Source organism: Nyctereutes procyonoides, unplaced genomic scaffold, assembly GCF_905146905.1.
Source record: "Nyctereutes procyonoides isolate TBG_1078 unplaced genomic scaffold, NYPRO_anot_genome, whole genome shotgun sequence".
In the NCBI taxonomy this organism is placed as follows: domain Eukaryota; kingdom Metazoa; phylum Chordata; class Mammalia; order Carnivora; family Canidae; genus Nyctereutes; species Nyctereutes procyonoides.
Window position 1 is genome coordinate 12,645,305 of NW_026575144.1, and position 560,481 is coordinate 13,205,785.

At 41.2% G+C, this 560,481-nt stretch overlaps 3 protein-coding genes and 1 pseudogene across 10 annotated transcripts; 3 read left to right on the forward strand and 1 right to left on the reverse strand.

Annotated features, from left to right (window-relative positions):
• The first annotated feature begins 4,873 nt into the window (after positions 1 to 4,873).
• Positions 4,874 to 33,887, forward strand: NTPCR (nucleoside-triphosphatase, cancer-related). Of its 7 annotated transcripts, none has more exons than XM_055308905.1 (6): positions 5,002 to 5,109; positions 9,539 to 9,701; positions 10,198 to 10,294; positions 25,500 to 25,709; positions 30,708 to 30,893; positions 33,279 to 33,887. In XM_055308905.1, exons 1-5 carry the CDS (start codon positions 5,076 to 5,078, stop codon positions 30,885 to 30,887), a joined length of 684 nt encoding a protein of 227 aa, XP_055164880.1. In that variant the 5' UTR covers positions 5,002 to 5,075; the 3' UTR covers positions 30,888 to 30,893; positions 33,279 to 33,887. The 7 variants fall into 7 exon arrangements, with proteins under 7 accessions (XP_055164879.1, XP_055164880.1, XP_055164882.1 ...); XM_055308903.1 differs by lacking the exon at positions 5,002 to 5,109 and adding an exon at positions 5,141 to 5,262; XM_055308909.1 differs by lacking the exon at positions 5,002 to 5,109 and adding an exon at positions 5,376 to 5,496.
• A 3,334-nt stretch (positions 33,888 to 37,221) lies between these two features.
• On the reverse strand, positions 37,222 to 328,446 carry PCNX2 (pecanex 2). Its single transcript, XM_055308988.1, has 34 exons — positions 328,294 to 328,446; positions 298,126 to 298,331; positions 297,416 to 297,536; positions 296,708 to 296,744; positions 283,998 to 285,296; positions 279,042 to 279,189; positions 278,757 to 278,902; positions 276,692 to 276,785; positions 263,578 to 263,713; positions 250,834 to 250,979; positions 243,732 to 243,885; positions 243,613 to 243,645; positions 236,017 to 236,188; positions 227,529 to 227,639; positions 226,632 to 226,723; positions 198,172 to 198,281; positions 196,466 to 196,562; positions 183,158 to 183,250; positions 182,214 to 182,364; positions 158,769 to 158,910; positions 154,384 to 154,561; positions 120,788 to 120,898; positions 115,867 to 115,994; positions 92,839 to 92,897; positions 88,461 to 88,676; positions 70,968 to 71,221; positions 64,453 to 64,686; positions 62,850 to 62,962; positions 49,065 to 49,209; positions 48,406 to 48,636; positions 47,602 to 47,876; positions 46,727 to 46,911; positions 40,430 to 40,878; positions 37,222 to 39,191 (listed from the first exon to the last, which is right to left on the reverse strand). Exons 1-34 carry the CDS (start codon positions 328,444 to 328,446, stop codon positions 39,018 to 39,020), a joined length of 6,393 nt encoding a protein of 2,130 aa, XP_055164963.1. The 3' UTR covers positions 37,222 to 39,017.
• On the forward strand, positions 285,509 to 287,080 carry LOC129499252 (glutamyl-tRNA(Gln) amidotransferase subunit A, mitochondrial-like; annotated as a pseudogene).
• A 26,038-nt stretch (positions 328,447 to 354,484) lies between the features above and the next one.
• Positions 354,485 to 406,889, forward strand: MAP3K21 (mitogen-activated protein kinase kinase kinase 21). 2 transcript variants are annotated; one of them, XM_055308934.1, is made up of 10 exons: positions 354,485 to 355,571; positions 371,663 to 371,843; positions 377,945 to 378,093; positions 378,926 to 379,101; positions 387,032 to 387,272; positions 394,582 to 394,704; positions 398,312 to 398,462; positions 398,813 to 398,910; positions 402,045 to 402,830; positions 404,116 to 406,889. In XM_055308934.1, exons 1-10 carry the CDS (start codon positions 354,722 to 354,724, stop codon positions 404,484 to 404,486), a joined length of 3,126 nt encoding a protein of 1,041 aa, XP_055164909.1. In that variant the 5' UTR covers positions 354,485 to 354,721; the 3' UTR covers positions 404,487 to 406,889. The 2 variants fall into 2 exon arrangements, with proteins under 2 accessions (XP_055164909.1, XP_055164910.1); XM_055308935.1 differs by having other exon boundaries at positions 404,119 to 406,889.
• The last annotated feature ends 153,592 nt before the right edge of the window (positions 406,890 to 560,481 follow it).

Sequence of the window (560,481 nt, forward strand, 5' to 3'; positions counted from 1 at the left end):
TGATGTAGGTGAGTGCACACATGCAGATGTATGAGTGGTCTATCAGGCTCCACTGCTGTGTCACACATTACCACACATTTAACAATTTAACATCCCACCCCTTTATAAGCTGACAGTTCTGGAAGTCAAAAGTCCAGTCACAAGTGCATCTGGGTTTTCTGCTCAGAAGGTGTGCGCTGGACTGGGTGCTCATTTGGGAGCTCTGGGGAAAAATCCATGTTCAGACTCATTCTTGTTCTCAGCAGAGAACATCTGGGGGCTCCTCAGAGCGATTCTTCCAGCCAGCGCACTGGCACTCTCTCCCCAGCCAACCTCTGTAACTTCAGGTGACCTTGGTGAAGAGAGATGGATGGGACAGTGTGTGTGACCCTGATGGGGCACCACAGGGCTATGGCTGGGGCTCTGCTGTTCCAGTATTTAGGATGTCACACTAATCAACTTCATTGTCTGTATTAGAAACGGAATTATTGTAGGTGAGTGCCATGCCCGATTTGTTAGTCAAGCAAAGTCTCACGAGTGCTACATCACTACCTGAGTATGACTGTTTAATGTTACCTAAATTACACCAATTCTGTAAGGCCAGGAAAGCCTGTGTGACTCTCCCACCCCTCTGCCATTGCTCTGCCTCTTCCCTGTCAGGCTGGTGCTGTTTTCAGGGATAGCATTCACTTACTCATTTACTCACGAAAACACTTACCAAGCACCTATTTTGGGTGTCAGTGAATGCATGATCATCTCTCATCTGGATTATTACAGTAGCCTTCTGACAGTCTTCCTGCTTCCACCCTGCCCATCTGCAGTCTATTTTCCACATAGATGCCTAAGGATCTTTTCCTAAAAATAACTTATATAATGTTACTCCTCTGTTCAAGACCTTCCAATGGCTTTCCCACGCAGCTATAGTAAAAGCCAGAGTCCTCACCATGGCCTATAAAGCCTAAAGAATCTGGGCCCCTGCTTCCACTCTGACCTCATCTCTGATCCAGCTCTCTCTCCCAATCTTCTCCAGCCACGCTGGCTTGCTGCTGTTCCTCCTTCAGCCAAGTACTCGTACCTCAGGACCTTTGCACACACCAATCTGTCTTTCTAAATTGCCATCCCTCAGACTTCTACAAGGCTCACTTCCTTCAGAGCTCTGCTCAGGCAGTATCTTCTCCGTGATAATGAAACACAATACCATTTTATTGTCCTGAAAAATGTAAACACCTCGAGCACCCTCTGTAAAATGCATACACATCCTTTGCATTCCCCATTCTTTTGGTTTTCTTTTTCCCATGGCCTTACCACTATGTTACATTCTATCCACATACTTTCTTGTCTATTTGTTTGTCTCTCCAAACTAGAATATGACCTATATGAGGGGAGACTCCGTTTTATTTACTGCTGTGTCCCCCAGCACCTAGAACACTTCCTGGCATGCGGAGGGTGTATGAATGTGTTGTAAGTACTACGCGGCATGCTGTGTATAAAGAGATGGATAAGAAACGACCCCTCAGGGTCTTGCCTTTTGAGGGCTTCATAATTGGGTGGCAAGAGTAGAGGAATTATATAAACAGATTCCTGTGGTGTCACCAGATGGGGTGCTGAGGGAGCACTGGTGAGGGGTCAGGGAATCAGAATAGCCTTCCCAGGGCAGTGACATTTGAGCCTGTCTTGCAGGTTGAGAGGGGACTCCCCTTGACTTTCTGCTTCAGTCACATTGGCTGATGGCTGTCTTCACTCCTGAGGTGCAGGGAATGACATGGTTAAAACCAAGAGGAAGAGGTCAAATAAAATCTTGAGTTTATGTGCTCTGAACTCTTTTGGATCATTTGCTTCCTGGAACCAATCACTGAGCCAGAAAGATGGAATGCTCTCATTGGCCAGGCCCGGGTCATATGCATCCCCCTTTTCCTCCCTGACCCCCATGAGAAAGGGTGGAGAAGGAAATCCACTCTTTAACCACAGGGGGCTGGGCCTGGGGAAGGGATGGCCCTAAAAGGAAACATAGGCATTATTCCTACATGGGGAAATAAATGCTGGGGGCAAAACATGGTGATCACTTTTGATTTTCCCATTTTCCTCTTTTCACATTCTCAGTAGCTGTAATCTTTGTTCTGGTCTCAGTTTTCTTGTACTCAGGATGTATCACAAACTACATTTCAGAACTCTTGTTCTGTATCCAGGCCAGGGAGATACCAGTGGATGTTAGTGAGGGTGTGTGTGGTGATGTTGTGATGTTGTGATGCCTTGACGTGGTGGGAGCATCCAGGCATGCTGGACAGGAAGAGGTGGTATTGAGGGTGTAAGCCATCCTTGCTTGTCTATGGTGAGGAGGCCAGGAGGACCAATGGATCAGGCTTCACACACAGACTGTCTTAAATAGGCTCTGTAGTTATGTACTGACAAGATGACTTCTTCAGGAATAAGATCCTATATCCAGAACAACTGAATGATTAAAGAAGAAAACAGCTTGCACACTGCCTTTATCTGTTCTGGCAGCTGTAACAAAACACAGACTGGATGACTTATAAATAACAGATATTTCTCACACTTCTGGAGGCTGAAAGTCTGAGATTAGAGTGCCATGATGGGATGGGGGCCTTCCTCTGGGTGGTAGACTTCTCTTGTGTCCTCACATGGTGGAAAGGACTAAGGATCTCTCTGGGGCCTTTTTAGAGAGGCACTAATTCCATTCATGAGGCCTCTACCTTCATGACCTAATCATTTCCCAAAGGCCCCACCTCCTAACACCCTCACTTTAGACATTAGTTTTCAACATATGAATTCATTTACATTCAGCCTATATCATTTACTTGGAGAAAGCCCTTTGTTTTGCTTCTTAAGTGCTCTTCCATCTTTTTTTTTTTTTTTTTTTAAGATTTTATTTATTTATTCATGAGAGATGGAGTGAGGCAGAGACAAAGGCAGGGCGAGAAGCAGGTTCCCTGCAGGGAGCCCAATGAGGGACCATCCCAGGATCCTGGGATCATGACCTGAGCCAAAGGCAGACATTCAACCACTGAGCCACCCAGGTGCCCTCCTGCTCCATCCTTTAACTGTAGAATGAGCAGCCATCCTGTTTTGCCCAGGATAGAAGGGGTTCCAAAGACAGTTTTAAAACTAACACAGTCCTGGCAAAGCAGAGATATAAAAACAAACAAAAAAAACTGCTTTTTTTTTTTTTTAGAACTTTTAGGATTCTGAAATCATAGGAAATCTAAACATGTACTTACAAACTGCTTTAATAAAGCACTATATCACATCTTACCGAAAGGGAGACCACACCCAGGTGCTACAGGAAGAAAGAATTGAAATCACCTGTTCCTTAAGTAATTCTACCATGGTTCAATTTTAAGCAAAAGTTAGACTCATCACAATACTATAATAACCTATTTATTCTAAAATGTGTTCCTAATTATTCTCTAATATAAAATATTTCATCTGTTATTGATGTATAACACATAGAAGAAACTGTACACATCCAAAGACTGTCAATGAATTATCAGGAAGTTAAGACACCATGTAATCACCCCAAAATAAATCATTTTTATGGGGAAGAAAACTGACATCCAATTACAGAATTTTCTTTTTGCTCTCTGAGACAGCGATTCTCTACATCTGGAATCTGTATGTTCCTTGAGTCACCTAAACTAATGCCCATTAGTAGCTACCAGAATGCCAGGTATAACATCAAAAGACAAGAATCCAACTTCTAGTAATCCTTGCAAATTATAAATGGGGTTTTATTGATGGGAGTTTTTACATAATTAGCATTTAATGTTTAAATGTCATTGATAAAAATAAGAGTGCATTTATGACCGTGTACTTATTTCCTTTCTTTTGGAAACTTCTACTATGGGCTCACTAGGCTGCATCAGCTGTTCTTGATTCCAATTTGCATGAGGTTAAAGATAAATGTAGGTGGAAAGCCCTACATTACCAGTGATGCAGCTTTATAAATGTTGCCAAAATGATGGTAACAGCTACACCGTACAAATCTTATTTTTTAGATGATTACTTTTTAAATAGCTAAAAATCTGAGGCCATCTGACTGATGTATAGAGCAGGCCAAGGGGACCCTGGAGGTCCTGTGTGGGCACAAACCAATTAAGTTGAGCACTCAGCGAAATTGCTTTCTCAGCCAGGATGGAGAATGATTGATCACAAGTCAAACCGTACACACGTCAGACTGAAAGAGTTTGCAGGTAAATTCGGCCCAAGGCCATTGCCACTTCTTTTCGCCGGCTGAAACACTTCAGGTGGGTAAGTGAGTTGGGGGAAAGCCACCTAATTCTTTGTACATTGAGATCCTCCCCCTGGATCTTGCCTCGGTTTCCGTTTAGGGTATAGAGGTAAGAAAGGCCCGTTTCTGACCTCCACGTGCGCAAAGTCCGCCCAGACTAGTGGTTCTCAGCCACAGCGGACTTTAGAAGTCGCTGGGGAGTTCAAAACAACAGAAACCGATGCGGATGCTCGGGACGCACGCGAGAGCAAACACTCGCGCTCCGAGGGAAGTGGAGCCCAGGCAGCAAGCTCCTTTAACTGGCAATTCTGCTCGCAGCCAAGGCTGACAGCAGCGGGCAGAGTTGGGATCGGTGGAAGCCTCCTCCCTTTGCAGGGAGGCTCCCAAGACCTAACTTCCAGAAGGGCTGTGCCCGCAGCCCGCAGCCCGCAGCCCGGGGGAATGTCAGCCCTCGGGTCCGGGCGTTGGGGCAAGGGCCGCGCCCATCTGCCCCGCACCCGTTTAGGAAGAGACACTCCAGGGCACGTCTCCTCGGAGACACCCTGCAGGGGCCCCGCACCCAGGTCTGAGCACCAGGACCCGGAGAAGCCCGGACGCCCACCCTCCCCACCGACCCCGTAGGGGCGGACCTCGCGGAGCAAAGACACCAGCAGCCAAGGGCGCATGCGCGAGCGAGGCCGCCGCGGAGGTACCGGCGCGGACCGAGGCGGAGCCCTGAGGCGCATGCGCGGCCGGCGGAGGCGGGGCCTGGGGCACGCTGCGGGGCGGAACCCGGATGTGACCCAGACCGCGACCCAGACCGCGACCCCGGCGGGGGCCCCCCCACCCCCCCCCACCCGGGCCCAGGGGCATGGCCCGCCACGTGTTCCTGACGGGGTCCCCAGGTAACCTGGCCCAGGTGTCGGCTTCCGGGAGGCCGCGGGGGTCGGCCGGGGTGGGGGAGGGGCGGCGGGCCCTAAAGTTCCCGGCTTAAATGACGGGCCCAGAAAGCGCGATTTTAAGTACGAAAGATGCCATTAGACCTGAGGCCGACGCTGGTAAGAAAAAGAACATTTTGGTGGAATTCGGGCATCTCCACGACGGCGTTAAAGGGCGGGGTCCGCCGGCAGCCGCCTAACTCCGGGCTGTGAACCTGTGAGACAGCAGCTCCGGGAGGCCCGGTCCTGCCGACGGCCACGGGGGAGCATCCGCCCGGCAGGGGCGCGGACTTTGGCCGGGAGGATAGAGAAGCGGAAGATGAACCCCCCGCTCCTTCCCAGGCCCTTGCAAGGGTGAGGCCGCGGGAGCGGAATGGCCCCTCGGTTGCGGTCCTTGGGCAAAGCCCCTAACCCTGTGCGGTTGCGAATAGACGCGGTAGTGTTCCTTCCGACGGGACCCTGCGGGAGGAGACGCCTTTTCGGCGAGGCCCTACGCAGGTGTGAGGAGGTGTGACCCAGGAAGGTCCGCATCAGACGGTGGTAAGGCAGAAAGATGGGCTTGGAGAGGAGGAAGGGATCTCTTTCTTCAGCCCCTTTGCACCGTGGGCCTAGTGTTGAGGTTAGCTGAGAGTTCAGATGTCCGAGATCGTCGTTGGGAACCTAGAGTTGTCTTTCACTTTATTTTAATGGTTGTGTTTTGTCTTAAGTAGCACAGGCCACACTTAATATTGCAAGCTTTGGAATCTTATTTTTTTACCAGGCAGTGGGGAAGCTGCGAAGAGTGTGGTTGGAGGAATTTCTAATACCCAGAGTACTCCGTAATCCTGCAAAAGACTGTCCTCTGGAAGTTGATTTGTCAGTCCTTTATCGCTCAGCAGGCTGGCCCCACACCGTCTACTGTGTTTCATAACAGAAGTGATCTGTTATGATCTCATCATTCCTGCCTGGGTCCTGGGGGTGCCTGGGCCTGAGGTTGGCCAGGTCACCACTGGTTCTTCTTCTTGTCCCTTTTTTTATAAAAGGTTTATGTACACACAGTTGAAAGACTCAAATAATTTTCTGATATAGCTCTGCTGAGCCTGTGTTCAAGCCCAGTCACCCTCTTTCTGTCCATCTTCCTGGTACACTTACAGTGTAATTTGATTAGCCCAATACATGTAATAGCTGCTAATCACAGAAGAGCCATGTAGCCAGTGATCTGTAGTTTTCCGTTTATGTACGACTTTTATTTTCCCCCTTTGGAGTTAGAGTCTGGTGTTTTAATTTTTAATAGTTTCTTTTTTTTTAAATTTTTAATAGTTTCTATCATCGATTCCATCTCAAAATCAGCCTGCTGTCTAAATCTAATCTACATACCAGGTCATCAGGTAATACATCTTCTCAAAGAGGTCACTTTGAGTGACTTGTCAGTGCCCCACCAGGGTGTCCCTGGCACTTAGCATTTTTCCCAACTTCCAGCTGTGACTGATCTTGGAGGGCTTTCTCTGGTCACTAGATTCTACTATAGCTGTGCACAGGGCAGGCCTGAAAGGGCCAGGGATTCCTGCCCCCCAGGAGCAGTCTGGAACCCGTGATAGATGGAAGTTAGTGGGTAAACTCCCTTACTTCCTTACCCCTCAGACAGGAGAATGGAGTCACTGTCTAAAACTGTCTCCTAGGATTCCCCAGTGGGATTAGCTGCCCACAAATGTGACTTGCTTGATTATGCAGTTACTTCCCTTGAGGTCTTGGCGGTCGCTTTCCAAGTTAAACCACCTGCACTTCAGTCTTTATCTCAGGGTCAGCTTTATGCGAGAACTAGAACCAAACAGATTCTGGAGCTCTCTGACCTGCTCTTCTTGCCTGTGCGTGGTGTGGAGCTGTCATTTTGGGGTCTCCTTCAGCATTGGTGTTACCTCTTAGTGTAGACAGCACTAGGGTAGCAGCTTAATTGATGGGGATGAAAAAGTATTGAAACAAGATTTCTATAGCTGATGAGGAAGGGGCTTAGCCAGTGCCTCCTCTTGCTTCCTGGTGCTCTATCCAACATGCAGGATGCACAGCATCCCCTTTTATTACAGCTGCTCTGTGTTATCTTCAAAATGTAGTAACTTTTTTTTTTACATTTAGAATGAGATAGAATAAGACCAAAAAAATTAAAATATTAAAGAAGAAAATGGCAATCACAAGGATTTGCAACATACAGAAATAAGTGCTGTGAACTCTCCCAGTTCCCTCGCAACATCTTTTATAGATACATAGACTTCACTTTTTAAAAAAATTTTACTTATTTATTCATAAGAGACAGAGAGAGAGAGAGAGGCAGAGACAGAGACACAGGCAGAAGGAGAAGCAGGCTCCATGCAGGGAGCCCGATGTGGGACTGGATCCTGGGTCTCCAGGATCACACCCCCAGGGTCAAAGGCAGCGCTAAACCACTGAGCCACCTGGGCTGCCCAACTTCCCCCCCTTTTTTTAAAAAGCTTAATGGAATAATACTGTACATTCCTACTGTGACTATAACCTGCTTTTTCTCCGTATATCCATATATTGTGGTCTGTTTTCTGGGCTAATCTAGGTAAACAGTATTCTCTTTAATGGCAGCGTGGCATTCCTGCATGTTTATATGTCATTATATACATAGTACCATAATTTATCACTCCCTTACTGATCAACATGTAGGTTGCTTTCTATATTTTGCTATTATAATGAATACTGACACACAAACCTGCTTCATTATATCTTTGTGCTGTGGTCTGATTCTTGCTAAAGGTGAATTCATAGCGATAGGAATGCTGCGTGCTGTGGAGGGCACATGGAAGATACCTTTCAGAAAAGTACCAACCTACATACCTACCAGGGCCACTGACCTACCTTAAACAGGTTCTTCAGTGACTTTTTTTTTTTTTTAATATTTTATTTTTTTTTGAGAGTGAGTGAGCAAGAGAGAGGGCACAAGTAGGAGGACGGGCAGAGATAGAGGGAGAAGCAGACTTTCCACTGAGCAGAGAGCCCCATTCGAGGCTCCATCCTAGGACCCTGGGATCATAATCTGAGCAGATGCTTAACCAACTGAGCCACCCAGGCACCCCCCTCAGTGTCTTTCTTAAAGCAGCAGTTACTGGGGGACAGAGCTGGGATGGAAACCCTACATGATTCTTTTCTAGCCACAGTGAGCATGTGGCTGGGTTGCTGTTCATGTCCCAAGAGGCCAGCTGCCACTGTCTCTTGATGTGACGTTTGGAGAACAGATCATGGTTTATCTCAAGGAAGCTTAAAAGGGTTCTTGGGGAACCCTGATGACTCTGTGTCAGCAGCCGAAGACATAATATGATTTACAGCCTTGTGGTATCTCACAGTAGTCTCTGGTAGACTTGCTGGAGGCTTCCCGTTTTTCAGTTTTTGGGTCATCATGATGCCATTGACTTCAGTCTGTATGGAACAAGACTTGTAAACAAAGTCATGGTGACACACAAAGGCCCCTGTTAAAATGTATGGTCCTTACTAGTTGTATAAACTTGGATAAGTTACCTGACCTCTCTGGGCCTCATCTGTAAAACAGGAACGAGGGAACGAGAATGGTAAGCGCCCAAGAGGGGGAGTTGTGAGAATTTAACCAAGGAAATGCTTGTGGAGCGTGCTAGGACAGTGCCTAGCTCCACAGGGCTGGTGACTAGTGTGCACCTATTGGTGCTTGTAAACACAGCAGAGTCTATCAGGGGAGTTAATAGGCTGGGTGGACGAGGGGGTGGATGGAGGCCCTTGAGTTGTAATTTGGGAGAGTGTGGGGCAAGCCAGAGGAATGCTTCAGGACACTGGAGGAGGTCACAGAAGGGGTTGTCAACCGGATAGTATTGCTCTTGGGAGAAAGTTTAAAAACTACCGTTTCCAGTGGTGTTAGTGGTATTTAAGGGGCTGTTCTGGGGAGACCTAGCATTGTAAGTCCATGGAGGAGTGATGGGATTCTCTCACGGATAAAGGTAGGTCCAGAGTGCTCGGAAGGTTGAAATCCTAGTTTTAAGGTGCCCAGTCTGTGACCCACACATGACCTGTTGAAAGGGTGTGGCCACCCACGAGGAGAGTAACCCTGGTTCTAGAAGCTCATCTCAGAGGATGCAGACTATTGCCACAGAGCCCCTCAGGTGGTTCTGGGATTGCGTATGTGTGTATGTGACAAAGTGTTTTAGAATTTCAAAATTAAACTTTAAGATCCCATTCCTATTTTTATTATGCTTGGAATTACAAAGTCTTAACACCTGGAGCAATAAAAGTTGAAGTGAACTTAATATTCATAAAATCCGCTTGCAGCCCATTTCTTTTCCTGCAGTAATTGTTCTCAGAGGCAGTGAGTGCTGTGTGTCCTATAGCAAGGGACTGGTTCCTAATGAGCTTTTGTGTTGTTTTTGTTTTTCTTTAGGAGTTGGAAAAACAACATTGATCCAGAAAGCCAGTGAGGTTTTAAAATCCTCTGGTGTGCCTGTTGATGGATTTTACACCGAAGAAGTCAGACAGGGAGGGAGAAGAATAGGATTCGATGTTGTCACATTATCCGGCATGCGGGGAGTTTTGTCTAGAATTGGGTACTGATATTTCATTTCTATGGTATTTTATTCTCCTTGGACACAGGATTTAGCCACATGATCTCTTCTATCTTGAAAGAATCTTGGGCCTTTATGGACTTCTCAGAGAAAAAAGAGATTGAAACCATCTTAAGAAAAAGTATAAAATTATCTTAATTCACTTAAAACTTACCTCAACAAGTAATAGGTTTTTAGCATCTTGTAATCTGTGATCCTGTTTCTTATGCTACTTTTCTGTTGTTACGCTGCCTCTCCGCAGCTTTGGGATGAGCTCCCAAAGTAACTGCCAGGGCTGGTGGTGGTGGTGGTGGATTGCACTCTTGTTTTCAGGAAAAAACATGAAAGTAGGTTAGCTTTGCATACCACCACTTTTTGTGTAGGTGATTTTTAAGGGTGATTTAGCATATGTGGAAGGCCAGACCCTCCCTGGAGTAGCTGCAAACCATAAATCAATACAGGGGTCTTTCAACAAAGAACGCACTGTCTTTTCATTCAGGGCAGAGCCTCCGCCTGGAAAACGTGAATGCCGAGTCGGACAGTATGTGGTAGATCTGACTTCCTTTGAGCTCTTGGCACTTCCAGTCTTGAGGAATGTAAGTATGTGATTTCTGCCTCTTGAGCCCATTTCTTCTTAGCATATTGTGGGAATTACTGACCCTGGGAACAGAGTGGTTTTGCTTCAAAGAGTGGCCAGTTTTGCATTTTACAACTGAAAAGTTTTCAAGTGACTGAGCCTTGAAAAGGATATATGCACCATAATTTTTTTTTTAATGCACCATAATTTGATGTCACTCTGAACTACATGTAAATTCTTTGTCACACATATTCAGCACATGGAAATATTTTATACTGGGAGGGCTCTGATGCCCAGCTACCAAGACCTTCCTCTTATTTATATCTTCACCGTGTTTTCACGCACAACAAATAAACATTTGGGAAGGGGAAATGTCATTATATAAATATAATGGTAGGCACCTAACATATTACAGATCTTCCTCAGCTTATGGGATTACCTCCTGATAAACCCATCATAACCTAAAAATATGGTAAATGGAAGGGTGGCCTACGTGGCTCAGCAGTTTAGTGCTGCCTTTGGCTCAGGACGTGATCCTGGAGACCCGGGACTGGGTCCCATGTCCAGCTCCCTGCATGGAGCCTGCTTCTCCCTCTGCCTGTGTCTCTGCCTCTCTCTCTCTCTCTCCCTGTGTCTCTCATGAATAAATAAAAAATCTTAAAAAATATATAGTAAGTGGATAACACATGTAATACAACTAACCAACAAACTGTTATAGCTCAGCCCAGCTGACCTTCAACATGCTCAGAACACTGAACATTAACCTATGGTTGGGCGAGATCATATGGCACAAAGCCTATTTTATTTTATTTTATATTTTATTTTATTTTATTTATTTTATTTTATTTATTTTATTTTATTTATTTTATTTTATTTTATTTATTTTATTTTATTTTATTTTATTTTATTTTATTTTATTTATTTTATTTTATTTTATTTTATTTTATTTTATTTTATTTTATTTTATTTTATTTATTTTATTTTTACATATTTTTTAATTGGAGTTCATTTTGCCAACATATAGCATAACACCCGGTGCTCTCATCCCATCAAGTGCCCCCCCTCAGTGCCTGTCACCCATTCACCCCACCCCCCACCCACCTCCCTTTCCATCATCCCTTGTTTGTTTCCCAGAGTTAGGAGTCTCTCATGTTCTGTCTCCCCTTCTGATATTTCCCACTCATTTTTTCTCCTTTCCCCTTTATTCCCTTTCACTATTTTTTATATTCCCCAAATGAATGAGACCATATAATGTTTGTCCTTCTCCATTTGACTTATTTCACTCAGCATAATACCCTCCAGTTCCATCCACGTCGAAGCAAATGGTGGGTATTTGTCGTATCTAATGGCTGAGTAATATTCTATTGTATACATAAACCACATCTTCTTTATCCATTCATCTTTCGATGGACACCGAGACTCCTTCCATAGTTTCAAAGCCTATTTTATAATAAAGTGTTGAAGATCTCATGCAATATATTGAGTACTGTACTGAAAGGGAAATATATAATGTCTGTGTGGGTGCAGAATGGTTGTCAGTATATTGGTTGTTTACAACTTTCATGATCCCGTGGCTGCCTGGGAGCTTGGACTCCTGCTCCTGCCCAACATCATAAGAGAGTATCATACTGCATGCTGCGGCTACCCCAGGAAAAGGTCAGAATTGAAAAATCTGACCTATGGTTTCTACCGAATCTTTTTACTTTCTCACCACTATAAAGTCATGAGTTAAATCATTTAAGTCAGGGACCATCTGATATACTGTGTATCACTGTAATACCTTTTTTTTTTAATAGCTTATTGAGATATAATTCACATACTGTATGCTTCACCCATTGAAAATACACAATTCAGTTTTTTCTAGTATATTCAAAGGATTGTGCAACCAAACATCACTATCTAATTTTAGAACCTCTCCATCATTTCAAAAAGGAAACCCCATACCCATCAAATACTCATTCTTCCTTCCTCTGTCCCTCCCAGCTCCTGGCAACTACTACCCTACCTTCTTTGCCTGTCAATTTGTCCAGTCTGGGCATTTCCTAAAAAGGAAATCATATACAATGGTGTCTTTAGTAACTAGCTTATTTCACTTAGCATAATGTTTCCAAGGTTTATTTACACTTTAGCACATATAATTCTTTTTTATTGTTGAGTAATATTCCATTGAATGGATATACCACATTTTGTTGATCTCATCAGTTGATGGACATTTGGATTGCTTCTAGTTTTTGGTTATATTGAATAATGCTGCTCTGAACATTTGTGTGCAAGTTTTTGGGTAGACATATATTTTCAGTTCTCTTGGGTATACACCTAGGAGTAGACATGCTAGGTCGTATGGTAAGTCTGTATAAATCTTTGTGAGAATACCCAGACTGTTTTTACAGACTAGCTGCACATTTCCACCACATTTCATTTCAGTAGATGAAAATTCCAGTTTCTTCACATCTTTGCCAGCACCAATTATGGTCTCTTTTAATTTCATCATTCTAGCAGATGTGATGCATTATCTATCATATAACTTCGATTTGCATTTCCCTGATGACTAGTGATGTTGAGCATCTTTTCATGTCTTTCTTGGCCATCTGTGTATCTTCTTTGGAGAAATATTTATTCATTTGCTTTGCTCATTTTTAAATTGGCTTAGTTGCCTTTTTATTACTGAGTTGTGAGATTTCTTCATGAGATCTGGATACCAGTCTGGTATCAGATATATGGTTTGCAAGTATGTTCTTCCATTCTGTAGGTGCCTTTACTTTCTTCATGGTGTCCTTCGAAGCATGATTGTTTTTGAGAAGTCCAATTTATCTGTTTTTCTTATATTTGTGCTTCTATAGAAGTGATTATGTGATTTTTATCTTTCATCATATTAATGTATTTGTATTACATTAATTGATTTTTGGATGTTAAACCAGCCTTGGTTCTTGGAATAAATCCCTCTTGGTCAGGGTATATAATTATTTTTATGCATTGATGGATTCAAAAAGATTATATGCAAATCCTTTTATGTATTGCTGGATTTTTATATATTTGCAAGTATTTTGTTGAAGATTACAGTATCTATATCTCTAAGGGATATGGTCTGTAGCTTTCTTGTGCTGTCTTTGTCTGATTTTGGTATCAGGGTAAATATTGGTCTCAGAATAAGTTGGGAAGTGTCCCTTCCTCTTCTGGTTTTTGGAAGAGTTTGTGACTTATTGGTATTAAATTTTTTCTTTGAATGTTTGATTTACCAGTGAAGCCCTGTGGCCTGGGGTTTTCTTCATGGGAAGCAAGAAGCATTGTAATTGTGAATTCAGTCTCTTTACTTGTATAGGTCTGCTAATTTTTTATTTCTGGTTGAGTCAATTGTAGTAATCTTTTAGTAATTTGTTTCATATATCTCATCTGTTAGTATATGATTGTTCATATATTCCACTATGATCCCTTTTATTGTGTAAGGTCAGTAGTGTTTTCCCTTCTTTCATGTCTTATTTTAGTTAAGTTCTTTCTACCCTTTTTCTGGCCAGGAAAAGGAAAAGAGGAAAAGGTTTGTCAAGTTAGTCGTTCTTTTCAAAGAACATTGCAACTTTTGCCTTTGGATTATATATTAACTTGTTTTTTTGTGTTTATTCATCAAATATTTATCAAATCTTAGACATATAGTCATGAACAAAACAGACTTATTTTCGAGGGAGAGATGTAGACATTAAAGAAGTAAGTGTACGATTGTCCTAAACACTGTGTAGGAGACCAGCTAGGTGCTGTGAGAGGTGCCAGGAGCTTAGATCAGGTGGCCAGGAAAGAGCTCTGAGGAGGTGACACGTAACTGAAATGGGAAGACGAGAAAGCATCGTCCCTTCAGAGAGAGAATACTGGATATGTGTGTTGAGGGGGGTTCTGTGGACAACATAGTAGTTGAGGGGAAAACAGATAAGCTGCGGCCCCACTGTCCTGAGGCAGGAGCAGGTAAGGAAGAAGGTAAGGTGGGTGAGGCCATGTGATCAGGGCCTCATGGACTGTGTTAAGTAAGTGGAGTTTCATTTAATCTGTGATAGACTTTACTGCTTTGATTTATTTTTGTAGAAATTGAACAGTGTTGACCTGTCTCCCCAGGCAGGTCTGAATCTTCTGGAGGTGTGGGACATACCAGCGGGCAAGTCCAGGGTGTCTCTCACGGCCTGGTGAGCCCTGTGCAGTCTGGCCCACTCACCTCTGGCCTCCTGTCACCATTCCCCAGCCATACTAGCTCAGACATGTTTCCCGCACATGGCAGGGCCTTTGACGCTTGGCCCTGGCCCTTTTCTTTGATTGGTACACTCTTATCTTTGCCTCTCTGCTGTTTTTTGACATTTGGGGCTGAGCAAAAATGTGCCATGTACCAAATGAGGGCTTTGGTAATTACTCAAAGCTGTTGAACATTTTAACCGTAGCCTGCAGAGGGCAGTTAGTTGCTAACTTCTGAGGGCTGGCAGGGGCTTGCGCTCTATCCTGGCAGGGTCCCTGTTCTGGTAGGGGGCTACCACTCCTCAGAGCCCGTCTTGCTCCTCTCACCTCCTGGGTCCCAGTGCTGGGTCTGTTGTGGCCGTTGTATTGGTGGGAGCACTAAGAGAACATGACATTTTTCTCCCTGGCTCTTTTCCCATCAAACGCATACCTCTCTACTTAATGTTCAGAGGGCAAGTGAAGTACTTCAAATGAAATTCCAGGTGGAGATTCTGGCTTTGGGCCCTGGATCGATACAAAGAATTGATTTTTATTTACCTGGCTTAGAACAGACTGAATCTTGGGAGGGCAGTGTGCACATACATGCCTGATGTCTGTCTGCAAGATGATACAAGAAATCATATGCTGACTAGAATAAGAGCTCGAATCTTTCTTAATTAAAAAATAAATGAAAGCAGACTTCTCCCCAATTTTTCATACTTTGGTTACCAAACCCAGACATCCGTATTTTAGGAAAAGTTCCCAGACTGCAGACCTACCCAGTCAAGGTCACAGATTTTTTTTTTTTTTTTTCAGAAGTACAGGTTTTCCTCCCCTTTCATATATTTTAGTGGGATGAAGAAAGGAAAAGGAATTGGTGGTTTACCTTTAGGAAGAAAAAAATTAAAGTAGCTTTGCAGCAAAAATAGGGGAATGTAAAGAGTTACTACTGACAAGTACAATGAAAGCTGCAGCAAGCACACCTAGGGCGGTGAAAGCCTTGGTACAGATAGCGTGTTAGTTTGTAGTGCCCGGAACATCTGAAAACGCTTCCTAAGTTAAGAAATATCTATAAGTGCCTCCTATGTGTAGGGAATCTCACTGTGCATGAAAAATATTTTAAGGGATCCCTGGGTGGCGCAGCGGTTTGGCGCCTGCCTTTGGCCCAGGGTGCGATCCTGGAGACCCGGGATCGAATCCCACGTCGGGCTCCCGGTACATGGAGCCTGCTTCTCCCTCTGCCTGTGTCTCTGCCTCTCTCTCTCTCTCTGTGACTATCATAAAATAATAATAATAATATAATAATAATAATAATAATTTTTTAAAAAAGATTTAAAAAAAAAAGAAAAATATTTTAAGTTATGTCTCATGTAAAATAAAAGGGAGATAATCCTTGGGGTCAGCAGGGGTGTCCCTGCTATGCCCCCAGGGAGGTCAGAGCAGGGCATGGCTATGGAAGGTTCAGGGGAGCTAGGCCCCAGCCAGCCTTAGGGCTCATGGGGCTTGTGGGTCTCATGTTTCATGTCCTCAGGCTGGAATGGAGATGTAGGGACTCTCCTGGGCACGCGTGGATAGTAAAGAAAAATAGAGTAAGATTGGGAAGCATTCTAGACTCAGTAAGGTTTTTAGAAAGTCCTTTGTAGGCTTGGCTGGTGTTGACATTTTTTTCATTCCACATTTGACAGCATTTTTATTATTTTTCTGAATATTAATGCTCTCCCTACACAAAGTAGCAAATTTGTAAAAATTATGAAATAAAAATAAAGGAGTAAATAGGAATAATTCATAATCTTATCCCTGGGTTAACTGCTGTTATTGTATTTTGTTTCTTTTTTAACTTTTTATTTAGTTAAAGATTTTATTTATTTATTTGAGAGAGAGAGAGAGAGTGTTGAATAGGAGCTAGGGAGAGAGGCAGAGTGAGAGGGAGAAGCAGACTCTCCACTGTGCAGGGAGCCCACTGCAGGGACTCAGGGGCTCCATCCCAGGAGCCTGGGCTCATGACCTGAGCTAAAGGCAGACACTTAACCAACTGAGCCACCCAGGTGCCCCCCCCCCCTTTTCAACTTTATTCTGTCATTCCAAAATGGGGGAAAATACTATGTGTTGTTTTATAGGCGTGGGCTTCCCGATAATACAATTTAGTAACATGGGAGTAGCCATACAACACGATAATCCTCACAACTGTGATATTGTAATGATCACACAATGTTTCCTGGCATGGGTTTTCACCTCTGACTTAAGCCTTATTCCCTCAGTGGCAGATGTTTACCACTGTTGCAGGTATCCTTGTAGTAAACCCCCTTGTACACCAGCCTTTTCTCCAGCCCAGAGGGTGGACGGATTAGGTGAAAAGCTGTGCTGGTGAGGTGCTCCTGAGATGGCTGTGTGACTCTGAACCCCCTGCCAATGTGTGGACACCTTTGGGTTCCTCTCCAGCACTTTTGCCCATTTCCATATGAAAATACACTTTGCTTTAATTCATGTTTTTAAGTTGCTAATGAGGCTAAATGTTTTTTAGTTTGAATATTTTAACCTAATTATTTTAAATTATTTTTATTCCTTTTCCCATTTTTTTCCTTTGGCTTAAAAAGATCTTTTTATAAGGCAGATGACCTTTTTATATTTATTAATTGTGTTTTTCTCAGTTTGTCACTTTGATGATGGCTTATTTTCCTTCCTTCCTTCTTTCTCAACATTGAGAAAGTCTGTCTGTATTCTAAGTTAACAGAGAATTAGTTTCTTCTATGGTATCTTTTTTTTTTCTTTTAACATGTTTTTAATCCATCTGGATTTATTTCGAATGTAATCTACAATGAGACTCTCAATTGATTTTCTTCCAAACACTTGGCCAGTTTACCAAAACCATTTGTTAACCCATTTCTCATTTCCCATAACTCATTTCCCATGCTTCATTAATTATAATAAGAAGTATGTGTGTGTATAAGTATAATGTTTCAGGGTTATCTGGTACATCGGTACCATACTATTTTAATTACCATATTATAGTTTAAAAAGTTGCCTTATCCATTCTTTTTTGTTAATTTTTCTGCATTGTAGTAGTATTGTTGGTAATGGTACCAGTGGTGATGGTAGTAGTATAAGTAGTTAACAGTTACCAGTGCAAAATGTGCAGCAGGCACTAACTCATTTAATCCTCAGAGTGATACTATCACTCTGTTCCTCTTTTAGAGATGGAGAAATGGAGGAATAGACTAGAGAGTAAATTGCTCAAAGGCACACAGCCTGTTAGTGGTAGAGCTGGTGTGAATTGTAGAATCAAGACTTAATTATCCATCACAAAAGGTCTTACATGGAGTGATTGGAACAATGCAAAATTGTAATTATTTAGATATAAAAAGCATGTTGAATTTTTAGATAATAGATCCATAGCCAAAACCTACTATCTCATTGTTTTTCTCTCTTTAAAAAAAAAAAAGAAAAATTGTTTTTTGTTAAGGTTATTTATAAATCTCTTCTATTTTCTGATGCTTCTGTAATTTGGATTGTATTTCCAGTTTTTCAGTCATCAAGAGCTGGTAGTGTTGAACTTTTTCATAATGGTCTTTTTGACCTCCACACTGAATGCTTCATTAGCATTTGTTGCAGTATAGGACTTAACTTTTTTTTTTTTGGCTCCCCATGTATCTGCCACTCACACCAAAAGTTAACAACAGATTATAATTTTTTTTAAGAACAAAAGGTATCTACTCTAAGCCCTATTTTCTAGGCTTACCCATGTCATTTTTAATTAAGATCCGTGAAAAGAATAGGAAGCTAGAACCAGGACACCCAGGGAAAATCAACATAGTTGAACCTTGTTTTGATCAAAATAAGGCCTTGGAGTATATTTGTTTTCAAGAACAGGATCTGCTTTTGATTCTGAAATGAGATTCGTCTTCAGATCCTTGAAAAATTCATTTGAAGGTTGTTCCTGACTGGGGAAAGTTTATTTTTTACCACTTGACCTGGAATTGCCACTTAGTATTTCAGGCCACTAGGCTTTAGAGAGAATTTAGAAAAATCAATTTCTAGTCAGGATCCATTCTTGAAAGGTTGACAGGAGCCCAAGCATTGCTTTTGAGGTTCCTTCATTGTTAGTGAATGTGACTTTTTTTCTTTGTTCCTCCTCACTCTCTGTTTCTGGACCTCATGATGATATATATGCACTGTAGGGTCAGCCAGAGAAACAAAAAGCTGTCTGGTGCAAACATAAAAATTAATGTAAAAATTGTCAGTGGAAACGTTCCTGCACTGAATCAAAAGAGGAAAATGAACTCAAAGTTCAGCATAAGGTCGACTCTGTGGCTTATCTTGTAGGATTTGCCATGGCAGCCCTTACTGGTAATCTCTGTTGGTCCGCAACCCTGTCTGAACTTCCCGGTGAAACATGAAACTAGCCCCCTTCTTTCGGAGGGCAGAGGGAGACCAAAAACAGGTAGGCCACTCCTGGTTGGGAAGTGGCTGTTGTATTAAGCAGAGGGAACTTGCACACAAGGCTTGTGTTGGATGCAGCAAGATGAATGCCCCTGCCCCCCGGACGCCACCTCTTAAGTTTATATATAGAGAGGCCTTAACTGAGTTCAGTCAAGTAGACAGTGCAGGTGTTCTCAGCACCACATCATTATCTCAAAGTTGTGTCCTTGGAGCAGCCTCTGCAAGCAGGAGAAGCAAGCAAGACCCACGCTCCAAGGACAGGAGAGGGTGAGAAGCCTCTGATCCCTTGGTCTGGCTTGTGGATCAGCTGGTGGTCAGTCTTTCCGTGACCTTTCCCAGCAGTCCCCTCATTCCCTGGGGCAGGTCTGATGCTCTTACTTATCATTGTCTCATTGCTGGCCTCAGGGAGGGCCTGTGATTTAGATGCTGAGCCATCTCTGGCCTTGGGTTGCTTTTACCTTCTTCACGCAATTCTTGTAGCCCACTCCCCAGAGCCCCAGCAAAAGCAGGTGCTCCGCTGGTGGGACTGGGGTAGAATTTGTATAACCTGCTGCCTTCCTCCCCTTCATTCCTCCACTTTGTCCCATTTCCCAATCCATGCCACTAGCTGCTTCCTCCTGGTTGCATCAGTCCAAGGCCCTGCCTCCTTCAGAAGCAAACTTGCAGGTGATGAGGTGGTGGTTTGCTCAAATCTCATGCTGAGAAAGTGTTTCTTCATTGTGCACCCTTTTTTTTTCTTTTGAAATTGATGAAAGCAATGAATGGGGAGATACTTTAAGACCATGTACATCTTCCTCATCAAAAATTCTCCCAATTCTAATTTTTTAACTTTACTGGATTATCTGAAAATAATCATTTTCACTGAAGGCTTTACCTGGAAAGCCAATTTAACTACTGCCTTTTGAAATGCTTTCTGTAACAAGCTAAGCTTTTATTTAACAGTCAAATCGCTGTGTATATGAAAGCTGAACTAAAAGAGCCGTAACAGTTGACTTTTCCTCATCAAAGCTGCACTTGTTTATGTCTCTCCAGTCTTCTCATTATTTAGACAAGAAGTCATCACTATTTTACTGTCGCTAAGACATTCAGCTTTCTCTCTTTTAGTTAGTATCTAGTAAAAAGATATGAGACCTCAAAGTTACTGAACTTGAATCAAAAGTTTAAAAACAAAGTAAGATTTTTATTAAGCAAGAGGAGTTTTTACAAGCGCCTTAAACACCCATTAGCTGATAAGGGAGGTAGCACGTTTGAGGCACAGTCCCATCTCTGGCTGTGTGTAAAGGGGGAGAGGGGGCTTTGCCTGCAGCTCACATCTGCCTCCCAAAGCAGGCCATCCTCCATCCTGGTGCTGTTGGTTACCTTCATTGTCCTGAGACCCCAAACCTGTCATCCTTTTTGAGTAACTAAAGGTAATATGCTTACTCCAAAAAACAGATGAGGGTTTTTGTGGCTGTGCCTCTGTTACCCCTAGAACCTGAAGTGCTCCTGCCTCTCATTGAAGAGAAAAGTAGATTCTTTACAATTAGATGAATTTCTGCAGTTCTTTCCTTCATTTTCTTTGATTCTTTCCTTTGATGTCCTGCCTTACTCATACTGAAAATGTGCAGGTCATATTGCATGTGGGGGATATAAGGGAGCTTTGCTCTCAGCTTATCTTGGGTTTGACTCTCTGCTCTCACTTGGGAGTTTAGTGACTTTGTCTGAATCGGTTGTGTTCTTTATCTGTAAAACGGAGACACAGATACCTACTGGACAGAGTTACTAGGACTGAAGGTGACATTGTAGACTGTGTGCGTCCCCAGCTGCTAGGAAGTACAAGACAGAGAGGTGAGTATAATTATTTCTCTTGAGAAGGCGAGTGAAGTGAGGGACAGCAGAACCTTGGGAGGAGCCTCACATCAACAGTTTGCCACGTACCTCGGGACCAGAGCAAGCTGTGACTTTGTCATGGAGACCCACAAGCTCAGATGTCCAGGCTTGTCCCAAGGTACTGGGATCACAAGGGGTAGTGGATTCTCCATGCAATAGGCTGTCAGCCAGCAGATCCCGTTTCAGTCCTTGGGATAGTTCTCGTAGCTTGCAAGATACAGAGGGTGCTGTTCTGTGCTCTGCGGTCAGGCGCTCATGTGGGTGAGTCCCAGAGAGGCCAGTTAGAACACCCAGGAGGAGCCTTAGCACTAGTCTGCTGGGCCCTGGGGTGAGAATCTCTGGCATTTGGGTAGGGACATCTCCCACCCAGAGCACACCCAAGGAAAGAAGGGCTGAGCTGCAGGGCGCGTCAGGCAGTCTAGACATCTGGTCCTGGCTGCCAGCCTGTGATTTCATCCCTGGGGACACACAGTCGACATGCCACCGAACTCCTGAGGGGTTCTGAAACTTTCAGCTTGGAATAAGCACAGATAGAAGTCTAATTGGGCCTTCACTTTTAGCTCATAACTTCAGAGGTTTGAGGAATTTTGGGCTGGCTTGGCTGTAGCCACTGTTATCACCCTTTGCTTTCCTGCCCAAACTTGTGGCTATTTGTGGGGAAGGGCCATAGTTCTGCTGCCTGACTTCTAGCAGATGCTCCCTGGTTCTTTCCCATGACTTTCAATATCTTTTGTCTTAGGCCAGCTAAGAAGCCAGTCCGTGTCTGATATTAAAAAAAAAAAAAATAAAGTTAATACCACTAGAAATACTTATTAAGTAAAAAATTCACTATAAGGCAAAAGCCACTTTAATTAGCTTTTTCTCAGTTCAGTATTTTGGTTAAATGAAATTGCCTATTTTATGTCTACATTTTCTTTTGTGTTCTGAAATGTGCATATAAAGACCGAAAAAAGTCATAGTTTTCAGGTTTCTGGCATAACTGGTACACAGATATTTTTTTCTTGCTCTAAATCGATTTAATCTGTCTGGAAAACAACCTAGCTGCATGTAAGCAAAGTTACAAAATTATTCATAGCTTCCCTTACCACTGGCTGGTCAATTTTAGGACTTTATCCCAAGGAAATAATCTCCCTAAAAACAGAGGAACTAAAATATGCCTTGCACAAAGTGTTTCTCCCTCTCTGTAAGACTGAAAATGTATGGTGCTGTGACATGTAGGCCTGGGTGAGAAGTGGTGAGGGCTTCAGGGGCCGTAGGGTAGCGTCTGCCATCCTGCAGCCTTGCAGTCCTCTGTGAACAGAGGGGGTGCAGGGGAGAAAGGCCACGCTCCAGATCGTGTGCACTTAGTGATTTTTGTCTCATGGCCCAGGCTGCCCGAAGTTCTTCATGAGCTCCTTACTGCATAACTTTAAGTATGTGTGCTCCAGGGGCTCCATTTGACTTCTCCACACCCAGCACTGGGGAGGACTGGGGAGATTCCTGACCTCTTTTTTTTTTTTTTTCTTTAAAGATTTATTTATTTTTACCTATTTATGATAGAGAGAGGCAGAGACACAGGAGGAGGCAGAAGCAGGCTCCATGCCCGGGAGCCCGACGCGGGACTCGATCCCGGGACCCCAAGATCACGCCCTGGGCCAAAGGCAGGCGCTAAACCGCTGAGCCACCCAGGGATCCCCTCCTGACCTCTTTCATACCTGGGCCCCAGTACTGTCAGGCTGCATCCCTACCAACTTAGAATTTAGAACAATGTAAGCATGATGTGTGCTCACTGACTGGGTTGCTTGAATTTATATAAAATAAAACAATTAAAAAAAATAAAACAATTTTGGATAGGATAGTAGTTCTTTTTTATTTCATTTTTATTTTTTAAGATTTTATTTATTTGATTGAGAGAGACAGCAGGGGCAGGGGAATGGCAGAAAGAAGGAGAGAGAACCTTAAGTAGACCCCCTGCTGAGTGTGGAGCCAGATACGGGGTTCAACTGAGCCACCCAGGTACCCCAGTAGTGGTTCTTTTATTACAGTCTGGAATATATGTTCATGTGTGTGCAAGCTTCTCAATAGCTTTGCATCTGATATCTGCCTCTCAGTTGAGCATCACAATAACTTAGATTTTTCATGAAAAATCCCAGACTTATTTTTGAGGTTCCTACAGTTTTTGGATAATAAAGTCCCTAGTTTTAGACAGAGAGGATTTTATATAAACTAAGGTTTTAAAATGAGCATTTCCAGTTGGTAGAATATAATATATGCGTGTGTGTGTCCGGATATCTTTTTGCAGAAGTTTAAACAATGTCAGTGAGCTCTTCTTGGTGGATGTCGTAGAGAATCTGAGGAAGGCTGGTTTGGGGGCCTCGTGCTTTATGTTTCTATCCACTTGTGTATTTACAGACACGCCCACATGCACCCTACTACCTGCGTACGTACATCCAAATAAATATATGCACACAGGCACACATGCATTCTTCATGTGGTTTTCTCTGTCTGAATTGACTGCTTTCAAACTCTCATTTTAATGTCCAGAATAGAGTTCTGACCTGTGGGGAGATGACATCCACAATTATTCCTAGTTTCTGGAGGCAGCAGAATGCCCCAAATACTCCTTGATAAGAGGTCATTGGAATGGCTTGCTCTGGTGGGATTGGCTGTTTTTATGCTGATGAGCACATAGCTGAGAGCTTTTCAAATTTCTCCCAAATTCGGCATACATTTTTGAAGAAAAATTTTGAAAATGACGTGGCTGATTCCACAGATGCTCGCCTTCTTCCCTCACCCCATCAGTGGAGGGCATCAGTTGCTTCAGCTCATGTGCTTCCATGGGAAAAGAAAAAGGTGAATATGACCTTGGCCTTCCCCTGAGGGGGAAGCAGGATGCGTGTGCGCACACCCACGCAAACACACATGCACATATAAATGCTGCTGAAAGTTAAAAATGAAGTGCATTAGAAAAATGGAAGTTTGAGTAAGTGTATAGACCATTCCTTGGATAACTACAGTGGATCCCTTCCTGGTTTTCTGCTAGTAAAGTGAGTGGGGAAGTATGTATGTGCCATTAAGTCAGAAAATAATAAGAGTACCACTTACATAGATATTTGAAAACCACTGCTCTAATGCTTCTCCTCAATAACTGCCTTGGACTAGACCCCACAATCTCATGCTGTCTCTTCAAAAAAATGCCTAACTTGTCCCTGACGCCACACAGCTAACAGCCTTTCAGGTACAGCCTGTGATCCTCCCTGGCTTAGTATCTCTCAGATGCTGGATAGAACCCATAGCCCTTTGTGTACCATACAAGTGTCAGGATCTGCCTCTGAGCCCCATCCCTCACTAGCTACCACACGCACGCCACCAACCGCAGTGTGCTGTGGCTTCGGGATTTGCAATTCAAGACAAATCTAGCTGAACTCAGCCGTACATTCTGAGACTGTACTGATATCTTAAGGAGTCTTAAGAAATGTAATGGAAAAAAAAATGTAATGAAAAGCACTTTTTTTTTGTAAAATATAGTTTTCAAAGTAATCATTTATACAAAGATATATAAAATGTACTTGTCACTTAGCATTCACTGAAGAGCTGTGTGTTCTTTTGTGTCCCCTAGTGTGGAAAGACTATTCAGAGTCCTTTCAGCTTTCTCTGGGAAGGCTTTCCAGAGAGGGCATGTAGATTAGTGATCAGTTGCTGTGTAACAAATGACCCCAGAATTTAGGAGTTTAAGCCCATGGACTTTATCTCACATAGTTTTCCTGGGTCAGGAATCCAGGAAAGGCTTAGCCGGCTGGTTCAGGCTCATGGTTGGTCATGAGGTGGCAGTCATCTGATGATTGGGGAGGATCCGCCTCCCAGCTCACTCCCAAGGTTGTTCAGTTCCTTGCCACGTGGACTTGGCCATCAGCTGCCTGAGCGTGCTCACAACATGGCAGTTGCCTTCCCCTGGGCAGGCCTTCTGAGAGTGAGACCAAGCCAGAAGCAGCAGTCTTTTATACCTAACCTCAGAAGGGACGTACCATCCCTTCTGGCACATTCTGTTGATTGCAGAGCCCAGTCCTGGAACTGTGTAGGAGGGGGTCTATGCAAAGGTGGGGGCCTCAGGCTGTGAGGTTTTAGGGCCCGTGGAAGCTGGTGGCACACCTGTTCCAAGGGGGTCTTGGAAGGGATAAGTCCTTAGGGAATCTGTGGTTGGAAGTGCACAGCCCTGCTCATGTGTTTTTCTTTTAACCAAGACTCCTTTCCTTTCACTGCTCATTCCTCTCCACCATCCCTCATAGTGCAGATTATGAAACACACGGACATTGATTTGCCTGCAGCCCTGATGTCCTCCCAGACAGGGAAGCTCCTACAACTCCCGAATCGCAAAAAAGGGGCTAGTGTTATTATCAGTAAGGCTCCCAAGGGGGAGCTTGGGAAATGCTGTCTCATTTCTTTTAAACCTGGGGCATGTGGGTGCTGCTTATTTCCTGGGTGTATATAAATACAAAGCTGAGTTATTACTGGAACCATTCTAAAAGAGTGAAAACTGCCAGGAACTTGGGTTGCTTTGGGAACTGAATTTCCTGGTTGCTCTGGTATCCAGGGGAGCTCTTCCAGATACATTTGCCTGTGAATCGTCCCATGTTGACTGAGAGTCAGTCTCCTGCCTTCTAAAGCTTAGTTGACTTAGTTGGTGAGTGACGGGGGAGTGGGACCCCGGGGCTCTTTGCTTAATGTGACTTGGCTGTCTTCGTCATCTTCAGGCAGGTTCCAGCAGTGGCCCAGGGCAGAGGGTGTGTGTCATCGATGAGATTGGGAAGATGGAGCTCTTCAGTCAACCTTTTATCCAGGCTGTTCGTCAGATGCTGTCCACCCCAGGGACTGTAGTCCTGGGTACGATCCCAATACCTAAAGGAAAACCGCTGGCCCTCGTGGAAGAAATCAGGAACAGAAACGATGTTCAGGTGTTCAATGTGAGTACAGCTAGTTCCCTGTGTCTGTAAAAATGGAGCAGCTGACCTCAAAGAGCAGGGTGGCTTTGAAACATACTTTTGCTCTGAATTACCATTTTTTCTCCTCCGAGGCCAGATACTGGTAAGTCTGATTTTCTAGGAATTTATGGAACTTAAATTTTGCCAGTCCTCGGTGAAAAAACACACTTCCCTGTGGCCACAGTTTGAAGCACAGCTGCTAAAAGAGTAACCCTGTCCAATAGAGCTGTCTGCAAGAATGGAAATGTCCAGTCTGCACTGGCCAGTGCAGTTGCCATCAGCCACCTGTGACTATTTATGTTTAAATAAAATAAAAAAACTCATTTCTTCAGTCACACTGGCCACATGGACAGCACAGCTGCAGAGCCTGTCAGGCAAAGTGATGTATGCAGAGCAGCCGTGTGGGCATCACCTGGGGGTTCCTAAGACGTGCAGAGTTGTAGGCCCGCCCTGACCCAATGAATCAGACCCTGGGCATGCGCCCAGCAGTCTGCTTGAACAAGCTCTCAGGTGGTTGTCAGATGCTTGTCGGGGGTTGTGCATAGAGCACGTATGAGAGAGGACCCGCTCCATCATACGAGCCCGTGGATGGGCCTCTGACAGCCCCGCTGGCACATTGCCCACATACTTGATTTCCTGTTGTCTCCTCATATCCTTCTTCAGTTAGGTAATTGCCTTGCCTCGCACTGCCTTGTCTGTCAGTGAGAGAGCCGTATTCCTGGCCAAGCTCTGCCTGTCCCCTCTCTCCCCACCCCCTCACCCCACCCCCGTTTAATCGCTCACCTGTCCTGCGACTGCCAGTGAGCAAGTCAGCTGGCGGGGTGACTCCTGTGGAGGGTGGAGAGTGAGGTCCTAACATCGCTGGCTAAAATGCCACCACCGTGACTCGCCGGCCCTAGTGGGATGTCCGTGTATCATCAGCAGAGCATCCAGGGGTACTCCCTCGGCAGTAAACAAATGTTAGGGTTAGAGCAGCCAGACTTGGAAAACTGCGCGTGCGCAGCCCTTCCTTCATTTAGTCAGCATTAACTGAGCATCACTGCATGCCAAGACGTGATGATGAACAAGGTCGACCAGGTCCTCGTCCTCCAGAGCAGACAGTCTAATCTCACAACAGTATAAACAAACAGTGGAGCCCTAGCAGATATTGACAGATGCATAGAAAACAGCCGGGTGGTGTGGTTGTTGGGCTGGAGGCAGCTGGGGACAGAGGCGCTACTGACAGGCAAGGTCTCTCTAGGGAGCTGCCTGGTGTGCTGAGGGCCCTGCAGCGTCACATGCTCTGTGATGTCTCTGAAGTCTGTGGGGGTCTTCAGAGTTTTATGTTGCTCTGCCTCTCACTTTCCATGGCCTCCAACTTAGAGTTTCTCATTGTGATTCTAGAGTTTCTGTGGAGGTAGAGGCGGTGTATAGAGAGATGAGGAAAGTCAATTAGTCTTCAGGCCAGCCAGCTTCCAGCCTGGAAGGTGGGGAGTTCCTGGCATTAAACTCCGGAGACTGGCTGCCTCTGCAAACCAGTAGAATCTCCCAAGTCCTAGATGGGATTGATAGAGGTTGGCTGTTATGCCCAGGAAGAAATGTTACATCTTAAGATAATGCCACATTTTCTGCTAAGACTGGAAATTATTCTCCAGGCAAGGTAATCATTGCTCCTAATGATGTGTAAATAAAGTGATTAGCTTTTGGTTAATGATGAAAGAGATAGGAGCTCACATAATGAAACAAACATCAACATGTGCCAATAGCAAGATGACGTAGATGTTGGAATTAGAGGGTGGAGACTTTAAAACAGCCGTCACGAAGATGCTTCAGTGATCAGTTGCAAACATGTTTGAAACAAATGAAAAGTAGAAAGTGTCAGTTTTAGCAAAGGTATGGAAGATACAAAGAAGAATCAAATAAAAAATTTTTAAGATTTATTTATTTATTCATGAAAGACAAAGACATAGGCAAAGGGAGAAGCAGGCTCTTCGCAGGAGCCCGATGCAGGACTGGATCCCGGATCCTGGGATCTCGACCTGAGCCAAAGGCAGCTGCCCAACCACTGAGCCATCCAGGAGTCCCTCAAATAAAAATTTTAGAACTGTAAAATACAGTAACTGAATGAGAAAATCTCTGGAAAGAATTGGTAAACTTGAAGGTAGAACAATAGAAAGTGCCCAAGAAAGAGTAGACTTGGGGGGAGAAAAAGAACAGCCTCAGAGACTTGTGATACTGTAATAAAAATCTAACATTCATGTCATTGGAGGATGGTTTTGGCAATTTAGAAACTTCTGTCATGGTGTGGGTGTGGGTATTGACAGTTGCCTTCCTCAAAATTATGCTTCTCTTTTGGAGTTTGGTTAAATTTTTTTCTCATGTCTTGTAGAGTTTACTGGTCTCTAAGTGTGGCCACTGAAAAATGTTTTTAATTTATTTCACATTTGCTTGTTTGAGCGTAATTACGTTTGTGCTGTTGAGGCAAGGGATAAAGACCTTCATGGATCAGGATAACTAGAAAGAGCTGTGTGCACTGTTTTCCTGCTTCTCTAGCAACATGAAGAAAATACTTATCCCTGCTGGTCACTTCCTACTGCATGCGTGCATACACACACACACACACACACACACACACACACACACACACTAATTTGGTTGTCTTAGAAAGCATATTTCATTTGATTTCCTTTGAAATACCTGCTTGATGGAAATGCTGGAGAATGTTATCTGCTGAGGGGACATAAGAGACACCTGAAATCCAGTCTCTTAGATGCGTTGACTTAGATGCCAGTTTGGCCACTAAGCACTGAGCACTTGGACTGGGGTGCTGTGCTCAGTACTGTAGATCCACCAGAGCACATAGACTTCACAGTACCTGCTGCAATATATCACATCATCTTTATTTCATTGAGAGGCTGCATAGTGTGTCCAGGGTTGTCAGCTAGTAGTAGGTGGCAGAGCTAGGATTCACACTTCCATCTGTCTGCCTCCAGCGCTTGAGCATTAGCATAACCCTGCTGTACTGTGTCCTTTGTTGATAGGGATGATTCAGATGATTTTGCTAAAAAAAAGTCTTCAGATTTCCTAGAAATTATTTGTTTTTTCTACTTTATAAAATGTTACTAAAGTCTCTTCCACTATCCTGAATTCAGAGTCCTTTACACTTTTTTTTTCCCCCAGAAAACAGTTTTTATCCTTTTAATTTTTACATGTGTTTTGTAAGAACACAAGAATAATCGAACTTATTCCAATTTGGGAATTCTTAGACCTCTGCTTACACGTTCCTGCTATGCGTTTTTTTCATCAAGCAAGGCATAAAGCATTTTAATCTCTCCGGGAGTTCGATGCTGCCCTCTGGGTCCATGGACTCCTGCAGTTACACGAGTGAGAGAAGGTCTGTCAGCCTCTGGATCCAAGGTCAGTAGGCAGAATGTTTGTAGAAACTGACAAGCTAATCCTAAAATTCATGTGGAGATGGGAAGGACCCAACTAAAACAATCTTGAAAAAAACAATGTTGGAAGACTCCTACTTCCTGACTCCAGAGCTTACTACAGCTACAGGGATTGAGATGGCATAGTACCAGCCAGGCGCTAGACACACAGGTCCATGGAATAGAACTGAAAGTCCAGAAATAAACCCATACATCTAGGATCCATTGATTTTCCACAAGCATGCCAAGAGAACCTAATGAGGAAAGAACTTTTTTAATTAATGGTGCTGGGAAACTAGACATCCACATGCAAAAGTGGGAAGTTGGACTCTTACATCGTGTACCAGAATTAACTCAAAGTAGATTCTAGGCCTAAGTTTAAGAACTAAACTCTACAGCGTTCTCTCTCTCTCTTTCCCTCCTCTCTCTCTCCTCTCTCTCTCTCTCTCTCGATCTATTTTATTTGAGAGGGTGTATGCACAGGGAGGGACAGAGGAAGAGGGAGAAGCAGATTCTGCTACACTCTACAGCTCTTAGAAGAAAATATAGGAGTAAATCTTTGTAAACTTGGGTCAGGCAAAGTCTTAGTTGATACAACAGGAAAATAATTCTTGGTTTAGAAACTTTAACTGTTACGGAAAAAGTAGAGCTAGAGAGATGGGTTCAGGAATAACTGTATTTTTAGGTTTAATAAAATAGAGACACAGCATGAAACAAACTAGTAATGTTTTGATATGTGTTAACTTACAGTAACGGGTGTTGTCAGATTTCTTTCTCTAATCCTGTGATTACTAGGAACTTGTCAGTATCCTTCCCACAGTTTCAGGAAAATGTGTGGTCTTGTTTTGCTTTCTTGCATGTAGTGTATATGCACTTAGGGGCATTTTTTCCTTCCTGTCTCTGTGTCCAGTATTCACAGCTTCCCTGATTCCTGGTGTTTGGGTTGTTGACTAGGAACTCTCAGGCCCTTTGGTGGCCCCTGCAGGCAGCACAGAGCAACTTGGCTGTATGCAATGGTCAGAGTCTTTACTCGACTATATTTCAAAGACCCTCCCAGCTTAGAATTTAATAAACATTTACTGAGCACCCCCATGTGCCAGGCACAGGATGAATGGGATGTCCCTGTCCCCATGGAAGTCAGGCTCTAATCACCAAGTCACCAGGGGCCCCTGGGCCAGGCAGGGGCTCTGATTTGACTCTCTGCGGAGGCCACAACATACAGATGAGGGTGGGCAACTTCCTTCCTTCCTGGGCCCTCCTCACCTTGTTCTCTTCCATACCCAGGCCCCCTCCTAGCCAGCCTCTCGGGAAGGACTTTGTAACCAAATCCTAGTGGTTGACTCTAAGAGGGAGGTTGTGCGTGCAGGGCAGGCCCCGAGGTCCACAGGCAATGCTCTGCCTGTACTCGCTTTTGAGAGCATGGCTTCACTGGACAAGGAGCACCTCTTACTGCAGAATTCTCAGAAATCCTCTTAGGGAAATCAGAGCGGGGAGCGGGAGGAGCCAAATATTCATGTCGTTTTGCATTAAGTTTTAACTTGAAAACATCCCCAAAATGTATCTTTTCCAGTTTTTATTTTGTCTATGGAACCAAGGCACGGCGAGCTCCCTGAGCGTGTGGGATACCCGCTGCTGCCCCTGTCCTGACACCCTTAGGTCCTGGCGGAGGGGTGAGTGTAGACTGGGGGGCTCACCCACGGCCCTGACGGCAGAGGAGGCATGTCTCACCGTCTGGTCCCCAGGAAGTTGAAACGAGGTGAGGTGGGGCTTTGCAGCTGGGTCCTGAGACCAGGGTCTCCCCACAGTCGTTGAGTCATCGTGCCAATGGAGCGGGCAGGGCGTTTCCCCCCCCCCCAAGAACACCGCACACAAGCACTGCTTGGGACTCTTTTGTAGGAGCTCGGCAGCCCCCCACCTATGAACTCCTTTCCTCAGCCTTCCCCTCCATACCTTACCCCCCATTCTGCTGGAAGGCTTGGGGGTTTGCCGAGCAGAGATGGAGCTTCAGCGATGACCCCTCGGAATCTGTCCCCGCAGGCTGTGGATTCTCTTCCCGCCCGCAGAGGTCTTCAAGCAGCTCTCCTTTACACCTGCACAGCCGCAGTCCTGGAGAAGCCAGACACCTCAGACCTGCTGGCACTCCTTTTATTGGCAGGATGGAGGAACGGGGCTCAGGGGTGGTCCCCGCTGTGTTGTCCTGAGGGTGCGGTGCATCCGTGCTCCTCCTCCTCGCTCACCCTGGCGAAGCGGGAGTGCATTCCTCCCCTCAAGTCAGAGTGTCCCCTTCCTTTCCTCCACCTTCCTCTTCCGCCAGCTCCATGCTTCCTCCTTCGTGAATGTTACATTTCTGGAGGAAGTGATGAGCTTGGGGAGAGGAAGTGGCCCCAGATGCCCCTCATCTGGGGACCCTCCCTTGGAGGCACACAGTAAACAGACCCTGGGGGCGAAGCCTGGTGTCATTCCCGGTGAAGTCAGAGTGCAGGAACGGGAACTAGGGGCCCTGTGAACCACGGGAGTTCCCACCACCGCTGACACCCACCCACCACCCCCTCTCCTCCCTCCACGTTAGCACACTCCCCTGACATCAAACAGCAGAAGGGGATGTTAGCTAATTTGAGCAAACACAGCAACAAAAAACCTTGCAAGGCTGTGTGGCAGTTTCTCATGAAGCTGAGGAGAAGCTGAAGGTCCTCACGTCCAGGGACCAGAACTGCAAGGGAATGGATGGGGTGAGGACAGGTGCACCATGTCCTTGGACTTACTGCTGGGGGGTGTGGCCCCAGCCCCAGCCGTTTGCTCTTCAGCTCTCTCCTTTCAGGATTCAGGTACTCCGGATCTCCAGGGCCCAGCCTGCACTCCTGGGCTGAGAGCTAGTTTCCTAGACTGTCCTTTCCCAGAAGGGAGTCAGGGATGCTCTTAGGAGGAGGGCGAGTGGATGCAGGGGAGCCATGAGGTGAAGCCCCCTGTGCATCTCCTCATCAGATATCCATCCGGCACCTGCTGTGCACCAGGGTGCCAGGCAGGTGTGGAGTCCACAGCGGGCAGGCCCATCTCTCCCCTCAGGGCCGCCTGCACTGATCACTGACTGGAGATGCACTCACTTTCTCTTACCATGATTCTGTGCCTGGGTCCTTCCCTGTCTGGGTGACCTTCGGGCATAACCGCCCTGGAAGCCTTTCCTCACCCCATCCTGCCCCATCTCCTGCATGCCTCTCCAGACTTTGTCTCCCAGACCCTTTACGGTCAGTGCTCTCACTGTCCCACATCTGTCCCTCTGTTCTGCAAGCTCCATGAGTCCTTCTCGGACTCCTCTCTCAGTCCCTGGCATCTTGCTCGGTTCTGGTTGACGCCCTATCAGTGTTGAATGAATGTGGCGGTGGCCAAGCAGGAAGGCCCTGGTGATGGCCGAAGAGGTGGCCCCGCCCTTACTTGGGGGACTGCCCACCATCCAAACGCCCAGGTGGCATCTGAATGCTTTCCTTGTACTCGTCGGGACTGTACTAGTACAGGAGAGGGAGAAAAACAGATCACCCAGTAAAGCTTGAATAAACTTTTGGTTACTTTGTGTGAGGGTAGGAATTACAGAGAACATTCCTGGAGTCTGGAGACCTAGTTGTAGTCTGTGCTGCGTCCCCAGCTTCTGAGATCTCAAGATGTCCCTGCACTTCCCTGGGCTCAGCTGCTCCATCCTTCAGATGTGGAGTTGACCCATGGCAGGGGCTCCTCGCCACACTCCCGTTTTTCTAAGTTTGTGCAGAGATGAGGAGATGACTGGCCTTTGGGACTCCCCTGAATTCGGGGGTGGGACTTGTGGCCTTGCGCGGCTGCTGCCGGTCAGGCCCTCGTAGGCTGTTCCAGGCAGTCACTTCTGTTCAGGTCACACGGGGGCGGGGGCCGTGTCCCATCTCAGTTCACAGCCTATTGTGAAAACTAGTCCGCAGACCTCCTCCACTGCTTGAGCTATCCCTTCGCGGAAGCTGGGTGGGACTCCAGAGTGCTCTGGAGCTGGGCTCCCTCCCTCAGTCATGAAACCTGCCTCACCCCCTCCAGGCCTTCCAGGCTCTTCCTGGAGAATATTGCCTATTGAGGTTTGAAGAGAAGGAAAGAACTGTGAAGCCTGCTCTCTTGCTTCTTCCCACAGGTCACCAAGGAAAACAGAAACCACCTTTTGCCAGATATTGTGACGTGTGTGCAAAGCAGCAGCAAATGAAGATGGTTTGTGTTCCTGTTTTGTGCACTTCAGGATGCGCTGGTTCACACCAAGCCTCATCAGTGCCCTGCCTGTCAAGGATTCATGCCTTCAGGCTTATGAAACCTTATGGGCTTTTCCAGAGAAAGCCTGACAGCTGTTTTCCATAAAATGTTTAAAAGATCAAATTAGCCCAAATGCTGGATTGGCGCGACAAGATGAACAGTCCACTGCGCTTTATTTATGTGGAGAGGTTTCTGTTTATTTCCTCTTGCAGTTGTGCGTATGATTTTGGTAAATCATGAAATGAGAAATGGTTTTCAGAGTATTAGATGGAACTTGCCCCCACTGAAGTTTATAAGGGTGTTCTGGGGAAGGGGGAGGGGAGCGTTCGCTATCTAATCAGTTCTGCACATAATGAAAATTAAAGCCCTCTCCAGGTGCAGCTTTAGCTTAAAACTGGTTACTTCAGAGAAAAGCCATGTGAGGTCCTCCCCACCCGTCTCATTGTTTATTTGATTGCTTATTGCTTAATAAAATACAACTAAATGTGGTTGCAAACATGTGAGCCCTGTGTGGGAGGGGCGTAGAGTCTTGAGAGATGTTGACAGTGTGCGGTATCCGCAGGCTTAGGCCTGGGGGTTCAGGTCAGAGCCCCCCACTTTCGCCAAATCAACTTAGACATGGCCTTAAACTGTTCTGTGTCCTGAGTCCGAGAAAAAGTGGGAAATGAGTGTCAAAGGAGGGCAGTGCCGCAGCATGGGAGGACGCCATCAGTGGCCATCTGTGTGATCCCCAGAGTGGGCCCGGGGCTAGGGGCGGGGGCTGTCAGTAATGGGACAAAGATCACGCTCTGCCCCCAGCAGGGCAAGTGCTGACAAAATTGCAGAAACCCCAGAATCCATGAAGGGTAAGCACTGCCCTGGTTGGTTGATGGTACTGTAGTGATAATCAGTACAGTGCTTTCAGGTCATTTTTGGTAAAGATCTATGAATTTCCAGGATATTTTAGCAGCTAGCCTTAGTCCAAACCCAGCGGGCATTCATGCCAGGCCGTGCCCCTGTCTGTAATCACGGCCCAGTCTAGGCGTGTGGAGCAAGGTGCGCCCTGGGCGCTGGGCACACTGCATTGTGCAGGAAGCACCTGCGTCTCTGAGCCAAGACGATGGTTGGTAGCCTATTACGGGCTTTTTGGTGAGCATGCTTTCCTCGGTGCTTTTCCCCAAGGGAGCCTCCTGAAGCTTGGTGTGGATTTCCTAAGCTTTAGAGGGATGCCATCTGAAAGGCCTACTAGATGGTGAACTAATAGGAAGGGTGCCTGGTCCAATATGCAGAAGAAGGCGTCTCTCTCACTGTCTGGGCCCAATTGGGTGGTTCAGGGAGACTGAGCTCATGATGTCTGACGGGTCCCCTGGGACTGAAGGAGCATACAGGTGTGGTCTGGGAGCCCGGCCCCTGCATCAAACCTACTCATTCAACTCCATGGTGCTGAAGAGCCCCACTTGGCCTCAGGTGAACTCAGGAAACAGGACAGGCTGAGTAAGTGTCACCCACTTGCCACAGAGACAGACCCAGCGCCAGACCTGGTGCAGCTGGTCTGCCCTAGCTGACGGAGCCCATCAGACAGAGCCTTCACTGGCCCTCCAGGGGTGCAGCCCCTTGGAGATGTCCACTGTGCCAAACAGACTCGGGGTGGCCCGCAGCACGTAGGGGCTGAGAGCTGCTGCATACTCTCTCTTCAGTGGTAAAGAAACATGCCTTTACTGGCAGAGAGTTTGAACCCAGTCCCTGTGCTCCAGAGCCCATGCTCCTCCTCTCTCCCACTGTATTCCTGTTGGTGTTCTCCTCCTTTTCAGGGCATCATGCACCCCCAGATATCAGAGTTGACATTTAGCTGCAATAAACCGTAGCAGCTATCAAATGGAAGAGCATGGCGTGTTAGCTACCGCACAGTCCTTAAGTAATTACTGTACTACTTTGTCAAACAGGATGATCAGGGGCATGTGTGAAGATACTCAGTGCAATCCCTGTATTTTAAGAAATGAAACCTGAAAAGGATAATGTTATGGTCTGAATGTTTGTATCCCCCATAAATTCATGTGTTAAACTCTAGCCCCCTGTGTGATGGTGTGAAGAGGCCTTTGGGAGGTGATTCGGTCTTGAGGGTGGAGCCCTCATGAATGGAAGAGACCCCAGAGAGCTCTCTCCCCTCTGCTGTGTGACGTCACGGCCAGAAGCTGGCCGTCTGTGAACCCGGAAGCAGGCCCTCACCAGACCTGGAATCTGCTGGTGCTTCCAGAACCCATGAGAAATAAGTGTTTGCCGGGTAAGCCCCCTACTCTGTCGTATGGGATAGGATGAGTTCACAAGTGACCCTGACTCAGGGCCCCACATGCGCAGCCGTTAGAAAGGGCATTCTGCTGAGGCTTAAAGGAGGGAGAGACTCAGAGGCAGGGCCCCATTTGAGGGAGAGCACCGTTTGAGGCCTGCCTACTGAGCAGGCCAGGACCAGAGGAGGAGCCAAGTGCGCCCCCCCATCTGCGCTGCTCCCTTCGGGCCGGGAGGGGTGCAGTGGCAAGGACAGGCTGGCATCAGGAGTTCTCATTTACTCCTGGGCTTGAAATGGCTACTCTGCAAGCAAACCCAGACACCTAACAGACCCCTGGGTCTGAGGCCAGACTTGGAAGAATTCACTTTGAAAAGCACGAAATGGATGTACGTATGGCTGGATGACGAATTTAAGCTGGAATAACATGGCGGCTGGATGGGACAGAGCAGAACTGATTTGTTGGAGAATGAGTTCACCAAATCCTTCCTCTTCCTCCCGGAGTAGATTGTACCACCAGCCACTTAACACACACATTTAAAAAAAAACAATTTCTTTTTGCCTCTGAATGTACATGTACAGGGATGGACAAGTTTTCAAATTCATCGACTGTCATCTGGCTGTTGTGGCTGATGTACATGGCTGCCAGTACAGTTGCTGTTGAGTGGCTTACTCCATTCCCAGCCCTCAAGCCCTCAAGCGCAGGGTAGGGGGCCATGGTGGCCCAGAAAAAGTGGAATGGGCCTTCTTCCTCTTTCTCTTCCTGTCTTGGAGTTCATGAAGGTTGTGTCTGGGAAGATCACACACGTGTGCATGTGCTTGTTTGCATACAAATGCACGCTGATGGCAGGTGCCATGTCCCTGGAGTGTAATGACTTAGACAAAACCCCTGGCGGTGGAGGAGGCCTAAAGGGCTGAGTAAACAGGGGTCTTTGCATTGCACACATTTGGGGCAAGGAGAAGCTGGAGCCTCAAATGATTTTAGAAACTACTTGCCAGACAGATGGTTTCAAGACAGTGCAAAATTTAGAATCAATAATGCCAGATTAGCCACATGATTTATATAAAACCAACCACTACAGTTTTTAGATCATTTTTAGAGGAGAAACAATTTTGTTCAGTGTCCAAATGCAAAAAATAACCCTGTGGTTGTATGCTGGCAGCACATTTAAATAACTCCAGCATGAGATGTCACTTTAGGAATATTCTCTTAAATGGAGGCTAATCCAGTCTTTTGCAAGAAATACTCTGATAGACAGCTGACTGGCTGAAGATCAGATTAACAAGTTTGTGTCTGTTGGGGCACCTGGGTGGCTCAGTCAGTTAAGCATCCAACTCTTGGTTTCAGCCCGGGTCGTGAGCTCATGGTTGTGGGATTGAGCCCAGCGTCAGGTTCTGAGGCCCTGTGCTCAGCACATAGTCTGCTTGGGATTCTCTCTCCCCCTCTCTCTGCTCCTCCCCACTCCCTGCACGGATACACCCTGTCTCCGAAATCAATCAATCAAGGTCATTTATTGTAAATATAAAGGTTGTGTGCCACAATGTAGAGAAAAAGTGTGACTGCGTTGCTGCCAGGCATGCAGGGCACGGGAGTGTATCCAATCCCATCTTCCCTTCTGTGGGCACACACATCCGTGCACGTGTGTGTGTAGGCACTCCCAGCATGCACGCCCAAGATGATTTTACTCTCTCTGACCATGCAGACCTACATTCAGATCAGAGGACTTTGGCCTTACTGTTGACGGCCACAGCCATCCTCGTCAGCTCGCTCTGCACTGAGAACCAGGACGAGCAGTCGGGTCAGTGGGTGGAGAAGCAGCTCACGAATCTCTAGCGGAGAACATGGGCCCGGAGCATTTGCGCTTCTCATTTGTGTTACCGTCTCTCTCCCTATCAGGCTTCCAGCTCTGTCAGAAGATCCACCTTCTGTGGACACAGTGGCTTTCTGGATGTCTTGCTTCCAGATGCCCAAGGGGGTGGTCAGCCCACATCAGGCTGGGTGCTGCCAGCTGGTCGTCATCTGTCTGATTTAATTCAAAGAGATGCCCTTTGTGGGGAGGCCACGCTCACAGCTCACAGCTGGCCAGTCAGTGCTTGGGCTGGGCTGTGAAGTTGCCCAAGATTTCACGGGCTGCCAGCCAGGCGTGGTTCGGCCGATTCAGGGAACTGCAGGGCGCTGCTATCAGCTGCTCATTAGACCTGCATTTAAATTAATAATAACCAACTTTGCATCTCCAGGGATTGCTGATTTTAGAATAATGTACAGTGTCTCTGACTACAGAGCCCACCTATTAATTGGCAATTTTTAGTTTGAAAGAAAAATAAAAGCATTACCATCTACTTCAAGGGGAAAGAAGTTCTGTGCCGTGCCCTCCCCGCCTGAATCCTAGGTACCGTGAAGAACCTTGCCAGACTAGTTCGGAAACGACCATTTCTAACTGTCGTCTTTCCAGAAGGGATAGTTCCCCGGGTCGGTGACGGTGTTCCCCCTAGACTGTTGTTTCCGGGCCCCTTCACCCTCCCGTACATCCACAAGAAGCCAGGTTTCTGCTTTACCCGGCCACAGCCTTCATGTGGGGGAAGTCCCAGAACTTGTGTAAATGCCGTTCTCTTAATCAAGGATACAGCAGAACTCAATCACACACGGCAGTAACTGTAAACATTTTAATCCCAAAAACAAAGGGGTGTGCAAGTGTTGTGTGGCACGGTAAGGACTGGCTGGCTCGGAAAACAAGCGGACATTCTGCGCGTGGGCAGGACCACCGGGCTCGTGGGAACCCGCCTGATGGCGGTTGAGCGTCAGTGAGTCCGATGGCTTTCCAGGCTCCCGTGGGACTAGATTTCTGTACTTGGGTCGCCAGTACCGCTGGGTGTTCAGAGTGACTGCATGCACTACCACGTTTCTTGGAGTAAAGCTGCCACTGGTTTATACTTCACATCTGCATAAATGCTACAAAGAGGTGAGGCTGCCCTTAGGCGTAGATTGACCCTACTGTGTTTGACCAGTGGATGGTAGGACACGTGCTGCTGTCCGTTTCTGGGACGTGCGTGACAGTGATGTGTAAGATGCCAACTGGTTAACATGCAGTTTTCTTCAGGGCAGGAAAGAGTTACTGAGGCGCTCTACTTACTCTAGTTGTTTTTAAGATATTACATGGCTTTTGTTAGAATTTGCAAATTCTGGAAGTTGTGCGTGCCACGCCGGGGAGCTCCGGGGGCAGCTTGGAGCGGTGTCGGGGGAAGGAGGTGTGCTGTCAAGTGTCGTATCGTCACGGGAGAGTTGCTTCGAGAAGCTGAGGTGCAGGCACTGGTTTCCACAGCAGCTCTCGTGTCTCCCCAGCCGGGGCTCCTGGCCGGCCCCTGCCCCTACAGCTCATCGGACGCGCTCTGCTGCGAGGCCGTGTCGTCCAGACCCATGTCCTCCTGGCTGGCTCTCCTGCACAGCAGCCCCCCGTGCTCTGCCGCGGCCTCGGCCAGGCGGCGGTCGCGAAGCTGCCCCGGCTCGGTGGCCTCGGTGGGTTCACACGGCTCTGAGAAGTGCTTCCAGAGAGAAAGGAGAAGCGGGGAGGCTCAGCGAACCCGTGGGGCCACTCCTACTCCCCACCTGCTGCTGCGGGGCCTGAGCTAACCGGCCCTGGGGGCAGGTGTGGGGGTCCAGGGGCCTCGGCCTGAAGGAAGGAAGCCACGGGTCCACCGTGCTGGCTGGGCTGGGGGCTCTGGACACGGGGGCCTTTCCCCAGGGGATATGGACATGCCGGGCCCCGGGGCCCTCGGCTAAGAGGTCACTGTGTGCCTGGGTGTCCTGGGTTCTGGCCAGTGTCGTGTGCCCCCCCCGCCCCCGCCCAATGCACTGGCTCCTGGCAGAAGCACGAAGTCCGGCAGGTTTGTGCCCAAACAGTAACACAGAAGCCCTTTCATCCTGGGCGCACAGACTGCCAAGGACCTTAGTGTCCTGAGGCAAAGAGAATTTGCCAGCATCCCAGAAGCACACCCACAGACAGTATCTTAGTAGATTGGGGGACGGTAGGAGAAAAGTGTGTTTTGTGCATTTTTCAGAGGAAGTGAAAACAGGGAGCGAGGTTTGTTTCCATGTACCTAACTGAACCTAGTTGAAGCTCCCGAAGTCAGCGGGGGGTGCTTGCATGGGGCCACTAGTGTGGCCTGGGGAGCTGCCCCGTGGGTGCGGCCCCCCTTGTTCACCTCCAGATAGCGAACCCCGAACCGGAGCCAGGCAGGGGCTCTATTTACCTACTCACTTTTTCTCTGACAAAGCTCAAGTGCTCCTCTCACATCGGCTAGCTTGGAGCTCTGGATGAGTAAGAGTTTATGTGGGGCAAGTCCTTCAACCTCTGTTTTTCTAATGTTTAAATACATAAGAGCAGGAGGGCACCTGGGCAGCTAATCTGGCACTAGGACCCGGTGAGGGTCTAACTCCCCTGTTGACATGTGTCCTGTCCTCCCCCCCCACCCCCAGGCCAGAGTGATGGGAAAAGGGATGAAGTAGGACCTGCTCCTGCTCTGTGGATGCGTGGAGAACATTCCTGCTCACATCCCCAGCCCAGGGCTGAGGGAACAGTGTTCTGCGGCACCACCCACCACCCGCCCCGGCGTTACTACCTCCAGGACTTGTCCTGTGTATCTTATCTGCCTCTGAGCATGGCCAGAACACCCGCTGTCTACACTTCCTGCCGCCTGTCCCCCTGGGAACCCTGTGGACAGGGCCGTGGGAGTCCACCGACAGACACCCACCTGCCCGGCCCGCCGACCCAGCCGCTTACCCGTGTGGCCTGGCTGGTGGCCCTGGCCGAGGGGCCCATGACGATGTTGACGCTGCTGGATGACTGGGTGTCGCTGGTGTTGCCCCCCTCCGCGGCAGACAGTCCAGAAATGACCAGAGCACTCGAGAAGCTCCTCTTGCCGAAGAGGAAGCTCAGGGTGGAGCTAGTGGACGAGCCCAGGCTGGACCTGATCAGCGCCTCGGCCCGTTCGCGGACGCTCAGGTGGCCTGTGGTGGTGACGGGTGGGGGCTGCGAGTGCAGGGACGCGGCCGAGGTGTGGAGGGAGAGCCGGCTGCCCGAGAGCCGCTGGGCCAACTCATGGACCGACGTGGACGTCTGCAGGAAGGCCTGGTGGCTTTCCAGGTTCGGGCCGGACGAGCTCAGCATGGCTGGCCTTTGACTTAACGCCCCATGTGCCTGGACGGACTGACTCCTGCCTTTCCTCCTGCCTTTAGAAGAAAGCACAACAGGTTGCCATAGCAGAGGTGCTTACCAACGTCAGGGGCCGTGCGGCGGGGCGGGCAGACTGGCCTCTAGGAGCCCAGGTTGATCCACCGTTGTCAAGGCCGAGATGGCCCCACTGGGGGCCCCAAGGACTGAAGGGCTTGACCCCAGGGCATCCCAAGGCAAGTGGGACATGCTGTCACAGGGAGGGGTGGCCAGGGCAGTTGATGCAAGTCCTGCTTCCCTGGGAGCCCCAGACTTAGGCGACCCAGAATGTACCAGCAGCAGAACCTGGTTCCTGCCACAGGACCTTGGTTCCTGTGTTCCTCTGGTCAGCAGGCTTTTATCATTTTAGTTGCCTTAAAAAGGTGTATGTGTGTGTGGGGGGGCATATGCTGGTTGAGTCTTTGTTTTCCGCAAAAGTTTTCCCTTAAAATCAAAGTCTTAAGAAGCCCTCACAAGCCCCGATGGACGCAACTGGCCAGGCCCAGGCCTGCCCTGACGTGCGCCCCAGCTCCCTTGTGCAGTCGCCACTCCCCGCAGGCCCCCTCCTGGCCCAGCCCTTGCCCAGGCTTGCAAGACAAGCCGCTCTTGACAGAAGGGTTGGGGCTGCCCCAAGGACTTGGTCCTGCCCACACCCCGGGAGAGGAGCCTACTCTTGTGGCTTTAGAGGAGCACGAGGAGGATCGTGTGTGCTGGCTGCAACACTCCAGCTCTTAAGCGTCGGTAATCACTAGGCTCTAGTTTTAAACTATAACTTTGAAGGGAGCGACCAGCGACGGACGTCACAGTTCTACCAGCTGCCTTAGCGACATGTCTCCCGAAGCTGCTACAATTAGGCATTCGCTCAATAAAAGCAGAGGGGGTGAAGGGGTCCCCTGAGGACGGTCCCGTGCATTTTCTCATGTTCCACCTCAACCCAAATTATTAATTGTGCATCTGGTGATTCTAAAATACTTACGTGTGTCTATGGAGGCCCCAAGAGGTGACATGAGAGGACTCCTTAGGGAACGTGTTAATATGGGGATCCCAGGGGTCCCCTCCAGCCCTGTGTGGACCTTAGTGCAGAGTGGGGTGCCCATTACCACGGGGGTGCCCCACCTGGCCTCTCCTGCCTCCCGCCCGCCTGCTGGGTCACCCGGGCGCCCCCCTCGGGGCTGGGATGAGTGTGGGCAGCTCCCTCCCCCGGAGCTGGGGCCCTTCTGGCCGATGGCTGCTGAAAAGCTGAGGGAGTTACTCCAACAGAGGAAATAACAGAAAAGGGACCCTGACGAGTCAGAATCGGCAGAGACCGCCCTTTTGTTAGTTTATTTGGAGTCTGACAAGGCCGAACATCTGTCTGTGATTTATACTGTTGCGCTGATTGCTGTCCAAAAATACTCCCCATTCATCCGCAAGTCAGTGATTTTGATGCTGGATCGAGGACCACCCGCACTTGGTGGGGGACTTCTCGGCTAATTCCAGAAACCAGGGCACGCGTCAGAGGGGAAGGGGCTACATTCGGTGCAAGACAGAAATCCTTCCCCCATGGCCCTGCTTCAGGCCTTCTCGGAGCTATTTGCTGTGATTGTTGCTCCTGATTTTTTTCTAAATGAATTTTGCAAGCAGAGCAACTTGGCAAACCATGCAAATGCATTTGTGCCACTCAGGATTGTTATTTTGTAATTTAACTTACTTTACCAATTGCTTCATTATCAAATTACGAGTGTTTCCCGGGAAAACCTCCTCAGATCCGAGATTCTGAAATCCCGTATAAATGACCCTTCTGGGTTCATTAGGTTGGTACCTTTCCTTCACCGTGGCTGGTTCTCTGAGAGGTCGTGGTGCACCCTGGCCCACTGGAGGGTACAGTCTTCCTCTCTAGTCTGGGATGCACATTAGCCACGAATTCCTACCTGCTTTCAGTAAGTAGGTCACCAGAGGCCCCTTCCGGCGGGGACATCTACTCTGCAGCAAGGTGAGAGGACTGCCGGCTGTCGGGCCATAGTTGAGGCCGCACAGTGTGGTGGGGTGGGCACCCACAGTGTGGTGGGGACTAACGTGCAACACTGACCTCACACGGAGACCCAGAGCTTCCGAAATCCCCGAGTAGGAATAAAGTTAGCCCTGGACAGTTTAGTGTGGGGCCAGGGCTCCTTTACCTTGGCCAGCACCATCTGGGGAGCTTAGAAAATGCTTTGCCAGGGAGGTTGATACCGTGGGGATGCCCCCGCAGGCTGCCTGGGCCCTTACCGTGCTGGGAGCTGGGACAGGGGTCCCCCTGCTGTTCTAGGCCATGGCCAGAGATCTGGGTGCAGGAGTAGCCTCCCCTTGACTGGTGAACGGCCTGTAACTTCCCCGAGCTGGTGGGGCAGGCTCCTGGCTTCGTCCAGGCCCATAGGTCTCCTCTCGGGTGGGCACAGAGCTGATTCAGCTGGGCAGAAGCCGAGGAAGCCAGCGGAGCCTCAGTACCACGGGACGGCCCTTCGGGCATCGGGAACGCTGGCCCGCTGGGAACGGCGCGTGGTGGCTTCCCACCACTGGCTGCATCTCGTGCCAAAGATCTCAGCAGCAGGTGAGGGCTGCTCCGGGCAGGGCCGGCCAGCCGGGGTGTGGGGGCTGCCCCTCCCCACGAGGGGCTCCTTCTCAGGGCCTGCTGTCCCTGGGACCCCCTGAGCCTTATGGAATGGAAAATCTTATGCCCTGAGCCCTCTCCAAGCTAGAACCCCACCCCCCACCCCGAGTGCCCATGCCACCCACACATCCACACCGGCCGAGGAGGAGGTGGGTGGAAGGGGACAGTCCCTGGAGGGCCAGCTGGTGTGGCTCTCCCCTCACACCGTGTGCACTTGCGGGTACTTGCTGCCTACCAGGTGCCAAGGGGCCACAGCGTAGGAGCCTCAGGAAGCGCTCATCTTCCTGGGCTTGGGTCCTCTGAGTCCTGGGCTCCAACATGCTGCTTATAAGATGGAGGGTGTCTCTAACTGCTGAGGGACAGGGAGGTAAGACGAGAAGGTTCTGTCCTTGTACCACCCACAGGGAGTGAGCAGGGGCAAGGAACCTCAGCCGAAGATGCCCAGTGTCCCTGTGTGGCTTTAACCACGGTGGTGGTAAGAAGGAGGTAACGTCTAACTTTTCTAGGGGGCAGGGGGGGAGGTGTCTGCGTCCTGAGTGTGGGAGAGACAAGTTGTGTGTCGGCCGCCCCCGTGGACCGATACAGGTTTCCTGGGAGGTGGGAAGCCGCTACCCACCCCAAGAAGCAGTTGAACTGTCTTAAGTTAAAACGACACCACTGTGGCTGCTCGCTGGAAAGAGATTTATGATCTTGGGTGGTTGTCAGGGCCGTGGGGATGGCCAGCGAGAGCGGGGTAGCAGGAAGGAGGTTCTCCCGGTGTTCGAAGTGGGGAGGGAGTGGCAGGCCTCGGTGCATCTCCCCTCTGCCCCCCGCCCTCCATCCCTCTGCCAGGAGGGCGCTGACCTCTTTCTGCAGGTGCGTCAGCCTGTGGAGCCCAGGGGAGACCCGGGGGGCAGTGGGGACAAGCCCGGCTTGGCTGCTTCGGGGAGCCCTGGGTGTGGGCCAGAGGGACAGTTGTAAGAGGAGCCCTTGCCAGCGTCCCGAGGCCGTGATGACGGGACTGCACATGGGGTGAGGGTGGCAGGTTCCGGGCCCGTCTTGCCTGGGTCTGAATCCCAGCTGGGTGACTCTGGGCAGTGACCTAGCTTCATGCCCGTCTCCTTAGCTGCAAGGGGATGACAGGAAAGGCCTCCGCCTTGGGTCACGGGGAGGACCAGTGAACCTGCACTTTGGAAAGCACGCAGGACCGCGCTGGGCACATGGCGAGGGCTGGGGGACCGTTACTGATTATTACGCTTGTCACCGCAGCAGGGGAGCCCCCGATGCGACCTGGGTGGGCGGGCGGACAGCAGAAGGGGATGGCAGCAAGGCAGGTGGCTTCGAAGCCACTGGGGCGTGCGGCCGGCTCTTCAAGCCCCTGAACGGGAGGACTGCTGCTCTCAGAGCCCGGGGCAGCCTCGGCCTGCGGGGCGGGGGGCTGGCGGAGCCCAGGCCCCTGGAGGGGGGCCCAGGCCTGCCTCGGCACCGTGTAGAGCACGGAAGGCCAGGCGTGACCTTGGTAGGAGCAGTTTTAAGGAGCAATAATGAAAATTTAACAGCTCGTTGGGGCTCTGGAAGATCCTGCTCCAACATCTGCCACAAAAGTCTGCATCTGCTGCCAGCTGCAGGCCTCTGGCTGTAAACGGGAAGAACATTCACTCCCCACGGTGTCCGGGTTCCGGGGGAGGGAGGAACACTGGCGTCGCCAGGCCAACCAGCTTTGGCACCTTTTTACTCACAAAAGGAGGAGGCGGCTCCCGGAGCCCCAGCCTCATCCAGCACACCCACCTCCAACTCTTTAAGGGCTCGGCCTCCTCCAGCCAGATCCCCCCAAGTCCAGGCTTCCCTGGTGCAGACAAGTCACCTGGACAGATGTGCCAGGCACGCAGCCATTTCTCCATTTGGAAGCTACCTTGCATTTTCCCATCTGGAAAAGCACTCCAGTGATTTTGAACCTACCATTCCTCATGCAGAAAAAACAAGTGCTCACGAAGCAGTAAGAAACTCCCAGCCTGAGAGTGATCAGCCTCTCTGCCTAGCTACCCGTCTCCCTCTCTCTCCCTGCCTATCTGCTTTCCTTCCTTCCTCGCTTGCATCTCTCCATCTCAACTACCTGGCCATCCGCCGACCATCTGTGTCTCTATCTTCTTATGTATATATATTATTCTATCATCTATCTTATCTATCTATCCATCTATCTATCATCTATCTATCTATCTATCTATCTATCTATCTATCTATCTATCATCTATCTATCTATCTATCTATCATCTACCACCTGTCTATCGTCTTGCCTGTGGTTTATATAAACCTTGTTTCAGGTACACCCTCCACCTGGTGTGGGGCGTTTCTAGGAGGCAGGGATTATTCCTTGCTTGCTCACTCGGCGCAGAGCTGGCCTATAGGACATGCATGAAGAGGCGCTTCATGAAGGCTTCTGGACGGTGAGGAAGCGCTCAAGCCAAAAGGTAGAATCACTCACAGGCTGCGAAGGGCAGAGCCAAGCACTGAGGCTGGTAGGAACCAGGACAGAGCATCTGCCTCTCCTGCCTCCAGTCACCTGGCATGTCCTCTGGGAGGCCTCCATGTCACCTTTCCTTACTCAGTCACCCTCGGCAGAGTGGGTTCCAGAACCTCATCCATCTGAATGAGCCTAACTCATTGGTGGCCGTTAGTTTAAAAGTGATTCTAAAGTTTAAATCCATCCCAGATGTGGACCAATGCAGCTCCTCCATCCCATCTGCTGGCATCCCTTATCCCCTCTTGTCCTCTGAAATGTCAGGTGAACACGGGGGAGATGGGAACCAGAGAGAAGCAGGAATGGGGGAAACAGGAAGCCTGTCTGCGCACCCCACAGATTCAGAGAGGGATGTGGCTCCACTCTCAGAAGGATGCACATGCCAGCCTGGATCAGGAGCTACAACACTGCCAGACACAGAAGGCACATGATCCAATGGCCACCGAAGGTGTGAGAGGTGGGATGGGAGGAGGTGGCCAGTGGATGGACGGACAGAGAGATGGCTGGCCGAGGTAATAGACAAGAAATGGATAAATGATAAAAGCTGAGTCTAACAGAGATTTTTTAATAAGTAGAACCTACAAGAGTCAGTAAATCTGGGGCATCCTTTGGCCCAATCTTGATTTTATTTCTTTCTTCAAGAAGGAGCTCTTGGAAGTTAGAATGACAGCATAACCCGCGGCCTCAGTCACTGGAACCAAAGGAGCCCCGATCAGTAACTGTGAGGCCCTGCTGTACCCACCTGTCCTCTGTGTCCCTTCATGGGGCGACCAGTGGTGGGTCCCATCTTTTCTGGGCTGTTCTGTACTGCTCTCCTGGCTCTCCCCACTTGGAGCCTGGCCGCCGCCTGCAGATGGAGCAGACCTTCTATCCAGATCTTCAATGTGGCCAGCCCCATGCTGGCCAGAATCACAGCCCTTCCGCACCCTGTGAGGAGAGAGGAATCTCCAGGACTCCCACCAGACGTTTCTACCCCTTCAGGGGCCCCCATGCCCATGTGAATTAGGGTGGAAGACCGCATTCTGCGGGTGAGCAGCACAGCTGGGATGCTGGGGGTGGGGGGAAAAGGGGGTTCTGCTCCCCAAACTCCAGTATCTGGTAAATGAATAAACCCACCAGGATGGATAAGCTACAGCCCTGACCTTCTGAAAGAACCCTGGGCTCTGAGGTCTGAGATACAGAGTTCTGCCGTTCTCTGGCCAAACCTCCTCGAATTCATTCCAGCTAAGCAGGGACATTTTTACAAGCAGGTCAAGGGGCTTATTGGATGAGAGCCATGTGCTGGGGAGCTCAGGCCTGGTCTCTGGGCCAGATGTGCAGCAGTTACTCCCGCAGACCCATGACCTCTGCCGCTCTGCAAGGAGGCGAGCCAGACCTCAGCCTGGGCAAGTGTGAGGGGCACAGATCCTCCTCTGTGTGAGGTTTCCTCGGACTCATCATCATCTGAAACTGCTTGTGGAAACAAATGACCTGTTAGGCCACTTGGGAATAGCAGTTTTAATCATACAAGGAAACGGCGGTCAACAGTGAAACTCTAGCCAGAGTGGGGAGCTCTCCACGCCTCACCACACCACCCCTGGCCGCATCTGGATGAAGGCCTGGGTGAGGAAGACCTACCTTAACCACTTGGTTCGGAACCACGTCCTGATGCTGTCCAGAGTGACGGGGCCACTCCAGACACTCTGCAGCTGCCTGTGAGTCCCTAGATAGGATGTGGTTAGTGGAGACACGTACATGGGGTACCCCAGAGGCTGGTCACAGGAGGAATTAATCAAGTTTCGGAGGACCTGTTTGTTGTTCTGGATGCTTCCACGCTCTGGGTTGCGGTTGCGAAGGAAGATGAGTTCCTGCTGCTGCCCTGCCCAGAGGCCACGGACACATTCTTTGTTAACCTGTAGGTCGGGGAAGGGGCGAGGAGAAGAGCAATGATGGTGCATGTTTTCAGTTTGATGCTTTTTTAGCCTATAGACCATGAGCAGGCCTGTGCTTCTGATCATCTCTGACTACACCCCTCTGGCCTAACGCCATTTTCATGGGCAGGCAGGAGGAGCAGTCCTATGAGGTGAGGGGGGGGGGTGCCACTCCCAGGGGGAAACAGGGCAAATAAGGAAGCTGTCTGGCAGTTTGAAGTGATACAAAGAGAAGAAATACTGGTAAGAAAGACCCCAGGTCCAAGAAGAGATTATTAAAGTTCTGGAACTTTGGAGAACAAGAAAGTGTTTACAAATAAGCTGGGTCCTGAGCCTCATCTACATGTGTGTCTACCAGGACTTCTTGCCAAAGCCCTCGCCTCCACACTGGTTCTCAAGGGCGTGAGTGACCCCAGCCCTGAGGCCCATCTCTGCTCCTCTGAGGCTGTGTCCCAAAAAGAGATGCTGGCGCACGGGTGCGGGTGCCAAGCAGGGGGTAGGGCCACTGTACCTTGATGACCTTGAAGCTCAGAAAGCTCCTGTGGAGCATGATGACCTTGTACTCATCGGCGCCCTCGTCCACCACATGCCGAAGGGTGAGCAGCTCCTCCTTGTTGGACAGCACGGCGCCCCTCCAGGCCGGGTCACCCTCGTGGCAGATCACTACTTTCTTCTCAAAGGACTGGATGGCCTCATAGAGGACCGCTGGGTCTTCATACTCATCAGGGCAAGTGAACTGGTCCTGGCAGAAAGAAGTCCGTCTGTGGGCTCGGGGAGGGCCAGAGAGCTGACCCGTGGGTGAATGTGTGGATGGCGACTTGGCCAACGACCCGAAGAGTCAAATCCGCTTTCACATGGGCTCTCCTTCCATACTCTGTCCGAATCCAGACCTGGGTAGGGGGCACCTCTTCGTCCCACTGCCCCGACTGGTGGTCAGTTCTCCTTTCCTGTCCTAGCGGGGGATCGCCACCTTCTAGCCAATCTTGAGGGCCAGTGGCCGCTGGCTGATGTCAAGACTATCTGGATGGCCTCCATGTTTAGTCACCTAAGTAACACACCCACTCACAAATGCCATGCCAAGAAAAGGGACCTGAAAGTTCTTTTTTCCCCCTGTTTCAGATCTATCCTTTAAAAAAAAAAAAAAAGGATTTATTTATTTATTTAATTTACCTGGTGAAGCTTCAGGGACATCCTGATGGCTGGAGCCACCACTTTATGCAGAAGGTCCATGTCGGCAAATACCCACTCGTCGCGGGCTGTGATCCTGAAGTCACCTTTGAAGAGGGCGTGGAGGCCATACAGGAAGGAATCCAGGCTGTAAAGCAAAGCCCGAATGACCATCGGGTTACACTGAACAGTGTTTGGAAACCTGTCACTCTGAGCAAGGCCTGTGCCTCCCACCTGTCCAGTCGGGAATGACCTTTGTGCCTCTAATAGATGACCAAGGTGGGGTGCTCCCACACCCGGCCAGGGCCCCTGCACCCACACCCTCCTGACTAGCCGTGGGTGGGATGGCCAGCCTCAGTGCCAGCCCCCATAACCTGGGGGGTGGGGGAGCCACCCGAGCCACTCGTGCTTGATCTCAGGTCCTGGTCACCGTGGGCCTCCACGTGCAGTGGCCTGTCCCAGGACTCCCAGGGGTGTCCTCCTCAGGGGGTGGCTGACGGGGCCACCTGCCCAACAGCCCAGGGGCTCACGTTCCTCTCCCGCCACAGGGTGGAGAGGAGAAGGATGGAGCCCAGTGAAATCTCAAGTTGGTCGTTTGGATTCTGCGAGCTCCTCCCCTGGCCAGCGCCGGCCTGCTGCGAAGAGAGCTGGAAGAGGCGCCGCGGGGGGCGGTTACAGTGACTGACTGAAGCGTTTCTCAGGATTATCCCGGTTTCCGAGTTTCTAGGTTTTTCCCACGCTGCTTCCATTTCCTGCACATAATTGAGCATTGCTGGGATGGGGAGCACGAGAATCTACCCAGGAGAAATCTTCTGCGGTCTGGGCGCTTTACATTTTGGATGAACCTGGGTTGGAAGGCAACGGCTCCTGTACGATGGGAACAGGAGGAGTTGTTCTTCCTTCCTTCTTTCCACTAATACGCTCAATCACAGCCGCTTCTAGCAACCCTGGCCTCTCACATCCCTGAGAGGTAGTTATGAGGTGAGCACAAGCAACAGCAGCCCTGAAAGTGCTGAACTGGGACAGAATGAGCAGGAAAATCGTGTGAGAAGGAGAATCTCTGAGGATGGCTGCTCATAAGGATTTAATGAGTTGGCTCACTGAGCAAGCCTTTGATTCAACACAGCACATTAGTCCTGCACGTCAGGGAAATAGTTCCACTGATTGCTATTTTAGCATTTCGTTGCAAAATGTACCACTATCATTAATTTCCTTCTGGAACTCTCTTGAGAGGGATGCCGAGGCTTCGAGTCAGAGCAGACTATGGGAAACGGAAGCAGCCAAGGTCCAGGCAGGTGGGGCTTGCGGTGGGATGGCCTGAGGAGCCCAGAACCTTCCAGAAAGAGTCCCAGGAGGCAGCCTTCCCAGAAAGGCTCCCCCCTCACAGAACAACAGAGACTTCCTGGGGCTGGGAGCTTTGGCGACTACCTGGGAGGCAACGAAGGAGGAGGTGCAAGACCGAAGGCCCGGCTGCGGCAGGGCAAATGCCAAGTGCGGAAGCTTTGCAGTAACGAGTACTACCTGCTATCAGCTGAAAACATCAGAAGTGCCCCTGTCATCAGGTGGGGGCTAGGTGCTGTGAAGGAACAGCAAACTGGCAGGACATGGGTGGGTTTTATTCTGGAAAGCATTAGGAATGCCAGGCTGCTTCCATACACAGGAAGACAAAATGCTCCTCCAAGACGTAGGGGTGGGGATGGTGGCAAAGGAAGACCAAGGGGCTCGCCCAGGGACCCAGAGCGGCAAGGAGTCGAGGGTGCGGGGCTCTGGTCTGCTCAGCATGGGTGCAGGGCAACCACAGACTGCTTACTTATCGGGAGGGGAAATGCAGCTTCCGAGGGAAGGGCCCCAGCAACAGATGCTTCACTTGTCATTTCTCATGTCTCGGAGAAAATGAACTGTCGCACTTTTAAATGATTCACAATATAAAAAACAAAGCCTGAACCAGAATTCCACTGGATTGGCAGTATTATCCCTAGTACCCTAAAGGTAAAGGTATCCCGAAAGAAAGGTGTTTCATTATCCTTAAGGGAACGAAGAGCAGGAAGGCACAGGGGATGCGATGAGCAGGGGAGGCCCTGAGCGGCAGAGGGAGCCAGGGCTCTGGGACACCTGGGGCACGTTTCTGACGGGGAGCTTTCTGGTGCTTTGTCTTTTAAGATTTCACTGGGAGATGACAAGCTCCCACCCCCAAGCCAACAGCTGGAGCTGTTGCCTTCATGGGGACTGAACAGCCACCCCCCACCCCTGCCTCCTGTGCCCCACCCCCCACCTGGGATATTAGTGACCTAGATCGCCTCATCCTGTCCTGCCATAGAGTTTGTTGGCCACGCAATCACCCACGCAGGGGCAACTGCAACCAGTTGTGTGGGATTAGGTCAGGGACAGGGCAGAGCAGGTGTCACAGGTGTATAGTAGTGTGTTACAGAAGCAGAACCACGCGTAGAGAACCAAAGACCACACACGGGGCAGCCCGGGTGGCTCAGTGGTTTAGCGCCGCCGTCAGCCCAGGGCCTGATCCTGGAGACCCAGGATCAAGTCCCACGTCGGGCTCCCTGCATGGAGGCTGCTTCTCCCTCTGCCTGTGTCTCTGCCTCTGTGTGTGTGTGTGTGTGTGTCTCATGAATAAATAAATAAAATCTTTAAAAAAATATATAAAAAAAAACAAAGACCACACATGGCGAGATGTGCAGGGGCTGCCATGGCACAAGATGTGTGCTCATAATTCAATAAAAACAGCACTAGAAAGATATTGCTCCTTAATCTGATGAGTAGCTGGTGCTTGAGTGCATTTTCTTTTTAATGGAAAAGAGTGGGTATGTATTGTTTAGGCTGTCACACCATGCTACTCGACCTGAGAACAAACCTAGCATCCTGGCCCTCCACCCAGCTCCTTTAGAGGGACCGTGTCTGCACTGCTTCTGGCCTGGCCCTGAGCTCCTCTCCTAAGGCTCAATCCACACTCCACAGAGCTAGGATGGGAGCCATGGTCTTGCCTTTCTCACTGAGAAGTGCGTGTGTGTGTTAGAACAGATGTTCCTGCCTTTGCCTCCGAGTGACTCTGTAGCCCGAGCAGACGCCAACAACCATAAAGCTGGGTCTCAAATGATTCTCTGATTGCCCGGATTCCTGCTCTTGTCTTTCTGGTTCCTGCCTTAGCTTCCTGTGAATAATGACATGGATGCTGGTGACACACATAGATGAGAGCCTGGGGTTGTGGGTACTTAAGTACCGTTGTGCACAGCCCCTCTAGAAAAGGCTGTTTTCTGGCTCGAGGCTCTGGCTGTCGCCTGCAGAGCCCGTCACTGCTGGCACACTAGCTTGCGCTCGGCCCAAGGCTGACACTTTCAACTGGTCCTGCTCATTTCAGCGCACCTCTCCATCACCTTTCACAGCAAGGACCATTTGAGGATGACTGGCGAAGCAAAGGCTGTTTGTTTTCACCGTCTTGTGACCCTGCTTTCTCTATTCACAGAGAAGTCCTCCTGGCTCTATTCTAGCCCGAGGTTGCTTATACCCCTCTGAATCCTACTTTTATCGACATTACCGACTGGCTCAGCCCGGCTCTCACCTGTACCCTCTCTCACTGGTTCTCAACTGCTAGCATGTTTGGTCCTGAAGGATACTTGGAGACCTTTTCGTATGTCACAACTGTGCTGGGGCAGGGCGGGAGTGCAGGTGGTGGTGTGCTCTGGCACCTGGTGGGAAGAAGTCAGGCAGATCTGCTGCTACAAAGCACAGGCTGGCCCCCACGACAAAGAACCATGCGGCCCAAATGCTCGCAGTGCCTGGGCTGAGAAGCCCGTTCTTTCTGAGACAAAGCACCAGGGGAGGTTACAGATTTTCAGTTTTGGACAATGGGGTCATTATCTTGAATCCAGGCTTAAGGAATTTTAGGGCTCAGGGGGGAAACAACTTCTGGGACAGAAACTGCTGGGACAGTTCCTGCAGGACTCACAGTGGGCTCTCCAGATGACTCCAATGACTGATGGGTTCGTTTTCACTCCCTTCCAAACAGGCCCACGTACTGCGTGTTCACAGACCAGCCCTGCACAGCCTTCTGCTGCAGCGCAGCACAGTAAATGGAGAGCTTGTAGAACATATGCCAACAATTAGGTGTGATTTGCAGGCTGGGTTTCCCTGCGTTTCCTGATTAGTAACGGAACTATGCAGGGAGCTGCACCAGTCTGCTGCGGCCAGTATTCCGGGCTCCGAGAGCAGGTCCACTCTGGGGCACAGCAAGCCTTACGTGAGCTGTACTCTGTCTGTGCAATTTAGCACTCTGCCCAGCTAATTCCACTGCGCAGCCACGTTCTCCTGCTGAAGCTCCCCCCACCCCACTACTGAACAAGAATCATCTCAGTGACTGGCACCACCTCGAAGCAACTAGAAATATGAGAAAAGGAGGTTAAGGGACATCTGGGGGGCTCAGTGGTTGAGCATTTGCCTTTGGCTCAGGGTGTGATCCCAGGGTCTTGGGATCGAGTCCCACATCGAGCTCCCCATGGGGAGCCTGCTTCTCCCTCTGCCTATGTCTCTGCTTCTCTGTGTGTGTCTCTCATGAATAAATAAATAAAATCTTTTTTTTAAAAAAAAAAGGTTGATTGACTGCTTCCATTTTTCTGATGGTTTGTAGATTACTAAGCGCTTTCCATCCCATGAGCTCATCTCATTCTCGTGGGTGCCTGCACAAGATATACTATTTTAGCTCTTTCCTATGAGAAGAAACAGGCCAAAAAGGGACAAGAAAAAGAGTAAGGTGGGTAGGGAACAAAGACTCAGTATCTCATCCCACTGAAGATGTGTCAGAGCAAAGCCACGGCTGCCTTCTGGCTACCCACCTGTCCAGGAAACCCAGACTTGCTTTGAGAATGTGTAACTGGAGCTGTCTTCTTACGGACAAGCCTAGAGGCTGTGCTGGGATGAACTACCTCTTGAACTCACCCCCACCTCACCCTCCTGAGGTTGGTCACCTGCGATTTCCACAAGTTTAATTTGGTGTATCTACTCCGCACACACCCTGAACTGATAGAGTATTAAGAGTTCTTTCATGCACGCTTCATCCAGGAAGCTCTAAAATGGAGCCAACCCTTGGTGTTGGTTCTCTGGTAGAGGGCACTCTGAAAGAAAGTAGCAGTGTCCCTCAGGTAGGACCAAGGTGCTTCGCTTGGTTTTAGAGTTCAGGTACCACATAGAGAGGCAGCATATGGCCCAGAAGAGCTGGAGGGATGGGAGCCAGAAACCTAAACCAACGCTTCCATTTGGCTCTGATATTTGTTGATATTGGCAAGTCCCTTGTCCTCATTATCATATCTTTCTTTCTGTGTTCCTCCTTAAAATCAAGCTTGTCCAGGGACATGTGGAGGCTGGATGAGGGGCTTGCTATGATCTCTGTATATCGAGGACTGGGTGCATAAGTGTGGTTTGAGGACAATGGACATGGGTCTGTGAGAAGAGGAACAAATACACTCCAGTGTCCAGCATTCCTCTGTCCTCTGGGATCCAGGCCTGAGTCGTGAAAGACACAGAAGATGTCTCTATCTCTTGATCGAGGGCACTCAGAGTGCAAGGTGGAAGCAACTCCCTTCAGAGAGGACCTGAGCCAGCAGGACAGGCAAGGTGCAGCCCAGAGGGTAGAGCATCCCCGAGCATGGACCACTGTGAGCTTTGGGAACTGTCCACAAAGGAAGCTTAGGGGTGTGAGGAGGGAAAGGTGGGTGCTATGGAATAGCACAGCCACCTCAGGGATGCGGGTCATTGAGGAATTCCTATGGAGCAGAAGGGATTAATGGTGGCACAGAGTGGTGGTCAGGAGTGGGACTCTGGACACTGGTCAGGCCTCCACCATGGTGAAACACTTATGCCAGTCACTTCTCTGTGCCCTCGTTTTTCCAGCTGTTAAAATGGGGCCAGTGACAGTACCCACTTCATCCTTTCTCAAGCCTCCATGCAAGATAAAATGCGTGAACTCGAGTCAAGCTCTGAGCACTGTCCCCAGTATGTATGCAGGGGGCACATTGTAAGTGTTCGCTGCCACCTTTAGTTGCATTTTAGCGTAAACTTCAGATATAAGCCAAAGGATGCTTATGCTACAGAATCCCACCTAATAACTGGAAAGCAAGTGTTGTTATTTCAAATAAATCCCAAATAAATTATGAAATACTAATTCCCAAGTGAGAAATCATTAAAAGGCAAGCTCTGATGAAAAGCTTTTTAAAAATACATTTGACTTCATGATGTTCTAACACTCAACACTTCTGTGCTCCTGAGCCTCCATATCGATGAGTCATCTCCCATTAGTCACTGAAAATGCTTTGGGAGGCCGACCTCGGGACCCAACGAATCAGGCACATGGTGGCCCTTCAAAATCAAAAGTAGGTTTCCCGACCCAGTTCCTGGAGATCCTCAGTTGGTGGTTTGTGAGGGCGCCTAGAGTTTATATTCTGATCAAGCTGCCCAGGTAATCCTGAGATTTGGGGATCAGGGGACCAGAGAATCTGAGTGTCTCCTAAAGACGTCCAGCTGTGTCAGAAAAGCTGTGGCGTGGAACCCATCAACCAGGCCAAGGTAGAAGAAGAACTTCCTGTGCAGTATTACAATTTAAGGTCCCAGAAATGCTTGCTCCTTTTTCTAGGTTATAAATTAATTCCTGTGCTTTAAACTTATAGATTTTTTTACATGCTCTGAGACTTTTATTTGAGCTGGATAACCTGATTTTAATCAGGATCTTGCATCATGTTTACTTTGTCTATTTCTTGCCTAGATTCTGGCTTCCAAGTTTCCAACAGGAGAAAGTGGACCTCAATCTTGTCAACAAGATGATCCTGTATGACATCTGGCCCTAGTTTGGGCATCATCTCCAAAGGAAGCTTGGGAGAAGAAACAGAGATCATGTCCTGGATTTCTGAGGAACGCTGTTTTCCTCTATCTACTGTGGGTGAGAGAGATGTGCAAATGGCAGATGTGACCTCAAATCACAAGAGTGACCCACCATAAGGTCACATATCAGAGCTCTCAGTCTCCTGCACAGGGCTTGGCACAGCACACTATGGCTGGCTTGTTTGCCAACCATTTTTCAAGACTATGTTGATCTTGGGGTTCTCTATTCTCTTGGAACCCTAGTCTATGCCGAGAGATAGTAAAATTTCATTTTCATTTGCTTCTTCAAGCAAACATGGTGCTGCTGTAAAATGCAACCATCTTCTCACCTTTATCTCTACAAATGGAGCATCAGCCAGGATCCACTCACCACCTTCCACGGAAGACAGCAATCAAGCTATCTTTTAGCTTGGGATCAGTGAAACTATTTTGACTTCCTGCTAAAGTATATCTTTATGGATGTGTGCCTTTCTTCAGCAGGAGACATAGTTCTCCAAAGAAGATGGGCCTCAAACTCCAAATCTAAAAAAATTATCCATATTTGTTTGGTATGTCCATATTAACTCATTCTATCTCCAAAATACATGGGCATTTTATTTTAAGACACTGTATAAACTTGTGCTCTTTGCTTGCTTGCATTCAGCTTATCATTTACGATGATTCTCCATTTACTCATTCTCCCTAATTTTGCATATACATATTTTTATTTCTTGAGGATTGTCTCAGTGCCATGTCACTGTTGTAAAGTCAAAAACATTTCCCCGGGATCCCTGGGTGGCGCGGCGGTTTAGCGCCTGCCTTTGGCCCAGGGCACGATCCTGGAGACCCGGGATCGAATCCCACGTCGGGCTCCCGGTGCATGGAGCCTGCTTCTCCCTCTGCCTGTGTCTCTACCTTTCTCTCTCTCTGTGTGACTATCATAAAAAAAAATGCCAATTAGAGCACTAATCAATGCTAATGCTGCTCCTTTAAAAAAAAAAACTTTTCCCCAACAAATCCATCTAATAAAGCAGAGCTTGTGACTTATGCTAGCCTGCTGTGTAAGATATCTCTAGGGAGTTACTGTTCAAAAATCATTTGTTAACTCTTTAACATTAAATATGTGAGAATGACCTGTGGGGTCTTATAAAGTACACCTAAAGGCATGTTCCTGATTTTAAAATTATGTAAGGGTAGATTGCACACACATACACACACACAGAGGTCATGGGCTACACATACTTTGAACATAGGTATAACTATGTATACTAAATATTAGCAAGTTGTGGGGCACCTGGGTGGCTCACAAACTCACAAACTTAGTTAAGTCTTTGACTCTTGATTTCAGCTCAGCTCATGATCTCAGGGTCATGAGATTGAGCCCCACATCAGGCTCTACACTGGGTGAGAAGCCTGCTTAAGATTTTTTCCCCCTTCTCCCTCTATGCTCCCTGCCCCTTCGCTAAAAAAGTTAGCAAGTTGAATTTATCATTATATAAAAAGATTATCATATCATGACCAAATAAAGGTTATCTCAGAATTTTAAAGATCTTTTAATATGAAGAACTCTATTAACGTAACTTGTTACATTAATAGATTTAAGGAGAAGCATATCATCTGAATTTGTGCCCCACGTTTTAAAATAATTCAACTTCCTTTCCTGATAAAAATTTTATTTAGCAAGCTAGGAAGAGGAGGAAACTCCCTGACTTGATAAAATGGTCTATTACAAATGGCAGATGTGACCTCAAATCACAAGAGTGACCCACCATAAGGTCACATGTCAGAGCTCTAAAACAAACCTTACATTTTAATGCTAAAATATTATTCTTGTTTGCTGTAATGTGGATTAAAGTAAGGATGCTGTGGGAGGCAGAAAAATGTGCCCCCAAAGATGTCCATATCCTAACCCCTGGAAGTTGTGAACATGTTACCTTCAACAGCAGAAAGCATTTTGCTGATGTGATGAAATTAAGAATTTTGAGATGGAGACATTATCCTGGATTATCTGAGGGGGTCCAATGTACTCACAAGGATCCTTATAAATGAAAGAGGGAAGGAGGAGAAGTAAAGTTTGAATCAGACAGAGATCAAAAGAAGCTGAATTGCTGGCTCGAAAGATGGAGGAAGAGACAGCCTCTAGAACAGGGAACAGACTCTCCTCCTCAGAGCCTCCCAAAGGTATGCAGCCAGACAGATACCCTGATGTTAGCCTAGTGAATCCCATTTTAGACTTCTGACTTCCAAAATTATAAGATAATTTATGTTGCTTTAACCCATCACATTTGTGGTAATTAGTTACAGCAATAATAGGACACTAGCACAGACTTCCAACATCGCCCTGGAGGTCATAGCCAATGTAATAAGAAAAAGAAGTGAAGATAAATATTGGGAAGAAAAAGAGCCGTAACTGTCATTATTTGCAGACAGGTGTTCCTACCAGAAAATCAAAGAGGATTAATTGGAATATAACAGAGTTCAGTAGGGGTGCTCAAAGTGACATCAAATAAAAAGATAAGTCACTTAGCTGTATTCCTGCATCAAGAATGTGCCAGGAAAGAAAGGTTCTATTCCCCATAACAATAAACCTATAAAAATATCTAGAAATAATCCATCAAGAGATTGCACATCTCAAAAAAATGATAAAAGTTTACTGAAAGACATTTAAAAAACAGAATGATCACAAAGATGCACCATATTACTGAGTGATGTTTGTATTTTTCTCAATAAGCAAATTCAATACAACATCCATCAAAATGCCAGCAAAGCTTTTTATAAAATTGATTCTAAATTTCACCTGAGGAGAATATGAGCAAGAATAGCACCAACCACAAAAGGATGAGAAAAAAGCCAAAATAGGGGGACTAGGCTTATCAGATCTCAAAACAATGTATCACTCTAGGAAACCCAGCAGCATGGTTTTGTTATAAGAATAGAGAGATCGATCACTTTAACAGACATAAATCCAGAAACGTCCCACCTATGAATGGGAATATAGCATATGGCATTAATTGGTATTTCAAGTTAGTGGTGTTTTTAACTAATTGACTGAATCACTAATGAGAAGCTACTTAGCAAAGGGTATTGGACTATTAGCTATCCATTGGGGGGAAAAAATGGATCCCTACCTCCCATCGTGAATGAAAATATATTCTACTTGAATTTGTTGGGAGCCAGTAGTCTAGCAGGCTCCTTCTGCAACATATCCTACTGGCTTCACCAAGAAGGCAAGGCCTGGGCCATTCCCCAGGGCTATGATTGCAGTGAGTATCCTTGAGTGATGAAATGACATATCTCTCTGCTACAAAACTGCTGGTTCCCTGAGCTAAGTGCTCTTCTCCTGTCATGGAAAATGGTGCTCTGTATCATCCCTGTGGGTCTTGAGGGAAAGGAGATCAGAAAAAAACAGCCTGAAGCTCATGCTGCCCCTGTGCTATGAGAGATAAAGTCCTTTGTCTCTGACCCAGGAGTCTTGTGTCCTTTGCTAGAATCCATGAAAATGTAACAAGATAGGTAATTACTTAATAAGTAGAGTAAAATCAAATCCCAGGACACAATAGGATTCAAAACCTAAACAGAAACAAGTAAAACTATAGAAGTATCAGAGGAAAATAGAGGGCATTACCTTTATATTCTAGAGCTGGAAAAAAAAAAAAACCCTTTTAAGAAAGACACAAAATCCAGAAATTATAAAGTAAATTAAAACAAAAGATGTTATAGATAAAAATAAAGACAAGTGCACCTTGATAGAAAATATTTTTAACACATATGAAGATTATAATATAAGAATACCTCCTAAAAATCAAGAAGAACCTAATAAAAATGGTAAAGCACATAAATAGGCAGGCAATTCACAGAAAAAGCATGTGACCAATAAATATGTAAAATGATCCTTACCCTCAGTATTAAAATAGAAATGCAAATTCAAATGAGAATGAGATCATTTTTCACCCATGAGACTAGAAAAATTAAGACCAAATCTCCAGCATTAGTGAGGGTATGACAATACACTCTTGGTGAGCCTACAAATTGGGGCAGCTTTTTTGGAGAGGAATTTGACTTTATCTATAAAAATTACAGTTAAACATTTTTTGAGCTATGGAATCTTTTTTTGTAATCAAAACCTATTGAATTTATTGAATTCTAGCATATAAAATGCAGAGCACAGCTGTTTGGCAGGAGAGGTGGCGGCCCTGTCATGCTCCGACCTACCCTCGCACTGTGTCTCTCCCCATGTCCTACAACACACCCAGCTAAGTCAGAACTTTGTGGACATCAGGCCCCAAAACCATTGGCCCAGGGCAGTGTGTGAAATCAGTTATCTTTGTTAGTCAAAGACTGAAATGAAAGCACGCTGTAGGATTTGCTATGGTATGAGACCTCTCAGTAAAGGGAACCAGTCCCAGATAATCAAATCTTTCCCTCGAGTACCAAGCATATTATTCCCAGATTTATCTCATCACCATGTTTGGAACAAGCAGAGCTGACACTGAGTATGAAAAACTGTTTGAAACAAAGAAAATCTGATCAAAACAAGGTTTCAAAAAGCAGCTGGTGAGCCTGGTGCTTAATCAAGGAAAAAAAATAAATAAAGCAGACCAAGCAAGAAACACCTGGATCAGGAATATTTGAACAAGCTATGCAAAGAGCAAGATTGAAGAAGTCCTTGCCAATAGCTTAGGTAGGAACTGAAAGAATAAGTCTTTGAAGCATTTTATCTGCAATTTGTACAGAAAATTCAGAATTTATTAAAAAAACAACAACAACAACTTGAAGTGGATCAAACCAAAGATCATCTGCCTAGATGCTATGACTATCTGAAGACTCATTTGGTGATTCCAGAATCCTCTGAAGGCCTTCCCCACTGCATTCCCTTCTTACAGTTTTGTGAGGAGCCCCTGCTGTAACCACATCACCTTGTTTTACAAAGCCCACACACAAGACTTCTGCTAGTCTTTCCATCATCAAGTTGGGTCCCAGACGACCACGGAGGGAACCGCTCAGGGCTGGAGCAGGAGACTGAGTCAGGCAGGAGAAGACAGTCAACTACGCCCTGGGGTATTTCCTAGAACAGGTTTTAACTCAACACTAAAATGGTAGGTCACTTGGCATTTCTCACCTGTGAAAAAAATCATAAAATCCGGAGACGTGGGAGTTGAAAGAGTTACCATCACACGTTCCACCTACTTCTATGCTGACCTTTCCCTCTTAGTGACTCAAGGCTACAGCCTTCCAGAGAGAAATGAAGAGACGATATCAACCACAGGCGTTCTGATGTAACTGGTCTGGACTGGGACAGGGCCTGGGCACCAGGATATTTAGCCCTCCCCCCAAAGACTTTAATGTGCATCCATCAGGGTAGTCCTGATGACCAAGCAGAATCCAGAACACCTGGTCTCTGGTGCTAAGTACCAAAGGAAAGGTCTGAAATGGCCAATGATCCTGGTGATGAGAAGGTGGCATGGAAGTCATGAGAGCAGCTTCGGAGGATCAGGAGCAGAAGGCAAACTGGCAGTGGGGTGGTGGCAGCTGCTGAGCTCAGTGTTATTTGTGAAGGAAAGTCCTAGACCTTGTTTGTGAATGCAACAGAAGGCCGGGGTGACAGAGGATGGAGGGTGAAAAGGCCAGGAGAGAATTTAACTTTGTTTTGGTTCTTTAAGAAGAAAAATTTGTAAATATTATTAATCCATAAGAAAAAGACAACCCAACCATTTATGACAACATGGATGGACCGGGAGGGTGTTATGCTAAGTGACATAAGCCAGACAGATGGAGGCAAACACCATACAATCTTAAGTACACAGAATCTAAAAAACAAAACAAGATAAAAACAATGCTCAAAAATAGGGAGAACAGACTGGGGGGTGCTGGAAAGGAGGTAGAAGATGCACGAAATGGGTGAAGAGGGTCAAAAGTACCAACTTTCAATCATAAGATGAATAGGTCACGGGATGTCATGTACAGCATGGTGACTCCAGTTAAGGATACCATATTGTATACTTGAAATGTGCCAAGACAGTAGACCTTAAAAGTTCCCATCACAAATAAAAGTTTTGTAACATAATACATATGGTGATGCCTGTTAACTAAACTTATGATGGTGATCATTTTGCAATATATACAAATATTGAATCATTACAAAACTAATATGTTATATGCCAGTTATAGCTCAATCGTTTAAAAAAGAAGAGAAACTTGAGCTATTTGCATACAAAGCAGGAAGATCTGGTAGAAAGAGAGTTTGAAAAAACAGCTGAAGGGACAACCAATTAATCAAAGCCCCGCAGAGACAGGGCAGGGTAGGGTCCAGACTAGAGCATAGATGCGATAATTTTCTTTGGTGTGGAAAAACAGGGAAAGACAATGAATTTTTACTTTCTTTTTAATGATCAGTTAATTTATTTATTTGAGAGAAAAAGAGAAAGAGCATGAACAAGGGTAGGGGCAGAGAGAGGGAAAGAGAATCTCCAGCAGACTTCATGCTGAGCGAGGAGCTCGACTCGGGGCTTGATCCCATGACTCTGAGATCATGACCTGAGCCAAAAGCAAGAGTCAGATGCTCAACCAGCTGAGCCACCCAGGTGCCCTGGGAATGAGCCTGTATTAAGCATTAATTTTGCTAGAGACCAGGCTAGGTAGTTCCAATAAATAATTTCATTTCATCTTTCTGGCAAATCTGCCAGGACCCTTGGAACACCGAAGGCTCTGTACCCAGAATTCTGGGGTTTTAAGCTGTTCTGTATTAATGCCATTTCCACATGCAGAACTTCCAAAGGTCCCAGTGATCAAAAAGCCTCCTTAGGGGTCCAACATAATTTATTATGGCAAGAACTATTTATATAAGCAGTCCAACTTTCAAATAAAATGACTGATAAATATCTGTCAAAAATATAAAATGTCAGTGCCTGTATCAACTGTGTCTTCAGGTACCTGAGAGCCATGTTGTGGGCTGCCGTTCCCAGAGCTCTCCTCCCCAGGATGCACAGGGCAAAGGACAGGGTCACTAAAGGAGAGTCCTCATCACTGTCCAGGTTCTTGGAGGGCTGAAAGAGCAAGGATGTTCATTCAACTTTCCCTCAGGTTCCATCATGCACTGTCACAGGATCGCATCCCAGGGGACTTTGTAGGCCAGCCATTTGGTCATTCGGTCTACCAGCATGCCCCAGGGATGGGGAAATCTCTGATCCCTGAAACACTTTCTCTTGTGGTTGGACATGGAAAAAAAATTGAAATGGAGAAGATACTTTAGAGGAGAAAAGAGGCTGACATGTGCCTTGCTGGCCTAATTCTCTGGAATTTTGAATATGGTATTTCATGGGTGAGGATGGGCAGAGCTTATGGTCAAATGAATGCCCACCTGAACACTGTCCAATGCAGAGCAGAGGAATGACTAACAGGGAGGGACGGAGTACAGGGATCATGTGCAGGGGAGGGTTTTCTGTTCTCCTTAGAACAAGGAGCCCACTGAATTGACCATAAGCCCGCAATCAACAACTAAATTAAAGAGGTCATTCAAAGTCAGCTTAAAGAGAGGGGTGGGGGAGATGCAGAAGAAAGAGTCAAATATCTTTTGCAAGAAAAATGAAATGATTTCATGAAGGAAATGAGGGAAGTCGCCATCACGAGGATAGCTAGGGATAGCAATAGATTCTTTAAATACCTCAGCCACCTGAAGAGGCCAAGCATGGGTTAAGAAATCAGCACACTTGCTCCTTGGAGAAAGCAGGTTCTGCCGCCTGCTCCTTCTACAACCTGTTTTTAATCACTCACCTAAAGGTCCAGGACTTGGATTAGGGTTGTAAATTGGTTTGTTCCCACAAGTCCTACAATGACACTCTTCACCCCTGAGGAGCTTGTCTTCCACTTGAATCTACTGTCTCCATCAACAGCTTATTAATCCAGTTTTTCAAATCCCCATAAGCAAAGTCAACTGACTCCCTCCATTTGCTTCCCTCCCCCTTCTCTTCCCTTTGCTCCTTCTCCTTGCCAACCCTCCTCCTCTTTTTAGAAGCTGTCACTGTCCTCGGTTTCATTTCTAAGAGGATGCATTCATCTCCAGAAGTGTCTCCAGCACGTGAGCAATATGCACAAGACACATGCAACTGCAGGAGTGGGTTGGACCATCCTGATTGCTAAACAGATTGGCTGCCTGTCCATGATTCAATATGTCTTGTAAATCCTCCAGATTTCAGCACAGATATCCTTTGTAAGGAAATCTCAAAAAGCAACTCTAAACAAAGAAGCTTCCAGAGTTTTAGAGCTATGGCAGAGGCTAAAAACTGCACTAGTCCTGAGCCCAGTATAGAGGGAAATATACCTCCAAGGCTCCTTCACTGGAGACAGGGTATATGAATTCTTCCTTTTAATTTTGTTTAACTGTTAAATAAACATTTATCCAAATACTAATGTTTTCCATCCTCTATTTTATTATAGTCTACCATGCAATATATAAGAAAGAGATGGACTTTATATAAAATGTTCCTTGTTTTTAAAATTTAATTCAACACCTCTGGCCCCCACCTCCCTGACCTACCTCTTGTCTTTTCCGTGCGCAGTACTGAATCCATTCTAGATAAACATTACAGTAGCTGGCTCGTGTTATCCCCTGGAGACATGGGACGTAGTCATCATCAATGTTAATGTTGAACATCGCAAGGTCACGCTCAATGTAATGCCACTTGGCAAAAGGCTGCAAGGACTTCAGAAGTGATTCATTTTTGATCCAGGAGAGAAGTTTGGGGGACGTTACCATATAGTATATTATACTCTGCAGAGAGAAAGCAAGATTTTGAGCCCATATAGCCATTCTAAAGACAAAGACTTTTTACTTATTACATTTTGTAAAGTAAATCAACTCCAGGGAAGTATGAGACATGAACCCCCCACATGTGATGTCATTGTATTTCCTGCTGGATTTTTTAAAAAGATTTTTTATTCATTTACTTGAGAGACAGAGAGAGAACAAGCAGGGGAAGGAGCAGAGGGGCAGGTAGAAGCAGGCTCTCTGCTGAGAAGGGAGCCTGACAACGGGTCAATCCCAGGACCTTGGGATCATGACCTGAGCCGAAAGCAGATGCTTCACCAACTGAGCCACCCAGGCTTCCCTTTGCTGCTTGATTTGATGCAGAGAACTCACTTGGGACATTCTAAAATGTCCTCATCTAAGGGTCACCACAGGGATGAGGGAAGTGAGAACAGAATGCTAACAGAATGTACCAGAACAGAAGTTCCGTGGTGAGGAAGAATGACAGCCAGCCCAATCCTTTCTGAGAGAGACACACAAAAACACCCTTGGGTTACTGCAGGCTTCTGTGGATGCCAAGTGTGCTGACGCAGCCAAAAGACACTGGGGCAGACCCTCTCCCAGGACCCCAGCCCAGGAATGTTTAATGAACAAAAACTACAAAGTCCTTATGGAAAGAACTTACGATGTAGAATTGTTGAAACACATGCACACACATTCCCAGGTGCCCAGACAGTGGACATCTGCGATGCCTTCAAAAATAACCCGTGTTTTCCCCTCCATCAGACACGCCACTGAGGAATCCCAACTGGCGAAAATACCACCCTCAGGCTTTCTTACTCTGAGTCACAGCTTTACTGAAAGCCATCTCGTAGTCTGCGGAAGAATTCCTCCTTCACAAAGGCGAGCTCCTGTCCCGGAGGGGTCCGCAGACAGCCGAGAGCGGCCGCGCAGAGCAGCAGCAGGTGCGAGAGGACCAGCACCGTGAGCGCGGGGGCTCGGCCCGGGGCATCTCCCCCGAATCACCAGGGGCCGGCTTGGTGCCGGGGTAGGGATGCACGCTCTCGTGCCCTCAAGCCTTAACACACATCCCTCCCAAGGGAGCAGACCGACAGGAACGCAAAGGGCTGGGCCCGGCCGGGGCTTAGGTGGCTGGCACCCAGGACCCATGTGGGCCAAGACACCTTTCCAGACGGCCTCCTCCCTCCCTCCTGCCCTTCCCTCCCTTTGGATGGGACGTGAAATCTGGAGCACCAAGGGCGGAGGTGGCCGAGGAGCGTCTGGTTTCAGGTTATCTGAGGAGTCCGAGCCGGTGAGCGGACGGACACACAGGTCCCTGCCGGGGGCCAAGCAAAGGCGAACGTCTGGCCCGGCTGTTCTCCACTGCTCGGACCGCGGCAGCCCGGCCTCCGGGAAGGCGCACCTGTGGCTCTGCCGTGGGGCCTTCCTTCCTTGGGGCATAGTCTCTATTGGGCTTCATAGCCCACCTGACCCCCAAGCGGGGGAGCGGGTGAGATGACATCCACGGCTCACAAGCTCTCGTTTCTGCAGTGCTGCACCCAGGACAGCCACGCTTGCCCCCAGAAGTCCCTTCAGTGTGAGGAGGAAGAGGCCGCCAGAAGCTGAGAGTGACAGGTGCGAAGGAGAGAAGTGCCAGGGAAGCCTACTGCCCTGCATTATTTTGAGGTTTAAAAAGGAGAGAATGCATGTGAACAACTCAGCACAAGGCCTGGCATGTAGCAGCCCGGGTGAGGTCTGGAGCAGGTGTGAGGCACGGATGACAGGAGGCCAGGAGACAGCAATTTGATGTTCAGAAACATCAATTCTGAACCTGGAGGGTTCAGACAATATTCTACCTGCTGGCAGGATGATCTAAAGCTCCTGGGAGGGTCGCCTGGGTGGCTCAGCGGCTGGGCGCCTGCCTTCGGCTTCAGTTGTGATCCCGGGGTCCAGGATCGGGTCCCACATCGGGATCCCCACATGGAGCCTGCTTCTCCCTCTACCTGCGTCTCTGCCTCTCTCTCAGTCTGTGTCTCTCATGAATAAATAAATAAATAAATAAATAAATAAATAAATAAATAAATAAATCTATCTTAAAAAAGAAAAAAGTAAAGCTCCTAGGAGGTAGGCCACATAAGCAGTTGATCCAATGTTACAAGCAGAAGTGGATCTGTGACACCAGCCAGAGGCATGGCATCTCCACTGACCGTCACAAAGGCCACAAAGAAACAGGACCCATGTGAACATCTGGCTCTAGCAAACATCTGGTCTAGTTTTTCCCACTGTGTCCTAATTATGTACCAGATAGGAACAACAAACAAAGCTCCAAGGACGTTTACCTTTTCATTCATTTCTAGGGAGGAATGAAAATAAGCCTCTGGACCAATGAAGTCAGAATAGTTAAGGAGGACTTTGAATTCCAGAGGTTAAAATGTCCTCCCCAAGGTCTGGCAAAACCTGGCAGTGTCGGCTCCCAAGCACCCCCCCTGCCCCAGGCTGGACTCCTGTTCACAGCCCTGCATGAGCGTGAGGGGAACCTGCTCCTCTGGCCTCCAGAACACACCCACACCCAGTCATCTCCCATTTCCACTTGACTTAGGCAGAAATTCTGTCAAGAGAGACGCAGTCAGTGAACAGTGTGAAATCCTTTAGAATCTGTCAGGATGAAATGGGTACAACACTAAGTAAAACTGCTAAGTAAGGATGGGGCCAGTGAATTGATGACATGGAATCTGATCCATGTTGAAAGCAAGACCTCTTCTGAATTAATTCACCGTATCTGGCTCCTCCAGCAGGGATGCTCCTGGTTCCTCATTTTAATTGTAGATCAGCATCTTCTATCAGACAGCACATTCTAGAAAGGGGCCCTGGCAGTCAGCCCCACATGCCCGGGCTTCCCACTCCCCGTTCTGCAAAGCCAGTGATAAGCACCTCTCCTTTACGAAAGCCTTGGACAGGAACAATGGCAGAAGGGAAGCCAGGCCCTCGCCGAAAGCTCATGTCTTCTTGACTGCTCAGAGGGTTTGGAATAGTAATAAATGGAGGGGAGGTGGAGGAGGCACCAGGGAAAACCTCCAGTCATCAGGAAGGAAATGATTTCAAATATATTCATAGAGGGTGGCGGAACTGACCCAGTTTATTAGGAGATAAAAAAAATCCTTTTGTGTAATGGAATTATTCCAAGCTTTTCTTCCTTTTTGATTTGCCTGCCCAATAAAAATCATAATAGTAATGATCAAAAGAATGAAACCGAACTCTTGAAACTTGAAGCAATTCAGCACTACAGAGGTGATTTTGTTCACCAAAGTAACCAAGGCCAAAGAAGAAAACACTCATTCGTTTTTACCCGAGAATGTTGCTTCTCCTGTTCTAAGAACCGCTTGGCACTCCTGAAATTTTCTTTAACTAACTCCATGTGGGAATGCGTGCAAGTTCTGGGCTACCCCTCACCAAAGGGTGGGCAAGCCCTGAGTGTGATATTTAGAGAAAGCGGGTGTGAACACTCCCATTGGTGCTGATGTGAATTAACCGGGAGGTGCCATAAGGCCCCATCTGCCCCCAGATCTCAGCTGCTCCTGAGCACTGCTTTGGAATTGAAGAGAATTCTGTTTCTATTGAGCACAAATATGCATGTAGTCACTCCCAAGACTCACTGTATATTAAATCACTTAGGAAACTAATTTAAAAATACAGGTGCTAGGGTCCCTCTCCTGCCCCATGGAATCAGAATTTCTGGGTGGGACATGCAAACCTATAATTAGCTGGCTTATTCAGGGAGTCTGATGCCATGGGGCTGCCCCCAGCTGGTGAGAAGAGTCCCACCAGGTAATTACCCTTTGCACTCTGAGCCTCTCTACCCCACCTGAACTCTCATGTTGGCATCACTCGCCCTTTTTCTTGGAAAAAAGAGTTAAAGTTTGTTCTCTCACAAACTAAATATTCCTGGCAAGTTCTGGGGGCAGGGGGTCCTTCAGCCTCTACCATTTGCACAGTATCCTGGCCTTGTTTATCAGATTGCAAATGGTCATTTTAGAAAAAATACAGGGGATCAGGAGGCATGTTTCTTGGAGTGACGAGAGGAGGAACATGAATACGATTCACTTATTATTAGTTCAAGGGAGGGAAGTATCAAAAAGCAGATCCCAGGTAGTGCCCCCAAGGCCTCTGGAAAAGCCAAGAAGATACACACAGAAAAGGTATCTCATCCCTTCTCTCTCTCTTCTGTCTCACTCATGGTGACTTCTTGGCTCTATCACGTGAGGTCGCTTTGGCCCACATGTCTGGCTGGCTCCTGGTTCACAGAGATGTGGCTCAGTACTGAACCCCATTCTCAACATGAATGTCTACAGCGGGTCATTCAGACTCTCGCCTCCATCTGAATCTTGTCCGCCCAGACTGCATGGCCAGGACCCATTCATCACCTCTGCTCATGCAATCCAATAAAATGCACTGGGCACTTCCGTACTCAAGTCATCACACTGAACTCTGGGGACCCAAAAAGGAGCCAGGAGTGTGCAGCTCCTATGCTTAGGGAGTTGCTGGAAGGTGAGTAGAAAAGATCTCAGAGCAAGGCCAGGTGAATGTCGGCACGGGCTGCAGGGCAGCTTGTGAGCAGGTGGAGAGTGAGGAGAGAAGAGCAGGAAGAGGGTGCCTGGCAGGGGAGGGGCGGGGAGTGCGGGAAATGTGTGTGCAAAGAGGAGGGGCAGCAGGGTGGAAATTCTACCGGAAACAACAATGGGTGTTCTAGATGGTTTCCATCTGTGTTCAAGTCTGCCCAGAATGCACTTTCCCCACCCCTCACCCCTGGCATGAGACAGAACAACCTTCTGGCACCTGGGATACAACAGGGATGCACTGTGGTCTTCCAGGAGCCTTCCTAGGGGACCATCGTGCAGGCCCCTGCTCTTCATCTCCTGTGTCCTCTCTTCCATCAGCTTACATCTTGCAACATGAAGGTGGGGAAGCCCCTTTAAATGGTGGAGCTGGCAGCTGGAAGGCACCTAGCTAGGACTTTCTGCAACAGACCTACCACCCTAGTCTTCGTTTAGATGTAAGAGAAACACACTTCTCACATGAAGGTACCAGTTCTTTCACGACCCACTGCCAAATCCACTGCCAGTCGGAGCCAACACTGAGTTGGCCGAGGATTGACTCTGTGGGAAAAACTTCTTGTAGTCTAGTTAACAATGGCCCAGGGAACAAACCATGGAGTTATGAGGCAGGAGCTCACCACTCTCTGATTTGCTTTCCAAATCTTCCCCAGTGTATGTAGGGCAGGGCAAAACACCTACAGTTTTGTGAGGTATGGATGGAGACTTCTGTATCCTTTCAGCACGCATGAAGGTGGTGAGTACGAGCCACTAAATCTGTTTTCAATAGTCTTCACTGGAAAGGGGTTCACAATCATTTCTTGTTGCAACTGCCTTGGGATGTGGTAATTAAGAGTTATTTCACCTTCCAAATTTTCACAATCTGTCTTCTGTTTCCTGTAAACTTTAGCAGTATCGATGCACACATGGGGCCCTTCTAAGGAGCTATTCCAAATTTCTAAAATCTTCCTTTTCAGTTGGTGGAAACTCCCGAAGTTTCAGGCACCCATGTTATCTTTCTATTTTGTATTTCCTCATTTCTGCTGGACCCCCTCTCTCAGCCTCAGCTGGCAGGGAGTCTGGGATCTCAGGCAGATAAGCATCCTTACTGTCAGTGGCATTAAAATGCAGACCCTGTGAGGGCCGGGATCCAGGGCTCTCACCTATACAAAGTGCTCCCTCAGAACAGGAGCCAGCACAGACTTCCTCAGCCTGGGACTGCTCCTACCTGTCCTTCCCCCTTTAGAAATTCCTTTGCCCTACTGGCCTCCACACTGTCGTTCAAAGCTCACATTAGTTAAGGAGACTTAACTCCAAACCAGCACATTTTCCGAGGTTGAATATAGGTTGGGCAGACCTGGATACTGAACAATGGGAAAAATATGTTTTTAGTCCCCACACGAATGAGGAAGAAAGGTTGTCATAACTAATCCTAATCAGGACATTTTTGAGTTTTCATTTAAAGCTTAAAAAATAACTTGGGTTCTAAAGTAGCATCTAAATGGCAGAGCATCTAAATCAATACTTCTGACAGGTAAACACGGAGGCCTGGTGATATTTTCAAGATGTTGCAATTTATCATCACCATCCCCACCATGGTCTCAGATTCAGGAGATAAGAGAAGAATCTAGCTTTCTGCAAAGCTTTTCAGGAGCCCCTTGAGCCAGCCCAAAACGATTACTCAGACAAGTGTCTGGGGCCCCAGAGCAGTGATACCTTGATGTAGTATCGGATGAGGATCCTTCGGAGGTCGAACACCTGCAGCATGGTGGCTGCATTGTTGTCTATGATGCTGTAGCCCTCCAGGATGTACTGTGTTCGTGTGATCTCCCAGGTGAGCCAGCGGAGGTGAAATGCGGCGTTGCAGGACAACAGGTGGGGCAAGTGACCTGGTTTGCAGCAACAACAGCCTCTGTCCTCCTCATCACCTTCCATGATGGCCTCAACCTCTCTCTGTTGGCAGTAGGTTCCTGGCAAAGTGCAAACACAATGGAAGTTATACAAGGAGTCATTGGGTAACCTCTGCTCCGAATGGATTTTCCCCTTGCCTTCATTAGAGAGGAAGAGGCTGAAGAAAGTCTAGGAATCGGGAGAATTGTTTAATTCTTTAACTCCCACAAAGGTCACAATGCTCATCATCATTAATCCTTTTCTTCACTAGTATTCATTCTATCATCTCTTCCCCATTGTGTGTGTGTGTGTGTGTGTGTGTGTTAGAGGAGACAGACTTTCACGATGCTCATGGACCCCAATGGTTGAATGTGGGATGGTTATACCCTTGAGTTCCCTTTTGTAGAAACCTGCAGGTCCCAACTGAGCAGATAGGAGGCTAGGGAAAGGTGGCAGGTGGAGATGTCTGAGGCTAAGTAGGTACATGCTGAAGTGTTTTCAAGAAGGGAAGCTCTCTGCTTCTTTCCCTGGAAGAGCTCCATTGCCAAACGATAAGGGCACACCATGTGTGCCACCCTGCCTCACATGCCACCTCACATCGTGTGACTAGAGCAGGATGTTGGGGGCCTGAGTACACTTCCAAAGGAGTTCATTCCACAAATAGGATAAGATTATGGGTGTCAACCATTTTTAAAAATGAGACAGAATATCTTCTTTAACATCTTTGTCAATGATTTGAAGGGAGACATACACAGTATGCCAATGACACGAGTTACTGGTATCACCCTGAATGCAGAGTTGTGACCTAAAATTATCTCAGCAGACAGGATGGTGGATTGGATATACTGAAATTTAATAGGAATAGATAGAATATCCTGCATCTGGTTTCAAAAAACCAGCCACACAGTTTGTGAATATATAGTAGCATATTTCACAAATACTTCAGTTGTGTCATTGATCATATGTATGAACCAGAAGTAGGAAAAGGGAAAGATCCTACTTGGGATGGGTTGGGGAACCCTTGGATGTTTTTAGCTCAGGAGAAGTATGTTATGATTTATTTTGGAGGAGATCATGCTGGCTGCTGTCCAGAGAATGGACTGTAGAGGAGGCAGGGGTGGGAGCCAGGACATTGGTTATGAGGCTATTAGTTAACACAGATGAGACAGCAGTGATTTGGACAAAGGCCATTGGGGGAGGTACAGAGAAGTGATTAGATTCTGGATCTCTCTAAAGGTGGTCTGATAGGATTTGCAAACCAATTTGGGTATGAGATGTTGAAAAGATGCGTGAAGAATGGTGCGAAATATGCTGATCTGAGCAAGGCGAAAAGTGAAATTACCATTCAGAGAAAAGGGCAAGATTGCAAGGGGATCAGCCTCTGGGTGGGCAGATGGGAAGATCAGGAATTTTCTTTTGCATATGTGAGGTTTTAGCTGTTGGAGATGGAGATGTCAAGCAGACAGTTGGATTAAGAAATCTGGAGTTCAGGGGAAAGGTTCTGGCAGAGATTCACAACATCTGAGAAAATTATCAGGATATCAGAGTTATTTAAAGTAATCTGGGGAGAGAGGACAGGTCTGAGATCTGAGCTCTGAGCATTGCATTCAGAGGTTGGAGATGTGAGGTGCTACCAACAAAATGATTGAATAGGAACAGAGGTGGCCCATGAGGTCCGAAGAAAACCAGAAAGTAGCAAAAGGCAAGTTTAAAAGAAAGTAAGAGTTTCACGGAAGAGGGAACATCAGCTATGTTAAATGATGCTTATAGGTCAAATTACATGAGGAATTAACTGTTAGATTTGACAATATGGAAGTGAAGGATAATCTTTGCTAGAGAGGTTTCAGTGTCATGATGGGTGGGGAAGGGAATGCCAGCTTGGAGTGAATTCAAGACCATGGGAGAGAAAGTAGCAGGGACAGTTACAAAAGTGCTGTAGGCAGCACTTCTGAGGAGTTTACAAATCTTCATGGCTTTATTATATTTTTACACATATATTAGAATGCTTGATACTGTCCCACAGATCACTGAGTTTCTGTTTATTTTCTTTAAACTTTTATTATTTGCATTAGTTTGAATAGTTTCTATTGCCTTGTCTTCAAGTTCACTGATCTTTTCTTCTACCCTCTAAATTTTTCACTTCAGATGTTGTATTTTATTCATTTTTAGAGGTTTTTTTTTCCTATTGATAGTCTCTGTCGTTCATTCATCATGGTAATCTTTCCTCTGAATTCCTAAATATATTCATATCTGTTTGAAACTTCTTTTCTGTTATTTCCAACATCTTGGGGTGTGTTTCTATTTATTGTTTTCTTTTCCTGATTATGGGATCCCTTTTTTTCTGCTTCTTTTAATATCTAGAAACTTTTATTATACACTGGATATGGTTGATGTTATATAGTGTTGATAGTCTGGATTTTTTTTTTTTTTTAGAAAGAGTTATGTTCTGTTAAGCAGTTTATTTGCACCTCAGCTTGTCAGCTTGGTCCTTTTGAAACTTGTTTTTAATCTTTGTTTCAGACCGTCTAGAGTAGATCTCTAGGGTGGTACTATCTCCAGTCCTAAAGCTTGGTCTTTCTGGGGTCTTGGCTGAATTCCTGGGACATTCAACAAGGTATCTCCACTGGATGACTGGAATTTCTACAGCTTGCCACTGTAGAGCCCTCCATATTCTCTACTTAGCTCACACCTCCCCAGGTGCTAGTCTCTGTCAGGACTTGCTTCTAACATTCAATAGGTTAATATTCATCCAACCACAAGATGATCCTTGGACAGATTTTTGCAGTATCTTCTCTGTGAAATTCATTCCTATCTGATACTCTGACCCACAAAATCCAGCTATATTAGCAGTCCAGAACTCTGATTCTGCCTCCCTAGCTCAGCACTCTGTTGGAGTGTTGCCCCTCTCCTCCACTACATACAAGAAAGTGCCTGCAGAAAGAGAGCAAGAGTAATTATTATGGAACTTAGTTTGTGTGTCTCCTTTCTCTCAACCATGCACTGTCTGTTCGATATCTGAAAACAGTTGATTTATATTTTTCCCAGTATTAAAACTGTTTCTGGCAGGAAGGATAGATAGTCCAGTACTTGTTACTCAGTCATGGCCAAAAGGGTAAGTCTCTATATCCTTTGATATGTGTTTTGAGACTTAATTCAAACATGAAAATTGTCCCTACATCCATTTCCATACTTTCATTTTTTCCAAGATCTCATATCATTATTCACAGTGTCTGGTACTCAGTAGGTGCTAAAAACTAGCTGATGGGATGACTGAATGAATAAATCAAAGAAAGATTTTAATCCAGATCACTGCATGCACAGGCAACAGATACCCTATTGAAAAAATGCACAGCAGATTATGTTATGTACGTGGCAGATAAAGAAAGTCAATGTTGGTACTAAACTACTCTGTAATACACATGAGATGGTCATTTGTTCTATACAATGGAAATGGAAAATCACAATCTTCAAATAATAATGTACATACAGAACTGTTAGGATAGCAGTCAATGAAATTGGAGTTGATCAGAAAGGGGAAAGCAAGCAGGTTGTGTAACATAAAGTATAACAGTGAAAGGCTGATCCCAGATCTTGCTATTCCATTTGTCTTTCGAAACCCAAGACTTTACTGCTTTGGGTTTTAGCTGAAAGCACTCTTTTAAACATTTCAAGGGTCTCTTAGCTCATTCTGCAAAATAAAACTGGTACAGATGTAGAGAAATACAACATGAGCTCTAAGCAGTGAGTAATTCCGGCGGCACACTCTGGGGCTTCCAGAGTGAGTAATGACCACAGTGTCCTAACCAATCCACCCACTGGGACCCTAGTACTGCAGGCACTAGACCCCGCAGGTTGGGGAGATGTCTCATCCCTCCAAATGGCACACTGACAACACTGGTTTTTATAATTCAGCACGAAACTCTCTTTCAATGGAGAAGTGAGACAGTTTTTAGACTACTCAAGGAAGAAGCAGAAAGGATTAATTTTCACCTCAAATAGATTAGCAAACCTAGTTAAATGGAATGTCTCAAAAATCTGCATTTCTTTACAAATTCTCTCTCCATACTTCTCCGTCCAGGCCTGGCATTTATCATGTTGGGCTGAATGTCAGGGTTGGTTCCCCCATCCCCTTACATCAAACAAACTGGAAGGGGTGTGTGTGTGTGTGTGTGTGTGTGTCTGTGTGTGTGCATGCGCATATGCGCACACTGTCACACACGATACAATGCAGAGTTTAGATTTCCATCACGTGAATGAGATAGGTAAAACCAAACACTATCAGGAGCATAGGTATGTTTCTACATTGATGAAAGGCCAGTTGAGGACACAGTGTGTAATGAAGGACTGCCACTTGACAGAGACATCATAACTGCCGAGGGTTTTTAACAAACACTTTAAGTAGGTCTCAGCACCTCCTCTATGGAACAAAAGATGCAGAGTCAGGATCATATTGTAAAAGAATATGGAAATAAAAACCCAGTCATTTCTATACATGCACTAATTTGTTGCTTAAATGCAAATCAAGGCCATAGTCTTCTCAGAGAGGCTCAGGGGGTTTAGAGCACATTCCCTCCCAAAGGAACATTGAAGGTCAACCGCCCCCACACTGTGACCTCTTGCACCATTGGTGTCAATGAATGACAAGTTGGCTGGCTGCTTCTGTCTGGTGTTTCCATTGAAACTAACTCTTGGCATCTTTTATGTTAGGGTGTTCTCATGGTCTAAGTCAGTGGGACATAGGAAGGCATTCAATAAGTAATTCTTAAATTATTTTGAGAGTGTCTTAGGGTCTTAGTTCTGATAGCTGAGAAAGCCTAATTAAAGGAAATTAATTTTTTTGAACTGAAAATATATCTATTTGATCCCAAATGTCGTGCCAAATAGGATATGTACCAATTTCCCGAGTGTGGCATATGACAGCCACTGCTGCTGCACCTGGCTGCCCTCCTAACAACTGACCCTTTCTTCCTCCCTTTGCTGGTTCCCCAACGAGCAAGCACTGCTCCCCGTTAAATGCTCTTTGCTGGATCTACCAGTGACAGGCCAGGCTTGGCTTATTTATTCACACTTAATCCCAAAAGGAATGAAGTCAATTTAAAAAGGCATACATGGCACAATGGCAAATAACAAAATTTAAGTATAAAAATGGGACAAGGAAAAAATATGATGAAGCCATAATAATGTCAAGAGACCCTAACTGCATTCTGTGATATCCTATATATTTACTAAAGGTGGGCCACAGATGGCACTGGGCTTTCCAGAAGCCAAAGCATAAAGAAAATTTAAGTAGTTTCTTGTCCTTAAGATAACAGCAAAACAATTACCTGCAAGGATCACAGCTATTTCTGGCAAAGACACCAGAAGGATAATGCTCCCAGGACCCTAATAAAAGGAATATTGTACAATATGGTGAACATCATCCTTAACAGCATTGCCCAGAGAATATGAACACAAGCTTCAGCAAGCTGCTCTAATCTAGCCAAAGTGCCATAAAGTAAAAGCATGTCTAGGGGTGGCCCAAACAATTCAGTCTTGAGTATGTGGGTCTTGTATCTCCCAAGGGCAGATTTTAGAGACTCTTGAGGGCAGGAGAACTTCATCCTTTTGAGGAAATCCTCGCTATGGATTATTTACTCTCCACCTAATGCTGACAATTATTGTGCACTGAGTGGCAGTGGATTTTAATATGTTCTCCCTGACAAGCCCAGGAAGGCAGATATTCTGTGTGGCTGGTGAGTGCAGGCGTCCCGCTTTCCTGGTCAGCCAGGCTGGAGGTAGAGCTGACATTCTACCAATTGGCTTTGGTAGTGCCAGAGAGAACGGCTGCCTGACAGAAGGTCTGGTAACCAAAACTTAACCCAAAGTGTCCCCTGCTGCATCACAACCGCATGGGGAGTACCATCTGGGCTGAGAAGCCCTGGGGCCAGAAGAAAGGGGGCTCTGGGCAGCCCCACTGGAGTGGAGACCTGACTCCTGATGGAGGCACTTGAACTTAATTTTTTTTAATTTTTTTTTTATTGGAGTTCAATTTGCCAACATATAGCATAACACCCAGTGCTCATCCCATCAAGTGCCCCCCTCAGTGCCCATCACCCAGTCACCCCCACTCCCCGCCCACCTCCCTTTCCACTGCCCCTTGTTCATTTCTCAAAGTTAGGAGTCTCTCATTGAAAATTAATTTTGTAGTAAACAGGCACATAGTGGGGATTTTTGAATCTCAAGGAAAAACAAGTAAAGTTGCAGTTAGGAAGTATTCCCTGGCAGCTTTGGGGGAGCAAAGAGTCCGGTGAGGGGGACATCAGCCCCCACAGTCCCACTGCAGGTGAAAAGTGATAATGGGGACTTCAAAGAGACACATTATAAATGGTCCCCTGCAGCAGAAAGCTTCATTGAAAGAAAATGTCAGCTTGCTTTACAACCTTCCAGTGAGAACATGCAAGATGAAGTCTAAATGCATGACATACTGTAAAGACTGGGCCTCTTGACCCTCCCAGGTTCCTCCTCATCTGACATGAGTACTTTGAGAAACACTGCTCAGGGGTCCCAAAGACTATCTGGATTCCACAGAAAATCCCTCATATCACCATTACTACGTTTAGTGTTCTCCAGCAATAACAGTTTATTTTTTTATCTTTATTTTTTTAAAGAGTTTATTTATTTATTCATGAGAGACAGAGAGGCAGAGACACAGGCAGAGGGAGAAGCAGGCTGCATGCAGGGAGCTTGATGGGTGACTCCATCCCAGGACCCCGGGGTCATGACCTGAGCCAAAAGCAGACGCTCAACCACTGAGCCACCCAGGCGTCCCCAGTAATAACAGTTTAAAATAACTTCACTGGACTTTTATTTGAGCTGAGTTTCTGAATGATCACTGCCTTCATCACCCCAGCATGCCAGACACTGGGCTAGTGTTTTCCATGTGCTGAGCAACGAGGCCAGCAGGGAGCGGCAGAAGAGAAGCAGTCCCTGGCCACGGAGTGGACTACAGTCAGGCACAGATCGGATTTTAGCCATTGCTTTTCAAGCTACAGGGCAGACTTAGAGACACACATTTTGGGATGTGTGTGGATTTTATAAATCATATTCCCTTTTGAGGTCACAGTTAAGCTTGTTCCTAAGTTGTCCAGGGCCACAAAAGGAGAAGGCCACCAGATATGGCCAAAGCTACACTCAAAGCAGATCACTTGCACGAACGTTTGGACCTCACACACACACATTACATGTTGGAAACACAAGAGGTGTGAGACAGGGTTCGGCCCCAGCCAGCTCTTGTTGGGGAAACACCCCTCTACCATCCCAGTGCACTTCTCATCTCGTGCCACACATATAATGATAGACAGGCTAACGAGAAGAACATCCATAACATTAAGGAAATCTAAACTAGCATTGCCTCTTGCCAACTGGTTATAGCAAGGGGCCATTATGTGACCAAAAGAAATAATATCAGAGAAGACTTTAAAGGTTTTTGAATTATTGTCATTTTCAGGGAAGTCACAGTGTGATTTCCCCCACACTCCTCCATTGCAAAACCTCTTCTACAGTTTCATAGTTACAGAGATGCTTTTCTCTGCCCCTCCTCTACCCCGTACTACTCTGGGACATAATCCTGGAACAGGAGCTTACAGGCAAGTCATATGCAGGTCACCTATCCCCAGCTACTTGCCCTGGCAAGAGACTCCTATAGGTGCTAGACTTCACCAGATTTAATTTCTGGGAAGAAATAATTATTATAGCAAGAATATGTTTATACATAAAGCTGTCCTATGACCCATCCCATTTCCTGATGGCTAAACATCCATTTGATAATAGCCCCTCGAAATTAATCCAAATTGAAAGATGGAGAAAATGATTGCCAAGAATATGTGACACGACCAAGGTTACGGAGCAGAAGGAAATCCAGGAGTAGGACTGGTCTATTGAGACCCTGAATAGTTTATTTCTTTATTATTTTACCGGATAATTTCTCCCCTAGTCTCAAATTCCAAGACTTCATCAGCATTGGACAAGAGCATGAGGAGAATCTAGAAGTGTATTGGCCCAGTGTGCAGTAGGGGAAAAATATGTTAGAATAATTTATACCTGTTTGATTTTGTGGGCACAGCATAGCATATAACCATTTTATATTTCAAGGAGACTCAATTTGTATTAAGCCATATCCATATGAATAAAATTCTCTTATGTCCTGTTTGGCAAGCTGGATTTCAAACATGGTGAAATACTTTTCAGTTAAACAGCATTGTTTCTTCTCGGAGAATTTTTATTTCAAAACATCACCTATTTATGCAATTTTTATCAACTTGAAAAGTAATGTATCAGATAGCATCTCATTTTTTGCACACATTAACCTGCTTGTGCAGGTGTAATTTCTCCTTTTATAAATGAGGACACTGAGTCTCAAAAGCAACTTCTCTGATAGAACAGTCTGGTCTTTTGAATTTAAAATCAGTATTTTCCCCTTTATCATACACTGTCTAATAAAGCTATACAAATCATAGGCAAAAGCCCTCTGAATTTACTTTTTTCCACCAGCCCATAGGAGAAAATGAAATGAACCAAGTCACTTCGTGTACACTGTACCTTATATTGGGTGGGTTTGAAACGCAGGTATAAGAAACACTGAAATATATAATAATTATCTCTGTGAAGAATATGGTTTTTCTCCTGCTCCTGCCCCACTCACAGATGAGAAAACCAATGCACTCCGCCTTACACAGAAGAGTCAGATACTTTCTCATTCATATTTAATTCCAAGTTGTCTTATTTTACTTTTCTCCAACAAACTTATTTTTGAGTGTTGTTAAAATATGCAGACTCTGTTAATGTTCAACAGGAAAGCCTCCTTTTTTTCTCACAGACTGGCTATATCTAGACAAGCATGGCTTTGTCTCTCTCACTAACAAGTCACATAATTTGAAATGAAGAAGAATATGTGTTAAGGAATTCTAAATGGAGAACCTATTATTTTATGGGTAAAGGTTGGACCCAAGGGACTGAACTGATTACTCAAGCCAAGTAGGAACTAAAGACGCGCTAATGACCTGAATGTTGCCATAGAGAAGAAAGAATTCTAGTTTCAAGATTAGTGGGGTAGCTATGGCTCTCCATGGATTTGCCAGTTAGGAGAAAGGTTTGGGTTGGATGAACTTTAGATAAGATTAGTGACACAATTATTTTAAAAATGTCCCCACAGGCCAGTGATTATGGAGTGTTAGCCAGACTATGGGATGGCTGAGACCAATTCATGCAAACAGGCACATAAATCCTTTCTTTGATAGGATTTTCCAGATCCACTGGTAATGTGTGGCTACACCCTGCCTTAGCTTCCCACATTCATTCTGCAAGAGCCTTCCAGATTTCACAGTTGTTAAGGCAGTTGATCATTCAAGAAACTGAGCTGCTAACAGTGGTGACGCCATCTTAATTTTTATGAGCACTTACATGTAAAACTTTTAAGTTTCAACAACCAGTGAGATTTTAAAATAATGGTTACTTATTCCTTTCTTCCTTCCTTCCTTCCTTCCTTCCTTCCTTCCTTCCTTCCTTCCTTCCTTCCTTCCCGCTCCCTCCCTCCATCCTCTCCATTCCCTCCATGGCAGTGTGTTCTACTGCAAAGGTCATGGACTTCAGGGACATCCACATCCAGGTGCTTACCCCTCCTCCACCACTGGGGCCTGGAGCAACTTACTGAATCTCATTTCCTCAACTTTTTTTTGTCTCAAATAGGGATAATAACACCTGCTCACTTTATAGAGTTATAATACAAAATATTCTAGAATATTATGAGGACTAAAACTAAAGTGCTTAGAATGGTACTTGGCAAAGAACTGATGTTCAGGAAACCTTAGATGGTTTCTATTTTCTCCTTCAACCAATGTTCACTGGACTTCCCACATGAGCCCATCGACACATGGTAGGAGGGACATGAATGAGACAAAGAGTCTCCACCTTTGAGAGCCTCACAGTCTAAAAGAACTTGGCTTAATCAATATTTCGCAGCATGCATGAATAAAGAACTGCATATATAAACTTTGCAAGAATACTGAAAATAAGCTTTGGTTTTTAAATTATTACTTATTATTTTATTATCAATTTATTATTGACCACCCACCACATGTGGCCACATGTCTGACATCATGGTAACATTCTGATCCCCAAAGATTCATGACCTAGACATACAAGGACCTAAAAACAAACATCCAGACTTTGTTCTAAATAAGAGGACAAAGTAATCTATATTGGTTGTTTTGTTGTTTAACTACTGTATGAGCAAACACTGAAAGTATTTGATCCCATGGAAATGTATATACAAAACATAAAATATATATAAATGCAGTATCATTCATCATAAAAAAAAGTACTGAGAAAAGATTAATTGACAGAAAATTGTAGTTAGGCAACTAATAGAAAAGGTAAATGTCCACATAACATCATGCATTTCTGTTACCGCTTTGCAAAATTCCACTTTATCAAATGACACTTTAATATTTCCTAAGGCTTCCCCTAAGAAGATTTCTGGAAAACTGATCTTGCTGTGACAAAAATGTAGCAGTCCTGTATTAATGAGGCTAATGAAAGCTGCATGCATAACTAAATTTCATCTCAGCAGCCCCAAAATTTCCATTTGCATGTGACTCAGCCTTAGATGATAGGATCTGCTTCATCACCCTTGAGAGAACACTGCTTTATGGAGGTTCATATCATTTGCCATGGGGAGCTCAGGACCCCCTGTAGCCTAATTTCCATAGTGCTGTATAAATCACATTTTCTGACCTGATCGCAACTACCACCCAGCCTCCACCCAGGTTACAAATCCTTGAGATCCTTTTGCTTTGCCCTCGGGAACTCATGGTCTATTCCTCAACTTCTCTGCATGTTCTCCTCTTCTCCTTGGTATCTTATTGGAGAGCTGGCTCTCCCTGTCTCCTCTGCAGCTCCCCCAAATGGGGCTCGTCATTTTCCCACAGTCCTCCAACCCCAAGGTCTGGGAGGATGGAAGACCTCCTCTTGCTTCCCAATTATGCTGTGAGGCCATTCTCTCTGTCTATGCAACATCATTCTCCCTCATTGCCTCCTTCCAGGGCCCTTCCAGGGTCACTCCAAGTCCATGAAGATTCCGGCTCAGGGTCACTGTCACTCCCCAGCATACCTCTAGCCATCCGTCTTGAGATTTAAGGATCCACAGAGATGATCCTTCCAGCATCTTGGTCCCAGACTCCCATTCCTCTAATGATCTCATCTCCACTCAACTTCAACTGCTCATTTCCATGGCCATGACCCTAGGCTGTGATTACCCAACATTGTCTCCCCGTATGAATGTTCAAACCCCCTGCTCTCCAGCAATCACCTCCTATCTTTCCAGCTCATTCCCTCTAACATTGCAACTTCAACAATCCTGACATTTTTCTCGGATCCAGAAAGTCCTTCACCAGGTCCTATCCCCCTATTCTCATTCCCTCACTCCCCCTCTCTCTCAGCTTGCATTCTGTGGCCAGGCATTGCAGTCATCATCACACCCTTGCACACACTGTCAGTTCCCTTGTCCTTGTTTTACTTTATGGCATTCAATTGACTCAGTCTCTATCTTGATTAAGGCCAGCTCTATTGTTCTATACCTGCATCCATGAAGCTGAATGTGGCTTAGGGAAACCATGAGCAACATTAACACACCTTCCTTTAAAATCACAATCCCTAACCTCAAGTGGGCTCTTCATACTGGCCAAATATATTCCCCACCCCCACTCCATCCATTCTTCCTCCTCACACCCATCTCTTACCTGCATCTGGGCCATACGCTCGCTCTCCTCTCCTGCTACTGTAGATAAGCTACCATGGATTCCATCCTCTCAGCCCTTGGGATTCTATCACTTGCCATCACAGCAAGGCCTCCTCTTTCCTTTGCCTGAAATCCTGCCACTCTGCTTTACTGCTGTGATAGTGCTTCTGATGCCCAGTCCTTTCAGCAGCTGGTGTGCTAGTGCTCAGGAGGGCCGACCTTCCCTGTGTGGTGCTGTATTAGCAAGAAGTCCACAGATGCTCAGCTTCCATCTTGACACCAGCCATGGTCTCAAGATTGGGATGTCCACCAACAGCACCTACTCCCCGGGAGAGAACTGTACTTGGGCTCCAGCAGAGAGGAGGGGTTTGACTTTCCCCCAAGTGCATTATATGGTGGAAGTAGTTTATATTGCCTGACCTAATAGACTGTCAGAACTAGAAAGACACTAGGAATGTGGAAATCACACCAAGGCTCCAATGATGGAATCAAGAATCTGAAAGGCCAAGACACTTGTGATGCTCTGTTAAATATCTTAATATCTTTTGGTTGCTGTTTCTTTGGCAACTAGAAAAATATGTGGAGCTTCTGAAAGGGTGTGCAAGTGGACTGAAGGCATTTTGCCCCAGTTACTTAGCGTTTTGTAAACTAAATGAGCACCACAGTCCAAATCCAAACACACATCCAGAAGGCCTGAAAGGGAAGAAGAAGGGAAAATGGTCAGGTAGAAAGAGAAGTTCTGGTTAAGAGCCAGAGTCACGTGGGTTTGCCTAGTTCCAGCTCACTAGCCATGAGCCTGCAGAAAGTATTCCTCTCCTGGTGCCTTGCTTTCCCATTTGTTAATTCATTAAGTAGGATGAAGAGATGGGATTGTGGCTGTTCTAAGGGTAGGTGTCATCTTCACAGGCCAGTGCCCTCTCCCTAGCTTGGAGTTCACACGCATCTCATAGAGCCTCCCTCCAGTGCCTTTTACTTTTGGCTCCTACTCTTGTTTCTTCCTCTCTTCAGACAATATTCTCAAGTTGCCTGGTTTCTCCTGTTTCCAACACTGAGGTTCCTCATTCTTTTGTCTCTCCTTCTGACAGAAATAGGTGAACCAATCAGCCCAGGTCACCTGGATGACTGAAGGAGAACATAAATGGATTGAACAGATAATCAACAATTCCTTTTCCATTTTTCTGTGTCATGATGGTTAAAAGGGATCTAAAATACAATAGATTCCATTTCTTTTGAGAGACCTTGAATCTGGTGCCCCTCACACTGCTGGTCTTCTAAAGTGTATTATCTGTTACCCTGACTTAGATGTAAAGTCAATGACTAGTCTGTCAGGTCTTGAATGATTTTCCAAAAGGCCCCCTGGTTACGTAGATGCAAATAATACCCATAAACCCAAGAGCAGCAAAGGCACCAGAGTCCTGTTTCTTTACATTTAACAAGAATTTATTTCTATTCTAGCATGCATGAGCCAAAAGAAGTAGGATAGAAAAATGTGCCTTCCTTATTTGTATTCTTGACTTGAATTTGTTTCAATCATTCTCTATGGTATCAGCTAACAGAAAAATGATGTGCCATGGGCCCTAATTATTTTGGGGGGCTATTCAGGATCTAAACCTCTATTCTATGTTTGGAAAATTACCTAGTATATGCCAGACTGGCTAACTGTTCACTAACTTTTTACTTTTACTTTTTCTCCTGAGTACTCAGCTAGACATTTCCCAGCTTCTCTTATAGTTATGTTACTTCTAAACAATAGAACATAAGAGCAAATAATGCATTCCAGGCTTAGGCCTATCCCCAAACAACCTTTCGGGCAATCTTCCACTCCCGGCCAGCTTGATGTTTAAGCTCAGAGTGACCTCAAAAGCAATGTGCTAGGGCAGAGGTTCTATTAGCCAGGACCCTTGATGGTGTGAAAGGGAACCATCCTCTACTCTATCACCTCCTCTCACTGATCAGATTCTATGTGAGTGCAAAATAGGCATCTGTTGTGTCAGCCACGGAGATGTGGGACTTAACTATGACAGCAGCTAGCATGACTTCAGCTGATGATGAGTCTTGGCAAGAGGGAGTGGTCATCCCCCCACCCCCCGGGAACTGAGAACTTAGACACTCTCTTTCCCAGCCTCCCTTGCATCTAGAGCATATGCATCTCAGCTTCATCCATGAGATGCACCCCTGACTTTGACTAATGAGCTAGTGTCACAAAGAAGCAGGTGCATGGGACATATTCTGTAAGGGAGATGGTGGTAAGGGCTCTTCATCCAGATTCAGGGGGTAGCAGGGGCAGCAGCAGCATCCAGGTTCCAGGATCATGGTGTCGATAAAGTAAGGGCAGTGCCTGGGTCCCTCCACCAAGATGTGACTGCTCCATGGCATCAGTGCTGTGGTGTGATTTTAGACATTGACTTGACTTATAGCCACTAAGCCTGCTTTTCCAGCCTTCTCAGAAAGTCTGCTCCCTGTGCAATATCTTCCAATAAACCCTTCTCCTGGTTAAGTTAGCTAGAGTTGATTTCTGTTGCTTGCAACTAAAAACTCCTATTGATACAACTGCATCCTTTGCAGTGAGAAATAAACAGGTGATTCTCTTGCTCCTTGGCCACGGGAGGCTATCCAGAGTGCATTATTCATTTCCTCAGAGTCAATCTGTGCCGTGAGCAGCTCACTTTTCCACTGACGGCTTCAGTGTCCTTCAGAAATGAGAACCAGCACACCTGGATTCTAACTGCCCCAGGTCATACTGAAGTAGGTAAAATTTAACCAAAATAAAGCCTGCTATTTGGGAAAATAGGGAATTGGAGAGAAAAGTGAAATACTGAGGGGATATCTTAGAAAAATATTCAAGGAGGAGAAAGAAAACAAAATCTTCCCTGGGAACACTTTTTTGTAATATATATTACAAAAAGATATAAAAAGAAAGAGTCACTTTAGGTCAACTGAATTCCTCCGGCAACTAAAACATAACTTATGGTTTTGTCATGTTCTCTTAATAGGGCTGTTCTAGACTACAGTAGAACTAGGTCAAAGGAAATGTATTTTATGGGAGGAGTGGTATCGGGACAGGTTAACTGGCATTTTGTTCCCAAGACTTCATTATTAGGCTTAGGCTATTCTTACAGGCAGGTTACATTTCTACCGCGGTTGGCAGGAGGAAGAAAAACCACCTCAGGAGACCCTCCTGGGCAGTCTCACATAACACAACTGCCTCTATCTCATGCTCGAGCACACACATGTTGGTTCTGAAGCTCCTTCCAGATTTCACCTGTGGCAGCTTCCAGAGTCTAGTGTGTTGTTATGAGATTGGCTCCCAGTGACTCATGCAGTGCGACAGTGCCATTTTCTACCACACAAGTTGGAGCTGTCCTTGGGGATGGCTTTGGCCAATAGAACATGATGGGAGTGACATGGTGCCTATCCCCAAAGTAAGTTCCTTGAATTAGATTCTTAAAATTTGTAAGAATGCACAGAATCCATGCTTAAACCACAGAACCCACTATTCCCCTCTCCCCCAAATGTATTGTACAAACTTATATAGGAATTGAATGCTAATAAAAGTAATGGATATTCACAAAACTAATGCTTGGAACCAAAAAACTGGGTTAAAGAGTTAGGTAATTGTGCTAAAGATATAAAATAATGGTGATTTGTTCTCGGCTAAAAGGTATATTGTTAACCCTGTGAAGTTCTGGATGGCGAGGACCTGGCTCTTAATCATCTTTCCGGCGTTGTCTGGGACCCCTTTCTCCAAACCACATTCTGGCTACTCTGTGCCTCTTTATCATCATGTGCCTGCCTCTCCCCTCCAACTGTAGCGTCTCCTCTGCTGAGCTGACCCACACCCCAGTCTGATCCCAGTGCCTCTTCTGGACCCCATGGCACCCCATGCATGGCACTGCCATGACCCTCATTGCTCAGTATGTGTCTCTTGTCAGGAAGGTTCCAAGCTTCTTTAAGTGGGGGCCTGCACTTTTGTATTCACGGCACATAGCTTGATAAGTGTCTTCTGAATGAATATAAGGCTCTTATGTTCAGTTCACTTAGATGGTTACTTGATTGTTTCACTTAGATGAATCAAGGGCATTTAAAAAATAAATATCCAAAATGGAGCCCTTGATTACATCCCAAACCCGAAAGTCCTGTTCTTCATCCAGGCTTCTTAGTCTCAGTAAACGCACCTCTGACCACCCAGGCACTCAACCTGGAAAGTGGGGAGCATGCTGAGCCTCCTCTTTCCTGCACCCCCCAACACTGGGCCCGGCCCTTTCCACCTGCAAGTCTCCCTGTGCTTCTCTGTCTCCACTTTCCTTTCCTGTTTGGGTGACTCTGAGACACTCCTATATTGCCTTTCTGTTTCTGCTTTTGCCCCCCTGTGGACAGCCTCCACACAGCTACACGAACAATCTCTGAAAGCATGAATTAGGTCAGCTGTCCCATTTCCGGAACCCATACACAGCTCCCTGTTATGCACAGAATAACTGCAGCCCCTCACCCTGGCTAGGAGCCCCCACCTGCCGAGGCTCCCACCTCCTCCTGTGCATGGCACTGCCAGCATGCTGGTTAGCTCTGGTCACGTCAGCGCTCCCCCACAGCCACACAGCGCCCACCAGCCCCCAATCTGCAACATTCTTCTTCCTGCCCGCCTTTCCTGGCCACCCTGTCTGATGTAGCAGTGCTTCGGCCTTGCCTCTGCAGGGACCATGGTCACAGAAGCCTTATTTACATCCTTCATAGCGCTCTCCACCATTGTGATTAGTTTGCTCTTTTGTTCAATCTGTTCGTTCTCCGCATCTCCCACTGAAGGTCAACATCATGAGGCTGAGTCTTTCAGGTCATGTGCTCATGGCACCTCCAGCATTAGAAGTTGGCCAGACACAGAGGAGGTATTAGAAAAACATGTATTGAATAAACGAAGAACATAGGAGAAGGGACCTGGAGCACATCTGTTATGCTAATCCTTGCAGGCTCCACCACTAGGCTCCAGCATCGGATTAATGGAAAAACCGGGGTCACGCTTTCAAGATTCAGGTCAACTCAGTAAATGCAAAGCAATAAGCATCCAGAGTGCCCGCATATACATGATCTCATTTAAGTTACACTTTTTGAGGCCACTATTCTTTTTCCTCCTCTCATTCTGCAGTGGAAGAGAAAACTCAGACCCTGAAAGATTGCCCACTACAGACCTCAACACCCGAAACCCACAGAAGCAGGTTCTGTTCCAGGTCTGGCCTCCACATGGATCCCATGCATGTTCCACAACCTCCTGTCACTTCCGAGTTTTTCCCAGAAGGACTAAAACCAGAGCCCTGACTTTGCTGCTCCAAAGGTTTACACCTGATGATGCATTTCCCTTCACTACCCTCTCAGACAACTGGGATGTGCCTATATCAGAATACATATATAAAGGCAGTTGTAACCAGCTCCCTAATTCTCGGTCTATAGGACAAGAATTCAATTATTGCTCTTTCACAGCAACTTATTAAAGCTTTGCACGATAATTAAATGAGGCAACTGGCATCCAACACCTTCCACAATGAAGAGATTCTTACCTCGAAATTCCAGTCCTCGAAGCTGAAAAGTGACAAGACCATTTCCAATTTCAATCAGGTGAACAAAAGCATTGAGGTAGTCTGAGGCCAAAATAAAGCAATCGCCAGAGCTGTAGTTACCCCATCGACCAAGGACTAAGTCTCCACACAGGGACTCCTGCAGAGCCCTGGTCAGGTGCTCGTAGAAGATGGAATTAAGATTGTTGTCATCATTCCCTAAAGACAGAACAGGAAATACGCTCAGAGAGTACTTTCTCCTATACACTCAGACCTAGGAAACAGCAAGTTATCATTTTGATTAAGGGTAAATCAGGCTTTTTAGATACTTTGCTCATTTTTGTTGACTTTGTGAGACCCTTCTATTTTTTCCCTTTATTTTCTTTCCAGGCAGTCTCATCTATATAAGTGGATTAAATTATTGTCTTACTGCAGATGATTTACAAATTCATAGTTCCAGCAGAGATCTCTTGTCTCAACACTAGACCTATATACTGACTTGTTTATTTAACATCTGTTCTTTTATGTCTCAAATGCTCCTCATTTTCAACATGCCCACGTCGGGTTCCCCCTTCCATTGCCCATCTCAGCAAATGGTACCACCCCCCAGGGTAGCCATAAGCAGGATCTCTGTTCCCCCTCCTTCACACGCCAGCCTCTCAACTTTGCTTTCTTCAAATACTCTTTTGCATCCTTCTCCATTTGCATTACCCCTACATTATTCCAAGCTGCATTATTTCTCAAGTGGACAGCCACACTAGTTATATGACTCACCTGTGTATCTTCACCGGGACCAGCTGCCTGATCCACTCCCCACACCACAGCCAGAATGAGCTTTTCAAATTGAGAAGCTGGATGTACTCCCTAAGACCTCTCAACCCCATTACTTCAAGCTCTTAGTGGTTTTCCTTTTTTTTTTTTTCTTAGTGGTTTTTCAATGCTCTTGAGATAGAGATGAGGCTTCTTCATACCACCTATAATGGGGTTCCCTATAATTTAGCATTCCCAGGTCTAAGCTGGGACAGTCGCAGGTGTAAGCTAGGAGCAAATCTGGGCTATATGGACATACAAGAAGCATGCAGGATCTGCTTCCTATTTCAGTCTCCATCCTTACTTCCCACAAACTTCCTCCTCCTCCCTTATGCTCAGCATAGAACTTCTTTCAATGGAGAAACTCCCATGTCTTGCCCACCCTGGGCCTTTGTAGACACCAATCTACACCGATCTGCCCTGGTTATTCTTTCATGCCTCTCTGGCTTCTTAACAGTTATTATTCTTCAGACCTCATCTTCATGGCTACTTCAGAGAAGCCTCCACTGACCACTTCACTGGGCCAAATCCCCCATCACAGGCTCTCAGCACCATGAGCCTCTGCTCTGAAGCATGTGTCACAGTTGGAATCTGACTTTTGGTTTTTATGTGTATATGGTTAATTGATTCACATTTGATTAATTCAATGCAGTGGAGAACGTAAAGTGAAGAAAATATGTAGTGAAGGAAATGGGATCCATGTCTGAATTTGCTTATTTCTGGGTCCTAACACTCACAGAAGTCCTAACATGCACAAGGGACTAGCTAAATATCTGCTGAATCATTGATAACACCATGGATCATACAGCCTCTTTAAGATAATTTTTTTTTATTTTTAAAGATTTTATTTATTTATTCATGACACACACACACACACACACACACACACACACAGAGGCACAGAGACACAGGCAGAGGGAGAAGCAGGCTCCATGCAGGGAGCCTGATATGGGACTCGATCCCGGGTCCCCGGGATCACACCCTGGACTGAAGGCAGCGCTAAACCGCTGAGCCACCTGGGCTGCCCGAGAATTTTGTTTTTAAGAGCACAACTGTCATGTAACTCCTGGGGCTTTTTGAAATCAAAATCATTGAGGATTAGAGATAATAGACAGCATCAATGCATATGTATATGCTACAATATAAACAATTACTGCTAGTCTTATATATCATACACAAATACATGTTTTATATATTATAATAACATAGATATTATATAGATGTCATTTGCTGTTTTGAAATTATATATACATATAATTCAGATTTATTGAGGGATAATCTGTGTAAGATAAAAATTCTTTTTTAGTGTGCAATCCTATTAATAAATGCATAGTCACAAAACCACCAATTAGCAAAATGAATTTGACATTCACCAATTTTGTGGCATCCAGCAGTCTGTTCCACTTCAGTGTTGAGCAGTATTCTGTAATATGCATGTACTAGAGCCTGTTTATCCATTCATCAATTGGAGGACATTTGGGTTGTTTCCAGTTTTAGTGATTAGGAGGAAATTCACCAAAAATATTCATGAGTGGAAGTTTATGTGAGCGTAAGTTTTTGTTTCTCTTGTGTAAAACCTGGGAATGGGCCTGCCATTCTGCAAAGTGGCTGTATCATATTTGCACCCCCGCCAGCCTCAATGATTGAGAGTTCAAATTGTTCTTCATCTTTGCTGAGACTTGGCATTGTCAGCAGTTGCGTGTTTGCTTATTTAATTTTAGCCATTCTAATTGGTGGATGATAACACCATGAGAGGAGTGAAGGAAGGGTACAGGAGAGGAGAGGGAATGTTGGAGGGAGTGTGGAACTGGGGGTTCATGGTGTGTTTCCTTTAATCTCCTTTCCACTCCCTCTATCTGATCTCTTGTAATGAAGCACAGAAACGTTCTTTAGAGAAGGCTGGATAAATGTGGAAATCCTCCTGCTGTGGTTTTGGGTCTTGTGGGTGAAGGAAGCGCCGGAAGGGTCTGGAAGAAACGTTTGCATTCTGTACTTTTATTTTAGGAGCCTCTTATGTTTAGGAGGAAAATTCTGGCTCTGGAAAGTCAAAGAAGCATAGCTGCTCTAAAGGAGAAATGCCTAAAGCAAACCTCAAGTCTCCCTTCTAGACTGTCTATTGGAGTGGAGGCAAAGTTAGGGAAGGTCCAGATAAAGACTGCAGATCTGAACAGAACTCCCCCTGCTCCATATCCTGGGGAAAGGGAGAATGACTGGGGGTGCAGAAAGGTGAAGACTGACCCCGAATGTACCTTCATAAGGAAGAACACTGATCCACCTGTAAGAAATCTATAAAATAACATCATCAAATTATGAATATCTTTGCAGGGCATTCATGACAGTTGAAAGTCAAGTTGAAATTGGTGCATTTATAACATGATTATAATTAATGGAGAGAAATAAACTACTCTGTGGGCTGAGTCATGTCACATAGTCTAATGAAATATCAATATGCTAAATCCTCTGTGTAGATGAAGCCTGCCTGACCTGCCATCAGTTCATTCTCAATGATGAATCAGCATGCATTCCGAGACACTAATTAGAGGTTACTTTGAGTCTCTGCCACTTTTAAAGGGAAGGCCTTATTGAGAGAATTAACTTTTGCTTAATTGTTCAAACTGTTTGATATTTAAAGAAAACAGAACAATTTCAACCACTGAAGTGGAGTCTTTGTAGAACACCTTGACCAGAGATCCACATAATTGGATTAAAATGAGACAACTATTATGGATAACTAGAGGGAAGATGCACCTGTGAAACTATCCATATGCCTACTGTCAATGGCCCTGCAATGTCATAGAGCCCCACAGCTGCACATAAAGACACTTACTTATAGCCAACTCTCACCCCGCCCCAAGTTGTACTTACTGACAAGTTGAACTTTACATCCATAAAATATAAACCCATATCTCCAGGTATTTTCCCATTTCAAATTAATCATGTATATGCAATTCAAATATAGATAAAGACATGATACAATTCTTCCTAGACAAAACTTTTGACACAGGGGAGAGAGTGAGGAGGATAAAAATGGAACATTTACTTTCTGATATGAGGGAAAAAAGAGGTAGAAGGTTAAAAATAAGATGGATTACAGAAAGCCAAAAAGTAAAATAATTTCCTAGAAGTAAATTGTCCATAGCTTAATGTTAAATGAAGTTTCTGAAGATTTCTGGATCCTAGATCCTGGAATGATTTGCCTTGAGGACATCATAATGCCAATGGCTTCCCTAAGAATTTTTTTTGCTACAAGATGAATGGCAAGGTTGAGTCTGTACTTGCCTTCTGTCACACACTAAAATGTCTTCATTGACGGTCCTTCTATACTGAACAGGTACCACATCAATTCTAAGTAATGGAGAAAAGCATTTCCAAACCAAATCAGGATGTTCGGTCAGTCTATTTGTATAGTTTTCTTTTCCTAGTCAGCATATTTAGTACCAAGATATGCATTATGTCTACAATGACTAAAAAGAATGAGAACTCATTTCCCCTGTTTAGATTGAAGGACTCCATCTATACAAGAAAATAGATAAAGAGTTTACAAAGAGAGAAGAAAAAGGTATCTTCTTACCTGGATCCTTTTCAATTTGAACCACCAGCCTTGTGTTAGAATTATCCACACGCCTTGTGCTAGAAGGGACCACAAAGGGGCAAAAGGTCATGACTGGATCATTACAAATGAGAAACAGTTGGTTTACAGAATTGGCTGTGTGTTGGGGAACGCAGGGGATATGGAGCTCCCATATCAGGGTGATTGCTCCAATGTGACAATGCTGTAGGCAGAGAGAGGTGTCTTAAGATAACAGAGAGGGAAAGGTACAAGAAACACATGGAGGGGAGGGATGATGACATCTCAGGATTGGGAGATCAGCCTGATGCCTTATCAATTCTGAGCACCAGGTCCATAAAATAAAAGCAAGTACTTGAACTGCCAATGGAAGGTCACTCACTTTCTGAATTTGAAAGCAGTACCCACACAGGCATCTTTCTTTTCAAATTGATCCCACAAAACTGTGGTGAGCGAGTCAGTGTTCCAACACTTGGTGTTAAGTGCTGGGCCTATTCTTTAGGCCTCTCTTCGCTTGAACCACAAGAATGAAATCAGCTCTTACAAACTTGGAAGAAGACAGATTGTCCGTAGCCATGGCAACAAATAGCTGTCAGAACCAGTTTTAAATCTCTTCAGCTATTTCAACTCACCTCAGTCCGGCCTCTGTAAGCCAGCCAACCCATGGCCCCCTGCTTCTGCAAGCCAGCCAGTGGCGGACAGACTCATTCCAGACTTCTTAAGGGCCGACCAATCAACAGTGCGTCCCCAAGTAACCGCATGTGTCAGTGGTATCAACCCACTCTGCCCCTAGCACCTCAGCCATTTTTGAACTTTACACGTCCCAGAAGCCCTTGGTAAGTGCAACAGTCAACTCTGCTCAGAGACACTGCGCCTCACCCGCTTTGTCTGTTTATTTCAGATATTCAGTGATTTCATCCACTGAAGGATGAAAGACGAGGTTGACTTCAATCACATGAGCTTGGATGTTTAACTGTTCATGATGTACAAAGATGGCAATTTCATATGGTTAAACCTAAGCCATTAAGAAATGGCTTTCACTAGAAATATATCATTGCATACAGGTTTACAAACAGGTTTGAATATCATGAGGGTCCTACTAACATTTGTGAAAAAACTGATCTTTAGCATGCCTGGCCTCTGCCTTTGCTTTTTCTACTCCAAACATGCTAGCTAGCCTCTTTCCATCTCTCTAGTGTGCTCCAATTTCCTATTCCTGTCACCCTGCCTCCCCTAGAACTCTTTGTGACCCTTGTGTCCTCTACTTGGAATCCTTACTGGCCCACCCTCTTTCCTGACACAGTTCTATAGTGCTTCAAGTCTGGCCCAAGTATCGCTCTCAGGGAGAAGTTCCTGACACCTGCTATAGGTGAGACTCATGTCATACTTGAGTCTTCACACATCATACCTCTCCTTTGGGTAACCTGTCATGGTTAATATTACCAAAAATGATGACAGCTAATATTGCCACAGCACTTCTCTGCTTAAGCACTTTATGTGAGTTAACTCATTATACAGCTGCTTTCATAGGGTATTACCCATATAATAATGGGTATTCTTATTACACCCATTCAATCTGAGGAGGAACTTGATATAGAGTGGGATCAACTATAGAGCCCAAGGTCACAGAGCTAATAAGTATGGAGCCAGATTTGAACCCAGTAGGCTGACTCTACCATGTCAGGTATTTCTTTGTGGATCATTTTATTATATTCACCTCTTACACCCAAAGCAGCATGAAGACACACCTTTGTTTACAACTGGCATGAATAAAGAGCCCAATATGATGCTGTTTCTTAAGTTATTTTTTATCTCATGACACCCACTAAGAAGAAAGGAGACTAGCTGCCACTAACTTAGAGTTAAACATGATCGCTGAGGGATCCCTGGGTGGCGCAGCGGTTTGGCGCCTGCCTTTGGCCCGGGGCACGATCCTGGAGACCCGGGATCAAATCCCACGTCGGGCTCCCTGCATGGAGCCTGCTTCTCCCTCTGCCTGTCTCTGCCTCTCTGTCTCTCTCTGTGTGACTATCATGAATAAATAAATAAAATCTTAAAAAAAAAAAACAAAAAAACATGATTGCTGACATCCTGAGTATGATTTAATAAATGACAAGCACTTGTTAGTAAGAGTGCTTAAGAAGCAACCCAGAATGCAAACTTCTGTTGTGAACTTGTCTCTTGGGAATCAGAAGAGAAAATAAGTATTTAGATGGAACTAAGAAAAAAAAGTATTCTCTTTTCCTCACCTGTCTCAGATATTTGAGAACCATCTAGGCAAGATCTTGTTTGAGCTTTGTGGGACAGAGTCTGCAAATGGGTTGGAGAGAAGAAATATTCTGTTGCATCTCAAAAAGGCTGTAAATCCTACCACTCTGTTCTATTACTGCGTCGGTTTTCCTTCCAAATACCCTCAGATCAGCTTTGAAAGTAAAAGAGCCCAGGGTGGCAAAAAATAAAGCAAACAACAAAATTCTTTCTAATGAAGGCAGACATCCCATGTCGCCATAGTTAGTCCCTAAATGGAATTTTAATTTCACCTGAAGACCTAGGACAAATGAAATTTTCAGCGGCAGAATAAACAATTTTTAAAGTGGGGCTGAGCCAAAAGAAAGTCATTTACCAAACTCCTTGGGGAATTAAAACACCTTCTAAAACCATGTTAACTGGAAAGCTATCTTTTCAAAAGGCTACAGAATGCAGAGTGCTAAATTCGATCAGCAACAACTAAGCTACACTGCCTGTGTACCCCAGGGCCTCTGGCTCTCCACCAGACTAAGAAGGTGAACTGTCAGCCATACGGGTAATTTGAGTTTTTCTCCAGTGCTTTCCTCCTGTACATTTGGTGCTTACCATTCAAAGGTGCTAATTAGCTCAGTAATTGGATTTCTGCCTTAACTGTCCAATTGCATCAACATCAATTCTGTTTGCGCAGAGAGAAAACGGGGGCTTGTATTTCACGCCTCAATCTCAAGGGGGGAACAGAACGCTGGTACATGTTGGGTGTGCATTTATCTGCACGTATTCTTCCTAGCACCTGCCTGGCAAGTCCCTGTTCATTGCTAGGCAACATCGTCCTGAGGGCCACAGGCCAACAGTCTAGTCAAAGGCCTTTCCAGATAGGTTGACTTACTCTGAAGCATCTTCCCTTATGTTAATATGGAATGCAGAAAATCAAGCTAGTTTCCTCCCTTCAAATTTTGCTTTCTCACCTCCTGATGTGTCTCCCTAAGTCAAGCACCATCTCTCTTATATGGTTTCACCTGAGGCACCTAAATAATTTAACAGTAATTTAATCATACTGCTTCAAATTCCCATTTGTCAGCACACATAGACTATTTATGGGACAATTATTCCTATTTTTTTTTATGGAAAAGTGTGACTGGCTGGAATGAGAAGTTTGTTCTACTCATGCAACAAACCCAGAATGGAGTTATGGGTGGACTGTAGTTCTATTTAGGGGATAGGATGGCCTTGGAAAAATCTACATGAACGAGATAGCCAGACCTTCAATAGGACACTGTCACCTTTTAAATTGGATATATACACAAAGTTCATTCAGGCTTATTTTGCATCTTTAAATTTTGCAGCCACTGATAATCAGATTAGTTCTCTCAAATCCAGAGAAACTCTTCTGGCTGCTGGGTCACTATGTGCTTCAGAATGACTTGGCATGAGAGAAAATTCCTAAAGACACAGAGTTAGACAACTGGCATAGTGCGCTCCACCTGAGGACAGACATTCAGGTAACCTCCAGCCTTACTACCATCTGGGAGGTCTGGTCTAGTTCTGGTTTCCAGTCCTTTGGGAGTAGTTGTTTGGGACCCCAAATTAAAGGTTGGGAGTCTTTGCAGGCACCTGGGTGGCACAGTTAAGCATCCAACTCTTGGTTTTGGCTTAGGTCATGATCTCAGGGTGGTGAGAACAAGTCCCATGTCAGGCTCTGAGCCCATTGCAGACTTTGCTTGAGATTTTTCTCCCCACCCCCACCCCTCCCACTTGTGTTCTTTCTCTCTCTCTCTCAAATAAAGAAATAAATCCTAAAAAAAAAAAGTTGGGGGGTGTTTGTCAATATAGCCACCTTTGATGTGCCTGGGCTTTGACTTCTAACTCCTCATCCAAAAATAAGCTTCTTGATAGTGAAAGGAACAGTGCTCCCTTTCTCCTGCCAGAGTGGTGTCAGAGAAAGCCAGTTGAAACAGAAGGTTTAAATGATATCCAGAATATCATAACATGGTACTCAGAATGTTCAGATTTCAAAGACAATAGATGCCAACACTGAGATAACAGAAATGAGGGAACTGTCTGACAAAGACTTAGAACTAGTGTTCATAAAATTCTTCAACAAGCAATTAATACATTGGAAGCAAATGAAAAAAAATGTCTGTTAGCCATATGGATGTCTTCTTTGGAAAAGTATCTATTCATGTCTTCTGCCTATTTCTTAACTGGATTATTTATTTTTTGTGTGTTGAGTTTGGTAAGTTCTTTATAGATTTTAGATACTAACGCTTTATCAGATATGTCATTTGCAAATATCTCCTCCCATTCTGTAGGCTGCCTTTTATTTCATCTTGTCGAATGTTTCTTTCACTATCAAGAAGCCTTTATCTTGATGAAGTCCCAAAAGTTCATTTTTGCTTTGGTTTCCCTTGCCTACAGTGACATGTCCAGTAAGAAGTTGCTGTGGCCAAGGTCAAAGAGGTTTCTGTTTGTGTTCTCCTCTAGGATTTTGATGAATTCCTATCTCATATTTATGTCTTTCATCCATTTTGAATTTATTGTTGTATATGATGTAAGAAAGTGGTCTAGTTTCATTCTTCTACATGTTGCTGTCCAGTTTTCCCACACCATTTCTTAAAGAGACTTAAAGAGTCTTTTATCATTGGAAAGTCTTTCCAGTTTTGTTGAAGATTAGTTGACCGTAGAGTTGAGATTCCATTTCTGGGTTCTCTATTCTGTTCTGTTGATCTGTTTGTTTTTGTATTAGTATCAAACAAACAATCATCATGTTTGTTTTGTGCTAGTCATCAATATCTTGATGACTACAGCTTTGTAATATAGCTTGGAATCCAGAATTGTAATGCCTCCATTTTTTTCTTTTTCAGGATTGCTTCGGCTATTCTGGGTCTTTTGTGGTTCCATGCAAATTTTAGAATTGTTCTAACTCTGAAAAATGCTGTTGGTATTTTGATAGGGATTGCATTAAATGTGTATATTGCTTTGAGTAGTATAGGCATTGTAACAATATTTGTTCTTCCAATCCATGAGCATGGAATCATCTTCCATTTCTTTGTGTCCTCTTCAATTTCTTTCATAAGTATTCTACAGTTTTCAGAGTCAGGTCTTTTATCTCTTTGGTTAGGTTTATTCTTAGGAATCTTTTTGTTTTTGGTGAAATTGCAAATAGAATCAATTCCTTAATTTCTTTTTCTGCTGCTTCATTAATGCTATATAAAAATGCAACAAATTTCTGAACATTGATTTTATATCCCACAACTTTGCTGAATGCATGTATTAGTTCTAACAAAACAATTTTTTGGTGGAGTATTCTGGGTTTTCTACATAGAGTATCATATCATCTACGAAGAATGAAAGTTTGCCTTCTTCCTTGCTGATCTAGAGGCCTTTTATTTCTTTGGGTTGTCTGATTGCTGAAGCTAAGAGTTCCAGTATGATGTTAAGCAGTAATGGTAAGAGTGGACATCCTTGTCTTGTTCCTGACTAGGGGAAAGGTTCTCATTTTTTTTTCCCATTGAGGATGATATTAGCTGTGGGTCTTTCAGAAAAATAAGAATAGAAAGGAACTTCACCTGATAAAGACTGTCTACTAAAGACCTACAGCTAGCAATCATACTTAATGGTGAAATTTTAAAAAAAATATTTTATTCATTTATTCATGAGAGACACAGAGAGAGGCAGAGACAAAGGCAGAGGGAGAGGCAGGCTCCCCCTGGGGACCCCAATGTGGGACTCGATCCCAGGACCCTGGGATCACGACCTGAGCTAAAGTCAGACGCTCAACCACTGAGCCACGAAGGTGCCCCTCAATGGTGAAAGATTGAATGTTTTCCCAATAAAGCTGGGAATAATGCAAATATGTCCACTTTAAGAACTCTTATTTAACACAGTGCTGGAGGTTCTAGCCAATGGATTGAGACAAGAAAAGCAAATAAAAGGCACACAGTTTGGAAAGAAAGAAATGAAACAGTGCATATTTGCTGATGACATGATTATCGATAGAGAAATTTCAGAGAATCTACAAAAACAACACAACACAAAACAAAACCCCAGACCTAGAAAGTGAGCTCAGTTAGGTTTCAGGGTACAAGATAAGCTTACAAAAATGAAATGTATTTCTATGTACTAACAATGGATACCAAAATTTTTTAAAATACATTTTGAAATCACTCATAAAAAAGGGAAAATACTTGGGTTTTGTTAAACCTAAGAAAGCATATGCAGGGCTTATATGCTAAAGAATACAAAAATGCTGATGAAAGCAGTAAGAGAAGCGCTAACCAAATGGAGAGATGTACCATATTCATGCATTGGAAGACTCAGTAAAGATGTCAACTCTCTCTAAACTGATAGAAAGGCTTAGCATGGTTCCTGTCAAAATTCCCACAATATTTTTTGTATATATTTAAGGAAAAACACCAATCAAACACAATATTTTCCAAATAATAGGAGAGGATATTTCCCAATTCTTTATGAAAATAGTATTCTTCTGAAAACAAAACTAAAGGCAGTACAAAGGAGAAAGAAGAAAGAAAGAAAGAAAGAAAGAAAGAAAGAAAGAAAGAAAGAAAGAAAGAAAGGGATTTTAGGTGCAAAAATATATATTTATAAATATAAATTAGTCTAAAATTTGTACAGAAAGGCAGAAAAAAATTAGCTAAAACAATTTTTTTTTAAAAAAAGAAGAAAGTGGGAATTTACTTAATTTCAAGGTATATTATGTAACTTCAGTGATGAAGACTGTTAGGATCGGTAGAGGGTATTACATATAGATCAATGAAACAGAACAGAGAACCCAGAAGTAGACCCACACAAATATGCCCTATTTATTTTTTTAAAAAATAGAGGTAAAATTTGCATAACATAAGATTCATAATTTAACATTTCAAAGCAACAGTGTATTGGCTTTTAATACACTCACGATGTTGTGTGACTATCACTACTATTTAATTCTGGAAGATTTTTAGCATTCCCAAAAGAAACCTTTTATCTATTAAGCAGTCACTCCCTGTTCATCCCTTTCCCCAGCCCCTGGCAACCACCAATCTGTTTTTTGTGTGGATTTGACTGTTCCAAATATTTCATATAAATGGAATCACACTATATGCAGCATTTTGTGTCCGGTTTCCTTAATTTTACATAATGTTTTCAAAGTTCGTCTACATTATAGCATATATCAATATTGCATTCTTTGGGATGGCTAAATAATATTTCATTGTATGATATATGATATTTTGTTTGTCATTTCATCAGATAATGACATTTGGTTGTTTTCACTTTTTGGCTAGTATGAACAATGATTCTAGAAACACCTGTGCACAAGTTTTTGTTTGGAAACCTTCTTTGAAACTTTCTTTGGCATATGACTCAGAGTGAAATTGTCTTTTCTTGAGTGTTCACTGATGTAAAAAGCTTTTAACTTCAATAATCTAATTTTCTTTTGTATCTTGTGACGTTGGTGTTTAAGAATTCATTGCATATCCAAGAGTTTTACAGTTTTAGTTTTTTATACTCAAGTCTGACTCATTTTGATTTAATTTTTGTATAGGATGTGATGTGAGGGTTCAACAACATTCTTTTGCAAATGGATATCCTGTTGTCCCAGTATCATTTACTGAAAGACTGTCCTTTCCCCCATTGAATGGTCTTAGCACTCTTGTGGAAAGTCAATTGACTGCAAATGTATAAATTTATTCCAAAAAGGGCAGTTGCAATGTTGACAGGAGTCAATTGAATCTGTAGACCAATTTGAGGAATATTACCTTCTTCAAACTGATGAACATTGGATGTCTTTCCATTTATGTGTCTTCTTTAATTTCTCTCAGTGATGTTCCTAGTTTTTGGTGTTCATGCTTTCTACTTCCAGTCCATTCAGGCTAATCTCTTGGTATACAATTGTTTATAGAACCTACTGATAATCCTTGTATTTATGTAAGGTCGGTAGTAATGCCCTCACTTTTATTTGTGATTACAGTAATTTGTCTTCTCTAATTTTTTCTTGGTCATTCTAGAGAAAGATTTGTCAATTTTGTTGATATTTTCAAAGAATCAATTTTTTTGTGCCATCTATTGTCTCTATAATTTTTCTATTCTCCATTTCATTTGTTCCCACTCTGATCTTTATCATTTCCTGCTGTCTGCTTGCTTTAGATTTAGTTTGCTTTTCTTTTTCTAGTCACTTGAGGTGGAAGATCAGGTGATCGATTTGAGATTTTTCTTAATTTCTAATATAAGTATTTACAGGTATGAATTTCTCTCTGAGCACTGCTTTTGCTACATCCAATAATTTTTGATATATTATGCTTCCATTTTCATCCACCATAAAATAATTTTTTATTTTCTCTTGTTATTTCTTCTTTGACCCACTGGTTGTTTGAGAATGTTTTATTTGGCAAATATTTGGAGATTTTCCAGGTTTCCTCTTGCTGCTAATTTACAATTTCATTTCATTGTAGTTGGAGAACATAATTTGTACAACTTCAATCCTTTTACATTTACTGAGGTTTGTTTTATGGCCTAGCATATGGTCTAACCTGGAGAATAGTCCATGTGCACTTGACAAGAACATCTTTTTAAAAACTTTTGCCTGCAAAATACTCTTATGAGGCTAAAAAGCCATGGCACAGGAAGAAAATATTTTTAGTCACATACCCAACAAAACACTACTATCTAGCATATATAAAGAACTCTCAAAACTCAACAGTTAAAAAAATCCAATTAGAGAACAAGCACAAGACCTGAACAAACATTTCCCTGAAGAGATGATACCAATGGCAAATAAGCTCTGTAGAAGACTTTCAATACCATAGTGAATAGCAAGTAGTTAAGGAAATGTAAATGAAAACCACTACAAGAGATCACTATACACTATCAGAATGGCTAAAAGAAAAAAATAGTAAAAACACCTGCCAAAGATCTGGAGAAACTGGATCTCTCATATATTGCTGAGGGGAATGTAAAATGGCATACAGCTCCACTGAAAAAAGTTTGGCAGTTTCTTATCTCTCTCTTTTTTTTTAAGACTTATTTATTTATTCATGAGAGACACAGAGACATAGGCAGAGGGAGAAGTAGGCTTCTCGCAGGGAGCCGGATGTGGGACTCGATCGTGGATCCTGGGATCACGCCCAGCCAAAAGCAGACACTCAATCACTGAGCCACCAAGTCGTCCCAGTTAGGCAGTTTCTTAAAACACTACCATATGACCCAGTGATTGCATTCGTAGGCAATTATCCCAGAGAAGTGAAGACTTACATTCGAAAAGCTGTAGACTAATGTCCATAGCAGCTGTATTCATAATAGCCACAAACTGAGAACAACACAGATGTCCTCCGATGGTTGAGCTGTTAAAGAGAGTGTATATATCCATACACTCGGCTTTAAAAAGGGGCAAACTATTGACATATAAAATGACCTGAATGAATGTCTACTGAATTATGGTGAGTGAATACAGCTAACCCCACAAGGTTAAATACTGTATGATTCCAGTCTCATAACATTCTTGAAATGACAAAATTACAGAGTTGGAGAATGGATTAGTAGTTGACAGGAATTAAGAAGGGGGTAGGGGCAAGAAGGACAAATGTGTGCTTATGGAGGGACGACAGGAGAGAGATTTGCGGTGGCGGAAAAGCTCTGTATCTTTACTGTTATCAATATCAATACCCTGATTGTGACAGTTTTGCAAGATGCTAACACCTGTAAACTGGTAAAGGACATATGAGGGATCCCTCTGTATTATTTCTCTCAACTATACATGAATCTATAAAGAGCTTTAAAAAAGTTTAAGAAATCTCCTTAGCTAACAGCACGTCTGAATTTAGTTACTATAATAATGCATTCGTGTGCAATTCTCATTTCTGATCTGAACTTGCTTACATTTCCAATTAGGATTGCTTCTCCCATTTCAGCCAGAAGAGTCCAAGATTATTCAACATTTCAAATACAGGATATGAAATCCAACTATTCATTCACTGGAAGGTCATAAATATTTAGGGGGTGAAAAGTGTTTCTTCTCTTTCTGCAAATACAACTAATAAAAATAGCAATAAAAAAGTTCGAGTTGCTTGCAGTTGGGCAAAGAGTCAGGCAAAGGGGGACTTGAATAAATAGAGATGCAGAGGATTATAACTGATTTATAAAAATTAAGTTATCAAGGAGGTGCTGTTTTTTCCCCAAGCTAAACATGTTTGGTTTAGGGTTTTGACTTCTGGGTGCTATATCCTGGTAGCAAGATGCCTAATGTTATTTATGTGACAGTGTTTTAGAACGGTGGGTGAAATTTCTCCTGAAGACACATGTATTTTTTTTTCATTAGTGACCAGTAGAATGTACAGAATTGGATTAAGATGAGCCCCACACACAAGCAAAAAGGACATGATCATCCTTGGCAATGAATGAATCCCACTTGGGCAGTGACGCACATAGCCCCTATGAATTAACTCAGGTCTTCCCATTTGCATGACTGCTTGTCTCAGGAGAGGCAGCAACGTGAGAAGACACATTCGCTGAACATGAAGCCATTAACAGAGTGTCGTTTTGTCACCAAGGGATGTTGCACTTAATAAAAGCACACCAGTATGCTTCCCACTGAGAGGATTTCCCACTTCTCCTTTGCTGTTTTTTTTACTTCCAGAGTATGACACTATATTTTGCTCACCTTCCATCTTTTTTTTTCTCACCTTCCATCTTAAAACCCCAACAATAAAACTGCAATTTTAAGTCAATAAACCTGATTTCTGTTTCTAACTTGGTTAATAACTTATTAAACTATTTGAGGGATGAAAAGAAGAGAATCACTTAATTCTTCTGATCCCTAGTATTCTCATGCATAAAATGGCAACTGCACATTGCACAGGACTTTGGGTAGGAAATTAAAATAAAGAGCTTTGTCCATGACCGCCAACTTACAAAACTAAACAAAGAATTGCTTTAGCCTTGTAACAGGACAGTTACCCCCAGGGAACCATGAGAGATGATGGGTAAATAGAAAAAGCTTTTGATATCACTGCATCAGGACATTTGGGTATAGATTTTTCTGTAATGGGGAAAGGAACAGTAAAGTTTATCCTGAAAATGTTTTTCAAATTGATTTTTCAAATACTAAAATAGTTTGGGTCGAATCTTGGCTCCAGGAGCAAAAGGGCACTAGGCAACAGGTAATCAGTTCATTCATCTCTCCCAGTTGTCCTGCATTTGCCCCAGCCTTTTCCCAAACAAGTGATTTTTTAAAATTTATTACTGAAGTGTAGTTGACATATAATGTTATATTAGTTTCAGGTGGACAATGGAGTGATTCAACAATGCTATACATTACATAATGCTCACCACGCTTAAGTGTAGTCACTACACAGTATTATTACAATATTATTGACTATATTCCCTATGCTGTACTTTACATGTCTGTAACTTATTTATCACTAGATGTTTGTACTTCTTAATCCCCTTCACTTATTTCACCCATTCCCCACTCTGGTAACCATCAGTATGTTTTCTCTATGAGACTATTTGTTTTTTTATTTGTTCATTTGTTTTCTTTTTTAGACTCCACACATTAATTAAACTGTGTATTTGTCTTTCTCTGACTTACTTCACTTAGCATAATACCCTCTAGGTCCATCCATGTTGTTGCAAGTGGTAATACTTGTATATATATATATATATAATCTTCTTTATCCATTCATCTATCAAAGGACACTTGGGTTGCTTCCATACCTTGGCTATTATAAATAACGCCATAAACATAGGAGCGTACAAATCTTTTCAAAATAGTGCCCAAACAGGTTATTTGACAATGCTAAGGAAATCTCCTCTCTGGTGGCTTCCCTGGTGGCTGTACTTTATCCATGACAACTTTACATAGAAAGCTAGTGTTCTATCATTCTGAACTGCTCTTAAAAATTGCTTTTTAAAAACTTCATTTCCTACCCAATTTTCTTTAAAACCCACTAAGACCTTTCTCTCCTTCCTCTTCCTCAAGCTTCAAAGTATACCTCTCTCCAAAGCCTACCCTGACACTAGGAAGATAAGCTCTAACTATATAGCCTCTAAAACAAAAACTTTCTTTAATGTGAAAAGGAATGTAATACATTAAATTACCCTTGGTTTTATCAGGTAATTCCTTTTTTCTTATTCTCATGCATGTGATTATTTTTCCATTATTATTTTTCATCTAAAAATCTTGAAGGGGAGCATCACTCTACTTAACAGTTTACAGAGAGAAACAAACACAGCAATCTAGACACGAGAAAGTATTATAAACCCTATAAGTGGTGATGATGGCAGTGTTCCCAAAGGGACAAGAAAAAAAAAAGAATATATATGGCTTATATGTCCACATTATGTATAGATTTCATTAATCAGTTGGTACCACTGTGTACCAAGAAGCAGCAACCATATGCGAACCTGGGCCAGGTCTCTTGGCTCTCTGTAAAATAGGATTTTAATAGGATTAAAGTCAGTCATGGAAATATACTCAGATAACAAGATTACAGGAGCCCCATCTGATCACTACAATGCTAAGGAATGAGTTTTCACCTAGAGCCTCAAATGCATACATTCCCTAGGACCCAAAGTGGCCTGACCACAGCTGACTCCATCAGTCATGGGAAGAGTGAGAACATACTGACCATGGCCAACAACATCCATTTTGAGCATTGGCTGATCACAGGAAAGACCTGAAGGGCTCAGGGTTCTTGGGTTCTTGGGGAGTAAAACTACACTGTACAGATGCCTTGAGTCTACACAATAAATCTCCTACATTGGATATGTGATCCCATGCAGTAAAAGAGTCTGCAGATTGAACGTGGATTTAAAAGCTGACTATATCCTGCCTTCCTTTGTTTGGAAGAAGTCAGCCCAATCTCCAACACTCCCCTAAAAGCGGGGAAAGGACCCCACCCCCGCCCTCACTTGCTGCAGTGAAAAGGGTTCTGCCCACATGCTGTTATAGACTTACACCCCCTGAAACCATCTATCAACCTGATTCAGTCCCAAAGCCTTGCTCCTGTGTGACCTTGAAGTGTAGAGTCAGCAGCCCCAGACAGCCGGGAAGCAGGTGGGCATGTTGGACTCCTTCTTGCAGGCACATGGTCAACTTCACTACTCTGCACTTTTCAAATTCTTTAACTGCTCAGCAAAATGTAACAGGACCTTGAGTAAAATTATGCACCACAGCATAATGAATAATAAGCTCAAACCAGTGCTATTTGAGAAATTCACCACACTGGAGTTCCTCAAAAGCATCATCTTTCTGGAATGTATTTGCATAATAGCTTATTGCCACACCTGAAGTGTCAAACTTTACCCCTGGGTATGTGTGCGAGAGCTTTCTCATCCGTCAGCAAAACAGCAGGATGGGGCCAAGTTCATCATTTCGTTTCTCAGATATAATAGCATTGAGACACAGACCAGAAATTCCAGTTAAAGAAATCTGAGCCAGAGAAGGGACATGGAACAACTGGCCTCAGACACAGGGCCCATCAGCCATAGAGCCAGGGAAGGCTCCAACTCCTGACCTGCCACTCTGTTCTGGAGGTGCAATGGGGGATGCCTGGCACCTTCCCTGGTGTCTAACCTAGTTAGAACCACAGCATTATGGCAATAAAGGTCTGACCATCATGCTGCCACTTCTCGGAAATAAAAGGTATAGGGGAAGGATCCCTTGGAAAAAAGCCATCACTTGCTTTTACTAGGAACCTTTATTTTTTTTTAAAGATTTCATTTATTTATTTATAAGAGATACCAAAGAGAGGCAGAGGCACAGGCAGAGGGAGAAGCAGGCTCCCTCTGGGGAACCTGATGCAGGACCCGATCCCAGGACTCCAGGATCACAACGTGAGCCAAAGGCAGACACTCAACCACTGAGCCCACCCAGGCGCCTCTGTTAGGAACCTTTTGGTCTCAAGAGACAGAAAACCCAACTGGAAATGGTGTAAGCAAAATATGGAATACACTGGCTCACGCAGCCCAGAGCTCAGTCAGGCCCAGCAGACTCAGGGGCCAGGGCGGGTCAGCAGGAATCATGGTCCCATGTCCCATGGCCCTGTGTTCTTCTGTGTTTGCTAAACTCAGGCCCAGCTTGCTTTGTGGGGATGAGAAGGCTGCCAGCAGCATTCAGCCTGTGTCCTGCCCCTTCAGTCTAGGGGGAAAGAAAGGACCAACTCTCCCAGCATGGCTCCCTGCCCGGAAGCCCCAGAACCCACTCAGGCCAGGCAGAAACAACAGATCTCTGGGGCTCAGGTGTGAACCCTGTCTTTCTATTGCCTTGGCCCTTTGGCCACAGTGTCACTTCCTTCTCGGTTTCTTACCGGAGGCCTAAAGTCCAGAGAAACATTGAATGCAGAGCCAAGTTTCAGCAGAAAGAAATGAAATATGAGGCAGGCCCTGCATGGCTGTAAGTTCTCCATCAGCACCATTTGGCTGAGCTTCACTGAGCCCCTTTTGGCTTCACGGGCTGCCTTGACACCTTCGTTTTATCATCTATAACTAAAAAATGTTTCTCCTTACTTCTGTTCCATTTAGAAAGTTTGGGACTTGGTCCATAATCCTGTCCTGGCTGCACCCACAAGTCCCAGCACCCGCAGTCTTCCCAGATGTGGCCCCATGGTGGCTGAGCTGTGTTAACCCCTAAGCACATTTCTTTTATCAATTTCAAAGTGATTCCTAAGCATTTTAAAACTACTTAAAATTCTCACACTTATATATGCACCCAGACAGCCCTGCATTGTCCCTTCTGTGGAGGGAGGTTCGCAAAGACCTACCGTTAGCTCCGAGGAAAAGTCAGGGTATTCTTTGATTCCTTTCACAGGTGTCTGAAGTTATTGAACACCCCGTAAAACTAAGGGCAGGTGATGGCCCCCAAGAAGAATTTTTCATATCAGCCATTTAAAAAGAAAATTGCATCTGGGTAAGTTCGACCCCCTTTCTGGGCCTGAGACTTCATTCAGGCTTGCAGGTGGTCACTCAGTGCCCCTGAAGGTCACCAAAGCCTCATTTCTGTGCTAATCTCACAGCTCCAGACCTGAAAGGCCTGGAACCAATACACCCGCCTCACATTGCTGGTGACCACAAATTCCCAGTCTAAGAGGTCCCACGCGACCAGGTCTGGCAGCACTGGAGGCGGCAGGCCACACCCAGAGGGGTACCCCTCATGCCTCCGTGCTCAGGTTCTGGAGCTTCGGAAAGCCAGCTGGGTGACAGCACATGGCCAGGGCCCGTGAGGGTGGGAGCCCTGCTGAGACCCACTGCATCATAGCACCCCGGGCTGAAAGAAGTCATTTCTGGAGTCAGGGAGGCTCAGTGAGGTGGCCTCGAGGCCTGGACTGCCCTGCCTGCCCTTCCAGCCAGGCTCCTCCACTAAACACGGCTCTTGTGACAGCATCTCTTTCCCGTCCCAAACAAACCCTTTAACTGGCAGCACTGAGCTTTTTTAGTGTGGGAGGCATGTGAGAGGCTTCTGGACATAAGGAACGTGCTCAAAGCTTAGAAGAAGACCAAATCTGGTTTAACGTCTTGACTCTGCCATTGACTCATTCTGTGACCTTGGGCAAGTGAATTAACTTCCCGAGTTTTCTTTTTCTGATCTGTGAAATGAGAAAAATGAAATTCTACTTCTAGAATGGGTATACGGACAAGAATGAATATATTTGGGAAGGTGAGTCCAACACACGCCTAGGCATGGATCTGAGAGCTCTAACAGCCCTAAGACATCTGATAAAGGACCTTCAAGACTTTCATCTCATTATGTCCAGGCACTTTGTGAACATATCCAAATAAGTTGTAGAGTAGCTTAATTGCAAGTTGAGATATGTAAATCCCACCCCTGCATAATTGCAAATTTTAATTATAGTGCTGCATTTTACTATCAAACCACAAGCCAAATAAACTTTCTGCTTTGCATTAGAGAAAAAAAAATAAAAACTACCTTTTGAGAAGCTCCAATGCTTTGCACAAAGATCTTAAGAATCATGCTTAAAATAGCTCAGTGGGTAGAGAACATCCAAAAAATCTTCCCCATTGTGAAAAGGTAAAAAGTAAAGTGCGATGTTGAGAACTTCTTTGACTGCCTGCCCTGAGTCAGGCACGCTGGCCCTGTCCTGCACATCGTCATTAACCATGTGTGAAGACAGAGATGGTGCCAGGCCTGCAGAGTGTGCAAGTGAGGGGCTGGAGAGATGATGAAGGGAGTCATTGAAATGGGCCTCTAAGGACTGGAATGTTATAGCCAGTGGGGTCAAGAGTTGGTAGAGGAAATGTAAATTTCTGATTTTCATTAAAATACACACATAAGATTGGGATGATGAACGGCTGGCTTGGCAATACTTTAGTAAAATAATCGAGAGATTTTAGATTTTAGAAGGCATAAATGAGAGCAGAACATCTGGCTCACAGGAAGTCACATCTACCATGAGCTGAGTAGATGACATCTGGAACAGGCTGGAAGGGAGGGTTAGAACCAACCCAGCAAACATCTGGATGAGGGCGGCAAGGATGCCCGAGGTCTGGACCATTTCAAAAAGTAGGGCTGTTCAGCCTGAGAAAGAAGGCAGTGAAGGGAGAGATCTGTAGGAGGACAAGAGATCTAGGCGGCGTGAGGATGCTGGTTGCTCCAGCAGCAGCAGGTGTGTCCAGGTGAGAACACAGGAGCAGACCCAGCACGTGAAGAGCCCACTGCTGTGGCAGACCCCGCTCATCGGGGTTGCCTAAGAAGGCATGAGGGCTGCTCCACCCAGAGTAGAAGAGGCTGGGAGCCTCCTTTCTGTGGGGGTTCTGTAATTCCAAGGGTCTGTGCTAGCCTCGCTTCAATATTACAAACCCACAGAGGCCCTAGGAAATAACACAGGATGATTCATGGAAGCCCACAGAGACTAGTTGAAATATTTAGATCATATAGTCTGTTGTTTGATAAAATACAAAATAGTGACTCCCTAGAGATGATGTTTTTCCGCTAAGGCAGCAATGTTGCTTAAAGAACAGGACCAGGTTTGCGATGGGTGGAGGCATCAAAATAAACACAGCACTAAAAGGTGAATACTAATATTTAAGGGGCATGTCAAGCACGCTGTGGAGTCGATGTTACATGGTCTATACTTGCATCCTTTCACCAGTTGGCATGATTGCGTTTGGCCATTTCAGAATGGATTTCTGATAGGTTGCAAGGACATATGAAATATGTCTAGACATAGCTGAATTAAAAGCTGAATGAGAAAAGATAGTAATATTGGGAAGGAGAACAAAATGGGGACAGGATTACCACAGTGAACCATGTCTGAACCATGTTCAGTATTTATGACTGCTGAGAGGCACAGAGAGCCAGTCAACCCACTTTACAGGTGAGATACCTGAGGCTCACAGACTGAATAATTTCCCAGAGTCAAAACACCTAACCAAGCATATATGCTGGGGTTTTCATGGTGCTCTGGCTGGCTACAAAGCTCCCACTTTCTGGTGTACTACCATTGTCTCAGGAAGAGCTGGGATGAAGTAATGCTGATTACCTTCTTGCTAACTAGACTGGGACCAAGGACTACAGGAATACAGAATTGGAGGTTTTCACAGACTAGTCACATAGAGAGACTCCTATTAGTTAAAGCTTAGCATGGGGATCCCTGGGTGTTGCCGCGGTTTGGCGCCTGCCTTTGGCCCAGGGCACGATCCTGGAGACCCGGGATCAAGTCCCACGTCGGGCTCCCGGTGCATGGAGCCTGCTTCTGTCTCTGCCTGTGTCTCTGCCTCTCTCTCTCTCTCTCTCCTCTCTCTCTCTGTGACTATCATTAAAAAAAAAAAAAAAGCCTAGCATGGTGCCCTCCCGTAAATGCTTAACACTTATTTGTGGAGAAGGATAATGCCTGGAATAATTTAGCATTTTATTTTATGTTTGAAAGACTTTATTTATTTGAAAGAGAGAGAGAGAGAGAGAGAGAGAGAGAGAAAGAACACGCACAAGCAGGGGGCAGGGCGGGGAGGGGGAGAGGGAGAGGGAGAAGCAGACTCCCTGCTGAGCGTGGAGTCCAATGCAGGGCTCGATCCCAGGACCCTGAGATCATGACTTGAGTTGAAGGCAGATGCTTAACAGACTGAGGCACGCAGGTGCCCCTGATTTAACATTTTATAACCAATCTGGAGAATCTGATAGAAATGTAACCACCATGAAAGCTATATTTTCAGATAGCTGTTCTATGTGCCTCCTCATAGCGATGGCATTTTATATTTTATACAAGACTTTTGATATATCCAAACAAACTCATTTTTAAAAAGATTTATTTATTTATTCATTAGAGAGAGAGATGCAGAGACACAGGCAGAGAGAGAGAAGCCGGCTCCTCGCAGGGAGCCTGATGTGGGACTCAATCCCTGGACCCGGGGTCATGCCCTGAACCAAAGGCAGACACTCAAGTGCTGAGCCACCCAGGCATCCCAAACAAACTCATTATTAATGGAACTTTTCATTCATTAGGGCTAAAGATAGTCAACTCCTTTAGGACCAAGATATTTGCCGAGATAAGCAAAAACACGAGTTAATATTTCTAGCCTAAACATTTGTTTCACATTAATGACAAAGTTTGGTTATCTAGCAATTGTTTATATATAAAGAGAAGGGTGACAGATCATAATATCAGAATGTGTTTCTAAAGCTTTTAGAATACTCTGACATAAGGGGATTTAAACACAAAAGGCAGTATTATTATAGTGCATTTGTTGTCATTGCCTGTAATTTAAGTGGAGACACCAGGCAGAGCTCATCAAGACAGACTTTAAAGCCCATATTAGTCAAGAGAACATCGGTTTAACAGTGACCTTTCTAATAATGGCAAATAGAACCCAGATGAAGATTTCTTTTCCCTTTTACACAATACTTTGGGACTCAATTCACTTAATAGAGAACACCTACTACGTGCATGGCCCCCATGAGACCCAGGATAAAAAAAGAAACAAGTCCAGATTTGGAGAGAAGTACAGTCTATGCCAATCCTGGGTAGAAGTAGCTGATGGCCACAAGGCAAATTTATCTTCCAAAGACAGCTGCTATAATACTTCTCTTTCCAAAGGCCTTCCTGAACCTCATCACTCTTACATCAAAAGAGGGACTGTGGGTGACTGTGGGAAATGGAGAAGTTGGGTAGTTTCATGAAGGGCAAGGCTTACCCAAGGCAAGGCTTGGGAGATCCACAATATGTGATCCATAATCTATAATATGTGAGGTATGCAGAATGTTTTGGAAATAAGCTAGACATTGAGATTAAGATGGAGGAGGGTCTGGATCTGTGCTGTCCAATGTGGTAACCTCTAGACACACATGGTATTGAAATTTGAATTCACTACAACTAAATAGAAGAAGTAAAAATTCAGAGGGCACCTGGGTGGCTCAGTAGGTTATGTATCTGACTCTTGATTTTGGCTCAGGTCATGATCTCAGGGTCCTGAATTCAAACCCTGTGTCAGACTCCTGGCTGGGCAGGGAAGTTGCCTAAGATTTTCTCTCTCCCTGTCCCTCTGCAACCCCCTCCTCAGCTTTCTCTTATTTTCTCTCTCTCTCTCTCTCTAAAATAAATAAATAAATAAATAAATAAATAAATAAATAAATAAATAAATAAATAAAAAGTAAAAATTCAGTTCCTCCATCACATTAGCCCTGTTTCAAATGGTCATGTGGCCAGTAGGGCTGCCGTACTGGACAGTGCAGATGCAGAGCACTTGCAGGAATGCAGAGCTTCTTACTGGACAGTGCTGGTCCACATGGTATTTCTTCCTCCTCCTCAGGCAACTGTGATTCACCACAGGCCTTTGAGACAGCATGGAACCTGGTGCGATGCGCGCAGAATTGACGAGAGTACAGGGGTGTCAGGAGGGCAGAGGACACATTTGTCATCTGCCCCCAGGGAGGAGCAGTGTTGGGGAACAGGAAGCCTGTGGATTTTGAGACAGTCCGGGCTGGGGAAAACAGACCTGCCATAGTTACCAGGTGGCTGGTGATGTACTTATCGGCATCTTGGGGTATTAAAATGGTTTCATTACAGCTTTGGGCTCCCTGGAGACTTGGAGAAACTAAAGTCAGCTTCTGAAGGCCCAACAGAAAGCCTGGAGGACAGGGAGGGCTGGCAGGCAAGGCAGTGGGGGTGGCAAGGGAGAGGAGGCCCAGGACAGGGGACTGCAAGTGCACCAGTCACAGCGCAGCTTGGCGGTGGGGTGCGGAGGTACACCCACTGGCATTACGTGCCCACTGAATCTCTGCAGGAAGAGTATCTTTCATCAGCATTTGAAAGTGAGGGGACAAGTAGTGAACAACTATACAGAATCAATAGCCCTTGTAACCAAGTGCTCCTTTGTAGGTAACGGAGCAGCTGTGTAGATGCTCTCCAGCAAGAACACGGGTAGGGTAGTCATTAGCATTTGAAATAAAAACCAACAGTTTAAGATAGAATGAGCTTTCCAGAGCATTTGCAGTGATCCAGATGAGATTTCCTGCCATTTCCTTTCCCAGTACCTACCCCTTAAATGTCCTGAACTCCACCACTGATCTTTTAAGCAGGACTCCATACTCTGATGTTTAATGCACGGTGACAAGCCTGGGTTTTGCATCAGGAACTTTTTCCCTCAGTGGGACTGAACATTTTCTCTAACTGGGCCGCCTCAGAGAAACCCAGTGAAGGCTGGACAGCCTTATACATACCCCAGTTCCTGAGGTAGACACCTCCCAACTACAGCCAAAGGTAGACACCGCCCCCCGCACATATCAGCGCTAACCTGGGGACAGAACAGCTCACAACATAATCCGTTATTTGTGACACCAAGTAAGGAAATGTTAACGCTACTCTAGAGGCCCACACATTTAAGTAACCCACACAAGCTGCCAGCTCAAGTACCACACTGCATCCTGGAGGCGGAGAAACTAAATAAGAAAACACAGAACACAAGAAAGCCCTTGCTCTGCACAAGCGTTAAGATGCCTCCCTGCAATAAAATCTCCCCACGGAGCTTGTCTATTCCCCTTTCTGTTGGGGAAGCTTAAAACCCTTTCTGGCTCAACATGCATCTTGCTTATGTCAGACTGCAGGCCAGAAAGACTGGCTCCTAACTCACCTGAGAATAGGAGACCAAGAGGAATCTTTGGTACTAACGATCAAGTTGAAAATATCTTCCACTTTCCTGCCTGGTTAAGAGCAAAGGCCTGGCCACTCTTATTTACAAGTTTAAATGTGGTTTTCAGAGCTCCAAAAAGAGACCCCCGCCCCAAATTGTTTTCCCCTAAAGAAAGATAAAGTAAGCCAGTGCCCAGCGTTTGCTTTTCCTCTCTAGCCCTGTAAATACGCGCAGTATCTCTTTAAACAAACACAAAACAGGACTCTCGCTTATGTGCAAAATTTCACACAGTTACTTGTCCTACTGCAAAAAGCCCACCTCTCTTAGAATATGAGGAACCTGCCAGGAACCCAAAGGGTCCCCCCACCTCTTCCTGGCCTCCCAACCCTGGCCTCACATGGAGGATTCTGGTTTCATTGGTTCTCCCCCCAGGGACACCCCAAAGGTGGGCTTGCCGGAGGTGCGGCACCTCGTCGTGGTAAACACCTGTCAGTGTGGGCCAAGTGGGGACTGACGGACATCTGTGCAGAGCAGTCAGAGAAGCACAGCAGCACAGGCTCACACGGGGATGCTCTTCACCAGGCCTTGTTCCATGGGCTCTATGTCTATGAACTCATTTTCTCCCCACAGCAAGTCTGTGAAGTAGGTCTCTCGTTTTGCCCCCATTTTACAGAAGAGAGAGAGAGGCCTGAGGTCACCGGCGTTAAGTGGTAGGAGTGAGATGTGAGCCCAGGGGGGCCGGCACCACAGGCTGAGTTTTAATCCTACCCGTTACTGCCAGTCCCACGGAGGTGTGCATTTTACCGTCACAGAAACCATCGAAGGGGAGAAAAAGAAATCACAGACTTCCTAGGTTAAAGGGGTCTTGCATGAGACACAAAGAGCACATGGTAAAGTGCCAGAGTCGTGCAAAATGCAGACATACTATTGAAGGTGGACTGGGGTTTATGGGCTCAGACAGGTAAGGTTAAAGTTAGGGGGAGGAGTTCCAAAGCACAAGACTGCCTCCTCTACCCCCAGCTGAAGATGGGCCCACTGGCCAGCAGGCTCCTCTGCCACCTGTCCTCAGCTCCCTCCCCCTGGCCCCCCAAGCCTGAGGAGCTCTGGAAAATTACTTAGTGAACCATGACTCTGTCCTCACACCTTTCCTTAAGAACTAACTGTCCCCACTCCATCACTGTTTGCTGGAGGAAATTTATGACCAGCCGGTCCAAACAGTCAAGAAAATACATAAATCATCTTCTACAAGTTTCATAGCGCTCTAGAGAAATGAGTGTCCTCCTTTATGCTGAGCTGTGAAGTGTGTACACTTGCGTATGACAGGCATATGTGGGATACTCACAGAGGGGTACTGCCAGGAGGGGACACGTGCCTTCCGGGGGCAATGTCCGCCAAGCAAATGGGATGACGTCAGCTCCCCTAACCACCTTCCTGAGGGCAACTAATAATACTCGGCAGCGAGAACCCATTTCTCCTGCAGGATCGGTGAAACCTGGACTGGAACGTGACTGCAAATCTGTGCTCAGGCCTGTTCTGTCCAGAGCCTAGAAGCTCCCATGCTGAGCGATGAACCGAGGGAGCCACTGGGGGACAAGCTCAGCTCCCAGCAGGCGAGGCATGAAGCCTGAGCCTCAACCTGGAGGAAGGTCAAGGAGCATCCAGAAGCATGAATCTTAGCAAAGCACGTGAGCATCAACTTTAGGATCTTACTTGTAGCTCTTCTCCCAGAATTTGACTGGCCTAACATATGAGGTGATGAAAATGACGCTCCCGAGAAATGGGCTCAGTGGAGTAGAAAAGATGGAGGTGACAATCGTCTGAAAGAAAAGCATGGCAGAATCTGAGAGTCTTGAGTTAAGGCAAAAAAAAAATTTTTCGTGTTATCATACATTGAAATATTATCTCAGGTTTTGACTCGTTTATATTAAAGCTGTTTTCTCACCAAGGAAAGAAAGGAGGGCATACACTTGATCTCTCTGTGTACACAGTCAGGAATATAAAACTTTCAGTAGTATCCTGCTAGGTCTCATTTCGCCAGCATGAAAACCAAATGATTCTCATAAAAATCCCAGCAGCCTGGGATACCCAGAGTATGATTTATGGCAAAGACTTAATATCTAAGGTTTGGGAAGAACTGTTTCTTTTTACTAGGATATCATTAGCAGGACAAAACACACTGTGCTACATTTACTAAAGTATTAAGTAGCTTTATAAATAATTAAAATTAAATTACACTTTTAAGAGAAATAAATAGCTCTGTTTGAGAAGGTAGCATCTCCATTTCTCAAAGAATCTTTTCCCACTATTCAAAACAATATGTTCCTTATGATATATTGAACACCAACAACTCAAGTCATGTCTGATTTATAAGCTAAAAATGTATACATATGAAGTCACAGCATTTTGCACTCTGTCTGGGTTTCTCACGTCCTGGCGGGACTCACTTTTACACACCCTAGTTAATCAGAAACATCGTTCAATATTAAAATTGGTTCTGTGGTCATTTTTGGAATTAAGACCAATTAACTGATCTCTAGAAATCTTCGGAAGGTGTCACAAAGGCTGGTCCCTTCCCAGTCTGTCTCCATCACTCAAGGACTGCTCCTAGCTGCCAATCTCACATGTCGCCCTGGTGCAGGGGTGACGGTGGGACTGTGGCTGAGGCGACAGAGGCCACTGTGGTGCCAGACTGTCCAGGGCTTACACAGGCACATTGTGCCTCATCCCTTGTCCCTGCGGGTCGGGGCTCAGAGCGTCCTGCTACAGGTCTGATCTGACCTCCTACAGGGCTGATCTGCCTGCCTGGAAGGGGACTTTCTCACCACTGCACAAATTGAGGTCTTATTTCTTTACCCTGTGTTCCAAAAAGTACTGGAACAACGTAAAAAAGAAATGCCTGGCACAGATAGGAAGACTCCATGTGTCACTGTCAATCAGAAGATAGAAGTGATCCAGGCACCCAAATGCTTTCTTATACTCTCCGCCAGGTGCTAGAGGCTGGGGGTTGGGGGGGTTGGTCATGGGGACCTTACCACCCACTTACATGTAAATCCAGAAAAGGAGAGCCTTGTGCTATCATGGGCACTTCACTTCCCCATGCATTTTCACAGACCTAAACTCAAAGTTTTGCTTTCGGAATAATTGTGTCTATTTTATTTTTTTCAACTTGCTATTTACCTCCACGCAACCTCAGAAGTGAAATGACATATCCTCCATTAATAATCCATTCCGTTGTGGAATTGTTTGGGTATCGAAAAGATCTCTATTGTGCTAGAATTTAAATCCAATTCCTTTTATTTTGACCTCGTGCACATGGAGAGCTACAGAACAATGAGCTACTGGGAAATCTATTATCACCCATCAGTTTTTTCTTCATTGGAAAGCTGAAAATATTTGAAAACCTGGGCCACAAAACACACCAAATTAACCATGCCCCTTGTCACAGGAAGCAAAGGGAACTGCATGGGGGATGTCATAGAATAAAGGTACTGAAAAAATGTAAGAAGGCAGAGCCATGGTGGGAGTGGGGGTGGGCGCAGATTTTTCTGACAGGAGGAGGACAGGAGGACACTGGGGGGTTTGCAGAAAAACCAGGACAAAGCCACATGGCGCTGGGGCTGAGCAGGATGCTAGAGGGGCTGGCACTGCTCTTCTTTTTGATTCTATATATTTCCCCCAAGATTATGTTGTCCATTTTTTAAATGCCAGAAACAATTACCCAGAATTTAAGTCCGGAAAGCAGTCTGAGCCTGTAAATAAAATTCAATGTGGTAGGAAAGGAAATAAAGTTTAACAGGTCAGACATAGGGCAGAAGTGAATAGGTGGCCTCAGAGGTTATTTTATTTAGGGGAAATTGAGTAAGAAATACAGCATTCTCAAGGCAAATATGAATGCCTGAGAGTATAACTGCTCAGGCAATGCCAAGAAACAGGGACTCCGATGAGAACGGGCACAGGGGGCTCTCTTTGTTTCTTACCAACAGGGAGATGGTGACTCTGTCAAAAGCTTGTAAAATGAAAACATTTACATCAGTCCTTAAAGTTAAAAACAAATCATTTGAAGCTCAAAAGAATATACCAAATAGAAAGTTGCCTTCCCCGTATATACATTTAACAGAGATAATCTGGCCGGGTCTGTGTAATTACTGGAAGACAATGGTTTTGTATGGTCTCTACTTGTAAAAGGGTGAGCACTCTCATCCGTCCCTGGAGGTTACAAGCTCGGAAACTAAGAGACGCTACCGAGGGAGAAAACATGCTAGTACTGGAAAAAGCAATTTACTAAACAGTGCCCCGCTGGCCTGAACGCTAATTCAGTTCCAAAATGGAGCAAAGTAGTCCCTTCCTGATGCCAGGATTGAACCCACAGCTTCTTAATAGAGTGATAAAATAATTAATGTTTCAAAATTAGTCGAGATCCAGGGCTGGTAGCTTAGGACCCTCATAACTTTGCCTTGACAGCATATATATCCAGTTTTCTCAACTATTTGGGGGGGGGGGGGGGAGGCTCCAAGTACCATAAGCTGTCACACAGTGGAGGTGGTCAGGCTCCAAGGTCACTTCAAAGGCTCTGTATCTTAGGAGAAGGGAGGAAGTGGATGTCACTATCAGGGGCAGTTTTAGGAAGAAGGCATGGGGATCAATAGAGTGTCCTAAAACAGAGCAACCAATTGCCAGATGAAATCTACATCTCAAATGTTCAGTTTCCTGAGAATAAGTCCACCCACCAAGAAAGCACTTAGATTTAATATGCACCGGGTAAAATCTGAGGTAGATGCTAACACCATGTTTATTCTTGTAGGAGATATTAAGCGCCAGATATGAAGTGCTTCTGCGTGAACCCTCAACACACAAACAGGTCAGGTAATTGAAAGTTATGGCTCCCAGAAGGGTCTTAACTCAGCTGTGGAAACTCAAGGAGTAATTAATATCCCGGAACTCACCTAACAAGGAATAGGAGGCACAAGAAATGCTACAAATCTGCATGGGACCAAAGTTAGGATAAAACTAGGAATCATAATGTCAAGTTTCAAATTCTTTGTGCAACACCTCAACCTCAAATTTGCATCATCCAATAATTTTTATTTAATAAACAGACTTTATTTTTTAAACACTTTAAACTCAAGATCAGATGTGTGTTTAAGCAGACACATTTCAGAAATAAGTAAAAATCACCTCACTCTTTCATCTCACTGTCTTTGTGTTTTAAATGACTATTTAGAAAAACTAAAATTACTGTTATTGTAGAAAATGATTGCAGTTAAAGGGGGGAAAGAGGGAAAAAGAGTGTAAAAGCTACACTCCCCAAATTTTATTTTCCCTCAGCTTGTTCTGCCAAATAACCTTGAAATACTTCAGAAATATCAATGCAGGTCTAAGAATAGGTGCACAGAACAATGTGCCTTGTAAAGCCAGCTCTTGGTAGGCTTACAAAGATGCTTTTAAACAAATGAGTCTGGAGAAGGGCATTTTTAAAAACCTAGGATATATTATTTAACGATTATCCCAAATATGTTTCCATGCTTATACATGAAGGTAAGTCCCAGAAACTGTTCATGAATCGTCTTTAATGAGCCTCATGTGAACATTGTACAAAAGGAAGTTCTAGAACCGGGAGTCACACACACCAGGGGATAAGAATCTTGGGCAAGCTTCTGAAGATGAGCATTCCAAGATCCACCCCCTGAAACATGATTTTGAAAGTATGCGCTGGGCTCAGGGATTTCATTATTTAACAAGCTCCTCCAGGGATTCCAATACAAGTACTCCTTGAAATACCTCATGGAAAGCACAAGTTTAGGAAGTATAAATTGGATGGGAAGGAAAACCTTTGAGGGCAAATTTTAGGCCTGAGTCAAGGATATTTTTGTTTACTCTCACTCTTCAAGATTATTTTTTATTAATATATCTCTCCACGTACTCACACCCACCCCCCATGCAATTAAGCTATCTGTGTCAAAGTGATCTTTAGGAGCAGCATCTCAAGTTTGTTTTGAAGTCAATTAAAACTAATTATCATTATGAAAACACTTAAAAATTGACAAAGAAACCAAATGAAACTCTGAACAATAAAACTAGGCTTCTTGGCTAAGAGCAGCTATAAAACAAAACCATCAATTATTTTTTTTAGGTTTTAGAAAACTTTGGTTAATTTCTATGTGCATCACATTCTGAGTTTTGAATATTACTCACATATGTGATCATTAAACTCTATCATCATATGGTATGAGATAATTGATAATAGTCTGTCAGAGACATCAGCTCTATCTGCAGTGTTTAGTAGCAGCAGATCGATTTACACTATTTTGTATAAGTCAACTGAACCAGTTAAGCAGTAACTTTCTATTTAAAAGACAGGATATCTTAATGCAGACCTGTGCATTGAAAATGGAAAGAATCAAGAAAAAAAAAAGTAATCCTGGATATGCATTAAGAAGCAGGAAGAGTTCAAAATTAAGCAACATCTTTTAAGACTAAGTGGCCTAAGGGGAATCCAAAGTGCCTCCCCACGTCCCCATTAAAATGCAATCTTAAAGACTTTCAAATCTTTTCATTGCCAGGGTTCAATGAAAAGCTGGCATCCGTAAAATGTGACTCTCAGCTCACAGGTGAAAATAGAAGCCCAAAGGATATGAGGCACTGCAAAGAGCTGAGCAAACACGTGAAATGAAGAACCCCAAGCCATCTGCCATGGAGCCACATACGTCATGACGAATTGTAACTTGTGAAGCAGGTCCCCGAGCTGAAAGCAGAAGGAAAAGATTCATCAGACAACCAGAGTAGTAGCTGAGTCTAGGTCACTTACAGTGAGGAGGAGGGGGACAGTGAAGCTATTCATCTCCCTCTTGCTCTTACCTTCCCTGGTCCTACACGCAAGGCCGCTGTTTGGGAAAATCTGTAACAGCAACAAGATGATCCTAGGAAACCTGAGTGGATAGTGTCTCCAGGTTCATTATCCAGCCAACAGGTGCAGCGTGTCTGAGCACTCATGGTTTGCTCTTTCATCCTTCCCACTGGGTCTTTTAGAGGAGATTCATACAAACGCCTATCATCATTGCCACTGTTTGAGTTTTTATGTAGCAGGTTTAACTTAAAACCCTTCAGCAGCTCTTGCTGGAGAAAAGAGGTCCGTACCACCGAAGCGCCAGCTATAGGGTGCTTTAGAAAGCCAACACAGGCTGTAGATGCTTCTATGGTTGCTCAACAAGCCAGCACAGGAAAACGCGGAGTTCTGGGGTATTGTGGGGGGTGAAGAGGAGAGACTTTACGCAGACTCAGGATGACCATGAAGGGGAAACACTCAGAGGTTTTGGCTAGAGATTCAGAAGAGGAATGGGCCGAGAAGGATGGAGAAGAATGGGCAGGCCTGGCTGGGGCCCTCTGCTTTGTAGGAAGAAGCAACCGATGAATCCCAGATGCGGAATTCCACTCCTGGTGCTCCCATGTGCAGTACGTATCCTACCAGCAGGTTCCCTCAAGTTCATACACTCTTCATGCATAATGGAAACTTCAGGCATTGTGTGTCTGTTCCTAGACTTGCTAGCACACGTGATAATACAATACATTCCCTGAGGCTAGGATATGAAAAGAGGAAAAAAATGGAATTCTTAAATTAGGCTCACCAGGTGTTATGTAGGACAGCAGAAGAGCACCAGGAAAAGAAGGAAAAGGTTGGGAAGCAGGACCATTAAGGAGAGGTTGCCAGCCCTGAGATAATTTAGCAAGACAACAGAAGGCCAACCTTGTGATTTGGGGACCCAAAGATGAGGTTTTTCTGGGTTGTTCCATAAAAGTGGAATGGGACAGATGAGGCTCATCAGAGTTGTCTCCCAAATCTTCCTCTTGCCTCTCTTGTCTCCCCACTCTCTCACAGACATCCTGGTGCTGGGGAGTTAACTTCAGAGTGGAATTAAACCTCATCCGACAGGAGTAGAAGAAGACCAAGTAGAAGTAGAAGAGGACCAAGGGTAAAAGTCTTCTAAAGGCACAGCAAACATGGAGTTCTTAAGGAATTAGTGGTGGCTGGTAGGAACAGAACCCGTGGGGTCTCGTGGTGCCCAGGGACCCAGAAATGAAGCAGCAGAGGTAGAGAGGAGTGGGGAGGGCCCCCCAAGGTGGGGGACAGGAACAAAACAGAGAAAGTGGGGAGGGCAAACAAGGAAAGGACAAATGGGAGACTGATGACATGCTTGGACCTGAATCACCCTCAAAGGATGTGAGTCCGGAAAAGAAACACAGACGTCTGGTTTTTGCTGATGACTTTTCACTTTCTTTACTCTTGCTCATACATCAATCACAGAGGGCTGACTCCTATTGGCTTCCAAGGTCTTTCAGAAAGGCCACTTTAGTTCTCATCCTGGGGTTGCTTGAAGCTTCCCAAGTCTATTCTGGATGGGACTGCCGACACCCAGGGCCTTAGACATTCTCACAGTTGAGAAGACTTACTCTGTTTTGTCTGCTAAAGATAGCATTTCTTGGGTTCACAAGAGTGAAAAGAAAAACAGTCTTTTCTCAGAAGACTGAAAACCTGAGTTTTCCCCAGTCAGTAGGTGACTTGGATGGACTGAGACAGACCGTTCTAATACAGATTTGAACAGATTCGAACTCTTGACTCACTTCCATTAAGATAGAGTATTTTCTTTAAAGGCCAATATCATTTCCTTTCACCCTTGCCATGAACCCAACCAGAGGAGGCACATGCTAATCACCAAAAGGGAAGACTATCAACACATGACACTGGATGACATCAAAAGCTGAAGTCCTGCAAAGTGGTGCCAGGCTCTCTTGCATGAACTTGCTCAGTTATGCCTAACCAAATTCTATCACACAAGACGCCTCTGGGTTTGAAAGCCACTAGTTCCTCCAACTGTCAAGAATTCTTAGTTTACTTATTCAGAATTGACCTTGTGACTCATGCCTAGAAGAAAACTACAAGAATGAACAAGATTACCTTATGTGATGCACAACCCCCCAAATACCCCACCAATGAATCAGGGGTTATGGAAAGTTTCTCCTTTTCTGTGTATGACTATATCCTGGGAGGCTTTTAAGCCACCTTGTGAAAAGCTGATAAGTAGGTCAGACATAGCAACTACAATCAGACAGGAGCCCTAGGGAAAGCCTCATCTGCAAGTTTAAAGCTCTAAGTGAAACTTGGCTGCATTATGATTCAATGAATCTATTATAATTATTTTTTGCTTAGCACAGCGACTTGTATTTACATATAAGCAAAACCAGTAATCAGGCACATGCATTCTCATGCTCTAATTGCAGCTGAGACCCCAGGTATCTTTGCTCTTTTCCTGTGTTGATGTCTCAGCTTTTTCATAAACATCATGAAGAATAAAACACAAGTTTTGTGAAAGATTTTCAATAAGCACCTCATAAAACAGACTCTGCTGTTCTCACTAAAAAAAAAATCAGAACTCCTGAATGCCAGTTCTTTGTGTATCTAGGATCCCTCCACAACACAGTAATTTAATCTCCTTCCCCAAAGACCACCAGAAAAAGGACACGCTATAGATGTGTCAGACGTCAACATGGTGCAATGTTTAAGAACATGGGCTTAAGGACAAGCTGCCTGAATTTGAATCCCAGCTGGCATCCATCATGGGGATGATAACAGTTATAGTGTCATCTGAGTATGAAGTGACTTCATCTTTGTTTAGGACTTAGAACAGTGCCTGGCAATTTTAAGTGCAATATGAGAATAAGAATTTGACAGATGTTAGGATAAATGGAGGTCTTATTTTGAGGATGTGCTTAGCCCACAATCAGGAAATTCTAGAGCCCCCATCTAAAACAACTGAGACTTACCAAGTCTAGGTCATCCTAGTTTTTGGAGGAAGAAACCAGACTCATGGGGCCCCATGGGCTGTCCATGTGAAACCAGAGGTCCAAGTACCACCTGTGGGTTCTCTGCATGGTGGTAGAAATACCTACCACCAAATCTCACCATGTCTCCTCAAGGCCAGGAGCCCTTCTTAAAGACAGCAGTAGGAAAACCTGTCTGACATGCAGCAGCAAGGGACAGCAACTCCTCTACCTAAGCCTTCCTGCTAATGGGCAAGGGACAAGGGTCACAAGTGTGGACATGACAAATGTGGCTGCAGCCACTATGAGGGACCTCTTCTCTGCGTGCACAGTGACGAAGAGCTCGGATCTATCCTGGAACGTCCCTTTCAGTGTCAATGCCCAATTAATAAAATAGAACACCATCCAACGAGTCTGGCAACATTCAAGTGGATCTCAGAAAGGCAGGCTTCTGGGTTCTCCGAGCTTCTTGAATGCACAGCTCCAAGAAGGAGGATATGGCTTATGTATTTTATTCCTAGAAGTGTGGAGAGGTATAGTTCAGGTTAAAAAGACCCAACCATATTTTCCCTCTACATTTTGTCCTTCTCTTCAAAAGCGAAATCAAGTGAAAAAATGAAAAATCTGTGGGTATTCAAAAGGTGATGCCTAACCCAAAAAGAAGAAACTCAAGTGTCGATCATTAATGGAAAGTATATATAAGAGGCACTTTACTTCCTATTAGACCATCGTGTATAAAATCAAGAAACATCTAAAATAACAGTGATTCAGTGGAGGAGCACCTGAGGGAGCAGTCAGTTAACCATCTGACTCTTGGTTTCAGCTCAGGTCATGATCTCAGGGTTATGAGATCAAGCCCTGAGTCGGGCTCTCAGCGCAGTCTGCTTGAGATTCTCTCTCTCTCTCTCTCTCTGTCTCTCCTGCTCATGCTCACTCTCTCTAAAATAAATAAAGAAATCTTTTAAAAAAGAGAGAAAAGATTGATTCAGTGGATACAGCAGCATTAACACCTTTCTAGTAAGCACTGCTGCATACAGCATAACATTGCACTGAAGCACTCTAAATAGAAATCCCACTTAGATTACCTATGAAATTGCATCTCTGCAGATAGTTCAAAGCCTCTGTTTTTATGAAGCTTAACTCACTCCTAATGTTCTCCTGCCATGATCTTAAATCTCAGCCCTATGGAAGCATAATAAACTTCACAAGTTATCCAAGTATGACTATAAGAGAAAACAAAAATCATTTGGGTCTTTTCCACCAAAAACACTAGTAAAAGAGTAAATGAAGTCACAGTGGAGTGATTCTGGCTGTTTCCCAAAGAAAGACACCATAAATACTCTCACTTCCAATGACCCTTTTGGGGAATATCTCTTCAATTAGGTGAGGCAATGCTGTCATACCTCTGCTATAGAGAGGAAACTCAATTTGCATAAATTCACAAATTATTTTTAGAAAAATGTCACTAAATAAAGACAACCCAACCCATTTCTTTGCTAATACCTTCTGAAATAATATGTATGCCATCTTTCCGCAGGGCATCCTCTACCAATAAAATAACTCACAATTTATTGGACATTTTAATATTGTACACTATCTTAGGGAGACTCACATAGGATATTTCATTCGATTAAAGTGTAATTTCCCTTCCCAACCCCAATCACCACCTTTCCTCCTACTGCTCTAATCCTAACCCTAGTCTTATTGTCTCCCAGATTACTTCTATCACACACATTTTATCTTTTTTCTTTTCTTGCATTCTGTTGTTAAATTCAGCCTGTTTCCTTCTCAGAAAGGTAATGCAACTTGTGATTATGAATGTCTGAACCTGAAGAGGCATGCAGAGCTGAAAGGCATGCTCAGGAAGGAGGTGATGTGAGGAGCAGAAAAAATGTTCAAGAAGGAATGGAGAAAGTAAAGCCAGTAACATCTCAAATGTGGGATACCAGTTTTGGGGGGTACCAGTTTTGGGGGGAGGGGAAGCACCACTTTTATAGAATAATAGAGTGATAACAGCAAATGTGATCATTTAAATATAGGGACATTAGCTCTAAAACAAATATTTTCAACTAAAAGCTGACAATATGAGTTAGAATTTTATAAGTTGAATAAACATGTTAAGGCAGGGTTACAACTGGTTACAAGACTGAATTTCAGAAGATCAAAAACAGACTCTACCTCTGTATATGAAGTGCATTGAGAATTTATTAAATAGAACACAGTTTAGCAAAATATCGATGTGCTTCAGGGAGCATGGTTATACACAAAGGTTATTTCACTGTAAAAATAATAGAAATAACTTAAAAGATTGTAAGAAAAAATGTAATTAATAGTTGAAGACAAAAGAAGAGAAAACTTCCAATAGGCAGAATGAAAAATGAGAAAAATAAGTCTGAACTGACATTGGAATGACCCCAAGAGGATACAAATATGGATGTGGGCCTTTGCTGTTAAGGACTTGGGATTTTAATGGACTTGACAGGCTGGCTGCCATGTCCACAAAAAGGTGAATTAGAAAAACCCCCACCTACCAGTGCTGGGAAAAAACAAAAAAAACTTTGCCTTCTTCTTGGTGTAGAGTATAATTTGTCATCCATAATACACCAAAACCTTAACAATCATAATACAGGGGAGTGGGATTTATTTATTTATTTTTTTTAAATTTTTTTTAAATTTTTATTTATTTATGATAGTCACAGAGAGAGAGAGAGAGAGGCAGAGACATAGGCAGAGGGAGAAGCAGGCTCCATGCACTGGGAGCCCGATGTGGGATTCGATCCCGGGTCTCCAGGATCGCGCCCTGGGCCAAAGGCAGGCGCCAAACCGCTGCGCCACCCAGGGATCCCGGGAGTGGGATTTAAATTTAAAATATTCCAGAAGCATGGGAATGCAGAAGCAAATGGTCATAACACAAAAAGGGAGGATGACAAAACTTTCTTGCAAAAGTAAATGCATATACAGTCTTCAGGGACATTTCTACAACCAGAATATATAGGTCTCCCACAGATAAAAACAACAACCTCCCACTAAAGATCAGTCCATAGTGAAAATTATGAAACATAAAAGGAAAATGGGTAAATGAGAAGTCAGTAAATTCAATGCACAAGACATTTAGCATCCCAAGAATCTTATGTAATACAGCAATATAAAAGAATCTAGACCCGTGGGTTGGGCGGGGAGCTGGAGGACACAGGGGTGGGGGGTGGGGGGGACACGATGACGACAACAACAACAAAAAAGAATCTAAATAAATGAGTAAGAGTTGACATAAAAAGTAAGCAATAATAAGAGAGTAACATAATATGAAGAAAGAACAACTGGAATTGAAAAAGAAAGAAATGCCAATTCTAGAAGGGAAAAATGAAGGCATTAAAGTAAAACTCCAGGAGATGGTGTAAAAGCAGATTAGCTACAGCAAAACAGAAAATAGAGAGAGGGGAGGGGCAAGATGGCGAAGAGCAGGGTCCCCAAATCGCCTGTCCCCACCAAATTACCTAGATAACCTTCAAACCATCCTGAAAATCTACAAATTCGGCCTGAGATGTAAAGAGAGACCAGCTGGAATGCTACAGTGAGAAGAGTCCGCGCTTCTATCACGGTAGGAAGACGGGGAAAAAGAAATAAAGAAACAAAAGGCCTCCGAGGGGGAGGGGCCCCGCGAGGAGCCGGGCTGAGGCCGGGGCGAGTGTCCCCAGGACAGGAGAGCCCCGTCCCGGAGGAGCAGGAGCTGCACCAACCTTCCCGGGCGGGCGGAAAGGGGCTCGCAGGGAGGTGGAGCAGGACCCAGGAGGGCGGGGATGCCCTCGGGCTCCCGGGGACACTAACAGACACCTGCGCCCCTGGAGAGTGCGCCGAGCTCCCTAAGGGCTGCAGCGCGCACGGAGGGACCGACCGGAGCAGCTCGGAGGGGCTCGGGCGGCGGCTCCGCGGAGGGGGCTGCGGGGCGGGAGCGCGAATCCACCAGCGCAGGCCCCGGAGCACAGGGCGCCGGGACACAGCCCAGGATCCGGCCTCCCCCGGGACAGGCAGAGGCCGGGAGGGCCCAGGACAGCGAGGACGCTCCTGCCCCGAGCTGAGCAGATCAGCGGCCCCGCCCCGGAGCCTCCAGGCCCTGCGGACGGAGAGCCGAGAGCCCCGAGCCCCGAGCCCGTAGTTCCTGGGGAGGCTGAATCCAGGCTTCCAGAGTTGCCATAGCAACTGCGACTGTTCCTCCTGGGGCCCCACGGGGTAAACAACCCCCGCTGAGCCCGGCAGCAGGCAGGGGCAGAGCAGCTCCCCCAAGTGCTAACACCTGAAAATCAGCACAGCAGGCCCCCCCCCAGAAGACCAGCTAGACGGACCAGTGATACTCCCCCGTGTTCCAATACAACTTGTTTTTGGCCACTTTGCACTGAGCAAAATGCCTAGAAGGAAAACTTCACCTCAAAAGAAAGAATCAGAAACAGCCCTCTTTCCCACAGAGTTACAAAATCTGGATTACACTTCAATGTCAGAAAGCCAATTCAGAAGCACCATTATACAGCTACTGGTGGCTCTAGAAAAAAGCATTAAGGCCTCATGAGACTTCATGACTGCAGAATTTAGATCCAATCAGGCAGAAATTAAAAATCAATTGAATGAGATGCAATCCAAACTAGAAGTCCTAACGACGAGGGTTAACGAGGTGGAAGAACGAGTGAGTGACATAGAAGACAAGTTAATGGCAAAGAGGGAAACTGAGGAAAAAAGAGATAAACAATTAAAGAACCATGAAGACAGATTAAGGGAAATAAATGACACTCTAAGGAAGAAAAACCTACATTTAATTGGGGTTCCCGAGGGCACCGAAAGGGACAGAGGGCCAGAATATGTATTTGAACAAATCCTAGCTGAAAACTTTCCCAATCTGGGAAGGGAAACGGCATTCAGATCCAGGAAATAGAGAGATCCCCCCCTAAAATCAATAAAAACCGTTCAACACCTCGACATCTAATAGTGAAGCTTGCAAATTCCAAAGATAAAGAGAAGATCCTTAAAGCAGCAAGAGACAAGAAGTCCCTGACTTTCATGGGGAGGAATATTAGGGTAACAGCAGACCTCTCCACAGAGACCTGGCAGGCCAGAAAGGGCTGGCAGGATATATTCAGGGTCCTAAATGAGAAGAACATGCAACCAAGAATACTTTATCCAGCAAGGCTCTCATTCAAAATGGAAGGAGAGATAAAGAGCTTCCAAGACAGGCAGGAACTGAAAGAATATGTGACCTCCAAACCAGCTCTGCAAGAAATTTTAAGGGGGACTCTTAAAATTCCCCTTTAAGAAGAAGTTCAGTGGAACAATCCACAAAAACAAGGACTAAATAGATATCATGATGACACTAAACTCATATCTGTCAATAGTAACTCTGAACGTGAATGGGCTTAATGACCCCATCAAAAGGCGCAGGGTTTCAGACTGGATAAAAAAACAGGACCCATCTATTTGCTGTCTACAAGAGACTCATTTTAGACAGAAGGACACCTACAACCTGAAAATAAAAGGTTGGAGAACCATTTACCATTCAAATGGTTCTCAAAATATATCCTAAAAACTATAGAACACTTCTGAAAGAAATTGAGGAAGACACAAAGAGATGGAAAAATATTCCATGCTCATGGATTGGCAGAATTAATATTGTGAAAATGTCAATTTTACCCAGGGCAATTTACACGTATAATGCAATCCCTATCAAAATACCATGGACTTTCTTCAGAGACTTAGAACAAGTTATTTTAAGATTTGTGTGGAATCAGAAAAGACCCCGAACAGCCAGGGGAATTTTAAAAAAGAAAACCATATCTGGGGGCATCACAATGCCAGATTTCAGGTTGTACTACAAAGCTGTGTTCATCAAGACAGTGTGGTACTGGCACAAAAACAGACATATAGATCAATGGAACAGAACAAAGAACCCAGAAGTGGACCCTGAACTTTATGGTCAACTAATATGATAAAGGAGGAAAGACGATCCACTGGAAGAAAGACAGTCTCTTCAATAAATGGTGCTGGGAAAATTGGACATCCACGTGCAGAATGAAACTGGACCACTCTCTTGCACCATACACAAAGATAAACTCAAAATAGATGAAAGATCTAAATGTGAGACAAGATTCCATCAAAATCCCAGAGGAGAACTCAGGCAACACCCTTTTTGAACTTGGCCACAGTAACCGGAGAAGGACAAACAGTGTATGTTCTCATTCATTTGGGGAATATGAATAATAGTGAAAGGGAATATAAGGGAAGGGAGAAGAAATGTGTGAGAAATATCAGAAAGGGAGACAAAACATAAAGACTTCTAACTCTGGGAAATGAACTAGGGGTGGTGGAGGGGGAGGAGGGCGGGGGGTGGGGGTGAATGGGTGACGGGCACTGAGGGGGACACTTGACGGGATGAGCACTGGGTGTTATTCTGTATGTTGGTAAATTGAACACCAATAAAAATTAATTTATATAAAAAAACAGAAAATAGAGAAATGGAAGATCTGAGTAAGTTACTCAGAACACAGCACAAAGACAGGAAAAGATTTTTTAAAAATCTCAAAGGTTAAGAATCATACATGACAGAATAAGAAGACATAACATACGTCCAATTGGAGTTCCTGAAAATATGAGAGAGAAAAGGGAGAGAAAATATTTGAAGGGAAAATGGCTCAGAATTTTCCAGAACTGAGGAAAATTGATTGAAGAAGCACATCGAGTCCCATCAGGTTAAATAAAAAGAATCCATACTTTACCGCATATCATAGTGAAAATGTATAACATCAAAATCAAAAAGAAAAATCTTTCTTACAGATTACCTATAAAAAATGTGGATGAAAAAAAATGTGGATGATAGCAGACTTTTCATTAGCAAAAAATATATGCCAAAACACAATGAAATAATGTTTTTAAGGTTTTAAGAAAGACTATTGAATTAGAATCTTGTATAGAACTTAAGTATAATTTAAGTGTGAAGAGGAAAACATAAGGACCATTTCCAACAACATCTGAGAGAATTGATTACTCATATAACTTTGCAGAAAAAAACAACAACAAAAATGTGCTTCAATAAGAAGGAAATTTAGGGATGCCTGGGTGGCTCAGCAGGTGAGCACCTGCCTTTGGCCCAGGGTGTAATCCTGGGGTCCTGGGATCTAGTCCCACATCAGGCTTCCTGCATGGAGCCTGCTTCTTCCTCTGCCATGTCTCTCATGAATAAATAAATAAAATCTTAAAAAAAAAAGAAGGAAATTTAACCTTGAAGGAAAATAGAACATACAAGAATAACAGTGGAGAGAAAAAACAGCTAAAATGTTAGAATGTCAATATTAGAATTGTACAATTAATCATAAAGCTAGTAATTCACTTGAAGGCGTAACCAAGTATTGCATGTCATAAATATTTAAGATATGAGAGGGGAGTTTGGAGTTAAAGTGTTGTCTTTGGATTGTTTGAGAGGAGGGAAGAGATTTTAGTTAATTTTAAATGCTAATCAAATGTGCTTATTAATAATTTAAGAGTAACCACTAAAGCACCAAAGTATTCAGTCTCTGATGTGTGTCAGAATCACCCAGAGAGCTTGTAAAACAAAGAACTGGTGGCAGAAGTTCTGATTTAGTAGATTTAGGATGGAGCCTAAGCATAACTTCCCAGGTGATGTTGATGCTCCCTATCTGGGGACCACACATTGAGATCCACTTCACTAGAGGACCAGGAGCACAGTATTCAATTTTCAAAGCACTAGAGGAAAAAAGGAATTAAAAAGTAGTCTATTCCATCCAACAAAAGGCCAGAAAGAAGGGGTAAGAGGAAAAAAAAAAAAACAACACCATACATATGGAGGAAAAAATAGAAAAAACTACAAACATATCAGTAATTGTAGTCAATGAATAAAATTTGCCTATTAAAATGTGAAGATTCTCAGTGTGTATTTTTTTTAAAAAGTCTTGCTAAATGCCTTTGTAAGAAATATTAATATGACTTAGAAAGTTTTAGGTAAAACTTTACCAGGTAAATCCCAATCAAAACAAAGCTTGCTTAACTATATTAATATTAGACAAAATTGATTCTCTCAATAAAATGATAAAAATCAGTACATCATAATAAAAGGGAAGAGTCATCAGGAAGATGACATGATTGGAATTTAGGCACTTAGCCAAACAGTTTCAAAGTACCTAAGGTCAAAGCAAACAGAATTACAAGGTAAGATTACAAATCTACAATAAGAGGGGGAGATTTTTAGGACATGCATCTCAGAAAAATGATAGTTTAATTAGATAATAAATAAGCATAAAAAAACATTTGGTTTTTTTTAAAGATGTTATTTATTTATTTTTTATTTATTCATGAGAGACACAGAGCGAGAGAGAGAGAGAGAGAGAGAGAGAGAGAGAGAGGCAGAGACACAGGCAGAGGGAGAAGCAGGCCCCATGCAGGGAGCCCAATGTGGGACTCGATCCCGGGTCTCCAGGATCACACCCCGGCCTGCAGGTGGCACTAAACCGCTGCGCCAACAGGGCTGCCCTAAAAACATTTGGCCAATAGAATTCATATGCTTTGTCTAAGAGATGTATGTATTAGAGTCCTGCAGTCAACCGAAGAAAAATAAAATGTTGAAGCATATATACATTTATAAGAATTGATGACTTACTGCAAAAGAATTCTTAATCAGGGATCCCTGGGTGGCGCAGTGGTTTAGCGCCTGCCTTTAGCCCAGGGCGCGATCCTGGAGACCCAGGATCGAATCCCACGTCAGGCTCCCGGTGCATGGAGCCTGCTTCTCCCTCTGCCTATGTCTCTGCCTCTCTCTCTCTCTCTCTCTCTCTCTCTCTCTGTGACTATCATAAATAAATAAAAATTAAAAAAAAAAGAATTCTTAATCAGTGCTAAGAATTGATATCACGCAAACTTCTTTGCAATGACATTAGGTGTCAATAAGAAAATGATGGCAAAATAATAGCAGCAACCATCTGAAACTTTGCATTTAGATTTATCATCAACAAATAAAACACTGAACTAATTAAAATGGTAACATTTAGAAAATATTTGAAAATGAATTACAATAAGGGGTGCCTGGGTGGTTAAGCATCCCATTCTTGGTTTTGAGTCAGGTTATGATCTCAGAATCCTGGGATTGAGCCCTGTGTCAGACTCCATGCTCAGCTCATGGAGTCTGCATGGGATTCTTTCTTTCTCTCTCTGCTCCACCCCCCATTGACACTCTCTCTGTTTCTTTCTAAAAAGAAATAAATAACTAAAATGTTTTTTAAAAATTAATGACAATAAAGAGCAGTAGTATCAATCATAACATGTGGGACTCAGCTAAAGCACTTTGTAGAGGAAAAGAAATAGCCTTAAAATGTGCATCTTAGGAAAACTTCAGAGTTTATCTTGACAGGATATTTTTACTATAAAAAATGAACAAGAATGTCATAAGAAAGGAAAATATAGATAGATGTTCTTATCTATTAATATAAATGCAGAACTCTAATAAGACATTTACAAAATGAATCTACAAATGTATAAGAATAATCATAATCAAATCTGCTTCCTATCATAATGGCTTAATATTAGAAGAATGTCAGTATTATTCACAACATGAAAAAAGTAAAAAAAGAAAAACTATATGACACTCAATTCATACAGGAAGGATGAGGAAAAATAAATTCAACACACATTGAAACAAATCCCTTCCAATCTAGTAATAAAAGAGTTCTTCTTATACCTGATAAAGGATATCGGCGTCATATCACATTCAACACCATATTTAATAGTAAAATATAAAATATCAGAATTATTCAGGCAAGAGGTATCACGTGGGATGAATCTGATTAACCTACACCAGAAAAGTGAAAGTAGAACCATTAAGTGAGATTAAAATCTAAGGAAGGAAAAAAAGGAACCTGGGGTAATAATTTTAGTTTATCATCTGTGAAGAGCAGTCTGGAAAAATGTAACTGAGGAGAGAAATAGGGATGATAGAGGATGAGAGTACCCAGCAGGGGTAGGCTACTTAGGCAAATGAATATGCAGCTAATAAAAGAAAACGCAACAAGCTCTGATGCTTTGATTAGCCGCCCTTATGCAGCCAAATTCGGACCCCTAGGAGAACAAGACAGAAAATATTAGTTAGGTTCCTATTCCATAACTGCTCATTAGTGCATCCATAAATGCAAATGAAGTCACCATTGCACATTGAAATTTTATTATAATCTACCAAGGGCTATGAATGCACAAAACTAAAAGGTCTTCTCACCACCCCTGAGTACTAGGAATTAAATGAAGCATGGCATCTGTGAGTATGTTTCTGCTCCTGGGGGCTAGCAGGAGTGCGGGCTCAGGTAGGTGGGGAGGGGCTTCACCGAAGGAGACAGGGCAGATTCAACAAGGGAGAAACAGGAGTGAGTGAGTGTTAACTTTTGTTCTTTAAGCAGCCTGTTCACATTGATCTTGGAGCCAAGCAGTAGAAACCATGTAGTTTATGGACACACCCAGCCTTCCTTTTCCATTCCTTAATCCTTTCAATGCCTTATGTTAGGCTTCATTCAATTACTCTACGTAGGACAGTTTTCCTACTGTTGTTTTGGATTTTATTTTAGAAAAGCCAGCTTTCCAGATTCTGTTTTGGGGGCTTCTTCTCTCTCAAAGATCCATTATAATCCCACATGTGGCAAATACTGTCTTTAGGAAGGAGGTGCAAGGTTCATAAGCCTCTATCAGGATGTTAGGTGCTGCCTGTGCACGTTTAGCATTTTAATGAGAGAGACAAATAATATTATTTATTACATGCAGCTATGAGGCAGCTTTTCCTCCATCAGGTTTGAATGCCCCCCTGCCCATGCCATCCACCACATGCCTCCAGTACTTCTCATTTATGTACCCTACTGAGATGTGATACTTGTACAAACGTTTCCTCAATCTAGTAGAAATAAAATGATTCATAAAGTGATGTTCCATATGATAAAGCTTTCTGCTTTAAGCATCTAGACTTTCAAAATTTATGTTCTTTTTTAATAAAAATGTAATAATATAGCCTCACTTAAAAAATATCAAATAGTTCAGAATTACATAAAGTGTAAGCAAAAAAGTTTTGTTACCTACCTCATTCTGACTTAACTTCCAGTACAAGCCACAGTTCATGATGGCTGAGGAGTTACCCTTCTTGGCATTTTCTACCCGTGAATATGTATAAATGTATATGTGTGTGTGTGTGTGTGTGTATATATATATATATATATACATATATATATATATATATGAAGTCCAAACTGGATTAACAATATATACTTCTCTGAAACTTGATGTTTCTTTCTTTAAAAGACATTTATTTCTTTGAGAGAGAGAGAGGACACAAGCAGGTAGCGGGCGTACAGGGAGAGGGAGAAGCAAACCCCCCACTGAGCATGGAGTGTGACAGGGGGCTTGATCCAAGGACCTGAGATCATGACCTGAGCCAAAATAAAGATTTGATGCTCAACTGACTGAACCACCCAGGCACCCCAGAAACTCTGATATTTCTACCTCATATATCCAACATTGGTACAAATTGCTCTACCTAACATCTAATTAGCTGCTAATACTCTACTATTTGGCTAGACAATCTATTGAATCATTACACTATTTGATAGCTATCTAGTTGCAAAAATTAGTTTAAAACCACGGCTGAAGAAAATTCCATATACTTATCTAAGACATCATACAAAGCCAGTGCAGTGGCTGTTAATCCAGTGTACTCACCAGACCTTGACCACTGGACACATGGTCTGCAATGGGCCCTCTAATCATGTATGGAGGGGGATACCAGGCTACAACTCTCCCCCCACTACAAGATAACTGAAGCCAGAGTAAGCAGGGTCTGAGATACGGACAACAGGCATATCCCTGCACTAACAATCTAGCAGAAGGAAAGGTGTGCTTAGTTTTGGCATAAAAACTATTTACTTTATATGGTATTTTCACCACAAGATGTCTAGCTTTCAATAAAAAATTATGAGGTAAAAAAAAATGAGGTATACAAAAAGGCAAGAAAAAAATGTACTCCTAAAAGACAAAGTGACAGAGCAAGTCTCAGATATGACACTTAAGTTGTAACTATCTGATAGGAAAATTAAAGAACTATGATGATATGTTAAGGGCTCTAAATAGAAAAGGTGTACAATATGAAAGAGTAGATGGATAATTTCAGGACAGAGATGGAAACTATAAAAGTAAGACTCAAATACAAATGATGGAAATGGAAACACTATAACAGATACATAGAATACTTTCAGCAAGCTCATCACACTAACACAGTTAAGGGAATGATCAATGAACTTGAAGATAAGTCAATAGAAATGACCTAAACTGAAACAAAAGGATAAAACTGAGTGAATTCAAAAAAGAAAATATTCTTACACCATACACAAAAATAAATTCAAAATGGATGAAAGACTTAAATGTGAGACCTGAAATCATGAAAATCCTAGGAGAGAACATAGACAGTAACTTCTCTGACATCAGTCATAGTGATTTTTTTCTAGATATGTTTCTGAGGCAAGGGAAACAAACCAAAAAAAAAAAAAAAAAGAAAGAAAGAAAAAAAAAACTATGGGGACTACATCAAAATAAAAGGTTTCTGCAAAGTGAATGAGACAATTAACAAAACCAAAATGCAACCTGTAGAATGGGAAAAGATATTTGCGGGATCCCTGGGTGGCGCAGCGGTTTAGCGCCTGCCTTTGGCCCAGGGCGCGATCCTGGAGACCCGGGATCGAATCCCACGTCGGGCTCCCGGTGCATGGAGCCTGCTTCTCCCTCTGCCTGTGTCTCTGCCTCTCTCTCTCTCTCTCTCTCTCTCTCTCTCTCTCTGTGACTATCATAAAAAAATTAAAAAAAAATTAAAAAAAAATAAAAAAATAAAAAAAAAGGAAAAGATATTTGCAAATGACATATCCAATAAAGGGTTAGTATCCAAAGCATATAAAGAATTTACAAAACTCAACACCTCAAAAATGAATAATATGATTTAAAAAATGGGCAGAAGACATGAAGACATTTTTCTAAAGAAGACATCCAGATGGCCAACAAAGCATAAAAAGATGCTCAACATCACACATCATCAGGGAAATGCAAATCAAAACCATAATGGCGTATCACCTCACACATGTCAGAATAACTAAACTCAACAACACAAGAAACAACACATGTTGGTGAGGATGCAAACTGAAGCATGCACTGTGGAAAACAGTATGGAAGGTCCTCAAAAAATTAAAAATAGAATTTCTCTACGATCCAGCAATCACACTACTGGGTATTTACCCAAAGAATACAAAAACACTAATTCGAAGGGATATATGTACTCCTATGTTTATAACAGCATTATCTATAGAAGCCAAGATATGGAAGCAGCTGGAGTGCCCATCAATTGATGAATGGTTAAAGAAGATGTGGGGGCAGCCCCGGTGGCTCAGGGGTTTAGCGCTGCCTTCAGCCCGGGGTGTGATCCTAGAGACCCGGGATCGAGTCCCACGTTGGGCATCCTGCGTGGAGCCTGCTTCTCCCTCTGCCTGTGTCTCTGCCTCTCTCTCTCTGTGTCTCTCATGAATGAATAAATACAGTCTTTAAAAAAAAAAAGAAGATGTGGTATACACATGTAATGGACTATTAGCCATAAAAAAGAATGAAATCTTGCCATTTGCAATAACATGGATGGAGCTAGAGAGTATAGTGCTAAGCTAGAAAGTATAATGAAATAAGTCAGTCAGAGAAAGACAAATACCATATGATTTTACTCATATGTGGAATTTAAGAAATAAAGCACATAGGCAAAGGAAAGAAGAGAGACAAATCAAGAAACAGACTCAATGTAAGGAACAAATAGATGGTTGCCTGAGGAATGGGGATGGGTGAAATAGGTGATGGGGGATTAAGGAGGGCACTTGTGATGAGCACCAGGTATTGTGAGGAATTGTTGAATAACTATATTGTACATTTGAAAGTGATATAATACTTTGTGTTAACTAACTGGAATTAAAATTAAAAATTAAAAAAAGAAAATATTACTGAGTATCTAAAAGCTGCATAACAATATCAAGTATCTAACATATACATAGTTTGAAACTCAGATTAAAAAAGAGAAAGAGAACAGGAGGACAAAAGAAGTATTTGAAGAAGTAATGGCCAAGAAATTGTCCAAAATAATGACAGACACTCAGTCACAGATTCAAGAGCAGATGACAAGGAGGATAAATACCCAACAACAACAAAGCCTATAAAACTAGGCATGTCCTATTCAAACTGCTGAATACAAAAGACAAAGAAAATACTAGAGGCAAAAACTACAAAAAGACATTACACAAAGAAAAACAACAGTAAAAATTACAGAAGACTTACATCAGAAACAATGCAGGGCCAAAGTGGCATTTTTTAAGTGCTAAAAGTGCTAAATGGGATGACATTTTTTGAAATATTTATTTATTTATTTATTTATTTATTTATTTATTTGAGAGAAAGAGGGCAAACAGGGAAGAAAGAGAGGGATAAGACTACTCACTGAGCACAGAGCATGATGTAGGGCTTGATCTCAGGATCCCAAATCATGACCTGATCTAAAATCAAGAGTCAGATGCTTAATTGACTAAGCCACCCAGGCGCTCCTAAATGGAATGATATTTTTATGAGGGGTGGAGGTGGGTAGGACTGTTAAAATAGAATTCTATACCCAATGAGACTATCTTTCAAAAATGAAAAAGAAATACTTTCTCAGACAACCAAAACTGACCAAGTTAATGGCCAATAAACCTACACTAAAAGAACTCTTCTAGAAAGTTCAGGTACAAGAAGTATGATATCGTTTGGAAACCTGGATCTACACAAAGAAACAGAGCATCATAAATGGAATTAGTAGCAATAAAATACTTTTTCCTTATTTCAATTGCTTTAAAAGAGTAATTTTGCTCTAAAGCATAAATAGTAACAGTGTATCATGTGTTTATCTCATATGTAAAATTGAATGCGTGACAGCACAAAGAATGGGAAGAACTGTTGAAATTCCTTACCCTACACATGAAGTAGCATAATATTATTTGAAGGTATAGTTCTAGGAATTGAAGTTTTATATTTTTAATGTAAGAGCAATGACTTAAAAATAATCGGCAGAAGTAATAAGTTAACAGAAGAAGTAAAATGAAATTAAAAAGTAGTTCAAAGTGACATCTCTCCAAAGTACTTCCTGTGACCCTTCTGTCCACCGCCTCAATTACTTTCTCCTTCTGGAGATCCTCACTATCTGTGGCTTATAACTTCAAATCACATATAAAGTAGCATAGCATCCTGGTGACAAGGGCGGACTTGGAGGCCATATAGACATGTGTTCCTATCACAGCCTTGCATCTCATTAGCTGTGTGATCCTGGGCAAGTTTCACTCCATTGAGCCTTAGTTTCCTCCTCTGAAAAGCAGATATGGTAATGGTACCTACCTGAGAAATTTATTGTGAAGATTAAATGACATAATCCAGATACCTTTTTTTTTTTTAATCTCAGGACTCTGCTTACATTATACTCTCAATAAATATAGGTTACTTTACTATGGCCCTTATGGTATTGTTTCAAAAGTACTTTTTATATGTTTTTATCTCCTTTGCCCCCCACTGGAGCATATACTCCTTGGCAGCAGACACCAGGTATTATTTATAGTATATATTTATTATTTGTCTTCTAGCAGATAAGTAGTATAGGCATATGGCTGATGTAAGTGCAGCAAAAGTTTTCCAGAAAGTGAAACGATGAATGAATGAAACTTTCAGGTGTTTCCCTAGCTCATCAAGTGATATACGCCATGGCTCTAGTGGGCATTAGTCTAGTGGTAATGTTCCTGTTGCTTCCTGATTCTCATTTACATGCCAAATCCTTGCAATAGCCATGGATTTCCCTTATAAAAGAGGTCTTTACTCTCTTTTTCCCTCTGAAGACTTTAAACTTACCATAGCAACCATCTCAGAATCATCAATACCCTCTCTTCAGTCAGAGGGACTATGGTTTGGTCCATCAAAGTATTCCTGAAACTGGTAGGTCAAGGAAAGAAAGAATGGGAAAGTCTGTGACCTCCAAGTTCTTGTCCTAAATATGGGAGCCTGGCAAAAGGCATGACTGGGAACCTGCAGGTTCATACACTTACATCCTGTAAAACCAGAAGCTTCCAACCAATAAAGGATGGCAAATGCCAGTGGTCAGCCTTATAAGGAAAATGTGGCCTGATGCAACTGAATCAAGTTCTGCCTTTGGGAAGTATTTAAGGAGGGCTTCCCCTAATGCTGAGTAAGGTGAGTTTTCAAAATTCTTTCAGTGAAGAGAGTCTAGAGTTGTCACCTTCCCTGAATTCCCTGAAGCCACTTATGTAGGTTTTGTGTGCCTTAGACCCACATCCCTTCCCCATTCCTGGAAGACTGATCAGTAGTGGCTCTTCAATGCTCTGGTTTAATGAACCATCACCACTGCCCTGACGGGAGAACTGCAAATACTAAGCCAGCGAGCAGCCTCCTTCAGGAGAGAAAGCTATAGACTTTAAGAAAAAGGCGGGGGGGGGGGGTGCAAATATTTCTTTAATACATTAACAGGGGAAAAAATACATTAACAGGGACACACTTAACATTACTAAATCCATGAATTTTTTATAGTATGCTTTTACAGGAGAATATAGGAAGCCTGAAAGAAAACAGGGTATAGCCTGGCTTGAGATCCCAGACAGGGATCAGGAAAAACTGATCTTTACTTTGAAAGTAGTGGTTAAGAGGAGCTGCTAACATTCATTTCAGCCCTGTATCCTTTCCCTGGAAATAAATTACAGTAAGTTGCATGGTTTGAGTTAAGGGTAACTCATCCCTTTGATGTGTGGGCGGTGTACTGGGGAGTGGAAGACAAGAAAGTTGATGTGCTAGGCTAAAAATCTCAACTAAAGGGTGTTTGGAGCTGTCTGGGCACTTCCCAGCAGTTACATGACACAGTTAAGAGCTGGCCAGTTGGGTGACATCAGCTTGTCACCACTGGGGTAGATCTACAGTTCTATGTGGGTTGTGATTTACCCTGCAGGTACTCAGCTGACTAGAGAGCACAGAGCAACACACTTCCAGCAGAGCAGCCAGTGCTGCTGGCCATGTGTTAACTCCTCACTGTGAACAGGATGGCAGGGAGCAGTGACACAGCTAAACAGGATTGATAGGAAGCCAAGAAAATAAAAACACACACCATGAAAAGCCGGAGGAGGGAACTCTAAGTGACCCATATGCTCAGTCTAAAACCTTCCCTCTTCCCACATCCTCCCCTGCCCCTGCACTGTGAATCATCATCTCTCTAGAATAATAAAATGTCATCCACTCACTACATCTAAGCTTAGACTTCATTTTTCAAAAACCAGTTTTTCCATCTCTCAGCTCTCAACTGATTTCAATTAGTATGTGTTGAGTAATCACAATGATGGTGCATTTTGTTCCATGTTGCAGGAAGCAGGAAACAAACACACCCATGGTCCCACCATTTGAGGAGTTTACAATCTCTCTGGGAACACAAACCTATTGGACTGTGTGCTTTGCTTCTAGATGCAGTGTACAGCTTGTGAAGTTTTCTCCTGAACCATCCAGGGTGGCAGCTACCAAGTGAAAATGTATCCCCAGCACCTGGAAGGTATGTTATGTTTCTACAGTAGCTTTGTCAACCTCCTGCAATCCAGTCTGTACTCCTATCCTTGGGCAGGGAAGAGTGAGACTGAGTTCAAGTCACTCACAGAGAGAGTGGCTCTGGATAAAGTACCAAATAGCCAGTGCACAGGAGCAACATCCACAGAGATTTATTGTATACTACTCTGTGCCTGACCCTTATCTGGAAATGGGGACATATCAGTAGACAAACCAGGCAAAGATCTTTGCCCCCGTGGAATTTATATTCTAGTGGAAGGGAAGATCAAAGGATAAACAAGTCAATGATAGAGCATATTAGGAGGTGGTGAATGCTGTCAGTAGTCAGGGTGGGTCTGATTTGAGAAGGTGAAATTTGAGCAAAGCCCAGAAAGAGCTGATAGTGGAAGTCCATGGGGGGGGTGGAGCATTTTTAGGCTGAAGAAACAGCTAGAGCAAGGGACTCCACATGAAAGCATGCTTTGCACGGTGAAGGAATGTCAAAGAGAGCTAGATTAAACACAAGGAGAATAGGAGAGGAGGTCAGAGCAGTGATGGGAACTCAGCTGGTGTCAGTCAGTGGGCCAGTGTAAGGGATTTGGTTTTTGCTCTGTGTGAAATGGGGAGCCATGTCAGGGTTCTGAGCAGGGACAAGATACGGTTTGTCTTTTAGAAGAAAAACTTGAGGGACTTCTAGTTTTAGCTCTAACATGAAAAAAGATTAAGAATTGTCACTCTCACTTTTGCAAGAAGAAAAAGCTAAACAAACTGAATATTGATGTCTCTTAGACCCATCAGACACCTGATGTCCAACGGAGAGCTGCCTCTCTGGAAGGGTCAGTAATACCTACTCATCTGGGGCAGAAGTTGCTGGAACCATAAATTGGTAGGGACACTTAAACTGTGATTCTGGCAAACTCTTATAGGCTGAGTGTGGACCAGCATGAAATTTAGAAACCCCTGGCACCACAGTCTTAGGATCCCTCCATACTTTCATACCCCAGAAAACCCAGCAGGTTCTCATGGTGAAGAGCCAAGAAAGATCTCCTCAGGGGCCTGGAAAGGGGAAGAAATTAACCACTGTGAAACCCAATGGCCCACTCCAAATGGCAAAGGGCTTTGCTTGAGCCTTATCATGGCTAGGGGAAGGAGATTCCTCCCCCTCCAGCTTACCTCACATAAAAGAGGAAAAAACACAGTTAACAGAGTCAGGGCTTTAAAGAAATAGAGTAGGAATGCTACTACCAGCAAAGGGAGTACAGGGCATGGGGAGTAAAAAGCTACACCATTCTGGAAACACTTATGACGATCCTAGCCCTGAGACACAGGTCCTATGAGAGATGGAGATTTTGCTGGAAGATGATAGAATATCCTCCTGTCCCATACCTTTACCAGCATACCAACAAAGATCCGGTATAGTAACACTAGGTTACAGTTAAAATGACACAAGACACAACTTGCTCTGAGGAGGAGTTTTTCAGGAAGCCAAAAATCAAGAGACACAAAAACAAGGACATTAGAAAAACTTGAAGCCTCTGGGGCCTACAGTTATAAAAAACATTAAACACAATTTCTCGTCTAATCAGAATAATGGAAATCTTCACACTAAAGACCTATTCACCTCATTTTCTATTACCTGATACAACATGTTCTGCTTTCAACAAAAAATTAAAAGTGTGTCTCTGAAGAGGGAAAGCAAGCACCAGAATGAGACTCAGAAATGACACGGATGTTGAAATGATCACACAGGGAATCAAAAATAACTATGATTAATATGTCTGGAGCTTAATGGAAGAGTAGATAGCACACAAGAACAGATGTAATATAAACAAAGAAATGGAAACTTTAAGAAAGGGTAAAAAGGAAATGTCAGAAACTAAAAACACTGTAACAGCAATTAGAAATCCCTTTATTGGGTTCATCAATATAGACAGGACTTGGTCAAATAAAGAATCAGTGAGTTTGAAGATATGTCAACTGAAATGGAAACAAACAAACAAAAAACCAAACCAAAACCAAAATATCCAAGAACTATGGGACAATAAGGAAAGGTGTAACATATGCATAATTGCAATACCAGAGGAAGAAGAAAGAGCAGAAGATATATTTCAATAACAGCCAGGAACTTTCAAAATTAATGACAGACATGGAAACACAAACCCAGAAAAGTGAAGTCACCAAGCAAGACTGAACACACACACACACACACACACACACACACGCACGCACACACACACACACACACCCCTAGGCATGTCGTATTCAGGCTTCAGAAAGCCAAAGAGAAAAAATTTGAAATCCAGAAGGAAAAAATACCTTATGTATAGAGGAACAAAGATAGAAATTGGAGAGTTCTTGTTAGAAATTTTGCAAACATGGAGAAAGGGGAATGAACTATTTATTTATTATAAAGTGTTGATAGAAAAAGCCCTGCCAACCTGGAATTCTACAGCCTACAAGATTGTTCTCCAAAATTGAAGGAGGAAAAAAAATAAAGACTTTGTAGATAAAAACTGAGGAAATCCATTACCTGCTGGCCTTCCCTGCAGGAAATGTTAGAAGTATTTCATGCTGAAGTAAAATGATACAGGTCTGAAACTTAAGTCTATAAAAGTAAAATATTTTATTATTTGTATTTTCAATTGACAGAAAATATAACTTTTTGTTTAAAGAAATAATAGGAATAATGTGTTGGGTGATTTTAAAATATGGATAAAGAAATGAATAATTTTAACATCAGAAAGAACAGGAAGGGGAAATTGAAAATACTCTGATAAAAGTTATCTGAGTTAGAAAATGAAGCAGTATAGCATCACTTGATGATGAATTTAGATTAGCTTAAAATGTACATCGTAGGCTTTCACTTCAGAGAAGAGGAAGAACACATCTTTCTCTACTTCTCCTGTTCAATACAATTGAAAATATTGGAAATGGTTTATTAAATAAACCTAAAAAGACTCTGGAAGTTGGAGAGGAAAGGGGAAACCAGCTAAAGACACCAAGATCTAGGAAAATAAATGGTAGTGTGTTCCCTGGATTTTCTTTTGATCACATATTTCACAGATTTTGAGCTATGCAAGCCAGCAACTCAGAAATGGAAAGAGGCATAAACCAAAAAAATCCACAGTAAAAATAAAAACAAAGTATGCTCTCTCTAGTCAAATGACCAGAAAAAGCGCAGCCTAGCAGGACAGAAATTTTTAATAAATAACCTCTCTACTCCAGCCAAACGTCAAAGGAGATCTAAAATCCACACTATTAGTAGAATTAAAAGACAAGCCCCCCCCCCAAAAAAAAAAGACAAGCCCAGAAAGCATATACCTAATAAGGGACTTGTATCCATAATATGCAAAGAACTCTTACACTCAACAATAAGAAAATAAACCAATTTAAAAATAGGTAAAAAAAAATCTGGACACTTCAATAAAGAAGAGACACAGTCAGCAAATAAATACATGACAACACCAACATCATTTACCTTTAGGGAAATTAAAATTGAAATGAGATGGCACTATAAATACTTACTAGAATTGCTAAAATCTAAAAAAACTGACAGCCTAAATTGTTGGTGAGGTGGAGGAACAACAGGAACTCTCACTCATTGTGGTAGAAATGTAGAACAGTAGAAGGCACTTTGGAAGATACTTTGGCAGAGTATTTTACAAAGCTAAACTTACTTTTACCATATAATTTAGCTATCAGGTATTTACCCAATCTAACTAAAAATTATGTCTACACAAGACCTGAAGACAAATGTTCATAGTAGCTTTATTCATAATCAGCAAAAACTAGAAACAATCAAGATTTCTTTCACTAAAATGAATGGATAAAGATCCATACAATGGAGTACTATTCAGTGATTAAAAAGGAATAAGCTATCAAGCCAGAGCCATGCAAAGCTACAGATAAAATCATTAATGTATATTGCTAAGTAGAAGCAGCCCATCCAAAAAGGTACATGATTGTCATTGTATGGCATGCTGGAAACAGGCAAAATGAAAGCAGTAACAAATAAATACATCAGTGGTTGCCAGGTTTGGGGAAGGGGAAAAAGGATTGAATAGATGAAGCACAAGGGATTTTTTTAGGGCAATCAAACTATTTTGTAAGATATGATAATAATGTATACATGACACAATACCTTTGTTAAAAGCCATAGAAATTTATAATGTGAGAAAATGTAATGAATGCAAATTTTTAAAAATCATCTAGGAGACTGGGGGACCCCCAAGTGGAATGCAATGTAGCTGTTATAAATATAAGAAACAACCTCACTAAGGGAAGTAGAGAAAGAAGGTGCTTATTCAAGAAACTCTAAAAATGAGTGTAATCTGTAAGATTAAAGGCAAAAAGGAACATCACTGCACCTGAGCATTGTGCTTTAGTTGATAAGGTTGTTTCCCACGGCGCACAGGTGGACTATTATGAAACTACTCTACAAGCACACTAGAAGTGAACAGCAAGTAAATGGATGACAGATGGTAGATGCCAGGTTTCTCACTGAGGGAGCAGGAAGTAACAGTAAGCAAGGGGAATTGGCCAGAATGATCCCTGTTGTCTTGGATTCAACTTGGAGATATCAGTATGAACTCGTGTTTAGCTTAATGTAGATATAGGGGGTTACACATAGAATCCTCTCTAGATATGTGTAAATACATGGGTATACACACGTATATTTCCTTGCTCTGTCAGCTGAGAGTGCTTGGAATCAATGACACTCAAGTATCAAGAACACACCTTACTGAGTCCAGATTTTGGTTTCTAAATACCATTCTCCAATAAAGGGAGATAGGGTTCCCTTGGAGAAATGCCAAATTTTAGAACTGGGGCAGGAAATATGCAAGACATATCTAGAATATCTTATAGTGCCAGAAGGTATAAAGTGTTAACACACACACACACACACACACACACACACACAATGGGGCTATGTCAAAGGGACACAAAAGCCAGCTGAAAGAGCTCCAAAAGAAAAGCAACAAGATGAGTAAAGTAATGCTGTATTATTACCTAATTTATTAAATAAATATCTATGAGTCCATACTGATACAAAAATAGGTAGATGATAGATTTACAAAACTCTCATGAAGAAAAATTAATTTTCATGGCCAAAAGACATGAACAGAAACCTCACAGAGGAAGACACAGACATGGCCAACAAGCACATGAGAAAATGCTCCGCATCACTTGCCATCAGGGAACTACAAATCAAAACCACAATGAGATACCACCTCACACCAGTGAGAATGGGGAAAATTAACAAGGCAGGAAACCACAAATGTTGGAGAGGATGCGGAGAAAGGGGAACCCTCTTGCACTGCTGGTGGGAATGTGAACTGGTGCAGCCACTCTGGAAAACTGTGTGGAGGTTCCTCAAAGAGTTAAAAATAGACCTGCCCTATGACCCAGCAATTGCACTGTTGGGGATTTACCCCAAAGATACTGATGCAGTGAAACGTCGGGACACCTGCACCCCGATGTTTCTAGCAGCAATGTCCACAATAGTCAAACTGTGGAAGGAGCCTCGGTGTCCATCGAAAGATGAATGGATAAAGAAGATGTGGTTTATGTATACAATGGAATATTCCTCAGCCATTAGAAACGACAAATACCCACCATTTGCTTCAACGTGGAGGGAACTGGAGGGTATTATGCTGAGTGAAGTAAGTCAATCGGAGAAGGACAAACAGTGTATGTTCTCATTCATTTGGGGAATATGAATAATAGTGAAAGGGAATATAAGGGAAGGGAGAAGAAATATGTGGGAAATATCAGAAAGGGAGACAGAACATAAAGACTCCTAACTCTAGGAAACGAACTAGGGGTGGTGGAAGGGGAGGAGGGCGGAAGGTGGGGGTGACTGGGTGACGGGCACTGAGGGGACACTTGACGGGATGAGCACTGGGTGTTGTTCTGTATGTTGGTAAATTGAACACCAATAAAAATTAATTTATTAAAAAAATAATAATAATAATAAAGATGAATGGATAAAGAAGATGTGGTCTATGTATACAATGGAATATCACTCAGCCTTTAGAAACGACAAATACCCGCCATTTGCTTTGACGTGGATGGAACTGGAGGGTATTATGCTGAGTGAAATAAGTCAATCGGAGAAGGACAAACATTATATGGTCTCATTCATTCGGGGAATATAAAAAATAGTGAAAGGGAATAAAGGGGAAAGGAGAAAAAATGAGTGGGAAATATCAGAAAGGGAGACAGAACATGAGAGACTCCTAACTCTGAGAAACAAACAAGGGGTGGTGGAAAGGGAGGTGGGCGGGGGGTGGGGGTGACTGGGTGACAGGCACTGAGGGGGGCACTTGATGGGATGAGCACTGGGTGTTATGCTATATGTTGGCAAGTTGAACTCCAAAAAATAATAATAATAATAAACTTATTCGCGATAAGGTAATTTATTTTCTCAAATAAATTAGTTGTTAATTAAAGCTTTTTGATGTAGTAAAAAAATTAAATAATTTTCAGAGTAAATAAATTTATTATAGTTTTCCATTCCCATCAAGGAGGTAGAACATAATTTCCTACTCTTTAAGTGTGGACTACACAGTGGCACTGTACCTCTATCATCCTCCTTCCCTAAGCCTATAACTCCAGCTTATCAACAGAAAAGCATCACACAGATTCTTACAGAAAGACATCTTACAAACATACCTAATCAATACCCCTCAAAACTATTAACTTCAAAAACAAAAAAACAAAACTATCACCACCAATAGGAGCCTAAGGAAACATGGCAACTAAATGCAGTACTAGGTGGAATTAAAAAGGGACATTATAGAAAAACCAAGGAAATTTGATTTAATATGGATTTTGCTGATAACAACAGTCAACTTTGGTTCCTTAATTGGGATAAGTGTAGTATATGAATATAAAATGTTAATAGTAGGGAAAACTGAGTATGGGGTTCGTGGGAACTCTGTACTATCTTTACATCTTCTCCATGAATCTATAATTATTCCAAAATTAGTTTATATAAAACAAACTCCCCTGGGCCCTGCATTGAGAACAGACTGGAGGAGTGGCAGTGGAGGCAGGTAGGCCTATTAGAAGGCTACACCCATAGCACAGAGGATGGATGGAGATCCTGGCACTAAAGTGGCAGCAGTGGGCAGTGAAAACTGAAAGATACTGGGTATATTTTCAAAGGCTGATCTCTGAGTAAGGAGCAGAGAAAGCAATTTTAGAGTGCTTGATGAGGAAACAACCCTTTGCTCTTTGTAGCTATACCATCTTTCCCACCAAACTAAGCTCTACAAGGGCATTTCTGCCAAAGCACCTCAATTACTTGGGCAGCATACCTAATAGACACTAAATAATAATTGCAGAATCAAATTCTCCATGTTCTGTGATGAGATCCTGCATGTCCCCTTACCTCAGTTTGGGCACAGCACCTCCCAGAACACTGATAACACCAAAGTGAATATAATTTATCTCCCCTATTTATCTTACCAAAGGAGACACTGTCTTTTAAAAATTGACCTAATTGAGGTGCCTGGGTGGCACAGTAATTAAGCATCCAGCTCTTGGTTTCTTGATTTTGACTCAAGTAATCATCTCAGGGTTGTGAGACCAAATCCCAAGTCGGGTCCGTGCTGGCCGTGGAGCCTGCTTAAGATTCTCTCTCTCCCTCTTCCTCTGCCCCTCCCCTCCACTTGCATGCAAGTGTGTGTGCACACTCATGCAACCATGCACTCTCTCCACCACCAGCTGGAGTAGGGATCTGAGAGCTCTCAGCGGGGGCTCTTCCTCCTGTAGGCCACTTCCCCAGCATCCCAGGGGCCCCTAAACTGATCACCTCTGCCCCCCAGACCCCTCCCGGAAGTGTCCCTCTCTGTCCCACTCCTGCCACTGCAGTTCAAGCTCTCATTATGAGCGGCCTGCATGAGTGCAGTCTTCTCCTACCCAATTCCCAAGACTCCAACTCCCACAAAGATATGTTTCTAGGATGCATTTCTGATCCTGCTACTCCTCACTTAGCAACCTTCAGCCAAAGTAGGAATGAAGTACAAACCCTGATGCATGGCCTGTTCGGCCCTTTGCCATCTGGCCTATGACACCTGCCACCCCACCATCCCCATCATGTGCTCATGCTTGCCAAAGGTCTTGCAGTTTCTGGAACATGCCCAAACTCTCACGTGCTTCTGTGACTTTACACATACAGTTCCTCTCACACTTTACTGTCATTATCTCCTTATTTTTCTGCCTTCTTTCCAGAGTCCCTGAGTGGGGGAGGCAGTGTCACAAAGTACAGGCTCAAAGAATCTTATGCTACCATTTTATAACTGTGAGACCTTTGGTCAATTAACTTAAATTCTGTGCCTCTGTTTCCTTATCTGTACAATGAAGAGCACCTGACCACAAAGCTGTGGTGAGGATGGAGCATGTCAATTTTGTGTAAAGCACTGACAAGGCTGCCTGACCCATGGAAAGTACCAAATAAAGATGTGCTATCATTCATAAGAATTAGTAATCTTTGGGTCTAATACAATGCCTGGCACTTAATGAGTGCTAAATAAATGAACAATTACTTTGTTGAAGAAAGTATTTTGAATAAATGCCTCTGTAAAAGCATGTGTTCCTAAACAAGAGGTTTATTTTTAATTTAAAACTTTTTACCTACGTACAGAATATAAGGAAAATGCCATTTAGAAACTTCAATTTCAAGTGATTTGAAGGCTAACTGCAGTCATCTATAACATAGCCAACATCATGGCTCCATTGTGATTATTCATACAGCTTTGTGTAAAAACAACCTCACTCATTAATGTTCTTTTGCTAGATGGTAAGAGCTAGCACCCATGTTGAACCAATGGCCTGTAGAGTTTCATACATAACGCATTCTGGAAATGCTGACAGAATTATTTTCTGGCAGGATTTTTTCAAGTCCTGCTTCTACAACTAAACATTACTAAACATGTGAAGGCAGGATGGTTTCTAGGAACTTTTTCAAGACCAGTGGGAGAGCACAAAAGCAGTTGTGTCATCTTTGTTCTTGTCACAACCAAGTGTCTGCACCTGGAGCATACCTTCTGCACATCCCTCCCCACCCCGCCAGGACTTAGGCACACCAGAAATGTGACAAATTAATTACAGTACTTAATTCTTGAAAGTGAAGGCTGACGGATGAGGCATAACAGAAAGAAGGAAGGGATTGAGAAAAAGAGGAAGTGAGGGAGGATGGCCTGACTTCTCAGAGGTGATGGGCCTCATGGGTGTGCACTCAGAATACCACATGGTTCAATATGGGATATGTGGAGGGTGGGGGGGGGGGCTTCTTCCCCTCTGGCCACTCCCCACGAGCCCAGGACGCCATCACGGTGAATGTCTCACTCTCCAAGCCAATGCATGGGCGGTGCTAATTCTTTCCCATGGAACCCTGGCCCTGGAACTCATTATGTCTCATTTTTCACTAGGTCTGGCAGCCTGCAGAGAGTAGCCAACATCTACCCTCCAGACCTCGGGGGACTCAGGAGTTTAGGGAAGTAGAGAATGCATGCAGCAGGGCCCTCTAGAAGCCGCCTATTTCACACTGTGACCTCCTGGTGCTGTGACCTCACCTGTAGATCATCCCCCTAACCAGGTCTCCCCTTCCTTTCTATGCCTGAAGGATTAGGGGCCACTGACTTATAACAACAATGAGTCTTAGATTCATGTAGCTCCTTTCTTACAGGGAAACTGGATTTTCTTTCTGTGTCTCTTCATTAGTCTTGCAGCCCTCCTGTGGGGTGGGCAGCCCAGGTAACAGTGACTCTCAGTTTAGCAGAATGGGAGCCAGGCTGGGGAAAAGGGTGTAGAGATGTCTACACTGACATCTCCCAGAGGGGAGGACACATCCTAAGTGAGACTTTGATGAGTGCACTGAACAAATATAATTTTATACTGTGCAATGAATAACCCTAAGAAGCACTAGAACCAGTAAGAACAATATAAGGGGTTTCTAGGAAACATATTAATAGAGACTGTTTTTTTGAAAGATATATTTAAATAACGACAAAGGACAGGAGGAATCAGCTAGGATTTGTAGGCAGGATATTTACAGGAAACATTAACTGTGAGCCCCTTCATTGTCTCCACTATCTTATGTCACTAATTTCTGTTGGCTTTTCTTTTCCAGGAAGATCTCAAATGCTGTCTCTTTAACTACATATTATTATTTTGTTTCTCATTCCAGAAAATGCATGGTTTCCAGCTCTTTCAAGATCAAGAGGGAGCAGGCATCAGAAAGAGTTAGGGAGGGATCCCTGGGTGGCGCAGCGGTTTAGCGCCTGCCTTTGGCCCAGGGCGCGATCCTGGAGACCCGGGATCGAGTCCCATGTCGGGCTCCCGGTGCATGGAGCCTGCTTCTCCCTCTGCCTGTGTCTCTGCCTCTCTCTCTGTCTCTCTGTGACTATCGTAAATAAATAAAAATTTAAAAAAATTTTTTAAAAAAAGAAAGAGTTAGGGATGTATCAGGACTGACTCACTAGATCATATGCTGATTTGTCTAGCTTCTGTTCTTATCCCCAGCCTTAAAGCAAACTATTCAAATTACATGTGTGAATGCTCCAACAATTAGAGAAAACAAGGATGCGGCCATGATAGCTGTGCCTGTAATTATTAGTTGTTGTTTTTTTTTTTTTTTAGATATATTTATTTATTCATGACAGACACACAGAGAGAGGCAGAGACATAGGCAGAGGGAGAAGCAGGCTCCATGCAGGGAGCCTGATGTGGGACTCGATCCTGGGACTCCGGGATCATGACCTGAGCCAAAGGCAGATGCTCAATAACTGAGCCACCCAGGCTCAGTTTCAGGCGCCCCTGAAATTACTAGTGTTTGAACTGGTACTTCAAAAAAGATTGTGTTAAGTAAAAGTCAAATGCCAGCAGTGACTAAGTTTGTAAGGGTTTAGTTTCAGACTGTGTCTCTTCAGGTCCCTCCTCACCCCCCACTCCTGCCATCACACACAGGATAGTACCAGGTATCAGCGGGAAAAGGCCCCCAAGCTCCAGGAAATGAAAATCACTCCTCCTGCTGCACAAGTACAATCACTTAGAAGCCACGCCCTCACCACTCTTACAGCCAGACCCTCCCTCCTTTCTGTCACGCTTCTGCTCACCTGAGGCCTCTCACTTTGCAAGATGACAGTTAAGTGGAGTCCAGTGTAGAAAAGCAACCACACTCCTTCCCATACTAAACAGTGTGTAGCTTCTGTTTCTCTACTAATACTGCCTCGGATTTGGAAAGCACACCTTACTTGAAGACTTCTTTTATAGTTGTATTAATTATTCCTCTCAACACCCAGGTGAGACTGCCACCCTTATTTTTGATTTTACCAGAAACTGAGGTTCAGAGATGGATATAAGTATCACCATGTCAAAATATAAATAAAGCCAGAGTCAGGAATTTGATATATCCAAACGCATTTTGTGCCTGATAATAAGATCTTACTCCTGCAAGTGGTAAAATTATTTATAATAACTTCATAAATGCTTTAAAGATTGTAGGATATAGTTTTACATTTATTATGTGAGATAAAGGGAATTCATACATAATGAAGGAAAATAGAATTTGAAGCCTATTATTTGAACCATCAGAGAACTAGGATAAATTTATCAAGACCAAACAGAACTCAAAGAGAGAAATGTTTCTGGGAAAAGGAGCTAAGGTTCTGGAATATGATGTAGGCAGCAGAAGTGACAGCACAGAGCAAGTGACAAATGACACAAGGAGGGACTCAGGCAACTGAAAAATCAGTGTTCAGCCAGAGTTATAAGAGGAAATGCACCTGCCTGATAGGGCGATGATAATTATTCATGGGGCATCTTTAGGACAATATGAGAGTTTTGAGCTTTTGTTACCTAAAACAAGCAGAAAAAAAGGTAGAAGGAAAGGATAAGTAATAAAGAGAAAAATTAACAGAACTGATTAAAAAAGAGATTAAAAAAAGAAGTTCAGGGGAAAAGGTCTTAAAATTTAAAAATTATTAACAAAAGTGGGGAGGGATCGGTTAAGTCAAGCTCAGGGTAGAAATGCACATCTGCCATATGAAACTGAGTGCATGAGGAAGCCAGATGTGAAGTGAGCTGTGTGTCAGTTTATTTACCAAGAGTTGTTCCAAATTCTTTTTCACTTCTGTTTACTAACCTTGGCTTTGTTAGGTGCTCAGAATACACTCAGGCAAGTATCCAGAGGATTTTATCCCTCCCCACCCCTGCCCCCGCTGTGTTAGACATTGGATTCCACCTCCGTATATTTGCCTGAATTGTGATTAGGATTTCTTATTGCTCATGTATCAATTACAACATATGAAATCTTGACCTGACACAAGTCAAGATAATGAAAATACTCCAAGGGACCTGGCTCTCGAGCACCGGGTCACAAGTTTACCTCAAATGCTAGCTAATTTAAAAAAAAAAAATCAGTCTGGTCACTAATCTTTTATTCAAAGCATTTTGAGGTCTAGGGAAATTCTATAATGAGATTGTTAACAGAGACAAAGATCATAAAATTTCAAAATTTCAAGCAACACTAATGGCTAACTCATTTTAATTAGTGATTTTTGGCAAATGACATGGCATATTTGTATTCCATGGGGAAATGCTTCTGAAATGGAGGCAGGAGTGTGACATGCATATTGTAATTCAATTTAATTTTGTTCCATAACTTTTTTTAAAAAAGGAAAGTATTTATAATTCGTAAAACCTGTGATGAGACGTTCACCTTTTAAATTTTAAAAAGAAGAAAACAGAGAATTAACTTGCCTTGCTAAATAAAATGGACACCATGAAGAAATCCAATAAGAAACTCTCTGAAATGTCTTTGTAGTCAAAATGGAAAAAGATCACAGTGAAGCCCAAGTGAATAAACTGGTGAGCCGGGTTGCAGAAAGAGGTCCGCAACAGCTTCATGCCAGCAACAACCATCAGGAGAATGTCCCAGCTGTTGAAGAGGAGAGAAAGGAATTGGTCAAGGGCAGACTGCAAACTATCAGGTGAGTCACAACAGCTAGTTTCCTGCGCATTTACTGTGCGGGGTGCACTTTCCAGGCATGAAAAGCCCAGAGGGCAGCAGAGTGTGGGGGAGGGAAGAGGGGGAGGGGCTCTGTCATTATTTGTCAGAAGACCAAAGGGAGTCTCAGGGTTTGGGTCCCTTGTCTGAGGTCTGGGGCAGAGCAAGGATTGAAACTCAATCCCAGGGGAACCTCGAGCGCAGACCCTTTGCCCCGAGAAGCAGCTCCTTTCTGCCACATGATTTCCACAGTTCTTTGTCCTTTAGCAAGGACACAGGGCTCCCTTGGAGCTTATCTGAAGGACTCCGGCAGACAGAGCATGATGTCCCTCTGAGCGTCTGCTCATATATGCTTTTTTATTATAAAAGAATCTTATGCGATGATGTCATAATAGTTAATATTAAATTCTGAAAAGAAGAAAAAAACCAGTATCTTAATAAAGCCATTTTTGCCTTTACAATGAACAGTAATTTAATTTCCAGTATTTTTCCGTGTATTTATCACACCAGTGAACATAAGCTCTCTGGACTCCCTTTTTCTTCTGCTGAAAATGATACCGTCAACATTCTTCCCCCATGGCACTGGTCTTTTTAGTTAAGGAATTCACCAAAGTAGTCCAGCAAAGAGGTACCAAGACTTTGCTTTGAGGCCTGGACTCCTGGATGCTCTTGTCTAGGGACTCAGGTTATTAGCCTATATGTGTTATATGTACAAGTCCAACAGACACCAAGGTCAATGTTAATGATAACAGCTCAGAAGAGTCTGAGATGGCAAGCAACTACTTCCTTTCTGAAGGAAGGCTTTGCACATTTTAGGCAGATTCCTACCCCCCCCCCCCTTATAAAAATTTAGGAACTCGAAAGACAGAGATGGAAACACTTTCCAGAGAATGGTGACATTTAAGAGATTTTTCTTTTTCTGGTTAAATACCGAAAACTGGAGCTATGCCTTAATTTCCTTAAGCCTAGATGGATCCTAGTTTCTGGACCTTTATCAGTATTATCATCTTGCCCCAGGATAAGGACTTTCAAAACATGTTTTTAAAGCATGTCATTTTTGTTGTCAAAAAGATCTACTTTAAAAAAAAATATCTACTTTTGGCAATTCCATTTGCCTCCATGTGAGATTTCATATGCCTTTAGACCTAGGGCTGCAATTGTTTTCACTCTGTCCCAGGATGTGCCCAATAAGGTTTGCTCAAGGCTCTTCTGAGAAAAATAAGCCCTTGACTACATGCAGATTTGGGCTGAGTGGGAATGTTTTCATGTAACTTCAACAAAAAAACTTCAGGGTTCCTGCAGCAAGGTTGAGCACTGCTCCTTAACTTGTCTTTCTTTTCCAGTAGAAAACTAATACCCTTGACAAAAATACCATGTAAAAATATGACTTTGGGTGCTATTGCCTTTGACAAGAATCCCTGTGGAAGGGGCGCCTGGATGGCTCAGTCCATTAAGTGTCTGTCTGCCTTCAGCTCAGATTGTGATCTCAGGGTCCTGAGATTGAGCCCCTGCCAGCTCCCTGCTCCCTGGGGAGTCTGCTTCTCCCTCTCTCTCTGCCCCCACCCTCTGTTGGTGTGCTCTATCACTTTCTCTCTCTCTCAAATAAATAAAATCTTAAAAAAAAAAAAAAGAAAGAATCCCAATGGGATACCAAAGCCCAATGACAAGGCATCTCAAGATAAGGAGTATTTGGGTTTTCAGGGGAGACTGGTGATTTTTCTGAGTTATTTAGGCTAAATCTAGATGAGGGTCAATTCTAACTTTCTTGTAACTATAGTTCAAATGAAGAGCATTAATTTTATGTTTACTAATGATGACTGGTTAAGATTATGGAAGATCTTAAGGATGATGTTTATAGTTTTTAGAATTATACAAAAATATTTGTAACATTGCAATAGTAGTGGTTACAGTTAAAACCATTCACAGAGGATTGTAGACTCAGCTGAAGGTTTAATAAAGGCTTATGTAGCAATCAGTGAACATGGCCTGGGACAGCTGCAAAGCATCCATTTCTATCAGGCTGAGATATATAATTACGTAACAGGATATCACAATTCACTTACTGGTCCATTTATCAGTTCCCACTCACTCATCCATCCATCCAGCCTTCTACCATTTACTAGGGGGCTGGTCTTGAATAAGAAACAGTGCTTGTTATTGAAGACTCACTACCTGACTATCTGGTACAGGGGTTTTCAATGCAGCCAGCGGGGTGGCGGGGGTAAGCGGGTGTGGCTTCTATAATTGGGAACAGGTTTCCAGGTGATACTGACTTACAGCCTCCTGCTGTCCTGCTTGGGAACAACTGGTCTAATGGGGTACTTGAAATTATTTTCTAAGTGGTCAGATGCATGCCTCAAGAATACAAAGGAATTATCAGTTTGTGGCTTTGAGAAGAGTAATTCTGGTATCATCTGGGATTTGAGAATATTTGGAGGTACCTAGCTAAGGTGCAACTTTCTAACTTAAGTGTCTGGAAAAAAATTACAGGGGATAGAGGGTATTATTACTCCAAATTGGACTCTCTGCAAACTGAGTCTGCCTGATTCCCAACCCTTGCATCCGTCCTCTGCCAACAGCCAGAACTGCTGGATCTCAACATGAAGGCTTAGCTTGAGATCCCAGTCCTAATGTTGGAAATTGACGGCTTTAAACCCTTCGGCTCATTACCCTGGGTGCTGCAGTGGTATCTTTTTTTGTCACTTTGGTTCTGATTGTGAGCCCTCATTCTAGAAACCGAGGCTTGGCCTTGTTCTGGGAGGTCATTGGGGTCAGCCAGCATTGTGTCATACTGGAGACACCTGCCACTAGGAAAACACTGTTCTGGATGCGGAGGCATCTCCTGGATTGGATCCCACCCAAACTGTGCGAGAAAGCTGCATTCCCATTGTCTGTGTTCTTTATCCAATGAGACTGATTTTCATCCCTGGATCTGAAGTCTGGATTTTATTTTTTTATTTTTATTTATTTATTCATGAGAGACACAGAGAGAGAGGCAGAGACATAGGCAGAGAAAGAAGCAGGCTCCCTGCAGGGAACCTGATGTGGGTCCCAGAACCCTGGGATCACACCCTGAGCCAAAGGCAGAAGCTCAACCATTGAGCCACCCAGGTGCCCCTGAAATCTAGGGTTTTAAATGCCAAAAGGCATGACTTGCCCTGGCCTATCTAAAATGGGTCTGACAGAAGGAAGGCAGAGTCTGATAAAGACAGGAAGGTTATACAATCATTTCATTTAGTGTCTGCTCTGTGTGACTATGAATCTACTCAATCCAACAGAGTATTCAAATGCCTTTTATCTCAGCTTGCTCAATCTTTGGCAAATATTAATTAATTTGTCCTCATCAGACCCTGAAAGGAAGAGTAGGTTTGAATTAATATGCTTGGGATTATGCACGAGAGGTGACTTGGGCACATAATGTTTAAGCAACGTGACTTAACGCAAATCCAAGAAAGAATCTCTTTTGTACTCTCCTACTCGAACTTATTTGACCAGAAACTTCAATGTTTTGTCAGAACAACAAATCCATAAATTATCAAGTAGGATTTCCATTTGCAAATCCAGAGTTCATTTTAATACATGAAAGCAGTAACTCAACTGCACACTGTTAATGCTTTGCAAAAACATGGGGGCATCTTGATGGCATGACATCTCTATGTTCCATTTTTTTTTAATTGTGAGGCTTCTCCCGATAAATGCAGGGAAAACAGTGACAGTGATTAATATCCCCCTCGGTCAAGCACAATATGATAGAGCATTTGCTAAATGAAATGACACGAAGCAGTTCATAAAGCTCTGAGCATGATAGTAAGAACTCCAGGAACCCTGAGAACCACATTGTGCTTCCGTCATCCTATTATGGCTCACTGACTAAGCTTTTGTAGGAGGATTTTCAAACTGACTTATTTATTCACAACATCACTTCAAGCAGATCTAACTTTATTTTCAGCCTGGTCACTGTACAATAACCATCAAGCTCTAGCGAGTTTGAGTAAAAGACCAACAGGGCTAACTTGTACGCTGCCAGTAAATTAATAGATGCACGTTGGCCTCTGCTACACCCTGTTTAGAGAAAATTCACTGGATTTTGAGATCATTGTAACAAAGCCATTATGAAAATAAACCATTATCCACTTACTGGGTACCGAGTCTCCGGTAATTGCTTATTGAAAACGCATCAATAGTGAGGGCATTCAAAATTATTGCTGGGTACAAGATATATTTTTCAAAACACTGAAGCCAAACATAGAGTCTTTCAAACCACATTAAATGGGCGACATCTGAAAGAAACACAAAAACCACTTAGGACAGTCACTGATCAAGTTATTTTTCTTTAAGTATATGTAATAAGAAGTAATATCCCCCCCTTTAATTCAAAAGCTGCTGATTCAGAATTCCAGATGCTAGATATACCATTTTCTTTGTAGGCAGCAACTCTTAGCTCTGTTTCTACATAGATCATAAATAATAATATATAGTAATCTAGGCCAGTATCCCTACATTTCAAGTCAAGTGATTTTTCCATATATAATTATTACTGGGGCCAATGAAATAAGCTGTCATCCAACATCAAGGCATCTCAGAGTAAGGAAGGGTGGACAGTGAACATGAAGAACTGAAAAACAATCCATGGGCCCATCGCTTCTTAAGCTGGGGATACTTCCAAGGCTGGGCTTCTCCCTCTTTTTAGTCTTCAAATCTACAATCAGATCATTTGCAATATATACAAATAAAAGAAAGCTAATCCCCAAGCCCCATTACTATGAATGTGTGACATCCTTGCAAACCCTCGTGACGCCTATTCCCTATAAGGAATGAAGCCTATTCCCACAAGGGCTAAGGTTTTGGGTCAGACCACTCTGGGTTTGCATTCAGATTCTACCAACCACTGGTGTGTGCCAATAAACTGTTAACTTGATCTTCCTGAGCCTGTTTTGTGTGCCCCACCCATCCTCTGAGTCTGCTACTGGTGAATTGACTGCCCCTCTTTCCATCCACTTCTGACAGGGGAGAAATCTCTCCCCCAGGATGGGGTAGTGTGGAACGCACACTTGCAGTGTCTGCTGCCCATTTCTGACTATTTTTCTCTGTGAGGATGGGGTGGTTGGTCCAATGGGCCAGAGCACAAACTTCCTTAGGCCATAGTGTCAGTGGGAGAGGTAAACACTGTGTCCCTGTGGCAGGGTGGAGCTCTCCTCTGCTTCTGGCTTCTGTGAGAAGAGCACACCCCATTCAGCCCAGAACTCGAGGGTGGGCCTATCTCATTCCCCGCTGAATCTCTCTGCTGGGAACTGTGAGGCTGAGGGGGACCCCAGTCCACCACCAAGAGCCAGGAAAATGATTCAGATATGCCGGGGATGCAATTTCCTCTGCTGCAAGTCTCTGAGGCCAAACCTCCAAAGGGGAAAGTCGACTCCATCAAAGTTCTGGAACCACGTTCCTCCACAATTTATAATATAAAACTTACACCCCCAATAATCTATAGTAAAAGATAAGAAAGCCATGTAGTTTTTATATTATTTGGATTGCACAAGAATTAACTCATGAAAGACAAACAGTTCACACTCACCATGTAGAGTGACACAGCAGTGAGGTAAAATGGGCTGGCCCCTCCAGGTGTCTTAACCAGTTTTAGGAGACAAATTACCTGCTTTCAACATTTTCCACTGGGACTTTATTTAAAGGATCTCAGGAAGTAACACAAACACACATGTACCATACACATAAAATTGGAAACTGATATTTTAATTTCTTGTTTATGTGGCTTACATATCTTGCAAGAATGTATTATCATTACAACTCAAAAACACCAAAGCTATCTTCACTTGATAAAAATAGGAAGAGGGATCATCATTCAGAAATCTTAAAAGGAATTAATATGAATAAGACAGGAATGGTGAAGACAGAGCGGGAATACTTCATGACATGGGAAATAATAAGAAAACATCCCAATGATTAATTTAATAAATAGAAAAGAGATGCAATGAGAAATTATCAAGACAAAAATAAAAAAAATTCTAGTGGTAAATGAAACAGGGAGGAAGACTGGGTATTTACTCAAAGAAAATTTAAATACTAATTCAAAAAGATATATGCACCCCTGTATTTATGGTAGCTTTATTTACAATAGCCAAAGTATGGAAGCAGCCCAAGTATCCATCGACTGATGAATGGATAAAGAGGAGGTGGTATGCGTGTGTGCATATTTTTATATACATATAAATTTTATATATAAAATATATAACAGAATATTACTCTGCCATAAAAAAGAATGAAATCCTGCCATCTGCAACAACATGGGTCGATCTAGAGGGTATAATGCTAAGTGGAATATATCAGTCACAGAAAGACAAAAATATTATTTCATTCATCTGCAGAATTTAAGAAACAAAATAAACAAAAAAAAGAGATAAACAAAAAACCAAACTCTTAAATACAGAGAAGAAACTGGTGGTCACCAGAGGGGAGATGGATGGGGGGATGGGTGAAATAGGTGAAGGGGATTAAGAGGACATGTCATGATGAGCACTGGGTAATGTATACAATTGCTGAATTGTGATATTGTACACCTGAGACTCATATAACACTGTACACTAACTATACTTCAATTTAAAAAGTGTGTGTATATATATACACGACACACAAACACACACATATACACACAGTGGAATATTACTTGCCCATAAAAAGAGACTTTGCCATTTGTGACAACACAGATGAACATAGAGGGTATTATGCTAAGTGAAACAAGTTAGAGAAAGACAAATACCATATATCATTTAAATGTGGAATCTAAAAACCAAAACAAATGAATAAACAAATGAAAAAAACAGAAACAGACCCTTAAATATAGAGAAAAACTAGTGATTGCTGGGAGGAGTGGGAGAGGGGTTGGGCAAAATAGAAGGGGATTAAGGAATACCAACTTTCAGCTATAAAATAAGTCACAGAGATGAAAAGTACAGCATAAGGAATATTGTCAGAAATACTGTAACAATTTTATATGGTGACAGATGGTGACTACACTTAGGGGACTGAGCACTTCATAATATATGGAATTGTCTATGTTATACACCCACAACTAATGCAACATTGTATGTCAACTATACGTCAGTAAATAAAAAACAGCAAGGATGTTGGGTAGGAATTTAACTTTGCGTATTCTTAATGGTCAGTGTGTGGTGTTCTCTGGTGTTGATTTGGAAATGGGTTATTTCATAAGGAAATAAAGTTTTTTACTTATAATTAATGAAATCTAGGTGTATTATACTTTTTACATATAGATAAAAAGGTTTTCATCTTTTGCAAAAGTATACGAAAATTAAGAAACACAAATCTTTATGATCTATCCCCCATTTCTTCCAGGTAAATGATGTTAACTCCTACTTCCTAGAGAAAATTGAGGCTATAGAGCACGAATTGCCTCATCTTCCCACCTTTCAACTACCAGTTTATTTGTATTCACATCCGCCTTCTCGGTCCTCCTGAAGCCAAGCTGACATCTGGTTCAGGAGTCTCACTCCCTAGAGTAGCTCTCTCCTACTGGCAAAGAGCAAGATCCCAGTCTTTGCCAAACTGAAAACTTGCTTTCCACTCTGCACATTCCTTCTTGTACTCACTCTGCCCTTTTTGCACAGCTTCTTGAAAAGAGTATCAATGCCTGACAATCCCAGGCTCTTGACTCCTACTTGCTGCTACAACTTCTGTCCCTAGGTGTTTGCAGCTACTCCTGCACAGAACTGCGTTGGGCACAACCACCTCTGACCTCCTAAATGACAAATTACTAGTCCTTCTCGGTCTAGCTTACTGGACCTTTCTAGGTACAAAACATCATTGGTCCTTCCTTCTTTTTAAAACTCTCTGTCCTAGGGGTGCCTGGGTGGCTCAGACAGTTAAGTGTTTGACTCTTGGTTTTGGCTCAGGTCATGATCTCAGGGTCATGAGATCAAGCCTTGCATCAGGCTCCTCGCTGAGCAGAAGCTTGATTAAGGTTCTCTATCTCCCTCCTCCTCCACCCCTCCCTCACTGTGCACACACTCTCTCTCTCCCTAAAAATATAATACGGTTTAGTGCCTGCCTTTGGCCTAGGGCGCGATCTTGGAGTCCCGGGATCGAGTCCCACGTCAGGCTCCCAGCATGGAGCTTGCTTCTCCCTCTGCCTGTGTCTCTGCCTCTCTCTGTCTCTCTATCATGAATAAATAAATAAATCTTAAAAAATAATAATAAAATAAAACCCACTGTCCTTAGCTTCCTCATGCCACCCACTCCTGCTCCCACTTTAACCTTCCACCCTACTCTTTCCATTTTCTCTGCAAGATCTTCTTCCCTTACTTGGTCATTTGCTTTCATTGTACCTCTTTATTATTTTTCTCATTTTCTTGATCTGGTGCCATCAATACCCTTAACATTAAAGATTACTTCCATGCTGATGACACTCAGATCTGTAACTCAACCTTCCATCTGTCTCCTGGCCTCTAAATCTCAATATTCAACTGAATAGCTTCATCTGATGTCCCTAAGGAATCCTCAAATATATGTCAAAAACTGAATTTGTCGATTTTCACACACCTACTGTTCCTCATACATTCTTCATCTTATTTAATGACACTTACATTCACGTTAGTCATGCATACCTTGGAGTCATCCTAAGCCAGTTCTTCTGAATCACGGCTGCATGTGGAATTACCTGGGGACAAGGCTAAAAGATACTGTCCAAGATCTGCGATTCTCAAAATTTGAAATGCAAATAATTCACTTGCTAAAACTCAGAATCAGTTTCAATGGGTCTGGAGCAGAGCCAGTGCTACTTCATCACTCCCTGGAGTCATGACGATCAGTTTTGCACTTGTATCCTATACTTAACTGGTTACCTGAATTAGCCACACTGGATTTTTGAAAACCTTTTCATGCAACTTTTCCATCTACAGAAACCTGCACAAATCATACAAGTAGAGCTGTGTTTCTAGCACCTAGATGGAGAAATGATCTTGAAGCCCCCCTGGCCTGCTTATAGTCACTGCTCCATGAGGTAACCACTGCCCCAACCCCAACACCACTGTTTACTTTGCTTACTATTCTCTTGTATCTTTAGCTTAACAAGTTTTCATGAGATTCAGCCACATTTTTTGCCTGTGATTGTCATCTATTCATTCACACTGTTATGTAATAATCTGTGTGTATTCACAGATTCACTGTGCACAGTGAGCACCAGGCTACTGTCACAGGCATTCGTTTTGTTTTCAGTTTATAGCTATTAATGTACAGGGCTGCCACAAAAACTCCTTTACATGCCTCCTGATAAACATGTGTACATTTCTGCAGGGTACACATCTACATATAGAATTGTGAGGGTCATTGAGCATGTGTATAGGAAGGTCTAGAAAATTTTCCAAAGTTATGTAGCCAATTTATACTCCCACAAACAATGCAAAGAGTTCCTTCTGTTTGTTCACATCCCTGCCAAAACATTTTTTTCTCCTTCACTTTAACTACACTGTGGGTGTAGAGTGGTATCATGTTATGGTTTTATTTTGCATTTCCCTGATGACTAATGTGGTTAAGTACCTTTTTTCATGTTTACTGGCCATTTGGATAGACACTTTTCTGAGGTGGCTCTTCATGTATATTGCCTGGTTCTTTTTCCTTTTGGATATGCCTTTTATTTATTGATTTTTCGGATTATATGACTTTACTGATTTTTAGGAGTTCTTTGTATGCTTCAGGTATGAGTCTTCTCCCATTGTATGCATCAGAAAGCTCTTCTCCCATTTGTATGGGCTGTACCTTTTGTAGAAATTAAATACTTTATTTTAATATGCTCCAATTTCTTTTTTTTCCTTTTGGAGTCTTTTGTACTCTGTTTAAAAGACAAAGATCCTGACCACATTCTACGTTTTCCTCTTAGACTTTATTGTTTTATCTTTTATGTTTAGATCTGCAAGCTACCTAGAAGTGATTATTGTTATAGTGTAAGATAGGGATTGAGAACAACATTCTTCCCCTGTAGATACCTAATTGACTGTCACTATTAATGAAAATAATTTCTATTTCCTCCTGCATAGCAGTGAACTACACTATTGTGTATGCCTTTCTATGGGCTAGGTGCCTTCCTGCAATGTCCTTCTGTATTTGCTACTTGAGAAACTCCTCATCCTTTTTGCAGAACCTGGCATCTGGCCATCTGGAGCTTTTCTTGCCTAATCCCCACCTTCTTTGCCATTCCCAGTACTGTCACTACCAGCTGTTTGCCAGGGCACTGCACTCAAAATGTCCATCCTAGTAGAAGAGTTTAAATACCAACAGAGCTTAGAACTGTCAGTACATCGTGAGAATAAAAAGGAGTCCAAATTTTAATTGGCTTTATTCTTGTTTTAAAATTATTTATAAACAATACACCTCTCCCTTTCTGCCTGCTTCTGGGTGGACCCTGCCATTTCCTCACCATCGATGGATCCACTGCACTGCCATGTAGCAAGAACCCATTAGCCATCTGCCAGACACTGAACCAGGCATTCTGTACCTATTACCTTTTGTTTTCAGGCAAAATACACTATTCCTTTGTGCCATTGCTATGCACTGTGAATTCTATAATTATAGTACCTGTCACACCATAGAGTATTCATTTAAATATTAATCTCCCCAGTGGACTGTGCGTTTGTCAAGAGTAGATGCCATGTCTTCATTGGTTTAGTATTTCAAGTCCCTATAGAATTCTGGCCTAGAGTTGGGGTTCAGTAAATGTTCATTTATAATCTTATCCTTTTTTGTGTTCAGAGGAACTCCGAGTAGTTAAATTGAACAAAGAGAAGCTTAAAAAAGCAGCCCCCACTCCCAGAATTACTTTTTGAATACAAAACAAAAAGCTTTCAATCTATAACATATCAAGCAATATTTCCTATTTTAATCTTTCATAAAGTACAATCAGTTACATTTAGGTTTCCTTCTAAACAAATTATTTTTTTCTGATTTCTCAATTTATATGAAATCAACGGTTTGAGAGATTGAGGCCGTCACATCCAATGCAATTCAGCCTGCTTATAAAAATACATTTACAGAGTTCTATCAACATTTGTCATCAATTCAGAGAAACATGACAACCTTAGCTAGATTCCTGCAAAAATATGTAAATTACATAAATACAAGCCAAACTCATGCTGCAGGGCTGTTAGAAAAACATCTGAATTAAAGAAACATTTGAGTAGCTCATCACCGTAGAATGCCTGATGCCATTTGGATGGGGGAGTGTGATCCAGGCTTTCAAACGCTTGTCACATTTGCTTTTAGATGATATTTTCCAGTGAGTGGGGATAAGGCTGATTTGAGTATAGGGACACAATCCCATTGCAGTCTTCCCAAGGATTTACTGCAGATAATGTTATCAATGAGTTTTCCATAAGAATTTTAGTTAATTTATCCCGGAAACACAAAAAGCCAAGAATTCCCAAAAAATACAGCAATCACTAATAAGCTCTGAATTCACCATCCATGTCTTTTCAAATATCTGAGAACAAAAGTAGCTATTCATTGAGATTTAACCTTCTGTGGTACCTGGGGTGTGGGGGGACATGTGTGAGAAACTGTATCATAGACATAGCTTTAAGGCAGGTAGTCAAGATATTCAGGCTCTAGGAAGTCTTAGATCACAAGCATCATTCCATCATCTGACCTAGAAGAGCAAAGTCATTAGAAGTTCATTCAGTATGCTCACAATAACATACATGAACAGATAAGGATCTTTGAAGGTAACAACTGGTTCTCTAGTTAGAAGCCGACAGATGATAGCTACAAAGGAATTCTATGAAGGATACAAAGAAATTCCAAAAAAACTAGAAACCAATTCATTCATAAGTCATAAAAACTTCTACTATTTTTTAAATAGCACCCTTACTCAGAGCCCCAAAAAAGACTGAGCCGTAAGCCAGGTCACACTGCATTATGTATCTCTAGTTTACTACCTGAGGTGCTGCTGGGGAATGAAGGTGACAAGCAAATGTGAAATGCAACCCACAGGAGAATTCTGAATCGCTAGATGAAAGGACAGGGAGTGCACTTTATACTGTCTGCATACACCTAGAAGCTCAGATACACAGGCTATATGTTAAGGGAAAATCATTCTAGGTAAAGATGCATCCCAAGGTGTGACTTCCCTGGTTGATGTTCAGAACAACATCTAGCCAAAGCAGCGGTGGAGAAGGATGTGGAAAGGGGGTTTAAAATAAAGACACAGGGATGACAGAGTAGAGAGCAAATCCCAGAGATCATCATCACCTCCAAACTTTTGACTTCAGGTTCTAATCCTTTATGTTGAAAAAAATTAATTTACCTTTAAATTTTACATACCTCTAGACTTCTTCTAGCAAGTTCAATAATTCATTCCGACGAAATGTTACAATCTCTAGGGCACCTGAGTGGCTCATTCGGTTAAGTGTCTGCCTTTGGCTCATGATCCCGGGGTCCTGGGATGGAGCCTTCTGTTGGCTCCCTGCTCAGCAGGGAGGCTGCTTCTCCCTCTGCCTCTGCCCCTCCCCCTTTCATGCCCTCTCTGTCTCTCAAATAAATGGATAAATCTTAAAAAAAAAAAAAAAAGAAACGTTACAATCTCTAGATCATTTTCATACTGAATGTTTTACCTTTGGAAGTGGAGGGAAAGCAAATAGAAAGATGAATAATAATACAGGAGGGAAGTAAAACCATAGTACCATTTCAGAATTCTGAATTCTAAATGACAAAATTCAGTCCTTATGGGGTGACAATGGAAAGCTAATAAATAGGAAAACTCACAGATACAATAGCATGGTAAACATTTTTATTAGGGCCTCAAACTGTTCCAGTATTCATACAAAATCAAGTTAGAAGGAAAATCTTTGCAGTGGTATTTTCTAACTGTCTTTTTTGTAGTGCCCTGAATACACACAAAGGCCATTAAAAAACCTCACTTGAGCATCAGTATTTCTCTTTTCCCAGGAATATTAGGCCCATGAGGAAAAGAATGCAAACTAACTATGCCATTTACAAGTTATATACGACTGAATACAAGTGAGCACTTTAAATTTTCTTAAAGGCTTTTTAGGTTGTTTTATTTAGAAGCTTATGTTACTAAATTAAGTCCTTCTCGATAATTAAAAGTGAATCAAAAATCTCTAGGAAGTTTTTATCTTTAGGAAGATAATTTTCTCTGATTCAAATCTTAAATTACGATTTAAGCTGCAAGGGCACGAGGCCTTCTGCTTTACAGGAGCCAGGCGTGCTCATAAGCATTCCAGACATGTGCAGCTCGGTTCAAATGGCCCTGTCACCCTGAGGCACCTAAGGCAGAGACATCCTGCAAAATGGAATTACCACATCCAGGCCAGTGGCACCCCCTTATTATAGGCAATTGTTTTTCCCTAGGAGGGCTTTTCCTTCTCGTCTTTCTCGCTGTGCCAAATCTCAGATTATAAAATCATTAGCGCTATCTTGTACACGTGTTATGGTTTATTCTCCAGAAATAGGCTTCACTTCCAAAACCAGTGGCATTAAGAGGGTAAGTAATCATTCTTACATGTAAAGCAAATCACATTATGCTGCTGCTCAAAGCCTTATAATCCTGCTTCGGATAAACCCAAAGTCCGCAAGGCCTTTCCCTTCCCATTGGCCAATGCACGGTGTGCCCATGGCTTCCTCTTCTGCCTGGAATCCTCTTCCTCCACTTCCTCTTTATCCTTCAAGCCTCAAATTAAATGTCACTTCCTCAAAGAAGCCTTTTTCTGTCTCTCAAATCTAAACCAGGATCCTGTTACACTCTTTCCTTGCCTCTTTACACTCCTTCCTTTCATTGTACTTTAAACACTGCACTTGTACATTAATCTGTGCGATGAATGTCCATCCCTCTACCACAGCCAGGGGGCCAGGCCTGTCTTTCTCCATCATCTTCGTCCACAGGAGCCACTTAGTAGATTCAGGCAATATTACCAATTAATTGATTAATAACTCAGACACCCAGTAGAACAGAGTCTGAGGAGAAGCTGTGGTGTGGTACTGCCTGCCTGGCAGAAATTTGAGTTTTACTCTTGGCCACAGTGCATTTCCTTTCTCAGAGGGTTCACCCCAGAGGGAGGCCATGCTGGCCTTGCTCCCCAGTGCCTCCCCAATGTTCTGAACAGGCCCTGGTATGTGACAGGTCCTATCACTGGTTTGAAGGAATCAATACCGTTATCAGGTTAGGTAAACCACTCAGAGAAATACAAGGTAGTGAAGAGCAACATTCAGCCATTAGAATACTAAAATTTACATTTTTCAGAGAACACAATTTTTAGTTGTTTCTTTAGCAGTTTTTGACTTTGGGTCATGCTAGGGAAATTATTTTTCTCTTCTCAACCAAGATTATATAACTTGACCTATATTTCCTTGCAACTGCTATTCTGGTTATTTCTTCTTTTCCTCCTTTTAAAAAATGTTTTAAATCTTTAATCCATCTGGAATTTCATTTGATACAAAGTCTAACTCAATTTTTAAAAATGTTTAGCTTATTTTCCCAAAACTTCCCACTGATTTTTTTCCATTAATTCAATGAGAATAAAAATGCATCCTTCACGTCTCCTCAAAGGGATAGAGAAGCTCTCGGGAGAATCAATGCAATAATATGCTTTCTCCTCTTGACAGAAAGGCCCTCTGCTAACATAAAACCATAGTATTTAAAACTAAAAACACTATTGAAATCATTTATTACTTTTTCACATGAAGATGGTTAGGTCAGAAATTTTCAGGTGAAAAGCATTAAGAGCAACTTCCAAATGTTCTCATGGTGAGCACAGGAAGGAAGATACTTCTTGTTAAAACAACCATCTTGCCAAGAGAAAGGATTATGCTCTTACTAATTTTTGCATTCTCAGCATCGAGCACAATTTCTCCCCCCCCCCCAAGTGAAGTGTGATTTCTATGTTATTTAAATTACAAGATCACTTTGAAACACTATTTCTGTTTTTCCACTGGCATCTCCATATATTATCCTATCATAGGGTGCTCTGAGGCTTAAGCTACTTCAGATACGACCCCAGTGGATGTACATCAGGGAGACTAAGTTAGCTGCTCTTCATGGTGGCCTCACCCACTGTAGCCAAGAACTAACATTGTTCCTCCAGGTAGCCTGCATAAGTCTGTGCACATGCATTGAGCCAACAAAACCCCAAGCTGCTACGTTCTATCCTGCATAAATCACAGGCATACATAGACTTCCTGATTTTCAGGGTTAGTGTTTTTGCATTTCTCCAATTACTGGCCATTCATTTGATTTCCAAATTGTTTGAGATTTATCAGCAGTCTAGGAGAATCCCACTGGGGACTTGGATAAATATACTGTGGCTTGCTGGAGACCTGAGGCTGGCAGCTGACCACTGATCTCTGTCCCCAAACCCTCTCCTTCCTGATGCTGGCCAGCATTGGCCTGTACTTCCTCAGGCTTCCTTGAGCCTCACTTTGAGGCTACCTTGAGCAGAGATAACTGGATTCCACTTTCCTTTTTGTGCTGCTGCAGTGTGAACCTGGTTTCACTGCGAGTTTCCTGCAGCCACCTCCTGCCTCGTGGAGACTGACACAGAAAGAGAAGTTCCCCAGCTGACTAAAAGGGAGACTAGTCAGGGTAGGAAAGTACAGAGGAGCAGTGCCTAGCAGGGAGAGAAAGAGGAGAGAAAGAGAGGGTACATGAAGGGAATAACAACAGAGGGAATCATTAATAAGGCAGGCTTCTAACAGGCTATTTTTTTAAACATCATCTCTAAGCCACTTCTTTGGCACTCAGAATGCACTTTCCCATGTAAGCATCATAGCAAATGAGTCTGCTACCCAGCTAACACTAATTCAGTTCATGCCTCAAACAATTTTAGTTGCTGTGAATTAAAGAGAATTTGTAGGGTTTTCCCAGGTGTCTAACATCTGATCTTAGCATCGTCTTATGTAGGGAAGAAAAGAGGGGAAGTAAGGAATATATTCTTCTTCCCAGAACTATGGAATCTTCTCATTACACACGCAAAGATGAGACCTTCCCAAAGACCCGAGCACAGCCTTTGTGTTTTGATATCAAACAATGCCCATCGTGCCACAAAGGATTTTTACATAGATTCCTGGGTTTGATTTTGACATTCTGGGAACAAGTTGTTCCCAGACAGGTACTATCACCTGTTGACAAAAATGTCAAAACCATAGAATATAAAGATCCAAATTGGAAAGGCCCACCAACCACTAGCATAGTGGATGAAATGAGACACAAAGCAAGGTACAAAATGATTGAATTTCAGAATTCTGGGAGGAGTATGCACTTACTGTATACATTCTGCCTGCCAAGACCATGCCAATACTCTACAATTATTATCTTGATTAATTTCACCCCCCCAGCAAATCTTTCTTATAGGAACTCCCAATTATAAATGACAAAAATGAATTATTATGGTTAAGCATAATTAATTTGTGACAAAGCCAAAGTTTCAGCCCATTCTCTGGGCCATGGCACTTTAATTCCCTCCTTAGCTTTCCAAAAGCTTCCTGCAAGGAAAAATCTGGTTATATACAAAGGACCAGGGTGTTGGAAAGGCATCAGACTTCTCAAAGGCAGCAGTGGAAGCTGGAAGACAATGGGACATTACCTTAGAATTCTTACAGAAGTGTTTACATCCTTAGTTGCTACACAAAAAAAACTATCCATTAAGTGCAAAGTAGAATGGAAATACTTTCAGACATACAAAGTCTCCAAAAGTTTCCTTCCCACCCACCCTTTCCTTGGAGTGATCCTGAGGATGTGCTTCATTCACAAAGAGGGAGTAAACAAAGGACAACTGTAGCAGGTTCCAGAAGGGAGTCTGGGGAGGATGGGACCAATGGATGACCTAATAGATTTGCTTGTATGAAAAGCTGACCTGAGAGATACTTCCCATAGATACTGGAAAGACTAGCAAATCAAAAACAGAAATCTGAACAAGAAAGCAAAAGTAATGATGATATACTACTGGACTAGAAGTGAACAACAATTAGACCTAATAGAAAAAAAAATCCTGAGTATTTGTTCAAAGAATATTTAACTATATTGTGAGGAAGAAGAAAGGGAAAATGTTAATGTGTGAGGATAAAAGTGAGGAATCCTCAACATTCATAACAGGAAGTCAGTAGATAGCAAATCTGAGCTATCAAGAAATGGCGAAGATGCAGATCATGGAGAACAATTTTGGGAAATACCAAAGAAATATCTAAAGAATGGAAAGTAATTTTTTATGGACAGGAAGAATCAGACAGGGGAGAAACTTAACAAGACTCTGTTGCTTGTTGTTACAATTTTCTCTATTTGACATTTAATCTATGTATTTCTTTGATATAACTGAAAAGTACATTAGGAAAAACAACATGTCTCAGAACTATGTCTCTGACATGGAGGAGCCAGTCTATCTGCAAATCAACAGGCAAGATTTGCCAACAACCAAAGTAAATCACATTTAAAAATGACAAAATCAGGACTCATTTGTAAATTATTTTTGTGGTAGTGATTTTTTTAAATTACAATTTTGATGAGATTCTCAATCAGTATTTTTTATAATTTCTATAATCTTTTATCCATTTATTGTAGTACATCCAAAAATTATAGCTTAAGCTTTTTTAGCAGGCATTTATATTTTTACAGAGGAATGAGCCTGTTTGTGTATATTTCACAATACACATATATACCTGAGTCCTTCAAACCAGCTTTTACCTTACAAGGTTTTTTCTGCCCACATCAGCCTATAGGAACGTCTTCTCTGATCAACTGATCACTCATCTGTTCGTCCAACACCTACTGAATATCACTGAACACCTACTGCGCACCAGACCTTAATTCAACATTTAATCTTAAAAATTCACAATTTACCATTTTATATGCATATCCAACCAGTTGGAAAACTTACTCACTGAACATAAAATTAATTATAATCCTTACACTTAGGGTCTGCGCTTTCTACCTCCTTGTATTTCATGTAAGGATGAACACGGTGCTGGCCCCACATCACTATGTGTGTAGCAGTCATGGCTCTTCCATTCTGGCATAGCCAGAGTGTTTGCTTAATAGGTCGGAAACTTTTTGGTAACAGAAATCACATCTTAGCCATCCTATTTCACTGGTTTAAAGGCTACGTATCATGTAGGAACTCAGTAATTCTTTTTTTTAATAAATAGGATATTCATAAGCATTCTCCAAATGAATAAATTACAAGTGAATGTCAACAATGGAATTATTCTTTAACTCAGTCTTTGCTAATCTCATTAAAACCCACTTTTATGGTAAGAGTAAGGTCACTGAATTGGAACACTTTGATTTTTCTTAAGCTCTTAAGAGCCAAAAATAATAATATGGAAATTTCTTCTCTGAGGACCATGTGAAAATATGACCCAACTCCATTAGTCCTTTTCAGAATGATATAATTCCTTTTGAAAGTTCTTAAATAAAACATATTTTCTTTTTGTGTGTGTGTGGGGGGATGTTTTAGTTTTATTTTAATTTCAGCTAACACACAGTGTTACATTCATTTCAGGTGTACAACGTAGTGATTCAGCACTCCCATATATTACCCAATGCTCATCACAAGTGCCCTTCTTAATTACCATCACATATTTCATCTGTCCACCCATCCACCTTCTCTGTGGCAACCATCAGTGTGTTCTCCATAATTAAGAGTCTGTTTCTTAAAAAAAAAAGAGTCTGTTTCTTTATTTGTCCCTCTCTTTTTCCCCTTTGCTCATTCGTTTTTTCCCTAAATTCCACATATGAGTGAAATCATACAGTATTTTGTCTTTCTCTGACTGATTTATTTCACTTAGCATTATACTCTCTAGATCCATCTGTGTCATTGCAAAAGGCAAGAGTTCATTCTTTTTTATGGCTGAATAGTATTTCATTACACATCTATACACATCTTTATCCATTCACATCAGTCAATAGACAGTCAGTCGGCTTCTGTATCCTGGCTATTATAAATAATGCTGCTATAAACATAGGGGTACATGTATCCCTTTGAATGAGTGTTTTTGTATTTTTTGAGTAAATAGCCAGTAGTGTGATTACTGGATCATAAGGTAGTTCTCTTTTTAGCTTTATGAGGAAGCTCCATACTGTTTTCCACAGTGGCACCTGTTTGCAATCTCACGGACAGCGCAAGATGGTTCCCCTTTGTCCTCATCCTCACCACGTGTTGTTTCATGTGTTGTGGAGTTCAGCCTGATAGGTGTGAGGTGATATCTCATTGTGGTTTTAATTTGATTTCCCTGATGATGAGTGATGTTGAAAATCTTTTCATGTGTCTGTTGGCCATCTGGATGTCTTCCTTAGAAAAATATCTTCATATCTTCTGCCCATTTTTAATCATATTATTTGTTTTTTTGGGTGTTGAGTTTTATAAGTTCTTTACATACTTTGGATACTAACCCTTTATCAGATATGTCATTTGCAAATATTTTGTCCCATTCAGTAGATTGCATTTTAGTTTTGTTCATTGTTTCCCTCACTGTGCAAAAGCTTTTTATTTTCATGTAGTTTTTGTTTTTGTTTCTCTTGCCTAGGGGACCTATCTAGAAAAAAGTTGCTATGACAGACTCAAAGAGGTTCCTGTCTGTGTTCTCTTTTAGCATTTTTGTGATTTCAGGTCTCATATGTAAGTCTTCAATCCATTTTGAATTTACTTTTGTGTATGCTGTAAGAAAGTGGTCCAGTTTCTTTCTTTCTTTCTTCTTTCTTTCTTCTTTCTTTCTTTCTTTCTTTCTTTCTTTCTTTCTTTCTTTCATGTTGCGGTTCAGTTTTCCCAACACCATTTGTTAAAGAGACTATTTTTTTCCCATTGGATACTCTTGCCCGCTTTCTTGAAGATTAATTGACCTTATCTCTGTGGGTTTATTTCTGGGTTTCCTATTCTATTGATCTGTGTGTCTATTTTGTGCCAGTACTATATTTCTTTGATTACTACAGCTTTGTATTATAACTTGAAATCCAGAATTGGATTCAGATTCCCTGAGCTTTGCTCTTCTTTTCAAGGCTGCTTTGGCTATTCAGGGTCTTCTGTGGCTCCATACAAATTTTAGGATTGGGGGCACCTAGGTAGCTCAGTCAGTGAAGCATATAACTCTTGGTTTCATCTCAGGTCATGATCTTGTGGTTCTGGGATCAAGCTCTTCAGTGGCTCTGTGCTCAGCATGGAGTAGGGTTCAGATTCTCTGTTTCCCTCTCCCTCTGCCTCCCCGTGCCCCTCCCCCATCTTGCTCAGGTGCTCTTTGTCTCCCCCTCAAAAAAATAAATAAAATGTTTAAAAAGTTTTTAGGATTGTTTGTCATTGTTATTGAAAATGCTGGTGGTATTTTGATAGGGATTGCATTAAATGCGGAGATTCCTTTGGGTGGTATAGACTTTTTTTAAAAAAGATTTTATTTATTTATTTATTTATTTATTTATTTACTTACTTACTTACTTATTTATGAGACATGCACAGAGAGAGAGAGAGGCAGAAATATAGGCAGAGGGAGAAGCAGGTTCCATGCAGGAAGCCCGATGTGGGACTCGATCCTGGGACTCTAGGATCATGCGCTGATCCAAAGGCAGAGCAGACTCAACTGCTGAGCCACCCAGGCATCCCTGGTATAGACATTTTAACAATATTTGTTTTTCTAATCTATAAGCATGGAATGTCTTTCCATCCCTCTGTCCTTTTGAATTTCTTTCACCAGTGTTTTACAGTTTTCAGAGTATAGGTCTTTTGCTTCTTTGATTACATTCATTTTTAGATATTTTTTTATTTTTGGCATAATTGTGAGTTTTTTTAAATTTCTCTTTCTGCTGCTTCAATTTTAGTGTATAGAAATGCAACAAATTTCTACACACTGATTTTGTATAATTGCAACTTTATTTGAATTAATCAGTTCTAGCTATTTTTTGGCAGAGTCTTTCCAGTTTTATGTATATAGTATCATGTCCTCTGCAAATAGTGGTAATTGTACCTCTTCCTTACCTGTTTGTATATCTTTTATTTCTTTTTGTTGTCTGATTGCTGTGGCTAGGACTTCCAGTACTATGCTGAATAAAAATGGTGAGAGTGGACATCCTCATCTTGTTCCTGACCCTAGGGGGAAAAACTCTCAGTTCTATCTATTAAAGACAATATTAGGGATCCCTGGGTGGCGCAGCGGTTTGGTGCCTGCCTTTGGCCCAGGGCGCGATCCTGGAGACCCGGGATCGAATCCCACGTCAGGCTCCCGGTGCATGGAGCCTGCTTCTCCCTCTGCCTGTGTCTCTGCCTCTCTCTCTCTCTCTGTGACTATCATAAATAAATAAAAATATTTAAAAAAAAAAAAGACAATATTAGCTGTGGGTTTTTCATAGATGGCCTTTATTATGTTGAGTTATGTTCCCTCTAAACTTATTTTGCTGAGGTTTTTATGATGAATGGATATTGTATTTGGTCAAATGTTTTTCTGCATCTATTGAAATGCTCATATGGTTCTTATCCTTTCTCTTATTGATGTGTTGTATTGCATTGATCAATTTGTGAATATCAAACTACCCTGGAATAAATCCCACTTAACTATGGTGAATGAGGTTTTTCTATAGTTTATCTTTTTTTAAATTTTATTTAAATTTGCCAACACACAGTATAATACCCAATACTCATTATATCATGTGCCCTCCTTAACTCCCATCACCCAGTCATCCCATCCCCTTCACCTTCTGCGACCCTCAGTTTGTTTCTCAGAGTCAGAAGTTTCTCATGGTTGTCATCCTCTCTAATTTTTCCCCACTTGGTTTCCCCCCGCCTTTCCTTGTGGCCCCTCTCATTACTTCTTATATTCCACATATGAGTGAAAATAGAGGATAATTGTCTTTCTCCAACTGACTTATTTCACTCAGCACAATACCCTCCAGTTCCAGCCACATCAGTGTAAGTGGTAGGTATTCATCCTATCTGATGGTTGAGTAATATTCCATTGTATATATAATCACATGTTCTTTATCTGGTGAATGGTTTTTTTAATGTATTGTTGAATTTGGTTTGCTAGTCTTGTTGAGGATTTTTGCATCAATGTCCATCAGGGATATTGGCCTAGAGTTCTCTTTTTTAGTGGTGTTTTTACCTGGTTTGGTATCAGGGTAATGCTGGTTTCATAGAGTGAATTTAAAGGCTTTCCTTCCTTTTCTATTTTTAGGAATAGTTTAAGAAGAATGGCTATTAATTCTTTAAATGTTTGGGAGATTTTGCCTGTGAAGCCATCTGGTCCTAGATTTTTGTCTGCTGGGAGTTTTTTGATCACTGATTCTATTTCTTTGCTGGTTATCAGTCTGTTCAAATTCTATTTCTTCCTGTTTCAATTTTGATAGTGTATATGTTTCTACAAATTTATTCCTTTCTTCTAGGTTGTCCAATTTACTGGCATATAGTTTTACAAAATATTCTCTTACAATTATTTGTGTTTCTGTGGTATTGGTTGTTATGAGTCCTCTCTCACTAGTGATTTTGAGCCCTTTCTCTTTTTTTTTTTTTCTCAATAGGTCTGGCTAGAGATTTATAAATTTTATTGATTTTTTTCCAAAGAAGCTGCTCCTGGTTTCATTGATCTGTTCTATTTTTTTTTAGATTCTATATTATTTATTTCTGCTCTAATCTTTATTCATTATTCTTTCTTTCCCTCTGCTGTCTTTAGGTTTGTTTGTTGTCCTTTTTCTAGCCCCCTCAAGCATAAGGTTAGGTTGTTTGAGATTTTTCTTGCTTCTTGAGATAGGCCTGTATTGCTATAAACTTCCCTCTTAGAACTGTTTTTGCTGCCTCCTAGAGTTTTTGGAGCATTGTGTTTTGATTTCCATTTGTTTCCATGTATATTTTAATCCTTCTTTAATTTGGTTGGCCTATTCATTGTTTAGTAACACGTTATTTAACCTCCATGTATTTGGGATCTTTCCAAATTATTTCTTATGGTTGATGTCTAGTTGCAGAGTGTTGTGGTCAGAAAAGATGCATGGTATGACTTCAACATTCTTAATTTGTTGAGGCTCGTTTTGTCTGCCAATATGTAATCTATTCTGGAGAATGTTCTGTGTGCACTAGAAAAGAATGTATTCTGCTGTTCTAAGATGGAATGTTCTGAATATACCACTAAATCTATCTAGTCCAGTGTGTCATTCAAAGCCATTTTTTCCTTGTAGATGTTCTGTTTTAGATGATCTGTCCACTGATGTGTGAGTAGGGTGTTAAAGTCTCCTACTACTAATGTATTATTACTGATTAATTCCTTTATGTTTGTTAACTGTTTTATGTATTTGGTTGCTCCTAGGTTGGGTGCTTACATATTTACAATTGTTAGATCTTCTTGTTGGAGTGTCCCCTTTGTTATGTTATAGTGCCCTTCTTTGTCTCTTACTGCAGTCTTTGTCTTAAAGTCTACTTTGCTCATGTAGGTATTTCCACCATGCTTTCTTTTGAGATCCATTCATGTGATAGGTATTTCTCCATCCCCTTACTTTCAATCTGCAGCTGTCTTTAGGGCCAAAATGAGTCTCTTATAGCAGCATATAGGTAGGTCTTGTTTTTTTTTTTTTTAATCCATTGTGTTACCCTGTGTCTTTTGATTGGAGCATTTCATCCACTTAAAGTCAAAGTAATTATTGATAGATACATATTTATTGCCATTAGATAAAACAAATTTACAAACAGATTCAACTTCTGACTCTCTTACAACAGAGGCCAATAAATGAAGTCATTTGTCTGGAATTACCATCATCATTCAGGATAATGGATTTATTTTCTAAAACTCTAGTTCTCCTAAACATTTGGTCTTGGAAGTTCCAAACTTAAATAATATGGTGCCATCTGTAGTGCTGTCTACTTTGTTATCTTGTTATTTTCAGCATAATTCACTTAGATTGAACAACTTCATATTCCATTAATATGCCAGCTATAGCCACCTCACCATTTGTCTGCTGAATTGTACTGAGTGACAGAATTTTATTCTTTTAGTTCAGATATTGGTGAGACATCTTGTTGGGGCTGGAATGAGATAAAGCTTACCTAAATTAGTTTCCAAAGTAAAGAAGTGAATTGGCTAAAAAATACATGTTTCAATTTACAGTCTGCAACTTGAGTTGTAGTCTGAATTTTATATCAAAATTTATTTTGTATTTCTATATAATTTTATATGTCAAATAAAATTACAATCAGAGGTATGCAGAAAGAAAAGTAAACTGAAAGAAATGTATACCTCAAGTTTAAATTTGTTCTAGCATACAGAGGGCTGATGATATGTAAATGAAGTGCAGTTCAGGAAACACACTTCTGTGCCCAGCACAGTAAGCAGGGATGGCCAGCATGAGCAAGCAGAAATGTTGCTCCCACTCACTTTAGAGAATATAATGGAAAGGGAGGTTCAGAGGAGCAGCCAAGAAGTTTGTCCGATCCAGGTGGTCGGGGAAGGGCTTCTAGTGGGCCTGATTTTTAAACAGAGACCTGAAGGATGAATCATCTGGCCTGAGTCTAGTGATGCTTGAGAAAAAGCATCACAGGCAAAGGGAAAAACAGAGGACAGAGAATAGAGTGTATTTGAGAATCTGCAAGAATGCTGAAAATTCACTGTGGTGAGTCTATTTCGACCCAAGGATTAAAGCTTTGTAGAGCTGGCATTAAACTACAGCACATTGGACTGTACAGGACCTAATGAAGTGATGTGGCCCTTCTGGGTAACAATAACTACAGCACTATGTTGTCGAAGAGCCTTGTATGGACTGCACACGACCCGTCTGCTAGACTGGGAGCAGATCGGTAGCAAACAGAGCACCTAACTGGAGTAAGATGCCCTGGGTTCTGGTCACTCACTGCCCACAGACTTGCTGGGAGCCAAGTTATGTGCCTTGACTTCTGGAGGCTTCTGTCTCCTCCTACATAAAGGGTGGGGTGGCATTATATAAACTCTAAAACACGGACAGCGCATATGCCTCATCTTACATGCCAATTCGTGCCAGTGGCTGAGTTTTAGGATTGTTCTCAGTTAGTGATGTCTGCCATGGCATCAGGGCATTCCAGTTGTATGTCACAGACCTGCTAGCTCTGCTCCACTCTATCTTCTTTTCCAGTTAGAATATTCTGTGATGCTATGAGAAAGAAGATTTGAGCACAGTTTTCACATTAAAAAGTCTATGATTGGTCTAAACTTCCTGTGCGTGTTTTCTTGAGAGTAGGAGAAATAAAGAGTGAACTATCTAGAAGGCAGAAGGCCAGGACAAGGAGGAAGAAAACTCAGGACCCCATGATACTGAAATGAATCATAGCTTTTCAATGACTTCATACCAACATATTTTAAATATTTGGATTTCCCTTCTAACACACACAATTTTGAAATGCAATCTGTTCTTCATTCCATGCCTAATGTGTCAAATCTATTACTCTTGGCTAGATTTCAGGTGGCTTATGAACAGACAATGCAGACAAGGGAGAAACATCCACAGAGCCTGTGCCTGAGCCCGAGCTCCCAGCCCACCTTATGGGACAGAGGCCAGTGCTGACTGATCACCTGCCCCTCAAAGAGGAGCCATCAACAAATACACTCACAGAACTTGGGCTTGAGTTGTGTACTGAAAAGGTCATGCAAGTTTGTTTGTTTGTTTGTTTATTTATTTATTTATTTATTTAGTCATGCAAGTTTAAAATATCTAAGTTATTCTATTCTAAACTGGGATCTCTTAGATTCAGGGAAGGAAACAGCCACACTAACAAAATCGAACAAACAAAAAACCAAAACCAAAACGAATAAACAAAACAAACACGTTTTGAACTAAACTAAACCAAACTAAACTAAATGTTGAATTCCATATTTTCACTGTTGAATTTCCACACTCTGAACTGCCATAGTAAGCTAGCTGGAGCCTAATCTGTCTTATTTTTCTTTCTCTCAATTTGACAAGTTCTCTGTGCTCAGGCCAGGGCATTTAAATGTGTAAGTATAGGTAGAGGTGCAGCTGATATGGATAGAGATATGCAGGCTCCTGAGGCAAAGCCTCACACTTCAAATCTCTACCCAAAATCAATGACACCAAAATAAGAAACCCCCAAATACTCCACTAATTTCACCAAAACATAGTCTCCCTAAAGATTTAGAAAATGAAAGGAATTGTTACTGAACACTTACAGAAGCTCCATAGAAACCAATTTCCTCCAGTTGCTCTACCTGTCAACCTGCCCGCACCCATCTGGGAGGCACCTCTCTCTACAAATGAGCTATCACATGAACTAACCATTACAAATTGCATCTACTCTGAGCCCATCTTCCTTCAGGTTTTATAATACTGATAATAATTTGCATTAGAGTAGTACCTGAAATTGAAAAGAGCCTTTAAAATTATATGTGTACACACACACACACACACACACACACACACACACACACACATACATATATATGTCAAGCACAAATATATTAAGCTTGACCCTCAAGCTAGCCACTGGGGTTGCCAGTAAGAAGAGCAAGTCTCTGAGGGCAGAGCCATCAGGGTGGCCCTTCTCCACCTTCTAAACCTTATCGGGGCAGCAGACCCACGATGCCATATTTCTCCACTAAACAATCGACAATCTTCATGAGTCGGCTGTTTTAAATTGAGGCAGCTCCTCATACCCACCCAAAGATGTTCCTTGATGAAATGCTCTTGACAGCATTTTAAGCAATTCTTTCACTTCTTCATTTTTAAATTATTTTTCCCTTTTTCCCCTTTGTCACACTAATCTACTGAGGTTACTGCTGACCAACCTGGAGAGTCTAATACATTCCTGCAAGTCAGCAAATCTTGGCGCCACTCACATACCCTTGTGCCTGGACACACAACTGAATATCTCCCTCTATAACAGAGATGTTACAATGGGCTCTAAAGTTATAATCAGCACAAGCTGTTATAAACTCTAACTGTGAACTGTGACCGATGACTTCAACGTATCTGAAAATGGGGATAAAGCAATCCTTCCTCCATCTGTTGGATCACAGAGCAGGGGAAGAGCTACCAGAGAAATTCCTGAGATTTCTTATCTAGAAACTCTGACACTGTCTGGATCACCAGGCTATTACATGGTCGTGACCGGAAATAGCCCGGAGAACTCCTAAGGCAATCAAGTATGCATCCAGGTCTAAGAGAGCATAGCCAATGACAAAGTTTAAGGGCTTAAAGGTCCTAAAGGTCCAGCAGTCTCTGCTACATCCCTGCCCACCCCACCCCCTCCAAACACTTTGTGGAGGATGGGAACCTAGTCAACTTGAGCTGGAATAGCATAATTTTCAGGTCTGCATGATATAAATTAATTTTCCACAAAACTAATAACCGATCTTATAAGCCATAGTTCTAATTCACTCTATTTCAACTTTCTTATTCTGGGACAATACTGCATACCCCAAGGTACACTCTCCTTTTTTTTCTTTATTGTGGTAAAATAGATCTAATGTAACACCTGCCACTGTAACCATTCTTAGTGCATAGTTCTATGGCATCCGGTACGTTCACATCAGTTGCGTACACTCTGGTTTAAAGGATGCCTACCACTACATCATTTTTTTTTTTTTTAATGAGGGATAAAGTACTGACCTCTCACTTCCCGCTGTTGATACTCTTTGTTTTTGAGAACGGGGTGTGAAATCCACATCCACGGGTGGTGCTTGCGGAGCTGGGGGAGCATGTAATGGGTCACAAGTCCCACCGAGCCCGCCAGGGCAAACAGCACAACACTGAGAAACGGCTGCGAGACAAGAGGGCAATTCAAAGTGTTTAGCCTGGCAGGAGAGGGGAGGGACGCCCATGATAATACATAACACTACTGCCCTTCCCCTCTTCCCTCCAACAGAACAGAGGGCCAACCAAGCCCCATTCTGGTTTCGGGTTTCTGAAAATGTCTTCCAGCTGAAACTGACCTGTGCTGGGAGCCACCAGGTCGGGGGTGGAGAGCTGGCCCCACGAGGTGCAAAGGCCAAGGAAACCTGCTCTCTAGTTTTACTGCTGTTTTTAAAGAGGTTGAGAATGACAAATGTAACTAATACACTTTCCTTGTTAGAAGGAGCTCCTAAGCATACAGTACTTTCATATGGAAGCAGTAACTGTTCAAGCCTCAAGCCAGAAATCCCATCTAGGGCTCTCCACTTTTTTTTTTTAACTGAAAATTATTTTCCAAAACTCCATTTAGCTCCGGGACCTCTTTCTGACTCCTGATAGGGTAATGCCTCCTGTCCCTGCTCCTGGTACAGTGCCAGTCAGCCTGTCTTACTGGCTGGGCTCCAGGACATGTGCTACTGATGCTGCTCTAGCAAACTGCACAGCTCCCCAAGCACAGGAAGACAAAGGATAAAGCACTTGAACCCAGTCTGCAATGTGAACCAACTCTCATCTGGGACGCAACTCCTCACAGCACATAGATATGTCCCTTAAACCTCCTAGCTGGCTCCACTAGCCTGCCAATACCTTGGGACTCCACAACCGGCTGTGTTACTCAGGAAAGTAAGGCGGTGGGGAGACTAGAAAGCCGAATGGATACATACTCGCAAGGACAGGAACACAGTGCTGGCACTGATTGCAAATGACAGAACAGCAGCCACCGAGCAGATAACGAGATCCGATTTTAAGATATCCTTCTGTAAAGAGAGAACCAACTGTAAAAGTCTGCCCGTCTGTGTTTCTCTCAGCAACTCTGTAGTCAGCAGGAAAGTCAAGTAACAGGATACTGACTCTGGATAACATACTCTCTCAGCATACCACTTACCTGATAGGTTCCTAGGGACACACCTGGGTGGACCATAAGGGAGAACAAGGCAAAGGGTGGAGAATGGGGAATGCACACTCCAAGGTTAACCTCCACCAGCTAACCACAGTAGGAAAAAAGTTTTCTACATGTACAAGAGGCATAAGCTTCTTCTGTACAAACATAGATCACATACAAGGTCCCATGATCTCATTAATAAAGGAGGGTAAAGGGCTAATCATCTTGACTTGGTTTTAGATTTGCTTGTATGGAGGCTATTTGCCAAACAGAAGCCTCTTACACATTCACTTATTTCTTTGGACCAGAACAGATTTCACATTTTAATTCACCAGTCAGAGTGAGTAAAGGCCACTTCCAAATAATTTAAATATATATGTGTTATGGACACAGTTGCGGAAAATGAAATGTCAGTTACTAATAATGTTTTATCACATAAAATTGCAGCGTGAGCAGGGGCTGAGAGAAAACAAAGCAAAGTTAGACTAAAGAATGTTATTTGTACTGCATTAATACTATATGGGGAATGGCCTGTTAATGCAAATCAAGCACAATACTGCTGGCTGATAGATCTAAAAGAGACACAAAGGACCATCAAATTATTTTCTTCTACAGAGGCCAGTTTGCTGCAGTACACAATTATTGAACATTTTAAGGTACCACACCCCTGAAAACTCTGAAACCATTGTTATAAATATATCAATATCTTATATTGAAAAGAATTATGCCTCTTAAATAATTGTTTTGAATGTTCTCTGCCAGAAAATTTTAGCTGTGTACATCTGTTTCCCATGTCCTCCTCCCCCTTTTTGCTTTTCTTGTTTTTAAAATTAAAGTGCAGAGTTCTTGCAAGCCGTGCTGTTGCTGGCTTTCTGACTGAATTAATACCCAAGTAGGAAGAAATCAGGAAGACAGCTTAAATGGAGTAATAATGACCTTGAACCATCTGATGAAAATATCAACACAGCTTGGTTAACATAATTAATAATACAGTGAGAAGGGGCGTCCAGGTAGCTCAGTCAGTTGAGCATCCAACTCTTGGTGTTGGCTCAGGTAACTGGTCATGGGATCGAGTCTCGCATTGGGCTCCGTGCTCAGTGAGGAGTTGGCTTCAGGTTCTCTCTCCTTCTTCCTCCCTACCCGCTTTGTCCCTTCATCTTGCCCCCATTATGTGCACAGATTCTCTCTATATATAAATAAAATCTTTAAAAAATAATGATAATGTAGTAAAGAGATATATTCTCAACATCAATTTATCAATTATCTACTAAAGTTGTTTTACAATTCATGTATAGGTATTGAATATTGGAGGAACCATATAGCAATTAACTTCTAGATTTATTCTTAGTAATGATATGAATAATAGGGTTAAAAAGTGGTAAGAATTTCCCTGATTTTTGAGCAGGGCAAATCACTGGTTTTTAATTCTGAATCTATAAAAATGTTGTGATTGCAGGTTTTTACCAAAAATTTACTATTAATAAATAACCACAATTCAAGTATCTCCTTTTATTCCAAAGATTTACAGAAGGCCAGACCTTCCCAGAGCAAAGAACTGCAACTCATTGGGTCTTTAGGCTGTAAAGAGAAGTTAATTTCTCCTTCCCATTTTTCACTGGCATGGTTTTATGTCCCTTAAAAATTGCTGAATGCTTATTAAAAGGAAGATACACATTTTCCCAAATATTCTAATTTAAGATTAAGTGTTATCTATAATTGCCCATCCATCCTTGCCTGAAGGAAAATAGTGGGCCATCAGGGCAGCTACTGTGGGGAGGAGGTTCATGTTTTTAGGTTTTGTGGAAGAGGGAGAATGAGCTCTGATTATCATGATTTTTTTTCCTATAGCTGGATGACATTCAGGAATTCCACTGATTTTCATCAGTGTCCTATGTATCCCTTGTAAATACAAAATACTGCACAGCCTTTATTTATTAAAATGTTCCTCCTGCCCATTTTATTTCTGTTTTGTACTTTTTAAACAGCTCTATTGAGGTATGCCTGATGTACAAAACCCCTGCATATGTATAAAATGTACCACTCGATGAGTTTTGATTTATGTATATCCCTCTGAAATCCATTGCCAAAGTTAGGGTAAGTAACACAGCCATCACACCCCAGAGTTTCCTCTCTTGACTTTTTCTAACCTGTGCCCCCTTCTCTACTCTGTCCACAGACAACCACTGATGATCTACACCATCATGATGGTTTATTTCATTCCCTAGGATGTGTTATAAATGGTATCGTAGAATATATATTCTTTGATCTGGCTTCTTTCACTGAGTGTAATTATTCTGATAGTGATCCATGTTGTTGTCTGTATGAATAGTCCATCTCTTTCATGGCTATGTAACATTCCTTTGTGAGCATATGGCATGTGCATTAGTCCATCTACCTATGAGTAGACATTTCAGTTATTTTCAATTTCTGGCAATTACAAATAAAGCTGTTATAAATATTCATGGCCATGTCTCTGGACATGTGCTTTCATTTCTCTTTGTAAATGCTTTTAGTAGGATGGTTGGATCATGATAGGTTTAGACTTAACTTTTTAAGAAACTGCCAGAGTTCTCCAAAGTCATTGTAACCTTTTTGCATTCTCACTGGCAGTGTATGAGAGTTCCAATTACTCCATATCCTTGCCAACACTTGGTGTAGTCAGTATTTTTTATTTTAACCATTCCAGTGGTTGTGTAGTACAACAGTTCCCAGCCAAGGAAAATTTTACCTCCCCAGGAACATTTGGCAATGCCTGGAGATATTTTTTACTATTATTTTTCAGGGAGAAGGGGGAGTAACATTGTCATCTGGTGGGCAGAGGCCAAGGATGAAGCACATAAATATCCTACAGTGCACAGGGCAGTCCCTGACAACAGAATTAGGAGGCCCAGGAAGTCAATAGTGTGAGGTTGATAAACCTTGGTGCTGTGGTGCCTAATTATGGATTTAATTGGCATTTTCCAATGGCTAATGATGTTGACCACCGTTTCACACACTTTGTTCTTAAAATACCATTTAAAAAAGAATTTTAAAATATGAAATCATTAGGGATAAATTTGACAAAAATGTATTAGACCTGTACATTGAAAACTACAAATTCTGCTGAAAGAAACTAAAGAAATACATAGAAAGATATACCATCTTCATGGATTTAAAGATTCAGTATCCTTAAGAAGTCAATTCTTACCAAACTTACCAAACTATATAGATCCAGTAGAATCCTAAACAAATCCTAACAGAACTTTTTTGTACAAATTGTCAAGCTAGTTCAAAAATTTGCTTGGGAATGCAATGGATCTAGAAAGAGTCAACCAATTTTGGAAAGGAAGAATAAAGTTGGAGGATATGCAATATCTTATTCCAAGGCTTATTACAAGCCTGCAGGAATCAAGTACTGATGGTATTGGAGCAAAATATATATCTAGATCAAGAGAACAGAAGAAAGATCCCAGAAATAGACCAAAAAATATATATACAGCAATGGATTTTAAGCAAGAATGCCAAGGTGAAATGACAGCTTTCCCCTAAATGAGAGAAAAGATAATTTTTTCAACAAATGGAACTGGCTATCTACAAAAAACAAAACAACAAAAAACACCTTGACACTTCACGTCACAAGGTGCATTACAAACCTAACTTAAATTATTAAAACTCAAAGAAAGCATAAGAGGAAATCTTCATGACCTTGGGTTTGGCAAAGTTTTCATAAATAGAACACTAAAAGTGGTATTTTAAAAGGAAAAAAGTCATTAAATTGGAGTTCATGAAAATTTAAAACATTTGCTCTTCAAAATACATTGTTATAAAATGAAAAGGCAAGCCAGGGACTGAGAAAAATAATTGCAAAACATGTATCCAACAAAGAACTTTTACCTGTAATATATAATGAACTTTACAAATAAAAAAAAGAACTCTACAAATCAATAAGAAGTCAAACAATTCCGCCCACCCCCGTTCCTAGCTGCATATGGGCAAAGTTTTGAACAGACTCTTCACCAAGCATGATGGCAAACAATAATTATTGAGCTTTTCAAGCTAGTGCTAATTAACGAAACCATAGAGCACTCTGTTAATGCCGGTAAAAGTAACATCAGCAAAATAAAAAGAAAATAGCTCCTTCTTCCCCTAAGCCACCAAAAGGCTATTACTCTCCTCCAAAAAGTTTATTCCTGAAAATATTTTTTCTTACAAACATCTTTTATGCATGTGCCTTTACAAAAAGTATGAAATGGAGATTTTGATAAACACATTCAGTGAAACAACAGTGTATTTACTGATGTACAACTACTATTCTTACAAAGGCCTCTTTCATGGGTATTGAATTGCATGCCTCAAATGCAGTACAGTGTAACAAAAATGAAAATGTTATGTTTAAAAGCAATCTTGAAAACACCTGGACCTCAGAGACTATTGTTGTGTCCTATGAAAGTAGCCTTTAATACTGTAAAAAGTTTCTAATTTTGGTTTTCTTATTAAATAATTTTGCTGATTTTAATATATATTATACTCCTCTTTCTAAAAGATCTAAGTAAGTGTGAGGTTTTAGTTTTAGTTTGGTTATACAAAAGAATTATTAGTGCTGCCTTCTCCCTTCACATGCTTGAAGGCTAATAACTCCAATTCTGTTGAATTACTTTATTTAAACAAGAGGTTTAGAATCTTTGCTTCATTTTGATAAATATCCTAAGCCCTAAAAGTGAACCATACAATATTAGGTGTTACAAAAATTAGAGTACAAAATATCTGAGCAAAATGCAAATTTAGAAGGTCTCTGCAATATTTTAGTATTAATTAATGTTTCCATTATAGGATAACATAATATTGCAGTGCTCTACCACACAGAGAAGAAAGGGAATATAGATCACTCATGATCGTTATATCCTGACACAAACAGTATTAGCATTTTTATGCTTTCTGGGCCAGTATTTTTGCCTGTGAATGCTGAGGCATGGTTCTAGCTGTCATCACGATGTATATGGCATTATCTATACATATTTTATAAAGGTCTAATCATAGTATGCATATAATTTTATACTTTTTTCAACTGTACTTCTTTCATAAGCAATATATATACATATATTTGTATATTATTGTAAGACTTACTAATAGTGACGAACTAATTTTCCATCTTGTGATGTGGTAAACATACACACACAGATACATACAAACAGCGCTATAGTGGAAACTGGAAACCATAATTTCAGGAACGAAAGTGAATGTGCCATATTTAGTACAAGCCTTCCCTGACTGTGAGGTTATTAGGTTGTCTTCCATTTTTTAACCATGATGAATTATGCTGCAGTCATGATCTTTATGCACCTAGATCTTTTTTTCATATTTGGAATTCATTCCCTAGACAAACTCTGGTAAATCAATTTATTATATTATAGATTATGAATTGTATAATTCATATTGATAGTTGATCAGTTATGCTTTCTCAGGTGATTGTAATAATTTACACAATATATAAACAATATCTAAGAGATCTCATCTTGTCCTACTTGGCAATATTAATATTAATTTATCTTGTGCTGGTTGACTGGACAAAAAAGAATGCCATCTAGGATGCCTAGGTGGCTCAGTAAATTAGACATCTATCTCCTTTCAGCTTAGGTCATGATCTCAGGATTATAAGATGGAGCTCTGTGCTGGGCTCCGTGCTGAGCATGGAGCCTGCTTGAGATTCTCGCTCTCCCTTTCCCTCTGGCCCTAAGCCCCCTGCTCGGGTCTCGGTGCATGTGCATGCACTCTCTCTTAAAAAAAAAAAAGCCATCTAACTTTAATTTGCACTTCTTTCTGTATAAGTACAATAAATATAATTCTAACAATTACTTCTAAATAGTTCGTCCTTCAATTAAGAAATATATATATTGGTATCATTTCATATCATTTGGCTATGGAGTTTTAAAAATTAACCTTTGAATTGTTGGTATAAAAAGGTATTTAACTTTTGTCAAATTTGCAACATTTCACCAGATCAATTTTATTGCCTTTAAATATATAGAAGTTTAAAAGTTTTATGTACTCACATCTAACTGTGCATGTATGTGCGATTATTTCATTTTGTAGATTCCAAGCCTGGAAAATCATCCCCTTTCTAGAATTTGAATAAATGTTTGATTTTATTTCACACTTTTGAAGATTTCATTTACATTTTTAAAAATTGTGAGCCAGACATATAGGAAAGTGCTTAAAATACATATGTACAATTTTAAAAAATAATTATAAAGTGAAATCTCAGTAACTAACCAATTGATTACCAAGAACTCCCTTATGTGGTCCCTGATCACAAACCCTTCTTTCCTCTCTTAGGGGGGTCTATATCAATTATCCTGACTGTGGTGAAAATAAGTTTCTTGCTCTTTAAACAGAATGATTTTGTTCCTTGTGTATGCAATTATAAGCAGTTTGGTTTGCCTATTTTTATCCAAGAGATGGCACTAGACTAGACATATTGGTGTCTTGCTTCCTCTGCTCAACATTTTGTGTCTGAGACTCACCCATATCATTGCATATGGCTCTGGTAAGGTCTCTTCCTTTGCTGGATACTACACATTCCACTGCTGGTACAACTTCCAATGGCTTCAGCTTAGGGCCCTTATGAATAAATGCTATGAGGAACAATCTTATATGTATACTCTGATACAAATGTGCAAGATTTGAGGGGTGCCTGGGTAGCTCAGTCAGTTAAGCACCTGCCTCTGGATTGGGTCATGGTCCCAGGGTCCTGGGATCGAGACCCATGTCTGGCTCCCTGCTTGGTCTGCTTCTCCATCTGCCCACCACCCACTCATGTACTTTCTCTCAAGCTCCCTCTCTCTCTCTCAAATAAATAAAATCTTAAAAAAAAAAGATTTATTCCAGGGTAAATATCTAGGAGTAGAATTTCTGATTGTAGTATATATTTTTTCAACTTTATAATACCAAATTGTTTCTGAAACAGATACGAATTTACACTACTGCAGGCAGTACATAAGAGTCCCCTTGATTTACACTTAATATTGTGAGAATTTTTAATTTTTTGTCAGTCTAGTAAGTATGAAATGGTTTCCTGATTTTTAATTAGTTCACATGCATATTCATGTTTTGGCTATTTTTATTTTCTCCCTGTGAAGTGCACATACAAGTCTTTTGGTCATTTTTAATTGAGATATCTTTTCTTACTGATTTATAGTAATTTTATATTTGGCACAACACTAGTGTTTTACCTACTAAATATTTTAAAAATTGTTTCCCATTCTGTGGCATATTTTTTAAGGTCTCTTTTTGGGTATTTGATGAGTCAAAGATCATAATTTTAATGAACTTCAATTTTTTTTCTTGTTTAAAAAATTATTTCCTGGGCAGCCCAGGTGGCTCAGCGGTTTAGCACCATCTTCAGCCCAGGGTGTGATCCTGGAGTCCTGGGATCAAGTCCCACGTCGGGCTCCCTGCATGAAGCCTGCTTCTTCCTCTGCCTGTGTCTCTGCCTCTCTCTTTCTCTCTCCCTCTCTGTGTCTCTCATGAATAAATAAATAAAATCTTTTAAAAAAATTCTTTCAAAAAAATAAATAAATAAAAATAAAATAAAAAAATTCTTTCCTGTACTAAAACTATCACAGATAACTTCCTTTATTATGATTCTAGTACTTTCAGGTTTTGTTATGTCATATTTAGGTTTATAGCCTATCTGGAATTGACTTTTAAGCAGTGTCACACAGGAATCCTATTATATTTCACTACTGATGAAGAACTCATTTTTATCATTCCATTTTTCCCTTTGTACAGAGTAGAAAGTCACCACCGTGTTTCTATTCCTTTAGTAATTACACAACATTCCAACATGCATACTTCACTTATCACAGTCTTAAGTTAATCAGTATCTTTATTTGTCTCCTGGACATTACTAAGTTTAAGTCTTGGAGTCCATTTCTCCTTCCATCCAAAGTTGTATGTTAGCCTCTTATTCTGGTTTCATAGGGTTAATGTTTGTTTAAATTTCTCTTTGCTTTTTTGATGAATTAGACTTTCCATCTGAGACTGTTTGAAGAATATCCCTCAGAATTACATTTAGCAAGAGTCTCTCAGCTTCTCTTTGTCTGAAATATTTTTATGATGCCCTTCTTCTCTGAAGATATTTTCACTGGGCATAGAACTCTACTGTGGCAGTTACTTTTTTACAGAACATTTAATACATCAAACTTCTGGCTTCTTTGATTGCTTTTGATAAAGGGAGCTTTCCGTTTGTCATTCATTTAAATATAATCCATTCACTTTGTTTCATGCTCTGTGTCTTTGGTGTCTGCAGTTTCACGGTGGTTTGTCCACTGTGGATTCTTTCTTCACTTTACCCTGCTTGTGATTCACTGGTATGCTTGAATCTCTAGATCAGTGTCTCCCATTACTTCTGGTAAATTCTCAGATGCGATCTCATCAGACACCGATTATGCTCATGTCTCTCTCCCATTTTTCTGAAATTCTGATTAGATACATGTGAGATGTTCTTACTGTCTTTCACATGGCTTTGTCTTTATTTTGTATTTCTTCATTTTCTGTCTGTCAGTGTTGCAATCCTGGATACTTTCTTTTGTATTTCAGTTCACTGTCTCATCAGAGGTGTCTAATCCCCCCTGTGTATGTGTGTATTTTTTTTTGTTTTGTTTTCTTAAACTGCTTTATTTTCTGGTTTGTTTTTTTTTTGTTTAGGAAGGTCTGTTTGGTTCTCTTTCAAACATACAAAGATCATTTAATATTTTCTATTGTCTATAAATTTTACCTTTCATTCCTTTAAACACATATATAGTATAGTTGTTTTAAAATCTGTGTCTAGGAACACCTGGGTGGCTCAGTCAGTTAAATATCTCCGTTTGGCTCAGGTCACGATCTTGGGGTCCTGGGATCAAGCCCCACATGGGGCTCTCAGAGCAGTGGAGAGTCTGCTCCTCCCTCTCCCTCTGCCCTCTGCTCTCAATCTCTCTCATGCTCTGTCTCGTGTTTTCTCTCTCTCACACTGTCTCAAATAAATAAAATCTTTAAAAATTTTTAAAATAATAAAACAAAACAAAATCCGTGTCCAATAGTTCCAATATTTGATGTCCTTGAAGATATGTTTCTGCTGGTTCCTTGTTTCCTTGTGCAAGTTTTATTTTTATTTTTTTTTTAATTGAGAGCTGCTCATTTCCCTTAGAAAATTGGTTTGGGGAACACCTGAAAACCTAGAAGGAAAGAATCCTCTAGAGAGACTTCATGTTTGGTTTGGCCATGAGGTGTTTTTCCAGTTGGGAGCCACTTCAAACTCGATTCCTAAATTTAGGGGTTTTGTGCCATGCAGGTTTTAGGACTTGGAAGAAAGCCCACTGCAGACTAAACATCTCAAGGACTCAACTGTTGTTGTTGTCCAACACAGGTGCATCCGCTAGCACTCCCATGGTGCCGAGGAGGTTGGAAGTGGTTGCTTGTGGTTCATCCTCCCACTGAGGGTGGGTGCTTCAGTGTCCCAGCCTGACAAGCAAATGGTCTCCCTTTGCATATCCACTCTGGCAGCTTTGGGCTGTAATTTCTCTTCCCCAGAGTTTGAAGGTTGAAAAGTGAGGCTCAGGATCCCCTGGGTGAGCAGATGTCCTTGAGGCAAAAGAAGCTTCCTGCTCTGCTTCCTCACCATTCTCTGATTCACTCAAACTGTAACTTAATAATTCTTTATCCTTTTGTCAGTTTTGTACCACACTGAAGAGGGACTTTTTTTTATTTTATTCAGAATTCTGTTTTAATCAGAAGAGAGTTTGGCTATAATAATTCAGCTTGGCATAGTATCAGAGATGGAAAAGTCTCATTTGATCTGTGTCTTTCTAACTTATATTGCTGTCTGGTGAGGAATCAGCATGTAGAATTCTTTTTCCTCTCCCACTACTAAACAATGACCTCCACACCATATGCTGATTAATCCATTCTTGATTATGACATTTAATTTTCACATAATATATTTGTATAAATAACTTGCCTCCATTTTGTGTTTTACTGACTCACTAATCCCATTCTCTCTAGTCTTGGATGAGTCGCATCTTTTTTTTCCCAATTACTCAATCTTTATTATATACTTAAATCCCAAAGTACTAAGTTCCTCTTTCTTATTCTTCTTTTTCAGATTTTTTTAAAGCTATTATTAATCACTATTCTAAATGAACCTTAGAATCATTTCCCCAAGTTGTGGATATAATTCCTCCAGAACTGTTTTGAACAATATTAATCCTATAAATTTATTTGAAAGAATTGGCATTTAATAAATCTCAACCTTCCTATCCAAAATCAGGTTATGTCTATTTATCACCACTTATTCAGAACTTCATTTACATTTTAATAGACTACTGTGGTTTCCTTGATTTCTGACAGAACTGGTAAAATCATTCCCATTATCAATTCATATATTTTGTTGCTATTATGAGTAGGATCACATTTTCATTATATTGTCTAAGTTTACTTCTGATGTGTTAGAATGCTCTTGCTTTTCTAAATTTTCTAGGGGTATTTATGCATTCTCATATTGATCAGTTGATTTTAATAAACTTTTCTGTGCATTCTAGATGTATAAAATAATGTAATCTACTTTTTTTTTTCTTTTAAGACTTAACACTATCCAGCACTTCCAAAACAATATTCAATAATATGAATATCTTGGCTTCCTATTTTAATGGTGATTTCATGCATGTTTAATAAATATATTGGCACTTAGCACATTGAACGTTTTAAATCCATTGTGATGTTTTATGTAGTGCTTCATGCTCCAACCTCAAAAAAAAAAGAAGCCCTGGTCCCACACTATATATACAGCAACTCTATACAGCATGGCCCCTGAAACACCTAGATGATAACAAACAATGGTTAAAAAGAAGCTGTTTGAATTGTACAGATAAAAATGAAGAAGGTTGTTTTGTTGTCTATTTTTTGCTTCTAGGAATTGAGAAAAATAGATACAGTGGAAGTAACATATCCAATGGGTGAATATGTGAAGTGGGTGAAGAGGATTGAGATTGATGAGGATGAGTGAGAATAGAAACAGAAACACCAGGCTCCTGAGGCCGGTGGATAGGAGGAATCTGTTGCATTTTGTTAATGAACTGAGTGCATAGTTCACATTGGGTATATGGGAATGTATCAGCCCCCTGATGGAGTTCTAGGTATTTCTTTTTCTAGATCAAGGGCCCTGGAAGCTCAGTCTCTGGAGACAGCCTTATAAACGTGCAGATTCCCCATCACAGGCCAAATGAATTGGAATAGGAAGAGGGGTTGGAAACCTGATCTAACGAGGCTCCTTAGGGACTACTCATACGAAGTGAAATTTAAGGAGAGAGAGAAAGCAAGAGAGACAAAACCCGAGACAAGAAGGGAAACCTTGTACTAGGTCACAAAAGGTTTTATATACCAAACTGTAAAAACTGAATCTGCTAGTCCTGTTAAAATATTATCATCTTTAAACCAGAAGACTTTTCAGAGCAAAGAACACACATATCACATTATGTCACCTATAAGCTTATGTGCTCTGCATTATACAGAGCATTTCCAAGTGTATGAAAACTTACTAAGGCAACACCTAGCGCACTGCATGTAATTATCCTAATGAAATGCTAGCAACATCTGCCAAGCAAATTTCTTGCCGGATTTCATCATTATTCGCATGTTATTTTCAATGCAATAAATCAGAAAGCATCTTCATCGTTAATGAAATCTAGGAACATTTGGGAAGAACGGTCTTTCTCAGATGTCCATGGGAAAACTTTTAGGTTAACATCAGGCCATTCCCTGGCTCTTAGAGAAACTGACCTGGGAATGTCAGCTTGATCTCGTGAGTCTCCTTGGCATCAACTTTAGAGATCAGGTTGTTAATGCCATGTTTCAGTGTCAAATGTTTTCCTCCCGTTTTAGCCGACCATACCTCAGTCCCACCGTTTCACCTCCTGCCCTGCTTGCAAACACACCCCTACTTTGAAAATTCATAAACCATGCCCTTATTCAAAGAAACCGTGCTTTGGTTCCTTTGTGGTGGCAAAAAAGCCTCGAAGTTTCAACTTTGCCTGCAGCCACGCTCAAAGGCACCGGGGGCTGAGGACGAATTTTTTTAAATGTTATCATGTTGACTGAGTCTCTCACATTGTCTTGAAATTGCAGACAGCGGTCTAATTCCCCTAAATTCAATGGAATAGACTATGCATCAGGTGTGAGCACTGTGGAGGCCAAGCCAAACAAGACCTGGGCTCCTGGCTGGAGGAGCTTGCAATCACTGAGTCATTGACTGCTTTTCTGTCAATTTGTCATTCCTAAAAAACAAGGAAAAGCATGACTTTGAGATAGCAGGCCGCTCCAAGCTCAACACTCAAAGGAATGGGAGGTTATATAATCAAGGAACATGGCTTTTGAAAGTCGTAATGTTTGGCAGTTGATACCAAAGAGGCTACACCTGCTCCAAGAATGTTTGGAACCACACCACACCATTTTCCTGCTGAACTAAGAAAGGGTCTCCTTCTCTAACAGTCTTTGTATTCTGTTCTTTCCTCTTTCTTTTACTCTTTTCTTTTCCCTTCATGTGCTCCAACGAACATAGTTGCTCCCTTCTCCAACATCACTGCCAAGGGCTCCTAACAAAGGCTGTGCAAATGTGGGCCTTGAATGTGGGCAGAGTAAGCTGAGCTCAGCACGAGGGTGAGGCCATAAGGGGTGGAGAGGGCTGCCTGGAGCGCTTCCGGGACCAGCTTGGCCCAAGGTTTATTGCAGAAGCTTTTACTTGTGTACAGCTGGCCTGCTGCATGGTGCCAGCAGGGGGCGGAATTGACTGAACTTGTTTCATTTGAAGATCCAAGCAACTGCTGTCAGCTGAGGACCACAAGACTGCCTGTGACATGTACAGCAATTTGCCTTCAAAAGGCTCTAGTGGGTTCACACCCACCAGACAGCTCAACAGTCCACGTGTCAGCTGTAGACCAAGACAAGGCACCTGTTTCTGCACTGGTGACCCTCATTCCCAGCTAGCCAGAGCCCCACTGAGGACCTGAGCTTTGCCAGCAAGTTCCACACCATGTTAAGCAAAAACCCTTCCGTACATTATATCACACAAATATCTCACCACTGAATCTTTCATCTTCTTGGGGAGAGGGTCTGCGGCCAGCTCTTCCAGGTTTTGATGTAAAAATTTAGGAAGCAATCTACAATGAATAAAGGATCTGAAAAGGAATAAACACACAGGTTTTACTTTTTAAAATGTGTGCATACTGGGGTGCCTGGGTGTTTCAGTTTTAAGTGCCTGCCTTCAGCTCAGGTCATGATCCTGGGGTCTCAGGATGGAGTCCCACATTGGGCTCCCTGCTCAGTGAGGAGTCCGCTCCTCCTCTCTCTTTCTCACTCACTGTGTCTCTCAAATAAATAAATATATCTTTTTTTAAAATGCGCATATTACATTGCTTAAGGTAAACTGCCTCACCTGACACCTCACACTCTCAAATGACAAAAGCAAGGCCTCTCTAATTAATTCATAATAAAGGAAAAGAGGTACATATTCAAGTCATCACAAATACACTGCTTTGGTTTTCAGATTCCTTCTTAGTTCAAGGATTCAAGTACCTGGAAAAATACGGTCTCCTAGTTCAAGGAGTCAAGTACCTCGAGAGGTACTGGCACCCAGACAGCCATGGCTGAGCTCTCAAAGACTATTTTGATCAGCCCACCAGGGCTTCATCCTCACAAAAAAAAAAAAAAAAAAAAAAAAAAAAAAAATGGCAGCAAAACTCAACACTTCAGCAAAATATTTGACATGAAACCCTGTGCAAATCATGTTTAGCCTTTGCTCACTTCTTGTGCCTTCCATTTTGCTACATGTGGGCAGCCTAAATGATGGTTTCTCAGGCTTCCAAAGAGGTATAGCTATCTTAAGTCAAAATCTTCTGGTAAATTCGGAAAAATTACATGAGATGACGGATTATCTGATTACAATCAATTGGTTGATGTTGGAAACTTTGGCGTCCCACGAAGTGCTTCCATTTCCAATGTGCATATTTATCAATGATCTCAAAGATAAGATTAAAGGTAAGGAATGCCTGGGTGGCTCAGCGGTTGAGCGTCTGCCTCTGGCTCATGGCGAGATCCCCGGGTGCCAGGATCCAGTCCCACATCAGGCTCCCTGCATGGAGCCTGCTTCTCCCTCTGCCTATGTCTCTGTCTCTGTCTCTGCCTCTCTGTGTGTCTCTCATGAATAAATAAAATCTTAAAAAAAAAAGATTAAAGAGGAGATAGAAAAATATATTTCAAGTGGCTGAAAGTCATTAAATACATTTTAAATATAGGCGCGTATTTCACTTTGAACCCAGGCAGCACAGCTGTGTTGGGAACAAAAAGCAGAACAAAACGCAAACCTTTCAGAGATGCCCATAGTCTCATGTCCTCAGGGTAACGGCCCAATGGCGCTGCTTTAATGGACCCACAAAGGACCCTTGTTGAGGTGGGAGTTGGCCTACGTTCACTCAAGGGAAAGTCAAAAGCAGCCCTTGGGAGCTAGCAGTCATCTGTTCCCCACGTTGTGCATTTTGCTCCAAAACTCGCAAAGGTGAAGCTTGCTGAGAGCTGAGCCTAGATTTTCCTTGGTTTCTCCCGCCCCCTGGTCAGCCGGGTGAGCAACCTCCCCTCCCCTTCCCCTTCCCTCCCCTCCCCCCTCCCCCCTTTCCCCCTCCCTCCCCCCTTTCCCCCTCCCCTCCCCCCTTTCCCTCCCCTCCCTCCCGCGCCCCGACCCCGCGGCCCGCGCCCTCCCCGCGCACAGCCGCGCTCCGGCTACTCACTCACAGGAGCACGGAGGGGTCGCTGCTCTGCCGGCTCAGGTGGTAGGAAAGCGCAACCAAGAGGCCGCAGAAGGCGGAGAACAGCGCCGGGATGTGCTGCGTGCTCCACGGTTCCTAGGGGAAGGCGGCGGGTACCGAGTCACTCGGGGTGTAGGAGCTCGGAGGTGGCCCGCGGGGCAGCCGCTGGGTGAGGGGCGACCGTCCCGCCGACCGACCCGCGGGCCCCGGGGTCGCGCACAACGACTCTGACCCGGGAAAGGGCCGGGGCCGCGACGGCGCAAACTAACTGCACACCTTTATGGGCAGATTTACTTCCTCTTTTCGGAGAATATTTTTTACTTAATCTATGTTTTACTTGATCTTTCTCTGAGATTCAGTTTAGGATTTATAAGATGAAACATTAAACGCGTTGCCTCTTTTGAATTCATATTAAAGATAATGATAAGAACTGTACTTCCTAGTGTTTATTTAATCAATGGTTTAAAAGGTATAAGACACCTAAGCATGGCATAAGAGATCAACTGGGGGATGAATGAAACTCAGTACAAATTAAAGACAGTCCCTTGAAGAAAGAGAAAAAATGGTTTGAAATGGAAAGAGCCAGAGGCACTTGGGTGGCTCAGTCAGTGAAGCATCTGAGCCCCTGAGCAGCTCAGGTCATGATCTCAGGGTCCTAGGATCCAGCCCCTCATCGGGCTCCCTGTTCAGTGGGGAGTCGGCTTCTCCCTCTCCCTCTGTCCTTCCTCTGTACTTGTGCTCTCTCTCTCTCTCACTTTCTCCTTCTCTCCCTCTCAAATAAATAAGATCTTTAAAAAAATGAAAAGAGCCAGACACTTCAGGTTTAACATGATAGTACCATAGACGCCAGAGATCAATCCACTGTGCTCTGGGTGGAAGAGAAGAATGCAGACAATATGTGTCCCCACTGTGAGCGATGTGGGGGGCCTGGGAAACCACTCTTGTCCACCTGTACCCGGCACACCTTCCAACACGCGCATGTCATACACACAGAAACCTGCAATACATTCAGCCCTTCAGTGACCACGGACAGGATCTACTGGTGCCTTCCAAAAGGTATATCTACTACAGGCCTTCAACACCTCTCAACCTTTTGATCCTTTAACTTACCAAATGTTTCATCAGGGATGGAAAAGTTGCTCATTAGAGTTAAAACAAAATATACCAATGGATGAGTCAACTGTGATGGTTTCGTACTTGTGACTGCTAAGATATGCAGGAAAAACAAATGTTACGCTTAGTTGAGGGAGCAGTTTTGTTTTCACAGGCCTCACTTCCCTAGAAATTAAATGCATTTCTTTATCTCGCCCACCATGAGAATCTGGCAGCCTGAGAGAGCAGCATCTGGAGGGGAAATGAAGAGAGCAGCCCTGGTGCTGGCTGCGAACCCCACAGCTAAATAGGCTGGAGATGACACTGACCGGTTCCACATATACCCTGCTCGTAAGCAGCCTCCCCCAGGGACACCTGCAAGTCACTCAGACCAACTCCAAGTGTTCCTCTAACTTCCCCAGCGCCCTGAGGGGGCCATGGCAGCCTTCCTGACATCCCTGATTCCCTGCAGATGCCTTCCCCCAACACACACAATTCACGGGGAATACCTGTCCTCTGCTCCTCTCTCCTGCCTTTGGAGCTTCCTTCCCATGAGGGCAGCACCTCATCACAGTATGGGCTTCGAGCTGGGGAGACCTCAATCTGAACCCCGGTCCTTCCACAGATGAGCTATGTGGCCTTGGCTAAGTTACTCAACATCTTTGAATACTAAGTTACTTTCCTCCTCTTTAGACGAAGAACACAATACCACTCAAGAGTGGCTGTATACTCTTCTGTATCCCAGGCCATTTTTTAAAGTTTTTGATACGGGAGGGTCCAGTGCAGCCCCTTTGTGGTGATTGACAGCAGGGCTCTGAACCAGAAAGCTGGCCATCTGGAGAAATATTTCTTCTCCTATTTAGACGAAGAACACAATACCACTCAAGAGTGGCTGTATACTCTTCTGTATCCCAGGCCATTTTTTAAAGTTTTTGATACGGGAGGGTCCAGTGCAGCCCCTTCGTGGTGATTGACAGCAGGGCTCTGAACCAGAAAGCTGGCCATCTGGAGAAATATTTCTTCTCCCTCGTCCCCAGTAGGCTGATCCTCACGTGTCACCATTACATCCTTCAACACCTGTCCAGTCCTCCCTTCTTTCATTGCATCTCACTAGCTAAGGCCTCCACTGTCTCTCTTTCCAGTTCTACTGCTGATAGCTCCATAGCAAGAGGATCAAACACCAGTTCCCCCGGTGCTCCCCATTTTGCAGTCCCCACAATGTGTTTTCCACGTGGCAACAGAACGGTCCTTCTCACCTCAAAAGCACATCAATCGTATTAGTGCCCTTTACTCAGCATTTTCCAGTGATTCCTCATTGCCTACCAAATAAATTTACTCCACAGGAAGCGACAAAGGTCAATTGGGATCTGACCCCAGCCCAACTTTTCAGCCTCATTCCTCGCATTTAGAATATGCACAGCAGCAAATCCATAAAGATACACTGCTTCCTCCCTACTGCCTTCACACACAGGGCTCCATCTGTACAAGGGCTCTTGTGCTCTGGCCCTACTCCACTCTCCTCCACCTGGTGAACTCCTATTCATGCTTCAGAACCCAGGATAAGAAGTCCCACCTTCTTGGCACAGCCTCCCCTCCTCCTAGGCAGATTGGAGCTCTTCTCTGTTCCTCAATAATACTTTTAAGCACTTCTACTTGAACACAAGATATGTCGCTTCAGTTAGCTGTAGGCATGGGTAGGACTTGCTCTCTCATCTCAGAGCCGTGGACCACAGCTGTGCTTAGGACAGTCTCCAGAGGGGAAAGAGCCCTGAGTCTTTCCCCTGTACTTGGCACAAATGTTAGCACATCAATATGTCCGTGAGTGAGTGACTGCAAGGTCTCAGTTTTCACGGTTACATCAGGCCTTCCTCTATGACCTGTGTGGGAAAGAATTCCCAGCTAAGAAAAGGGTGAAAAAATTAAGTAGCTTAAATCAAATGTCGTCCAGGCAGTAAAGTGCCAATGACATAATTAGACTCTCAGAGAAAAGGTTATTCTTCGATCTTGGAACTCACATTTCCTTTAAATAGCAGCCCCAAGAGCAGAAAACTTATTCTGAAGTTTGAGAGCTTTCTTCTTTCCTAAGAGTACATTCAAGAAACATTTATTGGCTACCTGCTATGTGCCAGGCACCAAGGTGCACACTTGTGAGGGGGTGGACTCAGGGACAGGGAGAGGAGGAACATTGCAGTAAGGTATGGCAAGCCACATGATGGTGACAAGCCACATGATGGTGAGGCAGGAGGCGCTAGGCACTCGCAGAGCAGGAAGCAGAGGTACATCAAGCAAGTGGCTTTTAATTGCACAGAAGAAATGCAGGAGCAGGTGGTCCTTCCTCTCTGGGGCCTTCTGGACAGGCCAAGCTCTCAGCTCTTTGGATGCCTGTGTGCAGATGGAGCTGCCACCCCGCTCCTCCCATATACTCCACTCCCTGCTCTGGCCTCTCACCTAAGGCTTCATATTTGGCTGTTACAAAAACAAAGACAAAAAGCTTTCCAGGAAGGAAAAACCTGCAAAATTTTATTCTTTCCATTGATTCCTCTGCCTTTACCTATGCTGTGTATTTAATTCACCATTCTGTGAAGGTAGAGGCCTTCCTTTTACATGCAGCCCACAAATATGCAAATACTGGGGGGCGGGGAATCACTCTGAGAAGGATTTAGTAACCTCGACCATGGAAATAACTGTTACTGCAGGGAACAGAGAAAATGCCAAGGGAATAAGCACTGGCCAGAGGTGATTCTAGGCTCATCACTTCCCGGAAAAAATGAGCCTGTGGAAGGTCCTTCCCTTCTCCGTAGTCAGCTTCCTCTGCTGTGAAAGGTAACAATGGCACCTTTCTTGAAGTATTGCTATCGTGACCCAATGAGATATGAAATTCAGCCCTGCCCACTGCAAAGCAGCACGGGAGTGGAAAAGGAGTACCCGTGATGGATGGTCTTCAGACAACAAATTCAATCCGGACTAAATCTATTTAAACAATCAAGTTTACCTACTTTACCTGCCCAATACCCTTTACCTAATCTTCTCTCTTTTATTCTTGACTTAACTAAATCTCTCCAAAGCAAACAGGAAAGGTTGTTACTGAGGGACCCTTCCTCCTTACCTGCTAAGATAGCATTTGGAAGAAGCCAGTGGATGGTAAAAATATCAAGTCAGAAACAGTGGAGGAGGAGGTGAGTGGTGTCCCTGTTCCTTCTACTTCCCAGCATTTGTCTCGGTCTGTGATGACAGATCTGTGTAAGTGGCCATTCGATTGACATCTGACTCCTCCACTGGGCCCAGCCCATGGACAACAGGGACTCATCTACCTTACCCCAGTGTATTCTGAAGCCCTTGTGCCCCTGGCCCTGAAAGGCATTTAATAAATATGGATGGAACCAATGTACTGGGTCTGAGCAGCTGTTACTTCCTTACTATATAATGCAGACTCAAGAAGGGGAATGGCATGGATCTTTTTACATATCTATAAGTACACAGGATGTCCATCTTGTGCAGTGCACAGCATCGGCTCAAGCATAATACACTTCCATCCTAACTCTGCTGTTTTTTCTAAGACACTGGGCAAGCCACAAAGCCTCAGTTGCCCTATCTAAGAGAATTTCATAGTGCACACTCCTTGGGTTGTTATAAATATTGTATAAAATACTATATGTCAAGTACTTAGAGTAGCCAGTATATGAAATGCTCAATAAATGTCTGCTGTTACTATAATCTTTACTAAATTACCAACTCAGTCCAAATGGGCTTCTGTAACAAAATATCATAGACTCATAAAGAGCAGAAATGTATTGCTCAGGGTTCTGGAGGCTGGGAAATCCCAGATCAAGGCTCCAGCATATGTGGTGTCTGGCTAAAACCTACTTTCCCTCCAGATCTGGCTCCTTATTGCTGTGTCCTTACACAGTGAAAGGGGTAAGGGAGTTTTTCAGTCTTTTTTTTATAAAAGCATTAGTCCCATTCATGAGGATCCCCCCCCAACTCCTAATGCCATCACCCCGAATGCCAATATTTCAACATATGAATTTGTGGGGAACACAGACATTTAGACCATGGCAGATATATAAAAGGTCTTAAGAACGGCAGCAAAATCACATTTCCTGAAAACATTTAAGATTGACCTTTAGTCCTTCTCCATGAAGAACAGTGATTTTTGTAGATCCTTTTTATCCTTCTGTTGTTATAGCCCAGACAGAAAGTAGGGAAAGGGGAACCCTTCTCCGAGATAGGAATGGGACCTTACCCAGACATGGTGTTAGTATCCCAAGCTGCACTGTCTGAATGCACAGGTGCCTCTCATTTATTATTTTAAGTCATCCCATTCCATCTGGTGGCAAACATCTGTACTCACTCCTCCATACATGTGATTTCTTTTACGTATAACTAATGGCTTCAGGCTAAACTGTCAGACCTGAACAAATGGCAGTGTGGCCACAGGACAGGACACAAGTAATGAATAGTTCTTTCAACAGTATAAAGTAGAGAGATGCCAGAAGGCCTATGCATTTTGCCCAGAGTAAGGGTAGGATGAAGGATGACAAGGGGTCCATATTCCAAGCACAACGTTGAGTGTTTTCCAGCCCAATCTTCATACAATCAAGTCTTGGAACCTGGGCTGACCTGAACTTTGGCAGATTGTAAAAAGGCAGACCACCTGGATCTTCCTCAGCTCTCTACTGGGAACAGCCTCAACTCCAAGTTCTTATTTTCAACAGACACAGATATAAAAATAGATAGATTCTTCTCTCGCTCTTACTCTCACTCTCACTGTATATATGTATATAGAGCTACTTGGCTACTTGGATATCAAAATGAGTTCTTTCATTTTGCAGGGTGTCAAAATTTGCAAAACTATGCTATCTTCAAGAAAAATAATTTTAGCTTCGAAGAGATCTCATAGCTGAGCAAGACACACCCCTTCAAATTATTGATCAAGTAAGAAGACAGAAAGAAGGGAAAAGACTTACCCAAGGTCTGAAGACCATGATGAAGCCCCTAGCTTAGTGCTGTGTATACTCCACTACCCTAAATGTTTATATAGCTAATTGGACAAAATATGAGCATATCTCACCACCTTCCATAAAAAAATGTTAGTACTTTTTGTATGATCATTTGATTAACAGTTCCTGGCTTCATAGGCTGTTTTTATTCATTCCCCCATTTGACGGCGCTGGACATCTATGAGGTAACTGCATGTTCAAGGGCTTGCTGTGACACACAGCAGAGCAAGAGCCCAAAAAAGTAATCTGGGGGAGGAGCTCAGGGTCACCCTCTGGAGGACCAAAAAAGGAGCTGGGATGCAAAAGGAGAAAAGGAATGAATGTGGGGAGTGTGCTCCAAGTCATGAAGAGGTGTGACATTTCCAGGGAACTGGTTATGTTGCAGTATGGGTATCACTCGGTGTCATTCTAAAGGTACAGCTCCTAAAACACAGATGAAGATTATAGAAATAGATAAAAGAATGGGAAGTAGTTAAGCTTGGAGGAGATACATGGTAGGGAAATGACCTTTAGGGTTTATTATCCCATAATTCTCCATGCTGGGAAGAGAGGCAGCTGGGTGCCATCGACTGATGATCAAACAAGAGGGAATATGCTTTGGCATCAGCGGTGGAACTTGAATGTGATGTAAGGACTTCCTGACACTAATGAATATATCAAGTTACAATAAGGGAGATACTAGCATTTCCTTTTCATGCATTAGTTTAAAGCACAGATATTTTCCTTGGAGACCAAAGACTGAAGCATGCCAGGAAGGAAGAAAAAAAGGAAGGAAAGAAGGACAGAAGGAAGGGAGGGCAGCTTACTGAAAGCTTTCCTCATGCTTTTCTTGCATAGAACAGATTACTGCCTAACAGCTCCATTATCTACCATCCACACACATGCATGTGAAGTGCATACACAACTAATAAACAAATTGAGTATAACTAAAAAAAAAAAAAAAAAAAAGAAGAAGAAGAAGAAAAAGAAGAAGAAGAAACTATCCAGAATTATTTTATAGAATTAAGATGGAGAGAGCAACAAGATAAACTGCCTTGGTCCCATTTTTTTTTTTATTCCTTTCTCCTTAATCTTCTGATTGCTGTCCAGGCTGCCCCTTGCTAATTGCCACCCTCCTGCTCCTCCCTCCAGGACCTGTGCTTCTCCCCCTATCCAGTCTCTCAGGCAGCACTGCACTGCCCTGCCCTGTAGAAGACCATTGGTGAGATGGGCAACAACTTTCCACTGAACTGAGAGCAATCCCAGCCACATTTCTAGAAGGAGCTGAGCTCTTTTTATTTTAATCTTTATTTGGGGGATAAAGAAGGTAATATTGATATTTGAGGAAGAAGAGAACTTTTGAAAAAAAGAGGACCTTTGAAAGGAAACAAAGAAATGCACTGTGTATTTTATCTTAGTATAGTTCAGTTTCATTTCCACAAAGAGAAGCAGAATGGAAGAGGTGAAGTACTAACTCACATTACTAATGGATTTTTGTAAGTAAACTTCTCTATTTTAAACATATATGTATTAGTCTTGAATTTTATATATGTTATTTATACACAGACACAATCACACATATGTACATGTACACTCTATATACATATGCAGGTATATATAAATATAAAGATTTATATATAAAGATATATAAATAAAATACAAATATATATGTGTGTGTGTGTGTGTGTGTGTGAAGATTTTAGAGGGAGATAAGGTTTTAAACAATCTATCACTCACCGATAATGAAGTATATACCATGTGACAGTTTGCTTCAAAATTAACATCCCTAATTGCTTGGAGATATGTCTCAAGGGCACCTGACTTGGGAATGATATGGATAGATGAGTGCTAGCTTCATAAAACTCCCACAGGTTTTGAAATATTTTTATAAGGTAGAAATATAACTGTCTAATCGTCCTACAATTCTGTGGTGGATTTCCCATGCATTTGGGAATTCTTTTGATGAAATGCATAGGGAAGTTCAGCTTCTCTCTGAAGAGAGTCTTAGTGTCAGCCTTTTTTTCCCTCGGGAATGTTAGACATCTCTACGATGGAATTTGCAGAGACGACTGTTTGATTATATGAATGCAAACAGACCAAATTCTCACTTGGCTAAGTCCTTCATATCAGGTCACATGCTTTCTTTTTTAAGGAAAAATGAATGGATTTTCTTAGCCCATTAAACATGGGGGCAGTCCCAAGATCCAGGCTTTCATACATCCTAAAATAAGAATTAGATCATATCACTTTGACTCTGATATAAGTCTTGTTTCTACGTCAGCTTTTGGTGAGAATCTTGTTTTGAAGTAGAAGGAACTCTGTGCACCTACTGTTCCAGAAATTCATTAAGATAAGATATGTCTCCTAGTCCTTGTACTGTGTGCTCTGTTCATCCTCCCCACATGGTTCACAAGGCACCATGACACCAGCACTTGTGAGCATGCATGCACGGGCACACTCTGGGCTCCCCCAACACCCAGAGCCAGAAGAAGCCAGGAGAGCCTCCCCTGTTGGCTTGGAAGAAGTGAATAGCCATGTTGTGAACAGCTTCTGGAGAGGGCCACATGTCAACAACCTGACATGTGTTGATGTCCCTCTCAGATCTTGAACACTCTGCCTCCTCCAGAGTCCCCGAGTCTAATTCATAGTCGGTAATCACTTTGCGTTCAATAAATAAATGAACAATCCTATTAAAATATGACAAATCAGACTTCATGGTTTCCTAAGAGTTTTCTTGTTTCATTCTTTTTCATTTTGCTGAAAGACATCACATGTTTCTGATTCAAGAAAATATTATAGTTTTAGGAATAGGCACTAAGGAAAAATGAGATCATGAGCTAGCAAGACAGATGCATAGGTGTCATTCATCTAAACTTGCCCATATGAACATAGATAAATATAGATAAATACACGTCAGCACATACACACAAATATGTATACTTTTTGAAAAATATCAACATTTACTTTCCTTCTACAGCTTTCTTCTCCGTTACCTGTACTTATTCATTCCAAACATTTGTAGAATTCTTTTATGTAATAGTGACTTTGCATAGGATATAAAAAGAAGCATATGTAAACCATAGTCTGTGATTTTGAGGAGCTCATGGTCAAGCTAGGAATGCTTAAATGTACACACAAACAGCAAAAACCACAGTAATGGTTCCTATGACTTGACTGGACACTTTACATGTATTATCACATTTAGTTTTTAGTGTACCATATTTAAACAGGAGGAAACAGAGGCTTATACTTTACTAGCTGTTATGGTATCTGTATTTTCCACATAGAACTGATTACATACAGGAGCAATGAATATTGAGTGAACACTAAAAGGACAATACTGTCCACAGGCTTTTGGAAGAGAGAAAAATATACTCCTTCTGACATGGCTGGTCCAAGCACAGGCTTCCATGCCTACTGGGATCACCACAGCTCACACTCCAGGCCTCGCATTTTCTGTTCCATGCATTTGCCCCCTCCCTATCACTCCAAATTAGACAGTCACTGAATCCTACTAATATTGATTTCACTACATTTCCTGGATTTTACCCTTTCATACTCTGTGCCTACTACCAAAACCTGAGTTAAGATCTTCACTCAACAATTGATTTCCATTTTGAACAACTGAACTATCATTATTCTTTCTGTTTTCCCCAAATTGGCATCAATTGCCACTGTCAACATCAACCAAGCCAAGTTTGAAGGTCATGACAATCAGTGTTAATTGGGCTTGCAGACCAATTATGCCTTTTTAACTCCCTAGGAAAGGGAGTGTAATAGAAAGCACTAGCTGCCTACCTAATATACATTTATTTCTCCTTTCTTCCCCACCAGTAATAACCTCTTTACCAGTTGTTCAGACAGCTAAAAGACTGGTAATTCTCATTCCCTTGCAGCTAGAAGTGACATGATTCTAACCAAAAAACAATCTGAAGTCCAGTCTAATAAAAGCAAAATAAAACTTGGATTTCATTTTCAAACTTCTTACTATTAACATTATTGTCATTATGCTCATGACCATCATAACCATCCACTAGTTCTGCTAACAATAGCTAGCATCTGTATTAGTTTCCTCTTGCAGCATAACAAATGACCACAAACCTAGTGGCTTCAACAACACAAATGTATGACCTCCTGGTCTCCAGGGCTCAAGAGGCTGCACACAGCATGCCTGGATCCTTTGTTCAGGATCTCCCAAGGCTGAAATCACAGTGTTGGCGAGGCTGCATGTGATGCAACCTTACCTCAGACTTGGGGTCTTCTTCCAAGCTCACTAGCGGGTGGCAGTTCCTAGCAGCTATATGATTAATGTCCTCATTCTTGCTGGCTATCTGCTGGAGGCCGCTTTAGCTCAGAGAGGCCATTCTCAGGTTGTTGACATGTGGCCCTCTCAGAAGCTGTTCGCAACATGGCTATTCACTTCTTCCAAGCCAACAGGGGAGGCTCTCCTGGCTTCTTCTGGCTCTGACCTCCAGATCTTCTTTTAAGGGACAGGTCTGATTAGATCAGACTAATCCAGATTACCTCCCCTTTGATATAATCAGCTGATTAGGGGGCCTTACTTATATTGGCAAAAATCTCTCCAACTTTACCAGATAATGTAACTTAATCACATCCCATCACACTCACAGGTCCTGCCTACCCTCAGGGGCTGGAAATTTTCAAGAATAGGCACACCAGGGGGCAGGAGTCTTAGGGCAATTTTAGAATTCTGCCCACCACACCATGTAATGAGAATCCTTGAGTTAGATACTTTATATACATTATCAATTTAATTTCATTTACTTCTAACAACATTCATCTGAGGTATTTCTAATCCATTTTACAATTGAAAAAAACAATGTGAATTAGCCACGTGCCCCTAGGCAAATAACTTAAGCACTCTGCCTCACATTCATGGCTAGAATATAGAAATGCTATTATCTTCCTCATGTATTACATAGAGCTGTAATAAAGGGCAAATGAGAAAACACTTCGGAAATTATTTCAAAAATTACAGTCCCATAGATCTGCAAGGTATCTTATATGCCTGTGAGTTGTTCTTTGGGCTATAAAATATATTTACACTTCAAATGTGCTAAAGAGGATGGCACAGAAATAATCCTAAAAAGATACAAGATCCGGGATCTGTGACATGTGAGGTTGAGTGAGTCACTCAATCTCTCTCTGAACCCACATTTTCTCATATTAAATAATAAAATGAAGGGGCTAGGCTAGAGGATATTTAAGGTCCATTTCCAAATTAAAACTATTCTAGGACTCTGAGTTTGTATTACATCTACAATTAGATTTTAAATCCTGAACACAGGGGAAATGTCATTGTTTTAGCTGCAACCTTATAGTACCTAGAAAAAATATGGGAAAACTCTTTCACAAGCAGTTGTTAATGATGCTAGGAAACATTAAATTATAATAATATGCCTCAACCTCTGGATCCCCTTACCATCAATAAAATAGAATCTCTTTGTAAGGGGTAATAAAAAAACAGAAATCATGGTTTATTCAGACATATAGAAAACCCAGCTAATTAACGACTAAGCCATTTCTCCAGGGAGCAAATATTCTGGTTATTTCTGTATATCACTGTCAAATATTTAAGTTGATGAAGAGTCCATTTCTATGTCACTTGCTACCATGTTGGATGATTCAAAGAGAATATGAAATTAAAGAGGGAATCAAATTTTTCCCTAATTAATATTCCAGAAGGCAAAATTAACTCATAGTCCCTCAATCTGCTTCTACCAAATGAGAATAATAAAAATTAAGGACATAAATATACATCAAGACCCATAAAATAAATCTGTCTCTGGCAAGGCAGGTGACATGCTGAAATTGTTCACAAGGGCTCATCAATTCATCATGGTGTAGCAGAAATAAAAGGGGGGAAAAATCAATTCCAGCAATGCAAAGAGTAAGCATAAAAGGCATAAACAAAAGCATCGTTAAACAGGAAGTGGAACCCCAGCTTTGGGTAAGTGCATTAGGCTGAAGATGGGTGAACTTTTCTTTTTTCTGAACGACTCTCTTGCCAATTTGCTAACCACATTCTTTCAATTCACAGCATTTAATAGGTGCTGCATTTTAAAGTGGAGAGTCAATCTGTGACCAGCAGAAAACGCAAGACTTACAAATAAGAAAGGAGAAATGCAAATTGCTCTATTTTTACCAAAAGATGTTTTCAAAATACCGAATAGATAGAACATTGAGGCTCTGTAACAACAGATCTTACTACTTATCGAGACAGTGCTTATTCTATGCTGAGCTTGGGAAGTCAGTACCTCTCTAAGATGAAATAAACCTCTTCAAAGTACCCCAGTTCCACCTGGTAAAAAGCCTGTTTCAACACCTAAGTAAACCCCAGAGCCTTTGAAGTGTTCATTCCCATCACACAGCTAGCAGTGTGCTTTCAAAATGATATCTGTTTACTCTGATCCAAAAGTTACTTAGGCTTATAGCATGCCATAAGCAGAAAGGAAAACAAAACAGAAGTCTCAGCCCAGGATTGTAAGTGAATTTAATCTCTTGGGCCAGTTTTGATCACTTAGTACTGGCTGCCTGTAGCACCGTTTGGGCAGCCTGCAGACCTCAGTAAGAACAATGCTGTGGTCACTTAGTAATGTCTGATATGAAGGAGTTAGGAGAAGTTGAACAGGTAACAAATGAATCACAACTAGGCAAAAAGTCAAAAAAACTTCTGCCTTTTTGAGTGTCAGATTCTTCAGTAGTTTCTGAAACTCTCTAAGAATTTTACAAGAAAAAGTCATTTAACATCCCAGGAGTGTACGTTACTTTTGATAATATTTGAACTGGTAATAAGGAGCCTTCAGCACTTGTCAAATGAAATGGGTTTTTCAGAGCACACAACTTCTCCTTTAGAAATTAATCTAAGTCCCATGAGCTGTTCCTTCACAGAGAGCATCTTAAGGTTGGAAGAATATTCTGACTTCCAGAGATTCAACCATGATTCTATTATCAATGAGTTACTTTTCACTATCAAATGAGCCCTACCTGCCCAAAAGCATGGGACACAAGACAAAGGTTTGCCATTAGTCAAAGATTTAGAGCAAGTTGATGTGATTTAACAGAGAGAAAGCTAGCATAACTTAGCTGGTGGGGAATCACAAAGTTATGGTTTTGATCTGTACACTCATAGAGTAATTTGGGAAATCAACTCGTGGGATATTTTGATGATTTTGTTTCCATCTCTATTGGGGCCATGAGCTCATCTATGGCACTCAACATCTTAGAGTGGATGACTTTCTATAACTTCCCTTCATGTAGCCACTATTCTGAGGATGCACAACATGCCCCCTGTATCAAAAGCATGTATTTTTAGCCTTACATTCAACATTTTCAGTAACTTTGATAACTGCCCAGATATCCAATCTTCTCCCTCATTCACCATCAGCAGGTTAATTTCCTTATACCTTGTCCAACTGCCATGCTCATTCATTTCTAACTCTGATGAAAATGGTTCCCATGCTTGACTGCATACTCTATGGTGGAGTTCTTAGGCCAAAGACAAAATGTTTGAAGGCTGTGCTGAATGACCACCTTCTCATACTGACTTTCTCTTTTCTGATCATCCACAGCTTGTCATCATCTTTGAACTGACTTCTCCTTTCCTATCTCTATAGGACCTGGCAGAAAGATTTCTAAAGAAATAAGTATATGCTGGTTAGCCGTGGTCATGAACCTTTCAGCTCCTACACCTGTTACAGAAAACTTGCACATTCCCATTTCCATCGAAAAAAAAAATTACACACACATCAGATCTGTTTGCTAATCAGGGTTGCAAAGAAGGGTATAGAAGTATGGGGCCCTGGTCAAAATGGCATGAAAAACACAAGGAATCAGCTTTCCCCCCTCCCATGAAATGTCCAAAAAAACACTCAAGAAGGGAAAAACATAAATCCGCAGTAGGATCCGGAGAAGGTACCTGTACATAAGCCACAGGCTCTAAGAAGTTATGCGAAACCTCATCTTATATAGGAGACTGCACTGAAAAAAGGTTTGAAGGTCAACACATGACATCAGCTCCCACTTTCCACTTGAGAGAGAGAGAGAGAGTAGTGTACTGGGGAAGTAAGCAGGAAAAGATTTGGAATACCCCCTGCTGTTATCACCTAAACCAGAAGTGGGAGAGCTGGAATTGAGGTCAGCCATGGGGCTGGGAGGCTACCTGACACTTGGACTTGCACATTTGTGGACTGGTAGTATTTGCAGACCTCCACTTTCTTGGAAGCATCAGGTTTTATTTGTCCAGTTCATGGGTGGAGATGTCAGAGTAAAGAGCATATGTCAGAGTAGAGAAGGTATTCTGCAAGCACATCTACTGCTTGTAATGAAGCTTCCTGAAATAACCACCTAAAACTCCATCAGCAGGACACTATACCAGGGGAAATCATGTCTGAGCTGGTACTATGTTACTGGAACATGTTTTATTTTGCTTTCTTCTCTTCCTGTATTTTAGACCTGAGGTACTTCTAGAAACATTGTTCAGGGAGCCTAAAAATTATCTGGCAGAAATCAGCTCAATTTGTACCTGGCTAATAAGACAGAGATCACAAAATCTAATGTCCATCCGAGCAGACAGGTGAAATAAATGCAGTATGTGGGTCAGGTGTAAGAAATGATGACATGACAGGGCATGATGAAATCTGTGAGTATGCCACAGTGGTGACTCACTATTTCATTTTAGCAGGGTGTTACCATGCGGGACTGTGAGCCCAGTGTTGCTACAGCTTCAAATTATTTAACTAGGAGAGTTATATTTTTATAGCAAGTGGCCTAATTTTAAATGTTGGTTCTAAATTAATTTTAATACTAAGAGACCAAAAACAAAACAAGTCTGTGCTTAGAATAGAGACAATAGTAGGTTGTCAAAGAAAACCTGTGAGGAAACGGGAAAATATAAGACAAAAGGCACACTGCAAATGACATATTTTTCTAAACAAACCACTTAAAAATGCTTTCTGAAACATATTTACTTAAAAAAAAAGCAAGAATATTTTTTGGAGAGGATCTGACTCAAGAGATTAAAAAGTATATGAACACATTAAAGGTAAACAAGTAATTATAAAGAACACGAACACCATGTTACAAACTTCAATAAAATTAGGATAATAATAATACTTATCTCACAGGGATGCTGTGTACATTATATAAGTATGTAAAATAATTAGTAGTTTCTAGTTCATAATAACTTCTTAACAAATATTTGTTATTGTTGTTGCTTTAGCCTTGAGAAACTCTAGAAACTGTACCAGATAATAAAGGAAAAATATAAAAAGAGGAAATCATTTTAAAAGGAATAAGAGAAATGAAAGACAAACAAAAATGAAACCCTATGAAAAACTAAAACAACAGGTCATGTAAATAAAATCAATGTCATTAATCAAAAAAAAAAAAAGAGCAGGAAACTTTTCCCATTTGTAAGTTTTCAGTATGAAAAGTGAGAATAGGCAGGATGTCCAGAAAACCCAACCAAGGAGAACCAAGTCTAGTAATATTCTATTGCTTTTCTTTGAAACTTAAGAAGATAAGAAAGAATTCTTTAAGAATTCAGGAAAAATTCAAGTTGGTCTCATTCTTGTTCCTAAAACAAAATACTGAAGAGTGATTCCTGCACTTCAGATGTAGAAATCCACATGACTATAGCTCTCGCTCTGACAACAAGAAAACATCAGGTAATTTATAAAATCTCAACTACAAAATAACTATGATTGATGTACGAAAGGATCTAGGAATTGGTGGACAATATTTATAAATATGAACATAAATATGTACAAAAAGATGAGGAATTACAACCATATATATATAAATTACATGTGGGAATCAAATGAAAATTCTAAGGATAAAAAAGCATGCCATAAGAGATTTTAAGATTCCTTTGCTGATCTTATCATCAGACTAGACACAGTAGAGAAAAGAATTAATGAACTTCCAGATAGGCCAATAAAAATTATTCAAAAGAGACCTCAAAGAAAAAGAGAGTGTGGAAAAAAGCATAGCATCAAAAAGATGTGGAACAACATTAAATCATCTAATATATGTATAATTGAAGGTCCAAGAGGAAACAAGAAACAGAATGAGGCAGAAGATAAATTTGAAGAGACAATGGCTGAGGACTTGGAAAAATCAATTAAAAAAAAAACAGATCAAAACAGCTCAGACAACCAAAAGTAAAATTAAAAACTGAACACTATAAACTTAGTCATATCACTGTCAATCTGCTGAAAAGAAACCAGAAAATTTTGATGATAGTCAAAGAAAAAAGAAACATTACTAACAGAGGTACAAATATTAGAATAACAAATTTTGATCAAAAGTTATACAATTCAAAAGAAAATGGGATATTTAATAGCATATTTAAAGCACTAACGGGAAAAAAGCAGAATTCTGTACCAAGAAACATTTTCAAAAAATTAAGGGAAAATGAGAAATGTTTCAGACAAAATCTGAAAGAATTCACTATCAGTGGATTTGCACTATAAGTTTTGTTAAAGGAAGTTCTTCAGACAAAAAGAGAATGACATCAAATAGGAAGAAGGATATGCAGAAAGCACTGTACGTTAACAGAAATTGTAAAAATCAGGTTAAACAAAACAGATACCTCTGTCCTTATTTTGAAACTCTTTATAAGATAATTGATTAATAAGAATATAAAATAATGTATGATCCGCCTTAAGAGATCAGGAAAAAAAGAACAAATTAGATCTAAAGTAAACATGAAGAAGGAGATAATAAAGAGCAGAAATCAATTAAAATAAAACAACAATAAAATAAAGTATTATTATTTTAAAAGTAAAAAAAAAATCTCTATCCAGACTGATCAGGGTAAAAAAAAAAAAAAAAAAAAGAGAAGGCACTAGTTACCTATGTAAAGAATAAAAGAGGAAATATCACTATAAACAATAAAACATTAAAAAGATAATAAAGAATATTAAGTATAAATTTATGTCAATAAATAGAAAATATAGAAAAAATGGACGAATTCCTTGCAGGACACAACTATTTCAATAGTAGATAATCTGAATAATTCTCTCTATATATTGATTTTAGTTGAAAACCTTCCCATGAAGAAAACTCCAGGCCCAAATGGCTTCACCTGTGAGTTCTACTAAATACTTCTTAAATGAATAATACTAATTCTATACAAAATTTTTGAATATAAAGGAAAAATAAATGCTTGCCAACCCATCTTATGAGGCCATTATCATATAACAAAACAAGACAAAGCATCACTAGAAGAGAAAGTTAGAAAACTAGAAACCTCAGGACCCCAGATACAGTATTTCTCAACAAAATATTAGTAAATAAAATTGAGCAATGTATAAAAAGGACAATATATCATGACCAACTGGTGTTCATCTTTCAAATGCAAGATCAATTAAACATTCAAAAAGTGCAATTCATCTTGTCAACAGATTAAAAGAAAAATCAATATGATTTCTCTATAGATGCTGAAAAAGCATATGGTAAATTTAATATCCATTAATGATGAAAAACTCTCAGCACACTAGGAATTTAAGGATAATTATTCAGTCTTATAAAAAGGAATCTAGAAAAATCCCACAGCTAACATTACATTTAATAGTGAAAGACTGAGTGTTTTGTCCCCCAAGATTGGGAACATGGCAAGAATATCTGATTTCAGCAGTTCTAATCACACTGCTCTAGAGATTTTTATCCAGTGCAATAAAGAAAGAAAAAGAAATCAGTGGCATATGGATTGGAGAAAGAAATAAAACTGTCTTTATTCACAGATAACATGGCTATCTATATAGAAAATCCCAAAGAAGCTACAAAAAAATCTACTAGGACAAGTATTTAGCAAGATTTCATGATACTAGCTTAAATATACAGCAATTAAGTGTATATATTACCAATGAATAATCAGAAATTTAAATTATATAACACAATGCCACTTACATAGCAAAAACCACATAAAACAGTAATAAATGTGAAAAAATATATGTAGTAATTGTAGGTTAATTCCCAACAGAAATTAACACAGACTCAAATAAATGGAGCAATATTATGTTTGTGGATAAGATTCAATATTGTTATGTCAGTTCTCCCCATATTGTTCTATAAATTGAATACAATTTCTTCAAAATTTCTGCAGTCTTTTGTTGTAGGAATTGACAAACATTCTAAAACTTATGCTGAAAGAAATAAGATCCATAATAGCTAAAATTCTTGAAAAACAAGAATCATGTTGAAACACACCATTTTATTTCAAGACTTATAAAGACACAGTAATAAAAATAGTGTGCTATTGGTGTAAAGATAGACATATAGAACAACAGAATAAAATATATTCCAAAAATAGACCCGTACAGATCTGGATAATTGATTTAATAGATTTTATTTTTTAGAGTTTCATAGCAAAATTTTAGACTCACAGCAAAATTGAGTAGAAAATAGAGAGATCCCATATACCCCTTTCACCCGCACATACACAGCCTCCTTCACTATCAAAATCTTGCACAAGAGTACTGCATTTATTACAACTGATGAATCTACATTGATAAATCATTATCACCAAAAATCTGTAGTTTACATTAGGGTTCACTCTCGGTGTTATACATTCTAAAAATTTTGACAAATGCATAATGACAGACATCTATTATTATAGTATCATACACAGTAGTTTCACTGTCCTTAGCATTTTTATCATGTTTTGCCTATTCGTTTTTTCAAAACTAACTGCTGGAAACCGCTGATCCTTTTATTGTCTTCAGAGTGTTGCCTTTTCCAGAATTTCATAGAGTTAGAATGTTACAATATGTAGTCTTTTCAGATTAGCTTCTTTCACTTAGGAATATGCATTTAAGATTCTTCTATGTTTTTTCATGCTTGATATCTCATTTTGAGGAGAGTGAATAATATTCCATTGTCTAAATGTACTGTTGTTCATTTATCCATTCACATACTATAGAATATCTTGATTGTACCCAAGTTTTGGCAATTATTAATAAAGTTTCTATAAACATTTGTGTACAGGTTTGTGCATGAACTTAAGTTTCCAATTCTTCGGGTAAATGCCAAGGAGCACAATTCCTGGATTGTATGATACAAGTATGTTTCCTTTGAAAGACACTGACAAATCATTTTCCAAAATGGCTATATGATTTTGCACCCCCACTAAATGAACCAGAGTTCCTTGCCATGGAATGCCAAGGATGCTGCACATCCTTGCCAGAATTTGGTGTTGTCAGTGTTCCAGATTTGGGCTATTCTTATAGCTACATAGTGATATCCTATTGTTGTTTTAATTTGCAATTCCCTAATGACATTTGATGTTGGACATATTTTCACATGATTATATTTGCCATCTGTATATCATTATCGGTGGGGTGTCTGTTCAGGTTTTTATCCATTTATCAAGTTATTTTTTCTTATTGTGATTTTTAAGAGTCCTTTGTCTTTTTGAATAACAGTATTGGATAGGCTTTTTGCAAAAATTCTCTCAGCGTGTAGCTTGTCTTTTCATTCTCTTGACAGCATCATTCACAGAGCACACATTTTTAATTTTAATGAAATCCAGCCAATCAATTCTTTCTTTCATGAATTGTGCTTTTCATTCTGTATCTGAAAAGTCATTGGCATACCAATGTCATCTACTTTTTCTCCCATGTTATCTTTTAGGAGTTTTATACTTTTGCATTTTACATTTAAATCTATTTTGCCTTCTGAGATAATTTAGGAGAGAATGCAAGGTCTGTGTCTAGATTCATTTTTTTTCATGTGGGTGTCCAGTTGTTCAAGCATCATTTGTTGAAAAGCCTATCTTTGATCTCTTGTGTTGGTTTTTCTCCTTTGTCAAAGGTATGTTGACTATAATTATGTGGATCTATTTCTGGGCTCTCTGCACTATACCATTGCTTTGTCTATTCTCTCACCAACACCACACTATCTTGACTATAATAATTTTATACTAAGACTTGAAGTTGGGTAGCATCAGCCCTCCAACTTTATTCTCCTTCAATATTGAGTTGGCCATTTTTAGGTCTTTTTTCTGTGTATAAATTTTAGAATCAGTCTGTTAATATCCACAGAATAATTTGCTGGGATTTTGATTGAGATTATATTGAATCTATAGATTAAGTTGGAAGGACTGACATCTTGACAATATTGAGTGTTCCTATCCATAAACAAGAAATATCTCTCCATTGGTTTCATTATTTCATATTGTTCATCAGAGTTTTGTAGATTTCCTCATATAGATTGTACATATATTTTGTCAGATTTATATTTAGGTATTTCATTTTAAGAGGTACTAATGTAAATTTTGCTTTCAGCTTCAAATTCCACTTGTTAATTTCTGGTATATAGGTAAGTGATTAACTTCTGTATATTAAACTTATATCCTCCAATGTTTGCTAAATCACTCATTAATTCCAGGGGTTTTGGGTGGTCAAATTTTTGATTTTCTATATAGAAAATCGTGACATCTGAGAAGAGGTGATTTTATTTCTTACTTCCCAATCATATACCTTTATTTCCTTTTCTTATCTTATTGCATTAGGCAGGACCTCTGATAGGTTTAAAAGGAGTAGTGAGAGGACATCCTTACCAACTTCCTGATACTAGTGGGAAAACTCCTAGTTTCTCACCATGATGATGTGAGCTATAGGTTTTTTGTACAAGTTCTTTATCAGTAAGGAAGTTCCCCTCTATTTCTAGTTTGCAGGGAGTTTTTGTCATGAATGGATGCTGGATGTTTTCAAATGTTTTTTTTGCATCTGTTGATATGATCATGTGAGTCTTTAGCCTGTTGATGTGATGGATTATATTAATTGATTTTTGAATATTGAACAAGACTTGCAATCTCAAATAAGTTGCATTTGGCCATGATGTATATTTTTCATACGTTGTTGGATTTGACTGGGTAATACCTGTTGAGGACTTTTGCATCTATTCATGTTATTGACCTGTAGTTTTCTTGTCATGTAATGTTTTTGTCTGGCTTTAGTGTGAGGGTGGTTCTGACCTTCTAAAATTGATTGTAGAGAATTGGCATAATTGGTAGAATTCATTTATGAGCCTATTTAAGCCTGTTGTTTTTCATTTTAGAAATGTGTTAATTATTGATTCAGTTTATAAAATATATGCAAGCCTAATCAGATAGACTTTCTTCCTGTGTGAGTTTTTGGTAGATTATATCTTTCTAGAAATTGGTCCATTTCATCTAGGTTATCGAAGTTGTGGGCATAGAGTTATTCACAATACTCTTTTATTATTCTTTTAATGTCCATGAAATCTGTAGTAATAGTCCCTCATATCTCTCTGTAATTAATAATTTGCATCTCCTCTCTTTTTTTCTTTGTTGGCCTGGTTATCGGCTTATTGATTTTGTTGATCTTTTTTTTTTAAACAGTTCTTTGTTTTGTAGATAGATTTTCTCTATCAGTTTTCATTTTTCATTGTCACTGATATTTATTCAAATTTTTATTATTTACCTTCTTTTGTTTACTTCAGAATTAATTTGCTCTTATTTTTCTAGCTTCCTAAGGAGGAAGTTTAAATTACCGATTTGAGATCTTTCTTCTTTTCCAATATATGCATTCCATGCTCTATTTTCCTTCTAAGTGTAACTTTTGCTGAATCCCACTTGTTTTGATAGGTTGTATTTTCACTTTCAATTAGTTCAAAATATTGTTTAAATTCTTCTTGAGATTTCTTCTTTGACCTGTTACTTAGAAATTTGTTTCTTAATGTCCATATATTTGGGAATTTTTAATTCCATTGAGAGCAGACACTGTATGCCTTTTAGTCTTTTAAATTGGTTATTATATGTTTTATGGCACAGAATGTGGTCTCTCTTGGTGAATGTTGCATGTGAATCTGAAAAGAATATGTATTCTGCTGTTGTTCAATGAAGTAGTCTACACGTGTCAATATAGTCAGTTGATTAATGATGCTGTAGAGTCCAACTACACCCTGACTGATTTTCTGCCTGCTGAATCTGTCCATTTCTGATAGAAAGGTGTTGAAGTCTCTGACTGTGATAGTGGATTCATCTTTTTCTCCTTGCAATTTTATCAGTTTCCCCTTCACATATTTTGATGCTTTGTTGTTAGGTGCATACATAATAAGGATTGTTACATCTTCTGGGAAAATTAATCCTTTCCATATTATGTAATGCTACTTTTTATCTCTGAAAACCTCCCTTAATCTGAAGTATGCTCTATTGCTCTGAAGTCTGAAATGAATATAGCTATTCTTACTTTCTTTTGATTAGTGTTAGCATGGTATATTTCTCCACCCCTTTACTTTTCAGATATATGTGTCTATATTTAAAGTGTTTTTTTCTGGACAATAGATATCCATGTCTTGTTCTTTGATCCTCTCTTACCATCTCTGCCTTTCAGTTGGTGTATTTACACCATTGATTTGTACAGTGATTGCTGATATAGTTTAATATCTGCTATATTTGTTATTTGTTCCCATTTTTGTCTTCCACTCTTTTTCTGCTTTTCGTGGTTTTAATTGATTTTATATGATTTCGTTTTTCTCTCCTTTATTAATTATACTGCAGTTATACTTCTTTTTTAAAAACATTTTTTTAGTGATTGCCCTAGTGTATGTAATATACACTTATAGTAAAGTCAAGTGTACTTTTTTTCTTTCTTTTTCTTAAAGTCTACTTTCAAATACACTATACCACAATATGGGTAGTGGGAGTATTTCAAAATAATTACAGACTTATATTTATTTGAATATATGACCGCAATTAGAAAGAAAATGAAAGTTGTTTATTTATTCCTTCAACAAACCACTTCTGAAGGATAATTTTTCAGAGTACAGAATTATAGGTTGGTGGAGTTATTTTCTCTCAATACTTTAACTGTTTCACTCTCCTCTTGTCTTGCTTGAATAGTTTTCTGTTATAATCAGCTCAGGCTGCCATAATAAAATATGATATGTGTATCACTAAATATGTTGTCTTAAACAACATAAATTTATTTCTCATGGTTCTGAAGTCTGGAGGTCAGAGATTATGGTGCTGGCCTGGTTGGTCAGATGCTGATCCAGGCTCTCTTCCTGGTTTGCAAATGGTCACATGCTCTGTGTCATTACATAGGAGTGTAATCCCATCACAAGGGCCCCACCTTCATGAACTCATCTAAACGTAATTATGTCCCAAAGGTCCATCTCCAAATATCATCCTACTGGAGGCTAGAATTTCAACATGTGAATTTGAGGGAAGCAACCCAGTCCATAGTAAGTCCTAAGGAGAAGTCAGATACAATTCTTTGCTCCTCCAAAGGTAAAATAAGGATTTTTTTTTTTTTACTCTGGTTTCTTTCAAGATTTTTTCTTTTCCTTTGATTTTTAGCATTTTGAATGATATTCACTGGTTTAGTTTTTGTTTTTGTTGTTATTGTTGTTTTTGAATTCATCTTATTTAGCATTTTTTGAGCTTCCTGAGTCTGTGGTTTGGTGTCTGATATTAATCTGGGGAGATTCACAGTCATTAGTACTTCAAATATTTTTTCTGCCCCTTTTTCTCTTCTCTTTCTGGTATTTTCATTACACATGTTACACCTTTTGTAGTTGTCTCACAGTCCTTGAATATTTTGTTTCTTCAGTCTTTTTCTCTTTGTTTTTTTCACTTTGGAAGTTTTTATTGATATAACCTTAAGTTCAGAGATTCTTTCCTTAGCTGTGACCATCAAAGGCATTCTTCATTTCTGTTACAATGTTGCTTTTTTAAAAATCTCCAGCATTTCCTTTTGGTTCTTCCTTAAAATTTCCATCTTTCTGCTTCCATTGCCCATCTTCTTGCAGGCTCTCTACTTCATCCATTCGAGCCATTAGTATATTAATCATAATTATTTTAAATTCCCAATTAGATAATTCCAACATACCTACCATATCTAACTCTGATTCTGATGCTTGTTCTATCCCTTCAAACTGTGTTTCATGCCTTAAATATGCCTCAAAATTTTTAACATACTGGGTAAAATGAACTGTGGTAAACAGGCCTTTGCTGATGTGGTGTTAAGGTGTATGGGAAGAAGTATTCTATAGTCCTAGGATCACTTCTTAATCTTTTAGTGACCCTGTGCCTCTAGACTGTGAACTTCATAAGTGCTTCTGAGTCCCACTCCCACCTTAGGCAGGACAGAATGGCCAGAATGGGTTGGATTGGAGTTAGTATTTCCTTTTGCCCACACGAAAGGCTAGAGCCAACTGGAGTTTGCCATTTCCCTTCCTCCAAGTCAGTTAAGCTCTGAAAAAAATCCTAGTAGTTTAGGCTATGATGAAAGCTTGAGGGCAAGCCTTGTTAAGAAGAAGAGACCTGTGGTTTATGTATACAATGGAATATTACTCAGCCATTAGAAACAACAAATACCCACCATTTGCTTCAACGTGGATGGAACTGGAGGGTATTATGCTGAGTGAAGTAAGTCAGTCGGAGAAGGACAAACAGTGTATGTTCTCACTCATTTGGGGAATATGAATAATAGTGAAGGGGAATATAAGGGAAGGGAGAAGAAATGTGTGGGAGATATCAGAAAGGGACACAGAACATAAAGACTTCTAACTCTGGGAAATGAACTAGGGGTGGTGGAAGGGGAGGAGGGCGGGGGGTGGGGGTGAATGGGTGAAGGGCACGGAGGGGGACACTTGACGGGATGAGCACTGGGTGTTATTCTGTATGTTGGTAAATTGAACACCAATAAAAATTAATTTATAAAAAAAAAAAAAAGAAGAAGAAGAGACCAATGCTCTGATGTACTTCAAAATGTTTACTCTTCCCTTCCACCTGCTGAAACAATGAGGGGAGTTTTCTCTGACATTCACTCTGAGAAACTGTTCAAGCTCCTGGAGGTAAAACTCACAAAAGTGTGGGGTCTCTCTGATGACTGGGTTCTCCTGGAGATATTAACTCACAGAGTTGTCCATATTGAGCAATTCTTTGATTACAGTTCAGGTTTTCCTGCCCTGGTACTCGTTCCCACAGAGGTTTCTGCTCCCAGCTTCCTGCTCCAGTAGGATGTGATTCCTTGAATCCACCTATCTGTCTCTCCAATTTTAGAAGTAGCAATTCGTTTGCTTCCTGCCTTCTATTTAAAAAAAGGTTGTTGACTTTTTAGCTTGTTCAGCTATTTACTTATTGTTAGCATGGAGTAACAACTAACAAACTCCTTACATACTGGACCAGAAACTGGAAGTCAATAATTAGTTTTTGACGAAGTTTCCAAGGTAGTTCAGTGGGGAAAGGTTGATCTTTTCAACAATTGTGCTAGTGAACTTCAATCTTTACTTCATCTAATACATAAAAATCAACTCAAAGTGGATCACAGATCTAAACATAAGAGCTACAACTATCAAACTTCTAGGAAAAAATATTTTTGACCTCGTGTTAGGTAAATACTTTTTAGATAGGACATGAAAAGTAAAAACTATAAAATAAATAATTGAAAAACTGGATTCCCCTATAATTAAACAGTTCTGCTCTTTGAAAAATGCTACTAATGAAATGGATAGACAAGCCTAGAACTAGAAAAATACACATGTGCAATATATATTTGATAAAAGATTTGTATTCAGAACATGTAAAAAATTTTTATATCTCAATTAGAACATGTAACGTAGTTTTTAATGGGCAAAAGACTTTAACAGATTTTTCACCACTGAAGATACATAAGTAAGTAGCAAGCAAGTATATGAAGCATACTCAACACATTCATTATTAGAGAAATACAAATTATAACTACAATTAGATACTAGTTCATAGATGAGTACTATAAGAGTAGTATAGAATGAGTACTATTTTAAAAAACTATTAAAATATTAATAAAGAAAGAATCTGGAGCATTTGGAAATCTCAAAAATTATGAGGGGATTGAAACTGCTACATACTTTGGCAACAGTTTGGTAGTTTCTTAAAAAATTAAATATTGACTAACCATTTGACCCAGCAATACCACTCCTAGATATTTTCTAAGTGTAAATAAAAACACATATCCACACTAATACCTTTACATAAATCTTTATAGAAAATGTGGTGTACACATACAATGGAATATTATTCAGCCATAAAAAGAGTGAAATCTTGCCATTTGCAATGACATGGATGGACTTAGGAGAAATAAGGGAAGTTAAGGGAAATAAGTCAGCCATATGATTTCACTCATATATGGAATTTAAGAAACAAAGCAAATAAGCAAAGGGGAAAAAACATGAGAGAGAGATAAACCAAGAAACAGACTTTTAACTACAGAGAACAAACAGATGGTCACCAGAGGGGAGGTGAATGGGGGATGGGGGAAACAGGGATGAGGATAAAGGAGGGCACTTTTTGTGATGAACACCGGGTGTCCTATGGAAGTGCTGAATCACTATATTGTGCACCTGAAACTAATATAACAGTATATGTTAACTAACTGGAATTAAGCTAAAAACTAAAAACAAAAGCAAAAAAAGTTTAAAAACACTTATATCTTAAAAATTTTTTAAAGCATGAGAAATAAACATGTAAAAAGAAACACTGAAATACAGTGGAGTCAGTAATATACAAAGGGTCCTGCAAGTAAGAGCTTACAACCTAATATTTTATAAGCAGCTGTTTTACCAAAAGGTGGTAGAAAGAGGTCCTCAGAAGTGCAAGGAGTCAGAAAATAACTATCCAAGTACTTTTCCTGGATAAAATACCTGGGGTCCTGTGACAGAATAAAGGAATGTATTTCAAAAGAAAGAAGACCAGAAACATTAATATGTTATGTAAATGTTGTTCTGCACAGTAGTATAAATGTGGTGATAGGGCCACCACTGGCACATAAATTACCTTTGTGTATTAGAAGAAGGAGTTTCCTTCTCCCTTTTCTCTATCCAAAAGAAAATTAAATGGAAGGGGTGGAAGGAGTGAGCGAGGAAAGCATGCTGTTGATGATCAAAGACAGATTCCATAGAAACGCCCTGAAAAATAATCACATTGCACTCATCCTCTTTCACAACGTGGACAATGATCTTTCTGCCACCCACAGTGATACATTTAATAAGATTTTGTTACTCTTTTTCTTTCAAGATTTTATTTATTCATGAGAGACACACACAGAGAGAGGCAGAGACATAGGCAGAGGGAGAAGCAGGCTCCATGCAGGGAGCCTGATGTAGGACTCGATCCCAGGACCCTGGGATCACGCCCTTAGCCAATGGCAGATGCTCAACCACTGAGTCACCCAGGTGCCCCTTAAGTTACTCTTTTTAAAAAGTTAGCTAAAAAGTGTCATTGGACAGATATTAAAAGCCTTTTGAAAAATACACTATTTTTATTTGCTTTTTTATGTTTAATTTTTATTTTACCAAAGAAGTGCCTGTTGTTTAAAACATTGAAATGTAGGATGTCCATAGGTCAAGAAATATGTGTAGTAGTAATTAACGTTTCTCCTGAATGAAGATGCCCTGACAACATTACGTGCATTACTTCCTTCAGGCATTATGGGTGCTCTACATTTCTCCAACACTGTAAATGAGCAGGCGTGGCACCTGCCCATAGCACCTCGTGGCTCAAACTCCTGCTTCCTGAAGGCAATGCCTTCCAGCCATTTCTTCTATGCCTATGTACCTCCCTATTTTCAGGTAACATGCTTGTTTGGTTATTTCTAGCCTTTTTTCTGTTTTAGATATTATTTGCTGACTTTCCAGTATGGAAGATGAGATAAAGGAGGTCCCAACGCTCACACTCACACTCGTACACACATACACACATGCAGCCACACATTCTTCCGTTATAGACGTACCGGTTATTCTGTGCACCACAAATGCAAACTGTTACCCATAGCCAAACCACACATGCACAATAGTCACCTTTCTTTTCGTACACAACTTTTTGTTTTCCTACACTTAATGCTCATCCTGTTTTTTCATCCTCTTGGACCTCCCTTGCCGCCAGCCTAAGCTTCAGCTTTCTCCATCTGGATAAATCTATAGGCATCTGTTTTCTAGATTTTAAAGTTTTGTTGCTATCATAGCCTCTCTTGTCTCTATCCATAAAGCTTCAAGCAATTTTACCTCTTTACCATCTTTTGAGCAATATTCTAGAGAGCCTCGAAGGTAAACACACAGGTCCTGCTGACTGTCATGCTCCGCAGGGGCCCCTGCAGGGGTCAGTAATCATGCCTGAGACATATGTGGGGGAGACTCAGACCATGTGGGCTCTGTGCTTCTTGGCAAATCAGATATTTGAAGGTGTCCTCAAATACCAGAGGCCTCACCCGCCAGGCCCTGCTACTCCTGATGTGCTCAAATCCCATTTCTTTTGTAATTAAAGGAAAACGTTTGTTCATGTAAACCACCGGTTGATTTAATGAATGGGAAGAGAAGGGAGAAGGCTCTCAGGCCTCACGCCTACCTTCACAGCACTGAAGCAGAACACGTGGAGCAGGGCAGTGGCGGTGGCACTACGGGCCACGCTGTAAATAGCCGATGTCATCCCAGAAACAGCTAGAACACAAACACCAACAGTCTCACAATCAATAAAGTGAAGAGAGATGGTTGTACCTTTCAAATACAAAATGCCTGCCAAAGGCGCAGAGTATATCTTATGGGATCAGTCAAAAGCACTGGATGACTTAATATATATATATATATATATATATATATATATATATATATATATATAGAGAGAGAGAGAGAGAGAGAGACATTTATTAAAAATTCTGGAGGAAAACATTTAAAAGGAATTTTTGGCAACATTTTTAGAGGACCGTGTGAACAAGTCCAGTATGGAGGTAGGGAAACCTCCTTGCTTACAGTTGAAAGCTTGGCCAAAGGAAACATCACAGATGAAGGTTTCCATGGAAGACAGTGGGGATAGGGTGAGAAAGATCAATCTAACAAATAAGCCACGGTCGCGTGTGTCTCTGTGTGCCTGTGTGTAATGAGGTGGTAACAGTGCTGGATCACCAGCTATGCTGTAACGCTTTATGTACAATTTCATTTCATTCTTACAGCAACTCTATGAGATCTGTGTGTTTATATCCATTTAGAGAAGAAGTAAACTTTAAAGTTAAGCAGTCTGCACAAAGTCTCCAGGTAAGGATTAGGTGAGGTGTTGGAATCTAAAGTGCTATGTCAAGGGAGGGTCCACACAGGAGGGAGACACAGGTCCCCTGTCCATACAGGTGCACACAAGAAGTAGCTCGGTGCTCAGGATGAAGAAAACCTAGCTGTCCAGACTCTCATTCCATTCAGCCCTTATCAGAACTTTAGACTTCTTTACAGGAAGAGCAAGATGTAAATGGCTTACCAGAACCTCCAAAAAACAGCATGTCAATTTGTTCCAAAAGATATATGCAGAAAGTGTCGATCTGCGGGAAGAGCCCAAGGAGGGAAATTGCAGGGAAGCAATATAAAAATACTGGAAGTGAACAGACAAAATTGATGGTAAGTGTGCAGTTGATGGCCACCGGGTCCCTGAGGCAATCCTGCCCCCCTTCCAGCACCCAGAGCCCCCTGCCCACGTCCTGGAGGCAATCCTGGACTCCTCACACCCACAGGAGGAAGGTCTGCAGGCCAAGTGGAATGTGCCCATGGAAGTAACAAAGGGCACATCTGAGGAAAGAGGTCCAAGCAAGGAATGCAAGGGAGCCCAGGCCCAAGCAGAGACCTCGGGTGGTGAAAGAGGCAGTGGAAAGGTCTGCAGTTTGCAAGAACGGGCTTCCACTTGGGGAACATGGGTGGGGAAGAAACAGGGAAACTCCAGGAACGGGTAAAGCCAAAGGCAACAGGTAGGGCAGATCTCTCCCTGCATGGAAGTGGGAGGTATAAAAACTAGAGCCAGGGGCCCCTCATTTTGTATTTCTATCACCTGGAGCACTTGAGGTGTTGAGAGTCATCACATCTAAACACCACCTGCAGATTCTAGTTCAGTGGGAATTCCAGGTTTGCAGACACACAAGGGAGGGTGGTGATTAAGGGCCTGACTCCTCGGGACTAGAGCATGTGGGACATGAAGGTGGCCCTGCCTGACCAGAGGAAGGCTCTGCTCCTTCCTAAAATTGTAACAGTGCAATTGGAGAAGACGTCCACAAGCCAGGTTTCCACGTCTCACAGAGATCACTTGGTAGAGGAAATAAAATGTCCTAGAGCTGCATTTTACAGCTGCATCCCTGTCATCCTCTCTTCCTCAAGTCTATGTAAGTTAGGTTTCATAGAAACACCATTACTTCTGCTGTAATACATCTGTCTTCTGTCTCGGTTTATTGAGGAGAATGTCAATGAAGTCTAATACTGGTAAGCCTTAATAAAACTAAGGAAATTTGATTTGAAATCCCATATGCCCGAACTCTGGAACTGTGTGCTAACACTGTCTGTAGACCGCAGTCAACAGTGGGAGTGGGGATGATGGCGGAAGGTGGGGGAGGAGGTGCTTTAGCTATTTCTGAAAAATCAAAAATGCAAACTTTATATTCTGAAATTGTAGAAACGAGAGTATTTGTACATCCCATGCTCTTGCTAATAGTGGCTTGAAAGTAAATATGGGACAAATCCTTCCCAAAGAACAATCCCAAGGAACTGTCCCAACCCTCCTGGGGTTGGAGTCATATTTTGATGCACATGGTGATTTTGCTGCAATGCTCTCTGTGGCAAAGTTTAAACAATATTGTAATAACCTGGAGCATCTGTGAGGAATACACTTTTCAATCAAAGTAGGCAATAAGACAAATACTGATCTGCTGGACACAACTTTATGGGACGCAATTTCTTTCAGTTTTTGTGGATAGAGATCACAGATATGTGAAAGATATAAGAAACAAATAGAAATTTGGGGTGCCTGGGTGGCTCAGTGGGTTGGGTGGTTGACTCTTGGTTTCGGCTCAGGTCATAATCTCAGGATCCTGAGATCAAGTCCCACAATTGAATCTGCTTTGGGATTCTATCTCTCTCCCTCTGACCCTCCCCTCTGCTCACTCTTTCTCTATCTCTAAAATAAATTTAAAAATAAATCTTTTTTTAAAAAGGAAATAAGTGGAAATTTAATTATAGAATATAGGAGCACCAACATTTTATTCCCGTATAATTTCAAGCAAACTGACTGCTCCTACTTCTCTCAACTTTGAGACTCAAACCCAGAAATGAAGATGAAATGCTGCCCTATACTCTGGAGTACTCATGGCCAGGATAGGGGTGGATGGAAGGCGCAGTGAGATTGCACTGGTTCACCTTCTCAAGAGCTGTGTGTGTGACAAAACTACAGGAAGAATGAAGAACTCCAGGGGATCCCTGGGTGGCTCAGCGGTTTAGCCCCTGCCTTCGGCCCAGGCGTGATCCTGGAGACCCGGGATCGAGTTTCACGTCAGGCTCCCTGCATGGAGCCTGCTTCTCCCTCTGCCTGTGTCTCTGCCTCTCTCTCTGTGTGTGTCTCTCATGAATAAATAAATAAAATCTTAAAAAAAAAAAAAAAGAATGTAGAACTCCAGGGAAAAGTATGGGCATGAAATAAAATTAAAGGCAGCTGAATACCGGAAGCTGTTCAGCAAAGCAGAGTTAAGGAAGCGTTCTCCGAAGAAATACATTAGGTAATGAAACCACAACTGTGGAAGTGGAAAGAACGGAGGCAGGGAATCATGGCTTGAGGGTGATGGGATGGCAAGCGCCATGGCAAGCCCCGGAGCGCGGTGCCGTGCTGCCCACATAGAACTGGAGCTGCCTGCACCCACCGTGGAGGGGCAGCAGGCAACAGGAGCCCCGATCTAGGTCCTCTCCAGGATGTATTAGAGAAGGAGAGCTCTAGGCTTTAAAATCAAAGCCGGGGAGGTGGAAGGAGGGTGAGGTGGAGGCCACACATCTCATCTGTTGGGTGGCAGCTCATGTGAATAAAAAAAGCAGCCAAATGCTTGTTGCATTAGTAGGGCAAATTAGAAAGTCACACCTGAGAGACTCCCACCTCTGGGAAAGGAACGAAGTGGGGGGGGAGGGGGAGCGGGGATGGGGTGACTGGGTGACGGGCACTGAAGGGGGCACTTGATGGGATGAGCACTGGGTGTTATACTATATGTTGGCAAATTGAATTCCAATTAAAAAAAAGAAAGAAAGAAAGAAAATCACACTTGAAGCTTCTGAGGTCATTTTGTCATTTTTCCAAAAGTAAAAAAAAGAAAAAGAAAAAAAAAAAGAAAAGAAAAGTCCCTGTGGCTGTTGGCAATTTTCCCTGTGAACAAAGATTTTTTTTCTTAGCGTAATACCCCTGAGAGGGTGTATAATTTCCTCTCATTTCTACTCCTCATTTTCTCTAATACTTACCATAAATGCAGAATTTCCTGGTATGGTTCCATTTCTTTACAAGCAACATTTACAAATAAAAACATTGTAACTTGTTTCTTGCTTGTTTCTTTTTTTAAATGTGAATAATGATATTTGTTACTATTCTAGCCCATGACTATTGGTGTTGCAGGTTTGGGGTGAAAACATGCAGATTTAAAATAACATGGAAATACAACTGGACCCTAATGGAGTTGGTGTGAACACATACATCATGTGTCTCTAACCTGCCGTATCTGTGTGTTAACTAATCATCCTGACTGTGGTCTATTTCGGGCCCTGGAAACAGTCTTTATAGAAGGCACCTACAGAAGATAAATGTGAGGTCTCCCTGGGCAGAGGACGGTACATTCCATAAGTAGTCCTCAAAACGTCCACCAACCTCTGAAGGTGGCATTATGGAAGCTGCATTATTGTAGGTTGGGCGTTAGTCCTATGGACAAACATAAAACATCGAAGTCTCAGATCTGAGAGGACCCATGCAGAGCCTGGAGCCCTTCTACAACTGACAGGCACTTCTTGCCTGAGCTCTTTCCAAGTCAGGAACTCATGCACTAGGCAAACCCTGTGCTACCACTGGGCAGCTCTAACCCAAACCATTTTAGATGTCTTTGCTGCAGTGAGCTGTAATCCAGCTACCATTGGCTGGGACTAGTTAATATAGTTACAGTGAGAGAACCACCACCATGTGTACCTCTGGCACCCGAGCATTTCTTCCCTAGGCTGGACATCCCATTCTCTCTCTCTCTCTTTGTTTTTGTTTTTTGTTTTTTTTTTTTTTTAAGATTTTATTTATTTGAGAGAGAGAGCTAGAAAGCACAAGCAGGGGGAGCAGCAGGCAGAGGGAGAAGGAGAAGCAGGTTCCCTGTGGAGCAGAGAGCCCGACATGGGGCTCTATTCCACGACTCCAGGATCTTGACCAGAGCTGAAGGCAGATGCTTAATGGACTGAGCTACCCGGGCACCCCTGGACATCCCATTTTTTGCCCCATCTCCAGACACAGTGCAGCCCAGGTGGTTCTGTTCCTCAGGGCACACTCTAGCTTTGCTCTCGCTCCTTCTGAAATACCGTACTAAGAACTAAAGTACGGTATTTTTGGCTCCTCATCTGTGGGTTAATTACAAAGCCAGCCTCCTTTTGTAGGCTTTCTCTGAAGTTACCCCGATTGGAAAGTATTAAAAATTCCAGCCCAGAGGTTACCATCTCTGACTGAGCAAGGCAAGGAGTCCTGACACAAAGGTTCCTTCACCTTACTCCTGAAAATAAAAAGAAAAAAAAATTGTCCCTTATAATGAAAAAGAAGTGCCCACAGGGGTATTCTGAATATATAGGAGGGGTCAGAGAAGGAAAAATCATGTAAGAATATTACTCTTAGTGTTTCTGTCTTTAGTTCACGCTCCCTCAGCCTATAAAAAGCGACATGTCCTTGCTGCTGACTCTTTCTTCTTGTGTCCCCAAGTTGGGCCCCCAAGTCCCTCACCTCCCATCAGCATCCCACATCCCACCTTTTTCCATTGTTCTATCAGCTGATTGAGATGCTTGCCTTCAAGATGCTCCTCTCCTTGCACTCAATATGACAAGGAGCTTCTCCATCTTTCCCACCACCCGATTTCCACCTGACTCATGTCCCACCACTGGCTCATATTCACAGCCTTCTGCCCCGGGAGGCAGAGAGGGCAGGGTGCACTGTACATGAAAGCAGCAGACACGGATACTCCCTGCTCCTTTCTTGCACCCCTTCCTCTGCTGCCTCCTCTTCCTCTGAGAGGTGGATGGTGTTGAGCAGAAAACAGGAGGGGCAGCAGATAACAGAAATATCAGCAATAAGGCACAACTCTTAAGAAATATTCCACATTCCCCGGCATCCAGCAGAGGAGGCTCACAGCAGGAGAGGCACATACCACCTTTGACCACACGGTGGAAAACAAGGTCGGAACCTTGTGCTTAGTTCCTATTTCTCTCTTGTCCTTTTTGTAAAATGGTCCTTGCTAAAAGGATTAAATCGTGTCCCTCCAAAACAGTACCTGAATGTGACTGTACTTGGCAATAAATACGGTCTGTCTTTACTCATGATCAAGTGACAATGAGGTCATTAGGATAGGCCCTGGTCTAATATGCCTGATGTCCTTATAAAAAAAAAAAAAACAGGGAATTTGGACACAGGGGGAAGACAAAGTGGACAGATGCAGGCACAAGGCCATCTAGGAGCCAAGGAGTTAGGCCAGTATAGGTTCCTCCCTCCTGCCTTCAGAGATTTTAGAGTCCTGGCCTCCAGAACTATGAGACGATAAATCTCTGATGTTCTTAGCCCCTCATTAGCAATACCTCGCTATGGCATCTAGAGGAAACTTGCACTATTCTTTCCTCGCAATAATCTTCTGTTTTATCCTGATTTTTATTCATCTCCTTGTTAGTTTCTGATCCTAATAATGGCAGCAGTTATGCGCACTCAGATCCCTTGGTAGTGAGGGACAGCAGGTGGAGAGGCTCCATAAAGAAGGAATGACCTTGAATTGCCCTTGCTTTCCCTCATTGAGTCAGAAAAACAGCATCCACCTCTCTCACCTTCTTCTCATTCCCAGTTGTTCTAAATTTCTTCCACAATCTTTTCCTGCTCAGTGCAAATTAGTGTGTTTAACACGTTCACTCTATAGGGATTGCTATTGTTCTATTTTTCCATTTTTCTGTATCCCAGAAGTCATTTAGTTGGCTTGCCAGATTATTTACTGCTATTTTTACTCATTACCGTTGACAAGCAGACAAAAATATCCATTAAGGAAAAGCTTTAATGAAGGAAAGCGAATCCCAGATAGAAAGGTAAGAAAGGCCATATTCCCTGAGCCATCTCCACTCCTCAATGGAATTGGTTTGAAGAAAAATAAAACGACAATACACACAGGCCAGTAGCTTATTTTAGAACAAGGGCTTCTGCTAAAAATCAAAACCTCAGGCTTTTACCAAGTACACTAAAGTCTTAGACTTTTTGAACCCTACTAACATTTCACATTCTGATGTCATGGCATATTTGCTAAGCCAGGACAACTCCATGAATTCAATGGCATTGGCTTGTTTACAGTAATAAATTAAAGAAAAAGAGAAATGAAGGACACCTGTGTACAGAAAAACAATTTCTAAATGGAATGTATGTCATGCTTTTCTCCCTCTTTCTACAAGCCATCTTCAAGAGATGCTTATTAAGTCCCTACTTACTATTTGTTGAGGCAAACATCCGAAAATGATGGTAAGCTTTCCCTGATTTAGGAATGAGTATTCCAAAAGTCCATCCACACATTAATTTCCTTACTACTTAAAGCATACTTTGTGTTCATTGGTTCATCCAGTCAACACACATTTCTTCAGTGCCTGTCTTTACCAGACACAGTGTGGGATACTAGAGATTCTGTGTGAGAAAGGAGACAAGGGATCTGCCTTGCCCTTACCCAGTAGCATAGAATCTAACAAGGACACAGACATTGGTCAAATATCACAAGTGAAGGAGATGACTGCAAACTAGGTTTGTTGCTATGAAAAATATGGAGATGGGGCCAAGCTTAGGGGAAATGGGCCATCAACTAGTATGGTCAAGGGGTCAGGGGCCCTACAGAACAGGAACGCAGGGCATGAGGATGAGATGAGGAGGTGCCAAAGTCAAAACACAAATCCTTGTGACCTGTAATAGGTAGAACTCTTATCAATACAAACCCATGCCTCAGTTCCTGGGGAAAGATGGCCACAAGGTACCCAAGACTGAGTGTGGGGTGCAGAAAGAGGAGGCAACATTTTGACTTAGACACACGTTTCTTGAACACTTTCCAAAATGCTTTCCCACCCTCTCCACTTCTTATCCCCAGGCCCTCCTATGCCCTGAGCTCTGGACTCCAGCACTGCTGTTTACAAGAAGACAGCAGGAAAGGATTGTCTCCAGTATGCACAACCATGATTGGGCATCTGTGTCTACTCAAACTCTGACTTTTTCATTGCAGCTAATCTCAGGGGGAAGATGGGTGAGCTCATTTATAGGAAGGTAAAAGTATCTGAAAGTCTTTCTTTGGGGGAGGGGTGCGCATGCAAATGTGTGTGTGTGTGTGTATGTGTGTGTGTGCGTTCCAACTGACAGAACTCCAAGTAATATAAAAAAGTAAAGTGAAAAATATCAGAAAAGTAGTAGCAAATATTCTTGGGCAAGCAGCATTGCCTAGGAGTGTAATCATGGGATCAGTTTTTTTCTTTCCTCAATATGTTTCTGTTTCCTACTTGAGCACAGAGATTATCTTTAAAAATGGTGCCTAACCTTTTGCTATTAAGAAGTTACTCAGCCCCTCACTTGATGTAATAGGAAGAGAATGGCTGAGGATGCAGATACAGACGGGCTTATGGGGAGCTGGGTGTGGGGGAGGGAATAGTTTGCTACCAAAACAGCAGAAAGAGGAATGGGCAGATGGTGGGAGGGAAAGAGTCAGAGAGTGGAATGTCTACCATGGTTTTCACCTATCAGGAACACAAAGATATGCCACTCCTCCTGGCTCAGAGAGTTGTCATGGGGGCCACAGAAAGAATGATATGAGGCCTATGGCTTTGAAAAGCTCCTTTAAGTAATATATTGAGCTGGCAAGTGGTAGGTCTAGGGGCTGGTGTCTTTGGTAGCTGCCCTTTATCACCTCATTTGGGCAATGTGATCACAGTCAATTACAGGTTGGCACGCATGTCAACCTCTGGATATCACGACAAGAACTCTCAGAGCTGCAGGCAGTCAGGTCTTCACAGGCAATGCTGGGGTAGCTTCTCTGCATAATGATAATAACAGCTAATACCTGGTGCCCAGCACTGGTCCATATTTTTAAATGTACCAACTCATTGGAAACTTGCACCAACCTCTAAGGCAGGTACTATTCTGTCCCCACATTACTCTTGAATTCTTCCCAAGGTCACATAACTAGCAAAGTGGCAGAACTGGAATTCACATAGCCAAGTGCCTAACCATGACCCTGTGCGAGTTACCGGTGAGAACGGAGCCCTTCACATTAAATACTGCCTAGACTTTAAGGCTCGCCAAGCAAATCAGTGACAGGCTGGAGGACTAGTGTATCCAGGACTCTACCTGGACTGAAAACCAGGCACACTTTGGCATTCCCAGAGTGTCTGTGCCACTCTGGCAAGCTGCCACCCTAGTAACAAAACCACCCTCACCCCTGGGGTGCCCCACTGACACCCCGCACCAGGCCCCATGGCAGCCGGTCCTCAGATACTACAGTGTTATGGCTTATCATGGACATCACCATCCTTTAGAATAATTCTGATATTGGATGCTTTGGGGCTCCAGCTCCCAGACTGTCTTCTGAAAGTGTGTAAGCCAAGAGAGAAATGCACCTCTCTTCATCCAATAATCAAATAAGTTTTCTCCAGCTAGCAATTCAGAATATAAAGAGGAAACATATCCACTTCCCATGTCCCCCACAACCCTCAAATTCACTCACCTATTAAGAGGTCCCTAGCTGACTGGAGGGACCTTGGAGAGAAGAGCTTCAGGCCATAGACAACGTAAGTGGGAGGGTGCCGGGCTTTGGCCCCTGTATTAAGAAGCAAAATAAGGCCACACAGCACACAAAAATAGATTGGTCTGCTATATGTTATGATTTGGTTGTGTCCCTAGAAAACAAACACAATTTCTGAATGGTATCTATCATTTTGATTAAATGACAAAAGCTTCATAGTCAGTAATTCATATCATATTATACAACTTACACCATAAATCACATTCTCTCCCCCCACCATAATTCATATACACAAAACACCGGGAAAAGAAAAAAATCTCCAATAATTATTGTCGCAGTTAAGAACAAGACTATCAAAAAGAATGTTATACCTCTCAGACCCAACAAGATTTAGCTGAAAATGTAATTACCATCCTTAGATACAATCTAGATGGATCTAATTCCATGCTTCCCTAATAGTAAAACTTCTGTTTCTATTTCTATTGCTCATTTCAATTGCAAAACTAATATAAGCCATATTCACTCTACATGGCCTAACTTGAGCCCTGCTATTAATAAGAAACAGAATTATAAGTGGTGGTCTTTGATTTCCTTGTCTTCAAAAGCAAGACAATACAGGTGCAAAGTTATACCCTCAGAGAGAGTATAAAATGTCTTAGTGTAGCACAAGGGAATAACACAATTAAAAAAAAAAAAACACCTCACCATTTATATACACTTTCCTTTGAGGAGGACCAAAAACTTAACAGATCTCATCTTAGTCTCAAAATATTGTTATGAGAAGAAGTAGAAACATTTTTATTCCTCTCCTTGGATAGATAAAGAAATTAAGGAAAAGATACAACATCAAACTTTCCAGGGCAAAAGCCAATGAAGAATTTGCATGTCACAAACCAATGCACAATTCATAAGGTTCAAAAAACCAACAAAAATGAATTAGGGGAAGAATATTCTTTGCAATTCATGAGCTACTTTGGGTACAAAAAGTAAAGATTAAAGTGATATGGTTTCGGATGTGGATTTTTAAAGTCACTGCCTTGAACGTGTTATATTTAGAAATGCAATTTAAATTGCCACTGCTTCTATAATAGAAATGGTCCTATTCTGAGACCATCTTTTAATAGGAAGGAAAACACAGGCTGTCCATGGGGGCTGGCTATGTTTGGCCCTGAGTCCAGACTCAGTCTTGAAAGGAATATTTGCATTCTTATGAAATTTCCTTTTGAATTCAACTGGATCATAGATTAGTGGGATTGGGGATACCTCTTCTGCATTAAAAGAAAAATTGAAACTAAAGCCTAAGTGAAATCTTAATGCATTTCTTATCAAGTGAAGAGCAGAATCACTTGGTCGGTATAGATAGCTACTTAGTATACAAATACACAAGCATATGAGACACTCCCAAAGTGACACCGTTTAGGATACAAAATTTAAGAGCTGCCTCCCTTAAGAGCTGTCCTGATTCTTCCTTTTCCTAAAAGTTTAAAAATACATTTTCTAGGAATTGAAAGTCTGGTTTTGAACACGTTTGTGATATCATCTTAAATCTGCCAAGTCAAACTTTATTTATGGGAAGGGGAATGCTTTTTTTGTCATTGAAATTTATGAGATGAAACATAAGGCTCCCTTGCAAAGAGACTGCCCTCATCATCATGCCAGGGCTTCACCTCACTTTTCATTCTATGTTTTGGGTCCCCAAACCATTCTAAGCATATCACTAATGTGAGGCATAGACATCACTTTTTTTTTTTTTTGATTCTTAAGAACACCAACTAAAAATATTCCCCAGCTCTCCAATTCCTTCTTTCACATGTGAGTCAATCATCTGATCCCTGAGGATTGCTTTTTCTTTTTCCCAATAGAAAAATTCCCCTTGCTCTGCCAGGTGAAGTCTGACCAGTCTTTTTTTTTTTTTTTTTTTTTTACAACACATTCAACTATTTCTCGTGTGATTTCAACTTTAAAATATCCTGGTGGGGGGATGCCCCCAACTTTAGCAGTGGGGCATCTTGGAGGCTGGTGGTGTGTGCAGCTGTATTTCCATCAACTCCACCCATGAGAACAAGGTCACCACCCGGCTCTGGCTGCAGCGCAGCAGAAGGGGAAGGTGCAAGAATCTATCAACACCTCCAGGAACCCCGCTTCTGGAGAGTGCTGGTGCACGCGGCTAAAGGATGAGGCCATTCGAGTTATCCTCTCATCAAGACAGTGGGCTGGTCAAATGCTTCAAACTTACTGTTAGAAAAACAACAACAACAACAACAGGCGTCTATTATAAGGAAGATGGGGTATGGGAGAATCTGGAGTGCAGCTGGGCCTGAGCGGTGAGTAAACCAGGGCTGGGCATAGCCGGGCCCTGCTGCCACCACCCCATCTCAGCTGTGGGCAGGTGTCCGCTCCAGGCTCTCTGCACACAGGCATCCTCTGCTTCCCCAGTCTGCAGGGCAGGAAAGGGCCCCCTCGGACCTATGGTGTTTGTACACATTACATCCAGCTATGTTCAGGGGCCCCGTATTTTAGTTGGCTGCTGTGAACAGCAGTGGCAACAAGAGCTGACATTTACTCTGCCCCAGGCACCATTCCATCCATGGGGTTAATCCTCGGTACACGCCATGAAGTACTTATTATTCTCATTTTGCCAAGAGTAAACTGAGGCATAAGCTTTATGTCTTAATTTTTTGCAAAATTAAGAAATTTTCCCCCAGCTTCCTGGACAGAAAGCAGAGTGGCAGAGCAAGGATTTGGAGCCTGGACGTTGTCGGTTCCCAGCAACACCCAGGAAGAGGAGTGCACTTGGTGCTGGTCCTTCCATGCCCAAGGACTCAGCCTGACTAAATCTCACTCGTAATCGTCATCCCTTAAACACATAACATGAACGCCACTCCTGTGAAGCAACTATAGAGTATGGGGGAAAGCATTAGCAACAGCTTTGGAGTGTTGACTTTTCCTAGGAGAGCTCTGGAGGGTGGAGAAGGAGGAGAGCTAGAACCATATGCTCTGCCCGCCACTCTGGGACACTGTGTTCACCTACTTGAAACCCCATCACTACCTAAGAGTTGGGTGTGTCGTTTCTTGCGATGGTGCAGTTTTGTTTACTAGGATTTCTTCTCTCTGTGCCTCTTGATGAGTTCTTTACTTTAGCATTAGCAACTCAGCCATCCCTTCAGTGTCATCGTGAGCATTTGTAAGGATACATTGAGTTCTCCTTGTGTGTGATGCCAAGGGAGGAATGCCCTACAGGGGGTGGATCCCCAAGAAGACCTGGGCTGGTGAGTACTCTGAGACTCACACTTCTGGTGTACAGGAGAATCCACAAGATTTCAGAGGAGGCAATGTAGGAGATAAGCAGAGATCAAAAGGCCAAATAATTCCTATCAGCTGCCTGGTAAAATGCTAATTCAGTTTAAATAACGTTGAAATCTGACTGGCCAGTCTAAAAATTAAAAAGGCACAGGCAACTGAGGTCATTTAAGCTCAGCTTATAATTTAATAGAGTTGATGATCTCATTTCATGGAATGATTTATTTCAGGGCAACTTCCCAGCTTTCAGGCTCATGAATCATGACAAATAGGTCTATGGGGTCATCCAACCAGGGGGCAGCAAAGTGGAGATGACAGTACTCCTCAGAGGGGTGGCCATGGGGCCATCAGTTCCGTCCCCACCTACTTTACATATTTACCCACCACTTCCCTAAGTGGCAGTGAAAGACAGATGGAAGGGTAGCGACCTAAGTTCTACCCCTATTTCATGGCAGAAACTCAGTAGATAAGAATTCAAAGAAGGCAATTTGGAATGGCACATGCTTTAAAGAATGCTTCTTTTTTTTTTTTTTTGACCAAAGTAAACACACAACTAAAGAGATAAATATAATTTAACTTGTAATCAAGAGCCACCAAGACTAAGTTGACCTTCTTATTTCTAGGACTGAGGATTGAGAAATGTTTATGCGTTGCTCAAAATCATTCCCTTGATAAACACGAGGTGATCAAGGCCAACACCAACAGTGATAAGTCACATAGACAGTATGTACCCTCAACATGACATGATGAAAATGGCTCTTGCCCTCTATGGTCTTGCTCCCAACATACTATAACCCCAGTCTGATCATAAGATAGACATGAGATAAATCCCTACTGAGGGGCGGGCTTCAAAATCCCTGACCAGCACTCCTTAAAACTGTCAAGGTCATCAAAAAATAAGGAATGTCTGAAAGGCTGTCACGATAACTCAATGCAGTGTGGTGTCCTGGATGGGGTCCTCAAGCAGAAAAAGAACATTAAGTTAAAACTAAGGAAATCTGAATAAAATGGACTTTAGTTACTAATAATGTATCAATATTGGCCCAGTAATTGTGACAAATGTGTAGGGTATAAGGGATCCCACTGTACTATCCTCCCAAATGTTCTATAAATCTAAAACTGTTCTAAAATAAAAAAGTTTATTTACAATAATCATTCCCAGGGCACTTGGGTGGCTCAGTTGGTTAAGTATCTGCCTTTGGCTCAAGTCATGATTTCAGAGTCCTGGGATTAGAATCCCACATCAGGCTTCCTGCTCAGTGGGGAGTCTACTCCTCCCTCTCCCTTTGCCTCTCTCCCTGCTGTGCGCTCTCTCTCTTTCTCAAATAAGTAAATAGAATGTTTAAGAAAATCATTCCTAATAATTCTTAATATAACAGGAAGTGGTACCAAATGTCTTCATTATATAGTAGCCAGAGTTCACTGAATAGAACACGTAACAAGTTATGGCTATTGCTCTTTGGAGTATGTACTGTGAGCAAGGAAACAAGGAGACTTAGTGTATTTGAGGCCTACTGTTCAGCTCATTATAGATACTATGTAATTTACTGTTCACCAAATCTAACTGAGGTTGCTCTTATTATCCATATTTTACCCACAAATAATTGATAAAGTTTTGTCAAGTGCTTCCACAGTACCAGATACTGTGCTGAGCACTTGAAGACATTATCACATTATCTTGTTCAAACCCCTTACGATCCGGTTTCATGATTTCATCATTTACATATAAAAAATCTGAGACACAGAAAAATAACTTGCCCAAGATCTCAGGGTTTCTACATGATAAGGCTGGATTCAAATCCCCAAACATGCATGCTACCCTAGTGTTGCTCACATGTCATCTGAGATCACCATCACCATCAGCAGCACCATGCAGATTCCCAGGTGCTGCTCCAGCTGCATCCACTCAGACCCCGTGGGTGCTGGGAAAGGCTCCTGAGTCTGGCTCTGTGCAGGACATGCCCTGTTTTTTGTTGCCTTTTAGATATCCTACTGAACTTTGCTTTCCAGGTGATCATCAGTGGTTACTGTTAGCTAGAGTCTTGGACAGATCTGGGTAAACTAGTGAAAAGCCACATCATCCATTATTATATCGCCAGTCTCTGATCCTCAAACGCTGCCAGTTTCCAACCAAACTATCAAAAATTTTTAAGCTGTCCTAAGACCTGTTTTCTCTTATAATCAGATGCATTTCTTTTGTGCCCAGGGTCTATTGTAGCATATCTATTAGCACATCATTAATTCTGCACTTATATCTGAAATATACAGTGTTTTTATTTTGCGATATTCTGATTTGAACCACTTGCTCAAAATTTGCCACCTGTGTGCTCTGGAAGGCAATAAAGCAGAGAAGTCAGCCGATCACTCTAAGAGCAAGAATTGACCGAATTTGTTAATAAGCGGCGTAGTTTTGGAAAGCACTTGGGTTCATGTGATGACCAGGGCTGACATCAGCAGCAGGCCTGCGAGCTGCCTTTGTGCCCAGACTTGGTTTGCTCCCCGCCCACCTCCTTTCTGAGGTTTTCACATTTATAAACTGGAGATTGTAATCTGCCTTCTAAATACCCACATGGCTCAGGCAGATGGCAAAAGAAAACATTTTGTAGCTACTGTATTTTTTCTTCCCACCAGAACTGTTAGCAAACTGGCAATTCCAATCAGGGGCTAATCTACCAAGAAAGCTTTATGAGTGAATTAATAAACACATGTCTGACTCTTGTCTTATTATGACAGTAAGAGAAGTCATTTCTTACTATCTCACTATGCACATACTTGCTCAGGTACAGGAAGAGCTGCTTGACCGAGTCCTCTATAGGCAATATAACTCCAGCTTAGAGAAATGACAGTGGGTTGCTGCTACCAGACACGACAAATCCACGGGGATTATGCAGCTGTACTCACCATCACCTCTCCCAGCATGTTCTTCATTACTGCTGAAGGTACACGCAGGAAATGAGTGTGTAATAGCATATAACACCCCTCCCCCAAGTCACCCAGGAAAGCTGGTGACACTGAAGTGCCATTACTAGAAAGGAGGGTTTATTTACTGAAGCAGAAAGAGGATATGGCATCTAGGGTGGGCTTGAGCAAAAAACTTCAGAGCTCCACATCCCTGCACACACCACCTAACCCAGATTTCTGACGATAATCACAACAATACATCTTAATACCCTAATTATGCTGCTTCTACTTATCTTGACATTCAGACTCGGGAATAAAAGAAGATGTATTATATGTAAACCAATTATGGGGAACAGAGGAATTTAACAAGATAGCAATGTATGCCATGTGATCGTCCAATTATAAGCTTTTCTTAATTACTATGAGCTAAACAGGAGCTATCACAGATTTAAAAGCAGTCCTAAATCCTGGATATGAATTTTTTAAAAGCACAATGGAGGGAAGATCAAGCTTTCTTTCTCTGGAAGGGTTTGGGCGGGTGGGGGCGGGTGGGGTGGTGTGCACAGCTCACCATAACAAAGGAAAGAAAGTCCTCTCAAAGAGCTGAGAGGTCCTGCCAGGCAGGAGCTTGGTGCAAAGGCATGTAGCCAGGGTGCCAGACCGCATCCCCCCAGCACTCTGCAGGGAAAGGGCAGCTGGGTCAGTGGAAACCATGCATGCTTCAGATCTCATGCTCATGGCAGGACGCCAGAGCACCAACAGGTCAGGATGGCGAGCCCAGATCTCAGCTCTAAGTCAGCCCACAGTTATGTGGACAAAAGGTAACAATACTCTTGAAAATGTGGAACAGCAAATCAGCTTCATGACTCGTGCTTACACAACTAATATTACCCATAATGATAGCTCCCACTCGCTCAGCAACATCTGTGTTCCAGGCACCGTTTTAAGGAAGTTAAATAGATTATTTAATCCCTACAGGCATTTTCATTATCCTTACTGACATGCAGAGAAACACAGACACGGTGAGTAGACATATCCTGCTCAGGGTCCCACATTCAAGGGGAGGAACCAGGAAACAAAGGCAGGCACTCCAACTGCAGAGGCCAGTCTTCCTGCGCTGGGCTGCATGGCTGGCCCTGACTAGAGTTCAGCAGGGCTGGAAAGACCATCTGCATTCTGTATCCTCCCTGCTACCCGCCTGGCACTCACACCACGCTCTCAGCTCGAGCCCGAATCTGGCAACCATGCACTCATATTTCTATTTATACATTGAGTATATGTACACTGACATATATTTCGCCCTTTGAATAGGTTTTGTTCCCCTATCTTTAACACAAGCAGACAAGACAAGCTACTTGCCTGTTATCTGAGACTTACGTGTATCGGCGAGGCGGGGTCAGGCTGAACACTCTAGAACACAAATCACAAGTGTCTGTGTCATCATCTTGTGATTTCAAGGATACCTTAGTGATGGTAAGAATCAGATGTGGTCTTGCCTTTAACAGGGAGTACTGGCAGCTGGCCATGACGAGGCAGAAGAGGAGCACCCACACGTCTTTGCAGAAGCCTTGGTTCAATGTCAGAAAGCCGAGGAGCGAGACCAGCACAATGAGTAAAACTGCCAGCACGTTCTCCTTGACATCTTCAGTTCTGCATAAAATAAACAAATAAAAACAAAGGAAATAAAAGGTAAGCATAATACCCAAACGTCTCTGAAACCACTGACAGCGATAGCAGAGTAGTTGCCTTTATACTTGGGAACAAAATGTTAAGGTCTTTTCTTTTCTTTTCTTTTCTTTTCTTTTCTTTCTTTTCTTTTCTCTTCTCTTCTTTTCTTTTCTCTTCTTTCTTTCTTTCTTTCTTCTTTTTTCTTTCTTTCTTCTTCTTTCTTTCTTTCCCTCTGTATTTTATAAGCAAAATCCATATTTTAACCCATTTCCTGTATTGAGTCTCCTTGATCCCTAAACTGGGTCTCCTGGGGGAAAACAGTTAATTACTCTGTGCACAACATAAAATGCCTTTAAGACAAAGAGCTGCACTGGTTCCTTTAAATGAGGGGAGGAGGTGCATTAACACCTAGCTAAAGCAGGAAATCCCTTCCAGATACAAGGTCTAAGGCCAGAATTTGCTTCCCAGGTTCAGGAGCCAGGAGAGCTCCCACCAGAGAGCTCCAGCTAACAAGCAGAGGGTCTGACTGAGGTGTGTCATGACCACAGTCTCACTGGGTGGTGTTCTGTTTTGTGGGACCCAGAGTAAGAGGTGTGAGATGTGGAGGTGGGCTCACCCAGAGGGGGTGCTATTGCTGTGTGTGAAGGAAGACAAGATAAGGGTGCTTGAGGATGCTGAGACAAGGGGATGAAGGCTGTATCTTGTAGACTAAGTAGGATCAGGAGGCAATGAGGACAGGAGAGGTTGCTGGATGGGAGCAGGTGGATGTGTCAAAGTGCTCAGATGGCCTGGCAAAACATTTGGGGATGATCAGTGGCTGGGATTATGACTTCAGAGGTGAAAGACTTCTATGGGAGGACAACATGCAGGACATAGTGATGGGAGGAAGAGGCAGAAATGGAGTAAGGGAGCATGGTGTGGACCACATGGTCAGGAGTGTAGAATGGTCATTCCCAAGAATTCTGAGCATATATTTTGCCTCACCAGTTTTCTTATGTACATATCGGTCCCTTCATTACATTATTTTTATAAAGGCATAACTATCTACTTCAACTGGCAAGTAGGCACTTGTGAGCGTTTTTTAAAAAAATGAATAGACTTTATTTTTTAAGAGCAGTTTCAGATTCATAGCAAAATTAAGGGAAAAAGAAGGGTTCCCTCATAGTCCCTCCTTGCAAACGCACGCGTGTGTGCACACACACGCACACACACACAATTCTGTCCCACCATCAATATCCCCCACCAAAGTCATACATTCATTATAATCAGCCAACCAACAGTGACACATCATTATCATTATTTCATTCTTGCTGCCATACATTCTATGGGTTTGGACAAACATGGTGAAATGTATCCACTATTACAGTAGCATGCAGAGTATTTTTACTGCCCTAAAAATCCTCTGTTCCTGTTCACCCCTGCCTTCCCCTGACTTCTGGCAACCACAAAACTTTTTACTGTCTCCACAGATTTTTCTTTTCCAGAATTTCAGATAATTGGAATCACACAGCAGGTAGCCTTTTCTGGTCAGTTTCTTTCACTTAGTAATATGCATTTAAGGTTCCTTTTGTGTCTTTATTTATTTATTCATGAGAGACACAGGGAGAGAGGCAGAGACATAGGCAGAGGGAGAAGCAGGCTCCCTGTAGGGAGCCTGATGTGGAAATTGATCCCAGGACCCCAGGATTATGACCTGAGCTGCAGGCAGATGCTCAACTGCTGAGCCGCTCAGGCGTCCCCCTGTGTGTCTTTATATGATTTGATAGCTCTTTTCTTTTTATCACTGAATAGTATTTTACTATACGGATGTACCATGGTTTAGCCATTCATCTATTAAAGTACATCTTAATAGTTTCTAAGTTTTGACAACTATGAATAAAGCTTCTATAAACATTCATGTGCAGGTTTTTGTGTTAACCTAAGTTTTCCATTCATTTGCACCAAGGAGCATGCTGGCTGAATCATATGGTAAAAATATGTTTGGTTTTGTAAGAAACCACTGAGCTATCTTTGGCTTTATCATTTTGCATACCCATGAATAGGAGTTCCTTTCCCACGCTTGGTGGTCAGTGTTTGGATTTGGCCATTCTTATAGGTGTGTAATATATCTCACTGATGTTTTCCTTTGCAATTCCTCAATGATAATGTGAAGTATCATTACATATGCTTATTTGCCTTCTGTATACCTTCATTGGTGAGGTATCTGTTCATATCTTTTGCCTATTTTTTTAATCAGGCAATTGAGATGTAGAGAATCAAGATGCATAGAAATGTGAAGAACTCAGATACTATGATGTTCAAGCTGAAGTTAAAAAAAAACTTCTGGGGGGAATCAAACTATATTTGGTAAAAAGGAAAATTTATGGGTTTTTGTTTGTTTGTTTTCCACTGTGTACTTTTTATAGAGCTAAATATATTTTGTTAGTTCAGGCCCATAAAATTCTTTATGTATTTTTTAGTTTGCTCATAACATTTTGATGTATACTTAAAAATATCTAAAGGCTTAGGAACTTTAAAAAATAAAATTTTCAATTAAATAAACAGACTTTTTTTTCTTATTAGGGGGAAATAACGTTCCTGAAAAATATTTTCCCCAGATTCTACTCCAGCAGAACTCCATTCCTCTGCCCCAGGCCCCCATCATTCCACTCCTACAGCTTCTCATGCATCTCTATGTAAACACCAGGTTAAAAAGTTTACTCACTGGGCAAGGAGTGTTGTGGTTAAGGCTGTACTGTAGAAAGATTTATCTGGCAGAGGTTGACAAGATGTACTAGAGGGGAAATAGCAGAGCAACGATAAACAACACTCCAGGGGAGAAGTAATGAGGGTCTGGAAGAGTGTCCTGGCTGGGAAACTGGGAAGGCAATGTGACTTTGAGATACAATACAGACCAGAGCGGGAAGGACTTGAATGGATTGTGTACAATGAAGGGCTGAGTGAAGAAATAAAGATGAATTCAAGATGTCAGTCTGGGGAAGAAAGGATCATGGCAGAATCAATGGCAGAGGTTGGAAAGAGAGCTGGTTTGCAAAGGGAAGTTGACTCATTTGTTCATGTAAGACTGCTCCGCACTACTCTAGATATCTGGAATAATACCTCAGTGAACAAAACTTCTAGGGCTTTCTTTCCAGTGGGCAGTGGCATAAAATAAGTAATATGCACAAAAAATTAAGTATATTATGTAGCATTTGGAGATGATTAGCACAATCAAAAAATAAATAGAACAAAGTAAGAATTACAAGCATATGGATAGGGAACTGTTGTAATTTTAAGCAGAAGGTCAGGCTAAGCCCCACCGAGAAGGGCCATTTCTCAAGTGTGCAGCACCTGGGGACTCCAACATGAAGAAGTTGGGAGGCAGAGGTTACCTGCAAAGGTGACTATGTTATGAAGGAGTAGCCCGCAAGACACAATGAAAACCAAGAAAGGGCTGAGTCCTGGAAGCCAGGAGAGGAAAGCACACCAAGGAGGAGAATTGACTCTGTCAAAGGCTGTGTATGGGTCTAGCAAAATGATGGCTGAACGGTTAGGTCAACGGTGACCTTGACAAGGGCAGGCTTGGAGTCGGGAATGAACGGAACCGTTTGATGGGAGAAGAGAGGCGGCCAGCAAGTGCAGGCAGCTCTTCCCAGAGTTCTGCTGCAACAGAGCACACAGAAACCGGACAGAGCAGCTGGCAGGAGAGCAGGTCGAGAGGACCTTTCCGGATGGGAGAGATGAGAGCACATTCTCAAGATGATGACGATGGCAACGAGATCATTTGAGGAGCATGAATGCTTTTCCTGCATTGTCACATGGCTAGCTCCTTCTCTGTTTCTATCTCCGTTGGTATGCTTCACCTCAGAAAATGCTTCTGCAACCACCTGTTCTGACATCAGTGTCATTTCTCCCCCAATTTCCTCTAACTCAGGCCTTCATGTGTGTCTTCATGGCACCTATTCCAGTCTGCTATCTCAGCTTACCTTGTGCGGTAGAATGCCAGTTCGGTGAGGGTAGGCACCCTGCCTGCTCCCACCCTTGCTCTATGTATTCAGTGCTCAGTGCAGAGCCTCACATGGACCAGGTGCTTGGCAGGAGGCTTCTTAATTTGTTAAATGAATGAACAAATGAATGAAATGACACCCTGATGGGCAGCTTTTTATTTTAGATGCCAACCTGGAAAATTAGATAAATGAAAATAAAACCTACGTATTATGCAAGATGGTGTAATAGCAGAATAGAATAAAAAATAAGAGAAAGTAAAAGAGGGGTGCCTGGGTGGCTCAGTTGGTTAAGCATCCAAGTCTTGGTTTCAGCTCAGGTCATGATCTCAGGGTCGTGGGATCCAGCACACACCCCTGCCCCCTGCCTAGGTCTGGCTCTGTGCTCTGCAGGGAATCTGCTTGAGAGTCTCTCCCTGTCCCTGTCCCTCTGCCCCTCCCCCTACATGCTCGCTCGCTCTCTCTCCCTCTCTCTCTCTCTCTCAAATGAATAAATCTTTATTTTAAAAAGAGAGAGAGAATAAAGGAGAATAAGGACAAAAAGTATGTGAGTAGAATGAATGCCTAACTGAAAGCAAACATGAAAGGCTGCAATCATAGGAACCTTGAAGGTGCTATCAGAGAAGGAAATATTTTCAGGGAAGATCAGCCTGTTTTCCAGAGTAAAGTTGAAAATTATCAAGCAGAAGGCCTTAAGCTATGGGAGTTTATTGCAATGATCAGCTCAATTTCAGTCCTTGTAATTCACCAGTTTCTTCTACTTCCTGCCCAACCTGTACTGTTTGTTTTTTATTATGCATACTTTTTCTTTATGAACTTTAACTTGGCAATTCAAGTTCTTTAATCCATGTAGGACCTTAAATATAATGTCCTCCCAATGAATATCAAAGGTAATTTATTCATGCCATTTGAAATTTTACTATCAGAGTAAAAACTGTAATTTATTGTGTAAATTCCTGCTTTTTTAAACAGACCTTCCAGATCACTGCTGTCCTAAGAAGGCAAGCTAGTGAGAGATGTGCCCTACATCTTACTCAAGGCCCACTGAAATGCAGACTTCTCACTCCTGGAATCTGTATTTTTACAAAGCTACCAGGTGATTCTGATCCACAGTCCTGTTTAGGGAAAACACTCTCCCTGTAAAGGTCCCAAGCTGCCAGGTTTTTCTAGATTAGTGTTTGGGTCTCCTTTGTCCTTGTTGTCAGCTCGGGGATCATGCTGTCTTATCTCCCCTCTTAACTGACTCTGATCTGGAAAACCAGATCCCCATGGGTGCAAATAGATGCCTGAAAGTAGACTTATATGGGCTCTGAAAATGGGGTGATTTCTCCTATGAGTGAAGGGCCTACATCTTAATGTCTGGGTTTGACAACATCCACTTTGGCTATCCTAATTTCTTTTTTTTTTATTATTTCATTTTATTTTTATTTATTTCTCTTCTTTCTGGGTTCTGGGCCACATTCCAGGCCATAGTAACGATAATAGCAAGTATTATTTAAAAGACACTTGCTATAGCTAACTTGATTCAGTCCTTCCTGAATATAGATTATCCCGATTTAATAGACAGGAAATTGAAGCACAGGGAGGTTTCACAGCCATCTTTAGATCACAGCACTAGTAAATGGTGGGCCCTGGATCTGATCCCCAGAGGCTTCCACATCAGCTGAGGAGCCCAAGGGTCAGGGCATAGTGCTATGTCTACACATCCCTGAACATTGCCTTCAAACTCAGTGTGACCTGCGACAGAAGTGATTAAAACTATAAAAACATAAACTTTTAAAAACCTCAATAATCTTCATCATTGTCCTTTCTTAGACCTTAATTAGATTTTCAGTAATTTGTTGCCACTGAGTGGATTGAAATAACACCTAGAAAATCGACAGAAATATTTGTCTCTAATATGAAGGGTTAACATCAGGTTGTCCAATATTCCTTTTTAACAGAAAATAAAATTAATATAAAAAAATCTGCATCATCTAACAGAATGTATTATCTTGGACTATTTCAGTAACACTTGAAACGTTCATCTTGTGTGTATGTCCCTGGGGTGACATAGTGTTGTTAGAAAAGCCATTATAACTCCATTCCTTGACTTGTGGGTCTTGGAATTTACTGTTGTAATTTTGCATGACTATAGTTTCTTAGTATGTAATCACACCATTTAAAACATTACTATAACAAGTAGTCACGGAGGGACTAACTACAGCAAGGCAGGGAATCAGCCTTCCCACTACCCCCACTGGCTGGCATTTAACTGTGAAACGCTGCATTTGCTGATGACAGCGTCAGTAACAGCATCTTGAATTTTCAAACCAACACTCCCATCAGAACTGCATGGCCCCTGGAGATCAAAATCCTGTCCTTTGTACATCGTGAGATCAGAGGGTGGAGGTAGAAATGGGAAGACCCTGACCCGGCCCCCATCTCCATTGCGCCTTAACTAACTAGAGCTCCTCCCTGCTCCCTCCCCGTCCACTGATGACATCTCCAACCCCACATTTCATCTTGAGGAACAATGGAAAGAAGAGGGGTGAAAGAGTCAAAGGGTTTAAAAGGAAAGATGAACATTCCAAGTATATTGCTTCACTTGCCCTCCTCTTCCCCGGCCCACATCCAGTTAGTTGGTCAAGCCTGTGCTATCCATGGAAACTCAAGCCTTCCTAAAAAAAAAAAAAAAAGTGGCAGGCCAGGAGTAGACCAATGCATAACACTGTCCCCAGAGCTAACCTTACATCTAAACCATGTTCCCCAATTCTCATATCTCCCACTGTCTTCAGTTGTCAGGATCTCACTGCTTCACCTTTGAGTTTGCAGCCCAAAAGGTATACATCTTGAAAACATTCCAGAGAACCTGAGCAAGTGGCAATTTCTCTTTACAAGCATGCGAGTGCACTCTTCTGCCCCCATTGTATCTTTTATCTGGACACTTGCATGTTCAGCAGCTTACCGATCAAGTAACGCCAACAAAGTAAGTCGATCGTACCAGACTTTAATCCACTTGCCAGGGAAAATGATAAACTTGTAAAACTGCTCTCGGTTAAATTTTCCTTGTGTTGAAGAACATGATGAGTCTTCCAGATCCTGACTCAGATGCTTTCAGATACCAAAAGAAACAACAGAGAAAGGGTTTCATACTGACATGTTATTGTCATAAATATACCTCATAATAACAAAAGTACAAAAAGCAGATGTTCAAATTCTGAAATGTAAACCAACACATTTCATAAAAATGGGTACTCTAAGAGAAAGATAATGATCAACAAAGAGTCTTTCTTACCAACACTCTTCAATTCCATTATAAAGTACCACTAAATTTATGCTGCTCCCATCAAAACACTGCTGTTAATTAAGGGCAAGAAACTGCCATGAAAATAATTCTCTAAAAGATCAGAATTCAACAAAAGACTTGAAATGGCTTAATTTTTGAAATTGAAATGGCTTAATATTTAAAGTAATGTCGAAATATTTAAATTTTACTAAGAGTAAAAAGACTTTCATTGTCAATTTTGTCAGTCATTGGTAAGGCCTGATATAAGAAATACTGAGATCTCTGTAGAAAAAAGTCTAAACCAATAAAACAGAAACAAACAGGGGAAAATTTTAATTCTAGGTTTAAAATGTTTTAGCCCCAAATTCATCTCTGGATGGCGCTAGTCTCGTGGAGAAGAATTGAATTTTGAAAAAAAAAAATAGTCTTGATTGATTTGCCTAACATACTTAATGAGTAACTCCTAGGAGCCTGGCACAAGGTCAGGAATAGGAATATAAGGAAGAAGATGGCGGAGACAGTCCATGCACGGCATCCTATTGCCTGTAAGAAAACACCCCTTAGACATCTATCTATTGTCGGGCAGACTCAAAACCAGACATCCAGGCCAAGCACTTCACATACAAAACAAGAGCTGGACTCTACACCGGAAAAGCAGAGGGGATGCAGAACTTGATGAGCTGAAGCTGAAGGATCTTCAGGACTGAAAAGACGGAGAAAAACTTATGAGGGCAAAACTCAAAATTTATTTCCTCTGACACCTGACACCGTCTCTAAAATATAAGTAGTTAAAACAGCCTGTTACGATGGCATTTCCATTAGAGACAAATAGAGATTAAATACCAGTTGTGATAGTTATTTCATTTATTTTTTATCAATGAGGAATAAGATGTTCCATATTGCTAAATTTCTCAGAAAACTAAAGCTTACACTCTTTGGATCTAATTAATTTAATATTGACCTCTCTCCTAACCATCTTCAAAAAATACGTGGTTTTCCCTTTTTGTGCTATTAAATAGAACCTATAGGGCAACCTGAACACTTTCTCACTGTCAAGCTCATGTGCATCAGTGCTCATCCTGCCCAAGACTCTGGGGTATTGTTTTCTACATTGAATAACACTAGGTACCATGCTTTTTAAAAATACATGTTTTTATTAAATATGGAGTCAATGCAAATATACATCTTTTAAATGTATATAATATATATATATATATATACACACACACACACACACACACACACACACACACACATATATATTGGATGTGTGTCTATCACCCAGTTATAAGAAAAGGAGCATTTACTTCAGCATAGAAATTCCCAGTGGGCCACTCCTTGGTCCCATCCTCTTCCAACACTGTCCTGAATTTTGTGCTTATCATTCCCACTCTTCTTTTCTGTTTTACTATGCTTACATCCACAAGTTCTATACATTTAGCTTTATGTTTTTGAAGCTTTGTAGATAGGAAATCATAGCATATGTATCCTTTTGCAACTTACCTTTTCCTTTTTTCCCTCCATTCCACATTATCTTCCTGAGACTAATCGTGCTGTTTTACAGCTGTAGCATCCATTTTGACAGTAGAATACAGATATGCCACAATTTGCTTGCCCATTTTACTTTTGGATATTGGATATTTAGGTTTTTTGTTTTTTTGTTTTTTTACTATTACGCTGCTATGGACATTTTTGGAAATGTCTCCTGGTACATATGTGCAAGGATTCTGTAGAACACAGACCTACATACACTTAGAAATGGAATTGCTAAGAATGCAAATGTTCAACTGTACCACATGTTCAACTTTCCTAGGAAACAAATGGACTTTCCCAGAAAATGTACAAATCTATCACACATGCAATTACTGGGTATGGGAAGGTTCAATTCACTAGAAAACATTTTGGAAAAATAATATTTCTAAACTGATTCTATCAATTTATACTGCCACCAACATCCAGTAAATGTCATGTTGCTCGACATCCTCACCAACATGTGACAGTGTCAGGTAATTTTTAACTTTGCCTAATCAGGTGTATAAAATATTGCAATTTTATTCTAATTTGCATTTCCCTCGTTATTAATGAAGTTAAGCATCTTTGCCCACTTTTAGTTTTCTTCATGAAATCATTTATCCTTTTCTCTGTTGGGTTGCTTGTCTTTCATTAGTTATATGTGTCTATGTGTGCATGTGTGTGTATCTATAAATATATGTACATATATGATCAAGACCTTTATTAATAATAGATGTTACAGATATTTTCCCAGTTTATTGTTTGTCTTTTCACTTTCCTTAAGGTGTTATTGATAAATAGATGTTAATTTAAGTGAAATATAGTTTGTCCATTTTTTCCCAAAAAGTTTTATGCTCCCTGTGCCTTATTTACCAAATCCCTTCCTACCCCAGACTTCCACGGCTAATTGATTATATCATCTTACTTAAAACTATATGCTTTTGACTTTCACATTTACTTTATTAGACTACTGGGGATTTTTGTTCATGAACTAAGGGTCCATTTTCTTTCCCATAAAGAAAACTATTGCTCCAGTGCCATTTATTAAAATGTTCACCCTTTCCTCACCAATTTGCCAGGACATGAATGCTTATATCTGAGGGTTATCTTAGACTTTAAATTTTAAATTGTTTTTGCTATGCCAGTCTTACCTTGTCTCCTCTGGAACTCTGACAAGAAGTACAATAGTCCTTCTGGCCCAGACCTCCATGCTTCTTAACCTTCTTTCCTCTTTTCCTATCTCTCTGCGCTACAGCTAAACAATTTGTTCAAATCTGTCTCTACTCTTATGTGTCAAATCTCCTGTTAAATCCCTTGAAGTTTTATTTTTATTATTCTATTATTCTATTGCTCATTTCTAGTATCTGGTGCTTTTTCAGATCTGCTTGCTCATTACATGGCCTTCTGCTCCTTACTTAGAGTTTCAACCTCTCCTTTTATCTCTTTATACACATTAGACATAGTTAATCCATATTCTGAATCTAATCATTACCATTTCTAAATCCATTAAGAGTCTGTTTCTGCTTTCTGTTGACTTTGCTGGCTCTTATTCATGGCAGCATGTTTTCTGTTATATTTTATAACTTTTCACTTTATCATATTTTCCTTGGGTCTTTATTAGTGTGAATTCTTTGACAGCAATATTGAAGTTCTGTTCTTCTGGATTAAAATTTACCTTTGTTTCTGCTAAGCACTAGAATGCAATACCAACCCAGCACCATTTTTAAATAAATTCTTTTTGTAAGGTGCTTGGATCACCCATGTGATCCAGGGTGAAGAAGGGCTGCAAATCCACACTGAGGTTTGAGGGGGGTAGTTTTCTACATGATCCCCTTAGTGGGGATGGTGCTGAAAGGGAGTGGTTAGTTAATTGTAAAAGGAGTATGTGGCTTCCTGGAGTCCAGATTAAGTAGAGAGGCTCCCATTAGACTTCCCACATTGTGCTGTCTGCCATTCTCTGTGCAAAGAGACCATTAAAAACAAAGGCCCTCACATGCACTCCAATGTTTATAGCAGCAATGTCCACAATAGCCAAACTGTGGAAAGAGCTGAGATGTCCACTGACAGATGAATGGATGAAGAGTATGTGATATATATATATATATATATATATATATATATATATATATATATATAGGAATATTACTAAGCTATCAAAAAGAATGAAATCTTGCTATTTGCAATGATGTTGATTGAACTAGAGGGTCTTATGCTAAGAGAAATAAGTCAGTCAGAAAAGACAAATATCACATGATTTCACTCATACGTGGAATTTAAGAAACAGATGAACATAGGGAAAGGGAAGGAAAAATAAAATAAGATGAAAACACAGAGGTAGACAAGCCGTAAGAGACTCTTAACTCTAGAAAACAAACTAAGGGTCGCTGGAGGGGAGGAGGCTGGGGGGATGGGGTAACTGGGTGACTGGCATTAAGGAGGACATGTGATGTGATGAGCACTGGGTTGTTGTGTGCAACATTAGTTGTATGCAACTAATGAATCACTAAATTCTACCCCTGAAATTAACAATAGACTATATATTAATTAAGTTGAACTTTAAAAAAAAAGACAAATCCCTCTTCTACCTCCTTTGCTGTTGGCCACTGCTTTTTACTTTTTGCTACTATTGAGACTTCCCAAGATGCCCCAGCCCCCTGTAGATCTTCTATTTCTAACCTGTAATCTTGTTGGCAATTGTGATTAAAAAAGAAACACAGAATTTACCATCTTAATCATTTTTAAGAGTACAGTTCAGTACTATTATCTATATTGTTGTACAACAGACCTCTAGAACTTCTTCTTCTTCCCAAACTGAAACTCTGTCTCCATTAAATACGAACTCTCCATTCTGCCCTCAGCCCTCATAAACACCTTTCTACTTTCTGTCTCTATGTTTTTGACTACTCTATGTACCTCACATAAGTGGAATCACAGAGTATTTGTCTTTTTGTGATTGGCTTATTTCATTTAGCATAATAGCCTTAAGGTTCATCCATGTTGTAGCAAGTGTCAGACTTCCTTCCTTTTAAGGGCTGAATATTTCATTGTAAGGATGTACTACATTTGTTTATTCATTCATCTATGGATACTTGGGTTGCTTCCAGCCCTTGGCTATTGCAAATAATGGTGTTATGAACATGGGCATATAGGTATTTGTTTGAGTTCCAGCTTTAGATTCTTTTGAATATATACCCAGAAGTGGAAGTGCTAGATCATTCTAATCTGTACTTTTATTTTTTTGCTTTGGCCCTGTATTTTTTCCAAAAAGGATTTAAAATAGGCTCTAATTTCCTGTAGGCTGGCACACAGAAGACACAGGAGACTGGGAAGAAGGGCCAAGACCAAAAAAAGGATGAGGACAGTACAGAAGAGCAGCCATGGAGGTGGTGCTGTCTTTTAAAGGTCACACACATTTCTCTTTGACTTATAAAGCAGAAGGTTATACTCAGGCAGGGTTTTTTTTCTTAATTCAGTGAAAGTCACTGGTGTCAAAATGCCTGACTTGCATAAGGGCAGCACACCTGCTTCACTGGAGACCAGGGAAGAGCTCTCCAAGGAAGCACATTTTACCACCTCTTTGTTCCCAGATGCTAATCCACTGACTCAGCTATGGAACCTGAAGTTATTCAGATTATAAAATATTAATGCAAAAGGCATTTCAAGGGACAGTTGATCCATCAAGAAGGCAGCATAGAGGATGGCCATATACAGGATGGATTGGCTGTATTATTACAGGGAAGTTGAAATTGGAAGTGCTGCTTGTGTCCAGGATTCTATTCTGACGTGAAAGAGAACATAGTGGAAATGGTGTGTCAGCAAGAAGAGCATCTTCCGTTAACGACAAAGAATTTGTGGTCTATAGTAAACCTCCCCCCACTAAAGGGATCTTTTTTCCTTTATGTTCCATGGATAGGCCAGTAAAAAAGATGCACACAGGGCTACCACAGTTTACTAATTCGTGATGTGGGAATTCATGAGGATGCATAAAGAGGTCAAGGGTAAGCAGCAGCAAAGATGACAGTTTTCTTCTGAATTATATGAAAAATAAGGTCCCTCAGTTGAGGTTTAATAGTCTACCCTTTGCTGTTAGGGAAAGTCAGTATAAAAACAAAATCACATGTAGATGACATCTACATCGCTGGCAAAAGTTATTAAAAATTCTGGTAAACTGTGCTATTTATTGTTCCTTAAATAAAAATCCTAGTTTAAAAAAAATCTCAGAATTTAATGCAAAGAAAAAAATGATTGACTTCTGTATCAGTTTTCCTGGGCTTCCACAACAAAGTACCACAGAGTGGGTGGCTAAAACAACAGAAATATACTAAGGGCTGGAAGTCTGATCAAGGATTGGCTTCTGCTGAGGCCTTTCTCCTCTGCTTGTCGACGACCATCTTCTCTGCATCCTCCCATGGTCTTTCCCTTGTGTGTGTCTGCATCCTGATCCCCTCTTCTTAGAAGGATACCAGCCATATTGGATTAGGCCTAACCCTAATGTCCTCTTTTTAACTTAATTACCTCCTTAAAGATCCTCTCTCCAAATACAGCCAAATTCTGAGGTACAAATCAGCCCATAACTTAACTTCCTTTACGTGAAAATAAGGTTCATGGAACTTCCTTTTTTTGCCTTAGACACCAAGGAACCTCAGAGCTAAATGTTTCAGTGGGTTATAGCAATTATTCATAGCCTGTTTTCTGGTACAAATCTCAGATTCAATTTTTCTCACCAGTTCAATCATTCATTTATTCTCACATCCAACAAATATTTATTGTACAGATTATCTAAGCCAGATGCTGTAAGTACTATATGCTGAGAATTCAAAGAATAATAAGAGTTTTTAGCTTAAAGGGGCTTGACAACTCCCAGGGTGTAGACAAGCAAACCAACCATGAGTGTACATCATGACACACATACACAAGTATAGACATATCAATGCCTATATATGTAGAAAAAGAGACAGAAGTGAGCCTTAGGAGTGTATATGACAGGTAAGGCTGGAGAAAGTAGTGAATAAGGGTCTCAGGCAGAGCTCCTGGAAAGAATCAGCAATGATAGGGCTGGCTGGGATAGGTCTCACAATGGAGACTAAGTCTCTGGTCAAAACACTATTTCTGTCTCTGATTCATTAATTAAGCCTTACCGAAGAATTACCATGTCACATTACCCAGTAGGCCAGGCTCACAAATTTTATTCTACTATTTCAAAAAAGAGATTAGCAAAAATAGGGTGGCAGGGTGTAAGTTGAACACAAGTCCTTTTGCAGAAACAAGATAAATGCATTGCTCACACTCCCCAGATGGATCTATATTTACAGCATAATATTCAAGGCTCTCTTCATGAATCTGAATTATCAGTAACAACTTAAATGATGATTAGCATATTTGGCTTAAGAAGATAGTCAAATATACATATATATTTATATCTATATCTATGTATATATATATATATATATATAGAGAGAGAGAGAGAGAGAGAGAGAGAGTACATTTCAGAAATATTTTTTGGTAATACTAAAGGCAATATTAAAATATTTAAGAATGTAAAGGTCCATCTCTCCCCCCCAAGCTACCTGAAAAGTTCTACCATTCAAAATAATGGTACCTTCAAGAGTTCAAAATAACTAAGAACAATTTGGGGGTGCCTGGGTGGCTCAGTTGGTTAAACATCTAACTCTTGATTTTAGCTCAGGTCATGATCTCAGGGTTAGGAGTCGAGCCCCGTGTTGGGCCCTTCACTGCATGTGGAGCCTGTTTAAAGATTCTCTCTCCCTCTTCCCCTCCACACCCCCACTCACACAATCTCTCTCTCTTCAAAAAAAAAATTGATGATGTTTGTCATTGCCATTGATTATATGGCATAATTTTGCCATATACATCTCTAATCCTCAAAACCTTACAAGAACTCCTCTGCGGAAGTTTTATTATCCCCATTTAAAATGTGAGAAACTGAGTCTCTGAGAGGTCAGGTCACTTCTCCCTGAGGTCCTACTCTAGGAAAAGGACTGTGGGACGCTGAAGCCTTGTTTCTTTCTGCAGTCTCACTTAGGGGAACCAGGAGAGTCCACAGCTCAGACAGTGCTCACTTGTCAGGCAAAAGCCACCTGTACAGCAAAACGCTTCAAGACACAATACGTATGAGTCCAATTATGATGACACAAATTAAGGACGCAAATTTAGAAAGGAAACCATCTGAAAATGGACACTGATAAAAAATAATTAGGTCAGGCAATAATGAAGATCAAATAATGTTATTTAAAAGAATCCTCAAAGTCAGATTTAAAAGCTAAAATATAAAGGAGGGCCTGTTATATGGAGGGGAATAAGTGACCAGGTCTACAGAACCCTCAACATCACAACAGACATGGGTGGATTTAAGTTGCAGGCCTCCTGTGAAGGGCAGAAGTGTCTTGAACATTCCTGAAGGGAGAGGTAGAGGCGTGAAGAGGATACAGTACAGGCACTAGGTCTCTGAGGTACCACACGCTCTTCCTTGCTCGTCCTAAGATCTGTCAAACCCAGTAGTGGGAAGGTGGAGTTGAAAGGAACTCTGTTTGGTGTCAGAAATGGGCTCATGAGACATCAAACAGGAGGCTCCTAAGGAGGAGGTGAGGAGAAATGGATATCCCAGTAGTGACGAAAGGACAAAGTGAAAAGAGTGCTGGGTTGGGAGGGGTCAAGCCAATGCCCCAAAAACCAGGACCTTCTGCACTGGCTTCCTTAGACGGTAAATCAAAGGGAAAATAATACCTAACCTCCAAGATTCTCTATAAAGATAATGTGATACCAAATATGAGATGTGATGAGACACCTAATGTGTGCCCTGCACATAACTAGTGTTCCCAACATGCTAATGGAATGCTAGTTAAATCTGGATATGACCAACACTTTGTAGGATAAAAAACATAAAGCATACATGGGATACTATTATAACGGTGGTTCTATTTAGCAGCCAAAATTCCTGTTTTGAAAAATTTTGCAAAAGAAAAAAAAAGGAGTTTGCAAAATTCCAAAAATCATAACAAATCATAACAAATCTTACATTTAAAAAAAAGCTCTGAACATGATAAATGAAAAGTATGCAAATATTCATTTTTTAAGTCAAAATGTACTTTCCAATAAATAAATACATAAGATGATCAGTTATTATGTTAAGGTATCATAATTGATAGTTCATCTGTTTCATCTGCTAGTAAATGTCAATATTTTATATACAGAATTGTTTATAAAACATTATATACAGCACTTCATGCAAATCAGAGGTCCAGGAATATGTTTTTACCTTTTAAAAATGTTTTAAATTTAAAAATAGTGATTTATGAACACATCATAATGGGGAAAAAATACAAATGATATATAGGGTAAAAGATGAAAGCTTCCATTTGCATTAGTCCTATAATGATAGTAAATTGTGATGGAAATGCTACCTTTATGTTAACCTAGAGTGACCGTCAGCCAGACCCAGTGCTGTGCACATCTTTGCAATACTCACTGATTGGTTTAGGACCAATGAACCACCAGCTTCCATGCCACCCCTGGTGATGATAATGATGATAATGCCACTCCTGTAGACTTATATAAAGCCTCAGTTACAGAGTACTTTCACATACAATCCTATCTAATTTTTAATGTGGGGCAGGGTGAATAGGTTTGAAGCCAGATCCAGGTGAAGGTAAACAGAAGCAGAAAATGCTAGACTCCCAAGGATCCAACACTTTCAGTGGACTGGGTGGGCCTGCCTCTCAACCAGTAGTGTGATAAAGTTGTTTTAAGGTGATTACTCAAATATTTATTTTTATTATTTTTTTCAAATACTTATATAACAGTGGTAATGTAAAATTTTAAGGTCATGATTATGCATTGATAGGCTATACCTGATGACCTTAGAGGTACATAATGGATAAACTGAGGCAGAGAGAAGTCTCAGCTTATGACACGGATGCGTGGGATGCTGTGACCGCTAATGCTCAATGCCCCTCAGTGCTAATCTGGAGGGCAGAGGGCAGATTCCACCAACACCACGTGTGCCCCCAGCTCTGTCCTCGCTGTGCTTGGGCACTAAGCTCTGCAGCCATGGGGATAATGCAGAACCTCTTCCACTATCTGCCTCCTATAAAAGCAAGCTGACCAGCCCCACTGAGAACTCTTCCTGCAGGACTACTTCATTCATTTGTGCCAGGAGAGAATTTCAAGGTCTTTTCTCTGGTGTGGGCCCACCTCCTGGTCACCACTGGAGCCTGTGGGATATGGTCCCTTGTTGCAATGAGAGAGGAGTTTGCACATGGTGGGTGGCAGGGGGATGCTCAGTCTACTCGAAGCATTCATGCAGCCATGAAGGACAGAAGAGGGAGGATGGAGAAAAAGGAGAGTCACTAAACAGTCTTGTCTTCAGAGCCCTATTTCCTGCTACTTTTTGTTGGACTTGTCTAAGAACCACTGTTCATGCCACCACTGCAATGCCTCCACACTCCAGGACTATGAGCATACCTGCTTTCCTGTCTCATCACCGGGCCTCATCCAGGCAGTTTACCTGCCTTGCATCAGCTCATCCTCCACATCTCAGTTGAGCTGTCACCTTGCCAAGGAAGCCTCCCTGACCTCCTGCGTCCCAACCTCGGGCTTCCTGTGTCCCACAGCGCCTGAGTCCATCCAGACCATAACCTACATCACATATAGCTGAATCAGTTGACCAGCAGTTAAACTGCTTGGAGACAGGAGCTGAGTCTTTTTGCCACTGTACACCTGATGGCGCATAACCCTTCACTAAATACATTTGGGGTAATGAGCAGGAAACTAACTTCATTTGTATTTGGTGGCCAAAACCTAATTGGTGATATCAATTAAATCTGAAAAGCCAAGCAGTAGAAGTAAAGAATTGTTTCTGGTATGAGACCTTTGTAAATATTTCTTCAGTGTCTAAATATGAGCCTGCACAGCAATCTTCATTCTCCCATTTCCACACCTACATGGAGCAAAGCTTTAAAGTTTTTAAACTTTACTTAAAATTTTGAAAGTTAAAAAGACTGAAGTTTTCAGTGAATTTGATTAAATAATTAACAACGCTAAATATGAATTATTTTTTATACAGTCATATATGCCACTTAGAGAACTTTAAATATAAAGAATATAAAGAATTTTTCATGCAGTATTTAGTTACTTCCAAGTTTCTGCTCTACCTGGGCTGTTTTTTAGGTATCAAGCCTGTGGGTTTGTGTCTCTGATAAATCCAAAGTTCCTAGGTTCCCTGTGGCTCCACCAATCATGGAATCAATGATATTCACATCTTCGAAAACTATGTAGATATTTTTCTGTGACTTTCCTCTCCATACTGACAGGCGGGGAAGGGCTGCAGGGAGCTGGAGCTTCCCCATCAACAGGGGAGTTTCTCAGAGAAAACCCGCATTTCCCAGGCCCCCATCAACCCACATACTTCATCTTGGGGTGAGCGCTAGTACTGGTGGCTGAGGTAGGGCTGGGCACAGGGCACAGTGAGCTGAGGTTCAGTCCCACTGGAGCACATGAAGGTATAGGAAAGACCAGGAAACCAAAGAGAGTGCTGGGAAGGAGGAAGCCATAGAATTTGAGATCCTCAGAGCCAGTCGGGAGACCCCAGTAGTACACCCTAACTGGGCAGGGCAGCTATTTCCCTGTAGGTGCCACCAACACACCCCATGATCAGGATGGGGCCAGGCATCTGAGCCATGGCCAGAGGGGCCTTCCACCTCCACCTGCCTCCTTGCTACTAGGAAATTCCTTCTAGACTACAGAAGCCCAGGAAGGGAGGAGTGGGAGGGGAGACTGGTACATGGATGGGAAAAAAAATGCCCTAAAGACTGAGTTTTTGGATTAGCTGGATGCTTGCTCCCACAGCAGCTCCTTCAAACCTGGAAAGGCTGACTCCACTCGCTTGGCATTTCTCAGACCTCTCTACCCAGTCAGTAGGAGTAAGGACTCCAGAGCAATGTGCAGTCAGTTACAAGGTAACAGGACCTTTTCTTCACACATCTGACCAACTTCAACCCACTGTGTCATCAGGCATCTTGTAGAAAAATGTAGTTAATAAATCGTAAAAACAAATATAAAACTGCATTTTTTTTTGTAAGTGAGGTTGTCTAGAAGAAATCACAACATTGCCTGACGGAAGATAAATACAACAATGGAGAAACTTTACACTAACTTGACAGCACCCCTCTGCCTACACCAACTGAAGCCACCTTCCTCCAAAGTCTAGCCCAGGTGTCCTCTCTTCTAAGGAGCCTTCTCCAGCTTCTTTGTCTGAAATGCCCCACTTTAACATGTAGATCTAAGTTCCTATCTGGTGGTAAGTCTTATCTCCCGTGTGATCTTTTGCTCTGAATTCTTTGCTCTACCTCTCCCACAGTCATGTTCATAAAGGTGTAGTGAATAAGTGAATGAACTTTAGTAAGTTATCTCTTAGTAAAATAATGGGAGCCTTCATCTTTTAAGCCCCTTGATGATAATGTCATTTGCTCCAAGAATAAAGTCTCTCTTCAAGTCGAGATTCTTTTTAAGAATCTGAGTGTTTAACATATAAAGCCATCATAAATTAATAAAAATTCAGATCTTTTTCAACCTTGGTGAGAAAAAAAGGCAACCTAACCAAGTAAGCCCTTGTGGGGTCTGTGCATCCTGGAAACCAAGATCAATGTACATGAATTTCTAATGTGGTTGGAAGAGCAATAAGACAATGGCAATCCTGTTAGTAGCAATGAAGGATACTTGCTATCTAAATGGCATTTTTTCCCCACGTTCATAGGCTACCATGCAGTGATATATCCACAACCTAGGAATGTAAACTTCAGGATAAGACCTGATTTATTCTGTTAGGTAATGTGACCACAAAGCAGGTTTCAAGATCCATGCTTCTGGAACATTCACAGTGATGCTGGAACATACCCGTGGGGTTTCTGATTGGGTCCTCCGAGCCACCATTAGTAATAGCTGCTGTTGAAGTGCACTGACGGCTGGGTCTCCAGAAGAAGGATCCTGACTCTCAGAAGTGGTGGTACTGGAGGAGCTGATCTGTATCTCTCTGGGGAGAGACAAAAGAAACCCCTGGTTACATGGAAGTATGGAAGTTGTCTGTTCATTACACACGAACACAAGGAAACTAGGGATCCCCGATGCAGGTAGTGGCTAAGTCTTTATGACTATTACAACCTTATGTATGCAGTTAAGGCATGGAATTTTGTAATTTGCAATACTATCCTCATGCAGAAGGGCACTCATCCTGCTCACATTCAAGTTACTCAGGCTGTCCAGAGTTGGTATGCATGTGGGTAGGCAGATAGATGCCTGGTGTCCTAGAGATGAAGACCTTAATTTTGCACATAGTTAATGGATGGGTAGGTGGAAGCAATAGTTTCTAGCTTCATACTTTGTGAAAACAATAAATAGTGGTCTGGACAATTCCAAAGACAGCAATTGGAAGAAACTATCTACCATCTCTGCTGCCCCCCAGCCCCCAACTCACTCCGCATCCCCTCCTCGCCCCCACCCCCATCCAAAGCCAAGAAAGTACACACACAAGGTGCAAGAAATGCCTCAGGTAACTGGAAAAGAGGCCATTATTAAATTAGTTGTAACCTATATTTATATAGTTTTATTGTCTTTAATCACGCATAGGTTGACAGGATGTAAATTAATAAAACTCTTCCAGAAATCTCAAGCCTGGCATCTTTCCTTTGGCTCAGAAAGCAAAAACTAGGACACATTTCTCCATCTGCTTTTCTAGCAGGGTGCCAACAACCTTGAGGGGGCAATACTGACTACCTACCCTACAGTCATTTCTAATAGAATTCTTGCTGACATAACTCTAATTTTATTCAGTCATCCAGGACTATGGCTTTAGAAGAGACTAGGAGCCTCCCTAGTCCCGGGAGTCAATCCTAGTCACTTTATACCATAACTCTAATCCTATAGACCCTGTGCGAGTGCCTGGCTTTGGGAAAGGAGAACATATCCTAAGAGGCCACTGTGGAACAAAGGGGGGACGGCTGAGGACATTAGGGAGCTCATGTACAAGTTTTTCTGTTTCTTGAAAGGTAACAAAAGTAAGACACTGTCTTACTCCTGGCCTTTAGATGCTGTGTGAGTTAAAAACATCAGAGCTGGGGCAGCCACATTGTCACCATGAGAAACAAGGCTGAGGAGAGCACAGCTGAGAGAAGAAAAGAAACTCATTTCCTGGGACGCTTGGGTGGCTCAGCGGTTGAACACCTGCCTTCAGCCCAGGGTGTGATCCTGGAGTCCCGGGATCGAGTCTCACATCCGGCTCCCGGCATGGAGCCTGCTTCTCCCTCTGCCTATGTCTATGTCTCTGTCTTTCTCTCTGTAGCTCTCATGAATAAATAAATAAATTCTAAAAATACAAAAAAAAAAAAGAAGAAAAAGAAACTCGTTTCCTGATGACAACATTGAGTGTCTGAATTAACCAACCTTGCACTGATTATATTTTTGGACTTCCTGACTACTAACCCACTGTGATTTTGGGGTCTTATAGAACTTGCAGCCCAAACTGCCTCAAGAATGCAGATGCTACACTAATGTAATGCCTTTCTGATTTCTAGCCTCATATTTAATTATAAAGTCTCTGACAGGTTTTTGGATCTTTCTTTTTCCTTACCCTCTACTACTGTATTCACCAACATGTAAATACTTATTTCATTGGAACAGTGTTTAAAATAGTTCCACTGTATACACATACACACACACATGCACACAGACGTGTGTGTGCATGCATACATTTCCTGTACATTTTTCAGACATAATTCATGACTACTTGATGGTACACTTATGTCTCTGTAAAGAACCATTTAAGAAATATCATATGGTAAAGTCAGGATTTAAGAAGCAAATCAAGAAGTGCATGGAGTTTGCAAACTTAAAAGTCCCATCCTTCCATTATTTGGATGACTGTTCACAAACAATGCTTTTGTTTCCTGCCTGTGGTAGTAGTGCAACATCTTTTGTTAACAGAGGAAAAAAACTGTTAAATTTATAAAGGCAATGCTCATTCAAATTTTTTTGCTTTGTATAGAAACCACTGCATACTATAATTATTTTGTTCAGTAGCGAAATAAAATAGGGTCGTAAGTGCCTTGCTTGTACAAATTCAGGAGAATCTAAATCTTAGCAAATGCCAGAACTTCACTAAAACCAAAAGATTAATGTGACATTGCCATGGATAATGTAAATGATGACTATAAATAGGCAGGAATGGGTTAGAAATGTGTGCTTCTGTGCGAAAACCCAGAAAGCGAATAGCACCCTCTGTTGCCAGCTGAAATAAACTAAGACCTGGCTTTTGTATAAGGTCTAACAGACAGGTGTTAGAGCAAGCCTCCCCCTGCTGGTACTTCCTGCCAGGAAATATGATACAAAAGAAGTGTTAACACACCTCAGCTTAATATCTGCATGTTACTTAGCATGTCTCTGATAGTAAAGTAATAATAACAATAAATAACTTTAGTTTCTTAATTGAAGCCATTTTAAAAGCCCATGTAAAAATCTAGGGTTTGGTTTTCTTTTTAAAATCTTTTGGATAAGTTCTAGAATTAAACAGAACAAGGCTTGAATTATTGCTCTGCGGATTACTATCTGTGTCTATAAGCATTTGTTGTCCTACCTCAACTCTCACCTGTAAAACAGGGAAGATACCTCCTGTGTAGAGGTTGTGAGAATTAAATCAGACTAGTATTAAACCATCAAATGGTATCTCCCATATAGTAGACACTTAGTAGCCACACCTGTTTCTTTTCCTTCTGTTGATTTAGAACCCGACTTTATTTTCATATTAAATAGCAACATGATTCCTATGCTTTTCATACACATAACATTAATTCTTAGTTGTCTCTATTAGCATGAATGGGGAGAGAGTGTCTTGCCCTCTACTCACACCTAACCCTATTTTATAAAAAGAGATCCAAACAGTTTATTAAGTTCCCTCTTCATTAACCTCTTTTATGAAAGTTGAGTATTCTAAGCAGAGCATGATGATGTTACTAGCTTTGTCCTAGCTTTACGATTGGTACGTCCTCATCAGAAAGTTTGCCCTGGCATGTATAGATGGGCTTCCTCTCTGGCCGGCAGAGGATGATTAAATGTTAGGCAGAACTGCTCACCTGGAAGAGATTTCTCCCTTCACTTAGATGTTGTTCTCTGGAGTCCTGCTGTCCTGGTTGTAATCCGCCTGCACCAGCTTGCCCACTCAAGAACCAAAGAGGTGACGATGTCACAAAAAAATCACGCAGTGGGCAGGAGTCTTCCTACCAACTCTTAAAGAATGCCTGTCCATTTTCTATTTACAGGTCTTCCCAGACTACCTGCTGTTTGTTTTTCAGCCGTGCATTGTGGGCTTCACAATGACCTAGAAAGTTTCTGTAGCACCTGCATGGTGCAGGAAGTTGGGTGTCTGACTCTCAGTTTTGGCTCAGGTTGTGTTCTTGGGATCATAGGGTCAAGCCCCCCCCGGGGGGGGGGCTCCACACTCAGCCTGGAGTCTGAAGAGATTCTTTCCCTTTCCTTCTGCCCCTCACTCTCATTCTCTCTCTCTCTCTCTCTCTCTCTCTCTTTCAAATAAACCTTTAAAAAATAAAATACATAAAAAATAAAAAGTCTCTGTTTTACTAACGTAAGGCCAGAGATTTCCCTTCACATTAATAAATATAATGTGAAAGAGCTGAGTTTTAAGAGAAAGTGACTCTCTAAAACGTAATATTCCAACACTGTTGTAAAACTACATTCTGAACTACTGTTGAACAATATTTGCATATCTGGTCTTGATTACCCACTGTCTGGTTAATGTCTGGTAAGCTACTGTGGTTCAGGGTGATGGCATCAATAAATTGACTTAAACTAGATTGAGCTCAGAGCAATAGCAGAAATAGTGGCTCATGATAGAAGCTACCAAAGAAGCAGCCACTAGAAGAAGATAAAGATGGGCCAGGAGCTAGAAGCTAGTCTGGGCCAGAATGGTGACTCTTCTACCAGCTGAGCTGAGCCTCAGATTGATGGTGTCAGCATTCCACCATACCGTAGTCCCCAGTTTTCATTCATCTAGGTTTCTACAAGTAACAATCAAAATACATGTGCTTCTTCTATATTTTCCCATTAATGTAGGGAAAAAAAATCCTGAAATTCTTATCTTTTCCAGATCCCAAAAACTGTGGCCCACCATCTAGAGAAGGAGGACTTCTCTTTCTGTCAATCCTTCTTGTTTTTCAGGCTTACTCAGGGGACATAGGAACAAGCCACCCAGAAGAACAGCTTAAAAATAGAAGTCACAGCAAGCAACGTGTTCAATATTTGGATATTTAAATACAGTAACATTGTTTTGAAAACTATAGGTTTTATTATTGAATTTTAACATGGATTCTAGACTTAAAGTTTGCAAAGAACTCTCCTTTCACTGGAGGGTAAAATTCACCAGCGCAGTCGAGCAAAAGGAGGGAGACAGACAGGGCCTTGAGCATGGGGTCTGCTGCCACCGTGTGGTAGTCAGGGCTGTGACCACCAAAACAGAAGCACACTGTGCGGCCCGCCTTCTTCCCAGGAATTCAGAGATGGTGCCTCAGAACAAAGGTCTTATTTATTTATTTATTTATTTATTTATTTATTTATTTATTTATTTATTTATTTGATGACACACAGAGAGAGAGGCAGAGACATAGGCAGAGGGAAAGGCAGGCTCCTCAAGGGAGCCCGATGTGAGACTCCATCCCTGGACCCGGGATCATGCTCTGAGCCGAAGGCAGACGCTCAACCGCTGAGCTACACAGGTGTCCCAAACAGAAGTCTTTCTAGAAGCAAATTCATGAATCTTCCATCTTTATGACTCAGTGCCTGGATGAAAACTTAATCTCTGGGGATCCCTGGGTGGCGCAGTGGTTTAGCACCTGCCTTTGGCCCAGGGTGCGATCCTGGAGACCTGGGATGGAACCCCACGTCGGGCTCCCTGCATGGAGCCTGCTTCTCCCTCTGCCTGTGTCTCTGCCTCTCTCTCTCTCTCTCTCTCTCTCTCTCTCTCTCTCTGTGACTATCATGAATAAATAAATAAAATCTTTTAAAAAAAGAAAAGAAAAAACAATCTCTTTCTCATGAGTCCAAGAAAATGAAATAAGGACCAGAGTGGAAGGATCAGAAGAGTAATAACTAAAAAACAAAAGACAAAGGGCATAGAAATTTGGAATAGCAGAAACTCTTCAGAGGCAAACCTCTGGATGCTCCTATGCTTCTTTCAGACTACTTCTATTTCTGTGTGATCAAAAGCACTCAGATCCACCCAAAAGTTTTTAAATTTAAAGTAGTACACATATAACTCTCCTTTTCAAGTTAACATATTAATGTAGCTATATGCAGACTCTGAAATATTTATAACCAGACTTCACATTTTCATTAAACTTGAATGGGACACAGAACTGAGTGTATCCAATAATGGGAGAACATACATTTTTCTCCACATTTTGAAGACCTAATTGATTAACTTTAATACCCCATACTCTATCTCCACTAGTCCAAACAAGGGACCACTATTTCTTCTGACTAATAAGAGCTCTAAAAACGATAATTAGTTTTTGCAACTTTCTGTTACTTGACTTCTTTGGGGACCAGGTACATATCACTGTGGCTTGCAATGGCTTTCCTGAGAATTGATCTCAAAGAGTAAGAGAAGTTTTAACAAGATAAAGGTCAAGAAAGGCTAGTAACATCAACAAAAGAGTAAGAATTCTGAAGAGGCAACAAAGGGTAAGTGCAAGGCTTCAATTCCCCTTTAGAGCATAGTACTCAATGGGTTTAGAGACTCAGCAGTGTCCAAAAATAAGTGTAGTTTATAACCAGAACAATATCTGCCTTGATATATACTACAATGATTCATAAGTAAATAAAAGCCAAAAATAAGTGAATCCAGATAAATCAGTACACTATTACCCAACCTACTCTCCTTTTTCAATTAAAAACTAGTTGAAGTATAAAAATCCTCCAATAAAAATCCTATAAACTAGTATGCTCCAGGTTGGCTCAGTCGGTTAAGGATCAGACAATTGGCTTAGGCTTAGGTCATGGTTTTAGGGTCATGGGATGGAGCCCAGCACTCCTCGAGGATTTGGTTTGTCCTTCTTCTTCTCCCTCTGCTCCTCCCCCCTGCTTCTGCACACATGTGCTCTCTCTGAAATAAATAAATAAAATCTAAACTACTATTCTCCAGAATCAGTCTTCCATTCAGTAGACTACCATGTCTACTTTTTGAATAACAGATGCTCAAAATGAATGTAAATACTTTGTCTTTCTATCAGATTTCACTGGAGAGCAAACAATATGCATTTTGTATGCATTTTCATTAGATTGTTTATGACACTGGAAAAGCCAGATTAGTACTGAAGTGTGGTGATATAGCTTTCTCAGAAGAAAGCTCTGCGATGTTACTTGGAAGAATTTATAGACAAAAGAACCGTAAATCTTTGCTGAACAAAGGAAAAAAGCTATTAAGCTTTAATTGTAAGACCTACAGAGGAAAGAAACAAAAGTCCAGTCTGTAATGAAGCTTTTAGACACAAGATGCACTTCAACTTCCCAAGCAGATAGCGTATGCCAACTTTGATTTTCTGGGCAAACTAGTGACTATACATTTCTAGATAGAGTAGCTCATTTTAGGCTCTGAGCCTCTGAGTCAGGCCTAGGTACTGGGTAGTGAATTTATCCTCTAAAAGTTTTTTTTAAATAGCAATTTCAAATGCTGTTCTAGGGAAAACAGAACTATATTAGAGAGTGTTACCAAAGGTACCTGCTTTATGGACAGTTATGTGCAACTGGAAAATGCTGCTTATATTTCTTTGGCAGTGAATAAGAAATGCACGGGTTCCCACAATGACAGTGACAGCAAAGAGGGAGATTTGTTTCCTGTCCTGGTTTCCTCCAGGAATCCCCAAAGAGACATGGAAGTTACATTGCAAACAATTCCCTATTCATGCTTGGGAGTCAAGGATATAAAACTGTCACATGGTAACTGGACTTAACAATGGTAAAGAGGAATGGCTTGCTTGCCAATAATAAGAATCAGTGGTTTAATGGCCTATTTGGAGGCAATCCCAGCCACTGAAGTTGCCTTACAGAGAAAAAGCTGCCTCTCCAATATCTTGCATGGCTGAATGGCTTAGCACCAGCTCTAACCAGGAATCCTTCCAAGTTCAAAATCAAAATTTATATTTATTGTAGTGGGAGAACTCAACATTTAATGGCATGAAAAGCTAGGGATACAATATTAAACAACGTGCTCTAAATTTACAGCAGAGGCCAAAACATTGGAATACAACAGGTTGACAGAGAGAATGCAGACTACTTAACCACTTAAAATCTCATAAAGTAACTCAAAAAAGCACAAGAGGGAAGGCTTCTACCTAGGTCAAGTCAGGATGCTTTGCTCTACAAGGCCATTAGGGACCTTGAGCCCTGGTCTACTGCTTCTGGTTACAGGTAATAACAACAATGTTCTTCCTTATGGTAGGCACCGTCCTAAGTACTACAGATACTGATGATTAGGAAACTAATACCTAAGATGGCTAAACAAGCTGCTCAATGTCAACCAAAAAGTTTATATGAGTGTAGGAACCTAAATCTGGATCAGCCTACAGCTGACACTCATATGCTACAGGATACTATGGATCCTGAGGTATCATCACAGCCTCCTTCCATGTGGACTGAGAAAGCCTTCCTCAGGATTGAGTGGTATACAAGGCGGGAAAATCTAATCTCAGTTGCAATCTCTGATTTCTACGTAGAGTGGGTTTAAACAGAGTCATTCTATAGATTCGGGGGTTTGGGGGGTTTTTAGTTTCAGTTTTGGGGGTCTGGGGGTCCCACTTACAAAAAGAAGATAACATTCTGTATTCAAATGACCAGGCAAACTGCTAGTGCTTCTGGCTCTTTCATTCCAAGCATTGCAAGGTGAGGGAGTTATTTGCTGATGTTATCTTTATAATCCCAGGTTCATTGGATTGTTTCTGTCTACAAATAGATCAAATTGCTCATGCTGCAAGTAGAACAAAGTGTGAACTTCCCAACCAGGCTTCATGGCCCCTGTGGCCCGATTCCGCTCATCCTATCCAGCTTCTCAACTGCTCTCCCTAAAGGCCCAGCTGGTCTGTGCACTGTCCAGAACTCCAGCTGTGCTATCTGTGTCATTTCCTAGGATTCAATTTGATTCAATTCAATATGTACCAAACATCTACCTACAGAGAGCTAAGTGAGGGCTCTACAGGCACATTTTTTTCTCCAGACAAGAACAGTCTAGGAGAGATGGGAGTCCTAAACAAAGAAATGTGATAAGCCCTTCTCTGATGGTAACATGGAAAATCATTTTATTTTCACAGTAGGGATTGATAAGATAAAGAAGTAGAAGGAGACACGTTGTAATTTGTGTTTTGAGAGATGATTACTCCAAAAGGTAGAGCTGAATGGAAAAGGGCATTCAAAGCAAAGAAGAGCAGGTGCTTAGAAGGGAAGAGCTGAAGGTTGACTAATGTAGGAGGGATGGAGGGACAGGGTAAAGCAGCAGTCTGGAGGAGCGAGCTCACTGCAGACCTGCCCAGGCAGTGGGGACCATGTGCACTGGGGACCACATAAGGGCATCTCCATATGGCATGCGTTTGCAGGAAGGGCTGCTCCACAGGAGGATACAGGGTACAGGTGAAGGCCTGGGCTTCAGAGTAGGAGTGGACAACCAGTAGTCCACAGGCCACAGCCAACCACACACATCATCAGTGGCCTGTGGTGTTTAAAAAAAATTAAAACATAACATTAAACAAAACAGAATTTTACAAATAAATGTAGATTTTTGGCTCCTTGCAGAAAATACTGGAAAATCCGGTGGCCAGGCTTACTGATCTGGAGAAGCAGCAGCCCTCTGCAGACAGGATAAATGCCCTCCAGTGGACTGGAGTAGCCACCACTCCTACCATCTGACACTGACCAGCTTCTCCTGTCTATACTACCTTCCTGGAAGCCAAGGAGCTCTGAGGTCATAGGCCCCTCCCCTGGGGAGCGGGGGAGTAGCAGGGAGGGAGATTCAAGTGTCCACAGGCCACTTATGAGCTACTGACATTCAGCATGTTTCTTAGACAGACTTACTTCCTTTTCTGTGAAATGGAGTGAATATCACCCATCTCCCCTCTGTCGTGCAGGTGAAATTAGATAATTCATGACTTAGCACTTCACACATAATACAAATTTAACAAATGGAGGCTGCCACTACCAGAGTTATTATAGGGAAATACTTCCTTTGGGGCCAGGAACTGCCACAATATAGCTTCCTATAGAAAGACCAGAGGTGTGTTGGGACACAGGTGTAAGGCATGAGGGACCTTACCTGACCCTTCTAAGTGGCAAAACCCTCACTTGCAGGCTTGCACTTTATCAGCTGCCTTCTGCTCTGTTATCACTCTTTCCATTACAGATAGAGAGGAAGCTCTCCCCATGCACACCCCTCACATAGTGGTATGCTAATGCAGGGATTAAAATGTTTCAGTTGAACCAGCCTGCTTGTTTTTATCCTATTTACAATAGTTTCTCCTTCATACAACCAGTTCAAAGATACCCAAATCATCATTACATCATGAACTTCCACAAAAGCCAAGGCTTATTATGAATCCAAATAAATCAGCCTCCCATGATGAGTGGCATAGCTTTCATTGTCCCCAAATCCGGGGAGGACTTTGAGACTGTTGGAATATTCATCATAAGTGCGTCAGACAACAGTTTAGATCCAGAAGAACACCTCTGACTCTGTACAGCACTGAGCCATTTTTCCTGAGCATGAGTTAAATAGATGGCAGTCCCTTAACTGCTTTCCCAGAACTACCAAGGGACCCGCTTCAATGCTATAATTTTGCTAAGTGAAGTGACTTGAGTTTTGTTCTCATGCATTAAACAGGAAGCACTATACATCTCCTATGCCCAAATGAGCCATTGAATTGCCACAACACCCCATAACAAAGTCCCCTCTAAATGACTAACTTATTTCAAAGCACATAGACAGTATAGAGAACATGGTCTCAATAGTCTGTACGTGTGATAGCAAACATGTATATTAGTTCATTTTATCTGTGAAGCACGACAAGGAGAAGATAGACATGGCTATGTGGCATGCTTTCCTAGAGCTCTTAAAACAAATGCGCTGGCAAATTACCTTTGGGAGAGGACAAGTGGTCAAAGACAGCACTTGGCATGTGAGATGGCGGGTCAAGAGCTCTCCATTGGCATGTTCACACAAAGAAATGTTAATGATGACCAGGGACATTAGATAAAGCTTTTCTTGAAGGGGAAAGCTGCTTTTACAAAACCTGATCATTATTCTATTTAAAGAAGTCAGTAATTAATCTAATTGAACCATTTTACCAGAAAGAGAGTCCTCAGGGGTCATCTGTTGATTTTTGCTGCCCCACATACATCCATCCAAAGTTCCCTCTGAAGAGCCACTCCCAAACTGTCTCTGGGGGAACTTATAATTCCAGCTCTGCATATGAACGGAGAGCTAAGTAAATCAAGTACTTGCCTTGGTGATTGGGCTCAGGGAACATGGCACAGTCAGAACCAATCAGACTCAATAAGACTTATATTGGGGTTTTTATGGGAGAAGCATGCTGTCCTCGCTGGACTTGAATGAGAAGGGTCTACTATAGGCATCTCCCCACCCCAGAGTGGGGTGTTTGAGAGTGGTGTCAAAACACAGGAATGGGAGGGTGAGGGAGAAGGAGAAACCACATCCCTGAAATCATCTACAGGGTGTCTCAGTTAGATGAAACAGAATTCCCACAGTGGTGCGGCCTCTTCGACACAGATTCTCTCCTGTGCAGCAGGAAGTGGTCTAACTGTGGCACGTAGATGAAAAGGCAGAGCTCAGGAAGGACTGACCCAAGACTCCCTACATGGCTTCACAGGGGCGCTCAGCACAAACTTGGTTAGCAGCCCCAGCAGTACCGTGCAGCCACAGTCTCACCTGGCAGAAAGCTCTCGCCCTCCTTGTAAATGCCCTACAGCAAACTGAAGCCCAGGCAGCTCTAGAAATGGAGGGCAGGTCACAAAAGACCTCTAATCTGGGGAAGAAATGCAGGGGAAATGAAAGAAACAAGACTTTGGGAAAATCTAATAAAGAGAGAGCACTTGAGGGGAGAACAGGAGTGAAAGCGTCCCTCTACAAGTGGCATGGCCTAGGAAGGTGGGGCCCACTGGAAACAATACAGACATTTGCTCTGACTCTGATTTGCACACTGTACATTTTTAATTTTTTAAGCCTCTGGATATGTGACCTTATGCTACCAGGCATTCCCGGCAAACACAATGAAAGTATTTACCGAAGGGGAAAGTAAAGCACATTTATCCAGGAAAATCAAAATAAGGAAATCTCATAATTTCATTTTGGGAGAAGATACGGGGCTTATAATTGTTCTATATTTAGTTTAAGAACACTACAGCTTGCAATAGAGGACTGCAGAATACTGTGACAGCTCTCAAAGCTGTGTTCACACAGAATTAAACATTTGGTCTAAGAAAGCTGCCATCCTAGATCCCTAAATCCATCAAGTCACTGTAGGTAAATGTCCCAGCAGCTGGGGCTGAGATGCGGACAGCAAACCTCCCTCTCCTCTTGGGAGACCGGATGTTTCTTGGCTGCAGAAGAAGAATTTTGTTTTCTGTCTATTTTTATTAGAAGAGTGGAAGACGTGGAAGCGATGGAGAGTATGCCCATTTCCCCATCAGAGTGGCTCTGGACACAGCAGACTGCTTCAGGGTCGGGGCCCAGTTGGGATGGTGTGGCCTGGGAGAGCCACCACCTACAGCGCCCATCAGATCTGCCAGGATGGCCAACGTCAGCTTCTTCTGCAGCAGTGACAACAGTGACAGAACACCTACGGCTAGCACACAACAAAATTCCACCTAGAGACCAGACTGCAAGGACAAAGACTAACTTTCTTCTAGGCCCTCCTTGAATTTCCTGGGCATACCCTTTAAGGAAACTTTGACCTTGGGAAGGAGCACTAAACCACAGGATCTGGAATTAAGCTTCCTATAACTCCCTTTGAACTCTCCAGAGATGAAGCCTAAGGCATTCCAATCACACCACAAAAGACTCCCATAAGTCTTCAAGTATACATACAATTCTAACAAAATGTACATGAAAAATGTACTTAGAGCAAGCAACTGAAGTGTGTCCACATGGATTATCCTCAAAGCATCTTGAAGTCCAGGGGCACCTGGGTGGCTCAGCATCTGACTCTTTGGGGATCAGGTCATGATCTCAGGGTCACGAGACTGAGTGTCACCCAGCCCTCCACTCATCCAGGATTCCGCGTGAGATTCTATTCCTCTGCCCTTCCCCCTGCTCACACATGTGTGTACACGCACACATGTGCTCTCCTTCTCTCTAAATCATAAAAAAAGAGAATCTTGAAGTCCAGAAAAAATAATGAATTCAGTCCACCTTTAGTAAGATTTACAGCTTGCCCAATGATGCCATCAATCCAGGTATGTTCCAAATATACAAGCTAATTTAATATCAGCTTAACAGAATTTAGAAAGTTATTCAATACATTCTGAAGGAAGGAAAATAGAACAAATGTTTCCATTACCTATCTACAAAAACGCCTGCCTTCACTAGCATGGATGAGAACTATATTTCTGGTCCTTTCCTCAAAACGAATTTAAGAACATGTTCTGGAGCTGCATCACTATTTTATCTGAAGGGAGCACTATTGTTTGCATAGGATTCCTATTTGTATTTACATGTTTATACTCATTTTTGGATGCAGCTATTATAAAACAGTTCGGTTTATTTTTTATTCTTCTTCTACATTAGATTTTCTTTTCCTCTCAAGAAAAACCCACATGCTTTGACACCTACAAATGGATTAACACATTCATTCTACACCAGGATCCTCACTTCATTTACAGTCAGAGTAATTTACATGTCCCCCAGCAATGCGACAGCTCCCAAACCTGAAACCAGACCTCCACTTACCGAGCATGAGAGAAACTGTCATAATTTGATGGCTGATGCTGTAAAGGGCCTTCTTTCTGATTTCCGGACTTTAAATAACAAGATCTAATTTCCCCTAGAAAATCATGAGATGTCAGCAGAAAATATTAGAAAATTATTGATCCATGATCATTTCAGCTTATTTTTTTTAAGTTAGAGAGAACTCATTTTGGGCTGTTTTAATAATAATCATTGGTAATCTAGATCCCTTCTTTATATTTTTCCAAAGAATGTGTAACTTAACTAAGTAAGAAGATCTTCTTAATCTACCTCTCTAAAAATATGCTTAGACGACTTTGCCTCAGTTACCTATTACTTAATTGCTTTTCATCAATTAATTTGCACCATCTCTTAATTCATTTTTATATACATTTGACCCTTGGACAACTTGGAGGTCAGAGGCAATGACCACCCACATAGTTGAAAACCCACATATAACTTTTGACTCTCCCAAAACTTAACTACTAACACGCTACTGCACGCTAGTTGACCAGAAGCCTTACCCATCACATAAAGTCAATCAGCACATAGTTTGAATGTTACATGTTTTATATATTGAATTTTACATGTTTTATATATTGTATTCTTATAATAAAGTAATCCAGAGAAAAGAAAACATTATTAAGAAAGTCATAAGGAAAAGAAAATACATTTACAGTACTGCACTGTATTTACCCAAGAAAACCCCATGTATAAGTGGACCTGCCACAGTTGAAACCCCTGTTGTTCAAGGGTCAGCTGTATTCTCTTCAATTCATTGTTTTGCATGTTTTCAGCATGTGTCAGTATAATCTGAGTATGCCGTAACTGAGTGTTTTTTGTATCATGTGCAAAGAAAAAGGCTTATCAAGCATGTGGTTTTGATCGGGGAAGCACACGAGACTATCCCCACCTTGGAATTCACAGATGAGCAGTGGCACTGCACGCTGACTGGCGTGTCAGCCTGGTAATGAGGAAAAGCAAGAGATGGAATTAATTTGCAGAGTTAAATTAGCCTACTAAAGAGGTTCAGGGTATTGAGGTGTGAAAATCAGTTCACTTTGTAAATGTAAATGGTCTCTCCCCAGAAGAGGTTTTAGGAGTACCTTCTTCAGGTGACACAGGGGCATAATTAACCATGTTGGTTACAAGCAGCTGGAATGTGAGCTGAAGGACTGAACCTCAATTTAAGGCTCCTCCCACCAAGAGACACATTAACCAGACAACCACAGCACCACCCCCCACCAGGCTCTGATATAAATGCTAGTGTTGTTCTTCATAATGCAAAAGACTGTTTTGTATGTCTGCAGATGCAAAAGCATATCAAACTGTAAACTACTGATCTATACAAAGGGTGGCCATATAATTCAGTATCCAAACTAGAATCCTTTTGAAAGTAAAACAACGAACATTAATTGATCTATAAGGGATTTAAGCCAAAGACTTATCTTCAAAAGACAAGGACCTATATCCCTTATCTATAGAACTGTGAACTTGCCAATTAATTCCTTCTTTCTTCCCTTTCTTTCTTTTCTCTGTCTCCCTTCCTCCCTTCTCTTTCTTTCTTTTTCTACTTTAAATCCTTTTTATAACAAGGCACCAAAAATATATATCAAGGTCAGATTTTCAACAAGAAAATATTTACTGGGTCCCAAGAAATATTTACTAGGTCCTAGGCACTGCTTTCCTAAAGTTCAGTTGTAGGGGGAACAATATCATTAATCAAATTATAAGTCAATGAATAATCAGAAGCTATAGTAATATCAAAGAAGAAAATGGACAGGGTGTTCAGAGAGCAAAAAGCTTAAGAATCTGATTAAGTCTGGGAAGTCTGTGAAAGATTTTCCTGGAGAGCTATCTTTAGAATTAAAGTAGGCACAGAGACATGCTACATGCAAAGGCTGTGAGGCAGAAGGGAGCACCCTCTGCTCTAAGAACATTATTTGTGAGCAATCATAAGCCTAAGTCTTCCTGTTCCAAAGTACTGAGGCTAAGAGACCACAAGGGTATGAGAAAGCCTCCAACTTTATCCCTTCTTCCTCATTAGTGAAGAGCTCTAAAGACTTACCGTGTTCATCAATGAAGACATGCATAGCATCCACAGACATCTCATCTTGCACAGATGTTTCAGGCCCACTGATGACTTGCAAGACAGAACTATCTTGCTGGGAAGTTACCCTGTAGATAATTTGTCTTTGTCTATTGCCCTGGAAACTTAACATATATAGAAGTTTCAAAAACTATTAGGAACTCCTCCTTATCCCTAACAAACCATTAAAAAAAGCAGCTACTAAAATGAAGCTGCTTCACACTTTGCAGCAATACGAAGCTAAGTTAAGTAAGTTATGCTCACAGGGTCGTAATCTTGGCAGGCTCAGTGAGCACGGGGCTGGTACTAGTGTGATCTTGACTTTGCATGTCCGGTTTTCCATGCTTGGAATTGTGTCCATTAGGCTTTTCACTTTCTTGGATTTCCTCCTTTTTCTCATGGGAGCAGTTATCTGAAAAACATTGCTTTGTGTGTTAGCATAATGTTAAAAAAGAAAGTAATGTGAAAGCACTTGGAAATAAATTACCAAAACTGAAACAAGAATAGACAGAAAAATCAACATAGCTCCAATGAATTTAGAATGTGTTTAAGTAAATTTTAATTTTGCTAAGTATGAAAGTACCTAAATATATTAAAAAAAAACCTAAGTGCATATATATTGGAGACTAGTTATTTAGACATCTATGGAAACTATCTACTGTATGTGCAGATGCTGGGATTCCCTTAAAATAACTCCAGTGACCACTTAGCTGGTTGAAAATTACCCATTTAGATTACTTGGGGTTAAAAGGTTCTCAATGCATAAATGGACAGCATCAGATGAAAAATAAATTTCATAAATAAATCTGCCTAGTTTAGAGCAAGGTGCCATCCACCACTTTAAAATCTTATCAATCATTCCTTCTCACTCATCTCCATGTCTGGATTTTCAAGGTAAAGGCAGAGTCAATCCCTTCATAAAATAGACACTCATTAGGCATAGTTGACTTGGCACTGTATACTTGGCCCTGTGGAAAACACAGTAGGACACTACACCTACTACTTGTCCTGAGAACATTTTAAGGTGAATAAGAATGCCAAAATTAGTAGGTACAGATTGGTCATTGGAGTTTTTACAATCCTCCTTAAATCACTGGTCAAAATAAGAGGCTTAGCTTACACTATTATACACATTGGAATCCACCCCTAAGGGGCAGCCCTTTGTTGTCTGAGGATATACCCCAATAGCCACTTTTAGGGTTACAACAATCACTCTATTCCCAAGACCAAAGATACCAAGAGTTATCTTCTGAATAAATTGTCTCAAGAACAGAAGTGAGTGGTTTGAACCTACAGGCCCTTTCAAGACATGCTATTCGGGAAGCCCACCAAGGTCTGTCCGGGCCCTCAAAAAGTAAAATTATGTTAGTTTCCCCGGGGTACAAATCACATCATTATGTATATAACAAAGTTTTCATCCTCAGACTTCAAGAGAAACATTGCTGGCTTCTATGTGAGTCCTAAAGATAAATATTCCCAGCACATCTGTGAAACTACCATTAGAATTTCTTTGATACAAAAATGTTTGCCTTTCATTTGACAGCTTGTCAAGATAGAAGTTTTCACAGTTTTCAAAAAACACATTTGTGAGAAAGTGCTATCATAACAAGTATCTTTGGCCAGTGATCATATTGCACACAAAATTACAGAAAGGCAAAGGCAGATCGCTCTATCTCTTCACGTTACAAGTATATGGACTCATTTGTTCAGGTGTCTGTCTCATATTTTAGTCTCTCCTTCTCTTAAATGGGTACATTACATATATCAACATATGAACTATTTGTTTTCCTTTTCCCCTTTAAAATAACACATTATAGGAATTTTCTGTTCTATAAAAGTGGTACACGTCAATTGTATATGATTTAAAACTAGAAAAAAGAAAAAATTTTAAATCACTCTTAACCTCACCATGCTGATACAGGAACCAGTTGATATATACCACACCAGTCTTTTTTTCTATGAATGTATACTTTTTTTGTTTTATAAAAAATTAAGTCATAAAATAGATGTCTTTTATGACTTTATATTTATGTTAAAGTATTGTAAATATTAAATGAGATTAGATATTCTTCTATATCATCTAAAAATGATAGTTATGTAATAGTACATTGATACAGCATAATTTACCGAACTAGACCCCTATTGTTGTACATTTAGGTTGTTCCAATTTTTCCAAACTTTGGATAATTCTTCAAAAATCATCTCTGCATACATTCATGATTATTTTCATAGAAATTCTAGAAGACACTGAATATAAAATAGGTAGTGGCCAGATGATATACATAAAAATAGAATGCTGACCGACAATTTACAACAACTAGCCCAGGAAGCCAACATACTATGTATAAATCAGACTTGCAGGAAGTCAGATCATTATTTCTAGTGAACAGTCCGGGAAGTCAAACAATAACCCCTGTAATAATTGGCCCCAAATGGCCAGGACCTGATTAATTACTAAGAGCTTCCCTAATTTTTGTCCCTGCTTCCAACCAGAGAAAGCCAAATATGTTCCCATAACCAATCACACAGCATGCTCTAATTAGCCTGCCTCTTGCTTCCCAGCCTCTGGTCAAAGCAAACCTGAAGGCTTCTTTCTGTCCACTATGAAGCTTTCCCACTCCTCTGCTTGCCTTTGAGTCTCTGCCAAAACATAGGAAATAGAGGCTGACTCCCTTGTTATAGCAAGCTCTGAATAATAGCCTTTGTTTCTTCTCATTTGATTGGTCTTTGTTTATTCCCACAAAGTAAAATAAAAGTGTAATAAAACAAAACAAAATGAAAATACAGTTTTAAAGACTTCTGATAAGCATATGGTTTTCCAGAGCCCAGAACCTTAGTATATACCCAAAGCCTGAACATAATCATAAAGCCCCTTGCAGAGAGAACCTGGGTTAGTAATATAAGAATTCCATAAAGAGAACTGGGAAATCATGGATCTTACAATCACATAACAGTCAAACATTATTTCACTTTGAAGCAGGAGAAAGATGAGGACATATTGCCTGGACTGCCGATATCATTCAACACTGTCATGTTGTTTTAGAAATACACTCTGAAATTGGGTTTTTAGATTACAACACATAAAAAATTATTATGAGGAGCAGAAGCAAGAAGATATTGTCGATCTCACAGACTTAAGGTACCCCTGAAACATATCAAATTTGCCACCTTTAGTTCTTGCCTTCCAAGAACTAAAAGAGTTAGATTCTTCTCTTTCATCCTTCAATTAAAAACCTCTGTCCTTTCCTGGAAGAGGCACAGAATCCCCTCCAGCTCCTCCCTCCCTGCTGTACCTGCAGTTCCTTACAACCAAGCCTGTTCCTTTCCATAGTAAACCTTATAGCATCCATATTTCTTTGCATACTCCTAGATTTCCAATTTTATACACCATTCAGGTAGAATGTGATTGGCCGAAAAATTTAAGAAGAGCAGAAACTTAAGTGACAAATCAATAAACCTTACATATGGCCTGAGGGGAAATTCAGAATAAAAGGCTGAAATTGATCAAGGGTCAAGACTTATTACATATTTTCCCAACTGAATCTTCACAGTAAATCTGTAACATACTGTTATTCTTGCTTTATTGAAGACACTGAGACTCAGGTAGGTTTAGTAAATTGTTGAACCTCACCCGACTGGTACTGCAAAACCAAAATTTGGCCATGGGCTCGGAGGTCCTAAAGCAAGTGTTCCGCCCATCATACCCACTGCTTCCTGGGAAGACACACATGTTTGGATCAGAGCTGTCCAGTATAGTAGCCAGTAGCCACATGTGGCTATTTAAATTCAATAACATTAAAAATTCAGTTGCTCAGCTGCACAATCCCCATTTCAAGTGTTTGACAGGTACATTTGGCTAGTGGCTGCTGTCCTGGACGAGTAGATATGGGATATTCTCATCACTGCAGAAGCTGCTGTTGGACAGTGCTAAACTAGATTCACAAGTATTTACATAAAACAGATGAACATCCAGGTCCAATATCAGAAAGATTTTTATCTCAAAGTAACCAGTGCTTTCTTGTACCGCCTGGGCTTATTAAAATATTTACCTGGATCTTTCTTATTATTACTGTATATGCAAAATCTTAGATATATAGACATAGTAAAGTGAAGATTATTCACTTTACATAAGTTAAATACCCAAACTTAATATGTTTTTAAGCAAAGGTGAACCAATTAGCAAGCACAGCAATCCTTTTGGCAGAGTACCGGAAAAGCAAAAGAAATGAGCAAAATGCTGGTAGTTGCCAACATGGAGCCAGAGGGGCCGCTGGCTATCCCAGGGAGCAGGGAACAGCCGGCAGCAAAGGGACAATTTTAGCACTAAGCGCTACGAGCTCCAACAAAGAAAATGAGCTGCCATGTGCAATACAACTGCCAGCAAGCAATCCTACCATATAGCCACTATTTTGTCAGATAAATAGGCAGAAACATACTAAGAAATCACAGGAACATGGACACTTAAAGTTAAACGATTTTGTAAAAACTCTAGTCCAGCAATATCCTTTTACCAGTCAGGATATTAAGCCCAGAGATATTAAGCAACCTGAAAAGAAATGAATCTTACATTCATAAAGGAAATATACTTTGTAGGAGCACTGGCTCTGGATCAAGATTACCTGGGATTAAAGCTCAGTTCTGGTACTTCTCCTAGACTAACTTGGGAAAGTTAATGAAACTCTCTGAGCTTCATCTGCAAAAGAGAAATAATAGTACCCATAGCATAAGGTTCTATCAAGTGTAAACAAATGAAGATGAAAGTAACTATATAATTTATTGTTCCAACTGGGAACACCTCTAAGGGTGAAAGGCACTGCTGTTACTAATTATGGTGACAAAATAGTGTAAATGAGGACCCTCTGGGGGCAAACCATAATGTACTTTCCCAGAATGCATCTATTCCATAGATGGAGAGAAATCTACTGTGAGTTCTTGTCATGGTGATAAAATACAATTGCTTATTTCCTTGGAAATAAATATTATTACCTTCTAGGGAAGCCAAACATTCATTACTATGCCTTAAATTTCCTGCCAGAATAAGCCAATGTTAATATATGCTCAACACACAGCTTAGTATTGGCACATCTGGCAATTATCAATAACGCCACCAAGCAGTAATGACCCAATATTCTGCTATTTGCAAAACCAAATCACAGAAGCTCATGAAGATACAGACTGCCTTCTTTGTGTCATCATGATAGAACTGATGTGGAAGCGTACCTCCAAGGAGCCCACTGTCTTTGTTCTGCTCTGCTGAGCCATTCCTTTGGTTGGATGCTGCCAGCTTGGAAGTATTGATTGATTCTAATAGGGAGACAAATTCTAGGAAGTTGGATTCATTTGGTATTTGTCCTTCCTTAGCCTCTAGGTCAGATTTGGAAGTTGGCATTGTTTTTTCTTTATCGTTAATCACTTCTGTGGAACTTTTGCTCAAGAAGACATCTGTCCCACTGTCCACACTGAGAACCCGGGTGTGTCTCTTTTCATGGCTAGTTTTACAAGATGATGGATCAAGGTTAGCCTGGCTATCCCTCACCCCCTCAGACTCAGGGACCACTTGAGGTGTGAATGTGGAAGTTGTTTCACAGCAATCTCCTGGGGAAGGACTGCCATCCTTTGTGGCATGGCCCCCCTCCCCAGATTCATAGCCTGAACACTGATTGGATGATGCTTCCACCAACAATCTCTCTGGGGTCCTGTCACTTCCATTGCCTTCAGGACACATAGCACCCCCTCCCCCATCCCCAGAGAGCTCAAGGGTGATGACAGGAATTCTCATCTGCTCTGTGTTGGGAGGACTGGCCACCTCCAGGGCAGCTGGCTCAGCATCGGACTTTAAACCGGCCCTCTCAGTGCCAATGACCTTCAGGTGGAGGGAGCTTTCCAAGTCTGTCATGGAGTTGGGGGTACTGCTCATGGTGATGACGATTTTAATGGGTTCATGCAGACTCAGTGGGTCTCCAGGCTGAGAAGTATCGATAAGAGTGACAGCTACCTCACTGTCTGAGTAGTCCACTTCCTGGATCATGGTTGGGTCCACCTGCCGGGAGGCATCCAGTGGCTCGTGCACAGGTCTGGCAATAACAGTGTTGCACTGAGGGCAGCTGCTGCTCAGGCTGTCTGGAGGTGACTGGCTCTGCAACCGTTCCCGTAAGGAGCCCTGGGCATAGATCACAGGTTCTGGACTTAGAACTGAATTCTCACTACCCCAAGGCTGGAAAGAAACATCTGTTTCTAATAAGTCATACTGAGACAAAGACAAGTGTGGCAACTTCTTCAAGGCTTCTTTCTCAACTAAGCCACCCTCGGATCTGTGGCGGAAAGGGGGCTGCCCCTTGCCTCCTCTCTCCTTCCTTTTACTGCTGATTCGAGTTTCTGCCACAACTGGTTTCATGGGTACTGCTGGCGTGGTCGTGGTTTCTGGCACATCCTCTTCACAAGCCGGTAAGCTTTCCCTTTTAATACCAGGTGAGGTAGATGACACTGGTGCTACAGCTTGGTCTTCGGAGAGAATGACACCTGAAATAAACAGCAGGAACTTTATTAATTCCTGAAACAGATGAATAATGTCCCAGGGCAAGACCTCATAATAACAAAGCTAAAAGTAGCTCTAGCAATGCATGTGATTGGATGCTTATTTTTAAAATATCACCCCCACTGTGAAATTGCTCTTAAAATCTCTACATTTCTTGTCACCTGGGCCCTGTGGTGGCAGACTGGGCACAAGGACTATGCTGGGCCAAACCCTCCAAGAAGTTTCTGCAGCACTGAAACAAGGCCAAATTACTCCAACAGAGCTCTGTCAAAAATGTCTCTCCCTTAACAAGAAGACCAAGTTTCTAAATGCATACAGTACTGTATCAGAAGAGGTAGCCTTAAAGCAAGCTGAAGAATTGGAGAAAAGATACAAGAAAGGTCATTCACTTGGGGATTTAGATGGAGTTCCTATTGCAGTAAGAGACAACTTTAACACGCCAGGCATTGAGATAACATGTGCATCAAACATGCTGAAAGGTTATGTATCACCATGCTACATAGTTCAGAAGTTGTTGGATCAGGGAGCTGTCCTGATGGGAAAAACAAATTTAGATGAGTTTGCAATGGGATCTGGAAGCACAGATGGTGTATTTGGACCAGTTAAAAAAACCTGGAGTTATTCAAAACAATATAGAGAAAAGACGAAGCACAAGGCCCATGGTGAGAATGAGGATTCAAATTGGCTTATAACTGGAGGAAGCTCAGGAGGGAGCGTGGCAGCAATAGCAGCGTTTACAAGCTCTGCGGCTTTAGGATCAGATATAGGAGGATCCACCAGAAATCCAGCTGCCCACTATGGGGTTGTTGGTTTCAAACCAAGCTATGGCTTAGGTTCTCATCATGGTCTCATTCCCCTGGTGAATTCAATGGATGTGGAATCTTAACCAGAGGTATGGATGATGCAGAAGTTGTGTTGAGTATGCTAGCTGGGCATGACCCCAAAGATTCTACCACAATTCAAGATCCTGTTAAACCATTTACACTTCCCAGTTTGACAGATGTGAATAAACTATGTATAGGAATCCCAAAGGAATATCTTACTGCAGAACTATCAAGTGAAGTGCAATCTCTTTGGTCCAAAGCTGCTAACTTCTTTGAGTCTGAGGGGGCCAAAATAATTGAAGTGTCCCTGCCCCATCCCAGTTACTCAATTGTCTGCTACCATGTATTGTGTACATCAGAAGTGGCATCAAATATGGCAAGATTTGATGGGCTAGAATATGGCCACAGATGTGACATCAATGTGTCTACTGAAGCCATGTATGCTGCAACCCGGCGAGAAGGGTTTAATGATGCGGTGAGAGGAAGAATTTTCTCAGGAAATTTTTTCTTATTGAAAGAAAACTATAAGAATTATTTCATTAAGGCCCAGAAAGTGAGACAACTCATTGCTAATGATTTTGTGAATGTTTTTAACTCTGGAGTAGATGTCTTGCTGATTCCCACCACCTTAAGTGAGGCTGTCCCATACCTAGAGTTCATTAAAGAAGACAACAGAACACGAAGCGCCCAGGATGATATTTTTACACAGACTGTAAATATGGCAGGATTGCCAGCAGTGAGCATCCCTATGGCCCTCTCAAACCAAGGATTGCCAGTAGGACTACAGTTTATTGGATATGCATTTCGTGACCAGCAGCTTCTTACAATTGCTAAGTGGTTTGAAAAATAAGTAGTTTTCTGTTACTTAGCTTCAAGAACTAATGGATGATTGTTCATCAGTCTTTGAAATTGGAAAGTTAGCTTCTGTTTCTCTAAAACAGTAGTGATAAATATAGCATGCAAATTAAAATAACTTAAAGATTTTATATTCTAGAGAAGTCAGATATCTTGCTAAATTCCTATAATTTGGTTCATTGTCAACACAATCATTCCTTGGGATCACTTTTTAAAACTCTTGTGATATAGTTAATTAATAAGTCATCTGTCAGCATTTATTAAGTACCCACTAAGTGTAAAGTACAGGATTTTTCCATTAACACAAGATACATGTTCCTGAAAAATGATGCATTCTGCAAAAATGTTCATTAATAAGATCAGAGCTTAGAGTAAAAGTAAGCTTAAGGATAAGCCTCTCAAAACTTGTACAATCTTTGTAACCAAAGTGCTAATAAGAGCTGTAATTTGTACCTCCAGAGAGAACCTGAACAGCCAGGCAGATGGGCAATTCAACATGTGGTAGAGGCTGCCTCAGGGGATGTTAAAATGCGCAGAAACAATAAAATGGAAATACTTGCTTCTGAGTGCAGAACAAAAGAGTCTCTTCTGACTCTTCTGAGCTCTGAGCCCTGGAGGAAGTGCAACCTGCTGCGGCCCAGAGTCAAGCAAGACTGAGGGTGTGTCTCTCTGGGGAAGAGCCCAGGCGCAGACACTCTTTATTTCTCTAAAAATAGAGCTGCAATAACTGAAAACTTTCTCCTTTTTTGCTAAAGGTGAAAATTTTACTTCTGATATCCCAGAACCCCATGCCAAGGAACCAGAGCAATTCCATGTTACACTGACTTCATTTTCCTATTTACCACTCACAGATGAATTCACTGGTGTCCTAGAAACATTTTTGTAACCTAAGACACCATATTGGACTTGAAATTTGGTAGGTAGTGGAGCATGATTTTAGTGAGAAAGTTTCAAGATATACAAGTACATCCAATGTAAAAAACTTGTAGATAATTTGGTGAGGATGCCGAAGACAGAAAAGCCCATAGCCTCCTCCCTTACCCTGGATTCTCTATTCCTTATGGTTTCTTTATCCCCTTAGCTTACCTTTCTTTACAGGTGCTCTCGATTTGGGTCCCTTGAACCGAAAGAGACATTAACAATCTGTATTCAATTTGGAAAAAAAATTTATGAAAATCATACATTTACCTACTATAAAATTTCATCATTGGATTTGTCTTATCCATCATCATCCCGTGTTGATCAGGTCTTCTAATTTGGGACTTAGGTTACTGATAAGTGTAAATGGAAAGCTGAATTACTTTTTAATAAATTCAGATAAGTATAAGTGGAAAGCTGAATTACTTTTTAATAAATTCACTTTGTTTAGTAAGGAAAAAGTCTTTTCTAACTATGAAGTACATGAGGGGAGAATCTAAGTGGTGGAACCTTCTGCAGAGTCCCTGGAATGTTGCATCGTAGAAGTTAACCTGCCTGTTACTTTTTCATTAATAGTTTTCTCTCCTCCCAGGATCCTTCCACTCCCAAACACTCAGTCTGACAACATTTGTATCAAATCTTTCAGGCCCACTAGTCTTCTTATAAATCTTGATTCTGAATCCCTGAAAGAGGAAGAAATTCATAAAAGAGAACTGCATTATTTGATAACAAGGGAAAACCATCTTAGCTGAAGGAGCTAACATGATGTAAAAAGCAAACAAATGATAAAATCTTTGCCCCAGTCTTTTCTTAAGGTGTGTATAATATGAAATAAATTTTTTCAAAGAAAAAAATCTCTGCATTTAAAATAATAATTCAGACTTTTAGATTTTGCTGTTTTGTGGCCTTGGGAGGCAGACTGGTTTCAACATCATGTTTGAGACTTATTATCAGAAAGGTCCTGGTTCTTCTACTAACTAGTTATGTTACCTTGGACAAGTTATCTAATCCCTCTAAACCAAGATCCTCAACTGTGGTGTTATTGACATTTTGGACCAGATAAATCTTTGCTGTGGGGGCTGTCCTATGCATTGTAAGATGTTTAGCAGCATCTCTGGCCTCTTCCTACTCGATGCCAGTTGCAACTCTGTTCTCACTTATGACAATAGAAAATGCCTTCAGATATTATCAAACGTTCTTTGGGAGAAAAGCCTGCCAGTGGAGAACCACTGCTCTAATCTTCAACCTCCTATCTGCAAAATGGAATGCAATTATACTATCCTCTTAAGGCTGCGATGAGGATCTACAAGGAAAGACATGGAAAGTGCTAGGCCAAGGACTTGGCAATGGGCTTGCTGGGGCCTTGACCTGAGGACAATAAGAACCTCACACTTCTGACGTGATTCATATATTTTCAAAACATGTCTGAATTTTATCTGTAATGATTTATACTTATGACGGTGGCTGAAAGCGAGTTTCATCCTTCTCCCAGCTTGCCTGTATCTGTTAATGACCCTACCACTCCTTAAGCCTCTTAAGCTTAAAACCCTGGGGTAATCTTTTGGTTGTTCTTTCTTACCTAGCCTTATGATCATTCAACCAGTAAGTAGCCTCAGTTTTCATTCACTCTATCATGAAGAGTATTCTCTGGGGGCACAAGGAGCCCTAGAACAAGCCCTAGAACTCACTCTCCTCTGCCTTCAGGGGTACTTTGGTAGAAAGAATTGAGAGGCCCTGCCCTCCACTACTCTAGTCAGAAGACCTTCTCTGATTCTAGTGCAAACTCTGGACTTAAGTCTCCCACCAGGAATGTTCTTTCTCCTCACCCACTAAAGACCTCATTCAAGGTCTTTTTCATATCCCTCCTTCAACATGTAATTTCTCATGATCACCTAAACCAGAAATAAGCTCTCTTTTGCACTCCTTTAAGCAATTAATGTCTGTAGAACTAAATTTTACTTACCATAAACTTTTTAAACTATAGCTTTATTTATATAGATTTAAATTATCTTCCTAACTGGACTGTACAGAGTTCTAGAAAACAACCATAGTTTATACTCATCAAATCCTCCAAAGAAACTAGCCAATTATCTTATCCACACCCAAGAATGTTGGTTGATGATAACGAAGATTATTTTACTTTGTAGCAATCCTATGCAGGTTTTCCTACTGTACAGAGCAGATACTTTTCCATGGAAATAGAAGAACAGAAGAGTCAAGAAACTTGTCCAAGTTGACCATGCTACCGATGGAGCTGGGACTACAGCCCAGATCCTCTGAGTCCTAATCTGACAATCCTCTACTCCCTCACATGGCCCCTCTATCTGTAGATGGCTCTTTTACTTTGCCATCCAGATCTCAACTTAGATGTTGTCTCATCAAAGAGGCTTTCTATGACTACTCAGTATCAAGTACACTTGTTGAAAATGAATGAAAATATTGCAGGAGGAATCCAAACCACCAGGCAGGGCCTGAGGAACAGGATATTGGGTTGGATCTATAGGACATATTCATAAGGCATTTTTATTGCTTCACTACCTCCCATACCACACCACTGTGACTGTACAGATAGCAAGCCAATGGGACCATTTCCTGACCTACAAGATGAGAGGAAAGAGTACCCCAGGTTTTAAAACAAATATGGATTTAATGCAAAGACCCTGTGATGGGAACTCGTTTGGCACGTTTGAGAAAGAGAGAAAATGTCAATGAAGCTGAAGTAGAAAAGGTGAAGGGAGAAAGAGAGGAAGAAAGATCAGCAAGGCCAGCAGGGTCTAAAATATAAAAGAAAAGTATGGAGCTTAGGTTTTATTCTATGAATAATTTGAACCCTGCAGAAGTTTTTCAAAGGAGCACATGACCTGAATTAGGTTTTTAAAAAATAACCCTGCCTCCTGCATGAGGGGTAGACTGTGGTGAAGCATGAGAAAATCGGAAGAAGAGACCTTTTCTTGGGACACCTGGGTGGCTCAGTGGTTGAGCATCTGCCTTTGGCCCAGGTTGTGATTCCTGGGATCAAGTCTCCCATCGGATTCCCCACAGAGAGCCTGCTTCTCCCTCTGCCTATGTCTCTGCCTGTGTGTGTGTGTGTGTGTGTGTGTGTGTGTCTTTCATGAATAAATAGATAAAACCTTAAAAAAAAAGACCTCTTCTTTATAGAGAAAAAAAATTGAAGAAGAGAGACAGGAGAAGAGGCTATTACAGTTGATGAATAATGGTGTTTTGGACTTGGGTGGTTGTGGTGGACATGGAGAGAAATAGATAAATTTAAAATATATTTTGGAGTAGAACTGACAGTACTTGATGATAGATGGAAGCTAAGGGTAGTGAGGGACAGATAAACCAATGAGAACTGGATTTTAAAGCTTTGATAATGAGATTGGTGGTACGAGTGTTTATTGATAAGGAGAAAACCAAAGGAGATACAGATTTAGAGACAGCAATTGAGAGACCGAGTGGTGATCCATTTAATATGACTATTAGACATCTTATCCAGGAGGAAATAAGTGTAAGCAGCTGGATGCATGAGACTGAAATCCACACAGAGGTCAACACTGAAGAAACAGATTTACACACATAATCATATAGATGGTATTTAAAGCTAGATATGAGATTGTCAAGGGAGACCTGGTATCTAGAGAAGAGAAAGGGGCCAAAGACCAAAACCAAGGGTACTCTAGCGTTTAGATGTCAAACAACAGAGGAGGATCAATCAAAGGAAACTGAGAGGGAAGAGATTCAGGAAAATGCACTATTATGAAAGCCAAGAGAAGAAAGTTGGTCGCCCACAACTTATTACATATAAAAAAATAAAGCCATACTGTGGCCTATAAGTGGATCTTTTGTGAATAAATTAGCATGTCATATCTCAGTACCAGCTTAACCCTAAGCAAAAACGGCAAAATGAATTTCCTACCTGGAAAACCAAGAAAAATAGTTGGCCTAAAATGACTCCCCCAACATATTGCTTAGCAATGAAATCTAACCAAATATAGTCATTTGTTTTCTATCCTTGACACTTTAACTGTAAAAACATACTATATTACTAAAAAATATATATGTTAAAAACACCATGGCAAAAACTAAATGATTATGTCAATAGTTGTAAAAAAAAAAAAAAAGCCTTTGACAAAATCCAGTACCCTCTCATTAAAAAAACATTCAACAAACTAAGATTAGAAGAGAATTTCTTCAACCTGATACAGGCTATTTATGAAACACTCAAAACTAACATCATATGTAACGGTGAAAGACCTAATGCTTTCCCCATAAGATCTGAAACAAGGCAATGATGTCCACTCTCACAACATCAATAAACATTGTAATGGAAATTGTACACAGGGCACTTACTCAAGAAAAAGAAATAAAAGGCAACTAGATTGGAAAGGGAAAAGCAAAAGATCTCTGTTCACAGATATCATTCTGTACATAGAAAATCCTAAGGAATCCACTAAAGAGCTATTAGAACTAATAGACATTCAGGAAGTTTGTACAATATAAAATCCATGTTCAAAAATCAATTCTATTTCCATACATTAGCAATAGACAAGCTAAAATGAAATTAAGAAAATACCATTTTAACAGCATCTAAAAAAATAAAATACTTAGTAATAAATTTAACAAGAGTACAAAATACGTGCACTGAAGACTACAAAATATTGTCAAAAGAATCCAAAGATCCAAATAAATGAAAAGACATCCCGAGTTCATGGATTGGAAAACGTAATATTGTTAAGATAGCAATTCTCCTCAAATTTATCTACAGATTTAATATAATCTTTATCAATATCCCAGCTGTCTTTTTTTCAGAAATTGAGAGTTCACGTGAAAATGTACAAGACCCAGAATAAGCAAAATAAGTTGGAGGACTCACAGTTCCCAATTTCAAAGCTTATTACATAGCTACTGTAATCAAGATGGTGCGATGATGGCATAATGGTAGATATATAGACCAAAAGAACAGAAAATAAAGTCCAAAAATAAACCCTTATATGTACAGACAATTGATTTTCAACAGGATAGCAGGATGAGTTAGTGGGGGGGGGGGGGAAGTAGTCTGTTCAATGAATGATCCTGGACAACAAATAAACATTAAAAGAATCAAGTCAGACCCTTACTTCACATCACATCATACACAAAAATTAATTCAAAATGGATCATAGACCTGATTACAAGAGTTAACACTATAAAACTCTTAAAATAAAACATAGGAATGAATCTTCATGATCTCAGATTCAGCAATGGTTTCTTCTTACACATGACACCAAAAGCCCAAGCAACAATAACAACAAAAAACAATACAGTGGACTTCATTAAATTAAAAACTTCTATACTTTAAAAGATCTCAATAAGAAAGTGACAAGTCAACCCACGGAATGGGAGAAAATATTTGCAAATATATCTAATCAAGGACTTGTATCTAAAATATATAAAGAGGGATCCCTGGGTGGCGCAGCAGTTTGGCGCCTGCCTTTGGCCCAGGGCGCGATCCTGGAGACCCGGGATCAAATCCCATGTCGGGCTCCGGGTGCATGGAGCCTGCTTCTCCCTCTGCCTGTGTCTCTGCCTCTCTCTCTCTCTCTCTCTCTCTGTGTGTGACTATCATAAAAAAAATAATAATAAATAAAAAATAAAATAAAATATATAAAGAATTCTTACAACTCCTCAATAAAAAGACAATCTGATTAAAAAGTGGGCAAAAGACTTGAATAGACATTTCTCTAAAGACGATGATGATGAAACATCAATATCATTTGTCATTAGAAATATGACTAATTTCATGCAAATCCAAGCCATGTGAGATACCACATCACACCCACTAGAATGGTAATATTCAAACACAGTCAATAACAAGTGTCATCAAAGATGTGGAGAAATTGTGGCCTTCATATATTGATGATGGGAATATAAAATGATGCACCTGCTTTCTAAAACAATCTGGTATTTTCACAATATTAATTCTGCCAATCCATGAGCATGGAATATTTTTCCATCTCTTTGTGTCTTCCTCAATTTCTTTCAGAAGTGTTCTATAGTTTTTAGGGTATATTTTGAGAACCATTTGAATGGTAAATGGTTCTCCAACCTTTTATTTTCAGGTTGTAGGTGTCCTTCTGTGTTACCCAGGGCAATTTACACGTATAATGCAATCCCTATCAAAATACCATGGACTTTCTTCAGAGACTTAGAACAAATTATTTTAAGATTTGTGTGGAATCAGAAAAGACCCCAAACAGCCAGGGGAATTTTAAAAAAAGAAAACCATATCTGGGGGCATCACAATGCCAGATTTCAGGTTGTACTACAAAGCTGTGTTCATCAAGACAGTGTGGTACTTGCACAAAAACAGACATATAGATCAATGGAACAGAACAGAGAACCCAGAAGTGGACCCTGAACTTTATGGTCAACTAATATACGATAAAGGAGGAAAGACGATCCACTGGAAGAAAGACACTCTCTTCAATAAATGGTGCTGGGAAAATTGGACATCCACATGCAGAAGAATGAAACTGGACCACTGTCTTGCACCATACACAAAGATAAACTCAAAATAGATGAAAGATCTAAATGTGAGACAAGATTCCATCAAAATCCCAGAGGAGAACTCAGGCAACACCCTTTTTGAACTTGGCCATAGTAACCGGAGAAGGACAGTGTATGTTCTCATTCATTTGGGGAATATGAATAATAGTGAAAGGGAATATAAGGGAAGGGAGAAGAAATGTGTGAGAAATATCAGAAAGGGAGACAGAACATAAAGACTTCTAACTCTGGGAAATGAACTAGGGGTGGTGGAGGGGGAGGAGGGCGGGGGGTGGGGGTGAATGGGTGACGGGCACTGAGGGGTACACTTGACGGGATGAGCACTGGGTGTTATTCTGTATGTTGGTAAATTGAACACCAATAAAAATTAATTTATAAAATTAAAAAAAAAATAAAACAACAAAAAAAAAAAGAAAGAAATTTGCAAAAAAAAAAAATAAAAATAAAACAATCTGGTAGATCCCTGAATGGTGAAACAGAGAGTTACTATATGACTCAACAATGCCAGTCTTAGGTATATATCCAAGAAAATAAAAAACATTTTCTACACAACAACACTACAATGATTGTTCAGTGAAGTATTATTTATAATAGCCAAAAAGTGCAAAGATCCCAAAGTTCATCAACTGATAAATGGATAAATAAAACATGGTATAGCCATTTAAAGGAGTATAATTCGGCAATGAAATGAAATGAAGCACTGGTACAAGCTACAACCTAAATAAACTGTGAAAACATAATGCTCATTGAAAGGAGCCAGTCACAAGAGATCACACATTAGATGAAATGTCCAGAATGGGCAAATCCATAGACAGAAAATACATTGGTGGTAGCCTGGGGTTGGAAAAGATGGGAAGATTAAGGAATATGGCTAAGCAATCTGAGGTTTCTTATCAAGGTAATGAAAATATTCTGAAATTTATTGTGATGATGGACATACAGCTCTGTGAATATACTAAAAGCCCTTGAATTATATACTTTGAATGGGTGAATTATATGGCATCTGAATTATATTTGAATAGACCTGTTACAAAAAGAATGCCGTACCTTTTAACAATGAAAAGAATTGAATACTAGGATAGTGTATTATGAGATTGGTCTAAGAAAAAAAATTGTTTCAGTGCAGTGTTGTTGAAAAAACATTGGGTTTAGCAGTCAGTTGTGTGCCTAAATGCCACCTGTACAGTTGACATGTTATGACTCAGACTGAAATGATACGTGCAAAATCTCCACTGTAATTCCTAGCACAAGGAAGGAAGGAAGGAAGGAATTGTTTCAATTGGAATGGTGAAGTCAAAAGACCAGAACAGACATTGAAAGGATGTAAAGTAATGGTGTTTATAGCTTGATCTGGAATAAGTAGTCTAATAGAACAAAATAATGCATGCGTGTGTGTGTGTGAATAACTAGACATAAAATAACACTGTTACGAAAACTTGTGTGTAACTAAAATATTTGAAATTTAATGGTCACTTCATTTTGGTAGTAGTAATAGAAAAAAAGAATTTAAATAATCCTTTATACATTATTATCATAGAATTTAGCTAAGTAATGACAAAAGAAACTTCTTTTTAGATTTTCCTACTCAAGTGCTAACTTCAGCTGTTTTCTTGAAAATAAAATTTTACACTACTTTCAAAATTTAAATAGAGCATAAATTTCTCTTTGTAGTAGCACTACAAAAAAAAAAAAAAAAAACAGAATTGCAGAGAAAAGCGTAGTTAATTCAGGTCTCCAAAAGCTCTTTTCTCAATTTTCTGAAGGCAATCAAAAGATAATAAAATGAAATCTTTGTGGAAAAGGAAAATAAAAATCTGAGGGCTTAAGAGAAAGTTCCCAGAAAAAAAATTTGTAACCTGAAGGAAATGCAGTATACAGAATGCAATATCATTTCCTCTGTCCTTTTTCAGTGTGAGTACTAGAATAAAAAGTTTGTATGTCAATGGTGAATATATCCTGTTTTTTATCTGCTACTCTGAGCCGTATGAGATAAGCACAAACTGGAGAAAGGACAATGACTTATGATCCAATAAAATATTACAATTTAAAATTAGACACAGTGTACAAATTCTGATGAGAAAAAATCAAAATTAAGAGTTGAAGAATGAAGATGAAATAAAACTATGCAGTGTTAGGCACAGTTCATATTTTGAATTAATTCACCTGCATTCTGTTTCACAAAAAAATTCTTTATCACTTCACTGAAGATAATGCTGTGATAAAATATTAAGTGGTGATAATAAATACTCTACCTTTGAGATCTTCCACTGTTTCCTGGGCCGGCAACTCCTAAATAAATGGAAGAACAAAAATCAATATATGACTCAGCTCAGTGCCCATTTCCAGGCAGTCAGCAGACATGGAGCAGCAGCTACTAGTTTTCCAAATGGCACATAGGGAAGAGACTACACAGTGTTCATGCTGCAAAAGTCTCTAATAAAATGGATAGCAAAAATGAATACAAAATATAGGTACATGTAGATATTCAAGCAAGACCACTGTACTGTGATTAAAGGGTGTTTGATAATTAAGAAAGTAAAAAGGAGAGAGAAGAATGTGCTATTTTGTACTGCCCAATAAGGTTAATCTAGAGCAAAGGGGATTAATTGACTTCCCAGGAGAGAGGAGTGATTTAATGTCGAGTGGCGCCATTGATTCCAGGGGAAGACATGGCAAATATGGTGAATTAATGACAGACAGGGTGGGGGCTGTCAAGATCTGCTGATAGGTTCTTTTGGCCAGAGTGGCAGGCAGCTGGCAGAGGAGGGGTGAGGAGGAGCTGCTTCCAGCACACGACTGGTGTTTATGTCATGTTCAAGGACTCCCCTGGGGTCACTACACACTGTGAGATGTGGTACACCACAAGCACAAGGGCAGTATTGCTACCCTTGCATGTTCCCATTCCAGACGGGATCAACACTACACGACAAGTACAGAATGAAAGAGAAAAACACACTGACCAGTGGCCCAGATGAGTGATGAGAGTTTATACTTTGCCCTCTGGAGCTGCAGCGGAGGGGAGGTGTGGAAAGGTTTCGATGAGGCTCTTCTTTTTTGCCATTGTTAATCTGTCTGTTATTGCTAATGTATGTAAAAAACACAAAAGCAGTGATGTTATCAAATAGAACTATGCCTTCGATTCATCCCAAACCAATTCCTTTCCCCAGATTCTATTTTGTAATATTCACTGTATACAGATTTTGTTCTTAAGGGAGAATAATAAATATTGCTTTAAAATAAGACATGACCTCTTAAGGACCTCTCAGAAATAAGGGCAAGAATACTGACAATGACACTCAAGATCACTTTTAATATTTCAGTTCTGTGCAATGTATTACTTCTATATTAACAAACATAAATGTTCTTTTTGAAAATACTGTGGCATGCAGTAAGCACTTAAATGACAAAATAAAAATGCTAAAATAAAATATTTTGCTGCTAGGCCTAATGCAAATAATTCCAGAGCATGGTATGAGATCACATTAATAGTTAAACCATCTTGATTATCAATATCAATTTTATACTTAAGTGTATGCTTCAGTAGAAAAAAATACACATATTTGTGTCTGCCTATGCTTGTGTATTTTCATAAACAAAATTTTTCATAAACAAAATTTAACCAAAACTAAAACATTTAAATTATGAACTGACACGTTAACAGAAACATTACCTTGGGATTTTGTGATTAGTTATATGTTCCTTGTTGGCCTCTTTGTCTTTATTTAGTTTTTCTTTCTTTCTGGAGGGCCTCTGCTGAATTACTTCTCCCTTATCAAACATGAGGTGTAGGCGATAACTGACCAATTTGATTATTGTGAAGAATACAGTCACTGAACTGCAGTAAAAAAATGCAATGATAGCATTTGGAGGAAAAGCCTAAAGAAGATAAAAGAAAGAAAAACTTCATTCATTTGCAGGATTATCTTTTGTTTTTCAGTCTAAAAGCATTGTTGGACTACTCACTGAATACAAATTGGGCAAGATTTCAAATTCTATTGGCTTTACAACTTTTTCTGGTTGTGATACCTGAGAAGAAAGAGCTGCTATCTTTTTATCTTTTTAAAAAAATCTTTCTTGTTTCTCAGATTCTGGTACTAGTTGCATTGGAGATCAACATTTCATTTGCAGGCAGTAACCCCACAGAACAAAAGGTGTTTTACAGTGAGCCCTTCCATGTTCTACTAGTTCTTTTCTACAGCCTGATCTGACCTTCCTGCACATCTGCTTTCAGCAAAGCCAGGAGAAAGGCCTTTGAGATTCTGTTTCTGTCAACAAAACACAAAAAGCCTTGTTTAGAACAGAGGAAAGAAGGAAAGAGAAAGGTTAATGTAATATCCCCTCCCTTCCTTCCTTTCTTCCTTCCTTTCTCCCTCCCTCCTTTCCTTCTTCTTTCCTTCTTTCCTTCCTTCTTTCCTCCCCCCCTTCCTTCCTTGTTTCCTTCCTACTACCCAACAGGAGAGTAGGGAAGGAAAGAAGGAAGGAAGGAATATTCTGTTGGGTTAACACCATCAAGCCATTTATTTCCCTAGTGGTTTGACGGAGGCAAGGGGCCACAAAAAGGTACACTGCTTCTAAAAGGAAGAAGGATATTGACATTAGTGTAGAAGGATCTGAGCATAGATATCCTGGTGAAGGTCAGTTCAATTCTGTCCAATCCTCTCAAGAAACAAAAAGAATCATTGGGATCCATGCAATTGTCCCACTCTATAGGATCCCCCACATACCTTCCTAGTTCTCTCCCAGGACCATGGATGATTATAGGTTCTCTAGTCCTTCCTAAACCAATTTCTTATCTTTGGAGATTGAAATAGATCCCAGTGTCTCAAGATTATATAAAAGACAGCCTCCATAAAAAGCAAGATCCTTTTATCAATGCACATCGCTGAAGGATCTCAAGAAATCCAGTGATAAGTATAGACTCTCCTTTGACCTGGAACCTGCTAGGCCTGTAGACAACATGGCCCAGTCCAAGTCTGCTCCCAAGTAGCCTGTGCACATGCCACGGTCCCATGATAATCCATCATCTAGGTAAGACCATTCCAAAAACAACATAGCCAAACAAAAAGAATAAAGAAAGAGAAAAACTATTAACAACAAGTAAAGCTGAAATGAATTTTCATCATCACTCAATTGCTTTTACTTTATGGGGAAAAGGTCCACATATAAATATAAATTAATAAGTGAATGAAAGATTTATTAAATAAAATAGATGATAGATTAGATAGATAGATAGATAGATAGATAGATAGATAGAAGAGAGGGGGAGAGAGAGAGAGAAATAAAGTCGGGTTACCTACCTGGAAGCAGATAAGTTTCCCATTTACACACATACCTCCTAATTAGAAGTTATGATGAACTTCAAGCAATACAAAGAGAAATTAAAAGAGAAAGAGCGATAGGGGCCACAGTCTCCAATGTTTTTCCTTTTTTCTTTTTTTAAGATTTTATTTATTCATTCATGAGAGAGAGAGAGAGAGAGAGAGAGAGAGAGAGAGAGAGAGGCAGAGACACAGGCAGAGACACAGGCAGAGAGAGAAGCGGCTCCACGCAGGGAGCCCAATGTGGGACTAGATGCTGTGTCTTCAGGATCAGGCCCTGGGCTGAAGGCGGTGCTAAACCGCTGAGCCACCCAGGCTGCCCTCCAATGCTTTTTCTTAACATGTCTGCATATTTCAGGTCTAAAAATACTTACGGTAAAGCTAGAGAATGAGTTTGAAGAAACTAATACAGGAAGAATAAAACCCAGAAAATGTCCTGAGAATAAATTAGCACACTATCATATACAAACTATATTCAAAAGTTGTTTAAATTATAATATAATTTGCATTTCATAGTACTCTGATTAGCAGAGACCCCAGAGAAATGTGTTCACAGCCTCCCTTGCAGTCAGGCCAGGGCCATGTGACTACTTTTGGCCAAAGGACCAAGAGGGGAAATGGCTGGTGTTACTTCTAAGCTGAGATAGTTAGGAGGTAGGTGCCTCTTCCATCCCACTGTTCTCTTTAAATATTATTTTTTTTATTTTTATTTATTTATGATAGTCACACAGAGAGAGAGGCAGAGACACAGGCAGAGGGAGAAGCAGGCTCCATGCACCGGGAGCCCGGCGTGGGACTCGATCCCGGGTCTCCAGGATCGCGCCCTGGGCCAAAGGCAGGCGTTAAACCGCTGCGCCACCCAGGGATCCCCCACTGTTCTCTTTAGTTGACAATCTCAGAGGCTGTGTTTCTTAGATATCCATTTGCAAGATGACAGAACTTCCTTCAGCCTGGGTATCTGGGTGACTCTGGGACAAGGCCCTTACAGACCTGAGAGACACATGTACTAGAAGTGAGAAAAAAAAAATCCTTTGACTCATTAAACCACTGAAATTCAGGGTTTTGCCTGCTGTGGAAGCCAGCACTGATTAACCTAATATGGGGGGTTCCATTTCCATGAGGAAGATTCCATTCAAATTATAGGTATTGAGAAGAGAATACCAAGGAAGGTGAGAGAGAAAAGACTACATATGGATACTGGGATAATTCATTTTGAAAAAAAAAGAGGTACTATTTTTCAGTTTACCCTCATAAATATGGATTATAGGATTGGCTTGGTAGTGTTTAAATGAAGAGAAAGCAAGAAATTATGAGGTTTAGTATGTAGTTTGCAACCCACACAAGAAAAGATCCTTGCCTCATCTTTATGAAGGTCTACTGGGACTTTGTCACATCCCCAGAAAGCCCACAGACCTTACCAGGCCATAGTGAAAGACAGTGATTTTACTGAAAATTTCCAGGGAGAGAGGAAAAGTTTTACAACATGCTACAGATGGCACATTATTCCTCCCAAAATTCCCTGATCTCACTTAAAGCCTCTTCCTTCAGAAGACCCTGCAAATAGAATCTAGAATCCTCCCAAATATCCCTTTTTAAATGCCCTGTAATTAATCTCAGCTCAGACTCCTCCAATTTCCAGGGACATCACTGAAAATTACTTTCAAGGCCATTTTACTGCTGACATTATGCTCAGTCAACAAAAGATCCCCAGTTTCTAGCATTTTCTGTTCTTGTAAGTATGATTGCAAGGAAAGGAGGAGGATTTGGGAAGAAATGTCTTGTGGATGAGCAGTTTTTAATCGACTTTTAACTTATATAACAGATTTCCCTCAACTCCCACCCTATATTAGGTATATTCAGATTCTGAATACAGGTTTATTTGTTTCAAGGGAACTCACAATATTTTCTTTGTTTCCATGAACTTATCATTTTAACACATTCTAATGAACAATAAGAGACAATATTTTTCAAAATTATATCCTTGTCCATAGAAATGCTTTATGTTGTTCTCTGACACATTATTAAGATAACTAGTATAAGGGGTTTCATGGATGGCTCAGCGGTTTAGTGCCTGCCTTCAGCCCAGGGTGTGATCCTGGAGTCCCAGGATCGAGTCCTGCATCAGATTCCCTGGATGGAACCTGCTTCTCCCTCTGCCTGTGTCTCTGCCTCTCTCTCTCTCTCTCTCTCTCTCTCTCTCTCTCTCTCTCTCTTTCTCTCTCTGTGTGTGTCATGAATAAATAAAATCTTTAAAAAATATATAACTAGTATAATAACTCATTTCACCAAACTTTTTCTGATAAAGTTTCAAGAAAAACAACATGCTGTTATCAACTAAGCAATTACAAATAGTCATTTGCACTTCTCACAAAACTAGATTTCTTGGGATTTGGCGCCATCTAGAAGTATCTGTGTGAACAACTAAATCCCCTACAGTCCCCTCAGGTGGAACCTACCTCTGTTCCTTGAGGTTCATAGCTCAGCCTCTCTCATAGAGTGTATGCCCTCTTTTAAATATGTTTATTGTGGTAAAATATATATAACATTAAAATTTACCATTTTAACCATCTTTAAGTGTGCAGTTCAATGGCATTCAGTACATTCACATTGTTGTGCAACCATCACCACTATCCATCTCTGGAACTTCTTCATCCTCCAATCTGAAAGTTTAAACCCATTAAAATAATAACTCCCCATTTCCTTCCCCCCCCCCAGCCCCTGGCAACCAATATTCTATTTTCTGTCTCTAAGAATCTGATTCTTCTGGGTACTTTATATCATTGGAATCATACAATATTTGTCCTTTGGTAACTTGATTATTTCCCTTCCTATAATGTTCTCAGGGTCCAGCTATATTGTAGCTTGGGTCAGATTTTCTTTACTTTATAAGGCTAAATAATGTTGCATTCACTTGTTACATATTTTGTTTAACCATTCATCTGTTGATGGACATTTGGATTGTTTCCACAGTTCAGTTATTGTGAATAGTGCTGCTACGAACATGAGTGTGCAAATATCTCTTCAAGACTCTGCTTTTAATCCTTTTGGATACATATCCAGAAGTGGAATTGCTGGATAAACTAGCAATTCTATGTTTAATTGCTTGAGGAACTCCATATTGTTTTCTGTACTAGCTGTGCCATTTTATACCACTCTGGCTTTTAACTTTAGGCTAATGGGTTATTACTGTCCATCTCTTGAGTAGCCTAGAGAGATCAATAATCTAACTGAGTGCTATCTATAATAATGCTGGTGTTCAGTGAGAATAAACCACTTCTGAGGGTTTCCACGTGCAGACATAAAGAAGAGCACTCTTGGGGGTTCAACTTTTATCAATGTGTATTTCATAAAGGTACTTCATCAATCTACTTTCACAAACTAATTTTGAAGAAGCCTTCTGGAAATTATTTTTTTCATCTTAAAAATGAGGAAGCTGAAACACAAGTGAGTCATACTTCCAAAGTTGATAAGTACATGCGTCTCCTCTCACCTGGAAGCTACTTACCTAGCCATTTCAATGACCTGACAGAGAACCAAGGACTAGGAAGAAAAGATTTTTGAAATGTCTTCTGGGCAGTCAAGGCACACCACTGTTATAGAGAAACTCCTCTCCACTCCTATGGTTTCTGTAGGAAAGGGAACTGTTCCCTCTACATGCTGACCTCTTTGTGCTTCTGGCTCTTTCCTCAGGGATTTTTGACCAGTATTTTGGGGAAGCAGGAATTGGGCATGCCATCTCTCCTGTCTCAGGACCCAACTCTGATCGAGGTGGTGTGTGTCTGTGCAGCATCTCTCCATACTACAAGGTTCCAGCATCTGTCCTAAGTCAGAGAGGCTCAATGCTTTCCACACTGTCCCTGAATAGCTAGATAAGTTTCCACGACTCTGGGGTTCATGTTTAGGAAGTTCACCTACCTGCAGATATAACACACTTCCAAATAATAACTAAATTTGCAATAAAGGTGATACCTGAACTCCATCTGTTTGATTACAGCCTCCTTCAAGTAGCTCAGAAAAAGGAGGTGCTATTTACTGGACTGCCAAGTCTATGTACGAAGGTTACGACCTTGAGATTACTCAGAGCATCAGTTGGAAGCTTTGTGCTCTTACTCTAGGCATAATTTACTTATGTGGCACAAAATATGCCTAATGGTATCCTAGCCCAGAGCAGGAATTAGAAGGAGAAATGATGAATAAATAGAAGTAACCACAATAATGTAACAAGACATGCCTAATGACAGTGTAAATAGTGTTGGAAAAGTACCAAAAAAAAATGAAAAAGCAAGTCACTTATGTAATCACTTTCTGAAACACAAACACTCTTCAGCTATCTCTGAGGACATTACTACAAAAACATAAGATATGTAGGAGTACAAAGAAAATGTTCAATGATATTCAATATACAATCAGAGAATGCAGGGAAATGTAAAACTATCAATGTGGTTAAAGCAAATTGAATTTTCATGCTTTAAGGTTAAGATTCAAGTAATTTAGAAAATGTTTTTACTCAGACTACGTGGCTTAACGAATAAGGCATCATTAACCTGCTAAACATAACACTTTTGTTGTTTCTGACATTTATGCACCATCAAGGAGTGTTCAGATGGCTCTTCTGTGTGCCAGCATATTCTCTCTGGCTGTAAGGAACTGCCCCGTGTGGGTATCTGTGTCATCTGGGGCAGAAACAGGCTTTGGAACCTCCTCATCAAATCTCCGGTAGCCTAACCAGCTCACGGCTATTAGAAGATCCTAGGTTAGAGCAGGCCGGGTGGCTCAGAGGTTTAGCGCCGCCTTCAGCCCAGGGCGTGATCCTGGAGACCCAGGATCGAGTCCCACATCGGGCTTCCTACATTGAGCCTGCTTCTCCCTCTGCCTGTGTCTCTGCCTCTCCCTCTCTCTCTGTGCCTCTCACAAATAAATAGATAAAATCTTAAAAAAAAAAGATCCTAGGTTATTCTAAAAAGACAGGGTACAGACTCAACAACTGAGTTGCTTTATCTGCTTCAGAGGTAAGAGAGATCCCCTCTTGTTCATGATTTAGTCAAATTAGGAGAGAAGAGCTTTGTCCATCTGACTATCCATTCCTCATTCATTCATTCATTCATTCAGTAGACATATGTGAAGTGTTATGTCAAAGCATTAGTCCCAATGACTTCATTCAGGTAGGATTTTTGAGTCTTATCTAAGTAAACTATAACTCCCTTGGAAGAGGAAAAAATCAGGCCACAAGATAGAGAAGTACAATCATTTTTCTGCATTTATATACATGAAGGGATTTACAGGTTTTCACATCTTAAATAACAGTTCTTGAAGTTCCATTATGAAAAAACAACAAAAACCACATTTAATACTTTCTCAGAAAATCTGGAACTTAGTATTTTATATTGAAACTAGAATGAGCTCAGCAGTATCCTCCACAGGATACTGGGAATGTGGTCAAGAACTCCTGGAGGCAGACGGCATTGGAAACTTCTGACAGAATAGGGGAGGGAGCCCTCCATGCAGCACCCTCAGAAGTAGGCCAGCCTTGCAAAATATTACTGGCCAAAAAATGGTGAAGTGAGTAGAATCAAGAAATATGACTGGTTCCCAAAAAACAGCCCTACTTGTATCTCTATCTTACAAAGTAAGATGAAGAAAAAGAAGAATATCACACGTTCTCTTGGGCCTGCTACTTGACTGCATTTGGGTCTGCTTGTCTGTTTATCAGATCTGCTCTGATTTCTTTGAGCTCCTGGGCCTCTTGCTTTGTGTGCAGCTTTCATGAGGGTAATGCTGGATACAGAAATGGCAAATGTTTGGATTGACAAGGCAATGCTACAGGGAATGATAAGACAGAAAAACAGCTGAAGGTTGCACAGGTAGATGTGAGGTAGGGGCACTAAAATGAGAATCTCTGTGGCTCTGACTGCTTTGAAAACCATTTAGAAAGCTGGTACCTGTAAGATATCAATCTCATTACAATTGCACCAAAAATCATAAGATACCTAGGAATAAACCTAACCAAAGAGGTAAAGGATCTGTACTCTAAACACTACAGAACACATATCAAAGAAATCGAGGAAGACACAAGGAAATGGAAAAATTCTCCATGCTCATGGATTGGAAGCATAAATATTGTTAAAATGTCTATGCTACCCAGAGCAATCTACGTATTCAGTGCAATCTCTATCAAAATACCATCAACATTTTTCAGAGCTGGAACAAATAATCCTAAAATTTGCATGGAACCAGAAAAGACCTCGAATAGCCACAGGAATGTTGAAAAAGAAAACTAAAGCTGGGGGCATCACAATGCCTGAGTTCAAGCTTTATTACAAAGCTGTAATCATCAAGACAGTGTGATACTAGCCCAAAAACAGACACATAGATCGATGGAACAGAATGGAGGATCCAGAAACGGACCCTCATCGCATGGTCAACTAATCTTCGAAAAAGTGGGAAAGAATATCCAGTGGAAAAAGGACAGTCTCTTCGATAAATGGTAGGGGGGAAATTGGACAGCCAGATGCAGAAGAATGAAACTGGACCACTTTCGTACACTATACATAAAGATAAACTCAAAATGGATGAAAGACCTAAATGTGAGACAGGAATCCATCTAAATCCTAGAAAAGAACACAGGCAGAAACCTCTTTGATCTCAGCTGGAGCAACTTCTTTAGACATGTCTAAAAAGCAAGAGAAATAAAAGAAAATGAACTACTGGGACTTCATAAAGATAAAAAGCTTCTGCACATAAAAAAAACCTTCTGCACAGCAAAGGAAAGAGTCAACAAAACTAAAAGGCAATGTACAGAATAGGAGAAGATATTTGCAAATGACATATCAGAGAAAGGGCTAGTCTCCAAGATCTATCTATAAAGAACTTCTCAAACTCAACATCCAAAAAATAAATAATTTAGTCAAGAACTGGACAGAAGACATGAACCGGTATCTCTCCAAAGAAAACATACAAATGGCCAACAGGCACATGAAAAAAAATGTTCCACATCACTTGGCATCAAGGAAATACAAATCAAAACCACAATGAAATGCCACCTCACAACAGTCAGAATGGCTAAAATGAACAAGTCAGGAAATGACGGATGTTGTTGAGGTTGCAAAGAAAGGGAAACCCTCCTACACTCTTGGTGGGAATGTAAACTGGTACAGCCACTCTGGAAAACAATACAGAGGTTCCTCAAGAAGTTAAAAATAGAGCTGCCCTATAACCAGCAATTGCACTACCAACCCAAAGATACAACTATAGTAATCCAAATGGGCATCTGCACCCCTATGTTCATAGCAGCAATGTCTACAATAGCCAGAAAGAACCAAGATGTCCATCGACAGATGAATGGATTAAGAAATGTGTGTGTGTGTGTGTGTGTGTGTGTAAAGTAAGATGAACAAAAAGAAGAATACCACACGTTTTCTTGGGCCTGCTACTTGATTGCATTTGGGTCTGCTTGTCTTTCACTGAGAGACAATATATATATGCTATATAATATTACTCAGCTATCAGAAAAGATGAATACTAACCATTTATATTGACCTGGATGGAACTGGAGGGTATTATGCTGAGTTAAGTAACTCAATCAGAGAAAGACAATTATCATATGATTTCACTCATACATGGAATATAAGAAACAGCATAGAGGATCATGGGGAAGGGAAGGAAAACCTAATGGGAAGTCATCAAAGAGGGAGAACAAAATGAGACTCTTAACTATAGGAAACAAACTGAGGGTTGCTGGAGAGGTGGGGGAAGGAGGATGGGGTAACTGGGTGATGGGCATTAAGGAGGGCATGTGATATGATGAGCACTGGATGTCATATGCAACTGATAAATTATTGAACACTACATCTGAAACTAATGATGCACTAGATGTTGGCTAACTGAATTTAAATTTTAAAAAAGAAAGAAAGCTGGCATCTGCAATTACCTAATCCCTTCTTTCTCTCCTCTTCTCATAAAGAATATTTATGGTGGATGGCTTAGTCAATGGATGTCTAGTACAGCCAAGAAATCTGATGCATGTTGTCATTTCCATTTCAGATGGTCACAGTAAGAGGTAATATTTCATTTATGTGTTTAATGTACACTGAGCGAAACAGGATGAACCAATCAATAAACTCATTAAAGGCAAACTGATGTCAATCTTGACACAGATAAGCTCAGCCAGGAATCTATACTGATAGTGAGTTTGTATATCATTGAATATCAATGTCATGTGTTTCTTAATAGGAAAAAAAATTCTGATTTTGCACTTAAAATGAGAATTTAATAATGTGAATGTTTACAAAATATAAACCATACCCGATCAATTTTGTATTTGACATACAAATCTAAACTTACACATTGATTTTCCGTAAGGAATTTTAAATTCCTTTGAGTTTTTAAGTACCCGCAAAAACAAAATGATAGGGAAAATGTTTAGTGTCATGAAATTTCAAACATGTTTCAGTTAATATTTAAATTTAATGAATCTAAATATTGCATTTCTTAAATCTTATGCAATATTCTTCAAAATCCATTATATGGAAAGATTAAAATCAGCCAGTAATACTGCTTTCGAAACGCAATAGGGAATTGCCTGTTTGGACACCTGGGTGGTTCAGCATCTGCCTTTGGCCCAGGGCGTGATCCTGGAGTCCTGGGATGGAGTCCCACGACAGGCTCCTTGTAAGGAGCCTGCTTCTCCCTCTGCTTGTGTCTCTGCCTCTCTCTCTCTCTGTATCTCTCATGAATAAATAAAATCTTTTTTAAAAAGGGAATAGTGAGGCAAAAATGAATTGAATTTACACTTTTTCTTTATACACTCTGCTTCACAAATAAGCAGAAGCGGCAATGCTGTCTGAACCACAGAAATGGCGAGCTCACTGCTCAAGATGAGAGACTGAGCTAGAAGGGATTCCTGCACAGGCTCCAAGTCCACCTACAGATTTTGCAAACCTTCCCTTGATCAGCCTGTTTTTTCAGCATGCTAGGAAGAAACTGGATATTGGTATGTCTTAGAATCCTTTCCTTCTACCCAGTGGCAAGTGTCTTCAGTCTGATTCTTCCATAGGCCATAGCTATCAAGGATTGCCCAGTGGGCTTCTGCTCCTTCCTGTTCAATAGTGTTTTTTCAATAGAATGGAAGTTCTACTGGTATTTGAGGTCCAGCAATTTTTAATTGTGCAATATGTTCAGCATGTCTTCCCCCTACTCTTTAAATACTATTGTGAGGTCTAATTGAAATACCGCTATGGTAAAGTTGTTGAGATGAACCACAAAATGCTCCTTACAAAAACTACCAATGCTTCTTGGGGGCAGTTACTTCTCCTAATCTAGAGCCACCTACTTAACTATAATGTAAGGAGTAGATATTACCACCTTGCAGTGAGTTCCCCTAGAGTCATGGACATCACCCACTGATATTATATAATGATCCACCTCATTCTTTTACCCTAGAGTTTCTCAACCCCAGTACTATTGACACCTTAGGCTGAGTAATTCTGTTGTAGGAGCTGTCCCGCGCACTGTCCCTGGTGCTGCTAGGTTCCAGAAGCAACCCTTCAAATGTGGCTACCAAAATTGTCTCCAGACATTGCCAAACGTCCCTAGAGGGGTGTCCCTAGAGCCTTGACCTCCTCACTGGAAACAACTACTTAGCCCATAAATGTATATGTGATTACCAAACCCGGAGATAAAAAATATAGTCCCTATGCTCACAGAGTTCGAGGTCAGGACAGATGAGGAGATAATTACAAGAGAGAGTGGCAAGTGCTGTCATTCTGGTCCACCAAGACTGAGAGGTGGGGGTAAGAGGCCACAGAGATCATTCCAGAGCAAGTAGTCATCTTTGAGAACTTGAAGGACTCTAACACAAGGCAGGCAGAAGGCATGCCACATGGAAGCACAGAGCCTTCCAGGAAAAGCACGTATTCCAGAATAAGACACAGGGGCACTCCAGTGGGAGCACAGTGATAACACGTGAAAAGTCTCACACACTAGACACTGAGGAATTCCATCTCCACCATGAAAAAAGAGCATAGAAGTCTGTTTAAGCATGGAAGCAAAAAGTTGCTCTCAGAATTCTACAAGATCATCAGTGTGCATGGCAGGCTGGACAGAGGAGTGAGACTGACTCTGACTACTCTATTATAGACTTTAATGAAATGATCTGTGTGGATGCCCACTGTACAACATAAACTATGATATTCTTTAATTTTTAAGGTTTTATTTATTTATTCATGAGAGACATAGAGAGGCAGAGACATAGGCAAAGGGAGAAGCAGGCTCCCTGCAGGGAGCCCAATTAGGAACTAGATCCCAGGACCCCGGGATCACACCCTGAGCCAAAGGCAGACAACCACTGAGCCACCCAGGCGTCCCATAAACTATGATTTTCCACAAAATTGCTCCAAAAACTGTAAAGTACAATATGAAGTATTAAACTATTATCTTTGTTCTCCTATGTTAACATTAAAAACCCCAAAGAAATCTCTAAAAGAAACATCTTGAGACCACCAGCATCAATGGCAGGATTGTTGGAATAAATGAATAATCTTACAAGGTGACTACTGGGAAGGAAGTACCATATGGTAAGTTCTCACATTTTTTTATTTTAAAAAGTTATTATTTATGGAAAACAGTATGGCAGTGCCTCCAAAAATTAAAAATAGAATAACCATATGATCCAGCAATTCCACTTCAACCCAAAAGAAGTGAAAGCAAGGTCTCAAAGAGATTTTTGTGCACCCGTGTTCATAGCAGCATTATTCACAACAGCAAGAGGTGGAAGCCACCCAAGTGTCTATGCAAAGATGATAAACAAAATGTTGCATACACACACACATACATATATAAAAACATTATTCAGCCTTAAAAAGGAAGCAAATTACAACCACAGATGAATCTTGAGGACATTATGCTAAGGAAAATAAGCCAATCACAAAAAATCCCCAAGTACCATGTGATAACACTTATATGATGAATCCACAGTAGTTAAATTTATAGAAAAGGAAAGTCACATAGTGATTACCAGGGACCCAGCAGGGAGGGAATGGGGAGTTGCTATTTAATGAACACAGAGTTTCAATTTTGCAAGATGAAAACTTTCTGAGATTGGTTGCACAACCATATTAATATACTTAACACTACTGAACCATACACTCAGAAATGGTGAAGTTAGTTGGGGCTTCTGAGTGTTTCAGTCAGTTAAGTAAGCATCTGTCTTTGGCTCAGGTCATGATCATGATCGTGGGGTCCTGGATCAAGCCCCATGTCGGGTTCCTATTGGGCGGAGAATCAGATTCTCCTTCTGCCTCAGCTCCTCCACCCCCACACTCATTCTCTCTCTCTCTCTCTCTCTCTCTCTCTCTCTCTCTCTCTCTCTCTCTCAAATGAATAAATAAAAATTTTTAAAAAGAAGTGATGAAGATGGCAAATTTTAAGTTATGTGTATTTTGCCACACTTTTTAAAAGTAATTATTATTTATAGCACTTGAGATTATGTATGGCATGTTCCATCTGAGAAATATGAACACATGAGGTCCCTCTGCCTGAAAATAGAGGCTCAGTGGGACCAGTTCCTCAGAAGTCAGCTGATTCTCCCAGAAGACCTCTTCAAGATCAAATTGCATCCACTCAAGTGTCGGCTGCCCAGAGTAAGCTACAGGTAAAAGCCCCACACAGTTAGCTAGACCACAGAAGTGACCAAGCTGGCTACCTATTCATTCAGCCTCTCACAAGTATGTGCTGAATACACACTCTGGGCCAGGTGCTGTGTTTGGCAAAGAGGATGGATCCGTGAACGAAACATGCAAAGGTCTGTCTTCAAGGAGCATCTGTTATAGCACAAACTAATTACAAAATTATTTTTGTCCAACAAGGGGACCTAACCAAGTTTGGGATGCCAGGAAATAATCCTGTTATTTAACTTAAACACTGAAGAATGAAATATAGGTAACTTGGAGAGGTGAGTGGGGAGATTTCAGGCCATAGGAATGGGTGCAAAAGCTATAAAGGGGCCTCAGATAGGAAGAAGCTCTATGGAGCTGACCACCCTGTGGAGAGGTGGAAGGAGAAAGGAATGAGATGAAGACAGGAACCCAGGAAGGGCTAGAGGCCATGGCCTGCTGTTTGGCCCCTTCAGGCATCCCTCAGCCCGGTGGGGAGGCCTAGCTTGCTCCTCTTCCCTTCTCTGCTCTCTGGTATACTAGAGAGTCCCTCTCAAGCACCATTTTATCACATCACTGCCCAGTGCAAACACTGACACTTAACTCTCTGTAGCACTTCTTAGATTCTTTCCAAACCTTTTCAGGGCAAGGCCCCCATAAGCCTCCAGGCTCTTGATCATTGCATAACAAAGATGTGCTCTGGGGTCCTCCACTGAAGGCAAAAAACCCCAAACCAATTGGCCTTGAAGAGTAAGTTGCCTGGATGGTGAGTTGAAACGAACACACATAAAGTAGCATACAAACAATACAGAGTGGCACACAACTGAGGGGCTCACTCAAGTAAGGCTGAGCATGAGGCCGTCTAATAAGACACAGTGGAGAAAATCATGGAGAAGGGGAGATGTTGTGGAGGGCTGCATGGGGAGGCTGGGCTTCAATCATGACGTTGGAAAGATACAACACAATGGAGCAGGAGGTTAGGGAAGCATGGGTGCTGGCCATATTCCATTAGTACAGATACAACAGACAAAGCGATCAGAGGGGCTTGACTCTTGAGGCAAAGAGAAGATAATGAAATGCAGAGCTAGATTGAAGAAGGGGGAAATGAAGCCATGCAGAGAAGGCGAGGAAGTAAAGAATGACAAATGCAGGATGAGGGATGGCAGAAGACACCATTCTTTGCAACATCACTGGTTATATTTACCATTCCTTATTGATTGGTTGGTTAGTAAATGGTTTAGTGTACACTATATGTTAAGCACTCGGATTTTCAAGTCAGCTATTATTTGTGCCACTCATAGAAGGTTATCTCACTTTTATGGACTCTCCTTTGTGGTAATTATAAACTCCCTGAATGCAAGGGCTGAGTCTACTCTGTACATCCTGCAGTGCCTGGCGAATGGTCAGCACTGTGCCCTTTCTGGGCCTCAGCAGTTATACTGGGCCCTGGTCTCCCTCATGCTCAAGGCTCCTGAACAATGGCAAGGACAAACTGTGCTTTCCTCAGGAGCTGACAAAGCTAAGTGCAGGGAGAAGTAGGAAGAAGTTGCTGACTCATGGCAAGGTGTTGGGGCTTCCACCCTGGGCTGCTTTCAGGTCCTCCTGAGATGATCAGTACAGAATATGTGGAGAGAGAAAGGATCCTCAGCAGAGACACCATGTCAGGTAGACCAGCACCTTGAGAAGCAGTTTACTTGGAAAGGGGGACATGGGCTCCAATCTCAAGAATCAGAGCAAGAAAAGGTCTTACAGAATTGTGCCTGGGGGCACCTGGGTGGCTCAGTGGCTGAACGTCTGCCTGTGGCTCAGGGCATGATCACAGGGTTCTGGGATCAAGTCCCACATCAGACTTCCCACAGGGAGCCTGCTTCTCCCTCTGCCTGTGTCTCTGCCTCTCTCTGTGTTTCTCTCATGAATAAGTAAATAAAATCTTTTAAAAAAATAATTGTGCCTGGTGGTGGGATTATGAGATACACTTCTGTGAGAGAGAGTGGAGATTTCTAAGAAGTGAAGGTTCTCTGACAACCAAGAGATTTGAGTAGGATTGTCTCTTCTTTTAGAGAACCCTGGTTCTCTACTCCTTTGCAGCTGGACACACAGACGCCCCTCAGTCTGTTCCATTCTGCAGCCAATCACAGTCCAGTTGCAGGTCTGGAAGCAAGTTTTACTAACAGCAGCTGCTCCGGGTAGTAGAGATGAGCTTTTAGGCATCCTATATAGCTTCCATATTCTAGCATTAATGTCTGGTCTTCCTATAGGATGCATCCCACTCCTAAATGCATATCAATATATTATGATCTCCCGGGTGCTCAAATGGAACCATCTTTAATGGGCATCTACAAACTTGCCCCCATAGCCTTTTAACATAGCTCTAGTATTCTTTAATAGCTTCTTTGGCTTTATACTCCTCTTCTACGATTTCTGGCCCAGACCTGGGATGTGTCATTTCTCCAAAAAGCCCTTGTTCCTTTTGGAAGAAAATGTCATTCGGAGCCCAGAACCTGGGTATGAGATTCACACATTCTTATTGGGTTATTATTGCTTCTGCATGTTTTAATAGAGCTAGAAAATATGTATTCTTTAAGAAAAATAAATAAGTCGTTATTTCAGTTAGGTATTTCCAAGTCAGTGAAAGATTACAAGGTTCTATGTTAACTTCTGTGATTTATGTTTTCTCTTATTGCCAAAATCTTGATTCCTCAAAATAATAACATGAGTCCTTATTTTTTTTACCCATACATATAAAATAAAATTGAAAAATAATAATATAAAAATATAAAATTTCATTGAGGGCAGTAAGAAAACTTAATTCAATTTTAGATTTCTTTGTGGTTTTTTTATCCTTGTTATACCCCAGGAGACCTAGAAGCTCTATATTTAAAGTCATTTGAAATATTTTTTTGAGTGTGCCAGCAAACTATAAAACAAGTTCATTTCTTGTTTTTAACTCAGTTGCCTTACTTCATTCTTTCCCTCTGCCTATTTTTATTCATTTTTTAAAATTTATCCTTTCATTGTGCCTTCTTTAAACATAGGCAACTGGATTTCATATTCATATTTCCCTCCTCCTTTTTAATCTATACATAAATTCTGTTTTTTTTTTTTTCACAACAGTGGGTCCTAAGGATCATTTTCGTAGTAGCCTACTTCCTCACCGACTTTCTTTTATAACTGCACAGCACTCTGCTATATGGATATACCGAAATTCCATCAACTAGCTCCATGTCAATGGAAATATGTTTCTAGTTTGCTATAACAAATGGTGTTTCAGTGACTTGCCTTGTACATATATGCCTCTAAATTTTTGAGAATAGCTATTTATTTAAAATAGATTAAATGGGGGTGCCTGGGTGGTTCAGTTGGTTAAGTGTCTGACTCACGATTTCAGCTCAGGTCATGATCCTAGGGCCTTGACACCAGGCCCAGCATTGGGTTCCCTGCTCAGTGGGGAGTCTGCTTGAGATTCTCTCTCTCCCCCTCCCTCTCCTGCTCATGCATGCTCTCTCCTTCCTCTCTAAAATAAATAAATAAATCTTTTTTAAACGTTAAAAAAAATAAAGTACATTAGGTGTTCTCTTTTAAGTCTCTGCCATCTAGATATACCCAAATCACATTACTTTAATATGTATTCCTTGGATTATTAGTAATATAATCATTCACATGTTCACTGGATATATGTGTATATACATATGTATATTTCTCTGTGTCAACTTTCTACTTACATCACTTTTCAAAGTGTTTATATATTTTTTATTTATTCTTACTTATTCATAAGAGCCATGTAAGGTTAAGTCTAATGAGGACAAGAGCCACATCTGACTTGTTCTGCATTATACTCTCAACATCCAGCCTGGTATTCAGCTGGTTATTAAAAAATATTAGTGAATAAATATTTATGTCTATATATTTTAAATTTTTCTCAATTTAATGATTTTGCAACTTAGGGAAGTTATTTAGCCTCTGTAAATCTGTTTCTTCTGTGAAATGGGAATAAAAATTCTTAACAGGATTATTAATTATTTTATTAATACGTTTTTTGAAATGTAATAAGCACGCAAATGTTAATGTCACTTGTTATCATCATAACCATCATCCTCATCTATGCATCATTCATCAAAGCATGGAATAAAAAAGGTCAAATATTTTGAGGTCCGGTGTTTTGAGGTGGAGCAAAGGGCAACAGAGCATATGTTTTTATTGTCTTCATAGACAACCAGAAGCATTAATAATAATACATAATAAGAAAAAATAATTATGAAATAAGCCAAGACAGCTTTTTTCTTAGGAAAATATTTGTGTCAGGGATTGCTCAGGGATATTTCCTATATTCAGGGATTTTTATTCTTCCCTGATTACTTAGCATCTTGCCATCTTGAAAGGAAGAAGATGTTATCAAAAGATAAGGAAGACTAATGGCAAATAAGCATTGGTTCTCTTTATCTTCTTTTGAGATGATAAAGATTTGGAGGAAGGAAATAAGACATACACATGACCCAATACAAAAAATTACTCAGGTCTCTCATAGTCCAAAACTTCTATATTTGCCTTCTATATTTAAGATCAGTCAGTATCAATAAATGAGTTAAAATCATTTTCATTTGATCCAATGGTCTTCTTTTTAAAGTGCAAGTTTCCCATTATGCAAAGAAGGATTATAACTATTAACAAATGTCACAAAAATACATAATTGCCAGCTAAATAATAAAACAAAGGTTATCTTAGAAAAAATAGCAATTTGAACTTTAAGAAAATCTAACACAAAGATTAACACCTCGGTTTTCAAACTCCATTTTTAATGATCTGGAGCCTGGCCGCAATGTTATGGTGAATATACTGAAATAAGACTGAATGCAAACTGTATGTACATGCACTACCAAAAATGTGTCTTTTTTACCAAGTTAGATCCATTAGTGGAAAGAGAAGTTTGATCATCCCTTGAGAATAAAGCACCACACCCACGACAGAGGGGGAGTCAAACTGCATCCCCACCCTCAAGATTCCTGCAAAGTTGGTGGAGGGATAAGCCTCTCCTGAATCCAAACTTCTCTCCAGATATTGTGCAATTTCTTTGCTCCTTGCATAAAAGAACCATCTTTACCAGCTGTCTTCATTCCTTCACCTCCCTGTCTCTAAAACACATAGCAATCTGGCTTCAACTCCCCAGCAGGTCGCTGAAAATGTTCTCGTCAATGTCTCTAAAGGTAAACTTTTAATGCAAGATACATAGTCTCCAATATTTTCCTTGCCCCACCCACACCACCTCTTTGCCCTACATCTGAGCTCCTTGGACCTCACCTTCTGAAATGTAATAAGCATCCAGATGTTAGTATCATTTATCACCATGTGCCTGCATAGAAAGGTAAAGATTTGAAGATCAAATCTCTTTTTCTGCACATCCTCTCTAGGAGCTCTCACTCAGTCCCTTGACAGTAAATATAATCTCTAAATGGATGATTTTCAAATTCTTTTCTCTAGCTACAATCACTTCTTTAAAGTCCCCACACATATATCCAACTATCTACCCAACATCTCCACTTTGATATTTAAAAGGAAACTCCAAACTAACATGTCTAATATTAGATGTTTGCTTTCCTGGGATGCCTAGGTGGCTCAGCAGTTGAGTGTCTACCTTTGGCTCAGGGCATGATCCCAGGATCCGAGATCGAGTCTCACATCAGGCTCCCTGCAGGGAGCCTGCTTCTCCCTCTGCCTGTGTCTCTGCCTATCTCTCTCTCTCTCTCTCTCTCTCTCTCTCTCTCTCTCTGTGTGTGTGTGTGTGTGTGTGTCTCGTGAATAAATAAATCTTTTTTAAAAAAAATAGATGTTTGGTTTCCCAACTCTTCCTACCAATGGTCCTCTCCTACCTTTCCCATCTTAGGCAATGGTACCTCATATGCCTGCTGCTCAAACCAGACAACCAGGTGTCATCTTTGATTCCTCCCTCATCCTCACTCCTCCATCCCCCAAAAGAACATATCACTAAATCTTATGAAAACACATTCACATGCCTCCATTTAATGCCACCACCATCTCCTGGCTGGACTACTAAAAACACCGATGAAATTCCCCTTCTATTCTTGCTCTTTCTCTGATCTACTTCCTACCCAACAGCCAGAGAAAATATAAAGTAAAACAATGTATCTTTTAAATGTGTTTTTAAAAACATGTTAAGGCTTTGTACCTCCCAAAATTATTAGATCAACAAGAATGAAGGGAAAAACATAAAATTATATGCCCACAGATGGACCTAAACATACATCAAACTGACAGCATAACCACAAAAACAAATAGAAAAATAAAAGTAAAAAATGAATCCTATACAAATATTGAATCATTATGTTGTACACTTGAAACTAATATAATTTTAAATCTCAATTTAGAAAAAAATTTCAGGTATGCCTGGGTGGTTCAGTTGGTTACGTGTCTGCCTTTGGCTCAGGTCATGATCTCAGGGTCCTGGCATGGAGCCTCTGGTTGGGCTCCCTGATAAGTGGGGAGTCTGCTTCTCCTTCTCCCTTGGCTCCTCCCCTAAGCTCTCTCTCTCTCTCTCTCTCTCTCTCTCTCTCTCTTTTTCTATATATAGATATATATCTACATAGATATATATCTATATCTTTCTATATATATATATTTCTCTTCTCTCTATATATATATATATATATTTCTCAAATAAATAAGTAAAACAAAAATCTTTAAAATTTTTTTCAAAGAATTAATCCAAGTAACTTTAGAACACAATACTCTCCCAACACACTACTGGTATATTCTTAAAGAATAATAATAAAAACTCAAAGCAATCTTGAATTTTACTGAAAATTTTTGTTTTCTTAGTGGTATGGGGAGTGGTATTGCCTGTGTATATTTCAAGATTGAAAATATGACATTTTTTACCACTAGAGTCCTCCATGTGGGAAAAAATAGAAGTATAGAAGAAGAGGAGGAATCCTTTGACTTGGATCAGATTAAAGGCTTCAGAATAGACTCTCAATAGATAGAGGGATGGATAGATAGACAGATAAGATCTCCCAGCTCTGTCTACTAAAAGGACCCAAAGTAAAGACAATCCAGTAGTAATGAACACAATTACTGCTTTCCTCAATCTTGATTTCCAAATGCCATTCCCCACAAAAGGACCCAGTTTCCTTAGAAAAATGGCTACTTTTTCCAGGGCTGGGGGTGGGGGATGTATAAGCTAAGCCTGGACTACCTTGCTGGGCCAGCAAGTAATAAAGTCCTCAAAACCTGCTGGGGACAGATCCAAAGGATGCAGGGACTGCAACAAGAAGGTCCCACTTGCCAAAATCTGTGCAATCTGAATATCAAAAAGAATTATCATAGGAATGGATTTTAACCCATTGAACTAAAAAACAATCTAGGAGCACAAACAAGCACAATAAAAGTGCAGAAGCAGGGGGAAAGGGAAACCTTTTCTTTACAGAAGAATACCAGTAAATAGAAAAATCACTATTTTGCAACCACCATTACAATAATTATTTTAGACAAGAATAAATTTACATTACCACTACTGAGTGAAAGATTTGGGGGAATACAATAATCTATACAGCCTCTGGATTTCTCCTCACAGATTACTTATTAAATACAAAGGGAGCAAATAGGTACTTTTATAATAAATTAATGTAGCCAACGGCCCCTTAACCAATGACCAAACTTAACAGAGCTGAGGAGGGATGATATTATGTGCCTGTGATGTTATGCATGACAAGGATACATTACTTATGCAGATTTCATGCCCAAAAAAAGCATAATCATACATCTAATCTCAAGGAAATGATCCAAAATATCTAAATTAAGGAACAGTCTGTAAAACACCTTTAATGCCACAGAAGAAAACAAAAAGGCTTGAAGAACTCATTCTAGGGGCACCTGGGTGACTCAGTGGGTTAAGCATCTGCTGTTGGCTCAGATCATGATCCTGGGGTTCTAGTATCAAGCCCTGCATCAAGCTCCCTGCTCAGTATGGACTCTCCTTCTCTCTCTACCCCTTCTCCTGCTCATGCTCGCTCTCTCTCTCTCTCTCAAATAAATAAATATAATCTTTAAAAAAAAAGAACGCATTCTAGAATAAAGTGCAATTTATAGACATGACAACTAGAAGCAATGTATGATCCTTGATTAATTTTGAATACAGGAAGACAAAACAGAAAGCTCCAGTTATGTAGGGCATTATTGGGAAAATACAAAACTAGATGAGAATTATACATTAGACAATAACATTAGATCAACAAAAGTTCTTTTGCACATGATAATTATGTAGGAGAATGACTCGTGGCTCAATCCCAGGACTCAGAGATCATGACCAGAGCTGAAATCAAGAGTTGGATGCTTAACTGACTGAGCCACCCAGATGCCCCAGGGAGAAAGTGTCTTAATGCCTGCAATGTATTCTGAAATGATACAGCAGAATCAAAAATGCATAAATGTAAAAAGAAAACCATGAAGCAAATGTGGCAAAATATTAATAATTGTTGAATCTAAGTGAAGAATATAAAGTATTCATTCACTATCTTTACAACTTTTTTATGCACAAGAAATTTTGCAAAAATTAAAATTTGGGAATAAAAAAAATAATATGCTACTTCAAATCTGACCCCAAAAACACACAAAAAAAACAAAAATGAAAAACCAGCATCAGTGTGTTTCACTGTACAGAGAATTAGATCCAAACTCCCCATAATCTACCCATTTTTGCTTGGCTTACTCCTTAGGCATTTGTCAGGGCTCAGATCAGAAGTCATTTCCCCTGGGAAGACTTCACAAGGTACTATTGCACTTTCCTCTCCCTTTGGAGTTAGGTGTGACCCTGACAAGTCTGAGGGCAGAGGAATTTGCTATTTCCAGGCAAGACCTTCAAAAGCTACTGCATGACCCTCTCTTTCTCCCTCCCTCCATCACAGTAACTGGCAAGGACCAGCCAGGGTGAGGATGATGGGGAGCAGACCCCTAGCCAACCCAAATTGGAGGTTCTATTAGCCTAGGTGCCCACATGCTTACAAAGAGCAAGGCTCCCAGCTAACCATGCCTCCACCCCCTACTGATAATGTTGGATATATAATGTGAATAAAAATAAACTTGGTAAAGCCAAAGAGAATTTTAAGGTAATTTGTTACATCAGCACAAACTAACATACCCTGAATGATATATATGTGTTCAAGTACTCAATGAAACTTAATACAAATAGCCAAATATTCACATTAGGTTAAATTTCATATGAAAATCTAAGTATCCTTCATAGGGAACAGGTCACACAAATTTCCCTTCACTTATACAGTGAAATATGTAAACGTTAAAAATACTGATGTAGCTCTTTATGTATTGATCTCCAAGGTATTTGCTCCTAAAGTAGAAAACTAGGAATATGTACAGACAAATGACTGCATGTGTGTATAACAAAATATTTATTTGGAAGTATTGACCACAAAGCCAAGATAGAATAAAATTAGGTTCCAACCAATTTCTGGAGCAAACCACACCTAGAAACTTCTAAATGGGTTATGAAGTAAATTAGATAACTCTAAAATCTCTCACCCAAAATGAGGATGCAGTACAACCCAAAAGGAGAGGATCTGTGAAGATTTTGGAGGGGGCCAATGGTATTCAGTGAGTCCTGTGTCTTTGCCTGCCACAATCAAGACAGAAAAGCTACAGTGGGACCACTCAGGGACCTAGTATGGTCTCCTCACAATTTGGATGGGGTGTGGGAAGCACAGTAGACTGGTGTCTGGCTCCTTCCAAAAAGAGCTAAAGGATGAGAGACCATCTGGCTCACTGCTCTGACTGAGCAATAAAGGGGAAGTTGCTATGTGTGAATTTGGCCTCCCTCCCAGGGTCTGATGGGAGAGGGTAGGTGAGTGTTCACGTGGGCTTTGTGTGCTAGTCCGCAGGAGTTTGCTTTAAATAACGTCCAAAAGGGCTGCCAGAGTAGAGAGGCTCTACAGAAGCTGCTGGGGTAAACTGCCAATTCTGAGAAACTTTGGAAGGAGTGAGCAACCAGGCAGGACAGAGATGCTGCAGCCTTCCCCAAGGAACTGTAAGGAACAGAGCACTGATAGGGAGAACAGGGTCTCTGAAGAATGTGAGGAAGGGCCTTGCCAGAAAGGTTCAGCTGAGAACATGTGCTCTATTCCAGAGCCCAGAGCCAGCTTACCACTGTGCCAGTCAACAAAGAACCTTCCAGCTCACCAAGACTAAAGTCATCAGAGACATCAACTGACGTGTGAAGGAGGAGGAGAATGGGACACAGCATGTCATCCTTAGACTCATTCCTGCCTGTAGAAATAACTGGATGGCTTTGGTTATTGTACAGAACTGGACATTCTGAAATCTCAGCCAAGTCTGTGTTTTGTTCCTTAAAGAAACTATAGGATTTTTATTACTTGTGAGCTGAAGTCCTGGGCTTGTACATGCTTTTATTTAGGAGTAGAGATAAAACCCTCTGGAGAGCAAACCACAAGGGCAACAGAAGACAAAGAAGGCTGCTTTATGATTCAACCCAGTACTGCCACACCAAACTTCCCACTACCTGTGTATAAAATACCTTTGGAACGACACACAAGAGACTGTACATGGTGGTGGCCTCTCAAATGAGATACTAGAGACAAGAGGCAAGGGAAGTTAACTTTTTACTAGATGGTCTTTTGCACATTTTCAGTGTTTGTATCTCTTCATGCCAACATGAAGGTCATAAATGCCCATGTTATGAAATGACCTTATTGGGTGGTATGGCCCAGTGATAAGAGCACCAACTGCTAGGACTCTTACTCTGTTAGGTCATAACTGGCCACACATTCTTATGCATATAAGCCACCCTCTCGGTGCTAAGACCCATCAACCATAAAATGGGAATAATGGCAGTGTCTCTCTTGGTTGTGAGGACGAAGCAGCTGAGTGCATGCAAAGCTCACATGAGAGGGCCTGCCTTAGATGTGTTTGGTGAACATTGCTACTGCCTATTCCAATAGTTTATAATGATAATAAAATAAGAATTAAAGGGGAAAGAGTTCTAAAAAACCAAGGAAAAATCTGAATACAATGAAGAGCTAATCCATTTTTTTCTTCCAGAGGATGTGGGAAAGAGATTCAGACAGGATAAAATGGGTAATATTTAAAAGTAACCATCTGAGAGACCAAGAGGTCAAAAGCAGGAAAACAATAATCACTTGGTGAGTATCAACTTCTCTATAATAAAAAAAAAGATATTCAAGAATTAAAGATCACAAATGGAAAAATTAACACTGTATCTGAGGAGAGCAGTATCCAAATATAACTAGTTACTAATTGGGAGAAATCTCAAAAAGCTCTAAGGGAAGTGGGGGTGGGTTGGGAAACATAAATTTAACCACCAGAAAATTAGTCATGAACTTGAAATACTAGAGCAGAAAGAAAAGGGAAAAGAACACTATTTTTGGAGGGTGCTCCAGAGGCTGACACCCCAGGACGAAGCAGGTACTGGTCCTGTTGCCACAGACACAAAACACAACCTGCTCACAACATCTATGCGTCTAAGTGGTAGAAGACAAGGATGAACAGGAGAAGTTTCCCAGAAGGGTGGCAATCATCACGCAGAAAAGATTGCTTTACCTTGGAGAGATTGAAGATGACTGCCCTGGGATACTCCAGGGATAGAAGGACATGTCTAGTAAAAGGGTTGACACCAGGAAAGCAAAGCCCTCAGAGCCAAGACCCTTGCACACATAGTCCAAACACCCATCTGGAGCAGCAAAATTTTAAAGACAACTGCTTGGGATGGCACTGAGCCCAAATCTAGAAGGCTTGGGTCTGCACTTCTGCAGAGGCCCAGGGTCAGGAAAGGATGCCTTTAAGCATCCACAAGGTGCAGCTGTTTTACCTCAAACCTCTGTCTGTTGCAGACAGGTGAGGCAGGAAGCAGGGGAGGGCAGAAGGAAGGAAGTTCAGACATGCGAATAGTTATGGGAAAGTAGAAAGGGTCAGATGAGAATAAATAAACCACCAGAGGTAGAAGGACTAGATATCAAGCTTCTCAAAGTCAAAAAAGAGATAGTATGATCCATGTGATTCAATGGCAGAAAAAGCCTTCCTTAGGAAGAAACTAAATATAAACACCAGGACTGACGAGAATAAGAGGTAATCTTTTGGGAACAGCAGCATATGAAGTACATATAACAAAGTGACAACAATCAAGCCGACCAGGCCAGGCCTGCCACGTAAAGTTGTGCAGGTTGCGCTTTGCACAAAGGCTTCCACCAGCTGACAGGGTTGAATGGTGGCTGAAGTCCAGTCCCCAAGTCCTGAGCCAGGAAAGGGTGACCTTTTTAACACACTCACTGTCTTTCCATAATCATGCAAAGGTATCTTATATGTTAAAAGTAGGAGTGGAAGAAGGGGTATAAAGAAATATAAAACCTAAGGAAAAATAATTATGTACCCAAATGGGGGAGTCTACTATTATATAGACTATAATAGCAGAGTGGTTGACCAGTTGTAACAATACCAGCTAGCCTGAATAGAGTGCTTACTTTGTGTCTAGTACTACACTAGCACAAGATAGATAATCCCATTTGATAATGACAGCAATTGGAAATGAAGTGGTTCCATGGCACCTGGGTGGCTCAGTCAGTTGGGCATCTGCCTTTGGTTCAGGTTACAGTCTCAAGGTCCTGGGATCAAGTCCCATGTTGGACTCCCTGCTTGGTGGGGACTCTACTTCTCCCTCTTCCTCTGCTGCTCCCCCTGCTTGTGCTTTCTGCTCTCTTGTGCTCCCTCTCTCAAATGAATAAATAAAATATTTGTTTAATTAAAAAATAATTTAAAAAAGGAAACGAAGTGGTTCCTATTAAAGGAAGACCCCAACACTAAATTAAAAAGCAGAACTGGAAACAGAGCAAGTCTAGCTAAAACAAAAGAAAATGAAAGGAAACATAGAGCTAGAGTCATAACATAAAAGACAGGCTTTCTGTGTGAAAATCATATATAATGTTGCCCTGCAAAGGGTCTTGAAGAACATCAAGGTTCCACCTCATTTTTTTCCACTACCCAACTCTTTTGTCTACTCGGATTGATCATGCCATCACCAGGATAATCAGAATGCCACTTTATGTGGGCCTAGTATTTAGGGAATTCCAATGCTCTTACATGTACCAAGTCTGGCAGCCCAGTGTTGTGGGAAGGCCAAGGACATGCATACAAAAGGATCTTAAGTAAAATTCTGGATTTTACCACCTGTTATCTAGATGACCTTAGGCAAGTAACATACTCCCTCTAGACTTCAGTTGCTAAATTTATAAAATGAAGTCCATACTCCCCATTTTACAGATACTAAAAACTAAGGCATGCAGAAGTGAAATGACTAGCAGTCACATGGTAGGTGGGAAAGCAGGGATGCCTTTTGACACCAGCCTAGTGCTGTCAGAACTTATATGGGGTCAGAATCATGCTGTTCCTGTTCTAAAGCTCCATATGAATTTCTGTTCAGTATCTCAGAAAGATAAGTACAAGAATATGTGTGATAAAGGAAAGTTTAAATATCTCTAATGACAAACGCATGTTCAGTTTGTCTAAAAGAAAATCAGACTGTTAATAAATCGAAGTAAAACTCTTTCCAAATTATCCAAATTGATGTAACAGTTTTAGTTATGTATCTTTGAGCCTTTCCCAAAAATAGGTAAATGGTATATAAATGCTAAAAGCTAAAAGCTAATCTACTTTCCGAATTATAAACCAGCTCTAAGTAAACTCTAGGGCTCAGAGATAAGTTTGCCTCAATAGTTAATAATAAAGTTTTAACTTATATACTCCAAGTCCCCATTACATTAAAAGGTGGATTTTTCCCTATAGTAGGGAAACATTGATTAAACATGGTTAAACCCAAATTGTGCAAAAATCAGAAAAGTCCAGGGCCCCATAAGTAACAGAACGTCAAATAAGCCCCTGCCATCAGTGAGCAGCCAGGTAGCTTTTTGAGACTAAGTTCCTGTAAGTGAAACAAACTGAAAAAGATGTTAACAATTGCAGGCAGCACTGAAGTACAGAAGAATGTATTTAAACATCAAGAGCTGGAGAACAGAACCCTCAGCTGATGAAGAAGGAGCTTTTATTGCTAATGTCATTTTCAGAGACCAAAAGACCGGAGAAATAAAAGGGTACCTTGCATTTTTTTGGAAAATATATTAAAAAGTAGCATTACAACAAATGCACTCATGTAGAATCATTCTGTAATACTTAAAAGCACACTGGCAAAAAGATACAAAAATTTTGGTATAACTGGTTTGATCCAAAAAAAATCCAATATAAAATTATTTAAGGTACTGGCTTTTGACTTTCTAAACTCTTGAGATCTAGCCAAAAATTGTTTTAAAATAGCATTAAAGAGGAACTTAACTAAGGACAATTTCCTACTCACAAATACAAGTTAGAAATCAAGGTACTCAATAGAGCATAATAAGGTAGAAATTAGCGGTTCTGATCACATGCGTGCCTCAAATCTTTAAAGGAGTTGCGTAGAAATGAGACCGTATGCCTAAAAAAAATCTGTAGGAATATACATTAAATGCTAATGTGGTATTGCTGAGGAGTAGGAGAAATGGAATATATATTGCTTTCATTATCAGAAATACTCAGAATATGTAGTGAGGTAGACAATATAATGCTGGATGGAACAGGAAGAGATGCAGGTTGATTTTATTTCCACCAGTTTATTATATATGAGAATATTGTTAACCAAATGCAGGGCATTTTGCTAGATGCAACAAGAAAAACCAAGATGAATCAACAAAATCAAAACCCATGCCCTCAAAAAGCTCATGATCTAAGGAGTAGAGGTAAAACACATGTTTCAAAGCAGAATTGTGCTTTGTACTAAGAGTAAATACAGAATGGTAGAAAGGCAAGAGAGAAGAGAAATAAATTCTGGCTGAATGGAAATCAGGGAAGCTGAGAGAGAGAAGGATGGGGAAATTCTGGCCAGTGAATGATGAGAAAGTGGGGTGGGGGGGAAGCCCAGTTCACATTGAGCAGTTGCAATGTGCTAGGTACTGAGATGTACTTTCATTCATTCATTCAATCAACCATTAATTCATTCAATTAACCTTCATATTTACCCTATAAGGAGGTACTGTTGTCCCTGCTTGACAAGCCAGGAAGCTGAAGCTCGCTCAAGCTCGCTCAAGCTTGCTCAAGCTCACACAGCTAGTAAGCAGAAGAACCAGGATGGGAACCCAAGTTTGTGTTCCTCATCACTCAACTATGCTGGCAAGGAGAAAACATCAAGACCTACAGGCCAGGGAAAAATGATGAACAAGGTCATGGCAGAAGATGGAAATTTACATTTATTGAAGTGCATCCATGGATCAGCTTCTGTATCTTCATGCCTTTTATTTGAAAATTTATTTACTTTTCCTGTGATACGATCATTATCACATCCATGTTAAGGCTGAGAAAACTAAGGCTTAGATAGATCAAGCATCAGGCCAAATACCTACTATGCAGCAAAACAGAAATTTAAACCAGGTGTGAGTCCAATCCCAGGTCAAGCCAGACCGATGGGTGGCTGTATGGGCAGTGTCTCATTTAAGCCCAAAACAACACCGTACATCTGGCAGTGTTATTTTTCTCATTTTATAGCCAAGAACACGAAAAATAAGATAAGGCTAGTGATTTCCCCAAGGTCACAGAACTGGTCAAAGGCAGACCCAAAATTTAAGGAAGGCAGCCTGGCTTTAGAGCCAGAATTCTGACCCTCTGGATAAAATGCCAGAAAGAGTAAATGGGAGCCAAATCATGCACAACCTCTAATGTCAAACTTGGAACCCATCAGCTATGCAAAAAAAAAAAAAAAAAATTACTGAGGTTTTTGCTGGGGAGAACAGGATTAAACTACATTTTAGGAATAAAGTCCTTCAAGAGACATATCAAAATTAGATTCTTGGCACATAACATTTAACAAGACATGGAAGCACCTTACCTATACAGCTTCTCAAGTAAGGTTAAGCATTGTTTCAATTGGGTATATTTAATTTACCCAAGAAGGTCATCTATGCAGTTATTCTGCAAGCGCTCAATTATGGTAACCCTATTAAAGTGTCAAGCCCCAAGCAGGTACTGTAATACATTAGATTTACCCATTATTGTATCTTCCTATAGATTTCTTTCCATAGCAGTGTAGAAATTGGAAGTTAAGTAACTGCTAATTGAACCTGCCTTCTCAAGGCCAAACAGGAAGGGAGGGGAGAGAGAAGATCAACAACTGAACCAGGTTTGCTTTCAATAATTCATTTTGCACTTTGGTTCTCATGCCCAGCTAACCAGCCAGAGGCCTAGGATTTTCCACCTACAAAACAGGTTCAACATCCGCCAGCGACAAGCAGCGTCTGACTCATCCTAACAGTCAGCATCAATTCTTAATGCGTCTCAGAGCTCCCAAAGTCCTTTCGACTTCTTGTGCTGCCAGTGAGTCCCTGGCCCCCTTTCCCTTGTCCGAAATCCCCGAAGACCTTCTTCAGCCCACCTATTTTCTTTTAAATTGAGCTAGAACCGACACACAACGTTCTATTAGTTTGTGGTGTATTACACAGTGATTCGACATCTGTCTGTCTACATAGCGAAACGGTCACCACGGTGAGCCCAGTTACCGGGGTCACCTTACAAAGTCAATACAGAATCATTGGCTGTAGCCCCCCGTGCTGCACACTGCGTCGGTCCCTGTCCCTGCGACTTCCTCACCTTCTAACAGTGCGTCCATACTTCTTGACCCCACCCCCTAGGAATCGCCGCCAAGCCTTTCCCCGGGAAGCAGGCAGACACGCGGGATCGCGTGGCTCTCCCCCCACTTGCCTCCACCCGCACGTCTCCCCGGCTCGACCCCCGCCCCCAACTCACCAAGTGCAGGGCCAGGGGCAGCAGCAGCAGGAACAGCCACAGGTAGAGGTGGCAGCTGTTGGTGAACTTGCTGTGCTCCGGGTCGTGGTACCAGCCGCCGGTGAGCGCGGCCCACACGCCCTGCCGCAGCAGCTGCAGCGCCTGGGACACCATGTCCGCCGCGCCCCGGGGCCGCCGCCCGCCGCCCGCCGCCCGCCGCCCGCCGCCCGCCGCCCGCCGCCGCAGGGCCCCGCGCGCCCCGGGCTCTAACACCCGCGCCCCCGGCCGCCGCCGCCGCCGCCCCCGCCGCCGCCCCCGCCGCCGCCGCCGCCGCCCCCGCCGCCCCCGCCGCCCCCTTCCGCCCCGCGGCTGAGCCTCGAGCTGCTCCTCTGCCCCGACCCGCGAACCGCGGCGCCGGACCCGGCTGCTGCCGCGGGGCAGGTGGGCGCCATGTCCGAGCGAGGAAGGATTTTCCCAGGGTGCTCAGAGGCGAGCGCTCAGAGGATGCTCCGGAGGCCCCGCCCCGCGCCCGCCCAGATCCCGCACAGGCCTGCCTGCGGCCGGGGCATTTCTTTTATTTCTTTTTTTCTTTTTTTCTTTTTTACTGGTGTTCTGTTTGCCAACATATAGAATATAGATAGACGCTCATCCCGTCAAGTGCCCCCCGCAGTGCCCGTCACCCAGTCACCCCCACCCCCACCCCCCGCCCTCCTCCCCTCCCACCAGCCCTAGTTCCTTTCCCAGAGTCAGGAGGGTTTCTGAGTCCCTCCACACTCTCGGCTTTGGCTCTGCCCGCTGCCCCCTCTTTTCCTCCCCATCCTCTTATTAGGGGTTGTTTTCGAAGGTGTTTTCATGCAGAAGAAATAAATCCAAAACCAAAGATGTTTTCATGCAGAAGAGCTAAATTAAGACGCAATCTTTTGCCTTTTCCCCCTTTGCCACCTGCACCAAAAACATTTACGTAACCAAGCTCCTCTCACACACCAGTCAATGTAATTTCTCCCCCTGAGTGCTGCCTGCACAGTGTCATTCTCCTTGATGGACCACTGATCTCAGACGTTCCACTAGTCAGCCTACCTGGGCCTTTGGCACTGACCTTTTTACCTCCGCGACCTTTAGCCCCTCTTCCCCTCTGTTGTCCAACTTGGCAGAGATAACTGCTTTCCTGGAATAATTTCAGGAGCCTTATTTAGACTCGTCTTTTTATATTTTGCCTAGAACATAATCCCAGTCATCAAATGAATATTTAGGACGTTAGTCTAAGTCTTTCAATACTGTTTAGATAGGAAGACCCACTAGAAGGTAACAGTGAACTAGTAATCTTTAAGCTTTTATACTTTTTCATACTTTATAGTAGATAAATTTCAAATTCTCTTCTGAAACCAGGCTTTGGACAAGAAAGAGATAAAGAGGAACTCATCTATAGAGTGAGGAAAGGAAATTTTCATTCTTAGGAATTGATAACTTCAAGTAAATGAGTTTCAGGTTCTTGAAGATAGCAGATTTTGGAAAGGGAGGAGATAAAGGGGAACTTGTCTTGCTTATGAATGAGCACAGGAAGTCCTGTGTGAGTTAGGGCCCCTGGGCAAGAGCAAGGATTAGAGGATTCTATGGTCACCAAACAGGCCTTTCCTGTATCCTCTGTCCCAAACACATCACATCTCTTCTCTGATATGTGCACCTGTGTATGTCCTGACCACGTTTCAGTCTGCAGCAGCATTTGCTTATGGCTGCCTTAGCCAGGCCCAGTAAAAGCATGCCAGCCGTCCTATGCTGAGATGAAATAAGATAAGATCCACCCTGAAGCACAGGTCTGGAACACGTAAGTCCATGGGATTACAGCAGAAGTCTCATACTGGTGTGTATGCTGTTCGGATTAATCATTTTTTCATCTACTCTGCATTCAATCTGCAGGAATGACTAACCAAAATGTAATAACGCTGCTCTCTATATTGGAATAATATTTTTCTCAAAGTCAAGAGGATACTTGTTATATGGCTTGAGGCTTGAAACCTACCAGGTGCTCTATAAATATTTAATGAATGAATGAATTGATCACCTCCACAGGAAGACTCACACTAAAGGATCGCTTTCATGTGCATGGGTGCAGGGGGAATGGCCGTGCAACAGGTCCGTTCCTGCACTGAAGGAGTGCCCTTATTCATTTGTGCCTGATTCATCAAATATTTATTGAGCACCTACTACCTGCCACTCATTTTGTTGAAGACTGAGGAAGTAAATATCAATAAAATATAATTCTCACCATGAAGGAGTTCACAGATTACAAGAGGAATCAGGCAAATCAAACAATACTTGCAACAAAATAGTGTGTACTATAACAGAAGTGTAAAAAAGTACCCTGCTATAGGAGGTCATTGGGAGGTTGTGATCTCTGATTGACCTGAGAGGTGGGCCAGGGCTAATGGAGGCTCCTTACCCCCACACACATACCCCACCCCCACCCCCAAACTTGGAATATATATTCTACCCACCTTTTTCATTCTGAGAGCCACATCAAGGATTCGGACTTGAGAGAGAAATGTGTTATTGAGGCCATCTGGACTGTTCACACAATTGAACTGTATTAAGGCCTCTATATAAACTAGGATTCTGGCGGGTAGGTACAGATATCTACACATTTCATGGCCGCCAAAGACAAACCACGTGTATAAGTTCCCTTGCTTATTAAAACTGCCACCAGGGTGCCTGGGTGGCTCAGTCCATTAAGTGTCTGCCTTTGGCTCAGGTCATGATCCCAAGGACTCTGCTACTCCCTCTCCCTCTGGCCCTCCCCTTGCTCATGCACTCACACATGCGCGTTCTCTCTCTCTCTCTCTCTCTCTCTCAGATAAATAAATAAAATCTTTGAAAAAAAAAAAAAAGGAAAGAAAGAAAGCAAAAGCTGTCACCCACCAATCTAGAGTGGTCTGTATCTTTCTTTGGTCTCTCCTCGCCCTCTCTTTAGGGGGGCCAGTTTCAAACTTCCCCTGAGAACTCCCAAGGTTGCAAGGTCAGTTTCTTGGATCATTATGAAATTCTACTGAACTTATCCTTGGCAATAGACAGGTCTTGAAAGGCGTTAAGCACAGATGTGACATGAACAGTGCAGAGGGGAAATGCTGAATACTGAAGCCAGCAAGAGTGGATGTGATGTTGAGGGATTAAATATGACTTAGGACTTGGAAAACAATTTGATTTAGAGGCAAAATAATAAAGTAACATTCTGTTTGAGGGTGGGGTGACTATGCTATAAAATTAATCAAGACATGGAATGTAAGCTGTTTAGCAGGGTGAAAAAATGACTACTCTGATTTGAGTTGCCTGGGGGTGTGGCAAGCAGGGCAAGGTGAGTATGGTTCTGGAGCTTAGTTAGGAGAGATGTCTGAAATAGGATTAGAGACTGGGGGGAGAACAGCATGGAATTCCATGAAAGGGAATGATAGGAGCCCCTGTGTGGTTCATTCAGTTAAGCATTTGCTTTTGGCTCAGGCCATGATCCTGGGGTCCTGGGACCTAGCCCTGTGTTTGGCTCCCTGCTCAGCAGGAGACTGTGCTTCTCCCTCTCCTTCTGCCTGCTGTTCCCCCTGCTTGTGCACTCTTGCATTCTCTCTCTCTCTTTTCAAATAAGAAAAGAATCTTTAAAAAAAGGAAAGAAAGAAAGAAAAGGGAAAGACAATCTCCTGGAAAAGAGTGTGGAGTACAGAGCAGGAAAACTGTGGATCACAAGGGTTAAAGGCACAGGCAGGAGGAAAGGAGAAAGGAGAATTACAGACCCAAGTGGGCCAGTTATCACCAAGGAACTATACAGGGAAAAGAGCAATTCAAAAAGGAAATGGTTAATGGGGTCAGGTGCCATAGTAGAGGCCAAATGCAAAGACTGAACATTGCCATTAGGAGTAACCTATGCCACTGCAGCTTCAGGACTGAAGATAGTGACATGGGCAGACGCCTAATTACATTATATTTTAAAAGAGTAAACATGTAGCAAAGAAGCAGAGGCAACCAAAGTAAGCTACTCCTTAGAGACCATGAAGGGTAGATGTGATCTAAGTGCAGGTACAGAATCAATGAAGCATTCCTTTTAACAGACTGGCTTTTTTGTTTCCCTCAAGGATTGATTACTGTATGCACAAACAGGGGCAAGGACATCCACCTAAATAGGAAGCTGGAGATCACAGTGTTTCCCTTCTATAGTACTATGTGTTTATTATGGAATATCTTTTCAGACAATTTGATTTGTCTGCTGAAGTTTAGGATTTACTTTAGAAGGAATGAGAATTTGCAAGGAATTCACAATACTCCTCTCTTTGTACCAGCTCACCACTGGAGGACACAGTCGCTCTGCAAAGTTCAGCTGTAGATCTGTGCTTTAAGAAAAGGCATTCCATACAGGATTTGATAACGGCCCAACATCTAAGGATTGGTTGAAAGGATGCTGAAACCAATTAGCACAGACTGCTGCTACAAATTGGCTTTGAATACTGGGGGAAAGATAAGCATGTTTCCTCTCCACTGCTCTGCCTTTCCTGGATAGTCTTAATCTACTCTCCTGGCTTTAACTATTATGCATGTGTTGATGATCTGAAATCTATATCCAGCCCTGATCTCTTTTCTAAACTTTAGATTTACATCCACTTGGGTGCCCCCCACCTCCAGGCCACAGCATATTCACCCATGAACTCTTTGGCTTCTCTCTTGTTGGTATTTTTCCTACTGTGCCTTCTGTATTTTGGACCTCAGTCAATAATGCTACCAGGAGCCACCTAATCATTTAGAACGCAGGATCTATCTTAGATTCCCTCTCTCTCTTGCCACCTCCTTCAATCATCAAGTCCTATCAATTTTATCTCCAAGTGACCATTAACTAGATATGCTTTGCTCTGTCCTTACTACCAAAGGTCCTCAAGATTTCTCCCTTGAACTATCTCAGTGGCTTCCTAATGGATTTTCCTATCTCTAACTTAACCCCCTATGTCAATTAAGTACACCCAGGGGGGGGAAAACAACTCTGGCTTTCAGAGATCATTTTACATGGCAAATGGGAAAGCTGAGAAAGTAAGCAATGGATGATAAAGAAGCTGGAGATGAACAAAAGCAGAAGCAGAACTCCAAGGACTGGAAGTAGGACTGTCAGAACCAAAAAGTCAAGGATTGGCAACAGGAGTTAGAGCCATGGTAGTGCAGGCTGGAGAGAGCTGTAGCCTGGAGCACGTGCAGCTGCCTCAGCAAACCCCACGACAGGCAATGGGGGCATGGTGGGGTGACAGTGGGTGTAATACATGAATACCCTGACTTCTTTTCTCCAGACTTCCAATATCCTACTTCTCCCTTCCATTGGCCAAACCTACCTGGAAGCCATAGTATACAGAAACCTAGGGAATGTAATTACCTGCAGTAAAGATCTAGGCAGGTGAAGGAAAAGGCAAAGAGATTTATATAAAATATAAATTCAACCCAGTTACTCCCTCTTAAAATGTTTTCTATCACTTGAAGAAAACAAAAATCAAAAACCAATTTAGTGCCACATAAGCCTTGACTTCACCGAATTTCTACCATCTCATCTCTGGAAACCCAAACTACTTACATTTGCACACATCATGTTTCTTCATGCCTTTCTGCTTGTGTGGATGCTTTTCTTTCAGCAAGTCAATATATGTCAGTGTATCTATCACACGCACATATGCACACATGGGATTTTCATTGGGATTATAGCTAAGTCTACTCGTCAGTTTTTAGAGAATTGGCATCTTCTGAATATTGAGCTTTTCCTTTGATGAACAAGATGTATTCCTTCATTTATTAAGACCTTCCAATAACATTTTATCATTTTCTATGTAGAATTTTTGCATACTATCTACTGGCACTCAGTGTAGGCCATGATCTAATTGGCTAGGGCTGAGGGAGGCAATGTAAAACTGAAATATTATGGAACTGGGATTAATTGGAATTGAAATTTTAAAATTTACATGGGAACTGGAACAGCACCCCTTTATGACCCCTTTATATCCAGACTTCATTCCATAGGAACTGCCTGCTAAATGAAGTATGTTTGTCTAGCAGCCCCAAATGTGAGCCATCTAGCTGGAATGAGGACAGTGAGTGACTCAGCTCTGCTTGGGTTACTATGACATAAGCAGTATGGTAAGGTGAAGTAAGATGGCTTGGCAGAGCAGTAAAATTTTTAATGTCCTTGGCTTTCCAAGGCTCTTTCACTACTTTGCCTATCAACTGCAACTCCAAATGGATACTGACAACCTGAAGTTTGTTCCAGCAGAGAATGACAATATGGCTATGCCAAAAAGCAGACCCTAGTGAACAAACACCAGTAGTCTAGAGCCCTGGACAAGGAAAAGCTGATAAAAGTATTCATGCCAGCTTTTATCCTGGTATGCCTACCCACTAACACTAGTGAAGAGGTCATCTTGCTGCTCAAGGATGCCAATCTGCTTCTGGTTCATGGGCCCCAGTGAGGCTCATTCTTGCTCACTAACTATTCTAGATGAAAGACTCTTTGGCCTCCAAGAAGGTTCTGCATGTGAGCAAATGGAAGAAGTTGTATTTGCTACAGAAATAAAATAGTGATTAAGAGGATTTGTCATAGAGATCGTATTAGCTACCTCTCATAGAGCTAATGACAATTAATCCTCATTACTCCAGAGGACCTCATTTATAAATATGAGCAAAAAATAAAAAAATTTAAATTTTCAAAATAATTAAAAATTCAGAAGCTAACCATTCTAAGAAAATGGTCCCCACCAAAATAGGTCACATGAAGAAAACAAAAGAGGTCCTTAAAATTGTAACTAATAGGGAGGGCTGGGTGGCTCAGTCAGTTGAGCATCTGACTCTTGGTTTTAGCTCAGGTCATGATCTCATGGGTCATGAGATCAAACACCACATAAGTCTCTGTGCTCAGCAGGGAGTCTGCTTGAAGTTTCTCTCCCTCTGCCTCTCCTTCTCCCCATGTGCTTGCTCTCTCTCATCTCTCAGAAATAATAAATATTTTAAAAATTATAGTTAATATTTCCCATGAGATTTGAGGGAATATTGGACCAATTAAAAACAAAATAACAAGGCATTAATGAAGAGGAGAAACTGGAAAGTAGAAGAGAATTTCAGTTATTAACACAGCTTGTGAATATCACTTACAAACATTTTCAGGAAAAATGCTTATTAACTCATTCTATGAGGCAAATATTTCCCTGATGCCAAAACAGATGAAGATATGACAGGAAAAGGAAGGTACAGAGTATTCTTTATTCCTCTATAACAAAAGCAAAATCCTCAATCAAATATTGGCACTCTGAACCCAAGAACATATTAAAAATATTACATACTATAAGTATGTAGGAGTTATCCCAGGAATTCAAGGTTGGTTTAACATTCTAAAATCAATTAAGCATTTGAGGATGACCCTAATGTCTGCGTTACAGGACACCATGAATACCCACTACACTCTTGTGTACTCATTCTTGGAGCTCCTGGAAAATACACTTCATCAAAATGAATGAATACACTAGGGAAGGGAAAGTTATGGAACACAAAGAATGAGCTCTGGGAAAATAAAAAAGAATTACTGTGTAACAGCTTACAACAGAGCCTAGAGAATAACTAATCCAGATGAAGAATCAAGATGTATTTTGAATGCAGTATCTGTAACAATTTTAGGTCTATTTAAATATTTCACTTCTTTCAACTTTTTGGTAAATTAAACTTTGAAAAAGAATTTGTCCATCTCACCTAAATTTTCTACTTTATTGGCATAAAGTTGTTAATACCATCCTCTTGTGATTTTTTTTTTAAAAAATACACAGTGTTGTGTGTCTTTTCATCCCTAAAATCCATTATTTGTGATTTCATGATCACTTAGGGATTTATCAAGTTAACCAGTCTTTATAAAGAACAGATATTTGATTGTGTTGATCTTTTCTATCAAATCTTTGTTATTTTGTTGATTTACATTCTTAATTTGTTTTTCCAGTTTTTATTGTATTTGAGCTTACTTTGCTCTTCTTTTTCTAGCATTTTGAGGTAGATACACTCATTTGGTTTTCGCTACCCCTAATATAAAGTTGAACCTATGTAGTTATACATAGTTAAACCTGTGTAATTAAATCTATAAATTTTTCTCTAACCATGGTACTAGTTGCACTCTACAAATTACATATATATGTTATTGTTTAGTTCACACAAATTCCATTACATATATAATTATATATATATATTTTAAAAAATACACAGTGTTGTGTGTCTTTTCATCCCTAAAAATGATTTTTTTTGAAATGCCAGAGCTCTGATATTTATTGTCTGAAAGAGGTTTAGCATTTGGAGAAATGTGTTCCAACACATACCTTTGGAAAGAAAAGCAAGCTGATCCAACAGAGAATAGGTGGTGGGCAGAAAACATGATGGGCACAATTTTGCTGTGTGTTGGGCAAAGTTAGAAAACTGGGTCCTTCTGCATAAAGAGCTCCCAGATGAGGTAACAGTTAAATACAAATCAATTTCCAACTCTTCATGAGAGCCACTAGACATCAATTTTAAATATACATGACCACAATATTAATAATAAAGAAATCTTATGTTTTATTTTAATACTTTGGCCAGACCAACCCCTTTGAAGGGATCACTAGTTTAGGAAAGAGGAATAACAAAGCCAGATGTGAGGGAGAGACGTTCTATATTCTCTTGCTTGGTGTAACTAATCACTGATAGTTTCAGGAAACAGAACTCGATAAAGCCCCCGGGCAATCCCGGGCTGTATCCCGTGGGGTTTGCTGAGTGAGGCGGTGCCTCGGGTAAAATTGGTACTCAGGGAGGAAGAGCGCATCTTCCCTCCTCCAAAATAAAGGACAAATTATAATAATATAAAAGTAGCAAGAATAAAAGAATTCTGTTTCCTGGAATAAACATTTCTTATTCCTAGTTCTAGGGACCCCTGTTCTCACCTTCTGTTACAGCGCTGATTCATAAGAAATAATGTTACATTTACGATAACTTCATCTGTATGGGGTATTTATTTGCAATGACGTCTGAGTACTGTATTTTTTTCTGTGCATTAGCTTAGTGTCAGAATGTTGTCTTTATTTTAAGATCAAATGCATGTTCTCCTGCCAAGGAAACTTTACACAGACACAAACAAACAAACATCCTTCAGATTCTGAGAAAGTGAGGCAGAGCATGGAAAGGAGTAGGAAGGAGCATTTGGTCTCGACTTGGGACATGGCCGTGCGGCACGGATGTCTGCAAAGCCAGTGCACATAGGAACCGTGGGCCTGGTAAGGGTCACGTTGGTAGGACCAATAAATAAAGAATAATACAAAAAAAAATTCCATTGGGATTCCCTTAATCCATGGGTTATTTAGAAATACACCACTTTCGACGGGATGAGCACTGGGTGTTATTCTGTATGTTGGTAAATTGAACACCAATAAAAATTAATTTATAAAAAAAAAAAAAGAAATACACCACTTTAGAAATATATATGTAGTAATATAAATGAACATTTTATGATAATATATGATTTTACATTTAACTCTAGAGAACGTACTCTTCAATCACTTCAATAATTTGTTGAGACTTGACTTATGACAAAGAATATGGTCGGTTTTGCAAATCTTTGTATGTGCTTTAAAAGAATGATTATCTGCACATTTAAGATGCAGTGTCCATTCCACAAACGTCCATTGATTAAATATGATGCTCATAGAGTAGGTATTATTTTTTAATTCATTATTTAAATTTAATTTAGTTAACATATAGTGTATTATTAGTTTCAGGGGTAGGTATTCTATTGCGAAGGAGGAGGAGGAGATGGAATAAGAAGGTAAAAAAGAAAAAGCAAGTAAATGGCAAGTTTTTTAGTAGCTCTAGAAACATTTTTAAGAAGGAGGGAATCCCACCTCATCCCATTTTTTAAGTGTAAATGCTTTTTTTTAAGAGGTGAAATCATTTGCTGGTTGTTTATTTTTTGGTACAACCAGAAAATAGTGGGATATTGAATGTGGGAGGCTTTGATTGTCTTGGTTGTCAGCTCAACATTCCATAGACGGGGTAGTTTTTATATTCTATAATACCAAGCATACTAAATGGCAATTTGGAGTCAGTCGTGCATTTAATATGTCTTGAACATTTTAAATTTCTTCTATTCTCATGTTGTATTTGGTAGAATTTTTTCCTAAAGAAAACCACTCCTAGATCTTGGCTCTCCTTGTCAGAATTCTTGTGCACTGTGTAACATCTTGGTTGTGGTAGTCCAGTTTTTCTAGTAACTGTTAATGTGCTGTGCAAGATTGAAAATTTGAATATGTAGTGTATATGATATTAAATTGTGAATTCATGGGACTTAACAAAGTAACAGTGTATCAGCATTTGAAGATATTGGTACTTGATATACTGTTAAGGAAAATTTGCCTCCAAATTTTAAGCTGGAAGTTCACTGGAATAACTTTTAGAAAAGGATCACAACTACATGATTTTTTAGATTTTTGGTACGTACGTTAAGAATTGTGTACAAATTGAAATGTCTGTACTGATCCTCAGAACAACCAATAAAAAATTATGAAAGAAAAAATAAAAGAGCCTTCACTCATTTGTAGCACTAGGTGGCACCAGAACACTGCTTCGTATATAGAACATTGCTCTCATTACAAAGCAGGAAAAGATTTTAAACAAAGGGTGAGTTCGGTACTCCAGAAATCTTGTCCCCAAAAATAACGGTTCTACTTTTCACCTGTTTAATTTGTTCATGTCCTGTGAAAGCCAGTGTATAATGTGTTTTTTTCAGAGTAACTATTATTATTTATTACATTATTTTTTTCCCTTAACTTCTGTGCAAATCAGTGTCCCTGAAGAACAGAATAAAAATACTGGAATCCAAGGTATATTCTAAATTAATTAAAGAAACTTTAAGAAAAGAGGATTTTTCCTGGACATTAAAACAGTACATCAGGTCCTCACCCCAAAATGACCAAAAACAGTAACAAAAACAAACATCTGACATCAAGATGGATGCTAAGGCAGATGACATCTGCAGCCACAGAGTAAGGACCTCGGTGTACTCACTCTCCCACAAATATGATGAAAATAGAGGCAATGTGAAATCGATCATTTCAGAACCCTGAAAATTAACCAAAGCCATGGATTGAATAGCAAATCATCTATCCAAGAGAAACTATTGAACGTAGGTAAGACTGTGGGGTCTGTGATGTCTTAACAGGGGCCCAGTAACCTGCCCTACAGAAATAGAAGAGTGTCCCTTAGGCTGAAATGAAAGGACACCAGACAATAACTTGAATCTACATAGAGAAATAAGGGACATCAGCAAAAATAACTACCCAGGTAAATATAAACACACTATAAACACACTTTCATTCAGAACCCCCTTACACTCCTATCTGTTTTAAAAGGCAACTGTAGCAGTGCCTGGGTGGCTCAGTTGGTTAAGCAGCTGACTTTGGATTTTGGCTCAGGTCATGATGTCCGAGTAGTGGGATCCAGGCCCACGTTGGGCTCTGCCCTCAGCAGAGTCTATTTGTCCCTCTCCCTCTGCTCCTCCCTCCGCTCACTCTCTCTTGCTCTCACTCTCTCTCTAAAATAAACAAATAAATAAAATTTTTAAAAGGCAACTGTATAAAGCAAGAATTACAAAACTGTGCTACTGTAGGGCTCATGATAGACCAAGATGTAATTTGTACAAAAAAAGAATAGCATAAATGAAGAAGTGGGAAGGAACAGAGTTATGTGGGAGCCAAGTTTTTAAGTAAGACTGTAATTAAATTAATATTAATCTGACTTAGAGTGTTTTACGGTGGTGATTTTAATCCCCAGTACAACCACTAAGAACCCAAATTTTAAAATTACAGTAAAAGAGGGTCATCTGGGTGGCTCAGTCAGTTAAGTGGCCAGCTCTTAATCTCAGTTTAGGTCTTGATCTCAAGATTGTGGGTTCGAGCCCTGCATTGGGTTCCACACCCAGCATGGAGCCTGCTTTAAAAAATATTTTTTAAATGTAAAATTACATAATTTTAATGTAAAAGAAGGAATAAGGGAATTAAATGGTGTACTAGAAAATATCTATTTAGCAATAAAGAAGGCAGTAATGGAGGAATAAAGACCCCAAAAAAGACATAGAATATATAAAAACAAATACCAAAATGGCAGATATAAGTCCTACCTTATCAGTGATTACAGTAAATATGAATAGATTAAACCTGCAATCAAAAGACAGATGGGCAGAATGGATTAAAAAGAATAATCAAATGATTGTTGTACAAAATACACCTCAAATTCCAAGATAAAATTGGAAATTAAGAGTTGGGGTTTCTTTTCAGGGAGATGAACATGTTCTAGAATTCTAGTGCTGTTGGTTGCACAACTTGAGAACACAGTAAACACCTCTGAACTGGTGCTTTCAGTGGGTGAACTGTATGGTGTGTGAGTTATACTCAATAAAGCAGTTTTTAAAAAACACGCACACACATAAGGGGATCCCTGGGTGGCGCAGCGGTTTAGCGCCTGCCTTTGGCCCAGGGCGCGATCCTGGAGACCCAGGATCAAATCCCATGTCGGGCTCCTGGTGCATGGAGCCTGCTTCTCCCTCTGCCTATGTCTCTGCCTCTCTCTCTCTCTCTCTCTCTCTCTGTGTGTGTGTGTGTGACTATCATAAATAAATAAAAATTAAAAAAAAACACATAAAACCAAACCAAACTATACACTTAAAGGCCTCTGACCACTTTCACACTATATAGTGAAGAATATGTTTAGATTCTGAGGTTTCATTTTCCATTGGGGTGTTTACCAGTTCTGGCAACTTTGAGGAAGCTATGATGATAACGAGCACCCAGAGGGTTTCTGGAACATGAAAATCTTCTTTATTTTTACCTGGGCCTTGACTACAAGGGTGCTTGCTTTCCAGTAATGCATTACTCTGTGTATATATGTTTTATACATTTCTCTCAATTAGTGCTCTATATTAAAATAGTGATTTTTTTAAAAAAGAGATAGATTCTACTAAAGTTATCAAATGTCAAAGATGAAGAATCTTGGTTAGCCTAGCCAAAAAAGAAAAAAAAGAAAGAAAGAAAGAAAGAAAGAAAGAAAGAAAGAAAGAAAGAAAAAATAAAAGAAATACCTATTAAGAGAAAATATTAGATTGGCCTCAGAATTTTCTTCAGAATCATATAAAGTGAAAAATTGATGACATCATGGTTACAAACTTCTTTGGACAAGATCGATGTAAGTTTTTGCTACCATCTCAGAATTTTATAACACATAGTAATGGCTTCCACTGAATAGGCTCCTTGGGCCAGGCACTATTATTAGCATTTTATATACACTAACTCATTTAGTCTACAAAACAACTCTTTGTTGTAGGAGCTGTAATTATTCCCATTTATAAATAAGAAAACAGGCATGAGTAGCATAACTGATATTTATCAATTATGTACCCCATTTAGATAGAATATATCACCATTTCAGACATTTACAGAGCATTCATAAATCCGATCATATACTCATAAAAGAAAATTTCAATAAGAAGAGGAACAATACAAATAGTATTTTATGATCTGAATTTAGTAAAAGTAGAGGCTAAAAACCCATCTAGAGAACAAAACAACCCCTGTCATCTAGAATTTTCAAAAATTATTTCTTGGGACACCTGGGTGGCTTAGTGGGTTAAACATCTGCTTTCATGATCCCAGGGTCCTGGGTCTGAGCCCCACCATTGGGCGCCCTGCTCAGTGGGAAGCCTGCTTCTCCCTCTACCCATACCCTTGCTCATGCTTTCTCTCTCTTTCTCAAAATAAATAAAGAAAATCTTTAAAAAAATTATTTCTTAAAATCCTGTTGGTCCAAAAAAAAAAAAAGAGGTAAAGGTCACAATAATGGAATACCTAGAAAATTATAAAAACATGGTATATCAGGAGTGCCTGGGTGGCTCAGTCAGGTAAGCATCCAACTCATGATTTTGGCTCAGGTTGTGATCCCAGGGTCATGGGATTGAGACCCACATTGGGCTCCCTGCTCAGCAGGGAGTCTGCTTGTCTCCTTTTGCCCCTCCTCCTGCCCGTTATCCTCCCCCCCAAATAAATAAACATATCTATATAAAAAAACATGGTATATGAGAACCCATGGATACAAAAAAAATAGCACTCAAAGGCAAATTTACAGCCTCAAATAATTATGCTACGAAAAATGTGTACAGACCACTAGTTGTGGTCTATGGCTATTGTCCACCTTCTTCTGAAACAGTGTTACACAATGTGTTTGTAATTCTAACCTAATATTTAAGACATATAGGTAAGTCATGTAACATATACAGAACTCTTAAAAATCAACAACAAAAGACCAACTAGAAATGGGTAAAAGAAAAAGAATAGATAGTTCACAGGAAGGATAAATTAAATGACTCAAACATCTGAAAAGATATTCAGTCTTAGTCACAGTAAGAAATATAGTTTAAAACTATGGAAAATCAGTGGTCCCTATGAGCTGTCCCTTGCTTTTTACAAAAAGCAAAGCTCCATTTTGCCCTTTGTTGAGAAGGATGTAGGGAAACACTTTGTGGTGGGAATGCAATGTGGTACAACCTCTAGGGAGGACCAGTTAGCCAAATCCATCAAAACAGCAGTATACACACCCTTTCATTCCATAATTGACTCCTAGAAACTTATCCCACTTGTGTGCTTGCACCTAAGCGAATGGCAAATGTACGAGGATCGACCCTACAGCACTCTTTGTGACAATAGAAAATTGGAAGCAACCTAAATTCCCATCAAAGGACACTACTAAAGTATAGCACAGTGAGTACTATGTGGTGGTCAGAGAGAAAGAGACAACTTTCAGTGTTCTACTACCAAATGATACCTAGGATATAATAAAAGAAAATAGGTTTAAAATAATGCATAAATAAATGTAGATTTGTACAAATCCATGTCTGGAGAGATACAAATTTAATTCGTCAGCAAAGAAATGCATGGCTGGGGAGTTGGAGGGCGTGTAGAAGAGAAATTTAGCTTTTCAAAGTATATTTTTATATGCATAATTTAAAAAATATGTATATAGATAATCATTAGAATACAGGCAGAAGATTCCCTAGGTTCCTTCTAGATGGATGCTAGATGTGGTGAATGTAACAAGACAGAAGCCTCTAATCATGAGAAAATAACCTGCTAGAAGACTGTTAATGCAGGATTGGAATCCATCTAAGTAGGAAAAAAAACCAAGGTTTCCAAACAAAGGTTAATATTAAGAAGAATCAATATCCAGGACAAGTGGAAGCTAGGGCTCAGATTTTACCTGTTGAAAACAGCATAATTTGCCAGTATTTTTTTCAAGATGTTTAATTTCCAATCTTTGAAAGGCTGAAGCTGTTTTTTTTTTTTCTTAAAGGGCATTCTTACTGTTAGTCTAGAAAACCAGTTTTCCCAAGAGCATTATCAGATAAGAAAACATCCCTGAAAGAGATACTTACTGGAAGCGTTCCCTCACTGATCCCTCAACTTTATCAAGTGACTTGAGAAAAGATTAGAAAGACTTCAAATAATCCTGTGATTAAGTAGCAACCACAAAACCGTACTTTACATTTACAGGACACAGGACTGTTTTCAAAGGATTTCACATTGATCAGGTCCTTCAGGATAATATAACCAAACCAACAAGGTAATAGTAACACCCAGAAAATCAAGAAGTCCACATCATGATGCAGATGCTATGACTTTAAGCCCTGGAAATTCTTGCAGAGAATAAAACTAACATTGAGGCATGAGGAATGACAAGAATGGATTAAACCAGAGTAGTTGTAACTGGTATGTTCCACATTTGTGTTTAAAGCAAGGAAGTTCAGCTGCGTTAGTTGAAGAGTTCTAAAGACATTTCTGCAGAGATTTTAAAAAGACTGAGTAAAAGTCTTCACTTCATGGGAGAAACCTCAACTACATGGATCAGCGCTGAATTGCCCTACACTTCAGCATTAATTAGAATGAAATGCTTGGATCTATTTAGTGTTTTTCTTCTAAGAATTTCAAAAGAGAGGTTTCATTTTGGTATTTCATGAATGCTCATGGTATTCATCAACTTCTTAAGGGAGCAGGTTAAGAGTCTTCTAATTTTATATCTAGATTTTAAAAATTGGAGACTAGAAACAAAAGCTCAAGGTCACTACAGAGGCCAGTGTGTAAATTGGCTTTTGTTGTTTATCCCAGTCTGGTTTAGGACGTTTACAGATCTGATATGCAGGAAAATAGATCTGATATGCAGGAAACCATCATTTTCATAATGAGTAAGATAAAAGAGCAACCTCAGAGTAAGTTTACTCAGAGTAGAAAAGTCAACTCATAAAAGCAGACCCATGAGTCCAAGAATCAGTCATTCTGATCAAGAACATTAACTTACTGTATGTTTTGTAATGTAAATAGCAAGCTGCTGGCCTTAATAAAAAGTAAACATGCCAAAAATAAACCCATTATTCTATGGTTTTATTCACTATGATCTTAGAATGATGACTTGCTCTTTTTTTAAAAAAATCACCTCTTTGTGCCCTCTGTTTATATTTCTAGCGGGTTATGAAGAATTAGTCACTATATTTGAAAAGAGTCCAGTAAAGTATAAATAAAACCGATATTGATAGGACAAAATGTACAAAAATGGTAACTCAGGGTAGAATGGCAACCTTCCTGTATCAGGTCCAAGGTCGTAAGCTTTGTAGCCTGACTTCAGAAGAGATATCTTGGAGGGTTTAAAAAAGACCTTGGCTTTGTGAAACAACTCAGATTTTTACATTGTTGTGTTATTCAGTGAAGCAGCCCATTGTCCGTTTGGGCAGCCCTGACTGTAATCTGTAACTTTAAGCATGGACAGGCAAGGCTCCAGTCTTGTCCAGTGATTAAAGTTACAGAGATTCTAAAACTCACGATTACACTAAAGCTAAAAGCCAGCTGAAACTTTGGGAATGTTTAGTAACCTGACACAGACTGAATCTAAAGCTTTACCACTTAGAATTCAAATCAATGAGTGTTAACTTAGCATTGTGGCTGTAATCATCACTATATTATTACTCATTTAACCCCGCATTCTTAAATTCATGAAAAGGAAGCCAGAGAACAAGATGCAAGAGAAAAATGCTAATTGACAATCTCAACACATGTATAAAGTACTTCTTGTGACTTTTCACTCATGCTTCTTTTATAGTTACTCAACTACAACATTGAAGTCATGAGTTGGGTCTTCCAGAGGGCAGGAAAGTCAAAGTGTACTGCGAACTCCCTTGTGGTATATGTTCAACTGATTTTTCTCCAGATAATTATTGTCAAATTCCTTTATCTCCTTTTAGTTTTCTTCTGATCTGATCTCACCTTATCAACAAGGCCACCCTGTCCACCCTACTGAATAAGACATGGACCTGATCATTCCGCCTTTGTCCCCATTCCTGATCTGTTTTCTCATTCTCCTTTTTATTTTTATATAGCAGTTATCAAATTCTAACAGACTACATAATTTATTTATGTATTCTAATTCCCATCTACTGCATCTAAGATAGAAGCTTCATTGTGATAAAGAACTTTGTTATATTCTTTTATAGCCCAAGTACCTTGATAAGTGGCTGACACTCAAAAAAACAAGTGTTGAATGATGAGCCTGTTCATTCTCTATATTCTGTCCTATTTCATCTACAACTTATCTGTATTGTTGCTTGGTTTTATTGTAGAATAATCCATGACAGATAAATACAAAATCTAATGACATCAGGATAAAGTTATAATTTGTCACATACATTCATAATTCTGTTTGCTCAAAAAGCATTATGTTTTGAGATGCGATATTCCCAAGAGTCTTAGCAATTACCATTCCAACTTTTAATTCTGCCACTTTGTGAAAAAACAATTTAAGATTTTTTTATTTATTCATTTAAGAAAGACAGAGCAGGCGAGCGAGAGCACAGCAAAGGGGAGGGACAGAGGGAGAAGCAGGTTCCCCAATGAACGGGGAGCCCAACATGGGGCTCGATCCCAGGACCCTGGGTCATTATCTGAGCTGAAGGCAAATGCCCAATCAACCCAGGCACCCCTACTTTTTTAAAAAAAATGTAACTTTTGTTGGCAGATGAAACTGATTTTTGGCATAGGAAAATAAGCAAAATGGAAACAGGAAAAAAAGGGTAAATAGGCTTTCTGTTTATTCTTCTAATGGGTCTTTCATGAACAGTAACTCACATTAAAATAATATGAGCTAACATTTCTTAGCCCTAATTAAGTGCTAATGCTTTAGTATGATAGTTTAATAAATCTTCAAAACAATGACAGGAGGAAGATATATTGTCCTACCATGTTGCAGAGGAGACAATGGAAGAGCAAAGATCCAATATCAAGTCATGAAAAAGTCAGGATTGAAACCCAGGACTGGTTTAATGCTTGCTGTTAATCACAGTGACATAGTCCATTTTGTTGCTCAGCAGTTGATGACAGGTTATACCAAATCATACTATATTGGTAAAACATCACACATACCATCCCCTAAACGTAATTGGAGTAAGTAACAACAGGTGTCATTTGCAAAATTCCAGGCTATCGATCAAAATGCTTGTTGTCTTAAAAAGACTGGCACAGGGGCACTTGGGTGGCTCAGTCAGTTAAGTGTCTGCCTTTGGCTTGGGTCATGATCTCTGGGTCCTGGGATCGACCCACATCAGCTCCCTGTTTGCTTGGCAGGGAGTCTGCTTCTCCTTCTCCTTCTGCTCCTCCACCCACCTAGGTGCTCTCTCTCTCTCTCTCTTTCTCAAATGAACAAATAAAATCCTTGAAAAAAAAAAAAAAGATTGGCATAGTACCAGATAGGAGCAATTAAATTGAGCTGTTAATACTTTTCCTAATATTCTTTATTTCACATCTCAAAGTATAAAGTTCCAAGAAAAATAACTAAAAACTCTGGGAAACCCAGAGTTTTAATCCCACCTCTTAATCTCAAATATTTGCCCATTTTTTAAAGAATTCACACACACAGTTCTTGGGGGGAATGTTTTTTTCCTTCCCACCTCTCCAGAGTTTCTCACTTCTCCTCACCCAGACCCCCCAGTGCATCTTTAAAGTTCTTTCTAATCGGTCTTCTTTCTCAGCTCTTCCCAAGACAAAATCCTGTCCTGCAGTTGAGTCATCTCAATAGCCAGGGTCTGGGAACCTGGAACTGCTGGTCACCTCGCAAACAGCCTCTTTTCTCACTGATCCTCACATCTTTCAACTGCTCTGCCATTCCACACATTCCACAAAATACGGCCCTCTCACAGACGGCTATTTTCTCGTATCTGTTAGTCTTGGCTCCCAGATCCTCGATGGCAAGGGCCACTCTAGATTATCACCAACTCATTTATGCCATCATAGACTACATCTCAGCTCTACTGAAGCTGAATTATTGAATGCCAGCGATTTCTCTAGGCCAATCCCACTAGCTACCCAGTGGGTACAGTAGACTACCTCATCTCTGCCAAGAAAGGGATGATCTTTTCTATTAACTAGTGAAGTTTCTTCAGGTAGGAAACTGGAAATAAAAGCAGGTGGGAGAGTCAACATCACTCTCTTAGCTTTTTGTCTTCAGGTCTAAGGCAAAGCCCATGAGAAAAAGCCAGTTTTCCTGGTTTAATGTAAAGGTTTTTCTATTTTGTGGACTCATTGTCTCTCCTGTCATGTTTTTGAAATGTCCCAGATTTGCCTGTACTGGGCAGAAGTACACTAGGGTCCTGAGCAAAGGGTCTCGTGCACCCATTTAAATAATAGCCTAATCAGCAGAACTGTGTGTGGGATTTTTTTTTTTAAATCCTTCCTTTAACTAGGACAATTCTAAACTTCTCAAGTCTCAGGACCCCTTTACACACTTACAAGTTATTGAAGACCTCAAAAAGGTTTTGTGTATCTGTATATATTTTGCGTACTTGTGTTCTAACTATCAGTAATTTCTTTTTTTTCCAACCAGTAATTTCTGTATTGGAAAATTAAAAGTGAAAAAAATCATAAAACCTGCATTTATAGCTTTATTTTAAAATAACAACAAAACCACTACATGACAACATGTAACATACTTTTATGAAACACATATTATTTTTTCCCCAAGCTGAGACATATATATAAGTTGACTGGCATCACTTCAGATTTTTGAAGATCTTTTTTCCACCCAGCTAAGTAGGAGATAGCTGCATTCTCTTCTATGCTTCTGCATTCAACTTGTTGCAAAATATTGTGCTTCTGGAAATATATGGAGAAATTCCAGCTTGTATAGACAAATGATTAGAATAAGCAGAAGCATTTTTCCACTTTTTATTTTGAGATAATTATAGATTTACATGAAGTTGTAAGAAATAATACAGAGAGAGTCTCTGTACCCCACTCCTAATTTTACCTAATGGTGGTGTCTCGCATAACTCTATAGTACAATATCACAACAAGGACAGCAACATTGATAAAATCCAGTGAACTTACTTGAGTTTTGTGTTTTAAATTCATTGGTGTATGCATGTGTGTGTGTGTATTTAATTCTGTACCACTTTTTCACATTTGCACAACCGTGTGATCAGCATCCCAGTTAAGACACAGAACACTTCCACCCCATAAGTCTCTCATGCCATCGTTTTATAACCATGTTTACCTTTGGAATGCCTGGATGGCTCAGTGACTTAAGTATCTACCTTTGGCTCAGGTCATGATCCCAGGGTCCTGCAATCGAGTCCTGAGTCCTACTCAGGGGGAGCCTGCTTCTGCCTCTCCCTCTGTTCTCCTCCCTGCTCGTGCTCTCTCTCATAAATAAATAAATAAATAAATAAATAAATAAATAAATAAATAAATAAACAAACAAATAAAATCTTTTGAAAAACCAACCATAGTCACCTTCCAATCTCTCTCCACTGCCCTAACTCCTAAATATCGCTAATCTTTACTAAGGCAAAAGGATTTTTCATAACCTTCTCAAGGAAGTCATGGATATTCTGATTATTATTCAAAAACTGGACAAGTGGTATTCTTTGAGACTTTAGCTACAATGTAGAATCTGAAATCATTATTGATGAATCATAATCTGCTTCAGTCTTTTTTCCATTTGTGATTTTGTGATACCAAAAAGATATTGGTCTTTGGGGAAATACTGGTTCCTTGAGCTCTACAGATCTTTAAAATGTTGGTTTAGGTCCTTACACAATACCAAGAAGTCACATTTGTTAATAGCACTGCCTATCCTATCAGAAAAGACTTTCAGTGCTTGGGAAGTTATGGCGCTCATAAAAGAAGCTCCAAGTTTTTCAAAATCCTGATTTTTGCTGGGAAGCTCAAAGCTTATCATTGGCAACAGATACTATCATTGGTTTTCCATGAAATGATAGTCTTGCTCTGCTCATTGAGTTTTGTGTTTTAAATTCACAAATGTCTCTGAATAACTACAACTTATCACTCATTCTTTCAAGTAAAAATAGTATTCCATGAAAAAAAGTGACTAGGTCTACAAACAGCTCAAAGGATCTCCCATGTGTTTTTTCTTAAACAGCCATCACATTTGGATATGCAGCAGAATTATATCACAGTGAACATTAAAGGCCTATACTCAAGAGTGAAGATTTGGGGAACCTGGGTGATTTAGTTGGTTAAGCGTCCAACTCTTGATTTCGGCTCAGGTCATGATCCTGGGGTTGTGAGTTCCAGCTCTATATCAGGCCCTGAATCAGACTCTGCACTGAGCATGGAACCTGTTTGAGATTCTTTCTTTCTCTCCGTCTCCCGCTGTCTGTCCCTACTCTCCCCAACCCCACTGCATATGTGCTCTCTCTCTTAAAAAAAAAAAAAAAAGAGTAAAAATTTAATTAATAGTTTTTACTGTTTTATCAAGGATATTTCAAAGTGAATCTAACTTTTTTTTTTTTTAACTGCAAGTGCGTGACATTGAAGAATACAATAACTACTTGTGCAATTTGGTGTCACTTCCTTGATTTGCTACACTGACCTTTGGTACAAATGTCAACACAGTGAAAAAGGTAAATCATATTTTGGTATAATCATGAAAATAATTTTGACCTCATGGATCCTCTGAAACAGTCTCAGGGTTCTCCTGGGGTCCACAGACTACACTTTGAGAACTGCTGACCTAAGATAATAGGGTTAGTGGTAATTGATTAGAGCAAGATTCTCTAAGAGAAGATGATTCTTAAGGACTGGCTCTCCTTCCAGAACCAACACTGATAGACACAATTTTTCAAGAGACCAATTCCATATAGCCATGCCCGGTTTTCCCTCATACGAGCCTGTTGTCCTCTTTGCCTGATTCCTTTTAATTTTTTCCTCTTGGTTCTTATTTTGTCAACTTCCATTTAAATGTGTTTGTCACCAAAATTCTGTATTACCACTCTGCTCTTCTTGTGTTACTGTCTTCCTGGTAAGACATGCTGCACAAGACAGAGTGGGCATAGTTAGAGCACATAGCTTTAGGTTGTGCTATTTCCCCAACTGCAAGATTTGGTGTGTGTGTGGGGTGGTTAAAAAAAGACACAACAGTAACAAGTGATGACTTTTAGGATCATCAAGCTCAGGCAGACCCCATCTGTTGCTCAGAGGTCCCAAAGAGGGAATAGGTCCTAGGGGATCACACTGCTGGAGGTTCAAGGAGGGTCTCCAAGATCGGTCCTTGAATTATGGTGTGGAGAGTTATAGTCACTTGGTACTCCTGTTAGTATCAGGTGCATGAGTCAAATGTGGGCTCAAGCTTAGCTAAGTTAAAAGGCCTCACTGACTCATCCATCTGGAACTGGAGAGGGCTGTCCTGGCAGGCAGCAGAGTCCCTGAATGGCACAAGAAGTCTGCCAGGGTGATAGAACTAAGGATGCTCAGAGACTCCTTCCAGCTAAAGGGCACACACTGGGTCCCCTTGCTCTCTGCGTGGCCTAGAATACAGTTCTCTATAGCATAAGACATCGCTTTAGAAAATTACTTTCAAAACTCAATTTCCTCCAACTCTGATTTCCTTTCTTTCTTTCCTTTTTTTTTTTTTTTTTAGATTTTATTTATTTATTCATGAGAAACACACAGAGAGAGGCAGAGACACAGGCAGAGGGAGAAGCAGGCTCTCTGCGGGAAGCCGGATGCAAGACTTGATCCCAGGACCCCAGGATCACAACCTGAGCCGAAGGCAGATGTTCAACTACTGGACCACCCAGGCGCCCCCCATGATTTCCTTTCTGAGTCGTCCCTGATTCTCTGATATTCCAACTCTATAACTAGGTGCCCCCAAATCATCCCAAATTCAACAGGTCAAAAAATAACCTTCTCCCTAAAACCATTTCCCAGGTCATTTGACATCATTACCTTGCCCCTACTTGCGTAAGCTAGAAACCTGGATGGGGTTATCTTGAATATTTCCCACAAGCCTTCATCCAAAATTCTAAAACCAGAAAGCTCCGAAAACCAAAACTCATTTTGTAAGGTGGCATCAGAACTCATTTGGCAACAAAATGTTATTTGAAAGGTCATGAGGCTCTTTGTGGTCTTTATTTATCTCACCTGGTGAGATTATTTTAATATTTGAGGGCAGAAATATCAATGTATTTGATCATGGAGTGCTGTCCCATCCCCAGCTGGAAGAGTTAATATTAAGATATGTGCTATTTTATTAAAATCCTCCAAATTCTAAATTCTGGAACTTTCTGGATGCCTGTAACTGGGAGGAGGGGCTGTGGGCCTGTAATTGGTGATGAAGTCCTCTCGATTATTCTCTGCATATTGCATCTGGCACTTGTCTATTGCTTTCCTGAGGCCGGAAACCATAGGTTTCAGCCCTCTTTAATTCTCTTTTACTGTCCTAGCGGTCTAGCTGCTGATTCTCTTATTTCTCTCTCACCTTGCCTTAGTCAAATGTATTGCTTCCATGTTTGCTAATCTCATCTTTAGGCAGTCTCAATTTAATCCTATTACTACTCTGTCCTAAAGCATCAAGGCTCCCCACCGCTCCCAGCCTTGTATTCCCAACCCCATTCAATCTAGTACCACCTTCTTGATATTTGCCATATCCAAGTACTAACTGTACTATTTTAATTGTGTTTTCTTTGAAGTTGACTCATCTTTCTTTATATCATTTGTTTGCATAAGAATCTTAATTTCATTGCTGCAAATGGGGAAAAAAACCCATATATAGAAGACAATCATAAATGTAAGTGCTAGAAAAACAGAATGATTGTAGAAACTATGTTAGCCAAAGGGGCTGACTACAGACCCACTTGCTCTCTTTATTGAAAAAGGATATTACTAATAAGAGCTAATACTTTTGAGAACTTTCTATGTGCTCAGCACCTTCCACTTCTCTACATCCATCACCTCTCTCAGTCTTCTCAACCACCCTGTGAGGTAGGTACTATTTCTTATTATTCCCATTTTACAGATAAGGAGACTGAGCCACAAAGATGTAAAACAATGTTCAGGACCACAGAGCCAGTAACCAGTATAATTTGAAGGAATGAAAGAAAACTGAAAAGGCAGTGACTTTCTCACTGTGTTATTATATGCCCTGTCCTCATAAAACCCCAGACCTTCACTCCATTCACTGGTGGCAAAGGACCCACACATTGAAAAACTCTGGCCTACTACAGAGCATTCTCATTTCTTTAGAATTTTTATAACTAGGCTTTCTTTCTTGTCTCATCGCTTTAAACATTAGTCAAATAAGAAGTACTGAAACCTGGAGGGGTTTCCCACATCTCCATCAATATAGACAGGTGATCCACGATCAGGGCGGAAACTGTAAATGGGGATAGAACGGGGACGATGGGGCACAGAAATGAGTCTCCATGAGTCTGGTCTGGGCACCCTGCCCTTTCAGCAGCGCAGGGAGAGAAGGTGGGCTATCTACCCCTCAAGATGATTTCAAATAATAATAATAATAATAATAATAATAATAATAATAATGGAAAAAAATGACAGAGAAGAAAACACGACCATGCAAGAAAATCCCAAAGTTCCACTGTATCGCTAGACTTGAAATGATCCGTGCCCGCAGACATAAAAGCCTCACTTTGCATCTGTGTTCGGAGGCTCCGTCGTTCCTTGCACAGAGCGAACGGAGAAGGGTGGAGGCCCCGCTCCCCAGAATGTCCGTGTACGCAACTGGCCCGCGCGCAGCGCCAGGCACACCCCGGTAAATGACCGACCAGTCAGCACACCAGGGACGACTGGAGCGTCTGTGCACAGACTGTCTTGCTCTAGTCGCCATTTCTGGGAAGAGATACATCCAAGAACTCTAGCACTCAGTCGTGGCCAAGGCTTCCTAAACCCAAACCTGCGGGTTCCCAGGGGGCAGGCAGCCCTTCCCCACCGGAGGAACCCGTCACGGCAAGCGCTGGGCTCTCCGTCACGAAGGAGGGGCTTCCGGGCCTACAGGCCTGCAGCTCCTCCGCGGCGATCCGTAGCCTACTCAGCTCCCTGCTGCGCGGTGCGTTTCCAATGCCCACAGTCTGGAAACGGCCAGCGCTGGGCGACCCGCTCCGGGATGCGCGGTGACCCTCCCGCCACCGCAACCGACTCCCTCGGGTCACGCCCCAGCGCGCCGGTCCTCTTCGGCCGCCGCACTGCCTTTGGAGAGCCGCAGACTCCCCAAAGCCTTTCCCTTGGCTTAGTTTAAAGTGATTTTTCTCGAAAACCTCGTGCAGCCGTGGCGGGCTCTGCCTCCCGGGCCTAGGGGGCGCGGCGTACGGGAGGTGCGGGCGGGCCCGGAGGGGGCGCGGCGGGCCGGCGCGGGGGGCGGGGCGGGCCCGGAGGGGCGGGGCGGGCCTGCGCGGGGGGCGGATCCTGGCGGGGCGGGGCGGGGCGGGTCCTGGCGGGGCGGGGCGGGCCTGCGCGGGGGGCGGGTCCTGGCGGGGCGGGGCGGGCCTGCGCGGGGGGCAGGTCCTAGCGGGGCGGGGCGGGCCTGCGCGGGGGGCGGATCCTAGCGGGGCGGGGCGGGCCAGAGGGGCGGGGCGGGCCTGCGCGGGGGGGCGGATCCTAGCGGGGCGGGGCGGGCCAGAGGGGCGGGGCGGGCCTGCGCGGGGGGGCGGATCCTGGCGGGGCGGGGCGGGCCTGCGCGGGGGGCGGGTCCTGGCGGGGCGGGGCGGGCCTGCGCGGGGGGCAGGCCCTAGCGGGGCGGGCCTGCGCGGGGGGCGTGTCCTGGGGGCGTGTCCTGGAGGCGTGTCCGGGGGCGGGGCCAGGCAGCGGCTAGGCCCAGCCAGCCGCAGGCCCGCCGCAGGCCCAGCGCGCCACCATGGTGCGACAGCGCCCGCGGCCGCGGGGACCGCTGCAGCAGCAGAGGCGGCCGAGGCGGAACGGGGGCTGAGGCCGGGGCCTCCGGGTAGCGGGCCCGTGAATCCCCGCGTCCCCGAGCCCGACGCCCCCCTCCTTGCCGGACCATGCGCGCCCCCGGCCGCCCCGGAGGCTGAGCCAGTGGCCCCGCACGGCCGCCCCCCATGGCCTGGCCGGGCGCCGAGGGTGCGGCTGACAGGCCGGGGTCCCCGGCGCGGGGTGGCCCAGTTGGCTCCGCGTCGTCGTCGTCCGCCTCGTCCGGCGGCTCGGCCTCCGCCTCGGGCTCGGGCTCGGCCTCGGCGGGAGCGGGGCTGTGGGCCGCGCTGTACGACTACGAGGCGCGCGGCGAGGACGAGCTGAGCCTGCGGCGCGGCCAGCTGGTGGAGGTGCTGTCGCAGGACGCCGCCGTGTCGGGCGACGAGGGCTGGTGGGCCGGCCAGGTGCAGCGGCGCCTCGGCATCTTCCCCGCCAACTACGTGGCGCCGTGCCGCCCGGCCGCCAGCCTCGCGCCGCCGCCGCCGCCGCCGCCGCCGCCGCCGCCGCGGCCCGGCTCGCCCGTGCACGTCGACTTCGAGCGGCTGCAGCTGCAGGAGCTCATCGGCGCCGGCGGCTTCGGGCAGGTGTACCGCGCCACCTGGCAGGGCCAGGAGGTGGCGGTGAAGGCGGCGCGCCGGGACCCCGAGCAGGACGCGGCGGCGGCGGCCGAGAGCGTGCGGCGGGAGGCGAGGCTCTTCGCCATGCTGCGGCACCCCAACATCATCGAGCTGCGCGGCGTGTGCCTGCAGCAGCCGCACCTCTGCCTGGTGCTCGAGTTCGCGCGCGGCGGAGCGCTCAACCGCGCCCTGGCCGCCGCCAACTCCAGCCCCGGCCCGCGCGCGCCCGGCCCGCGCCGCGCGCGCCGCATCCCTCCGCACGTGCTGGTCAACTGGGCGGTGCAGATCGCGCGCGGCATGCTCTACCTGCACGAGGAGGCCTTCGTGCCCATCCTGCATCGGGACCTCAAGTCCAGCAACAGTAAGTGGGCCGACGGTGGGGAGAGTTGGGGGACTCAGCCTTGCCCCGCGAAGGCCACCTCGTTGCTGGCCCTGGGCCGGCCTCTCCCCACCCCACCCCACCCCACCCTACCCCACCCCACCCTAGAGCCAGGTGGAAGGAGGCCGGGGTCAGCCTCCCGGCGCTAGCAGCACCACCTGCGCTGCCCTTCCAGGGCCTGGAGGTCCAGCTAGACCTTGGTCATTTGCTTTGGGGCAGGTGACACGCTTACCTTGGCCTTTGCTATGTTGTTTTGGGGGCTCCTTTTTTTTTTAAAGAAATGCAGATCAGACTTGCTTGCTGATGAAACAGTTGTAAAATAGCTGGATCTTCTGGAAACCTCGCGGTGCTGTTTGGCCTGTAGGTACAACAATTGGATCTGCGCGAACTGGAACCTTCCTCAGATTATGAGGAACCCACAGCCCTCCCTCTCGGCTTCATCACACTCTCTTCCTTCAGCTTACAAGCGCTGAATTGAAGTCTCTCTTTACCACTTTAAACACGGCTTCATGTCCTTTGACATTTCCAAAGACTTTTTTTTCATTCAGACATCTCTGCACATGAAGTATGACTTTACCATTGGTTTGGTGGCTTGAGTGTTGATGAATCCTCTCGGGACAAGAAACACCAGTTTGTGCCAATATACACTTGCTGGCCCAGAGCAAGCTCTTGGTCCTTACACAGGTACTTGAAATTTTGAAGACCTGACCTGTATCGTTTACAGGTTTATAAGTCAGAGTGGATTACCTAGCTGTCAGTAGAGAACTGACAGATAGATGAGCTAAACATGGATCCTATTAAATTTCACCTTATAAAACAGTAATGGGATCACTGTTAAAACTTGGTTCTTCGATATTCCTAGGATGGGGTGAAATCGCATGAAAGATTAAAAATGCAGCCAGAACTGGCATTGACCTACTACAGCTGCATGTCTTTCAACCTGGTAAAACCTGCTGGGACAGGTGCTAACCCAAACGGAAACATTGTCCTTCCCCAAGTCTGCAGAAAGAAGAGTGACGAGAAGAAATGATGTATTTGTTTTATGTTTGTGTAAATCCTTTTTACTATTCACAATTCTTCAGCCCTGAAAGTTGCTTGAAAATGACCAAGATAGCATTTTCATTATGGGAGTCAGAATGTGTAAGTGTTGGTAACTACATGCAAGCATTGGATACTTGTTTTAGATGTTATTTTATGACTCCTGCTAACCCTCAATATAAATTATAACCTTATAATTTAGATTACAACTTCTCAAGTGTTAGAAGCAAATTCAAACAAGATATGGCATAAGACAGTGTGTTCTTAGAGTTTGAACAGAGGCCACATAAAGGACTCTGGAATTGTTTACTTTTGGACTGTGTTACAATAAAGACAGCGCAGTTTTCCATGTACTTATTTTTGTAAATACTTCAAACCCTACAGTCTTCACTACCAATTGGTGCTTATTTCCTAAAATGTGCTTTCATTGAAAGTTGTGTTTCACCTGCTGCCATAGAACAAGACCTGTGTGCCCTCTCTGTGGGTCCCATAAGCTCTCTGCCCACTGATGTCCTGCAAGCCTTTATCTGCTGGTTATTTTCTGCAAAACCAGGTCTTTTAAGGACAGCAAAAAAGAACAACATTGCTTTCTCAGTCTTGGCATTTATTTTGTGATACACATAACATCTGCCATTCTACTACAGACTCATTCTCTTGCAGGACATCAGATTACTAACATAGGCAAATGACTTGGTTTAGACTGGTCCTTAGACCAAAAAGCAAAAGGGACTATAACGATGATTTTTCTCATCATGCTTAGTCTGTTTTATTGGGTTGTGATAATGTTTGAGGTCCATATGATCTGTTCCGTTAACATGTTTGCTGATGTTTGTAAAAGCACAGATGGGTAGATTAATCCATATTCCAATCATAAACCTTTTTATATGAATTAAAAACTTTCAAAGGACTGATACTATTAGATAGTAAAAAGAAATAACATGACCCCCAAGTAATAACATGGTTAAATAGTTTTCAGTGACAGCCAGAAACTTGAACAGCAGAACATAGACTACTGGTGCAGATGGTAGATATGTCATTGGGAGGTGGTTATATCCTGCAACTTAGTTTTTAAAAGCCTTTCCAGGCTTAAAAGAAATTACCAAACTTCCTGGAGCATTTTAATCTCTAAAAATTTTAGTCAAGGTCTCCTTTGCTTTAAATTGTTGCACTCTGAAAAGACATAATTGGTTTGGTCACTAGCCTAGCCAAATATTTGTTACAATATGACCATTACTATAGTTTTAAATTACTACAACATGAACATTTTGCATAGGGTCTAAAATGTGCAAATCCCAGTGCCTCGCACATTGCCTTATCCTTGCTCTCTGGCGTTATTGAATGAATAAATTCAGACACTACAAGACAGTTCTCTTGTAGTCCTTGAAACTATAACTTCTTGTTCAGACTTTTGAGAACAGCTGAAGCTCTATTACAGTGTGTTTTGTTTGAATTTATTGGTTATTTGCTAATGGTGGTAGTGAGTTAATGATAATGTAAACAAGGTTTTAAAAATCAATATTGAATTTTATTTTCATGCTGGAGTCCACAAAGAGCCAGTGTAAAACTACCTGGAACCAGGCTAATTGAAATTATTGTTTAAAACAAATGTTTAAGTTTGTCATAGGAAGATATGGCTCTTGACATATTTTCTTGGTCTTTTCTCATTGGTCTTTTTAAAAGTTTTATCATATATGGGAGACAGTGTTTATGTTGAAATAATAGCTGTGTTGTGATGGCACAAAAGGAACTTTGTTCCTTTTCTAACGGCAAAAGACTGAAAGTTGAACCAAATTAGCAAATTTTAAGCATTACTTATGTTGTTAAAATATGCTAGGCCCTGTCACTCCCAGGATGCAAAGTGTATAGAAAATATTTTGCTAAGTCTATCTATATGCAACAACTAGAGAAGAATATGAAGCAACTTTGGGTTCCTGAGAACATGGCCAGTTTTCTGTGAATGCAGAGAAGAGAGAAAAATCACAGTGCATTTATTCAATATATCTTGAGCCCTCCCCTCACCCCACCATCACTTCTGGACCCTGGGGGCACAGTGGCGAACCAGATGACAATATCCCCGCTGGCATAGGGCATAGTCTAGTAGAAAAGATAGACAACAGTCATGCAGTGGCAAATATTAGTAAGTGCTGTTGAGAAAATAAGCATGATCAGGGTAGATAGTGATGGGGCTGAGGATGAGGGTGCCGATCAGATCAGACTGGGTTGATGGATGGAAGCCGCTCTGAGGAGTGCAACATAGATGTGGATAAGGAGGAAGAATAAGTCAAGCAAAGATCCAGGCAAAGGGAGGGTGAAGAAGAAAAAGCCCCACTTCCCGAGGAATGGAGGGAAGGCTGGGAGGCTGAGGCAGAGGTGGAATAGAGGTAGGTATGGTATGGCTTGAGGCCATGACCCATGGGGGTCACTTTGAGTGCTGTCTGTCCAGAGCTAGGAGCATTCTGTGCAGAGGAGCCGTAGGATCTGATTCTATGTTTACAAGATTACTTTGCTCCGGAGGATGTACTTAAAATTAGCCTATGTGAAGGCTATGGAGGTTGCTCCCACCAGACAACACATTGGTTTTACCCAGGGTGCTAGCAACAGAAGAGGTTTTCAGGGAAGTTACCAAGGAGGAGTGAAGATAAACTAGTACAATATGTAAATTACTGAGGATGGTTTGAATTATTTGAATTTAGTCTGTGTTTTGTTTATTCTGGCATAATTCAGAATTGAAAAAAGATGGTATGGCATGATTTATGTTTGTTTTTTTAATATTGCTTACTCTGTTGTGGTCGTCGTGGCAGTTTAGTGAAAATGAACATTCCATGAGAAACTGAGCCACAAGTTTTGGTGGCTACTTTTATACTTATTTCAATGATTAAGCATCTTTTTAAACCTGGTGAATAATTATTATATATTATTATTTACAATGGCATTTACAATCAATAAACAGACATAGTTATACTTAGTAACTATGCAGTGATGCATAGTAAAAACGTTTAGAGCTCTTACTAAAACAAACTATGAAAGAAATCCAATTTTTTTTGTTTTTCTCATTAATACAGTGTAAATAAAGGAACTCTTTGAGAAAATTATAGGAAATGTAATCTCCAAATAAGGTCCTTAAATAGCTCATTGGAGTGATCTGGAGGAGCTATTAATTACGCTATTATCAGTTTAAAAACACACATCTTCTTTCTCCTCTCATCTGATCTTTTACTCCAGACATGTAGCTTCATGCCATGGCCTCTTCCCACTTCTAGGGGCACAAGGAGATCAGTATAGATACCCCAATGGTGGCAAGAACTAATCTGCTTCTGAAAAAAAAAAAAGGCTAAAGGATATATTTTTAAAAGAGCAGCAATGACAAATGGTCCCCATGCTGTCCCCTACCATTTTCATGCTTGCATGAAATAATATATAAAATAACTAGGCCACCACTCATTTCTTTTATAGTTGTAAGTGGGGGGGTCAGTTATTTGACTCTGGATTATACAGATTTACTCTCTACATATCCAGTCATGTTTGCAGTCATTGCCAAGTGTTATCAAAGCACAGTGAAGGAAAGAGGAGAAGGGAAGACCATTCTGTCCATGTCAGAAGGTGTCCGGAAGCCCTGTTTTCTCTTCTTGCGCTAGCACCCAAGTATTATAGTGTAGGTACTGGCAGGAGCATTGCCTTCAAAGTCTGTCAGACCTGTGTTCCATCATTGGTGTCGTCATTTACGAGCTGTGTGACCTTGGGCAGGTTGTATAACCTCATTGAGCCTGAATTTCTTGACTTCTGATACTGTCTACTGAATCCTCCTCTTGGAGATGGACAGAGTCCTGGAGGGAAAATAAGTTTGAGGTTTCTTTAACCCATCAAACGCATTTGTGGAACTGGCATGAAAACAGGGCTTTTTTAGGAAACCAAGAGTAGTTGGGTGCAGCTAGAATGAAAGGTAGACAGGGGGTTTTCTGGGAAGGAAACAGGCATTTAGCATGTGGTCAGCAGTGAGTGGGTGACTTGAAGGCCATACTAACAACCACTGGAGGTTTTAAGGAGGCAAGTGGTCTGATCTGCTGACAGATTAACATCTATACCGAAAAAAAAAAAAAACCGAACTTGAGATAATTTGCTTTATGACTGTACTACCATAGATTATCAGTAGGGCAGTAAAAATTAAAATACTTAGACATTGGCTTGACGTAAATTGTTTATCATTTATGACCGGAACCTAGTTTTTAAAATCAATATTCATTTTGTGAGTTAGTTTAGGGCATTTTCTCTCTCTGATTCACTACAGTTAAAAAACAGTGACCAGATTTACCATGCCAGGCTGATGACTTTTCACTCCAAATATCAAAGTGACTGTCTCCAAACCCTCCTCAGCCCTCAGGAGCTCCCAAAAGGTGAAACACCTCCATAAAGGGGTATTAGGGGGCAGAGGAAGGGTTCCTAGACAGGCTGGTTTTATTTTGGAGTTTGAAACAAATTTGTACAGGAGACCTCCAATCAGTGTGAATTTAGTTTTTTTTTTCCAATTCTTCTTTTTCAAATACTGCTTCTTAAGTGCTTTATCCAAGGAATAGTTGTATTGAGAATAAGGGCTCACATATATCTAAAGTTTATGAGGCACTGGGTACTGCCCCACCTCAATCCTCACTTATTCTTCACAGCAGCTTTTTGAGGTAGGTACTTTATCCCCATTTTACAGATGGAGAAACTAAAGCCAGGGTTTAGTTTCCTTTATCAAGCTCATTTGGCTTGTCAGAGAATTGAATCTAGAGCCTCTAATCCTGGAACTTGAGCATTTATCTTCCCCGTCTATTGCCTGGATGAACAGTTCTCACATGTTTGTTATCAGGACCCCAAAGAGCTTTTATTTATGTGGGTTATTGCTATTGAAACTTAAAATGATGAAAATAAAAATATTTAATAATTTGAGCACCTGGATGTCTCAGTCAGTTAAGCATCTGACTCTTGGTTTCAGTCAGGTCATGATCTCAAGGTTGTAAGATAGAGCCCCGTGTCACCATCTGCTTGAGAGTCTCTCTTTCTTCCTCTGCCCTTCCCCTCCAAATAAAATAAAATAAAAATATTTAATAATATAAAAATAACAGACCCATTACATGTTAACATGGCATTTTCAATGGGAAAAAAAATCTTCTTTTCCAAAAGAAATTTAGGAAGGAGAGTGACATTGCTTCACACAACATATGACTTTGATGCTACACTTAATAGAAGACAAATGAATGTTCATATCTGTTTCTGTATTTAATCTGCTGCTACCTTAGGGATGCCCAGGGGTCCCTGGACCATACTTTGAGACCCCCTAAGCTAGATGATCAGTTCTGTTGGCAAAGAATGGCACTCTAGAGCAATTGTTCCTAATCCTAGCATAGCATCAGAAGCTCCTCATGAGCTTTTAAAAAATAAACTTTCTATCTCACTTTTGGATGTTCTGATTTAGGTGACCTTGGCTGGGAACAAGCAATGAATTTTTTTTCCTGACATTTTGTTTAGAAAATCTTGAAGTACAGAATTGAAGGAACTTCAAGCGAGCATTTACATACTCACCACATACTCACAGATTCTACCATTACTGTTTTACTAACTTGCTTTAACACTAATCTGACCCTATCCATCCGTTAATACATCTGAGCTTTGGATGCAGCAATATATTTTCTTAAAAAGCTTCTGGATGATTTAAATGCAGAGCCAAGTTTGGAAGCTGCCATTCAAAGGACCAGGTTTGTGGGTCTCTTCTTACGGTTATCTGGGTTGATCTGTAAATCCTTCCATGAACACAGCCTGGATCTCAAATCCAGTTAAGTGTCTGATGAAATTGCACGGTTGCCACTGAAGGCACCAGGTGAGAGTACGGGTGGCCTATTATGGGCTTGTGTTTCTGGGGAACGGAAGCTCTCTAAGCATTTGTCCCTTTGACATTGGGTGATGAATAGTGTCATTGTGGTATCTGAGGTTTGCCCTCTGACTCCACTACTCACCAGCTGTGGGTTCAGGGCCCTGGCTTCCTGAATAGGGTGATGTGAAGATAAAGTGAGATAGTGTACTCCTGGGGTTGGTACACTTTTCCTGTAAAGATTCAGATAATAAATAGTTTTGGCTTTGTGGAGTATAAGGTCTCTGTTGCAACTGGTCAACTCTGCTTTTGTAGCCAAAAGCATCTACAGACAGTATGTGAACAAATGAGTGTGGCTGTGTTCCAATAAAACTTTATTTAGAAAATAGGCATTGGGCTGGATTTGGTGCATGGGACATAGTTTGCTGACACCTGGTATATATGTCAAAGTATTTAATAAACTGTAAGACACAATCTAAGTGTAAGTTGGTGACTATGCTCATTTTTATATATTGTTCAGAAACACTTTGCTTTGGATATTTCCTTTGTGTGTGTCTGTGTGTGTGTGTGTGTGTGTGTGAACTCATTGATACCTAAAAGTTTTCCACAACTCTTTGTAACCTTAAGAACATTATTAGTCATTCTGCAATATGTAGTGCCATGTAGTCATATATTTATTCATCTTGCGTAGGGGTGAGGGTCTTTTTGATTTGGCTAATTTGCTTGATTCAGGCCAGCCAGCAGTATGAGGAAACAGTCTGGAGCTTTGTTCTCTGTAGGAGTGCTGCCATCTGCGTGCTTTGGCAGGTCTGCTTGTAACTTGGGTTGATAAGTTGAGGGTCAAGGAGGAGGCATGAAGTACTATGTTGCTATTGTAACTGTTTCACTACCAGGTTTCATTACTAGTCACTTTTCTAAGCTATTGGGAAAGACCAAATCACATGCCACTTGGGGAAGTATCTTGATTGCGTATAGGAATGTTTGAGTTATTACTGGCCTAAGATGATTTGAAGGAGTTTAGTCTCAAGTTTTCTGCAAATGTTGAATGAAATAATATCATAAAGGACTCTCTGTTCACTAGTACATTAGTGTAGAACATCGTGGAAGAATTTCTCCCTCAGTTTGCTTTATACCTACTTTGTAGAAATACTAAGGTAACACAGATATTGAACTATATTTGCACACACAATGAAATGTATGAAGTTTTCTCATTAAAACTGAGCATTGTATATGTCCATGAAAAGGTTTGTACAGTGGCTTTTGTTTTTGGTGCAAGAGCAATATGAAGCTCTATTTTAGTCGACCCTATCTCTTATTTTCTTTATAGGAGTCCATCTCCTTGTATTTAGTAAGCTAACTCATTCATTCATGCGACAGCTGTTTATCGATTGCGTACTATGTGCCAGGAACCCTCTGCAGCTCTTGGTGCTCAGTAATGAGCAAAGCAGAAACACATCTCCGTGCCCCTCCCCTCCCCCCGCCCCTGGAATTTACATTCCGGTGAGCAACACCAAAGTTAAACAAGAAATAATAAAAGTTGTAGCATGTTGGAGAGTGGGTAAGTGCTCAATAGAAACACTAAAACTCAGGCTGAAGAGGGTGAATCTGTTGCACTGAGCAGTTGAAGTTCTGGTTGTATGGGTGAGGAAGGCCTTCCAGGAAAGGTGGCTGATCAGGAAAACCTGACGGAGAGTGGGAACACGTCACCTGGGGAAGGACAGTGTGGTAGAGGGACTAGAAACTGCAAACTCTCCAAAGCAGGAGGCCAGCGTGACAGGAGAGGACTGAAGGAAGACAGTAGGACCTGAGGGGGATGGAGACTCGGGTCAGGCGGGGTCTTATGAGACCTTTGACTTTAGCATGACCCTGAAGAGTTTTGGACTGAGGTCTGGGATCTGACATGCTCTGTAGCAGGATTAAGCTGGCTGCGCATCGAGAGAGAGATGGGAGGGAAACCAGGGCGAGGTCAGCAGTTAGGAGTCATCTGCAGATGGATGGTATTTAAAGCCCTGAGGTGGGCAGAGATTATCTGGGGAGTGAATAGATAGATCTGAGATTTGAGGCCCTCATCCCTAGTCCGTAATGAGAGATCAGTGAGATAAGGAGGAACCAGAAAAGGAAAGGGAGCCTCAGGGGGCCGTGGATGCTCTGGAGGTCAGTGAAGAGCATGTTTCAGGGAAGAATGATCAGCTGTGTCAAATGCTGCAGACAGATAGGAATTCAGAAAAACTATTCTGTTGTAATTCTTTAAAATAGTCTTTATTATTTATTTATTTAAATAAATACTTTATTTAAATAAAGACTTTATTTAAAATAGTCTTCATTTCCTAATACTGTCTCAGGAGTGCAGAGGTGAGTTGGTTTTCTGTAGTAGCTGCTGACCTCACGGGAGAAAGCCGATAACTCATTCTTCTTCCTATTCCCTTTTTCCTCTCTTACACCATTGATGTACCCATTCATTTAACAAATATCTACAGAGCAGCTAGCTGCTCTGCAGCCTTAGTAAATCAGTAAATAAGGTTAATTAGGTGCAAATTCTATCCTCCAGCTGCTTTATAATTTAATCAGAGAAACGAGAGGAACAAGTAGGATACGACATGATGATACAACTTCAGTGCGCTAGAAATGGGAGCTTCTAGCTGAGGTCACGGGGAAGGCCCCCCAGGAGAGTGAGGAAGTGAGGTGTTCTTTTTTTTGTGGGGGGGGGATTGGAGATTCCAAAGGCTAATGGACTTGAAATGCCCTCCCAGTTAACACCTTGGTGGGAAGGCGGTGCCGAAGCCCTGATGCCCATCAGGAAGTAGGGTGCCCGCCCCGTGTTGCTTTTATGGAGGATGGGAGTGGAGAGCTTTCTATACAGCAACATTATGCTTTTCAGAGGTGGCCAATAGGACACAGAATTGTTAGGATGCAGCATTCATCCTGGAGGGCACAAGAAGACCTGGAAAGGTCATTTCAAATGAGGCCCAGAAGGGGCTTGAAGGCCAGGGGGACAGTTTGCATTTGTCTCCACTGACTGGTGAGTGAGTGAGTGGAATGTGTGTTGGGGGAAGCAACATGGTGCCAGTGAGGGATAGATGGAAAGAAATGTGTGAAATGTGGTGCTGTTCAGTAAACTTAGAAAGTTAGCACTTATTCCCTATAGGTAGTTGTTTTCAGACTTGAAATTCTCAGAGAAACCTTCCTTAGAGTGAGAAAAATCTGTTTATTAATACTATATTCTTTGACATTTTGCTTTTCTCAAACCTGTTTTCTTTCTTAGGACCTTTTTTTTGGGTAATATATTTCTAGTTAAAGATTAATGCAAACTAACCCATTTGACTCAAATGGAATTTGGACACAGCAATCCCATAAATGTTGAGAAAATAGAATGGATACAGTGTAATTGCTTTTTTTTTTTTTAAAAATATACATTATATGCTATAATTCTGAAAATGGCAATGTGCAACTTCAAAGGAGCCGGAAAAACCAAGTGCCTCATGGTTGAATAAGTAGACTAAGTACAAGGTTGTAAAGGCTGATTGTTCAAGAACAGAGCTAACGAGGGTCAGAAATCTTCACTGAAGTCTCACAAAGGGGGCTCAAACATGCGTCGCTAGGTTACTCACAAGAATTCACCATTTCTGTGGCCAAACAAGTTTATTTGCCTGGTCTGTACATTATGATTGCTGGTGGCGGGTTGGTGCACTCGGGCTCTTCTGGGCAAGGGCAGGAAGCGGAAGTTGGCTGCCAACCTGGAGTCCTTAGGCTGAAACCTGGCCAGGTGCCTGAATCTACCTGTCGGGACTCTGGCTATTTTTGGTTTCGGTCACTTTGCCCAAAAGATAAGGAATTTCAGGAATTCTGCTGAACACCTCTGAAATAGAATCCAAAACAATGGGGCTTTCATGGAACTCCAAACGTTTGACATTCACAATGTTATTTTAACTTGTTTTCTGTTGAAAGTGTGGAGGCTCTTAGCTCCTGTGGAAATTTGGGCTGGGGGGAGGACAGGGGAGGTGTTCTAAAACTGTCAGTACCATGGCTGCTCTAGCACATTGTGCCCTGACAGGTATTTAGAAAGCAATCAATTTTAAATATTTCAGTTTTAGTTCCCAGTTTTATTTCTGTTTTCACTTATTATGGGGCATTGTTGGCTTTGCTTCTCAAGGGCTGCCAGGCCTTCCTGGGTCCGGGAGAGGGGCAATCAGTTTTTTTTTAAGATTTTATTTATTTATTCAGAGAGAGAGAGAGAGAGAGACAGAGAGAGAGAGAGAGGGCAGAGACACAGGCAGAGGGAGAAGCAGGCTCCATGCTGGGAGCCCAACATTGGACTTGATCCCGATCTCCAGGATCACACCCTGGGCTGAAGGCGGCACTAAACGGTTGAACCACCAGGGCTCCCGGGGCAATCAGTTTTATTCTTGTTTTAATCAGTGCTTCCTCGTGCCTTCCGATGTGGATGTTTCTAAGAGTGAAAACACATATGAAAAGGTCTTGGAAAACAGAGTTCAATAGAACTGCAAGCCATTTTGATCATTAATTTGGGGTTCTTTTTGGTGATAAGAGTAACCATTGTTTAAAAGTGAAATTAGGGGGTGCCTGAGTGGCTCAGTTGGTTGAGCATCTACTATCATCAACTCAAGTCATGATCCCCGGGTCCTGGGATTGAGTCCCCCATCAGGCTCCCTGCTCAGCCAAGAGTCTGCTTCTCCCTCTCCCTCTCCCCCCACTCATGCTCTCTCTCCCTCAAATAAATAAACTTTTTTCAAAAGTGAAATCAGTAGTATAGCGGAAAAATGTAATACTGCTGCTGAAGTACCTGATTAATTTGATTTTTTTTTTGTTTCTGTGGTTTAAATATTTAGGTTTTTGAGGGATTAGATTTTTGGGTTTTTTGATATTTGTGAGGAGTAAAGACTGAGAAAAAAAAGTTACCCTAAGCTGATGTGGAAGGAAGGAAAATTCAAAAATTAATCTCTTAAGTGATCTACAAAATGAAATTTCTGGTTGTTTTGCCCCCTTCTTACAAGCAGTAGGTTTATCAAATTTGCAGAAGCCTGGGGAAGTCATTTGCAGATGGGATCTAAAATCTGGCTCTATATTGTTAGCCACATGCTTTTTTGATAACATTTCTAGACTGTAAACTGTGGAGATTACAATTCCCACTTCAAAGAATGGTATGAAGATGAAATGAGATATTAAATGTGTGCAAACAACTATACATGGAAGAGGATCAATAAATGGTAGTCAATATTCCTAGTATTAGAACTGGTGATAATTATCACTAATACCAACTATTCTGTTGAGCAGTCAGTGTAGCGGGTACTTTGTTAGATGATATTGGGGGATATAGGGGAAATTTGTAAGATTCAGATCATAGGATTTAAGCAGCCTTGTATATAATTTAGGGTAATAAGTCATAGGTAAAAAGATAATGGACAAAACAACGTAATATATGGGTAATAGGTGGTTAGAAAAATGAAATAGTCACTATTTTGTAGGATGCTCTGCAAGATTTTCCTAAGGAAGCTGGACCTTGAGAATTGGTAGAGTGTAGATAAACGGAAAGAATAAAAGGTTATTCCAAACAGGAGTGAGTCTCCCCCTCCATCCTTCACTGTATATACAGTGTACCATGTACAGCATTGAGATCACAAGTAGGAAAAATGGGAGAATTTTGGCCTTGCTCCTTAACAACTGTATCATAATGGACAGGCATATAATATAAACCACCTTAAAGCTGACCATCATAGAACAGGGTGTCCTTGCTCTCTGAATCTCATAGTTAGAGGTCAGGTGGGGAAAGAAATGTTACAACACAGTGGTATTTCTTCAGTATTGGCAACTTATGGAAATCCCCACTCAAACTCCTCTTCATGTCTAAATCTAGTGTTGGCTTTCTCCAGTTGCATTAACTCTTTGACTTTTATGGCTGTTTAATATTGTAAACATTTGACAATATGAGTTGGCAAATAAAATACGAATCCATTACAAAGTGAAATTTTTAAGTCTTGAAAAAGATAAAAGATTCCCTGAAGTCCATGAAAGTGATTTTTAAAAACTTACTAAAAACACTTTCAAATATATTGATAAAAGGGTGTGTGTGTGTGTGTGTGTGTGTGTGTGTGTAATCTTCACAAAATGCTGTTTCAGACACTGTTCTAAGCAGCTGATATGTATTCATCTCCTGCTCACTCCAACCTCATGATGTACCAGCTATCACAATTCCCATGACAGGGAAAGAAACAGAAGCAGGGAATCCGAACCAAGCAGTTGTGGCCCTGGAGTGCACGTCCTTCCTCACTATGCATACTGCCTCCATTGACATCAGTTGGTAATTATCCAATGATAGGAAATCAGAAAGAAGAGAATGAGCACCTGAATGGAGAGAGATTTCTCCAAAGGATAAAGAAAGCTCTTGTGAGAAGTTGATAAAAGCTTTCACCTGAGCAATGTAGACAGCAGTTGGGAGTCTCTTCCTCTGGGGTGAGACTGCTGGGGCTTCCCTGCTTCTTAGACATGTGACCTTGGACAGCTTACGTAATGCCTGTGTTGCAGCTTCCTTATCTATACAGACAGTAAATAGTATATACCTATTGTATTGCAGTGTGGATTTTATGATTAAAATAGGCGTAAATGCGTTTGACAAATTGAATGTTCTTGGTAAATGTTAATTATAAGAATAATTATAAGAAATGATCCTCTTTATGATCATGTTCCAAAAATCAAAAAAGATGAACGTCTTATGCTTTTCTCCAATTTTGTTTGGATAATTTCTTCTAAAAGACCTCCCACACCTGTTTTGCTTTTATCCTTCTACGAGTTAGCACATAGTTGCAATAATGACACAAACGGCCCTTTTTAAAAAACAGAAGGATGAAGTAGACTTACTTTCATTTTATTTTTCAAGGTAAAACCTGAATAGCAATCCCCCATATACCCTATTTACTCTGAAATTGGGATTATTGTCTAAGTGGATTCATGCTGTTGCCAAGGTTTTTTTTTTATTTTATTTATTTATTTATTTATTTATTTATTTATTTATTTATTTATTTATTTATTTTTTAGTATAAATTGTCCTCTGAGAATGAAGGCCTATGCCCTGGGATTTTTATGACAATTGGATGAAATAATGGATATATGCAAGGCATATAGGAAACTCTGCCCTTGTTAGCAACTCTCTTATTAATTTGTTGTCATTTCTACTAGGTGGGAATGGCATGAGCAAAGGGCAACTATAAGAACGTGCGTGTTTTGTTCATCCACAAGCATCCAGCATATGCTCTGAACAAAGATGAGACACGGAGCAGATATGTGAATATTAATATGAATTGAACATATTTGTCCTCATCATCTTCTTCTCCCTACCAACTCTATCTTTATCTCTGTCTCTCTCACTATCTCTGTCTCACTCATACACTCACTCTCTCAGAGCTAATAGTCTGGAGGAGAAATCACAGGTGAGAACAAGAACTTATTGTACCTTATGCTTTGTGAGGTTCATGTGAGTATGGAGGCAGGAATCATTTCTTTTGCTTAATGGGTATTTCAGTAGTTTCATCAAAAGGACACTATTTGGGCTGGATGAGGAGTTTAAGTGGAAGAAACACATGGTATAGTTTGAAATGTAGGCTGCTGTGCAGATGTAGAGGCTATGGTGACCCCAATTTTGGAGTGCTGACATTATCTCTGAGTTACACAGAATCATGGAAGTTTGTGTTTGCTCTAATGAGGGTTTATTACCATATAACTCACATACAGCAAAATTCACCCTCTCAGGGTGTTCAGTTTGATGAGTTGTGACAAATATGTATAATCTACCATCATCACCAAGACATAGAATTTGCATCACCCCAAAAAGTTCTCTTGTGTAGCTTTGCAGTGAAGCCTGGGCCCTCAGCATTTGGCAAGCCCTGATCTGATTTCTGTTCCCTGTCCAGAATACTTATGGAATCACAGCATGTGACCTTTTACTTCTGGCTTCTTTCACCTAGCATGACTGTTTTGAGATTCACGCATATTGTGTATTTCAGTAGTTTGTGTGTGGAAGGTTTAAAAATAAAGGAAAGCTATGACACTTTAGGAAAGTAAATCTGGCCCCATGAGGGCCACTCTCATTCCTGTATGTGGCCGTGAGGCCAGAAGTGATATGATGACAGAGAAAGTGGAAAGGGGGATTCAGGTCAAGTGGAACAGCAGAGCCACAAGTTGGAATGCAGGATTTTAAGGAAAGAGTGAGATAAGTCAGCAGAAACAGTAGGATTAAACCCTTCACTTTGTGGCAAATGGGAAGGAGGAACCTGGTTGGGGGGCTGCATTAGAGCCATGTGGAAAACCTAAGGAACTTTCTGCATGGTGATAGGGGAAAATCAACCATCGGAAGGAGAGAAGAACCCCAGGTGCAGGGAAGGGCAGGGTGTGGGTGTGCAGATGAGGAGAGAGAGGTGTTTTTATCATAGCTACTGTTACCTGAGAACTCAGGGCTGACTCTGGCAGGAGGTCTGCTCCCGGACGTTGTTCTTGAGCATTCTGTATTTTGTCAGGAGGCTGGGGCCTAGGAAAACAAGCATCCAGGGTGATGTTTTTCTAGGGTTTTTGCTTCTTGCTATATTTTGAGCTTTAGTAAAGCAATCTTAGCTCATAAAATACCCTTATGAGTTAAAAAATCTGTAAGCATTTTGCAAGTTTACTGTAAGATACTGTTTGATAATAATAATTTATAGCAACACATCAGTTGTGATATTCGTTAATACATTCAGTAGAAAAGGCTCTGCATTGACATCAGGACCTAACTTCTAGGAAGAAAACACTATATTCTTACTAGGGAAATTCTCACAGACATCTGATCCTATCTGTGATACCTCAGTAAATATTTCTTGCCCCTAGAAATTATTTACTTTCTCATAAAGAGAAACATTCATAAAGAGTGCTAAGCTGTGTTGTGCCTATGGATTTTCAAAAAGAAAATTGTAATTGCAGGCACCAATGGCCTACGGTATTGGTGATGTAGATTCTGATATGGGTGATGTAAGTAAGGCAAGATAGTGAAATACAAGCCCATTCTCATTTACTCTGCTGACTAAAGTGAAGATTATTGTCTTAAATACCAAGGAAACAGTGTGACTATAAAATTATAAGAATGTGAAAATGCCCCACGTTTTTATTTTTTTTAATTCTCAATTTTTTTATTTTTTATTTTTATTTTTAGTTTTGCTACTTGAGAGGATAGAGCATGATGACTTCTGCAATAAAACTTTGAAGATTACAGATTTTGGGTTGGCGAGAGAATGGCACAGGACTACCAAAATGAGTGCAGCAGGCACCTATGCCTGGATGGCGCCTGAAGTCATCAAGTCTTCCTTGTTTTCTAAAGGAAGTGACATCTGGAGGTAAGCAGCACACTTTTTGCTTTTACAGATGTCTGCAGAAACTGGTTGCTACACTCCCTTTAAATGAGTCAGAGTTTTCAGTAACTGAGTGTAATGGAGAATACAAAATCTTTTTTGAAGATTCCGTGGTTTTGATCAAGGTGTAATTACAACGGAACAGGTAACTTGAGGTTTTTATTGTCATGACTTCCATTTGATGGGAGAACCTTCTTGTTCGATTAAAACTGATTATGACTTAACGGTAATGCCAAGATTTTGCATGGCCTGTCCATAAACAAAAATACATTCTTTCTTTTTTTTATGTAAAATTTTGATTTCTCATAATTACTAACAGACAATAATTACATGGAAAAAGCTTGAGAAATAAATTTAGATCTGCTCCCTCATTTTGTAGATTGCATCATCTAAAGATTAAAGCTTCCAGCTTGAGAATAGAGGGCTGGACCAAATGGGATCCCAAGTCAGCTGGATTTTCCATTCAGCTGTGTCTCATTGGGACATAAAGATGCTATCAATAATAGAGCAACAAAGAAAAATCACTCTGTTACAGTGTACCAGGAGCTTACTTGTCTTTTTTTTAATGCTCATCTTCTGTAGGTAGTATTAAAATTCCAGATTTTTTCTGTTTTTTTTTTAATGATTTTATTGAGATATAATTTGCCTATCATACAACTCACCCATTTAAACTTTACATTACACTGGCTTTTAGTATATTCATAGAATTATGTACTCATCACCATAATCAACTTTTAGAACATTTTCATAATCCAAAAAAGAAATCCATGCAGCTTGGCTGGCCATGACTCCCACACCCTATCCCTCTCAGTCCCAGGCGACCATTAATATTATGTTTTGTATCTTTAGATTTACTCATTCTGGACATTTCATATAGATGCAATATGTGGTCCTTTGTTACTGGCCTCTTCAATTAGCATAATGTTTTCAAGGTTCAAGTTGTAGAATGAGAATTTCATTCCTATTTATTGCCAAGTAATATTCCACTGAGTGGATAAGCCACATTTTCTTTATCCATTCATAGACATTGATTGAATCATTTCCACCTTTTGGCTATTCTGAATAATTCTGCTGTGAACATTCATGAACAAGTTTTTATAGGGACACAGGTTTTTAATTCCCTTGGGTCTGCACCAGGAAGGAAGTTGCTATACCCTTCAGTAACTCATCATTTGAGCAACTAACAGACTGTTTTCCAAAGCACCTGTACCACTTTCATCCCCCCAGCAGTGCATCAAAGCCCCACGTCACCATGTCATCACTATCACTTGCTGGTGTCTGACTTTGTGATTCTTACCATCTTAGTAGTTGTGAAGCGGTCAAGACTCCAGAGAGGGGAAATGTCATTTGCTAAAAGTTTATATCTGATAAGTAGTAAAATTGCTATGAGAACTCAGATGTGACTTGCAAATTTGTGATCAACAAAAATTGTTTTTCTCCCTTAACCATTGGATGTAACAGAAGTTACTCTCTCAAATTCACAGACCAAGTTAGTAGCAGAGCTCTGTTGGTTGGTATAAGTCCCCAAAAACTCCTTTAAATTTAAAGCTTATCCTCTGCATTTTAAATATAACTTAATTGTTCTACTTATGGCTTTTAAGAAATTTATCAACTGGGATGCCTGGGTGGCTCAGCAGTTGAGCGCCTGCCTTTCACCCAGGGCGTGATCCCAAGGTCCAGGATCGAGTCCCACATTAGGCTCCTTGCGGGGAGCCTGCTTCTCCCTCTGCCTGTCTACCTCTCTCCCTCTTTGTATCTCTCATCAATAAATAAATAGAATCTTAAAAAAAAAGAAGAAATTTATCAACTGTGTTGGGGTTCCAGAGTGCCTTAGGAATGTTTTGAAAAACACAGAGGCTTGAACCTCATCCCTCACTTGATGAATTAGACTCTACTGGTAAAGCCTGAGCAGATGTGTTCTTATAAAACATTGTGTCTTTCTTGATTTAATTACGATAGTTTTGGGGTCATACTATAACACCAAAATACTTAAGTGAAATAGGTGATTCCTTTGAGAAATTATACTTCAAGACTCAACTAATAAATTCATCAATGCATCAGTTTTACATTCAAAGTAACGTTACTAAAAAATGAAAACAAAAACAAAAAAAAAACAAAATAATATTACTTAAGACTATAACCATTTCACTTTGTGTGCTCCTTTTATAAACTGTATAATTACAAAATGGGTAAATGCTGGACTATCTGTATAAATGCTTTATAGCACTTCATCTATTGTGAACAGAGGAAAATCAAGAAATAAGCAAAAAAAATTCTAAAACTAGCCAAAATAGGGGTCCTTAAGTCCATACACTCATTGGAGAGATCTCTCAAAATCTGTTTCTTTTTTTATGGTGATTATATATCAATAAATTTTTATTATTTATTTACTTATCTATTTATTTATATATTTTGGTTTCAGGAGTAGAATTCAGTGATTCATCACTTACATACAACACCCAGTGCTCATCACAAGTGCCCCCCCTTAATGCTTCTCATCTATTTGGCCCCTCCCCTACTCACGTCCTTCCATCAACCCTTAATTTGTTCTCTATCACTGAAAGTCTCTTATGGTTTTCTTTCCTCTCTCTTTCTTTTCACTTCCATCTCTTTCTCTTTCTTTTCATTTCCATCTCTTTTTTTCCAGTTCCCGTATGTTCCACTTTTCCAAATTCTTTTTTTTAAAATTTTTTTATTATTTATTCATGATAGTCATAGAGAGAGGAGAAAGAGGCAGAGACACAGGCAGAGGGAGAAGCGGGCTCCATGCCAGGAGCCTGACGTGGGACTCGATCCCAGGACTCCGGGATCGCGCCCTGGGCCAAAGGCAGGTGCCAAACCTGCTGAGCCACCCAGGGATCCCCACTTTTCCAAATTCTTATCAACAGCTGTTTTTTCATGTGTTATTAATCTCATCCAGTCTGACAGGTGTGAGGTAGCATCTTGTCGTGGTTTTGTTTTATATTTCCCTATTATGAGTGATGTTGAGCATCTCTTCATGTGTCTGTTGGCCATTTGGATGTCTTAACTGTTCATGTCTTCTGCCCATTTCTTGACTGGATTGTTTATTTTTTGAGTGTTGAGTTTGATGAGTTCCTTATATCAGATATAAGAATACATCAGATATTCTTTATAGTGTTGGACACTAACCCTTTATCAGATATGTCATTTGCAAATATCTCCTCCCATTCCATAGGTTGCCTTTTAGTTTTGTTGATTATTTCCAAATCTTATCCCAAACAGTTGGGATTATTCCAACCAAACAGTTATTTCTAACTGTTTTACAAGTTGATTATCTGATTTTCAGTAAAAGTGAAGAGGGAAGAGGGTTTCTAGGTTGGTAAAAGTTGGCAGCTGAAAACAAGGTAGGTGATAAGAAGAGGGAAAAAAACATGAAATTCTGTGGAAAGGAGTAGAAACTACTGACTTTTAGAGCCACCTAATTGTGGAGCCAAACATCTCCACATACCTGTAGAGTGCATTAATTTGCTAAAGCATACTCAAGTCCTCGATGTCGGGATGCGGAAGGGCAGGAAGGCCCTCTCTCTGAATTGCACATTTCTTTGCTTTAGAATCTCCTTTTATAACATGCACATAAAAATAATTTCATTCAAAAGAGGTGACTTTACTCTGTGCAGTGGACTAGTATACTAGCATAGGAACTAGTACATTAACTAGCGTATTCACTGATCATCTCTCTCTGTTTTCCCTCCTTACTGATTATTATAGCACAAAGTAATTTAGTCGTTGCTATTGGATTTTTACAATATCTCTTGCGATTACCACACTTCCACAGAGCCGGTGATCAAGCACTGGGACATTAAGAAATTTCCTCAGGGTTATAAAGCTAGTAAGTAACATACTCATATCCCGGGCCTGGGAGCCAGGTTCCTGCAACCACAGCCATTGCTTATCAGGCAACCTGAGTTCTCAGGACACAGCTTTATTTATACTATTTCCTACCCAGTTTCAGAGAACAAAAGAAAATGCATTATATTCTATGAATAGTCCCATCAAAATATTTCTATTTTTTTCCACATTGTTTTTTTTCCCCCATGTGGGTCTTTAAAGTAAGCCCTCTGCTCTCTAGAAAAATGACCTGTTTTGAATTATTTGTTCTCTGAGACTCCCAAGAAGCAAATTTAGGTTGTTGTTATTGTTTATTTTAGTTTTGTTATGTGCTAATGAGAATAGCAAAGAAGTGGCTTTGAATTTAGACAGTTTTCAGTGATCTTAAGGATATTTTATGTTCTCTGCTCTGAGGTGATTTTTATTGATTGATCTGTGAGTTAAATTTATTTATTCTTGCAATTAAAGTATCTCTGCTAAGGAAACATAATGTAGATATTTTTTAAGAAACTAAACAGGTTTCTTTTCTTAACACTAATCTTTGAAAAATACTAGTTTCAACTCAATTGCTAATAGTTATAGTATTATATAATTTAAAAACACTTTTAAATTATAAATAAATTTCCCCCATTTTTTCAGTATGAAACACTACTTTGAGAGGGTAGAGCAGTCATCACTATTACTTACAGATCAGTTAATTCACAATCAGCTGTTAAGGGCTTTGTGAGTGGAGACATAACTAGTAAGTAGTGATACTCCCAAAACAAGTCTGCTGCTTCTAGGTTCAGTTGTCTTCCACGGGTGCTCTGTTACTCCCCCGGCTCAGGGAAGGAGCCTGGTCTCAGGGCCCTTGAACTGGAACAGCTTCACTTAGAGCTGAGAAAACATCAGCTGGAGGATCCCCATTGACTGGGCACGTTCTGTTGTTTCTATATTCTTATTCTGAATGTTTTTTCATAGATAGTCTAGAGTCCAATAGGCACCAAAGGAGAGGTCTTTAAATGAGAGGTTATCATATCTGGGGTGACCTGAACCTGAAGTCCAGAGAGTTTCCAGCTCTTTGCAGACCAGATCTCCATAGACAGCTTGTTCTATTATAGTTGTGAAGCTCTGAGTCCCTACACATCTCTTTAGATCATAAGAGAATCAAATGAGACCCAGAAGTCAATTCCATAGCCAAATTTAAATTGTTTTGTGAGAGTGTATATGTGTGTGTGTGTGTGTGTGTGTGTGTATGTGTGTGTTACTTGAGCTCTTCTGAATTTCCTTTAGGCATATTTTACTACCCTCTGTCTGCTATTGTGAAAACTATGCTTTAATGTTCCATATAAGCAACAAACATAAGAAATGAGAATTAAGTTACCCTTAAATTTAAATTTAAACTCTTTTGAAACTTAAAGCTAATGATGTTTTCAAAGATTAGGAATGTAAATAAGACCATGCTAGTTATGTTAGTACAATTAAAAATAAATATGACTGTTGCTTATATGTTTCGATTTAAAATCAAATGGGACTTCTGGAGTGACTGATGTTTTATGTATTAACAAAAGATAATTTGTATTTATGTTTTGACAAAGATAAAGAGAAACTAAGGTACAAAGGGATACAAAGTTACAAAGAGGAGGTGTTTTGTCCCACCAGCAGGCACAAGGAGGCCCATGCTGATTTTTTTGTCCTTAACTATTAAACAGTATGGTAGAAACATTAGTAACACATCTCTTAAAATGCTAATGGAGAGGCAGAAAGATAAACAATTAAAAAAAATTTAAAAATATCCAGCATGGTTTCATCTAAGCCCTGTGGTACATAGGATGAGATTTCTGTGGAGTTAGAGTCTTCAGTGTCCTGACCATCCTCAAGCAGTTTAATTCCAGTATAGAAAAATGGGATAGAAGGAGAAACATTAAAACCAGCACGTTGAAGTGTTACCTGGTCCTCGACCCAGTTTAATTTAGTTATGTACTTCTCCTACACTTTTCCTATTCATTCGATAGTTTTAATTCCTGTAATGGATGCATAGCTGATGTCTGAGAAGGTGTATACTTGCACGTGTTTGGGCGGTTTTCTGGAAGAGCCCACCTCCCACCTTAGGATAAGTGTCACTTAGGGATTTTGTTGGAAGAGAAGATTTTTAATGAGAGTTGGATGAGGGCTCTGATGGGTTTATCCCACCACCTGTGTCATAAGGAAAAGTCATCATTTAGGCCATTTAACTGTATGGCGATTTTGCTTTGCAGCTACGGAGTCCTACTGTGGGAGCTGCTCACGGGAGAAGTCCCCTACCGTGGCATTGATGGGCTCGCTGTGGCTTATGGGGTAGCAGTCAATAAGCTCACCTTGCCCATTCCATCCACCTGCCCTGAGCCATTTGCCAAGCTCATGAAAGGTATTTGTGCACATCTGTTTCTGTGTGTCTCTGGATTGGCAAGGGGAATCACTCAGGAGAACATCTGGGTATTTTTTAACCCAAACAGTACTTTCTGTGATTCTGATTTTCAAATGCTTTTAAGCAACTATCCTAGTTTATGAATTAGAAACCTTATCTTCAATCCAAGATGTCAGGTAGAGTATTGGTGGATTAAGTAACTTTTTAAAAACCAATCTAGTTTTATCAGTGACTCATTTATGTATAAAATCCAACCAAATGGTAATAAAGTTTTCACCAAGTACACTAGTAGCATTCGAAGACCAAATTTAGTTGGCTCCATTCTCCTCTATTTTAAATTCTATGTCATGATGAAAAATGTTTCATGATCTTAACTGGCATGGTTTTGCTGTGACCTTATCTATTTGATGCTTGTCTTTTAAAAATTAACTGGTTCCTTTTGCAAGCAGCTAGTTACCTTCCTTCATTATTAGGCCATTTCTTAGAACCTCTCTTATGATTATAACCTTTTAGAAACTTCGGTTTTCTTGGGTTGAGTTCTAGAATTCTGTATCTATAAATTACTTGGCCAGAGTAGCTTAGGCCCCTGAAACAGGGTTCATGGTAAGGCATGGACTGCTTATACCCACATACTGATGCTGTATAAGATAAACAACAAGAGCCTTACCTAATAGTAAATATTATGCATGCCACCGACCTGGTCACTGTGTAAAATAAAATTTCCAAACCATTTTCAGTTGATTTTTAAAATCTTCAGCAGACACAATCAGCATGGGCTGATAATCCAAACCATACTGAGACATGGAATTAATATGGTTCTTATTGATTTTAGAATGCTGGCAACAGGACCCTCACATTCGTCCCTCATTTGCCTTAATTCTTGAACAACTGACGGCTATTGAAGGGACAGTTATGACCGAAATGCCTCAGGAATCTTTTCATTCCATGCAAGATGACTGGAAGCTAGAAATTCAACAAATGTTCGATGAGCTAAGAACAAAGGAAAAGGTGAGAAATATATATTAATTGCACAATATACCCACATTTATGGAGATTATGGAAAACATGACTCAAGAACTCCATTAGCATTATTGTAAAAGACTTCCAGGCATGAATCTTTATTGATTCTTAACTTCCAGTTAAAAGAAAACAGAACTGTGCTTGAAATGTATGATTAGAAAAGAAGCAACCTTTTTATTAGGAGAAATTTCAAAGTAAAAAAATCTAAGAAGAACCCCAGCATACTAAATATAATTGTCAGTATCTTGTCATTTTGTTCATCTCTTCTTCTCATTATCATCCATTTTTTAAAATAGAGTACATTAAATTAAATCCTTGACTCATGTCATTTTACCCTTAAATCTTCAAATGTATCTCCAACTGGTTAGAATTTTAGAAATAACTTTCTTGCCATTAAAATCTAAAAAAAGTAACAGCGTTTTCTTGATAGCATATAATATTCTATATTCAAATATTACAGTTTGTCTCAAGGGTATTTTTTTTTACAGTTTTTGGTTATGTCTTTTAAGCCTTTCTTTATGCTAGACCCCCCCAACACACACACACACACACACACACACACACACACACACCTATCCTTTTAACTCTAAGGCATTGCTTTGCTGGAGAAACTGGGAAACTGTAATTTTTTAACTTTTTAATATGAGTTAAGTTCTGGGTGTTTTGTATCTTTTAAGAAGTAGCACAGAATACACACATATATTAAATGTGCTGATTCTGCATTCATATCACCATGTACAGAGTGCAATGTGAACAGTGAAGGCACACTTCACTGGCAGGCAGATTAGCTGGGAAGTGAGTTCAGTTTGCATGGTCTCCTTTGGTGACAGACTGGCCCTGTCACCTCACAGCCCTTGCAGGATCCCACCTTTATAGCATGGTTCTATATTAAAATGGCACTACTTATTTTCTTAAGGACACTTTTGTAGTACTTGAGCATTTTGATGAGTCGAGGTTTATTCTGCTCATCAGGTGTGTAACTGTTCAATAGGTTAAATTCTGTTGTATGTGCAATAAATGTCTGGACAAAGTACAACATTGTAAGCTTTTGATAACCTTTGTGAAGCCATGTAATTGTCCAGGAAGGAATTCTTATACCTCATACCTTTGTGATTCTAAAAAGGTAGAATTCTTTTTAAGAGGGCAGTAATGCTTTGCTATATAGAGTCCACTTGCTGATTCAAATTGATGGCATTGAAACATGGCTGAGAATCACTTTCCTATGTTAGAATTACTTGGACTTCTATAGTACAGCTCCGTGTTGAGTCTCAAGACTTTCCCATTGACTGTAATACTAAAGGCGTGTAGTCAACCCAAGCACAAAGGTCAGGGCAAAAGAGGAAACAACAAGTTGTGGTGTGAATAGATGTGCCCAAGTGTTTCTTGGGCTAATATATATAATACTGCACATGATACCAAGACATCGTATGCCCACATTCTGTTCATGAGTAGCTTATGTCTACTGTTGTCTTGCTGAACTGGAAATTAATACAAGGCGTGTCATATTCCCAAAAGTGCAAATTGTTTTCTTAAAAATGCATATAATTTAAAAATATGTCTAATGGGGAACTTGTTCTGAGTTTCAAGGTTATGTTGTGTTATTGTTTTGTTTCCTCAGCAAATATGTTGACTGTGTACTGTGTGGTGGGAGCAGTGTTAGAGCCCAGGGATACAAAGATGGATATGACGGTCTATAGCCTTAAGGTCCATAGAATGCCAGGCTAGGGATTTGGGATCTTATTGATAAGTTTTTAAAAGGGGCTGGCTATGTATCTTGGCACCATTTCCCAGGTCAACACTAACGTCAGAACCTATTCCTCACCCCCTGCCCAATTTTCCTTCATTCTACTTTTTCTTTTCTTGTCTATTTTTTTTGGGGGGGGGGCAATGGGATTACTGTTCTCATAGGTACCCAGTCTCGAAGGTCTTTGAAGATGTTTCTGGTGGCCTCCTATCTGACAAAGACCATCAGTGGGAATGCCTACCCTCATCCCTGTCGTCCTCACTTAGCACCTGCACTATCATGTCAGCATTTCACCTGGGTGCTCTGAGTGCAGCTTTTCTCCCCCCACCACCACCTCTAGTGACCCTTCTACAGTGCAAAGCTTAGCATCCTTCTTCAATGGCCAAACCCTTTTGCTTATTAATTTCCTTTGTCCTAACATATTTAGCCTCCCTTTGTCACAACCATACTGAATATCCTTCAGCTCCTCTTATACTATGCTCTTGATTTTTGGTCTTGGCATACATTCTCTTCTCTGTCCAGAGTACCGTCCCCTCCCTAGCTTTAGTTTCACCTCACAATTGCAGGCTCCTTTACTGTCAGTCCTTCAAAGCTCCCTTCCCTCACCAGGAACTACCAGATAGACTGTGTCATAGCCTCCCACACGTCCCTTGTCAGGCTGCACTTAGTCCTGCTTCATTGCTGTTTGCTTGTATACTTGTTCTTGGTTTGCCTTTTCTGCTAGATTATAAGTTCATCAGCTGTGCTCTCTTATTCTTGGTCATTTTCATCCACACCATTGAATAAAGAAAGTGCTCAGCACAAGGTAGATATGAAATGAATTAACCACATGAAATTTCTTAATATGCTCTTGATATATATTTAATAAGTGAGAGATATTAGCAAGTATTGTGATCACATTATTACTGCTATAAGTGAAAAGGAATTTAGGACCTATCCTGAATCCTATACCATCAAAGAGGTGTACAACTCAGCTCTTTCACTTCTGCTTATATGCCCTTGAAAGACTCCCACTTGTGTGCATGGGGAAATTTCGGTTGGTCACTTCAGCACGGTTCGTAGAAATGAAAACCTGGGAACGGCCTCAGTGTCCTTTACCAGGGAATAGACCCCTCAACCGCTGTATATTGATTCAGTGGAAATCGGCAGACTAGTTAAAATGAATGAATTCTAGCTATAGATTTCAACACGGATAAATCTCAAACATAAGGTTGAGTGGAAAACATGAGTTGCAGAAGAAGAGTTATATTAGATACCATTTATGTAAATTTATAAAATACATAAAGCAGTGCCATTCCAATGTACAAAGATTGAAGGCATGCGTGAGGGAAGGGTAGAAAGCTCCTGAGGCACAGCAGATCTGCTGAGGGAAGGGTGAGAATTGGAGTTGGCCGCACACAGGATTTCAGCAGATCTGAGATGGATAAGGTAAAAACTTAGCATCTATTAAATATTGATGATGAGTGCATGGGTATTTGCTATTCTCTCTTATTGTAGTATATTTTAAATATTTCATAACTTTAAATAATTAAAGACTAGAGAGAAATATGTAAACTGCTGACATGTTTTTTCCTAAAGTTATTTTTTTTCCAAGTGGTAGACATAGATAATTCAGTCCCTTCTTCAAACTTTCGGTATTTTCTAAGTTTAAAAATATAAACCAGATGAATGCAACCTGCAATGGTGGGTTTGATAACAATCAAGTTTTAAAGAGCCTCCCAAGAAGTATGGCTTGGAAGGCAGGAGAAGGAACCTAGGAACCTAGGAATCCAAGCTGAGCAAAGAACAGAAGGGGTACACAAGGGGATGGTAATTTGGGGGCTACCCTGGCATACTGGAAGAACTTGAAGGGAGGAAATCTGCTACATGTTGTTTCAGAGTTTGGAAGTAGAATTTCTTGGGTGAAAGCTCCAGGGATTAAAATGTAGTCTCTGAATCAACAACTTTCAGACGTTTAGTGCAGACAATGGTGTGGTAGACTGTACTCAGCTTCCTTCCCTTGAGGGATTCAAGCAGACTAAGGGGATATCTAAATGGGATTCTAAAAACAATGATAGACTCCCTGCCTCTCTTTTTTAAATACACATTTTTAGCGGAGTGCTGAAACCTACAGCAGTGGAGCAGAGTGGTTAAGACTGGAGCCTGACCTCTGGCTAGAATTGGAGGTCTACAATTTGCTGACCCAGAACTGTTCTCTCTCTGCCTGCTTTCTCACCATCAAATGTCCCAACGAGGTTGCTGTCTCCCTGGGGTGGTGGGAGGCTTACTGAGCGGTATATGCAGAGTGCTCGGAGCAGTGCCCGTTACTGAGCAAGTGCCAAAGAAAGTGGTGGCTTTGACTGGAACCAGAGCAGGCTCCAGCGGCCACTACCATTCCCTGGTCCAGGCATTCAGTAAATCAGACTCCTCCAAGCAATAAAATGCTTGAAAATGACTGACCAGATTACTTTTTAAATCTTGCATTGAGTTGAAGAATTACTTTCAGTGATATTAATAGTGATAATATTAATAAGTTTCTTTTTTTAAATTTTTTTATGATAGTCACACACACACACACAGAGAGAGAGAGAGAGAGAGAGAGAGAGAGGCAGAGACACAGGCAGAGGGAGAAGCAGGCTCCATGCACCGGGAGCCTGACGTGGGATTCGATCCCGGTCTCCAGGATCGCGCCCTGGGCCAAAGGCAGGCGCCAAACCGCTGCGCCACCCAGGGATCCCTATTAATAAGTTTCTTAAAAACTTTAATACATTGTGTTGACTTAATATGATAGAGAAAATATTGACTTTTTTAATACTTTTCCATATTTTTCTGAGGAATTCTAAGATTAGATGTTTAATAGCAAAAGAAAAAGATTTTGGGGAATGAGAGTGGACTTTGAGGAAAAATAATTCATAGGATTTACAACCTAGAGGTGATATTATTAATAACTATGATTTTTATCCATTTATTTATTTTAATTATTGATAATTATTTATGACACTACAGAAGAGAAGCATATCCAGTAAGTTAACTCTTACTATATACATGGTGTAAAAGTCAAAAAACATGCTTCAGGAATGCATCTTTGCTCTTTCTCCATTTGGAGGTTTATAGTAGTTTATTGGATATTTGGATTCATATTTTCTAGCTATTCTCTAGTGGTCTTTGCTTTTTCTTTTTTATGTTATTTTTATACAGTGCCCCTTGAAAATACAGCATTCGTGGTATCTTGTGAGCCTTTGCCTTAAAATTAAAGAGAATATATAATGCTTTTTCCCCCCTCAAAGGTTTCTCAGTGCATCTTTTTTGACAGAGTCAAAAGCACAGTGTACGTGCACTATCTCCCTTTCTTGTTCACTGATTGCTTAAGGTAGGAGGCGTCAGACTTGGAATTAATGGTCAGTAACTTGGCTGTGCTCTGCATTACTCAGTAAACTGTAGCCGCCACAGATAACAGTTCCTCCCTAAATTCCTGGCTGCTTATCTTTCTGTGTCTGTCTTTGTGCTTTGGGTGCATGCACCTGTTTTTGAACCACTATGAGTAGGCATGTCACCATTAATGATTAACATCTACTACCAGGAATCTGGATTTGCCGTTACTAGAATGGCCCATGCCAAGCAATTAAACAAAAATTACTGCTTAGACATCCCAGCAACCTGCAGAATTTTTGGGTGTGCTTCATAATCTCAGAGTATTCAATGGGGTTCTAATACCCCAGGCTCTTTTTTTTCTTTTACTTTTGAATGTTTTAAAATTCACTTAGAAGGAAGAATATTTGGCTGCTTTTTTTCCCTCTCTCTTTCTCTCTCTCTTATAAAGTCTTGGTCAAGTGATTTTTTTTTTAATTTATAAAGTCATTGTCAGAGGATTCACATTTTAGTCTCAGGCCTGGAATTAAACGTGGTTTTTTTCTTCAATTATTTTTAGTAGTAACACAAAAAAAAAAAACCTAGTTGAATTTGCTGCCCTTATCTGTTCCTCATGCCATGTCATTTCACAATAGCTAATTGAATTGATAACAACACCATTGAAAAGTAATATCTTAACAAAAAGGGCAGACAGGAAAGAGTAAGTATCCTCTGTTCCCAAATACATGACAGCAGGATCTCTAGTTTGGACAAACTGGTTGGAGAAGGCCATCAGTTAAATAATGGAGTCCAGAGTTTTTTTCTAATATGTACCATTTTCTTTTTTTTCCTTTTCACATAATATATAGTAATTTATGCCAGGAGCAGTTTAATGAAAAAATACTGATCTATTAGTAAGAATCAGCTGGTACCTATCACCAGAAATGTCTTGAATATCAACTGATCTGAAGCAAATCTTTGCTTTTGCAGTTTTATGAAGATTTTTTAGAAAAAAATAAATTTAAGGAAATTTCAAAGGTGAATTTCAGCCCACTTTGGTAAATTTATAATAAATTCAGAATTAGTTTGATCTGAATAATTTTTCATTTTGTTTTTTGGAGCTTTCTAGTCTCCTCTTGATATTATTTATTTGTAGAAGGAGGATCTTCTTTGTTTTCCTCTATGATAATTGTACTGACAAATAGCCTCCAAGTATTCTTTGAGCCCATCTATAAAAAGTCCAAGGGATTGGTAGAGTTGATAGTTTAGCCCCATAATTCAGCTCTGTTTCTTCCATGAGCTTTATTTTATACTGTTTTTTTTTTTTCATGCATCAGTATTCTTGAGGTGGGCTGTGTAAAGTGGTTTGGTTATATAAAGTATGACGTGTTTGCCCACTGCTTAGAGCTCCCAGGGCTCACAGCCTAAAGCTCCATCTGAGAAGGCATCCACTGTTTCTAACAAAGATATTGGTATGAAGATGGCCTAAGATTAAATTTTCTGGAGCAGTGTAAATAAAGCTTGCAAATGCTTTGATTTCTGTGTGAGTACTCGGTTTCATAGCAGAGTAATCAAGAAAAGAAAAAGTAGTTCAGCACTAAAAGGAATATTTAAGTCTCTGGTAAAGGACAGATCATTTTATAGAAATGAAATAAGAATGGAGATGTGATTTTAAAACTTTGTAGAGCTCTTGGTTTTACTGTTGAATACCTGTTTCCTAATAGGAACAAAAGTACAGTTGACCCTTGAACAACATGGGTTTGAACTGTCTGCTTATATGTGGCTTTTTTCAATAAGTACAGTACGGTAAGTGTATTTTCTCTTCATTGTTATTAATAACATTTTCTTCTTTCTAAGCTTACTTCATTGTGAGAATATACTATATAATACATATAAACAATGTTCTTCTACTTAGAGATTTTCTATGAAGTTAAGTAATTCTGAAATCAAAACCAAAAGAAAGTTAGACTTTAATCAGTAAGTTTTGTGGCAGAGGGACTTTTATAACTAATTCATGAGATCTGTGTCTAAAGTGATACTTTGCATTCATTTATGGGGTCCTGAAAAGTTCATTTTCCATTGACTTGTTTTAGAGATGCTCATTTCCATTTCTGATCTGGGCTTTCAGCTTACTTCTAACACATTAGCTTTGTTTTCCCTGTAATCTCTCCACCATCGTGTTTCCATCTCTAAGCAGATCCTTTTTTTAAGAAACAGTTTATTTATTTATTTGTGAGAGACACAGAGAGATAGAGAGGCAGAGACACAGGCAGAGGGAGAAGCAGGCTCCATGCAGGGAGCCCAATGTGGGACTCAATCCCAAGTTGCCAGGATCACACCCTGGGCTGAAGGCAGACACTTAACCGCCAAGCCAGCCAGGTGTCCCTAAGCCAATTCTTAAATAACCTAAAGTTCTTCCAAAGAAACCTGAACTGCAGTCTTTTATAAGTAGAATAATTATCCTTTAATGAATCAAGCTTTAACTTTTGGCTCCATTTGGAAAAGGGTCATTCACACCTGTACTTAGTTGCTCTGTGTTAAAGTTCATTTCATGTGTCGGGTGATCACACAGGCTGGAAGATGAGCAAGAAATGTTAAAACAGGGTGTAAAATACTTGTGATGCCTTTTGAGGACCATAGAACCAAGAGTGCTTGACGGAGCCCATGCAAGGCTTTGGTTGTGGTGTAAGCCAGTGCTGTGCTAGGAAGATCTCAGCCCCGACTGTCCTGACTGCCCGGGGAGCCCCCCCCCACCTCCCCCCCCAGGAGGAGCAGAGTGGCCAGGGGTGAGCTGAAGCCCTGGGGCACGCTGCTTCCTGCTCACGCCCCGTGTGCTCTCTGCCCCAGGAGCTGCGGTCCCGCGAGGAGGAGCTGACACGGGCTGCCCTCCAGCAGAAGTCCCAGGAGGCGCTGCTCCGGCGGCGGGAGCAGCAGCTCGCCGAGCGGGAGATTGACGTGCTCGAGCGGGAGCTGAACATTTTGATATTCCAGTTAAACCAGGAGAAGCCCAATGTCAAGAAGAGGAAGGGAAAGTTCAGGAGAAGTCGGTTAAAGCTCAAAGATGGCCATCGGATCAGTTTACCTTCAGGTACGATTTCTGTCCTCATGTTTCGTAAGAATTTTGAAAGTCATCTGTGTAATCAGCTTTGCTCCTTCAGCCCTGGGAAGAGATGGGGAATGAGATTTTAGAAGGGTAGCTAAGGATCTTCACTGGCTAGCTTCAGTCCATGGCCATGACATCAAGACCGAACTCACGTCCTCATTCACATGCAGAACAGCCGCAGCGCCTTGCCTTGTGCGTGGCCAGTCCTTAGCTCTCCGCATGCTTCCATGTAAATGGATTAGTAGATGGACTCCTTTTGAAATCCAAGCAGAATTCCTTTTAGTTCATGGCACTGAACCAGCATTGCCTGGCGTGTTGAAAAAATCCTGAACAACAGAATTACTTCTATTTTGTCATTAAGTTGCTTCCACAAAGGTCTCTAATGTCATCTGGTAACTGACTTCATTCGGGATATCGAAGATGCTGTTAGCACCTTCAACAAAATGTGTCAAGTACTTTGATTCTATGCCTGTTAGTTTTCATCTGAGACACAAGTATTTTTAAAAGCTTCCCTAGATTTACTGGTGCACTTTTATACCTCCTGGATTTTAAGACATTGTGACAGTTTTAAACATTGTAATGTGTTAGAAGACACTAAACAGGGGTGCCTGGGTGGCCCAGTGGGTTAAGCATCTGCCTTCTGCTCAGATCATGATCCCCAGGTCCTGGAATGGAGCCTCCTTTTGGATTTCCTGCTTGGCAGGGAGTCTGCTTCTTTCTCTCTCTCTCTCTGCCTCTGCCTTCTGCTCTCCCTACTTGTGTTCTCTCCCTGGCCAAATAAATAAATAAAATCTTTATTAAAAAAAAAAAAGGAAGGAAAAGAACAAATATCAATTCGTGAAATTAAATTCTTTGACATTACATGTTACATTTGATTTAAGGAGAAACCATATACCCTCCCTGCCCCCATATTTTGTGGTTTCTAATACTGGGGAAGAATGGTGGCAGAACAAGAGCTGGTGGCACTTTTATGGAATGTGCATTAAATATCTCTATTTCTGTTGTCCCTATCTCTTCTCCTCTCTCTATATGTATGTATTATATAGTAGAGTCTCTTTAAGGGTGCTGGTGTCCTAAGATGTTTGTTAATGGCATGGAAACTGATTTTAAATAACTGTCAACAGTTTTGTTTTATATAAAGTATGTATAAATTGTCTTGGAAAATTACTTACTACAGAGTATTGGAAGGCTTGCAACATAATGTGACATTTTAACATTAGGTTATTACAGAAATCCTCAGTTGATCAGAAAATCACTGATATGTGACAATCACAAGTACACTGTATACATTATGGATTATTTAGTTTGCTGAAGTGAGAATAGGCTATGAGTCCTTATTCATTTTACCTTTGACCCCTCTGAGGGAAAATAGATACTTTTTCAGGTTCTCTTCTGATGTTTGCTTTTTAGCCAAAGTGTAACTTGGGTGACCACAGACTGTACTGTCTTGTATGTAAGACATGATTTAAGATAGACTATTTTATTTATGATGAGGCTTCTACTTTTAAGTATAGATGATAGAACAATTCAGAGAAGCACTCATATGCGGTTTTTCCAGTTCTTAACTACGTCAGCCTTCTATCTGTATTGTGACTATGTTATTCTGACTTATATTCCTGATGCCTTGGGAAACTTTGGAGGGGGGTGGCCAGTGAGAAACCAATGAAGAATAAACTTGGTAGAAAAAAGTAAATCATTCCAGTGATTATTTAATCTTCAGTGGTAGAATGATTAAAGAAAAAAAATATTATTGCTCATTATTACTGAGATCCCCTTTCACTCCTATTTTTCTTCTCAAATCATATTTGGCCAATATCTTGTATTCATTTAAAGGAAACTGAATGTATTTGACTATTTTTGCATCTTTCCTGGATTGTACCATTTGGATTTCTCTTTCTGATAATTTTAGTTACACATTTATTTACCTTGTGGCACTTAATAAATGATTCCAGTTAAAACATATACCCCCCCCAAAAAAAAACTATACCCCCCAAATCTCCTGTAATCCTAATCTATCTTGAAGGAATGAAAATTCAGTTCTGTAATTTAGCATGGCCTTTACCTCTTCTGGCCACAAGGTGATGCTACAGTGTGGAAACTTCTCTTTAGAATCCTCCAACTCTTCCTCCCACCCCCCTACACACACACACACACACACACACACACACACACACAGTTTACTTGCACAATGCCCCAGGATACATATCCAAAGATCCAAAGAGAAGAATGAAGCAGGATACATATCCAAAGAACCAAAGAGAAGAATGATAACTATAAAAATACTATTTTTTTCTTCAGGAATTTTGCATAGTATAGAAGAGAAAGCAATTAATCATCTTTGCCTTAAGTTCAAGGAGATTACTATCTGTTAGAAAATTCTTTGGGTTACCCAATGTTAGTACTATTTAATGGTGTACTATTAAGGAAGAAACATCTGATAGGCAGTAGATTGAATGGCAGTGATACTTTCCTTTCAGTATATCAAGTTACTTAAACCCCCTTTGCAAGAATTTTCCCTCTGTGTAGCAAGTTTAAAAATTTTCTCAGAAACATATTTGAGACTCCTACAAACTGAATTTTAATATCTGTGCCTGTACCTCTTTCAAAACCTTGTTAAATGTGAATAATTATCTCACCATAATTTTGTCCTTTCAGAATCACGAGGATAACTTTTAATTTTAGGCTATTTATAGCTATGATGACTGACAGCTAGAAAACTCAAATGTAGTTCTTCCCACTGGCAGTCCTTTGTGAGGGCCTAACCAAATAAGGATAGATCCTTACAAAATGAGACAATGTAATCTAAGACAAGAGTTTTTTAATTATATTTTATGAATTCTTGGAATATGTGGAAAGAAAAAAGTGATCATGGTTGATATTTTTCTATTGTGACCACTTTTATCATTCGCTCTGCATTATGTTTATCTTAAACCGAAGTTGTGTTTTTAGAACATATAAAACAAAGGAAAGAGGTTTTGAAGCCTTCAGAAGTTGGAATGTTTCTAAAGCAATAGCATTCCAATCTCAGCCACTTCCAAAATGCCAAAAGCCTGCCACAATCATCTGCCTCAGGTATGCGAATGTGAGAGTGGGTGTCTGTAAATGGAAACTACTACTACTTTCAGAGTCAAAATGATTATTTCCCCCCCAAAAAAAGATTATTCCCACTGACACTATCCTGAAACATTGCCAATAAAAATACTAGCATAGGTTTTATCCAAAAGCCTGTGGACCTCATGAAAATCTGCCACGAGAAAATTATTCTCTCAAGTATGAAGAAAAATAACTTCAACTAGTTTCCTAAACATATAACTGAGACAGAGTCAACCTTTCACCACTTTATAGTGGTGAGAAGACAAGGATATTTATAATAAATGCTATTTTTCTTTATGTTTAAAACATAAGGAGTGCCGCTTTTTTGAGAGAAGTCAGACTCTTTTAGAAGATCAGAAGCGCTCTGCACCTTAGGTATTGTTGAAATCCAGTTTTGGATCTTTGCTACTCCTCCTTGGCCTTACAAATGTTCTATGCTGGTTACCTAGCCATCATTTATTCCACTTGGTTTATCATTCACATGCTGTGTGTTGGTTCTGTGTTCTAGTTCTGAGGGCAGCCAGAGCTCACCTGCCTCCTGCCCTGGGGTGGAGTCTTCCAGAGAATTTGCTTCCAAAGTGGTGTGACATATCACGGGTCTAGTTGAACTTCAATCTAAAATAAACTCTTTTGTATCTATGGATAAGAATATTCCCTTCTTTTACTTTTCACCCTATCCCCCAGTCCAATCAGTCACCCTGTCCTGCTAAACTGTTTTCTTGCACCAGTCTTCACTTCCAATCTGCCTGGTTAGATCTTTCATTTTTCTTACTTGATAGATGGAAGAAGCCTCCCACTGGGTACTTCATTTTCACTTGCTTTGTCTTCCAAACCACCATACACCCTGCTATATATTTCTCAGCTGTGGACCGTAAGCTCCAATTTGATTCTGCTGCAAAACCTTATGCCATTCTCTCATTCAACAAATACTTGCAGATCTACCATGATCAAGTAGTAGAGATTACAAAAAAATAAACACGATCTCTGCCCTTATGTTACTTATAATCTTAAACAGAGAAAATATTGATTCAGCAAAGATTTCCTAAGTGCCTTTTATGGGTGAGGCACTGTGCCAGCCTGCAGTGGGGTCCTGCTGTGATGGAGACTGTACAGCCTATGCTCAGATGGAGCTGACATTGTACTGGGGGCAGAGAAGTGAACCTTAAGCTAATAATTACTTATTTACTTGCTAAAATTATTAACTATTGTGAGGGAAGGGTCATATAACAGTGATTAGCAGAAAGATGTCACCTGCTCTAAGGAGATCATAGAAATCATCCTAAAGTAGTTACATTTACATTGAGACCTGAAATTGAGAATTGAGCAAATACAGAGAGGGAAGGAAGAGAACAGGCAGGGAGCACATGCAAAGAAGGCTTGGTTCCTCCAGGAATTGAAAAAGACCTCTGTGGTTTGTCCAGGGGTCAGCAAACTGCACACCATGGGCAAAGTCCAGCCTTCACCTGTTCTGTGCAGCCCACAGCTAAGAATGGTTCATGTACTTTTAAATACTTGAGAAGAATAAGAATGTTTCATGGCACATGAACATCATATGAAATGTAAAATGCCATTTCCACAAATAAACTTGTATTAGAACGCATATATGTGTCATGTATGATTGATTTCTCACTAAATCAGCAGATATGAGTAGTTGTGATAGAGGCCGTATGGGCCATGGTGCCTAAAATATTTCCTATGTGGCACTTTACAGAAAAAGTTTGTTGACCCCTCATTCAGACCATAGCAAGTGACAGGAGAACAGGGCAAGATGAAGCTGGAGGCATGAAGACCCCAGGCTTGGACTTACAGAGGCTTCCAGAGTGTACTATGATTTTTATCCCTGTTAACTTAAGAAGCAGTGCAAAGCCTTTGAAGAGTTATCAGTGGGGGAATGACATGGTATGGCATACATTTTTAAAATGTGCACCTGGCTGTTGTGAACTAGACCAGAGGGGTCCCAGTGGAAATCAGGAAGATCAAAAGAGGAACTGTGGCAGCTCCAGCATAGAATGGTGGTGGCAGTGAACTAAAAGAATCACTAACTTGCATCGAGCCTATGTTATGTCCTGAGCCCCAAGCTAAGTATTCTCTATACTTCTTTTTTAAAATTATTATTATTATTTTAGATTGTATTTATTTATTTGACAGAGCACAAGCAGGGAGAGCGGCAGGCAGAGGCAGAGGGAGAAGCAGGCTCCCCTTGGAGCAGGGAACCCGATGCACGGCTCAGTCCCGAGACTCCAGGATCATAACCTGAGCCAAAGGCAGACGCTTAACTGACTGAGCCACCCAGGCGCCCCTCTATATTTCTTTGTATTTAATTGTTCATAGCTGTCCTACAAAGTAGGAATCATGACTTATTTTCCATTTTTATACATGGAGATACTGAGATGCCTCCTGAAAATTCACGTGGTTGATAAGTGCTAAACTGGGATTAAGATGTGGAGCTTGCTAATTCCAGAAACTAGAATCTAAATTTCTCAACTATAGCTCTCAGATGAATCTGTGACACAGAATTTACAAGAGACTTTGGGTTTGCTTGGATATGGAGGGTCAGGGAAAAGAAGACAATATTAAAAATTTTCAGATATCTAGCATGAATGGTTGAAGAGATGTCTCGCCTACCAAATTCCAGCTCCTCCTCATTTCAAATACCAGGTGGTTCTTTAAAAGTATAAAGTATAATTTTCAAAAGTATATGTATAATTTTCCTAAAAAGGAAAATTATAGCTCCCTTGCAAATACAATATGAACATATGTCAAAGATTCTTTCTTTTTTTAAAGATTTTATTTATTTATTCATGAGAGACAGAGAGAGAGAGGCAGAGACACAGAGACACAGGCAGAGGGAGAAGCAGGCTCCATGCAGGGAGCTTGATGTGGGACTCGATCCCGGGTCTCCAGGATCACACCCTGGGCTGAAGGCGGCGCTAAACCGCTGCGCCACCTGGGCTGCCCCTATGTCAAAGATTCTTAACCAACTCACTAATAATTAGGAGAACCAGTTAAAATTGGTTTCCAGAGGATTTGAGGAGCTGAGTATTTATGGGCAATTTAATAAGGGAATGTTAGGGTTAGATTGCTAAGTTAAATACAGACCTGGTTAGTGCTCTGTGTGGCCATAAACTATAACCTTTGGGATCATCTTTCATACCAGACAGAAATTGTTTGCATCATCACCAGACAGAATCTATAAGTTAACCTCTGCCCCTACCAAGTTGTAAAAACAGCCACTAGAAAATCAAAGGTTAAGCTCAGCAGTGCACTGAAAGAACATCCAGTAGTTTATTTTACCTCTGCCTGAGGTTTTTATAACTTTCCAACAGTTGACAAACTTTTTGCAGATGCTCAGTCCTCTCCCCTCTGGTAATATTAATACTTCCTTCCATATATTCCCATAGTTGTTGGCATACGCTTTCCTGACAGTTGCCCACATGGCGGTTAGGTCGTAGGACTACAGAGTCCTTTTAACTGGGCCAGGGTTGGGGGAGTTTTCCTTGACCCTCTTAGGGTCCCTGGCTGGGTCTGAAAATCAAACTGTCAAGGACAGTTTTACTGAGGGGTAAAAAGCATAAAAAATTATTTAACATAAGTTTGACATGACAGGGAGCCTTCATCAGGAAATGAAGACCTAAAGAAACAGATGGGAGTATTTTTATACTAGGTTTGATGAAGAGTGGACGGTTGTAAAGAAATGTGATAGGTTAAAGGGGAGGAGTAGCATGTCCTGAACCCCTGAGGACCTGCATTTTCTGTTTTAATGACCATGGCAGTGCTATGCAGTACTGATTGTTTCTGTCCAACCTTGAGGAGACGAGCTCAGAAGGGCCCCTTACCAGCTGGAGGTCCACAGTTTGTGACAGAACCAAGACTCGTTAAAATCCAGGGTGTTTCCTCTTTCAAATTTGTTTTTAACAATGTTAGACTACACGAAGGTAACTCTTCTTCCCTAGAAGATGGTTAGGTTCTACGAGTACTCAATAAGGCCTCGATGGTTTGTCTGACTGCACCTAACATACCATAGGTTCTGGGTCATTATTTATTGACCTGAACTCCGGAAGATAAGAAGAAACAGACCCAGAAATACATCCTTCTTACCCTTTGGCAAACTTTGCTCTTATTGCCTTATGCTGGCCAAGGGCCTGTGAATAGTGCCTATAACCATGAAATCTCAATTCTCATTTCTTTGCATATCCAACAGATTTCCAGCATAAAATCACTGTCCAGGCCTCTCCCAACTTGGACAAACGGAGGAGTTTGAACAGCAATGGCTCCAGTCCACCGAGTAGCCCCACAGTGATTCCTCGGCTCCGAGCTATACAGCGTAAGCTTTCTCCCCTGGCACTGGGGCTCCTGTGGGGATTTCTGTCCTTAATTGACTTGGAGTCCATCCGACCAGAGGTATATTGTAGCTCACTCTCACGAACACGTGACATCAATAGGTGTCACAACTATTCAGAAAACAGGATTTGTTCTCACGTTTCTTTGTCTAATTTCCTTTTTTTTTCATTGAGATATAATTGATGTATAACATTATACTAGTTTCAGGCATATGACATAATTATTTGATATTTGTATATTCAGTTGACCCAGAAACAACATGGAGGTTAGGGCTGCTGAACATTACCCTCCCACTCACATCACCCCGTGTGGTTGAAAAGCCACATATTACTTTTAATTCTTCAGACTTAACTGCTAATAGCCTATTGTTGACTAGTTTTCCTGATGACATAAACAGTCAATCAACACATATTTTGCATGCTATATGTATTATATACTGTATTCTTATAATAAAGTAAGCTAAAGAAAATACTAAGAAAATCTATTAATCTTTATTTTGAGTTAATTTTTATGAATGGTGTAATATATGGATTCAATTTCATTCTTTTACCTGTGCATTTTGAAGAGTCTTTTCTCCACTTAGTATTCTTGGTGACTTTGTCAAATATTAGTCTACCATATATGGTTGGGTTTACTTCTAGGCTCTCTGTTCTGTTCTGTTGGTCTATTTGTTTTTATGCCAGTACCATACTGTTTTCATGACTATAACTTTATAATATTGCTTAATCGAGGAGTGTGATACCTCTTGCTTTATTCTTCTTTCTCAAGATTTCTTTGGCTATTCATGGTCTTTTGTGATTCTATATAAATTTTACTCCTGTATAAAAGGCCACTGGAATCTTAATAGGAGTGCATTGAACCTATAGGTGGCCATTGGTAGTATTGACATTTTAACAATATTACTTCTTCCAATCCATGAACATAGGATACATTTCCTGTATTTGTGTCTTCTTTGATTTCTTTCATTAATATCTTATAAAAAATCTTTAAAAGATTTTGTTTATTTGAGAGAGAGAGAGCACAAGCAGGGTGGGGGTAGAGGGAGAAGCAGATTTCTTGCTGCACAGATCTGAGCAGCCCAATGCGGGGCTCAATCCCAGGACCCCAGGATCATGACCTGAGCCAAAAGCAGATGCTTAACTGACTGGCAGCCACCCAAGTGCCCCTATCTTACAGTTTTCAGAATAGAGATCTTTCATTTCCTTTGTTAAATTTATTCTTAAGTATTTTATTATTTTTATGCTACTGTAAATAGGATTGATTTCTATATTTCCTTTTCAGAAAATGTTTCTTAGTGTATAGAAACTCTACTGGTTTTTTTAATCTTTAGGATTTTCTGTATATAATGTCATGTCATTTGCAAATAGAATTTTCTTCTTCCTTTCCAGTTTTTATACCTTTTATTTCTTTTTCTTGCCTCATTGCTCTATCTAGGACCCCACTACTTTGTGGAATAGGAATGGTAAGAGTGGGCACCCTTGTTCCTAATCTTAGAAGAAAAACTGTCAACCTTTCACCATATAGGTGATGTTAGCTATGGGCTCATCATACATGGTCTTTGTTATGTTGAGATATATTCCTTCTATGCCTATTTTTTAAGAGTTTTTAGCATGAATGGATACTGAATTTTGTCAAATGCTTTTTCTGTGTCTAATGAAATGACCATATTCTTTTCTTTCATTCTATTAATGTGTATCACATTGATTTGCATATGTTAAACCATCCTTGCATCCTAAGAATAAATCCCACCTGATCATGGTGAATGATCCTTTTAATGTGCTCCTGGATTTTGTTTGCTAGTATTTCATTCCTTTAAATGTTTGATAAAATCCACAAGCCCATCTGATCCTGGGCTTTTCTTCTTTGGGAGATTTTTGTTTACTAATTCAATCTCCTTACTAATAATTGGTCCATTCAGATTTTTGAATTCTTACTGATTCAGTCTTGGCAAGTTATGTATTTCTATGAATTTTTTCATTTTTTAGGGTGTCCACTATGTTGGCACATGGTTGCTCCTGGTAGCTTCTTAGGATCCTTTGAATTTCTGTGGTATCAGTGGTAATGTCTCCTTTTTCATTTATAGTTTTGTTCATTTGGGTTCTTTCTCTTTTTCTGTTGGTTGGTTTAGCTAAATATTTGTCAATTTTGTTGGTCTTTTCAAAGAACCAAACTCTTAGTGTGGGTTAATCTTTTCCACTTTTTTCTCTATTTTATTTGTTTTAGCTGTAGTTGTCTTTATTTCCTTTATTCTAACTTTTGGCTCATTTTTTTTCTCTAGTTACTTAAAGTGTATAGTTAGGTTGCTTATTTAGGATCTTTCTTGCTTACTGTAGGTGTTTACTGCTATGAACTTTCCTCTTAGAACTACTTTAGCTACATCCCATAAGTCCTGGTGTATTTTGTTTCATTTTTGTTTGTCTCAAACCTTTTTTTCCCCTCTGTAATTTATTCTTTGATCCATTGGTTGTTCAGAAAAGTGTTGTTTGATTTTCATGTGTTCATGAGTTTTCCAGTTTTTCTTCTGTTACTGATTTCTAGCTTCATGCTATGTGGTCAGAGAAGATGCTTGATAGAATTTCAGTCTTCTTGTATTTACCAGGACATGTTTTCTGGCCTAACATATGGTTACTATACATAGGCCTGTTGAATGGGCTGTGAAGCTTCCCATGGTCTGGTTGGACTAGCTAAAGGCTATATTCAGATACATATGCCTGTATAAACACTTACTTTTTTGTAAAATGGAGTCATAAAATATATGTATTAAGACATTTTACACTATTTTTATCTGAACCTCATCTCTTATGGCCATGGAGTATTCCCCTCTATAGATATGTCATAATGTTTTACATTGTGCTTTAGAATATCTACTCACAGGATTGGTTTTCTAAATCTATAGTAACAGTAGCTATTTTCCCCAGTGGTGTCCAAATCCATTACATGCAAGCCCAAGCCCACTTCTAGGCTAGAAGGATCATGTAAGTGTGTCAGCAAGATGTGGATATTAAATGTGTATACAAACCTCCCTGTGAGGCCATTAGAAAAAGCAAGGGGGAACAACTGCAAAATGGTTTGAAGTTTTAAAAAGCAACTGTAGCCAACTGATGTGATAGCTGAGCAAAATTGTGATGACTAATGAAAAATCAGATTGAATTGGGACTTAAGGGGTGCCTGGAGAGCTGTCAATTAAGCATCTGCCTTCAGCTCAAGTCATCTGGGGGTCCTAGGATTGAGCCCCGTGTCTGACTCCCTGCTCAGTAAGGAGTCTGCTTCTCGTTCTCCCTCTTCCCCTCCCTGCTCCTGCTCTCTGTCACTTCTTAAATTAAATAAATAAAATCTTAAAAATAAGTAAATGATAAATTGTGGCTTAAAAATAGACTTTGTTCCTTAAGTTCAGTTTATCTTTTAACTCATTCCACGTTTTTGCTAATTTAATGAGAGAAAGAAGTTTGCCATCAGTAGGGAGAAAGAAATCTTCACTTTCACATTTCTTCATTGTTGACGTATCTTGAGTGAGATAGTTGTACAACTGATTTGATTCATTTAACTTCAGGTTTTTTGCAATTGGTTAATGAGTGATGCTCTCTGCCTAGTAACTTCAGATGAAAGCAATAAAACTTGGGGAAGGAACACTGTCTGTCGACAAGAAGAATTTGAAGATGTGAAAAAGAATTTCAAGAAAAAAGGTTGTACCTGGGGACCTAATTCAATTCAAATGAAAGAAAGAAGTGATAGCAAAGAAAGGTAAATGTGTGAGATCTGGGAGCATTTCAGAGTATACTATGACAGGTAGCAGTGCCTTTTATAATTCCACATTGGCCAGCCTTAACTTTTAAAAAGTGATTGGAATAGTACAGAGATAATCTGAATATTTATCTAATTTCTAGGATGACTTTATCCTACAAAATTAGTTACTATGCAGTTAATCTTTGAGGTATTTCTTGTCTCATTTCAAGGTTTTATTTATACTTTGTTAGCCCTTCAGAACAATACAAATGTAGTTTCTTTCCTACTTAAAAATGTTGATGTATACCTGTCAAAACCTAATTTGTGCATCACATGGTTCTATCAAAATAAACATATTTCTCTTCTAGAATGAGACCTCTCTCAGACGGCAACAGTCCTTGGTCAACTCTCATAATAAAGAATCAGAAAACCATGCCATTGGCGTCATTATTTGTGGACCAGCCAGGTAAATGTGCTTCAGGAAATAGAATTTGTTTGAGTTAGACTTAGCATCTGAGTGTACTAGAAGCTTTGCTTTAATAGTTTCATGTGGTCGTTCAAGTAGCATAGAGAAGGTTAACAAGAAGTAGCATTGCTTATACCTCTACTTAAGCTCAAAACTTCTTTGCTGTTCTGTAGATCTTTATGATGAAAAGTAATTAGGCTCCACATTGTTTATTGGGAATTTGTAACTCTTATTCTCTATCAGAAAAATTAGTGTCATAATTAATTCTGTAGAATCAAATTAATGTAGAATAGGAGATAGCAAATATGAAAAAAAGGACATCCTGAGATTTAGGGATGGTCTCTTGGCTACATTGCCACCTCTTAACAGAATGAAATATTGTCAAGCAGGTTCTCTGTGGGAAACCACTGCCTAGAATTACATTGGAATCTCTAATTTAGATGAATTGTAATTGTTTTTAATATTTATCATGGCAATATAATATTCAGATATTAAAATGTTGAAGAGACATGTTGTTGAAAAACTTCAAGGATTGCTAAGAGAAAATTGGTCTTTATACCCAATAATTTAAGACAGCCCTTTGACACTGGGGCATAATTAAAGATATTTTAGCAGAACATTGAGTAAATTTCTTGAATTCATCATCAGTGCCATGCTTAACTTTACGAATTCAGTTTTCCTCTTTTTGCATTGTCATGAGGGTGTGGTTTCAGTATAAATATATGCACAAGTACATTTGGGTAAATGCAAGACAGGTACTAAATGCTTCCTGTTGTCACATTCATGATTGCACGCTGACTCTTGCCTATGAAACAGGTTCTCCTCTTATTACATGTTATAATTTATTGTCAAATATGGTTTGAAGACTAAGGAAGAACAATAGTAATAAAACTGTTCTTCCTATAGTATATTTTTTTTATTATTTTTGACTAAATGGATTAATCAGAGAAGTCTTCCTCCCCCCTCCATTAATTCTTTTATTTATTTATTTTTAGAATGTCTGACCCATTAATACGTCCTTCGAAGGACAGTTGGAGGAAATACAAGGATATATTTGGCTGACTCAGCTCAATCTCCATTAGGTTACTTATTCTTGAAGTTTATGTAACGGGTTAATGAGAGAAGGTTTACACTCATCCATCCTACCTGCAGGTCCCCTCCCACCACCTGTCTGTGTTGTCCTGCCCTTCTAAGCATTTGTGTCTCAGCTCGAGTGTTTCCTGAAAACTTTTCCTAACCACCTTCGCTGAAGCAGCATCCCACCCCATCCCTGTGTCTCATGACCCATTCTTACTTGTTTATAGCTCTTACCTGAAATTTTTATTTGTCTACCTGGTGCCCATAATGTTTGTGTTCTGTTTCATTCCCAAACTGGAATGTCAAGGATTTCATTGGTTTTGTTTACCATTCCCAATGCCTGGAACAGAGCAAACAGTCACCATCTGTCAAATGCCTAAGTGAATCCTAAAAATGACATTTTAATTTTTTAAAGATTTTATTTATTTATTTGAGAGTGGAGTGGAGAACATGAGCGGGGAGGTGGAGCAGTAGAAGAAGCAAACTCCTCGCTGAGCAGGGAGCTTGTCATGGGGCTCAATCCCAGAACCCTGAGATCATGACCTGAGCCGAAAGCAGATGCTTAACTGACTGAACCAACCAAGTGCACCAAAATTTTGATCTTATGCAGATATTTACCTTGGTTCCAGGGGCTGCAGATGTTCATCATCAGTCATGAGAAGGGAAGATTATGATGGATTAGCCTAAATTCATGACCACTTTGGGGAAAAGAGTATGTTTTACTGATAAGTAAAGGCACACATGAACATACATTAGGAAATGTTCAGTATATTTTTAAATCAGTGATTTCACTTGTTGATAGCATCCCCCATTCTTGGTTTTTAAACTACGGATTAATAATTTGCTACCTATTACATGTGCAGTGCATCTATTTAATGAATATTCATTTAATTCAAATGTGTTTCCCGCCTACTTGATGAAGGTACTATTCAGGGGAGATCCCTCCAAATTTAAAAAGACAAATAGGTGGGCAGAAGCCTACCATCTGTGGGCATGCACATCTGGATTGTGATGTAAAAGTACAAAAGTGAAAGATGGAACAGGGGGGTTCAGAGGAAGCTGAGATTGTGTGGGGGGATGGGCCACGTTAGACTGCCTTAGCATCATTTGGTACTTTGAGAAAGGGCTTTCTGAAAGAAAAGGGAGCTTGGGGCCAGTATTAGGGGTAGAAAGAGGCCAGATAGAGCACCCCAAAGGCAAGGAGGCAGTGATGAGAAGAGCACCACCAGCTTATTGGGGGAGAAGCTGGTATCTTGGCTTGTCTGGATTCCAGAGAATGTTGCAGGTATCCTAGGGCATAATACTGGAAAAATCACTAGATGCTCTATCATGGATTGCTTTGAGCACGGATTAAGGAGTTTATTGTTTTCATTCATTCACTGGTAAGCACCTATGTGATAATGTCAGCTTGTTCTTCAGCTGATCCACTTTGTTACCCTGTGAGACCTCTTCGGAGAATCATCCTCTATAATAGTGGCTCCCAAACTTGAGTAAAAGCATATTAAAGCACAGACAACTGGGCTTCAGCCCTAGAATTTCTGATTCCAAAGTCTGGAGTGGGTCAAGAATTCACATTTCTCCAGGTTTCCAGGTGATGCAAGTGCTCTGGCCCAGGCAGCACACTTTGAGGACCACTGATATGGAGCCTGATGATTCTCGTGTACACAGGCGAGCTCTAGATAATGGGGCCTGACACATTTAGAAGAGGCAAAGGGCACATTTTATCTGACACGTTACAGTGCCTACATGTTTGTGTGTGCATTAATGTATCTTGATGACTTTTTCCTGTAATAACTTTATTTCCCTTGCTAACAAAGAACCATTTTCTGAAGGGTAGGGAACAGCAGATGCTGTGCTTACCAGTGCCTCTGTAGAGAACCTTGAGTTCTGTGCCCTAGGCTCCCTTTCCTTAGGGTCCTTTTGGATGAATGGTTTGCTGAACTGAAAAGGACTCCATGTGCTTTGACTTAGGATATTTATGAAATTTTAACTTTATTTTATAGGTAAATGATTTTTACTGTAAACTGTATTTAACATGTGTTTATATCTGAATTTAGATGCTTCTGAAGAGTCAAAACTTTACCCTGACGGATCAGAATACAGAAAACCAAAGCAAATAAAATCACCTGCTCAAGCCTATGTTGATCTACCTCTTTGGAAAGATGGCCAGAGAGAGAATCCAGTGGAACCTGGAAGCTGCGAGGAGGGACCCTCTTTGAGCCCTGCTGCTAGCACTCCTCAGGTGACCCCTACAAGTAATCTGAGCAGATCCCCCCAGAGAAAGAAGACAGAGTCTGCTCTCTATGGCTGCTCCATGTTGTTGGCATCAGTAGCTCTGGGACTGGATATCAGAGAGCTTAATAAAGCACAGGCTGCTGAAGAACTCTTGCCCAAAGAAGAAAAGAAGAGACGTGAGGGAATCTTCCAATGGGCTCCCAAGGCCCGAGGCAGTGCCATTCCCTGTACAAGGCCACCATCTACAGGCGAGAGGGCCAGCAGCCTACCCCCACTCCCTCTGTCAAGCACCATGAGCCTTCTGTCCATGTCCTCTCTTTCCACAAAGTGCTTGCTACAGACCGACGGGGAAGATTTGTCTGAAGGTAGCACACACATCACTCCTGACCCCGAGACACCCACTCCAGATTTTTGTGCCGCCATCAGAGGATGTAGTGGTGAGCCAGCTTCTATGCCAAGACTTGAGACTGATCATAGTAGATGGAAAAGCCCATCTCCTCCTTTCTTAGAGCAGATATATGGGAATGTGCCTTATTATGCTTCTTCGAAAGAACAAGCATCACATCACAGACGAACCCTGTCTGATGGAAATGCTTTTCAGACCCCAGGTACGTTACCTTAGTTGGGTCAAAGTACAAAATGCCACTGTAGAGATTAGAATGTAAAATTGTATGGCCATCGGCTTGTTTCGTTTCCAAGTGATTACATTTACAAATTTGTTTGCACAGGTTAGTATAGCTCTTTGAATTTTACCCTACTCTTTGATTTGACCTTAACTATTATTTGAATTCTGGGAAAAGCATAATTCAAGTTCAGCAACTTAAGTATATACGAGCACACTGAAACAGAACAAGAATGTGGAGAATAACCACCCCAAGGCCTTCATAGTAGAGAGGACAGGCCATTTGCCCACATGTGAACCAATGATTAGTGGGAGAGCTGGAAATAAAAGTAGTCACCTAGCCTCCTCTGTGATATGTGATCTGCATCACCTAGCATCACTGCTTGGCTGACATTCTGGTTGAATTTAGCAGGGGTAAGAGTCAAACGGCACACTGTACAGGGGTTGACTATTAATTTATTTTGTATATAAAAATAATTAGAAATATATGTCATGGGTATTAAGTGAGGTCACGTATATGAAAAATGCTTTTTAGGTTGTACAATGTTATGCTATATGGTTAGTCATAAAGTATATTAAAACAAACTGTTTTCATTCTGTTTCTTTCTCTCTGCTCTTTCAGTGCCCTACCCAGACCTGATATTTTTTTCAGTCTATTATCCATTGTCTTTAGATAAATTCATTACTCTTTTGTAATGCAGTAGACTATTGATAATTTATGATTTACGATTGCACAAGGAGAAATCCTAGGACAAGAATCCCATGAGAAACTGTGCAATTTATCTTACTCATAAGGCAATAATGATTTGCTAGAGAGGTGATGAGTCTGTTCTTTGGGACAAGAAAAAAGGGGCAACATGTAAACTCTAACTGCTTTCCTGCTGCCACCCATTTTTTCACATCATAATCTGAACGTGAAGTTTCATCATGTCAACCATCATTTTTTACAAAACCTTTATTCTAGTCTAATCCATCTTGAAACTTGCCCCATTATAAAACAGTCATGCCTATCATTGGCCCAAGCACGACGAAGGTGACCGGGCTGTTGTTATGGTTCCCGTTTCCTTGGTAGAAACACTCTTTCCAACCTTCCATCACTTCTTCCTGAACAAACCAACCAACCTCGCATCCCAGTAGTTGTAAAAGGTTTGTGTTGAGGGTTTTTTGTTGAAGTCCCCTTGAAAAGGATTACCTAATTGATCAATCCTCTTCCTTGCTTATCTGGATGCTGTCTCAGAAGCCGCTAACTGCACTGTCTTTTCTCTCTCCAGCAGCTGGTGCCACTCCGAGCGCGGCCTCTGCAGACTGGGACCTGCCCCCTGAGCCGGCTCCGGGGGCTCCCCGCTCCTCCGCCGGGCCTCAGGCGCACCTGCCAGGGAAGGCCCCGCCCAGAAAGCCAAGAGCTGGCAGCACGGTGCCCGGGCCTCGCCTCGCGGCCCTCGGGAGCCGCACGGAGTCCCGGCCCGCCCTGCGTGGCCCCGGCCCCACCGGCGCCAAGGACAGGACTGCCGCGCACCTCCCTTCCCTGCTGGACGCCGGCGCCGCAGGCCAGAGCAGGGACAGCACGGTGCCTTTGCGCGCCGTGAGGAGCAGGACTAGCCCACCGCCTATCCAACAACTGGAGAAAGAATTTCTGTCTTAAGTGCCTTATGTTGATCGAGCGTTTCTTTCTTTCTTTTTTTTTTTTTTTTTAAGATGAACAAACTTAAACACTGTGTCTGCCTTGAAACTGTCTCATGCTGCTGGGTGTTGGAAAGCTGTGGCCATGTTATGTTACTAACGTACTGATGGTTGTCAGCCTTCTAGAAAACCACGTATGTGATTGCTGTTAGCTGGCTGTATTTTTTTTTCCCCTGCTGGATTCTTACCTAGGAACTTGAAATGCACACAAATGTAAAACAAGGCAGGAGCAGCTATATAAAGCTGTGCTGGGTAGAATTCCGGTAAGCATAGTTACAGTGCTTCATTTGCTGGCCATGACGTTCTTCTTGGTGACACCCAAATTGGAACCAGGTACCAGGTGTATCCCTTCCTTCGTTTTCTTCCCTTTTGCTGCTCCTTCCTTCTCTCTTTTTTTCTTTTCATTTCTTTTTTTTTTAAATTTGTACAACAAAAAGCCAAGAATAATGTGATATTAGTCAGTAAAGGTATCTATTTAAAAAAACAAAATTGACTAGGATACATAGAGCATCCCAGAGAAACCGCCTGAGCTCAGTAGTAGCGTGGAAGGCATAAATATGTCCAGGTATCACCTAAATTTTGCCTGTTTCTCTTTTTGAGGAAATTATACGGAATGTAACCTGGAAACGTTTTACTGAATGTAACTTCTAAAAATGTTTTCCATCAGAACCCCAAAACGGATTTTTAAAAAGTCAGTCGTGGACATTTGGCTAAGACCACATTATGTCCACATGAGTGAGGCTAATCTGTCGGTGCTTCCTGTAGAAAAAGTTCTTGTTTCATCAGTAGCCATTTATTTGGTATCTAGAGTATAAAGCTTTTTCATTTTGTAGTAGGATTTTTAAAAAATAAGTGACAGATGTGTCACATATTGTAAACATTCATGTCATTTAATCTTATTTTTCTCTATATATATGTGTGATTATCCTAATAATCCCAAATACCGTTAGAGAGAAACACTGCCAAATCAAGAAACAGCAACACTGTTAGAATATAAGTATTTTATCGTTATCTTCACATTTCAGTAAATGGTGGATAAATGTTAGACATCTGCGAAGATAAGCTGACATGGCAGAAATGACAAATATAGATTATTTTCAGATATGGTCTTTTAAATGGATTTGGGGTAGCAGATCAGGATTTTAAATGATTTTATGAGTCGTTTTATAAAATCATACATCTATGATAGAAATCGACTACTAAATTATTAGACTACAGAAATGGCTATCCAGGAGCTTGTAAATTTATCTGGGTTTCTTTTGTTAAGTTCATTATGCTTCCCTTCTGTCACTAGAATGTGGTTATTTTGGATGGCAATTAATACTTAAAATTTTGCATACAAGGAAAAACTAAATTGTAAATGTCACTTGACGTTTCATTTAAAATTTTACCTTGGTTAAGGCTGAATAACTGAAATGTCAGCAATTTAAATCAGCTGTGACAAAATATCTACATATAGCAGAAAAAAAAATGATATTATTTGGCCACTTGAAACATCATAGTGACTTGGCAGATATGTCCCAGCAGATGGTGAACAGAGCATGAAAGGATTATATTAACATAAGTGCATTCTACCCCAAGGAAAACAATCTTGTGTTTAAAATTCTGGCAGCAAAATCTCAGGTACTTAGCTTCGTTTTGTGGTATTATGGTCCATTCTATGATTTGGCTTCACTTTTGACAGATTGTTGAAGTTAGAAATCCAAATTTGGTTTCCTCAAAATCGTATCACATTTAAAATTATGGTTGGCTACTTCATACCTATTCAGTCATTTGGGGGCATGTATTTCCTGCTAAAAGTAAAGAAAGTACACGCCTAAAATAGTACATGAAAGAAGTATAGAAACTTCCTCAGTTTCGCTTCTGCCAAAACATCGTGTGTGTGTGTGTGTGTGTGTGTGTGTGTACGTGTATGTACCCATGTGTCTGGGCACATGCGTTTGCGTGTCTGTGTGAGTGAGGGGTAGTGGTGGGTGTTCATCTGTCTTGTCCCTCTACTCCATTCCTTCCCCATGTTGCTTCATTGTAGTCAACTCTACATTATGATGAATTTAGAAATGAAGCTGCATTAAAAAGATAATTGCGATACAAGGATTCAATCTCATGTTATAGCAAATAGTTGTTTTTTGCTGAAATCTGTTGTACATTTGTGATTTTGTGTGTATTAGTATACTTAGCAGAATCTGGTTATTTATTTTCATAGAGACTTACTAGCTCATTGAAAGAGAAGTTATGCTGATTACTATTAACCAACATTGAAGGTGCTCCCACTGCAGAAATTGAAGGCCAGAGCCTGTTATGCTGTATTATGAAGCCTTGTGACTGAAAAAGATGTTTACATAAGTTGTCTATTTTTTTAATAAACTTTTTTTCTATAGCTAGTCTACTTTCTCAGTGGCTTCGATCTGATGATTGTGACTATAGTTTGTAGTGGTTTATTTTGTATTTAATAAGGAAAAGTACATTAGTAAAGATCATGGATGCTTAATAGCCAGGTAGTAGCCTGCTAACCTCATTAAACTGCAGATCACTAAGTGAGCCATAGGGTTAAATACTTTTTTAAAATTTTATTTATTTTTTTAAAGATTTACCCATCTACTCTGAAATCTTTCAGGAGCCATTTCTGTTGCTCCTTTCTTCCCTAGTATAAAAGTCCTACTTTCCTGTTTCTTTGCATATCTCATATTTTTGTTTTTGTTGTTGAAAACGTTTTAGGAAATACATTGTAGTAATTGTGGATAATGATTTCCCTCATCCCCTCTCCAGGTTTGCTTTGTTGTTTGTATTTGTTTGGTTGGTTGTGATTTGGCAAGACTATTTTAGTGAAGTCTCTTTTCCCCTACAGTATGAGACCTTTGGTGTCATTCCTCAGAAGATAGAGCCTTGGTCTGCACATGACTGCCCTGGAATGACACAGTTTTAGCACAAATTCCCTTTGACCATCTCTTCCACTGATTTCTCTGTTAAGCTGTGTACTTTGTTTTGGTATTACACCCAGCTGTTAGGTTCCAATAATGGCTGACTGGTTGCTCTATTATTTTTTTTATTATGCCTAGGCTACAAAATTGCTCCACAGTCTATCTCAATTAATTTCAGGCATGGATAATTTAGGGCCAGTCTTTAAAGCTTTGGTTCTGACCCCAAGCAGGATCTTACTAGATGCCTTCTTGCCTGATTCTCTGTTAAAGCAGCTGAACTGTGGTTTAGCTTATTGCGCTTAATTAAGAGAAGCCATGGTTTTTGAGAATGCTCTTAGGCTTGAAATCTCCCACATGCGTTTTAAATAAAATTAGTTCCTTTGGGGAAAAATTTGCAGCTCTGTAAATGTGTAACACCTCCAGCCTGGAGCAAAACATCAGCTATATGCTGGGCACAGGGTGGAGTGATAACTTGTGATCTTCTTGGCTTGCTTCTCCCAGAGTAGAACCAGTGCCCTCCAAGTGAGCTCATGTAAAAACATTTAGGAATCCAATATTCTCACTGGGGTAGAGCCTTATCCCCATGAGTGGGAGCTGGATGGAGGAAGGGAAGCCTTTTCTTCTTGGTCACGCTCACTAGGAATTTAGCCTCTTAAATACAGAGTTGGAGAGGATGAGAAGTGCTGGTGTCCTATACCTCCCATTGAAATACCTGCCGCATTGATTGGGAGCTAAGGGAGACAGGAGAGAGTCTTGTCTTTTTGGTCAAACCTGATTGGAATGTCAAGCCAGGCTGGGTAGGGGGTGGGGTCAGGTGGAGGGAATAAGTCATAGCTCAAATGTCACAGACTCTTATTGTGTGCCCTTAAGATGTTTCCAGAGGCTTTAAATTCACCAGTATGCTCCTCAAATAGCCACCCCATAAGTGGAATCTTTTGTATAATTCACAAAGGTGATCACTAACTCCTTTGGAAGCTTTTCTCCTAGTGGCTTATAAAACACCACACATCAAAATTTATGTTGTTTATCCCACGGGCCTAAATGCCTCCCAAGGCAAATCACTCTCGGTTTTCTATCACCAACCTTGTCCTAATCTTAGAACTCCATTTAATATATTTTCTGCTGCTTTCTTCTCATCTCTCCTTGTATATCTAAGGGGCATCTCAACCGAAGCATGGCCCAACATTCTTGATTCACTACCTTCCCTAAATCTGCTCTTCCCTCAGCCTTCCTCTCAGTAAACAGCACCAGCACAAAGGAGATACAGGACTCCCCTGAACAGCTGTTCTACAATGTCTAGCTATGTCATAGATACACTTATGTCACTTACAGTTGTTCAAAAACTATTTGTAGAATAATTGGATGAACGATTCCCATTTTACAGATAAAGAAACTAAGGCTTAGGGAGACCAAGAAAATTGCTGGATCTGAATCCAGTCTGAGTCCAGCCTATGCTTTGAGGTTTAGAAAGTTTGTTAACTGTTAAATAGTTGGTTTTCAATAGATGTTACTGTTAACATGTTGATCAAAGGATAGTTGAAAGAAAGTAGTATAAACTATAGTTGGAATGCAACTTTGGGGCATTACTGTGGAGGACTTTGAATACTAGGCTAAGGATTTGGCATGGTATTTTGCATTTTAAAGGAACAATTAGCCGTTTCAGTTTGGAATGTATATCAGGGTTCTCCAGAGAACCAGAACTAACACACACACACACACACAGACATATGAGAAGGAACTGGCTCCAATGATTTGGGGCTGGGATATTTGAATTCTGCAAGGCAAGGCAAGCAGGCTGGAGACCCAGGGAAGAATTGATGTTGTAGCTTGAGTTTGAAGGCAGAATTTTGAGACCAAGATGTTGGCAGGGTTGGTTTCTTCTGAGGCTTCTAATTGACTTGTAGATCTTTCTGTGTCTTTAGTTTTCCCTCTGTAAATTTCTGCATCTCAATTCCCTTTTTTAGTAAGGACACCCATCGTACTGCATTAGGCCTCACTCTAGTGACTCATTTTTACTTGATTACCTCTGCAAAGACCCTACCTCTAAACACAGTCACATTCAGAGATATCGGGCATTAGGGTTTCAATATACAACCTTGGGGGGGGGACAATTCATTCTTTTACAGACTGGAACATGTTTTGAAATATTAAATATGACAGTTGTATGTAATATCAAGGGCAGAACTAGAGCCACAGAGTAGATTTCATCAGATACACCAGCAAGACCAAAGAGGAAAAGGAAAACAGGAGACCAAGTTTCCACTCTCCAAGCTGGGGGGACTGTTGGCTGTGGGAGGCAAGGAAGCTCAGGAAGTCAGGTAGGGCAGAACAGGTAACCACCTGGGAGATGGAGGGCCATCCACAAGAACTGAGATATTGAGAGAAGAATCGGCACTTAGATCAATTGAGGGTGTTTTTTGGACAAGCACGGTTGCAGTTCTGAGCAACCAAAAACTCTATAGACATCCTACTGGCAGGTGGAGCTAAAATTTGACAAAGAGACTGGAGTTGGAGAGAGATTCTGGATTCATCTGAATTTTACTGATAGTGGAAGGTGTTGAATGGCTCTAATGAACAATTTAAAGAGAAGCAAGCTGGAAAAAGCTGTCTGGAAAGGGTGAAAGAGCAAATAATACAAAGAGGCCAGACAACTCATGGTAAAAAAGACGCAGTGAGGAGGGGTGCTTGGGTGGGTCAGTGGTTAAGTGTTTGCCTTTGGTTCAGGTTGTGATCCCGGGGACCTGAGATAGAATTCTGTATCAGAGTCTCTGCGAGGAGCCTGTTTCTCCCTCTGCCTGTGTCTCTGCCTCTCTCTGTGTGTCTCTCATGACTAAATAAATCAAATCTTAAAAAAAAAAAAAAGACCCGAAGAAGAGAAAACAGTGGAAGATCATGTGGTAGTTTCTCAAATACCTTCCCTGATCCATAACAAAACTTAATAAGTTAATATTATCTGAGAATTGGCCCATTTGGGGGAGACATCAGCACAGATATCCCTCCTAACTGGAATTGGGTGCTCATCAGTTGTATTAAAAGAAGCAGAGAGGGGGGCAAGATGGCGGAAGAGTAGGGTCCCCAAGTCACCTGTCCCCACCAAATTACCTAGGTAACCTTCAAATCATCCGGAAAATCTACGAATTCGGCCTGAGATAAAGAGAGAACAGCTGGAATGCTACAGTGAGAAGAGTTCGCGCTTCTATCAAGGTAGGAAGACGGGGGGGAAAAAGAAATAAAGAAACAAAAGGCCTCCAAGGGGGAGGGGCCCCGCGAGGAGCTGGGCTAAGGGCGGGGCGAGTGTCCCCAGGACAGGAGATCCCCGACCCGGAGAAGCAGGAGCTGCACCAACCTTCCCAGGCGGAAAGGGGCCCGCAGGGAGTTAGAGCAGGACCCCAGGAGGGCGGGGGTGCCCTCAGGCTCCCTGGGACACTAACAGACACCTGCGCCCCGGGAGAGTGCGCCGAGCTCCCTGAAGCGGGACCTGGGAGCAGCTCGGAGGGGCTCGGGCGGCGGCTCCGCGGAGGGGGCTGCAGGGCGGGAGCGCGAATCCAACAGTGCAGGCCCCGGAACACAGGGCACCGGGACACAGCCCAGGATCCGGCCTCCCCCCGGGACAGGCAGAGGCTGGGAGGGCCCAGGACAGCAAGGACGCTCCTGCCCCAGCTGAGCAGATCAGCGGCCGCCCAGGAGCATCCAGGCCCCTGCAGACTGAGAGCTCTGTAGTTACTGCAGGAGCTGACTCTAGAGCTGGAGAGCTGACCGCTGCTACTGCTGTTGTTCCTCCTGGGGCCTCACAGGATAAACCACCCCCACTGATAAGGATAAACATCACTCACTGAGCCCTGCACCAGGCAGGGGGCTGAGCAGCGCCCCCAAGTGCTAACACCTGAAAATCAGCACAGCAGGCCCCTCCCCCAGAAGACCAGCTAGACGGACAGGGGAAAAACAAATTATTGACCAAGCAGCACTGGAAAGTTCGAGGGGAAGTCGAGGGACTTGCAGTATACAGAATCAGAGGATACTCCCCCTGGTTTTTGTCTTGTTTTGTTTTGATTTCTGTTTGCTTCCACCCCCTTTTTTCCTTTTTTTCTTTTCCTCTCTCTTTTTTTCTTTTTTTCTTTTTCTTCCTTTTTTCTTTTTTCTTTCCTTCTTTCTCTTCTCTCCTTTTCTCATTTTCCCAATACAACTTGTTTTTGGCCACTCTGCACTGAGCAAAATGACTAGAAGGAAAACCTCACCTCAAAAAAAAAAAAAAAAAAAAGAATCAGAAACAGTCCTCTCTCCCACAGAGTTACAAAATTTGGATTACAATTCAATGTCAGAAAGCCAATTCAGAAGCACTATTATACAGCTACTGGTGGCTCTAGAAAAAAGCATAAAGGACTCAAGAGACTTCATGACTGCAGAATTTAGATCCAATCAGGCAGAAAGTTTGGAAGGACCTCAAACACGTGGAGGTGAAGGACCAACCTGCTAAAAGATGAAAGGGTCAACCAGGAAATTAAGGAAGAATTAAAAAGATTCATGGAAACTAATGAGAATGAAGATACGACCGTTCAAAATCTTTGGGATACAGCAAAAGCAGTCCTGAGGGGGAAATACATTGCCATACAAGCAACCATCCAAAATCTGGAAAGAACTCAAATACAAAAGCTAACCTTACACCTAAAGGAGCTAGAGAAAACACAGCAAATAGATCCTACACCCAGCAGAAGAAGAGGGTTTGAGCAGAACTCAACGAAATTGAGACCAGAAGAACTGTGGAACAGATCAACAAAACCAGGAGTTGGTTCTTTGAAAGAATTAATAATATAGATAAACCATTAGCCAGCCTTATTAAAAGGAAGAGAGAGAAGACTCAAATTAATAAAATCATGAATGAGAAAGGAGAGATCACTACCAACACCAAGGAAATACAAACGATTTTAAAAACATATTATGAGCAATGCTACGCCAATAAATTAGGCAATCTAGAGAAATGGACGCATTTCTGGAAAACCACAAACTACCAAAACTGGAACTGGAAGAAATAGAAAACCTGAACAGGCCAATAACCAGGGAGGAAATTGAAGCAGTCATCAACAACCTCCCAAGACACAAGAGTCCAGGGCCAGATGGCTTTCCAGGGGAATTCTATCAAACGTTTAAAGAAGAAACCATACCTATTCTACTAAAGCTGTTTGGAAAGATAGAAAAAGATGGAGTACTTCCAAACTCATTTTATGAGGCCAGCATCACCTTAATTCCAAAACCAGACAAAGACCCCACCAAAAAGGAGAATTATAGACCAATATCCCTGATGAACATGGATGCAAAAATTCTCAACAAGATACTGGCCAATAGGATCCAACAGTACATTAAGAAGATTATTCACCATGACCAAGTAGGATTTATCCCCGGGACACAAGGCTGGTTCAACACTCGTAAAACAATCAATGTGATTCATCATATTAGCAAGAGAAAAACCAAGAACCATATGATCCTTTCAATAGATGCAGAGAAAGCATTTGACAAAATACAGCATCCATTCCTGATCAAAACTCTTCAAAGTGTAGGGATAGAGGGAACATTTCTCAACATCTTAAAAGCCATCTACGAAAAGCCCACAGCAAATATCATTCTCAATGGGGAAGCACTGGGAGCCTTTCCCCTAAGATCAGGAATACAACAGGGATGTCCACTCTCACCACTGCTATTCAACATAGTACTAGAAGTCCTAGCCTAAGCAATCAGACAACAAAAAGACACAAAAGGCATTCTAATTGGCAAATAAGAAGTCAAACTCTCCCTCTTTGCCGATGACATGATACTCTACATAGAAAACCCAAAAGACTCCACCCCAAGATTGCTAGAACTCATACAGCAATTTGGCAGTGTGGCAGGATACAAAATCAATGCCCAGAAGTCAGTGGCATTTCTATACACTAACAATGAGACTGAAGAAAGAGAAATTAAGGAGTCAATCCCATTTACAATTGCACCCAAAGGCATAAGATACCTAGGAATAAACCTAACCAAAGAGGTAAAGGATCTATACCCTAAAAACTACAGAACACTTCTGAAAGAAATTGAGGAAGACACAAAGAGATGGAAAAATATTCCATGCTCATGGATTGGCAGAATTAATATTGTGAAAATGTCAATGTTACCCAGGGCAATTTACACATTCAATGCAATCCCTATCAAAATACCATGGACTTTCTTCAGAGAGTTAGAACAAATTATTTTAAGATTTGTGTGGAATCAGAAAAGACCCCAAATAGCCAGGGGAATTTTAAAAAAGAAAACCATAGCTGGGGGCATCACAATGCCAGATTTCAGGTTGTACTACAAAGCTATGGTCATCAAGACAGTGTGGTACTGGCACAAAAACAGACACATAGATCAGTGGAACAGAATAGAGAACCCAGAAGTGGACCCTGAACTTTATGGTCAACTAATATTTGACAAAGGAGGAAAGACTATCCACTGGAAGAAAGACAGTCTCTTCAATAAATGGTGCTGGGAAAATTGGTCATCCACATGCAGAAGAATGAAACTAGACCACTCTCTTGCACCATACACAAAGATAAACTCAAAATGGATGAAAGATCTAAATGTGAGACAGATTCCATCAAAATCCTAGAGGAGAACACAGGCAACACCCTTTTTGAACTCAGCCACAGTAACTTCTTGCAAGATACATCCACGAAGTCAAAAGAAAGAAAAGCAAAAGTGAACTATTGGGACTTCATCAAGATAAGAAACTTTTGCACAGCAAAGGATACAGTCAAAAAAACTAAAAGACAACCTACAGAATGGGAGAAGATATTTGCAAATGACGTATCAGATAAAGGGCGAGTTTCCGAGATCTATAAAGAACTTATGAAACTCAACACCAAAGAAACAAACAATCCAATCATGAAATGGGCAAAAGACATGAAGAGAAATCTCACAGAGGAAGACACAGACATGGCCAACATGCACATGAGAAAATGCTCCGCATCACTTGCCATCAGGGAAATACAAATCAAAACCACAATGAGATACCACCTCACACCAGTGAGAATGGGGAAAATCAACAAGACAGGAAATAACAAATGTTGGAGAGGATGTGGAGAAAGGGGCGCCCTCTTGCACTGTTGGTGGGAATGTGAACTGGTGCAGCCACTCTGGAAAACTATATGGAGGTTCCTCAAAGGGTTAAAAATAGACCTGCCCTATGACCCAGCAATTGCACTGCTGGGGATTTATCCCAAAAATACAGATGCAGTGAAATGCCGGGACACCTGCACCCGGTGTTTATAGCAGCAATGTCCGCAATAGCCAAACTGTGGAAGGAGCCTTGGTGTCCATTGACAGATGAATGGATAAAGAAGATATGGTCTGTGTATACAATGGAATATTACTCAGCCATTAGAAACGACAAATACCCACCATTTGTTTCAACGTGGATGGAACTGGAGGCTATTGTGCTGAGTGAAATAAGTCAATCGGAGAAGGACAAACATTATATGTTCTCATTCATTCGGGGAATATAAATAATAGTGAAAGGGAATAGAAGGGAAGGGAGAAGAAATGGGTAGGAAATATCAGAAAGGGAGACAGAACATAAAGACTCCTAACTCTGGGAAATGAACTAGGGGTGGTGGAAGGGGAGGAGGACAGGGGGTGGGGATGACTGAGTGGTGGGCACTGAGGTGGGCACTTGACAGGATGAGCACTGGGTGTTATTCTGTATGTTGGCAAATTGAACACCAATAAAAAATAAAGTTATCAAAAAAAAAAAGAAGCAGCCCTGTTGAGTTCTGCCTACCTGAAAAATCCCAAAGGATCTCTTTCAGAGGAATATAGTACCATGACCCAGAGCCCACTGCCCTCTGTTACCACCCCCTCCTTTCTGTTCTTTCCTAGAGGGTAAAGATACAGCATAATGGCATGAGCCGCATATACAAGTTCTCGATTCCTAAAACTGTATGATAGAGAACTAATGCTATTTTTAGTGTTATCTGATCTAAAACAACTAGTTCAGGCATTGATGGCCATCTTGTCTCTTGCCACTCCCTACATATGGCTGCTGGATCTCTGTGGTGATATTGTCTTCCTCCTGGTGGTGGTCCAGCCTACCATTGTTTGTTTAGTACCAAGAGATACCACTAGGACACATCTGTAGAGATCGCCCAAAATGGGTTGTTAACAAGAACAATAAGGAGGTACAATTTTTTCATTCTGGATGTCAGAAAGTCAGAAGACATTCTCTCATCTCTCCAAAAAGTTTTAAGTCAATTATTAAGGAATGTTTTCCACATGAAATCCATATCTAATTTTATTACATTAGTCTATTGGAAAATATTTATTGAGAAACAAAACTGCTATAAGAACAAAAGAGTATTCTTTTAAATGTGTTTGATCATGTGAGTTATAATGACCCTTGGTCGTGTAAAAGCTCTAACTAAAAACTAGAAAAATCTCTACATCTTATGGCTTAATAAGTACTGACATTTTCAATAAGCCAAGTCTTTTCTTCTGAAACAGGCAGTTATTTATAAGAGGTGCAAATGCGATTCAAATCAATGAATTGGTAAATGTTTCTCCAATCTCTTTATCGCCCAAAGCCAAAGTACCTGTTTCAAAAATTGAATGCCATTTGAATATTTGCATTGGATTTTCTGCTTTCTGCACAGTAGATGGCACTATATACATAGTATTTTACAGACCAGGAAACCCAACATAGCTTGATTATTTGAAAAATTGTAGCCAAATCTATACCCTTAGAAGAAAAAGGAAAAATAATGGATGTGATTTGGGAAAGTATTGGGAAAGTGAAGGGAGCAAAGGAAAATGATTTTTTCAGTGATGGTTACACACCAACAAGAAGATGATCTTTATAAAGTGATCTTTTTAAATATGTCCGTTTCAAATAGACAAGGACATTTTACAGCTGCAAACTACATCAAGTCTCCAAATGTTTATACGCATTCCAGGCAGAATTGAACCAAAATGTCTCAAGTAGGTGCTCCCCCATGGTTAGATGCCGGCTGAAAACAGAATTCCCCCATTGTTCAAACCAATCAAAAATATCTACTTAAGAAATGTTGCCCATTATACACCTCAGACTAATATAACACAGTATGTTAATTCAACTTTTAAAAAATATTCTCTACAATTCACTTAATTAATACAAACTAACCACATACTATATCCTGTAATGAACACCGTGGGAGCATATGAGACACACATATTTACATATACACAACACAATAACATTGATTCAAAGGGGCACATCACCCAGATGTTATAGCAGCATTATCAACAGTTGACAAATTATGGAAAGAGCCCAAATGTGCACCAACTGACGAATGGATAAAGAAAATTTAGTATATATATGGAACAGAATATTACTCAGCCATCAAAAAGAATGAATTCTTGTCATTTGCAAAGAGGTGGATGGAGCTAGAGTGTATTACATGAAGCAAAATCAGCCAGAGAAAGACAAATACCATATGATTTTACTCATATGTGGAATTTGAGAAACAAATAAGATGAAGATAGAGGAAAGAAAAGAACGGAGGCAAACCATAAAGCAAAACAGACTCTTAACTATAGAGAATAAACTGAGGGTTACTGGAGAAGTGATAGGTGGGGGGATGGGTTAAATGGATGATGAGGATTAAGGAGGGCATCTATTGTGATGAGTGCTAGGTGTTATACGTAAGCGATAAATCTCAACTCTACTCCTGAAACTAATATTATACTATATGTTACTAACTAGAATCTAAATAAAAACTTGAAAGATAAAAAAAATAAGTATTCACAACAACATACCTATACACTCAACATATGCACACTTATACACACAGTACACACAAGGTATAACATATACACACAATACATACCATTTACAACATTTATATACACAAACAACACACACTTAAACACACAAATACATGACTCATACAACATAAGCACATACTTAGGCATGTAATGCATACTCACACATAAATACAATGGGCACTTAAACTTACATACAGAACACACATATTCATACACAACATGTACTCATACACACACAGATACTCATACACCCAACACCACAATCATTTAGCTCAGCAAAATGGTTCACCTTCAAAGGTAGGTAGCACCCAAAACAAAGGCAGGGTACAGAGGGAACCCCCTGGACAATAACTTGCCTTGACCTCTGGTCGTTATCTTATGCTTACAGGATATAGGAATGGTGATTTTTAAAATGTTTAATTTTAACATTTTCCTCATTAACAGTAGTAGTTTAAAAAAAGAATATGCTAATACTCAATACTGGTTAAAGATTCTAATCCCTCTTATTCATCATAAAAATACATAGGAGATCATGGTAGGAATCTCTCTTAATTTGTTTTGGTCATGACACTGTGTTTACAATACTCTTCGGTGCATTTAACCATTGAAAATTATCCTGAAATGTTCTGGGCAAGCGTAATTCCTTTCTCTCTGGAAGTTAACTTTTTTTTTTTAAAGTGTGCCCAGTGTGAAAGCCTGTAAGAGTGATGTCCAAAGGTGTTGTAATTGGTGGCATCACTATGTTTTTAGGCCAGCACCCCATGTTCTACTGATCTGACTCCTGACTGTATATCAGCTCTTTCAATTCCATTATATGTTCCCAAGAATTTTACCATTATTAAAAGTAAAGTCAAGCAATACCTTTCTCCTTTTAAAGATAGTTACTGGCTTTACGTGTACTAACTATACTCACTTTCTTGTGATGGACATCACATATTAGAGGTCTCTATCCATACACTTCCTCCAAACCCAGAAGGTTCAAGAAGTGGCAGGGTTGCATAAACCACATTTTAAATGCCCCATTTTATCCACACACCTCCCCGCTGTCCACTGAGATGGATGAATTTTGTGAAATAACACTATTGGTGTGCTCTGTATGACTTGATTGGCAATCTAAAGTACAACTGCTAAATAAACTCCTTATCATCACAAAAGAAATCCAGGCTTAACTGAGAAAACATGAAACCAGTGGTAAAACACAAAGACAAAAATGCACAGTGATACCACCCAGAGATAACCATAGGTTACTGCTTCATGCAAATTTTCCAGTTTTCATTCCAGTTATCTAGAGATTCATGAACAGGTTTATAAAAACAAAACATACTATACTCACTTTTTCATGCAGCCTTCCATCCAGAACATTTCGATTGTCAATAAATGGTTTCCTACAACACGAGTTTTAAGGGCTATAGGATATTCTGTATTATGGCTGTATCATAATTTACTATTTATCACCATTATGTGAAACAATATGATAGGCATTCTTTTTCAACACCATGTTATTGTTTAGAGTCCAGACATAAAATCAAATTACATGGCTTCAAATCTTCGCAATGCTACCACTAACTAACTGGGTGCTTTTGAGGGAGTTTCATAAACTCCAGTCTTATTCTCCTAGTCTGTAAAATGATATGACAACAGTAGTACCTATCTTCAACAATTTAGTAAGGATTAAATGAGATAATGCATGCAAATGTGTAGCACAGTACCCGGCACAGAGTAAACTGTCAATAAATGTTGACCATTATTCTTATTAAATTTTTTGCATACATCAAATGATTGCCTTGTGTGGAAATTACTGGTCATAGGTATGCATAATTCATAATTCTGGATACGGATTTGTAAGCTATCCTTTTAATGTTAAAAAGTGAACAATACCTAACATTCTGGGGCACTGGCTTCTCTGAGTATCTGATGGAATCCATGGGCCCTCTCCCTGGAAAAAGTACACATATATACAATATTTTGATATAATTGGGGAAATTCTGATATCCATTTATGGATCATCAAATATTTCTTAGATATCATATAAAGACACATTGATTTTAATGTGTAAGTCAATGTATCTTTTCCACTTTGTCATATATTTCTATAGAATTTTATCTACTTTTATTGTTTAAGGCACTTACATGACATCAACATGATAGCTTTTGGTGACTGAACTATCAAAGCTATTTTTCTTCTAATTTCTTTTTTTTTATTTATTTACGATAGTCATACAGAGAGAGAGAGAGAGGTAGAGACACAGGCAGAGGGAGAAGCAGGCTCCATGCACCGGGAGCCTGACGTGGGATTCGATCCCGGGTCTCCAGGATCGCGCCCTGGGCCAAAGGCAGGTGCCAAAGCGCTGCGCCACCCAGGGATCCCTTTCTTCTAATTTCAATTGAGCTTTCTGTAACAACAAAAAATAAGATCAGTGGAATTACATTATAGTTGACCATTGAACAATATAGATTTGGACTGTACGCATCCACTTATAGATCTACTTATGTAGATTTTTAACACCACAGTACTGTAAATGTGTTTTATTTATGATTTTCTTAATATTTCCTTTTCTCTAGCCTACTTTAGTATATATTGCATATAATTTACAAAATAGGTGTTAACTATGTAATCAATAAGACTTCTGGTCAAAAGTAGACTATTAGTAGTTATTACGGAGTCAGAAGTTAAATTGAGCAGATGTCTGACCATATGGGGGTTAAATGCAAATTTTCTGATTATGTGGGAGTAACCCTCACCTTGCTTAAGAGTCAACTGTCATGATTTTTCAAATCATGACAAGGAAACATTTTTTTCTATTTCTTTTTCCCCAGTATGGTGTCTTAGACTCTTCCTCAAAACCAGTCAGAAATTAGAGACTTCAAAGAAAGCAAATTGAAGTTCCATATTTTCTAAGATTTTGTTTCAGCAGCGAGACCTTTTTTATTAAGTGAAATTTTATTTAGTACTTTTGTAATATAGATTTTAAATTTTTTATCAGTAAAAATATTGAGTATATAAAATTACAACATGTATTTGTTATAAAACCAATGAATGAGAACTATAAGTCCTCCTTAAAGAACACAAAATTTTAAACTGGAGTTTCAGTAACAGTTGCTATTTTATTTTATTTTTTTATTTTTTATTTTTTATTTATTTTTATTTTTAACAGTTGCTATTTTAAATTAGTGATAGTATATAATTTATCTCAATAGTTTATTTTAGTTGAACATAAATTGAGAAAATCCTCACTCACACATAAGAGACAGCAAATATAATTTTTTTGCCAAAAGTAAGCCTTGCAATCTCAGAATGCATTTTAATTAAGTTGACCTAGCAGCTTAAGAAAGGAATAATAGAAATTATTTTACTTTAAATTGGCTTACTAATAATATCTAATGATTACACCAATTTCATATGATAAATATAAAAATAGGCCCAAAGGAAACTCCAAAACTTACAGGAAATGCTAAAGTTATTATACTTTGAATTGTCGTACATTCATCTGCTGAATTTTCACTTTACTGAGAACAAGAGCCACGTAGATACTCACTTTTCTCAAGCAACTATTTCAACATAGAGCATGTGTGCCATAATAATAACATGCTTGTGTAATTTTATATCAGAAGATATGCAAAAATTGATTTTAAAAATATAAAGTACAAGATCATAATCCTCCCAAATAGTGTTAACAATTAAGGGAAATTCAAGTATAGATGCACAGATGTCAGAAGTTCGTGCCTCTGCACAAAATAAGCTAATTTATATGTGGTCTCCAAATTCCTCTTAAGTTTTTTTGCTAAATACCAGTTTGCACATGTATAGAGTAAAGCTCCATGAGCCAAACCAAAAACAGCTTCCAGTTAAATAGCAACTGCTAGGGAGATGTAAGCCTAATCACCTCTAGGTCTGAGGATCATTTATGTTCCCACCATCCACAATGGAAAGACCGTACTGAAAACAGATATTCAGTAGAGACCACAGAAGAGCCTTTAACAGAGGAGCTGAACTAACCCTAGGTAAAGGCTACCTTAAAGCCATCTTAAAAATGTTTAAAAACAAGTTTCCAAAGGGCCAAAATGATCTGCAAAAAAAGACCTGACAGGACAAAGCCTCTTTTAAAAAATACAACAAAATTTAGAGTTTAGCAATATAAAACCCACGATGTCCAGAATCCAATTTTTTAAATTAACCGCATGATAAGAAACAGGAAAATACAATGCATCACCAGGACTTAAAATAATTAGAAACATATCCATAAATGACAGAGATGATAGAATTAGCAGGTAAGGATGTTAAAAAAAAAGCTTTTATATGTGTGCATAATATGCTCAGTGATTTAAGGGGAAACATGAACATTATAAAACTAGAAATAAAAGATATAAAAATACATAATAGACACTATCAACAGAGTGAAAAAAACAACCTACATAATGGAAGAAAATATTTGCAAGTCATATATCTGATAAGGGGTTAATACAGAATATATTAAGAACTCCAGCAACTCAACAACAACAATAAAGCAATTAAAAAGCAATTTTAAAAAATTTAAAACTGGAATAGATGTCTCTCCAAACAATATAAACAAATGGCCAATAAGCACATGAAAAGATGTCATTAGGGAAATGCAAATCAAAACCAGAGTGAGATTTCATTTTAGACCTACTTGAATAGCTATTAGGAAGAAGATGAGGAAGGGATGAAGATGAAGAATAAAGAAGAGGAGGAGAAAAGGAAGAAGGAGAAGAAGAAGGGGAAGGAGAAGTAGGGAAGAGGAGAAGAAAAGAAGTCTTTGTGAGAATGTGAATAAATTGGAAATCTTGCATACCACTGGTAGGAATGCAATATGGTGGAGCTGTTATGGAAAACAGTATGATGATTCTTTAAAAATAACAAATAAAATTACGATAAGATCCAGCAATTCCACCTCTGGATATTATCCAAAAGAATTGAGGGCAGGGGCTAGAACAGATATTAACACACCACCCATATTCATAATAGCATTATTCACAGTAACCAATGGGTGGAAATCAGTGAAATAGAAAAGAATGGAATATGGAAAATCAATAAAACCAGAGCTAGTTTTTGAAAAAAAAAAAAATAGAATTGATGAACCTTTTAAAAAATGAGATGAGAAAATTACTCATATTGAGTGAACTAGGGGATATTATTGATCTGACAGATATGAAAAGAATAAGGAAATATTATGGATAACATTATGGGAATAAATTTGAAATGGGCTAAATGAAATGGACAAATGCCTTGAAAGCCACAATTACCAAAACGGACTCAAAAATAAATAGAAAACCTGACCTGTATTAGTTAAATAAATTGAAGTCATGATTATAATCTTCCCATACATAATCTCTAGATTCAGATGTCTTTATTGATGAGCTTATCAAATATTTTAGAAAGAAATAATATCAGGATGCCTGGGTGGCTCAGCGTTTGAGCGTCTACCTTTGGCTCAGGGGGTGATCCTGAGGATACAGGATCCAGTCCCACATAAGGCTCTTTGCATGGAGCCTGCTTCTCCCTCTGCCTGTGTCTCTGCCTCTCTCTCTCTGTCTCTCATGAATAAATAAATAAAATCTTAAAAGAAAGAATATCAATCCAACACAAATTCTTTAAAAAAAAAACCAGAACACTGAGCAGTAAAGAATGTTTCCCAATTCATTTTCTAGAAAAGATCTGCATTCTATCATACAAAAATCAAAGGCTTTCCAAGAAAATACATCAATGTCCCTCATTAATATCAATACAAAAAAAGGACCCCTCTGTGGTTCAGCATCTGCCTTTAGCTCAGGTCATGATCCTGGGGTCCTGGGATTGAGTTCCACATTAGGCTCTCTGTAGGGAGCCTACTTCTCCCTGCCTGTGTCTCTGCCTTTCTCTGTGGGTCTCTCATAAATAAATGAATAAAATATTTTTAAAAAATCCATATGAAAATCTTTTACAAAGTATTAGCAAATCAAATTCAGCAAAGTAATGAATAGGGTCATATATCAAATAGGGATTTATTCTGGGATTACAAACATCGATTGTTTTGAATGTTGAGCCAACATTAAAAAATTGATGACTGTAATTCGCCATAATAACAGATGAACATTTTTACACCCCATAGATCATCTTAATAGATGTATAAAAAACATTTGACAAAGTTCATCACTTGTTAATAGTAAAAACTCTGAGTGAATTTGTAAAGGAACCCCTCAGTCTGATAATGAAAATCCATGAAAATCTATAGCTAATATCACAGTTAATGGTGATAGCCTGGAATCAGCAAAAAATGTAAATATGACCACTCTGGTCACTTCCATTTGGTATTACCAAAGAGATCTCAGTTTGTGCAATATGACAAAGAAAAGAGGTGAAACCTTACCTGTTGGAAAAAAAGAGAAAATGTCTATTATCAATAACACTAAGAGGAAGAAGACAGGCAGAGAAAAGTACACACAGCATGAGTATATACCCTCCAAATTCTCGACCATAGTTGGCAGGTTAGGTTGCCTGCTCCTAAAGCTAGTGTGAGGTTTGACTGGGAAGTGGCACAAAATGATAACAAAAAATGTTCTGCATCTTTATTTGGTGGTAGTTGCATGGATGTGGACATTGGTCCAAATTCATCGAAAGTGGGTGTATTTGAGGTAGGTGTGTTTCATTGAGTGTAAATGACACCCCGTCCAGATTTGTCCTCTGGCCAAAGACCAGACACACTTGTAATTAAGCAAGTTGGGTATCTTACTCCTGGCCCAGAGGGAGAATGCACCCCATGGGGAACTCTGGGAGGGGCTAGAGAGGATTTACAGCTTCTGGTCTGATGCTAGGGAGGGTTGAGGAAGCAGGGCTTTGCTGTGGAGTGCCTGCTGCCAGGCAGCAGAAGGAGTTCTGTTTTTGTGGCTTAAACAATGTGCCTGTTTGTGTGTGTTCAGATGTGATTACAGAATAGTCTTGTCTGAATAATAATTCATCACCATCCCAGGAGGCGGGGCAAGATGGCAGAGGAGTAGGGGTCCTCAACTCGCTTGACCCCACCAACTTACCTAGATAACTTTCAAACCATCCTGAAAAACCTACGAATTCGACCTGAGATTTAAAGAGAGAACAGCTGGAATGCTGCAGAGAGAAAGGATTTCATTTGTAACAAGAATCATCTAGGGTGAAATTTACTTAGGTCATGGTTGATTTTCTTGACCCAGCCTGCTCATACAGCCACTCTGCACTGAGCAAAATGACTAGGAAGAAGACTTCACTACAAAAGAAAGAATCAGAAACTGTACTCTCTGCCACAGAGTTACAGAATTTGGATTACAATTCGATGTCAGAAAGCCAATTCAGAAGCACAATTATAAAGCTACTGGTGGCTCTGGAAAAAAGCATAAAGGAACCAAGAGACTTTATGACTTCATGACTGCAGAATTTTGATCTAATCAGGCTTAAATTAAAAATCAATTAAATGAGATGCAATCCAAACTGGAGGTCCTAACGATGAGGGTTGATGAGGTAGAAGAACAAGTGAGTGACATAGAAGATAAGTTGATGGCAAGGAAGGAAGCTGAGGAAAAAAGAGAAAAACAATGAAAAGACCATGAGGCAAGGTTAAGGAAAATAAATGATAGACTCAGAAGGAAAAATCTACATATAATTGGGGTTCCAGAGAGCACCAAATACCTACGAATTTGTTCAAACATGATTTGAACAAATCATAGCTGAGAATTTCCCTAATATGGGGAAGGAAACAGGCATTCAGATTCAGGAGACAGAGAGGTCCCCCCACCAAAAAAAATCAATAAAACCACTCAACACCTTGACATTTAATAGTGAAACTTGCAAATTCCAAAGAGAAAATCCTTAAAGCAGCAAGAGACAAGAGATCCTTAACTTATATGGGGAGAAATATTAGGTTAACAGCAGACCTCTCCACAGAGACCTGGCAGGCCAGAAAGGGCTGGCAGGATATATTCAGGGTCCTAAATGAGAAGAACATGCAGCCAAGAATACTATATCCAGCAAGGCTCCCATTCAGAATAGGAGAAATAAAGTGCTTCCAAGATAGGCAGAAACTGAAAGAATATGCGACCACCAAAGCACCTCTGCAAAAAATCTTAAGGGGGACCCTGTAAAAGAAAGAGGAAACCTAAAGAAATAATCCACAAAAACAGGGACTGAATAGGTATTACAATGACACTAAATTCATATTTTTTCAGTAGTAACTCTAAATGTGAGTAGGTTAAGTGATCCCATCAAAAGACACAGGGTTTCAGACTGGATAAAAAAGCAAAACCCATCTATTTGCTGTCTATAAGAGACTCATTTTAGACCTAAAGACACTTCCAGCCTGAAAGTGAAAGGGTGGAGAACAATTTACCATTCAAATGGCCCTCTAAAGAAATCTGGGGTAGGAATCCTCATATCAGGTAAATTAAAGTTTATCCCAAAGACTGTAGTAAGAGATGAAGAGGGACAGTATATCATACTTAAAGGGTCTACCCAGAAGAAGACCTAACAATCATGAATACTTATGCCCCTAATGTGGGAGCTACCAAGTATATCAATCAATTAGTAACCAAAGTTAAGACATACTTAGATAATAATACACTAATATTGGGAGACTTCAACACGACACTTTCTGCAAATGACAGATCTTCTAATCATGACATCTCCAAAGAAACAAGAGCTTTAAATGATACACTGGACCAGATGGATTTCACAGATGTATACAGAACTTTGCATCCGAACGCAGCTGAATACACATTCTTCTCAAGTGCACATGGAACTTTCTCCAGAATAGACCACATACTGGGTCACAAATCAGGTCTCAACTGATACCAAAAGATTGGGATTGTCCCCTGCATATCTTCAGACCACAATGCTTTGAAACTAGAACTCAATCATAAGAAGAAATTTGTAAGAAACTAAACACGTGGAGGTTAAAGAGCATCCTGCTAAAAGTTGAAAGGGTCAACCAGGATATTAGAGAAGAATTAGAAAGATTCATGGAAACTAATGAAAATGAGTATTTTTTTTAAATTTTTAAAATTTATTTATGATAGTCACAGAGAGAGAGAGAGAGGCAGAGACACAGGCAGAGGGAGAAGCAGGCTCCATGCACCGGGAGCCCGATGTGGGATTCGATCCTGGGTCTCCAGGATCGCGCCCTGGGCCAAAGGCAGGCAGCCAAACCGCAGCGCCATCCAGGGATACCCTTTTTATCAGTATTTTTTTTATTTTTTTTTTATTGGAAACTAATGAAAATGAAAATACAACCGTTCAAAATCTTTGGGATACAGCAAAAGCAGTCCTAAGAGGGAAATACATTGCAATACATGTATCCCTTAAAAATTGGAAAAAAATACACAAGCTAACCTCACACCTAACGGAACTGGAGAAAGAAAGGCAAATAAAACCTACATCAAGCAGAAGAAGAGAGTTACTAAAGATTCGAGCAGAACTCAATGAAATAGAGACCAGAAGAACCATAGTACAGATCAACAAAACCAGGAGTTGGTTCTTTGAAAGAATTAATAAGACAGATAAACCATTAGCCAGCCTTATTAAAAAGAAAAAAGACTCAATAAAATCACGAATGAAAAAGGAGAGATCACAACCAATACCAAGGAAATACAAACAATTTTAAAAACGTATTATAAGCTGCTATACGGCAATAATTTAGGCAATCTAAAAGAAATGTACCCAATTCTGGAAAACCACAAATTACCAAAACTGGAACAGGAAGACATAGAAAATAGACCAATAACCAGTGAGGAAATTGAAGCAGTCATTAAAAACCTCCTAAGACACGAAACTCAGGGCCAGATGGCTTCCCAGGGGAATTCTATCAAATGTTTAAAGAATAAAAAATACCTATTCTACTAAAGCTATTCTAAAAGAAAGCGACAGAATACTTCCAAACTCATTTTATGAGGCCAGCATCACCTTAATTCCAAAACCAGACAAAGACCCCACCAAAAAGGAGAATTATAGACCAATATCCCTGATGAACACAGATGCAAAAATTCTCAACAAGATACTAGCCAAGAGGATCCAACAGTACATTAAGAAGATTATTCACCATGACCAAGTGGGATTTATCCCCGGGATGCAAGGTTGGTTCAACACTTGTAAAATAATCAACGTGATGGATCATGTCAACAAGAGAAAAACCAAGAACCATATGATCCTCTCAGTAGATGCAGAGAAAGCATTTGACAAAACACAGCATCCATTCTTGATCAAAACTCTTCAAAAAAAAAAACTCTTCAGAGTGTAGGGATAGAGGCAACAATCCTCAGCATATTAGAAGCCATCTACGCAAAGCCCACAGCAAGTATCATTCTCCATGGGGAAACACTGGGAGCCTTTCCCCTAAGATCAGGAACACAACAGGGATGTCCACTCTCACCACTGCTATTCAACATAGTACTAGAAGTCCGAGCCTCAGCAATCAGGCAACAAAAAGAAATCAAAGGCATTCAAATTGGCAAAGAAGAAGTCAAACTCTCCCTCTTCGCAGATGACATGATACTGTACATAGAAAACCCAAGGACTCCACCCAAGATTGCTAGAACTCATACAGCAATTCGGCAATGTGGCAGGATACAAAATCAATGCCCAGAAACCAGTGGCATTTCTATACACTAACAATGAGACTGAAGAAAGAGAAATTAAGGAGTCAATCTCATTTACAACTGCACCCAAAAGCATAAGATACCTAGGAATAAACCTAACCAAAGAGGTAAAGGACCTATATCCTAAAAACTATAGAACACTTCTAAAAGACATCGAGGAAGACACAAAGAGATGGAAAAATATTCCATGCTCATGGATTGGAAGAATTAACATTGTGAAAATGTGTATTGTGAAATTGTCTACCCAGGGCAATTTACACATTCAATGCAATCCCTATCAAAATACCATGGACTTTCTTCAGAGAGTTGGAACAAATCATCTTAAGATTTGTGTGGAATCAGAAAAGACCCCAAATAGCCAGGGGAATATTGAAAAAGAAAACCAGAGCCGGGGGCATCACAATGCTGGATTTCAAGTTGTACTACAAAGCTGTGAACATCAAGACAGTGTGGTACTGACACAAAAACAGACACATAGATCAATGGAACAGAATAGAGAACGCAGAAATTGTAAATGGGATTGTTTTCTTAATTTCTCATTCTGCTACTTTGTTGCTAGTGTAAAGACATTAATAATTTCTGTATATTAATTTTGTATCCTACAATTTTACTGAATTTATTTATTAGTTCTAATAGTTTTTTGGTGGGGTCTTTAGGTTTTCTATGTATCGTATTATGTCTTCTGCCAGTAGTGACATTTTAAATTCTTCCTTACCAACTTTGTTGCTTTTTGTTTCTTTTTCTTGTCTGATTGCTGTGGTTGGTACTTCTGGTACTGTGTTGGATAGAGGTGGTGAGAGTTCATATCCATGTTTTATTCCTATTATTGGAGGAAAGACTTTCAGCTTTTTCCATGAGTGTGATGATATATGGGTTTATAATTTGTCATACATGGACTTTGTTATATTGAGATATGTTCCCTCTAAACCCACTTCATTGAGAATTTTTATCATAAATGGATATTGAATTTTGTCAGATGCTTTCCCTCCATCTTTTGAAATGATTGTATGGTTTTTATCCTTCATTTTTTGATGTGACATTTCACAATGATTGATTTGCAAATGTTGAAACACCCTTGCATCCTGGGATAAATCCCCCTTGATCATAAAGAATGATTCTTTTAACATATCATTGAATTCAGTTTGCTAATGTTTTTTTGAGGAGTTTTCCATTTATGTTCATCAGGTATACGGGCCTGTAGTTCTTTCTCTCTCTCTCTTCTCTCTCTGTAGTGTCTTTGTCTGATTTTGTTGTCAAGATAATGCTGGCTTTGTAGAATGAATTTAAAAGCTTTTCTTCCTCTTCTGTTTACTGGAAGGGTTTGAGAAGAATAGGTATTAACTTCTTTAAATGTTTAATAAAATTTATCTGTGAAAAAAAGATCTTATTAAGCTCAACAGCAAAGAAACAAACAATCCAATCATTAAATGGGCAAAATATATGAACAGAAATTTCACCAAAGAAAACATACACATGGCCAACAAGCACATTAGAAAACGCTCCGCATCACTTGCCATCAGGGAAATACAAATCAAATCCACAATGAGATACCACCTCACACCAGTGAGAATGGGGAAAATCAACAAGACAGGAAATAACAAATGTTGGAGAGGATGTGGAGAAAGGGGCGCCCTCTTGCACTGTTGGTGGGAATGTGAACTGGTGCAGCCACTCTGGAAAACTGTGTGGAGGTTCCTCAAAGGGTTAAAAATAGAGCTACCCTGCGACCCAGCAATTGCACTGCTGGGGATTTACCCCAAAGATACAGATGCAGTGAAATGCTGGGACACCTGCACCCCGATGTTTCTAGCAGCCATGTCCACAATAGTCAAACTGTGGAAGGAGCCTCGGTGTCCATCAAAAAATGAATGGATAAAGAAGATGTGGTTTATGTATACAATGGAATATTCCTCAGCCATTAGAAACGACGAATACCCACCATTTGCTTCGACGTGGATGGAACTGGAGGGTGTTATGCTGAGTGAAATAAGTCAATCAGAGAAGGACAAACATTATATGTTCTCATTCATTTGGGGAATATGAAAAATAGTGAAAGGGAATAAATGGAAAAGGAGAGAAAATGAGTGGGAAATATCAGAGAGGGAGACAGAACATGAGAGACTCCTAACTCTGGGAAATGAACAAGGGGTAGTGGAAGGGGAGGTGTGTGGGGTTTGGGGGACTGGGTGACGGGCACTGAGGGGGCCACTTGACAGGATGAGCACTGGGTGTTATACTATATGTTGGCAAATCGAACTCCAATAAAAAATTATACAAAAAAAATCCATCACCATCACAGAGAGGCCTGTCTGATGCTGCTGTTCTGGGATATTGCCCATGTTTAACCAAGAGTGAGTCCGGAGTGTGGGCCAGCTGGCAACACCTCCTAGACCTGGGCCAGAGGACTAGGCTGGCCTCCATTGTCAGGACTACTTTTCTCCTCTTACCACGGTAAAGTAAGGTTAAACATTTCCCTCAAAAACATGCAGAGCCCTTGAAGCTTCTTCAGACTTCAACCTGAAACCATATGCTGAGCTTTTTGTTGCTTGCTTAATGGACTGAGTTGCGTACACTGTGCAGACTCATGGAATTACTGCTTCTAACATTGGAATCTGTATTTCTGGGGCTACCAGTTTGAAACTGCATGGCCGTGATGAATATTTTTCTTTTATAAATGAGCACATTGTGGACAGCTCATCCTTCATCTAGCCTTTGTCTCTATCATAACTCTTGGCGATCTTTGAAGACCAAACTGCATTTAACTAAGGTTCTCAGCCCCTTAATGGGAAATGTGGTTTTCTGATATGCAATTTATATTCTCCTTACAGAAGGAATCTTTGAGAGTTAATGCACCTGTAAGTTTCCTGCTGAACAGCTAAATGTGTACATAAGAGCTTCCAGGTATCTGGGATGTTGTTCTTTTGAAATTTCACTACGTTATATTCTGAATACTTTGATTTGGATAATTGCTAGAATTCTCATTCTTTAGATGAAATATTTAAAATCTTCCTGTTGTCATTAATGGATAGAGTTCTCTACATTTTTTTTAATGAGGAAATCATGGTCTTGCACATTTTGTTCAGTTCCCTGGGGGAAAACATGGCAATTGGAAATATATTTCAGAAATTGCTGCTCTGAACAAAATTTCAAAAGTCTGTATCAGTTCCCGTTTCAAACCTGATATGAAAATCATTTTTATTATCATGTCTAATCTATAGATTATGCATGTTTCTTTCAATTATTTGGAAGCAAAAGAAATTTTCTTGAGGGGCTAGAATTTGATAATATGCAATGTAATGGAAAAGAGAAGCTATGTGTGTGACTTATTTTCAATAAATTGTGTATTTTTGGATGCTTTCCAGAACTTTTGTTGAAATCCTATGAATATCCTTATTCCTAGCATATTGCTCAGGTGAAGTTCAAATGGAGATAATTCTCATTTTTTGGTGCCTAGAGTGTAAATAGAAAGCAACTTTATTCTTTCTTACAGCTTACCATTTCAACCCACTCTGCCAACTCATTTTCCTGCCCTGGATGGGATCCCATGCCAATCGGATGCTTTCACAAGTGTTTCATGTATTAAAATGCCCATCTGAAATTTCTGGTCAATGTACCTGTTGGTCCTTCCCTCGATCAGCACTGTGTCAGTTGGGAGAGCCGCATGACTTCCTCCTCTTGCCCCAGCCCTGCGTACTTCTCCCCCACTCCTCTGCTGGCCCCACAGAACCGGCCAGTGGGGAGAGAGGGAGGGGGATTTTACTCTTGGGACCATTTGTAATTAGTATTGTTTGCCTGGTTGACACAGCAGTGTTTAAAGCTGACTTGCTCATAGTGGGAGGCTCTGGTGGCTTCCTCTGAGATGGCACTGCTGGGGACCTTTGATGGAAGTCAGTTGGCACCAGAGAAGCCTCTATTGACTGGCCACCACAGCCTGTCCCTGACTTCCAGCTGTCAGACTCCAACTCTCCAGGAGTCCATTTGGAAAGTCTCTTTCGAGATGCCTCTGGAAGGTTCCATGTATAGGTTTCCTATCTAGCCCGTGGGAACATGAAGCTCTGTCCCTTCATACACAGAGGTGTGTCCCTTCCCAGTGTAGCCTTGTGTTCTTGCTCTGTGTCCAGGTCCACTGTTCTGGCGAGGCTCCTCTCCTTTGGGGTTTAGGTGAGATAAGTACTAGTTCTGGTTCCCGCAGTCCCAGATGCCAAAGATGCATGTCAAGCCCTCTGAATGATTCCTTTGGAGCCCTCCTCATTTAAAATGGGGGACATCCCCACCCCAACCTCAACAGAAAGCAGGCAACAAAGACAAACAGAACACACTCAACTCTCTCTAAGAAGCTTCACTCCCTAAACTCTTCACTTCAGCCATCTCCAGGTTTCCCCGTATGAAGTCATTCCTTGGCAATTGCTGGACCAATTATCTGCCACTTACCTTGGTTCTCAGCCTTTGGACCCCAGCAAAGCCTGAGACAAAGAGAAAAGTCCTATTTAACTTTCAGAAATGTATTTTGAAGTCAAGGCATCTTGAGAACCCAGAGATGAGCAGATCTAGTAATTCTCTTGTACCCCTCAAATGCCCCATTTAAGGATCTTGGGCAACACGGCATGGGAGGAGCATCTAGATTTCATATTTCTTCTACCCCTCACTAGTCATAGTCCAGTTCACATTTCTCCAGTTACACTTTGCCTGGCTCTATGGAACTTCATCCCACACATGGATGTCTTAGTATTTAGCAAAGATTCAAGGGATTCTGGAGCTCTTTTCTTTTTTCTTGCACAGTTCCTGCCTCCTTAGCATCATGCCATTCAACTTCCTGCCATCAGCCTCCACGAACTCCTTTCTTCATCTCTGAAACTCAGCCAGACCACCATGCTGTGCTTGGGATCTACCTTTCTGTTCCATGAGTCTTGGATGTGTCTCCAGGCAAAACCACAAGGACTTACAGACTCTCTTAATTTGTTTCCCTTTTCTCAGCCCAATATAACCTACTGGTCAATGTCTGAAAACAGGAGTTTCATGTTTTAGACAACTTCAAGTGTATGGCAGGGTAAGTTAGGTTCCTGTTATCCCATCATGGTTGGAAGCACAGCAGTGTGTGTGTGTGTGTGTGTGTGTGTGTGTGTGTGATGTTTTTTACATAAGTGTTTTCCAAATATTTAGCTATTCAAGGTCTGCTCATTCTTTTGTGTTCTCATAATATTTTCCATATTTCAAAGCATCTAATTCTTTCGAGATTCCTATTTTTGAACCTTGCTGTCTTTGACTTCAACTTAATTTATTTTAAAGATCTTATTTATTTAAAGAGACACAGAGAAAGAGGCAGAGATATAGGCAGAGGGAGAAGCAGGGGAGTCTGATCAGGACTCAATCCCAGAAACCAGGGATCCTGACCTGAGCCCAAGGCAGACGCTCAACCACTGAGCCACCCAGGTGCCCCGACTTCAACTTAATTTTAATTAATCAAAGCTGAATTAGACACTTTAGGCTTATACTTTCGTATTCTACATGTATGGCACCTGTATTATTTTAAGATATTCATTATGGGTCACCCTGTTTTTAATCTCTTTTCTTCTTCAGTGCCAAACTTTAAGGCCAGCGATTCTTTATGTGCAACTTAATGTGCAGATAAATCACCAGGGATCTTATTAAAATGCAAATCCAATTCAGTAGGTCTATGGTGGATTCTGGAATTCTGCTTTTTAACTAGCTCCCAGGTGAAGGCAATGCTGCTCTTCTGGGGACCAGATTGTGAGTAGCAAGATTTGGGTCATTCTCTAATTGCCAATGAAATTACTCTTTAAACATAGGAAAAATTCACCCAGAGTGTCAAACTTCCATTTTCTACTTGGTGAATATGGCAAAGATACAAAGATACAAGATACAAAACTTTTTTAAATTTTTAAATTTACTCACAAAAATTGATTTCAGAGTCTGTCTTAGCAATTTATCTCACTACCAATTCCCATGTTTATCCTCCATACTTCCCATTTTGTACCACACAAATTTTTTATTTATTCACTGAACAAATATTTATTAAACAATATACATTATTGAGGATAGAATAATAATATCTTTCCAGTCATCATTACTCATTGCACATATGAATGTCAATGAATAAAAGATCTGAAAGGATTTTCAAACAATAGCATCCCAAACAAATACAGCTGACTCTGGAGCAACATGGTTTTGAACTGTGCTGGGTTCACTTACACATGTTTTGTTTTTTTTTCAATAAATACAGTGCAGTATTGTAAACGCATTTTCCATTCCTTATGATTTTTTTAAAATATTTTTTTAATCTTTATTTATTTATGATAGTCACAGAGAGAGAGAGAGAGAGAGAGAGAGAGAGAGAGAGAGAGGCAGAGACAGAGGCAGAGGCAGAGGGAGAAGCAGGCTCCATGCGCTGGGAGCCTGACGTGGGATTCGATCCCGAGTCTCCAGGATCGCGCCCTGGGCCAAAGGCAGGCGCCAAACCGCTGCGCCACCCAGGGATCCCTCCTTATGATTTTTTAATAGCATTTTCCTTTCTCTAGCTTACTTTATTATAATAATACAATATGGAATATGTATCACATACAAAATGTGTGTTAATCAACTATTTATGTTATCAACAAGGCTTCCAGTCAACAACACTAGGCTATTAGTAGTTAAGTCTTGGGGAGTCAAAAGTTATAGCTGGATTTTCCACTACATGGTGGGGGTTTCAGGTCGGTGGTCCTAACCCATGCGTTGGGCAAGGGTAAATGTATTCTTTAATTTGAAGTGAAAGTGAATTGCTTTGTTAAAGACACTTCATCCTAACTACCATGACATATTACTTGGATTCTTAACCTAATTAAAAAGACTTTCCACTAAAAAGTCTCACTTACCTTTAATTATATAATAATATAATATTATTATTAGTATAATAATATTCCTATATTATATTAATATAATAATATTCCTATCTAAAAGCACACAATACAGATTTTTATCAGATAGTATGTAGCCATTCTGAAACAATGCTTAAGAGATGCTAGTGATTAGAACAGACCCCATTCACACCAACTGCTCTAAATGACCTTTTCCTTCATATAAAAATGTGTGTGTGTGTGTGTGTGTGTGTGTGTGTGTAAGTACCAGGATAGAAAAATATCAAGAAAAATCAGCTCCTGGATGTTTCCTTTAGTATTTTTCATACTATCAGGTACTGCTTGTGTAAAACTCTTTGGGGATCCATCAGACAATTAAAAAACCAAAAGTTTTCTCTTTTGAAAAAAGTGCTTCCAATTTTATTTTTAAATGTAGCTTCCTAGAAAAGGAAGGTTCTTTATCCAAAGAACCGAGGGCCAAGTAAACTCTTCTCAGCCATTTTTCCAATTAGAAGAATGAAGGAGGGAGGTGTGTTTCCTTCATATACCATTGTTGGTATAGAAGGGGATAAATGGGAGGTAGGACAGCCCTTATTTTTGGTCTGATCTTCATAAAATAATTTATGAATATGCCTTCCTTATTTATCCAATAGAAAAAGCAAAAGTTTCTTGTTGCTCAAAAACCATTCACTACAGTTTGCACCAATAATCCTTTGCTCATACAGAGCAGCCGCAGCTCTGTGTTTTTTGGTCCCTAGCAATGAAGAGTGTGCATGTCAAGGTACTAATAACTTCTGAATGCCACCATGTCGACAAAGCTCTCTCTGCTATACATGTCATATTGAATCTTTACACCATAGGGAGGAGTCACAGGGTGACTGGATAACGGCTATCATCTTTAAAATTTTTTTGAAAGCCTGTTTCAGCACACAAATTCAAAAAAGATAATATTCTGACCAATAAACTTGGACTTTTGACTTTCTGGATCACAAGTTGTAAAAACTTTTGAGTGCATGCATTTCAGAAAATAACTCATTTTTATATTGCTACCTTAACTGTTAGTTTTAGGAAACATACAAATGTGTCTGCCTGTATGAAATGTCATGAGATACCTGTGAGTTGTGTCTCCAGGTAGCAGACAATGAGCTTCCTCTACCTTCACAAGAGCAGCATCTGATGGCAGCTGGTCAAATCATTATCAGTGTGTCTAGACCAGGATTTTTCCAGTTCATTGAAAGTGATTACAAGAAGAACCAGAAAAGGTATTAATGAGCTGGGACACCCACCTGTGGGAGGGAGGAATCCAAAACACCTGATGTTTGTTAGAAGACTACCAATCCAAAGCACATGGTGTGTAACTGTATAGAATGCTTCCAGCAATCCTTACTTGATGGGCCCATATTGGCCTTTAAAAAAAAATAGAATGGGGGGAGGGGCAAGATGGCGGAAGAGCAGGGTCCCCAAATCGCCTGTCCCCACCAAATTACCTAGATAACCTTCAAACCATCCTGAAAATCTACGAATTCGGCCTGAGATGTAAAGAGAGACCAGCTGGAATGCTACGGTGAGAAGAGTTCGCGCTTCTATCACGGTAGGAAGACGGGGAAAAAGAAATAAAGAAACAAAAGGCCTCCGAGGGGGAGGGGCCCCGCGAGGAGCCGGGCTGAGGCCGGGGCGAGTGTCCCCAGGACAGGAGAGCCCCGTCCCGGAGGAGCAGGAGCTGCACCAACCTTCCCGGACGGGCGGAAAGGGGCTCGCAGGGAGGTGGAGCAGGACCCAGGAGGGCGGGGATGCCCTCGGGCTCCCGGGGACACTAACAGACACCTGCGCCCCTGGAGAGTGCGCCGAGCTCCCTAAGGGCTGCAGCGCGCACGGCGGGACCCGGAGCAGCTCGGAGGGGCTCGGGCGGCGGCTCCGCGGAGGGGGCTGCGGGGCGGGAGCGCGAATCCCACAGCGCAGGCCCCGGAGCACAGGGCGCCGGGACACAGCCCAGGATCCGGCCTCCCCCGGGACAGGCAGAGGCCAGGAGGGCCCAGGACAGCAAGGACGCTCCTGCCCCGAGCTGAGCAGATCAGCGGCCCCGCCCCGGAGCCTCCAGGCCCTGCGGACGGAGAACCGAGAGCCCTGAGCCCCGTAGTTCCTGCGGAGGCTGAATCCAGGCTTCCAGAGTTGCCATAGCAACTGCGACTGTTCCTCCTGGGGCCCCACGGGGTAAACAACCCCCGCTGAGCCCTGCAGCAGGCAGGGGCAGAGCAGCTCCCCCAAGTGCTAACATCTGAAAATCAGCACAGCAGGCCCCTCCCCCAGAAGACCAGCTGGACGGACCAGTGATACTCCCCCGGGTTCCAATACAACTTGTTTTTGGCCACTCTGCACTGAGCAAAATGACTAGAAGGAAAACCTCACCTCAAAAGAAAGAATCAGAAACAGCCCTCTCTCCCACAGAGTTACAAAATCTGGATTACACTTCAATGTCAGAAAGCCAATTCAGAAGCACTATTCTACAGCTACTGGTGGCTCTAGAAAAAAGCATTAAGGACTCATGAGACTTCATGACTGCAGAATTTAGATCCAATCAGGCAGAAATTAAAAATCAATTGAATGAGATGCAATCCAAACTAGAAGTCCTAACGACGAGGGTTAACGAGGTGGAAGAACGAGTGAGTGACATAGAAGATAAGTTAATGGCAAAGAGGGAAACTGAGGAAAAAAGAGACAATCAATTAAGGGACCATGAAGACAGATTAAGGCAAATAAATGACAGTCTAAGGAAGAAAAACCTACGTTTAATTGGGGTTCCCGAGGGCGCCGAAAGGGCCAGAGGGCCAGAATATGTATTTGAACAAATCCTAGCTGAAAACTTTCCCAATCTGGGAAGGGAAACAGGCATTCAGATCCAGGAAATAGAGAGATCCCCCCCTAAAATCAATAAAAACCGTTCAACACCTCGACATTTAATAGTGAAGCTTGCAAATTCCAAAGATAAAGAGAAGATCCTTAAAGCAGCAAGAGACAAGAAGTCCCTGACTTTCATGGGGAGGAATATTAGGGTAACAGCAGACCTCTCCACAGAGACGTGGCAGGCCAGAAAGGGCTGGCAGGATATATTCAGGGTCCTAAATGAGAAGAACATGCAACCAAGAATACTTTATCCAGCAAGGCTCTCATTCAAAATGGAAGGAGAGATAAAGAGCTTCCAAGACAGGCAGGAACTGAAAGAATATGTGACCTCCAAACCAGCTCTGCAAGAAATTTTAAGGGGGACTCTTAAAACTCCCCTTTAAGAAGAAGTTCAGTGGAACAATCCACAAAAACAAGGACTAAATAGATATCATGATGACACTAAACTCATATCTGTCAATAGTAACTCTGAACGTGAATGGGCTTAATGACCCCATCAAAAGGCGCAGGGTTTCAGACTGGATAAAAAAGCAGGACCCATCTATTTGCTGTCTACAAGAGACTCATTTTAGACAGAAGGACACCTACAACCTGAAAATAAAAGGTTGGAGAACCGTTTACCATTCAAATGGTTCTCAAAATATACCCTAAAAACTATAGAACACTTCTGAAAGAAATTGAGGCAGACACAAAGAGATGGAAAAATATTCCATGCTCATGGATTGGCAGAATTAATATTGTGAAAATGTCAATGTTACCCAGGGCAACTTACACGTATAATGCAATCCCTATCAAAATACCATGGACTTTCTTCAGATACTTAGAACAAGTTATTTTAAGATTTGTGTGGAATCAGAAAAGACCCCAAACAGCCAGGGGAATTTTAAAAAAGAAAACCATATCTGGGGGCATCACAATGCCAGATTTCAGGTTGTACTACAAAGCTGTGTTCATCAAGACAGTGTGGTACTGGCACAAAAACTGACATATAGATCAATGGAACAGAACAGAGAACCCAGAAGTGGACCCTGAACTTTATGGTCAACTAATATACAATAAAGGAGGAAAGATGATCCACTGGAAGAAAGACACTCTCTTCAATAAATGGTGCTGGGAAAATTGGACATCCACATGCAGAAGAATGAAACTGGACCACTCTCTTGCACCATACACAAAGATAAACTCAAAATAGATGAAAGATCTAAATGTGAGACAAGATTCCATCAAAATCCCAGAGGAGAACTCAGGCAACACCCTTTTTGAACTTGGCCACAGTAACCGGAGAAGGACAGTGTATGTTCTCATTCATTTGGGGAATATGAATAATAGTGAAAGGGAATATAAGGGAAGGGAGAAGAAATGTGTGAGAAATATCAGAAAGGGAGACAGAACATAAAGACTTCTAACTCTGGGAAATGAACTAGGGGTGGTGGAGGGGGAGGAGGGCGGGAGGTGGGGGTGAATGGGTGACGGGCACTGAGGGGTACACTTGACGGGATGAGCACTGGGTGTTATTCTGTATGTTGGTAAATTGAACACCAATAAAAATTAATTTATAAAAAATAAAAAAATAGAATAGAAGAATAGAATAGAATAGAATAGAATAGAATAGAATAGAATAGAATAGAATAGAATAGAATAGAATAGAATAGACCAGGGGCACCTGGGTGGCTCAGTTGGTTAAGCTTCTACCTTTGGCTCAGATCAAGATCTCAGGATCCTGGGATCTAGCCCCATGTAAGGCTCCCCACTCAGGGGGGAGACTGCTACTTCCTCTCTCTCTGCAGCTCCCCCTACTAGTGCTCTCTCTCTGTATCTTTAAAAAGAAATCTTTAAAAGATCTTTAAAAAGAAAGAATGATTTCATGCAGTTAGTATTTTATCATGAAGGCATTTCAGGGTTATATAAATACATTATGTATCACATCATAAAGTAAAATATATTCTATAGGTTTTGTCAATTTTTTTTCAGTACTAGTGTAGAGAATAATGTGTGACATATATGTGGCATAAATAAGGTTAAACTAATATTAATTATTATTATAACTACATTTATTAAGTCCTTACTACTTACGAGGCACACAGCACAAATAATATGCATATTCTAAACACTTCATATAAATTTTCTCATAATTCTTTCTAAGATTCCACTGGAGGGACACCTGGGTGGCTCAGTGGTTTAGCATCTGCCTTCAGCCCAGGGCGTGATCCTGGAGTCCTGGGATCGAGTCCCACATCGGGCTCCCTGTATGGAGCCTGCTTCTCCCTCTGCCTGTGTCTCTGCCTCTCTTTCTCTTCCTCTCTCATGAAGAAATAAATAAAATCTTAAAAAAAATAAGATTCCACTGGGGGTACATACCAGTTTTACCATGTTTCACATTACAAAATGTATGAAATAATTATAGGAATAAGTTCTAGACCTAATCTAGACTTTGACTTTGACTAGCAGGGCCATCTAAACGAATCTCTTTTTATTCTGATGTCCAAATTCCTTATCTTTAAAGGAAAATTAGGATTCTTTCACTAATTTACTCACAAGATGCTGTTTTACCCTGACAATACTTGTGAAGGTGCTTTGAAAAAAACAGGTGATATTAAACACATTTATTCTGGTTTTACTAATCTTATTTTCATAAGAGCATAATTTCAAAAATGAACTGAAATTTATCATGGGCATTTTTTAATAATAAATTTATTTTTTATTGGTGTTCAATTTGCCAACATACAGAATAACACCCAGTGCTCATCCCGTCAAGTGCCCCCCTCAGTGCCCACCACTCAGTCATCCCCACCCCCCGTCCTCCTCCCCTTCCACCACCCCTAGTTCATTTCCCAGAGTTAGGAGTCTTTATGTTCTGTCTCCCTTTCTGATATTTCCCACACATTTCTTCTCCCTTCCCTTATATTCCCTTTCACTATGATTTATATTCCCCAAATGAATGAGAACATATAATGTTTGTCCTCCGATTGACTTACTTCACTCAGCATAATACCCTCCAGTTCCATCCACGTTGAAGCAAATGGTGGGTATTTGTCATTTCTAATGGCTGAGTAATATTCCATTGTATCATGGGCATTTTGAAAAATTTCCCAGCGGCAATAATTGTTAAAAAATGAGAACTTGTTAACTAAAATATATTATTGTCTTTCTAAAAAAAATCTTTAAAATTAAGATTATTTAAGAGAAATTCCTGCTCAAAGGTGGCCCAATGAAGATTATAATGGATTAACTCAAATTTTCAAGGATTTGAGATCCCATTCTTTATGTCATAGCCATTCCAGAAGACTGGTGACTTCATAAAGAATACTAGGACTTTTAAGCTCTTACTATCATAATCGCAAAATGGGATATTTAAACAAAAGTGATACATAAAATCCCAATACAAAGTTTGATAATAAATATCGGTGATCCTGACCATCTCATATCCATTAGGATTAGTATTATAACAAACAAACAAAAAAGAAAAAAAAGCCACTACCACCAAACAAACCCAGAAAATAATAAACTTTGGTGAGAATAAGGAGATATTGACACACTCGTGCACTGCTGGTGGGAATGTAGAATGGCACCAAAGGAAAACAGAATGGTGGTGACTTAAAAAATTATAAATAGAATGATGATATGATCCATCAATTAATTCCACTTCTAGGTACACACCCAATAGAATTGAAAAAGAATGGAAAGCAAGGACTCAAAAAGATATTTGTACATGCATGTTTATAGCAATATCATTCACAATAGCCAAGAGGTAGAAGTGACCCAAAATGAATTGACAGGTGAAAGGATAAGTTACTCTGCTTTGAAAAGGAATGAAATTCTGACAGATTCCACATGAATCAATCTGGAGGACAGGATGCTAAGTGAAATAAGCCAGTCACAGAAGGACAAAGACTGTATGATTCCACTTACCTGAGGTCCCTAGGTTCGTCAAATTCAATTCCCCCCAGAGGCTGGGGAGTTAGTTTTTAATGAGTTTAGAGTTTCTGTTTGGGGTGATGAGTCTTGAAAATGGATGGGGGTTAAACATTGCACAGTGGATATACTTAAAACCACTAAATTCTATACTTCAAAAAGGTTAAGATAGTAAATTTCACATAACATAGAAATTTACCACCATTAAAAACAAAATAAAACAAAACTCATACCCTAAAACTTCAACCCTGACTTCTCAGTTTCCAATAAAAATTTCCCTCTTTAAGCAGATTAGTATAAGCAAAGTATTCCCTTTATCAAAAGCTTCAGGGCAGCCCGGGTGGCTCAGCGGTTTAGTGCCACCTTCGGCCCAGGGCGTGATCCTGGAGACCCTGGATCAAGTCCCACGTGGGGCTCCCTGCGTGGAGCCTGCTTCTCCCTCTGCCTGTGTCTCTGTCTCTCTCTCTTCTTGTGTCGCTCATGAAGAAATAAATAAAATCTTTAAAAAAAAAAAAGCTTCAGAAAGTCCCCAATGGCTAAGACACTTAGGACACAGAGGGCTCTTCCAGAATCAATCATAACAGAAGAAATGAGTTCCGGGGCTCTCTCCGCGACATAGCTTTCCCACCGCCAAGTGTGATTACCAAGCTTCAGAGTCAGCTCTTTAAACACCAATTCTATTTTCCTCCAGCTTTTTTTAAAATATTTTATTTATTTATTCATGAGGGACACACAGAGAGAGGCAGAGACATAGGCAGAGGGAGAAGCAGGCTCCCTGCAGGGAGACCAATGTGGGACTTGATCCCAGGACCCCAGGATCACACACTGAGCCGGAGGCAGGCACTCAACCTCTAAGCCACCCAGGCGTCCCTTCCTCCAGCTTCTTGATTGTTTCCAGAAAAACAAACCTATATACTAAGGTTGAGGTTGTCTCTATTTTTTCCCTACTCAATGTTGTTTGTGGAAAAGGAAAGACTATTAAGCACAAAAGAAGAGCATTCGAAAAGAAGTCTTTGAAATGTGTGGCACTTACAGAGCAGCCTGAGCAAGCTTGCCTCTATCCCTTAAGCGGAATCTTAAACGGGACTTTTCATTGCACCTTCCTATATAAAGAGATCTGGTATAATAAATAATGAAGCTGGTAAGTAAATATAGATTCTGTCAAGTTGTCTACTTCTTATTACATTGGTGGACATACTGTTACAATAATGACTATTCGCTGTGTCTATAACTATTCATACCTTTAATAAATCTGATGACTTGAAATTTCCTGTGGATTGATAAAATAATTAAAAATGAATTTAAAAAAACACTAAAAATGAATAAAAAGGAAGCTTGGTGTAGTACTCCTGTCCTTGTTTGCTTTTTAAAATCTGACGTATCTTCAGTTCATTTCAAGGATTATAAGAGTTCACAAGAATCTTAAGTGTATAATCAATTAAAAATTTTAAAATGCACTAAGTAAGTAAATCCTTTAGCATGTTTTTGGAGGGTGGTGGAGAGGGGGAAAGATGTTGTCAAGCTGAACAAATTCTGACAATTTCAGGATTTCCAGAATAATTAACATTTCTTCTATAGAGCTTAGGAGCTAAACCTCGATTACATTTTTTAAAAATACTCAAATTTTGCAGAGTTTTAATTTATTAAATTGACCCTAGTGATCCTCATTACCTCTTTGTTGTTGTTTAGACTGTACAGCTGGATGGAGCAGGGAAGTGAGAATCAGGATAATTGCTCTACCACAGATTCTCAGCCATGAGTGATTCCTACATCACAAGGCACTAGGAGACCTTCTAGTAGACATTTACCAAAACACCTCAGACGTGTTATTGTTTGATGAGCTGAAAGGACCTCAGGTAGGTGAACAATGATTCCTTTTCTCCTGCATGTCCATTCAGACCTTGAGAAGCATTCAGCTGAATAGCGTGGGCCGAGGGGAGGATGTATAATCCAGGGAAAGGGCGGTTAGTTGGACATGCAAACACACATAATAGTAAGTTTAGGAAAAATTGGTACAACAGTGGATGAGAATAAAAGAAGCAAGGTATGAATGAATATTATTTACAAAACGGGGCAAAGGCACAGCATCACTGGCATTGAGTTAGGAGGGTGGCCAGGAGAGAAGGGAAGGAGGCTATTTCAAAATCCCCATGAAAGATACAGTAAGAGTGGCCCATACCTTCCACCCTTTATAAATGAAATCATTTTCAGTCTCCACTGTACTGGGATAACAAGGCTAAAGGGAAATGAGCCTATGAGCTAGCTCCGGTGAACTGGCCTGGCCTCAACTGGGGGTGTTCACAGACAAAGTAATTATCTCTTGCTTTTATTTCTTCTTCTGTACCTGTCCCCTTCTGTATCTCTACCTATGTGATTCTGTACAGGTGCCTGCAGGCTGACATCATCAGATCCTCCTGGCATACTGACGGCCTCTGGGACTGGGATGGCCAGGTGACCTAATCCAGACCAATGGAAATGAGACTTGCTGGGGTCCCAGGAAGAAAGATGCCTTCTTTTTCCTGTTGGATTTGAAAATAAAGTCAGTGTAGGAGCTGGAACTTCTGAAACCAGCCACTACTCCTATGTGCAAGCAGACTGAAGCCTTGTGGAAGGCAGAGCCAAGGAATGAATACATCAGAGGCCTGATTATATCATCCGAGCTCTTGAATCTAGCCATGTCCAAAGTTAGCTCTACTTCCAGCATTTGCAGTCCGTGCAAGCAAATATATTTCCCTTTTACTTAAGCCACACTGAGTGGGTTTTATTCTGGCATATGCAAATAAATCTCCAAGGCTGTATTTGATGAAATGGGATGAACAGAGAACCAAACTGGACAGAGAAAACAGAACACACACAAGAGTATCCGATGCTCATGTTTGTAACTTAGGTCAAATGTCCAAATGTGACAAATTTCAAATTATTCTCTTTGGGGAAAAAACATTCTCAGACTATCTATCCCATTAGCTATAGCAGGAGTTTAAAAGTGAGTCTAGATTATTCAAAGAACAGTAGACAGTAAGATTAATTGGTAAAGAGATTCTTCAGGTTTGAAGTAAAATGTTCGACCATGTTCCATGTGGATTATTTGATAAGATTTTATGAAGTCATCTTCCTTATCAACTTTCTCACCTGTACAGGCAGGCTTCAGGATTGCTCCCCTACAAGAAAGAACTTTCACACTTTTACAAATTCTTGGGATTAATTTTCTCCATGGGAGCAATAGCCACAGAGACAGAGTTGGGATCTGTGATCTCTGGATCTGCTTCAGGGATGAATTTCAATAGAACGCTCAGGCTTCGGTTTTAAGTTATATTTAATTAAATAAGCAATACATTTAACTTAATTAACTAACATCTGATGAAAATGACCACATAAGACACAGCCTGGAGGAGACTGATACTTTGTTGATTCTCCTTTCCTGTTCGGAGACTGAATACAATTGGGAATTTTAACAGCTCGCTTGGGACTGTAGTAGTCATTTTGCAAATGAATGGTAAAGACTTTCATATTTCACTTAAAAGGAATGAATTTAGTGCACTTTCATCCCCTCAAGGTAGCAGAATTACTCATTTTGGAACAGAAGAGATCTTTAGTGTCCTCAGAGCTAGCTCGCCACCCCTGTGCTGCACACATCTGCTTGACGCGCAGGCCCTGTTCCTTATGATCTTACCCCTGCAAGCCCTTCTATTAGCCAGGTCTTCCCTTCTGTATTCAGTTTCTACCTACTAGATCCATGACAGTTACTTTCTCTCATCAACTTGATAGAGCCTCAGGGTGCCAAGATATTTGATCAAATATTATCCTGGTATTTCTGTGAGGGCAGTTTTATATGTGACCCATAGGCATCAGTAAACTGAATAAAGCAGAAGCCCTGCCTCCAGCCCTCCACCCCTGCTATGTGAGTGGGCCCCAGTCCAACCCATTGAAGGCCTGAATAGAACCAAAGGCTGACCCTCATCCCAAGTCACAGGGTTCCTGCTGCCTGCACACCTGGCTTGGGCTGGAGCAGCGGGTTTCTCTAGTCTTTGGACCCCACTGGACACATGGGCTCTTCCTAGGTCTCCAGCCTACCTGCTCTGCACTGGAACTTACCTCACCAGCTCTCCTGAGTCTCAGGCCTTCAGACCCCGACCTGCAATTAACTGCACACCTATCCTCCAGATCTCCATCGTGCCAGCTACAGACTTTGGGTCTTATCAGCTTCCGTAATCCTGTGAGCAAATTCCCTCCAATAAATTCCTGCCTTCTTATGTTTCTCTCTCTGTATCTATACTTCTATGCATATATCGTCTTAGTTCTGTGTCTCTGAAGAACCCGCATTCAGGGTCCTTCTTGATCGTAAGGGGAAAAAAAGAAGAAAAGAAAAATATTTGAGTGAATCTCGCTGCCTCTTAGAAAAGGAAAATAAATGCATTATTTTATTTGACCCCATGCCACATCTAGCAATCATATTTATTCTCTTCTCTTTTGCTCTGTCTCAGGTGTCAAGGGTCTGTAGCCACACTCCCACTTCTAAATTGCTGGGATTCGGATCCCTTACAAATCTGTCTTCTCCAAGCTCCACAGAAACTGTAGCCTTGAAGGGAATCAATGGCCTCTTGATTACACAGGTCTGTATCCTTTTCAGAATTTATCCTTTCAGCCTCCTCTATGCTAACACAGCTGATAAAATGTTCCTTTAAAATTACAAAAGTTTCACTTTGTACAAGTTGAAATGTTTTGAACAATGCAAAGTAGGAAAAGACCTCACCCATTATCATAATACTCAGAGATATAATCACTGCTGGTATTTTGGATCATATTTTCCCAACAGTTTTCCCATTTTTACACATTGTTTTATTTTATTTTTAAAGTTTTCGAAGTTTATTTTTTTAAGATTTTATTTACCCATTCATTAGAGACAGAGAGAGAGAGAGAGAGAGAGAGAGAGAGAGAGAGAGAGAGAGAGAAGCAGAGACACAGGCAGAGGGAGAAGCAGGCTCCATGAAGGGAGCCTGACGCAGGACTCGAACCCGGGTCTCCAGGATCATGACCTGAGCTGAAGGCGGCACTAAACCGCCAGCCACCGGGGCTGCCCACACATTGTTTTAAATCCAAATTGGGACACATAACATACGATTTGATCACCTGGTCTTTCATATTAAATATACTATGGCTATTTTTCCAGTACGTAAATACTCTTCTGCAACAACCTTTTTTCATGCCAGCAAGTCTGATCACCATACATATTCTATACACTGTATTATTAGAAGAAAGCAAGCTAGATAAAAGAAAATGCTACTAAGGAAATCATAAAGAAGAGAAAATCCATTTACATGACTATATCATATTTATTTTTCATCTTATTTTATTTTTCCTTTCCTTTCTCTGGTGTTCCTCTGTTCTGATTCTTAAATTTCACTTATGAGTGATATCATATGGTTTTTGCCTTTCCCTGACTGACTTGTTTTGCTTAGCATAATACCCTCTAGATCCAACCACATCATTGCAAATAACAAGATTTCATTCTTTTTCATGGCTGAGTAGTATTCCATTGTGTATATATACCACACCTTCTTTATCCATTCATCTGTCAATGGGCATTTGGCTCTTTCCATAGTTTGGCTATTGTGGACATTACTGCTATGAACATTGAGGGGCAGGTGTCCCTTCGAATCACCATGTTTGTATCCTTTGGATAAATACCTAGTAGTGCAATTCCTGGGTTGTAGGGTAGCTCTATTTTTAACTTTTTGAGGAACCTCCATAATATTTTCCAGAGCGGCTGCGCCAGTGTGCATTATTTTTTAAGATCCACATTTAAGTGGACTCAAACAGTTCAAACCCACATTGTTCAGAGTCAACTGTCTTTTTTAAAATTTCCTTTGAAATTTCTAGTAATTCATGACCCCTGAATTATTTATAAGTATGTAGTTTAGTTTCCAAATTTTTGGAATTTCTCATAATCTTTCTGTATAACAACAGGTCAATAAATCAATTGATGTACTGATCAACAATTAGCCAATAGATATCTAGTTTGATTTCATTGAGGTCAGAGAATACAGTCTGTATAATTTCAATTCTTTTACATTTCCTGAAGCTTCTCTTATGGCTCAGGATGTGAGATACACACACACACACAACACACACACACACACTGGTTTATGTGTCAGGGGCACTTGAAAAGAATGTGTATTCTGTTGTTGGTTGGAATGTTCTATAAATGTCAAATAGATCCTGTTCGCTGATGGTTTTGTTGAGTTCTGCTATATTATTGCTAATTTGCTGTGTTGTCTTTCTATCGATAACAGAGAGAAGGGCACTGTAGTGTTTAACTATGACTGTAGATGTGTCTGTTTTTCCTTTTGTTTCTATCAGTGTTCCCTTCACATATTTTATAGTTCTGTTACTTGGTGCATCCACTTTTAAGGCTGCTATATCTTCTCAGTGCATTGACCCTTTTATCATTACATAACACCCCCCATAGTGGGGGGAATTTCTTTGCTTCGAAGTCTACTTTATCTGATATTTACAAAGCCACTCTGCTTTGCTTTGATTTATGCTTTCATGATAGATCCTCTTTTTCATCCTTTTACGTTCAACCTGCCTACATCATTATATTTGAAGTAAGTTTCTTCAGTTGGGCACATAGTGTCATGGTTTATCATCCTCTGTGCCAATGTGTCTTCAAATGTTGTAAGTAAACTAAAGAGCAGGAAGGTCTACTGTATTTATCATTTGCTTACCATGTTCTTTCTACCTTCTTGATGTTCCTGATGTAGGGCACAGTATTTTCTGTGGTGTTTGGCTGGTTATTGTTTTTTGATTTGTTTGGGGTTTTTTTGTAGAGAGGGAGTGGGGGGAGACAGAGGGAGAGAGAGAACCCCAAGCAGACTCCATGCTCAGCACAGAACCCAACTTGGGGCTCGATCTCACAACCTTGAAATCATGACCTAAGAGGAAACCAAGAGTTGGATGCCTAACCAACTGAGCCATGAAGGCCCCCCTTGGCTTGTTATTGTTAAAAATGTTCTGGCTTGCTAGCCTCCATTCCTTCTTTTATCATTTCCTTTCTGCTTTGGGAAGCTCCTTTAGCTCTTGTCCCAGGATAGGTTGACTGGGCACATTCTCTGACTTTTCTTTCATTTGAGAACATTTTGACTTTCCTTTCATTAATAAAAGGATATTTTCACTGGATACAGATTCTTCTGTGTCAGCACTTGCAAAAGATTGGATCACTTCCTTCTGACTTCCAGATACTTGATGAGAAATTGGCTATTTCTGAGTTGTTTTCGTTCTTAGGTAAGGTGTTGTTTTTCTCTGATCACTTTTAAGATTTTGTATCTTTGTTCTCAGAAGTTTCATTACAATATGTCTTGACTTGTATTTCTCTGGGTTCATCCTGTTCCTGTTTGCTCAGCTTCTGGCACCTATAGGCGCGTGTCTTACACTAAATTTCGGAGGTTTTCAGCCATTATTCCCCTGAATATTTTTTCACCCTCTTTCTTCTGTTCCAAATGCCAGTGGCATGGGTGTTAGGTCTTTTGTTATCAAGTCCATCCATGGAATTTCATTGTCCAGTAATATTCTGGAACAAAATTTCCTCACATTCAATAGAATATCAAAACCCAAATTTTAACTGAGAACCAAGGTAATATAGTATTTCCTTGCCTCACTTCACAACAGTTCCTTTCTGTAATTACTGAATTATACTATATATTTTTTGTTATTAGCAAAAGACTGCCAGAGGCCAAATACAGATTGCTAGCAATCTATACTCACTCGACAAACACCAGTGAGCATGTATTGTTGCCCAGGCTCCCACTGGCTCTTGGTGGAATGAGAATGGCCCTTGCTTGTCAATGCTGAGCACAGCCTCACCAGATCATCTGAAAAACCTTTTATTAGATCATTTTAAATTGCCTGAAATCTACTATCAGCATTTTTCCAGATAGATAAAGCATTTACTAGTTGCCAAGATCCACTTATTTGGGAATCACTGGGCTTTTGAAAGCAAAAAACAAATGTAGCAAATGGCCGTGGGCCAGCCTAAGTTTCTATGTCTTAGAAGCTAAACCAACCATGGTGAGAAATAACTAAACAAATGCATTTATCAGTCTGGACCAATTAATCCCCTTATCCCAAAGCAACCGTCCAATTTCAGGCCATGCCACTTTTTTTTTAAAGATTTTATTTATTGATGAGAGAGAGAGAAGAGAGAGAGAGAGGCAGAGACACAGGCAGAGGGAGAAGCAGGCTCCCTGCAGGGAGCCCGATGCAGGATTCAATCCCAGGATCCCAGGATCATGACCTGAGCCAAAGGCAGATGCCCAACCACTGAGCCACCCAGGTGCCCCCAGGCTATGCCACTTAAAATAAAGATCAATTCACTTGCTAAAATCACGCACTACAGTACAGTCTGCTCAATGGTTTAGGGTAGGGCACTGGTTTTCCATATAACATCGCTTTTTGAAACCAGAAAACATGACTCCACTCTGTTTAACGCACCTTCAACAAATCAAAATTCGTAAGATGGATAAAAATCAAGTGCATGGCTCCTTAGCTTAACAAAAATAAGCCTCAGTTACTTAAAATAGTGAAACATTTTTTTAAAAATTACCTTAAAGAGGGGATCCCTGGGTGGCTCAGCGTTTTAGCGCCTGCCTTTGGCCCAGGGCATGATCCTGGAGTCCCGGGATCGAGTCCCACGTCAGGGTCCCTGCATGAAGCCTGCTTCTCCCTCCTCCTGTGTCTCTGCCTCTCTCTCTCTCTCTCTCATGAATAAATAAATAAAAAGTAAATAAATAAAAAATTACCTTAAAGAGGTTAACCCCTTGGTAGAAAAGCACAATGCACCACAGGGTGCTGGGAGTCAGAGAAGTTACTGTCAAGGAAAAGTCACTCACAGGAGATAACACAGGTCTGAAATGCTAATACAATGGCCACTATACAAGGGCACAATAAAGTGCTCATAGTGATAAAGTAATACCATGAACCCTCCTAAAACAATATTATCCTATCTCCCTTTGGTAAAAAACCTGTCAGTGGCTCTCTTCAGGCACAGAATTTGGTGGGGCTCCTTCACTGCCAGGGGCACCTAATGTTTCGAGACTGTCTCCTGCTGACTTCTCATTCTCCAGCTCTGGGATTTGTGGCTCCCTCTACCTGCAGTGTGGTTTCTCGGCTGTGCTAACTGTGTAGGTTCTTACCTCTGCCTGAACTGCCCTTCCTACCTTTCTTTCCTCCATCCCCTGCCTCTGTCTCTTCCCCTTTCTCCTGCTCAAACATGCCTTGTCCTTCCAGTGAACACATCCCTCGAGATCGAACTTAAGGATTCACTTCTCTACAAAGCTTTACCTTTCTTCTCACATCTGATCCATTATTATAACTGGGATTGAGAGGCTGTCTCTTAGCAGATGCTTAGCAAATGTTGAACAAATATAAAAAGATACACAACCCAATTAACTGAGGTGATTGTACAAACTCTCATACTCTGAATTTAAAATTCTCATAACGAGTTATTTTAATATGAAATGTAATTTAGAGCTTTCAATCAAAAGTAATGAAATAAATGTAAAAATGTAATCTAATACTATGTTTTCAGTACTTGTTTAAATTTTCCACACCAAACCCCTCTAAATGTTTTCTGTTGTTGGGGAAGTCAGGATACTGAGACTTTTGTGATTTACTGAAAGGCCCTGAACCTATGGCTTTCTCAAAACTAACTAAGGCAGGTATCCGTGGGTGCCTCAGTGGCTTAGTGCCTGCCTTCGGCCCAGGGAGTGATCCTGGAGATCCGAGATTGAGTCCCACATCGGGCTCCCTGCATGGAGCCTGCTTCTCCCTCTGCCTGTGTCTCTGCCTCTCTTGAATAAATAAATAAAATCTTAAAAAAAAAAAAAGAAAACTGACTAAGGCAAACTTTTTTTCTTTTTCTTCTTCTTCTTCTTTTTTTTTAACCATTAATTGCTTAAATCTGGACCTGTGTGAGCTTGGAACGTTTCCAGGTATATCAACCATCTGACTGGACTGTGTCCATTTCCAGACTCTTATAGTGATTGAAGAGAATGTAAAATGTGATCACTTTCCAATGGTTTCAAATTGAGCTGAATCAAGAAGGATGATGGTCTTTTCTCGACCTTGGTGCCTGTGGGTAATTCATAATATGCTTGGCTGGTGATGACCCAATGTTCTCTCACCAGAAAAAAAAAAAAAAGACAAATGGTATTGATTTTTTAAAAATCACGTAAAACAGAAGATGAGGGAGAAAATGAAGATATACAGGTAGGGATGCTATAGATCTTACTACTCACCTAAATTTATGCTTGGAAAGTGGCTAGGTCAATAGCATGATCCTATACTGGAGCAAATCAGCAAAGCTATCACTTCAGATTTATAGTATTTAAAAGCATCTTGGTTAACTCACACTTCAACCAGATGCAAGTAAAGCTCCCTCTACTATATATGCCTTTGACATTTCCAGAGCACTTTTATGTTACAGACGGTGCCCTGTCACTGTTTTAGTTTGCTAAACTGTAAATGTGGGGAGGTCAGAAATTTGTTCATTCTGGTATCTACAGCAACCAGCACAGTGTTGGCATATGATAGGTCTTCAGTAAATATTTTGAAATTACTTGGTGTCTATAAAATCTCATTGGTTTGTCTCGCTCACTCACTGTTGTATCTCTAGCACCTGAATCAAAATCAACAATGTTGGGAATTACAAATAGATTAGAGATGGCCCTCTCTACTTGTCTGTCACTTTGGAAGTGAGCCACAGTACTATGGGCCTAACACAGTGCCTGACTTCCATTACCTACTCACTATGTGTGCTTTTTCTAATCAGCTTTGCAAAACAAAATGAAGTGTTCAGGTAGAGGAAAAAAAAATACCTTCCCTCATTAGCATACTACGGACCTTCAGAAGAAATATGGCCATCATCAAGCAAATAGGAGAGTTTTCACCTAATAAACATATGCTTATCAGAGCTTTGAAATGCTTATTGATTTGTGATGTTTCTGATAATAGAATGGTAGAAAGCCTGAGAAACCACCCATGCCTCCCTCGAATTATCCAAAGGAGAAAATGGAGCCTCACAAGATTTAAGCAACTGGCCATGGAGACAAAGGTGTGTTGGTGGCTGAGCAGGAGAGGAAATTGAGACCCCCCATCCCCTACTCTGGAGCCTTTTCCATTATACCAGATTGCCCTAATAAAAATTTGTACTTATTAGAAGGAAAATACTAGATTTTCCACTTGTCATTTGTAAATAATTGTCATCTAGAGATTTTTTCCCCCCCAAAAAAAACACCCCATTATTTCTAAATTTAAAAAAAGTTGTTTGGTGAGGGAAAGTTGAAGAAGATAGCTGTATGAGCAGCATCTATTGAATTTTATAATTCCTCATGTGTTTACAGACTTTAATATGAACTTGCAGTTGCAGGTTTATTGTTGGAGCTGCAGGAGACTCTGACATGCCAGGTGTCTGCTGGGACTCTAAATCCTTACTTGTCTTTAAAGATCCACAGGAGGGTCAGGGGTGCAAGAATATCTACGGGTAGGACAGGAATGGTCCTCAAAGGATCAGGAGCCGCTGGCAGGGGAAAGCTGGCCCCAAGGCAGAGAAAGCAGCATGTCTGAAATTATGCCTTGTGGAGGCAGAGGCCAGTGATCAACTAGTATAGTTTGCAGAAGGAAATACTGGAGTCGGATTTCCAGTTTACCACTTCCTTGTTTATCTTGGGCAACATTTAAAATTGTCAAAGTTGGGGATCTCTGGGTGGCGCAGCGGTTTAGCACCTGCCTTTGGCCCAGGGCGCGATCCTGGAGTCCCGGGATCGAGTCCCACGTCAGGCTCCCGGCATGGGCCTGCTTCTCCCTCCTCCTGTGTCTCTGCCTCTCTCTCTCTCTATGTCTATCATAAATAAATAAATCTTTAAAAAAATAAAAATAAAATTCTGAAAGTTTTCATTTCCTAACTTGTAAATGGGTGTGACAGTCACAACGCATATGAAGTATTTATCACAGTCCCTAGCACTTGGTGAGAATAAATTATTGAACGTCCTTAGCTGTAAAATATTCCGTAGGCATAGAAATTTCTAGGGACAAATCTACTCAGTGAAGCCAGGCTCCATTCAGCAGCTACTAATAGAGCTGTGCCTGAGAGAATGCAGAGGAAGGGGTCTTGGACACTCTGACCTCCTACGTCCTGATCCCTCAGCCAGCCCTGAGTACACAGCTGGTGACTCAAGACGACCACCAACGCCACACTTTTTTCTTCCACAAAACTCTGCTGTTCATCTCTGTCACCTAGAGGACAGATTCAGCTCCTTGGTTTACCATCCTGGCAGGCCTCTTTCATGCCTGAGTAGAGCTCAATGTGTACCTGATCTTCTGGGAGCCCTCCTTCAGCTCACAGAAATAAGAAGGTATCATTCCTTTGTTCAATTCTGGTTTTTCTGCACCTGCATTTTCCGTGTGCCCTCCCTGGCTGGAAAGCATGGCTGTCTTTTAAGCTCAGTTCATTTTACCATAGTTGACATTTCTTCTGTTTTTCTTTTTTAAAGATTTTATTTATTTATTCAAGACACACACACACACACACACACGTACACAGAGTCAGAGGCACAGGCAGACGGAGAAGCAGGCTCCATGCAGGGAGCCCGACGTGGGACTCGATCCTGGGTCTCCAGGATCTGGCCCTGAGCTGAAGGCGGCGCTAAACCGCTGAGCTATCTGTGCTGCTCGACATTTCTTCTTTTAAATGGTTGGATTCCACCCACTGCATGCCAAGCAGAAGTGGGGAAGTGCTCATCTCCCCAGGGAGGCAGAAGCTCTTCCAGCAGCTCCCAAGCCTGGAGAACATCACAGAGCCCTGCCTTTCCCTCCTGAGTACCAGTGCCCAACAGGGAGTGAAGAGGAGGAAGTAACTTGGTGTCCTACTTCTTAGAACTCTAAACAAAGGAAAGATGACTGAGAGCTAAGTATTCTTGGAAAATGCATAAATGAGTCATCTTAAATCTGGAGGAGTATTCCGTGAATCCCAAGAATGTCCAGGTACTTCAAGAGGCAAAAGGAAACAAATAGCTAAGTCTTCCCAAGGCTTCAAGGGCAGCAGTCTTGGGACCGGCTTTGGTCACAACGTAAATTGTGTGAAGTCTATTTTATGTGTTTTGTTTTGTTTTTTCTCTTTCTGATTGGGCATCTTGTCTCAGTGAGCCTGTGAACACGCCCTGGGCAAATCTCTGTTCCCAGAGAAAGACAGCTAATAAAGGAGTGTATGCAGTCTTTAGATTTAAGACTAAGTCAAGCTTAGCTTTATCGTTTTGAAGAGAGATTTGGATTTTAAAAGGTGATTATTAGAGAGAACATGCTTCATGCAAAGGAAAGCGCTCAGGTGGCATTTCTGGCCACAGTGAGGGTGGGCTGTGGTGGGGTGGCCCCTCCAGGAACCCCCTCCTTTCCTCCTTTTCCAGGTAGTGGGTGCTCGTTGTCCAGTCTCAGCAGTACAGGTTGCTCTGTTTTTTGTAAAGTAGCTAAAGCTTTCTCAGCACTCTGCTCCCTTCACAGTCACAGACACAGCAGATCAGAGGAACGGAGGTGTTCCCGCGGCAAAACCAGGCCGCCGCCCTTAGATGTCGCTGTTGGACTCATTTTTAATCTGGTTTCCCTTTAAATGCAAGGTGTCCTGTGCTTCTGGAAGGCAAGGCCTTTTGTCCTCGGAGGCTCAGGAGGAAGGTCTCTTTTCTCTCAAAGTGCTGCAGAATGTGTGACTCTTTTTATTTATTCATGAGCGACACAGAGAGAGGCAGAGACGCAGGCAGAGGGAAAAGCAGGCTCCATGCAGGGAGCCCGACGTGGGACTCGATCCAGGGACTCGATCCAGGGACTCCAGGGTCACGCCCTGGGCCGAAGGCTGCGCTCAACCCGCTGGGCCATCCGGGCGTCCCTGCAGAACGTTTCTTCGGGGAAGACTTTACAGGAGGCTGGTGTGAGCTGGTGACGGAGGTGGGAATGATATTTCTTTCTGTTCCTGCCTCCTTGGCTTAGAATGAGCTTGGGGCTGGCTGAACTGCATTCTGCCAAGACGTGACTCCTTCCCCTTTCCCCCTGAATAACTCTTAATTGTTCTTTGGTACAGTGCTCAAAGTACGCTGCTGCCCTGGGACAGTCTGTGACCGCTTGGGGACACGATAGGGAGCTTGTGCCAGAATGTAAGTTGGCAGAAGCACTGAGCCCAAGGTTCAGTTGAGTTCTTTCCCTTTCTTAGCAAGGCTTCCTTGCTCAAGGGAGCCTTGTGTTGATTTACCTTCTGACACTCCTTTTCCGGTCACATATTGGCTCTTGGGTACGTCTGCCTTAGTACAAGACTGATACATCCTCTTCCAGAAACTTCCCATGATTCCTACACGCCCACCTTATCTCCCACCAGGGTCCGAACACCCAGTGAACTCTCCCCTCAATCTTCTGCCTTCCCAAAGTAGTTTACAAGCATCTTAAAATACCCGGGCCTTGACACACATAATATGTGTTTAGGAAATACCTGTTGAAGGAGTAAATGAATGATTATTATTATTATTATTATTATTACATTTCTCTTTCATAGAGTTACCAACTTGGGTAAGAATTTTTAATTACCATTCTAGGTGGCTTTGGTTATTGTACCCCCCATCTTCCTATTATGTGAGGTCGTAAGTAGGATTTTAGAGATAGACCAGATTTAGTCCTTCAAATAAATTCCCCTTTCCACAAATATCACACAGGAACTGGAACTCGATTCAATCCCGTTCGCTCAGATGTGAGCCACCCGTTTATTACCATCATCTGAAGTTGTAAATATGGTAGAGCGTGGTGCTCAGGATGTTTAAATCACACATCCAAGTTCTTGGCTCACTCTCTCCGCCTGTTTCCACTCTGGAATCTTCTCGCAGTCTTGCTTCTGCCTTCTCCCCACTCAGCGATCCTTTGCCAGGATTGTGGGAGTAGAGAAGGTCCAGCAGAAGTCTCAGTCTCTGCTGCAGCTCCCAGGATGCTCCTTCTTTCTTACTGAAGCCCAGGTTTCCTTGAACAAATAACTGGAGTCTCCGGGGCCATGAGACACAGGGACGTACCTGCAACTTGCCAGAAGTGGCCATTTAGGTAGCGTGTTTGATTTTCCCCATGCTTTGCCTCTTTTGCTCATCATAAAACTTCCCACCTAGAGCTCCAAGTTTGCGAATAGCAATGTCCCCACTACTGACTGCATCAAAGCCATGTCTTTCTACCAAAAATAAAAGCATGAAAGAAATGGAAAACCACCCAAGGGGTTAGGGGATGGAGATAAGGGAGAGCTGGTTCAATCAATCGTCTGAGTTGTCACCTTTTGACACAAATCTGTTTGCTCATTTCTTTCTCCAATTTCTGTTTGTTCATCCCACATTTAGGGCATCTGTGTGTGTGTGTGTGTTTCAAGTAAACATTCCAGGTGCAGCTGTAAACTTTTTAAATAGAGCCTCCCTAACCCTCACCTGGCTGACACCTACACATCTGACATTGAAATAACCAGAAGAATCCTTGAGACAGGTGCCGGCTGGGTGGTATCTGACTCCACATGACACAGCAAGGTCAATTAGCTTAAACTTCTATCTGCTGTTCCTGGGAGGAAGCTTTCCTTTGGAATCAGCCTTTCCACCAGAAAGATCCCAGATTAAAAGCAAAAATATCACTTGGTTGTCGGCAGCCTGTGAATGGTTGGCAGAGGAGGTTTTCATTAGAAATAATTATACAAATCTGACATTTGCAAAGTGTCTTTAGAATTTATCAAGCACTTTCATTTTCCTCATCTCTCTTGATCCTTCAAAACAACACACGCTTTATTCAGTTTCAAGGAGGAAGAATTTGAGACTCAGATTTTAGGTCTTTTGTTCTAAATTATACAGACCCCATGCCACATATTCTGATCCCAGTTCTGGCATCTCCCCCGTGTTCGGCCTCCAAAAGCTCCCGTGAGCTAAGGAGCAAATGCTTTATTCATGACAGAGTACTACAACCTGTTTTTCCTGTCCCCAGTCAGTCAGGATGGGTTGCAGGAAAGTGTCTTCCTCAGTCTTCAAGGGCAGAGTCTGCGATCCCACGCCCACTGGTGGCCTCTGCTGCGCCGGCTCCTCCCACTGCCTCATCAGCTCTCTGGATGTAGGTCTGAGCACCTGCACTGGGTCAAGTCAAGTCCACAGCTGCACCATCTGTGGAGCCTTCCCCTCCCTCCAACCTCAAAGATAATGCAATGTGACAAAGAGCTTCTTCCACTTGTCACTTGCCTCTAGGCTACAAGATGACTTTAATGGTTGGAGTAAGGATGGAGTAGAGGCAGTGGAGACCTAACAATTGGAAGAAACGACATCCCTTTCATTTATAAACGACATCCGTTTGCTGTAATTGCTGACAGAACTCTGTATTAGTGGCTGAAATCTTCTTTGAATTAAACGAATAGATCTTGAAATGTCCATTAACCTTATCAGTTGAAGGTAATTATTTCCCTTGGAGCTGTAAGGCAAGCTGAAAAATATTACGTTTTTACACGAAAAAACTTGGCTGAAAATGTCTATTGAAAATTCGACCTAATCTCACAGAATTTGCTTGCAAAGTTTTCAGGAAGAAGGAAACTTAATTATAATTAATATCTGAAAATTGCTTGTCGTTGTACTTGCCTGAGCTATGCCGATATGTCTAATGTCTAAAATCTGAACATTTAATATGCATTTACTGAAAATGGACTTAGATAAAATCTTTTGTTTCCTTTTGTGCTTAAATCATTCAGACCCCAACCCTAGGAAGATTTCAAAGTTAGTTTTAGGTGGAGGTTAGACCAGCTCCCCCCCAAGAGGGCAGTGGAGACAAAAATAAGACTCCCCTTCCTGGGCTCTTGGGCCTCAGGACTTGGCAAGGATTCACAGGCTCTGTGTGAAGCAGGGCAGGACTAAGAAACCAAAACAGGTGGAGATGGAAAAGAAAATGGGAGGATAAGAGAGAAAATTAGGGGCCCTGGACCATGAACTGAGCTGTCACTGCAGACAGGAGGTTGCCCATGCCAGCTATAAGCAGTGGGCCGCCCACCGCTGACCACAGGGCACCTGTGAACCCACACCTACCTGCCGCCAAAGCCATGGAGGCCTCACAAGTGTGGGCCTGCAGCCTGTCATACCCCACCAGGGGGCAGTGTGATCAATAATGAAGAGAGGAGAACCAGCTCCAGGTAGAAGTTTCCAGGGCACCTAACAAGGATCCCCTGGGAGTGCCACACAGCAATCAAAAAGAACCAGCAAGGGGCACCTGGGTGGCTCAGTGGGTTAAGGGTCTGCCTTTAGCTCAGGTCATGATCTCAGGTTCCTGGGATAGAGCCCCCGTGTCTGGCTTCCTGCTCAGTGGGGAGTCTGCTTCTTCCTCTCCCTCTGCCTCCCCGCTGCTTGTGCTCTTTCACTCTGTGTGCCAAATATATAAAGAAAAAAATAACAATCAGATCTCTCCATCCAAATGTGGAATTTTATTCATGAGAGACAGGTGAGCATATTAATCATGTGTTCATAAGAGCCATGTATTATTCAACTTTTTAAATGAAAAATACACATCTAGATGGAGTTCCCCCGATACTCCACACGGTGGCCCTCCATCCCTTGGCAACTTTGCCAAACCCTGCCTTCAGCTTGACAGCTTGGAAATTTAATTTTTTAAAAAAATTTAAATTTAAATTCAGTATAGTTAACATACAGCCTATTATAGGTTTCAGAGGTAGAATTTAGGGACTCATCAGTTGCATACTGGAAATTTAATTTTGTCACTTTTTTCCCCTAGAAGCAAGACACATATTAACTAAGCTCAAATACTGATATTGAAAAGCCAAAAGCCAATTAATTCATTTGAAAATTATTATTACAGAAGCAGTACACCCACATTTACACAACCAGTGGAATTTCCAAGCATCGAGTGGGAAGCCTGCTGGAGTGGAACTCTGGATGAGGTCAGAACAATGCAGGCTGAGGGAGCCAGGATCCCAGGGCAACCAGCTGAGCTGGCTAAGCATCCCCCTCCTGCTGGGGGAGGCTGTGGCCTGGCTGATGGGACCAAAGCACCTCAGAGCGGCGCCCTATGCAGGAGAGAGACTTGTAACCGAGTGGAATTAGTGAATTAGGTCCTGCTTATTCTGGGATCCAAAGTGAGGGTAAACCCAGGTTACTGGTCTCAAGGGGATAGAGCTGCAGTGGGGGACAAGAAATTCTTTTTATAACCTTCTTTTGCAACTGTGGTTTCAGATACATAACTGAATTCCTTTCCTGACTTTGGCAGCTACTATCATGTCAATGGCAAAGCTCCGTACACAGTGATGTCTTCCTCCCTCCACCTCTGGTTGACACCCATGCAGCATCGGGTGTCTACCTGTGGCTCAAGAGTACATGTGGCTGAACGAATGATTGCTCACACTTGTCATTTAATTTCTGAGAGAGGATAGAGGGGCTCTATGTAGAGTCCTGTCTGGGCCTCAGGGTTCATTAGGATATTCTCTTTGAGTCCCAGAAGAAACAATGAAATAAATAAAGGGGAGGAGGTAGGGGAGAAATCTGAGTTACAAAGTATTACCAAGAGAACTGGGAGGCAGGGAGTAGGGCCCACACTCTTTTCTAAACAGAAGAGGCCTCCATGTCCTCATTGACATGAGTCCTAATTTTGCCCATTTACCTAATACTCAGATTTAATTAAATTTCATTGACTTGTTTGCTGGTCCAGAGGCTAGGTGACAGCCACAAGTGCATGTCGGTACTCACATTCATGGTCTTGACTCAAGAAAGATAAACATTAATTACGATCGCTAGACCTCATCATAACTATTCAAAGGCTGAGTTAAAAAGTGAACTTGCCTCAAGTGGTTGGAAGTATTTTTTAAAGAAGTACATAGAGGATTATATTGCCTTTCACTGCAAAATTCACTTACATTCAACAGCTCCTTTCCCACATCACTGAAGAAATGCAGAGGAAAACCCTCTCCTTATCCCTTGACTCTGTTCTAAATGTCTTTCTTTGAACACATCATCCTTTGATTTTTTTTGGGGGGGGCGTCTTCTCTTTTAAGTGTAATAGAATTTTCAAGATCTATTTGTGTCCCTTTAAACTTCATCCTTACAGAAGAAAAGTGCTGAATAATTTTTTAAGTCGATTACAGCAGAAAATAAAATAAAATAAAATCTTGAGGGGTGCCTCAGTTGCTCAATAGTTGAGCATCTGCCTTTGGCTCAGGGCGTGATCCTGGAGTTCCGGAGTTCCAGGATCCAGTCTTACATCAGACTCCCCACAGGGAGCCTGCTTCTCCCTCTGCCTATGTCTCTGCCTCTCTCTGTGTCTCTCATGAATAAATGAATAAAATATTTATTTATTTATTTTTTGAATAAAATATTTAAAATAAAATCCTGAATGACATAAGGACTCTAGGCTAGGGAATGGCTCATTCTTAATTCTGGGGTGTTTTAAAGTGGGCTCTCTTTGGTAGTGTATGTACCAGAAGTTCCCTTCATCTCAAACTCTTCTTTGTTATGGTAAAGAGCATCACAAGTGCTCACAGAAGGGATATCAGGAAGTCTGTGACTGGCAGAGGAACCCACAGACAAGGGTTAGGTGTAAATGTGGGGCTGGGAGTTGGGGTTCCTACTGAGTAGGACACGGGGAATGGCCATGGAGGAGATGAAGGAGGAGCGTGGGAGGAGAGGACAGTGAGTCAACACAGACCACAAGCAAGTCAAGCAGGTTAGGCTTTGGACTGGTGAGCAGACAAAAGCAAAGTTTTTGTTCTCTTGGCCAGCTAGCCTGGGAGGGGGCTGGAGTTGCCTGTGGCTAGAGGCCTGGGGGAGTTTTGAGCTGGGCTCAGCAGTAAGGAAGGTGGGGGAATCTAGGCCACTAAGGGTCACAGGGAACCAGAGCCTCAAGGGCCAGACAGCTTGCAGAGCTGTTGGCCTACAGCCTGCAGGTCCTGGAAGCACAGAGGAGTCTGGCTGGGGTGTCTGCTTGTGAACATGCTGGTGGTGCGGAGGACGGTGGCTGAGCCCATCCTGGCCGGTCAGCAGCCCAGGTCACATCTTTTACACGACTCCTTTCCTCCTCTTCTCCAAAGGCCAGAGCTGCCTCCTGATGAAGGAAGGCTTCTCTCGAGGGGAGAAAGAGGGCCTCCTTGTGGTGGTGGATTAATGCTTTGCCTCTCCCACCATGAACTGATGAAACCTTGGAGCACACCTCTTCAGTCTGGGTGGACTTGGTGACTCGCTGTGACTGAAAGGACACAGCAGAAGTGATGCTAAGGGTGTCTTTCGCTCTCCACGCCTGTGAAGTTAGTTGTTGCCATCTGCCGGTCCAGCCTGGCCTCCCTGAGGAAGAGAAGCTATATGCAGAGAGAAGCCCATCCCAGCTGAGGGCCCACATGAGCAAAGGGGAGGATCAGTGCCTGCTGTTTTCAGCCACTAAATTCTGGGGTGGTTTGTTACATAGCAGTGGATACCCGATACTCTAAGGATCTGCATAGCCTTTTCAGTTTGTGGCCTGGCTGTTGCCACAAACTCTACTACTTCTCCCACCTTCACGTGTCCTTACTGTCTCCCCAGGGGCACCACCACCACGCTGAGACCCTCATCCTCATGGTCTCCCACACAGAGCCCTGTAGCAGCCTCACAACTCACTTTTCACCTCCAAACCAGGCTACCCCCCTCACCCCTCCTGGGGTGAGAAACCCCCTTCAACACCCCCTGCACCCGCTGATCCTCAGCATACACCCCCCATCCATGGACCCAGCAGCTTTTGCTAAAAGGTCCAGTTTTATGGCTCTTGTTCCAGCACTTGGCACATGGTAAGTGTTCAACACAAACTTGCTGGCCACAGGTTGACTCTCACTGCCAGGCCTGCAGTGATAAGAGGGATCTGCATGGCCTACATTTTTTCCAGAGGCTTTGTTTATAGATTGTCATCTGTTCACGAAATGCAAGGAAACAGAGACATTACCACTTTTTGCTTGCTCTGTTAGCATACTTCATCTGACAGCAGGAATTGCTGTGTGAAAAATAGAGCAAGAAGACATTTTCTTTTCTTTTCTTTTTTTTATTCATGAGAGACGCAGAGAGAGAGAGGCAGAGACACAGGCAGAGAGAGAAGCAGGCTCCATGCAGGGAGCCCGATATGGGACTCGATACTGGACTCCAGGATCACGCCCTGGGCCGAAGGCAGGCGCTCAAGTGCTGAGCCACCCAGGCATCCCAAGAAGACATTTTCAACTTTAAGTCCCTGGGGCTCTCTTGGGTCAGCAGTGAGCCGCTGGTTATTTGGGTCTGAGGCTTGTCCCTCAGGAGTTAGCTCACTGCCCTTTAGGGCCACCCCCCACCCCAAGCCCCAGGGCCACAAAGTGTGAGGACAATGAGCTACCAGAAGGCCCTGGTGGCCAGTGAGACAGTTGTGTCCACTTAAATGCCGGGTGAAACTTGCAAAGAAAAGTCTGTCTGCAAGCCATGTGAGACCTGGCTTCTCTTGTACAGTAAGTCAGTGGGGGGGGGGGGGGCGGGGGGGCAGATTTCCCATAAGTTTTGCTTCACTGTCTGAATCACATATATCTTTCTGTTGCTTTTTCCCATTCCTTTTCTTCTAATCTCTCTCCTGACCTCTTCTCCTCAATCTCTGGCACTCCTCTGATCCCTCTGCCCGACTTCTGCCATTTCTTACTTTTCTCCTCAGTGTCCAATGCCCAGAGAACAGGATTTCATTTAAAAACAACAGCAACAACAAATAATAAAAACCCATGGGCAAACAGATTAATTGGTAAAAATAAATATTTCTGGTGTTCATTTTTTTTATTCCTTGCTAACTTTTATGCTGTTCCTTGAATAATTTATGCTTTTGCTCTTTTGTCCAAACTTTGGAATTTTCTAGGGGCTTGTTGCTAAATTGGGGAAGATTCACCACAGAGTGAAACAGAGTGGTTTTCCTCATTTTGGCATTGTTTTGCTTTCTGATGTTTTTTGGTGTGCCTCTGGTAATATTTTCATGAATTTTTATCTTTGGAGCAAAAATAAATTGGTTGAAAAGGCATGTTTCCAACCACTAGTTCAAGCTCTGATAACTCATGTGGACCTTGGTGACTCTGTGACAACTCAGTGAATTTGTCTGCTTTCAAATTAATTTTGCCATTTAAAAAATTCTTTTTAACCCTCAACTTTATCTTTTATTCAATGATGTATCAAGCTAAAGGAAGGAACGCTATAAAGTAGTTAGCTGCCCCTGTCCTATGTACATCTCCTCTCTGAAAGCTTCCCTGACACCCTTGAGGTTCGATGGGCTCTCCATTGCCATCACCACATCACCACAAAGGCACTCAAGACACACTATACATTTGTTTATTTCAGTGTCCGTGTCCATCTACAGATGCTCTCTCTCTCTTTCTCTCTCTCTCTCTCTTTTATAAAGAGAGAGAGCACATCCACATGATTGGGAGGAGGGCCAGAGGGAGAGGGAGAATCCTAAGCAGGCCCCATGCCCAGCATGGAGCCAGACTCAGAGCTCCATCCCACAACCCTGAGATCACAACCTGAGCCAAAATCAAGAGTCAGATGCTTATAGATGGTCTATCTTTAATTTAGAAAATCTTTCTCTGTTCCTCACATATAGTTGGAATTCAATAAATGTCTGTTGAAGAATGAAATGAACATCTGTAAAATTATTCCTCTCTGTGCATAATAATACTCCTTGATATCCTCATCACATATTCATTTTGGACCAGACACTTTTGCAGGTACATTATCTTCAAAGTGATGCTACTAGAAAATACTGCCCTAGCATTTCCATTTTATAGATGAGGAAACTGAGTCTCAGAACAAGCAACTTATTCAAAGTCACCCATTTAGCAAGTGGCGGGCTTGGGATTGGAACCCAGGTCAGTATGGATTTAAAATCCTTTTGCTCCTTGATCCTTATGCTCTTTTCTCCTTAGAGATAACACAAGAGCCAATCAGAAATACTCTCTGAAACAACTATTTTTGCCCTATTTGTGTTTTCTGAGCAGTGGCTTAATGAAAAGAAGGCTGGATTTCATGAAAACTTGGGTTTGTGCCCTGGTTGTGATACTAACCAGCTAAAGAGGGTGATGTTTGGCATGTCACTTTACTTCTTAACGTGCAATTTCTTTTTCTGTGAATTTTGGATAATGATACTGGTTATTTCATCAAGTTTTATGATGATAGATAAAATTAGACAATGTGTATAATGATGCTTTCTAAAAGTATTAAGTAAAATTAAGCTTTGTCTAAATATTTTCCCTCTGTATTTAGCAGAATTTCTTTTAACTGTTTGCCTAGCTTAGTAGTAGAAAAGAAACAAAAGAGTTTAGATCTGTGTCTGGTCTAGAATTATTGTAAAGAGAAGCAGTTGTTGGTGCAGTACCTGGTAGGTGCTCAAAAAAAAAATAAGGTAGCTCAAAGAATTATATCCTTTCTTGATCTGGATTGTAGTAAAGGTATATCCAGGAATTTTAATTTCTTGAGTGGATTAGCCAAAATTAGCTCACCCCTTTTGGTATGAGAGCTTGTCCTTTAAGAAATTAAGGAATCCAGGACCCTTGTGAGAGGGGGTGAGCTCCTGCCAGATTTTTGAGTGTCAAAGTCAGGTAGATAGTGGGCAGGGAAGCCCTGAAGTGTGTCCACTGAATGACAGGAAAGTAAAATAAGGTGCCAGATGTAAAACGATCCCAAGGAAAGAGGGAGTCAAGATGCACATTAACCATGTCTTTTACTTTCTGTTTTCTGATGCTTTGTCTTTTACTTTCTGTTTTCTGATGCATTTCCTTGCTGATACTGGAAAGACTGTCCCTCGCAGGGTCATCCAATTCCTAAAGATAAATAAATCACCTTTCAGATATAAACTAACCAGTCTGAGGCCCATGCACCAACTTCTTTCCTTTTTTAGGCTCTCACATTCTGAGCCACTGTCCCCTTGCCCTAATCACCCAGGGCCAGCTACCAGACAGCTAGGAACAGCCTCCATGCCCCACAGCCCTGAAATTACTCAAACCAGCGAGTCCTAAATCTGCTTACCCTGCTGCACCTGTTCCTTCCCACAGAAACCACAGGTAAAGGCTCATGCCTACAGCCCTCTCTTGTATTCTGCCTCCCGACTGACTCTGGTGCTTCCCTATGTAACTCCTCCCCATGGCATGGACTCCTCCCACATGGCATGGCCTATCCTCTCCTCCTGGGAACTGCAACAAACACTCTTTTTAATGGCAGCAGTCTCCTGATCCATTGGCCTTACTCTACCTCAAATTTTCTATAATAATATGCTATGTTTTAAAGCATCCTGATGGCCTGGGTTTAAGACCAGGGCTTAAGGGTTGGTTTAGGTGCAGTCTAGCATGCCAGAGGTATTGAGGATCTACTGGACTCCATCCCTGGGCTTGGCAGTCATGCTTTGGAGAACAATGTGTGTCAGTGTGAATACACCTATGTGTGTAAGTGTGAACTAAGAGAGAGTACCTTGGCTCCCTGTTGTACTATCCCACTGCCCCCACACCCCCAGGACCATCCCATGGATGCCACCATTCCTCCCACTTGAGTTCATCAGAAGACCAACCATATTTCGACCAAACCTCCGTGGGGTTTGGAGCAGGAAGGAAGGAGTCTTAGGAGAAGAGTATCAGGCCTCCTTCTCCTCCTTCTTCTTTTTTAAAAGACTTATTTATTTTAGAAAGAGAACCAGCCTGCGCGAGGGGAAAGGCAGAAAGAGACAGACAAACAGACAGAATTCTCAAGCAGATTCCATGCTGACTGCAGAGCCTGATGCAGGGCTTGATCCCACAACCCTGAGATCATGACCTGAACCAAACCAAGAGTTGGTTGCCTAACTGACTGAGCCACCCCTGCGCCCCCAGGCATCCTTTTAATAAGGTGCATATGCTTAAGCAATGGATTACTAAGATGCATTGTGACCATAGTTATAGCAGTCACACAGATCCGGGTGTTGTTCCCTGTCACTGCAGGCAGAGTATGGCTGTCATAGCAGTAATCAGAAGCCGGGGCCCCTGGGGAAAGCTGAGGGCTGCGCAGGGTGTGCGGGCCAATTGACAGAGAATGTGCATACCATCACTCCTCCCTACCCAGAGCCCCTCCTCTGTACCTCTCTCTGCCCAGATTTTATAAACATGCAATTTCTCTCTCTAAATAATCGCAGACTCTCTGCTATAAATCCCAGTGGCAGTCACTCCAGATCGTTTATCTTGCTCACAGCGTTCTTCCAATTATGGGAGAAACCTGTTCCCTGCTTCCTTTTTTATTATTGTACTTATTTATCTGTTGGCTGGAGGTGGATAATGGACAATGTTTTAAGAGGAACAATGGATTCAGAGAGAATGTGAACACCGCAGACCTGGCACAGATCTCTGGCCTTCATATGGATGTGTTTAAAGCCACTATGAAGAAGCAGAATCATCTTGTTAAAAACCAGGTGATGTAAATGGAGCAGGAACCATAACCCATACCTCTGTGGCTCATTTCAGTAATCAAAAGAATGATTAATTAGATTTTGAGATGAAGGACAAGATAAAATGCTTGTTAACCCCTTGATTTGGTGTTTTGCTAATTGTTTCATTTCTGTAAATAGCTCTCAGGCTGTCCATCAAAGCCACAGGCTCTCTTCCTTCCTCAGCCTGGGAGGCATAGAAAGCAACAGTGACATGGGACAGGCATATTGAAGTGGTTTGTTAGAAGGAACTTCAGCTTGATCTGTGTTGCTTAACATGCACATTTATGTTGCCCCTGGGTAGCTCAGTCAGTTAAGTGTCTGCCTTCGGCTTAGGTCATGATCCTGGGGTCCTGGGATTGAGCCCCACATTGGGCTCCCTGCTCTACAGGAGTCTGCTTCTCCCTCTCCCTCTGCTCCTACCACCCCCGCCCCTGTTCATGTTCTCTCTCTCTCAAATAAATAAATTCTTTAAAAAAAAACTTATAACATGTACATTTATTTTTATTTTTATTTTTTTATTTACTCAGAGGCGGAGAGAGAGAGGGGCAGGCAGAGAGGCAGAGACACAGGCAGAGGGGAAGCAGGCTCCATGCAGGGAGCCCGATGTGGGACTTGATCCTGGGTCTCCAGGATCACACCCAAGGCTGCAGGCAGTGCTAAACCACTGCGCCATCAGGGCTGCCCCTAACATGTACATTTAGACACATATATTAGTTGTACAATCTTAATGTAGGAGGTAGAGAAAAGGCAGCTTTGAAGGGAACAGAGAAGAAATAGATGAGAGAGAGCCAGAGAGCAGGCAATGCTGAGAGTGAACTTCCAGGAGAGGATCCCAACAAGTGCTAAAAGCAAGATAGGAGTAGGCATGTGGTTCTCCCCGAGGTTCTCAGTTTGGACAGTCATGGGTTTACCAGTGACTTTAGCAAGAATCGTCTCCATGGAAGGTTGGAGCAAAGTCACATTGCAGTGAGTGGAGGAGCAAAAAGTGAGTTGAGTGAGAAGAGATAGCAAATATAGACTATGCTTCCTTTCTGGAAGGTTCTCCCTGGTGGGAAGGAATAACATAAAAGGAGTGTCTGGGAAGACATACCATTTTGCAAAGGTGCTAGAAGTCAGATATCCTGTGGAGGAGACTGTGGAGAAGTAGGTGCAGCAAAGAGGGGGTTAATTGGTAGAATAATGTCCTGGATGAAGCCAGCAGGCTGCTCACTGGCTCTGGAGGGGCAAGCTTCCTTGACAAAGAGAGAAGGAAGGGGGTAGGGTAGTAGAAAGATCTTTTTTCTCAGGGTACAGAGTAGAAAGCTGAAAGGATCCTTTTTTCTTTTCTTTTTTATTTTTTTGTTTTTTTGGTAATGTAAAACAAGGCAAGAATTTCTGCAGAAAGACTGTCCAGTGGTGGAGAGAGTATTTGAATATTTATATCAAGACTCACTATTAAGACTTCCTACTTTATCAGTATATACAGGAGTTTGGTGAGCTTCAAAACTTCTTGCTTGTTAATTAGGGTAATTCAAGTTCATCGACGAATTAATGAATGCTCATTCTGTCTTAGGTAGCAGCTAAGTGTCAAGAATACAAAGATGTATAAGATGCTGCTGAAATTTTTTCTGATTATAAAATAAATACATGATCATTAAAGAGTACTTAAAAAATAGAAAGCTACAGAGGGAAAAAAGTACCCTGATGTTTTTATTCCAATACTTTTAATGCACATACATTTTTTTTCTCAAGTGAGGACAACATTATTCTTAGAAACTTCTATCCAAATTTTCCCTCCATGTCATTAACTAGTTTTGGAAATGCCATTTTAATTTCTAGATAATTAAGCATCTTATAAATGCACCATAATTTATGTAGTAAGCATGATCTTAACATTAAAGAAATAAAACCCACTTAAATGCAAATTTAGAGACTAATGTTCTAATACTCCATGGAAAATAGGAGTTAGAAATTGGGGTAGAAATAAATCAGCTTGTCAGCCAATAAGTATTAGCCCTACATTACACACTAACATGTCTTCATATTTTTCCTGCTATCTTGTATCTAAAGTAAAAAGCAGTTTCTTCCAGTCCATTACAAATCACAATCTTTCTGTTGTCCTGTTGACTGCTGTAGACAAAGCATTTGAAAAGAAAAATGCAGCTTTACTCACAAAGTCCTTGTAGGAACAATACCCATCCATGTGAAGGAGGGCTGGCTATAAAATTTATGAGGTCTAGGGCAAAATAAAAATGTAGGATCTTTCAGTCAAAAAAACAAAAGGGAAGAAGTGCCACTAGATGTAGTAAAATCATATAATCTCATATAATCTCATAAAATATAATCTCATATAATCTCTCTCAAGTCATCCTGGTATGTTTTTATTTGCTATTTAATATCATTCCAAGTAATAAAAATTAATTTTAAGTTATTAGCATGAATTTTACCCTTCATCTTTATGTTGCACACTGCCAGTTTCAAATGCAAACGTAAGCATTTAACTCCTATGCAAAATCACCAAAATTATACAATTCACAATTTGTAGCTTATATATATATATATACATATGTATTTTGTTCTTCCCAGAACAGTGGGGACAATGCATGAAACTCGCCCAACTGTTTTCTCTTTCACTTCTTGGGAAGCATACTTTCTACCAACACTCTGCATCACTTACTAATGAATGAATTAGGACAAAAATGAAAAAGGACTATATTTGCCCCCACTCTCCCTTCCCTTCTCTTTCATTTTTGGCATGAGTGGTTGGCTCATACAGGGGAGTCATGACACCAGTAAGAAAGATTATGACCAAATTTCTTGGTCACTTGGGTTTCTTAGAATGCCATTGTATTCTTTCCATGTTCAAAGTGAGTTGTGTGATTTGAACAGAAAGCATGGCCTCCTGTGGCTCACAGAGCGCTTACTTACTCTGTTGAGTATAAACATAACATCCTTCCCTTGTACTCACTTTGAGTCTCCCTGAGCTCCTACACGTCACAGATCCACCAGAATTCTGTGCTTATGGGGGCATCGTGAGGGCTGTATGTGAATAAGGTGACGGAGAATGCAGGCAGACACACACATTTCCTGCTTACACACATGCTCCATTGTCTCAAAGACTTCCCCTACAAATACCAATGGAAATAAAAAGTTAAGAGTTTCTAGATGATGCCAGACAGCTGAGCCATTAAAGCATGCATGGGTAGCTGTCCAGGCTGCACACCCATAAAGCCAGGCCTGATATTAAGGCATGGACCCTGGCAGGGGTATCTTGGTCATGTTTGTGCTCTGGACTAGAAGCAGATTTCCTGTGAAGCCTATAAATCTTAAGCTTAAGACTCTCCCTTGCCCAGGCTGATAATTCTTGGGAGCTGTTGGTAGCCCTAGAATGTTCTAGGTGCAAAGGAAAAGCCAAGTTGCAATGAGAAAGCACTTCTCTGTAAGAATTTCTGGTAAACCAGAAAAGATCTCAGAAGAAAGAGGCCTGAATTCTCCAGTCTCTGTAATGTGTTATGAACTTTATGCATTTTTTAAAAATTCATTTTTGTACTTAATTTTGTAATTGTTTTCTTAGGAGGTGGCCCAAATGACATTAGCTTCAGGTTCCCCCAATACCAAGGTCAATGGCTGTGCTGAACTCAGTAGGGAAGATAACAATTGGCTAATGTGTTTGTTCTCATACTATGACTCACAAAAGCCCTGAGCTTTATTAACCTGACACCTGCTGCACTTGCCCTCTGGACACAAAACAATATTTGAATCACATCCAAGAAATATCTGCTCTTCTCCACTCAGGGCACCATTCAATTCTACTGGAGATGTACCTTTGTCACCATTGCCTGTCTTCATTCCTGTAATGATCTTATCACTGTTTACCTCAATACACACACTATAGATTGTTCTCGAATGCTCTAGGGCTATAATTAGCTATTTTCCAGGGAAAGGAGACTTCAAATCCCTTATCTTTAGAAAATCCAAAATCCTTTGCTAGAACAACCTAAGCAATTCAATAAATTTCTGAAAATGCACCTGAAGTGTTGAAAGCAAAAGTATGGCCTTTGCTGGGTAAATAGTGACTTTCATTCCATAGTGAGTCAACCACTTCAGACCTATTGAACTTGAAAAACGAGATCTGGGTGGGGCTTGTCAGGAAACCGACAGGGATGGAAGGTTGGCCACCCAGAGGGCAGGAGTACAGTGGGTGTGGTGAACGTCAAGAACGGTTGGGAAATTTGTTGCGTCAAATATTAGAGATACAGAGAGATAACGCGTTTTGATTTTTTTTTTAGATCTGACTGCTTGTGGTCAGCTGGCCCGGGATCCAGAGACAACACGTAGGCTCTGCTAAGAGTTACAGTGGGAGACGGCTCTAGACATCAGGGCTCCAGCACATCTGTCTTTCAAGGAGAGGCATGAACATGAGGAACAGCATACCTGGAGGGGCATGAGCAGGGGAGAATCTGAGCAGAATGAGCAAGGAAGGGATCTTCCAGCCTGGGCCGTTCTGGGGGCAGAAAGAAGCAGAGACAGGCAGATGTAGCTGAGGGCAAAGGGACCTCAGACACAAGATTGATTGGTCCCTGCAGACACAAGATTCCTGGTTCTCAGCAACCTAGCAGTTGGAAGGAAGCCACAGTGCTCCCAGTCTGGGAGAATGACAATACTCCTAATCTCACCAGGTAGAACACAGATGACACAGAGGTGGGGATGGCCCGAGGCACTAGGAGGGACACTTGCAGATCCCTCAGAGAGGCCTGTGGAACACAATGGTTGGGGGATGAGCGTGAGCATGGGCAGAACCACATGGAAATCATCGTTAGGGTTAAAAATGTGCTGTATAAGTAGTTATTGCACCTGTATTAATAGCATTCAGTCACAACGACCCTCACTTCAAGGTTGGCAGAGTTACTGCCTTGCCCCTAACTTTGAATTTTGCCATATGACCTGCTTTGGCCAATGAGATGTTAGTGAGCGGGGCTCCAACAGAGTTAAAATATGCTTGTGTCTTTGGACTTGGTTCACGTGCTATGGTGACTCACCTTGAGTAGACTGTGCCCCAAGCACCCACCTGCCCTCAGCCCGCAACTGAGAATGGGACATAGGAAGCAGACCACATGCCTGGTGCTGCCAGTCCAAGAAGTATGAGAGGCATGTGGAGCGAACCTAAACCCCTCGGAGCCCAGAGCCTGCAGTCCAACCAATCCACCGATCTGAAAATGTGAAAGCGTATTATGGTTTTTTCAGAAAGTGAGTTTTGAGACTTTTTTTATGCATCACTTTGGCAATAATTGCTAATACCAAAAATGAGGTGTTGCCATAACAAGAACCTCAAATTTGTGGAATTAGTTTTGTAACAAGTGGCCAAGACCAAGGAAACTATTATAGGAAGCCAAACAAACAATAACCCACATTCTGGAGTGGGAAAGCATTTGATCAAACTACTTTGTGGTAATTTGGAAAATAGAAAATGTCCTTATAGAACTTTTGATCTTGGGTGAGGAGGTTCGCAAGAATATTGAAAGCAGGAACTGGTTGCTACTAGATGCACATGGTAAGGCCCTACCAGAAGAGGAATCGTGTTCAGAAAATAGCTTGCCAGTTGCAAATAGAACTGCAGGAGATTTTAGGTGATTCTTGAATTGTGGGGCAGATTGTAAAATGAAACAGTTTCTCACAAAATTAAGGCTGGGCCATCATAACGGTGCCTCAGGGCAAAGACCAAATCTAGGGTGCTACTAACGTGACACAGCATTGGAGGAAAAAGCACCTCAAGGGTCTGCCTGAGATGAGGGTCTCTTTGGTAAGACATTTAAAAGGATTAAAGTGACTGCCTGTAGGCCCCTTCAGTGGAACAAAAGGAAACACAGAAAGAGTGGGAAAATTGTGCATGTGATTCCACAGAAGTACCCATAATTAAGTCTGGAAAGAGGCATCTCTTGCAAGGCATGATGGGTGTGCCTTTTGCCACACGCAGTTGGTTGGAATCCCTTTCACAGAAAACCCACATTTTCAGAGAGCTATGCTGGCAAAAACCCTGCCAGTCTGGGCAAAAAAGAGACTGAGACTGGTAGAGATATAAAATGACCTCTTAGTCCCCAACTTTCGACAGGCAGCGTGCTAATTTTGCGTGTCGACTTGACTGGGTCACGAGGTGTACAGACGGACATTTGGCCAAACATTACTCTGAGTGTCTCTGTGATCCTTTTTCCGGATGAGATTAGCATTGAATCAGTAAGCTCACTAAAGCAGACTGCCCCCCCATCCCATACCCCCCACCCCACCGCCACCTGTGAGTGGGCCTCTTCCAATCTGTTGAAGCCCTGAATGGAACAAAAGGCTTGATCTTCCACCAGTAAAGGAAACTCTTCCTGCCTGTTGCCTTCAAGCTGGGACATCTAAGACATTAGGGTTTTTCCTGCCTTCACACTTGGACTGAAACATTGGCTCTTCCTGGGTCTCAAGCCTGCCAACATTTGAAATGGAGCCGCACCGTTTGCTGTCCTGGTTCTCCAGCTCACTGACTGCAGATCTTAGGACTTCTCAGCCTCCATAATCATGCAGGCCAATTCCTTATAAAAAATCTCTCTGTCTTTATCTACACAGGTATATATATATATATATATATATATATATATATATATATATATATATTACATATCATATCTAATCATTACAGATAGACTAGGAGACAGATACTCTTCCACATGCATGATGCCACCCCATGCCGCGTATGTGTAATGCCCACGTACCATCACTTCTGTCTCTCTGGAGTGCTTTAGCTAATACAGGTAGAGGCTGAGAAACAGCTCACTGTCAACCAGGGCAAAGTCTCCAGCGCCCTCTTCAGAGACGGACAAGGTGTTCGATAGAAATAAACGGAAGCTCAGAGGGCAGAATCACGAACCATGGAGTCCCTGCTACAGCTCCGGGAAGCATCAGCCTAGTTGGACCCTAGAATCTCGGGGAGCCGGTGATCTTCTTCCACTCTCTAGCCTTCAAAGGGGCCCGTTGATCGTAGGGATCGTCCTGTCCCATCACAGTATATTGCATGTGTGCAGGTATGTACCTGAACTTGATGAGAATCAGATGCGGCAGCAGATGCTGAGATTGGATGAAATGTTTGTGGTGTGTGTCCATGACACAGGTGAGGGTATTTTGAATGTGAGGGTGTATGTGAATAACTGGGGCCGATGGCAGTAAATCACACCATTGACCGGAATTCTTCACTCTGTGGTAGTAGTAATGTGGAAATCCACACACTTGCCATTACCCCGACCTCTAGGTGAGTAGATTCACTTCCCTGCACTTCGGGTTTGGATGTGATTCTGTCACTTGCTTTTCCAGTGAGGCATCAGTGGGAAAGATGTGAGCAGAAACTTGAAATGTGCTTTCTTGGTTTGACTTCTACTCTGGCTCTCCAGGGAAGAGTGTTCCCAGAGTGTACTCTTCAGCTGCGCCCTCAGCCTGGGCCCCGGGATGCAGGACGTGGAGCAGATCCTATGTCCTGGGTGGCTGCTGCTTGAAGAAGTTTCAGATGCTGGGAACAGACCGGAGCCCAGAAAAGCTTGGAACCCCAAGCCAGGAGCTAGCCCAGCCCAACCCCTGCCCAGTGAACACAAGAATGAACGGGGGCTGTTTGAAGCCACTACATTTGGAGGAATTTATTATGCTGGATTATTGTGACAATAGGTGAATAAAAACAAGTAACATCCAGATATCAGATCAAGGCTTTTGTTGTTGTTGTTGTTGCTGTTTTGTTTTGACTAGTGGCTTTAATTTTGGCTTGGGTAGCATTTTATTTTATTTTATTTTATTTTAAGATTTTATTTATTCAGGGATCCCTGGGTGGCTCAGCGTTTAAGCGTCTGCATTTGGCTCAGGGAGTGATCCTGGAGCCCCGGATCGAGTCCCACATCAGGCGCCCTCCAGGGAGGCTGCTTCTACCTCTGCCTATGTTTCTGCCTCTCTCTCTGTGTCTCTCATGAATGAATAAATTTAAAAGAAGATTTTATTTATTCATCCATGAGAGACACACACATAGAGAGAGGGAGAGACATATATAGGCAGAGGGAGGAACAGGTTCCCTGCAGGGAGCCTGATCTGGGACTCAATCCCAGGACCCCAGATCACAACCCCTGAACCACCCAGCTGCCACTTGGGTGGCGTTATTATAGAGATCTAACACTTTGGAACTGTGGCCCAGAAGCATATACAAGCATCTGGAACGTCTGGGTTTTGGAATTCCTAGCAAAGAGAAGCAGACAGCAGTATCAGTCTCAAACCAGAAACACTAGTGAAAGCGCCCCCAACCCCAGACTGAGCTGCCCCTTCCCTGCTCCCCTGATCCTGCACTGGCTCCCCATCCCTGTCCAGCAGCCTCAGTATTTGGTACAGAGGGTGGAACATGGAACCCAGACAAAAGCTGAGAACAAGGAGCCTGAAGCGCCTCCCACCGTAAGGCGTGGGGTCTGCGAGCTCAGCTGGCAGGACATTTTTGACATCAGAGCCTTGATTTAGCCAGCCTTTTATCTTCATTTTCCTGCGGATTTTCCTAGCACTTGTTTTTATTTTCTGGATACAATATCTTCTTATTAGATCTCTGGCTACTCATTATAATTTGTTTCAGTTTTCTTCTTTTTACAATCCTGCCTGTCTCGTCCAGGTTACTTTGCATATGCTGATGTTTGAGGTTTTCTCCTTTAGGTGTGAGACTTTCTCCAAATGTTCATGGTCCTTAAGTGTCCATTCCTATTCACGGGCAAGTCACAAGAAGCTGACTGGGAGGCCCAGGTATGTGTGGGGGCTTCTCCACTGGCGGGCTTTCTATGGGAGGACAGGCCACGAGTGGGAGCTCGCACTGGGACTGCTGAATCACAGTAGGTGGGCACTTTCTCCCCACAAGGGACAACTTGGCACATTCTGGCTGTACTCATTGGGGAGCAGGCAGAGGAAGGCATGAGGTTCTCTCGGGGCAGCACGGAGATGCTCACTGAACCTCTCTGTGTTCTGCCTATGGCCTCACCTGCATCCCTCTCTACTGAGCATCAGAGTCCTTGGTGTCTCCAGTATAGTTCTAGAAAGTCAGCTCTCTGGGACACCTGGGTGGCTCAGCGGTTGAGCCTCTGCCTTCGGCTCAGGGCGTGATCCCAGAGTCCCGGGATCAAGTCCCACATCGGGCCCTCCTTCTGCTTCTGCTTCTGCTGGGAGCCTGCTTCTCTCTCTGCCTGTGTCTCTGTCTCTTTCTCTGTGTCTCTCATGAATAAATAAATAAAGTCTTAAAAAAGGGGGGGGTAAGAAAGTCAGCTCTCATCGCTTGCAGAGAAGAAGGAGGACTCTTTAAGGTGGGGGCTTGGAGATGGCCAACAGCTTGTAAGGTCAAGTCCTTTGTTTCCAGCCTCCTGTGCCCTGCATGGCCCCTCTAGCTGGTGAGCACTGTGGGTTCACTTCCTCTCTCTCAGCAGACCTCCCTCTGGAAGGATTGCCACGCCATACTCCACCTCCAATCATCCATGCTTCTTTTGGATTCCAAAGCTGATTGCAACTCTTGCCTAGACTTTTGTTACCTCTCCCGTTCTTTTTTTTTTTTTTTTTTTTTAACCTCTCCCGTTCTTGTTGCTCTTTGGAGATAATAACCCTAGAAAGTTTTGCACACTTCATTTTAACAGGGTTTTGGCCGAGAAAGGAGACAAACATTTGTGGCCCATTTGCCATATTGAGCCGAAGTCAGTTTTCAACTTTCCATATATTCTGTGAAATTCCTAGCGCAATGATATACATAAAAATAGCCACTTAGAATAAACTTGTCCATGAATGCAGGCATGAAAAAGTGAATATATTCCTATAGGTAGACATGCATTTGTGTGTGTTTGTGTGTGGGTAGGGATGTATATTTGTGTGAAGGTGTATCTCCTAAGATTGCCTGGTCTCCCCAGGCCATGCATATTTATGGGAAAATCACAACGACTGCAAACTTTCATCTGTTCAAATAACTCATTCTTTTTCTTTTCTTCTTTTTTTTTTTAAAGTTATTTCTATACCCAATGCAGGGGTCAAACTTAACAATCCCGAGATCAAGAGTCACATGCTCTAGCAGCTGAGCCAGCCAAGTGCCCCTAAACTCCCTCATTTTCGAAGTGACTCCTAGTTACCTGTTTTCAGGATTTCAGGGTTACATTTGCTATGCCTCCGGAAACCACACTGCCTCCTGCAGCCTCGAGATGAAGCATGCAGGTTGTTGGTCCTCCCTGTCTGCTGTCCATGAATGCACTTGACGATTTCTCATCACGCCCCTGTGCATGGTAATGTGAAAAAGAAAACAACCGGCCTCAAGTGGGGTCACTAAACCAAGACTGAATAGTTAATCTAACTGAATAGTTGCAACTCTCCAGGAATGTAAACTTTCACCAGACAACAGGGGATTTCTGGTCAATACTAGGAAATTTACTCATAGACTCCTTTGACTCCCCTTAGAAGGGCAACCTTGCCTAAACAAGGCACTCTGCTAATTAATTCCTTTCCTCTTTTTTTTTTTTTAGACACCTTCTCTCTGCCTTTAAAAGCCTTTCTTAGTTCAGTAGAGCTCCCCTCTACTTGCTAGATGGGATGCTGCCCAAATCATGAATCATCTAATAAATCATCTAATAAAGCCAATTAGGTCTTCACATTTACTCATTGAATTTTGTTTTTTAACAGTTTCAGTTAAAAAAGGCCAAGAGAATGATCTCACGAAGCTTGCCAACAGCCAGTCCTTTGGATACTGGACCACTTCTGGATTCTAGGTAGGAAGAAATGCCCTCTTCCCATCTCCCTGCCATTCCTGATGTCATACAGGCCCCAGAGCACCTCTGCTGATGCCTGGCATCTTAAACACACTATATGAGAAGGTAGCTCCCTCCATCTCTGTCTGGCCCAGAATTTCCAAGAATCTTCCATGAAAACAGCTGGCTCACCTTATTGGCTTGTGTCTTCTGCTATAGATGCTGAAACTCAGTCCAAAGGGAGAAGGGAACATATGCCATGGGTCTCCTCTCCTCCACTGTCCTTGTTCCTCATCCCCAGAGACTCCCTTTCACTAATTCTTCCCTCTTCCTGGTTGCAAACAGATGTGGTACTTAGCAGGGCGGGTTGTTCCTACTAGGAGCACTGATCCTGCAGGCCAGCCAGCCACAATGCCTTGAAGCGTGTGTGTGTTTATGTGTGTATGCATAAGCACAGATATTTCTTTCTAAATGTATTTATGTTTGGAATTAGGGAGGGTGGGGCTAAAGGGATAAAGACTCACTTTTGTTCTTTTTGAGCTATCCTCTTAGAATGTTGGGTAGTTCGGTAAATATTCCAGGTAACTGTTCCATTGCCTAGTTAAAACTTTCCCATAATGGTAAATAAAGAACATGACATAGCCAAAGCAAGTGCATACTACATTATTATGCACTGTTATATTGTTTGGATTGGCCATCTCATGATCCTGCTGTGGGCATATGGTCTAGCTTCCCTTTAGTGATGACATAGTAGGGTCTAAGTCCTACTAAAGCTTAGATCAGACTGAAAGAGAAATAAGAAAGCAGAAAGTAAATAGGTATAATTTTCAGTGAACTGAAAGACTCAAGCAAGCAAATATTGATTTCAATGCTTGGTACACAAATGAGTATATTGATCCCATCCTTTTTGTTGAAAGTGCCCAGTTTCATTATCTACTCAATTGCAGACTATAATTTAGGAGTGGACAGTCTGATTAAATGAGCCAGTGCAAGTCTAATGACTTAGTTTTAAGATTCCACAGTGTGCTCTACTTTTGAAAAATCTAATATTCTTAAGGCTCCAGAAGGAAAAGGAAACTTCATTGATTCTTTCAATGATGACGTATTATGACATTACCAGCAATCAGAATTCGGCTTCTTTAGGGGAAAATTTAAATAAAGATGTCCCTGGGAGGCATTTTGTATTCAAAACTGCTTTGCTTCTTCCTGCTGCTTCCCACAGCCAGGACTCTGGTATTCCAGAGAGGGAAATGAGAAAAATTGCTTGAACTGCCTCAGGTTGCCTTTTGTGATATGTTGTATCAGCTGTAGGGATAAAGTGTCCCTGGTATCAGCTGTAGGGATAAAGTGTCCCTGGAAACAACCATTTAGCAGGAAACTAGTCTATGCTAGGCATGCAAGAAACCTGACTTCAACATTTCAGGTGAGAAAAGTCTATGAAGGAATAAGCAATCAATCATCTGTGTATCTCTTCACTCTTTTTCATGGTTACAAAGGCATCACTTACACATCAGTGGCAATTTCATTTCAGAAATCAGGGGCATGCATGAACAGTGGCCTCATTTGGCAGCGGGAGGTGACACTGCAGAGAGAGTAAAAAAATCAGGTTCAGATGCAAGTAAAAGAATTTCAGAAGATCTCCGTTCTAAGGACGACTCCCATCTAGGCAGTTATCAGGATCCTTGCATGAACCTTTCATGGGCCAAGGCTTTTCCTGCACATACCAGGTGGCTTTCTCTGGGCCAGTACAGGATGCCAGGATCCCAGCCCCCAGGGTGGCAGCTCACTCCCCCCTTGCTAGGAGCAGATGAGCAGCATATGGCCTTGTGCTTCTCAAGGACAGAGCTTGGGGCTTTTCCCAGCCGGTTGGGAAAATACATTTGGATGAAAAAGAGAAGGTTTTAGAATAAAACCAAAAAGAGTAAGCTCTTCTACCCAGGCTATTTGCCTGCCTGGACAGAGCGGGAAACATTGAGCTGAACATTAATGTGGTGACGATTGGCTTGGCAAGAAAGTCAAAGCAGCTTCTCACTGCATGCCTTAAACCCCAGGGTGCCCAGAAGGAAGAGAACAAAAAAAGAGTTCTTTTTTTTTTTCTTCCAGATATAAAGTTCTCATTCTCCACGCATACAACAAAAATAATAAACACTTTCAAGTAGGCTACCTCTTCAGCCTTTTAAAATATGACTCCCAAGAAGATGCATTAGTTAAAATGTATTGTTAAGAATAAAAATAATGTAAAGAAGATTAATGATCTTTGGGAAGAGAATAACAGGTGGATAAAGAACATGTATCCAGAATTTAGTACAGCTAAATTTATATAACTGCTCCACACAGCCCAAGCTGATGACAGTGAGCCAAGTCCTTTATTTTTATTTTTAAAAATATTTTATTTATTTATTCATGAGACACACACACACACAGAGGCAGAGACACAGGCAGAGGTAGAAGCAGGATCCATGCAGGGAGCCCGATGTGGGACTCGATCCCAGGACCCCCAGGATCACACCCTGAGCTGAAGGCAGATGCTCAACCACTGAGCCACTCAGGTGCCCCGAGCCAAGTCCTTTAAAAGAGACCTTAGGGATCCCTGGGTGGCGCAGTGGTTTGGCGCCTGCCTTTGGCCCAGGGCACGATCCTGGAGACCCAGGATCAAATCCCACATCGGGCTCCCGGTGCATGGAGCCTGCTTCTCCCTCTGCCTATGTCTCTGCCTCTCTCTCTCTCTCTCTCTCTCTCTCTCTCTCTGTAACTATCATAAATAAAAATAAAAATAATAAAAAAAAGAGACCTTGCCATTTGGGTCAATACAGATGGACTTTTGAGAGCTATGTGAAGTAAGTCAGAGCAAGACAAATACCTTTGGATCTCACTTGTATGTGGTATCTAAAAAAACCAAAAACAAACAAACTTGCAGATACAGAGAACAGATGGGTGGTTGCCAGAGGTTAGGGGTTGGGGACAAAATGGTGAAAGGAGTCAAATATAGAAACTCCCAGGTATAAAATAAGTGAGTCCTGGGGATGTAATGTACAGCACACTGACTATAGTTTATAATACTGTGTTGCATATCTGAAAGTTGTAAGAGAGAAGATCCTTTTTTCTTTTTTAAGAGAGAAGATCTCAAAAGTTCTCATGACAAGAAAAAAATTTTCTAAGTATGTGTAGTGATGCATGTTACCCAGACTTATTGTGGTGCTCATTTTGCAATATATACAAATATTGAATCACCATGTTGATTCATATAACATTCATTCAGCCTTTTAAAATATGACTATGTTTTATGTTATATATTATATGTTATATATGTTATATGTCAATTTTATCTCTTTTTTAAATATATTTTATTGGTGTCAATTTTATCTCAATAAAAAAATACACATGGTCCGTTATATTGTTTAAACACTTTGAAATAATATTAATATGGTATATTCCATTTGAGTTCAGTGCCAAAGATACAAATGTTTCTCTATCCTGAAAAATAAATGTGCTCATAAAAACTGATAATAGCATCTATATAATCTATTAATTTTCCTCTTGCCATGGTTGTTAGGGAACCCAAAGAAAACGAATAAAGCAAAATCCACTTATTCTTGGCTTCTAATACAAATTATCCTTTTTCACCCCTCACTTACATAATTCTTGAGTTTTTAAAATATTATATCAACAACCAAGCTTTAAGTGCATTTTATTGTGAATTTACCAAAATCTTATCAACTGAGATAGAACAGACATTATGAATAATATGCTCAGTAAACAACTTAGAGCATCTCATTTTGAAATTCTGGAAATTTCAAGGACACAATGAAAGTAAAAGTAAAAATAATTTTTTTCAAAAAAGAGACCTGGCAACTGAGGTCCTAAGAGGATCACTGATAAAGTACTATGTCGTTAGGATCAAATGGATTTTAAAGCAATCCAGTAAGAAACATAGCTGTATTTAGAATAAAAAGGTTCTTCAATCTATTCTCACCTATGTTAGATAGTTAGCAGCCTGAGTGCTGGGACCCCGGGCTAGACCAGGACATGGCCTCTGCATGTATCTGCTAATGCTTGTTGAATACTGACCTGGCCAAAGATCCCCTGTTTGCTCTTCTTGGAATCCATTCAGGCTTAGAGTCCTCATTTTGTGGGATAGGGTTGGGCCAGGCGTGGAAAGCAGGTGATTAGTGTAGCCTTACTGAATACCTTCTCTGGGGGCTCAGAGATCCATGGTCAGCCCTGCTGCCCCGCCAGCAAGCCCTCCCTTTTCCCCTCACCTCCGCCCCCACTGTTCTCTGTTCTAATTGTTGGGAAGTTGTCCAGCTTGTAGAATCAAAATTTCACTTCTTTTAGCTTTCTAAAGCAATCCCATGGAGCCAGTCTGTTCCCCTCTCACAACAGCTCATTGGGGCTGACCATGCCTGGATTGTTTTTCATGTGAACTTGTTTCCAATTCATTGACCTTCAAATATACCTTCTCTGACTGAATCATAGTGAGTGAAAGTTTCTCTTAAAAATCTAGCCTTAAAATGGGAAAGATTACACCTAGGGTTTATGAGCCCAGAATATCAATCTATCTTCCTACTTTCTGTCCCTTGGATATATCTTTTTTAAAATTTTTATTCTTTAGCTTGTTGATATAGTGGAATACATTGATTGTCTTTTATTTTATTATTTTATTTTATTTTATTTTATTTTATTTTATTCTTACGTGCTTGTACAAAGTACTAATTTTTTTTTGTTTATTTTTGAGTATAGCTGACACACAAGGTTACAGTAGTTTCAGGTGTGCAACGCAGTAATTAAAATTCTCTATACATTATTGGCTTCAGTCTTCGTCTTGTGATGATTTGGGCTTTTGACTGTAGCACTTAAACATTGGAAATGTCCAATCAAACACTGATGCATCTAAAAATGTATTAAGTTTGTTTTGCCATCTGTCAAAAACAAAAAATGGTAAAGGGCACAGGACTAAGAAAGGAGTCTAGAGAAGCTTTGCTAGAGACTTCTGACAGGTGATAGGTGGCATTAAACAACATCTCTGACGGTTGTTTTACCTCCTGGTTTATCTAAGTGACACAGCTATCCCTCTGTTTACCTATCAACTTCTTACCCATAGGGATAACCAGGGCTTTTTGCCAAATGGTCTATCAAAATTGAGTCACAATAGCCTTGATCTACCTCTAGTTCACCCTAACCCTAATGGCAAAAAAATACAGGTATTTTAAAACATCTTGTTCATTGAATCCATATTAGAATCCAGGAAACATTTCTTTTCCAATGGGTCACAACCTGTTTATTTAAACACCTACCCTAAAATTTTCCCAGAGATTGATGTCAGCCTTAAAAGTCTTTAATCTGGTCATTCTCTACATTTAGACAATGGCATTTGTCTATCAGATGCACTAAGTTTCTCTTATAGTTATCTCTCCTTATTTGCAGTCTTTATCCTCCTCCTGTTTTTCATTATCTTGAATGGAATTTGCCACAAACTTTGTATAAACAAGTTTATGCATTACATTTTGGCTGTAAATATGTCAGAAAAGTATTTTCTTTAAGCTTGCTTTTGATTTTTGCTACAGAGACACAGCTATCATGCTACTGCACCAAGTATTAAAATCATGCTGAGACTTTTATAATGCCTGGAGGAAATGAAGTAAGATTTTTGGGTAAGAAAGAATTTTTTAAAATCCCAATAGGTTGGGGCACCTGGCTGGCTCAGTCAGTGGAACATGCAATTCTTGACCTCAGGGTGCTTAGTTTGAGCCCTGTGTTGGGTATAGAAATTACTTAAAAATAAAATCTTTTAAAAAACCCCCAGCAGGTTTACTTATGTCTCAGTTATACTGAAAATAATTAACAGTAAGAACAATCATTATCTTCCATCCCTGCCATATTTTATAACCTGTTTCAGTCATCTAAACATTTTCACATTTTGCATGAACAATAAGACAATTTGATAAGAGTGGTATGATCTTCTTTTGCGTTAAAGACAAAAAAACCAGAATGCCAGAAAATTTCCTCCTGTGAGCAAACAGTCAAATTTTTGCCCTCTTAGAAATTTGTTTCAATTCAGCTACTTAGCAGCCTTGTTCTTTATTTAGTTTCCAGGATGGTAAACATGCAGTATCCTTGGCTTCTCTTCTAAGTAAAGAGAAATTGATTTACAATACAGACCTGAAAATATATAAAAGTAGGTATTTTTTGGTTCAAAGGACTCGTTTCACAGTCTTCCTTTACTTAAAGCTTCTCTCCTGTTTAAAATGAGGCACATTTGCAATTCTATTTTTCTCCCCCTTTTCAGAAAGGGTGTTCAAGTAATTCTGTTTTCATATTTTTCTTATTCCCTACATACCGTAAATATGATCTTCATCATATTATTCCTTGTACAAAAATACTTATGTTGACTTTCAATTTACTTTATCTTTTACCTTGGTGGAATATAAGGATAATGTGTGGCAAATTCAGGAAGAATGTACTTTATTATTCTCAAAGGTAGACACCTTTTTTTGGTTCCTGATTGTATCCATTCTCAACATTGTATTATTGACTATAAATCCTAGACAGGGAGATGCCTGGGTGGCTCAGTGGTTGAGCATCTGCCTTTCGCTCAGGTTGTGATCCCGGGGTCCAGAGATCAAGTCCTGTATGAGGCTCTCTGCACGGAATCTGCTTCTCCCTCTGCCTATGTCTCTGCCTCTCTGTGTCTCTCATGAATAAATAAATAAACTCTTCTTTAAAAAATACTAGATAAGGGGGGATCCCTGGGTGGCTCAGCAGTTTAGCTCCTGCCTTCGGCCCAAGGCGTGATCCTGGAGACCAGGGATTGAGTCCCGCGTCGGGCTCCCGGCATGGAGCCTGCTTCTCCCTCTGCCTGTGTCTCTGCCTCTCTCTCTCTCTCTATGTCTATCATGAATAAATAAATAAGATCTCTTTAAAAAAAACTTAAAAAAATACTAGATAAGGCCCCCAGGGTAGTGTCTATATGGAAGAATTTGTTATTAATGAGTGAACCTATACTCTGTATTGAAACTATCAATATCAAGCTAAAAAATAAAAAGACCTATAAAGACAGGGTCATGTCAAGGAGACACAGAAGCCAACTGAGGAGCTCCCAATGGCCAAAGCTGGGACAATTTAGTGACAAAAATAAGTAAAGGTGTATTGGATTACAACCCAACATATAAATTAAATATCTGTGAGTCCATTCTAACATAAATAAATGATCTAATAAATTAATAAATGGGGAAAAATGAACACATTTCTTGTACAGAAAAATTTTAGTAATTCATGTAGGTACTCAGCCTCTTCAAGGAGGTAGAGCAAAAATCCCCACCCCTTCAGTATGAGCACCGCTTCAGTGCATAGTGACATCCTTCCAAAAGGGACAGCATGGAAAAGGGTAAAGAGTAACTTTATGGTGGGAAAACACCCATAACCCTAGTCTAATCATGACAAAACATCATATAAATGCTAATAGAAGGGCATTCTTCAGTACCCCTGACCAACACTCCTTAACATTGTTAGGGTCATCAAAAACAAGGGAAGTCTAAGAAACCACAGCCAAAAGGAGCCTAAGAGAACATGACAGCTAAACATACTGTGATGTCCTGGATGGGATCCTGGAATAGGAGAGAGACATTAAGTAAAAACTAAGGAAATATGAATAAAGTATGGACTTTAGTTCATAATAATATATCAATATTGGTTTGTTAATTATAAAACTTAAATTTAAAACAGTATCAACACTGGGTGGTGTACTATATGTTGGCAAATTTAACTTAAATAAAAATTTAAAAAAGACTTGGATATAAAGGAAACCAGAAAAAAACTGTCAACATCACGCATGTGTGTAACATATCTTAACAGACACAAGTCACCCAGCTCACTTCTCCAAGAAGCTAGTACCAACCCCTCACGAGTGAGACTTGCAGACTAGCCTCTGCTTTGGTCTCATATTTATCCCTGTCCATGTGTCCTACGCTCTTCTCAGTCCACTTTCTCTTGGGAAGTCCTCTCCTTGCCTTGAATCTTCAAGTATCCAAAGATGGTTCTAATTGTTGAGTTTTCAGAGATCAGTGTGTATTGGCTTCCATTTGCCACTGTAACAAATTACCACAAACTTTGTGGCTTAAAGCAATGGAAATTTACTGTCTTAAGATTACAGAAGTCAGAAGTTCAAAATGGGTCTCACTGGGCTAAAATGAAGGTGTGCAAACACTGAGGTCCCTCCTGGAGGTACCAGGACAGAATCAATTCTCTTGCCTTTTCCAGCTTCTAGAAGTTGCCTGTGTTCCCTGGTTCACAGCCTCCTCTCATCTTAAAGCCAGCAGTGGCCAATCGGGTCTTCCTCATGATGTCATCCTCTTTTTGGCCCTTCTGCCTCCTTCTTCCCCATTGGAGGACCCTGTGTACATTGGGTCCAGCAGGATGCTACAAGGTGATCTCTTCATGTTGACAGTTGATTACCAGCTTAATTCTATTTGCAGCCTTTCTCCTTTGCCCCCTGCCATGTAACATGACATATCCACAGGTTCTGGGGATTAGAACATTGGCCATCTTTGGGGCCGTGGGCGTTATTCTGTCTACTACAATCAATTTCGTTGGAAGGTTTTGTATACTTCCAACATGCTCTAAAGAAACCAGACTTATATTTCTGTGATCTATTAATATTTTCACTTAAATGGATTTCTTTTCTAAGTACTTTCAGATTTTATTTTTCTCTGCATCTCCCTGCCAGCCTTTCCTACTTACTTTAGTGAGGATCACTTAAACTTTTTTTTTTTTTTGGCAGGCAGAGTTTAAATTCTGCTTGGAGTCTGAGGTGCAAATCATTATGTTTCACTGGGCAGCACCGATGCTTGGAAGACAAGCCTGAAAAGTAAATAGAAAATCTGGCTAGCTTGATGTCTATTAAAATAATCAAATCTATTATTAAAAATATGTCTGGGCAAGGCCTTTTGCTATGATTACTTGTACAAAAAGGTTGATTGGAAGCAAAATGACTGGAAGCTGATTATGTTTTTGAGGAACTGTATGCCCGAAGAAACCCAAGCTTATCCATTAAAGGCCTGTTAATGATCAACCCCGAGATCTCCCAACCCAAATCTGCACCTGCAGGAAGTAAGTTACTAAACTGTGCAGCCCAGGGGAGAGGAGCCTCCAGTGCCCACCTACGTGACAGACATGGAAAAAGGTGAAGGAAGGTTTTTGGGTGACATTTTACTCCATGAAGAGTAAACCAGAAGCCACAGGAGAGCAGTGCCCGAGGGAGTGGGGGCCGAGGAGTGGACTGTGAAGAGACCCCTACCAGCTTACCAACATGCCTTCTTCCTTAGAGAACCCTAATTTATTCATAGCAGTGGTCCTCCCAAAGGATTATATTTTCCATCTTCCTTTATAATTAGTGTGCATGGGACCCAGGACTGGCAAATGAGATATAAATAGAAATTGCTGGGTAGAATTTTTTTTGAAGTGAAAGCTCTTTAAAAGAGCTATGGACAGTGAGTTGGGTCCTTTTTTCTGCTGCCCCCACATCCTCTTATCTCCTACATCATGACAGCCCAGCACTCCCCTGAGTTTTGAGAAGGATGCTGAGAATGGAAGACAGCTAAGAAGCCCAAAGCAGGAGGACAGAAGGCTCCTCAATCTCTGAAGCTCAGAGCCCCCACTCCTCCCCTGTACTACCTCCCTCTGGCATCCCCCTGGCCTTCTCGTATGTGGAGGGAATTCCAGCCATCTTGTGCTCTACAGCTTTTCTCCTATTGTCTGCTCTTAGCTTTGGAGTGTGATTGTAAAATGTATACTCACTTTCTTTATGAAAGCCATCAACTTCCTCCAACCCTGCATGTTATTCATCTTATGGTGAGCAAACTCAACCTGACAAACCAAGCAGTTTGCTAAAAACTTCTTACCTATAGCAAATTACAAAGCAGTTCACTTTTAAAAGCCCAAATGCTTTCTACGATTCTTTTGGAGATATAACTGTTGCCCCAAATGTGTCTTTCTCTTCTGTATAAAGTCCTCTGTGTAATACTAGAGGGATGTGTTTAGGTTGTATTATGTTTAGCTCAGAGTTGCCATTCAAAACCTTAGAAAAACTGGGGTGCCTGAGTGGCTCAGTGGGTTAAATGTCTGCCTTCGGCTCAGGTCATGATCTCAGGGTCCTGGGGCCAAGCCCCACTTTGGGATCCCTGCTCAGTGGGGAGTCTGCTTTTCCCTCTCCCTTTGCTGCTCTCTCTGCTTATGTTTTCTGTGTGTGTGTGTGTGTGTCAAATATATAAATAAAATATTAAAAAAACTTAGAAAATATCCTGATGATGAAAACCTCCCTGTAGATGACTTTGACTCTTGAACATTCCCTAGATCTTTTTTTTTAAGATTTTATTTATTTATTGAGACAGAGAGAGAGAGAGAGAGAGAGAGAGAGAGAGAGGCAGAGACACAGGCAGAGGGAGAAGCAGGCTCCACGCAGGGAGCCCGACATGGGACTCGATCCTGGGTCTCCAGAATCACACCCCCAGCTGCAGGCGGTGCTAAACCACTGCACCATTGGGGCTGCCCACATTCCCTATGTCTGTCATGGAGTTTTCTTTTCTTACTTTATTTGGCAGGACTCTGGTTTTAGTTGGAGCCAAACAGGCATTTGGTTCAGGGAGAATGTCTAAATGACATTCTGTGAATGAGGAATGCCTTTGGCTGTGATGAACAGGAAATCTAACAAGTGAGACTGTTTCTTGTTGGAAGTCTAGAAGCAGGAAGTTCAGGCTCCTGCCGCTGCTCCAGGTTGTCACTGGGGACACAGGTGCCTTCTGGTTGCTGTTGCTCTTCCTGGCATGTGGCATTTATCCTCTTCATTGTATGATAGACATTCCATCTCTGAGCACCATGTCCAAACTCCAGGCAGAAAAAGATGCGAAAATCGAAGGTCAATGCACTTTCTCCTATCCAGACTTTAATCCAGGAAGGAAAGAAAGCAAGCTCTCTCTATGTTTATCTGTCCTTATATTTCTACCCCAACTGTGCCACATGACCACACCTACCTGGGAGGAGAGCAGGGAAGATAAGTATTTTTATTTCAGAACATTCACCCCAAAAGAACTGGGTTCTCTTTTCTCTCAGACAGCGAGAAGGGAGAGTAGAAATTGAGTATGTAACCAGAGTACCTGCCACACAGGATAACTATGTTCTCTTAATCCAAGGAGTCTCTGTTGAAGGTATAAAAGTCTCCAGAGGAAAAAGCATGTAAAGACCAGGGCAATACAACATTTTCAAGCTAAGTAAAATTGCAGTAGGTGAAGTCACTTTTTCCAGCTGTAAACAGTGTTCTTCCTTGTACAGACTGTCCTTTTCTGTGACGCCATCGATCTGAACTGTCAGAGGTACAAATGCGTGAGAAAGTCACAGGGTACTTCAGCAGAGCAAGTGATGAGAACTCTTAGCAATGCCCCCTGCTCGGTGCTAAGAGCAGGGTGAGAAATCAAGGTTGGTGATTTTAAGGAGCCACTTTAAAAAAGAATAAGGTGTTGGGAGCTCACTATAATTCAGAGCCTCAAGGAGGCTGTTAGTGCTGTAGATGAAGGACTTGAATAAAGAATTCTTTCTTGGGACACACCTGTCGTCGTCTCGTCCTGGCCCAAGGAGAATGCTCTACCATTCATTGGTGAGCTCGTGGGCAGTGGATATTTCTGAATAATTATTGGAAACAACTTCTCTTTATTTAACAATCACCTACAGAGGGCCTTCAATGGTGCTTTAGACAAGATTGTCCAAATGTAGTCTTCAAGCATCTCCCCAGTACAGATGTCTACAGTAGGTGAACATTCCTTTACTAATGAGTGAATTGATGACATCTTCCTTGTCTTTTTTCTCTTTTTAAAATTCAATGAAAACCTTCTTATTTTAAGAAAATATTGATTAAGTTTACTTAAAAAGCGAGTCGTTTGCAAGATGCCTGAGTGGCTCAGTCAGTTAAGTATTTGACTCTTGATTGCAGCTCAGGTCGTGATCTCAGGGTCGTGGGATCCGTGTATCGGGATCCGTGCTCAGTGCAGAGTCTGCTGGAGGTTCTCTCTGTGCTCCTTTCCCTCTATTCCTCCCCTCCTGCCCCTCCTTCTGCTTATGCTCAATAAATTAAATAAATAAATAAATAAATAAATAAATAAATAAATAAATAAATAAATAAAATCTTAAAAAAAAAGTCACTTGCCAGTGAAAAGTACTGCTCTCAGACCTGAGAGAGGCTCCCACCCCAGTCCTCCTATTTAAGAGGGTCCCACTCGGCTCTCCTCCAGCTAGACCCCTCACCTTGGGTCAAGGAGTCCGTGAAGCCAGTGACTGCCTCCCGTGTGGCTACACTCTAAGGTTCCAGGACCCTGGAGTTCCCTGGATCAACAGCCCCAGCCCACTTTCACACCTTCCTGGAACTCTTCTGAGGCCATCTTTCCAAGCACTTGAGGGAAATGTGAAGTACAGCTCCCTGTGAGGTCAGAACTTGGAGAAAGAGCTGGACAATGACACAAGGGTACAAGGCCATCTGGCTCTGGACAGAAAAGGTGATAAAAGAGAAGGGAGGTGGGCAGAGCCAGGGGTCAGCTCTCCGGGTGTCCTTGCATTCTAGAACAACATTCCACAAGTCCAAGAATTCTTCATTTGAGCCTGGCCTACCAGGTCATTGTGAAGATCTATATGTCAAGGTAGAACATGTTTTACTTAATGGCTTAATAATTTCATTTCTAACTTTCCAGTAATTTAGACAAACAATGTGCATATCTTCATCTTTACTCTCCCTGTAGCGTCCTCTCCTCCTCTCTGGTTAAAGTCACATATTTTGAAGATTTAAATTGTTTTATTAGATTCTTTTGAAAGCAGCATTCTGTTCAATGAAGTAGTATACACAGATCCTCATTTTAAACATTCCTTTGAACAACACTTCTTTATCTGCACGTCTGGAGTAGGGTGCCCACATGAATTGTTTTTCCAGAATGTGACAAAGCGTAATTTGAAGGTGAAGAAACAAAGTGCATTAAAAAACCTTCTTGAAAGGAATGTACAGAAGTTGACATGAAATCCTGTTCTCTGTTCTAACACAACTGTAGCCTTTTAAATTCTGTTTATAAATTATTCCCTTTTCATTTCTTGAAAGAGTGTCAGTGAATACATTATTTTACCCATTTTAAGGATAAAATCGAGCCCCCAAGAAAGCCCCAAACACTGTTCTACTTCCAACAGCATGGTGACCTGGGTCACAGAGCCAGAATCAGGAAGTGAAGTAGTACGAAACATCTCTAGGCAAACCTGGCTTTCTATGTGCAGCCTGGGGCTTCCCAGAGCTATTCCTCTGCCTGTCGTGGCTTTTGCATTCTGGGGTGATCTAGATTCCATGGCACTCAGGTCTGGGGCTGTTTTAGCAGCATGTGGTGCTGAGATCCGAGTGGGGGTGCATACCGTTGGGACACCAGTCTTTGCTGAAATGGATCACTTCTCCCTAATTACATTTTGACCAAGTACGTATAAATGAGTTTCATCACCCTGGACATCACTCATGTCTGTCAGTACCGTATTCTCAAAACTGGCATAGCTGCCGTGTGACCAAGCATACCGTCAGGCTCTCCAGATTTGACACCACTCTGGAGGCCATTATGTGAATTCTATTTTGTGCAATATTCATAACATTCCCGTTGCCAGCACTTTTCATCTGGGGCCTTGGCAACTCACCACAGAGACGGAGCCAAAGGGAAGGTGCCTGTGTGAAGAATGGCAGGTGCTCTGTGTGTGTCACTGTATGTGCGTGTTTTAACTGCTTTCCAAAGCCGTTCGGTTATTTACTATCTTGAATTAGTTACACCATCTCCCACCCATTAACTAACTATGTACAGCGCTCATTGAATAAATAATTAAAGTCTTAGGTCTTCATTTCTGTTTCCCACAGATTTTCAATTGTGTACTAGGGTGGAAGCTGTATTTTTCTTAAGAGTTGTAATGAAACAGGCTTTAAGAATCTGCACTGCTTAGCCTGTATATTTGTAGGTCTTAGCCTCCCAATCACCCTGGCCTCCATACTCCGCTTAAGAGGCTCTTCCCGACCATCCACTTTAAATTATCCTTCTCGGGGCACCTGGGTGGCTCAGTGGTGGAGTGTCTGCCTTTGGCTCAGGTCGCGATCCCCAGGTCCTGGGATCAAGTTCTGCATCAGGCTTCCTGCAGGGAGCCTGCTTCTCCCTCTGCCTCTGTCTCTGCCTCTCTCTGTGTCTCTAATGAATAAATAAATAACAATTTTAAAAATAAACTAAAATAAATAAGTTATCCCTCTCATGGAGCACCTGGGTGGCTCAGTCAGCTAAGCATCTGACTCTTGATTTCAGCTCAAGTCATGATCTTAGGGTTGTGAGCCCTTTGTTGGGTTCAGTGCTGGGTGTGGAGCCTCCTTAGGATCCTCCCACTCCCTCTCCTTCTCCTTCCTTCCCCCACAAACTTGCTCTTTCTCTCTTTCTCAAAAAAAATTAATAAATAAAAGTAAATTATCCCTTTCACACTGCCCTGTTCTGTTATCTCCCTGATATTTACCAAAGTAAAAAATTACATGGTATATTTATTTGTGTGTTATTTGCTGTTTTCCCATACCATGAAATTAAAACACTTTAGTTATGAATTTCTGTTATGAAGACAGAGTTCTCATATGCCTTTTAAAAATATAACAGTTTTATTAAGATACAATTCACATATCATATAATTGATCCACTTACAGTATATAATTCAATATTTTTTAGTATTTAATATTCACAGAGTTGTGCAACCATCACTACAATTAGTTTTTGGACATTTTTCTCACTTCAAAAGAAAGCATGTATTAGCAGTCACTCCTTATTTCTGCCCAACCACTCCGCACCACTCCCCATGCCCAACTCCTGGCGTTCCTAGCTGACCATTCATCTACTTTCTGTCTCCCCAAATTGGCCTGTTCTGGGCATGTCCACAAATAGAATCAAATACTATGTGGCTTTTTGTGACTTAGTGTAGCATTTTCAAGAGTTATCCATATTGGAACAAGTGTCAGTACTTGATTACATTGTGGAGATGTATCACATTTTATTTATACATTCATCAGGTGATGGATAATTGGGATGTTTCTACTTTGGGGCTATTATGGGCAACACTGCTATGAACTGTCATATACCAATTTTTGTATGGATGTCTGTTTTTATTTCTCTTTACTATATACCTAAGAGTGGAATTGCCAGGTTATATGGTAATTCTAGTATCTTTAAGCATTTGAGAAACTCCTTTAGAAAGCAGCCATAGGGATCCCTGAGTGGTGCAGCGGTTTGGCGCCTGCCTTTGGCCCAGGGCGCGATCCTGGAGACCCGGGATCGAATCCCACGTCGGGCTCCCGGTGCATGGAGCCTGCTTCTCCCTCTGCCTGTGTCTCTGCCTCTCTCTCTCTCTCTCTCTCTCTCTCTCTCTCTCTCTGTGACTATCATAAATAAATAAAAAAAAATTTAGAAAGCAGCCATATCCATCTTATATCTCCACCATCAGTGTGCAGGAGTTACAATTTTCCTCCTCACCAACCTTTTTGATTATAGCATCCTAATGGGTGTGAAATAATAAATATCTCATGATTTTGACTTGCATCTGTCTGATGGTTAATGATGTTGAGTATTCGTGCCAATTATTGCCCATTTATAGATCTCCTTTGAAGAAACATCTCTCAGATCCTTTGCACATTTTAAAATTGGATTATTTGTCTATTTATTATTGAATTCTGTGAGCTCTTTATATATTTTAGATATACATCCCTTATCATATTTTTGATTTGCAAATATTTTCTCCCATTCTGTGAATATTTTTTATTTTCCTGATGATGTTATTTGAAGCACGAAAAATTTTAATTTTGATGAAGTCAAATTATCTATTTTTTATTTTGTGCCTTGTGCTTTTGGTTTGGTATAAGAAGGCTTTGCTTAATCCAAGATCATGAAGATTTATTCCTATATTTTCTTCTAAGAGTTTTATGGTTATAGCTCTTACATTTAGGTCCATGATTCATTTTAAGTTAATTTTTGTGTATAGTATAAGGGTCATATATCTTTTTTTATCAATGAATTCCCAGTGCCTACAATACTACCTAGAGCATGATAGATGCTTCATAAATGCTTCCTGAATGAAAGATTCCATGATGAAAAAAAGTTGACATAAAGAGATCTTAATAGATGTACTTGAAGGAATGCTGTATCAATATGCCCACTTTCTGAAGTATTCAAATAAAGTAATGGATAAGTAATTAAGTTACTTTAAAATGACATAGAATTAAAAAAATGGCATAAAATTAAAAGACTCTCTCTCCAGGAGTCTTGGTTGTGGGCTAAGGAGAAAGGAGACTTCACAAACTTCAGTGCTGTCAGTGGAGCAGTGAGGAAAGACAAAGCTCCTGCAGGTTATGATGTATAAAACGAGTCCTGATAATTTTCGTGTAAATCAGCAAAAATAATTTTTGGTCTAGCAAGTAGATCTTTCTGACCACTTAACGTCTTTCATATTGCCTTTGTATGGAAAGTAATAATGTGTAATAATAAAACAACTTCACTTATGAAACATTTTCACATATGGCCTATAGGTAAGATTTAGAAATAGCTGATTCATTCATGCAATCACTCAGCTACTATTTTTGACCTGGTGTGATTTGAATCCTAAAAGCATATATGTACTTAAAATTGGATTTGGGTCTTAGTTTGCAATCATAAAACAAAATGACTACTTATACTTTAAGGTTTTCAAGTTAAAACCATTTCTTTTGTGAAAGTAATATATAACATTTGGAAAATACAGAGAAGTATTGAAAAATTAAAAATTACCTTTGGTTCCACCACCCATAAGTTTGCAACTGGAGGAAGTTTCAGGCCTTTTGCTGTGTATTTTTTTTCACATTATTGCAAATCATAGGACTGGCCCTACATTGTAAATATTTTCATTTTTTAAAAAAAGATTGTATTCATTTATTCATGAGAGACAGAGAGAAAGAGAGGCAGAGACATAGGCAGAGGGAGAAGCAGGCTCCACGCAGGGAGCCTGATGTGGGACTTGATCCCAGGACTCTCTGATCATGCTCTGGGCCAAAGGCAGGTGCTAAACTGCTGAGCCACCCAGGCAGCCCGTAAATATTTATTTTCCAAATATTTTATTATGAAAGTTTCCAAGATACAGAAAAGTTGATGGAATTGTATAATGGTTGCCCATTTACCCTCAGGCTCAGTTCAAAGATGTTTTATATGTTTTTAAAAATCTTTTTTCTGAATATATTATTTATGTTTTTTTAACCAGGATCCAAATAAGGTTCAAGTATTACATTTGTTTATTACCTCTATTCAGCCTTCTTTAATCTAGAATGTTTCTGAGCCTTCATTTCTTTCATGACACAAGTTTTTGTTATCTTTATTAAAATATATATTATGTATAATTCAATTGATGTATACATTTTGATGAATTTTGACAAATATGTATACTTATATAACCACTACCAGAATCAAGATATAGAACATTTCCATCATCCAAAGATATTCTCTTGTGATAATTCCCAGTCAACTCCCCACCTCAACTCTCCACCCCAGGCAACCACTGATCTTCCTGCTATCTTCTACAACTTTCGTTAAATGAAATCATCCAGTATGAACTCTTCTACGCCTGACATTTTTTCCCTTCAGCATTATGTTATTGTTATGATACCAAAAATTTGTTCCTCTCACCACCATGTATTATTCCATTGTGTAGATATATCACAGTTTCCACAATTGTGCATTTATTCACCTACTAATGGACATTTGGGTTGTTTCCTGTTTAGGGCTATGAAGAATAGAATTTCTGTGAACAATTGTGTATAACTCTTTATAAGGACACAATTTCATCTTTCCTGGGTAAAGCTTGGCCAAAAAGGGAATTTCTGGGGTTTATGGTATGTGTACATTGAAGAAATTGCCAAATTGCTTTCCCAAGTGGTTGTACGCATTATAGCAGGAATTCCCAGTTGCATTTATGAGAATTCTAGATGCTGCATCATTGCCAACAATTGTTCTCTTCAAGCTTTAAATTGTAATCATTTTAATAGTGCAGTGATATTGCCTTATAATTTCATTTATATTTCCCTGATGACTAATGCTGTTGAACGTATTTTCAGATATTTATTGCTTATTGGTATACACCTTTCTGGGAAGTTCCTTCAAATATTTTGCCTATTTTTAAGTGGATTGTTTGTCTTTTTGTTATTGATTTGTGTGGGGCCTTTATATATTCTGGATTAGTACCTGCATTAAAAATAATTTCTCCCAGTGTATGGCTTGCGTTTTTCTTAATGATGGTTTTAGAAGAGCAGGTGTTTTAAATGTTAATGACATCCATTTTTGACTTGTTTTCTTTTATTTTTAATGCTTTTTGAACTATTTTAGACATCTTTGTGATGAAGAGTTTTCTGCTATGTTTTCTTCTAGAAGTTGTAGAGTTTTTGCGTTTACATGTAGGGATATGATCCATTTTGCACACAATCTTTGAGGCATTTTTGCTGTGGTAGAATATATATAATGTAAAATATTACATCTTCAACACTTTAAGTGTACAATTCAGTGGCATTAATTATATTTAAAATGTTGTGTAATCAACACCACTATTTCCAAAATCTTTCATCATCCCAAACAGAAACTCTGTAACCATTAAACTGAAACTCCTCATTCCCCTCCCCCACCCCCTGTAATCACCAGTCTTTCTGTTTCTGTCCTTATGACTTTGCCTATTCCAGGTATTTCATATAAGTAGGATCATGCAATATCTGTCTTTTGTGTGGCTTATTTTACATGGCATAATATCTTCAATGTCAGACAAATTGTAGCAAGTACCAAAACTTCATTCCTTTCTATGGAGTAATATCCCTTGTATGTATGTACCACATTTTGTTGATGTATTCATTTGCTGATAAACACTTGATTTGATTCCACATTTGCATTCTTATGAATAAGTCTGCAATGAACATGGATGTACAAGTATCTGTTTTCAGTGCTTTGGGGTCCAAGTGAGATTGCCAGGTCAGGTGGTAATTCTGCTTGACTTTTTGAGGAACTACCAAACTGTTTTCCATAATGGCTGCATCATTTTCTATTCCTGCTAGTGATGTACAATAATTACATTTTCTCCAAATTCTCACTCACACTTGTTATTTTCCACTTTTAAAGAATGATTATTATAGTAATGATAGGCATGAAGTAGTATCTCACAGTTTTTATTTGTATTTCCCTAATGACTGAAGATGCTGAGAATCTTTTCATGCACTTATTGGCCATTTGTATATGTTCTCCGGAGAAATGTCTATTCAAATCATTTGCCCATTTTAAAACTGGGTTGTTTATCTTTTTGTTGTTGAGTCATAATATATGATTTGCAAATTTTTCCTCCCAATCTGTAGAATATTTTTGTTCTCTTGATAAAGTCCTTTAAAAAAGTTTTTAATGAAACCCAATTTATCTATTTTCTTTGATTTCCTCTGTTTTTGCTGTTATATCTAGAATCCAATCCAAAAGCACAAAGAATTGGCTTTATATTTTCCTCTAAGAGTTTTGTGGTTTTAGCCTTTATAGTTTAAGTCATTGATCCATTGTGAGTTAATTCTTTTTTAAAGATTTTATTTTTATTTATTTTACAAATATTTTACAATATTTTTATTTATTTTACAAGTGCACATGCAGGAATAGCAACAGGGGGAGAGGGAGAAGGAGGCTTCTCACTGAGCAGGGAACCTGATGCAGGGCTCCATCCCAGGATCCTGGGATCATGACCTGAGCTGAAGGCAGATGCTTAACCAACTGAGCCACCCAGGTAGCCCTTGAGTTAATTTTTGTATATGGTGTGAGGTAAGGGTCCAGCCTCATTCTTATTCATGTGAAAATCAAGTTGTTCCAGTGCCATTTGTTGAAAAGACTGCTCTTTCCTCATTGAATGGATTTGGCACCCTGTCAAATATTAATTGACCATAGATGTATGGGTTTACTTCTGGACTTGCCATTCTATTCCACTGGTTTATCAGTGACACATTGTTTTGATTAGTATAGATTTGATGTAAGTTTTGGAATCAAGAAGTCTAAGTCCTCTAACTTTGTTCTTCTTTAAGATTCTTTTGGTTTCTCGGGGACCATTGAAATTCCACATTAATTTGAGGTTTGGCTTTTCTCTTCCTTCTAAAAAGACTATTGAATTTTGCTAGGGAATGAGTTGAAACTGTAGGTTCCTTTGGGTGTTATTGATATTTTAACAATTGTAAGCCTTCCTACTTATAAATGTTGGAATGTCTCTCATTTATTTAGATTTTCTTTAATTACTTTCAGCAATATTTTGGAGTTTTCAGTACATAAGTCTTTCACCTCTTATTTAAATTTATTCCTAGATATATATTCTTTTAGACACTCCCATAAATAGAATTGTTTTCTTAATTCTCTTTTTGGATTGTTCATTGTAGGTGTATAGAAACATAAGTCATTTTTGAGTGTTAATCTTGTACTTTGTAACTGTGCTGAATTCATTATTGCTTCTAGTAGTTTTCCTTGTGATTATTTGGGATTTTCTGTATGTAAGAGCATATTACCTGTGAATAGAGATAGTTTTCTGTCTTCCTTTCCAATTTGGGTGTTTTCTTTTTCTTGTCTAATAGCTCCAACTAGAACTTTCAGCACAATGTTGAATAGTAATGATGAGTGAAGGCATCCTTGTCTTATTTCTGATCTGAGAGGGAAAGCTTTCAGTTTTTCACCATTTGGTATGATGTTTCCTTATGATATTTCACCACAGTGCTCTTTATCATATTAAAGAAGTCTTCTTGTGTCCCTAGATTTCTGAAAGTTTTTATCAGAAAAGAGTGCTAATTTTTTTCAAAAGTCTTGACTTTGTTAATTGAGATGATCATGTGGTTTCTTACTTTGTCATCAATGCCATATATTACATTGATTGATTTTTCCATTTTTAACCATGATTGCATTCATAGGATAAATCCAACTTGGTCATAGTGCATAATCCTTTTAATATGCTATTGAATTCAACTTCCTGGAATTGTGTTGAGGATTTTTGCATCATGTATTCATTCAGAAGGGATATTGGTCTGTAAAGCTTTCTTCTTGTGATGTTTTTATCTTGTGATGTTTTGATATTATGGTAATGCTGACCTCATAAAATGAATTGGGAAATGATCCTTCCTCTTCTATTATTTGGAAAGTTTGGAGGGATTGCTATTAGTTCTTTTTCAAATGTTTGGTGGAATTCACCAGTGAAGCCATCTGGTTCTAGTTTTTTCCTTATTGGAAGGTTCTATTACTGATCAGCTCTCTTTACTTGGTATATGTTTGTTGAAATTTTCTATTTTTTCTTGAGTCAGTTTACATAATTTGGGTGATTAGGTCCTTTTCCTTCTTTTAGGTAGTTAGAATGTATTCATGTATTACATATTTCCTCTTATTAATATCATTTTTTCAAAGTCAACATTCATTTAGAATTAATTCCATTTCTCCTCAGAGCAAAATGAAGTTCTCTACATTTTCATTAAAATATTAATGTTTTTCCTGTAAGTAGGGTTTACCAGCTCAATTCATTTACATCCAGAATTTTTATAATGACAGGAATCTCTCTCCTTCACTGAATCATCCATTACTCTTTTACATTTTAGAATAATGAGTTTTCAGAAGGAAAATAAAAACTAGTAGTTATTTACAGAGCACTGCTACAATTAATTGGCTGTTTGGCACCACTATCTTCTTCAGGACAACACGGGGATACTTGTTCTTACTACCAGGATCCATTTTATTGTATTGACTGTGGTGATAGCTGTAAATTGAAACATGTCTCACGGTGTCTGCTCTAATTAAAAGCAACATAAAATGCTATCGAATTCCCTGATCCAAAATATTTGACTCATCAAGAGTTTTCTCACATCAGTTAATGGGTTCATTCAGTAAACTCTTTAAATTAAATCCTTTATCAGCATTATATGTGAGCAAAGATACAAAATCCTCATCTGTACATCACATAAAAATTCACAGAAATACAAAGAGAGTGATTTCCTCTAAGTATTACATAATAGAATTTCTGAAAAACTTCAACTTCCACTTAAGCTAAGGGCAGCCTCGAGAGGGGACATTGCTCACCAAACACTAGGTTCTCTTAATGCTCTCCTGTCGATGGCCTAAGTGTCTGTCAACAACCAGTAAGCTGTAAACTAATGCCAATGATACCATTTCCATTCACAGTTCCATTATTTATACAAATACTTGTTCTGTTTAGGAAATTCTAGAACAAGTTATGCAGTAAACTACTTCTCAACTTCAACTGAAAAGTTCTCAGGGTGAGGGTGGGAAGTATGTTGGGGATAGTGGGGATAGCTCAATTTGGTCCATCTCTTTTCTAAAAGTTTTAAAACAAACTGTGGGTCTGTGTGAGCACATATACATACAAAGAAACCAAAATGCATATAGTAAGTTGGATAATATTGTTAAGACTTTGACCAGTGGTACTACAAGAAAACTGTCAATCAGAATACGGATAAATAGCCACTCCTAAACCCATGCAGATTGGATGAATGTTAACCATGATGTGTGTGTGTGTGTGTGTGTGTGTGTGTACACATGTACTTGTATGTGTGTTGGATGTGAATGTGCCAACTATATGTGGCTTGCTTGAGTAATATGAGAAAGAAATGAAAGAGCAGAGGCTAAGAGGAGAGGGGAAAGAGATGGAAAAAGGTGAGAGACATAGCATTCACCCAAGTTTGGAGCTGTGCAGGTTGCAGGGTGCTGTGTACCATGCTGATTACAGTGACTTACACACTTTTAAAATATCTTTTAGTTTTTTAAAGCTCTCAGCTTTCCAAGTGCTTTATCTTATTTTATCCTCATAATCAAAAATAACAAATACTCTGACTTTATAGCTTCAGTAGAGAACTAGAAAGATGAAATTTGAAAGTTGTCTTTTAATTCTCAGGTTGGAAATGTTTCTCTTTTACATGTGGCTAGGAGAAAAATGTGTTTCCCAGACTCTGGGTTGAGACTCTTGCCCTTGAATCCTGTGAATCTGGCCTCCCAGACAGGGAATCTAAAGTGACCCTGCCACAGTAAATTTGTCTGGACAGTGGAGACTTTGCTTCTTCTGCCAGCCGTGGCGAGCTCTGTCCTTGGATTATTCCTCACAGTCTGATTTTCCTGCTCTTCTAGGTGTTGGCTCTGTTCCTGACCTTGGCGCCAGCTCAGCTTTTGCCACTCTTCCCAAGGATACAGTCTTAGTGCCTATTTCTAGCTTTATTGTTCCCGTTTCATCCAGTGGTTCAATGAGTCTTGTCTCCCTATATGACTGAAGATGAGCACACGGTTCTCACGTTTAGCATGATCATTCCTTTGTGTGTCTTTTGCCAGTTAAGAAAGCAAAGCTTCATGTGACCCATTTTTCTCAGATCTCTTCAGTCTGTGTAAATGCAGTATTGCATATACAGTGAGAGCCACTACTGATATTGCCTGCACTTCAAAGACCTGCCTCCATTCCCATCTTTTTCATGAGGCCTCAGAGAGTTCTCACTTAGGCTTTCACATGATGTCTGCTCATTTTTTCTCTCTTCATCTGAACTCTGCTCAGTCTCCTTTTGGCAATTTTCCTACAGCCAGTATGGTGCACCAACTATTACCAATTTCATGAGGATGGCCATGTCTGGTCAATGGTGAGGGCACTGTCATGCATGCCAAAGGAGCTGTGCCCTTCCTCCACTTCTACTAAAGCTTTCTAACAACTTTTGTTACCTCTTGATACTTTCAAAGCTGTTTCAACAGTTGCCAATTCTTAAGGCCCTGATCTCTGCCTTTAGAGTGCTTCTGGATGTATCTCTCTGACACTGCTGCTAATGTGCCAGGGAACGTGAGGTACTAGAGCTTGGCCATATTCTATAGAGGCCCCATTGAGCCAAATACTTCTGGTATTATAGCAAAATCCCTTTCCTCCACTTTCACACTAACCTCTATTAAGCAACTATCTGAATCTTAGACAATGGGAATATATTAGTTCACATGTGACCAGAAAATCTACAATATGGTTTTAGAGTCTTTAGCGACTTGACAATGTTAGAATCAATCTCTCCCCATTCTCTCTCTTCCCCTTTTACCCTCTCCACCACCCCTTCCTTGGTCTTTATTTATCTTTGACACTTTCAAAACCTCGCATCTCTCTCTCTCAGCCTCATTCCCTTGTAACTGTGAAGAGATTGCCTTCAAGGGTGAGTGTGATGAGTTTGATGAGAAACTGCCTCAGAGCAACCCATATTTATACCATTCCAACTTAGCCATCTCAGAGGAGACAAAGCACTTCTCTTGCAACCTACATACACAAAATTTTACCAAAGACAAATTTGTCCCAGTTTGAGTCAGGTTGGATCAATCACTGCAGCTGGGAGATAAGACACAGAGACTGAAAGCATCATTAAGTCATTATAAAAGATAATGTGGGGCAATTCTGCACAGAGAGAAAACACTGCTAACAGAAGAAGGGAATAAGGAACACTGGACAGGAAAAAAAAAAACAGTAAATGCTTAGTTGAAAAACAAATGTCTTACAAAGTTTTGTTGAAAAAACCTTAATTTTTTAAATTTTTAAAAATTTATTCATTTGAAAGAGAGAGAGTGACAGAATGACGGGGCAGGGAATGTAGAGGGAGAGGGAGAAGAATTACCACCAAGCAGGGAGCCCAACGCGGGCTCAATCCCAGGACCTTGGGATCATGACCTAAGCCAAAGGTAGACACTTAACTGACTGAGCCACCCAGACATCCCAAGAAAAATCTTAACTTTTTTGGCCACACATCTCTGCCTAGAAGAATTCAGAGATGAATCCATGGAGGTAGGTCAGAGCAATGGCTTATAGGCAGACATACTCCATGTTCGCCCATGCCCTATCATGACCAGGGCTCTAATACTAGGCATAGCTGTGTGCCAGCATTCTTTCCCTGGATGAGTTCTTTCTTAGCAGACTTCAATCTTCCAAGTCATAAACTCTTGGTGGGCTGGTTTATTGACATAAACCCAATGTCAGAACTATAAGCATGCTCAGTGTGTCTAAGTCCTAAAATGAGTAATCCTTAGGACTCTGGAAGGTATGTAACGCCTTGTCTTTTTCTTAAGATTTTATTTTATTTATTTATTCATGAGAGACACAGAGAGAGAGAGAGGCAGGGACACAGGCAGAGGGAGAAGCAGGCTCCACGTAGAGAGCCTGATGTGGGATTCAATCCTGGGACCAAGATCACACCCTGAGCGGAAGGCAAAAGCTCAACCACTGAGTCACCCAGGCATCCCTGTCCTGTTTTTTCCATAATAATAGGAGGGAATTACAACCTCTCCTTCTACCAATGTCTAGGATTCGCACAGTGATTCATTACTTGGAACTTCTGTAAAGTGTCTTAAGGTATTTAAAATGATAATGATGCAAATAGAAAATATCTAATTAATACATGTTATATGATTTTTGGCTCAGTTACAGAAATTTATGAATGTTTCCAGTTTTTCGTGCAATGCTACATTTTACAGAAAGGCCACGGACAGAAATTTTGATTCTCTAAATCAAGGCAGTGATATTTCTGGGCTCATTTCAAATAACCCATACCAAAAGCAAGATCACAGATTAGAGGACATTTACACATTGTTTCTACTATTATACCAAGCCCTAAACATATTTTGCTAGAAGAAAAGATTGTATCTAGATTGTTCCTTTTTTTTTTCTAGATCCCACATTATCAAAATTTAAGCAAAAAGAAAAAAATGATCCGAACTGACCTATGGAAATACAATTATAGTGTGCTTTTTATAGCTCAGTAAAGAGAGTAATAGATGTCGAGGATCCAGCTTTTAAGGCCTGACTTTGGTTTCTTTTGTCTATAAGCACAACTCAGGCATGGCAAGTGTTGATTCTAAAATGTCTATGTCTGGCTTCAGTGTTTCTTTGATGTCTTGGTTGTACAATCCATTGTCTCCTACATCTCATCATAATAGATCCGTGGAAGAGAATTCTGAATTCTTCCCTCTCTAAATATGCCCTCTCCCCCAACCAAGTTTTCTCTGTCGGTTGTTAAGATATCTCTCAGGTTTGACCCCAGCCTTCTAGCAACTATTTTATGATGCTTGGGCTGGGACTCCACCAACCCCCTTCCTGCTCTGGGAGCCTCTTTCCTTTAGGCTCTGCCAGTGAGGGTGCTAAAGGGAGACTTCCACCTGCGGGGGGCTGGGGAAGGGGACCCTTCCTGCTTCTGGTCTGCCATCTCTTCTTGTCCTGGCTTCCTCTTCTTGTCGCTGTGACCCTGACAGTGCTGTTTCACTGAGCCGCTGTTCGTTCCAACACCAGCAGTAATTCCAGCCTGAGGTTTTTCCAGATGTCATTTTACCTTGATAGAAAGGCCAGCAGCACCATCCACCTGTCTCCTCCTTCTCAAAGGTCTAGCTCCTCACTCTTCAGGGCTCTTCCTCTAAGCTGAGAGATGATAGCAAAATGCAGCTCCCCTTTCTATCTTACTGTTGGCTCTATGGGCCAGGCTGCTAAGCATCATCATTCCCACCACTTTCCCCAGCCCTGTGAGTGGTACCTGTTTCCCATGGGCACAACTCCAGTGATACTTTAGTGCTCATTTTGCCTTTTCAGTTTTTTAGTACCTAGGGCTTTTTAAAATACTAAAATGTTAATATTAAGTTACCTCTGTTAAAATAACCGGTACAGGGATCCCTGGGTGGCTCAGTGGTTTAGCACCTGCCTGGCCCAGGGCATGATCCTGAAGTCCCTGGACCTGGGATCAGGTCCCGCATTGGGCTCCCTGCATGAAGCCTGCTTCTCCCTCTGCCTATGTCTCTGCCTGTGTGTGTGTGTGTGTGTCTCATGAATAAATAAATAAAATCTTAAAAAATATAACCGGTACAATTTCTTTCTTCTAAAAATTCTCCTGAGGAGTTTATGTATAGGTAATAATAACCAGTCTTTACTTCCATCTCAAGCTCTGCACTTTCCCTGCAATAACACATGTCCCCACAATGGCCCTCTGAGGCGAATATTATTCTTTTAAAAAAATTGAAGTACAATTGATACACAATGTTACATTAGTTTCAGATGTACAACATAGTGCTTTGAGGAGTCTATATGTTATGCCATGCTTCTAAAGGGATCAAGACTGAAATATCTCCTATCTTGCTTAAAGGAATCGCACCCACATGTTGATGGGAACCGAACACTGAAGTCACTAATTTCTCTCTCCCTACATAGCACACAGCAAATCCATTAGCAAATTCTCAATGATCTATCTTCAAAACATATTCTGAATTGGACCACTTCTCCTCACCTCTGTGTCTACCACCTTTATGTAAGATGCTATCATTTTTTGCCTGAATTACTACTAGCCCCCAGCCAATTATCTGAATCTGCCCCTGGCCTCTGTGTATCAGCCCCTGGATGTCTTACCTCAGCCAGACTGATCTCTTGAAAACTAAAATCAGATGATGTCACTCTTCTGTTCTCAACTCTCTGATTGCCCCTGTCTGTGCTTTATTTTTTTATAAAAAGGTTTTATATTTATTTATTCATGAGAGACACACAGAGAGAAGCAGACACAGGCAGAGGGAGAAGCAGGCTCCCTGTGGGGAACCAGATGCGGGACTGGATCCCAGGACCCCAGGATCACGACCTGAGCCAAAGGCAGACACTCAACCACTGAGCCACCCAGGTGCCCCTGTTTGTGCTTTTAAAAGATCCAGACTCTTTGCCCAGGCCTTTAGGGCCTTTCAGGATCTGTCCCCAATACCCTCTCTGACTTCCTGTCCTACCACATCTCTACCTGCTCACTCTACCACAGCCCCTCGGGCCACTATTTGAACATGCCGAATTCCCCCACCTCAAGACCTGCACTCGCTATTCCTTCTTCTCCAAATACTCATCTCCAGAATCTCCGTATGGTTTATTTCTTTGCAAGAGTCGGGACTTGGTGCAATGCCACTTTTTCAGAGGATCCTCCCCCTGGCCAGCCTGTCTAAATAGGAAACCTCCTCCCTATCTTCACCCACAGCACATGAAAGCAGAAATATTTCCTGACTTACTCATTGCTCCCAGCATAGAAATAGCTATCACTGATGTGCCAAGGACAGCCTGAACCACTTTAAGTGTATTAGCTGAGTTATTTTTCATAGCAACTCAAATAAGTAGTTATGTTACCATTCCTACCTTAAGATGAGAAAGTGGAGGCAGAGAGGTGAATATCTTTCACAAGGTCACACAGCTTGAAATCAGGAGAGCCAGGATTCAAATACAGAAGCTCTGGTCCTAGAGCCCAAGCTGTTGATGTCTACAGCATTCTACCTCCTATTGCATTAGGAATTCAATAGATATTTTTTTAAATTATAAACTAATAGCTAAACCTATAGGTTTTAGAGTTGCTAAGTCCTGGGCTGAATCTTGGTTCATTCACTCACTATATAAGTGAGTTCCTGATTTTTAATCCAATTTCTACCATTTACCTAGAGGTGAGCTGTTGGGTCAATTAATTTTCCTCTCTGAGCTACAATTATTTGTAAAATAGAGTAGGGCAATACTCCTCTGACAAATGAATAAACAAACAACAAACAAAAAGTAGAAACAGACCTGGAACTACAGAGAGCAGACTGGTGGTTGCCAGAGGGGAGGAGGTGGAAGAGTGAACAAAATTGATGACGGGGAGTAGAAGGTACAGGCTTCCGGTTACAGAATGAATAAGTCATGGGAATAAAAGGTACAGCATAGGGAATATAATCAATAGTATTGGTTTTTTTTCTGTTTTGTTTTTAGAGAGAGAAGAGTGTGTGAGAAGGGAGAGGGGTAGAAGAAAAGGGAGAGAGAATCCTCAAGTAGACTCCCCTTGAGTGTAGAGCCAGATACAGGGCTCGATCTCACAAACCTGAGATCATGACCTGAGCTGAAATCAAGAGCTGGACACTAAACTGACTGAGCCACCCAAGAGTCCCATCAATATTATTGTAATAATGTTGTATGGTTAGAGATGGTAGCCACACCTGTGGGGAGCATGGCATAACATATAGACTCCTCAAAGCACTATGTTGTACATCTGAAACTAATGTAACATTGTGTATCAATTGTACTTCAATTTTTTTTAAAAGAATAATATTCGCCTCAGAGGGCCATTGTGCGGACATGTGTTATTGCAGGGAAAGTGCAGAGCTTGAGATAGAAGTAAAGACTAGTTATTATTACGTATACATAAACTCCTCAGGAGAATTTTCAGAACTTTAAAGTCCTTTATAAAATAACATCAGTCTAATCTATATACATTTATAATTCTGTTCTCTACATAGTTCTTTTGGTTACAAATAACCAAAACTGACTCTAGGTAGTTCAACAGCCAAAAATAGAGGTTACTGGTGTATATCACCAAATTCAGGGAAGAAGTGAAGAACTGAGCCTTGATGGGAAGAGCTACAGCAAGAGATGTTCTAGAGAGCTCTATTTGTGGATTTTTCTTCTATAGCAGGGCTATTAGCATGACTCAGCTCCAGAGACCACAATCTGTGTGCACCTCTCATAAATTTACAAGTTCCTAAGAGATAGAACTTGATGGACTCTGTTCAAGTAGACCCAAAGTTAACATAAGAAGGCACAAGTGCTGCCAATCCAGTCATGGGTGTCAGGGACAACTTCTAATAGGGAGAATTGCTGCAAGTCAAGGAGCCATCCCAGGATTTTTCTCTTGAACTATATGTGTTGGCTACCCACTCCCCCATTTATGTTTACTCACACATATTAAAAGATGGCTTTATCTAACATAATCTCATTATCACACATAAAATCTCAAGTTTGCACATTACTTCCCCAACCAAAGACAACTTTAAGTCACATTCAGCTACTGCCTTGAGATTCAATAATGTCATTGAGATCCTGTGTTCCTGGGCTAGAATGTCAGTTTGACCTAAGTTCCTCTGCTAGTTCACTGTGATTTTGTCTCAGATCACAATAACCCTGGAAACCATGGGTACATTTAACCACTACCACAAAATGGTAAAGAATAGCTACAGGCTTCCAGTTACAGAACGAATAAGTCATGGGAATAAAAGGTATAGTGTAGGGAATATAGTAAATCATAATTTGTTTAATAAAATGGTGGTAGTAATTATTCATTCCTCAGATACTTCACTAGCAAGCAAAGGTATAGTGGCGGAGGCCATTAGTGTTCATTTCTTGAGTTGGGCAAGAGGTCATAGCAGGTGTTGATGATTTCCTCCTCTTCCATTCAGTTCATGTTGCCATTATTCCTTACCCAGAACCAATAACAATAACCAAGACAAGGTTCACAGTTGCTTTCCCTTGGACTTACTTCCACTGAAAAGCAAGGATATACATGAAATAAGCAATAGAATAAAAATTCGAGGCTCTCCTTTACCTCTACAGTAATCTCATGGAGGCATACCTGAAATTTGGCAATCTAGATTTTGAATGTAGAGAGAGAGTCAGCCATGTTACATGATAAACCTAGTTTTATACTCAGAATTATATATCAGCAACCGGAAATGATTTTTAGTTTAATATTAAATGATAAACATGAAATATTAATATGATATAGGTGCACAACACTAGAACTATCTTCCTTTATCTGGTCGGAGGACAAGCCTGGGGGTTTTCCACTAATGTCCATGGCAGGGCTTTCTGTAAATAGTTCTAGCCTTAGGCTGTTTTGACCTTGGTCAACACCTCACTAGTTGACTTTCTTTGAGCATTAGGTTAACCCAAACCTTCAGTTCTGAAAGACCTGAGACTTTGATGATGCAGCCTGAGTGTCAAGTGGTTTTCCATGACCTGCCATGTAAATACAAGAATTTCTTCCAGTTTCAACCACCCTTGCCCAGCATGGTGGTAACATCACCAATACTGACTGTAGTGACTAATGATCAAAGGAAGCAGGCAGAGTCTGGAGAGACCAGAGCTCACCCACCCCCATACTATTTTTTCCTAGTTTCCTTAGTCATATTAGTCACTTTTAATGATGCGGTAGCAGTCTTAACTTTCCATTCATCAAAACCTTGAGTATGAGTATTCCTTCTTTAGTACTAATATCCCCAGATCAAGAGAATTCAGTCACATGGGAATTCAGAACTAAAATTTTGAGAGTGAGTCATTAGGCAAAATGGTGAGAGACTTCACTTCCATTTCGGTGTTTTGTTCTGAGATCTGTATTCTCTGGCAGTTAATAAGATGGCAGCATGTATTTCCGGCTGGTTAGAGCCCAGAGTGCATCTTGCAAGAAGTGCCAAAACATACTGTGGCACTGTTGGTCAATTTGCATTGGCTCTTGAACAACACAGAGGTGAGGGGTGCCAAACCCTCATGCAGTCAAAAAAACTTCTGACTTCTCAAAACTACTTACTAATAGCTTATTCTCGACCAGAGCCTTACTGATAACAAAGAGCCTATTAACACATATTTTGTATGTCTTATGTATTCTATACCATATTCTTACAAAAAAGAGAGCTAGAGAAAACGTTTTTAAGAATATCATAAGGAAGATAAAATGCACTTACAGTTGTACATTATTTGTTGGGAAAAATCCATGCATATGTAAGTGGACCTGTGCAGTTCAAACCCATGTAATTCAGAGGTCGTGTATAGAGACATATAATCACCACCGTGATCCAAATATAGAACATTTTTATCACCTCTAAAAATTCCTTTATTCCCTTGCTTTCCTCTGTTTTTGAAGGCAAGATAACAGATTCAACATTAATCTTGGCCCTCTCGATGATGGAAGGTTTCCAGCATAAATATTTTTCTTGCCACCAGAAAACTGCCTGGTCCCTGGAGCCATGTCAGGAATTCAGGGCAGGTTATTATTGGCAAAGCAGACAAATTAGAAAAAGCAATGGCTACTGACTTGTTAATGGTAGGTCCTCTTTCTGAGGCCAAGCAGGTCTTCTCTTTTAACTACCATTACCTTTTTACCCAGGAGACCATTGCTCAAGTTTGGGGCTGGCTGGGGAAGTGATGCTGATGGCCATACGATGGGTCACTTAGTTCATCTATGTATCAGTAGCAGTCTCTTCATGGAAGGCCTTCTGCTGAATATTTAAAAGGAACAGGACAGCCTGGGTGGCTCAGTGGTTTGGCGCTGCCTTCGGCCCAGGGCATGCTCCTGGAGACCTAGGATCGAGTCCCACGTCGGGCTCCCTGCATGGGGCCTGCTTCTCTCTCTGCCTGTGTCTCTTGCCTCTGTGTGTGTGTGTGTGTGTGTGTGTGTGTGTCATGAATAAATAAGTTTAAAATAAATAAATAAATAAATAAATAAATAAATAAATGGAACACAAGTAAGTGTTAGTGAAATAATGAGAAGACATGTTATTGGGCAAATAGTCTTTGGGAAGCCCTTGATATTGGACTATCTTAAAATTTATCATTTAAAGGGAAAGCTGTTATTCTTTTCCACTCCCAAAAACATACTCTTAATATATAAAACATTTTTTGATGTTTTCTTAATAACTTGAGACCTCTATGGTGTGTCTCTGGGATAATAATGTAGAACACTTTGCAAGTATTATTTCCACTTGTAACTATCATGTGTGTTTCTACTGCTTAAAAATATTTAAGGGTACTTCTGAATCATGAATTCATAATGTATTGGATTTTAAATTGTATATTAAATCATCCATTGTATATAGGAGGCCATATGCATTGTGGGCAAATTCTTAATATTCTTCACTCAGGATTAAGCCAAAAATCATTATTTTCTTTGGCATGATTCTTGTTTTAAAACCACTCAAATGAAATATGAGTAACATAAAAAAAAAGCTATGCATCCAATGTATATAATTTGATGAGTTTGATTCATTTAATTTTTTTGTGTCCTTCCTGAATTTATAGTCCTGTGGTTCTTAGAAAAGTTTTTTTTTTTTCACTTGTGTTCTTATGGCAGTTTCCAACATTGTTTTATTGTTGTGGATTTGGAGATTATGAGATTTTTTCCTCCCTCTAATGTACTGGAAGGAGTAGTAGAGTTAGAAAGTTTGTAACCATTAGGATATTGACAGATTTGGGCAAGAATCCTCAATAAATGTTAAAAGTGTTAAAAATAAATAAATAAAATAATAAAATAAAATAAATAAATAAATAAAATTTACCATTTAAGAACAGAGTCAATGTCCCACATGAAGCAGCTGACCTAGGCACCAGCCTGGAACTTGGATAGGCAAAGTAAGAATCGGCAGACCTAAAACTATCAGCCACCATGGAAAGCTTTTGCTGGTGCACACTCATTAATCATTCTATGTCTTATCGTGTACGCAGGTAGATAACTTGGCATGGTCATCTTATTATGCTAGTGTATCCCAAATTTGAGTGAGGCCTTTTCTCTTGAGTGTGGGGCACATCTTCCTGACTCTTTACACAGGGAGTAATTTTGAATTGCATCCTTGATGTTATGTCCTAGAGGTCCTGAGTTCCATTCTACTCCCCCAGTGACTGTTGTTATTTGAATAGGCAATTAATTTGGTGGGACTTGAAGCCTGAAGCTAAGTCCAGTGTACTCTCAGTTCTGTTCTTTTGTCTCCAGTTGAGGGACTTTAAGCCTGCCCTTTGAGTATGTCTTCAGAGGTCAACCAGAGACTTAAGCAAATTGTATGTATTTCTGCCCTTTCTGCCCCTTGCTTTCCAGAATTGTCTCCTTACATCCAGTAAATAAGTAAATGTCAGCCTAAAAACCATATGACATGGGAAGCTAACTGCCATTTTTTCCTTCAAGGAGCAGGCTTCCCTCTAGACTATCCCTACTCTCCCTGCTCTTGTGTGCTCCCCAGAGCATTTGGATAGTCATTCTATGTTCTACTTAGAGCTGATAATGTTCATCGCTGGGAGTAAGAGGTGAGTTGGCCATACAGTCAGTGCAACTGACTACTTCGGTTTTAATCTCATCTTGTCACTTATTACTTGTGTGAACTTGGGCAAGTTTTTTAAAAGTATTTCGTCTTAGTTTCTTTGTCTATAAAATGGAAAATAATATTATCCATGTTAATACTTTGAGTTCCTGAAAGAATAAATGTGTATAATATATCTAGAGTGTTTGGGAATCTTGCTATTATTATTTTATATTTGAGAGTGTTATTTTTGTACCATTTTGAGATTTCTCCCAACACTTTTAGTCATTTCCTCGATGAATAATTATTGTGATTCATTTGAAATTTCCAGGCAACTTGTCATCTAGGATAGCAGTAGATGAAATTCACTGATAAATTTTCATAGATGTAGTAAATCCCCAAGTCACAAATCACCATTCTCATTTCAGATGATGTTTCTCCAGTCACTCAAGCACTATATTACATTGTATCTTATTTCCAATATCCCAAATACTGTGATTAATAACTACTTCATGAACAGTTAGAATTGAATTTCTAGTTTTTCGCAAGTTGCTCTCAAACATTTATTACAATTCCCTATCATTAAGTTAAAAAATAATGTTAGAGTTGGCCTTTTTACTCTTTATAGTCCTTTGTTGGAGAAATATTTACTGACTACCTGCTATTTCCAAGAACAAAAATTAAAAGATGGAATTGTCTACAAAAAACCTTGTGATATTTTTGTTGGTGTTCAAAGCATTTATTTTATAAATTTATCTTATTTAGATCAGAAAAACAAATGCCTATAATAATGTGTAAATGTGATTGTATAACAGTTCATTAGCATTCCCTACAGCATTTAGCAAAAATCTTTGAGGCCAGAAAAATAAAACATGTATTCCCGAAGGTGTGTATAAAAGAATAACCTTTTGTTTCTGTTAGGATTTGGAGCCAAGAAATAAAGAACCTGACAACAAGGGCTTAAACAATTTAGGCATATTTTGAGAAAAATATGACAACCCAGATGTAGGTAGTGTGGGACAGGTGCAGCCTCCCAGGCTTGTCAACATAGACTTAGGCTCCTTAGTGAATGGATTCCCCCATTCTGATTTTTATTCTGCTGTTTGTAAGACAGATGCTGCTACACTTCCTGAGGTGGTGTTTGCATTCCAAGAAAAGAAAGGACAACAAATGAAAGTACAGGTGTTGTGCCAGCTGAATTGATCCCATTTTATCAGAAAAACAAGGGCTCACAGACAGCCACCCTCCTGGGCAACTCAACTTAGTAAGAAGTGGGTCATAATGCAAGGCAGTCTGACACAGTGAGTACTGGGGCTGCGTACAGGACCACCCTGAAGAGAACTGGGATTCTGTTAGTGACAATGAAGAGAAAGACGGATGGATATTGAGAAGGTCAGAACTTTCCAGCCAAGGGCAGGTGAAATTGTGGGAGCATACGAAGTCTTTCCAAGGAAGCCATAGAGATCATTTTCCAGTTTTTCAACCTTCATTTATACAGTCTGTTCTAAAAGTGAGCTGCCTATACAAGCATCTGAAGTTAAGACATCATGCCAGTCATCTCTAACCACCACTGCTTTTATTTTTTTTTAAGATTTTATATATTTATTTGAGAGAGAGAGAGAGAGAGAGAGAGAGAGAGAGAGCAGAGACACAGGCAGAGGGAGAAGCAGGCTCCATGGAGGGAGCCCGATGTGGGACTCAGTCCCAGGACTCCAGGATCACGCCCTGAGCCCAAGGCAGGCACTAAACTGCTGAGCCACCCAGGGATCCCCACCACTACTGCTTTTAAAACTGAACTCTTCCAGGGCACCTGGTGGCTCACTCAGTTGAGCATCCAATTCTTGATTTTGGCTTAGGTCATGATCTTAAGGATCATGAAATCAAGCCCCGAATGGGGCTCCACACTGAGCATGGAGCCTGCTTGGGGATTCTCTCTCTCTCCCTCTCCCTTTGCCCTCCCCTCATCCCCTCTTCATACTCTCTCACTCTCTCAAATAAATGAATAAATAAATTAAACTGACCTCCTCCTACTTTGTAAAAGACTAAATAGATTGATCACTTTGCTACTTTTGGCATTCAAACCAAGGAAAGGAATATTTTTTCTAAGTAGTGATACTGTTTAACAAAATATTTCCATCTACTTATATGCGTGTTTTTTAGTATTTACAGATAAAACATGAACGATAGGAATAAAACTGATGGTGAACACTGTCTCACACTAGTAATATATAATATTTACCCATGAAACATGAACAAATTGAAAGAAAAGCCTTATCCATCTCATTAAAATAGACATTGCTCTTTTAAAAATATTTTATTTATTTATTTGAGAGAGAGTGCATGCATGAGTGGAGGGAGGGGCAGAGAGAAAGGGAGAGAATCTCAGGCCAACTCCATGCTGAGCACAGAGCCAAATGGGGGGCTCCATTTTACAACCCTGAGATCATGACCTGAGCTGAAAACAAGAGTATGCTTAACTGACTGAGCCACCAGGTGCCCTTAAAAATTTTTCTAACAAAAATTCATATTTTCCACTTAGTAATTATCAAAATACATAAATGTTTTATTTTGGTTGTTATTATCCTACTAATATTTATAAATATAATTGAATACAGAAGAAAGTATTTTTAACAGTTGGATCCTGGGGTCAGCAACTTTAAAAAAATACATATATATATATTTATGTGTGTTGTAGGATATCAAATTGCTCTGGCATTTAGAATTCAATGGATATATGATATTTATATTCCATTGGGTATAATGAAAATAATCATCTTATGCTATCATTTTTTTCTCTAAATCCCATATAACACCATATAAATATATCATGACAAATTTATTATTTATATAAAATATTTTCAAAATATATTTAAAACTCTAAACTAACATACTTTACAATTCAAATTTAATTTGAAAGTTTTTTTATGTCATTCTGTTTTTTCCCCCACGAGCATTTAACATACACATTTTTACAAATGGACATTGTAAATACGATAGAGGATACATTTAAATTAACAATTTACACCAGCTAGAGTCTTATGGGTGGCTGTGATTAGAATAGTCCTTTAGGATTCAACCTGAGTCTTAAATTGAATTAGCTGCATGATGTAAACCTCTGAGGAAGAAATTTCTTCCAAGGGTAGAGGAGTCATGGCCTAAAGGCAAATGGCTGCACTGCACGGAAACACTAGCACCACCTGCTGATCCCTCATAAAGATGAATGTGGGAGACAGAGCAGCTCCAAGCAATCTGGTCCTGTATTTTACACATTTAGGCAGGTGAAGACTTTTATTTACATGCTTTATTCTATCCATACACAATAATGTGTCAGACACTGTGTAAATAGTAGGGGAAATGCAGAGATAGGTACATTTCTATTATGGTAGAAATATCCTTTTTTTTTTTTTTTAGAATAAAGGTCTACATAACCCTTACATTTAATTAATTAATTTATTTTTAAGATTGTATTTATTTATTTGACAGAGTGAGCATGTGTACAAGCAAGGGGAGGGGCAGAGGGAGAGGGAGAAGCAGGCTCCCTGCTGAGCAGTGAGCCCTTGAGGGTCCTGGGATCATGACCTTAGCAGAAGGTAGACACTTAACCAACTGACTGTGCCACCCAGGCACCCCACAGTAGAAATACTTTACTCATTTTTGCCATGATGTGCAAAGATGAGGTGTGTCTAATAATCTTTAAACTATGGCTACCTTATATATTCTGTGTCATTTGATACTTAAGAAAGGGTCTTCCATAAAAATGATAATGAAAAAAGTGATGGCTTGACCAGAGCAAAGAAAAATCCTGCAATACCCAATGGGAGAGACAATAGCTTCCATGAAGTGCTGCTCATGGGGTCAAGTGCAGCAGAACTTTTAGCCATATTGTATCATACTCTGTGCTAAGGACATATTTTAGGAAAGAGAACAAAGCAGCTCTGATAGTTAGTAGCTGGTAGCTGGCCTCGGAGCTGAGCCAGAGTGTTCTCCTGTGGATCATAAACAATTTCACAAGACCACAAACATCAGATGAGGTCACTATGTCCAAGACTCCTCCATAATCATGCCTGAGGAAAGACAAGACACAATGCAAGCCACTAAAATGACCAAACTGCTGTCTTTGGGTTCACAGGAGTGACTGTAGCTTCTTTCCCAATTACAGCTTTACCCTTGGTCCTCCGCCTTCTGGATAAAAAAAAAATCAAGCTACCCAGTCATGGAATCATCCCTGCTTTCTGACAGCAACCAGTCCAGAGCAACTGTCCACTTTCTTAGATTTTCTCCAAAACCACTCAGCATGAACTTAAATCCTTAAAAAAAAAAAAAAAAAAAAAAAAAAAAGCCCCTCCTGAGATGTTACCACCCTCTTCCTGGGATGTCATGTGGTGTCTCAGAGTTCCCCATGGCATGTATCTCTCCTTAGTTATTATTTATTGCCTCCATTATTACCACTGAGGCAAATAATAAACCCAGTTCTGGCTAAGGTGTGCACCATGTGGTCTTTGACTGGGGGGAGGGGGTGGGCGGGAATGAACAATATACGAATTAATTAAATTTTCCCAATGACCCCTTGAGGGGATTACTGCTTTCATCCCCGTTTCACAGAGGGTAAAACAGAAAGGTGGAGTATATTGGCCAAAGTGACCCAACCTGAGAATGGCTCAGCTAGAATTTTAATCTTGGTAGTCTGGAACCTGCGTCTATACCCTTTATTGTTGCTAGGTTGCCCCTCAGTGAGAAAGAAAAGGAGGAATTCATAACATGTCAACTGCAGAATGAACAATCTGCAAAAGGAATTGGAGAAGAAAAAGTTGATGGAATTTTTCTAAGGAGAGAAAGCCAAGAAAAGCTACTTTTTTTGTTTGTTTGTTTGTTTGTTGTTGTTTTTTAAGAAAGTCAATCTCTGAATGGGTATTGAGGGTTGCTTTTGGAGCTGGTCCTTCCAGGCTAGTTTTAAGACAGGAGTCAGGAAGACTATGACTCCAACTACAGATCCCTACCTCCCTAGACTGGTATGCCAAGAGAAGGAGAAAAAAATAATAATTTCTTGTTTATGTATAATCCACCTAGTAGGGATATACCTGAGACAAAAATGATAATGGAGAGAAATTTCTACATGGCTACTTTTGATGGCTGCGTGGTAGAGACCTCCTGCTCTACTTCTATTTGGGGTTTTTAGGACTACTGTGGCACCACATGAGATGCCGGTATGTATCTGTTGGGGAGAGGACATGATTTACATCCTTCTCCTCTCCCCTCCCTCAAACCCCAAATTGATTTTACCAACTCTAGAGATCTCAGTGCAATTTTATGAATACCTGTTCCCCATCTGCTCCCACCAGTTAGAGTAAAGGTAGGCTCCATTTATGTTACAATCCTTTGGGTGGATTGAACATTTTGGCATGCCATTATATCAATAAATTTTAATGGAGTCATCATTGTGGGAAAGTTCTAGAAAGAGGATAGTTGAAAATAAGTTTCTGTTGGAGCGCCTAGGTGGCTTACCAGGTTAAGTGTCTGCCTTTGGCTCAGGTCATGATCCCAGGGTCCTGGGATGGAGCCCCACATCAGGCTCCCTGATCACCAGGGAGTCTGCTTCTCCCTCTCTATCTGCCCCTCCCCCCACTCTGGCTCTCTCAAATATAAAAATAAAATCTTTTTTAAAAATAAGGTTCTGTTTCCAAGATGGCATAGACAAACCTTTCCATATTCCTTCCAATAATTACAATGAAAAATTCTGGATATTATATAGCAAAAAGCAGAAGCAGACTTTGAAAGGTGGAGAGAGGCAGACTGGCTAAAAGACTTTGGGGCATGAAGACAACACAGTGATGAGTTCCCTGGGTTTCCTTTGTTTCAAATCTAAGTCTGGGTGCTGAAGAAGCCAACAACATAAAAACATCAACAGGCATAGAGTTTTTTAAAACAGGAGAAGAAAAGAAAAAAGTCCTTTAAAATGCCTGGTCTCTCTGGCCAAAGAGAAAACTCTCAGAAATAACCACTCTACTGCAACGTGCCCCACCATCCTCGACCACACACACCTGTACATAAATCCATGGCTTCATCCCACATATGCCAGCAAAAGCTGAGTGAGATGTCTAGACTTCCACCCTCCCAAGAATATAACAAATCACTACAAACTCCCATGGGGCTGTGTCAGGGAAGGCAGAGATTTTCGTCCCCACCAAGCAGGAAGAAAGCTGCTCTCCCCACAGCATTAGTAAAAACCATATGAGCAATCTGGACTTCTGCTAGTGGACTTACCTGGACCCAACAGAAACAAGGAGCTTCTTTTTTTTAATTTTTATTTATTTATGATAGTCACACACACACACACACACACAGAGAGAAAGAGAGAGAGAGAGAGAGGGGCAGAGACACAGGCAGAGGGAGAAGCAGGCTCCATGCACCGGGAGCCCGATGTGGGATTCGATCCTGGGTCTCCAGGATCGCGCCCTGGGCCAAAGGCAGGCACTAAACCGCTGCGCCACCCAGGGATTCCCAAACAAGGAGCTTCTTTTCTCCACTCTCTCAAGTATCAGTAGAATGGAAGATTGGAAATCTGGACTTCTACTGCACTTTCAAAGGGATGAGGCTACATATACCCCAGCCCCTACATTTGCCACAGTGGTGTGACAGGAAGCCAGCTAAGCCAGAAGGTATGAATAAGATGCAGTCTTCTAATATCCCAAATGTCTATGTTTCAGGTGAAAAATCACCTGTCATACCAGAAGCCAAAAAGATCTTAAGCTGAGTTAAAGAGATAACCAATAGATACCAATTCCTAGATGACAGAGTTGCTAAAATTATCTGACAGATTTTAAAGCATCCATCATAAGAATATTTCACAAGCCATTTCAGACATGCTTTTATTTAAAGTATTTTATTTATTTATTTGAGAAAGAGAGAGAGAGAGCACGCGCATGAGCAGGGGGAGGAGCGGAGGGAGAGGGCAAAGCAAGCTCTCCACTGAGCAGGGAACCCAATGCAGGACTCGATCCCAGGACCCTGGTATCATGAACTGAGCTGAAGGCAGACACTCAACCCACCAAGGTGCCCCCAGACATGCTTCAAAAAAAAAAAAATAGGAAATTTCAGCAAAGAAACAGGATATGAAGAGCCAAATGGAAACTTTATTTTTTTATAAATTAATTTTTTATTGGTGTTCAATTTACCAACATACAGAATAACACCCAGTGCTCATCCCATCAAGTGTCCCCCTCAGTGCCTGTCACCCACTCACCCCCACCCCCCGCCCTCCTCCCCTTCCACCACCCCTAGTTCGTTTCCCAGAGTTAGGAGTCTTTATGTTCTGTCTCCAATTCTGATATTTCCCACACACTTCTTCTCCCTTCCCTTATATTCCCTTTCACTATTATTCATATTCCCCAAATGAATGAGAACATATGGAAACTTTAGAACTAAAAAATACAATAAATAAAAACTCAGTGAATGAACTTCACTCAAAAGCCATTGAATGAAGGAAAGATCACCTTTTCAAGAAACAATTGTGCAAGAATTGTATATCTACAGGCAAAAAGGAAAACAAAGAAAAACATTGTCTCATATCTTTTACAAAAATGAGTTAAGGACTTAAATGTAAAACCCAAACTATGAAACTTTTAGGGGAAAAAAAGAAGAATATTCTCAAGACCTAGAGCGGGCAGAGAGTTCAGGCACAGAACTGACACCAAAAACAAGATCCATAAAAGGAAAAACTGGTACATTTGACCTCCTCAAAATTTAAATTTTACTCTGAAAAGATTTATTTTATGACAACAAAAATATTTCATTGCAAGTAATTCTTTGGTTCAGTACAAATAAGAAATATCTGTAAAATGGAATTTTGGAGCAAAGAGTCATTAGAATTTTCTTTCACATCTATGCAAAGATGTGGTGGTCATGGAGTTCTAACCCCTGTATATATGAAGGCCTTCCACCCATCAGGGGTCCAGGGTGTTGTGTTTATTTTTGCACTTACAAATCACTTCAAAGTCCTTGTGATAACGTTTGGAAGAGAAAGTCCTTGGGATGACAATTCGTCCCTGATGAGGGAAACGGGTTGTCAAGAGACATGGTAATTTATTCTCAGGGCCAAGAAGATCAATTCTCAGCCTGCTAGATTCCCCCATTGATGTTTTCCACATTACTAGGCTAATAACTAATAAAATGTAAATAGAAATATAGAGAATGTGATTCACAGTTCTCAGTGTGTAGTTCTGCTATATGAAATCCAAAGCTCATATTAAATATTTAATATACTTTCCTTAAAAACTACAAAAAAAGGAACCCAATTTAAAGTTCTTGATCAGTCAATTAAAATTAATTTTCTATGTATCATTGTCATAAATGTAAAAGCTTGAATAATAAAGCTTCTATCAGGCGATGCCTGGATGGCTCAGAGGTTGAGCACCTGCTTTCAGCCCAGGGCTTGTTCCTGGAGTCCCAGGATCGAGTCCCGCACCGGGTTCGAGGAGCCTGCTTCTCCCTGCGAGGAGCCTGCTTCTCCCTCTGCCTATGTCTCTGCCTCCCTCTCTGTGTGTGTCTCTCATGAATAAATAAATAAATATTTTTTAAAAATAAAATAAAGCTTCTATCAGGAAGCATAGAAAAAGATCTTTGCACACCTGCTTTAGGCAAGGACTTCTTATAAAATAAGAAGCCCTAATCATAAAAAACGTTATAAACTGGATTATACAAAATTAAAAAGATATAATTAAGACAATAAAAAGGCAAAACACAAACTCTGAAAATATTCCTAATGCATATACCTAATAAAACACTTTTATTCAAAACATACTTTTTAAATCTCTCTAAACCAGTAATTAAAGGAACAAAGAGCTCAATTCTTAAAATAGCAGACAAAATCTCTAAAAGACCCTACAGAAAAGAAGCTATATCAATGGCCAATAAATACAAGAAAAAAAAAAGTGCTTAAAAACTATTGGAGGGGAATTTAAATTAAATTATAATGAACTTCCATTTGCATACACCAGGATGGCTAAAATAGAAACAGACTGGTAATACTAAATGTTGGCAAAGTTGTGGAACACGTGAACTCTTATACACTGTTGGTGGGGTGTAAATATTATTGCCCAGCCACCCCAGAGAACTGTTTAGCATAGATAAAGTTAAATATACATCTACTCTATGACAGAGAAATTCCATGCTTAGGCATTTGCCTCAAATAAGTGAAAACATATACCCACAAAACAGCTTTATACACAACAGCTCCAAACTGGAAATAACCCAGTGTCTGTCAATAAGAAAACAGCTAAACATATTGTAATATATTCATACTCAGAAATCAAAAATCTCCTACTAATATACGCAACAATATATTTCAAAAATATCATATTGAATGAGAGCAGGCAAATGAAAAGGAGAGGAAGAGGATGTCATAATACTTTAGTGATATGACATTCAAGGCAGGTGAGAGTAAGTGATGCTAACATAGTTCTGAACGTGGGGAAATTTAGCAGAGAGAGGCATAGGAAACATTCCGGGGTTGATAGACTCATTATGTGGTTCACACAGTGGTTACAAGGTTATACACAAGTGACAGACCTCACCAATCTGCATATCTGTGTGTTTTACTCTATGTAAACTATCCCATGAGTCATAAACTGAGGAAATTAACAAATATGTTGTGAAGAGCAAAGTGCACACAGGTAGTCATGGCCTCTATCTATATGCCAGGCATTGTTGCGTGACTTGAAAGCTAAGGGTTCCTCCATGAAATCCTCATAGCAGTCCTCGGATTTAAATATGGTTACCAGATTACAAATGGCAAAATGCAAATTTATTATGTTGATACCGGTTAACATTTTTTAAAAATAGGAATCCTAAGACTCAAAACATTTCTCAACTTATCCAAGGTAGTACAAGTGACAAATAGTGGCATTGGTATTTAAATCTGAGACTTAAGACATCCAAATGGCCAAGAGACACATGAAAAAATGCTCAATATCACTCATCATCAGGGAAAACAAATCAAAACAACAATGAGATACCACCTCACACCAGTCATAATGGCTAAAATTAATAAGTCAGGAAATGATAGATGTTGGTGAGGGTTTGGAGAAAGGGGAACCCTCTTACACTGTTGGTGGGAATGCAAGCTGCAGCAGCCATTCTGGGAAAGAGTATGGAGGTTCCCCAAAAAGTTGAAAATAGGCTACCCTCTGACCCAGCAATGCACTACTGTGTATTTACCCTAAAGATACAAATGTAGTGATCCAGCGGGGCAGCTGCACCCCAATGTTTATAGCAGCAAAGTCCACGATAGTCAAACTATGGAAAGAGCTCATCTGTCCATTGACAGATGAATGGATAAAGATATGGTATATATAGGGATCCCTGGGTGGCGCAGCGGTTTGGCGCCTGCCTTTGGCCCAGGGCGCGATCCTGGAGACTCGGGATCGAATCCCACGTCAGGCTCCCGGTGTATGGAGCCTGCTTCTCCCTCTGCCTATGTCTCTGCCTCTCTCTCTCTCTCTCTCTCTGTGACTATCATAAATAAATAAAAAAAAGATTAAAAAAATATTAAAAAAAAAAGATATGGTATATATAGACAATGGACTAGTACTCTACCATCAAAAAGAATGAAATCTTGCCATTTGCAATGACATGCATAGAATTAGAGTGTATTATGCTAAGTGAAATAAGTCAGAGAAAGACAATTATCATATGATCTCACTCATATGTGGAATTTAAGATACAAAACAGAGGATCATAGGGGAAAAGAGGAAAAAATAAAACAAGATAAAATCAGAGAGGGAGACAAACCATAAGAGACTCTTAATCATAGGAAGCAAACTGAGGGTTGCTGGGGGAAGGGGTAACTGGGTGATGAATATTAAGGAGAACATGCAATGTAATGAACACTGGATATTACATAAGACTAATGAATCACTGGCCTCTACCTCTGAAACCAATAATACATTATGTTAATTAATTGAATTTAAATAAAATCTTTAAATGTCAAATTGTATAAAATAAAAAAATTAAAAAAATAAATTTTTCTGTTCCTCTAAGGGTGTAACAGAAAAAAAATCAATCAATCTGAGATTTATGTCTATAAAACAGAGTAGTTCTTTCTCTTCCACTCCCATGATTATCCCTCTAGCCATCTCTCGACTTCATTATCACAGTTTGGCCCAGCCAAAATGTTTTCTACACTGCAAATATTTCTACCAGCTCTCAGTTGTCTCTGTCTTCTGTGATATTTTATTTCCTTTTGAATTTGTATTATTAATACTTTGAGAGAGTGGGGGATGGGGGAGGGCAGGGGAAGAGGGAGGAGAATCCTAAAACAGACTCCCCCGGCTGAGTGCTGAGTCCAACAGGAGCTCCATCTCTTAACCCTGAGATCATGACCTGAGCCAAAATTATGAGTCAGACAGTGAACTGACTGAGTCACCCAGGTGCCCCAAATTTTTATTATTAAAAGATAGTTGGCATACAATGTTGTATTAGTTTCAGGTGTATAGTGTATTGATTCAACAATTCTATACATTACTCAGTGTTTACCACATTAAGTGTAGTCGTCATCTATCACCATAAAAGTTATTACAATATTACTGGCTAATGCTATACACTTCACCTCTGTGACTTATTTTATGACTGAAAGTTCGTACACCTTTTAATCCCCCTCACCTATTTTGCCCATCCTCCCATCCACCTCCCCTCTGGCGACCACCAGTTTGTTCTCTGTGCTACAATATCATTAACTGTATTCCCTATGTTGTACCCTCCATCCTCATGACTTATTCACTCCATAACTGGAAACCTGTGCGTCCCATTCTTCTTCATCCATTTTGTCCATATCCCCACCCTCTTTCCCCCTCTGGCAACTAGTTTATTCTCTGTATTTATGAGTCCATTTGAGCTTTTGGGGTTTTTGTTTGTTTCTTTGTTTCTTTTGTTTTGTTTTGGTTTTTAAATATTTTATTTATTTATTCATGAGAGCGAGAGAGAGGCAGAGACACGGGCAGAGGGAGAAACAGGCTCCATGCAAGGAGCCTGATGTGGGACTCGATCCCGGGTCTCCAGGATCAGGCCCTGGGCTGAAGGTGGCGCTAAACCACTGAGCCACCTGGGCTGCCCCCCTATTTGTTTGTTTTTTTAGATTCCACATATAAGTGAAATTATGTGGTATTTGTCTTTCTCTGTCTGACTTATTTCACTTAGTATAATACCCTCCAGGTCCATCTATGTTGTTGCAAATGGCATTCTGTGTGTGTGCGTGTGTGTGTGTGTGTGTGTGTGTGTGTATACCATATCTTCTTTATCCATTCATTCATTGGTGGGCACTTAGATTTTTTTCTGTGATATTTTACAAGATATACTATGCACCCTCCATTCTTAAAATTCGATGATCAGTTCTCTTATAAGCTCAGCCTCTTGCCCTGGGTTAGGAGCATCATTCCATATGCTGGGTTCTTCTACAGATGAACAGGGCAGGTTCTTTGTTGAAATCCACATTAAAAAAATTATTTTTAAGTAACCTATACACCCAAGATGGGCTTGAATGTACTACCCTGGGATCAAGAGTTTGCATGCTCTCCTGACTGAGCCAGCCAGGATTCCCCGAAATCTGTATCTTAAACACCAAAAGGATTGCTACTGTTTCATCTCATTCTCTTTGGTGTTTCACCTTTGATGACAAGGCCAGGTTGGATGTTAAAGCTTTTTGGAAGAAGGAAATGTTGCCTTACTGAATATAAAGCAAAGTGAATGCCATAAAGAGGACCCCCTGATGGGAATGGCCAGCTGGACTCCAACTATTCACCCAAGACTCATTCTCTAAGTCATATTGCTGACACTGCATTCAAGCAATGACAGCACCTTTAACATTGCCCCCATCACTATGCTGAAACCATGATGCCAGGAGAGACCTTTTGTTCCTGTATAATTCCACTCACTGACCTGAGTGTCTGTTCTTGTTCCAGAACCATGTCTTTATTACTGTCACTTTCTAATGCTTTCATACCTGATGAGAAAGCTGCTGACGCTTGAGTGGATTATATTCTGCATGACTGCCTGATATTTCTACCCGTTGTTAATGAAAAAACATGACCCTTTTCAATTCTTTAATTCAATTAATGCCCTCTATTTTCATGTCACAAAATCAGGTCAGTTAATCAGTTGCCAGCTTGCTGTGCTCAAAAGTTCAGGAATACAGAAAATAGAAAATATAGTTCAAAGAGATGAATGATCTATTGTTTTATATGGCACCCAGATGGGTGTGACACAGGCAAATGCACAGAAAAAAAAAACATCACATTAGTACAAAATCTGACCAACACTTTTATAATACTAAGCACAAGGTATGAAGTGGGGGTGGAGATGGCTAGAGAACTGGAGAAGTGGTTCTTTGAAAGACAGCCACTGCCCTGGCCCTCAAACTTCAGAATATCCTGTGCTAGTCCCCCTTGGGTCACCTTTTATCCCATGTGGAGGAAATCTGCAGGACCAAGGACACATGCCCACCTGAAACCCATTGTCTTTCCTTCTATACCAAGATCTGTATACCTAGAACCACAGAATTCCTTGCCCAATGGCCCTGAGTCTACTTTCATGGCTTGGATGGCTTCTTCCCTGGATCCATGTCCAAGGTCAGACCATCCCAGCAGCATGTATTTGTGGGCATGATAGGTAACCTAGGGATGGCTATTGGCAGAGGATTTCGGTGGAGTTAGAAGTTGGGATTGACATGGTCCCTCATGGTATAAGAGACAAGCAAAACTAAAGGGAGAAGAGGATAAGAAACAGGTCAGGGTCTTGGGCCTGGGTACCAGCTTTCTGCATACAGACATGTTCTGGCCTAAATGTCCAAGCATTCTCAGTTGAAATCTGGATTTCTAAAGCAGGAGAATATAACATATTCTGTTTACCTGTTTGATAAGTTGATTTATGACATCTACACATGGTTTATGTGAGCCTTTGTTATCATTCTTGGCTCTGCTATTTAGAGATAAGCCTACAGAAGAGGGCTCTGTATGGAGCATGACCCCTGCCTATGGACAGTGGGCATCTCTGGAGGCATTTATCTAGGACAGTGACATAAGTATAGAAAGACGCCCTTCTAACACGTGGAGCTTGGTTGTAAGTGGGCAAGCTGAAAGCAGGCTGAACTGAATAGCCCAATTCAAGGGCTATTGAAAGAGTTTAAGGAAAAGATGACACAATGGTGACAGGGAATAGAGAAGAAGAAACACAGTAAAGCAGTATTTCTGAGCTTGCAGGGGACAGTCTTGGGGAGCTGATGTGTGTCCTTCACAGAACAGCATTTCAGGCACAGTGGTTCCTGTGTAGAACCATTTGCTCCAACATCCCACCTGGAGTCATCTGCTGTTGCTGCTGTAACAAATTACCACAAATTTAAAGCCTCAAAACAATACAAATGTATTATCCTACAGTTCTGAAGGTTAGAGGTCTGACATGGGTCTCACTAGGCAAAAATCAAGCTGTTGGCAAAACTACATTCCTTTTTGGATGCCATTTAGGAAGATCCATTTATTTGCCTTTTCCAGCTGCTGGAAGTTACCCACATCCGGTGGCCAAAAATCCCTTCCTCCATTGTCAAAGCCAATCATGTGATGGCAGGCTGTGTCAGTTTCATGGCACATCACTTGGATCTCTCTGCTTCCTTCTTCCAGTTTTAAGGACCCTTGTGATTATGTAGGCTCCACCTGGGTAACCTAAGATCCATAGGCCTAATTTAAAGCCAGCTGTTTAGCAAACTTAACTCTCCCTTGTCCTATAAGATAACAAACTCCAAGATTCTGGGGGCTGGGATGTGAACATCCGTGGCTTTGGTTTTCTACCTGCCATATCATCTTAGCGCTTGCTTCCCACCATTGTGGGTCCTGTGGCTGGGATCACTCATCAGGAGCGAATTGGTGAAACTTGCCTAACACAAGACATTTTACCACTTTCTAAAATTGAAAACAAAACACATTTAATTGTGTTTTAGAACTCAGTATGGTATTACCTATGACCCTCAAGTGTTCCAAGTAATCTGGAGCCGTGGAACCCACAGAACCTACTCCCTGTTCACCCCCAGGCCTCGTCTGCCTATGGCTGGGTAGATGACACTCTTTGTAGGTTTCAAAGGTGCCTCTTTTCTCTAAATCCTTTTTCCTAACAGACCATAGTTACAAGGTCCTTTCTGTGGGCTAGAATCCTGCTACTCCAGAGATAACCTGTTAAAATCTAGTCCTCTGTACTTGGTTAACAGATTATCTTACATGCAGTGCAAAGAATGTGGCCCTTACAGACACTGTCTTTTGACATAAGGGGGACAAGAGAAATGTCTATGGTGTGTGGTGGGGTGCACTGAGGCTTGTGGTGGATGATTCTAGGGTGCACATGGATATATGAACATAGGAAGAGAGGACAAAGAATGGGAACCCCTACAGGCAAAACTGGGTGACAGAGTTCTGGAACTGGCCTTACTGGGAACCAAAGTCTCCTGCTCCCATGTCATTTGTCCTCCAGGCTCTTTTTGCCTATCCCCTAGGCATAGGAATGAGGTGCATTGTTTTCATAGTTTTTCTGCTTTCCCTAATTGGGAATTTAGCTCTGCAACTAAGGTAGAATCCTGTGGAGCTGCGGACTGCATGCTCAGAGAAGCAGACATGCACAATGGGAGTGCCCAAAACACAGCCAACCTTCACACTGTTCTCAGATGCAGCCCCCCCACCCCCCAGCCTGACGGCAGAGCTGGGAGGGCTTCACAGGATCCTATGTAATAGTTCACATGGAAGCTTTTCAGACAGACCAGTAATGGGGTACGATGGAGAGAGAGTCTTGGATTTTTCCAATGCTTTCTGTGCATGAATATTTTCAGAGATTGCTTTGCTTCTGGCTCTGTAATGAGGAGGCTGTAGAATATCTGAGATTTACTGAGGAGTTATTAGTATTTATGATACAGTTTATATCAATTCCCTCTTCCACATCTTTCTCCCAAAACTGAGAAATACAATTTTGAAAAATATATTGAATGTGTTAAGGGGATTGCAAATTGAAACTTGCTAGGAACACAGAGAATAAAGGAAACCTCACGTGGCTTCTTTTTATGATGAAAATCACTCACCCAAATTGTGCATGCAAAGTACAATACTTCAGATTACAAGGTAAATAGCTAAATATCAAATTTAGTATCTCATATAACAGTGGCGAGAACTATAACAAAAGAAACTTTACTTTTTCATTATATGCTAATTTTACTTAACATTTTAAAATTCCAAATGGATCAACTGGACTTTTTGGCTAAATAACCTATTTTTGTTGAATTACAGTAATTTCGAGGACTATTCTTTCACCTAATATTTCAGTTTTCCATATTAACCTCCAAAGACAGAGCTCACAATGGTTGATGATGTCATAGTTGCCATTGGCCTAGTTACCAGAGTGGAGCTGGGGCTGTGGGAAGGGCATTGCTATGATCAATGCTGCTACAGAAGTGAGAAAAATCTTTGCCTCGATTGCAGAAAGGAACACCAAAGAGTTCAGTGTCTATTTCATGTCCTCCAGATTTTATCTTATTCCTTTCACCCTTTTTCCCCCTTTGCTTTATTTCATTGCTATTACAAATACACACTATTTGACTTTATTCATATAAAGTTCTAGAACAAGTGAAACTAAACTATGTTGAAACTAATCATGATAGTAGTTGCCTCTGTGTGTGTGTGCTGATGACTGTGAAGGGTGATGGGAAGATCTTATACCTTGTTTCCATGGTGGTTGCATTTGTCAAAGTCATCAAAATGGACACTTACATATGTATTTAGTTGTGCATAAATCTGTCTAAAAACTGGGTTAATGTAGTGCTTTCTGATAAACGAAATGTAGTGATGGAGCCTACTAACCACATTCTTCCCTTTTCTCCTCCTCTTACCTTCTTCATCTGAACTGAATAGTCTACCATCTCTTGACAACTCTGGCATACCAAATAGAGGGCAATTTCCAGCAGATACCATAAGTTGCCTAATAAGAATAATGAAGAGGAGCTTGGGATTTGTAGTTGGTCATTGACTTAAGATTTCTGAAGCAAGAGGAAGGATCCAGGCAATTGTGGCTCTTTGCTGCATTGTCTTGGGTGAGAATCTCACCCTAATACATGCTCACCCTAATGGTCGGAAGAGTTCGATTCTGTCAAGATTAATTGACTAAGGGACACTCCTTTTGGAGTGTGAGGCTATGTATTCCCAGGACCTATCTCACATGTTCTTAAAGAGAAGACACAACAATCACACCTTAGCAGAAGTCGAACCACAGCCAAGATTCTATGAGTCGCTCATTTTATTTTGCCAGGTGGAAGTACTATTTGGGGTCCCAGGCATTTAACTGAATGGTAATCAGGATCAAAAGCTGTTTCCCTACTGTGGCAATTATTACCCTTCTAAGTTCCTGGGAGAGGACACAGTAATAATCATATATCTTATCCTCGCCAGAGCCAACAAAGAGATATGACCCAATATTAGGTCATGTTTGCCAAGCGTGTTGGCATTGGTGAATGTGGCTTAGATCTGCAGGGAAGTTGACTTCCTAATACTTAGCTGCAGAACTGAATATTAACTTTCCATCCAGTGCTGGCCACCACTGCCCTCCACCACAGAGGCAAGGCTTCTGTGGCCTAGCTTCTCTCAGGATTGATAAAAAGTAGGAGTGTTCTTATCCAAGGGGGAAAGAAGAGGAGGATGAAAATAATGCCCAGTTTTCTCAAAGTCCCAGTGGTAAGCCCCTTCTTTTCCCTGGGTGAGGACAGGAGTGTTATGTTAATGGAGATATATGTATATTGATTGGGCCTTTGATTTTCTGTAGTTCTGATGCTTTGACACCTGGGCCTTGCTAACACTGGACAGACCAGTCCTCCCAGAGTTAGACAATTCTCACAGGTAGCAAACTAGCCCCCCACCCCACCTCACCTTTCAAATACAAACCAATCAACTCCTCGAGCCCATCCCTCCACTTCCTCTATGGGGCTCTCACTCTGGACTATGTCTCCCTGTCCTAATCACCCAGGGCCAGGTATCTGACAACTGGGGACAGCCTCTCTGCCCCAGAGCCCTGAAATTATTCAAACTGCCAATCCTGAGCCTGCTTTTATCCTGCCTCTTCTGTTCCTTCCCAAAGAGACCATATTCAAGGCTCTTGCTCACAGTGTCCCTCTCCCTCTGCTTTGTGACTAACCCTGAGGTTTCCCCCTGGCCCCCCATGGTCTGGTGTGCCCCCAACTCCTGGGAATTGTAACAAAGTATCATTTTAATGGCAATGTCTCCCAAACTGCTGGACTGACCTCCCAAACTGCTGGACTGACTTACCTCAATAATAATAAGACCTGTATTTGAAAATAAGTTCTGTCCACATGAAGGTAGGGAGGAAGCACTCCTCAGAGTAACATCACTATGGGACCCTGGTTGTCCATGCTAGGATTTGTTTCACTGCTGGAAGCTGTTCCTGTCTTCCTGCTCCAAATTCTGTTCCAGTTAATAAACCTGGTTCCATCGCCTTGGTGGAAGTGGAAAGCAGAGTCATGGGACGTTTGAGGCTCTGGCGTCAGAGTAGACCTGGGTCTCATCCCAGCACACCCTATCACTGTGCACTGCGGTGACCAACTCACCTCCACTCTTCCTGACTCTCCTCTTGGGTCAAAATGGGTGATGGGAGTACTTCCTCCATGGGGTTGTTCTGGCACAGAAATGCTCAGTGAGTTTGGTCCTCCCAAAACAAGTTCGTCCCATGTAAGGAAAACAGTATCCGACAGAATTAGTTGGACCCTTCTAGCAACTGCTTCCTTGTTTCTGCTTCTATCTGTCCCCCTCCCCTCATAACTCTTTGGTCACTTTGGCTTCCCTTGTGTTTGTCTTTCTGGGGACGGTGGCTTTGAGCACCTCACCTCTGGTCTTGGCATCACCCAGCAGCAGTCTGTGCCTGGCTGTTGGACCACAGACTCAGACCTGGCTGCTGCTTGTTTATTTTCAGGACTGACCTTGTATGCCTCCGGGTCTTATTTCTGTTCTTGTCTGCTCAGCAAACTATTAGTCCATTTCTAAGGAAGAGGTGCTGCTGACATCAGAGGCTCTGTGTCGTGAGGGCATGGGGGATTAGTAAGTCTTCAGGGCCTTGTTGGGTCCCCATAGTCAAAGATCCATGAACATGGTAAGACTTTGTGGCTGTCATTAAGCTCATATATATAGCATTTGTTGTATCTAAGTCATCCACTTAGATTAAACTTTTAAAATAAGGAGTAATTCTGGAGAGAATTGTTTAAGAAGGGATAAAAAGGGGAGTTAGTCATTTCTTGTAATGGAGCATGATATTATCATGTGGCTGTGATGTTAATAGGTGCCTAATGCTGTGTAATCCAGTGCATTCTTGTGCCTGGGAGGCTGAAATCTGTACTCGCTTTGTAATTTTAGGCAAATGGGGTAATGACATTTATTGATCTATTGACCTGTTCTCTCTAAATATGAAGCAATAAGAAGAAAGCAAAAATGGAATATATTGTCCTAGAGAACAAATAAGAGAAAGATGGGCTGTCTTATTTTTCTCACTTAAGTTGAAAATGATGCCATATTTTTCTAATCCAGCTCATATGTGAATCAATATTGCTGACAATGAATCACCAGAAAATCACCCATGGTTCTTAGTGATAATCACACATCACACTTGGTTTAGGAACTGCAGACTGTACATATTTCCTACATGACATAGAGCAGTGAGGATTTCGGTTTTACACAACTCTTTATCTCCACTCCTTACCCAGGGACACCCAGGGACCTGGGGGCTGATGTAAGCACAGTGGACATTTCCTGTAGATTGTCTGCTTCCCAGGCAGTCCTCCTGAGAAATCTTCCCTGTAAAAGACTTCAGAAATGCTGAATTGTATATACTGTGTTCACTGCATTTTGTTATTTAATTGATATGGGCAATCACCCACATGAGTGAAGTTTTGTTCTTTTTTTGTGGATTGTTGATTTAAGCTTTTAAAAACAAGATTAAAATTGAATGCGATCACATTGTTTAACAAAGAAGTCAAGTAACCATGGAGAGCATGGCAAGTGGAAGGGTCCGTCTGTATTTGACTTGGCCAGCTCCCACTCCTGTCCAGTTTGAGGTGCTGCAGAGTGTGATTTGAGAACATAGTGAATGGTCCCCCACCCACTCCCAAATATCTTCCCCTGGCCTTGCCATACTGAACAGAACTATTTGCTGAGCTGGAAAGGTAGCACACAAAGAGGCGATAATTTATTAACAACATGGCATAAAATGTTTCATCCATGTACCTTTTGCTTCAGTCTGTTTCTCCAGTCTAGAATGACTTCCCCATCTTATTTATCCATCCTTCAAATTTTAATTCAAACCTTTCCAGACACTCCCTCTTCCCACCATGAAGATTAATCCTGTCTGCTTCCTTGAAAGATGTCTGATATCTTAATGAGCATGAACTGTGTCTCTGTTGCCCCTACTGTGCCCATTATGGCACAGTCTTTCAAACACACTACAAGCTCAGCCACGTTCTTGAACTGGATATAATTAAGACAAAGACAAAGACAGCACCCTCTAGGGTGCTGGCTACCAGGACAGAGTACTCCTGCAATGCAGCAATTAGCAAAGTCAACAATAAATTGCCTATAGAGAAATCATTGAGAAATAAAGGTTATATTATGCAGAATAAACTCAGAAGGAAACAAAGATAAAATACAATGTGTTGGGGGCTAGTGCATTGTTCGCTACGTGAAGTGTTCGTGTTGGGTTATTTAGAGATGCATTTTCTATACCAGCTGCCACCCAAATGGCTCCCACCTCCTTCAGTTTAGCTTGGCCTCTAAGGAGAAAACAATGACAAAATCTTAATTTCCAGCCTCCCCACTTTCTGCATCCACACAGAAGCTGATCATCTCCTACACTCCCAATTCTCTTTTCCAGGCAAGTGTGGAACCAGCAAAACAAGATCTTTCTTCAAAGAAATCACAGTGTGATTGGTGATTAGCTTATAGCTTTTTTTCTCTGTTGACAACAACCAAAGAGCTAATTAACTGTCCATTACTTCAGAATTTTTAAAAGATTTTATTTATTTATTTGAGAGAGAAATAGCATTCTATTTCTCTCATGGGCAAGAGCAGGGGGAGGGGCAGAGGGAATCGTTTACCCGAAGGCTCGAGAAAATCGAGTGATTTTTCAGTCTACAAAAGGAGTAGGACTCCAATCTAGGTCTAACTTCACATGACATAACTGTGCCATTTTGAGTGCTGATCATTTACAATGGAGAAAGATAAGCCCACAGTCCCCTCTGCTACTCAGATCTATAACTGTATCCCATTGCAGCCTTTAGCTACTTTTCCCTCCACCATCCTGTGAACTTCCCATTTGCTTCCCTTTCTCATGCTGTAAGTAGAATTAGCTCTGGGAGGATAGGCAGGTGAAAGAGAAAGTAGGAAAAGAAGGAGGACTGTGAGTAGTCCCACGAATGCCCTCCTTCTCATGAGTAGAAAACATGTCCTGCAGATTGCTTGCCTTCCTACACTTTTTCTTTTTCTATCCATACTCATGACTAATTCTCCACACAAGCTCCCCATTAATTCATGTGTTAAGCCACGGAGCAGACACCAAAGTGCATTTTTGATTGATGGCATTTTGTTGAGTCAGATTGTCACATGCTATAATTACTATGAAGATCTTTGTGTGATTTACAGCTGCCTGTGGAAGAAAAAAAAATCTCAATAGCATTGTTTTCCCATTCATCATTGCTCTGATGCTGGCAAATCAATTCAAGTACAATCTGCTATCAAAATGAGAAAAAATTTTAAAAATGAGAAAAACCTCTTCGGACATGTAAGTTTCATATTAATCATGTTAGAACTGGACATTTTTCCTTGCTACATAAGGGTTTACTAAGGGCTTTAACTCAAAAGGTTTCTAATTTCCTCTAAATTTATTTAGAGTCTACATGTGGGATTTTATTGTTAGTTAATGGATACAGAAAGATAAAGTGAAGAAGAAAACAATCTAAGTGATTGTTTTTCCAGTAAAAGCCATCCCCTCAAGTCAGAAGGAAACCTCTTTAAAATTGAGTGGGAATACTTCTGAGGCTTCTGCTTGCAGATGCTTTCTCCCTCACTACTGTCTACTGTAGGAATGTCTTATAGGGAGGCTTCCCCTAGGTGCTGCTGCTGTTGTCATAGACAACTTTACCATGTATTATGTGTTGAATTGTGCCCCCTGCCCCAGTTCATATGTTGAAGTCCTAACTGCCAACACCAGAATATGACATTATTGGACTTAGGGTTTTTCTCTTATTTGGAGATCAGTAATCACTTTCAAGTGTGGTCATTACCGTGGGCTCTCATTCAAGGCTGCTTTGGGGAAATACGGACACAGAGCCTCATGGGAGAAACCCCTTGTGAATGTGAAGATTTACAAGCCAAGAAGAGAAGCCTGGAACAGATCCTATCCTCACAACCCTCAGAAGAAAACAGCCTTGCCAATACCTTGATTTTTGACTTCTGGCCTTCGGATGCAACACAATAAATGTCTATTGTTGAAGCCCCCATTTTGTGGGACTTTGTTATGGCACCTGAGCAACAAATACACTGTGTACTTTAATACTATATCGCTGTGAGTAATTAACAATGACCGAACTGAAGCTCAGATAATGGGATGAACAGATTCACAGAGTAAGTACCATTCCTCCATTCATAATGTTAATGTCAAAAAGAGTCCTTACTGGTCTAACAGCACCTTCTGCAGAAGAAAAGAAATAGCCTCATATTAAGCATATTTATCACCAATGAGTTCATTATAATTGTATTAACTAGCATTTCTTCAAGTATGTATGGGTATCAGGCATTGTTCTAAACTCTATGCGTATTACCTAATTTAATCCTTACCATAATCCTATGAGGGAATTATATGATCACCTCCATTTTATAGCTGAGAAAATTGAAGCACAAAAAGGCAGAGAATTTGCCCAATTTCACACAAATATGACAGAGCCAAGTTTGTCCATGTGCTTATAAAGAAGTTAGAGGAGGCAAAGAAATGACACACATTGGGGAGTTGTTGTCTGAGCTGAGCTGAAAGCCTATGTCTTCTGCTTGGATGTCACTTTATTTCCACATCATCACATCAGATAACCATAATCCTCACAGATACAATCTTCACAATGAAGAAGTTAAATATGTGTCTGATAATTGGTAATAGATTTGGGGTTTGGGGAGTGTGATATTACATATACTTTACACCATATACCAAAGTGAATTCTTAATGACTTAGAGTGTTTAACCTAAAAACTTAAAACCATAAAGGACAAAGGAAAAATGAAGAACATGTATTTGTTCTCAGGATAGGAAGGATTTTATGAGAGTAAAAGCATAGAAAGAAACCATAAGAAAAAAAAAAACCAGATTGGTAGATCCAAATATAGCACATCTGCCCATCAATAAACACATAAAACACAAAGAAATAAACACAATGCAAAATCCGTTTGGAATATATATCATGACTGTTGGGGGGGGAATTAAAATAAAATTTCTGTCCATCCTGAGAAATACTCTCCACACACATACAAAATAAAGATAACAGTTTTATTACTGAATTCACATCAGAACAGACTGCCACACACATCCCAGAGAATATGCTAATGAGATTATGAAGACAGAAAGAACACCATCTTGTCTATAAGCTAGCAGGAAACCCTTTACTCACAGGTTCTCAGGATTTATGGTCATGGGTTCTCTTTGAAGGAAGACCTTACGACACCATTTGTTAAATATTCCCCTGGTAATTGGAGTAGACAGCTATTCCTTTATCTGAAGGAAAAGGAAACTTCTTGTATTCCTCTGACAAGCAGGAGGTTTAGAGGCCAGTAGCCAGGTTAACTTCCCCAGGTGATGAAGTTAGAGGCACACTCTTCCTTGATGTTTGCATTTCAAAAAGAGGGCTCTAAGCCCTTAAGAGAAACATTCCTGAGTGGTGAGGCTGGCAAGGGGCTTATTTAGCCTCTAAAAAGATTTGCATACATAGCAAAAGAACAGGGAGAGGAAGTTGTTTCAGTTTTTGTTTTTTACCTTTACATAAACCAATGATAGCATCCATATATAGAGAGCTCTTAAAATCAACCAGAAAAAGATAAGCATACCAATAGAAAAATAGGCAGATGATTTCAAGAGATGATTCATGAAAGAAGAAATTTATTTTTCAAAAGATTTATTTATTTATGAGAGACACAGAGAGAGGCAGAGACACAGGCAGAAGGAGAAGCAGGCTCCATGCAGGGAGCCTGACATGGGACTCGATCTGGGGTCTCCAGGATCACACCCTGGACTGAAGGTGGCACTAAACCGCTGAGCCACCAGGGCTGCCCCTGGAAGAAGAAATTTAAATGGCCTTTAAGTATCTTAAAATGGATTCCTGTTATTAATTACCAAAGAAACGCAAATTATAATGAGATTTCATATTTGACAAAAATCTGGCAATTTGACAAAAATTAGGGGAAAATAGATAATACTTGTGACCTAAGTGTAAGGAAATAGGGTGCCTTTATAGTCCTCCTGGAAGGGGCATATATCAGCACAACTGTTCTGGGATACAGTTTAGCGGTGGGTGTCAAATGACTTACAAATGTCCAGAATCTGTTTTCAGGCTCATCCAATAAAAAAAAAAGAAAAATAATTAGAGATAGACGTAAATATGAATGTATTGAAAAATAAGAGAAATTTTAATAACAGAATTAGTACACTTTCAGTATAGCACATAATACTGTGTATCTATGAAAATCTAATTTTCATAAAACATTTAATGACAGGAAAACATTTACGATGCAAGGTTGGTTGAAAAGAGCGTGAAGAGGAGAAAAATACTTGAATCTATTAATAAGGGCTATCTCAAAGTAATGGGAGTGATTTTCCTATTATTTTCTTCCTCTTATGTTTTCTTCTGATAAATATGTATTTCTAATTGGAAAATAACCCACATTTTTAGAAAGGATTGTTTATACAGTGACAGTAATACAAAAGGATTGCGCTAGCAAACATCCACTGTTCACTCTGAGCTTCTGTAAAATGCAGGATCAGATAGATGTCTTGGCAACACTTTTATGCCATGACCTCCCCACCGAGCTGGGAAGGACAACGCCAGACTGCGGTGACCTCTCTTCTTTTATATTCTTGGAGTACTGCTGTGCAAACTATCCACTTTGTCCCAATACTACCTAGTGGTAAAATAAAAATCACGGCTGAAGAGAATTTAAAGATGATTTGGCTCAGTCCCAGAATGCCGCAGCTGGGAAATGTGAGCCCGGAGAGATTGATGAAGTCAGCATTCATTCCTCTATGCGGCTTTTTTTAGGATGCTAGGGAACAGTGAGGCACTTAGGTTATTTCAAGGTAGCAATCCATGGGGCAGCTCAAGGGAAGGATGATGGCAAGTAAGAAACACAGTGGACACAGGATATACTTAGGTCACTTACAAGGCAATTTGGTGACCAGCTTATCTTGAAGTGTCTTCAATGGCCAACAGCCTCCACTCAGAACTTTACTACTTGATATCCCAGTGACTCAGCCAATCTACCATTTCTAATCATTTTTCTCTACTGTTCCTCATGATTTCTACTTATCTTTTCTGTTGCTCTTTGCTTTCCCTTATCTTTCTAGGTATCATTCAGAATCTGCCCACATTATTAATGGTATGTTCTTTATTTTTTATTTTATTTTTAAAATTTATTTATTTATTTATTTATTTATTTATTTATTTATTTATTTATTTACAGAAGGTGCAAGAGTGGGGTTGGGGCAGAGAGAAACAGTGAGACCGAATCCTCAAGCCGACTCTGCACTGAGCACCGAGCCCACTGTAGGGCTGGATCTCACGACACAGATCATGACCTGACCTGAAACCAAGAGTCAGATGCTAACCGACTGACTCACCCAGGGGGCCCCAGGTTATGTTCTTTCTACAGAACATTCGACTTTTCACCCACTGTAAAAAAGATCTGATTGATTCAGGAAGTTACCAGACCTGGCAAAACCACTTTTTCAGGACAGTCAGGCATTTGGTATACTGAATATTAACCAATGCACAGGAAATTCCTCAGAAAGGAGCTGAGGCCCACAAGCACTGAAGTTCTCCAAAGAGGGCAATACAAGGTGTAGATTCCTTGTTTGACTTTTCCAATACTAGATCCAACCTTTTTCCAGTGTACATTTCCAGGGGTGCTCCAAACAAGCCATTGTCCCATTCAATCGTATTCCTTTTCTCTCCCATTACGTTGTTTCAGGAATGCAAAGCTGAGGGGGTGAACACATCTTCTCATTTACCTATAAGAGCAACATATTTGCAAAGTTTGATGACTCAAGTATTACTGGAGTGGTGGTGAATTGGCTTGGCTGGGCTAAGGTACACAGATATTTTGGTTTATATGTTGCCTTGAAGATATTTTTTTTTTCAGATAAGATTAACATTTAAATCAGTAGACTCTTTACCATAGTATGGGTAAAGCCTCAGCCAATCAGTTGGACGACTTCAGAGAGACAGACTGAGGTCCTTCAAAGGATTCTGATGGCAGATTCCTTGGGACTCTAGTTGCAGAGTCCCTGAGTAGATGCCATCCTGCCTTCCAGGATGTGACCTGCCAGTCCACATAATCATATAAGCCAATTCCTATGAGCCAATTCCCTACAATAAGTCTCTCTCTCTCTCTCTCTCTCTCAATATATATATTTATACATATAATTAATGTATAATATATAATATACAATTATATATTTATATAATATGCATTTATATATAATTCATATATATACATATAACATGTATATCTGCATTAATTATATATATTCTATGTTTCTGGAGAACCTTCACTACCACAATTGATAACAAATTAGGTGGGACTCAGTCAAAAATAACTTTTTGACCCCATGATTATGAATCAAAGAATAGCTTTCCCTGAAGTTATCTAACTTGTTATGGTAGTATCAGAACCAGATCTCCTGACCCCCAGCTCAGAGTTCTTTCTCATGCATCATAATCAAATCAATCAGTAATTCCATTTATAGACCAGCTCTGTGCCATCCATTATTGAACTGTGAGCTAAGATTATCATCTGAGCAGGTCACTATCTTTAGGGTCTTAAAAATCTGGAGTAAAAAAAAATCTATTTGGAGTGACAAGGCAGACACAAGTGAAATAATTAGAGAAGGATAAAATCAAATTCTGGAAGCAAGAGCTATGCTTTCCAACTCAGGATATATTAATCATATGTGGCTATTAAATTCATTAAAATTACATAAAATTAAAAGTTCTGTTCCTTAGTTTCATTAATCACATTTTAAGTGCTCAATAGTCACATGTGGCTAGGGACCACCATATTGGGCAGCACAGATAAAGAATATTTTCATTACCTCAGGTAGCTCTGTTGGACTGCCTTTGGCTGGAAGCTGGGAATCCAATGTGAATTCAGAGACAAAGGAAACCAAACCATATTAAAAGTGTCTGAGGCAGGGATGTCTGGGTGGCTCACCTGCCTTCAGCTGAAGTCATGATCCCAGAGTCCTGGGACTGAGCCCTGCTTTGAGTTCCCTGCTCATCAGGGAGTCTGCTTCTCCCTCTCCCTTTGCCTACTGTTCACCCGCTTGTGTGTACTCTCTCTGTCAAGTAAATAAAATCTTTTTAAAAAATAAAATAAAATAGAAGTGTCTGAGGCATAAGCCTTCATGCTCCTTAAATTTCTACAGAAGCTCTACATCACTTTCTGAATTTAGTGTAAAACCCTCATCAAGGTAAAAGAATCCCTTAAAAATCTCATCCCCTGCCAAGGAAACTCCACAGCCATACCACCTTCTCCTGGATAGACCACTCTCAGGGCTAAAGTATACTTTCTTCATAAAGGCACAGAGAGATAGTTAAATGTGATGGGTTGAAAATAAATATTTGTCTCCTATCTTTCCCCAACTCCTGCTAAGTTGACAGCAAAGGAGTTTTTAAAACATAAATGACTGAATGAATAAATTAAAGGCATACATAGATAATAGGAAAAGGTTAGTTAGCTGAAACCTCAACCTATAGAGGTAGCATATGGAAGTCAACAGGAAGCAAGCTGGTGGCAGATCTAGAACCTTGGAAAAGTCCAGCACAGAAGCACTAGGTAGGCACAGAGGCATGAGTGCCTGCTGGCTGTGAGAACTGGGAGATATGACTTATGCCTTTGGAAGGAACAGTCCCCAGATGCCTATCTCCCATCTGAAGAATAATATCTCCCTCATATCATATAGTTCATGAACAAACCAAGACATTTTTGGAAGAGGTGTGACTGTTCATCATTAATGCAGAAACAACAGCACGGTCCCCAGACAATGTCCTGAACATTGTGTTGGCACCGGAGTCATAAAAGAAATATAAAATGCAGTTCTCCCTCTCAAAGAACTTTCAACCAAGAACAACTAACATGTAATGACACAGCATTCAACCAATTATACCAATCATTTATGAACTCCATCCATTGGGGATGCAAACCCTGTGAATTTTGGAGGCATTCAGAAACAAAAAACCCTGGAACTGGGAAAGTGGCTGGGAAAGTTTGGGGAAAAAAGTGTGATCAAACTTTGAAGACGGTAAGATTTGGACAAAACAGTCACTTCTATTAATTATTTCTAAGAAATCAGAATTCTTTCTTTTTTTAAAAGATTTTATTTATTTATTTATTCATTCATTCATTCATTCATTCATTCATTCATTCGAGACACACAGAGAGAGGCAGAGGGAGAAGCAGGCTCCATGCAGGGAGCCTGATATTGGACTCTATCCCGGGACTCTGGGATCACGCTCTGAGCCAAAGGCAGATGCTTAACCGCTGAACCACCCAGGTGTCCCCAAATCAGAATTCTTTAGCAAAGCTCAACAGGTGTTTACTTGCTTGCTCAAGTGGTTAAAATGAGCAGCCTATGTTCTATGACACTCCACGAGGACTGAATTTTTTAAAGATTAAAAGCCTGCTTCAAATCTGGCACTCCATTTAGGGAATTTTACAAAACAATACAATCTTAACATTTTGTGACGTTTTCTTTATTGCTAAGAATTATTTTGCTTTGAATGTAGTCATTTCCTCTTTTCTAAGCAGTCCACATAGTTAGCTATGTGGTAGCTCAGCCAGGGCAAGATGAGGAACAGAAATGGAACTATTTGCACTCAAAGGGGCACCAAGAGGTGCGTCAGCACAGAAAACGAAAACAACTTCTAACCGCTTAAGACCAATTACCTTACCTGTGAATTCAATTTCAGGAAAAATACTCTAATACCAAATGATCTTATGTCATGGCAAAATACATCTGAAAATTTTTCTTTATAATTTTTTGTCTGTTTGGGGATGTTTTTTATTGTTACTTTTAATTGTAGTAAAAAAAATACTGTACTTACCAATTTAGCATCTTAACCATTTCTAGGTGTCAGTAGTGCTAAGTATATTCACATTGTAATACAACAGATTACCAATACCTTTTCATTTTGCAAAACTGAAACTCTATACCCAATAAAACAATAGCTTCCCATTCCTCCTTTCCCCAACTCCTCCAGCAACCCACCCCTGTACTTTCAGTTTCTATGAATTTGATTACTCTAGATGCCTCATAGAAATGGAATCATCAAGTATTTGTATGAGTGTAAGGTGATAATCTCATGGTGGTTTCCATTTGCATCTTTAAAGAGTAATGGTGTTGAGCATCTTTTCATATGTTTATTGGCTATCTGCTTATCAACTTTGGAGAAAGGACTAAAGTCCTTTGTCCATTTTAAAAATTGGGACATTGTTTTTTGTTGTTATTGAATTATAGCTCTTTATATATTGTGGATGTTAATTCCCTTATTAGGTACATGATTTGCAAATATTTTCTCCAAGGACTGCCTTTTCACTTTGTTAACTATATCCTTTAAGGTATAGAAGCTTTTCAATTTGATATACTCACATTTGTGTATCTTTGCTTCTTTTGCTTGTGTTTTGGGTGTCAAGTCCCAGAAATTCAGGTCAAATCTAATGTCATGAAAATTTCCCCTATGTTTTCTTCTAGGACTTCTACATTTTATGTCTTATGGTTAAGTTTCTAATCTAGTTTGAATTAATTTATATCTGGTGTAAGGATCCAACTTTATTCTTTTGCCTGTGGATTTCCAATTTTCCCAGCACCATTTGTAGAAGAAACTATCCTTTCCTCATGGAGTGGTCTTGGCACCTTTGTTTAAGTTCATTTGACCCTGAACATGAGAATTTGTTTTTTTTCATGTGCCTAACCCGCTGAAAATTATTTTTTGAGATTGCCTAATGCCTAGGTACTTAGAATTTTTTTTTTAATTATTCAAAGTGGTTCAATGGATGCCATTTTCTTTGGCAGTTTTCTTTCTTTTCTTTAAGCTTGTAGAAATATAATATATCAGGATGATTTACGCCATTTAAAAATTCATTGAGATAGAAATGTAATTCTCTTTAATCAGACTCAATACAAATTTAAATTTCCATAGATGGCAAATCATGAGTGATCATTTGTCTTACTGAAATGAATTACATAAATTCCTTTTAAATACCAAAGGTATAGCCATGAAGAAAACATTGTTGAAGTTACACTACATTCTAGGGACATTTAATCTTACTTCAATGTAAAGCAGTGACAACATGTCTTTTTTCTTCAAATAGTGAGGGCATATCTGGCTTATGTTTCTGCAAACAAAGAACCTGTCATTTAAAAATGTTTCAAACTAATAAGCATTTGAAACAAAGAAAATGGCAGAACCTCAAATGATCAGTGGATCCTACATTGGTTAGGATTATATTTGACTACACAAGATAGTACAAAGTAATTGTGGCTTAAACAAGATGAAGTTTACTTTTCTTTTACATAAAAGAGGTCCAGAAATAGGTATTCTAGAGGAGGGCCTGGGTGGCTCAGTCAGTTAAGCATCCGACTTTGGCTCTGGGGAGTCTGCTTGTGCCTCTCCCTCTGCCCTTCTGTTACTAGTGCTCTCTCTGCCTCTCTCAAATAAGAAAAAAAATCTCAAAAAAAAAAAAGAAATAGATATCCTAGACATGACATTGTACCTGCACAGGGGTGGGCATGCAGACTTCTTTTGGTGTTTGCTATATACCTTCCAGCAAGCAGCAAAGAAAGGGAAAGACAACCCCTTCCCCCCACACTGTCCAGAGTTTAGTCACCTGACCCTGTGTAGTTAAACAGTGGTGCATGTCAGTAGTTAGAAAAGGTTTCAACAAAATGATAAATACTTCATATTTTACTACACAAATGCTGACTAGTCTAGGTAAATTATTAAAATCTCTTCCAAACAGTCTTTTTTGAAGTTGGGTCACTTTTCCCTTCACTGCTAGTACAAGGAATTCTATCCTCTTATACCTGCTGAGTACAGGAACTTCTTTTCCTGCTGATCACAAGGCAATTCTTAGACTAATTCTAAAATTGAACTTGTATACTTAATGGACTTATGAAAAGTTTATTTTATTTGTTTATCTTTTAAAGATTTTATTTATTTATTCATGACAGACACAGAGAGAGAGGCAGAGACGCAGGCAGAGGGAGAAGCAGGCTCCAGACAAGGAGCCGGATGCAGGACTCAGTCCCAGGACTGGGATCATGACCGAAGGCAAACGAAGGCAGACGCTCAACTGCTGAGCCACCCAAGCGTCCCAAAAAATTTATTTTAAAATCTATGGAAGGAAATTAAGGAAGAAAGGGAAGACAAACATTAGAGGATAATCAATCATCTCTTTTAAACCCCTCAACTAGCCTGTCTCTTGCTAAAGTTAAAACAAGGACACTAATAATAAAGTCCCTTCTTGTGATGCATCTAATGTACATCCTCAATGATACAACAAAGGATTTTCAAAATAACACAAATCTCAGCATGTTCTCCTAGTTAAACTTGTCAATGACTCCCCAACACTCTCTGGGATAAAGGATTGTGTTATATGACAGCCAAAGCCACCTTCTCTACATCGCCCACCCTTTCTACTGCCCTGACCTCATGTCCACTGTTGATCCTGCCCTGTGCTCACATTCATCCTTAGTCTACTCCTGGCCTTCCATCTGTCTCTTGTCCAGACCTGTCCGTACACCCATCCTTTCTTTTTTTTTTTCCATCCTTTCCTCCAGTGCCGTAGAACTATTTGCAGTGACTCTGTGGATCAAAAATACTCTGTGGGTTTTTTGTTTTTGGTTTTTTAGATTTTATTATTTTTTTGGGGGGGGGGAGAGGGAGAGAATAAGCGAGTGGCAGCATAATTGCAGAGAGAGGGAGAAGCAGGCTCTTCACTGAGCATGGAGTCTGATGTGGGACTCTATCTCAGGACCATGGGACTATGACCTAGGATCATGAACTGAGCCACCCAGCTGCCCCAAAACACCATGCTTTTACCCCTGGACCTTGACATATGTTGGCGCCTCTGCCCTATCCATTGGCTGAGTAACCACTACCTCATTTTGTTATTGAGCTCACTGGGATGCTTGAGGAGATCACACCACTTACTTGTATGGGAGGGAAATGGTACCTCCCCCCAAATGGTGACCCAGAAGAACTAAATCTCAAATAGGATTTCCTGGATCTGGCAAAAGATACTGTGGCCTCTTTGCCATTCTGGTAAATTCCTCAGGTCAAGCAGGCATAAGACCAAAGACTGTGCTTTAGAATATTGTGAACCATTACCTGAGCAGGGGCAGGATGGAGTGAGGGAGGTGGGAAATGAGGATAAGAAAGGTGAGGAGTGGCTAAGTGCTTTATAATACTTCACTTGCAATTCCAAAGTCAAAAAATGATCTGAAAACAAAGTTTTTCACAACTCATTTGGCAACAAAATCTAACTCAAAATAGCATGAGGCTACTTTAAACTTCATTCTATTTAATGCAAATATTCATGCATGGTATGGAAGAAATGTTAATGTATTTGATTTCTGGGTTCTGCCTCAGGCCTTGTTGGGATATTATACAATATAAAACCCAAAAAATAGTAAGCTAATTTATAGCCTCAAGGACTTTAGCTAGGGATTGTGGGACTGTGTTACATTTTTCCACAGTTAATAATACCATCCTAGCCCCCAGTATCGTGTCAATATTTGAGACAAGTACATGTATACCTTTCAAAGGAAGCAGAAGGAAGGGAACTGACCCAGAGGGAATATAAAATAAGAAACTTGACAGGAGGATTCATATCCAACCCTATGTGACCTGATGTCAGTGTCCCCCTGGGTATACTTTTGTCCTTCTCCCTCAGAGTGGGTTTACTACCCAGAGCAACATGTTGAGAGGTGAACCTTATTTCCTGGGTGTTTCAGTCCCTAGGGATCAGTCATCAGCTCCAACTCAATCATCAGCTCCAGCTCATTAAGGCTTTGGCTTACAGCAGAATGTGCTCAGGAATAAGCAGGTAGACATGTGGGCTGGCAACTCCTATAAAGCTTTGCTTGTCTTCTGAGACATGGTCCATATCTTCAAGAAGAAAAAATCCAATAACACACACTTCTAGATATTTACTTGGCTGGAGACTTAATTCAGGTATTGCATGTTTCATTAATACTGCTCCATTAGGGGATCCCTGGGTAGACCAGGGATCCCTGGGTGGCTTAGCGGTTTGGCGCCTGCCTTTGGCCGGGGGCATGATCCTGGAGACCCAGGATCGAGTCCCACGTCGGGCTCCCTTCATGGAGCCTGCTTCTTCCTCTGCCGGTGTCTCTGCCTCTTTCTGTGTGTGTGTGTGTGTGTGTGTGTGTGTGTGTCTCATGAATAAATAAATAAAAATTTAAAAAATAGTGCTTCATTAAATTCATGGAATAAATTGATTGATAACTGTATCAAATGTAACATTTGTGCATTTAAAAAATCAATATGATTTCCGTACAGGACCTAAAGGCAAAAAATAATTTTTTATAGGTTTAACCATGTTTGCAGAAGCGTAGTGTATATTTTCTTGAACCTGGCAACACTTGACCAAGGCAAAGCTGATTAACACATTATTAAGCTATCATAGAAGAACAATCATGAGATTAAATTGGAGTTGTAATTCTATTTCTTCTGGTTTCTATGACTTCCAGATTTAATAATAACTGTTCCGAAGAAAATGAGATATTTCAGATAATAAATGATCACAGTCAAAGATTTGCTAATATTTGACAATACTTACTCCAATTTATTAAGAGCATTACTTAAAAAGCCAGAGAACACTTTCAATTTTGTATAGTACTAGCATAGTGCCTGAAAAATGAGATGTTTGCTCCGAGGTAGCCTTGATCTTTTGGAAAAATGAGTTCGTTCCTTCAATACACTTTGCTGAATCTTTAGTATGTGTCAGGCACAGTGTTAGGCATTGGAAATATAAAGATAAATGAGACAATGGCACCTCCAAGGTGGTGAGGCTGGATGGATTTGAGAATGCTGAAAACAAGACTGGAACAAAAAAACATTAAGACTTGATATAACGTCTCAAACTGTTTTTGTTTCCTGTAACAGGTAAAGATTGTCTTACTTCTGTTCTCTTAGTATCCAGCAGAATAGAGTTGGGCTCATTAACTGAAATGGAAAACTGCAAAGAAATTAATAAATCCATCATTAAGTGAACTAGAAGGTAAGTCCCTAAGGACAGGGAGCCTTTCTCTTTTTATCCTTTCTAACTCATTACCTCACTTCTGATCTTAACCCTCACCCCAGGGAGCTCTCAAAAAAGTACTGAGTGAGTGAATGGAATGAGTTTGGGTTGTTCTGTTATTCTTCCTGGAGCTAGGTCACTGAAGCCTGTTTAGCATGACCATATTTTCCCCTTTTGCAGGTTGCTGGGTTCCCATGGTGACTACAACCAATCACACCCTTCCAGTTATGTATTTTTCTTCTAGTTGCACTATAACTGCTTTGGTGTTCCATTTGTGGGAGAAGAGCTGGGAATATGACAATTGATAGGTCACCCCTCAAACCCAGTACCATTTCAAAACCAAAAAATAACATCCTAAATGGAATCTTCATGTCTTTATAAAGAGTCTTACATAGTAATTTTCATTGCCAATGCTGCATCTATGGCTGCAAGTATACAGCAATATACTGAAGTTCAAGGGTGCCTGGGTGGCTCAGTCGGTTGAGAGCCCAACTCTGGATTTTGGCTCAGGTCATGATCTCAGGGTTGTGACATCAAGCCCCATGACAGGCTCCATGCTGGGCATGGAGTCGGCTTGGGATTCTCTCTCCCTCCCTCTCCGTCTGTCCCCCACCCTGCTCATGCTCCCTCTCTCAAAAAGGAAAGAACGAAAGAAAAAGAAAAGAAAGAAAGAAAGAAAGAAAGAGAAAGAAAGAAAGAGAAAGAAAGAAAGAAAGAAAGAAAGAAAGAAAGAAAGAAAGAAAGAAAGAAAAGAAAAGAAAGAAGGACACTGAAGTCTAGAAAGTAATACAAAGTATACTATTGACATACGAAGAAAATCTCCCCTATGGCACCTCTGATCATTAGATTGATTTCAAAAACCCAGAAGGAGAGCAACTTGGGATGATAGTATGAGAGGAACAGAATTTGGTCATAAAAGAGAGCCAGCACAGTATGCGTTCTGTTTGAATTGCAGCCTGTAGGAAATCTGGATGGGATGACGAACTTTAATATAAGTGCATCCAAATTTGCAAATCTCAGAATGAAAAGCAATTTCCTCTGTAGTCAAATGTGGCCATGTTTAAAGCAGATTGCTCATTTTCCACAGTTAAGAATCAGGAAAAATAATTTCAAGGCAGAATAACAATTTCAAAGTTTAATTTCCTGGTTATAACATCAGGCTAAATGTGCTTTTAATATTACCTTTTTGAGGGGCTCCCAATTTCCCAGCTTCACTATAGAAAGCAATTTCTCACAGATTTCAGAGATAATAATCAAAGAAATGTAAAAGGATGGAAGAAAACAGTAAGGGGAAGGGGGGCAAGGGGACATGGAGGTAAGGTCAGGAGAAGGAATAAAAGAATGAGGGATGAAAACATGTGTAGGTTACATCTCTCAGTTTAATGCTTTCCATGAATAGTGTACTTGGATTATATTTGCTGTTCTGCTCTTTCAACCCAACCAGGAATCAACTTAAGTTATAAGATGTAAATAGCCTGCCAGACCTTCCCGTGGCCCCTCTGCCTTGCCCAGGAGCATAGAGCTACATGGTAAATAGTTCAGTTCCTTGGGGCACAGATTTCCAAATTGTTCCATTACGTGTTAACAGATTCCAGGAATGATCACAAATAATAACTAAAAACTTATATAACTCCTATTGTGTGCAGATGCTTCCCTAAGTGCTTTACCTTGTGTCAGTTAATCTCCAAAACAACCCTAAGAGATAATTATACCATTATTGCCCCCATAAAAAAAAAGAAGGCACAGAGCAAGTAAGCTGAAAAGTTGGTAAGTAGAACTGGAGTCTTGCTCTGGTATCCTGGCTGTGAACCACTATGCTGTGCTGCCCCTCAAGAAGGCTTGTCCCCTGGACATTCCCTAGGTTCCAGAATATAAATATAATGAAGAAACATAATAGAAATCATTAATTTCTAAAAATTACAATAGGTAGTGGGAAATGTGGTTTACAATCATTTAAAATTTCCCATAGTGAGTTGCCTTTGTGCAGTTTTTTTTGCTCTGACCCCGGGTCTCTCCTTGACTGTGAAGGAAGTGTGGGGGCCGTGCCAGAACATAAATATTTGGGGAGCAAGGCGGTAGAAAACATTCTGAGATCTAATCAGAATTATGTTCTCTGAAGGATCCTATTTTCTTCAGGATCCCCAGAGTATTTATATCTTGACTATTCTAAGTAAATACAGCTAAATATAACTTGTAGTATTCACAGAACATAACAGTTTTCAAAGCAGAGAAACACAATCTTCAGCAATTTGGTGAAGGAGCTCATTGGGATGCTAAACATCTAGAGTTGATAATGAGTAAAGCTTAGACCTGGGTTTTATTATTCACGACCAAATAACCAGTGTATCAGGGACTTACTACATGTAAAGCACTACTAGAAACTAGAGAGCACAAAGATCAGACCTCAAGGACTTCATATCCAAATATACAGGGAGAGTAAAATATTTTCTCAAATTTTGTACACCTTGTGAACATATATTCCTTTTTTGAAAAATTAAACTCAGACTTTGGTTTTATGTTAATATTTGGCAACTTGATTGGAATTTAGTAGGGATTGGTGAGTCAGCTACTACAACTGAGATTTCTGCATGTCCCTTGGATTCCCATAAATATACAAAACTCATTATAGTGGGCGAACTGATTCCAACCATCCTCTTTGATCTTTCTCTCCAAGGTTCTACAGATTTATTGTTTACATCCTGCAGTGTAGCACTCAACTAGGTGTCATATTGTATTACTTGTTTGTTCATTTTTCTCCCACAAAATAAATGTTACATATCTTGATTTGATTGCAGAATTTATTCTACTTCTGCAATGTTCATAAAAACATGGCTGTTGGGTTTCAGTCTCAGAAGGTGGAAAGGTCCACACATCAAAGAGTATTTTCTTTTTTTTTAAGCTTTTATTTATTTATCATGAGAGACACAGAGACAGAGGCAGAGACAGAGGCAGAGGCAGAGGGAGAAGCAGGTTCCCTGCGGGGAACCCGATGGCAACTCGATCCCAGGACCCCAGGATCACACCCTGAACCAAATGCAGATGCTCAACCACTGAGACACCCAGGGACTCTCCAAAAAAGTATTTTCAAACTGCTTGAGTCTTTTACCTCTTTTGATTAAATGTGATGAAAGAAACAGTTTCTTAACACTTTCTCTTCTCTTTCCCTGCTCACATCCACTGCCATCCCGCATTGCTGTGGCTTCAGTCTCTTACGTAAAAACAAAAACAACAAAAACAAAAACAAAAAAAAACCCAAAATGCTCATTGCTAACAATTCTCTTACATCTATCAAAAAACTCTCCTTGTCTTCCTTTTTTCCCCTTTCTCTTTGAATTGAAGTATAATACACATCCCATGAAATTCACACTTTAAAAAAAGAGCACAATTCAGGTACTAAAAAGTACATTCACAGAGTTGTACAGCTACCACCATTTCCTCTTTCCAGAATGTTTTCATCGCTCCAAAAAGCAATCCTGTACCTATTAGCAGCCACTCCCATTCCCCCTCCTCCAGCCCCTGGCAACCACTAGTCTACTTTCTGCTTCCATGACTTTGCCTGTTCAGGACATTTCATGTAAATGGAACTGTACAGTAGGGAGTCTTCTACATCTCGTTTCTTTCATTCAGTGCATTTTCAACATCGGGCTATAGTGCAGCATACACACGGTCTCATTCCTTTGTATGACAGAATAATATTCCCTCATATAGGTATACCACATCTGTTTACTCATTCACCAACTGATGGGCATTTGGTTTGTTCCTGCATTTTTTAAAATAAATTTATTTTAAAAATAAAATTATTAAATGATGATATCAGTTATCTGTTGCTGCATGGTAAATTGCCCTCAAATTTAAGCATCCTAAAATAACAAATATTCATTATTTCACAGAGTTTCTGAGGTTCAGACATTTGGGAGCAGCTTGGTGATGCGGTTCTGGCTCAGGGTCTCTCATGAGGGTTTAGTCAGGTCTTGGCCAGAGTGATGGTCATCTGAGGAGTTCATCATTAATAGCCACTGCCAAGCCCACTCATGTGGTTGGCAAGACTCAGTTCCTTGCTGGCAGTTGGACAGAAACTTCAGTTCCATACCACAGAGGCCTACCACAGTCCACCTCTGATCCTTAAAGATGCACACCTGTCCCATATGCCATATATGTTCACCCCATACCATCATCCCCCAACATAGCAGCCCATTCAAGCATTAACCTAAAGCCCAAAATCTACATTATCTAAATTAGACACAGGTGAGACTCTGGTTATGATCCTTTCTGGGCAAACTTCCTCTCCATTTTTTAGATCTGTGAAACTAGAAAGTGCTCTGTTTTCCCCAAAGGTAAGATGGCATAGGCATGGATACCATGGATAATAGTTATTGACATTCCTGTTAAACTAGGGCGAAGGTAAGGGGAGGAAGGAAAAATGGGATCCTCAGTCCCAAGCAATTTCAAAATCCAGCTGGGAAAACATTAGGTTTCAGTCCTGGCAATAATACTTTGTGGTTCACAGCTCTGCCCTCTGGGCTCAGGTTTTACTCTCTGGGCTTTCAGCCCTGCCCTCTGAGTTTTGTTTTTGTTTTTAAATAAAGGTAGCATGTATTAGAATCTGGGTAGTTTTACCAGTCTGTTTCCTGTCTGTAGAATTTTAAGAGTCCAATAGCCTTTCATTTCACTTCGTATCCCTTTCGGTCGAAGGCAGCAGTGTTTCTGGTGGTATAAAAATTTCAAAAACCTGTGGGTCTCCCGCATAGGTCACAGAGAGCCACTCCATTAGACAAGAGACTCATCCATCCATCTTTTCTAGATGACACCACTTCTATATTTGGCTTCTGCTGAGAAGGCTGAGGAGATCCTTGAGTCACATACCCAATCCCTTCAAAGAATTCTCTGTGTGACTGATTACTGAGACCTTTTGTTCCTTCCAGGCACTAGCAAAATGTTGTCCTCCGACTCCCTTGGCTTCCATTCCAGAGCATGATTTCCTCCAAGTCTCCAAATTCTAGCATTTTTTGCAATCTGGAACAACTTTGAATTTCCCAAATCATCAGGTGTTAGAAGGTGGAGGAAGAACAGTAAAGTATCCTCCAGACTGAGAAGGCACTTGGAGACGGCAAAACAGTGCAAGCCACTCTGTATCATTTAGAGAGTTTTATTCAGGGTCACTTACTGATGGGGGTGGGCAGGTAAGATCAAGTGGACAGTGATCCAGGCAATAGGCAGCTCTTCTCTGCTCCCATCTGGATCTTCATCCACAGGTTTTATGGAGCGAGGGGCACTGTGGAGAGGTCAAAATGGAGCTACCCATGTTTCAGTCATTTCTACTAGTTATCTAAAGTGGCACCACCTGTATGTCAGGTTAGGGAGGCTCAGAACAAGCCTTTCTGAATTCCATTCAGGGCATACATTAACCTCCAAAAGGCCTGGAACATGAAGCCCCAAGGAAGGTCATTGTGTGTGAACAAGATAGCGGTTCAAAGATGGAGTCAGTGTTGTCAGCACGCCTGTAGTCAGGCACTGATTTAGTTTTGCTTAATAGTTCGTCCCTCAGCTGATCTCCTTCCTCTCACATTTTCCTGTGAGAAGCAAGCAGAGACCAGGCTGTGCCTTCCAGACTTTCCTTGGAAAGTTGTTCCGTTAATATCCAAGCTCATCACTTACAAGTTCTCCTTCCACATAACTTTAGGTCACACTTCAGCTTAGCATTCTACCACTGTCTGGCAAGGTTCCCTTTTCTTCCCATTTCTAAAAATATGTTCTTAATTTATTTCTCCCCTCAGCAGCAGCACCATTAACAACCATATGTCTACCAGCAGTCTATTTATGATGATTTACATACTCTATAAGATATTCTAGGATTTCTCTGTGATGCTCCTTACTTCTTTCTGCGTGCCCACCAGCAGAGTCATTTACATCCATATTTCTACTAACAATCTATTCAGGGCAGTCTAGGCTTTTTCTGCCACGGTCCTCAATTCTTCCAGGCCCCACCCACTGCCCCATGCCCCAGCCCCTTCCATATTCTTAGGTGTTTTTTACAGCAGCACTCCAATAATGGTAACATTATATTGCATTTGTTTCCTATTGCTGCTCTAACAAATTATCATAAATATAATAGCTTATTTGCTTATAACAACAGAGTATCTTACGCAGAGTTCCCAGCGTCAGAAGTCCAAAATGGGTCTTACAGAGTTAAAATCAAGGTGTCAGCAGAGACACGTGCTTTCTGGAGGTTCAAGGAGGCAATTCATTCAGGTGCCTTCTCTGGAATCCAGAATGTGTTGGCTCATGGCCTCCTCCTCCATCTTCAAAGCCAGCAACGTAGCTTCTCTCTGATCCTGCTTCCATCCTCGTATCTCTTTCTCTAACCACAGCCAGGAAACCTTCTCTAATTTTAAGGACCCATGTGATTATATTGAGCTCACCTGGATAATCCAGCATACCCTCTCCACCTCAAAGTCCTTCATCACCTCTACAAAGTCCCTCAGCCATATAAGGTACTATAGTCATAGGTTCCAGGGATTAGGACATAGACATCATTACAGGGGTATTATTCTGCCTATTGTAACATGTTTCATTAAATTTATTGCTAGGCATTTAGTGGCCTTTGATACTACTGGAAATGTTTTTATAATTTCAGTCTTCAAATGTTTCTAGTAAGTAGAAATTCAGTTGATGTTTGCATAGTAACCTTGTATATAATGACCCTCCTGAATTCATTTACTACTTAATGTGAACCATGGGTTCTTTTGTATAATCTGTATACATAATGACATTATCTATGAATAATAATACTTTTAAAGTTCATGTTGTTTACAGTTTAGTATACATTTTTTTCTCTTAATGCACTAACTAGGAACTTTAGCATGATGTTAAATAGCAGTGATTAATGGTGGATACCCATGTTTCTCAACTCATGGGAAAAGCATTCAATGCTTGCTATTACTTATGTTGTTAGTGATGGGTATTTTTTTAAAGATTTTTATTTATTTATTCATGAGACACACACACACACACACACAGAGAGAGAGAGAGAGAAAGAGAGAGAGAGAGAGAGAGAGAGAGGCACAGACATAGGCAGAGGGAGAAGCAGGCTCCGTGCAGGGAGCCCAACATGAGACTCAATCCCAAGTCTCCAGGATCACACCCTGGGCTGAAGGCGGCGCTAAACCGCTGAGCCACCAGGGCTGCCCAGTGATGGGTATTTTTTTTTTTTTTAAGATTTTATTTATCTATTTGACAGAGAGAGAGAGAGAGTGAGTGAGCACAAGCAGGGGAAAAGGCAGAAGGAGAGGGAGAAGCAGGCTCCTCACTGAGCAGGGAGCCCCATGTAGGGCTCAAACTCAGGACTCTAAGATCATGACCTGAGTCAAAGGCAGACACTTAACCAACAGAGCCACCCAGGTACCCCAGTGATGGGTGTTTTGTGGATAAGCTCCCCTGGAACACCTTTCTGGCTATTTCCTGCTATTCCTAATTGCTCTGAGATTTCATCATAAGATGGTATTGGATTTTATGAAATAGCTTTCTGCATTTATTGAAATGAGCATATGAATTTTTCCTTTATCTTATTAATATGCTCAACACACCGATTGATTTCCTATATTATAAATTCATAGAATAAACCTATCTCAGTCATGAGAAATTATTCTTTTTATGCAATGCTGGATTTGATTTGTTGTCATTTTGCATCTGTGTTCCTGAGGAACACTGGCATAATAATTTTTCTTTATTGTAATATCCTTATCTGGTTTTGTGTCAGAGTTATACTGACCATATAACGGGAGTTGGAAAGTGTTCCTTTGTTCTCAATTCCCAACTAGGGAGGCTGAGAATACCACATCATTATAATCACAGCCTGGCAGGCTCAGGGCTGGCCTCCAGGCTTGGTGAAGCTTAGCCCATATCAGGTTCACTCCATCCACTTGCGATAAAATGCAAAAAGAGAGAGATAAATTGAGGAAAGAACTATTTAACAAAAAAGGAAGAAGGACTAGGAGACTTTTCAAAATTCTTGGCCTCTCCAGATGGCAACAGATGCTATGGCGGCTGCCAAAAGCGTGTCACAGTGAAAAGGTTGAGTGTGTGACTACAGAACAACTTCTGCTAAACCATGGGAAGGTCAAGAAAGGCCCTTTCAAGGCACAAAAGGCCCTTTCAAGAGATCAAGGGTGTGCCTCACAGATCCTCTCAAAGCAGAGGTCCTCTAGGAAGCTTGCGGGGCTCTCAGCCATCTGAGCAGAAGCTAAAGACAGAGAGGAGCTTATCTTAACAACATCTGTGGGCGTGGATTTTGTCTAATGGAGTAAATCCCCATGAAATCAATGCAAAGTCTACAAATTTTTGACAGAAATTGTTTCAGCAAAAATAGTGTCCAAAAATTTGGTTTTTGGTGCAAAAAGGGACAGAGAGAATATAATGAAAGGAAGGATGTTGGACCCCCAAAAATCCTACTGGTAGGAAATAGGCTGATAATATTATTCAACAATATATAGCAACTTACTACATTTCATGAGTAAGGATGACTCAGAGGGAGGGGCCATGAACCCAGAAAGAAGAGCCAAAAGCCCAGAGGGTGGAGCCATGAGGCCAAGGGGTGGGGCCAAGAGCCTAGCCAGTCAAGCCAAAGTGCTGCAAAGGATCATTCCTGGGCCTGGATACCTAATCAAGAAAAACTCAACTTTTGCCCTTCTCTATTTCAGAGCTCAATGGTGTAGGGCATCCGTATTACCTTCCATTCACTTGGGCTGAAATGTCTATACCCATTATCCTATGCTGGTCCCACAATTGTATTTTCAGTGTATTGGGGTCACTTGCTTCTAGTTCCCACAGGCCCACAGATGGATTGCACCAGGGATCTCATCCACCCTGAATTAGATGATTTGAATGAGTTTTTGGGCTTTGAGCAAGTGCTTTAGCAGGATAAGACCCTAGGGAATCTTGGGAGACCATGGATGTATTTTGCATGTGGGAGGGATTAGAATCATAGTGTGAGCAGGGGAGGGAATTGAGAAGGGACATCCAAGAAAGTGGTAATGGTTCTAATTGTTAAGTTTGGGTGCTGAATGTATCAGTTTCCATTCTACTGTTTTGCCTTATACCTTACACATAATATAAACATTTTCTCATGCAAAGTTTAATAAAACAACTTACTTTTAAAATTGGAAAAATTTAAGACTTTCAGCTTAGCAACAGTCTCTAGACAGTGGAGGCTTCCAGGTAGCTACAAAAATACAGTCTTTTCTTTCTCCATAGTAGACTGATAGCTGGGCCTGTGGAAATCTCCATCCCCTGTGCCTCTGGGAGTGCATTTATCACTATGAGTTCTCCAATGACAAAAGAATAGAAGTGAAGAGTGCCACTTTCAGGTCTGGACCTGAAAACATTGCATATGCACTTTTCTCACTCCCTCCACTTTTTCTTGTGCTGGGATACAGGAAAAAGAGAGTTTTATTTCAAAGAATTGGCTCGCAGAACTGGGGAGGCTGGCAACTCCAAAATCTATAAGGCAGGTGACAGGCTGGAGACTCTGGAAAGAGTTTATGTAGCACTTTGAGTCTGAAATCTCTCTGCTGGTAGATTTCCAGTTTCTCCAGGGTTCTCCAGGGGTCTCCAGTCTTTTATCTTGTAAGACTTCAACTGATTGGATGAGGCCCACCACATTATGAAGATGAAGAATAATCTACTTTACACAGTCTACTGATTTATTTTTTTTAAGATTTATTTGAGAGAGAGAGAGAGTGAGCACACAAGTGGGAAGGAGGCAGTGGGGGAGAATCTTCAAGGAGACTTCAAGTTGAGTGTGGAACCCAATGTGGGGCTCAGTTCCACAACCCATGAGATCATGATCTAAGCTAAAACCAGGAATTGGATGTTTAACCGTCTAACCAGGCGAAACCCTCAAGTCTACTGATTTAAATGTTAATATTATCTTAAAAACATATTCACAAAAAATAAAATAAAATAAAATAAATAAAAATATATTCACAGAAGCATTTAGACTACTGCTTAACCAAATAATCTGGGTAAAATGGCCTACTCAAGTAAAATTAAACATTTCTCCAAAGTAATTAAGAGATTCTCCTGTTTTCCTTTATAAGCTTTATGATTATGGTTTTTATATTTAGACATAAGGTTTATCTCAATTCAATTTTGTGTATGGTGAGAGATCAGTTGAGGTTCATTTCACCCTAGATATTTCAGTATCATTTATTAAAGATATTTATCCTTTTCCATTGTATTATTTTGGCTCCTTTGTTATAAAGCTATTGACTATACAAGTCAGTCTTTATCAGTTCTCTGGCAATTCTTTACCAGTTCTTTGAACTAGTTGAAATATCATGTGTTTTGTTTTTAATATTTTATTTATTTATTTGAGAGAGAAAGGGAGTGTGTACATGAGCAGGGGAGAGTAGCAGAGGGAGAGGGAGAAGCAGACTCCCCGCTGAGCATGGAGCCTGATATAGGACCCGAGCCTGTGTCCTGGGACCTGAGATCATGACCTGAGCTGAGGGCAGATGCTTCACTGACTGAGCTACCCAGGCACCTTGAAATAGTTTTATACTTAATGTGTTCTGTGCCTTTGTGTGTGTGTGTATGTGTGTGTGCATGTGTATCTTGAAGTATAGCTGACACATAATATTACATTAGTTTCAGGTATACAGAGTAGTGATTCACAACTCTATACTTTATGCCATGCTCACCACAAGTGCGGCTACCATGTCTCACTACTATGACAATATCATTAATTATATTCCCTATGTTGTACCTTTCATCCAAGTGACTTATTCACTCCATAACTGAAAACCTGTATCTCCTACTCCCTTCACCCATTTTACCTGTCCCCCACTCTCCCTCCCCTCTGGCAACCATCAGTTTGTTGTCTGTATTGATGGGTCTATTTGTGCTTTTTGTTTATTTAGTTATTGGTTTGTTTTTTTAGATTCCATGTATAAGTGAAGTCATATGATATTTGTCTTTGTCTGATTTATTTTGCTTAGCATAATACCCTCTAGATCCATCCATGTTGCCACACGTGGCAAGATCTCATCCTTTTATGGCTAAGTAATATTCCATTCTTTATCCATTTATCTATCAATGGACACTTAGGTTGCTTCCATATCTTGGCTGTGCAGGAGCTTTTTATTTCAGGGTAGTCTGAATTTTTTATTTCTGCTTTTTTAATTTTCCTTCCCCTGAGGAATCAAATCTGGAAAAATTTCACTTAGTGCCGATGTCTGAGCGATTACTGCCTATGTTTTCTTTTAGAACTTTTATGGTTTCACGTTTCACATTTAGGTCTTTGGTCCATTTTGAGTTTATTTTTGTGTATGCTGTAAATATGCTTTATGGTTCAGATGCTCGTTCTACAAGGAACTGCAGGGAAGGGGGAGAGAATCTAGGCTGAAAGTGGAAATTGAACAGATATTAACATGCTTCTTAGCTATGACTATCTTTTTAATGTAAGTGTATATAGTATTCAAAAAACATTTAATTGAATTGAAAAGGACAGCAAGAGGACAGTAAGAAAAAATGGACTAAGTTCAATAAAGTGCCTGGTTGAAATCCAATCAGTTTGGTAATGATCTAATGATCATTTCATGCTTATTCACAGTTTATATATTGGATTTCCATAGCAGAACTTTTTAATACAATGCTCACGGGTTGTCTAAACCCAATTCCTAAATGACATCCGTTTCAAAATCTCTGTCCACTTGACAAATTCAGACAGGAATTTATAGATAATAGTGGTATAATTATTATTGCAGAATTAATCAAAATTTTATTTAGGCCAGATGCACTTTAGTGAAGTAGGTTTCAGTTGGTTGGAACAGAATATTTAGGAAAAGCAATAATCTGTCAGTATAATTGAAGGACACACACACATACACATATATATGTAAGTATACAGGTAATATCCTATACAATTTATATTTAAATTGTATAAATTTAATTAAATTAAAATTAAATTAAATTAAATTAAAATTTTAATTGAATTAAATTAAATTTAATTAAATTAAATCTATTTAAATTTCTCATGACAGATGTAATCTCTGCCAATTGGTTGGTTTGAAAGCATGTCTCAGTTGAATGTCTGTATTAGATCAGATTTTGCTTCAGATCTCCCATCCTTATTTCCCTACCTTACCAGTGAACCTCTTCTAGAGAAAATCCCTAATCCATTGTTAATGCCAAAATCTGCTAGAAATCTCGAATGTTAATTATTCAGAGATGAAGGAGAATGGATAAATATAACACTATATAAACTATAGACATGCACTGAGGTGATGATGATTGGCCAAATATTCATATTTTTGTATAAATTATCTCTGTAAACTTTGTTGAGAAATGTAGATGTGAGGATGATTGCCATTATCTATTTAGCAATTAAAAATAATATGCTGAACTTGTTATACTGAACTAAAAGCAAAATGTTTTCCAGGATTCACTGCTTTTAACTTATTTTCCTGGAAAATCTCTTGTAAGTAAAGCCAATACACTCAACAACATGAATTTTAAGTATTTTCAGTGGTGCTTTGATTAGAAAATGCCCAGTTTGGTAGAGCTGGCATAAAAAAAAGAGGCAAATCTCACTCACAGTTTAGAATAAAATTCAATGCAGTTGATTAGTAAAATGGGAAAGTAATTCCTTGCTTCTGATGAAGGGGACCAACATCCTACACAAAATGTTTTGGAACTGTAATTTCACAAATGAGAAATTTACACTTAAAAACTCAGTATCAAGGTCCCTGGATGCCTCAGTAGGTTAAGTGTGTGCCTTTGGCTCAGGTCATGATCCTGGGGTCGTGGGATGAAGCCCTGCGTCAGGCTCCCTGCTCAGCTGGGAGCCTACTTCTCCTCTGCCCCCACCCCCTGCTCATGCTGGCTCTCTCTCAAATAAATAAATAAAATCTTTAAAACAAACAAGCAAAATCCCAAATTAAAGTTTCCATGGCAATATTTCCTTAGTCTCCTGGGGCATACACATGTGAAATCACTTTTAATGACATAGTCTAGCTGACCATGGGTCATATTTTTATATATTTTGAAATGCTATGACCTATTTCCCAAACTGAGTATAATATACACCTGGGGGGGAAAAGATTACTTTATTCTTATTCACTTTTGACTCTAAAAAAAGCAATGACAGGAGAGGACATAACTTAATGTTTATTTACCACTTAAATCAATGGGTGCTTAATTCATAAGAGTAATAATGTATTAATTAATTATAGCTGGATTAAGAATTTCTTGGGGAGGAACTTTAGGTCTTTTGTGGCAGGTTCCAGTCTCTTCCCTCTTGGAAATGACTCGAAGAACAAGATTTGGGCCTGAAGGATCAAGAGTGGAAGTGCAGATTTGGTTCGAGTTACCTGTTTCAAGGAAAGAAGAAAAGACTAACCAAGAAGATAAATAGAAGCTTTTATTTTTAAGCTCCCACAGAGAAGTGTGTGTCAGGCACAGGGTCGATTCTAATTATCTTGTATTTTAGGTAAATATTTTTTTAAGCCATATGAAATTTCTTGTATTTGACCATCATTTTACTGACAAACAGCAATGTCATATGATTCAACTGAATTTTTTAAAAGATTTATTTATTTGGGAAGCCCCAGTGGCTCAGCGGTTTAGCGCCTACCTTGGCCCAGGGCATGATCCTGGAGACCCGGGATCGAGTCCCACATCGGGCTCCCTGCATGGAGCCTACTTCTCCCTCTGCCTGCATCTCTGCCTCTCTCTCTTTCTGTGTGTGTGTCTCTCATGAATAAATAAATATAATCTTTAAAACAAAAAAATCATTTATTTATTTATTTATTTATTTATCTATCTATTATTGGAGAGAGAGAGAGAGAGAGAGGGAGACAGAGAGAGGGAGATGGGGGGAAGGGGTTCAAAGGGAGAGAATCTCAAACATACCTCTCAATGAGTGTGGAGCCTGACACAGGGCTTGATCTCATGAGCCTGAGATCATGACTGGACCCAAAAGCAAGAGTCAGAAGATCAAGCAACTGAAAGCCATCCAGGTGCCCCTATACTGAATCTTTTAAAGTATTTAAAAAATACTTACTAGAAAGCCCAAGTAAAAATGTGGGGTCATTACAAGTCTATAATAATTTATAGGCCAAATCCCTAACCTTTATCTGTTTCACTTAAAGGGATGGACACTGGACATTTTTTACTTCTTATTCTGACCAAATCTATTTTGATAAG

Bases quoted from the DNA above. Each gene is read 5' to 3' on its own strand.
- NTPCR (XM_055308903.1), top strand. From the start codon at position 5,199: ATGACGGGCCCAGAAAGCGCGATTTTAAGTACGAAAGATGCCATTAGA. The intron at 5,263-9,538 runs GTAAGAAAAAGA...GTTTTTCTTTAG, and splicing joins TAGACCTGAGGCCGACGCTG to GAGTTGGAAAAACAACATTG. The intron at 10,295-25,499 runs GTAAGTATGTGA...CGTCATCTTCAG, and splicing joins CACTTCCAGTCTTGAGGAAT to GCAGGTTCCAGCAGTGGCCC.
- PCNX2 (XM_055308988.1), bottom strand. From the start codon at position 328,446: ATGGTGTCCCAGGCGCTGCAGCTGCTGCGGCAGGGCGTGTGGGCCGCG. The intron at 297,537-298,125 runs GTAATGTTTCTG...TACATACATTAG, and splicing joins ACTAATCACAAAATCCCAAG to CAATAACAGACAGATTAACA. The intron at 64,687-70,967 runs GTATCACTGCTC...TTCTCTCTGCAG, and splicing joins TCATCCGATACTACATCAAG to AGTATAATATACTATATGGT.
- MAP3K21 (XM_055308934.1), top strand. From the start codon at position 354,722: ATGGCCTGGCCGGGCGCCGAGGGTGCGGCTGACAGGCCGGGGTCCCCG. The intron at 355,572-371,662 runs GTAAGTGGGCCG...TTTTATTTTTAG, and splicing joins GGACCTCAAGTCCAGCAACA to TTTTGCTACTTGAGAGGATA. The intron at 387,273-394,581 runs GTACGATTTCTG...CATATCCAACAG, and splicing joins TCGGATCAGTTTACCTTCAG to ATTTCCAGCATAAAATCACT.